We start from the raw sequence: 576,716 nt of genomic DNA, 5'->3' as shown, positions 1-576,716 counted from the left end.
AAATAAGCAGATTTATACTGATGATAATGATGGAGGGCATGTTTGCATTGTATGCATTAAAGAAACAATTCAACAGAAGTTAACTCATGCGAGTAAAACACTCACTGTTGCTAAGATTAGCATAAAATTAGTCATATAAATGTTGGCTCCGTGACACATCTGCAGGTGTCTTTTTGAGCATATAAACTGGCAGCTATTGCTGTATTGTGTTGCTGACAGAAATAAACCCAGGGTAGAACTGAGGCCCAGTATCAAAATTCCTCTGGCTTAGGTGAAAATCGTAAAGCCTACATGTTGAGTTAACCCTGGCCAGCAATGGAGAATCCGCCCACCTGCTTGCTCGCTCCCCTTCCTCCTTGTACAAGGAGAAAATAGAAAGAAATAAAAAAGACTCGTGGATTGAGATAAAGACAGTTTAATAAGCCAAGCAAAAACTGCAGATGAAAGGAAAGCAAAATAAGGCATTCATTCACGATGTGCCTCATCACATATAATAGGAGGACAAATGCTATTAAAAAAGCGTCCCCCCTTCCTCCTCCTTTCCTTGAGCTTTTATTGCTAGATTGCGTCATAAGGTATGGAATATTGCTTTGGCCAATTCAGGTCATCTGTTCTGGATTTGTTCCTTCCCTGTTTCTTGCTTACTAATAGCTTATGCACTGTGCAAGCATTGCTAAACCATAGCCAAAACATTGGTGTGTTATCAACACTGGCTTAGTCACAGACTGAAATTTCATTAGATATCCCGCCCCCCTTTCTGTCTGCTGCTTAGAAAAGAGTTGCTCTTGATAAGCAAGGCATGGTCCTCATCAGTATCTGTCACTCTTCTTTGACAGAAAATGAGTGAAGGTTGTATACTGGCTTGTTGTGGCAAGATATCCTGTCTACAGTCATCTGAATCCTTTCTGTGCTATCAGATGTCACAGCTTTTCTTCTGAAACATGGTAATTCCATAGGACTTGCTGAAGCAAATTGAGCAGGGGTGCGTAGGTTCAACTTTAATAAAAAAAGATGGTAACGATACTTGCAATGTGTCACACTTTTATCTGATGTGTGAAAGAAAACCAAATGCCAAATATAACCTCAATCTTATTCAAGTCAGTAGAAGTCACAAAGATAAAATTGCAAATGCTCAGCAGAACTAAAATGTAGCAAAATGACTTTATTATATTAGTATAAAATATAAATGGCATAGCATAAATGATTATTATAATTTATTTGTATTAATATAAACCAATATAAAGCATAAGCTTGATTATTTAACAGTGAGGGGTTTTTGTTTATTTTAGGGTTCCAAATACTCTCTAAATGCTTGCATAGTCTAAAGGGGAATATGTGCTTCAGGTCTATAGTACCATAGCTGAGTATAAATATAGAAAAAGCTTTGGTATCATGAGCATTTTACATAGGACTAGTTTTTACATCACTCTGCTGGGAAATGAAATATGATATTATCACCAATATAAGGTGAGGGACTGAATTTCCCTTCTTAGAGTTGTCTGTCCTGCCCAGAGCTTCCCTGGTGGCACAGCTACCATTGCCTTGCCCAGTTCCTAGAGTTATCTCTGAGACTTCCTCTACATGCCTCTAAGGTTCTGAAATGCATTCTCCAAATGGAAATGGAACTTTAGCTAGTTTAGCCTGGTTTCCAAAGGAAATCAGACATACGTACCTGCTTACCTATCAATATTCTGCAAATAACATTGACAATTCACCAATTTTACTTACAGTTGACAAGTGTAGGATCTCTTAGATAATTAAGTTTTTGTATTTTACAGAAATCACCTGGGCAGGAGAGAATTAATCTGGCATGGAAAGAGCAGTTGTAGCTACTTATTTTGCTTAGACGTTTAGCTAGCCAGTCAGTGCTGACACGCAGATTTATCCGCGTGATCAACACATTAGTAGTTTGGAGCCATTGGAAGCAAGTTCTTCTTGCCCAGATAACAGGATAAGACACTGGAGTGAGCTGGAGCTTAATGTCAAACAGGGGAGCGAAAGAGAGGAGCATCTGTCACAGCATTGGAAGTGATATTGCAAAGAATAAGTAGAGTTAAGATTGGAGTTTGTTCCTGCAGGATGGTAAAGGGATGCTGAAAACATCTGCAGGAAATCGTGGTTCAATAGTTCTGTTGTTCTCAGTTAGGCTCGTTTATTCTTTCCTTTCTTACCTGAACAGCTCTATTCTCTTCAGCCTGCTTGAACACCCCCTTCCATCCCCTACATAAGTGTCCTCCAGATGGTGCGCCCAAGACATAATCCTCTGAAGACTTGTATACCATTAACACTATTTACAAGTTGAAGTATTTCTGAAACAATTTGTCCTCCTTTTATATTTACTGCATTTTTACCATAATTAGCATAGTATATAAAAAACAGAGTACCTTTGTGCCTTAAAATAAGGGAAAATATGGGGTTTTTTTTAGATTTTTCTTAATAGCTAAATCAGGGGAAGAGTTTTCTAATAAAAAGGAAAGATAAATGTAATGTTATTTCCCCCACAGTATCTTTAAAATATATTGTGCTTGTAATTTAAATAAGCAAGGATCATTAATTCTTTTAGAAAGTTTTTATTTACTTTTTATTGCTTTCCCTAAAATGTAAATGCAATATGAGAAATCTAGCTCATTATTTGGCAGAGCTTTTAACCATTTTATTTTCTTTAAGTCATACACCTCTTTGATTACTTTGTACAAAACTTGATTATTTCAACTCTTTTACTCTATTAATGTAAATTTCCTTCATATTTTTCTAATGTTAAATTCAAGATTAAATTAAAACATTAAGTGGCATAAATTAAAAACCAAGGAGCCAAAACAAAATATTAACAAACCCTTTTAAAGTAATGAATGTCCACTGTATAAAATGTTATGGAATACAATCACTGTCTTGAGATAAATGATATATTTTGTTGTATTCTTGTAACTGTTCATTTATACTAACTAGGAGATATGTATTGCAATGTAATTTTACTTGTCAAATTAACAGATGCATTTGTTTTGGAGTCCTGCTTTCTCTAGAGTCCTTAAAAATATAGTTATTAATATGACGTGTGTCCCCCTCCCCGCAAAAAAAAGAGCTTCACATCATCATTTTGTAAAAGCTCTGTAAGATTTTAATTTACCTTGAAAAAACTGACAATTACCTAAAGAAGGTTGAATGTCTTGCATACTTACATACTGAATATAAATTATTTACAATATTACCTCCTATGCAGGTAAGACTGCATGTAGTAAACCACCAGTCTGTAAAATGTGTACAGGAAGAGGTATGAATGATGACTTTCTAAGGTAAAATCATGGGAATTGTATAGGCAAATGCTTACAGGTTAACATTCCCTTAGCCTTTCCGTAAAGTTTCCCACCACTGAAATAAACAATAAGATGCTTCAAAAATGCAGCAACATATTTGCATCTTAGGACAGGTGATACTTTGGAAAGGGAAATACGTTGCTCTATTCAAGGAGTGGTAACTGGACCTAATTGTATGTAAGAGATGGGCAGAAATTCCCCTGAAGTGGAGTGGAAAAGGAAACTGTCCTTCGCCTTTGACCCTGCTTGACCACAGCATCTGGTCCAAATTGCTGGTTGGTCTCTATGTGGCCAAGATATTTGCTGAACCACTCTTGGAAGATTTGTTTGCATTTGCTCCTTACAGCAATATGTTTTGTGACCTTTCAAGTGCTTGAAACTCATACACGTGAGGTATGTCTGATTTATTTTTGCACAGACCATTTCATGTCTTTCTGTTAACAAAAATGTTAACAATGTTTGTGTTAATTAAAATGTCTTTTAATTAACACACAGCACTGGATTTAATGATTTATTTTAAATGTACTTAAAAGGTAAAAAATTAAGTTACCTAAACATTTTTTTTTTTTTGGCCACAAAGTCATCCACATAAAACTTGTGAAAGCCAGAATTAGAGCTGCTGTAAAAAACTTGATTTGAACCATTGTATGGCCATCTACTGCAGACAAGTTTTTGTATAAAAAATTAATTACAGAATGACAATAACTAGTAGCAGTGACCACTGGCAGATAGTTGGGAGATTCTGCCATAATCTGTTTCTCCTCCATAGCAGGAGGACACTGTTGCCTTGCATGAAGCTTTCTGGAAAACAGCCGACCCTCTGAAGAATTACATGCTAGGAAACATTTTCCTTTCTTTAACAAATTAGAGATTTAATGAATTGATTAAAATTCACAAGAAGACACAAGATGATGCTTGTCAAAAAGGCTAATTGCTGACTGATGGTCGCTTTTCTGTTCCAAAGTTGATATCTAGCCCCTGACTTTGGCTAGTTTTCCAGTTTATAGTGGGATCTCTGAGATGTTGCTTCTTAAAGCAGAGAGGCCAGCAATCGCCTTGCTGACAATAACCTGCATTAGCCCACAGCAATGCCTCCTGAAGCCAGAACTCTTGGGAAACTTGTAACCAGGAGCTTTTGGACTCTGATGGATACCTTCCTCAAGGTGCTGTCCTCCCAGAGTTAGGCTGGTTCTATATGCATTTGTCTTTGGGATCACTGTGATATATTGCTGACTTCCGATCTGCTGTTTCCCTGTGCTGGCCTTGGATCACATCAAGTAGAAAGCCTAATCTGTCTCATTCACTCAGTTGTGCTTGAAAAGCTCCCCGGTAGTACCAAATGACAACACAGTTTCTGGTCAGCAATCTGTTAATGTGGACTAATTTGGTTATTATTTTTTATTATGCTACCTTAAAAATGCTGTAATTAGCTACCTTCAGCAGGCAAAAATCAACGGAAGTATCAAGGTGAGAAAGATAGATCAAAGGCAATATGAACTGGATGTAGAAAAATACAAGGTAAAAATCGAGAAATTAACTTAAAATGCAAAGAGCAATACCCTGAAACTAGGATTTTAAAATCTTTTAGGATAACAGCTTAATTACTCATTACTAGTGAGAGCCATTTGCATAGAGTATAGGTCTGATCACAGCAATGGGTGCATAAACTGTAGGCCAGTTGCAGAGCCTACCTCACTTCTAGTCCTCAAAGCCTCCAGCAACATCTTTTGCATGCTGTTATCTGACGGCTTTGAATCTACATATTATTAATAGTGTGGGGGATAAAAAATGGAGTGTCAGTAACAGGCGATACTGCACATGCAGCTCTTAAGGCAAGCAGAGCCCACCTACTAATTGAGAGAATGCAAAAGGTCATAGGATGTAAGTTACGCAAAGCAGAGTGATGTGAAACACAAAGTCTAGGTGCTGGGAAATGAACCATATTCTGAACAGTCTGTAATGAGAATTGTACTTGCAAAAATACAAGATGTAGACATAATCCAATTCAAGAAAGTACTGTTCATTCTGCAGTAAGTTACTTCCCTTCATAATTCACTGACCATGTCTACTACAGTGACAAGTAAAATGGATTATTTAAACTCAAATGCACTCTTTATAGTTTAAACTGTCACCTGCATAGGTCACAGCCTAGGATTCTTTTCATCAGATATTTTTTAAAGATTAATTTTCTTCCTGAAATAAGGTAACAGTAAGGCTGGTTTTTAAGCCTATTTATAATTAAGATGCTTTCTTTCCTATGTATCTTGGTTAATATAATTTTCTTGACAAGTTTTTTTCATCTTAACTATTTTTAGAGTGTATAATCCTCCATAAGAAATACAATAACTTTTCTTTCATGGCTACATATTGTGACATTACAAAATTGATACAGTGGTTTATTGATGTCAATAAACTGAAGAAACGTGTTTTGAAGCAGAGAGATGGTTATTTAAAAAGCATAATACAGAAAATATATTCACCAGAGAACTACAGAAAGTTCTTGTTATGAATAAATATTAGAAATATTTTCTAAAATAACCAAATGTTTTTCAAAAGGAGGAAAGCAAGCAGCCAAGATGCAAGACAAAAGAATTTGCCAACTGAAAAGTGCCAGAGCCTGCAAGATATCACGACAGCTTGGAATTGGAATCGGAATTGGGACTTGGAATTCTTTTTCTGATGGAACTGGAAGCTGGAATTCCCCCTTCAGTTTTGTTTGGCGTGTAGCTAAAGAACAAAGCCTGAAAGGAGATCAGTGTTGTAGTGTGGAAAAGATAAAATATAAGATAGGCAAAGATGAGAGGGATAAAGTATCCTCTGTATCCTCTGTATCCACTGGATATTGGGCAAAAACCAGCCATACGTTCCAGCATGGGAAACTCAGATTTAACATTGAGGATTCTTTTTAGCAGTCAGAGTACCTAAACCCTGAGAAAGTTTGCCAAAGGCAGTTGTGGTATTAGGGATCTTTATGTATGGCTTAGAATTAAAAAAAGTTAGCTATGACTTGGATGTAAAGAAGTTAGACAAGATTTTAAAGAAGAGGTTAAAGAACTGTAAGAAATGATTTAGACATTGTTGATTCTACTGAAAGAATTAAATGGATTTGGTGGCCTGTTTGGGTCTTATATTATTTCTTGAAAACAGTTCCAGACAGAACTGTTCTATTTGCTGTCCCCTTAAGGATAAGACTTAATGAGAAGCTCCTTCTTTCCAGGTTTAGAACTGGCCCTGGAAATCCCTTTCTCCCCAGATGGAAAGTAAAATGGGGACATATTTGTGCTTTGTCTTTGACCTGGCAGAGCTAAGCAAAATATAATCCAGAATATGAAACATTTCAAAGGTCTCTACCAGAGTCAAAAAAGAAATATGCTTACTTCATAATGTATTATTTCTTTGAGAATTTTCTTTGCAGGAAACAACTGTGACAAAGGATGAGGACAAGGCTGAGGTACTTAATGTCTTTGCCTCAGTCTTTAATAGTAAAGAAAGTTGTTCCCGGTGTGTACATTCCCAGGAGCTAGACGAGCAGAACGAAGCTCCTATGATACAAGAGGAAGTGGTTTAGAGGCTTGCTTGGCCAATTAGATAGTCACAAGCCTATGGGGCCGGATGGGATCCACCCCAAGAGTATTGAGGGAACTGGCAGACGTGCTTGCCAAACGCCTTTCCATCATCTTCCAGCAGTCCTGGCCGACTGGGGAAGTTGTACTTGACTGGAGGCTGGCAGATGTTATACCTATCTTCATGAATTGTTGAAGGTAGGATGCAGGAAACTACAGGCCTGTCAGTCTGACCTCAGTGCTGGGGAAAGTCATGGAACAGGTGATTTTGAGTGCTATCATAACGCCAAGCAAAGAGATCCAGCTGATCAGGCCCAGTCAACACAGGTTCATGAAAGGCAGGTCTTGCTAAACTAACTGATCGCCTTCTATGACAAAGTGACTCGACTGCTGGATGAGGGAAAGGCTGTGGATGTAGCCTTCTTGGACTTCAGTAAAGCCTTTGACACAGCATTCTGCTTCAGAAACTGTCAGCCTCTGGCCTGGACAGGCGCACACTCTCCTGAGTGGAAAACTGGCTGGATGGGTGGGCCCAGAGAGTGGTGGGAAATGGAGTTAACTCCAGCTGGAGGCCCCAAGGGTGTCCCCCAGGGCTTAGCACAGCCCTGTTCAGTGTCTTTATCAATGACCTGGATGAAGGCATTCAGTGCACCCTCAGCAAGTTTGCAGATGACACTAAGCTGGGTGGAAGTGTCGATCTGCTGGAGGGTAGGGAGGCTCTGCAAAGGGATCTGAACAGGCTGGACCGCTGGGCCGAGACCAATGGCATGAGGTTTAACAAGGCCAAATGCCGGGTCCTGCACTTGGGGCACAACAACCCTGGGCAGTGCTACAGACTGGGGGAAGAGTGGCTGGAAAGCTGCCTAGAGGAGAAGGACCCTGGGGGTCTTGGTTGACAGCTGACTGAACATGAGCCAGCAGTGTGCCCAGGTGGCCAAGAAGGCCAAGGGCATCTTGGCTTGTATCAGAAACGGTGTGACCAGCAGGTCGAGGGAGGTTATTCTGCCCCTGTACTCGGCACTGGTGAGACCGCACCTCGAGTACTGTGTTCAGTTCTGGGCCCCTCACCACAAGAAGGATGTTGAGGCTCTGGAGCGTGTCCAGAGAAGAACAACGAAGCTGGTGAGGGGGCTGGAGAACAAGTCTTATGAGAAACGGCTGAGAGAGCTGGGGTTGTTTAGCCTGGAGAGAGGAGGCTGAGGGGAGACTTCATTGCTCTCTACAACTACCTGAAAAGAGGTTGTGGAGAGGAGGGAGCTGGCCTCTACTCCCAAGTGACAGGGGACAGGACAAGGGGGAATGGCCTCAAGCTCTGCCAGGGAAGGTTCAGGCTTGACATCAGAAAAAAATTCTTCACAGTAAGAGTCATTGGGTACTGGAACAGGCTGCCCAGGGATGGGGGTTGAGTCACTATCTCTGGAGGCATTTAAAAGACGGGTAGATGAGGTGCTCAGGGACATGGTTTAGTGCTTGATAAGAATGGTTGGACTCAATCACAGAATCACAGAATCACAAGGTTGGAAAGGACCCATTGGATCATCGAGTCCAACCGTTCCTAACACTCCCTAAACCATGTCCCTAAGTACTTCATCCACCCGTTCCTTAAACACCTCCAGGGAAGGCGACTCGACCACCTCCCTGGGCAGCCTGTTCCAGTACCCAATGACTCTTACTGTGAAGAATTTTTTTCTGATATCCAACCTGAACCTCCCCTGACGGAGCTTCAGGCCATTCCCTCTAGTCCTGTCCCCTGTCACTTGGGAGAAGAGGCCAGCTCCCTCCTCTCCACAACCTCCTTTCAGGTAGTTGTAGAGAGTAATAAGGTCTCCCCTCAGCCTCCTCTTCTCCAGGCTAAACAACCCCAGCTCTCTCAGCCGCTCCTCATAAGACTTGTTCTCCAGCCCCCTCACCAGCTTTGTTGCTCTTCTCTGGACACGCTCCAGAGCCTCAACATCCTTCTTGTGGTGAGGGGCCCAGAACTGAACACAGTACTCGAGGTGCGGTCTCACCAGTGCCGAGTACAGGGGCAGAATAACCTCCCTCGACCTGCTGGTCACACCGTTTCTGATACAAGCCAAGATGCCCTTGGCCTTCTTGGCCACCTGGGCACACTGCTGGCTCATGTTCAGTCAGCTGTCAACCAAGACCCCCAGGGTCCTTCTCCTCTAGGCAGCTTTCCAGCCACTCTTCCCCCAGTCTGTAGCACTGCCCAGGGTTGTTGTGCCCCAAGTGCAGGACCCGGCATTTGGTCTTGTTAAACCTCATCCCATTGGTCTCGGCCCAGCAGTCCAGCCTGTTCAGATCCCTTTGCAGAGCCTCCCTACCCTCCAGCAGGTCGACACTTCCTCCCAGCTTAGTGTCATCTGCAAACTTGCTGAGGGTGCACTCAATGCCTTCATCCAGGTCATTGATAAAGACATTGAACAGAGCTGGACCCAGTACTGAGCCCTGAGGAACTCCACTTGTGACTGGCCTCCAGCTGGAGTTAACTCCATTGACCACCACTCTCTGGGCCCGGCCATCCAACCAGTTTTCAACCCAGGAGAGTGTGCGCCTGTCCAGGCCAGAGGCTGACAGTTTCTGCAGCAGAATGCTGTGAGAAACTGTGTCAAAGGCTTTACTGAAGTCCAAGAAGACTACATCCACAGCCTTTCCCCCATCCAGTAGTTGAGTGATTTTGTCATAGAAGGTGATCAGGTTAGTTTGGCAAGATCTGCCTTTTGTAAACCCATGTTGACTGGGCCTGATCACCCGGTTCTCTTGCGTGTGCTTCATGATAGCACTCAAGATTACCTGTTCCATGACTTTCCCTGGCACTGAGGTGAGACTGACAGGCCTGTAGTTCCCCGGATCCTCTCTGCAACCCTTCTTGTATATGGGCACAACATCAGCCAGCCTCCAGTCTAGTGGAACTTCCCCAGTCAGCCAGGACCTCTGGAAGATGATGGATAGGGGTTTGGAAAGGACATCCGCCAGTTCCTTCAATACTCTTGGGTGGATCCCATCCGGCCCCATAGACTTGTGGACGTCTAGCTGGGCAAGCAAGTCTCTAACCGCCTCCTCTTGGATCACGGGAGCCTCAATCTGCCCCTCTAACTCTTGGATTTGTAAACAGAAGGAACAACTTTCTTTGCTATTAAAGACTGAGGCGAAGAAGGCATTAAGTACCTCAGCCTTGTCCTTATCCCCTGTCACTGTTATTCCTTCTGCATCCACTAGAGACTGGATATTCTCCCTCGTCCTCCTTTTCCTGTTAATGTACTTGTAGAAAGACTTTTTGTTGTCTTTCACAGACTTAGCGAGTTTTAATTCTAGTTGGGCCTTGACCCTCCTGATTTTTTCCCTGCACGATCTCACTTCGTCCCTGTAGTCCACCCAAGATGCCTGTCCTTTCCTCCAGAGCACATAGAGCTTCTTTTTCTTATTGACGCATCTTGAGATCACCCTGTTCCACCAAGCTGGCTTTTCCCCCCGCCGGCTCCTTTTCCGGAACACAGGGATGGCCTGCTCTTGAGCTGATAGGATTTCATTTTTCAAGAGCGCCCAACCCTCATGGGCTCCCTTGCCCTGAAGGACTGTTTCCCACGGGACTTTGCTAATCAACCTTCTGAACAGGCCAAAGTCTGCCCTCTGGAAGTTTAATGTGACTGCTTTGCTAACCCCCTTCTTAATCCCACCTAGAACTGAAAACCCTATCATCTCATGATCACTTAATCCCAGGCGTCCTCCAACCGTCAAATCCCCAACAAGACCTTCCCTATTCACAAACAGCAGGTCTAGGAAGGCACCCTCCCTTGTTGGTTCGCTAACCAGTTGTGCAAGGAAGTTGTCTTCGATGCACTCCAGGAACCTCCTAGACTGTTTCCTTTCTGCTGTATTGTACTCCCAGCAGACATCCGGAAAGTTAAAGTCTCCCACAAGGACAAGAGGCAGAGATTTAGAGACTGTCCCCAGCTGTTTATAGAAGAGTTCATCAACAGCTTCTTCTTGGCTGGGTGGTCTGTAACAGACTCCTATCACAAAGTCCCCTTTCTTGTGGGCTCCTCTGATTTTAACCCATAGGCACTCGATCCCGTCCTCACCGTAATCCAGTTCGAAAGTTTCAAAGCACTCTTTGACATAGAGGGCTACCCCGCCTCCTTTCCTACCCTTCCTGTCCCGCCTGAAGAGTTTATATCCCAACATAGCTGTAGTCCAGTTATGTGAGTCATCCCACCACGTTTCTGTGATGGCAATGACATCATAGTCAATGATCCTAGTGGTCTTTTCTAACCTAGTGGTTCTATGATTCTATGAAAGAAAATGGTCTCTGTCACCCACCTTTCACTCTACACAACAAACACGCAGAAGTTAGGTTTATTGAGAAATAGATTCAACCATAATGTACAACTTTTCAGTGTTTAAGAGCTGAATATCTGCTTTTTTTTTCCTAAGCTTTTGTGTACTGAATGTAAGGAGGAGAAATTTCAGTGAGATAAAACTCCAGTCCCTAGTCTTTCTGAGGATATGTTTTGAGTAAGGGAAGATAAGAGCTACAGCAGTTTGAACACTCACTGACTTAAATGACTGCCGCTTGTCCCAGCTTAGATTTGCTGTTTATGTGTTTACTCTTCCTGGGCAGATGGCATGAGCAGCAGAGATTATACCATGGTTGTGTTAACGCCCTTTTCATCTTTTCCTTGATGGGGCCAACTGTTCCATTTTAGTAAGGCTCTTGCTTCCAGTACATGATTTAGTTGAAACATATTTCCAGAATTTTTCTGGAAAAAAATACAACATTGAGGTAGAACCTACTTTTGTGTATTTTTTATCCTTGGTTTCCTTGGAGATGCTCACACCTCATTCCTTGGTAACTTGGTGATGAATTTCTTATTTTGCTTTCTTAGTGGCATTATTGTGCATGGCATTTCTGCTTTTACCACTCCGGAATTCTCTGGAAAAGGACAAATGAGGAAAAACGCACCTGTGTTTTACATTACCTCATAGATCAGGATTTTTCCTTATCATATTATATTAATAATAATATTAGTTCTGGTTCCTCTCTTGGGCTTCCTCTATGTTTATGATTAGCTTTGAAGAAAATCTAAGTTCTGTCTCACAACAAGGAGAAAGAGTCTGCAGATTTCAACTTTGAATATTAAAATTTGAGAATAATGCAACTTTAAAAAACGCAAGTTTCCCTGCTTTCAGAATTTTTCCAAATTATCCATTCCTAAACACAAGGTTCAGCATGTAATCTTGAAGAAAATGGCATCTGACAGCTTCAAAAATTTGTATAGGAGGGAAAAAATATATAATTTTAATTGTCAAAGCACTGCATTTGAATCCTTCAAGTTTTAACCATGTCTACAACAGGCAGATGAAGAGTGCAGTGAAAATACATAATTGCTCAGATGTTTCCAGATTGTTTTTATGCTTTGTTTTACTTAAAATTTAGCATTTGATCTCAACAAATGTCTCACATTTAATCGATAAATGTATGTTGAAACTAGAAAGTTAAAAAATAAAATAAAGTCATGTTGCCAGTCCTTTGGGATTATCCTCTGCAGTATTTTGTGAAGGCAAGAATGTTCAAAAAAATGTTACATTTGGAGTGCAAAATGCTGAAGAATATTTCATCAGTCTGTTTTGAACTTGTAAGTAAATCTTCACATTGCATTCTGAATTCTACGAGCAATACTCATGCTGGCAGGAGTCAGATCCAATAATATGTGATCCACATCAGCAATGAAATCTAACTGAAACTTTTAAAACTGCAGATATTGGTATGAACTGCTTGTTTGTGAACAACCTTCAGAGCAAAACTTGTTCATCTATTTATTCACAGGGTGACTCTGAACAACAAATATAATAGAGCAAACTGTAAGCTTCTCTTCAACAACACTTGAACAGAAAGTTGCTTGATCTGTCAAATTATTCAAGTATTTGTTCAGCTGTAATAGTAATGACATCTACAGAGGTTTCCTCTGGCAAATTATATCATTACTAATATGATGGCCCCATGCCTGCTGAGTATACTCATATAAAACTCCTACTAACATCTTCTAATGTCTGCAGAATGTTAAAGAAAAAGCTTAGTGGGGTAGGGTGTCGTGACTGTCATGGAGAGCTGCAGACATGTTTGCAACATCCATTGCTGCACAGCATTTTGTGGCCATGATCATGAGGTAGTTTTGTGTTCAGTGACAGATTATCAGGCCATTCTATGGCTTGCACCTCGCTGTTACAAAGATAACAGAGGTTTTTCTCTCTGCAATATTTCCCCTTTAAAAAAAATAATTATGGTATATATTAAGCACTGATATATTGGAAGTTCTTGTGCTTTTCACAGGTGATATATGAGAGATGAGTCCAATCTTTAAGATTCTTGGGCCCAAATGTCACGCACAGCATACTTACAGCTGAATGAAGTCACTTTTAGGATGTTTCTTTCATTGTTCCTGCCTTCTGTCCTAGGTGTGCCAGCAGGAGAAAACCTGCTTAAACTCCAAATGGCAGAGTTGATGTAGGCCCTATCAACTTTCTGCTGGTTTCAATCACATCAGAAATCTACTTCACACTTTCATAGTTCACTCTAATAGTGTAGATTCTGGTTGAAAAATGTTTAGATCATAGAACTGCATTGTTTTCTTAAACTTCCAAGATAACAGACATCAACTTGTTTTCTCATTATTTTCCTTTGTTATCTTGTCCGGCATCATGACCTGAAGCCTGGCATTTCCAGCTTTCCTTATTAATGCCCTTTAATTCTCTAATTGTTTTCATCATGCCACCATCTGAATAAAAGTTGTATTCACTTGAGGAGACAAGAAAACTACTCATGTTGGCAGCAGAAGAGATTACTAACTCTCAAAACTCTAAGTTTTGAATGTAGCATAATGTGGTGGGTGCAGGCATTGGGTGTTGGTAACAGGGCAGGGAGGCTGTGGGGCAGCCTCTGTGAGAACAGGCTGGGATGGTCCCTGGTGGACACAGTTCCAGCCAGCTCCACCCAACTCACTACACAGCTGAACCCAGCAGCTGAGGTAGTGATGCCTCTGGGAAAGTATATTTAAGAAAGGGCAAAATGCTGCTTTGCAGTGAGGAAAAAAATGTGAAACAGCCTTGTCACACTAAGGTGAGAGATGAAGGAGCAGAGGAGGTGCTTCTCTGGACTTCTTTGCAGCCTAAGGAGCACCATGGCAGGTGGATATTTCCTGAAGGACTGCAGCCTGTGGAGAGCCCACAATGGAGCAGATATTCCTGAAGGTCTGTAAGCCCTGGAAAGGACCCATGCTGGTGCAGGGTAAAAATGTGAGGAGGAAAGATAGGCAGAGAGGAGCTGTTATGGACTGACCACAACCCCCCACCCTCCATCCCTTTGTGTTACTTGATGGCTGGGGTGGGTGGAAGGGTCGGGAATGAAGGAGTGAATTTGACCCTGGGAAAAAGGTGTGCTTGGGGCAACAGTGTTGTTTTAATTTGTGTTTGTTTCTCATTACTGAAATATATTTTAACTGGCAATAAGCTAAATTAATTTTCACCAATTTGAGTGTGTTTCGCCTGTGATGGTAATTGGTGACATCTCTCTCCTTATCTTTACACACGAGATTTCAGGTTCTCCTCCCTGTCCTGCTAAGGAGGGGGAGTGTGAGAGCATCTGGGAGGGTGTCTGGCAGCTCGCCAAAGTCAACTCACTACACATGTAACCTCATGAAGTCAAAAGTGCTTTCAATTAACAAGCATATTTCTTTAAGTAATACTGGAAGTAAATTTATGACTGCTAATTAAGAATACCAGAAAATTTACATACACTGAGGACCTAGTGTGGTTTAGATGGATTTTTCCGTGTTTCCCAGCAGCTGGGTGCTTTTCACCATATTCTTCCTTTTGAGTTATCAGATTTCTCCATGTTTATACTACTACACTTAAACAAATGACAAGTGACCAGAAAATCTGAAAAATTATTACTGAGTGATCCCTCCTCACTCAGTCACGTCAAGTGATTGTTGGAAGACCTGCCTTCAAAGAAAAAAATACATAGCAAACATGGAAATGCCCTTACACTATAAAATCTACACATTTTCCCCCATTGGATATTACAATATGAGGCTTGGTATATTCTACTGATAAAAAAAATTCCATGTTGAAAACCTCCATATGATATCCATGAAAGCAAGACCTGTGAAGAAAGATTAACTTTCCTGATGCACAGAAGAAAGAGGGAACAAAAGGCCTGGTTGTTTATCCCTGAGTAACGGGTCTAGACTATTTTGAGAACAACTGCTGTAGGGATGATCTATGAGGTAGGTGGTCCACCTTTTAAATTGGATGGGATTTGATTTTTTAATGTTTATAGTTGTTGATTTCTGTTTCCGTTTCTCTTATAGAGACTTTTTACAATAAAGAAGGAAGGAACAGGAAAGCAGGGAGATGAAGGACTGCCCTGTAAAAGACATGTTCGAGAAAGGAGGAAGAGAAGTCTTGAGCCTTCTGGAGACATAAATATATGTAAGATGAATATGTACTTACTCAGGAACCTCATATGAAATATGCCATCTAAGTAACAACTAATAAAATATTCTCTTTATATAATTAGCCTGTAACTTTCAAAGCCAAGAGAGTAGTTTGGGATTTACCCTGTAAGTGGTTTTAAATCTTCATAAACAGTTAAGTCAATAAGTATTACTAAAAAATTACTGTCTATTGGAAAAGAACATATTCTAAAAAAATACAATTTTTTTATTGAACAAAGCTGTTTAAAAAATACTGTCCTTGAAGAAGAATTTGGAGAATTGTTGAGGAACTCACACTTCACCTTTCTGGGACTGGAGAATAATACACAATCTCTTTGGTCACTTAGGTCTGGGAAACAGTTGGACTCTCAAGAGGCATCACACTCCTGAGATTTGTAATGCTTACCATCAACACTAGTGAGGTAAAAGAGTAATAGCTTGTGTCCAAATAGACAAGTGATGCTGTAGCTATACCTTCTGTGGTGTCACAGAAACAGCCAGAACAGATATGTACCCACTGCTGTATACACTGCAGATGTTGTCTGTGCACATCTGAAAAGTAATCATAATGAATACAGATGTTCATTGGCATTTAATAGTCGCTGCTATTCCTCTGTTGGCAATTTTTTCTGTTTTAATTCAGGAATGCCTCAGACAGCCCTATGTTGCTAAAGCCCACAGGATACAGAATATCTTAGCTGTGGTGACTTTAGTTACAGATATTTTCTCTAAAGCTATCAGCCCTCCATTTTTTTTACAAAAAGGATATGCCATAAAGTAAGAGCAAATGGAACTTAATGATGGGAATGTCTCATATGCTTTAAACAAATTCATGGAATTTATCTTCATACTCAGGAAATAGGATGGCAATTTGGACAGTGTGCAGAATCCATTTCTGTAAATCAGTTGCAGTAGTGGCTTTTAAAAGGAAACTAAAAATAATACAATCCAAGATTGGAAGAATTTATGAAAACTTTTGTACCTGGATGTTGATCAGTGGCCATCGAGACTAAGGACTCAACTAAGAAATCTATAGTGTCCACAATGAACCACATGATAAACATTTCAGGAGCTGAATGTTTTCCAGAGATCCAGCAACTAATCAGCAAATGGTCTTAAAAGAATTGTGTGTGACTCTCATAAAAATACACAATGATTTTATAAATAAAGCTGTGAAGCTCAAATTCAGCTGTGAAGCTAAATATGAGAAATAAACATAAAGTTCACCTGGATTCAGCATAGGAACACATTGCATAATTGTAAAGAACCTGAAGGGAGCTATAATATCATCTGTCTTTCAAAGCACTGCAGTTCCATTTGCACAGGAGAAAATGCCTTTCTAATATTTATGTATGCTCCTTACTTTACACACAGTTTTTTGAGAATCGTATTTCTATATTATTCTGATCTTAAGAATTAGACAGGAATATCTACAGATAGCCCTGAGATGTGAGGTGCTGCTAACTTGCAATACAATGCAATCCTTTTTGGATATTTCACAAGTAAAATCAATAAAGGCTTTTCAGTTTAACAACACTAGGAAAAGCTTTTAAAGAAAAAAATTTAAAAGATGCTAAAGGCATTTTCTTAGATGATGGTAGCAGCCATGGAATACATCAAGAGCTGGTTTCAGGCAATACCAAGTGTAAGAGTTTATGCCCCATAAATTTCAAATTATGCTTAATGTCGTAGTCCTGATTCATCGACTCTAACGCAAAATGTCCTTTTGGCTTCCACCACAGATTAAGTTTGACTCCTGCAGTGGATATGCACAAAAATGTGGCCAGCTGGCCTGGAGTCATGTTATATCTAGTCTTGTCTGAGCCCTGCACTTTGCACATTACAGTAGGGGTAAGCAGGCTGCTGGTAGGCAGAAACAATCAGTGGATTCTATCAAACTCCAGGCCCTTTCTGGCAGGATGGAAAACATTTTTGATTCTCATTACATTCAGAAAGCATAGAAGGAACTCAGTGCCTCACATGGTGGACTATGAATTACTAGGAGATTTCTTAATAGATGTAATAGAAGTAATAAACTAGAAGTAAACACAGAAGCATATGACAAGAGAACATAGTGAATACTTCTTGAATACCTCCCAGGATTAACCATGTCTCTTTCTGCTTCAAAGGTTGTCTGGATTCCAGGTTCTTCTCTTTATTGAAGCAATTGGCAGGAGCCATCCAGACCATCTGTATCCTCCCTCATACAGCTTGCTGACAGTTTGGTTCCTCCACTGTCTTTGCACAAATCAGGCTAGCAGGGAGGTCTGTGGTAATATCTCTACTCTGACCCAACAAAAGTCAGGGCCTAAATAAATCCCTCAAACTGTGATTATATATTAATGGACCAGGTTATAGGAAAAGTTAACAACTTTAATTAGGTCAGCTTAAACAGCTGGAAAAAACAGATGAGCTTTTCAATACTTAAATTCTCTTTAGAGGTGAAATACAAACTGGTTGGAAATTAGTGGGCAATTTGTCAAAATCAAAGAAGGATATTACTTCTCCCTACACATTAGACATTCATTTTTATCTTTAGGATGTCACAGTTGCTGCTGCTTCATGCCACTTATGCTTAATTCTACGATGTGTTTTACACCTGAAATAGTCCTAATGTGACCTGCTTATGATCTGAATCAAATTTTGAGAGACTATGAAGGATTCTAATGGTACATAGATGTTGTGCTAATTCTTTATGTCATGTAAATTGAATCAGAAATTAAATACATTTTTTTGAAAACCTCAAGAGACTCTAAAAACAGCCACAGAGGGGCAGCAGACATTTACACTCAAATGATATGATGTTTGAACACTTTCCTCACCAGTTGTTTTCTGTTTAATGAAAGGCAAACCAAACAACCCTGGACAATTGTCAAGCTAGGCTTTTCCCTTGAGAATCATAGTCTCCTCTTCAGTTCCTTCCTGAAAAGGTCATAAAAAATGTAGGAGAAAAATGCATGCATACAGGCAAAAACTTTTATCAAGTTTTTTTTTTGTTATTAGTATTTTTTTCAGCTATCTTTTTGAAGGAGATCTGGTGCTTAATATTGAGGCCTATTATATTACCCCTATAGCTTTTGATTTTCAGAGATAACGTTAAAAGAACACACAAAAATTTATTTGTCCTCAGTGGCAGAAAAATTGCTGGGTTTTGTTGTTTCTGCACTAAAGGTATCGAACAAAAGCTCTAAAAATGCCTTGAACATGTAATTTCCGGTATAGCAGATATTTCTTACTGCTGATAAGAAGTAAAGATTGAATGTCAGTTCCAGTATGAGCCCCTCTACAGTGTAAGAGAAACAAAAATCACATTTGCGAACATCTTTGTCTTTTTCTTGATTTTCAAGACAGAAACATAAAGGTATTTTCATAAACATCTTGCATCTGAATGTACTCAAAACTAAATTTTTATTATGCGTTTTCTGTCATTTACATTTTGATTACTTTCTTCTACTGTAGAAAAGACTGTTTGCCATAGTGTACACGCAATTAAAAGGTGATCATTTAGTATAATTTCAGATAATTATTACTCCATTTATAAAAAGTAGCTTGTGTACAATTGAATCTGCAAGCATCAGTACTCTAACTTGAGTAGGTTCTTATCATATACTTCAAGCAATGTATAAAGTTATATATATTTTCTCGAAACAGGCCTACTTAAAAGAGCTGATATACAATGTATAATTTTCTGCATGTGATTTATTGTGTTTGTCTTGCAGTGACAGACCTTTAAATAAAAGCATCCTAGATTTTTACTCTTTCATTTTCAGCAATTTAATTTTTCTAGAACGTGACTATGTAAGCTGAAAATTCTTATGTTTGTTCTCTCAGATGTGAACATTTCTCCAAAGTTAAAAGGAAATCCATTCAGTACATTTTTAATGATCTGAATATTGTGAGAACCCTGTGGTTTTCATACTTTGAGAAAATTGCTCAGTTGTTATTTCTTCTTCGATAACTCAGGAATTTGTTGAATGTAGTGCTTCAAACCTGGCATGAACAAAATTAAAAAGTTGAAATATGAGGTTTACTAAATTTAAATTGAAATGACAAAAACCTCAAGGTCTGCATATAACACACCCCACATGCTCAGTATTTCGTTTTCTACTAATATCTTCAAGATCTGATTTTGCAGGCACTGATACCCACATATAGATACAAGACAGTCATAATGGCACACAAAGATGCAAATAATAAGCTTATTACTATGCCTGAGCAGCTGGGCTAACAAAATTCATGCAGCAGGTATTGCTCTTCTCTTAGCTATGTAACAATAATAAAATATCCCACAGATATTTCATCAGTCCAACGGCTTGAACAGTCCTTGTCTTTGTGCTACCCATGTGGACTCTGTTCAAGCTGGAAGAAAAATATGGTGTTACTACTTTTTCGGATGGACTTTCACCCTTTTAAAACCCTGGGGATGCTGATAAAGAGGAGAGGAAGCAAAGATTCCTTTTCCAATATAAAAAATGTTGACTGCACTGAAGGTACAACTTGCTCTGTCTCTTTCCCCTCCATCTTTTACGATTTACAAAAAATCATGTTACTCTCTAAATGTGATATTGTACCACAAATGAAAAGACAGATGAAAAATGAAATTATGCATTTCTTATTACCTGCTTCAGAAGGTTTATTTAGAGGTTTATCTTTACTGAAACAGTCAATTCAGATAAATTTGAGTTAATTTTCTTTCAGGCAGCTTACCTGCTCAGACTAAAAAGCAATGACCTACACCAGCTTTGCTAAAGTGAGAGCGACCACGCTTGGTGATGATAGAGCTCCAACAGTGATTTGATTAGCCACTCAAAATCTTAGCACCTGGATTAAACTAGCCTCTCTTGGCAAAACCTCAGTACCTGTATCTACATGGAGTTGCTATGCACCTGTTCCCTACACTATATCCATGTAATGATTTCCCATCCTCTGTTGCTTCTATGACTCTTGGTTTCGGGCTCTTAGAGTAAATCATATTAGTGAATTGAATAGCTATTCTTCTTGCCAAATTATATTTCAGTTGTATCAGTGAACTAGTGTAGTTTTCCATGCAGGTTTACAAACCATTGGGTCAGCACAAATAAGACTGCAGTAAATAAATGTCTAATGCTGGTGAAGATGATTCCTTAAGGCCTTATTGTTGCCAAGAAAAAGGTGCATGGGGTCACACCCTAAATGAGCATTAAGACCATTCAAAAGCTTCAGCCAAATCCCATTAAGGTCATGGCACTAATGGATATGTGAACAATGGCTTGATGTACAAAACTGGAGCAAATCACACTTGTGACAGCTGCTAACAATAAAGTACGCCGTGAATCTGAAAGCATGAGAAATAAACAGCCTGTGTACTGAAAGGCATACAATTAAAATGTGACAAAATTGCCTCTGATTCATGCAAGGGTAAATTTGTCAGTGCTAGAGCAGGGCCGTATTGTTTCTAGGGGTTTAAATGTACTGGTGGCTTTTAAAAAGCTTGGACAGCTTAAAATAATCTTTAACCCAGTGGCTTCTGCTGGATCTGAGGATGCACCAATAGTCAGAATGACTAGAACCAGAAGTCATGTTTGTGGTGACAGAAAAACAGTAGCAATAAAGGGTCTCATAGGTCTATAGGTTGGGGTTTTTTTTCGGTGATAGCAGGAGCAGCTTTTCCACAAATGCACATCGGTCGTGAGTAGGGCACTCAAGCAGGTCCACTGGTTTGAGGATCTCTACTGAAGCAGAAGTGGTAAAAACTGTGCTATTTTAGATGACATGTATTTGTTCATGAATCACTTTCAGTACCCTTTCAATTAACATATATTTGTTCTTTACCAAATAGTTTGAACAAGAAGATTTTATTCTACCTTGCTAATAACCCACTCAACATTTGCTGTTAATAGTTTCATGGTTATGAAATACAAGTTTCTTTGTTACTCTGTCTGTGCCACAAGATAATTGTAACTGTCTACTTTTATGCTGGAGTATCAATTGCTGAACAAACTTGTTTGCCTATAACAATATCTTACAAAGATCAGCAATTTCTCAAACACTGCAATGAACAAAACGCCCTTTCCATAAATGCTAAGAAACAGTTAATAACAAGGGGCACTAAAAGCATTGCAAAATCCAAATGTTTGGAATTCAGATGAAGGCTCATGAATACTGCCTTACTAAATGCCATGCCACATTTATGACTTCAGGGCAAAATACATGAACACCAGACAATGTGAACATATTAATTAATGCTAATTACATCTCTGCAGTACAGATGGGGTCTATTCTCTTGACATGGGCATGTAATATATTTGGCATAAATGTCAGTTAATGTATTTAGACAGCAAAAAATCTGTAGTTTACAAATACACAATCAGCTGTCTTTTATTTCTGAAGACGTTGTGCTCCACAGTCCACATGTTGACCTGCAATGTGAATAATGCAGATTTTCACCATCGCATTTACTCTGTTACAATAAGTCCCAGAGATCCTTAAGCTTCTTGCTGTTCCTGCCGTGTGGCTATTAGTACAGCACGGATGCAAATGCAGTAGCGGCAGGGGCTGCATAACCTCCTCTGTGTCACATAACTGGGAATGGAGGGCAGGAAAGATTTTTCCCTTCAAAATCCACCCTCTGAAATCCAGCCTTGGTACAGGTACTAAGCCTATCTAGATACATCTACATTATTTGTACTGTTTGCAGTGTGTTTTCCTATACTGTATGCATACCCCTTTGTGTTGGTTGCTTATACTCACTGATGTGGACAGGAGGTAGGATTTCTGTCTTATGGTGTATCCATTCTTTCGGAGTTCTGAGCATCACCATTACTGACTTCCAGCAAGCATTCTGTTCAGTGGATCAGGGGAGCATAAGGCATGCAGTTGAGCCCAGCCTGTACACACAGACACAGACAGAGTAGTAAAAGTCTCTCCAATGGTGCACTTAAATAAAAACCAGGAAAAAAAATTACCCTTTTTACAGTTTACTGTAGTGGATTCCAAGATTTGGGATTGAGTAGCTATTAGTCCTTGCTCTGTAATGTGCTTGTAGAATCTCTCCAGAGAGTTTTAGCAATACCATGAATGAGAAGAAGTGCCTCTTAGGTGAATGTTTTTTTCATTCAGTAGCTGCTACCTTTACTTAGGCATGAAGGCAACACCCTTGTACTGTGCCTCTGTTTGCCTCAGGTTGTTAGTGAAGCACAATATCCCAATACACATAGTGATGTACAATACCACCAAAGAAAATGCAATTACTTGTAACTTAGCTTCTATCCTTCCCTTCTGGTGTAATTTGTTTTCCATTTTTCTATTTTTTTTTAGTTCTGTCAACATAAATTGCCTTTCCCTTCAGAGTAGACATAAGTGAGAAACATTAGATTTCAGATATTCTAGAATTACAATATGTTATTGTGAACCTGACATTCACTAATTGTCTAGCAAAATGTTGCTATCTAATTCTAAAAACATTTCCAAATATCATTAGTTGAAGAGTTACAAAAACATTCCTAAGAGCAATAATGCGCTGTACTGTGGATGCTTAAAACTCTCAAAACAACATACTCAGGAGGTGGTGTCATTCAGTCTTTAACAAAGGTGCACAGGTTTTAAGTCCCAACTCTACAGACCAGTTTGCTTGTGCAGACTCCCATTCAGCAATGCGCCCATTTAACGTAGTGCATTCCAGTTCCATTCTAGTACTGGTATGAATTACAGCCCTGAGTCTGAACACCTACTCAGAACTCCTCTTCCAGCACAACCATAACTAAAAGATGCCGGTTAATTTAGCTTAATATAATATTATGTATCACATTACTTTCAAGTAAATCATTTTATTAAGTGATTATTAAACCAGATGATGAAAAATACATATTTTGGCTTTTTATAACAAGAGTTATTATACTAAAATGTTATTGGGCACTTTTCCACTGACTTAATCAACCTGATTTCTGTGAGCTTGACTTGAAGCAGGCATGTAAAATTAGACCTTCGGTATTTGTTTCATGACTACCAATTATTTTTAATACTTAAAGGAGATATTCCAGAGCTCTTAGGGGATGACAGTTTGACAGTAATAGTTCTCCTCAATATCTTAGCTGTCTTTGAAATGCCTCTCTTTAACTGGCTTCAAATTATTTGTAGCGCAGGAAGCTTCAGCACAGAGCTCATTCATCATAATTTCAGTGTTTTACAGTTGAAGGCATACTGGATATGTCCCCAGTATTTCCTGGACTGTTCAAGTTGAACAAGATTCTTAGTCTTTCCTTCAAACTCTTTCCCTTTCTATTGTTTGCTACTATAAACAACACCTTCTTCTTATCTCACAGCATATCTGATATCACATACTTTCTTCCTCTGTACAAAACTATGTGTTTGAATTGCAGGTTTTTTCTTTAAGATTCTCTCTGATGTGTATCCTCCTCTAGTGAGCACCACAGCTAAACCTGTACTTTAAGATAACAGCATACATTTTCCTCTTTTGAGTTTTGTTTTCTTAATCTTGAGCCTACCTTTTCTTTATCACATTCTTCCAAAAGATCATTTCTTTGTGACATAGGCTGTGTGACCATTCTCCGTGGGTTTCTCCTCCATCAGAATTTACTTATTGCTGCTAACACTATTTTCCAGTCAGCTTTCTCTTATCCCTGTCAAAAGGCAGATAGTTACGTCTGCTTGTGAGTGATAGCAGCCTACAGCACTCCCTTGCTGAGATTTCAGAGAAGTACCATACTTGTTATGCTCCAGCTGCCACACTTGCTGGGGAGGAGATCTTTGTGCATATCTGGAAATACTTCAAAGGCTACAAATCCCTTCTCAAATGTCTTCTTTTGCATAATATTTGCTAAAAGACTGGACCCTGTTAGGTTAGTATGCTGTGACTGCTGCCTCATTGTTTCCTGGTGGCATCTCTCTGTCAGCAACCATCTATTTTGACTTTCTTCTTCTTTTTCAGAAGGGATTTATTTTGTTAGGCTGGCACAAGCCAAAGTCTCCTGCTATCAAAATCTGAATAAATGATAATAGTGCCTAGTTATATCAAATACTTGACCAGTTCTACTTATCTTTGAATCATGGAGCTAAAACTTTTTGTGTTGTTTTTCTGCTCACAAAATAGTTGTTCTGGTTCTCAATGAAGGCCAAAGAGCTGGACTGTGAAGAGTGCAACAAAGAACTGAAAAACATTCCCCATCTGTCATTTGAAATACTTCCAAGAAACATAGCTGTGGAATTAAAAAAAATCACAGCAAACAAACTTTAAAACCAGTAAGGAGGGATTGCTTATTGATTCACTTCCAAATACAATGCAAATTCCTTTAAAAGGAAAATTTTAATTTATGAGTACACTATTAAAATTAGGTCCTTCACTGCATACAAATTTTACCACCTGGTACAACAACTGTGACACAACACTGGAGATACCAGCTACTGCTTCTACTATGCCTGTTGTTGCAAGTAGAACCCTGTTATTCATATCCATTCATTATTTACCATTATATAGTGGATATTAACAAGGAAACCTTGTGTGTTAGGCTTTTAAAGCATTTTACAAACTTGTACATACACAACTGTTTTATTGTCTCTGATCAAGGTAGTTCAACAGATGATAACCCTAAAATGTAGGAACAAGGATGAGCACTTTCAGACTGAGCTCAGAATCACAGAACAACTAAGCTCACGGATCCCATTCCCTGGTGATTCCACAGGACTTCACCTATCTTACATAAGCAAAGGCAGCTCACTTGAATTCAGGTTCAACATAAGAGATACAAAATTGTAATATGAACCCCCAGATTTCTTTAACTGTTTAAGACAAAGCACTTTGTTCTTCTGTCACATAATTAGATACTATGCAGCTACCTTAAATCAGGCTTCTCTTATCTTGCACGATCATCAATTTTTATATGTTTTCTGGATATTGGACTTGAAATACTGTGGTTTCATTTGAGAGTGTACATTTCAAACTCTGAAGTTAACAACGACACTTTGAATTTAGTGAAGTCAGTATTATGCTGCTTACACGGAAAAATCACATCATAAGAGTCCCAAACCAAATACTCAAAATTAGTAAGTACTTTGACCTTGGCATCTCTGAGTATTTCACAGTAAAAGAAAAATATCTCTAATCTCATTTGTTAAAATGTTTGGGAAGTATTCAGTTCCTGTACTGACGTGTATTATGGAAGAACCTCTATGAAAGTCAATAATTCAGAGCAGGAGTTGAACTATGTACAATAAATAGGGCATAGGCTACACTGCACAATGAGGAGAAAACAGTTTATTGGAGAACTGGTCATTAAAGGATCTCTGTGCATTATAGGCACTGGGTGCACACTAGCTGCTTTTAATGTAGCTTTTACATTTAAGATCTGCAGCAGTAGTCTGCAGCACTTCTGGCCGGATTAACTTTAGGGCTCTAGAAGGTGATGTTTAGAATTTAATTTTTAAACAGTAGAATAATTTTAAGTTATAGAAATTATGTGAGATCATTTCATAACCTGTTTTGCTGTGTCAACTATGCGGTTTCATACTGCAGAATCCATTTCTGAAATTCCTGTTATCTCCTGATATACTTTATAATTTTGCGACCTATACAGAAAACCAAAGGTAGTTTTCTCTCTTAAAGACACATATCTGACAATTTTCTTAGTTTTAACTACAGAAACTACTGTATAGGTGAAATTACAATAAGCAAGTGACAAAGTCAAGCAGTCACAGAGCACAGGAACATTTTTTGGTTTTCTTTGTTTCTTTTACTCTTTTACTGTTTTTACTTACTAATCCATATTTATGTAGCTCTAGCAGTGAACAGACACCTCATGGAAATGTTCGGTGCCTTTTTACATCCGCTGTAAGTATTCTTCAGCAAAATTGGGCAGCACCAGGACTGACGTTCGCATTATGCCTGTTAAATTCACATAAAATTAAAAAATAGCAAATGAAGTTAAAACCTTTCCAAGACTAACAGGGAAAAAACACAATACAGAATTTATCACCTTTGACAGTGGTGTGGTTTAACCCCAGTGGGCAACTAAACACCATGCGGCCATTTGCTTACTCCTTGTCTCCTCCTCCAGTGGGATGGGGAGAAGAATCGGGAAAAAAACATGAACCTCATGGCTTGAGATAAAGACAGTTAAGGATAGCAAAGGAAGATGATGATGATGATGATAATAATAATAATGATAGAATATACAAAATGAGTGATATACAGTGCAATTGCTCATCAGCTGATGACCTATGCCCATCCCATTTCTGAGCAGTGTTCCCAGCCCCTAGGCAGCTTCCATAGTTTATATGTTGAGCATGACATCACATGGCATGGAATATCCCTCTGGCCAGTTTGGGTCAGCTGTCCTGGCTGTGTCCCCTCCCAGCTTGTTGTGCTGCTCACTAGCAGATCATGCGAAGATCCAGTCCTTGCCTTAGTCTAAGTACTAGTTATCAACAACTAAAACCATCAATGTATTATCAATGTTATTCTCATACTAAATCCAGCACACACCGCTCTATCAGCTACAAAAAAAGAAAATTATCTCAGCCAAAATCAGGACAGCAAGCTGAAACCATGATACAGAGTCAACATGAAGCACTGGTTTGGGGTAGATGTATACACTTGTGCTTCTCTTGGGCATATATGAAAGGAACAAGATAGCTGTTAGGGGCAGTTCATTGAGAATACTGTATTTCCCTGATTGCAGGATTGGCTAGTGCAGCCAGACAGGAAGAGGTGCCATAAAACCATATCAGACATCTACAACAAATTTAAGTGAAAACCTTTAATTTATTTATTATTTTTTTTTCAAAAGGGAGTTAAAACAATAGGGTTAAATAAACTTCCGAGAAACAGAGAAGACAGTCAAAGACCTTGATCTTAGCTTGCTGCAACAAGGGAGTGAATTAAGAAAACTTTAAATCTCTTTGGCACAACAATATCACTGCCAATCAACAAAAGGGAGAAACAGCACATGTAATCAAGGAACACTAAGCATGTCAAAGGATTATGTACATTGAGAAGGACGACTATAAAAGAAGTTCTTCTGATTCTCTAGGAGATTTCTAGGTGGAATGATAAAAAGTTTAAAAGTTTGATGGCTCGTTTATGATACTGATGAAGTTAGCCCAGATTTCTCTTGGTCTATTCTACCAGGCATGAGTAGTCTCCCTCACACGTACTTTGCCACCACTTGCTACATCTTGATTTACTCTAATGGGAAGGATGAAGTGGCATATTTCTCTGCCCAATCTTGTTTTAATTTGAAAGGTTTGTAGATTATGCCTTTCTCTGCCTTTCTTTCCAGGAGGCAAGTTTGTCCTGAGCCATTTGAAGGCTTTTGTCTAGTAAGGAAAGAAAAATATTTGTGGCTTTAGGAATAATTGCTTTGGAATAGAACAGCTACAGAACTGTTATCCACCATGTAGTTCTGAACAAAAACATAACCTTGCTGGTTTAAGTGAGCTTGTAAAAATGATATTCCTCACTCAGATCTTGATTCTGCAGATAGCTCTGAGCGAATGGGTAACGGTTCCTTTGACTAATAGTCATGACTGTCATAGATATGGATGATTTTGTATTATGCTCCATGCTTTCTATTTGATCTCTCAGAGCTAGGTTTTAAGAAAGCAGGGATAAATACCTTTGAAAAAACTGGTCATCTTAAAGGGTCTTACACACAAAATCAGTAGGTGATGATGAAGATTCTGAAAATGTTATCTCAGGTTTTCTGCTGTGAAGGAAGGCAGGAGACTCATTTCCTCCTCAGATGCATTATGTGGCTTTCTGCTACTGAACTTTTCCACTATTCCTTCTGCCAGTACAAGTAATGGGATGCACACCTGCATGGAGCGTGAGGATCTGTGTGCTCTGCTCTAGTGACTCAAATCTACAAAATATCCTCCCTGTTCCAGTCAATGGATGTGGGCACATCGAACAGCGTGAAAACTAGCCTGCTGGGATCTCGATACTCATTTGATATTTTGTTTGCAACTAAGAATTCAGCTACGTGTGGACAAGGGCAAGGCTTCAGAACTTTCTCAGGGAAGAAAGCTGGTGCCCATATAGCACTTCAGTGCCTTTTCAGGCACTGCCTATGTGGGCTGGGTCTTCCCTAAGCAGAGAACATGCCATCACTAAGGTGTAATGCCACACGGACCTCAAGCTATGCGCTTCCAGTATGGACACATGATCCACTGTGGCACAACCACAGATGGCAGCTGCTAGTGCCAGGGATAAAGAACCACATTTAAATCTTTGTCACCTCTTTTCCTTGTCTCCTTGCCCAGCCTTAGTGTATAACTGCTGCCAACAGCTTGCAGTAAATTTAAAGCAAAAAGCAGTTCTTCCCTAGGCACGATTAAGCAAAATACTTGGGTGACTTGACCTGAACTTTTTACCGAGGTAATAAATATTTCCTGAGAGAATATATTGAATAAAGGGATGGTATTGACCTTAGTATAACATGCTTAACTGTTATATACTGTGATTTTAAAAATAAATAAGTACAATGAAATTTTAAATCGCCCTTATAAAACGAAGAACAAATCACCACTGCCTGATTGAAAAATGAGCTAGGGGAACATGACAAAATACAGGGAACAAGAGTAAGCAGTAAGTGGCAAGCCAATGGAGAGGAATTTAGCTATGAGGAACAGTTGCTGAGCATGCAAATAAAATTATAGATTATTAGAAATGCAGTGAGAAAGAAAATAAATATACACAAAGACAGCGTGAATAGCTGCATGCCAGCATGCAGTCAAAATAGTATGAATTTATCACATACATTTCAGACAAGCCATTCCTCAAATGTCAGGAAAAAAATAGGGCTCTAATGGATGTTGAACCCTTCTGTGGCTCACCAGCCTCCCTAAGTCAGAATGATATGCACTCTAATTGTAAAGATATAGATCTAACAGATGTCTTAAAAATCTAGGGTGATAGAGATTCTACAGTTCCCTAGGCAATCTACACCAATGCTTGGGATCTTCCTGTTAAATGCCTCCCTTAAGTCTAACCTAAATCATCTTCGCAACAGGTTGAGTTTTCTACATTTTATTTTTTATTCTTATAACCCAGTGAACAATTTTTCTTCCTTCATTGATACTACCTTTTACATACTGGAAATTTTGAGTCTAAATTAAAGATCTGTAATACATTCGATGTTTCTTATAGGTCATATTTTTTTTTACATCTCACACATTTACAGATTTCTTCTGGATCATTTTTTCTTGAAATGTAATGCCAAAACCTGGCCACTGTTTCCAGCTTAGGATTTACTGGAGTTGAGCTGAACAGAAATATTCCTTCATATTCATATTTATACTTCACCACCTAATGTTTTTCATTTTCTGGAGCAGTATGACATTTCTGACTGTTGCTCTGCTTGTCATCCCACCGAATGCTAGGACAAGAGCATAACAGTGATCCTCCATCTACTTTGTTTTCTCAGCCTAAGATCTCCCTAGAATGAAGGCTGTCATGTTTTATAGCTACAAATGGACTTTTCTGCATCCATTTATCTATCACTTTTGGAACTCGTTTGTAATTTTAGTTTCCAAAGTCTTCTGTTGCAATGAGGCCCACAATTCTGTTATGCTTTACTTTAACATTTATTACTGTTTAACTTGCTACCTGATCATTTCATTGAGGGTCTGATAGTTGTTCTGAGGGTAGAAATAATTAATAAGCACTCCCTACTAATCTTATTTAAACCATTTACAATTTCATAGACCTGTATTGTATCCTTCCCTAACATCTTTTCTCCAACTATGGAAAGTCTTGGTCCTTTCTCTCTTGTGCAGAAGCTGTTGTTCATCTCAGTGACTGGCTCCTCTTTGTAGTACCTTTTTAATTCTGCAACACCTCTTTTGAGAACATATAATCAGAACTGTATCAAGTGGTCAAAAGGAGGATAGAGATGAGCTGACATAGTGACATAATAGGATTTTCTGTTTCATTCTCCCTTTTCCCAGTAATTTCTAAAATGTTCTTTATTTTTTTTCTCATCTCCAGTTGTTCCAGATGTCTTTGTGAAAAATAATAGATACCATAGATTGAGACAGCTGTTATGTATTTATAATTAGGATATTTTTACCTCACGTGCATGGCATTACACTTGTCACAATCTAATTTGGTTGTTTTTACTAAAATTGTTTTACTTCAATATTTTGAGATGCCCATGGATTCCTTTTCAGTCAGTTTTATGTTTGTCTAGCATGCCTAATACTTCATCATCAGAAAATTCTGTCATTTCACAATTTGCTCCTTTTCCTTATGGTTATGACCTCTTCAAATACCAAAGATTCTACCTCAGATTTTTAAGGAGTCTCTATTGGTAGTTTCTTCTCATTGTTAAACCTGATTGTTTAACCTTTTTCTTATTTTAAATCATATGTATGATAGTTAACTTATTTAAATGCCTTTGAGAGGAGTATCTTTGAAGAAACATATAAATCACATGACATTAATTATCTAATGCTTCCTGATTCCTGGGGATCTCGACCGCAAGGCAGCAAATAATTGAAGTCTCTCATTACTATAAATTTCTGCCTCACTGTTTTCTTTAGCAGCTTGTGATAACTGTCACCATTCTGGTAATCTGATGAACTGCAGCTCTAACGTTATACTTCCCCTACTTAGGAGATATAATTCATGTACACACATGCTCTGGTAGCGTTTTTATCTTATTCCCATGTATGATTTTTTTAATATTATTAATACCTGTGTGCCACCCACACAATGTCTATTCTTACCTCAGAGCAGAATTTCACATTTCCAAACTTGAAATGTCTTCTTTTTGTAGACTATTCTTTGCATTCATTAAAATAATTCTAAATTCTCGTGCTGGCCTTCTGTGTGCTTGTAGATCCTTCAGCTCGAAATCATGCACAAATGAAACAAACATACCAGGGTATGAATGAACATATTTAATGGTATTGGATCAGGATGGAGTCTTAATATAATTTTATGGTTTTCTAGTTTGGTAAATTCTCTTTGCATGTGGTTTTCTAGTCACGTTACCTTGTTTACGAATGACATTCCCACCAAAGAAAACAAAAAAAGCCTTCCTGAAATCCTGCTTGATTCCAAATCTCTCTTTCTCATGGCCTATTACTTATTAAAAAGGAAATCAGATGACTTGTCATGATTTGTACTTGGCAAGTATATTTTGGCTTTTACATATCCCCTTAATCTCCTAAATGCTTACTTATAGTGTCTACCCTTTCTTTAGTGTCTGGGGGGACTAAAGGTAAACTGAGAGGTTTGTTAAATCCTTGGCTGGTCTTTTTCCTCTTTTTAAAATACAAATAGTGTGTTTGCACTATTGCAATGTTTGTATCTTTTATAATACAGGCTGAGTTAATGTCAATGCTGAATTAATAGAATTCAACTGTTCTTTTGCTGTGTAATAGCCCAGGGCTACTACAATCCTCTATGGGCTGTAGCTTATTCTTCTGCACATAAGCAACTGAATTCATTAGCTGTCTGGGACCCAGTCTATGTCACATAATGTACGTGACAGTAAAAATTGAGAGACACAGCATGTCCACCAGACTAGTGATAAGGCCAAATTAACTTGGTTTTCAGAACTATACTTTAATATCTGTAATGCTTAATATAATATCATTTTTAACTGTGCAGTGAGTTCAAGGAGATGTATTATAAGCAAAGCAAATGACACAATTAATTCACCTGGGAGGAAGCTGGCACAGTGTTTGGACAATATATTTTGAGTAGCCAATTAAATATCACATTCTGAGTTATTTTCAAGGAAGTATCAGAAAAGTGTGCCAAGCTGATGAATGAAAAAATGCTAATTTGCACAACAATCTCTTCTTTAACACATTAAAAACAACGCCAAAACTAATAAAAGTTACAGGATAAGAACAGTTTGAGTAAGAGCCATGATGCATTCCTCCATGGAAAAGACATCCTCTGCCAAAATATCCTCTGCCAATCTCAGCTCAGTTAAATTTCATTAGCCTAAATTTCATTCACAGAGGTACTGTCAAAATGTGAGAGACCCAGTAGGTCAGCGCCAGAGCAGATCAGTCCTGCTCATTACAGGGATGCATCCTTGGTTTGAGGTTTGATTCCTTGAGACTATTTGTCATTTCTGTCTAATTCCAGCTTGAATGGAGGCTGCTGAAATATGTTGCTACTGAAGCAACTGCCCACTTCTTTTATTGCTGGATGCTATTTCTGTAATCACTTCTTAATCTTCTGATTCCTGTTTTTTTAGCACATTCATGGATTTTGGACACTGAAATAGGAACAGCCTTGTGTCAATCTTTTCTGTTGCATTTGTTGTTGCCATGACTTAACCCCAGTTGTCAGCTAAGCCCCACACAGCAATTCTCTCCCTTCCTCTTAGTGGGATGGGGAAGAGAATAGCAAGGCCAAAAGTGAGAAAACTCACGAATTGAGATAAAAATAGTTTAGCAGGTAAAGCAAAAGCTGTGCACACAAGTAAAGCAAGCCAACGAATCCATTCACTACTTTGCATTGACAGGCAGGTATTCAGCTAATTCCAGGAAAGCAGGGCTTCATCATAGGTAATGGTTACTTGGGAAGACAAATGCTGTAACTCTGAATGTCCCTCCCCCTTCTTCCTTCTTCCCCCAGCTTTATATGCTGAGCATGATGTCATATGGTGTGCGATTTCCCTTTGGTCAGTTGAGGTCAGCTGTCTCAGCCATGCCCCCTCCCATCATCTTGGGCACCCCCAGCCTCCTCACTGGTGTGGTGATGTGAGGAGCAGAAAAGGCCTTGACTCTGGCCTCAGAACATCCCTGTGTTATCAATACTGATTTCAGTACAAATTCAAAACCGAGCCCCATACCAGCAACTATGAAGAAAATTAACTCTATGCCAGCCCAAAGCAGCACAGTTGTACAATCTCTTTTGTCTGTATTCGTGTTGTGCTTTGTACCTTCCAATCTGAAGGTTTAGTTTATTGTAATTTACTATATTTTAATGGAAATATCCTTTATTTTGAACTTCTATTCCAAATTAGACATGCCACGTACATGCCACCCACGAAGCAAACCTAATCAGCAGTGCAAATGTGAATTCCATTTAGCTTTAATGTAGTGGCAATCAATTATCTCTCTGAATAAATCTCTAATCTTTTTGCTTTTCTACAGTTTTAGACTCACTTCCTAAGGAATCAAGATTTACTTTGCACATTCGCTCGGTCCAAGTTTTGCAATAGCTTTGGAACCATCTTGAAAATTTCAACCAATTTTGAAACAGTGCTCACGGTCTCAGTGTTACAACATTCCCACCTGCTGAGTGGAGCCAGGCAGAGGGCAGAAACTCAATCAGTCTCCCACTGGTGGCTGAACTGCACTTTAGTTCATTTGTATGGATATGCTCTCTCTTAGACATACGTAGACTAGCTTAGCAGCTGCCTGTCACCAATATTCATGAGGCCATCTACAAATGGTTGCAGGACTGGTGTCACAGCCAATGGTTTGACTACTTAGACCATGGGACCTGCTTTGAGAAACTTCATCTGCTGGGGCTGATAAGGTCCATCTATCAGAGAAGGGGAAGAGCACTTTCAGACATAGGCTTGCCAAGCTGGTGAAAAGGGCTTTAAACCAAAGTTGGTGGGGCAGGGAAACCTTATTTCATCTCACTCCTCCCAGTTTGATGCCAGTGACAGCAATAGATGCAGAGCCTGGGGAAGGATGACAGGTCAGTAGGAGAACATTTGAAGAGCAGCACAAAGGAATTCCACTCTCTCCAGGCAGTAAGTCAGATTCATCCAGGGCCCAACCTAAATTCCTCTATGCAAACATATGTCACCCTCCATGTCAATGACCAGCTGGAGTGCATGGAGCTCCACCTGGAGATAGATGAGGAGCAGAGCAAGAGCCTGTGGGTCAGGATTAAATGGAAGGCAAGGGACAAGTGACATTATAGCGGAGGTCTGGTACAGGCCACTGGAGTAGGATGACTGAGTATATGAGGCCCTCTATAGACAGACAGGAACAGTCTCACTTTCACAAGCCCTGGTCCTCATGGGGCACTTCAACCACCCCAATATACGTTGGAGGGACAACACAGCAGGGCACAACCAATCCAGGAGGTTCCTGGAGTACACAGATTATAAATTCTCCAAGTGAAAGAGGAGCCAACAAGGAGAGGTACTGTATGTACCTTGTTGTCACCAACAAAGAGGGGTTGATAAAGAAAGTGAAGCTTAAAGGCAGCCATGATTGCAGTGACCATGAAATGGTGGAGTTCAAGATCTTTAGGGCAGCAAGGAGGGAGCACAGCAAACTCACTACCTTGCACTTCAGGAAAGCAGACTTTGGCCTCTTCAGGGATCTGCTTGGTAGAGTACCATGGGGTAAAGCCCTGAAGGGAAGAGGGGCCCAAGAAAGCTGGTTAGTATTCAAGGATCACTTCCTCCAAGCTCAGGAGTGATGCAACCCAACAAAGAGGAAGTCAGGTAAAATCTGGCTCCACAGAAGGGTTAGATAATTCAGTGAGTAGTTGCTTAGGAATTAGGACTGGTCCCCTTAGGAGCGCAGCAGGCTCAACAGCCCAGCTAAAGTGCATCTACACAAATGCATGCAGCATGGGCAATGAACAAGAGGAGACAGAAGTTACTGTAAGGCAGGACGTCTATGATATAATTGCACTCATGGAAACATGGTGAGATGATTCACATAATTGGAGTGCTGCTATGGAAGGCTACACACTCTTCAAGAGGGACAAGTGAGGAAGGAGAGGTGGTGGGGTAGCCCTCTATGTTACAGAGAGTTTTGACAGCCTCAAACTCATTGACGGTGATGATACGGTGAATGTCTATGGGTGAAAATCAGAGGTTCACCTAATAAGGCAGATATCGTGGTAGGAATCTGCTATAGACTACCCAGCCACAGTGAGGAGGCTGACGAGATATTCTATAAGCAACTGGGAGAAGTGTCACAATTGCTAGCCCTTGTCCTTGTGGGAGACTTCAACTTACCAGATGTCTGCTGTAAGTATAATACAGCAGAGAGGTAACAGTCTAGGAGGTTTCTGGAGTGTGTGGAAGATAACTTCCTAACACAATTGGTGAGTGAGCTGACTAGAGAAGGTGCCCCGCTGGACCTGCTGTTTCTTAACAGAGAAGGAATTGTGGGAGATGTGACAGTTGGAGGACGCCTAGGGCATAGTGATCATGAGATGATAGAATTTTCAGTTCTAGGAGAAGCAAGGCACGGGTCAGTAGAATGGCCACCTTGGACTTCTGGAGGGCAGACTGGTCTGTTCAGAAGGCTGCTCAATCAAGTTCCGTGGGAGACAGTCCTTAAGAGCAAAGGAGCTCATTAGGGATGGATGCTCTTTAAGAAGGAATTCCTGGTGGCACAAGAGCAAGCTGTGCCCGTGTGCCAGGAAATGAGCCAGCAGATAAAAAAATCAGCCTGGCTGAATAAAGAGCTCTGCATGGAAATCAGGAAAAAGAGGAAAATATAAGAACTCTGGAAGAAGGGGCAGGCAACTCGTGAGGACTACAAAGATGAAGTGAGGACTTGTAAAGAGAAAATCAGAAGGGCTAAAGACCAATTAGATTGGCCCATTCTGTGAAAGATATTAAAAAAATCCTTCTACAAATATATCAATAACAAAAGAAGGATCAAGGAGAATCTCCATCCTTTACTGGACACAGGGGAAACAATAGTGACAAGGGACGAGGGCAAGGCTGACGTGCTTAATCCTTTCTTTGCCTCAGTCTATAATAGTATGGCGAGATGTTCCCTGGATACTTAATCTCATGAGCGAGTAGACAGGGAGGAAGAGCTAAACAAAGCTCCCTTGATTCCAGAGGAAATGGTTAGAGACCTGCTAGGCGAATTAGACATTCATAAGTCTGTGGGATGGGATTCACATAAGGTTATTAAGTGAGCTGGCAGAGGTGCTAGCCAAACCTCTTTCCATCATCTACCAACAGTTCTGGATGACTGGGGAAGTTCCATTGGACTGGAGGCTGGCAGATGTTACACCCATTTACAAGAAGGAGAAGATCCAGAAAACCACACACCCGTCAGTCTGACCTCAGTGCCAGGGAAGGTCATGGAGCAGGTCATCTTGGGTGCCATCTCACAGCACATACAGGTCAACCGAGTGATCAGGCCCAGTCAGCACGGGTTTATGAAAGGGCAGGTCCTGCCAAACTAACCTGATGGTCAACGACCTGGATGAAGGGACTGAATGTACTCTTAGCAAGTTTGCGGATGACACTAAACTGGGAGAAAGTGTTGACCTGTTGGAGGGTATGGAGGCTCTACAGAAGGATCCAAACAGGCTGGACCGATGGGCTGAGACCAATGGAATGAGGTTTAAAAAGGCCAAGTGCAGAATCCTGCACTTGGGACACAAAAACCCTGTGCAGCTCTACAGGCTTAGGGAAGAATGGCTTCAAAGGCTGCCTGGCAGAGAAAGACCTCGGGGTGTTGGTCAACAGCTGTTGAACATGAGTCAGCAGTGTGCCCAGGTGACCAAGAAGGCCAACAGCATCTTGGCTTGTATCAGAAATGGTGTGGCCAGCAGGACCAGGGAAGTGATTCTCCCCCTGTACTCAGCACTGGTGAGGCCACATTTCGAATACTGTATTCGGTTTTGGGCCCCTCACTATAAGATAGACATTGAAGTCCTTAAGCATGTCCAGAGAAGAGCTATGAAACTAGTGAGGGGGCTAGAAAACAAGTCTTATGAGGAATGACTGAGGGAACTGGGATTGTTTAGCCTGGAGGAGAGGAGGCTGAGGGAACACCTTATTTCTCTCTACAACTACCTAAGAGGAGGGTGCAGAGAGGTGGGTGTTGGTCTCTTCCCCCAAGTGATAGGTGATAGGACAAGAGGAAAAGCCATCAAGCTGCATTAGGGAAAGTTTAAATTGGACATTATGAAAAATTTCTTCACCGAAAGCATTATCATGCACTGGAACAGGCTGCCCAGGGAGGTGGTTGAGTCACCATCCCTGGAGGTGTTTAAAAGGTGGGTAGATTAGGTGCTTGGGGACATGATTTAGTAGTAAACAGGTACAATTGGAGTCAATGATCTCTAAGGTCTTTTCCAACGTAATGATTCTATGATTCTATGAAAAATGCCAGAAGGTCTTCATGGATGAATGAGAAATGCCAGGTCTTCATGGATGAACAAGGAGCTCCTAGACCAACTCAAAATACAGAAAAGAAGCTTAGAGAGGATAGAAGCAAAGACAGATAGATTGAGAGGAATACAGAGAAATTGTTCAAGTAGCCAGGGATCAGGCTAGGAAAGCCTTTTGGGGGTCACCAAGGGCGACACAAAAAGCTTTGGTGATAAAAGGAAGGCTAGGGAGAATATGGGCCTGAAGGAAACAGGGACCTCTCAATCTCACTTTCCTTCTCCGAGATGCATAGAATCATAGAATGGTTTGGATTGGAAGGGATCTTAAATATCTTCTAGTCCCAACCCCCTTGCCCCGGGCAGGGACACCTTCCACTAAATCAGGTTGCTCAAATTCCCATCCAACCTGGTCAAATCCTCCCAGATATATTTGTCTCACTCTTCTCTTCTCTGAACTACATCCCACACTCTACTGCTTCCCATCCCTTCCCATGCTAAACCGTACGACTGCATGTGTACATACATATGCACACACACATAGAGAAACATATGCCCTTGTACAGTTTTCTGTAATACTTTCCCCTCACCAGCACATTTTGAGATAAGTTTAGGAGTATGCTCCTTTATCTTTTCCAATGAAAGGATTAGGGATTCTCTTCTCTTCCCTCTCTCTTCTGTCTTTGACAGTCTGCTTCCTTTCCTACCACCTACAGAAGAATGAGATAGCTGGCAATACTTTATACTGATTTTAAACTTCACTAGATTCACAAATAGGAATAGTTTTTACATAAACTACGTGGTACAAAACATGATTCACCTTGTGAATCAGCATACTACACCAGGTCTGCATTTGGCCTCAAATCACTTACCCAGACGCATTCACTTCCATTTTCTAGTGCATGTCATAAGTGTAATAAAACCCTTCAAATATATATGTCTCAGATAAATGATTTCTAAAAGTATTCATATTATTGTGTTGCAAATCTGTTTGTATTTTGTATTAGTCAGATTAATCAGGGATGAGAACATGAATTAAATCCAGTTTATGTTTATTCTACAGGAAGGCTGTACAAGGGAAAAAATCACTGGACTGGAAGAAAACTGAATGCGGTAAGAAGATGCAAATTCATTATATAACACTGAAGCAAGTAATTAATTTTTCCTCATATATTCAATTAGATGAATTCTTTTGTTAAATAAACTATCTGTACTGTAAGAAGCATAATTTTTAACCTAGCTAGGCTGGACAGAAGAGACTATTTAAACAGAATGATGCCTTTCTTAGAGAAAAGTATGCAAGACAAACCGGAAATGATGCTGTACTTGCTAGTGATCCATGAGGAGGACACTTGAAATATTGAAACTTCTTGGCTCATTGAGGTTAAGTTCCCAATGGCATAAGCGCCCAAGTCCCACTCAAAACTACCCAAGCTATGTCTTCAATCCAGTTAAGGCTCTTTTTTCCTTATTCCTTCTAAGAAAGGGTTACTGGCCACACTGATCTGATTATTCTGAATGTCTTCTTGGTGCGTTACAATGGCTGCTTCTGTCACCTGCTCCTTTGCCAAAGCTTTTCTCCCGAGTTGTTTCTAGTTGTTTTCTAAAAAAAAAAATGTATTTATTGTGGATGCTAACTCTTCTGCCAGAAGTCCTGTCAGAAGAAGGTGCAGCACTGAAATAAGAAATCTGAATTCCAGTCCACCAGCTCAAGCTTCCCACAGAAGTGCTGTAATCATGAACTAAATACTTCTAAATACTTTTTCCTGCCTCCATGTGAAACTGTCACTGTGCAACCAAGAATCAAAGCTGAAGGATATAATGGGAAAAAACCAGAATGGGTTGAAACTGTGATCAGTTCTCCTAAGGGAGAGATGCATTACAAACTGTTCCCTTTGCTAAACTTTAAAGTAGTGCACCAGAAAGCACAGAAGGGAATTAGACCTCATGAGAAGTCTAATAATTATGAGTTTTACTAACTTTGTAAATAAATGAATTATGGGTAAGATAATACACATAGCAGTTTATTATTATCCCAAAAGGGTAATGAAGCTTTGTGTTAATTGGGGAATAGAGCATGAAAATGCAGCTGCTTTTTAGATTGGAATACACACTGGCTAAGATTCAGAATTATTCTAGCCCAGGGATTTTCCATAAGATACTGTCAGGGCTAAGGTGGAAGTATAGTGTAAACATTGCAGTTATGCAAATGTAGATTTGATGCAAATATAACTGAATTTAATTTTTAAATTCCACCAAAACCACGAGGCATATAAATATACACAGTTTAAAACTGAATATTGTAAGCAAGGTGTATTGGTTTATAAAATGGCATGAGAACTAGTTCACAGCATTTCATTTATAGTGCATAGAAAACATAACGTACTTTGTCGCAGTGACTGACCCAAGAAAAAACAACTTAGACTCGTCTGAGTGATCCCACCTTTATCTGAAAGTCAACATGTCTGTACTCTAAAGACTTGTTTATTCATTTCCCATTTAAGCATCACTGGATATAAATAAATAAACAGTATTGGGAATTGCAACCAGAACTCATTATTGGTTTTCCCCTTCCCTAAGCTAATTGCATTCTCAACAGAATCAACCTGTCTTTGTTATTCTCTCTTTAGCCCCCCGTTCTTGCATTCCTGATTGAATTGTGCCTTGTACTTAACAAAAGCAGTCTCTAACTTGTAGTTTAGCATTCAGAAGTCAAGGTCTTCTGCTCCCTGAGTCAATGTTTTACCCATCTGGACATCATGGACACAGAATCTCCAGGGAAGGAGTCTTAATGTGCCTGAAGCAGTGTGAATTGCTCTCAGATTTCTATGTCTACAATTCCTTTACTCTGGAGTTTATGAATGTACAGTTCATCATGGGATGCTTTCAGTGAGAATATTAGATAAGGCCACACCAAATCAGCGAAATAAACTAAGAATGATGTATTAAGTAATGCTGGAATATCTGCATTTGCAGTGAAACACTTTCTGACTATGATTTGTGTCAATGTTCGATTAGCACACATTACATGCGAGATCCTTCATAGTTTTTGCAACTTCACCTTCACCTCTGCAAAACTGAACTCTGCTCAGTTCAGCATTGCAGCATTATTTCACTCCAATGTAGGTTATTTTCTGCTAGGAAAATCTGCTGTGAAGCCAGGTGCTTCAACCAAAATGCATCCCAAGCACAGAAAAGAATGTCAATGGTCACAGTGTATGAGGAAAAGTTTTACTAACCAAATCTTACAGCTCTTAGATGTTTAAACAGATGAAAAGGCATCTCAGCAGGTGTTACTACCAGCCCTTTGGTAGTAAACCTCTCAGTGGACACTAAACCTCCTATCACAATTATTTGATAATGCTTTGATATCCTACACCAAAAAATACTTCTCTTGCTAGAATACTTCATTAGACATTTTGGAAGCACAGTCCAGTAAGTAAGATAAATTGTTCTGAGTTCTGGATTTCTCAAGGCCATTAACCACAACAAAGAAATTGTTAAAAAACAATTTGATCATCAGGTTGTAACAGAAGTCTCAATTCAAAACATCTTGCCAGTTCCTATCATCTAAAAGGCAACGAATTAATAAAGATGCTGTTTCAAAGTCTGGTTATGTTGTGAGAACATTAGCCAGAAAACAGGAGATAAACTCCAAAACACTGCCTTAATAATGTATTTTATGCTTAGAATTTACATGAGATGGATCAAAAGGGTTTTCATCCTTACCTGTGTTATATGGAAGAGGATCCCGCACTTTTTAACACTGTTACACTTCTTAACAGTGTATGTTGCTAAGTTGTGAATTTCCATTCTGTTCACTGAATACAAGCTAACTATGGATTAGATGCAAGCAAATTATAGACTGTGTGAATAATAAGTTCTTATTGTTTTAAAAATCTCTATCTTTTATTTTCATTGAAACTTCTCTTATCTAAGTAAGACAAAAAGAAAGTTTATTCAGTTTTGCCCCATCATTCTTATTTCATAAGTTTTATTATAAGGTATTTTATACATAGATTCCAATTACCATTCACATTTTATGAAGGAATAATCCATTTTATAACATTCAGGCAACAGCACCTGATTGTTCTTCATTTACATAATGAAGCTCAACTTGGATCTTAGTTCCAGTTTACCTTGTTGGATGAACAACTGCAGCAGTGTGTTTTGAAGTGAGCTTTACCAGGTTCTTTGACACCTTTACCTTAAGTGCTCAAGTACAATGGTCAGTCACTGGCTGAAAGGACTCCCTTCTGCAAGTACTCTCCTGAAGGCATTTCCTGCTTGGTCAGGTGGAACTACCTGATCTGTGCTGGCAACTTTTATCTGTACTACTTTTCGCATGACCAGCTATATGACTGACCAATGTTTGGGTGCATTTCCTTGTCTGCATCACTAATTGGTTACATTATAAACTACATGATGAGCTAAATGAAGGTCTTCTACCCACAAAAAAGCTACAAGGTCAACTGAATTACTGAGATTTATACATGCATGCAACACTGCCCCTTTTTTCCTAATCTTCCTTAAGAGCGGAACACAAAAGTTATGAAAATACATTTAAAATAGTCTAAGAGTTCAACTGCTACTTATGAAACAGTTGAACGTGGATCATCACTGCACCTTTGAGGTGATGAAGACATACCACATACCATGCTGCATTAACAAGCATACAGCTAGCAGGAGAAGGGAAATTATTATTCTCTTCTGCCTCGCATTTGTGAGGCCACATCTGGAATACTGTGACCATTTTGGGCTCCCACATATGCAAGAGATGATACCCAGAAGCTGAAGAGTATTCAGAAGAAGGTAACTGAGATGGTTCCAGGGGCTGGAGCATATAGCAGGAGAGGCTGAAGGAATTCGGTTTCTTTATTTCTCTTGAAGAAGACAACACTGAGAGAGGACATAATCCCTATGCTTCCCTGAGGGGCGGTTATTATGAAGGTGGAACCAGAGAATGGCCATTAAGCTGCAAAAAGAGAAACTTTCATTGGATAGAGGAGAAAAAAAATCACAGTGAAAGTGGCTAAACACAGAAGAAGAATTCCAAAGAAGTTATAGAATTTCCATTCCTGGACATTTTCCAGACTTGACAGGGCAAGGCTATGAGCAACTTGATTAGACTTTGAAGACAGCCCTGCTGTGAGCAGGAAGCTGGGTGAGATGACCTACAGCATAAACAGCTCTATAATTTTATATAGGGTTTGGCCTATATGTAAAATTTAGCATTTAAGGTGTAGGAAATAATGACTTTTCTGAAGATGAAAATGAATGAATATAGTTACAGAACTGGCAGAAGTAGCACTAATAAGCTTTTGCTTTGTCCATTTCCTTTGAGCCCTGCAGTTAGGAGATGACATTTATAAGCTCATATCAAAGTAACTCAGCATTTGAGAGATGACTATTACAGCAAAATATTCTACAGTGAGCTAGACCTCAGCAAAGGACATCTTGGCACGCTAAAAAAATGCTTCATTGGGGTTCTGAATTGAGGAACACCATTGACATTGATCTGGGCAGGCACTCGTGCTCTCCAACACTTGATTTCATTCAGGGGTTCACCTGCACTGAATTCCCTTTCTCGCTGTTTAAATCTTTAAGCATTGTCCTCATAAATGAATGTGATCTTGAGAAATTTTAATAGATTCTATCAGTAAAGTTCAAAGAAGAGGTGGAGGAAATACTACTGGATAGTGCACCTTTGAAGACACCATTTCTTGCCAAGACTCTTCCGATGCAGGAGTGGACATGTGGATGATTATATTTGTAAATGTGCTAAACAGATCTCACTTTTGACATTAAGATGAATCATGACTGGGATAGTAACAAATCAATAAAGGTTAGCAGACTTCTGTTAATCCACTTCTTTCTGCCCAGAGTTTACCAGAAATTAATGACTACGTTTGCTTCTTTTTTGTGCTAGCTGATGGCATTCAGACACTCACAAAAGCTGTCATAACTTCTTCAGACACTTGAAGTACCACCAAAATGGTGGATGAAGTGCTTAGGGGCATGGTCTAGGGAGTGTTAGGAATGGTTGGACTCAATGATCTGGTAGGTCCTTTCCAACCTGGTGATTCTGTGGTTCTATGAAAAGTTTCTGAATTTCCATCGCTGAGTTTATGATTGGTAGATTGCTTTTCTCTTCCTTATTTTTTGACTACTTAATAAAATGATGTTAGTAATGGGGCTACTTATGTTCATGATAAATGGCCAAGATGCAAAGTTAAGCTGCTGTTACTATACTATTTCGACATTTGTAGCATGGTGGCATCAGTGAGAATGGAAGATGATCTTACTTTGAACTAGATATCCACCTCTCCTGGGAGGTGGGAAATGCTAATTCCCCAAGTTCATTACTTCCTGGGCAAGTGCTACAGTCAGTAGGCTGTTCTGCAGAACAGTTGGCAGCTGTGTTCCTGGCACTTCACTGCCCGTGAGCATCACAGTTTTCCCCAAATGCCTTATACATGGGCTGAAGATGGCTACAAGGCTGGGTGGAGTTAGGCCACTTCCTCTCTGTGTCTAAAACACAGCAGAGCTCAGGATGCAGCTAAGCTCATCAAGACGAAAGCACCTCTGGATACAGGCAGAGACCTGCGTTTGGATGCCTATCATCATGAAGGTTTCAGCAGACTTCAGCTGTACTTGAGTTAAGGTGCTACTAGGCACTAGGATGTTTGAACTGTTCTCTGATACTTAAGATGACTCAAGTTCATTAACCAAAACCCGAATGGACTTTATAGTCTGAATTTGGCCTTCTGTTGCTTTGGAAACAGATGACTTATTGAACAAAATGTCTGTCTTTTAAAAGATGACTATATTGCTTAAAAGTTGATGGTCAAAGATGGTAAACACTCTCTCTCAATGTCTGATTTGAGAAACAGTGCTAGTAAGATATTTTACTTTAATAAGGACAGTAGATTTGCATTTGAACTCTATATGCAGAGTTCCATCTCCATTATGAGGCAATTCTGCCACAAGCCAAAGTTCAACACATCGTTTGTGTCAGTGCAACTACTCAGCATTTTTTCCTGCAACGATGCTTATTCCTTACAAAAGGTTTTCCTTAAATGATAGAAGCTCTCCTGTAAGTGGAAGAAGACTGACACATGTCCCTTGCTTTGGTGAAAACTGAAGATTATCTTTCCATTGACCAAAACTGCTAAGAGAAGCGTGCTGAGAGAGCGCAGGACTAAGCAGACACCCTGTGGAAATTCAGATGGAGACGCCGGCTGCATGGCCACCCACTGCAGTGCCAGTGTTTGGAATACTCATCCAGTATTTGGATTACACAATTCTCCCTCAGAAAGGATGTTTTCCCTCTAGGTGTCCAAATCACTGCTTTGTCCTTTTCCAGGGTGAATTTAAGAACAACTGGTCAGTTTTTTTTTAAACTGTAGTGAAGATACGTTTAACAAGGTTTAAGAAGGCCAAATGCCGGGTCCTGCACTTGGGGCACAACAACCCTGTGCAGTACTACAGACTGGGGGAATAGTGGCTGGAAAGCTGCCTGAAGGAGAAGGACCTGGGGGTGTTGGTTGACAGCGACTGAACATGAGCCAGCAGTGTGCCCAGGTGGCCAAGAAGGCCAATGGCATCTTGGCTTGTATCAGAAATGGTGTTACCAGCAGGTCCAGGGAGGTTATTGTCCCTCTGTACTTGGCACTGGTAAGACCGCAACTGGAATACTGTGTTCAGTTCTGGGCCCCTCACCACAAGAAGGATGTTGAGGCTCTGGAGCGTGTCCAGAGAAGAGCAACAAAGCTGGTGAGGGGGCTGGAGAACAAGTCTTACAAGGAGCAGCTGAGAGAGCTGGGGTTGTTTAGCCTGGAGAAGAGGAGGCTGAGGGGAGACCTTATTGCTCTCTACAACTACCTGAAAGGAGGTTGTGGAGAGGAGGGAGCTGGCCTCTTCTCCCAAGTGACAGGTGATAGGAGAAGGAATGGCCTCAAGCTGCACCAGGGGAGCTTCAGACTGGATATAAGGAAAAAATTTTTCACAGAAAGGGTCCCCAGGCCATGGCACAGGCTGCCGAGGCAGGTGGTTTAGTCACCATCCCTGGAGATGTTTAAAAGATGGGTAGACGAGGTGCTCAGGGACATGGCTTAGTGGCAGACAGGAATGGTTGGACTCGATGATCCAAAAGGTCTTTTCCAACCTAGTGATTCTATGATTCTATGACGCGCACCAGGCTGAGAGGGCAACCAAGCCCCTCAGGTGCCGGCGGCCGCTCCCGCCCAGCCGCCGGCCGCTTCCCGCCCAGCCGGGGGCGCCTCCGCCTGGCACCTGTGCGGCCGCGGCAGGGAGCGGCGCCTGCGCGCCGCCGGCCCCGCAGTCACTTCCTGCCCCCGCGCCCATCCGGCTCCGGGGTCAGCGGCCGCCGCTGTGGCGGGACGGGGGAGGATAAAGTTTTATTCGGGGTGTGTATGGGGGTGGTGGGGGAAGGGGAGAGTGAAGCCCTCCGTCCTCTCCCCGGTGGGACTCGGCCCGGCCCGGCGGCGCTGGGCGCGCGCTGTCACCTGCTGCCCGCTCCCCGCCCGGGATGGCGCGTGGCGGGCGCGCGCGGCTTCGAGCGCGGCAGCGGCCGCAGCGCGCGCGCCCTCCCGTCTGCGAGGAGGAGCCGCGGGGGGCGGCGCGGGTCGGGCCGCGTGGGCGGCCGGTGGGGAGCGGCGCGATCGCTGCGGCGGCCGCTGTGGGACCGGGGAACAATGGGGACTTGCCCCTGCGGGAGCGGCCGCGCGAGGTGAGCGCCGGGCGAGCCGCCGCGGTGACAGCTCGCGGGCTTCTCTTGGCAGGAACGAGCCGCTGGATGTAGGAGAGTCGGTGGTGCGCGCGGAAAATGCCTCTGAGGGACAAGTGCTGCCAGACTGACCACCACCACCATGGATGCTGCGAGCCAGGTACGGGGCCGTGGGATGCTTCGCCTGTTCTGCTTCTCTCCTTCCTTAAAAGCCTCCGGGAACTGTGGTGATGTTGCAAGTTGCGTCATTATTGACAGTTTGTGGTAAAAAAAAGTTTCTGAGTTTTGTTTGGGAATATTTTTTTTTTTTTTATATCCGCGAATTGTCGTGTTAGAATTACTTCAGGAGATTATTTCAGCGTGTGCAGTAATCTCCAAGCTCCTACATGGGCATTTCCAGGAAAGAAGTTTTGTAAAACAACTGGCCTTTCTGTTCCCAAAAAGTGTAATCTTCTGAGTTTTTTGTAAAATGAGGTTTCTGGCAATGTCTTGCATTCGCTGTTTATATTTTTACATTATGTCTCTTCTGTGAGCTCTGATGAACTCGGAGACCTTATTTTCAGAGGAATTAAAAACCCTGAAATGTCTGTTTGCATTCTGTCGCTGTAAAATGTGGAAAATGACATCAGTGGAAGTTATAATGTACACTTGGAAGGTTCAGCTACCTTGATAGTTTTTTTGTAATTCTTCTGCCTACTGTTATAATTCATAGCCTAAACTAAATTTGGTTCCATTCTTGGTGCCTTGTTATGGAGTTTGTTATTTGAATGCTTTCACTTGTGATTTGAAAAGAAATGCATCAGTTTCGGGAATTAGTATTTTGAAAGAATGAGCACGGCAACTTTGATAACGTTCCTTTAATTATATGTAATTTGAGAGTAGCTATTGTTCAGCTAGTAGAGAAATCTCTTTGCTTTTAAGAAGAAATGGTTTTGACTTGTTCTACTGCTTTAAAAAAGATGAAATACTTTTATTGCCTCACAGATAACAGTGACGTGTTGTGTGTGCTTCATGTATGTCACTCCTCTTGATGTCAGTGGGTGTTGCACATGCATATTAGAAGCAATACATAAATCAAATTATGCTATTTTGAAGAATTGGGAATAGGCTACTAGAATACAATACGTCATTGTGTTAGAGTTTCCCAAACAATTAGTTGATTTGTAATGGTTGTTATGTGTTCATATATGTGTATAATAGTATATTATGGGGCCAGCATAGTTGGTTGGAGTATTCATTCTCTCATTCTTCTTTTAGGCAGCTTTTCTTTCTGATGTTCTTTTGAGCTTGAATTTATTTATAACCTTACATATTTTAGAACAACTTGCCTGTCAAAATATGGTTAATGTATGTGCACTTGCTATATCAGAATAGTTTTATTCTAAGCTTGTACTGCTCTTTGTCAAAAAATAAATTTCTTGGAGTGCTTCATTTAGAAACAAAAACCTTACAGCTGAGTTAAAAATCAAACCAAATACGTAACATAGGAGTTGATTTTTGAACTACAAAGCTAGTTATTTTGTCAATGAATGAAACTTCAAAACTGAAGTATGACTTCAGCAGTTTGGTTGAAACAGAAGCATTTCTTGAATGTGGTTTTGTTGGCTAAAAATGTAATAGCTGATTTTTGGGATTAACTACATAGTTATGCTTCTGGTTTTTTTCTGATCATTGCTACTTTAGATTTGGATTCAGTGCTTATCTGTGTACTGTCAGCATTGCAGTCATAGTACACTGAAGTATGGTATTTGGTAATGCATTTCTGTACATCTGTTTCTGTTTCCACAATGGGGGTCAAGTAGGTTGTTCTGGGGAATTGCTTTAATTGACTGAAATGTCTAGGTAGTTAATTTGTGGTTTTATATGTATATGCTTTTGTGTTTGGTATGTGCAGCTCTGAATATACGTTTTATTTAAATAATCACAATGGCAGGAAACCTAGAAGATATCATGATTAGAAAATTTAGTATTCATTGTTTTTTAATTCAATGTAGATGAAAACTTGAGTAAGCCAACTTTTACTGTAGTCTTGGCCTTTCTTTTTAGCTAGTTTACTGTATGCACAGAAAATCCATAACTTCATAAAAATCACCTGAGTCTTCTCTAATGGTTTATTATCCTTTTGTATATTTCAGTGCATCTGCTGGAACCTGGTGATCCTCCATTGTTACAGCAGCCTCTGCAGACATCAAAATCTGGTATTCAACAAATCATTGAGTGTTTTCGATCAGGTATGAAACTGTGTTTGAATCTTGAAAGTTCATGACCTTCTTATAAGAGTTATGTATATTTAGTATTTTAAAATAACCAACATATGGCTTTCTACATGTTTGCAACCTACCTGTGAGTTTTTGGAATTAGGCACTGTTCCTATTAATCATAGAATCATAGAATTAGTTTGGGTTGGAAGGGACCTTGAAAAGTCATTTTGTCCAGCCTCCCTGCAATAAGCAGGGACATCTTCAGCTAGTTTAGGGGATGGGGCTTCTACCGCCTCCCTGGGTGACTTGTTTCAGTTTTTCACCTTGTTCCTCATAACAATTTTTTTCCTTATATTCCATCTAAATCCACCCTCTTTCAGCTTAAAACCCTTATCTCTTGTCCTATTGCAACAGGCCTTGCTAAAAGTTTGTCCCTGTCTTTCTTGTAGCATCCTTTAGGTACTGGAAAGCAGCAATAAAGTCTCCCTGGAGCCTTCTCCTCTCCAGGCTGAACAACCCCAATACCCTCAGCTTTTCCTCATAGGAGGAGTGCTCCGTTCCTTTGATCGTTTTTGTGGTCATCCACTGGACTTGCTTCAACAGGTCCATGTCTTGTGCTGAGGGCTTTAGAGTTGGGCACAGTACTCCAGGTGGGATCTCACCAGAGCGGAGTAGAGGGCCAGAATCATGCCCTTTAATGTGCTGGCCATGCTTCTTTTGATGCAGCCCAGGATACGATTGGCCTTTTGGGCTGTGAGCACGTATTGCTGGCTCATGTCCAAGTTTTTGTCCACCAGTACTCCCAGGGAATCTTTCTTGGAAGGGCTCCTTTCAATCTTTTCACCCCACACTCTGTATTGATAGTGGATATTGCCTCGACCCATGTGCAGGACCTTGCACTTGGTCTTGTTGAACCTCATGAGGTTTGCATGGGCCTGTCTCTCGAGGTTGTCCAAGACACTCAGGATGGCTTTCTGTCTGTCAGGCATGTCAGCTTCACGACTCAGCTTGATGTTGGCAAACTTGCTGAAGGTACATTTGATCACACTCTCTATGCCATTAATGAAGAAACTAAGCAGTACTGGTCCCATTACAGAGCCCTGATGGAAACAATTTGTCACCGATCTCCATCTGGACATTGAGTACTACCCTCTTAATGCGACCAGTCAAACAATTCCTCATCCACTGAAGAGTCTACCCATCAAATCCATATCTCTCCAATTTAGGGAGAAGGATGTTGTGGGGGACTGTGGCAAAGGCCTTTACAGAAGTCTAGATACTTAACACTCATAGCACTTCATTGTTCACTGATGTAGTCACTCTATCATAGAAGGCCACTAGGTTACTCATGCGGGACTTGGCCTTGGTAAAGCTGTGCCTGCTGTCTCAGTTCACCTTTGTGTCCTCCACATGCCCTAGCATAGCTTCCAGGAGGATGTGTTCCATTATCTTCCCAGACACTGAGGTGAGTCTGACAGGTCGGTAGATTCCAGGGTCCTCCTTCCTACCCTTTTTGAAAATGAGCACAATGCTGCCTTTCTTCCAGTCACCAGGGATTTCCCCTGACTGCCATGACTTTTCAGATGTCACGGAGAGTGGGTTGGCAACTACATCATCCAGTTCCCTCAGGATTCTGGGATGCATCTTGTCAAGTCGCATAGACGTATATATGTTCAGGTTCCTCAGGTGGTCCCTGCCTTACAGTCCATCCACTTGAGAGGTGTTGCCAGTGAAGGCTGAGGCAAAAATATTGTTGAGTAACTCAGCCTTCTCCCTTCTCCATTGTTACCAGTTTGTCAGTCATATTCATTGGGGGATTACACTAACTTTGACGTTCTTTTTCTACTGCATACCTGCAGAAGCTCTTATTATTGTATGAATCCCTTACTAAGTTCAGCTCCAGCTGTGCCTTGGCCTGTCTAACCCCATTGTTACACAACCAGGCAGCATCCCTGTACTCTTCCTGGGATGCCTTTCCCTGCTTTCACTGCCTGTGGATTTCCTCTTGCCTTTTGACCAACAAGTCTTAAACATACTGATCTCTTGCCTTCCTTTCCTTATTTCCTACACCTGGGGATTGAGAGCTCTAGTGCTCTATGGTAAACATCCTTAAAGACCTGCCAGCTCTGTTCTGCTCCCTTGTCCCTGAGGGCAGTTTCCCTGTAAGGTCCTATTGACTAACTCCTTGAAGAGCTGGAAGTTTGCTTTCCTAAAATGCAGGGTCCTCATTTTACTTTTCACCTGACCCATATTCCTCAGGACTCTTAGCTCCACCAGTGTGTGATCACTCCAGCCCAGGCTTCTTCTAGTCTTGGTGTCATCGATTAACTCACATGTGCTGGTGACTATCAGGTCTAGTATTGTGTTCCTCTGTCTATTACCTGGCTGAAGAATTGATCCTCAGTGCAGTCCAGGAGTCTTCTGGATTGCTTACAGCTCACCGTGCTACTTTTCCAGCAGATGTCAGGGTAGTTGAGATCCCCCAGCAGGATGAGGGCCTGTGAACGGATTGCCTCCTGTAGCTGGAGGAAGAAGGCTTTGTCAATAGGCCCCGCTTGATTGGGCAGCCTGTAGTAGACACCAACCACAGGGTTCCTTTTGTTACCTTGGTCTCTAATTCTTACCCATAAGCTTTTAACCTGCTTGCAGCTATTTTTCAGAGACAGCTCTTCATAGTCTTATCCATTTCTTGATGTAGAGGGCAGCGCATCTGCCCCTCCTTCCTTGCCTGTTCCTTCTGATCAACGTGTCTCCATCAATAGCTGTGCTCTGGTCGTGGGATGTGTCTCACCATGTTTCAGTAATGGCAACTGGGTCCTAGCTTTCATAGAAAGTAATGAAAATGCAGTTCCTGCTCTATGTTTATCTTTCAGAAACATTAAAAATTAGTTTGTTGTAGTGCATTGTGTCATCCTTTCTGCTGTTATTAATGAATTTGTCTTAAAACACCTGAGATTAAGGGAAAATCTAGTCTACGCTGAACTTCTTAGAATTGCCTTTAAGGTATTTCTTGGTTGGTTTGGGGAGTTGCAATCCGTAGAGAAATACATATTCTTACCCAAGAATAACAGCTCAGCGTTTGGGTGAGCTTGCTAGAGATTATTGAAACCTTGAGTATTTTCTAGCTGTTTCTACGCTGCTGATATGGCAATCCAAACATTTTATTTTCACAACTCTTGGTGCAAGAAAACAGCAGTTATTACAAAAATTAAAGGGATGTCTTTAATGCTACTATATGTATGTTTCTAGATTTTTCTGTTATAAATATTTCATGTGTAAATCATTGCTGCTATGTAACGGTATGTACATCTGGGCTGAGTCTTGTAAAAGGATGCAGTGTTTAAGTTCTCCACTAGCATTTTAACAACTTAATGCAAGAAGAAATACTGGATGTGAGAAGTTATCATTAGTAACCTTTTTTAGTTTGGGTGAGATTGTCTAAAGCCTCAGATATGCGTCGCTGGCTTCTTTCACTTGAAGCAGACTAATGGAATCTCTGCTGCTAATAGCATGAAGTAGCTGTAAGTAGTCTGTTTCTGGCTGCTTCCGCGTTGTCCTCACCGGCAGGTGTTAAACTTATAGCTTACCTTGCCATCTTCAGTCATCTGCACAAGGATGGTTGGATAGAAAGCGAAAGGACTTAGGACAAGATGATCTGTTTTGAATAAGCAACATTTAAATATGGGAAGAGATTAGTTTGATTCTTGTGATAAAGAAATACAGATTAAAGCCAGAGTATTTTCCATAACTGTTGAAGCAGCTTTAGCGGAAGGTCCTATCATCCAAAGCATTAGAAATAACAGATTAATTAAAATCTAAATTTTTTCTAAAACTAAAGTTGCTTGCTAAAGGCATAAACTGTTATTTCTGCCAGTTTGATCTTCAAAAGGAATTCCTAAGACTAAGTCTGATGACAGAAAAATCAAGCTTCTATTTCATGTTGAAAAGTATTGTTCTATACTTGTCTAATATTATTTATTCTTAATCCAGTTTCATTATTTTTTTGCTTGTTGGACCAGTTTTCAGTGATGTTGATTTATTCTAGTATAAGAAGAAAAAATGGAGGAATTAGCTGAATTTGATTAGCTAGTGTTTCTTTTCAGTTTGGAGTGAGTAAATATTCATCATTTAGTAATCCATTGCTAATTGTAGACACTGCATTCATAGTTTTCATGAGATGAGGATTGAAGGAGTGGGTTTGAAGTCTAACTTGAACTCTGAAGCTTTCAGTTGTTTAAGCAAGGCAGGAGCTCAGATACATCAACAATCAATGATAGATCAAAGCGTGCCTTTGTGGGTATTTTTGTTTTGAATACACAATGTTTGGGTAACAAAATTCAGTCTGGAAGATGTGCACATCTTGTCACAGTGCCTTTGTTTTAATAAGAAAATTTCTGACTTAAATTATATATATTTTCATTTCAGCAGGCTGAAAATATGTCTACAGTTCTACTTTCTTGCCTAAGCATCTTCATCTTGATTTCGGGTCAGATGCCTAGATGTAGTAATGTTTCTCGACTTCTTGGTTATTCTCTTTGTTTTACTGAATGGTCTGTAATTTTTTGCCTTATGGGGTGCTGTTTTTACACGAAATTGCCATGTGTATCTTTCTTTCTTAGTGCTGTTGGATAGGCTTCAAGAAAAAATACTGCCTGCCTCTTTAAATGCTGTGGGTGCTTATTCTTTCCTGGTGGGCAATTGTATTGCAGCAACCAGATATGGTGGTGTGGCCTTCTTCCTAATGTTAAGTGTTTTTTATCATAAATCATTGCACTTTTCCTGTAAACTGCAATATGCATAATCCTTGACTTCAGTTTTTTTTCAAACTAGGCTTGTTTTCATAGTGAAACTTGGAGTATGCATCATAAACTTATGGTGCGATGAAGTAGCATTAACACAGATAAAACGCTTATAATTGTCATGTTTTGAAATGTTTCTGTTTTCATGGGATGATGTGAATTAAATGATGAACAGGAAACTTAAAGTGTAATGTTTCTTTTATTGCAGGAACTAAGCAACTTAAACATATCTTGTTAAAAGATGTGGATACCATTTTTGAATGTAAATTGTGCCGAAGTCTCTTCAGAGGATTACCAAATTTAATTACTCATAAAAAGTTTTATTGTCCTCCAAGTCTCCAGATGGATGATAGTAAGTCTTACTAATTGAAATATTTAATAAAGCTTTGTGCATTTGAGAAACTTTATTTATATATTTTTCTTTACCATTTAGATAAACGCACCAGAAGCAATGCAAAAAAGAAGTGGAATTAATTTTTAGTAATAACCTGTGTAGATCACTTCTGTGGTAGTAGAGGAGCTACAGCACTGACAATGTGCATTAACAACTGAGACCCTTGGCAGTGTCATAATTTGATAGCTAGTTTATACGTCCAACCTTTTAATGAAGTGTCATTGTTAACGCTTTTTATTCCTTCTTTACCTTTTCCTTGCCTTTCTTTTCATCTTTAATGTGAAAGATACCAAAAAGTATGCCAAAGAACTGGGAAATGAGTCTCAGAAAAGACTAGATCTAACGGGTTATTTCAGTTTTAGATCAACATAGCTCTGATGGCCTCCAGCTGGATCCTGTTAAGTGACTTGGATCAATATCCATAATTTTTTCCTCTATTTGAGAAGCACGCAGTGCCACGGATCCAATCCTTCAGTCTTATGTGTTATGAAACACAGACTAAAATTTCACCATTTTCCCTAAGGACCTGTGCTTCAATAATACTCTTTACTACCACCTCACCTCATGCTGTTTTAAGATATTCTGTGTGACCATGCTTAGCCTACCACCTTTGTTGTAGAAATTAATCTTCATTATTAAAAGAAAGTAACTTTAAATGATGGGGAAAAAATAAAGTACTGTATTCTTACGGAAAAAAAATTACTAACTTATTAATTAAAAATTACTCTGTCATTCCAGTGATGACTTTTTGTTGATCTGAGTAAAGCTGAATAATTTGGAAATGTGTCAGCATTCAAAAATGTTTTGTAAAGTTTTCTAATAATCTAGGTATCTTGACTTATCAACATAGGTGCAGTGAGGTTTTTTCTGTCCTAATTTAGTGCCTTCCTGTCTCAATATTTAAAAAATTAGGAATCAGGAAAGATTTACATAGATTATTTTCTTCCCATGTTGTGTCAGCTAGTGTTGTAACGGAGAAGGTGAAAAGGCTAGTACTGTCACCTTCCTTAAAGGAGTGTACTTGGCCATTTGCAGAGTCACAGATAATCCGCGTGGAAAGGGATGCGTTGGATTTTCAAAGGAAGGTTAGAAGTGCAGCTGACTTAAATGCAAAAGTTTCTAAGGGAAATAAGAATACTTTGAGTAAAATCTTTCAATCCAGCTTCTGACATTCTAGCCTTCATTTAACTGGCTGGTTCGCTTTCATAGTTCACTCTTCACTAGGAGAGGTACAAGAAAGATAATAATACAACATGCTTTGAATAAAACTTTATAAGCACACTTTTTTATTAAATGAAATACGATTATTGAATAAAGTGAGACTTATTTTCAACAAATAAAATTAGAAGATAGTGAACCAGAGGTAGGACTAACAAACAATTCAGCATCCACTTGGTGAAATATCCCAGAGACTATTCTCTGATGACTTTTTTTTGAGATGTATTCTGTTAGTGTAGTCATCAAATGGTCTGAAAAGGTGCTATAAAATATGAAGGACTTTTTACCCTTGATAAAATTATATAGATAGGCCTGTTTGAAAGTGACTGCAAAAGGTGTTAAAAATTCAGTGTTAAAAGATGGGTTTCAAGCAACAAAACAGCATATTTCTTGTACTGACACTTTTCACATATCACTGGCAGTGTGAAAGGAACAACCCTGACTAAGTGTGGGTTTTTAATTAGCTGCTACCAGGAATCACATCTTGAAGTCATCATGGATAATTTTGAACTGTATCAGTGCCTCATGTTTTTGCTCTAGCACCCTGGCTTCCTGGTTATGCCAGTCCTAGGAACTAGATCACTGACCTAATTTGATATTTAAAAATACAATATTACCTATTGTAATGCCTGTAATTTTACATGCCTGTAAAATCATGAATGACATGAAGTTAAATGGGATCAATCCTTTTTTTTCTTTTTTTCCCCTTTTTTCCTTTTCTCTTTTTCCCTTTTGTTTTTCCCCTTTTCCCCTTTTTTTCTTTTTCATACTGTAAAATTGTAGGGTATCCAGCAAATTACCAAACAGTAAAGTTGTTGGTATTTCTGGTAAAGCAAACAAAAAAGCTCAACTTAAAATTGCAGTAGCCAAGAATGTAAATTCTTCAAAAGCATTTGAATAAACATTTTGGAAACTAGGTATTTTAAAATGGTACTTTAAAGGCAGACTTCGATTCGAGAAGTTTACTGGCATCAGGCAAACGAGGAGAATCCCTGTATTCTGCTTTCTTGCTTTTAAGTTTGCTCTGACTGTATCAGGGCAGAACACAGGATGAACCTTTAGTGAACCTCAGCGAAGTTATTCTTTGTTAAAATAACTTCTATGGCTCAGTTTCATTGTTTTGAAAAATTGGTACAATTGTTTTCCCCTGAGTAATATATTCTGCCCATATATAACATTTACTTTCTTACTGTGTCACTGAGCCTATTGATTGCTTTGGTATTACTAGAAGTTTCCCTGCCCCAGAATTTAAATTCTCTCTTATCTACTTATATTTTCATGCAGTGCTTAGGTACACAGACATTTCATTCTTTCTTAAGGACTGTCCAGATCTCACAGAGAAGAGCGTTCCAGAATTGGGTTCCTTTATTGAGAATGCCTGTTTCCAGCAGTAGGAAATTAAGTTTCTGGGCTTAGTTGCACACCTGCAGAACAAGCTCAGTCGTATGACATTTTTTCAAATTATACAGATTTTTAAAGAACAATTGAATTCTAGACAAGGTAGTTCTTAGTTTAGGCAGCTTACATTAGCACACTAGAAGGATGTACTTCCAGTGTTGGCTTTTAGTAAAAAAGTCATTTGTACTGGTGGGATAAAAATGACTACTCAAAGCTTGTAAGTATAAACGGTGAGAAAAATACATGGCTGAATTTGGTTAAAAGATAGTTTGAAAGTTAAATTATTTGAAATTACCAAATAATTAAAAAATATCTTTGTCTTTTTTTGCAGACCTCCCAGATATAAGTGATAAACAGAGTCAAGCCATAAATGACCTCCTGGAAGCAATCTATCCAAGGGTAGATAAGCAAGAATATGTAATTAAATTGAAACCTATAGAAAGTAATCAGAATGCTGTATTTCAATATGTATCAAGGACTGATAGCCCAGATGAGAACACAGAAAGTAGTAGTACTCCTGATCAAGCTCCAATACAGATACAGGAACCCAATACCGAGCAGTCCAAGACTGTCTCAGCCTCAGCCCCAGTCCCAGCTGGGGAGACTGTAGAATTACCTCCTGCTGATCCTGCTACAAACAAGGTGGTACCTACTCCTGAAGAAGAGCCTCCAGCAGTAAATCCTGAGTCGGACTCTATGGATAATTTTGATTTGGGCCACCAGTTAATATGTTGTCTTTGTAGGAAAGAATTTCATTCCAGACGCAGTGTTCGCCGGCACATTCGAAAAGTTCACAAAGAAAAGATGGAAGAGCTAAAGAAGTACATAGAAACAAAAAAGAAACCAAATCAGTGCTCCATGAAAGGACGAAATAAGAATGTTCTTGTAGCATTAGGTAGAAGTTGTCCTGTATGTTATAAATCATTTGCTACAAAAGCCAACGTAAGGAGGCATTTTGATGAAGTTCATAGAGGATTAAGAAGGGATTCCATTACTCCTGATATAGCTACAAAGCCTGGGCAACCTTTGTTCTTGGATACAGTTTCTGCTAAAAAATCTTTTAAGACACGAAAACAAAAGTCGTCTTCAAAGGCTGAATACAATTTAACTGCATGCAAATGCCTTCTGTGCAAGAGAAAATATAGTTCACAAATAATGCTGAAAAGGCACATGCAAATCGTTCACAAGATAACTCTTTCTGGAAAGAACTCTAAAAGAGAAAAAGGACCCAACAATACTGCCAACGGCACAGAAATAACAGTAAAAGTTGAACCAGCAGATTCTGTAGAACCTCCACCCCCTTCCATTGCCCTTTCTCTGCAGAATGAGTTAAAGGGAACAAATAATTCAAATGAGAAAAAGAGCACACCGTCAGCACAGAAAAATAAACTTAAACAGGACGCTGAAAACCCTAAATCAACCTCTAAATCAACCACTAAATCAACCTCTAAATCGACCACTAAATCAACCTCTAAATCAGCCTCTAAATCAACCAATGCATCTGCTGCAGGTGGCCAGCAAAAAAACAGGAAGCCAAAACTTTCAGCTGGCTTTGACTTCAAGCAGCTTTACTGTAAACTCTGTAAACGCCAATTTACTTCTAAACAGAACTTGACAAAACACATTGAATTACACACAGATGGAAATAACATTTATGTTAAATACTACAGGTGTCCGCTCTGCTCTTATGAAACACGTCGCAAACGTGATGTGATAAGGCATATAACTGTTGTTCATAAAAAGTCACCACGCTACCTTGGGAAAATAACTGCAAGTTTGGAAATTAGAGCAATAAAAAAGCCAATTGATCTTGTTCTAAACAAGGTGACAAAAAGAGGCCCTCAGAGGGATGAAACAAAACAGATTGTTTCAAAACAGGATGTCACCTCTAATTCTCCCAATAAAAAGTATGAAGGAGCTGATGTTGGCATTGAAGTAAAAGTAACAAAAAATTTCTCTTTGCATCGATGCAATAAATGTGGGAAAGCATTTGCCAGAAAAGCTTTTCTAGAACATCATAAGAAAACCCACAAAGCAAATGTATCTCATTCACCTGAAGAAAATAAAACCAAAGGCAGAAGTACAAGATCTAAAGCTGTTGTCTGGTGAGGAAATAAAAAAGTGTGTTTTGTCATTTTGTTTTTCTTTAAGAAACAAACAAAACCACGGCTTTTCATTTGCTGTTGTTGATATATTGCCGAAAACATATTTTTCCATAGATATTAAGGTTTAGTGGCTTAAAATACTAAGGTAGGATGTCAAATTTATTAAATTTTTTTATTAGTGTTTTGGAGAAGAGTTAATTTCTAACGTTCTCATTGTAGGAAGTTGGAATAGAATATAGATTAAACTGTACTGAGTCAAATCTTTAAGGCATCTGTTATAATCAAGCTAATATACGTACAGTTCTAAAATAGTGATTTTTTTTAACCATTCTTTGCTTTGAATAACTGAACCTATTAATTAACTTTTATGTGACCCAGTTAAAGGTACTCTAGTAATTGCTGTTGAAGAAAATTTCTCTATGAACTTTTTGGAATTATCATGTGTGCGTTTTTTTTTAATTATTTATTTTAATGTGTATTACCTATGCCCTGTCAACAAAAGGATGTAAAACAGTTTTTTGGAATGTAATTTGAATTAATTGCTTAATTGCTTTGATTTAAAAATCAGTATGAATTAGGTGTCTACAAACACCTTTAAAATAATCAAATTCAAGATTTGATTCTTTTAATGCTTATTTATATAAGCACAGGTTTGGAGACTTCTGGTCATTTATTTTTTTAAAGTGTTTGAGTCTCCTAAAGACGTTTTGTTTTGTTTTATGTAGAAATCTGGCCAAGAATTTTTTAAATTTCTGCTTATATGATACTCCTGGAATTTTTTTTACACTTGGAGGGGTTGTGTTTGTAGTTTCTCAGTTTTCTATAGCCTTCATGTTAAAGCTGCCCTATGTTTAAAAGGACCTTTTAATAAAAGGAAATAACATATGTATGTGGTCAGTTTGTATTTCAGAATGACCAACTGATGCCTGAAGGTTGGGGGATTTTACAAAAAATTATAATGAAGAGAGACAGTAGTGATACCTGTAAGAGTCTTTAATGTCAGAATTACCTTTCTAGCGTATTTGGTGAAAAGAAAATCAAGCATATGTGCCTTGTTCTGTATTTCAACTCGGAAATACTATTTCCCAGGACATAATTTGATTTGAGTTCAACTTTTGTAGTGAATTGTCACCCAGCTATGTTAGATCGTAATCTGGTGCTTTTGGGACTTTGTAAAAAATCCTGGCTAAGTGTGACAGAACTTCAGAAATTAACTGAGCTGGACCATGAATTATGCTGAATTTAAGAGGAGGAGAGACTTCTGCATTTCGATAAAGAATTAAAAATTTAGTCTTGTAAATTATTTATGCTGCGTAGTTTAAAACAGAAATAGATGGGTAAACTCAAAGTACTAATTTATTCCCATTTCTCCTCAGATAGGCTCAAGTGATTATCAGAAAGTTTGGAGTTCATTTAAGTGAAAAAAACTTTTGTTTGTTGTTGGAACTGCTAATATCTCGATAATGGTAATATGAAAAGGAAATGTTATCATAAGCTGTTGTTTTCTTCCTAATTTAATAGCCACTCTTACTGCTTGTAGGACAGTGGCTCTTCGCAAAACACTGACATAGCTGAAATGCACACATGCTTCTAAATTAGTAGTTATCTCTATGCAGCTGAGGTTCAACAGAGTATAGATTGCTTTCTGAAATTAAGAAAGTGCAGAGGCAAGTTAGTTAACAACAGCTTTGGAAGAAGATTTTTGTTCTTCATTTAGGAAATGATCTTCAGAGAGCTCATTGTGCAAACTGGCCCTCCCTGGTAGTGCTGACTGATGAAGAGCTCTGACTTTTTTCTGAAGTCTTACTTTGGCAAATGTTGCGTTATATACTGTTTAAAATTTATTACAAATGAATGTATAAGAGCAAACAATGTAGTGTGTATTGGCTGAATTGTACTAATTTTTAGTATTTGCCATAACATCAGTTTGTTCATATTGACTGATTTCCCAGTTATGGGATGTTCTGAATTTCACTGTACTGAAGTTGCTTCAAAAGTCTCAATTTTGTTTCCATATGTGATGCATAGGACAACTTTGTAAACATCTAGGAAGTTTACAAGAGTATCCACATTCCTCTATTCTTTAATTTTTTTTTTTTTTAAATATACAAAAGCACTTTAATGATAGTTACAGTTTATTTTTTCAGTTTATTTTTTGAAAGATCAACACACTAATGTTAATATGAAGGTAGTGAATATTTACTTATGTATTATAGACAGACAATCTGTGCACAACCACTTATAATGTTAGCTTATTCCATTAAATGAAAAGGGAGGATAGTATGGGAGAAACTCAAAATATTTTTTCTCTCAAGATTGTGAATGACCACTATAGCTAGCATTTGACTTTGTATAGTTTGAAAAATGTTTTAGATCCCCTTTTATAACTTTTTAATTAAGATTGTAGTAAAACAGGCGCATGCCAACCATTATGATATTCTTGGCAGGTTTCATGCATCAGTGCTTTGGGTTTTGTTTTTGTTTTTTGTTACTTTTTAGAAAATATTTTGTTTAGTGATTTGTGTCAAATTGCTACAATTTGAAAGGTATTGTACATCAGAAGAAATACCATGTTTTTTTATATAGGTTCACTCCCTTTCTTAGGGAGGTGCCTCATGTTCATATATACGTTTTGTATAAAATATATCTAAAAATGTTGATCACAAGATCAGGAGTAAAAATGCTTTTATGGATAGAGAAATATTTGGCCCTGCTAGTGCATTGCACTAAAAATACTGTGAATGGGAACTGGACTGTAGCTGTTGCTCAACTTGTTCTATATTGAATGTACATGCTTTTGTTTGGATAAATGTACTGTATTTGATGTAAAATAAAGCAGACTGGAAATCACTTTCAAGTGTGCATAAACAAAAAGTTGTGTTTGTAACGTGGAATATCTGTCATTCCACAACTGGGAATTACAACGTTTGCATTTTTGTAAAATTTGACAATTACGAAAATAATAGTTTGTAATATTCTGTTTTAACAAATGTGGGGTTTTGTTATTAAAAATGTTGGTAGCTGGGGAGTGAACACTTCTCCACTCTGAAGGTTACGGCTTACTATATTTTTAGAACAGCACTGCTGATACTGTCTTTTTGTTCCATGTAAAAATGTATCTTCCTTTACTGAGCAAAGCTTGGTTTTATTATCCTTTTAGAGCAAAAGTGAATGCTGATGTTGAAGGAGATAGGCTATGTGTTTTCTGAATAAGAAAATAGGGTTACCTAGTTCTGCATTGCAAGTAATGTTGATTACCGTCCAATGTTACTTCTTGTTACAGTTGGAATATAAGAAAAGAACTGCTATTATCGTTGTTAATTCCTTTTGTAAAGGAAGACATCAATATATCTATGTAAGTGCATTTTAACTAATGTTCCTGAATGCCTGCAGATTAAGATTAGGAAATTGAAATGCAGTGACAGAGTAACTGTCCATTTCTCAGCTAATCCTTGTCCTCTGTGTTTGGGTTAACTGTGCAGTCTGCATCTTGAAATACATGAAAGGAAAGTTACTCCTATTTCAAAGGTAAGCTTTCTGCTAAAGGTTCGCCAGTTTTGCATCTATGTAGATAAACAGAGCTACAAAACTGTTTTGTTCTACTTAGAGTTTTGGATAGTGTATTTCTTCTTGAAGATGTGGCTTAATAGTTAGCAATTGCCACAACTATTTAAGTCTTCCCATGAGGTTAAACCTACTCTGCAGCTCTTTTGAAGCACATCTCATTTTCTTTCTGATTTGTGGAATAGTTGTTTTCTCTTTTTCCCATAAAGAAAAGAGAAAATCAATCAATAAACTATATTGATTGTGATGCACTTGTTCAACTCAGTGATTCTTTTATCTTTCCATGTAACCATCTTGAATGTGAAGAAGCATAAAGTTGAGGGGAGAAGGATTGCTAATTGGTCTTAATTCACATAATACATATTTTTCAGCAAGCCCTGAGAAATTTTGATAAAGGTTTGAATATAGTTAAGATCCACGTGGGCACTTACCTGCAAGGTTATGCATCAGTATGTCTGGGTATGAGTTTTTAATTAAGATGCAGTCTTGCATTGTTGATAAGTCACATTGATTTGCCTTCTTTTGCTTGGACTACCCCAAAACAAATGTAAATTCTTTAGTGGGACTTCAGAATTTAGGTTGAATCTTATTAAAGAGGTTTTTACTCAGAACGGATGTGAGATACTTTATGGAAAACTCTGAGGATGATCTATATGTTCTGTATGGAAGCCTGTCTTGTAATGCAAAGAATGAATTTTTTTTAAAAGTGATAGTTATCTTCTAAAGTGAGGGCTTTGAGGGGCTAGCTTTGATGTCAAATTGATGTGAAATCTTGCATAAACAATGAAACTCGCTGTTGCTGGAGGCATGAAACTTGCTGAAATTCCTAGTCTAATGAAGCGCTTGTTTCTGTCGCAAAACCACCTTCTCTTTATCCTATCTCAACTGAGGGGGCCTGGTCTTCCTGGTTTTATTTTTTTGTGTTAAATTTTGCAGTGCTTTCTGGTTTTAAGTTTTACTTGTCTTTTCTGTCTGGAACGTTAGATCCTAAGGTTTGAAATCCTTGTAATGTTTGGTCCCCTTCAATTTAGTAAGAGAATCAAAGAAAACTGTAGCTTAAGTAGTTGGTGGTCATTGTCACCATTTATTTTTTGATTGGATTCTGCTGGGAAGAACCTAAAGCTACTGTGTGAAGGGTTTCTGTGACTTGTCAAGTGCCTGAGGTACTTCGAAAACGAGAGATCAATTTTGCCTGATGACTGTAAGAACTGTGGGTAGGTATTTTATGTCATTCCCTCTTGGTGAGTAGTGAAGCACGACAATTAATAAACCATAAAGGTAGACCAGTATGCTGGCTCAGGAATGAGGAATAAAGATGAAATTGAGTTGAATGTTTGGATAGCCAAGAAGTTGGATATTAACTGTAAAAGGAAGTCTTGGGATACTGGTAAATCATCTGATTGTTTAGATCTGTTCTGTGTTTTATTAAACAACAGAGGGGAAATGATCTTATTCCTAAGAAGTTGATAAAGGGTCTTCCTGTTAGAATAATAAAAGGTAAATGGACTTTGCCACCTAACAAAGCTTATGTGACACTTGATTCAAATTGCCCCTTGAATTAGTAACTTGATTTTTTTAAAGTAAGCAATGTAGCATGCCATGTATCTCATAACAACTAAGCAGCTCCAGCAACGAGGCAAGCTTAAACAAATATAAACTGATCTTGATATGAAAGTTTTTTCTCAGGAGGACTTCAATAAAAGTTCTGTTTTGAATTTGGAAGAGTAAGGAATCGTGGAGTTTTTCTTAATCTTATTAAAAATCAGTAATGGAGTATTATTTTGATTTGTAGCTTTCATTGCCTCACTGTGCTTTTCTATCAGTGAAAAGCTTTAATTTGTTTAATGATACGCTTACCAGAAAAGGGTGCAGATGTGAGAAGTAATTTATTCTTTCACACTAGTTACAATCAACTGATGTGGTACTCTCCTTTTCAGATACTGAACTCATCTATCCTACAGCCATCTAGTTACTGCTATTTGACTTGTTTCAATTGGTTTTGAATACCAATATTTTATATGCTTGAATCATTCAGAAATTGCTAAATGTCATTGGCTACACTGATGCCATTTCATATCTACAGGTAGTTTGTACAGCCTTCAGAACCATATGGAGATAATGTCTTTGTATTATGAAATATTTATACTGCAGGGTTCAGATGTAGAACTAGTAATGTGATAAGAATGAGGATTTTAATTTTGTTGTTAGAATTCAGTAGTGAACAACTTATCTCTGTGTTTTCTAATACCATTATGGCTGTACAAGTTGTCAGCTGCTGCTTTAATAAGGCAGGAGAATTAACTACTGGAAGCAGGTTTTGAGAGTGAAGATGTATAGAGAGTGGAGGGGGTTTAACAAAAACTCATCTGTGAGGATAATGGGGAAGGGCAGATTTATGTTGGTTTCTCGTATGTAAGTATGGGACCTCAATAATTGTATTGATAGAGAACCCCTGGTGTTTGTACGGATGAGGACACTTTCGAGAGGGGCTGGTGGCTGGGTGTAAAGATTACCCACCCATCTTGAAAAAGGGCTTGGAGGGAAATGTTTGGAAAATGTTTCAGTTCCCTTTTGCAGGGGGCTTGCTGAAGTTGTTTCTCAGTATTCCTCAGGTACACTCTTAAAATAGTAATTTCATAGACAGAAAGTGGAATGTAATTTGAGAAGTCAGGGTTGTTTTGTTTCATTGATCCCTCTGGGAATTGGCAAAATATCAGTAATCCTAATAAAAATGTTGTATACTTGGACCAATGTCTCAAATGAGAAAAGGGTATCATTGACTTTGGAGGATTTAGTGGGAAATGAAGAAAGCCTGAGCCTTTAATAGCACATAGGCTAAATAAATTTTTCTTCAAAGTAGATTAAAATATGAACTGTTTCACTGTCTTGCCAGGAGCAATCCTGGCATGGTTGGTGTGAAATCTGGATGGCTGAGAAGAATGTGCTCTTGTATCTTGCTATAAGGTTATTCTCCAGAAGTAGATTTAATAGTTTTTACCTTGTTTATAAATAGGATTGAGGTTCCCAGTGTCGGTGATCCAGTGCACTAAATTTATTGGCATCTGGCAATACCAGTATTTTTTTGTTGTCATGGTGATTGTTTTCCTGCCATTTCACTTTAAGGCAACGCAGATTTACCTGCTCTGTCCTCACAGCAGAAACCTTTCTGGAGTAAATAGCTAGTTCAACTCTTTTGGCAGAACTGGATGTGCTTTTTCACATTACTTAACGTGCTTTGAGCCTGGGACTCAGCTCCTTTATTAGAGGCAAAACAGTCTGCTTTGATGAGCTTCCCACAGCTTTTGATGTTACCTAAAAGAGTTCAGTGAACTCTGGGCCAGAACGTAGACCAAAAAGCACAGTCTAGGGTTTGCAGAATATCTTCTGTGCACATGCTTTTACAGTCTTTCCCATCTTACAGATGTTTTATTGTGGTTTTACAGTTTTTGTCAGCTTGTGACTTTTTGTGGCAAACAATAGGATGAGTAACATGGTTTAAAGTCACTCTCTTGTGGCAGAGTTGGTTGCGGCTTAGACTTAAAATAGATGTGAATGTGCGAAATGTAGTAATCAATTTCCTTCATAACAGTCTATCTAAATCTGAACTGTCACTCTCTCTTTGACCTAAGAATGAACAAGCCCCAAATGCACACATCCCATCCTTTAAATGTGTAAAGCTGCGTTTTCCATCAAAACCACATTCATGCTCTTGGCAGGTAACTGGAGGTCAATATTTTCTCTCAGATATGGAAGTGGGATTGGCTTTCCAAATTTATTGAGAGATTTCTCTGCATGGTGTCAAACCGGTGGTGTCTGGGTTCACAGAGTTTAAGATCAGGTGTCTGTGCTGGCTCAGGATATCTGTTCCCATTAGTATAAATGAGGAAAACAAGATGCACACCTCTGTTGACCTTGCTCAGAACTGAACAGATTGTGGTTGACTTTGTTCTCTTTTATTAAATCTCAATAGGTAAATATGGATATTTGCTCCTCAAAGAACACTTCCATATGGTAGATTTCTCTCTACTATTTCATCACTTTTCTCTGTGTGTATGTGGGACTTGGGAATAAATAAGGATATAAGCATTGGCACATAAGGATGCGTGACATGATCTTTTTGGTATGCTGACACGGAGTTGTGGATGTGTAGCACCACAGTATAAAAATGAGAAAGCTGAGAGAGTGTTGATGGGCTATTTAGGAGACAATTTATGTAGCGGGGCTGAGGTAAATTATATTAATCTTTAAATGACAGGATTGAGTTGACCAGAGCCAGAGGTGAAACTGTCCCACATTTTCTTATAAATGGCTACAACAGCAGCCACCCGGCCTGTGAAATATGGGTGCTATTAAAACACAAAATACTAAAGGAGAAGAATAATACTTTGTATCAGAACAGAAACTGCCAGTTTAAATGTAGAAAAAGTTGAAGAATTAACCCCCTTTTGCCCCCTTTGCATGGAGGTGTCATTCATTCCACTATGAGTTAACTTTCGGAATCTTTCTATTTTGTACCGTCTCCCCTGAGGTTTGTGAAAGACTTTTCCACCTGTAGATTTTTATTTTGCTGGAAGTCTCTTGATTCTCTTAGAATTTTGCTAGTGTTATTGTAGGCTCCCTCCTTCTCATGTTTGTCCAGCAGCCTGGAGACATCTGCCAGCTGGCCGTGCCCAATTACCCTTAGGGAAGGAGTAGAACAAGTATCCTCCTTGCTTCAACTTGCTGAGGGCAATGGCAGCAGTTGTTGCATGAAAACCCAATGTATATATTATTTTTTTTTAATGTAGCCTGTACATTACTGTGTCTTCACTGCTTGAGGACGGAGCTATCATGATCAGCCCTTGGGAGACTGATGGGAAAACAGAAACCTGCCTGTGAGGGGCATCTTTGGTGATATACATTGCCTACCCTCCTCTCTCCTCTTGCAGTACAAAGGTAGAATTACCTCTGATAAACCTATGACTCCTGTAAATGCCCTTCTGAGGGAACTACCTTGCTCCTTACATTGCGTTGTTATCAAGACAAGACTGTAGGCATACACATGTCCCATTTTAAGAGTAGTGCTCAAGTGGACTGTTCTTACTCAAGTCTTCAAGATTATAACATACTCTTCCTACAGTCTGATTGGTGGTGTCTTGGGAATATTGTGTTTTGTAGGTTTGGTGGTGGTGGTTTTGGGTAGGGTTGTTTTTTTTTGAGAAAATGTGCTTTTCTTGATGTCTTGATGAAAGGGTTAACTCTCCTTATCCTTGACTAAGTATCTGTCTGGATCCTATTAAGGTGATTGGTCAGTTTTAAGTGTATTGTGTTACTGATTTCAGAACACTGAATGCCTCGGGTAGATGCACAAATATCTTTCAAGGACTTTTGGCTGCAGTGCCATTCCTAGAAGCTGCATTCAGCTGTCTGATAGTGCAAACTTCTGAAAATGTTTGCAGCTGGTATAGAAAGTATGTAAGAAACTGTCACGGTTGAACCTGGACGGCAACTAGAACAACCACACAGCCACTCACTCGCTCCTCCCTCAGTGAGACAGGGAGAGAACCGGGAAAGGAAAACTTTATGACTTCTTGTAGTGAGGTGGGTATTGGTCTCTTCTGGTAAGTAATGAGCTATAGGATGAAAGGAAATTGCCTTAAGTTGAGCCAGGGGAGCTTTAAACTATGTATTAGGAAATAGTACTTCACTAAAAGGGCTGTCAAGCACTGGCACAGGTTGTCCGGGGAAATGTTTGAGTCACCATCCCTGGAGGAATGTAAAAGACACGTAGATGTGGCACTTAGGGACGTGGTTTAGTAGTGGAGTTGGCACTGCTAGGTTTGCAGTCGGACTCTATGATCTTAAAGGTCTTCTCCAACCTAAACGATTCTGTGGTTCTGTCTCTGCTGCCCCGACTTCCAGAGGAGAAAATGAAAATCAGCTCTTTCAGTATGTGTCGGAACTGTTTTCAGAAGAGGCGTTTCTGCTGCCTCTGTGGCTGCCCGCGGTCCCCCGTGGCTGCCCGCCGTCCCCTCTGGCTGCCGGCTCTCCCCCCTGGCTGCCCGCGGTCCCCTCTGGCTGCCCGCGGTCCCGGGGCCGCAGCAGGCGCCGGGCTGGCCGCGAGGTGGCAGCACGCAGCCTGCCAGCCGCTCCGCAGGGCTCGGGAGATGGCAAACCCAGCCGGTTTAGGTAGGCACATCCTGGAAAAATAGGTGGATATTCTGAAAGTGAAGACAAATGACTGTTGTAAGGTGTCTTGGACAAGTACGTGATATGGGAAAGAGTCACAAATGTGATTTCATGGAATCGCTAGATTGAAAAAGACTTCTTAGATCAAGTCCAACCATTCCCATCTGCCACTAAACCATGTCCCTGAGCATGTTGTATACCTGTCTTTTAAATACCTCCAGGGATGGTGACTCGACCCCCTCCCTCGGCAGCCTCTGCCAGTGCCCAATGACCCTTTCTGTGAAATTTTTTTTCCTGATGTCCAGCCTGAGCCTCCCCTGGCAGAGCTTGCGGCCATTCCCCCTTGTCCTCTCCCTGTCACTTGGGAGAAGAGCCCAGCTCCCTCCTCTCCACAACCTCCTTTCAGGTAGTTGTAGAGAGCAATAAGGTCTCCCCTCAGCCCCCTCTTCTCCAGGCTCAACAATCCCAGCTCTCTCAGCTGCTCTTCGTAAGACTTGTTCTCCAATCCCCTCACCAGCTTTGTTGCTCTTCTCTGGACGCGTTCCAGAGCCTCAACATCCTTCTTGTGGTGAGGGGCCCAGAACTGAACATAGTATTCGAGTTGCGGTCTCGCCAGTGCCAAGTACAGAGGGAGAATAACCTCCCTGGACCTGCTGGTCACACCGTTTCTGATACAAGCCAAGATGCCCTTGGCCTTCTTGGCCACCTGGGCACACTGCTGGCTCATGTTTCGTAGCTGTCAACCAACACCCCCAGGTCCTTCTCCTCCAGGCAGCTTTCTAGCTACCCTTCCCCTCGTTTGTAGCACTGCACAGGGTTGTTGTGCCCCACGTGCTGGACCCAGCATTTGGCCTTGTTAAACCTCAGCCCGTTGGTCTCAGCCCAGCGGTTCAGCCTGTTCAGATCCCTTTGCAGAGCCTCCCTACCCTCCAGCAGATCCACACTTCCTCCCAGCTTAGTGTTTTCTGCAAACTTGCCAAGGGTACATTCAACGCCTTCATCCAAGTCATTGATAAAGACATTGAACAGGACTGGACTTTTCAGATAAAATGTGCCTGGGTTGTGGCATTAGAAATTCTGGAACGATGTTTGTAAGGATGAAGGCTTTATGTTCACTTGGTTGCATTCATTTTTGTCCCCAGGGTGAGGGGTAGCTGGGGACAATGCATTGTAACAATATTAGGTGACATCTGCTCAGATGCTCTCTGAAAATTTGTTCATCAAGAAACCTATGCAGCTTACTAACATTTAAGTTTGGTGCTGTTATTTAATCCCTTACCAAATATCAACACTTTTAAAACGTCTGTTACTTCCTCTGAAATTCATTTAACTTACCTCTGCATTCAAAATCAAAATACTGACAGCAAAATTACCTCCACCTTTTAAAATGCAAAAGCTTTATCTTAGGGATGGTGAAAGAGAAATCGTAAATAGACGTTTATGCATTGTTATGTTATTTAGCATCTGTAAACATTTTGTTTTCAAACCTTGAATACTATTGTATTCCCAGACTTATCATTTGGAAAGGAGAAGTATGGGTCCCACCTACAGTTAGATACCATCTCATTTATGCTTTTGGGAAAGATGACAACTTAACTTCAAGTTACCAAAGCTTCTGAAAAAGGAAAGTTTTTTTTTAAAAAGTGTAGTTAACATACATCAGAGTGGTTGTTCATTTTTTTCAGGAAATAACTCAGCATCTCAAGTGCTGAGAAATAACATCAGGGAATGCAATACTACGTTGATAGCTATGATGAGGCATATAACAATATAGTGTCTGTTCTGTGTCTTAGCTGATGGCTAAAACCAGTAGTGCTCATCAAAGCCTCTTGCTTTTGCAGCTTATAATTCTGCCTGGGAAGAAATGTTTATGTATACTGTATAAAACATGTGCAGTGAGCTCAGTTATTCTGTTTGTACACAGTCAAATCAGAGCTCTTCAGGACATGCGGGATTTAATGCATGGATGCCAATCAGTTGTCTGGAGGCCCATTTACATGTGCAAGCACTCTAGCATTTTGTGTCAGATTTATTGGATCCACACAGTGTGCAGCTTAAATTTAACGCTTATGTGGAATGATGGGTTTTCTGCAAATGAACACTCTGCACTGGTTATATCTGCAATTCTGAACATCTGGAAATCTTGAATCAAAGTACTAAATGCTTAAATTGCACACCAAAACTTGGTGCTGCATGGGTACATTGGGAGTGCATTGAGTAAGTAAGGAGACTGTCTGGCTTACTGGTATTGTGGTCACCCTAGCTCATCCTGCCCTGCAAAGCAGACCCATGCATGCTGTTCCCTGGGGTATTCCTGCTCTACCCCAACCCTTTGTTGCCCGCAGAACCTGCTACTAATGCAGTATCTCTGTCAGCTTCCTTCACACTATGGTCCTTTATGAAAATGAGGGAAGATATATCGTTTGTGATTCCCAGGAATGCTATTCCTGTTTTGGCCTTCTTAGCTCTGCTTGCAGCTGGTACTTTGAACCTGCTCAGATCTTTTGTTCCTCCTAAGTTTGGAGATATACAGGTAGTTCAAGTTTTAGCTCCGTAGAGTGAAGGGTACGCTTCAAGTTCTGAGGAGCTTCAGTTGGAGGATGGTTCCATCCTCATATCCACTCCACTGTTGTCCCTATACAGCTGTTGCAGTTAGAGGATATACCTCACAAACAGATGTTTTTAGCAGGTCTCTTACAGCATAGGAAGGTGTTGCATCAGTGTTAGAACAGATTATTATTTTCCTACTGCAGTCTATGTGTTCCTTTAAGGTGAGTGAAATGCTACCAGTACCAGTACGAAGTTTCATTCCTTGTTGTTCACTTGGGATTTGTAGATCTTTTTTTTTTTTTTCTAGCTGAAAAGCAGCAGTTCAGTAGTTTCTTTATAGATAAATGGTGCCCTGCAATTTCTAACTAAGAAGATACTCTATTCCATTAAATTCTTCCATTTTGCCTCAAGAGAAAAGCGAATTGATCTCTTCAAGGGAATAAGCTCTTCTTTTATACTTTCCGATAGTATCAGTGATGGCCAGTTACAGTCATCAGGGAGAAGCTTTTCATCCAACATGCAGACTATTTTTATCTGCAGGGGAAATGAATTAACAGGATGCTCCACCTGCCAGATTCACTGTCATGCTTTCATTGCCAGCTGATCCACTGGGCTAGTCGCTACCCTTAAGGAATGCTCAGCATTCAATGAGCCCTGAGAGCCCTTTTGGTGCCAATTTTCCGCCTCCTCACTGACACTGTGCGAGCCATAGTACAGTGCATGGCAGCACCCACTTTTGGGTGGGGTCTTGCACAGAGCTCCAGGTATACAAACCCATCCATAGCATTGCAGGGGCCATTTGACACACTCATTGGTGGTGTTCATGCCTGCATCTTTCATTAAGAATGGACTTCTAAGTAGATCTAATATCTACTCTAACATGAGTGCTCATGACAGAACCTCTGACCACTGTAGCAGTATGTGTCAAAGGACCTTGGAACCCCTGAGACTTACTGGTCTTTTTAGTGAGATCGTACCTCCCTTTTTCTCCTCTTCCCAAACTTGTAGTATTCAATATAAGGGGTTACTTCAGATATATTCAATGTTCATGTTTACAAAAGTAAGCCAGCTAATATGTATTGCAATTTATCATAGGACAAAAGGCCTGATTGTATTAGAAGACACCTTTTGCATAGGGACTTCCACCTCCATCGAGTTGTGCTGGAAAATAGCAACATTAGATCCACTCAGACAAGACTATGGAAGTTTTATGGCTTTTAAATAGTGCCCCAGTGCCAGAAATCTGTACAAAAGATCATACATAATAAACCCAGTTCTACCCTATGATACAAGAGTCAAAGAAGATGATAATTCTGGCAAAGTAGTCCTGTAGTCTGTCTTCAGAAACATGCCAAGCAGCTACTCCCTATGAGATATATCACTTCATTTAAAGACTGATAGAGGGATATATACTTGGACGGAAATGTCAAGAAGAAACAGTTAGTGCGTTTTACATACTGCCTCTGCTATCATGAACAGGTAAGGTCTTTAGTTTGACTTAGATTTATACCTTTCCTTGATTTTATACTTCGTATTCAATTTTGTCATCATACAGGTGTTATTTAGATTTATGAGGCCAGAAAGATCATTTTGATCATGTAATCTGACCTGACTAGCAGAGGCCATAAATTTCTGCCTAAGCTCATGTCTACGTTAGACTTGTCCCCTCTGGCTAACTTCCAACAGGTTGCTGAGAAAGATCTCCAGTCATGATTTTAATGTTAACCTTCTATTGCTTGTTCTCTTCCTCCCACCCCCCTCTTTTGTTCTATCTTCAGTTACCTGTCTCCTGCTCATTTTGGCAATTTCTGTCATGCTTCATGCACATGGAGCCCTTTTAATCTTTAGTTAATTGCTTTTCTGTTCTCCTAATAAAGCCTGAAGACTTCTTTTTCCAGTAAGGAAAAAGGATTTTGTGTTAATTAGCCTCTGTGCATATGGTTAGAGAAAAAATATTCATGATTTTGTGTGGTGGGACAGTAGGACTCCTGAATCTAATCTGTGCTGTATATCAAGGATTCATGAAGCTGTTATATACCATAATTAATTTCAACTTTTATTTTCCATAGCAGCTGCTATGCTTTCATTATAACCTGAGAACGAGAGCTGATCTCTTAATATAGTGACCCAGCTTTAGAAGAAACTGTTTTTTGATTTCTGGTCCAATTATCTGTTTCTCTTGATACCTTTTGTCCCTGCCTGTGGAAATAATAAAAACCAGAAATATTTTATGCTATACATAGTTAGTGCATCTACACTTTGCTATATGAGAGCTACATAACGCAGTCTGAAATGCTGCCTCTAGAATACATTTAAAGTTTACTGAGCAGCGGTGGTGGGAGAAGAGGTATGAGTGAGCATCTTGCCCACCTGTCTGAAGCCCCCATTTTATGTTTCAATGAGAGGTTCATAAGATTATCAGGACTCCTACAGGTGGTCCTAAATTCCCTCTCTAGTCAAGGAAGAGAGGTAGGTGGCTTTGACTGCCTCCAGACAGAATTCCTCTTTGCCTTAAGTTTGAGCGTTTAAGTCATCCACAGAGTACTGTCAGATACCTTTCTAGATGGACAACACAGCCATACACTGTCGGGAGATTGTTATACCAGGTGAAAATGGTCATGTAAATTAACTAAAGAACAGGGCTGCATATTGCACAAGAGTGGTGACTGAACTTAATATTCTTTGGAGGTTAGGCAAATAAGAGGTTTGTGTTTTCCTTGAAATAATTGTTCAGTGTTGGAAAAAAAAAACCAAACATTTTTTGGATGTCTTGTTTTTCCTTACTTGCCTGTAAGTAGAGGCAAGTAGGTATTGCACAGGCAGAGTGGGTTTCTGTAGTGTGCAAAAGTTGCTTGTAAATGCTAGATCCTCATTTTGTCATTTAATTTACATAACCACCATATGGCAACAGTCCATCTACCTCATACTGGCTGTAACTAATTTTAACATTATTATTCATCTTTCTTCCAGCAACAGAAGGAAAGAACTTCTGCTGTTTGAAATGGTATACATTACCCAATGTGTAGTAAAATGCCGTGTTCTCCCTTAGATGTATAATGCAGTCTCATTGTTGCAGAGCTGAAAACTGGACAACGGAATACATAGGACTGGAAAACTGGACTAATTCCTGAATTACTTCTGTGTCTTTAGCAACATTTTGTTTTAATCAATGATTGAGGCGTCTCTGCTTATCCATTGGGAATGTGCTAGTGATGGTCTGTTGAGCAAAGTGGTGCAACTTGGGGATAGTCATCTGAATAGGTGGTTAATAATGGAGAAGAATGATTGAAAACAAGAGAGACGTTGAGCTGAATATTCACTGTCTATTGGAAAGAGCAGGATAGAAGCTGGCCAAGATCTAGATTAGCTGACTGATCTATAAGACATAGTTTCTAAGCTAAATCATTAAGCCTTGAAAGCTAGCTATTAATCATCCATAAAGGCTTTTGTATCCTCTATAGAGCACTGCTTAGTAAAAGCAGAAATAGCCCTGGTGTATGTGCAGGAAATTGGAGAGTAGAGGCAGCTGCTCCGGACCAAGTAAGGGTTATGTACTAATCCGGAGAGGGCCAAAAAACAAGAACAGAGCAAGGCATGGTTATCTCATCAGCGAAAGAGGCTGGCTAGTCACGATGAATAGATTGTTTTTAAAGTATGTAAGATGTTAGCTTTATTTTTATTTTTTTTTTTATTTTGGCAATACATAGGCAAGCTGAGAATGATAGGGCTGCAAGAGACATTTGGAGTTTATCTTTACTCTGAGGCAGAATCAGTTGTCTTTCTTGAGGAAAGTTTGTCTGACCTCTTCTTCATACAAACCATTGCAATGCTTCATTATTTTTGCCAACAGAGAAAATGATCTTGTCTTGAAGTGGAAACCTTGCTGTTAAAATTTAAGCCTGTTACTGTTTCCCCTCTTCTGGAACTAACTATTCAATCTCTCCTTGCAGCAGTGTTTCATGTGGTTGAGGGCTGTTAGTATGTCACGTCTTAGTCTTATGTTCTTTAGATTCAAAACTCAGTGCTCCATCTTTCCTCCAGGGTCATGTTTCATAGGACTGTTCTTGTAGTTGTCCTTTGCATTCCTTCCAACTGGCTCACATGAGTTTCTACTCATTTACTTATTTATTTTCATACTGTGAGAACAAGGCAGTATCACAGCTGTGCCTCGTAGCGCAGAGCAGAAGCATTTTCCCACATGTTTTGAATGCTATATCCTGGCTCTTGGGTGCATGCAGACTCCTGTTGGTACACAAAGAAACCTGCCATAGCTTGACGTTAACTCATGTTTGTGTCCTATTTGATGTCATTCAAGTCCTTTTTCTACAGAACTTATTTTTAATCAGCTATTTCCTGTTCTGTATTTGTATGGTTAATTTGCTTTTATAATATTGTCCATTTATCCCTGCTGGGGTGCATTCTGTTTTGTTATCCCTGCCCCTCCCCTCCCCTCAGATCTTATTTCTTTTTTTGTCAAGATTATTTTGTCTTTTCCAATACTTTCATTTCCTTTCAGGCTTTTGCCATCTGTAAATTTAAGATGCATTCTCTGAATCATGGAGTGAAGACTGAAATGTATTGCAGCCAGGACAGACCCCTGGAGAACCCCGTGTGACACATCCTTCTGTTCTGATGCTTACTCATGGCAACGATCTTGGGTAGACACAAACCCAAAATCCCAATTTGAGAATTTTCTGGCCACAGGACTGTCACTTTTACTTTCTCCTGGCTTTATATATCTACATTAATTAATTCTGTCTACTTAATTTTGGGAAATATATGTAATTGTGACATCTAGAAAGATGCAAATGTTGAAAAAGTATTAGTCACGGGTAGAATCATTACTTTCAAACATTGATGCCAGCCTTTATTCCTCCTCTCTGAGGAAAGGAAAACTTCCTATTGCATGTTGTCCAGGTCTGTTTGCAAAGGACAAATTGGCTGATGCACTGGAAGAAAAAGAAAGACAGACTGTGATGTTGTACTCTCACTCCCCGGCTATAATGTCTCTCTTGAGATACAGTTTATCTCAATTTGCAGCAGGTCCTGCAAACTTAAATAAGTGCAAGCTTTTTGCTTAAAGAAAAGGGCATTTGTGAAGTTTCATCATTTTGTTTAAACTATCCAAAACGTTTTTAGTTTAAAAATTTCAGCTGTACTGACAAAATCCATGTTTACCTTGTAAAATTGCCCCATTCTGACTTTGTATTTCATGGGGAGATCAGAGAGCATTAGAAACTATTTCCTAAAAAGCACATCTCATTTCCAGGTACTGGGGATTGAGGAGGAGTTAACCATTTATACTGTCTTCCTTTTTTTGAAAATACAATTTTTCAAGAAAGACTACTTGTTTTGCTGCATGATGTGTATTTTATACCATTTCCAATTGTTTTGGAACATTTTTCTCCAACCTTTGTCACCTGCCTCAGGTGATCTCACATAATTTCATCAGAGCAATAGCTGCCTGCTCACTCTTAAACTCAGTATCACAAGAAGTTAATTGACTCAGTTTAGAATAACTGAATCACCTGGATGATGAGAAAGAAAGATCTTCTAGTGTAGTTCTGTTGTTCTGTTTTTCTGCTTTTGCTGCCAGCAATGACATGATTCCCAGCTTTCCTTCGTTTCACTTTCCAATGTTCTCCTTGGATACTTTCCTTTGCTTTCCCTCTTTATTCTCTTTTTTTGTTCTCTTTTGCACCTGTCCTCCCTGCAGGAGGACATTTGGTGTGTGGGGAGGTGAGGAGGCCTGTTATCATTCAAACTATCTCCTATTTTTCCACTCCTTTCCTTCTTTCACACTTACTGCTCCACTTCTGACAGCAGTGATACCTCCCAGTGTGAAAGCCTCCATCCTTGCTCCCGCGGTGGGGACAGCACTGAGGGCAGTCCTCTTTCTGTCCCTGAGGTGTGTGATGGGAGACTGCATTGCACAAAGTTTTATTATTATATTCTTACATTAAATAATATTTTTATATTTTACTCATATATAAAATTATCTCAGATTATTAAAGCTGGTGGTTTTTTAAACCTCAAACAACACAAGCTTTATTTGAATAAAAATCAGAAAATTCAGTTTTCAAATTTAGAGAACTTAGAGCTCTTAAGAAGGACAAAAAAAAGAAATGAAAAACAGCAAAACTTGCTCTTTCAGGTGAGCCCTTGCTTTAGCCAAGTCGGTGATCTGCTGAGTTATAGCAAACTCCTCTTCCCTGGGAAGTTCGTGTTGTTCTCGCCGAGGGCTGGCTGGTTCCTTGGTGCTCTTTGGCATCTTCTCTTTCCATGCAATGACTCCATTGCCTCATCTGTTGCTTTAAGCATCCCTTAGGCACAATAAAATACCTACCAAAAGACAACTGAGGTTCTTCCCTGTTATGTTCTGGCTGATGCCGTATTTTCAAAGGAAAAAACCAGCAACTTAGAAGGAGCAAATAAAATAGAATTTGTTCCACAGCATTTAAGAAAGAGGGATTGTCCTGAGCATTGATGAGTGCTTGGGGAAAGAGTATATGAACAGGGCATGTATGGTTACAGTAGTATTTAGCTATAAGTAAACTCCTAATGAAACATAATAAATGAAAAACAGGATTCTGAACATCATTGGTCATCTGGGATTTTAAAAGAGGATTTTTATAGTTAAAGCAGAATGTAATTTTACTTAAATGTCTCCAGTGACCGTGATATTATTATTTATTTATGCCAGTGCCCACAATTTGCTGAACACTCTCCAAACACTCAGGAAAAGACAGTCTCTGGTCTGAGAACGTGCAGAGAGAGGACAGAGAGAGGCAAATAGATGCAGATTAGCTGTATTTATTAGATTTCTAATAGATCAGGAAGATGTTTACTTATCTGATACTAATGGAGACATCTGCTTATGATTGATCTATTGCGTAAGAGAGTTTTTTTTGCCTAAATTAAGAAAAATTTCTTATATTCTAGTACAGCTTCACAATGTCATCTATATAATATTTTCTATATTAATAGGTCTGTTTTCCTGAAACAGGAGTTATACAAAGATTGGCAATGTGCGGAAATGTGTATCTTAATCTGAAGCTGTAAAGCAAAAACATTACTGCTATGGATTTAAAAGAAATAATTTATAAGGTATACAAGATATTTTAAAAAAGATATGGTTACAGTTACACTTGCAGAAAGACCAGCTGGCAGAGAAGAAGCTGAGTCAGAGTGAGGTGACAATGATCTGCACAGGAAGGGGGCCTTCTCTGACATCTAATGTTTAGTGTTTTGGAGGACAGCGTGCATTGTTTCTCTTTTCCTGTTAGTTCTCTATATTTCAGTTTTTAGCTCTTTCTCTGCTCCCCCAGAGATATTGCTGAGTACTGACTGGAATAATTTTGCCTATTGGACCCTGTTCAGAAAAATTCCCATATAATTTGGTTTATTACCATTAAAAAAAGTCTGCTTATCTTTTTTTTTTTTCTTTTTAGCTCTTACATAGAAAGGTTGGGAAGATTAAAAGTGCTTTGCTCATAATGTTGTACCTGTGCAGCTCCTCTCTTCAGCAAGTGCTTCACACTGTAGACCCTGACCCCTTTCTACCCTATCAGACCCTTTGGCAAGCAGTGCTTATTCTTGCAAATGTGTTTTGGTTGTGGAAGGCATCTGCCTGATCTGAGCAGTGCCTAGTTGTTGCTTTGTTTCTTTCCCCATATTCGCAGGCTTAAACGCAGGAGCTGTGATGACATCCTGCACAGTACAAGCTGCAGGACCTCTGCTTAGATAGTCAGGATAGAGTCCTAAGTTTGTAACTGAGCTACAAGGATGCCTTGTATGAAAGCATGTCATCTTAAAGGCTCCAAAAAATGATTGATTTATGGCAATCCCAATTCAGTAGTTCCAAAAGGTAAAAATGTTCATTTTTTTTTTATCTTTCCATTTTAACTGGAATGCCTGTGATTCTCATGTAAGGTCTTGTTACACTTCTGTTGGTCTAGTAAGCTAAGGAAACAGCCAGACCCCCAGTCTTCAAACTATGCTTTGAAGAAGTCCAACTTCAGATCCTTTTTGCAGCTTGTTTATAACATTTCTTGGCTTCCTGTATTCTTAAAAGATGGACTCGGACTTTGGTTCCAATATTTGAATTAGAATCTCAGTCAACAGAAATGCTGAAATTTCAGAGATTCCCTCTTCAAAATCAGAAAAAAAAAGACATGATCTTGGCAATTTCTACAACTGTAGGCTCAAAAGTAATCTTACAGTAAACATGAAATATTTAATTACAGTTTGACTTTTAATTTTTTTTAATATATGTCACCTAAGATATAAAAACCATATTAAATTTAAAACCAAAACACATATATTTAAAAATACAATAGAAGTGTCAGGAGAAGAAAAACATTTCTTCATTTTTTCCAAATGATTTTATTTAAATTCCACTTCCTTGTTAGCATGTTGAATTTTCTGACGAAAAATGTTAGGGAAAAAAAAATCCCAATGAGCTCTTCTCAATTGGGCAATGTACAATTGCCCTGCTTCTAGCAGACTAATTTTTATTTACACATCTGAAGATTATCCTAGTCCTCAATTGCAAAGTCATGTTATGGGATTATTTTTCATTTGCTATTTCCATTAGAGTTCTTCTCAAAGTCATTGAATTACAGGATAGTGCTTTTCCATATATGGATGTTTGACCTATATTCTTTGTTCGAACGAAACTAGCACTTCTAGCACCACAGTCACAGCTGACCCATTCTTATCATTTAGCGTACTGCCACAATTTGTTCTCTAGCTGCAGTGATTCTTTTGTATTCAGTTCAATAATAAAGGTATATCATATTGTTGAGCCAAGAATAGAAACTCTGACCAACACCATTTAAAATACTTCTGTTCAGAAATTTATAGTCCAATTTCCATTTGAAATCCATTTTATATTCAAGCATTTGCAACTGGATGATGAACTAGATAATCTTGTGAAGTTTTTTAATCTTATTTTTCTTATAGCTCCATACTTTTTTTTGTTTTGTACAGAACTTGTTTTTAAATGAAGTCTTGCAACGTAATGTAAAATGCCTTGCCAAAACCTGTTATGTCAGTATAATCACCGTTATCATTTAAACTTCTAATCTCCTCCAGTAATGGTATTTGTGTGACAAAATCTGCTCTCTATAATTCTTCCTGAATGTCATTAATTATGCTACCGTACTCTTACTCATGGCAAATGGCATCCCTATCAGCCTTCCATCATTTTGTGTGTGATCAATACCAGTCTATCTCTTTAGATCATCCTTTTTAACCTTCTTAATATCTAATTAGCTTTTTTGCTCTTCTTTCTTCTTTAAACATTATACAAATATTTCTTAAAAATCTACGTCAGTCTTCTCCCAAACTTTCTTGTTTCTTGCAGAAGCTCAAGGACAAAACTTTTCTAGTTCCTAAGGGTTGCAGAGGCTGTATGAACTATTCACATAGGTCTCATTACCAGAGAGTGAGAGGCCACTTGAAAGGCAGTTGTACACTGTGAGGAAAGGTGTTTCAGATGAAGCTTTATACAAAATTGACTATAATTTGGAGAAATAAATCAGACTATAACCCTGGTAACTTCTTAAAGTGATCTTGGCAAGACCTTATATAATTTCCTTTCATGTCAATGTCAGCACACAATCGGACAGATGGAAGGGTAAAGCAGCATGAGAAAGGAGCATGTCATAGGTACCTGAGCCTGGTCCCAAGTCAGAAGACAATGGATGTCCTGTGTTTCAGCCCACTCCTGCCATGGTCTTCCCATGGGACTTGGTGTACACTTCTTTCAGGTGAAAAGCATTCTGCTTCCGTATCTGAAAAACAAAGGGCTCGTTCTGTGCTTGTCTGGTAGATGTCAAACACCTCAGCTGAAAATATTATCTACAAATTGTACGTCTGGCTCTTCAGTCTTGTCAGGCTTGTGAGCCACAGCCTGGGAGTCCCTCATCCGCACTGGTAGGAAAAGAGGGAAAGCATGCAGAGGCAAAATAAGTGTGTGTGTTTAGAGAACCTGACCAACTATTGTCCTTCATTATAAAGACACGTAGGCAGTAGAGGGGAGGACTTCACTTTACTTGGAACTGTAACAACTTTTTTGATGCTTTGCAGCCACGGATTTGATTATTGGGTTTGTCTCACTGCAGCAAGGACCTTTGCTGTGGTACGCTGAGGTATTGTCACTGTCATCTACAAGTTGGGATTTGTAAAATGACATTAAAAAGACATTGGCTAGCTGATAGCCATCTTGGACTCAACAGAGTCACATTTAAGTAGATGGTTTAATATGTAAAAGCCGATCAGCTACAGCACTAGGTCAACACATGGCAGAAACACACCATGATTTTCAAGTTTTCTTGCTGTTTTGATGAACCATACATATACTGGCTTCTTAATCTCCTCTGGGCTGAGGAGCTGGAACTTATGACATGTTAATACTCCAGAGAAGCAGGTTTGATAAGTAAAATGAATCTATTTGATTTGGATCCATAAATATTTCAATTGGATCATACCATCATTTGTTGCACATAACAAAACTATGATTGACCACATAAAGGTTGAATGCTATGCTACGAACTTCTGAATGTGCATTAAGTGTTAGCTTTGTAACACCCAGGATTTAAATGTTCAGGTCTTCATACATCCAATATTCCTGAAGCACATGGGATTAAATGATTATTTTAGTAAACTGATCCCCTAGAAGACAGCAGAGAAGATGCTTTAGGCTCGTTGGCCAAGTTCCTATTGATTTCAAACTGGCCAGCAGATATTGCCTCACTCCTCCTGCTGTTAGTGACATAACACAGTCACTAAAAAATAATGTCTCGCTTTCTGTTTTATAATTGAGTTTGACTTTGCTGTGAGTCTTGTCTAGCAAATGTGTCCAAAATCAGCCTCTGTGTATGGAAAAAAAATAATCTGTATGAACAATTGGATATAATTTAATTTTTGACTTTACTACCACTGCTGTTTATCTGTGAAAAAATATGAGATCCTTATGACACTGTTTTTTTTTTTTTTTTTTTTGCTGAGTACATTAAAGGCAGAAGTATTCAAAGCTATCACTGTCACACAATGTTTAAACTGGTTGTATTATACTCCAGCCATCATGTGCCCATTTTGTATCAGTTCTGGAACCATGTCTATTATCCACTTTGGGAACATGCTCACTGTGAATATATTTGCCACAGGGTTTGCCAAGCTAAACAGAAATTGGCACAAGCCTTCACCATGTGTCCAAATCAAGCAGCCTGCTAGGGTAAGCACTCGGTCTTGATGTTGTTTAGATGCTTTTTTTTTTTCCTTACAAATCTCATCAGTTGTGTTTTCACTCTAGAAGTAGTTATTTTTCTCAGAAAGAACCCTGAATAGAATTCTCTGTCCATCTAGCTGCAAACTATTGTATGGTCTGACTGACCTCAAAAAGAGAGTGGAAATTGGAGGCAGCTGCATCTCACTTTCTTGTGTTCTCACTTCCCACAGGCTTCATGATGTGCAGCTGCAGAACTAGGTCTGTGCTCTGGCACAAGCTACTTTCCATAACATTTTATTAGCATAATAAAATATATAGGAAAAGTCATGTTTTCAGCTAGTTTTCACCTTTAACTAATTGGTTAGTATTTACTGCTACTGGCAGTATCTTTAGTACGCTAAAGACCCGAAGCAAGGTGCAAGATTTCCATGCCTAATGTGGGATTTGATCATTACATAGGCTAATTTCTGTTACTGAAACTTAGGCATCTAGTTCCATTTATGAGGCTACAGGGTATCTGCTGGCCTCCTGTCACTCCAGAAAAGCAGAAGTCTCCCATATGACCTGCATCATATCTTCCAGCTGCACCTCCCTAGGACATGACAAACATTGCTAGACACCTTTTTTGGTTAGACAAATGGATAAGCTCTTGCTGTCTTTTATTCAAACAACCCTGCCCAGTGGCTGCTTAACCCTGAAGGTTTCTGAATATCTTTGGTTGTCTTCTTCAACTAGGCCATGCTGCCATGCTGCTTGCCTGCCCAAGATCCTGAAGCTGGGCAGAGAAGCATGCAAAATACTTTGAAGCCTTGCTTCTGTGAAAAGTATGTCGCTCCCAAGTGGTAATTATTGGTAAGAAGTTTCTAATGAACATCTTAATACCTAACAGTCTTTTAACTCACCCAGGAGGCAGAGGCATGGGTGAGATGCCCTCCTCAAACTCGGAGGGACTTCAGGCTGACACTCCCTCTCTTGCAGAAAAGGATTGTAGCCATGGAACAGAGTGAGGCTTTCTGGTGAAGCACATGCGGGAGCATGGCTTATCAGCCTCATGAGGATTCAGCTGTGGAGAGTCAGGATATGGTAGAATGGGGGTACCAGGGTTCTCACCATGAGCTTCAGTTCTGGAGCTTTAGTTCTTCCTGCTGAATGACCTATCTTGTGTTTTAGAAGGGACACGGGTATCTGATTCTGGATTTCACTCTAGTAGTCAGCCTAAGGGTAGGTGTTGCAGCCTTTAAGTCCTTTACTGTACCTATCTAACCCAAAAGGAATAAGAAAAAATATCAGAACTGTTCTTCTACACTTCTAATGATCTCATATATGTCTTTGCAATTGTTCATCCTGTAATGTTGATGAGTAAATGTCAGTGCTGACAGCTCTTGTGATTTTGACTATAAGTCTTGTGAAAAATGCGACTATTTGTAGAGACCTGGAAGGTGAATAAGTACCAGGATGCACTAAGTTTCCATTAAAAAAAAATAAGTTCATTTTTCCTTTAGTTGTTATAAAAACCTTAAGCATTTGTCTTCAGTGGAAAGTTGGTACTGAGAAGACAAATGTGACTCCAAGTGTAACAAATGACCAACATTCCTAATTTCAGCTAATATAAGTCTGAGCCCTGGTATGATTTTTTGATGGAATTGTAGCTGCAGAACTGAACCTTGCTGAGTTATAGAAAAGTCTACTGAACACTGGAAGTGGTAAGTGGATGGTGTAGGTATCAGAAGGATCAGGCTGGAAAACAAGACGTCTCTCAGGTCATTCCAGAATGGATCAATTGTTCATTCATTCATTACAGATCACTTAATCCTAGATAAACCAATGTCTAGAAAACTTTTAAATGAGGCTTTATTGCAAGCTTAACAGGAGTGTTAACTGTTTCAACTCTGAGGGAATATTCTAGGGTGATTTTGCAAGAACTCTGAGTCTACAGACAAGTTTTCTTCTTCTCCCCCCCCATTTTACACTGCTTTGATTTCATGCTTCTTTCTACTGAAGAAGAATTGTATTATACAGAGCATATACAGGCACTGCGCTATCAAATACAATGCATCAGGCTGTAGTTGTGTTGTTAGTGCCAAGTACATAATCAATAGCTGCTGAGAACCACACAATTTTTAAACTACAAAAAAAAAAATTGGTAAAACCCTCTAGTCTTTATGCAAGCAAGTAGTACCAGCAGACTACAACATGGTCTTTTTAGCAAAGCAATCTCTCAAAGCAAGGGTGTTAATGGATGCAAATGTAATAACCTAGGGCTTATTTTAAGTTTATAATAAGTCACACATGCTCTAAATACTCGTTGAAGGCAGTGTTATTTTGAAGGGGTTATTGTTAAGAAAAAATCCTTAAGCAAACATTGGATCTATGAGGGGAAAAAATACATGTCTCTATTAGCTGCTCATTTGTTCATTTAATCCCAAAATTAAAATTGACTCCACTGAGGAAAGACTTTGAAAATTATCCAAATTAACCCAACTAGCTTCTCTGGAGATTTTAAATTTAATTGTATTAAAGTGTATTTAAGTGTGGTTTTAACTAGCAAACACCAGATTAAATTACTATTTATTTTAGAAAATGTGTGCCTGTTTTAATCTTAATTTCCATTCATTCAATTAAACTCTCATGGTTGATGTGACAATTTTAAATATTGCAGCTCAGAAGTAGAAGCATTTCACAATCCTAATAATGTGTGTTCGAGTCAAATGTTCCTCTGCCAGGCTGAAGTTATGAGTGTTAAGCCTTAAAATCCTGTTTATACAGCAGTTAATTCATGGGATGTATCTGTATATCATGGATAAACCTGGACCCAAATGAACCTCCTTCTGGAAATCTGCACCTGCAGACAAAAAAGCAGATTTCTAGAAAATGTGGCTATGTTGAACACTAGTACCAGGTGGCTTCAATTGCAGGTTCCTCTCTGGAAGGTGTACAATGAGAGAGATTTTCATGGTCCCCGTGGGACTGCAGGAAGAAAAACTCCTAGGCTGATTCAGAGTAAAACATTGTTCTCAATTAAGTTATGTGCTTGTATTTCCTTTCCTTAGGGTATGTGAGACTGCAGAGCTCCTCTATTTCAGCTGTGTGACTACCAACACATCCGTGCTGACATTGGTCTAGATTAGTTAGAGAGGCTGGATTTAAGTGGAAATGGTCATGTAAGGTGCTTGTGCTGTGACATGGGCATTTCTTGCTGTGTAATCAGAGGAGAAAACCAGCCCATCCATGCAAAGGCACCCCTGATGCCTGCTGTGACCCTCCTGTGGGATCGTGCTCTCTCTGAATCGAGAGCAGAAGTGTGCCCTATGCATGGACTTGGACGGCAGTGGGAAGGTCTGAGACTGTTCTCCACTCAGCCTTCCCAAAGCCTCTGGGTGAGAGGCAGTCCTTTGACAGGAAGCAGTGGAAGAACCATGGCTCAGAGTTGGAGCATTTGAGCTGTCTGCATGGAGGCTGTGGATGGGGACACTGAAGGCAGCCGGGAAAGGGCAAACCCCTCCAGACCCTTCCATGAAGAAATCTGTATCTTAAATAGGAGCAAAGACCTTTGGTTTAGTTGTCTTTTTTTTTTTTTTTTTTTGTCAGCAATGACTTGGGTCCTTATGTATAGATTGTCATGGCCATAGATCTCTAAAGTTAGTGCCCCCCTTGTTACTCCCCTGAGACTGCAGTCAATGAAGAGAGACTATGACATCTAGGAGTCAGTTTACCACACCTTTTGAAGACATCTCTTTGAAGATGAAGTGATTGCCCTGGAGAAAACTATTTCTCTTCCTGGTCTATAAAAAAAAGTTGAGGGTTACTGTTAGGTGCCTATGAGAACTACTCTACGCCTAAGGCAATGGGGCAGGATCTTGGAGGATCACTGTCAGTTCTCAAAATTTGTCACAGATCATGATGCACTATACAGCCTTGAGCTTAGTGGTACATATGTTTAGCATGCTTCCCACCTGTGACCTGCAAACCTGAGCCTAAAACCCACTGGTTTAATGAACTAAGATATATTAGCTAGATCTTGCAAATCCATTATTGTTCCATAATATGAATGAGCTCATTCCATGTGTGCTGAAGCTGCTGCATGCTATTTTCACTTATTGCTTCATGTGTTTGAAATTTAAAGCAAGAGTCTCTGTTAATGTTTACAAATTAATAGATAATAACAATACTTTAACATACTACTTTAATCCAGTCATTTCACATTTTACAATGAGCGTGCAGCATGGCCTTGTTTTTGTAATATTAATTTTTTTTTGTAGAAGTGTAGCTTCCAGACCTTAGTGGAGTACAGTATCCACCTGTGTTAGCACCCAGTGCAAGTGCAAGACGTGGTGATTTTAAAGTCTCCGATTTGTCAATCCATTGCTATGTCATTGAAATAGCATGATTAATAAGGTTTCTTTCTGACAATCAACAAACTATTATTTGTAGAATCCACTATTTGGAGCTTATATATTCCTCCTCCCCTCCCCCCTCCCCCCCCCCCGCCACTTTTATTAGGAAATAGAAGTGGCAGAAAGAAATGTGACTACTGACTTGCAGCCACCGCTTCTCCAGGCTGTCATCCAGCATTCAGCAATAGTGCTTATGTGGATCTATCGATACGAAACTAGTTCCTGACAAAACTGGCAGAACCTTGATTTTGATGAAAATTGCTGATATTTTAAAAGACCTATTTTTTTTTTTCTGTTTGAGAATGATACAAGCTTTTAAATTTCTCTGTGAAGCAAAAATAATGGAAAAAAGATATTTGGGACACCTCAAAATGCAGTTGTTTCCAGATAACATCCATATCCTGGCCTGAAGCTGGGAATCTTCATTATTTTATTAATGCTTATCAGGCATTTCTGCAACTAGCCTAATGAAGGGATAACATCCCAAGAACTGGGAATTGGTGCACCCCTGAGCTGCTTAGGTTCATTCTTGAACATCCTCTCTGGCCCAAAGAATATTTTTTTATTTGAAGCAGAAAACTCTTCACAAGAGAGACAAGGGAGAAGATGTGTACAGCGAGTAATTTAGCACAGTAGAAGCAAACGCATGGGGTAGGCACTAAAAATCCTGTGTCCATGCTGTTGCTAGTCTAAGGCTGTCACCTGGAACTAGGGCTAGTCTGGTTCTGACCATCAGTCTGATGGAACTGGAGTGCAGCTTGCATTTTGGCTTAATCTGAGTGGATGATTTTGGTGATTTTGTTGGTTTGCTCCAAGATAGCTCTGTGGTACAATGAAAGTGCTGCAAATAGGGGTGAAAAGGAAGTTGGCCTCAAAATAGCACTCCTAATCCAAGCTAAAATGCAAATACAGACACTCAAAACGAAACCCATCCTGGAGTATGCTTGAAATTAGAGCACTTTCTTGACGTCAGGGTGTGGTGGTTTCAATCAGTAGCTGCAATGAGTCAGAAAGAGGATGCCTGCATGTGTTTCTGTCAAAATGAACAACACAGCTACAAAATTGGAGGAAGAAGTCTACTCCCACCAGTTTCTCCTCTTGAATATCCACAGCTCTTAATTTTCAGATTTCCTTTGATATTTTTTAAGTGTTGAATAAAAATAACAAAAAACCCAAAAGAACAAAACCAACAATAAAATAATATAATAACACTTAGGGAGTAAAACAAACTTTAACAAACAAAGGAGATTTTTTTGTCATCATAAGGTTTTATTTTATTTTTATTTCATTCAGATACATTGTTTATTTCATCACCCTCTCTCTGTTCATGTGTTTGTCAGTCTGCCAAATATGTTTTAATTTAGGGACTTTTTTAACTAAATCATTCCCAGTGATGAGAATATAAAGATACTACGTTCCCAAGGAAATACTTTATTACTTCAAAGCTCTTGGCTGGATACTTGAATTAATTCTTCTACTAAGGGAAAGGGCTTCATTTTGAGTTCAAAAGCTTTTTGCTTCATTTGACCTGCCTGGCCAGGCATTGGGCACACATTTTTTTTATTAGCACCATTGTGACCATTGAGAGTTAATATTGAGAAGAAACACAGGGCAATCTGGGAGAAGCAGCTGGAAGCATTAAGGTGTATACACAAATTTTATGTTAAGTTTTACAACATAATACACTTTCTATAATTCCAGGGTAATGTAAATATTATTATTTCAATGGATTTCATTTATCTCTTAAAACTGCTACATTCTTCTTGAACTTGTTCAGAGTATGAAATGTTTAGGGCAGGAACAGATTGCTGAGCCTTTCCCCTCTTCATTTTCTGTATGTAAGCATGTGTCCTCCTTGGAATGGTTTTGTGACTACACTAATGAAAATCCCACCTATGCATGTCTTAGACTCCTTGTTGAATGCAAGATGGAGAGTGAAAACGTATGGAAAATGTATCTAATGTAGTGCTATCATCAAAACAACTCTATGTCTATTGCCAGTCCCAAAGTTACTCAATAAGAACGATGAGGAGGCATTTAAGAACTGGAAATGTTTCTGCTGAAGAAGCATCCCTACTCAGTCAGTGTCTGGTATAACACTTAACGATACCATTAGTGATTACCAGTCTTCAGGTCAGAGTTAAGCAATAACGCACAAGAAAGCAAGAATCATTAACCTTAATATCAATGACATGACAAAATGGCTTTTAGATGTCTTAGGTTATTTTTTTAAGTCAAGAAAACCACTATTATGAGAGTACATTGCAACTGGTATTTTTTGATTAAAATTATGTGTCATTGATTGTTTCGACTTTAAGCTGTCTTCACCTTACACGTATAAGATGGTATCGTGTACATTACTTACGGCTGGTAACCATTAAAGTGTAAAACTTCATTGTGGAATGTGACATACATTATACTAGCCTTTAATTAGTTACAAGAACTAGCTACCTTAGAACTATTCTGTCCTTCAGCTCTGGCCCTCAAGAGGGTGCTGGGACAATTTTCAAGACTGTAACCTCAATGTGACATGGGCTATGTTTATCCTAACAAGTCGCATGGGGCAGCATAGGTTATAAAGCAAAATATTTGGTGTTGATGAGTTGATGTCCACACCACATATGGATCACTTCAGACTAGCTCTAGTTTGGTCTGTTAGTGCTCTTGGAGTGCAGCTTCTAGTTTCCCTTGAGGGGAATCTAGTCCATGAGCTCCAAGAGTGCTCTGTTATGTTAACCAAAGCACATTGTAAGTGGTGACAACTAGGAGGTTTACTTCAAAAGCATGCTCATGATCCAAGCGGAAATGTTAATATGAAGTCCCCCATGAAGTGCCATATGGAAGTAAAAAGACATCCTATGTGAATCTTGAGCAGCAGCTCAATTATATCTTGCTCATGTAAAAGTCGAGCAGGAAAAAATCCAGTTATGACCTTCCTTTTCTCATAGGTAGTCAATTAAAATGATTGCTTATTTTTTGTAACAATTGCCTTTTAGAGAAAGTTGTAGAATTATTTACTTCTAAATATATAACTTCTTAATAAATTAAAAATATTTTTTTCAAAGTATTTTTTTAAATACTTGACACACATTTGATCAACTTAAGACCATTTTTAATATTTGTCAGCAACTTACTCTGAGGAGAGAAAAGGAAAAGGAAGGCATTCTTAGTGCTGGAGTATTACCTACCACCAGAACAGACATAATGAGGAGTAAGACTAGTCATGAACTGGTGGTGTGTGCTCTCAGAACTTGTTGTCTTTACTGTCTGCATCCTCCCGTGCTTCAGTGGTGGATATTCCTCACCTCACTTCAATCATCTCCAATGCAGACATTTACATCTGAGCCAGTTGTCTAGACTCTTTTTATAGTCCATGGAGAGAAAAAGACACTTCTCAGGCGTGATTTACATGTTCTATTTAGACATCTATGGTAATATCAGATGACTCACTGCCTGGAAAGTAGCTATTTCTTTCCATTTCCATACTTTGCATTTACACGGGGAACCAACAGGAATATTTTAAATACAGGAGTTTGCAATTTAGGTGTTTGAGAATCTACCCTGAAGACCTAAGTGTTTTTGCCAAGAAAATTCACCTTCATTTTGAAGTCTTTTAACTAAGAATCCAACAATACTTTTACATGATTCTTAAAGAACAATTTCAGGAGCAACAGCTAATAGGGTGTGTTCACCTGCTTACGCTGAAGTTACAGGTCTGGACACATATGGAGACTCCATAATCTACTTAGCATGATTCATGTGAGTTTACATATCCACTCAGAGAATAACCTTAGGTCAAACGTGGGGCTGGACATATATCCACGGCCTGTATGGATGCCACGGTTTTAGAGGAATCCTCAGAGCCTCTCAATGCTGATTGAGGGTGGGTCTTGCAACATTTAAACTTACCATTTCATTTAAGCAAAGTATTTTCTTGCTTCAAGTGAGTCTTCATTCATGACTTTGATGACTCCTGGAGCTGCAATTCTATTGCGTCTGCAACAGGCCATGAAAAGAAATGTTTGGCTTTGCAGTGCAATGCCTTGAACTCTAGACAATGGATTGTTTGTTTTCTGACTGTCTAGTAGGCAATATTAAAAGCAGAATTTAGTTTAGCTTACATCAAGCTTCGAGTGTATTTTTTATCTAGTAAGTATGCAGGCCGTTCTGCACACTTAGTTTAGAAAAACTCTTCTGATGAATTCCGCTGTCCACAAAAACGATGGAAACACCAGAGTCGAAGATTAGCTATTTCCACGCACTGCTAACTTCAGAGGATTTTGCCAATAGTCTGCAAAGTGACTGGAACAAGGCTGGGCATGATCAGCTCCACTTGTCACTTGGCAAATGACATTGTATGTAAATAATTTCTTTGGAAGGGTAAATAAATGCAAAGACTTTTTTCCAGGTAAAATAGCTATGTCCATCTGCTGTCATTTAAGAGGAAAGGTTATGGCTCACATGTTGAAAAGGTAATGTGGCTTTACTTTCTGATTTATAAACCTTTTTTGTACCTCACCTCAGAGATGTCAGTATTTCAATGGCTGGTGAAGTAATCACTATATATAGCTTTTTATCAGTTTTTGTAAAATGGCTTAGAATGAAAGGCACTCTTAAACATGGTTTCATTTTTCCTTTAGTGAAGGACAAAATGAAAGACAAAGGTTTTAGGAGCTGCAGAAGTTAGTACCTACATAGATAATATATTAAGTATAGATATAAAACTACACAGTCATTATACTAAAGGACATGCAGCCTGATCTAGTGGGATGTGCCCTGGCCCATGGCAGGGGGGTTGGAACTAGATGGTCTTTAGGGTCCCTTCCAACCCAAATTATTCTATGATTCTATGATTCTATGACTCTAGTGGAGACTGTCCCCATTATAAAGGTATAATGATGCATAACTCCCTCTGTGACTGTTGTAATTTTTAGTTAATTAGGATTGAATCTCTCTTCTCTTTAGCAAATATTATGTTGCTTCACAACAGTCTCTGCTGACTTCAGTATTCTGACTTGTGTGGGAGACGATTTTGCAGACTCATCATCCACTTGTATTTTGGAAACACTGTATTTGATTCAAAATATACTATATCTTTCACTTCACTTCAGTATGAGCCCACCATCTCTAACTTCCAGATGGATCTCCTTCAAGTTTCGATCACATGGAGAGACATATTCTAACACTGCGTGCTAAGAAAATTTATCAAGTTTTATGACACTGATCAGGACAGATGTGTCACTGTCATCCTCTGGCTCTGTGCAGTAAAAGGACATATAAGAGAATATGACACAGACTTAGACCAGTGCATAAGTGAGGGCCAAAAGCCCTGCCCTACTGCTATGGGTTTGGCAGCGTGAGCTCAAGGCCAGCTCTGACATGGTGCAGCAGTGTGACCTTGGGTCAGGATGCTGAGAAGACAGCTTCATGAGAAAGCTATAACAAGTCTCACTAGGGCTCTCCAGCATCACTCAGGAGCTGTTTTTTTAAGCTCTGACACTCCTTCTTTGCCCTTGCCCGAGCTGTTGCAGCCATGCCTGTGCCTTACCATGTGGCCTTCTGATGAAGATTCTGATGCTCCAGCTTGACTTCCTGACTTGACTGCAGACTTGTCTCACCCGTGCAACTTGTCTACCAGTCACTGGGACGTGGTGACCCTGGTTACTGCCACCAGATCTGCTCTACTCTGTCGATGGCCTGCTATGGGACCGTGCCTCTTGTGGAGGACACTGCTCCTGCCTGCTGTGCTGCCTGCCTCGACTCATGGCTTGCCCTCCCACACAGTGGAGCTGCATCCTGCTGCCTCCTGAACACAGAGATTAAAAAACCCATTTACAGAATGGTGTTCTTGTGCTGCTTCTTCCGGCAGAGGGATGGTCTCCAACTGCTAAAATCTTCTAACATACTGGAGTTGTTAGACACATTTGGAAATTAGATACTAAAAATATTCTGATTCTGAAAATATCTTCCCTGGAAACTGTGCTACCCTTCCTACATGGTGGCTAACTTCCTTTTTATGGTTTAAGCTTTGACATCTCCTGTTCACTGCTGAACGTTTTATTTGAAATAAGTCACAGTTGAGGCCTTCCAAAGGTATGTTCTTTTTACAGATGGTTTCACACTGTCTTTGGCCTCCAGATAATGTTTTTTTTATCATAGTTACTACTCTGAAATGCCTTTCGTCCCCCCTCCTTTTTTTTTCGTGATGCAATAAGAAATATTAGCCTTAGAGAAGGGCACACAAAACACATGTGCCAGATTCTTTTTTTAGTGACTATATTTTCTTGAAAAATTCCAACACCCATATTCCAAAATAACTTATAATTCAGAACTCGATATCCACTACTGCTTTAATGGGAATCACTGACTTCATGTCTCTGTAGTCTTTCATGGCTATTAATCAGCAGACCTTTGCCTAGAAGTGATTATTCAAGTGGTTTTCTTACAATAAAGATCCCCACCCAGAACTCAGAGTGTCTTACTCTGTACTATTTTCAAATTACAAAATATCAGCCCCATTTGAATATCATTAAAAAATATACTGGTGAGTGCGGTTAAAGATTAGTGCTGTTGGAACATGAACTGCTCTGCCAAAATCAGTGCTTGGATACACCGAGATTCAACGTCTTCTGGGTGGAGAAACAGAGGCAGAGGGACAGATCAATGCATTTAGGTTCGCTTGGCTTTAGAGAGATGTTTAAAACAAGCATTTATTCTAGGAAGTAATTAGAACTGAAGCCTCTCAGTCTATGTCTCTTCAGTCCGTGCCAGTCTCCTAACAAGATGCTTCCTACAAGAATCAGAACTTCTCACTTGAAAAGGGGTCATTTAAGACCTCCTTTATGACAACTTGGTCTCCAGAACTTGATTTCTTTCCTTCCAAGTTAGTTGCGCAAGTAGTAGTTGTCACCAGTGCTGACATTAGTCTTCTATACAAACTGACATTAGCTGCCGTTGGGCTTGGATCAGAATGAATTCTACTCAAAGAATGATGGATGTGTTTTGCCTCTCTTTTGTGTCATCTATCTTCAGCAAATGACCATTTTCATGGGAAGCAAAATTATTTTATTTTCTCTCTTCTCTCTCCTCAGTTTATTTTCCTTGCTTGCGGTTATTCAAAACATATCTCTTTGATTATGCATTTATTTATCATTACCCCCTTCCTCCCAAGAGCCATTGTGCTACTCTCTGTAAATATATGTAGTAAGATGCAGTGCTAATGCCCCCCAGAATACGCTCTAGAAAAGACGTGGCTGGGAGAGATAGGGCAAGGCAACAGATCACATTCAGGTTGGTGGCCAATCTGGAAAGACTTTGGAAGTTTCCTTATCCTAACCTTTTGGCTTCATCTGGCAAGATTTACACGAAAGTTCAAACATCAACTGTGTCCTCAGAACATCACTAGGTTTAAATTTGCTCAGCTTTCTTTGAAGCTGCTGGAGCTGCAGAGCGTAAATGAAGTTGGAAATTGGTCTATCCAACACTATTGATAACTTATCCATGACTTATTTTCCTAATGGGAGGATCTCTGCTTTAAAATGTAATTTTGCTCATGGTTGAACACCAGAATTTAACCTATGTGACTACATCCACTTTTCTATGATAAGACCACTGAAACAACAGCTCCTCAGTCTTCTTTCATGGAAGGTTTTGAGAAAAAAAGCAAATGCCAACTTGAGTTAATATATTCTGCGTAAGAGTTCGTGGATTTCCCAGTGCCATTTTCCAATGGTTAAAGATCATCTCAATAAGAGAGGTTACAGATTTGAAAGACACATCAGGTATTGTCAGAGTCCTGTGGCTTGCCTGGGGCAGACTTTGCATACAGGAATCCAAATAGTACTGTATAACAAAGATGACCATGGAAGAACTGGTTGGGTAAAGTAGCATTGAGTTGGGTGTAGTATTCTTCCTCCTTCCAGCAATGTTAGAAGTGAGCAGGACAACTCATTTGAAAGGGTTCATTTGCTCAGAGTTGTCCTGCTCACTTCTAACATTTGCTATTTTATATTGTTATACTATTTGTTATTGAGGAAAGCAGTTCAGAGTAATCCGAAATGGGCAAACGGAAAAGACCTGGCTAGTGCCAGGAGCCTGAGGAAGGGCCCCCGGTGCCCAGACGGCGGAGTTGGGAGCGCTCCCGGCTCCGGCGCCGCGGGTGCAGTTGCGGGCAGCGCCCTCGAGGTGGAACCTTCTCACCGAGGCTGCGGCGGGCGCTCCCGCGGCTCCCCCGGAGCGGAGCCCCCGAGCATCGCTGTGCAGGCGGGGGATGGCCGTGCTTTGTGGAGAGGAGCAAACTTCCAGACCCTCGCAGCAAAGTCCTCCCGCCAGCGTCCCTTCCCCCTGGGCTGGCCCTGGAGTCTGGGGGAAAATGGGAACTCTTCCACCCAGCATCCGAACTGCGATCCGAAACCGGGGATGTGACCAAAACGGCCGGGAAGCCTCCCCTGTGTCATAAGGGAGGACGCGACTCGGCCACCCGCGCCATGCGGGATGGGGACGATGGTTCCGCACCCCTGCGAAGCCGTGTTAAGCAGCCGGTGCGCCGTCCCTCGCCCCACTCCTCGCCCCCGCTCCCCCACCCGGGCCGCCTCCGCCCTCATGGGCTTCCTCCGCTCGGAAACCCCGCGGCACACATCTGTCCGGCTGTTGGGGGCGGGAGCTGCCGCGCTGCCCCATCGGGGCGTCCCGCTGCCCGGCGGGGAGGAGCGGGCGGGCCGGGGACTCCCATGGAGCCGCGCCGCGCCCGCCCCGCCGCCGCCTTCAGCACCAAGAACAGCTACAAGTGCGGCGCCGCGCCCGCCCCGCCGCGCCCTGCCCGGCCCGCCCCGCCGGAGCCGCGGTGAGGGAGGACAGCGCCGCTCCGGCCCGGGGGCAGCGGCCGCGGGGCTCCCGCCGGGGACCGGGGACGTACACCGACCGGGGGGGGCTGGGCAGCGTCTGCTTGCTTGGCTGTGAGCGGCACGGCCGGGCCGGTGCGTGGGTCTGCCGCTGCGATTGAGCGGCGAGGCGGCAGAGGGTGGATATCGTCACAGGGGCTGAGCCACTGCTCCCAAAAAGTTAGGATTTTCCCCCCCCCCCCCTCTTTCTTAAGGAGAGGGGAGGAGGAATAAGGAGGGAGACGGCGGAGCAGGTTCGGCTTGGCTAATCGCGAGTGTTATGCAGCACTACAGAAACCGCTTTCCTGGATACCTGTCCCAGGCTGAGCTCCTGCTCGATAAGCTGACGCTACCGGGAGAAGCTATTTGAGACGAGGGTGGTACAGAAATTACCTCATGCTGTTCCCGATCGGCGCCGAGTATTAATTCCAGTGACCTCTACAGTAGTATGGATATGCAACTCTTTTCGATCAAGGTATTTGTGTATGTGTCTGTATCGCGTTTAGTTCTTAATTTAAGGAGACGAGAGTCCACAAATGATGCAAGTTTTGCCTCAGTTAATGTTTTCGGGCTGGGCAATCCTCTCCGCCTGCTTCGTGCGTGGCGCCGGGGGGCTTTTGGTTTTTTTTCTTTTTTTTTTTCGCTTTAATTATTTATCATTTTTATTGTCGATATCCTCCCCCAATCAGCCCTAAGGAGAGAGATCCCGGGCACGGCGCCGTCACAGCGGCGAGCAGAAAGGGAGGATGTTGGTGCTCCCGGAGAGCGAGATCCCCCCCGGCATTGCCTAGTGGGGTCCTCTCCCTCCCCCGAGAGGAGGGGGAGCACAGGGGTTCCCCAGTGCTCCCGGTCGCTGCCCGGAGGGCCGGGGGGGGGTTCCCGGGGGCAGCCCTCCCCTCGCCAGCCTCTCGCTTGGCGCCGGGGGAGCTGCCGCCGCCCCTCCGAGCCGCCCCGATGCCGGGGTGCGCAGGGGGATCCCCGCCGCGCTGCCTCCCCGGGGAGGAGGGGCTGTGCCGGCGGGCAGGGGTCGAGCAGCATCCCCGGCGCCGGCGGGTGTTTGTTGCGGGAATCCGAACTGTTGGCAGGTGAATGTATAACACGGTTTTAAAAAAAACCCAAACCAACACAATTCAAGTAATGAAAATCGATCAGTGACCCGAAGTGCGTGCAAATCCGGCGTTGGCATTTTGGAGTTCGCAAGTTTCTGACCTCTGGGAGCGCGAATTCATTAAAAGAGACTTAGGTTTTCATTGAGGGGGAACTGAAGCGCATTAAAGCTGATCGGTTGATGCGGGGAGAGGAGGGAATCCCCGGCGACTCTAAAGAAAAGGCGGCGGTTGTTTGCGCATCGCCGCCGGCGGGATCCGGGTCTGCCGGTGGGGCTCCGGGCTCGGGGGGACAGGAGAGCCTCGGCTCCGGCGAAAGACCCGCATGTGCCCGCCGGGCACGGCTCGCCGAGGCTGCCAGGCCGCGGGCCGGAGCGGTTTAAAGCCGCCCTACGGCCGCTGGCTGGAAGGAGCGAGGCCCCGCGCAGAGCCGCGCCGAGGCTGTGCCGGAATCCCGCAACAACAGACGCCGGCTGGGGTAGGGATGAGCGCGGGGAGAGGAAAAAGAAGAATAATAAAAAATAGCTCGGCTGAGTGGAGAACAATAGGGGGCTCCCTGCGAGGCAGAAACACCGCGGCGCAGGGCGATGGTGGCGGAGTTGCGCGGGGAGAGGCGGCGGGTCCTGCCCCGGGGGCGCACCCCGAGCCCCTCCGGCTCCGGGCCGGGCGCGAGAGAACGGGGGAGCCGCAGGGAGGGCCGGCTGCGTGTTTGCTCCTGGCGGTGGGAGCAGAGCACGGTGCGGAGTGCGGTGCGGGGAGCTGGGCGGGATGCAGTAAGCAGCGCTGGGCGGCATGGGCAGGATGCGGAGTGCTGTGCGGGATGCGCGGGGTGCGGTGCGGAGAGCTGCGCTGGATGTGCGCGGGATGCGATGCGGAACGTTGGGCGGGATGCGGTGCGGAGAGCTGGGCGGGGTGTGCGGGGTGTGCGGGGTGAGAATCGCAGGTTGCGCGGGGGACGGTGGAAAGTGTTGCACGGGATGCGCTGGCGTGCGATGCTCAGGGTGCGGGGCTCAGGGTGCGATGCTCAGGGTGCGGGGTTCGGGGTGCAGGGCTCAGGGTGCGGGGTTCGGGGTGCGGGGCTCAGGGTGCGATGCTCAGGGTGCGGGGTACGGGTTGCGGGACTCAGGGTGCGATGCTCAGGAAGCCAGGGCGCGGGGCTCAAGGTGCGATGCTCAGGGCGTGGGGCTCAAGGTGCGGGGCTCGGGGTGCGATGCTCAGGGCGCGGGGCTTAGGGTGAGGGGCTCGGGGTGCGATGCTCAGGGTGAGGGGCTCGGGGTGCGATGCTCAGGGCGCGGAGCTCAGGGTGCGGTGCTCTGGGCGCCCGGGGGACGCGGCCACTCGCCGCCGGTCCCGGTCCCGGCAGGGGCTGCGTGTGCCTCCCTGCCGGACGCCCCGCGGCGATTTCGGCGGGGACTGCGTTTCTCGGGGCAGAGCCCCTCGCGCAGAGCTGGGGCTGCGCCGCCGGCTCCGGCGCTGAACTCTGCTGTACCGGCCACGGAGCTGGAGGAAGAGGGTAGAATAAAAACAACAGAGAGAGCTCTTCTGGGCTGCCTGGGAAAATCTTCTTGCCTGACCAGAGGTGAAACCAACTCTGAAGGTGTTAATATTGGTGGGGTTTATTCAGCCGTGAGACCAGGCAAGGGCAGAGGAAAATATTGGATGCTATTTCCTTTAAAAAAATTGTAAGCTCCTTTTAGTCGTGTCCCAACCCCCCCGGCAGAAGGACCTGTGCTGCTTTGTAGCGGGGTAGCTTGGTTGGTAAATGGATATTTGCAGGGTAGAAAGTGAAGGCAGGTGCTCGGGGTATTTGAAAAGAGGCTGAGCAGGCTGAGGGGAGACCTTTCTCTCATTGTGCTCTAGGAAGAAATAGCTCCTATAAACGAGATGCTGAGGGTGACTCGCTTCAAAATCCTGATTATTGTGTAAAGGTTACCTCTGTGGCAGAGGCACAGCAAATCATTACAGAAGAGCTGAGGTAGATAAGACTACTTACATCAGTGAAGATTTCTCCTGCAAGTTAGGAGTTGCAATGTCAGGGCCTAAGGTTTTCCAAAATCCCTTCTGTTGTCAACAAAACCCATTAATCTTCTATATATGTCAGGTTACTGTATGCAGGTGGCAACAATTCACCTGCACTGTGTGGAAATTCAGCTGCTTATTAATTGCTAAATGTTGAGAAAGAGACGACTTCTGTGAACACTGAAAAGAATGTTTAGCAAGATGATTCTTATTTGATAGTTCAGAAGTGACGTATCAGTAGTAGAAAGTAAAAATAAGCAGAGATTTGCCTATTTTTTTCTCCTCAGAACTTCATAATGGAAGATTTTGCTGTTACTTTGTTTCCCTTCATCAAAACCAGAACAGTTTTGCATTGACTGGATAACCTGATGTTTTGTGAAACTATGAATGGTTTTTCGCTCTAAACCTTCTGTTTCTAGTTTACAGAATATTTTATTTTAGTGAAATTCAAATGTATTTCAAATGCAATGATTTTTTTAAAATTTTTTTTTTTTCCTCAAATGAAATTTTAAATACTTTTCCTCAGGTGTTTTTCTCCCTACTTAATAGCTTTTTTTGTCCCTCAGTAAAAGGTTTGTGTGTGTCTGACTGGCAACACCAATTAAAAAGAAATGTTCCATGAAGTGCAGTGAACACAGTTTCCTGCTTATGCTGCGGAGAGTAGTCCTTATTCCCATGAATGTCTGTAATTGTGAAATATTTTTAAACAATATTTCCGAGTGAAAATATCAAATCTTTCTATATAATTTCAGCTGCAACTTCAGTGCTAGCTGAAGATGGCTCCTTCAGGAGCCTTGTTACCAAAATAGTCATTGCCTATACTGATTAAAGTATTTATTTGTCACTCTCAGTTCATATTTTAGACCATATTTTATTAACATACAGAACTACCGTAATGAGCCCGTCTCTCAGTGCAGTGAGTCTGTGATTGGAATACTGACCAGTGTAGGCATGTGCCAATGCACTGACTGTGCAACATGGTACCATAGTACCCTTTCTTGACTACCATGTAACTCATAAAGCTGAATGATTTTGTGACGGAAGTAGTTTCAGAACCAGACACTATGCAGAAATTTCCATGTCCGCTGTCTTGCAGTATCTCGCCTCCTTAGGTTTAAAAATAAATATATATTCTAGCATAACAAGTGGAGGTTTGTGCTGAAATACGGACTTTAAAAATAGCAATATGTTCTGGTAATGCCAGGTATTTTTAATGAATTAAACTGGAGAGAAGTATGTATTCCAAGGTGACTGAAGAGAGGCATTGTGGTGAATCTACACTTGGACTGTGCTGAGGAAATGTGTGAATTTCTGCTCTGAAGCAATTTTTCTAGTGAACACCAACTACTACAGCAGGGAACCTGCTAAATTGAGAATATATTTGCATTAATTCAAACTTTTATGGTCAATTGGAAAAGGACAGCATTTTACTTTGGATGAAATCTCTGCACATGGGGAAAGTTCATTCAGGCTTTATAGCTCAGGGGCTTCTGCTTTTTCACTAAAATTCATTGATAAAAATGGAATTCATTTAGATCATATGCTTTCTGCTCAGCTACACAGGCTTACAAAATCCTGTAAAAGTTAATATTAATCAATGTATGAAAAGCAGTGTGGCATGAATAAATTAAGAAGTGTAATAGAAGCTTTTATTTCTTAAGTAGCATAAAAAAAGACTAAAAGGTCTTAAAATTTTATAAAGAACATTTAAAAATTTTATTTCTGTTTTATAGACGAGCTGTGGACACTTGTACCAAAGAAACATACTTTTTCAGGAAACATGCAAGATGAAGCAGAGCAATTAATGCTTATGTAGACTATAATGTTGAAAAATGCTTATTTTAAATTCGTTTGACTTTAAGTCAGTTCCAGATAAGGTGTTAGACCAAGGATATTTGTCTCACTGTGGCTTCTCCATTGTCATTAGAATTTGGGTAGTAATAGTTGAATTCATCGCTATTTGTTTGCACAAAGGCTGACAGTTGCTTTAATTTCTTTGCATTCTTTGGCTGAAAGGAATTGACCTGAGGCTGAGAAAGAAAAAAAGCAGTGTTTCTTTCCTTCATGAATATTTTCACTTTTTCAGTAGTGCTTTCTTGTTCTCTGTGCAGTGTTAAGTAAGAGTAGTCTTCTCTTTTATTTCCTCAGAGAATTGTTCCCTGCATGGGTTGTACTTCCATACATAGACCAATGAGTTGGTTGTTCATTGTGGAACCAGAAATGAAATCACCTCTGTGTCTATTTCAGGTGTAGCTACAACTTTTGCTCTTTGCTATTTTGAACCCTTAACTGTATTTGTTTACTGAGGTAATCAAGAAAACAGACAGTTGTGGCTAGTTAATAGCTCATACAATCTTTTCTCTATAGTGTGGGCCGTATGAGAAACGTCACATGGAACTGGATCCACTCAGATGTTGAAGTTAGTCAAGTTCCTCCATTTGTGACTGAGTCTGAGTTCAGCTCATGGGAGTGAAGCCTGGGCAGCTTTGTAAACTATGAGCCCAAAAGGAGCCAGAGGAAAATGATGGTTTTACCACATAAACCAACACAGACACAATTTCATTCAGATTGATCTCTGAGCCAAATTCAAGCAGAACTAAATATTAAGAGGTACAGAAAGTCTCATGCACTGCTGTTTCCAGTTGCAGTGATTTTATTCACACCCATTAAGCATGTTTCATTTTCGTGTTGTTGCTCTGTTACCAAGTAACAGTGAGATACCTTTACATTCAATAGAAGACTATTTGTGGTGAATCTTTTTTCTCAGGTCTTCAAATAGCCACTATTTAAAAACTCTTCAGCTTTTGTGAACTTAGTGTTACCGTTTGGGGAAAAACATGTAGCAGAATAAAGGTAAGAACTCGGTGTTCAGTTTAAAGCGTTACCAAACCACATTTTGAGCTTTGTTACCACATATTATATAAAAAATCTTGTGGAATAGAATTCAAAATGTCTTTGAAAAATAGTATAGTTGTCTGTAACTGTCTTCTACTTTTGTCTATAATTGTCTTCTAATTTGATCACATTTTTGGTAGGAACCAGTCAGATCCCTAGAGACACAGTATTATCTACAGATGAGCCTGTTGCCCAGATTTTCTGTGTAGTGAGGTAGGCATTTGTTCAATGTGATCAATTACATAATGAATAAAATTTTTTCAAAGAAAAAGATCAGGTGAATTGCACCCTAAGATGTTCACTGCTCTCCATAGCCAGATGCCTTGAGAGACTGGCTTAAACGCACTTGTCTACAGTGTGCCTATCTAGTATTTGGTAAAATTTATTCTCTCTTTCTTCTCCTCAGAGGTCTAAAAATTTATTCAGGCATGTGTAATTTTGTTAAATATTGAAATAAATAAGTGCCACTCACTTGAGAATTTAAGTGGGGGGAATTTGGAGATATTTGTAACAGTCAGTCAGGTGTTTCGATACGTAGGCTGAAATCCTGATCTTATTAAAATCAATGGGGCTTCTGCAGATGTCAGTGGGGGGCACAACATTATTCCTATTCGATGTGGTCCAAATGCAAGCAAAGAATAGAGATCTTGTTAATGCTGGACTTTGGCTCAAGTAAAACGTTGGAAAGGGAATACTGGATGCGCAGCTGGTTTTCTAACAGAATACATTGAGCTCTTTTTGCTTAAGAAATCAGCTACCTTTTCATGAAAGTAATTTTGTGTTAGAAATTATCTGGAAGGTGTTTTAGACACATAGTAAGCCCAGAAAAAAGTGAATTCCGCTGAAGAAATAATCAGTTTAATATCCAGATGAATTGAATGTGCTTGCATTGCAGCTGCTGAAGAGCGTACTTAAATTCAGTAGTTCTGATTACTCCATTGTCATAAATGGAACCTCTGCAAGTGTGAGTGTAAGTAGTTATTACACTTTTGTAGGCTGGAACAGAGTGGTACAGCAAAACAGAAAATACAGTGTGATATGGATCAAATCTGTTTCTGGATGTCATGCAATGCGAAGGTAAATATGAATTACTGGTTGGAATATGAACACCAAGCTGAGTTTAGTTCCCCTGATTTGGCTCTTGCTCTGCTGATGTCATCAGTTTCCCAGCTTCCAGTACAGTGCAGCCAGGTGTTCAAATTCACGTAAGGCCGAGAATTACTCCCTTACAGAATACTGAAAGTAAAACTGAAGCAATATAACTCAAATTCAAAAGTAAATAAACTGTGTGACAGGTATAAAACTGCTGAACTAAATGGTATTTCTCACCATTGTTTGTTTTCCAGAAGTACCTCAGCTGCAGGGCAAAATACAAGGACATAAACTGCTGACCTCCTCTCAGCATCAGGACCAGACAAACTACCCTACATTTTACCATCAAAAACAGTTGAAAAACACCTTTCAGAAAAGCTGATCAACCCATGACATCAGTGGCCATCTTTTGTAAAACACATTTTATGTACATCTGCTGAGATCCTTTTTCTACCTACCACATGGTTCTATATTACTTACTGGGCACTGATGGTCGCCTCCAGAAAGTGCAGCTTCAAATGGTCAACCTCATCCTTTAGCAAGAAGAAAATCTGGATACCGGATACCAACAACGTCTTCAGAGAAAATGGTATACGAAGGAAAACGATTAGTTTCCTACCATTGTTTCTTCCTGCTAACAGCCAAATTCTACTGGATACTCACCCTGATGCAAAGAACTCATGGCCAGGAATATGCCCACTCCATCCGACTGGATGGGGACATCATCTTGGGAGGACTGTTCCCCGTCCATGCAAAAGGGGATAGAGGGGTGCCTTGTGGGGAGCTCAAGAAGGAGAAAGGGATCCACAGACTAGAGGCAATGCTGTATGCAATTGATCAGATTAATAAAGACCCTGATCTTCTTACCAATATCACCTTAGGTGTCCGGATCCTTGATACGTGTTCCAGGGACACTTATGCATTGGAGCAGTCCTTAACGTTTGTGCAAGCACTGATAGAAAAAGATGGTTCAGACGTGAAGTGTGCTAATGGTGACCCACCTATTTTCACTAAGCCAGACAAGATATCAGGTGTGATAGGTGCTGCAGCAAGTTCTGTGTCCATTATGGTTGCGAATATTTTAAGACTTTTTAAGGTAAGAAACGTTTTCTATCTTTCTTTTAAATTTCAAGCACAATGACATAAGTGGAGTGATTCTGTTACCTTCAAAAAAGAAAGTACTTCTTCAGATTTAGAAATCTGAAATGACTGGTTTCCCCTTTCAAAGCAAAGGGAGAAAAAAAAAAGCACAATGATTGCGACCCTAATTTGAGGTGCCAAATGCCTTCTTTGAAGTTCTGGCAACCAGAGCACATTTTAGTTCTTCAGGGATTTGTATCCTGTTTTTTTTTGCTACTCACATTTGTTCTACATTGAGCATTTATGCTCATCAAGATCAAGTTGAGATTGATTTCGCAAATTTCTAGGAGAATGAAGTTTAAGGTTTAAACACAAATCCATTTGTAGGAGGACCAGATAACTTCCCTAAACAGGAAGATATGCCAATAATAATCTAGTGCTATTGATATGTATGTCTAACCAAATGAAGTGTACTGAAATATCTTCGATTTCCTTGAAATCTTAACCTTGTACATATTTTTTACAAGGTGATATTTTTATCCAGACTCTGTTATCACTTTGTGAGAGATTACTGTTGGACAATAGTTCTACTGGCATTTTCTTCCATGTACTGTATTAAGCTCTGGTGTTATAAATAATGGAAAAGTAAACCTGCCACTTTTAAACTTGCTAAGTTAGATGGGAAGATGAACACATTCTAATCAATCAACTTAGCTGGAACAGATCAGGCAGCAGACATTTAATTTTTAATCTTGTCAATGGCAAACAGATGATGGTAAGTTGAACACTTTTTTCTACACACAGAACAACTGTAACTTTTGTTTGACTCTTACTGTCCTACGGCTTACTGTTATTCAGTCTTCTTCCTTCTGTTCAGTAATTTTCACTTATGTCCTACAACTTCAAAACCACCAACGACCACTTAAAGACCATTCCTTTGACTTTGGTGGAGAAGATTCTGATAATGTTAAGTATTGCTGTTATGTATTTTGAAAAGTGTTGCAGTCGTTTTCTAACTGTTTTAACTGAGAGATTGATTAGAAGGAAGGCTGGCTTTTTTTTTGAAGGTTTCTCAGATTTTCAAAGAGTGTTCCAGCCATTTAAAGAGAGATTTTTGTCCTTCCCATTGGTTCTCCCACAAAGGGAGTAATGATGAATTTACAGTTCAGTGGAGGAGCAAAGTGTCTTCTGGGTTGTGATCTGGTGTTCATTATGATTTCAAAACTGATCTCTAGTTGCACTTACTGCACAGGTTTGAGAGTAGTGGAGTTGTTCCAGCCGTAAGTTTTGCTTGTGAAAATCAAGTGCACAAAACTGAGCTAAGACTTAAAAATGTTCTGTATGGAGAGCACCTCTGGAGCTGTGCCTGGTGGAGGAGGTCTGTCTTTCCTGGGAACAATTGTGCATGTTGTGGGAGGTGTCTGTTTTTAATTACACATCCTTTTTTGAAGTTGTGTTACCCTGTTAAATAATGCATAGTTCTGAGGCAGTGATAGATGGAACGGTCACTTTAATATCCATCATAATGCAGGACCACGTAGACTATGACTTATACCCAGTTTTGAGTTGAATACAGTGCTGTAGACCGATTTAAGAAGCTGAGTCTTGTAAGACATGCATTAACTGTGAATTAAGAGCAGCAAGAAGGAAAGAGGCCTATGAATTGTCTAAGATAGCGGCAATTTGTCTTCTGAAACCATGACAGCTACCTCCTGATTTCCATTATGCAATAAGATTGCAAATAACGTTCTACTGCAGTCTTAATCAATAGAGGGTCACATGATATTCCCTCTGGGGAAAGATCTTATTTACCCATTTAATTGATGTAACACAGCTGCTGGCAAAAGGAGGAGACATCTCTTTTAGTTTTAATTATAGATTCTGCATAAATATTCTTAATAATGTAAAAAAGTAGAAGTAGATCTGTTATCTCTGCATCAGTAAAGGCTTCTGGATAAGACCCTCAGTTAGCAGCATTATAGAAACCGTTCACAATGGTTATTGTCAAGAGGATTAGGAAATTAAGGGTCATTTGCCAGAAATATAGAAGTATAATCCAGTTTAGGTTGTCCTCAGACCAAAGACTTGGGCTGAAATTCTCAGCTGATGCTCTGCAGCTGAGGACCTGGACTTGTTCCATGCTCACAAAAGCTCCAAGTATGAAATTGTGTTTACTGTATCTTGCTATATGTCAAGGCTGGGCACTCGAGTGGTGTAGATGCTTGTACTGTCATTGAAGTCAATGATCACCATCCTGCAGATACCTGTTTCATTGTATCCAGAATGAGTGTGATTCATCTGTATTTCTGTCCAACAGTTCTATTCAACAAGCTGAATCTGTGATTTGAAGCTCTGTCTTGCTTTAATATCTATTCTGAAGTTCCTAAATGTCAGAACTACGTATTTTTGAGAACATTGCTATCCAGTAAAATCTTAATCTTTTATGAAATTGTGAGAAGTATATTATATCACTGTATGCTCAGCAGTTTGGATTTTCATGCTTCTGATTTTCTTTTTCTTGCCATTTTCCCGCCTTTCTTTTATTGATTTTACAACTTAAAACATACATGTCAATAGCCCTATCTGATGACCTAGGGGATAGCATAAACTGATTGATATCCATGGTATCCTTTTATCAAAGTGTTTTCATGAGAAGAGGGGAAGGAGGACACCACAGAAAATTACCTTGTTCTATAACCTCTTTCCTGGTCAAATGACTCATCTTGAATTCTTCTCTGTCTTTTCTCATTTTGTCGATTTCCAAGCACATCACTGCCTAGCAGGTGATTGTCTGCCTTTAGGAGGTCCAAAAAGCTAAGGTCCAAATTTGGGACTGCTACATTTCACCTCTTTATGGTTTTAAATCAGAGGCATGTTACAAACAGGAAACACTTGTTAAAAGGAATTAACTGTTTGAAAGTGGACCTGTTATCCCTTGATTATCCCATGGAGGCTGCATTTTGTCTTACCTTACTCTCATCCTTGATGCAAAAAAAAGATTATTTGAAGCAGTTTCTTACTAAGCTTCCAGAATTGGAGGTGATCTTGCTGCAAATACAGTGAAAGAAGGAGAGGACAGAAGCACAGAAGGACTATGCTAGATGTTAACATAGTAGTTGCCCATTTAAACAGTTCTTCCTGGATCTCAGCTGAAGTTGCAGGCTCACCATTTTAAGTTGTTTTTATCAGAGAACATCAGGGTTGGAGTGCTTCACATGGAAATAGAGGCAGGAGGCAAGAGGGCATTAGGGTTAGAAGGCAAGTAATCTCACAGCTTCATTTGAATTAGAAGAACAAAACAGGTCTATCCATGTAGCCAGGCTCAGCCAACAGTCCTGTGGTTGCCAGACATGTGTATAGTATTGAGGCAGGGCCAAGATCAACCAGGAAGTCAGGTCAGAAAAACAAGGTTGAAATCAGTAAGGCAAGGTTAGTATCAGCAAGGCAAGATGATGGTCAGCAAGGTACAAGTCCAGCTGCAAATCTGAAGTAGGAGCTAAGGGCGAGGTCCAGAGCTGAAAGGCAACTGCTGAGCAATGAAAGTGGATATTGGTCCTGATGACATTTCTCATTGCTCTTCACAACTTTTTTCCTGGGCCAACGTCACATATCTGCACCATATTGGAAATGCCTTTGAAGACATGGAGCTAAATCTAGGGCTGGGGAAGAAAGCGTGTTGCAGAGCTTGTTGATATGTTCAGGGCCTTGACATTTTTTTTAGCATTTCCCATGGTAGTGACTGTAGAAATAGGACAGACAGGCATGGGTCAGCCTCTTTTCTTTCTTCTGGTGCAGCAGGAGCTGCTATTTCCTCAGGGTAAGAGAAAGTGACATTGGTGTTTTTTTCAATCTGGAAATCCTTCTGCTAAGTTGGCTTCTGTTTATCTGGTAGGATCTATTGAGGAGGCTGGTTCTTGGCCAGCTCTCACTAGCACAAAGGCAATCTTTCTATTGACTCAATCAGTGAAAATCTTACCCTTCCTTGGCTTTGTCTCCCTAAAATGTTGGCTTCCTGTAAGGTTCTCAGGCACTGCCAGGTGGTATCCTTTACGTACTTTATGTGAAGCTCATAAGCATCTGCACTGTTCCTACTCCGTCACAACTTGGCCCGAAGGAAGCAAGAGACGCTGTAACTTAGCTCACTTCACGTATTATGTTCCTTGTATTCAAAGCTTCTATTTATTTAATGTCTGAGTAACTCATATCCGTCATTAAACTCTGCTGGAAAAAAGGGACACATTTGTTTATGTTAGTGTCCTCCCATCTAAAAACCTCACACTGTTTCTGAACTCCTTGGTACACTCCATCTGTCACCTTCACGCATCTTCTAGACAATGTCACATTAGGAGCAGCCTAGGGATGAGGGTTTGCATGTGAATTGAGAGGGGTGGATGGTATGCTTGGAGAATTGTGATGTTAAGCTTTTTGATATATACTTACGTACATGCATATAAAGCCAAGATATTCATCAACGATTTTATTCCTTTCCTTGCCTTGCCTTTTGCTGTGCTTTGCCTTGTCTTTTTCCTTGCTTTCCGTTTTCTCCTCTTTTCCGAAGACTAAAAGACTTATTTCCTCTTTTTGGTCAAATTCGCTTCTTGCTGCACCACTGTAATCTACTTTAATAGCTGCTGTCTGGAGGGACTAATATTCACTTCATGCACATTTGCCTTATGCATTTCATATGAATTTACCTCTTCAAAAGTACAAGTACAGAGGAAGTTATGAAGCTGCTCTTTCAACTTTATGTGCATCCAAAATGCAAGGGATAGTTTCTTTCAGTAAATCTAAAAGTGGATATATTAGTTCCCTCAGCATTTTTTTATTTGTTTTGATTGTTTCCTTGCATCACTTCTGGTTCTAGTGTATGTCTTTAGCTGGTGCCTTGCACAGCTACCAGAGCTGTTACTGGATGATGCTTTTTTTTAGATTGAATTGCAGGTCTTCTTATGTTTGGCTCTTTTGATGTCTTGTGTTCCAGACCTGCACAAAACAGCAGCCACTGTATAGAGGCTAAACTCACCTAACTTCCTAAATACAAGGCTATGTATTTAATTGTGGCAGTAGAGTATGTCTCATGATTGGAGGGAATATTATGTAAATAAATTGTAATAACAGTTTACGACATAATTTCAGCGAGCACATAAATATTTTTGTGAGGCAACCTTAGCCATACACAGATCCTGATCCTGACTCTATATCTACATAAATTTTTGCACCTCATGAGCATTACTTACTTTGGAGGCTCTAAGGGGATGCAGGAGTCAGTCAGTTCCATGTCTGACTGCAGGGCCTTTCCTTAATGGAAGTGCTTTACCATATACTTTATAAGAAGTGAAGAACAGGCTCAAGGATTTTACCCAACACATTGGCATGCATTAATAAAAAATGTGCTGCACTGATTAAAATATAATAATTTTCTCTTCACTGTGTCACACTTCATTTGACAATAACATTGTCTGCTGCGCAGCATTTGAAATTTGAAATAGGATTTTTTTTTTTGTGGTTAAAACATATGTGGAAAATCTTGTGTGAAGCACAGAGAAAAATTGTTGTTAGTAGAGACAAGATGACTGAAACATTTTGAAATCAGCTCTTAAGATGAACAGATTTGTTTTACTTCTGTTCTAGATAATATTTTCACTTCCTGAATAATTTTTAATTGTAAAAGGAATCAATTGCAAATACATCTTATTTAATTTTATGGTGGTTTTTTTTTGTAGCTTATTGCAAGCATATATCTGTTTAGTGCCTGAGCATCTTGTCTTGTTATTTGCTAGAAAATAGCATCATAATAATTCTACATTTTGCCTTTCATTTCATAATTCAGCTTATTTTACCTAGAAACAACATTCATGTCTTTTTATATTTCCATGCTAAAAACCCTTTTAATTCAGCTATGATTCTTCTGTCAGTACCAGGTTAAATGTGTTATGGTGAAGAGAAGCAAATGGTGGGTCAACACCAAGATAAAATCATAGGTACAACAGATACTTTGCAAGTATCAATAATGACACAGCTGGGAAAATTTTCATTTACAGCCAGAGGAAATAATAAGTTTTCAGATACTGTGAAAACTGCTAGGACTGATTAGCATCAAATTTTATTTGCGCTTAGCTGCTTGAGGCAAGGGAGTACAAAAGCAACTTGATGCATTCATTTAGTATTTTGCAGTATATTAGTTCCTTAACTATTTCTTTAAAGATTTGATATTTTTAGTCTTCTATGCCTGGATAGAGCTATAACTGGTGGTTAGAGCAAGGGGGCAATCTGTTTTTCTGCATTATTTTCCATGTTTGTCATTGGTTTGCCAGAAGGCTTGAGAAGCATCTCTTGACCTTCTTGTGCTTCCCTTTAGTAATTTTGCTTTGCTTGCGTTTAACCATTTCACAAGAACAATCAGAAACTTGATTAACATCTGTTAAATGTTTTCCCCTGTTTTCATAGGCAAGATGAAACTGTCTAAAATGTTGAGGGGTTTACATTATTCCATAGCATGATGTATGTGGGCATATGGTGTATGTGAGCACCATACAAAGGGAGTGTAGCTTTTAGAGACCAATGGTCTGATTTTCTTTCTGCTTCCCTGAGGGCGAAGGGGACTCTCACTCTCTCTCACTCTCTTCTATATCTATGTATGTATAAAACCACACACGTATCTTTCCATCACATGAAGAAAACTGCATATGCAGAGCTGATTATTTCACCCTTTCATGGCTGAAGTTTTGTTGAGTTCGTACCCTGTATTAGGGTTGTTTGTATGTGACAAAGGCCTCTGAGCGATTTGTTGAATAATACCTATATTAATGAAGATATTAGTTGTAATTTCACAAATGAGAAGACCAAAAGGCTGAGAGGAGCTTAGCAGTTCAACAAGAGCTCACTTATGCACGACCACAACTCTGCAGTGGGCTTTTTGTAAAGATCTTTTCTTAACAGGAGGCACTATGTATGTCTCTGCCAGTAAACAAAATGTACCTGGCGTAGCTCTCTGGTACTGAGGCCACCTGGCTGGGACAATCCACATCTGTATAATAAACTCCTTTATTCCCCCAAATGGTGGGGTTGTACGATTCCTAACGCATGTTGATTTCTGAATCCCATCTGGAAATTAGAAGGTGGCTGGGAAAGTTTGAATCTGAGTTATGAACTGTCCTGACAGTCTAGTAGTGGAGGTAGCTGAGCTGGTGCTGAGTGATGCGCTCTGAAATTGTGTGATTTACTGGCATAGATGTTGCTGCTGATTTCTCAGGACGGAGCTTCTCCTACGTCACACTTAAGGGAAGCCAAGATACTGCAAGGATCATTGCTGGTGTTTTGGTGTTTTAGTACAGCAATGTTAGTTTTATTAGCCATGATGAGAACTAAATTAAGATTTTTATTTTTTCCCTTGTGGATACTTGTTTCCGTACAGTGACAGCTGTGCAATATGAATAGTCCTGCATTCTGATTGCCATCAGAAAACAGGCGTTACTGTGCGTTACAGCCAACTGGTACATTTTGTGGGTTTGTGTATTTCCATCCTCATTGTTTTCCCTAAAGCATATTGTGCTTTTAGGATTAAACTGGTTTACAGAGCTTAAATGTATATCCTTGTGTTTGCTAGCATTTATCAGAGAAAAATAGTCATCCAAACAAAAGTCTTACTGAAGGACACTAATTCCACATGAATTAATTAAATAGCCAGGAGCAAAATGCTCCTCTCGGCTGGGATCTGCTCCCAGCATATGCTCCCAGATCAGAAAAGCAAGATATGATGTCCCCTATCCTTCTGACAGGACAATTAAGCATTTAAGGAAGACTTTAAATTAGGAGGCTGTTTGCCCTTGGCTACCTGTGTTCTCAGTAGAGAGGGCAAAATGTTTTCAAAGAGGGGCTAAATCAGGTCTATATGTGTGGATGCATCTTTCATGTTTGCAGAAAAGGGATGGGTTGATACATGCTTACAGTTTTATCAGAGAGAAGCTTTTATCACTGAAGGGCTTTGGAAGCTTTGCATGAAAGGGATGGGTAGGCCTGTACACATTTATAAGAAGAGTTTAAGCACCTGCAAGGTTGGCGCCAGTTTCTTAATTTCCTTCCTCGCTTTCCTGCAGGAAGTACGTTATTACTCTCTGTTCCATTTCTCTGCCCTCAGTCTATTTCTCTGTCTTTTTGTCTGAAGGAAAAGCTACTTTTTAACCACTTTCCCTGTTATTTTACAGTGAGTATTTCATTCCGTAGTATCCGAGCGAAATTCTTTTCAGACATACTGAAAAAACAAGGCTCTGACTGCGGCTCAGTTTCTGTGGGTCCTGAGGACGAGTGAGTCATCAGGAGGAAGAGATGGAGTTTGGGTGACTTATCAGTGGGACTTATCTATGGGGATAGCAGAAAATAAGCATGTTGTGAGACTGAACCCTAAATGAACAAGGGACTCTCCTTTTACCTCTGTAGGATTTCTTGTCTGGCACTTCAGATAAATACTTGGCTCTAAGTCATCTCTGAAATAAATTATTTGTGATAGCAGTGCTGAGATATGCCATCAAATTGTGAGAGCTCTTTTCTTATTGTATTTCTTTTATAGCTGGGGCCTGTGGAACAGGAACAAAAGTGATTTGTCTGAGCTGGAATAATTCATACTTCAAGTTTTGGCTTATGTTCTTTCATAGGCACTACCTGCTGCGTTTACTTGTGTAGCAGTAGTATTTGTAGAGGCAGAATCAGGATCTTCTCTGATACATTTATGGACATGGCTCTTTTGTAAACTTAAAGGTAGTAAAAGGGCAATAGCCCATTTTGGGTGTAATTCTACAAAAATCTCCTAAGAACTTCCATTAGCTTTTTACTCTGATAGTGGTTTTGTCACATTTAAAATGCCATTACAATGTATAGCCACGCTAGGTAAAATTTTGTCAAGCAGCTCCATTGCATTATGGTAGCACTGATCCCCCACAGTGTTACTCTCATTCAGATAATTTTTCTTTGGTTTTTATTTGTGAAGTCCTTTGAAATGTTAAGGTCTTGGTGGAAGGTTATTACTATAGTTATAGTTAGACTATTCTTTAGAAAAGCATTTGAAAGAGGCTGTGGATTCTGCAATAATTCCCTAGTCCTGACACTTCCAAAACAAAGCCCAAGAAAAGAGGTGAAGAAAGGGCTGGATTTCTTACAATTTTCATTTCTTCTTTTGGTGCCATGACTATTCTTTGTTTTATCAATACATAGAAAGTCTCCTTCCAGAAGAGCTGTCACTTAGACAAGAACTCACCAGTCTAGAAGGTGTGCCACATGAATGCAGATGAAGCCACAGAGGGTATCAAGACTTGCCTATTAGGATATCTTAAAGGATTATTAAGTGAAGTGAAGCACGAACTAAAATGTTTAGAAGCACTGCTATAGAAAACATTACCTAGTAGCTAAGAATAGAAGGAAGGGCTGTATGCATGCTTTTGCACATGTGAATTTGCTCTGTTATTGTATTACCATAAATCTGTTGGCTGTGGACTTCCACAAGACTCTGACAGATAGTCCGAACAGCCTTTCATGAGAGTGCTATGGGAGAAGAGAATGCATCTTAGCAATCTGAGACAAGGAACTCATTTATCACTAGAGGCAGCATAAAAAAATCCTGGGGATTCAGACTATGCTCATCGCTATGGCAGCTGGGACCAAACAAAAACATGTCCTGCAGAAACAGACAGACAGGCTGGTATCATACACTGAATAGAAAATGTGAAGGCCTGGGAATCCCAAAACTCCAGCAGGCTTGTGGCAGGAGCATGATCTGTTTTATGGTTCAGATATCTCACTTCTGGCAAGTTCAGGAGCAGCAGACAAGTAGCAGAAGTGACTACATTCTTCTGTAGCTAGCTAGATGGGACCTGCTTGTTAAATTCTCTTTACTCCCAACAGAAATGGAATCTAATTTTTGTGTCATTTAGTCTCATTTAAATTAAGAAGACTCCCTGGGAAAGCAATGAATTCTAGGGAAGCCAGTGAATTATACCACTATAAAACTGGATTTATCTAGAGGGAAATAGTCTTATGTCCTTGCTAAATTGCATCCTGTTGGTATTACTGTCATTAGTCTTCCTATTCCAGTACAGGAGTTCAAGAGGTGTGTGGCAAAAGTGGATGTGAGTCTTCAATCATTACTTTATAGCATTCTCAGATACGATCATGGTGAGGCCCTTTTGGGTTCTGTTTGGAAAGACGTATAGGTATGTTCAACTAGAAGAGAGGTGGTTTGTTTCTGTGGGACAGCATGGATCTTAGGGGAGCTGGCAATCTGATCACTACAGGTATGCTTTTGCAGAGTGGTTTTAGTGATATGGACTAACTACAAAAATATCCTCTGGATTCTACTGATGAAGAGGAGTTAGTAAAACACAGACATATATAGCTAGGTTATTGTTTCAGGAGGGAAAATACAGGTTTTCTATTAGAAAAAAAACATTGCCAAGAAGTACCGTATTGTACATTGTCTAAAGGTTAATCTGTTTGTTCAGGGTAGGAGAAATGCCAAATTTCTTACTTCCAAGCTTTCTGAAAATTAGATTTGGTAGAAGTATAAAAAATACACCTTTCTGTATCAGTGAGAAAATGATCTAGGTAAAGTAGCCAGTGTTTTTCACTCCTAGCTTTGATAGTTCTGTTTGTGATCCCTTGCATAACTAACCACAGGATTTAAATTATACTAGCTGCTATATTTACTTTCCAAAGTGTGAAAAAAATATGTATTGTCCTGAGTATTAAAGGGCAGATTCTCTGTGTGCTCAGTTCAGGCAGAACTGAAGTGTTTGTAATGAACGTAAAAGCTATTAGAAAGCATGAAACATGAGAGAGAGAAAAAAATGTGTTTATGTCTTCTTTGTTGGACAGGACTTGGTGATGTCCTTTGAAAGTTTAAGTGCAAACATTTATCTTATTAATCAGCACTTCTTTTTTTGTGCATGTTATGAAAAATTCCACTTGCAAAACCTAAATGCAGTCAGAGTGGTTGTTTCAGCCCACTGGGAACAGTTTTGCCAGATATCTTCTGAACAGCAAAAACTCATGATCTGTGAGCTAGTTCACATCTCCAGTACCAACTGAACAGCATTTTGTAAATTGGATATGTAAGATATTTGAGACAAGATGTGCTGCACAGAAAGAATAGTATCTGTAAGGCTAGAATCAAGGACTGGACTGTGAAGGGAGGGTAGCTGTGCTGTACATGGGAGCGTGAAAAGCTTGCAGTTGGAACAGATGCTGAGAGAGCCCTAAGACTCATGGAATGGTTTCCTGCTGTTCCTGCCAAGTTTCAGAGCTTGTGTTTTTCTTTTTCCTCTCCTTATTTCTATATTTAGGCTGAATAACAAAGGACTTGGGCTTCAGGAATCAAGAGTCACCAATCAAGTTATATTTATTTTATTACCTTTTTGCATGAATAGTGTTTGATTCTGGTGTGCAGGACAGAATGAGAGTAAGGATGTAAAGAGCTGGTGAAAACAAAGAGTATTTTTGGGATGGATCACTTAATCACTCAGCTCAATGGGAAGCTGCAGAGCTTTGTCTGAGTGTGACAGACTGCCCTCTCTGTGCGGTAGTGCCTGTTGAAGCCTTACATCCTTTGTCTGGTTCACCACAGATTTTCTCTGTGACCTGGGCAAGTCACGCAGAACTGAATGCTCAGCCAGACGGCTGATGCTCGGTGTGGCTTAGGAGGACTGAAGTCCATGGTCCCTCGCTCTTGCTTCCCTGGTGCAGAGCAAGGGTTTCAGTGCTTCTGTGCCTGAAGGGATTTGTGAATATATAGGCTTCTCGATAATCAGATATGAGTGAGGGGTGGGGGCATATAAGTACCTCAGATAGCTACTTCTTAATGAGGGATTCCTTGTATCCTCTTACATAGTTCCTTCCTCTGGGTTTTGCTATGAAAGAAGATTATCCAACTCGCTGTATTATTTAAATATGCAAGTTATTAGTCTCTGGAGGAAGTGGTGAAACCTGCCAGACCTTCAGTCAGAGGCTGTATGTCTCCCTTAGGAAACCACAACAGTCAAAGAAAAAGAACCCCAGAGTCAGGAAAAAATATTTGGGTTATTGCGCAGTAAAAGTAAAATTGTTAAAACTCTTCTCTGCAATCTGTATTAGAGTGATTGGGAAAAATGAATGTCTGCCATTATTATGACAAAGCATGAAATTAAGTAGTGTAGGTTAAAAGAAAGTTACAACAGGTGTGTAGAAAGGTGTGTTCTACTTAGCTGAGTGGATTTTTTTGTTCATAAATGCTTGAGAACAGTGACAGTGAAATCAGTTTTGTAAAAGACTTGCTAGCTGGCAATTATTCCAGTTTATTTCTTACTGTTTAAGGAACTACTTTTTTTTTTTTTGGTTTTATTTTTTCATGTTGATTTCATTAAAAGTTTGTTTGCTTTTCTCTAGCTTGAGAAAAATGCCTGTATGTAGTGCAACTTCTGGCAGCTGTGTGGCAAATAACTGCCTCGTCTATTTACCAGGAGTGGATTGGGAGCTAAGAGGGCCTTTAGAAAAGGTGATTCCTATTTTTAAATTTTCTCCTTTTCAGTTGTTTTTAATATACCCTAAACATGAGTGCAATATTGTAAGCAAGGCTGTGCAAATAATTAGTCAGTTTGACAGCTGAACTGAAAATAAACATTCATTTTAATCTCAACCAAAATGATCACGTTGAATTGGGATTCAGGAGCTTTCAGGTTGTTTTTTATTTTGCTTTATTTTTTTTGAGGAAAGCTCTCAAAAATATTTTGGTTTGTTTTAAATGGTAACTTGTGTATTTGTGTGAAACAAAATATTTTATTTCTATTTTGGAAATTTTATACTTTAAAAAAAAAGGGTAGGTGTGAAACACTAATCTTGGGTACCATTTATTAAGTGGTGGTGCCTCTCTTCTTATCACAGTGTGTTTACTCATGATCTACCCAAGGCTCTTGGGCAAATTCTTCCTTTTGGATTCAGAACAGGGAATCAAGTATAGTGTAAGAGACAGACTACTCAACTACGGTCCCCACAACGACAGACAAAACTGCTTTATAGTAAAATCAAGAGTGCTGGTCACAGAGGATGAGAACCCTGCAGAAGGAGGGATGCTGGGGCACTCCGTATAATTTACCTTCCCTGAACCTCCACACCATGACTTTTACTTCCGCCAGAACAGGTCTTATCCTATCAGTCTCCTGTATGCAGGACTTTCCCTGGAGAACTCTCATCTCGGAACTCTCTGTCAAAACAGGCCTGTAATTGTGCATCTGCTTCTTTGAAAACTCCTTCCCGCTCTTCTCTCTCCGAACAGCTGTATGCAAGTTAACGTTGCTGTTGCCAGATGCTGTCTATTCACTGCTGATAAGCTTTCACAATGGGAACATTTTATTTCATCTGTGCTAGGATTCATTAAACATTCATTAGAGCAATGATTTGAACTTACCTCTCCCTGTTCCTTGCTGAATACTGGACTACACAGTGAATTGCTCTCAGGCGGATCCAATGGAAGCTTAATTGTTTATGAAAACATGAACAGCTTCAGCTGGAGAGACTTTCATGTCCAAAACCCCAATAACTCAATGGTTAGTTGTTCCCAGTTGAGTACTCTAACCACTAGACTATTAAGTATAATACAAGCAGCTCCTAAAGCCTCGCTTTTCCTTTTGGAACACACTTGTGCATTAAGAGGATAAATTAGAAAAAAATGACAGATACATAGTGACAGAGGCCAAAACCAGTGGAAGACCTTTTAAGAAATCCTGCTGAGTGCCATGGGTACATTTGAATACTGAAACGTTCATTTATATGCTTTAGCCATGGATTCCCAAGCTTCTGTTTTTATGAAGTTTGGAAGTCTTGGCCAGAATGGTAACACAAGATTAATCTCACACTCATCCTCAGTTGCCTAGTTGAACAGAGATCTCAAAGACATGTGAATGGCTGAACCATCCCCTGTGAGTCTGAAGCGCAACCGGACTTCTAGAGGTGCCTGTGTGTGTTCCTGGATTCTAGACAAAGACCTAGTCACTTCCAAAGACCAGGAGTTTCTAAGCACCTACGGTGATACAGAACCGGCCATCTTACTTCTCAACTGAGTTAATTGCAAAGCAATTCAGTATCTAGGGCTGATACCTCTGCAGCTCAAACCCCTTCCCATTAACTGTGTTATTTACATACTCTCATAAAATATAGATGGCTTCTGTCCTTGACATACAGGCTTGTAATTAATTTTGATTTGTTTTAAACAGGGCTTTCTGGGAGGACTGTAGACATTTTCGTTTTTGATATAGAAAACTGGAGGATGCTCCCACAGCAGTTATTGACAGTGATTTTCTTTCTTTCTTTCTTTCTTTCTTTCTTCCTTCCTCCCTTCCTTCCTCCCTTCCTTCCTCCCTTCCTCTCTCTCTTTCTCTTTCTCTCTTTCTTTCTCTTTTTCTCTCTCTTTCTTTCTTCTCTCTCCTTCCTTCCTTCCTTCCTTCCTTCCTTCCTTCCTTCCTTCCTTCCTTCCTTCCTTCCTTCCTTCCTTCCTTCCTTCCTTCCTTCCTTCCTTCCTTCCTTCTTTTCTTTTCTTTTCTTTTCTTTTCTTTTCTTTTCTTTTCTTTTCTTTTCTTTTCTTTTCTTTTCTTTTCTTTTCTTTTCTTTCTTCATATTATGAATACTATGGATGCTGTACCTATTTAGGCAGACTGATTTTGTGATAATAAACAATGTATTTTAATTTACAGCCTCAATTTGCAACAGTGCTCCAGTCACCCCCTTATAATACATGAAAGACCATTAAAATATTAAAACACCCAGAAAAACGAACCATAAAAATAAAGTAAAATGGAAAAATAAAATAAAATAATTGGATTATGATCGAAGGTATTTTTTTTCCCAAATCTAACATACAAGTCTTTCTACACAGTTAAGTCTGTGGCATTTCTTAACTGAAGGATCAGCATATGGGGAGCGCTTGAGGAGTAAGGACAGCATACAACCAACATTTTCTGCAAGTTGTAATGAAGGAATACAGTAGTCATGACTTTAATTTGGATGCTTTTCAGATCCACTGACTGAAAAAAGTGAATTATGGAGTTAGATGTCAATATGTGTGAATCTCAGTGACTTTACCAAGGGCTTCTGTTGAAAAGTTTAAGAGGAAAAAAGTCATTAAGGAATGTCGTATGTATATATTTATCCCCACTCTGTAAGAGCTGAATTCTGCACTCCCTGCACTGTACCACATGCTGAGAACAGAACAGAAGATGATGGCAGGAGCCTGGCACCTGTGGGCAAGCGGTGCCCCTCAGCCCCAGCTGCCACCCTGGGCAGGGCACCAGGGCACCAGGACCTGAGAAATGCAATACCACTAAATGAAAGTGGCTGTCCTTTTGCAGAAGTAAAGTTGACTTGTGCCTCAAACCAGCTTCTGCATATGCTGCTATTAGCATCAAATTTTATCTGGCGATGCATCAAACAGAGGTTTTGCTTTGGTTGTCAAAAAAACAACCGTGGATTCTTTGATATGCTGGAGCAGCCTACCCTAAGCCAACAAATTAAAAACTGTCGACCCTGCCCATGGTGGCAATTTGTCCTTCGTGCCAGGAAAGCCTGTGGAAGCTGAACGCTGGCTTTGCAGGAGGCAGGTCTTGGTATCCTGGGCCAAGTTTTCTCTCATGGGAATAGGCTCGATTTCCATCCATGGCAGTGAGTCTGAAGCTGGTTAAATGGTGTTAAGTGATTCATGGAAATTTAGTCCAAAATGGTATGTGAAAGTTTCCTCTTCCTTTGTTTACTGCTGGAAATCACTCCAAAATTGTGTAAATTAAGAAACATTTATTGTTACCTTAGAAAAAAAGTGAAAGAAATACTTTGGTCTTTTCATCACACAGACCAGTGTAGCACTTCGGTATGGCTGATGGTTATATGAATGACTTGAAAAGTCTCTCTAATAAGCAAGTAAGCAAACTTTGAGAGTAATACTGCAAATTGCAAAATGCAGCAACAGGCTTGTCCTAGGAAAGCTTAACAGCATTTAATGTATTTTTAAGCAAAGGATTATCAAGTAGGCACCAGTGGAAAGGAAAAGTTAGTAAAATTCTGCTGCTGGCATGAACTTGTAAAACCAAAAGTAACATTACTTCCGTATAACTTTGATCATTTTACAGTGTTACATGTATTTTTTGAAAATTATTTAACTTGCTGTAAATGATGTCTGAACTGGCCATATATCACTGCACAGTTTTGTCTGCAGTACTTATGAATCTAACACCCAGAATGACAAGTGTAATTAGATGCTTCTGAAACATATGCCATAATTTATGGATATTAAGTAAGTATAAACAAGAGATCAAATCCTAGTATAAGCAGTCATCCAAGAAATCATCTTGACATTTAGTTCATTAAATCCCTTCTCTCAGTAAAACAGTCAGAACATACCTGCGTAGCACTACCAGTTCATCTGCAGATACTTGCCAATTACTACATGTTTGCAAAGCAATGAATCAGCTACATACAAACAGTTAACACTTAATTTTCAGTTACATTTTACACATGTAGTTATGGAGGCATGGATCGTGCTCGATAACAATAATAACAACAATGATAATGATAACAACAACGGTAACAATAATAATTCCTACGAGAGATTAATATAAAAGACTTATATAGCAACAGTCTTTTTAACCTGTTTTTACTGTATTTTAACAGTCAGTGTAATTTGAATTAGAATATTAAGTAAAAAGGCTCAAACACTAGAGAGCTGGTGGTTTGTTGGCTTGAGATCCTGCTAGGAAGAGGAGCAGAGGAAGAGGGTTGAAACTGGGCGTGCTGGGTGAGGTCTTCTCAACACATACTGGAAGGTCAGTGCTGTACTTGCTACGCAAAGCTGCAGACATCAGCACTGGAGCAAGCTGGGCACTCAGACTCCCAGCTGGGATCTTCCACACCCTGTGTCTTATCACAGTGCCTGGAAGGCAATGGGGTTGTGAATATTGTATAGATTGTAAAAGTGATTTTTATTTCCTGTTGTTAGAATTACCCCTGGGACTCTATGTCTGCCTTATCCCTCATGCTAAGCATGCTTTACTCCGTGAACACTGCCAGGGAAATCTGAGAACTAGAATAAGCTGATATTTTGAAAAGGGGAAAAAAAAACCCAATTCTGGCAATCAGTCCTTGCCAAGAGCAAAATAATGCAACATTTGACATAAAACAGTATCTATGATTCTGTAATGTAGAATGAAAGTATCAGGGATGCCAGCTCACATGCATGGATGAAAAAATAAGCCTTGGCAAATAAACCTGATTGTCTTTTTAGCAAGATTTTGAGTTGTAAAGCTAACAGCATTGACTTGTAAGCCTCAGTGCCACAAGTCATTCTGTGAGGTACTGTTAGCTCTAACTTACCTTATTTAATAAGACCATTGTATGTATATTTAGTTCACATCTTCACATTAATACTAGTGGTAGCTTGGAGTTTATCTGGATAAACTTTTTCTCAGGAGTTGGAGGAAATTTTCACGGGGAAAGTCCTCTGCTGAACTATATGGCTCTTAAGCTGATGCCTGATTCAGTGAAGGAAGTATATCCTCTTCAGACTGACAGTGCTCCTCTACAACCACTCTGGGCACTCCTTTCCTCATAATGAGCCAGAAACGGGTGGCGGTGGGATGTTGCAGCCATTTTTCCTTGAACCTTTTTAACTGTGTAGCTTGTTTCTAAGGTTTTCTTTCAGTATCTGTGAGGCACAAACAGAGTATACTGGTGGGAACTGAAATCTCCATATAAGCCAAGAGCTCACTTATAGTCTCTGAGAGAGGCGAGCAGTGTGGAGCAAAGGGGAGAGAACTGCCTGTGAATGGTGTGAAACAAGACTGTATCAGGGGAGGAAACTTTCTGACAAATTACAGCAAGTTTGCATGGTCTCTTTAGTGAAAGAACTGGGAGAATGGGGTTGATGCTTCAACAAACAGGTGCTTTACTTCTGCTGGAATGTGCTGTGAACAGACTGATAATCATTAGAAATAGTAATGTTGCAGTTCTCTCTCAAGGAAGGAGATAAGGGGTACATTTGTTGTATCTTTTTTTTTTTGCGTATTTGTGGTTGTATTATCTGTCAATTGTATTTGTAATCTGCAGAAGCTTCAAGCTCAAGCATTTCTTTTCGGTATGATACTAGCCATTAAAAATGCTGTTGTCTTGTATAATCCCTGTAACTTACTCTTCCCCATGCACAGTAGTTTGCAGCCTCATTTATCAATATCTCTCTCTTCTCAAATCTTAATGAAGACATGAGACACCAGAAGTTTGCTTTTAAAAAGAAATATACTGCCATTATTTAAAAAATAATTAACTTTGAACCCTGTATTTTCTAGCAGTCTAACAGTTTTTCTTTATCCCCTAACAGCAGGATAATGCATTTTTTTCCCCCTCCATATATTGCATTGCATTTCTCATTTTACTTCTTACCTTTGTTTCGTCATAATAACCAGGAGCAACACAATCATGCATCAGGTGCATTTGTCTCATTGGCAGGCTCCTCAGGCCCTTGTGTTGGCATTTTGAAGATGCTTTAGGGGATGGCCTTGTGGTTAATCTACAGACGTACTGTCTCAGCTGCATCGTCGGCTGTTCAACACACTGTTCATGGAAAGGTGCTTCTTACTCTGTGCTACATGTTTGATTGTGCTACCTTACATTCTTGCTATCAGCTTAGCAAGCTGAAGCCAGAAGTATCATTTGAATTCGTTGTTTTTCTATTAGTTCAGTCATCCAAGCCATTTCAAGATATACACACACTGAGCCAAAAGAAATGGGATCCATGGGTCAAGATTACACATGTTCTGTATAATGCAATATAAAATCCTGGCTCTATAATTAAAACCAAAAATAAGTGAGCAAATACTTTATCCAGAACTTGTTGCAGGAGATTAGGAGAATAGTAACTGCTTTCTTTATTCTTTGGTCCTACAGTAGCAAGTAAAAGGTTGAGAAAGAGTGGTCAGGAAGAATACATGAAAATTAGTCCTGTGTCATATTCTTGAAAGATCACTGGATAGAAGGCAAAATCGTCAGGGCATGGTGATGTTGGTATCCCTGCCATTTCAGCAGGAGGCTGATGATGGAAGACACCTCTCTTTCAGCCTGGGTCCGCAGTTACTCACTACTTACTTACTACTGCAATATTGTGGCCTGCAAGGTCTGGAGCCAGAGGGCTGTTTAAAAGATTAATTGGCTGAAAAGCATTCGTTACCTGAAATCTATCTCTACTGCTTGACTTTCAGATAGATAAAGTCTCAGATTCTTTGCACTTGAAATGCCTTTTCAGGCTGGAAACACTCAATTTCCCCAAGTACACAGAAAATGCACTTGTTTATAACCAAACATAATATTATAAAGGATGGCATGGAATAATGAGATACAAACTCCAGTTCTTAGTATTTTCTTTACTACATCTTCTCCACTGTCTTGAGCAGATGTACTAGTTTTCAGAAGGGTAATTGCCCTCATATGTGTTCAAGAGTAGTATAGGTGCTACTCTTGACAAAGCTATCAACATCTTCTTTGAACATTTTTCATTTCACCTGGAAGGCTTCTGGTGTGTGCAGGGCCAGGAGAAGTTAGAATTGTTTGCAAATATCATGGGCCCTCTGCAACTTTTTTTTACAAGGGAAGGCATATTATTAATGTTCCTGTCTTAGTCCATTCCCTGTAAGATAATAATATCAGACCTTTTCTAGTACTGTGAACTTTATTGGAACAAACAAAATTTGCTTTGGGAATTCCTAACCTTAACGGAGCCTATTCATTATTCTTTAGTTACTCTACTAAAAGCTGTTAGGTTTTAAAGTGCTTTGCACCATTCTGGACCTGGCTGCAGAGCAATCAAGCGTGGAATAATTTCCTATCATACTCATTACTTTTTCAGCTTTTTGATGTCTTTCTCAGCTATATGCGTAGTATGCTGCAATATTACTTACTGCTTTTAAAAAGTGTGAGAGACAAGTCTTGGATTCGTCTGTACATGCTAACATATAGACCCCACCATGAATGAGAGCATGATACTTATCTGGGTCAGACCATCACCCTGTATTGCAGAAAAGTTAGTGGCCCTGGTGTATGATAGGCTTTTAAATATCTTTTGTTCAGTTACAACAATGCTTACACTTGATTGTGAGACTGGATGGACTCATAAAGACTCTGATAAACAGTAAGCCTGGTTGACAAAGAGAAGATAGATCACAGACAAGCATTTCTGAGTGCTGGGGGATCTGCTTTTGCTCTTGTGCAAGTGTTAGCAATCAAAAAATTCCCAGACCCCCTGCCTTGGACATGCAGCTCGTTTCTCTCGTTGAAAAATCTTTTTTTAAAAAACAGTTAAAAATTAAATTTGAATAAAAATTAAGATATATAATGTAGCAGACATTCAAATCAACTCTTGCATTATTTTCTAAGAAAAAGAAAAAAAAACCCTTCTACTTAAATCTTTCTTGTTTTTTCTGTTTAACATTTTATTTGCAGGCATAAACCAAGAAAACACAACAGTCTTTTTTCTTGCCGGTCGATATTTCTTGTCTCAGATCTTCTGTATGACTTTTAACTTTTGCTTGCTTCATAGGACCCATTGCAGTAGTATGAAAGGTAGAACTTCACATGTGATTTATTTTTCTGAGTTTTAAAAATAAACCAAACAAAATACTATCTGCTAAGTTTGCTGATGGAAATTGATACATGAATGGAAAAAAAGAGAAATTTCAGTATATGTGACTAATAAATTAGCAGTCTGTGCTCCAGAGACGAATGGAAAATTGCAGCATTAAATCAATTTTATGTGGTAACGCACCAAAACAACAGATTGTTTGGGATACTCGTGGTAACCACCTTTCCCTTGTAATATATAATTGTCAGTAACACTTAGCAACACATTCTTCATCAAGTTTATAGTGAAAATTTCTGACGGTGGCAGGTGAGAAATTAGTTTCAAGGATGATGTCCTTCTGGTGGCTCATGCTGAGAATGATATTATTTATATTAACTGGCAAAATAGCCTGGCAGCACACAGGCAATTACCTCAATTTTATGTTTAGTGCTCTTCTCATAAATCTGTGTAATGATGGCATCTCTGTTATGAGCTTACATTAACTTACTGGTTAGAGTAATTGTATTGAAACAAGTTAATGTCCACTCTATGATGAAGGTAGTACAGTTACAGTATTCCAAATAAATAATTGCTTGAGATATATGTATATATAAAAAGAACAGATCAGGGCTTTATTAAAGGAAGCGTTATTTGCATAATTAGGTAGAACTTAGGTAGTGATGACCCTGAGAACTACCGACTTGTCAGCCTCACCTCTGTGCCTGGAAAGATCATGGAACAGATTCTCTTAGAAGCTATGCTAAAGCACATGGAGAACAGAGAGGTGATTAATGGCAGCCAGCATGGATTCACCAGGAGCAAGTCCTCTATGACCAGCATGGTGGCTTTCTATGATGAGGCAACTGCAGCAGTGGACACAGGCAAACAGACAGAAGTGATCTGTCTGGACTTCTGTAAAGCCTTTGACACAGTCCCACACAACGTCCTTCTCTCTAAATTGGGGAGAGATGGATTTGATGGATGGACAATAAGGTGGATAAGTAACGGATTGGATGGTTGTACTCAGAAAGTAGTGGTCAACAGCTCAATGTCCAGATGGAGATCTGTGACAAGTGGGGTCTATACTGGGACCGGTGCTGTTGAATATCCTTATCAATGACATTGACAGCGAGATTGAGTGCACCCTCAGCAAGTTTGCGGATAACACCAAGCTGAGTGGTGTAGTTGCCACACAGGAAGGACAGGATGTCATCCAGAGGGACCTGGACAGGCTGGAGAAGTGGGCCTGTGAGAACCTCATGAGGTTTAACAAGGCCAAGTGTAAGGTCCTGCACCTGGGTCGGGACAATCCCCGTTTTCAGTACACAGTGTGGGATGATGTCCTTGAGAGCAGCCCTGCCGAGAAGGACTTGTGGGTGGCCAGCAGGTCAAGGGAGGTGATTCTGCCCCTCTCTTCCTCTCTTGTGAGACCTCATCTGGAACACTGTGTGCAGTTCTGGAATCCTCAATGTAAGAAGGATATGGAACTGTTGGAACGGGTCCAGAGGAAGGCTACAAAGATGATCAGAGGGCTGGAGCACCTTCCCTATGAGGACAGGCTGAGAGAGTTGGGCCTGTTCAGCCTGGAGAAGAGAAGGCTCAGAGGAGGTCTTATAGTGACCTTCCAGTAGCTGAAGGGGACCTACAGGAAAGCTGGAGAGGGACTATTCATAAAGGCTTGTGGGAATAGGTATAAACTGGAGAGGAGCAGATTTAAGCTAGACATAAGGAAGAATTTCTTTACCATGAGAGTGGTGAGACATTGGAACAGGTTGCCCAGGGAGGCTGTTGATGCCCCATCCCTGGAGGTGTTCAAGGCCAGGCTGGATGGGGCCTTGGGTAGCTTGCTTTAGTGGGATGTCCCTGCCCATGGCAAGGGGGTTGGAACTAGATGATCTTTAAGGTCCCTTCCAACCCTAACTATTCTATGATGCTATGATCTTTCCTGAGAAAGTGTCAGTTTGTTCTCCATAAGGATTTGGTCTCAAGAAGGCAAATTGGACATTTGTTTTTCCACTAGGTCCTGTCCTCAAAACTGATACTTGAAGGCATTAGTGGAGGTTAAGTAAAATGCAGTAAATGTCCCCTTGGTCTTGCAAAAAAAAAAAAAAAAAAAAATTCCCCATAATAGTTTAGTTTGAGACCATATCTTAAGATGGAAAGGCAAAAAGAGGTCATGTTTATCATGCTCTTTGCTGAGGCATTTGTGATTGGACACAGTCAAAGATAGAACATTGGTTTGAACCAATATCATTGTTTTCTCATGTACTATTCTAAGAGGAACTGCAAAGCTTTCTGTGGGTGATTTATATTTGGTATGAAAATGGAATTTACAAAAGAGTATATCCAAAGTGTCAGAGCAGTAATCACTGGAGTCACACTCCAAGTACAAAAGACCTTTGTGCTTTGTCAGCTAGTACACGTGTTGTTTTCTTACAGCATAAGAAATCTTTCTTTGGGCATCCTGGTCGGGTGGGAAATAGGTATCCTTTCAAATATTCCTGTAATAGTTAATAAAGTGGAACTGTAGCTTCTGTTGTCTTAGAGGAAAAATTAAGTTCTAAAAATATTTTCTCCTTCCATGAACATTAGAAATTCATCTTGATGTGCTGACCTTGACTGTGCACATTTAAAACAGTGAATTAAGGTAAAAATAGCTTTTGAATTACCCAACTTGATAGACTACCTGACCTGCTAAGTACCTGCAAAAAAATCATTCAGGTATTCTCTGTCTGGAGTACTTTATTATCTGATATCAGCTGCTAGAGCTGAGCTGTTAATAGGCTTTAGCAGAAAATACTAGAAAAATTCAGAAAACATCAGTTTCTTAGGGCATTTGACCTACAACTCATGTGTGTCAAAATCACTGCAGAATGAAGCAACAGAAAACCCTTGAAGATCCTCTGTATTGACTTAGAAATAATAGTACTCGTTTACTTGTGAATAATTCTGAATAAATAGTGTATATTCTCTTGAGACAAATTTGTAAGCCTGGCATTTGAAGTATACTGCAGCTCATGGGGACTATCACTGTCAAAGGTTTGGAGTCCCACGATTCTAATAAGCAAACACTCTGGTAGCCAGAAAATAGCTACTCCTTGCTGATATGCCCAGGAACTTCTAACATCTCTTCTGATCTCACTGCTCTGTAATGCCCCTAGAAAGTTTAATTTACATCTTGATTCAGTAACATCATTCCATGTGACTGAGAATACTCTGTCATTGGTAAGGGTTATGCTATAAGGGGCTCGCAGCAGCTCTGGAGATAGCGTGGAAGCCTCAGGTATTCAGAAAGTGTGAAAGGAAAGTAGTTGCTTTCATCTTCTTTCAGCCTTACTGTTTGTATGATAGCTTAGGAAGGGGCAGAAGCCAAAGATGCTGCCTGTCTTTTAAAGGAGTGGGAATTCATAGGGATTTTGGCTATCAGATGAGCTCAGCATTAAAATTCTAGCTGCTGCTGCTCACTTGCTAAGTGGCAGCTGGCAAGAGAGAGTGGATGTCACAGGACCATGCTGAAGGATTTCATCTGCATTTTCTGGGCAAGGTAGACTCAAGGAGAAGAGAGAAAATGGAAATGGTGACAGTTACAGCAGTAAAGAGAAAGGGAACAAATTAGAACCCACGCATCTTAGAAAATAGAGTATTATTTTTGGTTTACTTCTGTCTGATAGTAATAATAAAAATAGCAATGTTACGGTTCCAACATCAATGGGAGGAATGGCACTGTGATCCTTCATCTAGTCAAATGGGATAGTTCAGAAATTAAAGTTACTGACTGCTCTGATACGAGTAATTTTTTTTCCTTAAAGAGTACTTTTCTAAAAGTAGATTTATCTCTGCTAAGCAGAAAAGCAGAATGAGTATCCCATAGCATTCAGAGATACTGTGAGGTTATTACCATAACATCTTTATCATATTATCAAGAAATGTTATTCACTGAACTGCATGGGCTGCTACTTGTCAAAATAATTTGTCTCTGAACTAGCAGCATGACATGACTCCACAAGCTCTACTTAATGCAATGGCTGGTCCTTCCTTGGTTTGTTTCTGTCTCAGATAAACCAGTTAGGCTTTGCTCCCTAATCAAACATAAAAAGACTTCCTCCCCTAGGAGATCCTTTCCCATAAAAGATTGCTTGGTTACCTTAAACCTTCCACATTATTCAAAGGGCTGGTTTACATATATATTACTGCAGATGATTTGAAAACTTAACTGCTTTTTTTCGCTGTTGGTGTGCCTTGAGTCTGTCAGTCTCACAAATGAAGTTATTCTTCAAGTGTTTTTTTCCAACAGTTATGTTTCCTGATAGATACCAACCCAAAGACAAAGTCAATGGGAAGGTGTGCTGAAGGAAAGTGTTTTTTTTGCTTGGATCAAGGCGTTCTACAAATAGGATAGGGAATAATAGTATTTGAAACTTAAATTCTTGTAAATCCCTCATATCCGTTTTGGAGCTATATTAAATTGCGACAGCATCATTACTACCTTTACGCTTGCCAACATGTCTGTCATGGCAATAGCCCAAAAGCCCATGCTGGAGACAGAGACTACTGAGAAACAGAAGTAAAAGGTGAAACAAATAGAGAGTGGAGCACTGGTTGCCAAAGTGGAGAAGGAAAAACCTTTGAGCTGGATATGGCATTGAAAGATAAGCAAGTAGACCTTCACACATGAAAAGCAGAGCGAGGCATATATTTCTTCCAAGTAGCATCATTGCTTCCAGTTCTCATATTGGTGAGATCGTCTGAAAAGATCTCAAGAGGAGAAAGTAGAGAGTTGAAAGGGGTAGCTATGCAGTTTGACTCTAAGATAAACTACTCAGAGTCATACAAGGTTTTCCAGAAGAAAGAGAGAAAGGGAGCTAAAAAATAAATAAGAAGCAGATAAAATTAAATGTGGCTTAAAAATAGCCTGGGGATTTTTTAATATTGCCTTTAACAAGGAATGGCAAGAAAAGGAAGACTAGGCACTTAAAAGACTAGTGAGATTGTGTAACAACAGCTGTTGGTAAAATACAAGTTCAGGAGTGCTTGAAAAATATAAACAGAGGCAAATCAGTCATTCCAGAGGATGCTTAATCACTGAAACTGTCTGAGCATCTGACCACTTACAAAGACCACCAGCAACTGGGATGACACCAGAGACTCAAGAAAACACACTACTCAGTTCCAGGGCAGGAAAAAAAGGATGGGTGATAACAGCAATTACAATCCAGTAAGGACAGCAAATTCCATGTAAGTGTGCTATATGCTAAAGCTATAGAAAAGGACAGTGTGATTTCAATATGCTTTCATGAAGGTATCACAACACAGAGGAAGGAGATGGCAGCTTATGTCAAACTTGTATAATTTTTCATCCTTTTTTTTTTTACTATCTTTATAGATTAAAGCAGAAGATTTAGAAATTATTGTGGTCTGTAGAAATCACTGTCAAAAAAAGATTTTAAAGAGCTTTTAATATGTACAGCAAAGATTTTAATAGGTAAAGCATATTAATATCTATAGCAATCTCTTTTTAAAGCTATTTTAATAGGTACAGCAGTTAAACAATGATTTAGAGAGGAGAACATAACAAGAAATGACTACTTAAAGGATATGAACACTGAGGTAAAAGAAGACCAGAGATGTGTCTCCTTATAGGAGCTTACTAGGTGACAGAAGATGCATGAACTTCACTATGATCTTTTACCCTGGCAGAGCAACAGATAAGGAAAATCCATAAATCTTGTCCATCTCTTCCTTCACTAGGTCAGATCTGTCAAATCTGTCAACTTATTGTTCAGTTTAACCAGCAAACAATATCATAGATCTCTGAAGATCAAGTATTAAGCAGAAGTCCTGATGGCGAATGAGACTGACTGATCTTGTCCCTTATAAAATATGAAAAAAATTGATTTGGGCTATTTTATCTCTGGTTTTCAGGCTTTAATTTTTTATTTTTGCCCTTTGTGCCAGGAGCTCACACCTATATAGCAAAGTTATACTACTGCCCAGAATGGCCAGTACATGGCCAAGGTTATTTCCCAAGTTAAGTCTGGGCATATTCTGGGATGGTAGCTGTTAATAGAAACCAAAACTGCACCATGGGACTTTCTGACACTTCTGTCATGCAGAGGATTGTATGCCAGAGCAAATGTGTCCCTAGCCATTTATGTTATGTTATATGTTTGTTATGTTACGTCATGTCATGTCCTGTCATATTGGCTGCAAAAAGACTTACAAGGAACGAATATAGTATCAGTCCAGGATTTGAACTGTATTTGAGCACCCCTTGTTTCGCATAACTGTGTGACTCTTTGAGTAGTGAAAAGCAGGACACTGTGTGTGTGTCTGAATGAAAGGAAAGAAATTATATGTATGGTAGGTCAGACAGATTCACATATAGATATGGAGTTCATCAGCCTGCAGGAAGCTACTGGGAAACCCATATGCACTCCCAAATGGGAGAATTTTTCTATAGCATCCCTGCTGAGATAGACCCAGTGAAGATCACTGTGTCCCACCTGAGCAGCAGACTTGGACCTTAAACACCTAACAATCTATTTAATGGTCTGTAAAGTTTAAGTCTTGTAATGACAGCATTACAAAGGTGATTGTTGATTTTGGCAGAACTACAGCCTGAGACGATGAAGCTAAATATTAGTAAGGCTGTTTTTACAATGTCTCATGAAATCCTAATTTTCATGCTAATTCAAATATGTCTCTTTTGACACGAGAATTAACTGGACCAGAAGCAAAAGGTAATAGTCTATGTCTAGGTAATAACTTACAGGGCATTGTCTAGCAGGATGCTAGAGAGATTAGTATTAAATGCTTTCCTATGCAAAATGATACAAAATGATCTGTTGAGACAGGATTGACAGCAACTGATGACATTAAGAGATGATAGTAAGGAAGACAAGAAGACGAAATGGAACATGTTTTTAAAGGTTGAGTGAGAATGAAAGAAAATGAAAAGATACAAGGAGATTCCAAGGATGGAATTAGAAACTCAAAAATAAAACGGAACAAAGGAACAAGAAAGAGAAGGAAAATATGTGCCTAACTTTTCTCAGAAAATGAGGACCATCAGGCTTCATCCCCTAGTTTTTAAAAGGTAATTTATCATATTTCAAGGAAATGTACTGAAATTGTCTGTGATGCAAAAAACTAACAAGATTTAATATCTTGGAAGACACAAGAATGGAATAGAAAACAAATGTGATGAGTGTTTTCAGTGTAGGAAAAAAGCAAAAGCAGCCTGTACAACACGGGACTGAACAGCATCATATAAAGTCAGTGGAGTACAATGCCTCCCTTTCTGGTCCTGTTTCAACTGTAAAGCTGCCCGCTGTTCCTCACAAGAGACTCCTGCATCAGGAAGCTTCAGTTGGGAAACAGGAAAAATCATAGAAAAGAAGGCTGATCAACTTAAAATGAAATTTCACAAGAGTTAATAGGCCTGAATCCTGGTTTTCAAAGAAGTCAGTCATTTCAGGCTATGTTTAACTCAGTTGGATGCAACAGTAATTCCAAGAAGGCCTGTTATAGAAACAACATGATGGGGTGACATTTTGGCCCACTTGATTTATCAGCAGGGAGGATAAGATTTCCTGCACTGCATATTTGCAGATAAATAATTCTGAATGATTTAGAGTTTGTAACAAGTAATTAAATGAAATGAAGTAAATAATCATTGACCTTGACTAACTTTTTTTATGGCTGCAATATTTTCAGAGACAAACTGGCCTCCTGAGGAAGGAATATGTCATATATCATGCGACATTTAAACCTGGACTGAGCAAAGTGGCAGAAAATGCCCATTTAAAAGATAATCCTGTCCTGACATGGATAGAGTGGATAGTAATAATAATAATAATAATAATAATAATAATAATAATAATAATAATAATACTTTTTATTGATATATGATATGATATATAATTTTATTGATATATGATATGATATATGATATCATATATTGATATATGATCTGCTAATAACAGATAATAGCTCTTTGTGGTTTTAATTTATCCAAGTTCTACGTTTCAAAATAACACATCTATTGAAGTCATGGGGGACTGCATAGGCAATCCTGGGGACAGAATTAGTCCTTGTTATTCTGCCCTGCTTTTCTTTTTCAGATTAACACCCTTCTCAGTGTTTAAATTCAGTCTTACTCAGACATGTCCTTCTCATCCTGGACATAAGGATCTCATAGAGTCATAGAAACACTCATTGGAGATCATCAAGCCCAGCTATACCTGTTCACTACTAAATCATCTCCTTAAGCATTTCATCTACCAGTCTTTAAAATATCTTCAGGACTGGCGTCTCAACCAGCTCCCTGGGCAGTCTGTTCCAGTGCTTGGTAATGCTTTTAGTGAAGAAATTTTTCCTAATGTCCAATCCGAACCTCTCCTGGCACAGTTTGAGGTCATTCGCTCTTGTCCTATCACCTATCACTTGGGAGAAGAGACATAACTCTCTACAACCTCCTTTCAGACAGCTGTAGACAGTGATAAGGTCTCCTCTCAGCCTCCTCTTCATTAGGCTAAACGACCCCAGTTCCCTCAGCTGCTCCTCCTAAGACTCGTTCTCCAGCCCCTTCTCCAGCTTTGTTGCTCTTCTCTGGACACGTTCCAGGACCTCAATGTCTTTCTTGTAGTGAGGAGCCCAAAACTAAACACAGTATTTAAGGTGCGGCCTCACCTATAATGAGTAGAGGGGCATAATCAGTTCCTTGGTCCTGCTGGTCACACTGTTTCTGTTAAAAGCCAAGATACTATTGGCCTTCTTGGCCACCTGGGCACACTGCTGGCTCATGTTCAGTCAGCTGTCAACCAATAGCCCCAGCTCCTTCTCTGCCAGGCAGCTTTCCAGGCACTCTTCCCCCAGTCTGTAGCGCTGCACGGGGTTGTTGTGTCCCAAGTGCAGGACCTGGCATTTGGCCTTGTTAAACCTCATTCCGTTGGTCTCAGCCCATCATTCCACCCTGTTTAGATCTCTCTGTAGAGCCTCCCTACCCTCAAGCAGATCCACACTTCCTTCCAGATCAGTGTCATTCGTGAGTTTACTAAGGGTACATTCAGTCGCCTCATCCAGATTTTTAATAAAGATATTGTACATAACTGAACCTAGCAGTGAGCCCTGGGAACATCACTTGTGACTGGGTCTCCAGCTGGAGTTAACTCCATTTACTGCCACTTTTTGGGCCCAACCATCCAGCTAAGTTTTAACCCAGGAGAGGGTATGCCTGTCCAGGACAGCGGAAGCCAGTTTCTCGACAAAAATCCTTTGAGAAATAGTGTCAAGGGCTTTACTGAAGTCCAAGTACACTATATCGAAAGCCTTTCCCTCATCCATTAAGCAGATCGCCTTGTCATAGAAGGAGATAGGTTAATTTGGCAGGACCTGCCTTTCATAAACCCATGCTGAGTGGGTCTGATCACCCAGTTGTATGCCGTGTACTGTGTGACAGCACTCAAGATCACCTGCTCCATGACTTCCCTGGCACTGAGGTCAGACTGACAGGCCTGTAGTTTCCTGGATCCTCCCTCCAACCCTTCTTGTTCATCAGCCATCTTCCAGTCAAGTGGAACTTCCCCAGTCAGCTGGGACTGCTGGTAGGTGGCAGAAATGGCCTTGGCAAGCACCCCCGCCAGCTCCCTCAATACCCTCGTGTGGATCCCATCTGGGCCCATAGACTTGTGAATGTCTAATTTGCCGATCAGGTCTCTATTTTCTCCTGGATGATGTGAGATTTGTTCTGCTCTTCTTCCCTGTCTTCTGACTCAGAAGGATGAGTACCCAGAGAACATCTTACCTTACTGCTAAAGACCGAGGCAAAGAAGGCATTAAGTACCTCAGCCTTATGCTCATCCTTGTCACAATTGTTCCCCCTGCATCCAGTAAAGGATGGAGAGTCTTCTTGGCCCTCCTCTTGTTGTGGACATATTTGTAGAAAGATCTTTTATTATCTTTCACCGAATTGGCCAATCAAATTTCTTTAGCTTTAGCTTTTCTGAAACTCTGAAAGCATTAGATCCAAACCCAAAAGTTTTATGAATCCATTTTCAGTAATGAAAATGTATTCAAAAGGCTATGACAATGAGCTAAAGTATCTATGTTTCAGTGAAAATGAAAGCTCCTTTAAAATATTTGTGTGCTTGAAAGCAGCATGTCGTAGAGTAATTTATTCGTAATTTCTGAGGCTTTAAATCGGCACCGTGCTTTTGATCATTGTTGGTCTCTCAGAAGAGGCTGATCCATTTCTTATAGACCGTGTATGCATGTCAGTAGTAGATCAGAGAAAACAATTGTGAGACATGATATTGGGAAAGGTACTGTTGACTCTGCAGTTCTGTTGGTTTAATGATCTAGACAACAGAGATGTGGTTGAAACATGAAGTCTGGAAGACTCTTATAGTTGATCCGCTTTGCTCTGAGGTTGTTCACCTTGCTAGTAAAGCTTTTCCTGGAAATAAATGAGTATCCTGTACTTAAGATTAAAGAAATAGACTGGAAACTACAGTTCTGAGTGTTTGGCAGATGCATAATTACCGTATGAATTGTATTAATTTCCACTTTTTTTTAATTTTCTTTTTAATCAGAGCCTGCATTTGCTTGGATTGTTGAATAATGTCACAGCAGAAAGGATCTAAATTTATATGGCTTAAGAACTTAAATCTTAAGAAATTAATTCTTAAGCAGCTAATGTCTAAGCTTTTTAAGTTTCCTAATCAGAGTGGCTGTAGACTCTGCACTGAATGAAAAAACCTAAAGGAAAAGAAGGGATGTGAATAGAAACCTTTCTATTGATCGCAACAAATTCTAGGAAAGGAAGTAAGAAATCCTAACTCTTAATTGTTTGAGTCATCTTACCCAGCAATTTGCATAGCTTTTGGCTTGTAAGCAGGAGTACTTTTATGAAGAATTATTACTGTAATGTTCAAGCCTTGGCTTCTACAATCTCACTCTATCATTCCCTCAAAGTATGCTCTTTAAACTTTTCCAGTTCAAATATTGTGTTTTGCTTTTCTGTGGTGTTGACATCATAGGCAAATCATGACCAAGCAGCTGGATTGGCTTCATCTGAGGCACTATAGGTCCAGCTATAAGGAGGTTTTTTTGAGGTGCCTGTAAGTGAACTTGGAAATTTAGAGAGAAGAGATGCCATCCACATGTAGACCTAAACCAGTAACATTAGCTAACCTCTTCTGTGCTAGATAACACAACCTATCTGTGAGAGTGCACGGTGACATGTGATGTAACCAGAATATCTACACACAGTGTGTGAAATGGGCTTTAAACCTCAGCAGTGTTGTTAGAGGAGTACTTGCAGTTGAAAGGTACCCGATTGCTCTCAAAACTCACTCATTGTTTGAAGTTCAGAAGTGGAAAGTCCTTAGGAATCCTGATGAGTTATACTTAAAACAAAGCAAAGTATCTTTGCATGCAACAACATCTATTTCTGATGTACAGTGTTTAAGAAAATCCATTTAAACCAAGGGGTAAACAGTGTGGCCTTATGAACCTGCTAAACCCTTCCTTTATTGTAATATGTTCAGAAAGAGAGGGTTACCAGAGATACAGTCAGTCAGTACTGACACAATCACAATGACTTTGGCTGTGCCACTCCCAGACCTTATGAGCCATGGCTCATCTCAGCCACATCAGCACATGGCCCCTTAGTAAACCCCGATCTTGTCTTTGCTGTTCCAGATGAAATTCTCATTTCCCTGGGAGATTTTCTTGCTGAAATGCTCAGGGTCCTGCTGATGTGTGCAGTTCTGTTCTGCTGAGTCTTCCCTAGCACAAGCTTCTCATGCAGTTTTAAAGAAGAATGCACTACTTTTGACCGTAAGATAAAGATTTAACACAAGTTTCCAAAGAAATCCACAGAGCAAAACTTTCTGATGTAGATGTCAGTCATAATTTTATGGATATTTTAACCCCTGGTAATATTACTATAAGAAGTATGCCCCTGCAGGATCAGATCACAAAAGAAAGGTTTTTATAAATAGTTACAAGAATGCAGAAAATATTTTAAAGTTAACTATATTTAGGCAAAAAATACATAAGATTGATTTTCCAAAAATGACTTCTGCATATATCTGCTGTGGGTAATATTTATAGACAGACACTGGTCTTGGTTTTGGGAGACAAACATAAGCACGGGTCCCTTGAATTTACAATAATTGTTCATTAATTTCTGAATTTCATGGCAATTAGTGAAAATAAAAACGGAGATAAAATCTGCATTGATTTTATCAAAACTCCGGTGATTTCACAACTGGCCCATAACGTCAGTCACAAGTGGTATTCACCAGAGCTCAGTGCTGGATCCAGTGCTGTTCAATATCTTTATCAATGACCCGGAAAAAGAAATTGAATGTACCCTTAGTAAGTTCATGAATGACACTAAATTGGAAGGATTGATCTGCTTGAGGATAGGTAGGCTCTCCAAAGGGATCTGAACAACCTGGAACGAAGGGCTGAGACCAACGGAATGAGGTTCAACAAGGCTAAGTGCAGAGTCCTGCACTTGGGACACAACAACCCCGTGCAGCGCTACAGGCCTGTGGAAGAGTGCCTGGAAAGCTGCCTGGCAGAGAAGGACCTGGGGATGTTGGTTGACAGCTGACTGAATATAAGCCAGCAGTGTGCCCAGGTGGCCAAGAAGGCCAATAGTATCTTGGCTTTTAACAGAAACAGTGTGACCAGCAGGACCAAGGAACTGATTGTACCCCTCTACACAGTACAAGTGAGGCCTCACCTTAAATACTGTGTTCAGTTTTGGGCCCCTCATTACAAGAAAGGCACTGAGGTCCTGGAACATGTCCAGAGAAGAGCAACAAAGCTGGAGAAGGGGCTGGAGAACGAGTCTTAGGAGGAGCAGCTGAGGGAACTGGGATTGTTTAGCCTAATGAAGAGGAGGCTGAGGGGAGACCTTATCACAGTCTACTACTATCTGAAAGGAGGTTGTAGAGAGTTGTGTGCTGGTCTCTTTTCCCAAGTGATAGGACAAGAGCAAATGACCTCAAACTGTGCCAGGAGAGGTTCAGATTGGACATTAGGAAAAATTTCTTAACTAAAAGCATTAATAAGCACTGGCAGAGGCTCTCCAGGGTTGAGTCCCCATCCCTGTAGGCATTTAAAAGGCATGAGATGAAGTGCTTAGGGGATTAGTAGTAGACATGTGCGGCTAGGCTTGATGATCTCAATTGTCTTTTCCAACCTAGTGATTCTATGATTCTATGATCTACTCCAATGTCAATATTCCAGAAAACCCAGATACTGGATCAGATCCTGAAGTACTTGATTACTATTTTTATGCATTATAATCAATGTTGTTTGCACTCAGTACTTTGCTGGAATAGTACCATGGTATCATAGTATCATAGAATAGTTAGGGTTGGAAGGGACCTTAAAGTTCATCTAGTTCCAACCCCCCTGCCATGGGCAGGGACATCCCACTAAAGCAAGCTACCCAAGGCCCCATCCAGCCTGGCCTTGAACACCTCCAGGGATGGGGCATCAACAGCCTCCCTGGGCAACCTGTTCCAATGTCTCACCACTCTCATGGTAAAGAAATTCTTCCTTATGTCTAGCTTAAATCTGCTCCTCTCCAGTTTATACCTATTCCCCTGGTCCTATTCCCACAAGCCTTTATGAGTAGTCCGTCTCCAGCTTTCCTGTAGGCCTCCTTCAGGTACTGGAAGGTTGCTATCAGATCTCCTCAGAGCCTTCTCTTCTCCAGGCTGAACAAGCCCAACTCTCTCAGCCTGTCCTCATAGGGAAGGTGCTCTAGCCCTCTGATCATCTTTGTAGCCCTCCTCTGGACCCGTTCCAACAGCTCTATATCCTTCTTACGTTGAGGATTCCAGAACTGCACACAGTATTCCAGATGAGGTCTCACAAGAGAGGAAGAGAGGGGCAGAATCACCTCCTTTGACCTGCTGGCCACGCTTCTTTTGATGCAGCCCAGGATACAGTTGGCCTTCTGGGCTGCAAGCACACATTGCCGGGTCATGTCAAGCTTCTCATTGACCAGCACTCACAAGTTCTTCTTGGCAGGGCTGCTCTCAAGCACGTCATCCCGCACTGTGTACTGAAAGCGGGGATTGTCCCGACCCAGGTGCAGGACCTTACACTTGGTCTTGTTAAACCTCATGAGGTTCTCACAGGCCCACTTCTCCAGCCTGTCCAGGTCCCTCTGGATGACATCCTGTCCTTCCTGTGTGGCAACTACACCACTCAGCTTGGTGTCATCTGCAGACTTGCTGAGGGTGCACTCAATCTCGCTGTCAATATCATTGATAAAGACATTAAACAGCACCGATCCCAGTATAGACCCCTGAGGGACACCACTTCTCACAGATCTCCATCTGGACATTGAGCTGTTGACCACTACTTTCTGAGTACAACCATCCAATCCGTTTCTTATCCACCTTACCGTCCATCCATCAAATCCATCTCTCCCCAATTTAGAGAGAAGGATGTTGTGTGGGACTGTGTCAAAGGCTTTACAGAAGTCCAGATAGATCACATCCGTCGGTTTGCCTGTGTCCACTGCTGCAGTTGCCTCATCATAGAAAGCCACCATGCTGGTCATAGAGGACTTGCTCCTGGTGAATCCATGCTGCCATTAATCACCTCTCTGTCCTCCATGTGCTTTAGCATAGGTTCTAGGAGGATCTGTTCCATGATCTTCCCAGGCACAGAGGTAAGGCTGACAGGTCGGTAGTTCTCAGGGTCGTCTTTTCTACCCTTGGGCACAAAGTTACCCTTCTTCCAGTCACCAGGGACTTCTCCTGACTGTCTTGACTTTTGAAATATCATGGAGAGTGGCTTGGCAACTACACCTGCCAGTTCCCTCAGGACTCTGGGATGCATCCCATCAGGTCCCATGGACTTATATATGTTCAGGTTCCTCAGGTGTTTGAGAACCTGATCCTCCTCTACTGTGGAAGGAGGTCTACGACCTGGCCACCATCTTGCTGTCCCATGACCCAAGAGGGCAATGAGAGCAGTTATCAGTGAAAACTGAGGCAAAAAAGTTGTTGAGTATCTCAGGCTTTTCCTCATCTGTTGATACATGGTCCCCATTTCCAGTCATCAGTGGGGGTACGTTCTTTTTGATCATCCTCTTTTGATTGATGTACTTTTAAAAGCCCTTCTTGTTGGTCTTTACTTCCCTTGCCAAGTTCAGCTCCAGCTGCACCTTGGCCTTCCTGACTTCATCCTTACACAATCAGGCAGTGTCTCTATATACATCCCAGGTTCCCTGTCCCTGCTTGCACTGGCTGTGCAGTTCCTTCTTCTTTTTTAGTTTAAACAACAGGTTTCGAGTCAGCCATGCCGGTCTCTTCCCTTTCCTGCCTGATTTTCTACATACAGGGACTGAGTGTTCTTGCGCCCTGTGGAAAGCTTCCTTAATTTTCCAGCTCTGCTCTGCTGCCTTGCCTCAGAGGACCACGTCCCAGGGGTCCTACTGAGTAATTCCTTGAAGAGCTGGAAGTCTGCTTTCCTGAAATTTAATGTCCTTAGTATACTCCTCACCTGTCCCATATCCCTCTGGACCTTGAACTCCACCAGTGCATGATCACTGCAGCCCTGGCTGCCACTGATCCTAACGCCACTGATGAGTTCGCTTCTATTGGTGACCATTGCATCCCCTTGGGTGGGGGTCTCTACCAGCTGGACTAAGAAATTATCTTCGATGCACTCCAGGAGTCTCCTGGATTGCCCACAGCTTGCTACTTCTCCAGCAAATGTCAGGGTGGTTGAAGTCCCCGAGTAGGATGAGAGCTTGCGAGCGCGAAGCCTCCTGTAGCTGGAGGAAGAAGAGTTCATCAGTTGTCTCACCTTGATCAGGTGGCCTGTCGTATACACCAACCACAAGGTTCCTGTTAGTTCTTCCATCTTTAATTTTTACCCACAAGCTGTCAACCTGTTCATGGCTACTTTTCAACGACAGCTCTTCACATTCTATCCCTTTCCTGAGATAGAGGGGAATACCTCCACCCCTCCTTCCCGGTCTGTCTCTCCTGAACAGCCTGTAGGCATCGATAGCCACATTCCAGTCATGGGACTTGTCCCACCACATTTCTGTGATGGCAATCAGATCATAACTTTCAAGTAGTACAGTAGCTTCCAGCTCCTCCTGCTTGTTACCCAAGCTTCGTGCATTAGTGTAAAGGCACTTCAGCTGGGCTGGTGGTTGCATCATCTTCCCAGTGGACCTTCTTTTGCCTATAATGTGCTTTAGAGAAGTCTCCTCCTTAACACCTGACCCCTGACATCTGTCCTTCGACCTTTTGTTAAGGGCTAGCTTGGTGTTAACCCCCTCCCCATTCATATCTAGTTTAAAGCCCTATCCACAAGCCCCGCAAGTTTCCGGGCAAAGATCCTCCCCCCTCCTCTGAGAAAGGTGGCTCCCATCTAAAGCCTGTAACCCCGGTGCCAGGTAGGCCATCCCGTTATCAAAACCCCCAAAGTTATTGTTGTGACACCAGCCACGGAGCCATGTATTAACAGACTGGACCCATCTGAGCTGTTCTATGTCACCACCTGTTACTGGCAGGAGGGAAGAAGAAATCACCTGGGCCCCTGATTCCCTCACTAGCCATACCAAGGCCTTAAAATCACTTTTAACCTCCCTTGGGCTTCTTACAGCTGCTTTATCGCCTCCCACATGGAGCAGCAGTACTGGGTAATAGTCAGTTGTTCTCACCAGGCTGGGAAGTTTCTCGGTTACATCCCTTACCCAGACTCCTGGGAGGCAACAGACTTCCCTGTGAGTGGGGTCTGCTCGACATATCGGACCCTCTGTCCCCTTCAATAGAGAGTCTCCTACAACTATGACTCTCCTGTCGGTCCTTGTGCTGGCGCATAGCTGGAATAAAGCATATCTGATTGCTGAGAAAGACAGAAGAAAAGAATTTTAAGTTGTGCAGCTGTAAGATTAAAAACTGTTTTCCAAAGGGAAATAAGCTTATCCTTCTCTAATGAAATGAATAGTGCTATGAGATGACAAATGCCATATTTCAGCCAATACTCAGAATAAAAGATTATTCATCTGTTGCAGACAACACAACATTCATAAAATTTATCAGATTCTGCCCTTCTGTTTTTATTGTTAGCCTTTGTCATTGTTCTTTAAGAAGATAATTACATTCAGAGAAATGAAGATCCAATCAAAGAATTTCACATTTTAAACAAACGTGAACAAAACCAAACAACCCAACCACAGGCCAATCCTTCACATCTCTAATTGATGCAGTATGTGAAGATTAATGCTGGACTTGGCTAAAATGACCAGATTTTGTTACAAGAATATTTTAGTTAAAAAAGTAACCATATTTAAATAGGTAGTAAGAAGAGTTTAAGCGTGTAGTTGGTGCAAACACAGTAGTCAGTTGTGCAGTGCAGAAAGTGTGTTCTGACATAAATCAGTAACTGCTTATGTGAATAAGCATTAAGACTGGAGGATAAAGATCTTATCCTTCCTTTCAGGAAGAAGTTTTCCATCCTGTTTCTGTCTTCCTTAAAAACTCAATAAAGCCTCTTGATAGACTCAAAAAACCTTAACCTTAACTCTATCATGCTTAATTTGACTCCTTTCTAACATAGGAAAGCTTCTAGATGAGCCATTTTCTGTATTTGCTCTGTCTTGGCTTAGATTCTTTTTTCGTTTTTTTTTTTCCCCCCCACCCTTTCTTTACTTGCAAAGTGTTTTTGCTCAGCTGTCTTTTCTGTTCTTTGCTTAAAATAGTGATAAGAATCTGTAATTACAGTGATGGAATAAAGTTAAAAGAAAGAAGTAATGAAATGACAGTATTAATTTCCAGGAAATTGCTGGGCTAAACCAGCCTCTAAGAAAGAGTCTTTTAAATTCCCAATGGATAAAATTAATGTAGATTTATGTCAATAAACTAACTCTTGCATATACATTCCTTGGGAGTTTTCTAGGTCCAAGAGTCTTAACTCACAGCCTGGAACAGTTAGGGATATGAAAAGGTAGTACAGGGTGGCACCTTCTGCATTGATCTCTGGAGCTTCAGCGGGACCTGTTCAGATGGGCTGTAAGGAAAGATATCTAAGAGGTCCAAACCGTTCCTGTCCAGCATTGCATTTTCAGCAGTCTACAGTTGCGACTTTTAAGGAAGGAGATGAAATGAAGTATCTGTGTTGCTAATGAGTCCATAAAAGGATCAGCAACCAGGATGTCAACAGATGCTTGATGAAGATCATGGAGCTTTATTAGTGGAGGTCATGGTATGTAAGACTATGGTCAGCAGTTAGCTATGGAATACTGTTTATATTGCTGTTTGCTAATGCAAAGGCAGAGCATGATTGTTGGTGTAGTGCGTGCATCAGAAGGCACTGTCTTTTCTAATCTGTTCATATGGTACACATAGAGTGTGTTCATAAGTCCTCGGCTGAGGGTAGTGGCTGTATTTCTCTGTCTTCCCAGTGCACAACAAACCCCTTTGCTCACCATGGCATCCCAGACACCAGTAGTAAAATTGGCCATTGCCTGTGGCTTAGCTCAGGGAAACCTCTGCCTGGTTATTCCCATACGAGAGCCATGGCTGGCAGCATTGGTTGAGCTCATCCTTCACGTCCATCCGTAGGTGGCCATCTAGCCACCCAGCACTCTTCAGAGACAAATATAATTATGACAATATAATTATGAATTACTATGTTTTAATGCAATCTATTGTTCACAGAGCTCATTAGGTACTGAAAACTTGCTTTGCCCCTGACATTAAGTAAAGGTAGGTAGTACATGCCGATGTTTCATGGGTATGTGTTTGCACAATCAAATGGTATTTGAGCTGGAGAAAACTCTTGTAGGAGGAGAAAGCTGCATCTAGATTCAGGATTTAATTAGAGCCTGTATCTTTAAACAATGGAAAGCAGAACCATGGTTTTCTCCATTTACACTACTGTCAGTAAAACGTAGTCTCCTTGAAGATTTTTTATTTTGCTTGTGTGATAGTGGATTGTTGTCTCTATATTCTCTGCTTAAAATGTGAATCCATAATCCTTAAAAACTGCCATGTTGACCACCAGAGGGCAATGATTTCTTCTGTTCCTCAAAAATAGAAGAAATCTATTTTGAGTGAGAGCCAGATGTTAATATAACCCCCTGACATTTTTGAGCATTGTAGTATGGATACTTTCACCTCCAAGTTCAAAACTGGCTGCTGTTTGTAGTGACTCAAAATTCTTCGCTTTTGATAGCTAATTGATGTATGCAAAGCCACTTTGGTCTTTTCAGTTGATTTTTCAGGTACAGATGTCCCCAGTACAGAATTGATAGTTGGCCCCTGTTCTGCCAGGTCAATTAAGATCAAATGAAAACGTTTATAGGAAAGTAGGCAAAACATAACATGAAAAAATAGCCTTTCAAAACTCAAAGATTACAAATATGTGTTGCTCAGGTTTCCTTTATTTCTACCATTTACATTTATTTTTCTGTCAGTCTATACACAATCATCTAAACTCTCTAGCTTTAGACTGAATAGATTCATTTTTACTAAAGAGCATATTAAAATTATTTTCATATGTGGTATCTGAATGTGAATTAATTTGAATAAAATTTATCCCTATTATGTGCCACCCAATAAGTTATTTTTTCTAACTGGATTTTGAGTCATTAACATAGCTTTCAATTAAAATTTCAGTAGAAACAGTTAGGAACTATTCAGGGAAAAACTATTGAAGGGTATTATCCATGAATTGTAAACAAATTTCATGCCAACATGAAGATTTAGCAGATAAGCTGCCAGAAGGCTGCTGGCTTTCTTGCCACAAAGCTCCTAGAGATATCACTGAATAATTATAGTCAGCAGATTTGCACTATTTTCAGATTTTTTAAGTATTTTAGGTGAAGGCAGTCTTAAAGCATGCATGATTAATGGATTCATCCTGAAAAAATGTTTATTCATCTTGGCCTTTTTTGATGAGTGTCCGAGTGGTCAGCTGTCCCATTGGGTTGATGAGGGTCACAAAAATCAGGCCACTTCTCTGACGTGGCGCACATATATGTATGTCCTTTGAGAGAGATTCTTAATATTTTGTGGAATTATAAAGTTTGGCTACATGGAATAGATATAAATAGGACCATCAAGGTTTTTCCAGTGTGCCCCTGCTGTTTCTATTTGCACCATCTTCTAAAATCTCTACAGCCAGAAGGAAGGAGTGTGTCTGTAAGTGAAAGAAGCTTTAGCATCTGTTTCAGAGCAGATGCTCAGCATCATGTGCTACCCAAATTAGCTGGCCAACAGCCTCAACCTTGCTGGAGTTAGGTCCTGTCCTAATATTTGAAAGAACAACCCTTTGCAATAGGAACTCATGCCGAGTGACCTGTGGATTTATTAATTGCAAATGTAGCTGAGCTGTCACATGAGCCTTCTGTTCCTGTGTTTAGAGCCATAAAAATTTTCACTTAGGAGGTATTGATTGCAGATTACACACCTTGTGAGATCTTTCAAAGATATTATTCCTAAACCACGTTAGTAATACTGAAGGAAATTTGGAAAAATATTTGTTGTAGAGAAGCTTAACAGACTGTTAAGCATTTATAATGTTAGTGATTTTCAGACTTACCAGAGTAGTCTATAGTTGACGTGCCAGGTTTGAAGTCATTAGTCTTTTTTGTTACCCGAGGTTCAAGTCTATATAAAGACTGATTGGGTCATCCTCAGTCTGACTGTCTCCAACCTCTCTGCACATATTTTAACTCTGTGTAATGAGAGACATAGTTTTCCACACTAGGATGAGCTCTGCTTCTGCAGCAGAGAGCTCATGAAGGAAGCATGAACATTGTTTGTAAATATTCTGAAGAAGAACCTCCAAATGCTGGGAAATCTATTCCAGAAATGTACCTCTTTTTCTGTTTTCATGTTCATTCATATTGCTGTGAGCCAAGAAAGGCAGGAGCACTAAGTACCAGTGCTCTGCTAAGAGTCTGCTGCAAAGGAGGCAGACGGAGAACAGAGAGGACTCTAAGTGGCTGCTTGATTGAATTCTCCATGTATCCTGCAGAGGTTATAACAAATCAATTTGTGAAATATCCCAGTTTGTTTCACTTCACTGAAAAACTAGTCAAACCTGGATGAATCAGCTTGTTTTAAAATTATGAGTATTTGGCAATGTAGAATGAGAAGACTGGAATGGTCAATTGATCTATCGCTCAATGAGAATTGATGTTCCCTCCACCACTAAGAAACAGGTAACAAGATGTTTAGTTTAAGTGGGTCCACAAAATGCCATTGCAGACTGAGACCATTGCAACACTCCATCACAACGTGCAAGCTTTAAGCTAGAAGAGCTTAAAAGTGGGATCTCTGAAAGTTTAATTTGTGAAGCATTTGCCTTTGAACAAAAATACTGACTCAAATGCTTTAAAATCTGGCTTGGTTTGCAGTCTATGTGGCAACTTAAAGATTAATATTTTATTTCAAAAAAGAAACTAAACCAGGATTTGTCAGAAGTGGAATAACTTTTTCTGAAATTTTAATCACTAAGAGATGAAGATTATTTTGTTCACAGTAGCTCTGGGTACACATATCTGTGATAATCAGGCTATTGTTAGTTGCTATTAGTAAAAAGAATATGTTTGATAAATCTAATTTTCTGCTTGTAAGTTTGAAAATGTTGATACAGGCCTACAGCCTGGAATATCTGGTCACAGAACAGTTTAGACTGTTTTAGTCAGGCCCTACTGATTTAAATCTTACCTGAGTTAGAACGCAAGTGTATGAATTCCCTTTATACCTCCAACAGCAATCCAGCCCTTCAACCTGTGTACATAATTCTTTAACTATATATCTGTTTGTATAAAATTTCCTATGGCATCTGATATATTTCAAACAATCACAGCATCATTTAGGTTGGAAAAGGCCTTTAAGGTTATTGAGTCCAACCACTAACCTAACACTACTGAGTTCACCAATAAACCATGTCTCTAAGTGCCGTGTCTACACGTGCTTCTGAGTGCCTGTGTCACCCATAAGCACTCAGAAACACTGTTTTCTAGAGAGATAGGTTTTGTGGCTGTTTGGATTTAGGCTATTTTTTGACCCAGAAAAGCTGCCAAAAGCAGTAGTGGGTGAAGCTACAGCTAACAGTGGTGGCACCCTCTAAATAATAGCAAGGTGAAAAAAACCTCTTTCCTGGGGATGAGACCTGGAGGCATTTAAAGAAAGAGAAAGGGACACTACAAGTCTTTCTTAGCCTGACCAGGACCTCTCCACTCATTTCGTCAGTCTTTGGAAGTGGCCAGACTCCTGGAATGGGGCAAAGCTATTACAACACATCAGGCTATGTGACAAGAAGTGTCAGTTTCACCAGGCAAAAGCAGCCAACACAGACAACCCGATTGTAATTAAGATGAGTTAGATGACAATGCCCTTGATTTTATGTAGTTTTTACCCTACAGTAATGTCATGCAAAATGAATAGAGGTTTGCAGGAGCAAGAGTTATGTTCCTGGGTTGCACTATACTAGAAAAGCAGGGAACCTGGCACCATCTCTCCTCTCTGCCAGTGCCCTGCTGCTGGATGGTGAGAACACTTGCTTTGCTGAACAAGAAGTGTTTAAACCTAGTCACACTGATTACACTGAAGTTCAGCAGGCACCAGAAACATATATATATAGCAGTGCCTAAATTAGTCATTCTGGAGGTGGGCTTACATTCTGTAATAAAAAAGAGCAGATTAAAATAAATCAGTGTAAAGAAGTAGATTCAGAATATTAACAATGCATTAACATTCTGGATACTTAATTTAAAAAGCTTAAAGCTTTTCTCTAAAAAAGAAAACCAACACAGAAACCCTCAGGCATTCTGACACTTTCTAGTGATAGAAGAAATGAATTAAAATTTGTTTGCAGTACCTGGTGATGACAAGCAACTAACGCATGCTGATATTATTCCCACAATTTCTTTGATATGTAGGCATGCTGACTGCAACTTTTTCATCCTTGTCTTGGGAGAAAGAGCTTTGCTGTATCTGCCAGTCAGACTTTGTCATAGCTACAACTGCAGCTTTTATTTCTTTTACATGTAATAAATGAATGAAAGGGCCACTCTGAAAGTGATTTTTGGAATGTTTTTCCAGTATTACACAATTTCCTAATAGGGTATTATGCAGTAAGTTTCTACAATACCTATGGAATACATCTTTTTAATAAATTGCTTTTGATCTCATGATTACTATGGTCTAATGTTCAAAGTGAGAAAACAGCTTCTCAAGTGAGTTAATCCCTATTCCTTTTCGAAAGAATCAAAAGGGGAGATCTCATTAGTTTGTGAGTCATAATGTTGACTATGTCTAATTAGATAGCTGGTTTGAGTGAGCATCACAGACTGAAATTTACTGTAATTTTATTTTGATTGACAAATGATTCACTTGCAACAGAATAATAATAAAAAACCCCATAAAAATAAAATGAGTGCTATATCAGCATTTGGATACAAGCAACTATTGCTTATCTAGAGTTGTGATGAACGTTTTTTTTGCTTGAAAATGATGACTTATTGAATCAAACTTTTTAATGGCAGTGTATAGTTTTACTAAAATGCTTTTCATGCTAAGTTTTCCAGATCCATTAAGGAGTTTCTGTGCTTATAAACATCTATAGTCTCCAGGTAGCCCCTAATCCCAAATGATATAGCAGTGTATCACTTTTCGGTTCCTAGTTAGACATTTAATCTTTGGTTTTCCACCTCTTAGGAACACCTCATATGATAAACTGTTGAAAGCTTGGGCAGGTCTTGTTCTCATCCACACACAGAACAGAAAATATTTTGAAATGTTGAAATTATTGTTGGGATAGGGAAACCCTTTTACAATTTACAATAAGTTTACAATTATCTAAATATAAGTGATTTGAATAAGTATGTGTATAAAAATGAGTGTATGTGTATAAAAATTTAGTGTATTTTTAGTATTGTAAGAATATTTACTTAGAGTTTTCATAACTATCTTCAAGTTTCATCAACTATATTTCTGCTTGCAAAGGTTTCAGTGCCTAGAATGTCTTTCCTGCATTCCTGCACTGACAACTGAAAAGAATAGCACAATATATACAGGAAAGCAAATGAGGAATGGGAGTTGGCTGTCTGATCTAAATGGCTTGTGTAAGAGCATAGTTTGCAGCTGTACTAGAAAATATGACTGTGATAATATCTGATGCTACAAATTGATGTTTCTTGCAAGAGACTACATGCAGTTTTCCCAAACAAAGTCATTAGAAATACTAACAGTGTACTTCATCATAGATATGTTTTTATGGAAGGTATGTCTTAAGACACCAAAGAAACTTTTAGGCTAAGCAGAAATGTATTTAAAAGATTATGCACACAAGTTGGCGGGCTGGATTGCTGTTAGAGCTGTAAGAAGAACTCATATGCTTGCATCCTGGATTTAGGACAGTAGGGTCTGGCCTACAATCTAAACTGTGGTGTGACCAGATATTCTAGACTGTCAACATGTATCAACATTTTGAACCTATGTGCAGAAAATTAAATGTGCAAAATATATTCAGATCGAGCAGTAAACTAAACTAACTGACTTTAGGTAGGAAAGTCTTGAAAATGCTTTATCTTCTGTTAATTTATATTCCTTCCCCCACACTCTGTTTCTGCAGTGCCAAAAACCTAGTGTTAATGTTGATGTGATGCTTTTTATACCATAGTGACCTGAAGACCTGAAGAGAGAAATTGATACTATAGCTTGAAGATTGCTATTTATTTTCAAGCCCTGAAGGGTTTTATGCAAAAAGCAACGCTAACTTTTTTTAGCTATAGCAGTATACATGAAACATGATTGATCTACTTAAACCATGATGTTTTCTGAATATCTGTACAGCATATTTATCTGTGTGCTCCGATGTCCTTATTAGATTTTATAGTAAATGTGGTGACTTGCTACTTTTTGCTTTTTCACTCTTACGTAGTGTCCATAGGGACTGAAAAAACTTCCCTCAAGGGATGTAGTTGCAACAAGAAAACAGTAATAGAAAAATAGATTAGTGAGGAAGAGGGCAACTACAGTAATCTTGTTCATTGTGTGTATATGCTTTAAGATTTCTTTAGCATGACAAAATCTTAATGTATACTCATACCAAAAATGCAAGGAATGTGAAAAACAAAATTTCATTACCAGTGTGACTTCAGGATTCTTCAGATAACTGAGTAGTCAGCAGTCTCTCGGGCAGAGCTCAAAGTTATATATGTATTACTGCGCTTTTGTAATCACATATCCTTGTAGTCAGATTGGTTGATGAGGCCTAATTTGCATAACTACAGTATGATTATTTCTCAGTAGCTCTATCACACATAAATCCCTTACTTCTGACAGTTATTTATCACTATTACCTAATCAAAGCACAAATATTTGTAGTAACTGTGATTATGGAAATCTCTGGTTTTATAATCATTGGGATACAGACAGCAATTGCTTCTTTTTTTTTATTTTTATTGGTTAAAGACAATGAGGAGCAGGGCTTATCCCACTGATGGGTTGTTTCTTGCAGTAATGAGAGCCTGACTTTGGGCTGTCTCAGAGAGAGAAGGCACAGGTTTTGTCAAGAGAGACATCATCTTTCAGAAGCATTTTACCAAAAGCATTTTGCCAGAGGCATTCTGCTTAGCGGGAGATTTGTCTAGGGAAGTATTCCCTGGAAGCATTTTCCTTGCAGGGGCTTGCGTGTACAACTGCCCCCCTGAGACTTTTCCCCAAGCGTACTTACTTATGTCACCATCTAATGTTTTAAAATACTTATTCCTTTTTGCATGATTTTTTAGAGAGAGAGATATATATTTATATATGTGTATATATAAAGCCCAGACCAGCTATTACCTTAAACTGACTGGTGCAGCATATGTCGCAAATAGGTTTCTCCAATTACCTCTTCAATTTAAGGTCTCTAGCAATGTGCTAGCTACAAAAATGGCCACTTCAGCTTTCCATTTCTTTAATTTAGAGCAAATCCACTGCTACCTTCTCACACTCCGGATTGCATATGCATACTGAGAATTGTTCTACTTTCAATGCATATACATGGCACTCATTTCTGCCAATGGGAATCACATGTACAGTCTAAGCAGGATGATACCATTCTGCGCTTAGCTCTCTCATGCAACAGAATAAACATTAAATTCATGTTCTGATTTTGAGCTTCCTATTTTTCTCAAAAATTATCTTATGGGCGAAATGTTCTATGATGTTCTATGATGTTTAGCAGTCTCTAAAATCTTGTCTGTCACTTTTATTGAATATAAAATGTCTTTACTTTGTTTTTAGCATTTGGTGCTTTGCAGAAAATGTGTATGCATGTGATGACAATTACTAAGCAAAGCTTGCAAGTGAAATGTGCACCTGCTAGATTTCCTTTCTGGCTGGGTTCACAGTGCCTTACTCTACTGATTTTTACAGACTCACTCTTTGCTTACACGGTTATAAATGAAAAATTAAGGAAAAGCTTTCAGAATAGGAAATACAGCATTTCCTTTGTGGCTTCTGGATCACTTGAAATATCTCACAGAGGCCAATCTTTGAGGTATTTAAATATATGAAGTCAGGGAGACAACGCATGTGCTCAAAATTGGGTGCCTGCCCAAGGTACTTGCCCTTTGCTGGACCGGACTCCTAAGAGTTTCTTACTTCAGTCTTCGAAGCAGTTAGTTGTAGATAGTGCTTTAACTTGGGAGACAAAGTGTAGTCAAAATTAAGGTAATTCTGTTTTTTAGTGTGCTGTATGGGAGTTATGTTTTAGACAGCTGCATCTTTTCATTGCTGTGCAGTATTTACCATCATCTCTCCCAAGATGCTCTTGCCCTATTTTCAGAAGTTTGCCTTGAAGTACTACTGATTTTCTTTGGCCTTGAATATTATGCATTATAAATAGGATTTGCTTAGAAGTTTGTAATGCTTTTTTATCAGTGGTTGATATGGCTGTGCAGCTGTTCAGCAATTACATACTATGGAGCTGAGCAGAAACTTTTAAGACATGAAGCATTTCTAGGCAAGTTTGGTAATTGAAAAGAACCTGACTTAAAAGTGAAACCTCAAATACTGAAAAATGGAAATAGACTTGTCTCTGAAAATGTTATGATGGTTTTGAATGTCACTGCATTTGAAGGAACATCCACAAGGAGAGTGCGGGGCTCAGCACTGATTTAAATCATGTTTCCTCCAGTAGAGGAAACTAATTTTAAATGTCATCTGTTTAATTGTTTGTTATACCTAATTAAAAATGGTAATTTATTTGATTTATTTGTAGCATATTTAATATGTTACTTTATTAAAGAAATTATGGAAACTTGATTTCTAATTACAAGGACTGAGGATCTCTTAAAGCATTTCTTTCAATATGTTTTTATCTTGGACAAAATTAAGACCATTTTGGTAATGTAGAGGTCTGTGATTCTTCAGAGATGGATAATAGACAAAGGGAGCATTATATCTTAATTATTATCTTATGGCAAATTATCCTTGCTTTATAGATGGTAAGCATAGTAACAAGTAAGTGTTCTTTCATACCTTCAGAAAGATTTAGCAACTACTTCCCTTATGTATTTCATAATGGCTTAGCCACAGAGCGTTTCTTGAGATCTGGGACACACAGTACAAGCAAAGCCTCATTGTGTTGAGAAGGCTAGAACTGAAGTGGCACTTGTGCTGGAACAGTAGCTGTCAAGGCCGAGGTTAGAAAGCAAAATAAATCTGAAATTATGTATTCTGGAGGAAGAGACAAATGCTTATAAAAATTAATAAAATATTCCAAGACCTATGTAGTGGTATTTAAGAAACAAAAATTGATTAGATGAGAGGGACATATTTTGCAAAACCATCTTCAAAACGATATGGAAAGGGCAGAAACACAGATAAGGTTTTTTGACTCTTTTCCAATGTGAAATTGACCTTTTTAGCAGTTTGATGGAACTGATGTGTGCTTCAATTTCTTTTCTTAATCTATTCATTTTTTTACAAATACATAAAGACCATATTGCTAAAATATATTGAGTTTTTGAGATGGTGAAGACTGTCATTGTCAGTAAGGCACTGCTTCTGTATATGAAAAAGAAGGAAGACTTGGAAGACATCTTTCACTTTCCTAGTGATCTTCAGGGCTAGTGGTGCTCCTCATGTGAGAATGCCATCTGCCTCTGGAAACTGGACTTTAAAGAGAGTTGCACACTTGCCCTACCTTATTTTCTGTCCATATTATGGGATAAAAATCAAGATGCATGAGGAGCCAAGAAATTCCTTGACATTTTGCTAAGTAGGGATGACACTGGGGCTGCTGCAGCGTAGAATAGATTCCCTTAATAACAGGAAATGGACCTCAGTTCTTGCTGCAGTCTTTTCATGCGTTCTGTGCGTGTGCATATATACATATTTCAATAAATTATGGGAGTTTATTTCTTGGCTTAATTCAGACTCCCCTTTTTGTCCTGTTGCAGCATGCTATTCTTGCCCATACAGTTGGAAGTCTATTTACTATCAAATCTTTCATGTATGTTTGCTTTTTAAGGTTCAGCAATATTTTATAAATCTACTTTATCATTTTCATAATTTACTGAATTAAATTTAATATATTTTCTTTTTCTCATGGCAAGTATTATAGAAGGTAACCCCAACATCTGACTATGCAGCTGCAGTTCCTAAAGTAGCAACAATATCTCTACAGGTTTAGGACCTTTCATGTTTACAATGATTGTGTCATGTTTACTTTCCTTTGTCAGGACATAAAGAAGGATTAAAATTAGGTCAGATAATGCCTAATTCCATTTAAATTCTAAATATAAGCAAGATTTGAGACAAATATTTGTTGGTGCACAGAAAAATATCTGAATTTTTTTGAGGCTGTGACTTTAATCTGAACTCACTCTGCAGTCACTGGAATCAAACAGGTCTCCCGTAGAGGTTTATCAGTCCATTTAGATGTGAACTACCTAAGATGAGGTTCCTCTCTTCATGAACTACAGAGAGCACTGAGGACAACTTAACTCAAAGCTCATTCCTGAGGCCAGTAAGGTTGGATGAACCAGCCCCCTGTTCAAAACAAGGTCAGCTATAAGATCAGACCAGTTGCACAGATCTTTACCCAGTTGGGTCTTGAAATCCGCCAAGGATGGAGAGAGACTCCATGAGCAACCTGTTGCTACAGTCCAAGAAAACGCTGGACCTCTCTGCCGCCAGGATACTGCTGTCTCATGCTACTGTCTTCCAGAGCCTCATGAACTTTTCTGCAGAGCTCCTTGCCATTCATTAATCAGTTCTCAGCCTGTACAGTTGCAAGGAGGGTTTCCTTCCTAGATGCAGAGATTTGCATTTGTCCTTGAATTTCATGAGTATCATGAAATTAGCCTGTTCATTAGCCTGTTCCCCAAGCCTGTTTAGGTCCCTTTATATGACAGCCGTGATCTGTGGCGTATCCACTGTTTGCCCCAGTTTGGTGTAATCTGCAAACTCGATGAGAGCGCACTTCATCTTCTCAATGACCTGCAGGTCACTGGTAAAAATGTTAAATGGAATGGGTCCCAGGATAGACCTCTGTGGTAGTCGACTTGTTGCTAGCTTCCAGATTGACTATTGCTCCTTAATTGTGACCCTCTCCTGATTATCCAGCAGGATTTTTACCTGTCCATTTCCTCACCACCAGATTATGAATGTGTAACTTGGATACAGGAATACTGTGGGAGACAGTGTTGAAACATGTGGTCAAGGTAAATGGTGTCCTCTGCTCTCTCCTTCACTGTAGACCCAGTCATTATATTATAAAGAGCAATCAGGGTGGTCAGGCATGATTTGCCCTTGGTAAATCCATGCTGATTGCTTCCAGTCCTCTTCTTCTTCATGTGTTCAGAAGAAGGACTTCAAGAAAGCTAGCTCCATGATTTTTGCAGGGTCTGAGGTGAGGCAAGTCTGGATCTAGTTCCTCTTTTCATCTTTTTTTGAAGCTGGGGTCAACATTTGTTTTCTTCTGGTCATAGAACACCTCTCTCACTCTCCATGACCTTTCAAAGGTGATAGAGAGTGATCTTGCAAGGATATTGGCCAGTTCTCTCAGAACATTTGGGTGCAGCCCAACGGTATTCCTGGGCATGCACAGGATGATTTATCTCAAGTGATTCCTGACTTGATTCTCATTCATCACAGGTTATTTTCTTCTCTGAAGTCTTTCACTAAGCAGAGAAACCTGAGAAAACTTGTTGGTGAAGACTGGAGAAAATAAGGCAATGAGTATCTCTGCCTTATCTGTGTCGGCTGTTACTAAATCAGACACTGTTTAGCAATGAACCTACACTGTCTTTGTTCAGGATTGCCATGAATATATTGCTAGAAGCTCCTTTTATTGCTTTTGATGTCCCTTCTACTCTTGGTGACTGTTGGCTCTTCTGACCCTGTCCATGCCTATGCAATCAATGTTACTAAATTCCTGTATCTGTTTCCTGCATCTTAATCCTATATGTTGCCTTTTCATGTCTTTACAATATAAGTTCCCTGCTCAGTCATACAGATGTGATAATTTGCTAGTCTTCCTGAATATTGGGAAGCGCTACTCTTGCATTTGTAGGATGCCATCTGAAAGACTTGCCAGCTTCTCTGAACTGCTTTACTTTCCAGAGCTGCTACAGGATTATGCCCAGCAGTTTCCTGTAGAAGATGAAGTCTACTGATCTGAAGTCTGGCATCTGTACTCTGCTATCTTACACTAGATATCAGCACAGTTTTCCAGTTCTGTGTTACTTTCAGCATTAAATCTTATTTCTAGTCCTATTTTTTTTACTTTCCTCATGGTACCTGATCAAGTTCCTTGGTTCCTGAACTTTCTCCTGCATTGTCCATGATTCCAATTCTTTTGCCAGCTGGTTCCCAAAGAGCATTGGGCTGTTCTTGAATCCCTGTGGAAGCCTTGTCCATGTCAACTGCATTTTTCGTCCATTGTGCGGGTTCTCCCATTCAAAAGCAAAGAATTTCCTACTGTCTTTGTCAAGAGGAATACAGAAGAAGGCATCTTTTAAATCAATTACTGTAAACCATTTGTATTTCTCCTTCACAGATGTTAACAATGTGTATGGGTTAGCTACTACCGGATGTATGTATTTCGTGATTTCATTAATAGCCCTTAAGTCCTGTACCAATCTATATTCTCCATTTGGTTTCTTTACTGGAAAAATTGGGTTGTTATATTCTGATTCACATTCTTCTAATACTCCAAACTTTAAGAATTTTTCAATAATTTTCACTATTCCGTATCGGGCCTCTAATTTGATGGGATATTGTTTTATTCGTACTGCTTTCGTTCCTTCCTTCAATTCTACTACTACCAGTTGGGCCATTTTCGATTTCCCTGGTATATCAGTTTCCCATACTGTAGGGATCACTGCCTCTTCTACCTGTCTGGGTACTTGAACTTTTGGATTTTACTTCAACACTAGTATCTGTCCTGACTTTGATTCTGGAACTTGCATAATTAATTCTCCATCCTCAAAGACAATTCTTGCATTTAATTTAGATAACAAATCCCGTCCCAGCAGGGAGATTGGACAATCAGGCATATACAAGAATTCATGCCATATTTCCTTTCCTCCAAATTGTAATTCCAGGGGTTGCATGAATGGCCGGGTTTCCTCTTTCCCTGTGGCTCCCACTATTGTAGTTGGCTTTTTTCCCTATCTGTCCACATAAATCATTTAAAACGGAGTATGTTGCACCAGTATCTGCTAAAAATTGCACTTCTTTTCCCCCTAACCTTACTTTCACTAGGGATTCATCCTTTCCCGATTCTAGTCAGCTCTGATTCTCATAGTCTCCCAAAACCATTGCCTTGGCCACTTCGGTGTTTCCAAATGGGATTCCCGGCTGCAAATTCTGCCTCATTCTGTACGGGCACGCATTCTTCTACTACTTGATCAGCTACTTGATCATGTCATGATTTTATTTATATAAAGAAATGTTTCCTGTCAGTGGAAGAAAATAATGTATTATACTACCAAATCACCTCTTGATTTTTAGCTGTTAAATTAACTCTTATCTCAGCAGCAAGGCACTGCCATTAAGAAGCAGCTGTACTAACAGGTGACTCATGCAAGCAGGTGGAAATTATCCAAGATACAGGAAACTTTCCCTGAAGCAGGTATAATCCTGTACTAGAGCAGAGATAGTTTTTAGAGACCTGCTGCTGCTGTTGTCAGTTTGGGAAAAAAGCTTAGGTTTCTATTTTGTTATTGTGTGAGTTAACAATAAAAGTCAAAACTCAGGGAGTAAGTAAGTTTTGACTCTATGGAGCATCTGTTGACTAATCAAAGCAGGTATTCCAGACTCTACCTTCCAACTGTTCTTTAAATTGAATGTTTACAGTCAATAAAAAGGATAATATATTTTTTCACACACTGAGAGAGAATTTACTATTTAACTTGCTGCTTTTTGCATTCCAAACAGATAAAACAATTTAACCCGTTCCAGCTATACATCAGGAATTTATTAATAAGTAGTAGGTTTGAGCATTTTAATGTTTTTTCTTGGGTTTAATTTCTGCAGCAGGTATGAGCTGAGGTGAGATAAGAAGTGGAAATCAATGCAGTATGAGAAGAATCTCAAGTGCTTCTTACTTCCTGAGAACATGTAGGCGTGTATATAGAAGTTTTAAAGAATATGTATGTGAGAAGATCACATTTCTGATAATATGTCTGATTCTGATTTTTCAGCTGCTGCTTTCAGGTAAAATTCCATGTCTGTGAACAGCTGCCTTGACCTTAGTAAGTAGTTAGACAATGAACTTACAGAGTCTGGGATTTCAGCCTCATGTTTTCTGAGTTGTCAATTCAGGGAACAAAGGAAATATGCATTAGTGGTTTTTTATTGCTTCAAGAGTTATGGTAAGGAGAGGCTGATGCCTGATTGTTCAGTGTCTTTCTGGAAGTTTCTTCTGTAGAGCTGAGATTTCCGAATTCTATGGACAAATGGTAACATGGAGACAACCCAGTAATTTCTATGCAGAAATGCTTCTCGGTAGCACTTTCTATATTTTGTGACACATTTGCATCCAAACTGTGAAACAGAGGTCTGAAGAGGATTTTTCTGTTTATTTCTTTGCTTTTAGGAAAAGGTGAGAAAACACCACTAATAATATCAGTAGTTTGTGGTTTCAAGTGAGCAGTCCTGGTGTGCAAGTGGGAAAATAAAAATCATGATGTGGAAAAAGTGATGGTATAAAGTAGCTTCCCTAGCTCTTGTGCAGAGATTTAAATGATCTTTTGTCTAACCATCTACCAGTATTTACAGAGCCTTTTTGTGCACACATAGGTTAATCTACAGGCCTTAATATGATGGTACTACCTGTGCACTTAATGTCTTGTTCTCAGTGACTTATCTATGACTAGAAGGAAAGTAAATGAAATATTCCAGAAATGCTGGGTTTTTTTTCTGTTGATGTAGTCGTGCGATGTTTTGTGCTTTCTGGCACGGCATAGTGCAGTACCATGGTTCTCTGTATGCAGCCCCTGACTGTGGGCCCATGGAACGGAGCGGCAGCATCATTAGCATCCCACCTGAGCTGCAGAAGCTGGGAGAGGGGTTTTGTTCTCCATGTTCTAAGAAAAATGCTTTTGCCTCCACTGTAACATTGTGAACTGTTCTGCTCCTGCCTGCTGTGGCACTGCAGTCATTCTCTGGAAAGGACCAGCTCTCTGTGGTTCAGTTGTCCATAGGACAGCTCTACACGGCTGAGTGCCCGCAGGGACAATGCAGAGACAGTTAGGATTAGAGCTAGGGTTATGGGTAGGGTTAGGGTTAAGGCTTGAGGCTTCCTAGGGAGAGTTGTCCCTGCAGAGGCTTGACTCAGCAGAGATGTCCTGGGTCTGCTATGCTCTGTCTTCTGCAAGGCTGTGCTGAGGTGAGGAACCATGCACGGTTCTCCCCTATAGTTCACCACATGTTGGCTAGCAAAGCAGAGCATGTGAGGCAGGGGCCCGGGTTTTTGCAGCCAGCTGCTCATCTGAGAATCAGGTTTTGCTCCACGGTCATCCCTGAGGCTTGCATCCATCAGGCTGTGCAAAGAGTTAGCTGGCATGTGAAGGTGCCCTTCACAGTGACTAGGTGGTAGAGGGACTCTGGGGCGATTGGCCACCTGTGAAAGCTTGATGGTAGCTCTGTTTTTATTCTTATATATACTGTATAAAACTCTCTTCTGTACGTAGAGAAGTGCTTTTGAAACCATTTAGTCTCTTTATTAGAGTCTGACTGTTGTGACACCTGTGTATATAAAGCTGTCTCTTGAGTAAAATATTGTTAATTGCTGGCTCATCCAAACTAAGTGAGTGGAAAGGATATGAAATGTGCAGGGAAAAATGCTCAGAAATAATAGATAAGACTCTGATGTATAAACGTATAGAAAATATCCTCATTCAATTGTATGGGGAATTATGACAGGCAGCAATTTCTCTATTTTAATAGGGAGTGAAATCACAGTTCTTTAGAAACCTGATGTGGAAGATGTGCAGATTTGTTTGGAAGCTGCATAACTCAACTGGAACTCTTAATTGTTTTCAGAAATCTGAAGAGTTATATTTGGACTACCCAGCCCAGATAAAGTAAGACATCACATAACTTTCTTGTGTGCTTAAAATGGCACTCCGACCTCTCAGTCTGTGATCTGTAAAGATGTTCTTGGATCTGTGAAGCTTCTGATATCTAATTTTGGCCAGTAAAGTTCTCTTAACATTTACAGTTCTGTGACTGTATTTCCCCACAAGGGCTGCCACCTTGGCAGTTAGCTCACTGCCCACATGTTTGGCAAATAATATTTTATTTAGTGTCAAAGGTACCTCAAGAAGTGAAGACCAGATCCTGGGACCTACCCCAGCTCAGATATATTGCAGAGATGTGCATTTATATCTGCTGCAGTTGTTTGATCTCCAGCTTTATGCAATTCATCCATGCGGGGTCCTGCTGCCACGGAATGGTGAGAGGGTCCTTCCCATCTCAGTCTGGCCAGTGTTAGAGCAATCCCTTGGGAGATCTGGTTCAGGGTGTATGTGTGCTGAAGGTGCTTTTATATAAAAAGTAAATTGAGATGGCAACATTTTCCTCTTCTTCAGACATGTTTTTAGAAGTAGTGTGAACCAGTCTTGTGTGTGGAAGATGGCTTTGGGCTATTAACTACAGTTTTGGTTCCACCTACACCAAAGAAATGTGATCTTAGACACATACCTTGCTTGGTATTTCCTACTGGCTAGCTTAGGAAGTATCATGTGAATCCCATTCCAAGGTGCTTTACTTCACCATATGTTACGTAAGCAGCCCACGTGCCAGACAGAGCTCGCAAATTCTGTTCCAATAAACCTCAGTGCTTTGTTGCCTTTATAATTTAGAAGTGAGATCTACAAACTGTGAAAGAGAAGACAGACTAAAGACATCAAAAAGCAAATGCTTCAAAGTTGTGTGGGTTGCTTTTTTTTTTTTTTTTTTTAAAAGAGACATACATGACATTGATATTCCGTGGAAAAATACATTGATTTCTTTCAGTTGACAAGTTTAAACCAGCTTGTCCAGTGCCTGGAAGTGGATAGGTGACACTGATATACAGTAATATATTCATGAAGCATTTTCAATAAGTAGACAGAAATGGAATTGTATCAGGCTCAGCACAGGCAGGCATTCTCACACCACTTGTCATCAGGAGCATCCACTCAGGCTTTTGGTGTCTCCAATGTTTATTCAATGCACTTGACACTTTTAAATCTAGTTTAGTGTAATTTTGCTTTTGATGGGGTCTTTTAACATATGCAGCAACAGACTGAGGGAGGACAGTTTCAAAATAAAAGATGTTCACTCATCAAAAGCTGCTATAGTATTCAGAAGCAGCACAGTGGTACTCTAGTTCCTAATACAAATCATTTGTGCACACTATACAAGAGGTGATTTCCAAAACAGTTGATCAGTACACCAGTGTGCTGCGTACAGTAGCTGCAGACTGAAACATTGTCTGGTAGATGTGGGCTTCTCTTAAAAAGATCTGTATTCAAGCTGAAAAACAGGTGTTCTGTATCTGTCAAAGGAAACATTTGCAGCAGGCTAAGCGTATAAGGGTTCCCAGTATTTGGTTAGAATGGGACCAATTATTTTCTTGTTCTACCCAAATAAAGACAGTAAATTATGTGAAATATGTCGTGTGTCAACATGAGCTTTTTCGTCCCCTTAAGGTGAAAGCAAAGGTTTGTAAGGAGCCCTGGGGCTAAGGTTCTCTTGGCTGCCTGCAGAAGCACAGCCTGGATGCGCTGCATGGCAGAGGTGCTCTGATAACTGCAAGCATGAAGGCAGGCAGGGGAGCTGCTTCACAGGGCAGCATAAAGTGGTTGTCAGCCCTGCCTCTGACTATTAACATTCTGTCAGAAATATAGGGTGTTACTGGGATTGCTGAATTGGGAAAAAATGAGTGATGGAGCTTCTTGAGCTTATTGAAAGTTCCTCACACCCTCTTCTTTCAGCATCCTGCCGAGCTGCTGAAGTATGGTGTTCATGGTGGGGCCAGACTTACAGGATCAAGCTAACAAAGGGCAACTTTTAAGAACCTTCAAAAGGACTTACATATCATTTATATTTGGACGTAGACATACTGGAGAGTCACAGCTAGGGAGGAAATCTTCATCACGCTAGTCAGGAAGGCTAAGGCTAGCATTCAAACAAGGCTGTATGCTGGTGATAACAGTAAACTGATTTATACTTCAATTGCAGTGAATAAAAATAGGGAAAAGGAGAATTTGCAGAAATGATTTGAAATGCTCATCCAATATAGGCTTTTATTATACTTCAAATATTACTTTTGCTGACTTTGTGGATGTGTTCCCAATGCAGCCAGAGAGCAAAAATGCCTATTAAGGGGAAGGAAGCCTCACTCAGTAGACAAGACTGAGGAGTGACTCTGTCCGGGCTTATTTCATGGAAGAGGAATTCTCCTTTGCCCTTCCTGTTGGGCCAAGTGGAAACATTGTCTCTGAGTTGTAGCCTAATGAAGGGCAAAGCAGAACTGGAACTGAGAATCCTAAATCAGTGTGTCAGAAACTAGTCAGTGTCCATTCTTCCTTCTCACTTCAGTCAAGTTGTGGAAACCAGGTATGAGGGAAAAGGGATATCTGGGAAGAAGGAGTTGTTTATATAAAGGAAAGAGAGAAAATGTCAAGAAGATAGCGGGAGGGAACTTCAAGTTGTTGAAATGTTTGAGGAAAAAAAGTGAGTATGGTTTATAAGTAGAAAGGTGGAAGGTGACTGGGAAAAGTGCCTACTTATATATATATTACATAAATTAATTATGTAACAGTAGGGAAGAATTAAATAAGAAATAGAATTGAACTATTTTTAGAACACTTTCTCCAGTATTCTAATCCTTTCCATTACATGGAGGAGCTAGAACCTGCTGTACAGGTAGGAAACCTTTGCAAGATCTTTCTGTTTCTTCAAGTTGTCTTATTCCCTTCAAAAAGCACAGCAAACTGTGCTCTTCTTAAAGTTCGTCTTCTTGTTTAATTTGGGTCAGTAACGATATCAGCTTAGAAAAATAATTTGGGTAGCTGTCCTACTGGGGAAGTATAACCAACAACCACTTGGTCAGAAAGGAAAGAAAAGGGGCCCAACATGTGGAGTATGTATGTGCATACATATACAAATTTTATACATACATACACACATCAAATATTTTTGTATAGAAATAGAATAATTTCTTTTATAATTCCTGACTTTCAGGGCAATCATTCCTGTTTGGAAACTTTGCTCATGACTACTGGGAGGATCAAAACAAGTGATGGATGAGATTAGACTTTGAGGATATCTCTGGTAATGCCTGACTGTGGGCACGATCTCTTTGTCTTGTGGTTGGTTTGTGTGTTGAGTATGACTTGCAATGCTGTACTTACCTGAATGACGAAATTTATGAAACACAGGTATTTGTGAAAGTTAAATGATTTCCTTTCTGTTTGGTACCATGTATTATTATGGGTATTTTATGGAGTCTGTTTAAAACTGCTATTTTTTTACCCTTAAGCTCTAATTTTCAGTGTTCTTTGGTCTCACTATCCAGTTAGAAAGACTCTGAATGCTGTTTGTGCTGTTCTGACTTTTTGTTTGTGGAGCAATCTCCAAAGCACCATATACTTCTTGGAGACCTCAGACACTGTCTGCAAAATGCTTTGGTGGAAATGCTGGGTATTAAGTTGCTGTGTATGCTTGGACGTATAAATTTTTTGGTGGAAGGAGGGGACAGGGTGTTCATCTGTACTTTATACAATGTATTTTTGAGCACATATTATGCGGCCTCTTTTTTATAGGCTGCGCTTGTGATAGTTATTCTTGCGAACAATCTCGAAATGGTAGATAATGCACTTACATCCACTTTTTTTATTATGTCACAAGGCTAGGATTTTCAAAAGGGCAAAGTAAGATTAGCTGTTTGTCAGCCAGATTGTACTTCTGAGTATTCCAAACTCTGATGCTCTTGGGCACAAGGAAACAAAACACTACGTTATTCCTTTTATATGAAATCCCTTTTGTCACATAATTAATTTATGTAAACGATATTTTTGTTTGGTTTCGTCGCCACCCCCCCCCCCCAAGCCCCCAGTGAATTCTTCATTTTCAATGCACCTTTCCAGTTCATGGGCTTTAAATATTTAGGTAGTCACTGATTTACAAAATTCTGTGGGAGCTGTTGCAGAGTCTTCATGCCAATGGCAATATAGTCCTACTTTGTATATACGCCATTGTGCTCTCACTTGAGTTGCCTGACTTTTCATCCCTCTGCTTGCCATGGTGCAAGATATAAGATATAAGATAATCCATAGATTGATGTACTGCTAAACTATAGTGTTTGAGTCAGAAATCAGAATGGAAATCTGATAATGATGGAAAAGAGGATATGTATGGCAATATGATGTTCAGGAACCACGAAGAGGATGATGGCTTTTTTTTTCTACAGCCTCACAACTATTTTTAGATAAAGTACATTCTGAATAGAAAGGAAGGCTTGGATATCACTCCCACGGGACTCAGACCTTAATTAATAGGTAACTTCCAATCTTTTGATTTGAAATGTTTTCTTTCTTCTTCAGCTTTTCTATCAGTAGCAACTGGACAAGACATCTCACTGGTAATACAGGAAACATTTAACTCTTTGGAAATGGCTTGGGACTAGCTAATATTTTCTTCTTGTAACTTTTAAGGTTAAAAACTCTAGGTAAAATTGTTTAACTGCAAAGTCTGATTGTTTTAAGAAATGAAGAAAAATCATCTGAACACAAAAAAAGGGACACCTTTCTTTCCTCTTCTTCCAAATCTGTAATATATGGATTTAAAATGATTCTTTTAATCCCATTTGAACAGTTTATGCTGCAGAAGGAATCCCTAATTATGATGAATCATAGGGATTCCCTTAATGCACTCTAATATGAAGTATCCAAGTCATTTCTGTGGGACAGATTACAGGAAAGCTGGGCTTCCTGGGGCCATAGCCGAAGGGTAGGTGGCATACCCTAGAATATGGGAAAGCACTGACTAAAGCACTGGGCATGTATGTCTGGCCAACTGAGCCCTGTTCCTTAAGGGGTAAAAAGATTCTTGAAAGTGAGTTGGCAGGGTTCGTCAAGAGGCCTTGAAACTACGTTTGAAGGGGGATTAGAATAGAATTAGACTCACTAGAGGTGAGCCTAGTGGTATCATGCCAATGTTGTGGGCAAAACTTGTAGTCCAGATCAAGTGCATCTACATCAATGCATGCACCATGGGCAACAAACAGAAGGAGCTGGAAGCCATTGTGCAGCAGGATAGCTGTGATTTATTTGCCATCACAGAAGCATGGTGGGGTGACTCGTGGCTGGAATTCTGCAATGGATGGCTATAAGCTTTTCAGAAGGGACAGGCAGGGAAGGAGAGGTGGTGAAGTGTTGCTGTGTGTTAGGGAGGGATTCAATTGTATAGAGGTCAACGATTGTGATGATAAGGTGGAGTGCCTAAAGGTAAGGATGAGGGGGAAGGCCAACAAGATAGGTATCCCACTGGGAGTCTGTTACAGGCCACATGAACAAGAGGTTGACAAAGCACTCTGTAAGCAGCTGGCTAAAGTCTTGCAATTGCTACCCCTTGTTCTTGTGGGGGACTTCAACTTACCTGACACCTGCTGGAAATGCAACACAGCAGGATTTTGCACTGGGTTACAACAACCCCATGCAACACTACAGGCGTGGGGAAGTGTGGCTGGAAAGCTGCCTGGCGGAAAATGACACAGGTGCTGGTTGACAGTTGGCTGAACATGAGCCAGCAGTGTGCCCAAGTGGTGAAGAAGACCAACAGTATCCTGGCTTGTATCAAAAATGATGTGGCCAACAGGACTAGGGAAGTGATCATGCCCCTGTAGTCGGCACTGGTGAGGCTGCACCTTGAATATTGTTTTCAGTTTTGAGTCAGTACAAGAAAGATATTGAGCTGCTGGAGTGTGTCCAGAGAAAGGCAACGAGGCTAGTGAAGGGTCTGGAGCACAAGCCTTACGAAGAGTGGCTGAGGGAACTGTCATTGTTTAGCCTAGAGAAAAAAGGGCTGAAGGGCAACTTTATTGCTCTCTGCATGTACCTAAAAGGAGGTTGTAGGAGGTGGGTGTTGGTCTCTTCTCCTAAGTAACGAGTGATGGCTCATGTTGACCAGGAAGGTTTATATTGGATATTAGGAAAAAATATCTTTACTGAAAGAGTAGTCAAGAATTGGAACAGCCTGCCCAGGGAAGTAGTTGAGTCACTATCACTGGTGACGTTCAAAAAGCGTGTAGATGTGGCATGTCAGGACATGGTTTAGTAGGTTTAGTAGGCATGTCAGCATTGTTTTGATGGTTGGACTTTATCATCTTAGATCTTTTCCAACCTTAACGATTCAGTAATTCTGTGATTTACATACCTTCTCATCTGCAACATTGGAGAGAACTGTGAACAATAAGAAATTTTATTTCCTTCGTTATGAGGTTAAATTGGCAGCATGGGTAGCAAAAGGATAATAACACCGCTCAGCCAGGGGTGTAAGCTGAGGTGGCCTTGCAGCATTAAAAAGTGAATGCAAATATTAGAGTTTTCCATTAAGCAGAACACCCATCTTGTGTCTTGCTTGGGGCACCCTCTTCTTCCATAGTGATGGTCTTTGTAATCAGAAAAAATTATCTGGACAACTGTTTGCCCCATGGGTGGCTCTCTGAAGTTGCCTGCTGTGCTCTCTATGGTACTAGTTAGTAAATAACTGTAAAGGAAACCTGATTTGGACCAAGGAATATTTTATAAGCTACTAGGTGAATTTATTACTGCTGAATAATAATAAAGTGTTGTCTTTGTTAGGTCAGACCAAAATTAATGCACATCTATGTATATTTTTCTCAAACTCATCAGAAGAGATTACCGTTTTGGACACTGCCATGACAAGGTCTGATGAGGAAAGTAGGCCTAAAAAACCTTTGAAATACCAGAGTTCACATTGTGCTCAGCAGAGGTTGACACAAGTCTAACATATTGATGTACATAATTAAGTGTGCATTTCCTGAATAAGTAGAAAAGGAACTTTAATAGTTTAAGAAGTCCATAAAGCTATCTGACTATCCTTGACTTCCCATTTGATCTGATGACCGGAGAACATAAGAAACTGTGAAGGAAGAGCCAACAGCTGTTTCCAAGCTCAAGGTCCCCTCTCTGAGCCCCCCTCTTTGTGATTTGATCTCAGTATGAATATTACTCATTTGATCTACTCCTTCTTCAGTTTATCATTCAGTGCCTCGACCTCAGCTGGGTTTAAAATATTTAGAAGGAGGCTGCCTGCAGACGGTGGGTAATTTAATGTGCAACTGCTTAATGTAGTTGGTTTTCAGAGAGGCAAACCCCAGGACTTAAAATGATGTGGAAATACCAGAATAGAGGTCTCTTACTGAGAAAATGCCATTGTTAAACATTTATCAGTTGACTCTCTTGCACAGAACATTGATGACAGTTCAAGCTGTCCTTAGATGGATTCTCATCATCCTGGAGTCATACAGCAATGCACAGTGTGACAAGATGTTTGTAATTCACAAATATCCTTTAATGTTTTTGCCCTAAAGTGCATTATACAGCACAGAGACCCATACTTTATAGAGTGGTGAATTTGTCTTGTAGATACTGCATCTATTATGTGATTTGAGATTATGATATCATATTATTAGTATCATAGAGTCATAGAATCACTTGGTTGGAAAAGACCTGTGAGATTATAAAGTCCAACCGTACCTGTCCACTACTAAACCATATCCCTGAGCACTTCATCTACCCATCTTTTAAATACCTTCAGGTGGCTCAAACATCTCCCTGAGCAGCCTATTCCAGTGCCTGATAACCCTTTTGATGAAGAACTTTTTCCTGATGTCTAATCCGAATCTCCCCTAGTGAAACTTCAGGCCATTTCCTTTCATCCTATTGCTTGCTACTTGGGAGAAGAAACTAACACCCACCACCCACCTACAGCCTCCTTTCAGGTAATTGTAGACAGTGATAAGGTCTCCCCTCGGCCTCCTTTTCTCTAGGCTAAACAACCCCAGTTCCCTCAGCCTCCTTGCATAAGGCAGCCCCTTCACCAGATTCTCTGTACATGCTTCAGTACCTCAGTGTCTTTCTTGTATTGAGGGTCCCAAGACTGAACACAGTATTTGAGGTGCGACCTCACCTGTGCTGAGTACAGGCACAATGACTTCCTTGGTCCTTCTGGCCACACTTTTCCTGATAGAAGCCAAGATGCTGTTGGCCTTCTTGGCAGTCTGAGCACACTGCTGACTCATACTCCGTCAGCTGTCAACCAACAGCCTCAAGTCCTTCTCTGCCAAGCAGCTTTCCAGCCACTCTTCCCCAAGCCTGTAGCGCTGCACAGTGTTGTTGTGTCCCAAGTGCAGGACTCTGCACTTGGCCTTATTGAACCTCATCCTGTTGGCCTCAGCCCATCGTTCCAGCTTGTTCAGATCCCTCTGTAGCGCCTTCCTACCCTCAAGCAGATCTACACTTCCACCCAGCTTAGCGTCACCTGTGAATTTACTGAGGGTACACTCAATCCCCCCATCCAGATAATCTATAAAGATATTAAACAGAACTGGATCCAATGGTGATCCCTCGGGAATACCACTTGTGACCAGTGACCAGCCTCCGACTGGATTTAGCTCCATTTACCACCACTCTTTGGACCCAATGATTGAGCTAGGTTCTAACCCAGGAGAGGATATGGCTGTGCAGGCCAGTGGCAGACAGGTTCTCAAGCAGAATACTGTGAGAAAGAATGTCAAAGGCTTTACTGAAATCCAGGTATGCTATGTTGACAACGTTTCCCTCATCCATTAACAGGTAACCTTGCCATAGAAGGAAATCGGGATAGTTTGGCAGGACTTGCCTTTCATAGACCCATGTCGACTGGGCCTGATCACGTGGTTGTCGTGTGTGCTGCATAATCTCCCTGGCACCGAGGTCAGACTGGCAAGCCTGTAGTTTCCTGGATCCTCCCTCCAACCCTTTTTGTTAATGGCTGTGACATTGGCCAGCCTCCAGTCAAGTGGAACTTCCCCAGTCATCCAGGACTGCTGGTAGATGACAGGAAGGGGTTTGGAGAGCACCTCTGCCATCTGCCTTAATACCCTTGCGTAGATCCCATCCCACCCCATAGACTTGTGGATGATTAACTGGCCAAACAAGTCTTTAACCACTTCCTCTTGTATCATTGCAGCTTTGTTCTGCTCCCTCCACATTATTTATTTTATTATTATTGTTATTTTTATTATTATTTTCTAGTGTAACTTGTGTGTAATTAAAAATTATGACTGCTAATGAGTCCTTGACCTTTTTCAATCTACTGGGAGGAAACAACTTCTCAAATTCAAATACTTTATAGTATACACACATATAGTATACACATATATAGTATACACATATATAGTATACACATTCCTCCTTTGTTGCATACTGTTCTCCTAGGTCAGTACACCTGGTCAGAAACTGAAATATTTTTGCTGTAGAATGTGTGGTTAGACTTTATGAAAAATATTTTCTGGTTGGTTGGGATAGAATGCAATGCAATGGAGCTTTAATATTTTTCATCCCATAATCTGATAGTATACAATTACATGTATTAACTGTAAGAAATTACTTTCTCTGGTGTAATTTAGTATATTCAGAATATCATAGTAGGTAGTCACAGAATCATAGAATCAAAGAATGGTTTGGGTTGGAAGAGAGATTAAGGATCATCTCGTTCCAACCCCTCTGCCACAGGCAGAGACACATTTCACTGGATCAGGTTGGTCATAGCCTCACCCAGCCTGGTCTTGAGCACACCCAGGGATGAGGCATCCACGACTTCTCCAGAAAACCTGTGCCAATGCCTCACTACCTTCACAGTAAAAAAAAGTCTTCCTAATTTTTAATCTAAATCTACCCTCTTTCAGCTTAAAACCATTATCCCTCATCCTATCACTACACTCCGTGATAAGATGCCTATCTCCAGCTTTTCTGTAGGCCCCCTTTAAGTACTGGAAGGCTCCTATAAGGTCTGCTGGGAGCCTTCTCTTCTCTAGGCTAAACAAGCCCAGCTCTCTCAGCCTGTCCTTATAGGGGAGGTGCTCCAGCCCTCTGATCATCTTTGTGGCCCTCCTCTGGACTTGCTCGAACTGTGCTGGAAGACCATTTAACTCTGGTCTGTGGTTCATTGGATCACCAGAGAAAAGCTCAGAAATAAGTGTGATAGATAATTACAGTAATTTCAGTTGAGGAAAAAAAGAGAAAATCAGTAATGAAAGAGGATTTGCATGTTTGATTTTATCCCCACTGTTTGATTTTTTCCACTGGGCTAGTGATTGCATCTGCCTCTGTAACTTTTTACATATCAGACCAACATATGGCGGTTGCAGAAATAATTTTGTTGGCAACAAACTCTACTGCATTGATTCTCAGCTATGTCCTTTTCTCAAGAAAAGATCAGTGCAGCTCATTGAAGAGATGTTCTGCTCAGGAATATGTCTTCAGAAGGTAACTGGTGGCAACAGAAGTAAAGCAAAGCCAGTGAAAGAGTTGTAGGAAGTGAAAAGAAAGACTAAAGTAATTTACCCATCCTAGCTCAGAAACGTTTGTGTGTGATGGATCAGTTTTGTCCCTGTGTCTGGGGAAAAAAAATAGTAATAGCTATGTTGCATTTTATCTCTAAGACCGTATCTTTGCACAACCCCCATACAAATGTATAGGAAACTTTCAAAAGATTTGAAACTACCTTATCATTAGCTTCTCATCATTAGGTATATGAATTGCAAGCACCCTTGACAGAACTGCTATGATATTTACTGCAAGTAGAACAACTTGGGATAATTCAAATGCATTTAAAAAAATTCCTGCCTTCCAAGGGAAATCAGCTAATGGCAGCTTTCAGATTATACCTTTGTTCTTTCCCTTTCCAAAAGCTTTTAAATTCTACTAAACTTCTTTGAACTAAATAGATTTTAAACTGTATTCATCTAGGTGAAAAACATACCTATTTTTTCTTGCTTTTAATCTAGCCAACATGGACATTTTATTTCAGGGGTGGGTGGGTGAGAGGGAAATCTGTGACAATTCCTGAACATGATGCATATCTGGACACATGATGAATACTGTGATTGAGTGTCATCAACATACAGAGAAATGACCAAGTGTATGTGTCTAAATAACTGTAGTTTAGGATTACACTTGTAATATAAGTGTAATTATAAGCATTCATATATATGCATCTACTGGGAAAATACATTGTCAGAGACAGCCTCTTCATGGTAAAATCGATGGAAAGAGGCTCATTATAAAACTACATATGCTAATAGTTTTCTACAACATCAGCTCTAGCAGAAGTGGTTTGTAGCTGCTCTGAACATTGAATGGGGTGTCTCAAATCTCTAATGACATTACTGAGTCTTCATGTGTTCTATCTTTCCAGGATGATTTAATGTTGGTTTATTCTGAAAATGAATGAAATGAGGTCTCTAATGCTGGCATGGGTGACCTATTACTTTTTTATCATAGATGGAAAGATGAAGACGTAGCAGAAGGAAGTTGATCATTAGCTGTGCACAGATGTCTTAATAGTCATGTGTAGCCAAAACGAGTGGGATTGTGAGATTCAGCGGAAGATGTGTAGGTGTTTACAGTACTGCTCTAAGTAGTGTGTGTATGACAGTTGAATTAATGTTGCAGGCTCCCTTTATAGTTGTTGGAGAGGAATGGGCAGTTTCAGGGTACGTTTAATCTCCTCCTACAGTTAGTAGCAGAAAAGATCATTTTTAGTCTTGTTTAGTACACTGTAAGATGTTACTAAGCCTCATCAAACTCTTTTAAATCTTGAATGTCTACCCTGAGTTACTTTAGTATTATTGTACTGCAGGCTGACATGTTTTTCTTAAGTGAAAGCTGACTTAGATGATGCTCTGGCTGATGGCAATATATAAATGTGACTAATAGCTAAAATATAGTGACCTCAGCTCTCATCGAGCAACTGTTTAATATTTAGGCCCTGAGGATTCATTTCACCACTGTGAGGTTTTTATACTCACAAAGAACTCTTTCTTACTGTACAGAAGAGGGAATAAAAATCTTGAAAAGTCAGGGCCATTAATGTTTAATGAAGGATGCTTAAAATTCAAAAAAAACTTGAAAACATGTTTCCACAGTCAAATTTTATTTCAAACACTTTTACTCCTTTGCAAGCTTTATGACTTGGTAAAATGCCAGCTGATATTGAGCAATTGCTAACCTGAAGCTTATTGACTTCAATTTGTTAGCTACATTTATTACTGTTTTTAATATGCTAGTGCCAGTATTCCTCAAAAAAATGATTGGTCAGTAATGAGTGAATGGAGAAGGGAAATAAAATGCTAGTTGATATGTTAAAGTATAGTATTGATAGGAATGAGTGGGTAGTTAAACTGACGATGGGATTGATTTCAGCCCTTTACACTGGATGTCTGTGCAGCACAGTTATTACTCTAACTCATAATCAGTAATGTTCAGAATTACTGGTGATTCCTTTCTCAGGTCGTTTTTCTGATCTTAGTTCATTTCACTGTCTGCTACTCTTCTTTCTGCTGAAAGGCTATATAAAGGAAGATGGCATTGAAATGATCAGCTGATACTTCACATTGACAAATGCAGCATGCAGATGGATTCGAAAGCTCAATAAAAAAGATTCCAGTGGACTTCTGTCCAAAAGTTGGACAGCATGTCATTGCAGAGAAGGCATAAGAGCTGCCTGCTGTGGTGAAGACACTTTACTGGAAGGGCAAACCTAGGTGACATAGTTTCCTCTACTGTCCTCGGTACACCTCTATGTATTTGGTTTTGGATCCCAGCAATGGACCTACCAAACAGATAGAGGGTAGTGTTTCCGTATAAATAGTCTTGGGGTCGGGAGTGCTGGGTGGCTTTTATTTTCAGGGTCCAGGGGACTGGCATTGGTTTACCACTTGGTTGAAATAAATGAAAAGTTACATTAGCCGCCTTTGGCACTTCTGAAATTGCCCACACCTTCTCGATCAGCACATAGAAGTCTGCTCTGTAGTAATGTTTGAAAGATATCTCGTACAGAGTTCATTCTCTCTTTGAAGTGCTACCACAGTTATATTTTGAGGACAGTTAGTTATGAAAGTAACTGCTCCACCTTCTCTAATCCTCTGGGAAGGGGAAATCATAGAAACAATTTTAGATCTGCTAGAAGATTTATAAAAAATGATCCAGAACTAAAACTATTATTTCAGAGCACCACACTGTAAATGTTTATTTCAAATGTTTAATGAATACCTCAAGCTTAAAAAAAATAATTAAAATAAGGCTTGTGTGAATTCCTCTTCATAATGATTTCAAAGAGCTCAAGTCTGACATCCAATAGAAGTTCAGAGTTTATCAGGAGCTCATAGGTTGATGCGAGGCAGCTGCCAAACCATAGGGTACGAGAGACTAGGAAAAATATATCAATGAACATTCAAACATGAATGGCTACCATTGTCAGTGAATGTGACAGCTGTTGTGTGACAGACGTTTCATATGTGGTTATATAATCCATTGGGTTTTTTCAATTTTCCACAAAAAGAAAAGGAAATATAAACACAGCTAAATAGCACTTAAATGCAATGTAAATGTTACACATATTGTATTTAATTTTGAAAATTTAGATTGAGAAATCTAGAATGAGAAATATAAAAAACCTTTACAGATCTCTTCCAAAATGTAAATTTATGTCTCTAGGGGCCAGTGGAATGTGAAGTATAAATACAGTCTGTATTTAGGGAGTTTTAGAGGCACATATTACTGAATTGATAGAGCATAACAGTTCCCTTGCTCAGGCAGCATTAGACTCTATCTTGTAAAATGTACTTGGGGATGTGTAAAATGGTTTATTAAACCTACAGTCCATAACAAGAGTTGTTACATTTTAATGTATATATTTTTCATTCATGGATTATTGAACCACTAAATCCTAACAGTTTGTCCTCATGCAAACAATTTCATTGAATGTTGTTCTGAATTTTCAGTAAATCTGTTACTGTAGCAATGTACCCCAAATCCTCACTTTTTAAAGAGATTTTTCAATGCACCCCTGTATGTAAAAGTACATTTATAAGCAGACAAGGAAGGAAGTTTCTGTTTACTTTTGCATAAAATGCTTTTACAGGAAGAAATATGGGAGTTATTTCTGAGTAGGAGATGTGCAGTTTTAAGGAGAATATTCTGGAATGTGAGGTGTTGTCTGTAACCATCAGCGATGTGCACAAAAAGAAATAAGGCAGACAACTGCATATTCCACTGCATGAACCACATTTCTCAAAACTTAGGGATGTCTTGCTGTTCAGTGTCTTTCTCACTACTTTTGCTTGGCATGTTGTTCTTTCATGCTAGTGGAAAATTGGCAGAAGTTACAAAACAGTGCTGATTTAAGCCTACTAGGTGTGCCAAATGATTTCTGAGTATTTGGTTTGGACTGTATTTACCTTTCATTTTCCTCCACTGATATTAGAAATAACTCTAGGGAAGAAGCTTAACTACAAAGAGCTGAAAAGTAGGAAAGTAACATCTTTTCTTTGCGTTTTCCAAGGCCCCAGATAAGTGATATTCATAGTACATAAAATATCTCTACTGATCTGAAACACCTCATTGACGAGTTATACCAACAGCTCTCCTACAAATGCGTATCTAGGATTTGTTATTCATCTCATGCCTGAAGAGAAAGAGGAACTGAGAAGGTTAATGGATATAACTCCGTCGTCTAGACCTCAAGATTTTCAATAACAAAGTTTCCATCTAAAAGATCCATCTTACTGGTGTTGATTTTATGAACATTATTGATGAAATAACTTTCAGCAAAGCATCACCACCTTAGTATTTGAGAAATGGTACACTGAAGAGCAAAATGAGTAAAATCACAGAGGTTATCTTTATTTTTAATTCCATCTGGAAAAAGGTGACTGAGAGCAAATTTAGAAGGGGAATGATATGTGCTCTAAATGTGCATAATTGTGTTATTACAGGGTAAAACCTCTTTTCTGTAAAAAGATAAAGATGTTTCAAACATTTTCTGAAAGAAGGGGAATTTATATAAGGCAAGTTTTGTAAGGACAATTTATCCTTTATTTTTACTTGATGGATGGTTCCTGTGTTAGGAATACTGATCTCCATCGCACATAACCTTTAGCTTAATTTTTGTGTGATCCTCCGTTTCCTTTTATTTTCCTTTTATTCTGTTCTCTCTAGTTGTTATTATAGCATTTCAGATTATTTATTCTGAGGTGTTTCCATGAGTAGAAATTCTTTTAAAGAAGAATATAGCCAAGATACACAAGAGTTTATTTTGTTTGCTTCTGACTGAGAAATAGTTCTCCATCACTTAGGCTGTGAACTGTTTCAGACTGCAGGAGTTTGCTGTCTTTGCAGGTGTAGTTAATGACCAGAGTCTTTGAAACCCTTATATTTACTTCAAATCCTTTTTTAGTTTGGACCTGAGTTGCGCCAAAACCTTCTACTATAGCATCTAGTATAACAGTGAGCATTTACAAAATCACCTGTTATCTGGGACTGCTAAATAGCGCTCTTAACAGAAGCAATTTAGGATCTTTGTTTGAATTGCTATCTTGAAGACTATATTATGTTTTGTAAGATGTGAATTAAGCACCTACTGTTAACATACATCGATATGGTAATGCAATATTTGGAATATCTTTCATTTCAAGCTAGTGACTATTTCACTAGTTTTACCATTCTAAATGAGAAAATTGTTCCCCTTTTAAGTTAGCATAAATGTTAGTTAAGTTTTCTAGCACCAAAATACTTGTCAGAACAATAGAATATTGCTTCCAGACAGCTTCCTCTGGACATTGCCAAATCATACATTTAAAGCAAGAGTTCAGAGGAAACACCTTTTTTTTTTTTTCTCCCTGTGATAGTAGTAATTTATTTAAAAAAATAGACTTCTGTTATTTAGTGGGTGTTTCTTTTGTTTTTGATTCTGCAAAGAATATTATGGGTGTTTCTACAAAGATTATATCCTTGTAACCTTTCTCCTTTTTATGTATACTATATAGAGACAGGATTTTTGGGAGGTGGGGGTGTCGGTGTTAACTATATAGTTTCCATATTCTTAAATCATGCACAATACCGTATTAAAACTAGAAAATGAAAAACCTATGACAGAGAAAGTTTGAAAGTAGGAATAAAATGGGAAATCACACATGCATATACATGAATAAACATAACAATGAAGTGGAAATAATACACATTTTACCTGTCAAATTTAAGTGTACCCTTTTTAAGAATCACAGTCATCAAAACTGACTTTTTCATCTTCTCTAGTCATAGTAAGAATTCCTCCTTTTTTTTCCCTTTTTTTTCCTTCACCTGTTCCCATCAGAACCAGAATAAAAAAAGAAGTTGCTACACTTAGATGTCAAGAATCATGACATCTGAAGTATAGCAGAATCCATTACATGATAAGACTTGACTGACATTTTACAAAATCTGAGATGTTTTCTGATCAGTCGATTTAATTAAAAGAAGATATTCAGTTCTGCACAACGCTTGTACATAATCTATTTTAAACTTTTCAAACACACAAGTACATAGTGTAAAATGGTATTTGATTGGCTTGAATGACTTGTCATTCTGTTTGCAGATACCTCAAATCAGCTATGCATCTACAGCTCCAGAACTGAGCGATAATACCAGGTATGACTTCTTTTCTCGAGTGGTACCTCCGGACTCCTACCAAGCACAGGCCATGGTTGACATTGTGACGGCCCTTGGGTGGAACTATGTCTCGACACTGGCTTCTGAAGGCAATTATGGAGAGAGTGGCGTGGAGGCTTTCACCCAGATCTCCAGAGAAATTGGTGAGTTTATTTTTATCGGGTTTTGTATTTATAGTTAGCGGGTTACAAAGCATCACTAAGCTCTGCCTAGGTCTATGCAGTGTGATCAGAAAGCTTGCACACATGCTACTTGGACTCAAGTGGAGGAGTTTATGGACAATTTTGCTGTTTGTGTGTCTGTCAATGTGTCAGATCTGGAACAAAATTGGGAAGAACTCCTGGGGGTGACAAAAAATATAAGTCTCTTGTCCATTTTGGAAGGGGTGAGCTCCTTGACCTCTTAGGGCAAAAAGCAACCACCACCTGAAATGCAGACAGATTTGAAGAAATGCAATTGATTTAGCTTAGGAAAATCATAATCAAAGGAAACCTCTTTTTCCATGTTTCAGCACTGATAAATCTCAGGTTTTAAGTTTTGATGAATTTGAAAAACAACAACAACAAAATCTTTAAAGCACAAAGACGCATGTGTGTTTCCTTCAGGATAAAATGTGCTCTATAAATACAGGCATTAAAGTATATTTAAGTCTCTCTCATTGTTTTCCCACAATTTTATAGTTATGCCTGGCCTTAAAAAATGGCTGTTTCTCAGAAGCAGTAGGTTTTGGACACCAAGGAATAAGATGGTGAGTAGCAGGTAGTTTAAAAAAGAGGACAGAATTGGTCTTTCGCCAAGTACAGTGTTCAATGACACAAAATAATATCCTCTCAAAAAATTTTTTTAAAAATTGCGAACAGCCTTCCTGTCCTTCCTCAGGATTAATCTGCCAGATTTGATTTTCAGGGCATGTACGTATGAAGCCTGGTTGTTCCAAGTCAGCTTGGGTGAGAAAATACGATAATATCTTCCATTTTCAATAACTGCATGTAAATACAGAAACCACCTCAATCATTCAGGAAGGTGCATGTGTGTCTTAAGGTACTTAAGACTGAACTATACTTACGCTTGAACCATAAAGCTTACTGATTACCTACAAAAATTTGACGGTAAGACAAAAATGCAGCGATTCATGCCATTAGGGAACCAGTGTGTATAATATGCTCGATTGGTTAACTAATAGATATTCTGTTTCTAGCTTCTATTCAGTGCTGTCATATCCTGGGTGTCTTCATGGGACTGCCAAGGCTGATTACAGTGCAATGGGTTTGATCTGGGTAATGGTTTTAAAGTAAAAGAGGAGAGGTTTAGACTAGATATTAGAAAGAAATTCTTTATGCTAAGGGTGGTGAGGCACTGGAACAGGTTGTCCAGAGAGGTGGTAGATGCCCCATCCCTTGAAACATTCAAGGCCAGGTTGGGTGGGGCTCTGAGCAACCTGATCTCGTTGAAAATGTCCCTGCTTATTGCAAGGAGGTTAGACTAGATGACCTTCATGGTCCTTTCCAACCCAAACCATTCTATGATCTAGAGTTAGCAAAGGCATGGAAAATTTTTCCAAAGTTAATGTCTAAAAAAGGCTGTTTATATAGTTCTGCTGAGTTCTGAAAGGAAACAAATGAAATAAAGTGCTCAGGACTTTTTTACGATTTCTGATTTCCAGAAATCTGCAAATTCTTCAGATAGGTACCTGAACAATGACTGTTATTTAATTATAATTACAATGACTTCAGTATGTGTCAGCTGGATCTTAATTGATCCCAAACTAAAAAAATACCATTGTTTTTGATAAATAATTGTTGATATTAGGTTTAAAATAAACATTATTAATAGGATTGTGAAATATTAAAATTATCAATAGGTGTTCTAAAAACTATAAGATTGGTGTAATACCAAGAAGCATAGAAAGTGGTTATTTGTGGGTTTTTTCTTTTCTTTTTTTCCCCGCGTATGACTTATATTCTGTACTAGAGCACTTGATCTTGATTTCAAAAACCTCTGTGCTCATAGTAACTTTCCAACTTTTATGGGTACCAGAGATGCTAATGCTTCTGAAGAAGGAAAGCGGAGGAGAGGCAGGAACAACAAGTAATTTTTAATTCCTAGAAAAATGTCGAAGTAAATAATCAAGTGAATACAGGGGCATAATCAATAGCCAGTGTAGAATTGTTAAGAACAAGTAGTATAAAAGCTATCGAATAATTTTCTTTGACAGGATAACAGCCTGGTAGCTGGAAAAGAAGCACTTAATGTCACAACTCTCGATTGTAGTGGTGTTATCTCAATTGTAGCATATAGTATTCTCCTGAGCAAATTTGGTCTAGGTGGAAATACCATAGGGTGGATGCAGACCTATTTGGAAAACTTTCCTGAGAGAGTAATTGGCAATGTTTTCTGTTTAAAAGGAAGAACGTATTGTGTGGTATTTGGCAGGTGTTTATGGCCAGTATTTTCATGTTTAGTCCAGATGGGCTTGGAATGAAGGATATGCCTGTAAAATATGGAGGTGTCTTCAAGATGGAAAGCGCTAGGAGCATATTAAGACATATGGACATAAGAGTCCAAAACTGAAGTTATATTCTGAAAAAATGCTATGCTATTTAGGAGAGAAACGCTAGGCATAGTGCTTCAGCAAGTGTGCAATGAGGCACACAGGAAGAGTGGTCAGAAAATACTATTTAAAAAATGATCTGAACAGCATAGTAAATTATAACCTGTCTATATTCCTCATGTTTTACTCAGACGTGCAGATGGGTATGCTGTCTGTAAAATAATTTGTGTAATCCTGCAATTTGCCTGGCAGCTGTGAAACCTCATTTTGACTCAGTACAAGTTTTGACTCTCTCTTCACAAAAGGTGAGGGACCACAAGCAAGAGCAAAGACATCACAAATCTTGAAAAGGTGGTCTGTGAGAGGTGCCTGAGCAAGGTGGTTAGTTAGCCTGAGGAAGAGTTAACTCAGAAGGGGATGTAATGAAAAATAATGTTTTTAGATAGGCAAATGGCTTTTACAGAAATGTGGAAGACCCATTATTAATCCAAATACAGTGTATATGAACAGAAGTAATGGAATTAATCTCTAGCGTGATTCCGTTTATATTTGGAGAAAGACCTTTTTAATGGTTAAGACATTAAAGCACTAGACCAGCTTGCTTGGGGACATTTTGGAGTCTCCATTGCTGAGGATATGGGAGAACACATTAGACAAACACCTGCTCAGGGATTATATAAGTGTACTTAGTTCTTCCTTGGGGCTGGGAGGTGGATTGAATGATTTCTTAATGTCCCTTCCAGCCTGATTCTATTATGCACTGCCCTCAGCTTTTTCACCTGAACCATAGGGCTGGAAATGCTTTTAAAATGGAAAGTTTGAATAGCATCTAATTATGAAGTCTGAGACTATAGAATCTAGGCAGGTTTACAAAAATAATCACATTCTATGAGACTGCATACAAACCAGCAAAACTCACCAGCTCTATGTTAATAAACTGTGTGTTAAGAGAGTCTAATGAGGAGATTGCTTCCATTGCGCTGCTGGCATACAAACACACAGCTCAACTCCTTTCCCACTACTTTATATCCTGTTTAAGATAAATAACCAACAACTGGAAGCAAAATGAATGTGAAGATGAGCATAACAGAAAGCAATAAATTTGAGGAAAGGATGCGAAAGGAAGTAATATATTAATTTCTGAAACAAGGTTCGGTGTCTGAGAGGACACATGAGGTAACAGTTTTGAAAATTTAAATAGGAAAGGATTTTTTTTTTTTAAAGTTTTCTCCAGTCAGTTAAGAATTATGAAGGAGTAAGACTTTAAATATTTTTAAAATAGAGAATAATTTCAGGTACTCATAATTTCAGGTATTTGATTATTGTGAGCTTGACTACTTGCCTCTGATTTCCAGTTTGAATGGCCCTCTGTCCAACTTCTATTTCTTGAACAGTAACAGAAGCAGAAAGGAACAGACTCCCAAGTGAAATGTGGAATACTAAAAAGGTCAAAGTGGTGCCACCCTGACATGTCACATAATATATTACATATCAAAATCCACTCTCATTTTAATGACAAAGATCCTGTCTGAGATAAAGCATAGCTTGAAATTAAATATTTTACATGACAATGATTGTAAGGAGAATAGTGAATGATACTTATTCCAATGCATTTTTCCATGCATTAATGCTTGAAGACAATGATTAAATTTATCATATTTCTACTCCCATTACAAGTTAATCAATGATATCACTGTAATCATTTTGGCGTCATGATCAAATAATTTTGGTACATTGACCAAAGGAATGAATTAATAGAAAAAGATAATGCCAAAGAATTTAAGCATTAAACTGAGAAATTTGACTCACCGAAAAAAACTAAAAACAAGAAAAGAAGGAAGCACGTTTTTAATAAGTCGTTATTAAACTGTTATGCTGGATGTTGCTCTCGTATTTATTTTGCTGTTAATGATGTTTGACAAAATAGATTTTGGAAAGTCTCTAATCAGACTTAATGGTTCATTCCCCTTGCTTCGTACCAAATGAATTTACCATCAGAGAGAAAAACATGGGGTCCTTTTAACGTTTTTGCAGAATACAACATCAGTTAGTTCAGAAAAATCTCTTTGAGGTGAAAATACTTGCTAAGTTAGTGCAATGTTTGTACTGGAAAAGATAACAAATCCACAAATAATATATGAAATGCCATGTGACAGATTTTATCCCCACTAGTGGTAAGTGAAAAATTGACACAAACACTGATGGGTACTGACAGTGAAATGCTTACGAAACTGTCACAACAGGAGGTAGAAATGGTAAAGTCAGGGAACTGTAGCTGATCATTAAGAATAGGTGAGGTACTTCTGCATTGGTTGCTCTTTTTTGCTTGTAATTCAGTTTGGCATGTTTTGCCAGAGGAATAAAAGAAGATGGCAAAGATGATTTAGGACCAGCTCATTGACTGACTCAAAATGGCATAGCTTTGTACCAGGTTTACCCCAGAAGAGAATGGTGTACTTAATGTGTACTCAACGTGTACTCTTAAATGCTAAGAACAGGGTTTTGTGGTTTTACCTACTACCTTTATCCTGGTATATTGCAGTTAATAGCATTTTCTGAGAAAGGACTGCAGTTATTTTATGATCCTTCATAATATTTTACCATCACCGTCACTTTGATAACTATAGACCTAATTGTAACAAATGCATATACCGAATGAATGCTACAGTAGCTTTGCTTAAATGTCTCAGACTTCAGCATTGCTGGCTACATTTTGTTTAGATGGAAAATGGCCTGTGACATGTATTTGACAGAGTTCTTAGGTCTTCTTTGTCTCTTTTCAATCTTTTTGTGTGCCTACAGTTGTGCATTGCATCACTGCTTTTCTCCAAATTGTTGGATTACTTCTTCCCTTTAATATCTTTCAGATGTATAAAGGTTTCAATGGATAAAGTGAAAGTTTAATGGGAAGTGGTGAGGGTCAAAAATAAAATTTAGGAGTGTATAAACTTTCCTCTTCACTTAGATTATTCACTGATAATTTAGAAATAAATAGGATGTATTGCTGTTAATATTAATTCACATTTCCTGCAGTAACCTTTGTATACCTTTGATATAAAGCTAAAACTTTTCATATCTTGTTAAGTAAGCTGATGAATAGACTTTCTTCATTTTGGCCCTACCCTCCACTATTTAATAGAAGATTGAAATACCTTGCAACATGAAGACTTAAGAAATACAGTACATGAAATGTAATCTTTTCCCCAGAGATACTTCTGCTTTAAAGACTGATTTCAAGCTTAACAAATGCATTTTCACAACTTATAGTATTCTAACATACCCTCACAAAAGGGAAACAATTTAATTCAATTTGAGTTTTACTTTTATATTTATGCAGCTGAACTCAGTTGATAACACTATATTTCAATCTGTAAGCTGTAATTAATAATAACACTATATAATTTGCTATAGGAGCTTCAAAGTAATGTTTAAAAAAATACAAAATGAGGTGGTAGATATATTAATATTGCAAAGGCTTGAAAATTATTCCCACAGTTTTTAATATATATGCCAACGTGTATGTGATAAAGAACAGTGTAATTTTTAGAGTGGTGAAGGACCATTTAAGTTTCTCTCAGTGGTGCTAATCAATATGATACTCTTCAGTTTTAATTATATGGGTTTTTTTTCTCTATAGTTTTAGGGAGATAAGCATATAGTGGTGCTTTCCTGGTATGCTCTTTGACCCTCCATTGATTGCCGAGAAGGGAATTTCTTTATCTTTATTGCCTTTTGTGGAATTTCTTCTTCAGTGAATTAGTTTAGGTACTTTTTAATGCTCTTGTAGAAAGCTCACTAGCTGCAGTGGAGAGGTGGGGAAGAAACCCAAAAGCTTCTGTAGAACTGGATTTTGTACCTACCCTAAACAGTATGTACTGTACAGTGGACTGTATTGACAAAAGTTACACATAGACAACCTTACTTCCGTGACCAGCGTGGCATAGATTTGCTGATAAGGTTGGAAGAATTGTATTCTGTTCAGATTTCTTATTCTTGTGGCCAATTCAAGCAATAATATATCTCATAGAGATGCTTTTAAGGAATTATGACAAAAAATGCCAGAAACACTTACAAAGAAACCTAAGTAATTTACAGGCAATATATTTTTTGTTATGGACTGTCTAAACAATGTTGTCACGTATTTGAAACCACCATTATACTTTAATACTTCTGGTGTGAACTAAGTAGTTATGTGAGTTGGCGAAGGGAGTCCCAAGGAGACTTTAGTCTGGAACTGGGGCTGGATACCATCCCTGTGCTACAAGGGATATGCTTGTATGGTAAACATTTCCTTTTGTTCTCCTGCTTGTAGAAGTTATTTTTATTCCACAGGAGACAGTCTGTGATTTGGTTCTGGAAAGAAGTCCTGGGAAAGAAATAAGGATTTCTGTATGTGCTGGAAACTTCCCTCAATCTCATGGGGTTTAGGAAAGTGTTAAATGCACAGGAAGGTTGTTGTTGAGGACATCAGAAGGCTCAGAGTAGGAAGACCTCCCGCTTGCTGTTTTTGCCCACTGCTATTTATTGTCTCATACCAGCTGGGGTGTGAACTATGGTCAAGACTGAGTTCATTAGCTATTTTTATATGGTACAGTTACCAAATAGCTGTGATATTGAATCTCTTCTGAGTCTGAAGCTGATTTCATTTTGCTTTTAGCAGTCAGCCCTTGGAGAGCTGAGACAAATAAGCTCTTCAGTGCAAGGACTAGTGATGCTTAATGTGCTGGATTTAGAACATACGGAAGACTCAGCAAAATAAGTGTTAGATCTCATTATAATACAGAAGACCTGTGCACCTTTCTGTGTATACTCTCATATTTAATTATTTCTATAAATACTACAGAAATCATTACACTATATGACTTTCTTTTTTTTTTTCCTTTTTACTTCATGTGAATACCAGATATTTGCATTGGTTGTGAGCATAAAGTTGAAGAGTATTAAAAATGTCCAGAAAAAAAAGTTTTATTTCAGCAATGCTTTTAGTGCAGTGGCTTGTTTGTAGAAACTTTTAACTTAGTCATGATATTTAGTTCAAGATTTTTAAATGTAAAAAAGCAAATGAAATTATGAATGCATTGATGCTATATTAGATTAAAAGCATACGTTTGTTGAAATATAGTTCAGTGTTGATAATGAATATGCATTTTCCTGAAGTGGATTTTCAGATGCAGAGGTCTTTGCAGTAGTGGTTGAGTATTACAAGTTTCAGTGTCAAAAAACTGAAGTGAGTAGTTTAAAGAAAATAATTTTAAATAAGATGTAATGTGTACTTCATAATATCAGATTTGAATTACCATTTAAAAAACACTAAGGAATACAAACATAGTTATTTGGGTCTTCATATAATCATAGAATCACTTGGTTGGAAAAGACCTTTGAGATCATTGAGCCTGGCTGTAACCTTTCTGCTACTAAATCATTCTAAGCACTTCATCTACATATCTTTCGAATGCCTAGGGATGCTGGCTCAACCACCTCCCTGGGCAGCCTGTTCCAGTGCCCAATAACCCTTTCAGTGAAGAACTTTTTTTCTAAATCTAACCTGAACCTCCCCTGGTGCAGCTTGAGGCTGTCGTCTATCGTCCTGTTGCCTGTCACTTAGGAGAAGAAACCAACATCCACCCCGCTACAACCTCCTTTCAGGTAGTTGTACATAGTGATAAAGTCTTCCCTTAGCCTCCTTTTCTTCAGGCTAAAGAACCTCAGCCTATTCAGGTCCCTCTGTAGCGCCTCCCTACCCTCAAGCACATAGACAGTTCCTCCCACCTTAGTGTCATCTGTGAACTTACTAAGGGTACAATCAATCATCTCATCCAGATCATCTGTAAAGACATTGAACAGAACTGGACCCAATGGGGAACGCCATTTGTGACCAGCCTCCACCTGGATTTATCTCCATTTACTACTGCTCTTTGGGCACAACCAGCTAGCTAGTTTTTTACCCAGGAGGGGGTATGGCTCTCCAGGCCAGTGGTAGCCAGTTTCTCAAGCAGAATACCATGAGAAAGCTTTACTAAAATGCAGATGTGCTACATTGACAACATTTCCCTCATCCATTGAACGGACCACCTTGTCATAGAAGGAGGTCAGGATAGGTTGGTAGGACCCACCTTTCATAGACCCACGTTGATTGGGCCTGATCACCAGGTGTGTGCTGTGTGATAACACTCAAGATGACCTGCTCCATGATCTCCCTGGCACTGAGATCAGACCGACAGGCCTGTCGTTTCCTGGATCCTCCCTCCAACCCTTTCTGTTAATGGTTGTAACATTTGCCAGCCTCCAGTCAAGTGGAACTTCCCCAGTCATCCAGGACTGCTGGTTGATGACAGAAAGGGATTTGGAGAGCACCTCTGCCATCTCCCTTAATAACCTTGGGTTGATTCCATCCAGCCCCATATACCTGTGAATGTCTAATTGGCCGAGCAAGTCTTTAACCACTTCCTCCTGGATCACGTGAGCTTTGTTCTGTTCTTCCTTCCTGTCTTCTGACTCAGGAGGGCTGAGCACCCAGGGAACATCCTACCTTGCAAAGAAAGCATTAAGTTCCATAGCCTATCCTCATCCTGTGTCACTGTTGCTCCCCCTGCATCCAGTAAAGGATGAAGATTCTCCTTGGCCCTCCTTTTGTTGTTGATATATTTGTAGAAAGGCTTTTTTTTATCTTTCACGGAATTGGCCAATTTAAATTTTAGTTGGGCTTAAGCCCTTCTGGTTTTCTCTCTGCATTGATTTAAATCAGTTAACAGAAATCTTTCTGAAAGGAAGTTTACTGCAAAATATTGGGCCCAATTTAGAATTCACTGCTTGACCTGTAGTCTGTACTGTGCTTGAGAACTCTGTGATTATAAGGGTGTTTTCTGGGCATATACACTGTTAGGACATCTCTGAAAGAAAAGATAGGAATATATATATAGAGTTTACTATACTGTCAAACTGTTGTGATGTCAGAAAGGAAATTTCTCAAGTGCTTCTGTTCTGTCTATTAATGCTTATTACTGTAAACTCTGTAGCTTCTTTTAGTTTCTGCAACTTTTGCTAGGAAGCAGTCCCAGAGGAAATACCTTACACATAATCAAAAAACTCCTGTGAAAGTAAACTCAGGAAAGATCTGATCTGAATCAAAATATAGCCATTGTAGTTGGTTTTGACAATAGTTCACACAGTCTCTTTAACAGGAAGTGTTTTTTAACAGAGTTAATCCCAGTGGATATTCTTGTTGTAAGTGAAAGTATTTGCGAACATACTAGAAGGGAAAGCATCAAGGACACACAATATTATTTGCAGTCTGAATAAAGCTTCCCATGTTTGGTTTTTGTATTATATGATTTTACTGTGTTGCAAGACAGAGGAGAACTATGAGAAACATTTAACACCTTGTTTTCCGTGGAGGCTATGCTTAACTTGTTTAAGAAGAAAATTAAACCTGTCAATAACAAGTCCCAGAAACTTCACAGATTCTTCAGTGAGTGAGATTTTTTTTCCTCCTTTATCAAGAACTGACTATGAGCTCCTTCGTCCTATATTTTTTTGTATAAACTTCTGTAATTGTCACTTCTGCAGTAAGCTTGTTTTTCACACAAGATTCAGCATGACACCTTTTGTGTTGCAGTGGTGCCAATGATTGTTTTGAGTCCAGCGTTAATCAGTGATGGAATATGCATGCCCTTAATCAGAGTTTGAGTCTATGTCACCAACATAACATTTAATGGTTTTGCATTCCCATTATGCACAGAATTTAGTAAGGAAAACCTGTATTTAAAGATGTAATCTGAGCAAGGATGACAGCAAGGAGTGTGGTGACATGGACTTGGGCTGTATTTATGTGTTCTTTTTTGTTAATACATCAAAAGGTTTGCAGTATTGGAACTGAAATCTTGGTTGTGCCTTGCTGGTTTAGAGTCAATAGTCTCATTCACGTAAAGAACTTACACCTGGTAAGGAGAAGTTCCTGGCTCTTGAGTTTGCTCAGAAATATGTCCTTCTGTCTTTAAATTGTTCCTGCTAGTTTTGAATATTTAGTATTTTTGCAATTTTGCTTTCTGCTCAGAGAACTGTACTTCTTAAAAATCATTTGTGAGAAATTCCTCATGACTGTGTATTAGCAATAAATTCTTACTATCAGCTCTTTCATGATCTGTGGCTGCAGTTCAAACAATGAAGCACTGGAACTCTCAAACTGAGTCAGACACTGCCAGTCAATATCTTGTCTCCAGTGGTGGCCTCAATTACACGGAAGAGAAAGATACCAAAATCTTACTTAACAGTCACTGGCAGAATTACCCATCTAAACAGTCTTTTGTAACCTCAGGTATTTAGTGGTTGATGCTTAGATTTCCCAAAGCATGAAAATTTATAAACATTACGATTTCTTCTTGTTATCATTTTAACCTCATTCATTGAATGTCCTCTTGTTTTCATGCTATGAATGATAAGAAGAATCCAGCCAACCTCCTTCATAGCATGCCTTCTTGCTTATTTTAGCTCTGTGTTAAAAGATACAAAGTAATTGCAGTTTAATAGCTTCTGTTGTCAGTTTCTGGATCCCTTATTTCATTTATATCTCTGTTAAGCTATGCAGCCATCACTGAACACTCCCAAGTAAAGCCTTGCTATTGATTTATGTAGTGTCATTGTAATCTCATTTGTATTCTCAGCCTCATTCTTTATACATCCTGACAAATTCTAAGCCTTTTTTGTTGGCTGCTGGGTATCACACAAATTATTTCCAAAACCTATCTGTTCTGACACTCAAGGTTTATTAACAAATGGCTACAGCTGATTTAAAACTCAATGATGTGTGTGAACAATTCCAAATATCCCTGTCAGTGTGTGCTCCTTTGGATTTGTCAATAGTCAGTATTTTTCTATGATATGCTTGCTTATCTAGCTTTGTGAATGCTCTGTCTTCTCTCTCTGCATTTGTTTATTTCACATAATTTTCTGCTTTCTTCAAATCTTCCAGTCTTTCTGCTCAATACTCTGCTGATCCCTTTTTTTTGAAGAACATTGTGTTACACAAAGCAAGCCCTAGTAAGCAGTTCTAGAGTGCGCATTTGTTAGCCTTTTCTATTGCTGATTTTTTACTGTTTCTGTTTGTCGGTTTTGATACTTATGGGTCTCTTACCTCTTCCCACCCTCAAATTTCTGCCTATTGATGCCAAGTTCCTAAATTCTTTATTCGAAAAACTCTATTATGAACTTTAATATTCCACATGCAGAGCTGATATATCTGTTTTGGTAGCAACTATTCTTACTTTCTATATATGTACATAATGAAGAGATTTTTGAACTTACCTTATAAATGTATCATGTATAAATATATGCCCCTCATGAATGCATTTGTTCTTCAAGGTGCTTTAAAGTCATACATTTCCCTACTATGTAGTATCATACTATCTGTTACTGAGCTGATAGTGCTGGTAATCTGAAGGTGAAGGTTAGTAACTCTCAACACATCCCAGGTTGAATTCTAGTTATCAGCCAATGGCATGTGAAAACACTGACGCGGTCACATAGAAAGCCCATATAATAGGGAACTAAAGTCCTACAAGTATGAGATTAGCCCTAAATGAAACTCTGAATTTCTCTTTCTTTAAAACTTTGACAACTGATAATTTCATTAAAAATTGAGATAGAGGGAAATTGCATTACATTTCTTCTGCATTACAGTTTGATTGAAGCAGAAGCAGTTTTGTTCGTATTTCAGTATAATAATATTTTTTAAAAACTGTAAAATGAAACAGAAAATTAGTGTTTCATCCAATGGCTTTGCAATTATGTCTTCTAATATTAAAATGAGAAAATGAACTGAAACTGAAACTGAACAACTGAAACTTTGTTTTCAAGATTTTAATAAATTTTGGCTAAATGGTAATATCAATCGAAAAAAAAGCAATCATAAAGATTAATGCTACCCAATGATCAGCTTTACTTTCTTCCTTAGGCCAAATTCTGTTAATAAATACAATCATAGAATCACTTGGTTGGAAAAGACCTTTGAGGTCATTGAGTCTAACCGTACCTGTCCATTACTAAACCATATCCCTGAGAACTTAATCTACCCATCTTATAAGTACCTCCAAGGATGATGACTCAACCACCTCCCTGGGCAGCCTGTTCCAGTGCTTGATAACCCTTTTGGTGAGTAAATTTTTCCTGATACCTGATCTGAACCTTTCCTGGTGCAACTTGAGGCCATTTCCTATTGCCTATCACTTGGGAGAAGAGACCAGTGCCCACTTTGCTACAATCTCCTTTCAAGTAGTTGTAGACAGTGATAAGGTCTCCCTTCAGCCTCCTTTTCTTCAGGTAAAGAACCCCAGTTCCCTCAGCCATCTCTCGTGAGGCTTGTGCATGTACATGAGGTATCATCTACTTTCCTGGGCAGTTTTACCGAGATCTAGGAAGCTGTTAAAGCAGACAATGTTTTTCTTTTGCTCTGAAGAGAAAACAAATATTTATCAATCTGTATGTTTACATAATGTGATATGTGACTTCCTGCACATTATGTTATGTACTTTGCTGTGACATATATGACTATATCCTCAATAGTAAGATATATACATAGTCATAGAATCATAGAATCGTTTGATTTGGAAGGGACCTTAAAGATCATCTAGTTCCAACCCCCATGCCACGGGCAGGGAAACATCCCACTAGATCAGGCTGCCCAAGGCCCCATCTAACCTGGCCTTGAATACCTCCAGGGATGGGGCAGCCACAACTTCCCTGGACCTATGCCAGTACCTCACCCCCTCATTGTGAAGAAATTCTAACTTATGTCTAGTCTAAATCTGCCCCTCTCCAGTTTATACCCATTGCCCCATGTCCTATCACTACAAGTTCTTGTAACAGTCCCTCCCCAGCTTTCTTGTAGCCCCTTCAGGTACTGGAAGGTCACTATAAGATCTCCTCTGAGCCTTCTTTTCTCTAGGCTGAACAGGCCCAACTCTCTCAGCCTGTCCTCGTATGGGAGGTGCTCTAACCCTCTGATCATCTTTGTAGCCCTCCTTTGCACCCATTCCAACAGCTCCATATCCTTCTTTTGTTGAGGATTCCAGAACTGGACACTATACTCCAGATGCTGGCCACGCTTCTTTTGATGCAGCCCAGGATACGGTTGGCCTTCTGGGCTGCAAGCACACATCGCTGGCTCATGTTGATCTTCTCATCAGCCAGCACCCCAAGTCTTTCTCTGCAGGGCTGCTCTCCATCACATCATTGCCCATCCTGTATTGAAGCCAGGGATTATCCCGACCCAGGTGTAGGACCTTGCACTTGACCTTGTTGAACCTCATGAGGTCTGATGAGTCTCCTCAGTCTGTTATAGCTTCATGGTAGATATTTTAAGACTGAAAAAACTTACTAGGACTTACCAAACTTAGAATTATACTTGATTTTCTGGGATATTTTTGGAGGGTGTCTAAGAAGTAAAAAAGGATCATCTAAATGAAAAAACAAATAATGGCCTTCTAGAGATATGTCGAGTTATCATTATTCTTTGATATTATGGTAAATTCTAGTGTGTTCCTGGCCATATCACTTGTTGTTTTATTTCTTTATGACTTTTCCTACTTGCTCTACTCTCTGCCCCTCAGCTCCTGTGTTAGAGAAGTATCCAGAGTCCACTTGAGAAACAACAGTTTGCAGTTGTCACTGACTGCTATATATAATATACTGTGCTAATACCAGACACTTGAGCTTTGCTCATCTGCTTGATGTAGAAGAGATGAATGAGTCGACTGTTACACTGCTGACAAAATTCTTGCAAGATTGCAAGCTAAGAATGTCTGCTTGGAAATGTCAGAGCAACATTCTTGTCTTCGTTTTATTTATTTTCTTTCTTGTGTTGAGGGGCAGGAGCCCATATTGTGCACTGAGTCACAGTAAGCACAGGTTTGCTATTAAACTTGCAGTGGGGTAACTCAGCAGTAACAGCTCTCTCTTGGATGCTTGCATGAGTCTGAATAAGTTCAGATGGGAGTAACCCTTTTAGTCAGCTACAACTCATTCCTTCAATTCTGTTACTTAATGAACTGCCTACAGAGATCAAAAGAATTCTGTACAAAGAATAGTATATTTCAAAGAGTTACGCATTCCAGAAGAAACAGGCATATGTGTATGCTTTGCTAATATTTGGAAAGTCTCCTACATTGAGTGTTTTTTTCTGTTAGAAATGCATGATTTTTATGTAAATTGCAAGCTGTGATACCACCACTATAATTGGGATGGCAGAAATACACACACTGTGAAACCTTACAGATCATAAAAAATATTTTTTGAATTTTTACTAGAAAACAAACAGTTTCTTAGGTCAAAACTCCATCCACTCAAGGACTTTCTATGATGGAAATAGTTTTACTTTCCTATTTTTTTTTAGCATTTCTTCAATGTAGAATGATTAATGGCTTTTATTGCTTTTTAGAAGCTACTAAATAGAACTAATTGTTTTAAATGCTGAAATTCTAATGAAATTGCAAGTCTCTTTCTTTAACATCATTAATTGAAGCAGGATTTTTTGCCGAGACAAATAGTCAGGAGAATGACTTACAAAACAATACCTTTGAATAGAAAGGTATCATGCAGATAAATCCCTGTGTGCTGCTATGGGTGTATGCGACCAGAAAACTTCCCACCATGTACATACAGAGCATACTATACAACACTGTACAGAAATGCAGAATACTCTTCATATGCATTCATAAGTCAGCTTCTCCTTGGGTCACTTGCCAAAATGCTGTTACTGGTCATAGGAGGAAGAACAAAGTTTCAAGCCCCTTGCAAACAAAAGAACAGACAGTTGTAGATTTCCAAGTTGAGAACTGAGTCCATTGAAGTTCATGTACCTATGGAATTTGCAAATGTTTTATGGCGGAGAGGACAAGAAAACAAAACTATTGCACTACCTCAGTCATTCCTCCAAATATTTATGCTGGTAATGTTTAATTGCTGTTAGACAATCAATGTCATTAGTAGAATGTCATTAATCCCATGGATGTAAATGCTCTCCAAATTACAGAACCATCACACCTGGTTTCAGGAATACCAAGTCAAGGTCTGCTTTCTTTAAAAAATAGGAACAAATTTTCTGAACTAAATTTGTAATGATGCTTATTTTTGTAGGCATTCCTACTTCTCTTTACTTCTTTTCCTTTATTTTGGCTGTGGAGGGGTGTCTTTGTATTTATCGTTCTGCATGGCCTTCTCACTTTAAAACAGCGTGCACATCCCAGAATGTCTAAGAGAGTCTCTAACTTTTAAGAGAATTGCATCTTATTAAACTTCATCGGGGCTGCCTGGGATGCAGAGAAACCCCTAGTGGCAGCTTTTCTAGAAAGGCTCCAGATGGATGAGAGAGAATGTATCATGCAGTCCCAGGAGACAACTAACCTACATTTTATTAAAGTTTAAATTGAAGCTTGGTATAAGCACAAAAAAAATCGGCGTTCATAGTAGAATCAGGGGCCATATAATTCAACAGAGCCTGCCCGAGTCTTCAGTGCCATCCCTGTTTCGTATAATAACTTTTTAGAATTTCCCACAGATGATGAGAATAAAGCAAAAATCCACAAACCATAGACCCTATTTACCACCATATTTAGGTGCTAGCCAGAAGAGGGCAGTACTTTTATGTATGCTCTAGCAGGTATATTGTAATATATTTTGCTAGCATATTGGATTTTCTGTAAGATGCATTACGACATTTGCTAAGGCCAGTAAATTGAGTGATATGATTAGAAGTATTTTACCCAACATGTTAATGCACTTAATGAAGTGCGGATAATCGCACTGCTCAATTTATAAGAATTGTCAAACCTCATAATTACTTCCATTATATCGCAGTTTTTTATGGATTAAATCCTTTCAGAGCTTATTCAGGAGGCAGAAATATTACTTAATTTCAATTAAATTATTTTACTTGGTTAATATTTTTATTTTTTTTCCCCAGAATAATTTGTTTTGCAAACTATGATGTCCCTTTTACAGGAGGTAGATGATGAAGTCAACCCAAAGAGATTCCTTCTGTTGCTAAAACATACGCAAAATAAGTGTTTCTTTTTTAAAATTTTTCCTCCAGTTAAGTACAAAGAATTTGGAATAAAAATAAAAAAGTAATCTACAGAATGGTACTAGCTAGAGCCTCAGCACAGGATGGGGGTGGAAGGATTTCAAGTGATGGTGAGCATTCAGTTTGGATGTGGAATGATTTCCCAATTAGACAGCAATGACAATGGCCAGTTTTCAAAAGTAACATCCATGAAATCATAAGGTTCATTAAGTCAGGACAGTTTACCTGGTGTTGTCTTTGCTTTCTTTGTCTTTCTGTGATAAATAATTACAAAGGAGACAGTTTCCTGAAAGAAGGACATTTGGATCTGTTCAGGAAATGTGTTAGTGATGGAAAAGCATTGGTTCCCATATGTGCACTTGCCACAGGCATTGCAAGCTTGTGACAAGCCCCTCTGGGCTACCTGCACCTGAGGTGCCTCTCAGGAGGAGTAGTGAAAGGCATTCAAGGACTTCTGTGATGGATAGAGAGCTGCCTTCTGTTTCCTTCTAAATAACTCTTTTTTGACCATTTGTTATTTCAGTTGTTATACAGGCATAGAAAAACTTGTGCAAAAGAGATTATATACAGGCTTAGAAGGTAAAGTACATTGTGTCCAAGTTTTTTTTCATAGTCCAAATACTGACAGTCTACACAGAAGAAAACAGGGAAAAAGAAAAATGAAAGAGGGTGAAGAAAGAACACAGAGAAAAGGGAAAAATGCTAAGTGGATTTCTTTTGTTATCTGTTATCAGCCTTTTTTTTCACATTATGTTCAGCTTGATAAATCACTTAACAAAATGTAGCTATGTCTTCTTAGGGATTGATACTCTAGGCAGTTTAGTGTTTTGTTGAACAAGGAGGTAAGCCCCTGAGTTCTGCCCAATTCAATTTGATTTGTTCATGGGAAGGAAAACATAACGAGTTTCAAGAATGGACCTTGGTTAGTTTATAAAAGGGACTGTTCAGTGTGTTTCTTTGAGACAGTGTGGGATGCAGCTCAGGAACCTAGAGGATCCCTTCATATGCTGTGTTGTTCCTAGGCTTTGCTCTCAATCAGGGGACACAGCGGTTGTGCAGACTCCATGTTTGGAAGTTGAGCTTGGCTTCCATATGCTATATCAAATAATGATTTTTTTTTGCTAAAGTCACGAATTTCCCATTTCTCTCAGGTTATGTTCTGACTGATGACTCCATTATTTTATTCCATCTTAAATGGACTTATCCAAATGAAATTGCAGGTCTTCAGTAAACGTTCCTTTTGATGATGCATAAAATCCTTATGCTCTAGCTCACTGTTTTAACTAACAGAAATTAAATACTTCCACAAATATTGTTTTTTCACTCTAGTTATGAGATACTATTTTCAAATGTAAGTAAGAATGCAGATATTCTAGCTTGAAAAATGTATTCTATACTAAGTCACTCTCTCAAATTAAAAAAAGTTTCCTATTGAAAGAGTTGTTTTGTGGACTGTAGGGCAGATCAGATTTCATACTGGTGACTGACTTTGTGGACTTTTGGTCAATTAACTAAAAATACCCTAACACAGACAATAAATAGGTTTATGTACTATGAAATATTCACCTATGTAAGTGAGCTCAAATCTTAGTTATCAGTGCAAAACAGCCTTTGCTGCCTCCAGGCTTCCTAACAGGAGATATTCCAATGCTACGAGACCTTCACAATTCACTGATGCCCTGTGCAGTTGAGAGCACAGTGAGAGAGTTTACACAGCATCGTTGCTTTTTCTTACCCATCGTTATTAATTCTCCACTTCTGCAAGCACTGAATTTCGCACTGTTCTAATGCATTCCTTTCCATGCATGTGAATAAATAGGTTTTAGACAGTGAAAGAATAAAAATTAGACCAACGCTACTAAGAGCCAGCATGATGAGATACCAATATTAGCCGCAACCTTTTCCTGATTAATTTGCTCCATGAACTTTTTGTTCTTACAGAAATTATTGTTCACTGCTCACCAAATGGGAAAGAAAGCAATCATTCCATTGCGGAGGCAGTGAGAGGGGATGGAGGGCAAGAACCTATAATTTGTGCATTAAAGCAATCCTAATACCACTGAATCATTCACTGAAATCCTGTAGGATAATGGACATAACAAAAATGCTAAAATGCTATACAGTCCGCTATATTTTGCGTTTAATGTAAGTTCATTATAAAAATGAATATCAAGTCTAACCACTTGATTTTTGATAGCTAGCATCTAACAAGGGGAACAGAGTTATCAAAGTAAAAGAACTTTTTAAATACTTGAACTTTTTATACCTGAGTATTCATCCAACTGTGTCAGACTTATGAAGAGAGAACAAGTAAAGGTATCTTGTGACTTGCATTATTTTCATAGCTTACTCTACTTGCCAGAGTTTTTTGCTGCAGTGTTGGTTACTTTTGATTTAGTTTTATATGAAACATCCTCAGCTATGTTCTTCCAGAACCATCATTCCTGTTTTTAAAGGGTTTTTGATTCATTGTGTTGAATTGGTGAGCTTAAGGTGGGGAGTGGAATGGTGCTTCTAGAAATGAAGACAGAGACCGCAGTCCCAAAGCTGATGGCAAAGTACTAGGTGAAATCAAAGTATTAAAGATACTATATGCTAACACAAGAACTTTGTGGTGGAAAAAATAAATCTTTAATTTTTCATTTATTTGTTTATGACAGTCATTCAGAGCTAGAAAGAGTGAAAAAGGAAAATGAGAGATGCAGTTTGTTGATGATAAAGAGGAATTAGGAATCAAGAATAGAGAATGAATTCTTTCATCCTGTCAGAGACCCAGATGGCCTTCCAGCTGTTGTTTTTTTCCCAGCTGACTTAACTCTTCGACATCCAAAATGCATTATTTTGAAAGTTCCTGCTGGAGGCTTCTGGCTGTAAGCATGCTACGTCCTCAACTCTACTGAAGTCCTCAGAGAAGCCTGAAACACTGGCTATGATCAGGAGGCTGATTCACTTCATTGGATGCCATGGTCATCATGGTCATCTCATTCTTGCACTAGACTGTGGAGTCTCTCTGGTACTACTGGATGCTATTTTTGGAGATGTGTGAATGCCCTTCTCAGCCTGGCTGCAGCCAAAACCTGTCTGGCTGGGAGGGTGCTGTTACTTGTAGGGCTTTTGCGTGTGTCTGAGCCACATGCACACTCAGAGAAAGTGCAAAAAAACCCATTTATTTAGGTAAACTAGTTCAATTTGTGACTATACATTTGGTATCTCTAAGGTTGACTTTAGCAAGCATGCATGCTAAGATCTACATTCTCAGAGACACACACAGAGAAGTAAAAATTTGTAAGTTCACAATCTTATTTAGCAAAAATAAAATACAAGAGCAAAAATGTAGAAACTTCTTTCTCATAGCATTCCTTAATTCCTTAATGCCAACTATTTTTAAGTTGATGTTAAAAAAGGATTCTACCATGGACAAAGAATCATGTCTGTCATCGGTCCTTTATTAGTTTAGTAGCTCTTATTTTCATCAAATAGGGGGTTTATTACCAGGAATTACTGTAACAGAGGAGTCCCCTAGAGTCTGGAATATCATCCAATTACAATTTAAAGAAATTTACAGCAAAACCAACTAACTGAAGATTGCAGTCTTTGAGAATATCAGGAAAAGAGGAGAAGTGTGAGAGGGTATGTGGGTTTGAGAAAGAATGCTTTGCTTTCTCCTGTGAGTAAAGCGAAGGGGAGCATACCTCTCCTTAATTTTTTCAGTGAGTTGAATCAAGGCCTTTGTCATCAGATTTGGACCTGCTTGCTTTTCTTTCTTTTCTCTTTTTTCTTCTTTTTCTCTCACACTTTTGCTCTTTTGCTATGAGCAGGCTCCATATTTCTATTAAAAATTGACATTGATTCTAATGAGCCCCAAAAAGTATCTGTGTGTTCTGCTGCAGGAGGGAATTGTAATAGGAGAACAAGATCATCCTCTGCATTTCTCTGTTGACTGCCTAAACTTTCTAGAGAGTCAATATTAAGTGGATGGAGAAGTCCTCACTTGGGCCCAAATATTTGAAATTTCAGTAAGGTTGTGCCTAACTTAATCGTCTCATTAGCATGATTTAATTTCATCCCATGTGCATTCTGCTCCACCAGAAGAATTCTTATAGTAAAGGAATTGGAGAGTTTTGATCAATCTATTATTTAATATTATGAAAAGCAGACATCATTTCATTTAAGGGAAGGGATAGCAACTGTCTGAGTTTTTCTTGGAAGAGAAGTCAGTGAAATTTAATTATCATTAAAGTAATTAGCTAGAAGTCACAGAAGAACAGAAGAACAGCTGGATAGGGTTGTAGTAGTTTGAGGTAAATTAGGGTTGGTTTTGTGACTGAGTTGCTGTATGTGACTTCATTTCTCTGAAAACATGTTTTTGGGCCAGCATTCTTCTCTGAAATGATAACACAGGGCATTGGCATGCAAAAAGGCCAATGCTTATACTTAACCAAGGCCATCCTCAAGCTGGCAGAAAAGGAGCTGTACCTGTGAGGGAGGCCAATAGAGCAGGTGACCCTAAACTAATCAACAGAATATTCCATCCCATATATGTCACATTCAGTATAAATCTGAGAGATAATGAGGGTCTCTTTGTTGTCCATGATGACAACTTCCAGTGTGGACCTTGTCTGTCTGTTTGCTCCTGGTACCAGATCTGTGTGTTCTTGAATCCAGTCCCGAGTTCAGCTCCCTCCCAGCCATGGACCCATTCCCTTGTGTCTGCTCTCCAGCATTTATGGTTTTAGTTTGCAACCCATAAGTCTTTTCCCCCTCATTTCCTTCTCCCCTTTCCCTGCAGGGTGTATGTGGGGAAAGGGATTTTGGAGGATCAACTGCATGGCTTTAGCTGCTGAATTTGGCTGAGTGGGACTAAACCATGACAAGGATCCATTCAAAGGTCCAGATAGCTCAGGTCTCTGTCTCTGTCAAAGGCATTTTGCCAAAAAAAACCCAACCCTAAGACACAAGGTGTATGTGCGAAGTGATTCACCAGGATTTCCTAGACCATAGACTGTAGCCAGACCATTTTATTTAGTAGTTATTTGGTAAGTGGTTGCCCAGGGAAGTTGTGGATGCCCCATCCCTGGAGGTGTTCAAGGCCAGGCTGGATGGGGCCTTGGGCAGCCTGATCTGGTGGGAGGTGTCCCTGCCCATGGCAGGGGTGTTGCAACTGGATGATCTTTAAGTTCCCTTCCAACCCAAACTGTTCTATGAAATTCTATTCTAAGTCTGTGCTCCCTGAATTTATTCAAATTTTACAGGAGGCTGAGAGCAGATAAATGATGTTGAGATTTTCTAAACTGCAGATATCTCTGGTTCTAAACAATAAAGAAAAAAAGAACTTCTGTGAGCAGCGGCATAATATCGTCTCATTAATTGTGCATTGATATTTCATGGTTGAATTGATTGAGAATTCTGATTAAAGTTTTATCTGTTGTTGGGGCATTTGAAATGACTCTGTCCTGTGTGGATGCTATGATGTTTAACAAAAGCTGAGATTAGCCTTTCCCTTAGTGAGGCCACTAACTAGATCCCTCATCTCTAACCAGCCTTCTGCTTTCACAAAAAAAAAGAATGTAATTAGTAAGCTTTTGGACCTCTACCTCTCTGTCAAATTTGGCAAAATGGTGCAAAAAGTTGGTAGACCTCATGCAATGTGCCTGAAAAAAGCTACATGCACTCACACAGAGTATGATCGCATTATTGCATGAGCTTTGTTTCTTTAGGAAACAAAAATTAAAATTATCTCTGGGATTTGCAAAGCATGGCAATAATGTGGTCAGAATTCAATTTGGAGTGTTAAATACATGGCCTCTTATTTACCTCTCAAATTAAAGCTGTTGTAGCAAATACTGTTCTTAGAAAGGAATTATTAGCAATAAAAAGGAAAAAAATAATATTTCCAAAATTAGCATCCTTCAGAAAGAGAAAAAGAAAGGAATCAAATGAAGGATTTAAGGGTGATTTATTTGTTGTTTATAAGACACTGAAAACCATCAGTGCTTACATCTTTTCTGCATGGTAATATTTACCTTCCCTATAGTATTTGTGACATTCACAACTCACTGTGGCATACTGTAAATATCACAGTAACTGTAAGTACTGTGTGTGGTAAATGTCAAGATTTTAATTGCACCTACTAAGCCATAGGCTTCTTATTGCCATTTTGGAAGAAGCATGCAATAAGCATCTCCCCAGGAAGTTACGTGGTGAGGACTTCATCAACATAATTTACCTGATGCTTGTCTGTGGATGAAATTGTTAGTATGTATCTTTAGAATGTTAAAAAATGAGCCTAAGAAAAGGAAAAAAGAAGGGGAAAAATGTGTTTCTGTGATAGTATCCCTGCCACATACACAGCAATTTAATATCACAGTTAAATAAACTGTCAGTGCCATAACGTATTTTTTTTTGTCTAGATGCTGCCTAACTTTTGCAGGGTGTAAATAAAGAGCCCCTTGTCAAAGACTGCAGCTGGAAACAAATAATAAAGGCATTTAACTCCCTGAACTATTCTGAGCTGGTTTAAGAGTGTTTTCTTCAACTGTGAACAGAAGTTAGTTCTTACTATGCAGGTCTGACTCGCTTCCTCACAATTCTGACTTTTGTAGGCATTTTACACAAAGATTCACATAGCCCAAGGTTTGCCTGAGGAACAAACCGGTTTGTACTGGGACAGGTAAAAGGTCTCACTGATGTGCTAAGCATGAACTTCAACATCAGTTCTACCACTGTAGCTGCTAATGACCAAGATGCATCCATTGTGGAGATGTACTCATGGTGAAGTTGCAGCAGGATCGATATTAAGACAAAATACTGTTTAAACTGAATCTTTTACAGCACCCCTTTCTGACCTTTATTCTCCAGCACTAGGGACTGCAGTGGTTTTACTCTGGACTCATCTTGTGTGACTTGATGATTTACCAAGGAGCTCACATTACCCTGAGATGTGTTGTCCAGTGTTCCTGCATTAGCAGCGCAAACGTGTCCATCACCTCAGCTCCTCCAAAGACAGAAATAGGAGTATTGAGAGTTGGTCCATGAGTGCTTCTATGTTGTGTTTGTTCCTTGCTGTCACACAAGGCAGAGAGAAAGAGCTAGGTCTTCTGCTGCAAGGGTGTTTCTCTCCCTGCCTATACCTCCCATTCTGTGACTAGACTGCTGCAGGATAGCTCTGGATGTAAAGATTAGATCTGAACCTTAGCACAAAAATGCCTTTGAAAGCAAATTTGCAACTCAGCTGCTGAAAAAATTTCTCGGTAAGCTCTCGACGTCTGTCAGCGGCTTTTGTGTGTTCATCCCAGGGGCAAGATTGTGCTGCAGGCATTTTATGTTCTTCTATTGCATTATGTGAATTGCAGTAATGCTTTGCTGTTATTTCTTCAGCTTGCTAGTTTTTGGAAAGTGTTTGGAGGTGGGCCTTAAACTTTTGGTTGTTCCTGAATGGAGGTCTAAAGTCATATTCAACAGATCTGTTGCCAGACTGCTGTCATTAAGAATGGAGTTGTGGGCCTATCCAGTTTCATCTAATCCCATGTTCCTATGCACTCGCATGTAGTGTCTTCTGAATGACAGAAAGATATAGCCAAGCTGTTCTTTTCTAGGCAAGCAGAGATTATCCGCCACTGTTAGCTTTCTCAGGAGAATTAAGTTTGTTGAGGGTGGCTAGAGAAATATTGATTATGTTGGTCATATTCTCAAGTTAGCATTTTAAGAGATTTTTCATAACATTTAAATGATATAATTACTCCTTTTCCAGAGCACCTAATTGCACTGTACATCATCTGACTGCATGGAAAAAATATGCTGAAATCTGAAAATGGATGAAAAGAAATGCTTGGGTTAGTCCCATAGCATAATATTTTGTTCTAGAATGAAAAGAACATCTCTAATTTGTTGTACTATAGAAGAAGGGGAAAAGCTGGATTCTATTTATATCCATTGTAATTCTGCCCCATTGACTTTCAGCCCATTCTGTTGTGTTAGGTGCTAATGTTCAGTTATGGAAACGATGCTTTAGGAAATAGCTCTTTTTAATAAAATGCATAGAAGTTATGAAGAAAACAGACTGATGATCACTGCAAGGTGATGGAGGCAAAATGAACCATTCAGAAGTAATGTTAAGGTATTCTGTGGGTTACTGTTGGATTCTGGCTCACAGATAGACTGTCTGCTATACATATTTGAATAGGCACTGCAAGTAATATTGACAGCAGTAGTATCCTAAATCCAGAGAGTGCTGAACAAATTAGCTGGATAATTTGGATATGTCTGTCTCAACTCTGTTTGCAGACCACCAAGTATAACCTACTTTTCAGAAGCTAGCAGAAACCAGAGCCACAGTATAAACGCAGGTACTGAGCTTTATAGTTTAATTAAGAATAGTTTTTGATGCTCAGCTCTGGCAAGGTTTTCTTCAGACTGATAATTTTGGTTGTGTGAATAACGAGACAGCATGTGCTTTTATGCTGCTCCAAATCGGATAGAAGCAGCTTTAATTGTTACTCTGTAGAAAAGCAACATGTGAGGAAAAGGGCCTTCTGAGCCTTATTGAAATGAAAGGAGAAAATAGATATAAACCCATAAACATGTGTTCTGTGCATGGCATTGAGCTAAAAGGCACATTCTGTAACTGCCTCTCAGAGGCAACGTGGCAAATGTTAATAATGACACCCCCTAACTTGATAACTGCAGAAGAGTGGGCGTATGACATTCATTTTCCTTGCTGCTGAGGCATGTGATACAATGTGCAGAATCCCCTGTTGCTTTCTTGAGGAATGTGACCTCTTGATGTGACAGCAAAAATGACTTAACTCAACACGAGAGTTTAGGATATCTGACATAATGAAATGGGCCATACTGGAAACATTTTCCTTCAAAGCTTGTTGAATATAATCTGTTCCATCTGCCTGTCGAAACCCTGATGCTCTGATATTGTCAGTAGGAACAGCTTGTATGCAAGCTGCCTATCAAGAAATATTCATGGAAAATAATCGGATACACCAATTTTGAAACATGAGTCTAAGAACTGCAGACTAATTGTGTCAGTATTCAAGCATAAGAAGAGACAAAATTCAATGAATAAATGATTCATCATTAATTACTGCCGTTTCATGGGCACTCAGAGTATGATAGGAACGTGCAAACCTTGCCCAAAGATCATCTAATAAAAAAGAATGTGTTCCTGATTACTGAATGAATATTGGGTGCAGTCATGAGCAGGAAAATAATAGAAACATCTTATTTGTGAGAAGTTTGTTATTAGGCTGTTTTTTAAGCTAAATTGCCCAGTTACTCTCGGGAAATCATTCAACTCTTTTACCTCACCCAACCTAACTTGATTTCTTTGAATGTACCTGCCTGTTCTTCCAACCTCCATCTTGAGACATTTCTACAATTCTGTCAGCAGTGCATGACTTCAGGACCAGTGCAATGTAGTTGAATATTTTTCTTAGTGGATGTGCAGGAGAGATGGGTTTTGCAGAATTATGGAATGCTAGGGTTGTTATCCAACATTACAGGACATTTCTATATGCTTTTTTAAATGATATTGTTGGAACATTATTTGTGGCTTTGTATAGATTCATTTATTTACAATTTTGTGATTGATTGAAATATTAATGTAATTAAAACTTCTGCTCTTGAGGTGTCAGTAGTCATATAAAGTGTGTTCAAGGCCCTTCCATGATGGGGAGTGCAAGTTCACAGAACTAAAATATAGCGGATTCCAATATTTCAGTGGCCTTAATTATACTGTCATTTGAACAAGTTGAACTACTACAAGCACTACAACTTCGTACCACTATGTAGCATTTAATTTTGTTGATGGTGCTTGCACTGATGCCATATGAAGCAGCTGTCACACAGTATCATTGGGAACAAATTTTCCTTTGACTGTAGAATATGAACTGCAACTGAAGAAAATGTGTAACTGGGATAATATGAACTCTGATGAATTTCAACCTTTTCTGGCAGCCAAAGGAACGCTACACCTGTTGGTATCTAGCAACAGAGATGCACAAATTTTAAATCAAACTGAAATTGCTTCCTGTATGGACGATATACATATGAATTGCAGCTTCATAATCTATCATGGCAGCCCCTGTAAAATTTCAGTAAAGAAGTAGAACTGGTTTGGTTATGGACTATAGTGAAAACAGCTGTTTTTTCTACATTTTGAATCCTAATCTTTGAGTTCAATTATACAATTCTTTACAAAAAATAAATGGAGGCACTGTATAAAATCTTTGTTGAGATAGCTAAACTGAACTGTAAAAAAACCTATGGGAGAAGATGTTATGGTTAAAGAACTACAAGTTTTCATAGGAGTGAATTTTAAGAGGTATGAATGACTGTTGGACTGTATAAGACTGTATAAGACTGAGGTCATTTCTGCCACTGCAGAAAGCAGTGAAAGTGCCCATCTGTCTGGCACACTGGGATCACCGTACAGCACAGAGATAGCTTATCTAAGCCTCGGTAGAGTCACATATGTTTTGGTTTTATATGTGCTGGGAAATCTTGCCTTGGAATCTAAGAAATTTAGAAATGGAAATTTGAGATAATTAACATTAAGATACTGATTTTTTAAATGCTGATGATATTTAAACCATCATAGTTGCCTATAAATGTATCTGAAATTCTGAAGTGCTGATAACCAATGTGTTTAGGGAATGTCATGCCATAGCAGTAATAGTATGCCCTATAGAGAGTGGTGTTCAAGTTCTGTCTTCTCTGTTTGTTGGTCACTAAGCCAAACTCTTCATTTACTAAATTTTAAGAATGCCTTTTAACGGTGAGGAATCAGTATGTAGAGCATATCCTTGTCTTCTCCTCTCTTGAATAACTGGGAGATTCCATTGATCTATGAAGAGTTAGAAGAGTAATAATATGTAACTTTGTACCTTCTCTCTGCATTCATAAAATCTTGTGTTGATAACTGGTCTGAGAGTTTTAAATGGACCTTGGACCTTCTCCTTCCCCCTCCACTCCCCCCTCTTTTTTTTAATTTCTTCTGGATTACTGGGCACCTGTTTGGTCTGATGTATTAAGACGTCAGAGACAATAAGTCTGATGCCTTCGTAGTAGGGCTGGGAGGAGGTGCTTAACCATCTTGACTTTGCATCTGTAGTTCTGTTCCTGGCTCATAACAAAATGAAGCTGTCAGTCCTTGGGTCTGCTGAGAATATTTATATTCTCACTGGTTTCACTGGGGAATAGCAAGGCTGAAAGATGCAGCCCCCTTGTGTGTAGGAAATAGTGGTCTTTCTGATATTTGTGGCTGTATGAGGCTTCTTGAAACTGCAACTAATCACAGATAAATTGTCTGCTGTAGTTGCTTGATGTTTTCCCAGGGTACAACACAAAAGCAAGGGTTTAAGCCTGTACTTCAAATACTGTAAAGTTTTGAGAATACTGAACAGATGCTCTTTCCTTGAGGTACCAAAAAAAAAAGAATATAAATCAAAATAATGCCATCTTACAGTTATCAAAATCGAGAATTTGAAATTTAAATACTGGTGAAAGACTTCACATTTACAAGAAAATTCCTGAAATTCTCTGAAGTACATACCATATGTATGTTCTTACACTGTTTCACCTTTTCTTTTGAAGACAGCCTTTCCAAAAACAAATTGCTTGAAGATGCAGACTGGAATGTCCTGAGAATTAGAGAGGTGAAACGTGTACTGAAGACTTCACTAAATACAGTCTCTTCATACAGCAGTCTTCATGAAAGTTTAAAATAACTTCGGCCGTTTGTTGATTTTAGTAGTCTTTTTTTATTTGCTTGCTTTCTTAAAATATATTTGAGAATTCAAACCCCGCAATTCCCAGGATATATTTTGTTGATTTTTCTTTTTTTTTTTTAACCCAAAGAGCTATTAAGGCAGGCAGCTGGACAGTGGATAAAGGCTACATAGATTGGATCTGACAGAAAAAATATAGCCCTAAGCGTAAAGGATTTATTATTTCAATTTTTAACACTTATTGTAGTAAGTTCCAAGAAGCTACAAAGATGTGGATTACTGAAGAACATGAAAAATTAATTATAAATGCTTGCAACAGGTGACAAATTTGAGGGCTTCTAAGTGTAAGGTTACACATATAGTTCAAGTATATGTTTTGCCATTTCGTGTGCCTTATGTTACATCTGGCTGCATGTCCTAAAAGTGTTAAGCCATAAGAAAATTTAACACAGACAATACTTTTGAATTCCCTGCAACAAGGAGAACTGATCACCTGCTTTAAGATTATCCCTTCTTTGAAAACCGGACTTTAAAATATTTTCTGAACTACTGCAATTTATTATCTGTTTTACGAATATATGTAGGAGTGCCTCCCTTGTAGAGAATTTAGCATGTATCAAAAGTCATGTATAAAATGAGCTACCTGTTGAAAGAGGATATACAGTGATATTTCTGAGATTTAGAGAGATTTTTGATAAAAACAAAAGCATAAGAGGAAACTTGGTTTTTAAAGGTAACTGAGCATCCTGACCTTTTAGGTATATGACTACTGCAATTAATACAATTTTCATGTCAGTGAACTCGCAGCAAAGTTACAGATCTATCAAAAGCTCAGAAAGGAAAGAAGCACAAAATGGTTTTATGTTCTTTAATATTTGGATGTTTTGTTCACAGCACAGATTTTATTTCAGTTTGACTGTATTAATAGTAATATTAAGCTTTTTGTTGCCAAATAAGACAAAGAAATTGTAACAGTGAAGTGAGAAATATGTTTCTGTGGATATTGTGAATATCTGTGTCAGTTAAAGGCTTTTTTTTTTTTTGCATTGCAGTAACAGGAAAACATGCCTTAGATAACATACATAGTAAACAAGTCTGTTTCCCAAGGGACATATTTTGTCACTAGATACCTGATTTGTTGCAATGGCATGTGCCATGCGCATGATCATCGTGATGTTTAGACAGTACTTGGGAGTAGCAGGTGCAGTAGACCAAGAACTAGCTGTGTGCTAGGGGGTGTTAAAGGAAAGGTCTGTTGCACATCTTTGTGAAGAAGGCCTGATACCTGAAAGCACCAGAAATTTTCTGGACGTAGTTAAAAATCCTTGTTGTGTGGTAGAGAGAAATGCACCTTCTCAGCCCATCAAGTGTGCAGTTCACTGCTGCTCACAGGCTGCTCTGGATGCACTGGATGCACATCAGCAGAAATTGCTGTTTTCATTTGGCAACCCATGTATTTATTTTATGGGCTTTCTTGTCCTGTTATTCTCACTGCTTGTCCCTTCCTTCCTCCTGCTCTTTCCCTTCCCTTGTTGTCCTTCTCTGTATTTTAATTTTCTTTTCCTAACTTCTCTCTTTGCTCCTGACCGGCACGCCATAGGCTGCCGTGATGCCAGTAGCTCTTTTGTATGCTGTATATGTTCTCCGTGTTTTTTATTTTTTTCTTTTTTTTGAATCAAGGATTCACAAAATAGGTCAGCAAATAGCGTGTCTAAAGTATAAGGTAGAATAGTGAGGCCTTGTAGACCTTATCAAAGTGTAAATAATCACATGAATAATTATTTCTCTATTTCTTGTTGTCTAAAGGTCAGAAAGCTGAGATTCATTGTGAATGCACAAGACATCTCCCTGGATAGTGATATTGTTGGTGTACAAGGTACTCTAAATGACACAGCCACAAATTAAATAAGGGCTATAATAAGAAATCATATGAAAACAGGGTGACAGTAACACAGTTATTGTGGTAGTCTTCGTTGTCTCATTGGTGTTCATATAAGAAGAATGTAGGGTGAGAAATGAAGCTGGTTATATATAGTAAGAGAAACTTCATCGCAAGCATTTCTAAGTATAAGTCTATGTCTGTGGCATGTGCAGTGGAGCAGTAGGCGTACAGGGTGGTATTCACCTGCCCTACTTTAAGGGTTCCGTCATTATGTCATTAGTTATAAGCTGCCTCACAGACAGCGTGGAAAGATGAAGGCAGCTTCTGAAGCCAATTTGTTTGACTTATATATTTGCAATGGAATGAGATGAGCAGCACTCTGGTAGGGTTTGTTTCTCCCCAGTGATGGCAAGCACAGTCTGGATGGCTACCTTTTATTCTGTTATCTAACTTTAGACACTGAATTTTAGGTGATACTGCTGTCATTTGTGATTACCTGATTTATATGCACTTTTTGGAGAACCGACAAAATATTCTGACCTAGAGCTAGTGGAACATTTTGACTGTTTGTTTTTTTTCCCTATACGGTCTTCACTCCACACAAACTGTTTCACAGCACAGTGAAAACAGGGGCAATGAGGTCTACATGGAACAATCAACTGAGTGCCTTTCGGCACTAACAGATGTTCAGTAGTGACTCTAATTTTGAGTTGCTTAAGATGCACTCCCCTGCTTTCTACAGCTGTCCGCCCAACCCCACTGCTATATAACAGAGTACGTATAATAAGGGCAGAAGAAAAGATTGTATTTCTGGGTTTTGGTCACCTCTAGGGCATCTGTAGATGTCGATAAACTGACAAAAATGCATCGTACTTATATTTTATCTCTGTATTAATGTAAGCATAATGCATATACATGCTATCTGGCAGAGAAGCAGGGTGGTCTATTGCAGTGGTCTCCAAAGTCGGGTTTGCACACCCAATAGGAGACCACTGTAACAGACACCCAATATGTGTGCAGTAGACACCAATAGGTGTGCAAAGAGAGTCCATTGGGGTGCAGGGAGAATTTTTTTTCATAGTGTTAGTAAAATAAAAGAAATAAATTTAACAACAATGTTTATTTAATCTTTATCTTATCCTTTAAAATTTCTTGTTTCTGCATATATTTCTAATAATATTGTTAATATACTATTATTATTAATAATATGCTATTATTAATAACAGCATCATTTTTAAGAATATAGTTTATAAATAAAAATATGTTGTCATGTGTGCTTGGATGTTTTTTACTGATAGAGGTGCATGATCAAAAATCCTTGGAGACCACTAGTCTAGTGGATATGACACTGAACTTTGACAGCAAGATTTGCAAGAGGATGTCTTGTCAGAGTCCTTCACTGTGTTTTTGATGCTTTCATGAGACTTAAGGCTTTTTCTCTGCTGATCTCATCTGATGCAGAAATTGGCTCCTGCTTATTTGAGGTAAATGCTACCTTGAGCAATGTATTTTCAAGGCGATAAACCTGTCACCACTTAGCATAAAATGCAGTATGGCCTCTAATGGAGTCTAGAGAGAGCATAAGGTAGGCATGTTGATGTAGAGGTTTTAAATATATTTAGAAAGCATGAATCATGAAGAAACATCTTGCTAAAGACTGCCTATTCTAGAAATAACAACGAGATAAGAGTTTTAGAACAATAAGAGTTTTAGAAATAACAACACGGTTGTCTTTTTGGCAAAGTTGCCTGTGATACAGACAAAATTGATTGGGAGGCTACCTATGCCTCCGTCATTTGGGACAGCAGTTGGGCTTGGATCCAAGTGTGTGTTTTACTAATGGATTTTATCCTCTTCTTAACAAATCAGAACGACATACCTAAAAATGCTTTGTGGATTTCAACTGTATGAAACCTCATATTTCACCTTTTTTTTTACGTGATTATGAGTTGTCATAAAACTTTAGTTTCAAGTTTGGGGACTAGATCTGGTCATACAGGAATCAAAAATCTAGTAAGTACCACAGCAATTGTTGTGTGCAGTTCTGATCCAGTTTCAGAATGTGTCAAGAGACATCAATGAAGCATCTTGCGGAAAGAATAAGAACAGCACAGTGGTGGTGTAAAGTATGGTAAGTTGAGGCTTAACTATTTGTGAGTCTGCATGTGTAAGAGTAATTGTCCTGTTGAGGCCAGCAGCAGAGCCCAACAGTCCCAGTTTCCTGCTGGAATAACTGTCAGAAGCATGTTACATGAATTTCCTCTCTTCTAGTGTAGGAGGAGGCTGCACTTTTAGTAACAAGGGTCATTGTACCTTTATACTATTTTTCCAATCTGGTCATAAAATTTTTAGAGCAATTTTGAATCTTTGAATGTGGTGTGCAGGTCTGATTTTCAGTTTTGAGCACCTGAGTTTTCAAATTAGTCTATGGGAGTGGTAGAATTAAGCATGTTGTTGTGGTTTGAACTAAAGTAGAATTACTTTTCTAACTTCACCTAAGTCTCGTCTAAGTAATTTCATTTTCTGATAGGTAACTGCATATTTTTCAGTGAGTGTTTCTAAAAGTGATAACACAGAGCATTGGTATGTATAAAGGCCAGTGCTTATACTTATTTCTGTAGAAAACAAGGTTCTTCTCAAGCCAGTGGAGTGCTGTAAGTCAAAGATGAAAAAGGGTTGCACCTGCAGGGAAGGGGCAGACAGGACAGGTGACTGCAAACTGACCAGCAGAATATTCTATCCTATATATGTCATACTTCATTTAAAACTGAGAGATCACGAGGGTCTCTCTTTCTTCTTTGATGGCTGACATACAGTGAGGACCTCATCTGTCTGTTTGCCCCTGATCCCAGATCTCTGAGTTCCTGAATCCAGTTCCTGGGTCTAGCCTCCCTCCTGCCACTCACCTTCCCTGCTCTGCAGCATCTGTGGTGAGGTATAGTCATTGAGATGAGGGCACAATTTCATATATTTGTATATATTTTATTATTATTCTCTTATTAGTAGTATTTTTATTATTATTATTAGTATTTCATTGAAGTTGTTTTAGTTTTAGTTTCCAGTCCACAAGTCTTTCTTTTCCTCTTATTTCACTTTCCCCTTTCCTTGGAGGTGGAGGTGAAGGGAATTGGGAGTCCAGCTACCTGGGTTCCGCTGCCAAAATTAACTGGGCTGTGGCTAAACCCTGACTTATATCTGAAATTCTGTTCCTGGAGGTTCTTTTTGCATCAGTCATTACTTTTTTTAATCTTTGGAGTTTCTTTTTTTAAATGCTAGTTATACACAGGACTGTTTTTCTGTTGCAGAACAGTGATTCTGCTATCAATAATTAGCTATTTAAAGCTATAAGATGTTAATGTGATTCAGTAGCCATTTTTACAGAATGATGGACATTATACTTGGATTGTACTTGGAAACTGAAAACATGTGCTAACGTTTCCTAAGATTACCGCTGAAGGTCTCCCATCTCTGCTCTCAGGTCTGTCCAAGTTTCTTAATCATGCTTTTCCAGAGTTGAATGATGATATTCCTTTGGGAGAGTTACAAGCTCTCCAGTGAGTATCTCCATTTTCATAATTTCTTCATTTAGAACATGTCACTTTAGGTAAGGGCATATAAACAAATTATGAGAGAACATGAACTCAATGCATCATGTATAAGACTACGATAACAGCCTGGACACATGCTGCAGCCATGAATGTGATGTAAGTTGTCTCTGGAGCATATATGTGAGTATCTGTTGCAGAACATTGGCAAATATTTTCTATATTAATGTATCAGCATATCTTATAATTTGACTGTGCTCAATGCCATTGATAAACAAATGATGTGTACAGCCCAAGCCTGAATTTTAATATGAGACTATTTGTTCACACTGCTCTAACTCCTTTGGTTTTAGTGTTGTGATGTCTTGGTTTACGTTCTCGTGTTTGCCAGGTGCAGTTGTCATCTTGAAGTGTGGAACAGTCATGCCCCTTCTGGTACTGTAATTGAAAGCACTGAAAGCATGCTTTGAGAATCTGTACCATAGATAAGACCAAAAAAAAACACAAATAGGGAGCACAGACTGTGAATTAGAATGAATCATAAAATGCATAAAATGCATAAAATGCACATTAAAACAAGGAGTAGCAAATGCTGTTGCTGCTTTTCTGAGTTCCGTTGGAGGGTATTTAGAATGCACACTTAGTCGAAGTGTTCTTGGGTTTGGTTTGCGAGCATGCTCAGGGATCTCACATTTCGTGTTAACAAAGTTAATCCAGGTATGAAATGTACTGCTTATAAAGAAGCACAATAGGGTTAATGTCATCTTCGGGATGGAAGTGCATCATAACTTGCCAGTTTTATTCTCCTGGTGTGTTCTGAGCCACTTTAAAATAATTCAAAACCAAGAAAGATCTTTGTGTTTATGTTCTTAAAACCTTCATGAGTCACAGTCAATCAAAGCACTTGTTTTCTGGGGTTGCTTTATTACACCACAGTCTTGTCTTTCTGTATCTTAAATCCATGAGATAGTTCTGTTTTACTCTAAATAATGCCCAAAGGTTTCAATCAAATTTGACATCCTCATATATTATGCCACTGTATTTGATGAACATCGATTGTCCCTACCCCAGGACTTAATAGTATATGAAAACAGTATATGAAAATTATTATAAATGATGGCTGGACTGGAGGAAGGTAAATGATGATAATAAATGAATATAAATCACTCTTTGTGCCTTTCAGTTGTTTCATTTTATTTAATATATAGCTAGATAACACTTTCTACTGAGCAGATTGGCATTGATAATCAACAGATTATTTCACAGGGGTTGTAACAAAAATCTGTATTGAGAAAGTCCTCCAAAGGGAAGAGGGAGAAAGTCTAATGGATTTTTCAGAGATATCATCTTGCCTTGTAGAGAAGGAAGGGGTTTTCAAAATGAACAGTGGAGTCTGAATGTCCTGCTGGAGTTGAGACACTGCTATTAAAAAATACTCAGTGCCGTGTTTTTCAGAAGATACAGATTCAGAAGATACGTGCAGTGTCTTATTTTGACTAGAACCTGGCTGGTGAAAATGGTAGCATATTCTCCACTTATTATTGGAGCCTCAGGATGACCTGAATCCCCACATGAGCCTTACCATGGAAAATTGTAGAGAAACTCTAGTTCAGATAGGTTTTCTGCTGCACTGTTAGACAAAATTTGACATATGACATATAGTTTTCTATAGAAAATTTAAAAACTTTATTACTAAAAAATAATTTATTGTCATCAAGCTCAGAAAGTAAATCACAAGTAAATAAAGGAGAAAAAATTACTCTGTATTTTCAACTTGCATTAGCAGGGAAGTTACAGAAGTAAGATTTGAAATAAAACAAAATTATTGTACCATTGAGCTTTGTATCCCATCGTTTAATAGTATCACTGCATCAAGAAATGCCTCTCAAAATGTGTATGCAGAGGCTAAGGTGTTCTATATTTACTGATATTAAATAGGAGTCTGTGTAACTTCTGAATTTCTTAGTGGAAGGGTGCCAGAGATGAAGAAAATGTTAGTCCTCAGCAGTTGGTCCCCTAATTCCCTGCTGTTACACCTCAGAAATCTGTGGGTCTCCAGTATGGCTTTCTTAACTTCTTGCTAACTTAGTGCTGTGCCTGACATGACCTGGTGAGAAAGGCAGTGCCGTATTACATGCTCAGTGTGGGCTGAACACCTCTGTTCACACTAAATCTGAACTCATCTTGGTGGGTAAATTACTGGAGCAATCCCACTGTTTTTGTTGAAATTCAGAAAGATGTCTTTGGCTGCAAGCGGCTTTGTAATTTTGCTCTACCTCTTTGAGTAATGATCTTCTATTCCTTACTAGAGCAATGATCTTTATTTTTCCAGGAAAGAATGAAAAAAACTGAGTAATTATGCATTTATAATGTGGGCTTCTTCATGTAGAACCACTGAGAAAGTGTTTCGCAGAACTATACTGGCAGGTTGCTAGAGATTTAAAGAATGGGCAGAAAGAAAGATTGATTGTTTCTGTGGAAAAATAATCCTCAATACCTTCAACAGGAAGAAGATTGATGGAAATCAATAAAGTTGGAAAACAGACCTATGGGCAATAATAGACAATTAGATATAAGTTTGTTGTGAAATATAGCAGCAAAAAGTCAAAGCAGTTTAGAACTGCAGCATATTTAGAGGCATCACAGCTAGAACAGAAAGTGATAATTCCCCTTTCTGGAAGCTGCGAACACTACAGCTAGAAGAAGTGCTACAGTCCTGAGCACTTGAGAACTAGAAGGATGCTAAAAAAAAGTCAGGAAAGTGCCATGGGTAGCAACCACTGTAGTGAAGAATCTGAAGCTGTTACCTTGGGAATGAAGAGTAAAATATAATGCAACTTGAACAAATGGGAAAGGGTTTTAATTGTGGTGGTGGTGATTGTTGTTTCGTGCCCTGGAAAAAACAGCTTTATAAATGCTGAAAAAATTGTTGATATAATAACATTTTTATTTTTATAAAAAAATAGTTTTTATTTTCTTCATTTATTGCTTCTTTATGCTTTATTTTTTTGTAGAAACATATATAGTATTATAACATTAACAGAAATTGTATTGGTACATTTTATTTTAATTTGTTGTTACCTTTTTATATTTTGTGCACTGTTTTTATATTATCAGAAAAAGAGCAGAACGCAGTGGCTGAAGGAAAGGCACTTCATGATGTGTAAGTACTTTTGAGGAAGTCATTTTGCCTCCAGCTATGGCTCCCAAAAGGCTTGGGTCTCCTGTTGCTCCCATGCCACACCTGTCAGGACAGAGTCAGTAGCTCAGGAGCTGCCAGGCCCACCTGAGACTAGGCACTTGCAGCACTGGATGTCCATTTTGTGTGACTAAAACATTTACATAAAGCATGTAAATAAAATAATTTCATTTTCTTCATATTGTTTTCTTTCTTAATTTCTATTCTTATTTCGATTCTTAAAGAGTATGGCAAAAAAAGGTGCCATCTCTAAGAGCAGAAATTCTCTATTTCTGATAAAAATCCAGCAAAATCGTATAAAGATACAAAAAATAAGAAAGGTAAAGAATGAAATATAGAATCAAAGGAGAGTAGGTAGGATATCTGAGAATCAAGGAGGATGTTGATAGCTGCTAGGGCGGCTTTCCAGACCACCTACCCTCTTAAGAGTATCAACCTGTGTGTTATTAACTGCTCAGTTGTCACATGGTCACAGGGAAATACTGGAATTAAATGGCTCTTTTGTGTTTCAGTTGATACAGTTACGATAAGCTCAGATACTGCCAGCCAAAGCAGACTTCAAAGGTGGACTTCGTAGTGCTTTGAAGTGAACAGAGTACACTTAAGTAGACCTAAAGCAGGAATCTCTCACTGCTGAGCATGCAGAGTTTTGATCTCCCTATGCACTTACAAGATTTGGTGCATAAGTTCAGGACAACTTGTGTTCTTGATTGTTTTTTGAGGCTAATAAGTACCTAAAATCTGTGTAATTCAAATACAGATGATGTAAGATAGTCTGGATCCTGCTGCAAGTGACAGAAAAGGTGAAGCTAGCCACTTCATCTACAGTTTGCCTTGCATTTTCACCTGTGATAAATCTGGAATACTGTTCACCAATTCTTCAACAAGCATTTCTGAATGACTGGATGTGGCCACTCTGATGGTCTCAGTGTATCTGTTAGACTAATGGGCTGGACCTGAGGCGTTTGGAACACTGTTACCAGGAACTTGGTGAAAAAGATCGGAATCAAGGAAAGGATTTCATGTGCATGGAGACCAGATGACATGCTTGTTTGAGCCATTTGGAGTTGTTGTTATACAGCATATTTGTCATATTTAGATACTTTCCTTATCCTCTTTGCCCTCACCTCACCTACCACTTAAGATTGCCAATTTAAGAGCATAACTTTTATGGAAAAGCCGTTCAAAAATGCTGGGTAGCATCAAAGGGGAAAAAAAATGTTCTGAGAAAGGAATGAATCATTGAGAAATGCGTTGTTTTCTCTCCTTCTTTTCTGAGTATGCGTCTTATGTACGCTTAAGGTCTTTATGGGAGTTTAGCCTTGAATGTTTGGTCCTCTTTTCTATATGGAGAATGAAGGCTGATATTGATTTTTTTTTTGGTGTCTAAAGTAAAGATAGTAAATGAATAGTTGTAGCATGTATCATTTTTTTCTGTAAGGTCTTGACTCAAAAATTATTATAATAGAAATTACTTGCACTAAATAGCAACCTGAACTGTGCACCTCAGACCAAAGGAATGGTATGTCAAATATATTTAACAGAACAATATTCTTTCTGCCCAACAAATCTTTCCATGGATAAAGGATGAGGATGAAGGATAAAAGGTGATGAAAATTGAAATATCTTTAGAGATTTTGCTATGTGAAATGCTATTAATGCAAGGTAGATATATTTAAATTGATTTAACAACAGCAAAAATGTGTTGGTTGACAGCTGACTGAACATGAGCCAGCAGTGTGCCCAGGTGGCCAAGAAGGCCAACAGCATCTTGGCTTGTATCAGAAACAGTGTGGACAGCAGGACCAGGGAACTGATTGTGCCCCTGCACTCAGCACTAGTGAAGCCACACCTTGAATACTGTGTTTAGTTTTGAGCCCCTCACTATAGGAAAGACATTGAGGTGCTGGAGCGTGTCCAGAGAGTGACGGGGCTGGAGAAAGAGTCTTATGAGGAGCAGCTGAGAGAACTGGGGTTGTTCAGCCTAGAGAAAAGGAGGCTGAGGGGAGACCTTATCACTGTCTGCAACTACCTGAAAGGTGTCTGTAGCAAGGTAGGTGTTGGTCTATTCTCCCAAATAACTAGTAGTAGAACAAGAGGAAGTGGCCTCAAGTTACCCCAGGGGAGGTTCAAATTGGATATCCGGAAAAATTTCTTTGCCAAAGGGGTTATCAGGCACTGGAACAGGCTGCCTAGAGAAGTGGTTGAGTCACCATCCCTGGAGGTAGTTACAAGACAGGGAGATGGGGTGCTCAGGGATGTGGTTTAGTAGTGGACAGGTACAGTTGGACTTACATGATCTTGAAGGTCTTTTCCAACCAAACAATTCTATGATATCCCTTGTGTATATTATACACCTTCTTGCTAGGTGATTGATTCCAGTTTAAGAGGTTATGGAAGAGCTCTGGAAGTAATGATTCACTTGCTGTGACACAGCTCTGCTTGTATTCAATGAAGGAGGATTCAGCAAAGAAGCCATAACAGTGTGTGCTTTATTTAGAGAGCCGACATGATTGGTACATTTTTCTTTTGTCTCTGATAACTCACCTCTTTCAGTGGCCAGTGCCGGATGTTTGCTAAAATCAAAAGGTTTGTATTACTTTTTTTTCATTCAGTTCATATTCTGAACTGTAATTAATTGTTTTTAAAGAAAATCTAGAACTTATTGCTAAGGACTGGGAATATCTCCTGCACAGCATACGTTACATCACCCAGAAGTTTCTAATTTAAACTCATACCTTTAGGTTGAAATGGTGAATTACATGGTCTTTTATTTTCTGCTTATTTTCTGAATTCCCAGGTGCAGAGATCATCTTTTTGTTCAACAGCTACCATATCACTAGTGCTCTAAAGCATTCAGCTAGAAAAATCTGCAGACTTTTCTGACATTATTCAGCAGTGGAACTATCTTACTTAATTTTCTGAACTTTTCTTTTCTTAGATAATGCTACTTGTAAACAAAATTTTTCTCTCTGAATTTGTACAGCACCAGTTCTATCCATCGAATATAGTAACAGCTTTTGTTCTACGAAGGCTATCTTCTCTTCCTGAATTACTAGTTCAAATCACCTCTTGACTTTCTCATCAGTCAACACCTTATCTCTCCCATCATAAGATATACTTTCCAGCTCTTAGACTTTTTTCCCTGAGCCATTTGTTTTAGCTACAGGGCTCAAAGATGAATATACTGTTTCAATATTGTCAGTAACACATGCAGAGGTAATATAAAAGGTGCTGTTGACTCTCTTAAGGGGGAAGATGCCTTGTAAAGGGATCTAGATAGATTGGAGCACTGGGCAATGATTTCTGGGACAAAATTTGAGAAGTCCAAATGCCAGATGCTGCACCTAGGATAGAGTAATGCCAAGCACAAGTATAAACTGGGAGAGGAGTGGCTGGAGAGCAGTCCTGCAGGAAGGAGTCTGGGATGCTGGTTGTCAGCAGAGGCAATATGGGTCAGCAGTGCAACCTTGCAGCAAAGAGGGCAAACCACATCCACGGGTGAACCAGCATAACCAGTCAGTCAAAAGAGGTTATTAAGTCATTGTATTCAGTGCTAGTGTGGCCTCACCTTGAATACTGTGCAGTTCTGGGCCCTACAATTAAGAAGGATATGAAGGTCCTTGGAAGTGTCTAGGGGAAAACAACAAAGCTGGTGAAAGGGCTGGAAGGAGTGTCCTATAAGGAACATCCAAGGACTTCGGGCTTGTCGAGTTTGGAGAAGGATGCTGAGGGGTGACCCTCTTTACAGCTTCTTGAGGAGGGGAATTTGAGAGGGAGGTGCTGATCTCTTCTCTTTGGTGTCCAGGGACAGGATGTGTGGCAACAATTCCGTGCTGTGTCAGGTGAGGTTTAGATGGGACAAACACTGCTTCCTAAAGAGGTGGTCAATGCCTGTACTGGCTTTGCATGACAATGGTTTGATAGCAGGGGGGCTACAGGGAAGCTTCTGTGAGAAGCTACTGGAAGCTAATGCCAGCCAGCTCCAAGGCAGACCTGCTGCCAGACAAGGCTGAGCCGATCAGTGACTGTGCTAATACGATTTTTAAAAAAGTACCTGCTATGGAATGGCATCAGGGAGAGAGGAGTGAGAATATATAAGAGAAAAGCCTGCAGAGAGCAGTCAGTGAAGAAGAAGGAGGAGGAGGTGCTCCACATGGTGGAGCAGAGATTCCCCTGCGGCCTGTGAGAAAGACCATGGTGAGGCAGCCAGTCTCCCTGCAGCCCATGGAGGTCTACAGTAGAGCAGATATCCACCTGCTGGTCCTGGAGGACCACACACCAGAGCAGGTGGATGCACCTGAAAGAGGCTGTGACCTCGTGGGAAGCCCAAACTAGAGCAGGCTCCTGGCAGAACTTGTGACCCTGTGGGGGTTCCACTCTGGAGCAGTCTGTTTGTTCCTGGAGGACTGCATCTCATGGAAGGGATCCATGCTGGAGTAGTGCATGAAGAACTGTGGCTCATGGTGAGGACTGATGTTGGAGAATTTTGTGGAGGACTGCCTCCCGTAGAAGGGTCCCCACAAGAATGTGCTCCCTGTGAGGAGGAAGGAGCAGCAGAAACAAAGTCTAACAAACTGGCTGCTACTCTCATTCCCTGTCCCACTGCACCAGTGGAGGGGAAGAAGGAAGAGAATTCAGGAGTAAAGTTAAGCCCTGGAAGAAGGGAGAGGTGGGGGGAAGGTGTTATAATATTTGGTTTTATTTCTCATTACCCTATTCTGATTTGATTGGTAGTAAATTAATCTAATTTCCCCAAGTCAAATCTGTTTTGCCCATGATGGTAATTAATAAATTATCTCCTTGTCCTTTTCTTGACCCACAAATCTCTCGTTGTATTTTATCTCCCCTGTCCAGCTGAGGAGTGTAGTGATAGACTGGGTTTGGTGCGTACCTGGCATCCCGCCACAGTCAACCCACCACAATGCCTCAAGTCTGCCAGTGTTTAAGATGCTTTGAACTATGTTCTAAATAACACGCTTTAACTTTTGGTCAGCCCCGAACTTGTCAGGCAGCTAGGCTACATGATTATTTTAAGTCTTTTCCAACTGAAATTCTTTTCCACCCCATTCCATTCCATTCCATTCCATTCCATTCCATTCCATTCCATTCCATTCCACAAGGAGCGGCTGAGAGAGCTGGGGTTGTTTAGCCTGGAGAAGAGGAGGCTGAGGGGAGACCTTATTACTCTCTACAACTACCTGAAAGGAGGTTGTGGAGAGGAGGGAGCTGGCCTCTTCTCCCAAGTGACAGAGGACAGGACAAGAGGGAATGGCCTGAAGCTCCGTCAGGGGAGGTTCAGGTTGGATATCAGAAAAAAATTCTTCACAGTAAGAGTCATTGGGTACTGGAACAGGCTGCCCAGGGAGGTGGTCGAGTCACCTTCCCTGGAGGTGTTTAAGGAACGGGTGGATGAAGTGCTTAGGGACATCGTTTAGGGAGTGTTAGGAATGGTTGGACTCGATGATCCAATGGGTCCTTTCCAACCTTGTGATTCTGTGATTCTGTGATTCTGTGATTCCATTCCATTCCATTCCATTATTTGCTGTTCTAATTAACACTTCATTTATACACTTAATGATGTCTTTAGTCCAACAAGCCAAAGCACCTTATTGGACACTCTTTTCTTCATGTATTGCCCTGCATTTAAACGTCTTCAAGTTCATGTGGCCTGAGTGCATCCATCTTTTCCATGTGACCAATACTGTTTATGGGTATGACTTGTCCTGGACACTCTAGCATTTATTTTATTTTAACTCTTCATTATCCTTTCCATTACCTATAAACCTGAGCAGCTTCCTACCCAATGTGCCCTGCCCCCTCCAGTCTCAATTTTTTGCTTTTGTACAGGGGAGATACATCTTTTCTTTGTTTCTGGACAAATGGTGCATGTTGCCATTTTAACAAGTTTTCGCCAGATTGTGCAATGAATGAGTTAAGCAGGTTATAGTCCTTCCAATTACACACTGTAAATCTTCCTACCCTCAAACCTCCCTACCCTCAAGCAGATCAGCACTTCCTCCCAGGTCAGTGGCATTCGTGAACTTACTAAGGGTACACTCAATCCCTTCATCCAGATCACTGATAAAGATATTGAACAGAACTGGACCAAATAACTGAGCCCTGGGGAACACCACTTGTGACCGCATAGTGTATCTTAAGAAAAAAGTGCATTGGCCGTCTTTCTGCAGCTTCAAAAAAATTCTAAAAATAAAGTTCCTCTTCACTGTTAAGGTTTTTGGTTTTCTTGACAAGTGGTGACACAGCAGTTTTTGAAAACTTGTGTTGGGGCTCATTTCTTTTTAAGTTCTCAACACTGATTTTTTTTTTAGTTTTTTCAGCAAGAGCAGAGTAGATTCGTTGCTCTTAAGATGTTAGCAGGAGTGGGCACTCTCCACTTCACAGGCTTGAGATTGGAAAGCTGTCCTTGGTCTGCCTAAAAGGACATGAAGGTTGAAGTAGCCATAGAATATCAGTGTTATAATTGCTTCCTATTTTATAGAAAAAAGTGGTAGGCCGTTCACTGAATGATGTCAGCTTGGAAAGTAACGGCTGCAACTGTATTTTGTGGGAAGCCCTGTTCTGTTAGACTTAAATACCCTTATGATTCAAACACTCTGAGGAACTTTAATGAGAATGACAACTCAGGTTTGATTTTAATAGAGCTTTTGTTTGACATGGATGCTGAACTGCTTGAATATGTTGAGGACGAGACAGTCCTAAGCATAAGCAGAAATGAAGTTCTGGGTAGCAGAGAACTATAACACCACTAACAATGGCATCTATAGGATGTAAAGAAGGAAGTAAATGTTTCCTTCGTGCTTCCTGGTTTAGTTTTAAAAATAAATTCCACCAAAATACATATTAGATCCTGTCATTGTGGTTAGAGTAGATAAAACACTAAGAGGTATGTCATAAAGAACACACAGTGGGAATTATATGCATCAGATGATTGAAAAGACATTTTTACTCCCTGGATGTATAAAATTTAATAGGAATTAGGAAATCAATGGAAGAATCTACAATAAGTCCTGGGAAGACCTGAGAAGAGGTTTATTTTAAATGACATAGTATGCAGCTAAGAATAAGGAAGATTTCTTTGACTTTTTCAGTGTGATAGAATTACATTTGTTGAGTCATTCACAAAACCAGTGTCTGAGTCACGCAGAAAACATCACAGAAGTGAAAATACTATGATTTTATATCTGCTTTGCTTCTCCTGTAGTTTCACCCAGCTAGACACTGACCATTATCAAAAGCATCCAATCTTATTCGTTCTGTTACTTGTCTGGGTTTTATTGATCAAATGTCTATGGAAGTAAACACAGCCAATTAGAGAGGACAACAGATTAGTAACTTGATGTCCCAAGATGCTGATTTCTCTCTGGAATATGCTGATTAGCTGCTACCCACTACTCAGTTACCAGTAAGAGTGCAGAATGCTATTTCCATCCAGAACATCCACAGTTCCCTGCCAGACAGGGCCACAAGGGGGGAACCTCTGTGCCAAATATCAACGTGACTTGTCAAGAAATTAGTAATATATTTCATTTTTAGTGATTTAATTCAGGAAAATTGGAACTATGAAGTGCTACTTTAATATGCTGCCAGGTATTAACTTTCCAGGCATGAAAGTGTAGCGTTTGGACGCATATTGTGTCATCAGAATCCATCCTGGCTGTAGCAATTTTAAAGGAAAAAAACCTGGAAGCTGGAAAAAGAAACAATTGAACACTAGAAAAATGGGAACAACGAATATACTTAGAAGATGCTGCTAAACCAGTTTCTCATTGCACTTTATATTTGTGCTGATGGGTGCAATTTGTTGTCTTTTGCAACATTGCTTCCTATATGAATGTTGAATCAAGGGAGAATCAGATTCATTGTGTATATCCCATGGAGTACCTATCCTAGCTCCTCAAGTGGAGATTTGCAATGACATGTAGAACATTTTCACGTTTTGGGTTTCAAGGGACCTTTACAGGTCATGTACAGGTTTGGACAGTTGTGCTCCTGTTTCTTCTGTGCTTTCAGACAGCTAGATTTGAGCCACCAGCAGATGATACCATAGCTTGAATCCTAAAATAATAGACCAGGTAACATGGTTCTGTAGGTTTCGGACTGGACCTGGCTTATATCCAGCCAGCTTAGTCCTCAAGTGAGCAAGTAGCAACATGTGCTTGTATGGATATGCTTGCATAATCACACAGGGTTTTGTGCAGCTTTACGTTTCCAGCATGTACATATTGGGTATTATTACTTTTGCTTTTTTTTCCCACCTGTTGTAGAATTTAGGGGGCAAAGGTAGGGCTGCAAAAAAATCCCCAAGCAGTCCTTCACTGATACTGTGCTCAGAGTAACTCATCTTAAATCTTTTCTTCTACTGCAATGTATTTGGTGTTAAATATGTTGCATTTGAGCTCAACAATAGCTCTTTATCATTCTTTGTTTCTTTTAGTGAAGGAGAAGGAGGAGGAAAGAGATCAATAAGCCTTTGGTTATCTTGGATTGTCAATGAGCAGCATATTTGTAGCTCAAATTATTTCAGTAGATGTTCTTCTTGGAGATAACACTTGAATATGTGCACATAAAGATTGCAGATTTTGTTTCTTTTTTCTTATTAAAAATTGCCTGTTAGTAATGTTTCTTCATCTGAGACTGATAGAATTGGTGATGAATAAAGAGGCAGTTTAATCAAAGCACACGACACAGCTGCTGGTTGCTTTCTTAAATGTGTGGGTACAGAGTAGTTTTTCTCAACCAGTTCTAAACTCTGACATCCTATGAGAAATTATGGCTTTTGGCTTTGAGTCTCTTCTGATGAGCAGGAGCTGTCACAACTTGGCCTTGTTGATGACCCTAAAGTGGTTCTCAAAATGGAAAAAGAGGTATTTCAGGAGTGAAAGAACAAAAATAAGCAGGCAACCAAGTAACAGTATGGTATTTGAGTTGGCTTATAATCTACTCTACATACAGAGTCATCTCAGGAGCAGCAAGGTAGAAGAAAACCTCCTGGGTGTTTATTGTCTCAAACAGAAGGAGAGATTGGGCTAGAACAGTGAGATGTTGCAGTGCTGTGTTCCAGGCACTTGTGACACTTGATGGAGTAGCTGAACCAGGGCTGAGAAGGAAGTGACCTATGCCAAATGTTGGGCTAGAGGAGCCAGTGGTACTGAGGCTCAATACGTGATCTGCTGTCCGATAATTAATTTCTCTGGTAATACCAGTGTATTAATATCTGATAATTATTACCTGATAATTGTAAGACTTGCAACACGGTACAGCTCAAGTATGGTAGGAAGTTTGTAATGGGTGGGTTTACTTGGCACTCAACAAGGAAAGAATCTGTGGGACACAATAAGTAGCTTCATGAGTTTAATTCAGAGTTAGCTAAAGGTGCTCAGTAAGCTTGAAATGCCTGATGGTATAGTGGCCAGCAAAAAGTGTACACTAAATTAGATACTTATGTTCTGCTGAATGTCACGTTTCTTAAGCAAACTATTTGTCACATGCTTTTTTTCAAGACTTGTTTTCAGTACAGTGTTTGTGCAGAATATATTGCTTATTCATTTAGATACAGCCTATACTGGTTGACATAAATCTGTGCGTGATAAACAGCAAAGCGTGCTACCTGCTGCCAGTGGGGGTTTCTGGAAGAACAGGAACATTCTAAAAATACAGAGCTTGCAGGCAGCAAGGCAAGGTGCAAATATGGGGCTATTGGCTAGCTCACCAGCTAATTTCTGAATAGTTCTGTTTGAACCAGAACAAGTTTTCTCAACACTAAACTGAACAAAAAATGTACTTACATGCCTTACAGCAAGCAAGACTGAAGCAGAATTATTTCAAAATAGATGTTAATGAACTTGGGATGACCAGAGAATATTGAATAGGATGGGGAAATGTTAGGCCAGATGTAAAAATGAAGTGAAAGGGGTTTGGGTAGTTTAATTGAAAGAGAACAGTAAAAAGTGCAAAAAGATGCTCTGTGGAGCACTGTGGAGCAAGGGATGCACAGGAGGGAGCGAGGGGTGGGTGGCTCCTGACTCCCAAAGCACAGGAAGGGCGCTGGACCAGCTGACTGGGGAAGTTCCACTTGACTGGAGTTTGGCAAATGTTACGCCCATATACAAGAAGGGTCAGAGGGAGGATCTAGGAAAATACAGGCCTGTCAGTCTGACCGCAGTGCCAGGAGATGTCATGGAATAGGTCATGTTGAGTGGTATCACCCAGCACATGCAAGGCGACAGGGTGATCAGGCCCAGTCAGTATGGGTTTATGAAAGGCAGGTCCTGCCAAACTAACCTGATATTCTGTGACAAGTTGATCTGCTTAGTGGATGAGGGAGAGACTGTGAATGTAGCATACCTTAGTTTTAGTAAATCTTTTGACACTATTTCTTACAGTATTCTGCTTGAGAAACTATGTTCCTCTGACCTGGACAGGCACACACTCTCCTGGGTTAAAACCTATCTGGATGGCTGGGAACAAAGAGTTGTAGTAAATGGAGTTAAATCCAGTTGCAGGCTGGTCACAAGTGGTGTTGCCCAGGGCTCACCTTTGGGTCCAGTTCTGTTCAACATCTTTATCAATTACCTGGATGAAAGTATTGAATGCGCCCTTATTAAGTTTGCAGACAACACTAACCTGGGAGGCAGTGTCAATCTGCTTAAGGGTAGGGAGGATCTACAGAGGGATCTGAACAGGCTGGAATGATGGGCTGAGACCAACAAGATGAGGTTCAACAATGCCAAATACAGAGTCCTGCATTTGGGACACAACAACCCTGTGCAGCGCTACAGGCTTCGGGAAGAATGGTTTGAAAGCTGCCTGGCAGAGAAGGACCTGGGGCTATTGATTGGCAGGTGACTGAATGTGAGCCAGCAGTGTGCCCAGGTGGCCAAGAAGGCCAATGGCATCTTGGCTTGTATCAGAAACGACGTGGCCAGCAGGTCCAGGGAGGTGATTCTGCCCCTGTACTCAGTACAGGTAAGGCCACACCTCAAATACTGTGTTCAGTTCTGGGCCCTTCACTACAGGAAAGACATTGGGGCTCTGGAGTGTGTCCAGAGAAGAGCAACGAAGCTGGTAAAGGTGCTGGAGAACAAATCTTATGAGGAGCAGCTGAGGGAATTGTGGTTGTTTAGCCTAAAGCAAAGGAGGCTGAGAGGAGACTTTATCATTGTCTACAACTACCTGAAAGGAGGTCCTAGAGAGGTGAGTATTGGTCTCTTCTCCCAAGTGACAGGTGATAGGATGAGAGGGAATGGCCTCAAGCTGAGCCAGGGGAGGTTCAGATTGGACATGCGCTGGAATAGGCTACTCAGGGAAGTGGTGGAGTCACCATCCCTGGAGGTGTTTTAAAGATGGATAGATGAAGTGCTTAGGGATATGATTTAGTAGTGGACAGGTACAGTTGGGCTTGATGATCTCAAAGGTGCTTTCCAGCCTAGTGATTCTATGAGTAATGACAGGGCTATGACAGGGCTGTGGGCAGCTGAGACAAAACTTGAAAGAAATGTCGCTACTGATTTCAAATTATTATTTTAAACTTTACAAGAAAATTGTCTCTGGAGTAAGGAAGGTAAAAGTGCTCTGAGTTCATATTTTCTGGTTTGAATTACGCTGCATTTGAGACAGAGCTAATAAAGTAAATTGAAAAATGACAGTCCTTTAGCCTTGACTTTGCAATAACAATTGACAAACTCTACTGTTACAGAATTTATAATTAATATATAAGAAATAAATATTCAAAAGCAAAGATATGAAATATCTGCTACAAACCTTTATAGGCAAGGAAGGAATTCTATTCAAATGATCTTGTTATTTTACAATAATGTTCCCTGAACTGCAGATAATTTAAGAAATACAAATTAAAGGATATCATTCATGTTTATGATGCGTGACTTGTACTATAATAGAAGTCATCTTTTTACAAAGATTGACCAAGTTTGTAGGGTGTTTAGCAATTTCTCAGTACTTTTGTATTCTTTGGTAGGTGAAAGTGACCACTAACGTGTGGGATAGGGCCTCTGTGACTGGAGTTGCAATTCTGATATTGCTTCTCAGTAGGGAGCCCCAGTTACCTAATTTTCAGATGCAGAAATCCTATAAGCTGAAATACTGTTCACGTTTTTCTTTTTATATTACCTTCTACGCTGGTATTACTGAACAAAAAGTTCAGGCAGACATGAGCATTTTATTGAAGTGTTGGACCCAATGTGCCTATTAAGTGTGCAGACATTGACCATGTCTCTACTGGGTCTTCAAGAAAGCGTTGAAGAGCTGGGCATCTGCTTGTCATTTGTGGCTTGCAAATGGTATGTGCATCATATGGCTATACTTCTACTACATATCCTTTTTCCCTTTTATGACTGAGCAATTTGAATAATATGTTTTCCTAAATATTTTTTATCTCCTTGTGTAGAAACATATTTAGAGAGGATGTTTCATTGATTTTTATTTATTTATGATGGCTCACTGTTATCCCCCTTGTGAAGCTAACCTTGTTGATGTTCTGCAAGCCTGTGGTAGCTACCTCAAATTGTGATGCAACTGAAATAACACGTTTGACAGAAGCCTTCGCAATGAAAATAGAGTGGGATTTTTTTTGTTTTGCAGAAAGTTAATTTTGAGGTCTATGTGAAAATTTTCCAGAAAATTGAGTTATTAATTTTAAATGTGATTTTTTCCTGCTGTTATTCTCTGTAATTTATAAAATTCATTGAAAGGAGTTTGGAAGGGGGTTCAAACCCACACTCCTTAGCTCTGTTATTTCTGATATTGCATAGTTGGAGATAGGAGGAGGCAGTAGATACATATTTCATGTGTATTTGGTCATAGATTGAGAAAATCTGAAAGCCACAGTCATAGTCAAGTACTATAAGACTTAGGTTAACACACTAACTCACCCTGAGGCATCCCAGTTAAGGACAATTGCTGTCCCTGTTATGAAAGTCATTGCCAGTGAGTATTGCTTGACTTGAATATGTACACTGGGAGACGTCCTGATTAAGCAGATCTCCTGAGTGTGCATCCTAATTAAATAGTGCATCTAATAATAAGTGTTGTAATAGGTCATTGGCTGGGTGACAGGATATTCCTGCTGAGCAATAATCTTGAAATTTGGTTTATTCATTTATTATGAAGGCTGAGAGAATTTTGCTTTTACTGGTACTACATGTTAGGAAATGATGAATAAGTGACATGTCTCAGGTAGTAAAATTTTGCTTTCAGGTATTTATAGATTTGTAAACTAAAATTTGATGAAAGAAAAAGTTTCGGTCATTCAGAGCAAGATATAAGGAAATCTCTGTGGTCTGCAGCTTTCACTGAACTTCACAACTGTCTGCTACTGCCAGCTCCTCAGCAGCAAGGGAGAGCAAAATCCAGATGCTGCCAAGAGGCTGAGAGCAGCCAGGAGCAACATCAGCCCTGGTGGGCTTGAGAGATGTTTCTGAGGGGCCAGTGGGGATTGTGCAGAATTCCCTGTCCCTTCCTGTGCTGCTGAGTACACTGAAATCGAACCTGACATCAAAGATCTCTTCATGGGGAAGAGTTGTTTAAAAACTATCTTTCATTTTATACTGTTTTGCCCAATTACTTTGAATTTTCTCTAATCATAGATTAAATTCCAATGTTTCTGGCTTTTTTTTTGAGTCTGAGAGATGTACAGTATTTTTTGGTAACCCTAATAAATGGAGAAATTCTTGGTAGATCCACCCTAGGCTCTGCCTCATTACGTAGGAAGGAAGGACGTCTCTTCACATTCCCAGAGCTCACATTTAGAACAGCTGTCTGGAAAACAAGAAAGTGGAAACAGGAGGAAAAAGGGAAAATAGAAATTGTAACAGCATTTCAAAGACAGAGCAGTGGTGGAAAAATTAAAAATAAAAAAACATATAGATGTGCTTTAAAACCTGAAGTACAACAAAAGTGAATGATGAACAGTAGATGAAAAAATAGAAAGTCCCAACATCAAGCGTATATGTTGTGAGGATTATAAATTAGTAAAAATGAAAGTGCGTGTTTACAAATGAAACCATTTACCTTCTGCTAGATCTGCTTGTTATTGTTTGCAAAAGCTGGAGAAACAACAGTTTCCTCACTCAACCTGGCTATATCTTTCATTAGAATTCCAGAGGCCTCTGTTCTTCTTCATGCTACTTGTACTTCTGATATTTCCTGCTTGTTCATAAAACTATAAAATTATTCTAATTTGAGTATATCTTTCCTCCATACTATATTTCAGATTTTAAGTAGCATACCTAGATATCTTAAATCTTCTTTTTGTTGTAAAGGATTCTTTTTAAGGTGTTCAGAAACAAAATTCCAGTATTACTTAGGATATATATAAAAGGAAGTTTCCAAATCCCAATGTATTTATCAACCAGTTGTTAAAGGAACATTGAGATGTAATGATCAGAGGGGAAGAATGTTTCCTGCGTAGATTGCGATGTCGGCAGCTTTAAAAGTAAGACTATTAATTTTTACCTTTTTGTCATCCTGCATATGTTTCCCTTCTCAAGTTCACACTTAATGTCTTTTATGTGGATTTGTGGGTCTACTTCAAGAATTGTCTCTTGCAATATTGTTATCAAATATTCTGACTCCTGAGAATTCAAGTGAGATCCTTTCATAAACCAAAGAACTATTGTTAACTTTTAGAATTCTCATCTTACTGATCAGGAAAAAAATCCAGAAACAAAGAGGTTTGAAAACCATCCATGTTATCAGCCGTTGTGTGTTGTCATTTCCTCCTTCCCCATACTCAGGTGATAAGGGAGGTTAAGAAGCAATATTCTAAGTATGACAGTAGTCAAAGTTGACCCTCATACCTGCATGTTCACCTAAATATAAACATGTTACATTTTCCACCTTTCTTGTCACACATACATGAAAGCAAATAATTTTATATCTAGAACTGTAAATGAACTAATATCGGTCTTATGTGCTATTATGTATGTTTACCTACCATATGAACAGCCTCTGTGTATCTAACATTAGGTCACTACGTCTTACTGCTTCTGTGATTAGTCTTAGGAAACTCTTTCGTAAGACTAATCTTTATGATGTTCTTTTCATGCAATCTTTCTTGACATTCAACCTATTCTTGTAATGCTAAAATTATGTGTTGGATCATTCAATATAATGCCTACAGTTCCTCCCTCTGTAATTCTATACTACTGAAATAACCATACTCTTTGTGTTCAACAGTAGGGCCACTGAAGAATTTACCTTAATCATAATATTTGGAAAAAAAATATTTATATATATTTTAAAGAAAATCACTTTAGAACACAACTGAGAATTGAGAGTCAATTGCGAATTAGGTATGATGGTGTTTTAAAGACTGATTCAGGTGCAGAATCAAGTCTAAGAGTCAGATTCAAGTTTTTGTTCAGGATTGGGTTCAGATTCTGGTCTCTTCCAGAGCTCAGATGCAGTGCTATGTAGCTGGTAAGTAGAAGCATTTAATCCATATTGATTATTGCAGCTAAGGCCTGGATTCTTCCCATCTCATTTTAGGTATTCTTACCTACCTACACATGAGAGACAGAGAAAATTGTTGAGATTTTGGATGAGATGGGATGCCTGTGGACATAGTCTATCGTTTTTATGTGAACAACAAAGAGACAAGAATGATAACGGTTTTTGGTGTAGGCATTTACTGTTTTACGTTCCTACGGTTAGACTAGATGGCCTTTGGGACTGTGGAATCAAATGAATATTTATTCTGCAAAATGAATATTTAGTCTGCATCATTTCAAAGGAATGAAAGAGAAGTGAAGAAATCAAGACGGAAATAAAAGGATAACTGACGGGTTGATTTACATGTTCTATTGGCTTGAGGACATGAGTAAACAAATTGCCCAACATTTTGTGATCTATGCCGTAGATGTAGTGGAAGATAATTTTACAGAGTTATGTTAGTTACACAGTTGAACTAAGGATGTCTGTTTGCTATTTGAAATCCTGTGGATAGTCTAATTGCTCATTCTGTTCACTTACTGTCAAGTTGCATTCCTATCAATTATTTGAGCTATACACATTCAGCGCTTTATGAGCTAAAATGTTCATGCTGTTGATATCTTTCTCCTTTCATAGGTGTCTTGAATGTGGCCTGTTGTGCTGTTAAAACAAAGCAAGGAGAGCTATTGTGATTTAGTTATTTCTTTTAGTCCCCTCTTTTACAGGCTAAGCTAAGGAAAATTGATTATGGTATCCAAGGAGTTCCTTTTTTTCCTAGCTGACATAGAAAGGGAATTTTCTCCTTGTCCTGATAGGCATGGTAGTATATGCAGTATATCCATTATCTACTATATGTAGTGGGAAAAGGGTGAAGCTTACATTGTTGATACAGGTCTGGTTGTCCGCTAAGAACAACATCCTACATGAAGAGCAATAAAAAATGCAGCTGAAAATGTATGGCTTTAAGTCTATTAAATTATTATTATTTTTGAGGAATGTGAGTGTGGGGGTGTAGGGAGCAATTAGGCTGAGAAAATTCAAAGGATAAGGTTCAGTATAAATTTTATTACCCTTTTAGCCTGCAAAGATCAGCAGAAAATCTTATCTTCTGCTTTTCTTCTTTTCCCTAAAATGACAGAATTTTGTGCTAAGTGCAGAAGAACATACTGTAATTCACAATGTGTTGAGGCATTCCTTGAAATGTTCTTAATTTAAGTAGTCTGGTTTGAGAATCAACAGAACATCTTTGTTAGAGTATCTAAAGTAGTCAAATTAAATTTAAATCTTTGATCAGTCCGTCTTTAATCTGATAATTTCTCTAATAAAAAATCTAACATTTAATTATAGAGCCTTGAATACTAGAACATTCTACTGATCTTTTCTATTCTACTGATCTTTTCTATTGAAGAATGGAAATCTTGCTGCTTTTGTAACTGATCAGAGAACTTTTGTTAGTTGCCTTGTCTCCATAAAGTGGGCAATTTATCCATGAATCTTCTTTATGCACAAAAATTAGCTGCTTTTTTCTAACTTTTTTAATCTTATGGATGACTTTATAGCCTGAAAATAGAGCTAAAATTCAATAATAACATTTTCTTAAATGGCAAAGATTAGGAGTGACTAAATGAAATTTTTATTTACCAAAGAATTCTTATACTCTAAAGTATTTTAAAGTAACAATAACAGAAAAGAGGTGTGGAAGAGGATTACAGTTTCTTTGCAGGTGGACATTTATTTTCATCTGCAGGGAGAAAAATGTTGCAAGACAAGAGTGCTGTTAAACACAGAAGTGTCACACCAAAGTTGCTTTACACTGGAGGGGAAAAAGGGCAAAAATAACTTTTCGCTGCTCCTTGGAAGCCTTGGAAGCTCCTTGGAAGCCTTTTTCAGTTGTTATGGGCTAGCTAGGAGACTTATAATCCCAGTTACCTGGGTCACTTCTCCTTCATCCTTTCATGTACCATGATGTCAGCTGCTCATGGTACTATGTCCCGATTGTAGTGAACTCAGGTTTAGCTGGGTTAGTGTAAGTAATGTAAATAGTCATTTACTATTACCCGAGTTAGGACTACGGAAGCTTTTGTTGCTTGGATTGTCTTTGGATTAGGTTGTTAGTATTGTGCCAGTGCAGAAACAGCTGCCCTTGCAGATCAGAAAAGGCAGTGAATGCGCAAGGGGTGCCTGCAGGGATTACTGCAGATGGTGATCCCCTCCACTGGAGCGGAGCAGGCTGTGTGGTTGCTGACATGGTGTTGTGATGCTTCTGGCGCCCTGGAACATAGATTCAGATTTCTTCGGCTTACTTGCGTTTTCCAGGATACGTACATGCTTTGGTTCTTGTCTTACTACATTTCAAATGTTTCTGACATCAAAATGTGTAGCTAATGGTATGAAGATAATCACTAAAGAAATTGAAGCCGTGGGTAGAAGAGATGTGTCTAAGTCAGTTTGGTATAAGTCAGTGTCATTTTCATTAATATTTTAATGAGACTGTGCTATTATGAATGACAGAAATATTAAGGGATCTTGTGTTATGTAACAATTCTAGTTGGACTTTCTTTACATTTACTTATTTTCACCTGACCCATGTGACTTTTATGTGTTTCTGAATTGCAGCCAGTAAGAAGGTGAATTTCTTATCAGTTGCGAAGTTGGTTGTATCTGTTATTTCTCTCCCCTTCCTTCTCCCACTTTCTGCTTTAGAAGTATCAGCTCCCCAGGGATGTGCTTTCTGTTAATAAGTTTTAAAATAATGAAGTAAGTTCTAGAGATGAGTTCAGATACTAATTTAAATAGTAGCATAAATGTTCTTTAGTCCAATTTTTGAACTTTCTGTTTTCCATGTTTCCTGGACATTCTATCATGATTGGGAGAGAACAGACTACAAAAAGTTATTTAGTCCATCTTACGCACAGCAAGATTGTCAAAGGTAGATTTTTGTTTATGCTCTTGATATCTGCAGTGACAGGTGTGACATGGCACCCCCGAGCACTCTGTTTGAGTGTTTTAGCTGCCCTGTTTCTATGAATGATTCTCCTGTTTCTAACCTGAATCTTTCTTGCTGCAATTTAATCTCAGTACTTTGTGTCCTTTGTACTATGTGTGTAGAGAACGTACCCATGTCTTTTGTCTAAGATATTTTATATAGCATTGCATTTTCTCTGTTACTTATTTTTGTGAATTAGCAGATAGGTGTAAGCTTTTTAAATCTGACTAATTTGACTGGAGGATTATTGACTTAAATGTGAGAAGTGAAGAAGAGTAGGCAAGATATCTGCTGAAACCAGGAGACTTACATGGACATTTAATGATAAGGAATGCCAGTGGAAACCTAAGATACTGCTGTCTGCAAGAAGCCTGCATGATAAAAAAATGTTAATAAGACCATCTTGCATTAGATCCAAGTAATTTGTTGGGAAAAGGTGAGAATCAGTACAAATGTGTAGTCATTGAGGAACAGACTTCAGATTTTTTTTTTTTTTGTGATTATTACAACAAATTCCATTGTTAATGGAACCAATCCTATGCTGGTAAGTGGGGCAAATAAAAATGATGTGATACAGAAAGATTGTTTTCCAATAGATGGATCCACTAAGTAGCTGATGTTAAAAAACGTTGTCATGATCTCCGCATTTGTTAAAAAATGAATATACTTATGCTTGGTTATTGGTGAGATGCTGTTCAAAAGATGAAAAGCTCTACTACCACGCCCACCGAGTTCTTTTTTATGAAAAGTTCCAAATGAAAAAAGCATTTTTACCAAAATGAACATGAAAACTTTGTCATTTCTGAAATGAATATAGGTGAAATTTTTGGCACTGGTGATGTACAAACTACTTTGTAGTGATTTGAAAAGTACCGGTAACAGGATTTCCCTGAACAGCTCCTCAGCTGGTTATAGTTGTCTTGAACATTTTGGAGGCAGGCATTTAACCCTGCTAACATCTGTAAGAGGCTTTACAGAAGCAGCAATTGGTAGCACAGAGCAGATGAAATGTGGATTCAAAGAGCTGCCTTCACTTGCAGTCAGGGTGTTGAAACATACTTGGTAATGCTTCTCATCACAACTTGGCAGGCATAGTGGAGCTTCTGTTACCTGTAAGGAATAAAAGTAACTATCTTATTTTGAAGTCTGGGGAAGGGATGGTTTCTGTGACTTTTGCGTTGGATGTGAGATTTTCAGGTAGCAAAATGAATCTCTCTGTTTGAAGAAAAAAAAAATCAATGATGTCATATCAAGTCGTATCATTAGCAAAACTTTTTTTTTTTGATAGCGAATTCTACAGCCCTTCTGTTCTGCAGAGCTATTGTGAAGCTGAGAGGCTGTTCATTAAGGAATGCTGGTCCCTTTCAATATCATGGATTAGTTAGTCTGCAAACTGCTGTAAATTTTTAGCTCTACCTTGCAGCTTCGCAGTAGTTTTCTTGGGAAAGGCTGAAAATAGTTTGTGGAAATATTTCTTGTGCTATTTCTGGATTTTCTGCTGATGTGACATACAGCTTTGATGTCCCTTGCTGCATAAAAACATAATGTCATCTGCAATGACTTCACGGTGCATAGAAAATATGGAGGTTTGCAATGTTTACCTGCTGAGCATATTTGATGGAAAGTTTGTACTGGGGTAACTCATTCTGTTTGTTATGGCTCTCATTAATCTGAGATGCACTCTGCAGCTGTGCTGGCAACACTACAAACAAGGCAGATTCAGACCTCTGTAGTCCCAAATGAAATAATGAACTTCTGCTAATAATATAATTCTAAAATGTTGTGTAACCTTCATTAGCACGTTCTCAACATGCATTTCATGAAAGAAAAAATAAATAAAGTATCCCAAACCAATATGCAAAAACGCCACTGATTATAATACCTGTGTGGGTGCTGTCACCTTGGGAAAGGTGCTGGAGCCGATATCTATTAGCAATGTAGGAATCTTCCTGCTATGCAGCTCTGTTTTAATACAGTGCTGACAAATGTATTCAACATGTTTTCACGCTGTTCTATATTTAGTGATTTTTCTGTAGGACTTGCAGCAAGTAGCTGTGTGCCTTTAGGTATGCTATGCAGAAAAGAAAGGAAAATACGAAAGTAGGGAAGATAATATTCCTTTAAAATAGATTTTGTTAATGGAACCAATCCTATGCTGGTAAGTGGGGCAAATAAAAATGATGTGATACAGAAAGATTGTTTTCTTCTCTCTTGTGCATTTGCCTTTTTAATGAAAATAAGTTAACAACTAAGTACTATTTAAAGCTTTTCTGCACACGCCACAGGGCTTTCAGTGTCCTGTCACGATGAATCATCACGTATTGAAACATCGCTATGTCTGGCAGGTCTGGCAGCCTTTGCTGTTTTGTGATAGCGTTGATTCAGCAAATGTAAGATAGGAAGTCAAGCAGTAGGGTACCATTAAAATCTAACCCATCTAGTTTCAGAGGCACAAAGTTACCTTTTGTGACATGAGCAACTGGCAGAATAATTTTGCATTCAAAATATGAGGTGTAAGTAGTCACTCAGTCCTCCTGTCAATCCCAAGTTTCACCTTTGCAGGCCTTGTGGCATTCAACTGTTTGTGAAGAGTCCTCGAAATAAGGAGTAAACCTCTAATTATTTCGAGAATCAGTATGCGTTGTTTGTGGATTAGGAATAGAGATATAATGACTCCTAGGAAATGACAAACATAGTGTTGACATTGCCCACATCTTTTTTATGTACAAAACAATGCTGTTAAAAGAGAAAATGGGTAACTGAGATACATTTAGATGCTTTTCTAGCAGTCTTAATTAATGTTATCCCACAGCAAAGAATCTGCCTGTAGATCAGTAGATAAACTGCAGCCTTATGAATCAGAAATATTTGCATATGATAAGATAATCTCTGTGCTTAGTATCAGGGACTTTAATTGATATCCCTATTATATGACACATGTACAGCAGGACCTGGGTTTCTCTGTCTTTATCAGCACTCCTATAAAATGATTTAGTTTAACTACCATCATCTGTGTAATCAGTAGGAGTTTTATGTAAATAAAGAGAGAGTGAGACGGACACATAGCAGAGTGAGGAAAAAAATAGTTTTTTAAATGAAACAAAATTAAGCTTGAATTACTGTGTTTACTTTCCTTCTGTGTTTGCTTTCAAAAGTGCTACACTGGATGGCATGGACATCCATGCAGAGACTTCAAGCTAGTCACCAGAATCAATATTGTGATCAAAATAGAAGTGTGTGTTGGGTATGCTAGACTATAATGAGGCCAATAAATTACATGACAGAAAGCCCTGAAAACAAAACCAGAGATAACTTTATATATCTTCCTTCAGTGAGTAGTGTTATGGCCTCCTGTTTTCTCTGCCTTTGACTTTACTGGTTAAAGCAAGACAGAAACTTTACTGTTTTCCATTAGACAGCACAGATGTTCAAAGGACCACGTGATCTCCTGTTTAAAATCATATGTGCTTCAGGAACTCGTAAAACATTAACTAAAGCTGATAAATAAACATGGATACTCCCAATCACTCTGTTTCAGATCAAACATAGATCAAGCATAGAAAGAAGCAGATGTATACAGCTGCTGTATTTACCAAGTCTGATTAAAAATGAAGCAAGAAGCAATCCTTCCTGGAAATTTTCTGAGAACAGTTGCATCACAAAACTGCTGTTTAGTTTAAGTATTTAACTCAGACCAAGTCGGGCTTAAAAACTTTTTGGTCAGTTTTATGGGTTTGTGCCTAGGCTCTTGTTGGACTTCAACACTGCAAACGTTTTGTGATTTTGGGGAGGATTCAGTAACTGGACTACCTCCCCGTTGCTGCTTCCTGACAAATTGGGCCTCATGAAAATGTTTAATCACCACTACTTTTAGCAGTAAACATAAGTTTCACTGAGCAGATGCACTGTCTGCTCATAGTAGGCAAATATCAGCTTCAAACCCAAATTTAGATAAAAAATCAAAATTTCTTGATAACCAGACATATTTTATCTGTCTAGTCCCAGCTCCTGTCATTACTGTAAGTATTTCAGATAAAAAGAAGCGTGTGCTTTTCATGTAAATAAGAGATTAATGGCAGATTTTCAGTACTGAAGATCTTCAGTTTCTAATAGCAGTCAAATGACTTCTGCAATTTGACTTCTTAATATAGTTTTTCCTCTCTCTCTTGTTCTTCCATTTCCTCCCCTTACAAATTGAGTACAAGTGTCTATGACTTGTACCCAGCTAAGTGCTCTTCTTCAGATACGCTTGTTTTGAATAGAGCTTTTCTAGAAAAGATTAATCTCAACATATGGCCAGAATGTAAGAGTTCCTCCTCATCATATTTAGCAATCTTGCAGGTTTTTTTGGCGTTACAGCTAAGTGTTGTTTTCTTGTAAGGAACCTTTTCTTTCTTCCCTCCCCCCCTCCAGGTTTCTCTGTCTCCATTGCAAACACTTTTATACTCCCATGCATTTTACTTTATTCTTGAGTTACAAGACATTATGGATTGTGCGGAGGTTGGATACTAATTATTAAAGCTTTTAGTTCCTAAATACTCAGTTCTTAGGAAGTTCAGATGAATAACCAAAATCCTAATATTCAGAGCTATTCCTAGGAACACTTGCTATTTGTCTTGCTAGTGGTGATTTTGTGTTTGGGGTAATCAAATCAGTAGTTTTGTTCCCAAATTAAAGCATATTGGCTGGTGGAAGTTGAAGTTTTGCTGAATTACTTATGACACTTTGAATTTTTCTTTTGCATGAGGTCTAGTCTGGAAAGCAATCTATGCTCAGAGAGATGCTGTATTGCCAGTTCACATGGCAACCGGTTAAAACAAAAAAAACCCCAAACCCAAACATAATATAATCTGAAGGAATGAAAAAGCAAGGAGTTTGCTGTCCATCTGTAGGATATTCTATCCTCCTCTGCCACTTTATTCTGCTACTCTGTAGTGAATCAGATAATATGCAAATATTTCTGAATGTGGAAATATTTTTGAATTGACAAGAGCAGTAGTAATTCTAATTTACCCTTGTAATAACTAGGGAAGTACTCAGTTTTGGGAAATTAGGAAAATAACAAAGCTTAAACTAATCTTCTCAGGCTGCTTCATATTTCTCAATGGGATTATTAATAGTGAAAGGAAATAGTCTATACTGCAGCCATAGCAAAGAGATGTTTCGTCATTTAAACAGGGGTAGAAACATCAGAAAAAATATAGAGAATTGGTTAAGCTGTAATTGAACATAGTTGAAATTCTAAATATATGCTGAACAAATTGACAGGAAAATCCTTTGGGTTTTATTTGTGTGTGAGTATGGTTGGTGGTACAGTAAGTATGACTAAATTGTTTAGAAAAAAATCAAACTTTGTATTTTACTTGCAAACATTTTCCCCTGCTGGCAGGAGCTAAAATTAGAGTCGATACATTTATATTGTTATATAAATGCACATTTCGCAACAACTGCAGATGCTGCCTGTCCTTGCAGCAGCTCAAAGAGACATCAGTAGGTACATATGATGATTAGGGGGAACTTGCATGTGATATGTGGATCCAATCAATATTAAAGAAGTATTCTGTAGTTATGCAAAGTGCTGTATTGTGAATACTTTTTGGTAAATGTTTATCTACATTTACTGACAAGGTTTCCCACACGTACCCTTCAGCCTCAGGACAGTACTTAAAATTTAACAACAGTGTTTTGAATAAAATGAATATACTTTGTCCATCTGCAGGAAGAGGTTGGAAAATGGCTAAAGACAGAATAAAGAGGCCAAATATTTTATGTACAGACTCCCACCACCACCTGAAAAGCCTGACCCAAAACACATCAGGTAAAAAGAGAGGAACTGATGGGCAGAACTTTGCCACTGAGAGACTTCTGTATACATGGCTTAGCTGTTGTTCTTACTAAGATGTACTGGGCTGAAAAGACTTCAGGGTTCAGAAGCAACTCTCAAGATGCACCAAAATGTCACGAAGACACTTAAGGTATAGCTTTGAAGGGTGTCAGACTCTGCATGCTTGCAAGACTTACCTGTATCTAGAACCGTGTATTGTTTATGCTTTAATAATGAACAATTTTGCTTTAATCTCTAGATATTTAATACTCCCAGTGTGACATGGTTAGGCTGAGGAGTAGCTCTCCTGCTACTTTGCCATGCAAGTGGGGGAGACGACTGGCTGTCTAAGTCAGGGGACGGTCTGTAAGTTTAGCACAGGGACAGGAGCAGGGAGAATAGGGCTTCTATTATAGTTCTCAGGCAAGTGCTGCTGTCTGTGCCCTAGAAATACTACAGGAGGGAGCAATCTGGTGGAAGCCCTATGGAGCAGAGCTCAATCAGACCTGTGGTGTAGCTGCTCAGTGGAACTGCAGCCACCACATGCTCAAATGGCTCTGAAAAGTAGAGCTTTATGGGTTGTTCATGATTTTTGCTACTATGTGCAAGAGTGAGGAAGACACACTCAAAATAATGTCACACTAATGGATCTTGTGAAAGATCAGGTGGCATCCAATGATTTTATGATTTGTTGGACAGCTGAAAATAACGCTACTCTTAAATCAATCTTACATTTGATGGTAGTGATATGACAGCATTTTGCAACTGCAAATCCTACTGCAGTTGGTAGACAGCCATATTTTTCATGACTGCTTTTAGTGTTTTGGTTTATAGATACACTAGCAGCCAAGTGGGTCAGGAAGATTCACTAACTTACGTTTCTCTGTGAACAGTTGCATATTTCAACATCTCCATATTTCAACATCATTCTTTCTGCAGAGAGCAGATGGACATTTACAGTACTTTCCAGTGGCATTTTCCAAGGTATTTACTGATAGCTTTACCGTGCTTGAGTAGTATTTTCTGACAGGATAAACATCCTGTACCTCCTCATGAATAACTAAACTCAGTGAGGTGGGAGAGTGACTCTGCAGCTCTGTAATTCACCTGGGAATGAGAAAGCTTTGATCTTGGCTTTTTCTGTGCATTCTTTGATACATAGAAATGAACACACATCTGGACAAAAATGCATAAGTCATGTTTGAGTGTGTACTGAGAAATACAGGGGCCTGAAGCACGTTGGTATTATTATATTATATTGTTATGGTGTTTGCACACAAAAATTGGCCAAGAAGAAGCTTTTTGAGAACAGTAAGTACAACCCATGTAAACATTGATAGGCTTTGCTGATGCAGCCATGGGGAGTCTCAAATTGCTCCTGTTCTGCTTTGAATTTGACTCATCTCTGAAACAATGAATTCTCATCTGAATTACCTTGATCTGGATGTGAGAGAGACTGAAGTCCTGAGTCTCACAGTCTTCAGTGGCCTCTATTTTACATTGTTTGAAATCCCAACAGTCATCTTCTCTGAGACTTGCAGCTCACCTATGTCAAGTACATGTGCTGAGCCAAAAGTGGTTGAGTTTTTTGGTTTTAGTTTTGGTTGTGTTTTTTTTCAGGACAAAGAGGGAGGACATATGTTTTCTTTAGCTTTGGTTTTAGTTTTTACTATTTTGGTTTGGTCTTGACAGGAGAAATACCCTAAGCCATAGGACTGAGTTTCAAAATTGACCTTGATATTGCTTTTAGAGTTGATATATTAACAGCAGAAGTAAGTTTCATCTTCTGTTTTGTGTGAGTTCATGACCAATAGTTATAGTTACAGACTGGAGAGTGATTAGCACACATTGTAAGGGTGACCTATACTTGCTTTCTTCTCTGTTTAAATGGAAAGCATGGCCTTTTACAAGATCACAAACATTTTTTTTCACTTTTCTTATGTAAACTTTAATATGCAGAGAAGGTTGCTTTTCTCATTCCATCCTAATTCAACAGAACTAAATCTTAAGTGAATGCTTATTTAGCCTAGTACCTGAAGCTGAGGCAATACAGAAATGCATGAAAAAATCTGATTCATATCTCTGAAGAAAATAGACTACAAACCTTTTCTTTAGAGCATGTACTGTATATGTGATATTACGGTGGTTTATTTAAATAGTGGGGTTTTTTTTCTAATAAAACTGTCTAATGGTGATACAAAGGAAGGCTTTAGAAGGTTTGCTTGGAGTTCTGTGCTATATAAGAAAGGCTATTTATTTGAATAATGAACTGAGTTAACTTCTACATAATAACTGTGAGTGGTTACAGAAAATAGTTATTCCTCTTGGCCTACAGTTTTTGCATTTCTTTCATAGATGTATAGAATCATTTTTCTAAAATAGCTGGGCATTTTATGTTACTAATTTTTGATATGCTAAGTAAGCGTTGGACCTTTAAGGTTGTTCAATAGCTGCCTGTCTCCCCCATTGTAATCCTTAGATAATGCTGTGTTTGTGTGACTAACTGTGCTTTAGGTTGCTTAATAATGACTAAAATTGCATTTACTCAAATATGTTTTAATTATGGCTCCCTATAGGCCAAACTACAGTATCAAAATATATTTCTTTTGTGTTTTTTTTTTTTGTTTAATGAACAGAGGCAAAGTCTTTAGCACAAATGGATTACAATTCCCAATACTAGATGAGAGTGCTTTAGAACTGCAGTGTGATTTTCTTTTGTTTGACATCCCCTTGTCCTCAATGTTTTTCTAATCCTATTATTTCCTTTCTTCAGAAGTACAGAATAGAGTAGCTGCATCCCTGAGAGGAAAGGACAAACTGACAAGATCACTTGCTGCATTATGCTGTGTTGATAGATTGTTTAAATCCTGCATTTGTAATGCAGATGGAAATAAACAGTTTCTGAACTAAAGCTGATTAAAGAATTTAGTCAGAATTTTGTATCACAAAGAAATTGCTTATTTAAGCAAAATAAAAATATTGATGAGGCCCGAGTGGTTAAGCAAAAAAACCCACCAAACCCCTCAAAAACCCAAGGCAAAACAATAAAAATCACAAAAGCCTCATCAGGTACAAACCCCAAAATGGCCAGTTGTGCATCATGATGCATACACTAAAGTCTGTTAATTTAACATGAGGGTAAAGGATTCTAAAATACTCTTGCCATGGGATCACATAACATCTAACAGAGTTGAACTTCAGTTCTGTAAAGATGAGGAGGCCCTATGGTGAGAGTTACTTTAACAAAGTTCTAAAGCAGAATGAGTTTCAAGGAAAACAATCCAGTGAGTCAGCATGCAAAAAATTTGCTTCCTTCATTTTCTGTCATTATGCATATATAGAAGCTGTGGATGTAGATGAGATACTCAGCTCCTAATTAGAGCTGAGCCCTTCCATTCCTTTGACCTTTTGGTAGATTTGGGCTTAGAGTCCAAATCCTATATTGATTTTTTGATTATTTGAGTTAGCCCTAGTTTCCATATGGGGATGTTAGAATTCCAGACAGATATGGGTGTGAACAGTTATTAGCTCAGTTAGTGATTTGGCTTCTAAGATGTTTCTGCTGTGCTGTCTACTCTCCACCAACCCATCAATAAAGCATATTTATTGAATATAGTCTATTTTCTAGAATTTGCTGTGTCCTTCCTTTCTTGCTGGTTACCATGAATTTATAAGCTTTCATAATAAAGACCTGGTCATTAATATAGTGCCTTTGGTTTATTTAGGGTCATCCTCTGAAATGCCCCTCAGGGAGCTATATTTTTATTTCACTTTCTATAAACAGAAACCTGACTGCACTGTTGAAAGAGGAAGTTTAACACTGGAGGCAATCTGTGAATTTTAGCTAACAAGCTGGATGTATGACTTCCACTACAAAATACATACAAAAAAAAATCCTAATTGAATAAGAAATTGAATCCTAGTTGAATAAAGTCAGTGTTCACAGGAAAGACACATAGGAGTACAGGCTCCTGTAGGTAGCAACAGACACACAAATTTATACATAGCTTTTTGATATTTTGACTGACTGTTAAATACAGGTAAATTGCATGTTAATCCCAGTGGTTTCTTCTGAGGATGCAGTCATCACAAAGCATCTGGCAGGCAGTGCCAAACCAGATACGCAGTGAACTGCCAGAGTGCCAGCCCCCGAACTAAAAAGCAGCTGTGACGGTGACAGTGGCAGAGTCAGTTTGATGTAGCAGCCATCACCAGCTCAGTGCCTCCCATCAGAGCAGGTGAAACTGAATTTTGTTCCATCAGAGATGACAGATGGGGCATGGCCAAAGTCCTGTTGCTCCTAATGTGGGTAGGAGCAGAGGAGGATGGAGTTGAACCAGAGTACTAAGGGGTAAGATCCGGAGAGACAGCAGTGTTTCTCATGCTGCGGGGCAGTGGGAGGCAGAGGTCAGCAATCTCTTATGCTCAGAGGGGTCCAGAGGTGCTCCCCAGCCTGATCTCGACCCGCCCCTCACACACACCCAGAGACACACACATTCCCTTTCCCCCTAGTGCAGCAGCCGCAGTGCGGTTGAGGACTCTTGCCTGGTGTCAGTAGGCAGCAGGACCACGGGCACTGCGTCATCCTTGGCTGCCTTCTGCTCTCTGCAAGCTGCCTGCCCGGCTGGTCTGTGCTCTCCTAGCAGCGCTTCTGTTGCCTGGCCTGAAATGCGAATGCCACCTAGGTGTGCTAATAGAGCTGAGGAGTCTGTGCTCATAGAAACTGAGATTTTTTGATTAAAAGCACCCTGTAAAGGTAGTTATATGATCTTTACTTATATGATCTTAGTATCTAAGATCCATACAGTATTGATCGTGTACCTACCTTTGATGGTGTTAAGTATTTCTTTCCATCAGAGATGAAAACTTTCTGGGACAGTGATGTGCCTGAGGAGACATGAGAGAAAAATAGCAGACCAGCGAACTGAATCCAGGTCCCAGCCCAGCCTCCTAGCCAAAAGCGTGGTGTTTCTTTGGCTTGCAGCATCACATGTACTCCTGGGTCTGCAGTGAAGTATTTTCACTTATTATTGTTGAGCTCTGGAAATGTCTCTCAACTCCATAAGTGTATATGATTGAAAAAATAGTGTACACAGGTTCAGGTGATCAGGATGCATAATCCTCTATGATTACAGAAAGTACACTTTCAACATCCAGAAAGATGGCTTAAAATAAGAACCTGAGATCATTGTAGACTTAAAAACCTTTACTCCGTACAAACTATCACATGGCTATGGTACAGTTCCATAACTAGTGGAACTTAGGAAGATTGTTTTCTGTTGAATTTGCATCTTAAGATTAACTGAGTTTTGTGTCAGTGAAGGCACAAGCTCTTATCAAAGCTTTTCTAGCAGAACCTTTATAAGTATTTTTGTTTCTCCTTATAACCACTTTTGATTTGCCTGGAGGTTTTTACAGGTGAACTACAGGCCTGTCATGTCTTCCCATCTCCTAATTTAAAAACATTTCAATAAATATTATTGAATCCTTTCCAGTCTGTTAGCCAATTTTGAGATGGCACACTGTAAGATTGCATTATTCTTAATTCCATCCAAAGCCAGGCTACAAGTGTTGTATTTACAATTGTGTTACCAAACATAGCTGTATCCATGATCAAGGAACAATGTTGATTGAAACCATTTAGTGTATTCCTGTTCTGTCTAAACAATGCCAGTACAGGACTTTGCCTGAAACTTAAACCATTTCTTCCTGCCTTAGAGAGTGATTGGTGCGTTACAGCCCTCAGTGCATGTGGTTGACGTGCAGTAATAATGAGCTTTGAAGGGTGAACACCTGTGTCATTTGGCTGTCATGACAATATCAGAGCACTAGAATATTTTGGACTTCTTTTTAATCAACAGAATGACTATAGAATATATTCTGTGCCTAAATAGTTAATCACCAAAAGAAGCAGCTGTGGTAGTGTATAATACACTAATATGTTTCTGGCTATTGTTAGTGGTGTTGATGTCTTATGACTTTCACCTTGTGATACCAGCAGGGCTTATTTTAAATTTAAGAAGTATTCTGGGGAAAAAGTGACAAAACAATCCTTATGGCAGCAGAGACAGTATTATTGTAGTGAATATCTTTAAAATAAACTATAAATATGCAGTATAAAACTATATAGTCACTGGTGCTTGTAAGGTATTCAGAAGAAAAACGTTTGTTTGATTCTGAAGTATTGGTTCAGCCCTCCCGATATTGATATTAAAATACTTCATTCAAGGAATAATATAAAGTAAGAACGCTTGGATCCTGGTTTGGATTCTGCACATGCCTTAAGATGCAGAAGAATTTCAAAGGACTGAAATGAAGAGGCAGCATGTTGAGAAGCCTCTCTTAAATTTTGCAGTGCTAGTATTCTTGCTCCCAAGTTGTTTTTTTTTTTGTGTGTGGCAAGAAGCTTGCCAACTGTGCTAAAGCAAAATGGGATGGTTGATAAAGTTGGGGGGTGTGTGTAGAATTTTCCCAGAAGAAATCCAGAAAAAAGGGAGAGGGAAGGGTTGACACTGGAGGGAATAACATAAAGTGAAACATGAAAGTTCTTATTGTGCAGATTAAACAGTCCCAAGGGCTGTTTTTCATGGTATATGATGATGACTTGTCTAAATCCTGATGCAAACTCATCTGAAATGTGTGAGATATCTGCATGCGTAACAGAGGCAGGATTTAGCCCCATATGGCTTATCACTTTGATCTTCAAAGGTCAATTTTGTATTGCTGAGCCTGTTCTGAATATGTCCCCAATTAATTAGGAAGAGAAAACACTTCTGTTCAGAAAAAAGGTGCGTCTGCTCAGTGTTACTTTTTTTGCAACACAGAAATTAATGACTGCAAACGAAACCATACATCCAGTTACATTCTCTCTTCCCTTACGAAATAGCAATAACATAGAATACTGGCTATTCTGACTTCCTCATCATGCAGCCCCCGTGAAAGACTACAAATATATATATAACTTTTGCCCATAGAAAACTCTGTTTTCTTTGAAAGAAATAAATTACATTATTCTTAGCTTTTTGTATAGCATCTTGCACGTAAACTACATTCCAAAACACATTATAAAGTAGGAGCAGCAACAGCAAAAAAAAAACCCAAAAACCTAGACTAGAGAATACTGGCTGTAAACAAGAGACAAAATGAAATCTGAAAAGAAATAGTACGTTAACGAGATAGGGTATCAATTTTACATGACAGAAAAGGCATTTACACCTAGAAATAACAACATTGAGTGAAGAAGCAGAACAGCCCATGTCAGATGAACTGAGGAAAAAGAGAAATTCATCTTTAGCTGAATTTGCTGTATAAACAAGGCAGCCAAAATCCTTTGAAATCTGGAGACCTAAGTCACCAGTATCTTCCTGCTACTTTGCAATGCTCGGGTGATTTCTATGGTGGGATGGAATAAGTCTGGGAAATTTTTTTTGTTCGTTTGTTCTTGGTTTTCTTCTTGGTTTTGTTTGTTTGTTTGTGGGTTTTTTAGCCTGTTTGGTCGGTATATTAATTAAGAAATACCACTTTTTACAGGTGGAGGGAGAAGAGGTTATGATTCTTCAGAGTTTCTTATGACTCAGGTAGAAACACATCCTCAATCTTTTGACTGGAATGAGACTACAAAACCTTTTATTTCCCCACAGATCACTCTCCCAATTCGCTTTGCGTGTCAAGTGAATGAAACAGAGTGAGGTTAGCAGAAATATTTTGCATGTAGCAAGCTGAGAAGTTGCATTTTATTTATGTCAGACTGCAGAACTTTGACTTTAATAAAGCCTCTGCAGGAATTCCCTTGCATTGCAAGACAACTTGGAGCAGTTGCCTGAACAGTAAATGCTGCAGATTTAAGACCCATTCAGCAGGGGACCTATGTGCACATTATTTCAGATTTATTCACAATCCCATAGATGCTTCCAGTGCCTGCATGTTCCCATGCTGGGAAAAGATCAAATAAGGAAGTCAGTTTGAGATTTATGACAATACCAGTACGGTAGACTTCTGAAGAAATGATGCAATGCGTTCCTACTTTTATGCTTGAATGCTGTAGAAGAAAGTACTATAGGCTGTTCTGTGTAAACAAGACCTTTGGTTTTTCTTGCCCTCAATGAGTGTGGGTAGGGGTCGGGGAGATCCAGGTGGATTAAAAAAGAACATTCACAGTTGAACTGAGGCGAGATTGGTTGCTGTATATGATATGATTTACTCTAACTACAGGTCTCAAAGAATGGGATTCTAAGTGTTTTGAGTAGGCGTTTACCAAAAAGATTTGGTTGCAGTAGAAATTTGCGAAGTATTATTAAAAAACTGTATATTTAATATATGAATAAAGAATTATTGTGGAGCAAATGCAGAGATAAATTTGGTCTTGAATCAGTGGACTTCTTGTGTTCTGATCTTTACTTTGTATATTGTATAATTCCCAGGAATGCAGGGGTAAAATATTAGTTCCTACATGCAAATGATTTTGTATGATGTGAAAGTGTTATAGTGATGAATCAAAGTTATTTTGATTTGTATGGCATTTTTCCACACACCTACTCATCTCAAGGAAGAACGAGAAACTTATCTGCCTTTCCACCTACATAACAATACAAGATGACTGATCTTAGATAAAATAAGCTCCCAGTGTTGAAATAGTTGCTTGGATAGTTATATTTAACGTGATTTAAGTAAATGTGAAAGAAACACTGAAGAAAATGTGTACCGTCCCAAGGATGGATTCAGAAATACAAAATGTCTGAACTGATCCTTGTGCTTCCCTTTCACTTAGTATCAGCAGGCCAATATTGGGTTTTTACCAAAGAAGTAACCAAAACACTTCCCTTTTGTTTATAGTTTGTCATTGTACTGGGAGATCCTTTTTCCTACTATCCTTAGTTGTTCTAGAACACAGTGAACCCAAAGAAGGACCTTAACTGAAGTAAGAAGAGGGTCTTACTTTCAACTTCCTTTCTTTAAAATATAGCTCTGTAACAAATCTTTTCTGTTGTTATTTAACGTACTTTTCGACTGAAGTCCAGATGGTAGAGTTTGGCCCTAACTTCAGGGAGCTATAGTTGCACATTGTGTACTATGAGGTAGTGAGTAGTTGCTTATAAAATAGATGGGTATCTCAAACAAGGGTATTTCAGAAATCAAATCATGTTGCTTCATTCTGAAAGCACAGCCCTCTTAAATGCCATGTAAGAGTCACAATTGATTAAATATACATTTCTATGTCTGTGCAGCACTTATTTAATTATTTTATCTTGGCAGGCAAAGCTTAGCAAGCTGCCACAGAATATCTTCTTATTTTAAGTTGTTGAGTAGTTTTAGCCGTGGGACTTGTTAAAGCAAACTTTTCTTACCCCTTCTCTCAGCAGAATCTTGACTTTGGTGAAAGGGGCAGCAGAGGGAAACAGAAGGCTGCAGACACAGCCTCTGACCTTGACCCACCTGAAAAAGGTGGATTTTCTGGTTCTGGGCAGATTTGAGATGTTTGCTTCTGTGGTACGTGCCCTCTGCCTCGCTGGAGGCAAGGAGGAGGCTAGTGCGTAGTTGTCGCTCCTGAAACCTCAGACTTCCCCTGCGGCATATCTAACTGGAAGTTAACTTTATGTTTGCCTCTTTGGGAAGAACTGACACCAGTTCCTTTTTGTGCAGGTACCATGTGTGGCAGCACCTGCCTCCAGCCTGCTCACCCATAAAAGGTAGCTGCAGTGCTCACAGCATGGTTATTGGATGGAAGGGAGCATATGGGAACATATTTCTTGCCTTAATTTTTACATTTAAAATCAGACAAAGTTACTCATTTAGGGTTCCTTCTCTAAGAACTGAAGAGAAATAACAAGAATGGATATTTATACTTCTAATGGCTAAATCTTCACTGTCAGCTGTGCTCTGTGTCTGGATTGCTATTTTGCTTTGCATTGAGTGAAAGGTCCTTATCTTGCTGCATACAGTCACTTTGGATTTTCTTGAAAACTTTAAATCAAATTCTGCTCTCCTTTATTTTAATTCCTTTCCTGTGATGATTATCTAAGCAGTGGTTTAAGGTTGAGCATATTACTAGAACTAACATACAAACCAAAGAGGAAGGAAGTTGTAGACAAGGAATTTTGTAAGATACATTCGCTGATAAATTGGTGCAATGATGTAATGCTATTAAATGATAAGCTACATACATCTACAGTAAATTGTTCTGCAGCAAGTGAGAAGCTCCTTTGAATTAAAAGGACAATCAGCCAAGTGATCACTTTTGAAACAGTTAATCCTGGTGCTTTGTACTGACCCTTTGATCAGCGGCTGCAATGGACTGAGATTTTGCTTCTTTCAATATTTTTTTCTGAAGTGCATTAAGAACAAGGTAGATAATTGTATGTGTTTTATGCTTTTAACCTTTCTATATTTAAAAAAGAATTTTTTTATCTTCATTCAGTACAAACCTTGGATAAATTTGATCAATACAGTTTTAGATATCACAGATATCTGTGCAGGATTACAACTGAAAGTGTCCATGTGCAAATGAGAGAAGAAGATAATTTAGGCTTTCAAAGGTAGGTGTACTTCAGTGTGAAAGAGAGATAGGGAAGTCTAGCAAGGATGGCAGCAGGGAGCTGGTCTAACAAAGATCCAGGCAAAGAAAGTGTGATACTGTATTTTGTCCACTTTCCAACTGAAGAGATGCTTTGAAGGAAGGTGCTTAACATTTAATTATGTTCTTTTTGAAATAATTTATCTGTGAGCAAATCTTCTGTCTAACCCTATAACTGGTTGGGTTATGCCCTGGAGTATGAGAGTTTATTGCCCTCTGAAACTGTTTTTGTTGTATTTACCGCAGCATAGTTTGTTCTGATTTTTCATATAACTACCTAATGAACACACCAAACTATGAAAAATGAAACCCTTTCAGTGAGTTCAGTGGGAACTATGCAGTATTAAATAGAACCTCTAGGAGAAAGCTTAATAAAATTGGTAACCTCAAATCAGTAACCAATTTTGTCTTGTTTAATTTATTGTTAGAAATACAATTATTTTAGATGGGAAAAGTTTTCTTCAACATCTCATATGAGAACTCTAACTTACAACAGTGCAGTTACTGGATATTTATAAACAGAAACAGATGAAGGAAATCATATCTGAATATGTAATGTGAAGTGGTTTGCTATGCAAGTACAAGATCAACTGTCAGGACATTTTTAATAAGCCACAAAGAAAAGATATCTGGGAATAGTCCTTAAATAATATTTTGAGTGAATCATAAAAAAATACAGTACTCTTGACTCTAGAACACCAAATTGCTTGTGAATATATCTGATCCTTGATTTAAGTTGTCCTAGAAACTAGAGAACCTCTTACTTGCAAAAGAATTCTATTTCATCTTAGAGCTGTACCTATAAGCCTGTACATTCAAATTACTTCATATGATATTTTTTTGGCCAGTTTTTGGGGGCCACGAAAAAATTCTGCAGACACACATATGGGGATATAAAAATATGCCTGCAGTTTTAGATATGCTTGAATATTCTAAGAAGTTCCATAGAAATGTATCTAAATATACCTTGCAGATCTGTTCATAAAAGAAGGGGAAAATGTGATGCATTTATGTGATGCGTTTATATGATGCATAGGAAGTTTAATTAGAAGACAAAGCTGAAAATTACACACAACATTGAAAGATGTCATGATATTAGGATCAAGCTATGATTTTTGGAACTTAAGACTGTAATTGTGGAGAAAGAAAAGGGATATTGACCTTTAGGTATTGTGAAGTTTAGACTTAGTGATGTTGAGTGAATCGCTGGAACATCTAACCTAGCTTTCACCTGTGTTCAAGTGAAGTAGCTCTATTAATAGAGAAAAATTCTGTCAAGGACTTTTAATGAGCTAAAGACACCTTCGTTCAAAAAACTCTTGAGTTGGAGCTTATTAAAGGCTAGGACAATGTGCCAGCACATATTTACTCTATTCTTGTACTCTTCCATTATGAGTCATAGCCAGAAAGGGGACTATCAGACTAGATGAACCTTTGGTCAGACCAATAATAATAATAATAATAATAATAACAACAACAATAACAACAAATTAATATTAATATATTATTAATATATAATATAATAATAATAAAACCAAACTATTTTTGCAGTCCCTTCAGTGACAAAAAAATGCAACAAATAATTTATTCCTTGAACTTATCTTATTTTTCTTTATTAATTATTAATGAACAGGTGTTTTCTTCTCATACTTGGTCTAGGAAGTACTAGAGAGAGTTTGTGCCTCTTTGTGAAGTTACTGTGAAATAAGCCAGGGGTTGAATTAATGTTCGAACTCCACTGTAACTGTCCAGGTACATGCTGTTTTCCTGTAATAAACAGGTTTCCTTCCTGACAGAGTTATTAATCTTTTTGTGAGGTGGAAATCTTCATACCCAGTCTTACTTTAGAGTATCTTTTTTTCAGTTCACTCCTCTCTGGTAAAATTGATTCTGAGTGGATAGTTTAAGTCTCGTTGTACTGATTCATTCTTCGAGAGGATGATCCTGGCTTAGTAGACAGAATTACCTGAAGAGACTTGGAGAGAGATTTTGACAGATGTTCTGAAAATAGTGAGAATATGCTCAATGGAAAAGTACCAAGGGACTGTGGTATACGTGAAATAATTTATCTTCGCCCTTGCTAGTCACTAGCTTTGGCACTGCAGAGAAACGGCTTCTTTCTGGACAGCTGTGAGAATGGCTGATATCTAAGATTATCTAATGATAATCAAAGTTGTCTGTTAAGATATGATCTTCTAGTTTTACAGAATTTACAACTCTGTCAGGTAACTCTGTACACACCATTATGCTGTACTTGAGTTTTAGAAATCCCTGCTCGTTTTCACTGCTGTTGTTGGGGGGGGGGGGGTAGGCTGACTGTATATTCTCCAATTCCATAAGCATCATTTCACTGTGCCTTGTTAAAAAATGGACAGAATCTGTTGGCTTTGATTTTAAATCTTACACTTACTGTGCCCCAGTCCAGCTTGACTTGCAGTGCCAAGCTGAGACATGCTACTTGGAGGAAAGTATGGTAGTGCTGTGAGAGCAGGAATTCAATTTAGGAACTCCCATGTGAGATTGCCTCTGGATTTTTATCACTGGCAGCATTGCCCTTCAGCTTCTAAAGGACTGACCTGAATCCAGCAGCCACACAGATGGTTGAAGGACATTAGTACATTATTTTCCAACAAGTAATCAGACAGCCTCAGAGAAGCCAATCAATGACTAATTCTATTGCACATTGTTTTTAATGTCCATTTTCCCTATAGGATTTTGTGCCAAAAACCTCTGCAGCATTGCGGCTGCTGGAGTCTCTTTTAGTGCATGGCGGATGTATTTCTTTCATTAAATAATTTTGGGCTTGACTAGAGCTGTGTTGATGATGAATAGACGAAGCATTCTTGTTCTATGTCGCGTAAGACAGCATAGGACACTGTCCTTCTCGTGGGACATATGGGAGGCATGGTATGGGACAAAGGCATAGGCTCTGTGCAGCACTGTAGGATTTTGTGGGTTTTCTCATCTGGAGGTATTTTCCAGAGAATAGTTCTGTATTGGGAATGCATACATTGGCTTGGAGATAGAAGGCTAACAGAGATGCCGAAGACCCTTAGTCTCCCTTTTCTGCTCCTCTGCTTCCAACCGACTGTAATCTTATGCTTTGTGGCTTTTTCTATGCCAGAAGTGAATCTTACTCACAATGGAGGAAAAGATTGTGAAAGTAGGAGTGGAGAATGACTCGACCTTCTAAATACACAATTCGCTTAATTTGGAAAACCTGCCAAAAATTAGTTTCTTTATTTATCAGGATGTAAAATTGTCTTTGTGAAAAAGGCTAGCCCAAGCTAGTAATCAATTTATGATTTTACGAAAACCCAGATGAGTTGTATTTGGGCACTGACATTCTGAAGAATTGACCCAGGGAGCCCAGATCTGAAGCCTGAAGTTGGAGCATGTCTACACACAAATGTGTGGTATGGGTTGTAGCAGACTTCATATTCGCATGCCATACTGGAAATATATGAACACAGTAAGCTCTCTGTGCCCCATCTATCTTCATTTCTTGTAGGCAGATATTGTGCAAAGTGTATTGGGTGTCTTAAACAGTTTTGTTTGTATATATTTATATAATGTTGCTTTTTTCTTTGTTGGAATTAAATTTATTCTCAGACAAGTTATCGCTAGTGCTATTCTCCAGTTCATCTCTTTTTTTTTTCTCTGATATTGCTTTTGTTTTCAGTGTTTTGACTAATCTGTGCTCTAAAATAAGTCAGTCCATCTGTACAGGAAACAAACACAAGAAAAGAGAGGGCTGAAGTTGTTTGAGCTCTTCAGACCTGTTGCTTGTTGTTGTCTACTATTGTTAGTTATTTGTTTCTGATTTTCCATCTTTCCATCACTGGAAGCTTTTTAAATGGTGGCAAGTGTATTCCTGACAAATTGCCTTTTCAAATATTCAGTTCAGTGGAACTTTATACTTCATTGGCTGATTATGATCTTTCTGATATAGAGAAAAAATAGTCTTGAAGTTGTGGAATTTTAGCTGCTCTCAGAATTCAAAATTTGAAAAAGTTAAAATTTCAATATTCAAATTTCTAATAACTTTTTTTGAGCTCTTCTGGGAGAAAGTAGCTTCATTATGGAGGGTTTGGAGGAACTATGCTTTTTCCTTTCCTCTCTCTTAGCAGTAGTATGTGTATTTCACTGATGAAACTTCCTGAGTAAACAGTGCAAGAAAGTTCTTTGGAAGTCTGGAGAATAAGGGATTCATTCCTACTGCACGTTTTTCCACTTAAAAAATTGACAGTGATTGATCATAAAGCATTACAAACAAAGGTGTATTATTATGTTAGCACTAGGCATTTGCGGAAGATTTTGTTTTAGGATCACCACTATTATCTGTGCATTACAGTGAACAATGAGCGATTGTAGCACAGTTCTCCAGTCCTTACTGTGTTACCTTCCCTTTGTCTTCTATGTTATCTTTATTTTTATCCACACTTGCTACATTAATTAAGTAATATAGGATGGATTTTTTTTTGTTACTGCAAGGTGGAACTTCTTTCTCATGAGCACATGTGGCTAATCATATGTCTTTATTCAAGATATAACTTGAGGTAAATTGAAGTACCTTCATTTTCCCTCTGTTACATCTTTTGACAGATTTGATGGACAATACATTTCAGAATTAATAAATTTCGGAAAGAAATATTTCTGCATTTTTCTTTTATAATGACTGAGATACAAGTGCTCTGTGGATAATAGATTTTTGTCTGGTATAATTTTCTATACCTTTTGGAAAAAAGAAAAACATAATGAAAAATGCTTAAAGATATTATATGTGATAAAGGAGTCATATTATCAAATTATTGAAACCATGTCATCAGGTGAGTAGTATGGATATAGACAAATCCTTCAAGTCCTTCATAGTTTGTTGATCAAAGTTCTATGTGTAGGCTAGACACACTTTAAAATAAGCTTTTATTTCAGCTTCTATTAACAGCACAATGGTGTCCACTATTGTGCAATGTCCAGTAAAAGTAATGTTGTACTTAGTGATTATAAGTTATTTTCTGTAATTGGGTGGGGTTTTTTTCCTCATTTTCTACAAAATATGGTGAATCTGTTAAACATTTTATTAGGGGAGTGAGCTGCAGGCATCTTTTGTCAGTTACTAGACACCTTCAATTCATAATCTAGCACAAAGCAACTGCATCCCATTTATTTTACAGCTAATGGTGATTTCCTATAGCACAGGTACTATTTACGTGAAAGGATCTAGATTCTTCTAATTCTGAAATATTAAAATCTAGGGAAAAACAAAGCCTGAAGAGAACTTGCAAGATTTTTTCTCTGGTAGAACAAACAAGCATACAGCTCTGTGGCAAGAACTGAGCAGTACTACAACTATTTAAACCATGTTTGATCTGTTTTCTGTGTCCTGAGCCTTTCTTGACTTACAGACATTACTTTTCATACATTTGATAACTACATCAGTAAAATTATCCACATTTCCCTTTTTAATGTGGTGTACTGTTGGCCTATTTAATTCTGGACACAATTGCGTTTGTTCATCTCGTATCACTGAGCAGCTTGGTTGAAATTGACTGAGATCTGTATATTCTGGCTGAGCCTTCCTGATTTTGGTTTAGGCGAGCAAGAGCTCTTCTTACCATTAGCTGCCATTCTTTGCAGGGGATTTGAGGTTAACTGTGAACTTTGATGAAAAGAGCAGCTTCTCTCATTTCTTCTTGCATGGATAACAGCTTTCTCCCCGTGTTTTTCATTCTTTAATGTGAGGTAAAGCCTTTATTCCTTTCAGAGTGTTAGTGAGAGTGAAACCATGTTTCTACCATCTGAAAAAAGGATGGGCAGGGTTAAATCTTGTCCTGGTACAACTATTGGCAGACTACATAAAAGTAGTCTTTGATCATACTTGCTGGTCATTTCCCAACAAGACAAGGCAGTGCATTCCCACTGTTTTAGAAATAGTGGGAATAGGCCTGAATAGACTGATGATTCTGGAGCTCTAATAGTGAGCTCCAGAATCATCAGTCTGAATCTAAGCATTTTTCAGTGATTCCATTTACACAGTTGCTACCTGTATTACTGAATAAGGACTTTATTCTTTCATGAATAAGGACTGAGAATGCATAGCAGAAGAATATACCTGCTGTATCATTTACAAGATAGGATTAATCCATAAGATTAATCTGATATTTGTGTCCTCATACAAAAGACAGATGTGCTTAATTAGAGATTTAGTAAAAGTAAACATTGCTGTATTTATGATATTTATTTTATATGTGCATAGATGATATGTTTTGTCTAAGAACAGACAAATATCTTTTCAGCATTTATTATACTCCAGAATTAAAATAATGTCAGTGTTTTTACTTGTCTCATCATTTCTACATAGTTATTACATGATAGCAGACTAACGTTAAATTTGCAAGCTCTCTTCTATTGCATGCATAGGTCTTTTGAACACTTTCCTGCTTCTTCCATCAGCTCTAAGTCCCCGGGCCCATTGCAGCCCTCTAAGGAAGTCTTCTCATTAGTCAGCTTTGACCTGATGCCTTTTTTCTCTAGGGCTTATAAATCTGATCCTACATTCCAGCATGCCTGAAGAAACTAGTAGATCCCCTCACTCCTAAACTTCTTCTCAAGATATATTTTACCACTTAGCATTAAGTGCACAGAGATATCAGTCTCCTCTCTAACTTTATTCTCTGGTCCACATCTCACAGCGTAGTGTCACAGACTTTTTAAAAGATACAGTAGCTATATAGCCACTTTTAATTCTGGTACATTTTTAAAACTAATGTAGGCTTTAGCAGGTTTATTTGTATGGAAGGCTACTGGGTAGCTCTTCTGTTCACTCACTAACTCATTCCTTTTTTTTTTCTGCTCTGTTAGGTATTGCTGATTCTTAATATTGCTGTATCTTTGACTGGTGTAAAAGCGATACACAAGACTTAGGTTTATTCTCTCCATATTTTATAAACCTTAATGGCAATAAGTTAACAAATAAAGTTCGTTAGATACTAGTGGTGTTCTAACCAAAGTGTTCAGCTCTCAAAGGACTTAAAAGTGGGATAAATACAGTTAGGTAATAGCATCATAAGGATTATGAATTTTAACTTGCAGACTAGAAATCTAGATAAAGTCAGCTTTCCTAACTTGTATAAAAGACAGCTAGTTAACTTATAACTTAAGTATATAATGTATAATGTACAAGTAGTTGTGTGTTGGAAGAATGAGGGAGTTGGATTTCTGATTTTGTCAAAAAAGTGCAAGATATTTAAATTTTAAAGAACCTGACTTTCCAAAAGCCTTTGGAAAAGGTTCTGATCAACCAAAAGGCCAAGGTGACAATGATGACAATGGTCTCCTTGAGCCTGAATTTTTTTTCTCATGTAGCCTAATCAATCAACAGATCTTCTCATGTATGATGTAATCTCTGTAAGATAGCCATGCCTTGGAAGAGAAATTTGGCTTATTCCTGCATGGCTGAAATCAATCTGACTTCTGATGAAAACCACCAGGAAAACAGATGAGGCCCTTTGAGTTTGAGGCTGTGAATGAGCACTCTAGCTGTGTTAGCATGGGCTTAATTTAAGTTTAAGCATGCCATATAGTGAATTTATACAGTAAACCCTGTTAATGTGCAAGATTTTGTTGCAGGAGACTCTGAATCTGTATTATATTTGCTTTTTGGGGATCAGATTTACATATAAGTTTCTCTGCCAGAAGAGATCCCTTCTTGATTTTCATTAAAAATTTGGGCTTATAACTTCTTATAGAGAGAACCACAGAATTATCTAATAGCACTTAATTTTTAGGCTAATTCCTTGATGCTAGACTGTGCGATTAAAGGAATACATAAAGAAAGATGGAAATAATTGCTTTGGCCACCAGCATTCTGGAAAACAGCAAAAAGCAGACAGGATTTCATTTATTTATTTGCTTCAAATTCCAGTGACTGTAAGAAAACTGTGGCTATTTTATGACCACAAAGAAAAAGAATGTCTTCACTTATAAAAGCAGACCAAAAAGTTTCAGAATGAAAACATTAATCAGTGCTGCTGTTTTTCTTAGAAGGCATGATTAACAACCAGTTTCTGTTGCCCGTGTACAGCATTTACGTGCAAAGGAGGTGACTAAAGGAAATCTGTGAACACCATGACAGCAGTAAGAAGTATGCAAGGGAAAAATAGGACATCAACCTGCCATTAAAATCAGGCAATCCAGGGCAACTTAACTGAAAATAGTCTTTTATATCACTGATAAAATATTTAAAATAAACAAGGCAGGGAGTAGAATGAAGAAATATTATACTGAAGATCCACATAGGGAACAAATTGTCCTAAAAGAAAAAAGGTTACATGTTTATTTAGAAATAAATATTTTTACAAAATCCAGCCCTTCTTGTGGTGGGGTTAGTTTTCCTGCCTTAAGATAGTTATGAAGTTCCCGTGTCATCTTCATAGTGCTGACTACATTTAGGGGGGATTGTGTCTTCAGGTGGTAGCGCACAAGGGAAGGTCTTTCCAGCAGTGTGGCAAGAGATTGCTGGAACTTGGAAATGGTACCCCATGTCTGATGGTGACCACCAAGAGACAGAGAGCAGTATGTTACAGGGCAGTGTTGGAACTGTGTCCGTTAACATGGCATCAGGTTTGAAACAAGATGTTTGAAAGATGAAGCAACTGGGATGGTTCATTGACTGTGCTTTGAGGTGAACTGTCAATTTTTATGTCTAACCCACTTCTAGAGTATTTTGAACTAGGAATTTGCATCTAAACTCTCTAAGACAAATATTTACTGATACTCAAGCCTGTTAGTACTGAGAATTTTAGAGAAACAGAGGTAATAAAAAGGGTCATGTTCAAACAAATCTAGTTTCAGAGAAAAATATCTATTAAATAACCATAGCCCAGAGTTTGAGTTCACAGTATTGCTTTGTTATAAAACAGCATTGATGTTACCTTAAAAAAAATCTAAGAATCTTTTAGAATCTGGGCATTTATGAAGTCTCTTTCATAGCGTAAGTTTTCCTGATCTTTAGAAAACAAACAAAAATAAAGAGAGTCTCTTCCTCATGAAGGATGTTATGTCGCATGTTGCCAGCAAACAGTGGAATGTTTCTTTTTTCATGTTACGACTCTCTGATTTCTTAATCTGCAAGCAGGAAGAATTACATTTCCACAGAAGGAGATATTCATACCCAGTGCAGTCATAAAAAAAGACATAGCTGTGAAAGCATTGCAACAGCTGATCAGTAAATGTAAATCACAATTATGTTTTTTTGGTCACAGTTTGTTTTGAAGTTTAACTGGGCATCTCATGTCCTATATGAACTAATTATACAGTGATTCACTGTCGAGAGGACAATTTTTCACAACTTTCCAGAATCCATTCTTTTCAAATTTTTTTTCCCCTGGGTATATGATTTTTTTACTCATTCACAAACATCTTTACTATAGGTGAACTTTTCTTTTAGACTCCCACTTTCAAGACTGTGAAAGCTGGCTTTCATTTACACAAATAACACTAAGAAACCAAAGGATGAATAAAGTATGGGCTTTTTTAAAATTTTTTTTTCAATCTCGTGAAAAAAAGATCAGTAGGTTTTATGATGGTGAGAATATCCCTTGCAGTTATTTTCTAGCATCTTCTGTCAGATGGTGGTGTTAATGGAAGCTGTACTGGTACATTTGAACCGTTTCTTCCGAGGGGAAAAAAATAAAAAAAGATAATTTTTTATTGTTCAGAATGGAAATATAAAATAACAGATCTCTCCTCTCTTCCGTCATGTCACCTTAGAGACAGACTCTGATGACTGGAGCCAGTAGCTGGTGGTCTCATATGGAGTCAGAACTGTTTTTTTTCTTCTTCCTTTTCTATTTTAGAATTAACATCTGCTTTGCCCATGATGTAAGCATCCCTGTGAGCACATGTGTTTGTGAAATATGCATGGCTGTATGCCTGTGAATACATACAGGAATGTAAAAAAAAAAAAACAGTTTGAAAAGAAATGGGTAGATTGTATTTATCAAAAATGGTTTTTTGTTCTTTCATGGTTTCACTGGCTGCCATTTAATTTTAATTTTTTGGTCCCAAAAGGGTGAATGAAACAAAGACCAGACAAAAAACATTGCTAAAACGTCTTTTATAAAAAATTAAAATAAATGAGACAGACTTTGAGCTTTTTAAAGCTGTTTGTTTTGAGTAGAAAAGATCATGACTGTAGCTTATGTAAGTGAAAAAACATCATTGACTTGCTTGTATGTTAAAAACATCTTTGTCATAAATATTAAGAGCTTTTACAAAAATGCATTTTTATTTAAATAAAGGAAAAAAAGACACCAATGTATGGGCCTAAAATGCAGGCTGGTTTTATCTGTTAAAAATTATAAGAAAAACTCTCATCCTCCGTTATGTTTTAGTGTGTTGCATGCTAAGTGCCACCTTTAGCCATTCAGAGCAAAGTATTATTTAAATTAAGTAATTTTGTAAATGTTTGTGTTTCTATTACCTTATATCAAGAAGTATTACCACTATTGGCTGAAAAATTAACTATCTTTGCAAAAGTGAGTGAATTGTTTGCTGAGGTATTTGGTAAGCTCTTGAGGAAATGAAAAGCCACAAGATTTTAGGGTATTTCCACACTGCACGTAGTTGGTGGCTGCAACAAAGCAGGTGTGCTGGAATGAGATTTTATTTAACCGGATTTGGACATGGATAATAGTGAAGAAGCCATGACATGGACTTCAGAGGCAACAGCAGAGCCTGCAGAAGGCTCAGATTCTTATTTGTAAAGCTAAGCTACCCTGAAGTTCGTATACATATCAGTGATCTTATGGTTTCTTGGGGTAGTTAAGTGAAGGTAGCTCGAAAACAATGCACAGCTGCATTTTGACCTCCCAGTGACAGTACTTTGGCATTAAGGAGACATTTGCATTTTTAGTAACTATTGCTTGTGAAACTTGATCTTCAACTTGCAAAAATATTTTCCTAGGTGTCACTCCCTGTTGACTTATACTCTAGAAAATTATTGTTAAAGTCACCTAGGGATACACAAGAAGATGGCAGCAAATTGGCTGTGCTTTAAATAATAATTCCTAAAAATTCCTGATTATCATCATCAGTGCAAATCCCCTGCAGAACAGTCACTTTGTTTTTCTTTGACATTCAGATTTCTTAGCATCCAAATTTGTCAGATAATGAACTGTCTTGATGGATTCCTTAAGTCTTAAGGTTATCCTGATTTTTGTCAACAGAACCTGAGCATGGAGCATCTTGTTGAACAGGGTTCCTGGCAACTGGAGCAGACCTTCTATATAAACAGGTCTGGATGTTTTTAGACTTTCAAGATAACCAGAGGAAGGACTGGAAGAGGAAAAGAAATGTCTGTTTTTCCTCATGCTCTCATGCATGACATGATACTGTCAGAAGTGTGCAGTCTTCTCTCAGACATGAAGACATATATCTGCCTCTGACAGCACCCTGTATGCCTCACAAGAGAGTTTCTTGATGAGGTTTCTGCTAAGTCTCCGACATCTGTTCCCCTACTTGGAATAAGAACTTCTCTGTCTTCACATATTTGTGTAATACCTTTTGGAAGCTTTCCATAGGCCAGCATTAGAATTTTCTTGGCCAAGTGACCAGTCATATATCATTTATCTTGAAAAAGAGAATGTATACTTGAATACAGCTGAGAAGGTCCTGCCAGGTGGGTCTGGGTCCCAGATATACTCTGGCTACTCGTTCTGAGCTTTTTCGGGAACACTGTGATTTGTGATGAAGCTGCCATAAAATAATTGACTTGCAATGATGTACACTGATTCAGGTGATGTATACCTCCTTACACTAAGCACTAGCTTATGAAAGCAAGTGCATAACTTGACCTCTTACCCTTTTGCAATAGTAGGGCTTGTTAAATACATGGGGAAGATAAATAGTTAAGAGGGTAAACTGGTTCTCAGTAGTATGGTTGTGGTCCAAACGCTGAATACACTTGAACTAAAAGCTGTCTTCAGATTTTTTGATACAAAGATAATGCCCTTTCTTGTGTCTCCTACTTAGTTAGTCCATAATATAGTGCTGGATCTGAGCTGGAGTAGGAGAAAACATGGTCCTAGTATTTACATTTACCTTCACCTTTTAGTCCTTGCTTCAGGGGAGTATTTGTTAACACCCATTTTGTACAAAGTCTGCTTGTTGTTTTCCAAATACACATTCAGCATCACTTGTTCTGAAACCCACCCCTGCATACTTGCATATTTAATGGTTTAAAATTAGCCTGCCATGTCATCACTTCAGAACCATTGAGAGCTAAAATGAGTATTTATCGTTATAAAATCGCCATAAATTTAACCGCTAAATCCATGCAGATACTACATTTTTCCTTTTGTTTTATTTTTTCTTTTTCGTTGTGGTAAGAGCACAAAAGGAAAGGAAAAAGCTCATTGATCCAATGTACTGACAATATCTTCAAAATCTAGCAGTTTTTTTTAGGTGATAACCTCTTTCCCACAAGCTGTGTTATACAGAGTGTGCAAGCCAAGACTAATGCGGAACAATTTGTTTAAGATGTGATTTTTATCACAATAGAGAAAACAACAATATATTATTGTAGATCAGGCCTGGTTACATCCCCGGTTTAAAAGCATATGAGATATGTGCTGCTAACTGTGGTGCAGAGTGGCTGGACTGAGTCCCTGATCATCAGTGGAGCAGCTCCTGTGGTCAGCCTGATTTCCAGCTCCCACCTCTGATCTCCTTTTTATTGTCCCATGGTCCCAGGTGCTGGATATCACACTTGATAGCTCTTATAACACAAACCGATAGCTGTCATCACTGACACAGTGCAGTTCACATTAACTGTTTTATTCCTCCAGTCAAGCTCTGGGATGCCTGAGTACAACCTTAGTTTTGCAAATCTGAGAAGATACAAAAGAGGCTTAACACAGTTTGGTGTTAAGATTTCTTTTCTGTTTCCCCTGCCCCCACATAGCTGAAGAACTACTTTCCATCAGTGCTGTCTTAATGCTTTAAGGTGCGTGATAGATGCAAACCCTTTATTTCTCCTACATAATATATAAATTAGGGAATGGGTATGATTACCGGTACTGGTTCCTAGTTGAGCTACCGGAAATGAGTCTGACTCCTTTCTTGGTCTCAATAACAGCTTTTAGTGTAGCCCTTTCTGAAGCCTCTTTATAGGCTGTTTTAATTGACCAGGATTGAGCACACTTCCTTTTTTGGCAAAATGATAGTTAGTTCTCATTTCATTATACAAATGTTAGATTTGTTATGATTTTAGCCAAGGGAAATTTAGACTGTGAAGGATAATAAATATTTTATAAGCCAGCAACAGGCACAAGCAGCCAGTGGGCCAAATCACTCTGAAATGCTGACCGGGTGAAACATATAGACACTATTTGTTCTTCTGATTCACAGCCATAAATCCTCCAGGAGCATTAGGTGTCTGAACCATTTGCCCTTTGGCACCTCTGCAGCAAGTGGTAAATCCATTGGTATCACATATAAGACATCTGTTCTCCAACACTATTTCTTGATTTTGGTAAATATCTCTTTTATTCACACTTCATAAGATTATCCTAACTACTAGCCTTAAAACCTATGCTCTTCTAGTTATTTTGGAGGAATAATTATTCCTTATTCAGTTTTCTGGCACCTGTGAATCCTTTTCCTAGACACTCATCTCTCTCTGTGTCTGGGCACTTAGCCCAGGATGTAGATTTCAAAGGCAGCAGGGTGCTGAGAGGTTAGACACCGTAATGTTCTAAGTACCTTTGTGGATCTAGCATTTCATCATTAGCTGAAAACTGATACTCTGTTATTTGTTTGAGCAACAGCTGTATATGCAGTATATAGATAAGGGTGTACACAAAGTGTTTTGTGAGTTGGAGATAGCTTACATAATTCATTATAAATGTAACAACAAGGTTGAAATATATTTTATTTTGTTCCTATTAGTACTTAAAACATTCTTCAATGCAGAGATGCTAAGGTGCACAATACAGTCATGATTGAACTTGCCTCTGCAGTGATGGAATGGTGTTTCTTCATCACCATCTTGGCTGAAAATAGCTTTTGTAGATACTGCAGTTTCTCTTTCATTACTTGGTATCCAATTCACACAGATTGTAGATGGCTGTATATAGTGTATTATATATGTGCATTTTGTAATATTTGCATTTGAGTTTTATGTGGAAAGAGTATTTTTTTTTCCCTAAGGGCCATTGCGTGAATAAAAATGGTTCAAAAGAACTCTAAAATTTAAGAGGAAACAAACTATTCCTTTATGTCAGTTTCTAGGATCTGTTTTACTTTTTGTGCTTGAATGACTTTAAGGACAGTTGAGAGCTTGGCATTGTTTTTCAGTTTTCTCTTTCTAACGGTGAATTGCTGTTTGTTAAACTTACAGGATGTCTGCTAAAAATTTCTCTTACTTTTCAGATCTGCTACTTCGGAAAGAGGTTGCAGTAAAGGGCTTTTTGAGTGTCTATGACAATAACTTAATATCAGTTTAGAAAGTTGGCTAAAGCTTTTTATAGCACAGTGTTCATCTTTTCATTACTGCATTGTGAACAATACCTGGTGAAGAGAGGGTCACCAGCTATATGGGCTCATCTGTTGTTATTGGCAAATTAGCTGTCAGTCGTGGGGAGTCAGGCTGTTCATAAAAATGTGAAGAAACGTGTTGCTAGAGAAAGGCACTATGTTCCATTTTAAAGCAGATAAGAGTAAATTACTTAAATTATATTTTTATACTATTTATAGATGGTAAAGAAATTTGTGCAAACAATTTTTGTTAGAAATGGCAGATGTTCTGATTTGCAAACGTTGTATCCTTCATGTAAAGTAGAGAAGGCTTCAGGATAAATCTACCTGGTAGTACACATCTCTAAATCTAATAAAATAATAATGCAGCTTCCCAAGAAAATGATTCATAGCTGAAAGAGGTGATATGTATGCCTGAGACTAAAATCGGCTGGCTTTGTTTGGAAGTTGTTAATTTTATACTGCCAGTTGATAATTCCACGTTTCATTTATGCCACGTCTAAACTTGATGCAAGCTTTGGATCTGCCTGTGCAGACAACTATTGAAGTTGATAAGATTCTGCAGAGGCAGAACAAAATCTGATAATGAATCCCCAGTATTTTCCAAATACTACATTTGCATAAAAGAAATAAAAAGAGCTTCATAAATACCTTTAAGTTTTTTCTTTTTTTTTTTTACTTTAATATTACATAAGACAGAGCTTAAGAAAGCTAACGTAAGAGACCTCTCTCAATTCTTCATGTAGCCCTACATCCCAAGCTGTATCTAAGTGAACTCCTGTTTTTGTTCAAATTTTGTGACTGACAGCATGTATCAACCTAATTTGTGAACTACCTTGGAAAAACATAAGGACATTTTGACGGGGAAGACAAGGCTGTTGTAAAGCCTCCCCATATACAACATAGCCATCTAACTGTGACTTTAGTTATCTAATTACCTTTAATATGGAGACTTGTATAGGACCCAAATGATCTTATACATCAGAAAATAAGTACTGGCATTTATCAAAATATAACAGCTCTTTAAAAACACATTCTCACACCAAATGCAACCCTCCTCATAGAATTATTTAAGTATTCAGATACAAAGATGCAAAAATTATAATTTGCTTTGCTTTTGTCTAGTAACATGTCAGTATTTGTTTGAAATAAATATTTTCTCACTTTCTTTATTTTCTGGGATTTTTATAATGATTAGATTCTCCACAAGAACCTCTTATTTTGGGAACAACAGCAGGCAAGAGCAAATACTGGGGGGAGTTAGATGTTCCAATCCGAATTGGGCAATAGTTCTTAAAGAAAAAGTAATTAAAATAAGCAAACCGCCAAAAAATCACAGAAAATTCATTTATGATATACGAAGCTGGTGCTGATCTGGACTTAGTCTTTCATGAAACAGGCTCAAGGAATTTCTCTCCTCGTCTGCTCAAACATCAATAATAGTGTTGCAACTGGGAAGCAGATATTTCACTGCACACGTGTTGTGAAAGCCACTAGAGATCGCTGGGTTTCTGTATAAATTTGTCCCTTTTTTCAGGACAGGTACTTTTAAAATATTTCAGTTAGTACTTTCCTCCTTCTGTCAAGAAGAGATATATTATCTTTGAGTTTGTGTTCATTTGCTGATTAGTAATTTAGAACATTCAATGACAACCAAAAATCTCTTAAATAATTAATACAACTTAATTAAGAATGTCGTAATGACAATTAGACATGATCTGTATGTAGTCATTCATAAGGAAACATTTCAAGTTCTTCACTTGATTCTATAACCACAGCATTTATTGTTAACCTTATACTCTGTGATGAAAAAGCAGAACTGTATGAAACTACCTGACACTGAAGAGCCACATTGTGAATGTAAAATAACTGACGTATTGCAGCTTTATGGTTAAATGCAGTCCTGAGGCAAAGCTTGGTTCTCAGCTGCCATAAATTGGGGTAGGACTGTGGAGACAGAGTATGGTGCCTGAAGATCTTGCTTGGGATGTTGTTTTAAATTTTACGTAAAAAATAAAGTAGCAGGCAACTGAGTTGAACTCTTTAATGCAGCATTAACTATTTAAGTTTATATGGTACATATCTCAAAATGCATAGATAAGGTAGCTTTTGGCTATGCTGCTTTATATCAGATTAGTATGTTATTTTCTTTTTCTGCCTGCTTAACTATTGATTATCTGAAGTGGGGATATGTAATGTATTAAAATTCTTTTTATTTCTCCTTTTAATTTTTCTCAGGAGGCGTTTGCATTGCTCAGTCACTCAAAATCCCTCGGGAACCAAGGCCAGGAGAGTTTGAAAAGATCATCAAGCGTTTGTTGGAAACTCCAAATGCTCGAGCAGTGATCATGTTTGCAAATGAAGATGATATTAGGTACCTGTTTCCCAATTTTGTGTGTTAAAGATGTTCTTTCTTCACAGAGATGCGCAGTTGGCTGATGCAGAATACAGTAACACAGGAGTTTTCAGACTGAATCCCATGTAAAAATTCTTATACATGTGCTGATAAGAAATTGAGTTGCAATTACATAGTGTACTCGTCCTTTGATCTAACCTGTTCCTAAGAGATTCTGAACAGGAAGAAACCAATAAGAATGTTAGAAAAACATGGCTAAAGATGAACAAGCTAACCTTGTCCTGTTTCTTCAGTTCTCTACAGCTGTTGTTGAATATGCTTTAGATTGTGCAAACTGTTGACTGGTTGGTTAGTATGAGTTAATGTATGCATAGCCAGAATGAAAGTTAGCGATTCTCAGTTTCTTTGTAAATGAAGTTTAATTAGTCATTTGTTGTGTATTTGCAGGCGAATACTGGAAGCAGCCAAAAAAGCTAATCAGTCTGGACATTTCCTCTGGATTGGTTCAGATAGTTGGGGGTCAAAAATTTCTCCAGTTCAGCAGCAGGAAGAGATTGCGGAAGGAGCAGTAACCATTCTGCCTAAAAGAACATCAATAGATGGTAGGAATACATGTGACACAAACCCCTTGTTTTCTGTCAATGTTCAAGTACCCTAGTGCGCTCTCTCTCTCTCTCTCTCGGTATAACTTTCCAACTAAGTGATTTGAATTGGCCTGATCTAATATTCATTTAGTATATCTATGGAAATGAGGAGATGCTGAGCCTGCAATCAGGAAACCTTATTATTTTCTGATAACCAGAGCATGTGTTACAGAGAGCTTCTTACCCAAAGCCTGGTGGTTCTTTGAGACAAAAAAGGAGAGTATTGGATGGGTAATAGAGTCAGCTCATTCTCCTGGGAGGATATCAGTTTAGGGTCTGCTTTCCTCTCCTGAACTTAATTTAAAAAGATACTATTTTAAAAAAGTTTTAGACTAGATAGATGGAGTGGAAGTAGTTGGTTTGAATGACCTTATTCCCAAGAGCATACTGGACATAGTAACATCTCTTACTGTCTCAGTAAGTGCTTAAACTTGTAAATGATTATAAAAACCTGAGCACTACTGATCCTGCTTGGAGAATTTAGCCACATGGAAACATTTGTAAGGAGCTTAATCCAGATGGTATGTGTTAGTCATCGTTTCATTATGGGTGCTGGGTTATACGGGTAAGACTGGTGCGGAATCTGATCAGGTTTAAGCAGGAATCTTTCATTTCTCAGTGAGGGTCATTAAAGATACAAGTAGAAGCAGAATTTTAGGTGTCCTGAAAGCCCTCTGGTTTGACAGAGAGGTATGTGGTGATTTTAGGTGGCCTCAAAATGAAACTTATTTGGATCAGTGTCTTTGACTAAGTAGTGATTCTAGTTTGTCGCCTTTCTTGTTGGTATCCATTTCTTAATTTGGATCATCTGTGTATTAAACATTAAGCTATTTCACTAACCACCTACATTGTCTTTTTCATTTCTATTAGAGCTTTAGAGACTCTTTAACAGCTGTAAATGTTTTTAAAAAACTAGGTGATAATAACAAATGTTCTGGTTTTTTAATCCTTAGATACTATTATGCTCATAAGATACCTTATTATAGAAGTTTGTACCTAATGATTTTTCTTGGTCTGATATTTAAACCAGATCTGTTCTTGTCTTTAAATGACTGTTTTTATGCTGTATCATATTCTATTACCTCTTTCACTTTTAAATATAGGATTTGATAGATATTTTCGGAGCCGAACACTTGCTAACAATCGAAGAAATGTATGGTTTGCAGAATTTTGGGAGGAGAACTTTGGATGCAAGTTAGGATCACATGGAAAAAGAAACAGCAATATCAAGAAGTGCACAGGTAACTGTGAAAGTAAAATATTATCTGTAAATTGTTTATTGGAGTACAGGGAAGGAACTGCTTTCTTTTCATCACTCTTCCAGCTCCTTTCAATTCTCCAATACAAATTATTGTGTTATAAGAAGAATTTCCTTCTTCAAATGCAAAGGAAATATTCATGGACAATTTTTGAGAAAGTTAGTAGCTACTTTGCACAAATCCAGTGATCGTACAAATTTTCTTAAAGACCTATGGTTGTGGATCAATTCCATTTGTGTTTTCAATGACGTCTTCTCTCATCCAATCTATGGCTATCAATATGATTTTGTTTTAGTGAACAGGCACACCACAATAATTCTCATATTGTTATCATTGAAGTAGATGTAGAGAAAATTAAATTTTTGATTAAAATATTGACATCTTGATGATAGGTCAAGTCGTGAAGTCTGTATCCATTTTACAAATTGTGTTTGAGGATGGAGTAAAAATCAAATCAATATGTGCTTATTACTTGTCTTCATGTGAACAAAACAGTGTTCTATATCATAATACTGAATGTCTCCTTGAAGTTTGAGCAAAAACTCTAGCTAAGTGGCACTGGTGTTCTCAAACTTGCTCTCTCAGACATCATCTACAGACACAACTGTCATGACAGCTGATAGAGCAGTTGCATCAGTAGCTATGAGTTTCATCTCATCTATGAGATGTTGGCTTTTTGCTGTTCTTTGCAGGGTTTACTATGAGATTGTTACCATTAGTCTTCTGTGACTACAGCAGGCTATTTATGTTATTTTTTGTATAGATGGTTTTTGCCTAATTTAAGTGCTCCCCTTGTCATCTACCTGATTACTGTCATTAGCCCTGGGAGTACTGTTGGTGACCTCCACCTCTGTTACTGGTGGCAGCAGTAATACGCAGCTTTCTGCACTGCATGTGTAAGTTATCCATGTGCCTCAATTTCCACGACAGTGCTTTCTTTCACAAAATAATATTTTTCACATGGAAAGTGGACATTTTTGTTCACTTGCTGTTCCAGGATTTCTGGCTGCCTTGTGGCAGTGTCAGGCAGCCTTTGTTATGGGAGTGCTCTTCCAAACTTCCTCCTAATGAAAGCTGCACATCAGAACCCCAGTTCTTCTGGGATTGTCAGACAGGCATACAGTGTAGTCTCTAAGCACATGCACTGTTAGTCCTGAGGTTCCTGAACCATCAGATTTATGACGTATGTACTCTGCCATCGATTCAAAGACTTACTACACCAGGCTTTGCAATGCGCAGATATATTTCACACAGAAATACGAGACATGCATGCACTCTCTCATTTCAACAAAAAAAGCCTCATCTTCTATATTTTACCACATGAGCCTCAAAAAAAAAAAAAAAAAAAAAGGATGATATTCAGTTCCTCACTGAGGTAAATGATAGCTCATTGCTCTAATCCTTTACTCCTTGGTCTTGATTCATATAGCAGTAAGTCATGGCTGGGTAGTTGCCCATGTCTAGGAAGGGATTATTTTGTTTTTACTATTTTAAGTGGAAAAGAGATGCTTTTTTTTTTAGTTCTTCAGGTGGAACGAGTGGTGTATGTGCTGTTATTTGGGAAGCTCTAAATGTTGCCACAGATGGTTTTGTGACTTGTCTGAGCCTCATCACATCTGTCAAATTGAATTACTAAGTGAAAAGTATTGTATAAAATAACTAGGCTGTGTCTTTATAGATTTAAAGTAATTTGCAATTTGAAATGGATGTCAAAATTACGGGATACTTCCTGTCCCTGAAAACAGAAATAAAATGCATTTTCTTCACCCAGCAAGTAAACTTAGCGGCAATTGATAGGACTAAAATGTGGTCAGTGTCTCTTTGTCTTTTGCCCAACAGCCCAATTGTATATCATAACAATAGCCAGTGACAGACTGAGAAAAATCCAAAATCTTGAGATACAGTTATGATCTGAAAATCTCCCGCTTCAAGGATATTACAAGGCAAATTGATAGATATAATTTTTTCTCAAGCTTGAGATGTGCTGTGTTAGGCATTCCTGTTTATCTTAGGAGATACTTGAATCTTTTTCTCATATGACATTTGTAATTCCCAACAACAACAAAACTGTTATTGCTGTTCTCTATTTAGCTGATTTATCGGTTCATAGCTTTAAATTTTTACTATCTGCAGTTGGGATTCTACTAATCTACTCCAATTTCAAGCTTTTTTTTCCTCTATGAAGAAAGTGCTTCATAGAGAAAAATATGTTTTTTCTTTTCCATGGAAAATCACCAGTCTTCGTAGCATTGAAAGTCCAGATAGGGATTTCTTCTTCTTGTTCAAGGTTAAGAATTACAAAAGGGCATATGACTTCTTACCTCCTTCTGTTCTTATATATTTCTAATTATTAGTCTAGTGTTGTAATGGCTTCAACGGCTTATTTAAAGAAAAATGCTATTTTAAAGCTATTTAGAAATATTGCTTATTTGTGTTTGCTCTTGCTTCTTATTCCTCAAAAAAATTGTGCTTTGGATATATATAAATAATAAATTTATTTAGAGTTCACTTGGTCGTTTGCTTTCTCATTTTTGGTCAGCTTATAGAAAGCAGTGATTCACCTGAACTTGGAAAAACTAATGGTTTTACCACTATTGATGTGCAACTATCTCTGTGTGTTTCTGTATGTGAGGGTATATGGATCAATTAATCAAGATTAAAATAGTTCATTGTAAAATATTAGACATTTTTTTTGTTCCAACCTTTCTGGAATTAATAAAAAAAATCAAATTGGATCATTAACTTTGTAAACATGAAACATTAATGCAATGACTACCCTTAAACTTTTTGAATCAGGAAAGGTGAAGGGCATTTGCAGAGAACTCGTTTGTCTTACTACAACAAAATGGGAAAGAATGGAGCAATGCAAGGATTTAACTGTCTGTAGAGGTTGCACAAAGCCTCACTTTATGTATTTATTTAAGGTGCAGGTTTTCTATATTCAAGTAAAGACCTTTAAAGATCTTCAACAGCCATTCTTTAGCTTTGAATTCTCTTTGTATGAATGAGAACTGAGGAGATGAGCAACTTTCACTCATCCCTGTGCCCCAGCAGAAAACTGTAAAGACAGAGACAGCATTCATGCTCTGATCATACCTACATTTTTCAAGAGGAAGGGCTTGCCATCATAGTTGCAGGAGACGTCAGACACGGTATGCCTCTTGCTCTATTTTAGTTTTAACATCATGGAGAATTTCCCATACTCTCATTTTCTCACTGGAGTCAATTAGTGGGCCAAGTTTTTAATGGCTGAAGCATTACTTAGAAACTTTGTGGGCTCAACAGTTTTATTCCTGGTTCTGTGTTGTTAACGCCTGCTCTTGATTGTTGAGACATCATCAGTTGTGCTTTAAGGTATGCTTCTAGACCTTATGTTTCTTAAGAAATGAACAAATGTATGAATGCAAAGATTTGAAAATGAAACAAAAATGTCCCCAAATACTTTTTTAAAAAGTGCATTAAATTGTTGGGCTGACAATATGCAACATCGCTCTTTTGGAAGACCAAAATATGGTGATAGAAGAAGAAAAGAGAATTAATGAGGAAAAGTTCAGAAAGAAGGGTAAGAATTAAATGAAGCGTACTTGGATTTGCTTCAATTAACATTACAGAATATCAATGTTTGATTTTATTCTAACAAAAAAAATTCTGAAGAAGTTCTCTTTACCTATATACGTGTGTGCACATATAGATATTTGTGTTTGCATCCTTAAGCAGATAGAAATTTAACATGAAGTAAAACTGCTTAGTATATCGTGTTTTAATGCATACAATGGTAGCTTCAAATTCAAACCTCACATAAGATATTGTTCCAATGAGATTTGTTTTGGATTTTTCCCACAGCATCCCTCCAAGGCATACATTTATCGTATCAGTCTTTAAAGACAAAATTGTGTCCCTTTGATAAAACCTTAATAAAAACATTAATTAAAAAAACTCCTTCATGCACATTCATACAGAAGTAATTTCTACCCCTGTTTTGTATGGTTAGCATTTTAACTACTCTATAAACCTAATCAGCCTTTAACTGTCTATAATGACTGACTGCACTGCTAAAAATAAAGATGGGAGAGCTTCCAGAAGCACATAGAGACCTGTGTAAATTAGTCTGATTTCAATTTGCTCGATCAAACTGAACTATTCACTGCACTGAAAAAAGCACAGTACAGTATAATAGACATCATGCATACCTAGGGACTTTACGGATACAGATTGTTTTCTCTTTACTAACCTCTTTGAAAACACTATAGTACTTAAAATATTAGTAGAAGAAGATTTACTTATATGTGTACGTAGCCATGTTCTGAAAAAATTCTAGAACACTTGGAAAAGTTCAGTAGTAGAATGTGAATCTTGCAGAGGTGTGCATTACTGTTTAGTTTGACCAATGGTTCCATTACCATAAAAGCACTTCTAAAATATTTTTTCCCCTGATAAGATCTAGACAAAGTTAAAAAAAATCACCATAGGTGCAGTTGAGACACATGGTGAGATGTAACACAATTCTTAAAAGGTACAAAAGGCTCAGGAGGGAATGTTTTCCAGCACACAGAAAGTGCTGCTTTTCCTCTTTGAGTGACTTTCGAGTTATGATCAGTATGTTTATGCATAAGAGGCAATTCTTATCCTCTTTTATCTTTTCCCGTTATTTGTAATTTACTTGTTTCCATTAGAAAAGTAGCTTATAAACACATTCCAGAAGGATTTTTGACTTTTTGTTTATATTTAAAAAATCTCTATTCCTGCTTTCTGTAAGTACAGTGATTCTGTGTAAAAGTCATGGTAGTCAGATTTACAACATGATTATCAGGAGACAAGTCAGCTGTTGAAACTTTGCTACTGATCATATCAATCAGACACAAAAGACTTTGAGGAGTGTTTGTCATAGTCTGAACTTTTTCTTACTTTGCTTTGGACATTATTTCTGAACTCTGAATATTTTGCATTACTGGTAGCTGCACTGCAGTCTCATGTTGTCTCTTATACAGCATTAAATCAAACTGCATCATGTGTCATTAAATAATATATGGAGCCAGAGAACATTTATTTTTCATTTTCGGACAACAGGTCATGTCCCAGATGGCACCAAGACCTCTTCCAATAACCTAAATGAAGTTTAATCTCTTCATTATTGTATACCATAAACCATAAATTCACCATTTTAGCAGATTTTGTCTGTTTCTCCATTTCAGAAGCCTAAATAGTCAATTCCAAAGAAAAAATTGAAGTCTGAGAATCATGATTGACATTCTGCCAAAATTAACAAGACTGAAATACAGATTTTCTCATGCTATACATCAGGTCAGAATGTTCAGACCAAATTCTCTCCTGATGATGGAGAAGTGGCAGGCATGAACCTTGCTGTCTCTCTGCTGTCAAAATCTGATAGAGTGACAAGCAATAGAGGACTGTAGCTTGAAGTGTATTTGATCAAAATATACACATTCAATTGTCTTACAAAGGGCCGGTTCTGGCTCTTATTCCAGAAACTACAGTATTTCAGAAGATTAAGTTGAATAGTATTTAATTCCAGCAACAGCTAATGTGTATAAGTATTACTCAACATGTCTGAGAGCTGTCAAATCACGGGACCTAACCTATTTTGCCCATTCATTGATTTGATTTCTTCATTTCACTTGCTGTCATCCATTTTGTTATTTCATCAGTTGTTAGTGTTTCTAAATCTCTTTATACTATATCCAGTGAAATATCACTTCACAATCCTGTTGCCAAAGGTTAAATTCACCTGATATAAAACATACCATTTAAAAAAGCTTCTCATTCTAATATGAAGAAAAAATGTTGGTATACTCCCTTGAGGTCTCTTTTCTCTATAATTTTATTCATAAATAGGAATTCCAGTCTTGTATTCTGTCAGGAAATATATCAATTTTAGATTTATAATGTTTTACAAAGTTATGAGTCATGTTCCACCGCACAATCATTTAAATAAATAAATAAATAAAATCTGCCATTTTGATACACTTACTGCCAAGTTGGAATACTTTTAATACACATATATATGTGCACATGTGGATGTGATTTCTATTAACCTATGAATCCAGAAATTCTTATTCCAGTTCAGAACCTCTATAGGAATGGCATATCGTAGTGAACAAATAGTTGTTTTAAGTACAGTGTTATGTGAACTCTGGAACTGCATCTTCTCAAATGTAGCTTCAGAAAACTTGTAATCTGAGCCATTATTCAAGCATTTCAGGTGACAGTACTTAAACGTTTTATAAGCATACATAGCTTGTTTGTCCTGTTTCTTAACTGCAGAAGAATGTCACCTCACACATATGCTGGAATACAGAATGACTTACAGCATTAACTGTTGATGCAGAAGTTCCAAGAATGCAACATTTTCTCTATTAGTTAATACTTAATTTACAACATATCAACAAGTTAAAACAAATATGAACACAAAAGAAAAGAAAATGGTATACCAAAATAAATTATTTAATCTTTCTATTGTGATATTCCTACTGATTAATTGTTTGATATTAAAACCAGTTTCAACTTATTCTGATGTTAGATGCCACCAATACCTGAAGTAAATCTATATTTAAAAAATTATATTAATTTTATAATATAATTAGTATCAGTAAAGTGTTTTCATACTTTCATGAAACAGCAATGGAAATACCTATTGTGGACTACCTTTATATCATGAACATTTTCAATACATTGAATAATTATTCACCTATGAAATGCCTCTGATTTATAAGCAGTTGCTCACCTTTTGTAGAAGGGAGTTCAGATTGGTCATCTGTAAACAGATGCAGATGCTTTTTAATCTAATAAGTAGAGTTTTATTGCAGAAACAGACACAGCAAAATCGATGGGGCATACATAATGGGCTGTAGTATAAATCAATATAGAAAAGGAGGTCAGAATTTGGCTCTTAAAGGATAAGTGTATCCATTAAATGTAGCAATTATAGTTCAATATTTCCAGAATATTATGTCTACCAAATGTCTGAGATAGATGTGTTTGTATGGAGAGATCTTACAAAAGGTTGGGTAGAAGCACAAGCATCCCCAGTTTGTGTTAAAATCTATGAACAGGGGAGGAGAGGTGTGTTTGTTACATTGAACAGACAGTGGTTTAGCTGCATGGCTGAGCATAATGATTTTGACCCAAATTCGAGCTCTGGTCTAGTGCATGTTCAGGCTTTGCAGAACTGCCCACATGTGGAGCTCATGAGACAGGATTTACGTAATTCCGCATGTCTTAGTAAACTGCTTAGAGTGGTATGACTTACCCTGTGAGGATACCCATCTCTCTTTACACACTGCAGTCAGACCTAGAAAACTAATCTGGATGAGGTTTTCCACTTTTAAATAGCTCAAATGAAATGCGTTTCACTGTTGCGCTGATCAGCACCTTCTCAACAAAGCAATTTGGCTACCCAGTTCACGTAAGATCCTGACAACAATTCTAACAGTTTCTTATATTAATTATGACTTTATTACTTAAATATTTAGAGGTGATTTAGAATCCTTACAGGTACTTTCACAGATAGAGTGAAAAGGGAAGGTAATACCTGTCAGTGCTCTGTACATAGAATATCAGCAGATATTCCTTAGATCTGAATATGTGTCAGATCTGTCACAGATTTTCAGGGTGCAATATTCTGTTGAATTGTGCAAAATATTTTAAAGGAACTTTTTGACAAAGGGTTATATTTCAGGTTTATATTTAGGCTTTGTATAAAAATGAAATATTTTGTTATTCTGGCTAAGATCCCTTTATTCTATGAGGAGATAATCCCAGGAGACAGACAAATTAAGGCTTTAAAATCTTTGAAGAATCTACATAATGTACATGATCTCTCACTGAGATAAAAGCAGCTGGTGTCGTGATCTCACATGCTACATACCCCATGGAAAATACGTTACTTTCAAGTTATTAAAGTGATACTGTGGGGTAAAGTGTGCTTCCATTAGTGGTCTTCAGCTGCATCAGTAAAAAACGAGTGATTAATGGTCTGAGATTTTTCTACTGTTTCTTTAGTATCTTCAGCATTTACTGAAGTTTTGGCAGCCAAGGATGGTCTTACTTGATTTGTTACTGTTAGATAAAGATAGTGAAAGGGAAGGTCAAAACACTACATCCATTCCACCTGACCTCACAAGATAGTAACACCCAAATGCCTTCAAAAGCTCTGCAGTCATGGGGGAAGTGGTGTGCTGTCGCTATCGTCCGCCATGCTATTCAGGATGCCCTTGCTTTCTATCTGTTCCTTACTTTTCCATTTGCTCACGTATAACTCTTCAGGCCAGAGATTGCATCTTTCAGATATTGTTTTAAAAGTTTTTTCCTGTTCTATTCTCTCAAGCAAAGAAGAAAAATTAGTTGGCATTTGCACGTCATAAATTCCACTGGATTCCTCCAAACAGGCTTAAGTGTCAACATAAGCATTGTTTGGCTTAGAAAATAAGGGTACCTTTTCACTCTCAGTGTTCAGTTCTGACCGTTGATAACTTTTTCCTGAGCCATACCCTTGAAAGGGCAGTTCTTCAGAAACTCTCACATAGCTCAACAATTGTTCTCTCACCTTGAAATGAACAAATCATTTCCAGCACCAGAAGCACTTCAAGGTAACATTTTAAATTGTGTCTTCCTGTGACTTTTGAAACAATAGCGAACAAGAAACAAATTCATTCTATTCCTTTTAAATTTTGCAAAAGAGCCTGAGGCACTAAAAGCGGCAGTTTTAGGAAGATTGTAATTGTCGATTCTGAGACTGGTAGAATAAGCTCTGAATAGATTCAATAAGCTCTGATAGATTCAATGCTCTGAATCTTCTTGCAAGATATATTACATGTAAAATCTGAAAACATAGCAAACAGTCCATGTGTATAGATTGTTTGAATAATTGTTTTTTTTTTTCTTAACTTTTTGGACAGAAATGTGAGCATCTGCCAACAGCCTCTACTTTTCAGTAAAGAAAAGCAATTTGCAAAATTGAATAATATGACTGTGAGACGAAAAGTCTGTCATGTGTTCTGCGTCCTACTTAAAAGCATGTAACATTCCTCTAATTTTACAATTACAATTAATCCAGAAAGAAAAAAGTACAGACCACAAGTTAGCCATTGACTTTGTAATTTGCAATTCCAAATCAATAAGAAATGCAAGATTACAAATGACTTTTGCAGAATTTAGGAAAAGAAAAGGAGGTAAAAATTACTGTATAAATTGCTAATTATTTACTGATAGGGTAAAGCACAGACATTTAGGGATTTAATTCCTGGGATTTGTTGCTTTTACCAATTAATTAGACCAGATATGTATCATTCTAACTCTTCTGCATAATTAGAGTGACAATTGAATAGCAAAAATCTTCCTCAGGAGCTTTTTTACCTCTTCACTGGATTTTAGGTGAAATCTCTAGTTGCATCAGTATTTTAAAATACTGAAGAATGATGAAAGGAAGAAGAGTTAATTTGCTGTATTAGATCGTACAAGTCTTCATGTCAGCTAACAGACCTGGAAGTAAGTATGCAAAGGTCTTTTACATTTGCAGTTTCTCTGTGCAGTGGGTTAGCATGGATTGTAAAGATTGGTATCTGACAGCCTGCAGTAAAAAGAGCAAGTAGATTTCCATATTATACTGTACCTGTGCTTTTTCAGCAGAACTACCCGTGCTTTGGATGTCAGCCTTCGTGTTAAATTGTTCCTAGTGCTTTGTGCTAAACATTACTCCTTTACAGAGGCTCTGATTGACCCACACCTTTGCAAGCTGCAGTACGAGGCTTTCAGGTCTGCATAGGATTTGTGTGGAATTTTGGATGAGTATTAAAGTCACTTTTCATTTTATATGAACTGTTTTTACTAATTCCTGTGTGAAATTGTCTTTCATGTAATTTATGATGATATTAAAGAAAATAGGATTTGGAACATGAGACCAAAGATTTTGTAACTTAGTTGCACAGAGATAAAATACAAAGGATGTATAATGGCCAAATCTTCAGTGCTGTATGTGAGTGTTGCTTTATTGACATGAAGAGGTATGAGAGTTGAGAGGATATGGACCCCCAAATGAGAGCAATAACTTGATTTTTGTGTGGAAATCACAGAGAGGTCAGTAATCAAAGGCTAGGTAGGATAAGAAAAGCTTTAAAGGAATGATCAGAAGGGAAGCTACATTGCTTTTCACTTCAGAAGATGAGAGTTTTAGATCTTAAAAGAAGGATGAAAATAAGCAGAGCTTTATAGACAGGTTATACAGAACCTTGAAATAGAGACATGAAGTTTGAACATCCTATGAAAAGGGTAACCAACCAAGAATTTGGCCTCAGCGATACTAAATTCTAAAATTCTCCAATATCAATGAAAGGAAAATTATATGTGGGAGGGAACTGCAGTGTGTTTTACTCCTTGAAATCTCTTTTGTCTGCTGTTGCATGGTTCTATTTTCCCCAGTTTATCCTTTTTGTTTTCCTCATTGTAGCATGAATCATGACTATAAAAAAAATAATTAAAATTTCTTGCAGCCTCCTTCACTATGAAATTTAATCGGATTGGCTTTTGCTTTTAGGGCCTCTAAGAGCCCTAAAAGCTTAAAGTTTACTTTAAGTTATATATTAAAATAAAAAAAAAAGAAGAGAAAGTATGCCTTCAAAATCTGGCTGGTGCTTTTACCACCTTCCTTGCCTTTTTGTGGTGATCCTTTAGGGAAAAAAAATAAATAATCAACATGCCTGGATTGATTTAATCCTGTTTTATTTCTTTATTTCTCTTCTTTTTTTTAGAAAGGTGTATTTGAGCATATTTTGTTTGCAATTACAAAGGAGCCTGTTTGTAGTCCTATCTGGATTCGAGCCTGATGATAAAACCCTTTCTCTTTTGGGGGCCACTGCTTTTTGTTCATGTTGGTCATTTATGGCATCCCTGGCTGATGTTTCATTATGATATTTACTTGCCTGAATTGTGGATATCTGACATTTCAAATGATTGTGTTTTCTGCTTCTGCAGTCTCTGTATCTTTCTGTGGCATTTAATTTCCATTGACACCATTGTGGCAGAGTGGCAAAAACCATCATACTCTCTCTGTGATCACTTAAGAAGTTCAGTTCTTTGACACTCATTAAAAAGGTTAAATTTTAACTCCTTGCTTCATCTCTTCTTTAATGTAAGGTATTTATTCTGCATCTAGTCTGATGTCATTTGATTTTCCTATACATTTGATTCATGATGTTCAAGTCCTTAGTAACTCTTTATAACACTCTGTACATTTTGCTAAAGCTCAGTACATTTAATCCATTAGTAATTTTTTTTTTTATTAGGCTTTTTGTTTTCCAAAGTCCTTCTTTTTGAACTGGACTTTTGAATGCTAGTTAAAATTACTTCTCATACGAGAGTGAGGAACTTAACTACATTCTGATCAAGCATTTCAGCTGTTATCACACCTTCAAACAATTTGCTGTGCAGTACTTAGAAATATAGTTCTAATCCTGCAAGGCCCACTTAAGCATCTGTGCAGGACTGCAATCAACTCAGTAGCATTTCACAGCTGAAAGGACTCAATAATGCTTATGGCAACATGCAGCATGTCTTACATATATTTTCTACACATGGAAAACCATTCCATAGTTAGTTCCACAAGGAAATCAGAATTTTAAGTGCCTGTACTTTGCCTTCTTACGATACCTACCTGGAGAGTAGGTGGTTATTTGAAAAACGGTGTTATTAATTCTTTTCTCTGGTCATATTTTCTGTTCTTCAACTTTGTACAGGATTCATTTTCTAATCAAAAGGATGGTGATATAACCCTATTACTTGACTTTTTGGCATCCCTACAAATCTACTCTCTAGAGTGTTCCAATATGACAGTGTATAGCACTCATGTATATGTCTTGGTATGAATTTATTCTCCTTTATAAAATTTGCTTTCCCTCTGCCTTAATTCCATTGTCATCCTTACCTATGTGCGAGTCCACAGAGGATGCTTTTGGAGCAAAATATTTTATATATTTTACCTTTCCGGTCCCCTTCACTTCACTCTAATCTCTGTGTTACTGATCTTCACTTCAACATAGAAACTCTAAGTGGAAGGTAGAGAAGGACCGAGGGAGTTTTTAAGAGTCAGAGCAGGCTGCCTGGAGAAAGGGAGCTGAAGCCGTGGGAGCTGGGAATTGGGGCTGCACCTCTTGGTGTTGACAAGCACTGCCAGGCCACAGGGGAACTCTTGCCAGTCCCCTCTCCCTCTTTCCTCATCTCAGATGATATGTTTGAACTCTTCAAGAAAGCAGAGCATTTCCAATGACTGCTGTTATACATTCAGGACCCATTTAGAAAAGTGGGAAAAAATATAATAAGGGTCAAAACCTTTATTCTTAATTTATTATTCAGGAAATCCTCTTGAGAAGCATAACTGCAAAGAAGATCAATCTTCTATTTCAGAAAGGATTTTGACATTTGGAATTGATATTAAAGCAGACTATTTTAAAATTCAACACAAAAGAGAATTAAACCTCATTATATTTCGATGAAAATAGTATAGTATGTTATCTAACATAAAAACTGAATGCATATATCCAAAAGTTTCAAACCGGTTCAGTTCTAAAATGCAACAGTCATATTTTCAACATAGTGTTGATTTTCAGTGTTGTTTTCCCTAGAAACCAAAATGTTGGAGAGTGAGATTTTTAGAAAGTATTTTTGTTGTGGTGGAAATACATTCTCTGGTGAGTAACTCTGTTACAAACCTTTCCCATAAGTCTGTGTTTTAAGATGAGAAAAAATGTATGATTTGGGACCCAGAAAAATAATTTTTATCAGTAATTTATTGCATACGGTATGTATGTGAGCAGCTACCTGTGCAAATGTTTATCTAGCATGAAGTTGGTGGGGAAAATAATGACAGAGTATGTAAATTACATGCTGGTTCTGATAAATCACACAGATAAAAATGCTGACATTCATATCTAGTAATTTTCCATGTCTCTGGACAATAGATTTATCTTTCTGTGAGGCTATTTTTCAGAAGACAATGCCTAAGTTATGCATTTCATTGCTTCCTCAAAATCACGCATGTGATTGTATAGGTAAAATGTCAGGTGTCAGCTTGGTATACTTACCACTTAACATTTATGTATTTCCTGAAAGCTGGCTATGTCAATAACTACAAGAGGTTAAAGCTCTCTGGAGAACATAAATCTGATGCTCTTATAAAACTTTTTTATTTTAAACTTATTTCCATAAATTGCAGCATTAATGTCTCTTCTCTTTTCGTGGCCTGTGACCCCTTGAAAAAATTAGAATGAAAATTTTAACAAGTTACTAGGACATGTTACTCAGCTTTTTTGAAAGACTAAATTTTGGCAGTATCATGACATTAGAAATGCAGTAGATGTGGTTCACGAGTTACTGTTCAAGGAGGACGTGGGTTTCTTTGTATTTAATTCAAACTACATTGGTAATTGTGGAAATCTTACCTTTAACACAAGCTTTTCTTGTTCAGAAAATTCATTAATGTTCTTTATTTGTGGGGGCTATTTGTTGTTCTGACATCTACAAAAAACAAGGCACTCTTACTGGTAGATGAACTTTTTTCGGCCTGGCATCAGAGTAGCTCTCTTTCCTCTTTAGTATTCATGCCACACAACAGACAAATTCCTGGTTATTCATGAGAAACCTAGGGTAAGAATGCATTCAGCTACATGGACACCGATTTCATCCCAGCTGTGAAATTATTTAGAAGAGCAACGAAGCTGGTGAGGGGGCTGGAGAACAAGTCTTATGAGGAGCGGCTGAGAGAGCTGGGGTTGTTTAGCCTGGAGAAGAGGAGGCTGAGGGGAGAACTTATTGCTCCTACAATACCTGAAAGGAGGTTGTGGAGAGGAGGGAGCTGGCCTCTTCTCCCAAGTGACAGGGGACAGGACAAGGGGGAATGGCCTCAAGCTGTGCCAGGGGAGGTTCAGGCTGGACATTAGGAAAAAATTTTTCACAGTAAGGGTTATTGGGCACTGGAATAAGCTGCCCAGGGAGGGGTTTGAGTCACTATCCCTGGAGGTGTTTAAGGGATGGGTGGATTACATGCTGAGAGGCATGGTTTAGGGAGTGTTAAGAATGGTTGGACTCTATGATCGTAGAGGTCTTTTCCAACCTGGTGATTCTATGATTCTATGATTATGTCAGCTGGCAGGCTCTGGTGGAGGGGAAGCATCTAGTTACTGTGAAGACTGAGCAGTCTTCAGGGCTCCAAGTAAAGCACAGTCTGGTGTTAGATCAGCGGATATTTTACTTTTTGTTAGGCAACAAACAACCTGTACAACCTTTGAGATTTCCTGTTCCAGAAGTATGCGTTGTATTCGTACACTGTGCTCTCACTGCCACTTCAGTTATTGATAATTTAGATACAGAAATTTGCCCGCAATTAGAAACTGATTGCTAATTCAAATATAGACAGATTCCTAATATTTTAGGGCGTCATTTTCTTCCTCAATGTGATTGCTTGTGAATAGAACTACACTATACAAACCTAGGTCCATTATCCATTTGTACCTACCAAAATAGAGATAGAGAAAAAAAAGAATAAATGTTACTTCTATCCTGTCCCAAATCATGTCTGGCTTGATTACTTATCTGTTGCATGCAGTCGTATATTAATTGTGACTTCCTTGTCAGTAGATCTGTGCTAGCCCAAAAGTCACTTTTACACCTCTAGATGCTGTCTGGTCGGACTTCTACTTCTCTTGGACCATTTCACCTACATAAACTGAGCTTAGTGAAGTGATTATCAAATGAATTTCATGTTCTAAAAGTTAAATATTTTGATTAGAATTCTACTGTGAGGAAACCTAGAGGACTTGTGTAGAGGTAGCAGCCTGAGCCTGGAGAGATTGTATATCTTACTGCATGCTTCCTAGCACTGTGCTATGATGCTTTCAGCTTGGGGGAGTGACTCTCTCTGTGGTTTTCCCTTGATTACAGTGTGTAGCTCCACACTGAATCAAATCATTCTAATCAGAAGGGGAAGATCATATTGTTTCAAATTTGCCTTTGGCAGTTTGTTAAAAAAGCCCATTCAGAGAGCACAGGATATGCTTATACAACTTATAATTCAGGGTGCTGAACTTTTGCTTTCTGAGATGTGAGAGATTGGGTACGAGTCTGAAAGAATCTTAAAGCTTATAGAGGTCCAGATCTGTGGCACAGAACATGTGTAGAGCACGGAAATGCAGATAATTCTGTCACAGAGAAGGAGCCCCAAACAATGGCTGATGCCCAAAGCAGAAAATACTAATTTATCTGCACTGTAAAGTGTGGAGTAGTTGAACCCTAGACCAGATGGGAAGAATTAGTGTTATATGCATTTTACTGTAGGGAAAGTAAAAAGGAAAGAATTCTATTTTTTTTATTGCCTTCTTATTTAATAGTTTTATTTCTCTATTATTAGCTTCTTTTCTTCACCTTCTGCTCTCACCATAATCCTTTCCTCCTTCTTCTCATTTAATTTAATCTGTAGAGTTTATTGAACCATGTCAGATCACTGTAGAAACAACTTCTGGGTCAGCCCATGTTTGTTAGGTTTTATAATCAGAGTATAATAATTAGAAGCCTTCAAGTAGGCTTGAAAAGGAACAAATAGCATGAGTTTTCACATCAGCTATTCACTGTGATAGTCCTACAAGTATGAATTGTTTTGTCTGTTCTCACTTACTGATGCCAGTACTCTTTTTTTTTTTGTGGCAACTGATCCTCAGTTGAGACTCATTCTCCTTTACAGCTTGAATGCATGACTTATTTTCATTAGCACTGCCAAGGTGTTTAAAGTTGACTTGCAATTTTGTTTCACCTACGTGATGACTCAATGGTAAAAAGCATTTATAAAAATTTAGAAATAATAATGGTATTTACCCTTGGATTTAGCAGACTTTGAGGGTGTACCTTAATAGTGTTACAGAACTGGTACAGGTTCACACAGGAATAGAATTATTTCTTATGCTCTGCTAAATTTCCTGTGGAATCCTGAGCGTATTAGGATCCATGGTAACTGTGACTGCTGCAGCATGGTATTACTTTGCTGTTGATAATGCAAGTCCATCTAATTAGCACCAAATGTCAGGGTACTAAGAGGAGCAGGTGGCACCATTTGTATCTGAAGTAAATACAAACACAGTATTTATGTGCAAAACCAGGCAAAATAAAACCTTTTGTAAAGTCTGTTATAGCTGGTTTGTTTGATCTGAGGGGGAAGAATATAATTATAAACTGTGACCCATGAATGGAATTGATAATTCCAACTCCAGGTTGAACACAATGCTATTGCTGGGAAATATTTTGGGCTTGAGACCTTAAAAAAATGAAATGTGTTATCTTTGGAAGAGAGACTATAATTTTTAGTATCGGGGAAGTCCATGTATCATTCTGAGATAATTTGAAAAGTTGTTAGGAATAATGACAATTGTGAATAACAAGAAGGTGGGGAATTTTAATAATCTTAATTTTCATTAAATACTAGGGAGTATGAGCAAGACCTCCTAAACAATGTCTTTATGTGGGCTTTACGGAACTAAACTTCTGAGTGACTTAGAATGTACATAAGATTGGTCTGAAGTGAAAGGAAACTACTAACAATCAATTCAAAATGGGCAGAATCGTTTTCTGGATGCCTTTGTTTCTTATAAAGACAGACAAATACCTCCAGAAATCTAACACAAATGATTGTCTGGAGGTGCTTTACACACCTGTCAAACAAGAAATACATGTTCAGGTTGGATGCAACTTATGAATCCCAATAAGAACATGATTGTAATCCGTCTTTATGGAACATCTGTTGCAAGCACAGAGACTAGGGATAGGATTGCAGATGCTTTTGTATCTCACCTTATGGGGGAAAAAATACTGTTTCTCACTTACAATCTTTTACTTATAGAATATGAGGTTGTAAGGAACCTCAAAGATCATTTGATCCAACCTTTCTTTATGAAACCAAGGTCTAAACAAGATGGCCTAGCACTCTGTTGCTAAATCGTAAAGGTGTCCAATGTAGGGGAATCCACCACTTCCCTGAGGACATTATTGCAGTGGCTGATCTCGTAAAAATTTTCCTCATGTGTCCAATGTGAATCTCCCCAGGAGTAACTTGTACCTATTACCCCTCATCTTTACATGTGACCCCTTGTAGAAAGAGAGTCCTCATCTTCTTTGTAGCCATGCTTTAAACACTGGAACATTATGGTAAATTGTCCCCTAAACTTTTTTTTTCTCAAGGCTAAAAAACTTATTTGTTTCAGCTTTTCCTCTTATGGCAGGCTTCCCAGTCCCTTCTTCATCTTTGTGGCCTTTCTCTAGATCTTTTCCAGCCTGTTCACATCTTCTTTGTATAGTGGGGATTAAAGCTGAACACAGTATTCCTGGTGTGGCCTGACAATTGCTGAGTAGAGTTGGGTAATGACTTCTTTGTCTCATCTGGTGATATACTTGTTGTAGCAACCCAGCATCATGTTGTCTTTCTTTGTGCTGCAGCACACTGTTCACTCATATAGAGCCAGAATCCCCACCAGAATCCCCAGTTCCCTTTCCACAGGGCTGTTCCTCAGCTGGGTAGATCAAAGCCTGTGCTGCATTTCTAGACTGTGTTTTCCCAGGTGAATGACCCTACACTTGTCCTTGTTGAGCTTCATATGGTTCTTGTTAGTCCTCTCTTCCAGCCTATCCAGGTCTTCCTGCAGGGTGACTTTCCCTTCCAAAGTGTCCACTTCATCACTCAGTTTGGAATCGTCAGCAAAATTCATCAGAGTACACTTGATCCGATCATCCAGATCACTTATGACAATATTAAACAGCATTGGGACCAGTGTTGATCCCTGGGGAACCCCACCTGTGACAGGCTGCCAGTTTGAAAAGGAGCTATATACCACCACCCTTTGTGTGTGGTCTGTCAGCCAGTTTCCCACCGAGGTCACTTGTCTAGATTGTAATGCATCGTTTTCTTTAGCAGGAAGCTGTGGGAAACTGTATGGAAAGCCTTGCAGGAGTCCCAGTAAACAATGTCCACCGCTTACTCCACATCAACCAAGCAGGTGACTTTGTCATAGAAGATGATCAGGTTTGCAAAGCATGATTTGCTCTTAGTGAATATGTGCTGGCTTTTCCCAATCATGTGCTTCATTTGACTTGTCATAGAATCATAGAATCACTAGGTTGGAAAAGACCTCTACGATCATAGAGTCCAACCATTCCTATCAACCACTAAACCATGTCCCTGAGCACCTCCTCTACCCGTCTTTTAAACACCTCCAGGGATGGTGACTCAACCACCTCCCTGGCCAGCCTCTGCCAGTGCCCGAGGACCCTTTCTGTGAAAAATCTTTTTCTGATGTCTAGCCTGAACTTCCCCTGGTGGAGATTGAGGCCATTCCCCCTTGTCCTGTCCCCCGTCGCTTGGGAGAAGAGGCCAGCTCCCTCCTCTCCACAACCTCCTTTCAGGTATTGTAGAGAGCAATAAGGTCTCCCCTCAGCCTCCTCTACTCAAGGCTAAACAACCCCAGTTCCCTCAGCTGCTCCTCATAAGACTTGTTCTCTATCCCCTTCACCAGCTTCGTTGCTCTTCTCTGGACATGCTCCAGAGCCTCAACATCCTTCTTGGAGTGAGGGGCCCAGAACTGAAGACAGTATTCGAGGTGCAGTCTCACCAGTGCTGAGGACAGGGTCACAATCATCTCCCAGGACCTGCTGTCCACACCGTTTCTGATACAAGCCAAGATGCCATTGGCCTTCTTGGCCACCTGGGCACACTGCTGGCTCATGTTCAGTCGGCTGTCAATCAACAACCCCAGGTCCTTCTCCGCCAGGCAGCTTTCTAGCTTGTCGTAGCCCCCAAGAGGATCTGTTCCAAAATGTTCCCAGAGACTGAAGTAAGACTGATGGGCCTAAAATTTCCTGGATCATCATTTAAGCCCTTCTTGTAGATGGGGGTGACAGCCCTCTTTCAGTCTTCTGGGATGTCTCCCAGTTTCCATGACTTCTAAAAGTTTATGGAGAGTGGCCTCACCATCATCAGTCGGCTCTCTTAACACCCTCAGGTAGATATTCTCAGAGCCCATCAATTTGTAGATGTCAAGTTCCTGTAATAGTTCACATACCAACTCTTTCTTCATTGATGGTGGGTCTGTGTTTGCATCAACCCGGGGTTCTGTTCCCAATGCCTGGGGACAGTGCTGGTAAAGACAGAGGTGAAGAATGTGTTGAGAAGCTCTGCCTTTTCAACTTTGTTGGTAACAAATTCGCCTGTCCTGTTTAATAGTGGGTCAATATTTTCCTTCTGTTTATGTTTTTTTTTTTTCACATACCTGAAGAACCCTTGTAGTTTTTGACATCTCTGTACAATTTCAACTGGAGCTGAGCTATCACTTTTCTAACAGCATCTCTGCATGCTCTGGCAATGCCCTTGTAGTCCTCTATGGGTATTCACGTGCTTTTCCATTTCTATTAACTTTCTACTTAGGTGTAGAGCAGACTCAGAAACTTGTAGTTAAGCCAATGGAGTTTCTTGCTCTGCCCACTCCTCTCACCCTTAAAGGGGATAACCTGGTTTTGTGCTTTCGGGAGAGCATTCTTGAAAAACTCAGCACTCACTGGCTCTGTTATCCTCCATAGAAATTTCCCATGGAATCCTTTCCAGTTGAGTTCTGAGCGAGCTGAGGTTTGCTTTTCTAAAATCTAAAAGCTTTGTTAGAGTACATAACCTTCAGTGTTATGTACTCTAACAGGAACCCAGACTCCATGCTATTGTGATCTCTGCAGCAAAGGCTACCATTAACCAAGATATTACAAAGCATATTTTCTTTGTTTGTGAGTAGCAAGTCCAGCAGTTCCTCATTCATTGTTGGCATAGTTAACATTTGTATGAGGAAGGAATCCTCTACACATTCCACGGTCTTGATGAATGGCATGTCAGCTGCTGTATTGTTCTTCCAACATGTCTGGGGAATTGAAGTCACCCATAACGACCAGGTTCTGTTGACTTGAAGCTTGCTTAAGTGACCCAAATATTGCTTTGTTGGACTTACTGTCTTGATTGGAGGATGATAGCAGGTGCCCACTCCAAGATCACTCTTGGAGATGAGTCCTCTAATCATGACCTGGAGACATTTGCTAGAGCTTCCACAATTGCTGTAGTTGACTTGTATACATTCAAGATACTCCTGAACATAGAGCCCAACTCCTTCTTTTCTTCCCTGCCTGTCTTTTCAAAACAGCCTACAATGACCCATTGCAATCCTCCAGTTGTGTGAGATGTTTGGCCGGTTTTCAGTTATTTCTGTGATATCATAACTTTCTGACTGGGTGCAGAGCTCCAGTTCCTCCTGTTTGTTCCCCAGGCTGTGTGCATTGACATATGTACACTTGAGGTGCTTAATGTTTTGGTTCTCATCTTGGGAAGCAGCTAAGGAACATCTGTCACTACTCTGATTGCCCTGAATTATTCCTGAATTGGTTGCAATGACATGAGCATTGCCACTTTGGACACCATTCCCAAAATATTTCAGTTTAAAGTCTGCCTCAGCAAGCAGGGCAGCCTTCTGCCAAAGATTTGCTTGCCTCGTCTAGAGAGGTGGATCCCATACCCTCTCAAACAGGGTATTTGTATTGAGGAAAGTACCATTGTCGTAAAAACCAAACCCCTCACAATAGCACCAGCCACAAAGCCAGAAGTTGATTTGCATTTTATATCAATTTCTGACTGAACCCTTTCTTCTAATTGGTAAAATGGAAGAAAAGATAACTCATGCACCAACACTTCTTTGCTTGCACTCCTAGGACTTTGCAGTCTTCCTTGATTCTGCATGCGGTGTCATTTGTGCCCACATGGAGGGGTAGCAATGAATAGTACCCTGTACTCTTGACAAGTTGTGGCACCCTCTTGGCAACATCTCAGACGTTAGCTCCCAAAGGCAGTGTGCCTCTTGTGACACCCTGTCAGGACAGCAGAAGCCTCAGTGCCTTGACAGAGTCACCCACTAGAAGCACTTTGTGTGCTGCTGCTACAGTTTCTCCTTGAGACACTGCTTATGGGTGTCTATAGCTGTTAAAGCTTTATATGTTTTGTTGGTTGTAATGCTGCAGGGTGGGGAGTGAAGCAGAGTCCTGCTTTTGTGGATCACCAAGGTCCAAGGTGCCTTTATTCTCTGTGGTGTCCACCACAGGAGTGTGGTTCTGAAACCACTTACCTATCTCTGTCTCAGGCCCTCTACTACTGTATAGCATTTTAACGGTCTCCTGCAGCTCAGCCACCTGACACAACAGATCATAAACCTGTGCACATCTTTTGCGGGTCTCATATCTTCTCTTGTCATAGACATCTGAGTGTCCATGGTGCAGTCTGGGCCTGGTGCAGGTAGAATACCAGGCTGTAGCAAAGAGCTAAACTGGTTCTTGGATACCACCTTTATAGCTCTACGGAATTTTAGAAGGTAAATAGCTAAAAGGTATGGTGGCTTTTACGTGGGACATCTCCACTTGTGCAAATTTCACCTATGGTAACTAGGTTGGCTGTCTCTGAAATGTAAACAGAAAGCTTCATTCCATGCGGTATCAGTCTTCTTAATGTTCCTATACACAAACTTTCACTAAAATATATTAAAATAGTAAGCTTTTTCTGAAATTGCTCCGTTAATCTGCCAACTGATACATAAATAGTATTTGCAGTTCCATCTGTAATATGAAAATTCTATGCTTTTTTTCTATTGTTACAATTTAATTAAAAATGTATTAGCAATTAATACACTATTAAGTGTCTTTTATTCTCTTCCTTATATATATATATATATATATATATATATATGTAAAGGAAAATTTAATTTTGAGAGAGAAAGGGAGACTGTGATGAATATTTTTAATGTATTTTGTGAGAAGCCCAGAATGTGCAACATGTAATAGCAAATTTTAAGGGCAGATAATTTCAAGAGGGTGAACTTTCAAGGAGAGATAATTAAGTAAAATTAGTATCTATCAAGTCTGGAAGTACAGAACATATTGTACAAGGGAAAAAAAATAAATAAAACTCCAGATGAATGGAACACCCAAACATATCCCAAAAAGATTAAGAGACTAGGGTAAGTAATAAAGAAAGAGTATAAAAAGCAACTGTTCAAAAAATAATAACATACTCCTCTGTACAGTCATATAGGACCACAAAAGATCCAATCAGCTTAATGGGAAAAAATGTAACGGGGTTTAAAAAAGCAAATAAAGCTATTTTTTTAAATGATAAAAGTGCTCATTATAAAAAAAATGTAAATTCAAATTAATTTCTAAAAAGTCATCAGCTTCTTAAATTAATATCCAGCAAAATAACCTTCAGCACAAAATATTACTTGGTTTAAGAGGAAAACAGATGCAACTGTTTTTTTTTTTTTTTTTATCAGGTTAGCATATTCCAGTAGCGTAGTTGTCTTTCTCATCTCATGTGTAGGATAGCTGACAGTAATGAATCACTTATTCTTGAACTGCTGGTGCATTTAGGGAGAGAATAGAAGTGTTGTAGGTCATGATCTTTTTTTCTTCCTTTCTTTTTACTACTATGGAAAAACATAAATTGCAGCTGGTTTGAACTTCTGGTGGCATCTCCAATGTATCGATGAAAGCATTGTTTCAACTGACAACTCACGTCTCTCCAGTACCTTCCTATGTTTCTGAGTTGAGAGAATCACAGAGTCATGGAATAGTTTGGGTTGGAAAGGACCTTAAAGATCATCCAGTTCCAACCCCCTGCCATGGGCAAGGACACCTCCCACTAGATCAGGCTGCCCAAGGCCCCGTCCAACCTGACCCTCAACACCTTCAAACCCTGCTTTTTTGAGAATGAAGATACCAGTGACTGATTGCAGCTTGCCGCTTTGTTAGAGAGCATTTCCTGGTGCTTGCAAAACAAGACACTTCTATTTGCACGAGGTAAACGACATTCTTATGTCCTTGCAAAGAGGAGCTTCTGTTCCCCTGGACTCCAATTGTGAGTTTGCCTTAAGTCATTCACTTGCAGTAGAAAGGTGTTGATTAAATCATCTGAACAACAGTGTCCTCCTTGGCTCAGAGAAACAGGGATTTCCAACCAACTTTGCCATGCAGTGTCCCTGGAAACATAAAAAGAACAGGTGTTTGCTGTTTGGATAAGACTGTGGCTGTGGCTGGGTTCCTGTAGTCAATCTTTATGTAGCTGTCTCCTCCCTCCACACCTGAAGAAATCAACGACCTGTTGATTTTCAAAACAGTAAGCATGATAGCTTGTCATACATTGTGTACTAATTGCACATGGGCCAGATCAGTCACTGGAAATAATGGTGATAAGTGGGACCTGTTGTACCATTTATCATTCACTTCATTATATGTGCACCAATTGTTAAAAAAAAGAATCTGGCTGAGCAGCAGGCAGGAAGGCTGCTGGTAACGCCCAGGCTGCTATAGTAGTGGTATATTGCTCTTTCCCATGGGAGTTCTGAGCACGGTTATGCCAGACAGAATTCTGGTGTGTGAGGTAGGAGAGATGGGGAGTGATAAACGTGATGAGTGGGTATACTGCTGCACAGGCACAGGCTGGGAGACCCCTGAGGGGAGCAGAAAATCTGCAGGAGGGCATGCAGAGACCTCCCCACAGGAAAGGGGATCTTGACAGCGATCCTGAGCATACCATGGTGAATTTGTTGGAGTCCAGGAAGCTGTTAAAAGTTGCTGACCTAGAAAACAAGAACAGAAAGATCTACTCTGTGAGTTACAGTGAATAAGGGGAAGATTTGCTTGCATACCCTTCTATTTCACTCTGTCTCAACATATTGCACTTAACTGGACATGTAAAAGTCATTTGTTTTAGTGTGTGTTTTAATAAATCATTGATGCTGCAAGCCATTTTAGTTTCTTTAGTGTGGTCACTTTTAAGAGAAGAGTACAGCGGTTCCAACTTCAGGGTTATGGCCAGCTGAGAGCCTGTCACAATAATTTTTCAGTCACTCTCTATCCTGTCCTGCTCAGTTGCACAAGGGCAAAAGGCAATGGCTTTGCACAGCCTGTTAGCCTCTTCTGCACTGTTTTTGTGCTTTGCCTAAAGAAATCAAGGAACTCTTTGTGACTCTCACTATTTATTTGTTTTTTACTGTTCAGATATATAACCGTCAGGCTTTTATATGGATAGGGGTAAACTTAACTGTATGCAAAAAGTCACATGAAGAGATATTAGCAGGAATTCAGGAATGCTTAGAGATTCTCCTTGATATGTGCCTGTTCTTGGAATTAGATGAATGCAGACTCTGAATCTTGAGAATGACTGTAAAAGATAGTCAACAGTGCCAGAGGAAATCACTGACCTGTGATCCCTGTGAAAAACCTACAAATGTGGTTTAGATCACAGATCCATCAACAGTGATGGTATTCAAAAGTAAGTTACTTTAGAATAAGAAAAAAAATCTTCTTACCAGTTCCTGAAATCTCAGTCCAAGACATACATAGGTCACAAAATTTGAGGAAGGGAAGAAAATTTTGGGTCCCAAAGCTGTAATTTGTGCTGCTAGTGTTTCATATGCATACTCATTGAAGATGTCACAGTGAATTCAAGTGTATGAATCTATGACCAGGTATGTCACTTAGACCTGCTATACTGAAAATTATCCTTCTTGCAAACAAGTCTGAAATGGGCAGTATGTTCAATCTTATGTAGTACACAGATAAATTCTAAGTTATTTACAAAAAGGAAGCAGAAAACTCGTCCACAGTGCAATTGAAAGGAATGTCACGTTTATTGAATCAGCATTATTGTAATCCATCTTCAAAGAGAAGTGAAACTGAGATTGTAACTATCTCTGTTTAACGTATGCAGTTAGCTGTACTGAATTATTAAGTGCCTAGCAAATTACTTTTATATATATATATAATGACAAAAGTATTTTCATTTGAAAACCCTATGAATATAACTTAAATACCCAAACTCAACAAGCAGCTGTTACTTTCTGTGATAGGTAAACATATAAGATATAAAGGAAGAAACTTAGAAGAAGCTTAGTTTATTGTAAACCGCACCATATAAGGGAAAAAACTTAGTTTATTGCAATTCACGCTGCTTGTTAGTAGGGGCCTTGAAGGCTGGTAAGCCAACTTTTGCTGATAAGAAGAAGCTGGAATGTGAACTTCAGCAGTCTTTAGCAAAAAAATGGGTTTATCCTACTTTGTGGTTTGGAAAGCAACCAGAAGGGGACTGCGCCTGTGCACAGACTGAATTCAGGGTGAGTTCACTTGAGGAAGAGGAGTTACTTCAGCCCTGAGACCCTGGCCCACGACCATCAGGAGGTACCACACAGGCGCAAGGCTGAAGGGATCCTTCCAGAACTAATTATAATAATAAGGGGGGGAAGGAGTATGAATATGTAGTAGGTGCTTATAAATATACATGTCTTTACACTATAAGTAGCTGTTTATTAAGCTATACAGTGTGCTTATTCCCCCTCATACCCGCTGGTGAATAAACACATACCTGCTTTATAACTTGTATCAGGTTATAGAGTTTGATTCTGCAAAACAATTTGGCACCCCAGATGGGACACCCTCTCTATCCGTCTGCAGCACCGATGGGAATGGGACGATACATCTGAGACCTTTAAATCATCCAGTTTAGATGCTAGTTGCAGGAGTTATAGTTCACATAAACTGAAGGTAGCAGTTAGGTACTCAGTATAGATGGAGGAGATTTCACCAAGCATTGTTCCGCATGAACATCTTTCATATAAATCTTGGCTAGTGATTCTGCTGATAAACAAACCAAAAGAGTTGAAAGACAAAGAAAGGAGAACACCTCTGACAATAGATGGTTTGCTTGGTGAAGAGTCTGTTTTGGGCAGATCTGGGCTGAAGGTGGAAAGTTTATCTTTCTCAATAAAATACTGAAGTTGTACAGAGGCCAAGGAAGGAGATTAGCTCAAGGAAGCAGAATTTTAGAAGTAGTTAATAGAATTGTTCCCAAACTTTCATCACAGAGAGGGATGCACCAGTTAATTAATTGGAGGAACACTGAGTCAGTTGACTGTGAACTCCCAGGAATGTTTAAAATATTTTATATTTACTATTTTAAATATGCGATTTCCTATTATTAATGAAGTATCTAACATTTCCCTTTGCTACATGAAAGCTTAGCAATACCTACTTGTAGAAATGATCGTTAACACTGAACACTTTTCTTCAAAAGAAAGGTTTCAGAGAGCAGCAGCGTGCAGGCTTGCTCTAGACCTGGTTTCTGAGGAGTCTCAGGAGCTGGGGATCATTTTCTCACAAAGCTGTGGGAGTCAGCTTGAAATCTAATAATGCCAATGGAGAGGAGTTGCCCTGAGTGAATCAGTTTAAACAACACACACATACAATTTCTGATGTGAAGAGTAAATCATAGACATCATACATTTCTTTAAATAAAAATTGATACCTGTGTCATCCCTGTCTTGTCACATGTAGGTGGTAACTGGACTTCAAAAGAACTGAGGAAGACAGGATGACTGGAAGCAATAGATGCATTTAACACTTAATCAGGTACTGGGAAGCACCATGTACCTGTCTTCTGGAAGAAAATTGGAAAAGTTTTAAAGAACATGTAGATTTTAGAGCATTTCAGAGTAAATTTTGTGTTTTCTAAATAGACCAAGAAAGTATTAATTTTAAAATCCATGAATAAAAAGTGGGAGTGCAGATGGAAAAGAAATTTCAAAAGAAATAAATAAGAATAGAAAATGAAAAAAATTAAAGTTTTTTCATGTTTAGCTTGTTCAAATGAATAGACAGGAGAAATACAGAAAACTATCTTAAGTTTTTAAAGAAAGTACCTAAGCTAGAAATCCAGCTGATAAGCCCTTGGAGAAGGTTATTTAAATATCAGATGGCTTAAAGACTAAAGTAGGTTAAGCAAACAGTAATTAAAGAATAGTTGTAACATAACATATAGAGTGTATTATAGAATAGTGCTTATTTCCTTTGTATATGTATCGCTATGAGAATTTTGCCATAAAGGCGTCCAGTTAATAAGCAGTCTTTTATTTTCACCTGTTTTCTATCTGTAACTTTCTTTCACATGGATATAGAGAGTAATATTTACATGGGATTACTTAATAAAGTGCCACAGCATAATACTAGTCATTTCTTCCAAGATTTGTTTTCTTTTTCTCTCCAGAATATTATGTTCTTATTCTGTTATTAAGTTCTATTATTATGTTCTTATTCTGTTTTATTAATATTGGTTCTTTTTTGGAACTCTGTGTCTAAAGGATCTATGAAGTGATCTTTTTTTAACACTTTTTATCTGCTTAGGTGTTGCTTTAATCTTCCACATTCCATTAGCGATAGCCTTCATGATCCCTTTTCTTGAAGATAGTATGGCTGCCTCTGCAGCTCTGGAAGTGCAGTCCTGTGTGTCTTTGATTTTCTGCTGTACTGCTTGAATGATGGAAATGTCAAGTTGGATGACAGTTAATGAACTGAGCGTTCAACAGTTCATCACCTTAGTTTTAACAGAAATCATTCGGCAACAAATTTGAAATAATTGTCTTTGGTAGGATAAGATCACTTACCTTTTCTTACAGAAAAGTTGACACTAGTCAGAATGGCACTTTGTGCTGGAAGGGACAAATGTAAGCTTAGTGTTGCAGTGTTTTATGAAGAAAACTAGCTCCATTGTGGATGTGAGCAGCTGTTGTGAGCAGCTCCTGGTGGCTAAATTTGTTATTTGGTAAGGAATTAAACCTGTGCCTGTCATCATAAAAATATAAGGACTCCATCATAGTTTATTAATGCTTGTGTGGGAAACTTGTGCCATCTCAGGTCAGCAGAAAAATAGGTTTTTGATGTAATGCTGAGCACCTGTGTTTGAAGGAGTAAACAAAGCATTCAATGAGTGCTGCGACATGCTTGTTAGAGTCTCCTTAAGGCTTTTATTTCTGTATATAAGAGGTTTCTCAAACTGTTATGTGCATCTTCCCTGAACAACGTGAATCATCTGTGTGTGTCCACTTGCAAACAGAGATTGCAACTGGAAACATTCTCCTGACTTTAGAGACTCTGCTTGGCATCAGGGTCTCAGGTCTTGCCGGTAACCTGCCTATAAAAAGAGTGAAAGGGCAGGCAGAGGTGAATGGGTGCTGCGGGTTAGTGTTGTTCCAATCACCAACATATCTAGAGTGCCTTCAGACAGGAGTGTGTGAGGAAAGGATGATATTGTATTAAAATCCAGCAATACTTTGCTTTGAGGTTGATGTCACACTTCTCTAGGGGAATGCATTTCTAGTTGCCTGTTCCTCCCATCCTTTTCTACTGACAGAACACTATCTTAATACACAGACTGGTGTCATTCTTAATGGGAAAATATCGTAATCTACTTAATTGAATAAGCAGAGGCTGCATATTGTGTCAGTTTTATGGCCACAGTACATCATGGGAGAGAGAAATAGACTATAGAATTCAGCTTGTACACAATTACAAGAAAATAAGGTAATTGAACTTAAATTCGGTTGAGGTACCTTAGTCAAAATTTAAAAATATGGTTGTCTTACTACTTTTACCTGACATTGTTTGTAATTTTCTTTGGAAAGAAGACACTGATTTCACACAGTGAATAATCCATGGAAAAAAATATTTTTATTGGGAAGGCTAAAACAAAACAAATGGAAAAGCACACTGATAGAAAATTATACTTTAAAATAGGCTGCTCCACATACTTTCTTGTGCACTGAGGCCTGATGTTGAACTTTTCATGGCTTTATAAGTTGGAAGCTTTATGGATAATTATCACAAAGGTATTTTCCATCACGATTTCTTTCTTCACAAAACCCATCATGATTTTACTTTGTAGGAATATAAAGATATACATCAAAAGCAATGATATTGCATTATGGTAGTTCTTGTTCTGTGGTATGGCAGCAGGCCTCAATAATGCATAACAATCAGAAAAAATATCTGTGTAAGAGAAAAACTCTAGAAGAAGTGTCATGGGTCTGTGATTTAAGTTCCATGGAAATGCAGGCTTGGATCGCAGAATCTAATTTACAAGTCTGATGATTTGTTTTCAACTATAAGGTTGTTTCCGTCACTCTGTTTTGCATGATTTTGGGGAAGAGGGCATTGAAATGCTCCAGATCCAGCTTCCCCAGACAAAGAACACCTTTTTTTTTAATTTTCTATATTTTACTTTACTCATAGCTCATGAAGTTCCAGATGCATGGGAGTCTTCCTCCTCAGGTGCGGGACTTTGCACTCCCCTTTCTTATACTTCCTCAGGCGCGGGACTTTGCACTCCCCTTTCTTATACTTCACATCATTCTTGTCACCCCATTTCCACAGCCTGTCAAGGTCCCTTGGATGGCAGCACAAACTTCTAGTTGTATCAGCCACTCGTCCCGGTTTTGTGTTACCAACAAACTTGCTGAGGGTACGCTCTGCCTCATCATCCAGATAATTAATGAATATATTGAACAGTGTTGGATCCAGTATTTACCTCTGGGGTACACCACTAGTTACTGGACTCCAACTAGATTTCATACCACCATATGAGCTCAGCTGTTCAGGCAATTTTCAATCCACCTCACCATCTGCTCATCCAGGCCATACATAAGCAGCTTCTCTACAAGGGTCTAATGGCAGACAGTGATGAAAGGCATACTGAAGCCAAGGCAGAGAGTACCCACCGCTCTCCTCACCTTGTCTATCAAGTCATTTTGTTAGAAAGTTATCAAGATGGTCAAACATGACTTCTCTTTTGTGAATCAAGCCCTGAAAGATGAATAGAGTTGTAATCATAACACATTCTTTGGAAACAGGTTCAAGGTTACTTCTCCTTTGGACTTTTCCGATAGTTGTATCATTACTTTACTTTAGACCTATGTAATATGGTTTCATTCATTAGTTTGAACTGTCTGCTTGGCAGAGCAACAAGACTGACAGATTAAAGTATGCTCTCTCCAAAAGACAGCTTTGCAAAAAGAAAAAAAAAAAAAAAACAAGGAAAGAAACTATCCTTTGAAATTGTGGGTTTTTTTGTTTCTTTCTCTGACATGTAAAACTAGAAATTAGCAGAAATTTCATCAAAAAAAAAGAGTTGATTTTGCTTTGATTCTTTCTGGGTTTTGGAGAAATCATGAGTTTTAAATGGGAGATGTTGGTATTCTAACTATCAAGCTACTATACTATAAGACTAATATAACTGGTTAATGGAGGAGGTGATGTTGTATTCAATGGCAAGGATATGTAGATGACAGGATTTATCAAACATTTGCCCTATGAGCTATCCTATTTTATCAGTGGCCAGAGCACAGAAATTAAGGTTTTTGTCAAGAAACTGATGAAACACACCTGCAGGAGATGATCAATCTGTAGTTGGCACCAATGCTCAAAAAAAAAAAAGCTCCTGAGGAGTGGAGAAATAGAACCGGAATGAGAATTAATAGGGATTGTTAATAAAAAGCTAACAAGAATATATACTATGGAGTGAGAATCCACTGCACTGAAGAAACAGGTATGGGAAACTGGATTTTGTATTCTTTTGAAGAAGAATAGTGAATTAATAATGTGTTCAGTCTTTGAAAAAGGCAAACACAATCCTAGAAAGTTTCAGCTGAACTGTTTCTGGTAGAAAGTTGAATAATTCCTACAACTCACAACTCTCCAGACAGTAAAATGACATTTAGGAAGAATGTGAAAAATGCATTCTCATAGTGGTTTCTTCATATCCCATATTTATAGCAGAGAGAGTTTCTCTGACAATCCTGCATAACTTTTCAAGTGATATCAGGATGAGGTCAGTGAGATCAAGATTTATATTTATACAACAACCTGAATACATTCCAGAATCTATGGTTAGGTTTGAAATCTCTAAACAAGCTTATGGAGCCAAATGCATATGCTTTATAAATACTTGCAAAACCAAATAGAACAAGCATCTGGTTTTGGCATATGAGTAAATCAATTAAGTTATACACACATAGGTCATTTGAGATGCTTGGTATCAAACAAGTCTGTATGTGGCTGGCTGGAGTGACATGTGGCCTTTTGGAGTGGCAGCTGGAGACACTATTCCTATGTGGGGACAACTGAATTGAGCCTCAGGAGTGAATTTCAGTTCCAGCTTCAGACACCTAAATTTAGTTGTTCTTCATAGTTAACAGAGCTAATCCAAAGTCTGGAGGTCTGTTCAGCTCATTGACTGCAGATATCTTTTTTTAGGGCGATTTGGGAAGTTTATTGTACTCTATTGACTTGATTGCCTGGATCTCCCATGATCTCAAGGGATGCATCTACATTACAGGCATTTAGATATCTGCATCTAGATGTGAACCATACTGTGATAATCACATTTAAGTGAGTGAAATCAAAGGAATCCTAAACTTTAGGAATGGACAATGTTTGGGTTTTTTTTTTTTCATCTGTCTGAATCTCAGGAGTAGGTTGCCTGTGAGTTTTTTGGCATTGCAGATGCAATATTTAGTTTGGGGATGAATGAGAAAATGCTTGGAAAGGGCAAATGACTATTTTCTGTTTCCTTATTCTGTTTTTAGCACTTTGTCTAGGTGCAAAAGAACAAAAAAAATCATGAAATGATAGTGCACATTGTGAAATTGCAGTAGCAGAGAAGGAACGTCTCAGTTCAGTGGAATTTAGGAAAGAATTGCCCTGACATGGACATATAGTTACTGGGATGTCAGATGAAAAGTTTTTACGTGCTTCCTGTTCAGAACAAGGCAGGCTGTGACTGCACAAGCATGGATTTATGAGTGTGGCTGATAGAGAAGGATGCAGTTCCTTTTTTCAAATTAACGTGGCTCCATCCAAAGTTTAAATTCATGCTCAGGTGATGTAGGTGCAATCGTGCAGATACGTAGCCGTTCCATTCACATCACCACTGTGTCTATTCCTGCTAATGATGCTACTCTAACATTTGCTGCTTGCTGTTTTCTCTCAACATTGAATGTTTTGAAAACTATGATAATTACAGTTTTCTCTTCTTACTAGTCATTACTGTTCTGGTTTTATTTCCTTTAGCTACATGGGCTTTTTTTCAAGAACTGGCCTTTACCCTCTAGTTCTTATTTTTCCTATACCCTGGCCGAATTTTCTTTTTTTTCTGATTTTATTAAATCTTACGGATCATCTAGGTTGTGAAGGCAGTAAATAGGAACCAGCAGGAAAAGATCAGAGAGGTGTTCTAAAGCAAGATCACTCAGCATAACATTTCTAAGTGTATTTGTTATTCAGGAACAGAAAAAAAAGAAGATGTAGTGTATTGTATGATACCCAAGTCAGCCACAGTTGAGGAACAGAATCCAGGACATTAGTTAATATAGTACAACACTAAAACTAATCTTTGGCTTTGCTTGCTTCCCTTGTCTTCTGCTCTTTCTATGATGCCTTATTTCAGTGCTGCAGTTTAAATCTCTTGGAGTTATCTGCAGACATGGACATTAATTATCCCTCATTTCTGAATTTAAGCTCTCCCCTTTCTCTGTTCTTTTCTCCTGTGCACTGCAGGGATGAGAAACATGCTTTTTGAATGAAAATTTGGCTTCTGGTCTCATTGTGTTATTCCGAAAGCTGGTGCCCTAATCTCAGACCTATAGTGCATAAGTATTAATCTGGTCCTGCTTGATTTAGTCATGTTTTTGTCTTTTGTGTTTGTTTTTTTCTTTAATAGGATAGCTCTACTTTGACACGTAGATGATTTGCAAACCATGAAAAGGCCCTTGCTAGTGCTTAACTCATTTTTGTTCATACATTTTAATTATCAACTCAAATATGAGAACTTTTAAATAAGAGTTCTCTTATCAGAACTTTGGGGTTTTTTTCTTATATTTGTTAAATAAGATTAAATAATTGGCAGGATTTTGACAAATTTACATAGCTCTACTGTTTTTTCAGTTTAAATTTTCTTGTTGCTGTGACTTGGCATTTTTTCAGCCTGCACCATTTATTTTTACATTGGAAGCAAGCTTTAAATCTACTGTGATGTGTACCCAATACTAATCATAAGTGATGAATCAAAGGAATACACTTATTCCTTCAGAATTTGTTTGTATTATAAGACACTGGAAATTCTGATCAGTGAAGGTATACTGAAACTATGCTGTGCTTATGACTTGCAAGAGTCTCTCAAATTTAGCAGCCACTTGTCTTCTTAATGGTAGTTCCCGTTTATAAACATGCGTGAAGAAGGTTGGGGGATATTTACTGCTCTACATTTTTGTCTCTTCAGTCACGTAAAGCTGTAAGTGTAGTCATCTGGAGTAAATAGAACTACTAATATGAGTGAAATTCCTTTCTCTGAAAAGCTTCCTGAGCAAGTTGATATAACACTGCCCCAAACCCAGGACGTTTGCCTTCTTTTTCCAACTCTAATACTTTTAGTCACTTTTTTTTTTTTTTTTTTTTAACAAAACAAAGACTATCCTTTTCCAGTGGAATTTTAAGGTATTTATCACATACCAATGACATGCAGTGATACCTGAGTTAACAGCTTATGGAGAAGTTGGGAGAGTATAGGAACACCACTGTAGCACTGTGCTTGATAATACACTCGGGATTTTTCACATCCCAGGTAAAACCTGGAAAGATTAAGCTACTGTATAGAAAGGAACAACAGCACCACCACCAGGTGTTGAAAGAAAAGAACGGTTTTTTGAAGATTCAACCTTGAGGATGAAGCTAGGATGAACCAAAATGGAAGAAGATGCCAATGGGTAGCTCTGGCTCATTGTTGCACTCCACCGTTCTTAATTGGCTCTTGCTACTGCTGGCAACTGAATCTATGGCTACTGTGAATATGTAAGTGTATTGTTTTTAAAGGCCTAAGATCACAGATTCCTCCTGCTTGGCATGCATATGGGCATGTTAAGGAGGCTCACTGTTCTGCTGTGCACCTAAGGACTTATTTATTTATTTATTTAATGTGAGTCTAAGTGTTTTGGGCTGATTTTAGGTTCTGATGTTGTCTGGAATTTCAAATCAGTATTATAATCTGAAAGATAATAGATGACAGTAGAAATAAGGTTTTAAGATGTGAAGAATCACTCTTACTAGAGGGCATTGTATTTTTCCTCTGTTCTAATTAGGCTATGAATCAGAATAGCAACATTCATATTGTTTGAACCCTAATGTAGATATGTATAACCAATAATTCCAGATGTTTAAGTAGCACAGAGATCCAAAACAACGTCTGGAACCATGGAATTCAAGAGTTTCTCCAACTGTCAGCTTTAACCTTCCTGTTGTTCTGTTTGGTCTTCATTCTCACAGCACGGTTCCTTTTTTTTCTTCCTTCTTCCATTACTTTTTCTGCAGTCCATGTCTCACTACTCTCTTTTCTCTGTTTCTCTTCCCCTTTTTGGCATTCTGCTAATGCCTCTCTTCATTCCAGCAGTCTCTCTACTGATGAAATGACTGGCAGATTTTTTTCCCCCATATGCTCCAGACTGACCTATTCTACACAGGCAGCTATCATCAGTGTGTTCTCAAGTACCGCATGCTGGCTGCCAATGTATAATCTCTGAAAAAAATAGCATTTTGTTTTGTGTTTTATACAGAATAGAGAGTGGAAAAGACAAAGGATTGTCAGATCTGCCCATTTCACTCAAACAGTCTTAAATATTAGCAGAATGCCTTCTGAATTTGATTTGATGGTGCTTACCCTTTTTTTCATCCAGAAGTTTTTCAAACTGCTGTACTTTTGGAGCATAGGGCTTTGCATGACACAGAAAGTTACAGCATAACCAGTGCTCTTAAAATTTGAGTATTCTCATTTTACTTACCCAAATTTAAAGTCCTTTGGTGCTGCTGTTATCCATTGCCATTGGCATCTGTGACAGCACTACGAGTTTGACCTTCAGATATCACAGCTTTCAAGATTTAGCCAAAACTATCTTTTTCTTTAGATTTATTTTCTGCAAATTGCCATCATTTCCTGGACATTGGATTTTTTTTCATTTTTATCTTTGTTCCTTTTCACTTTGATGGTTGAACTTACAATCTTGCATGCTAATATAAAGGTGACGCAGTGAATTGCATATAGTGCCTCTGTCACTGAAATGACAGATTGAGACTAATGATCAGAGGAACAGGCTAGATTCATAATGTAAGTTATCAAGATTACTTTACTTTTGTCATATTTGTAAAAACAATATACACTGTAATTCAACTTCTTTATTGTGACTTATTCTTTTCAACATTTATTTCCGTCCATTGCTGCAGAACCTACAATTTCCATTCTTCATGAACGCAGAAGAGACACATTTAAAATTTTAGCTGTGTAGTTGATGGTGGAATTTTTTTGAGCTGTTTTTGGTGTTTGATATCTGATTTCCAATAGAATGACTAGTCACGAGGATTCTATAAAACTACCTGTAGTCTTATACATACCAGTTTATATGTCAGCCATCATGCTAAAATTTCAGAGCAGGTTAATGGTTCTTGAACAGAAGGACACTGCTCTAGGGCTGATTTCACATTTTTCCTTTAATCCATAGCTTTGGACAATTGAGTGAGGTGATCAATGGAGAAGGACTATGTGTAAATGTGGTCTCTGAAGTATTTGCCTTTGATGTTTACTTTCTCTGATAAAGAAAAAAAAGAGAAGAAAAGATACAGAGGACTGGGGTTGCTAGCTTGGTGCTCCTCACAGGGTGCCTAGAATCACACTGATATGTTGCTAAAGTATTTTTCCTTACACAGCATTTTGTGCCCAAAATAACCTCCGCTTTTGAGTCAGCACAAGGCCGTGTTACAGCATTGTGCCACAACAATAGTAGTAATAAAACTGAAATGGAATCCTCCCTTAAGGAGAGGCAGTCACTTAAAAAGCCAGTCTTGTGTTAAAACAAGAAAAAATAAGCTGCAAACACTCAGGTACTATTGTCAGGTGCAGTTCTGATTTGGCAGAGATGTGAACAAGCTGACCAGTTTGGTCTTTTTCTATTCAAATGACACGGTAGCTAAACTTCATACAGTCTCACCAAATTGTGCATATGCTGAAGATAATTTTAAAATAAAAGTTTTGACAACCTAATGAGTGCTTTGATTATCAAAAAGTATTTATTTATTTATTAATGTCATTTGGCATAAATAGGATTGCTTAACTGAGCTTATTAGAGTAAGTCAGGACAAAAGCTACTACATTATATTTGCTGTCTATTAATCAAAGACAATACCAGTGAGAAAAGCACTTCTGCCTCTCGTTTTACTAGTGAGGTAGCATGAAAAATTGCATTATTGTGTGTTGAAAAGGACGAATTCTAGAGTTTCTCTACAGCCCACCTCCATGAGTAGTGTGAGGCTGACACATTGGGTGCCAACATGTCTACTGTCTGTAATTCTTTCACTATTAGCTCTCCTACACACTCTTCAGAGATGATTCTAGGATCATCATAATTTTCACTTGCTACACTTATTGTATTGCTACACTTAATGTATTTCCTTCTTCCATCATCATAAAAAAAGGAGAAATCATTTTGGGAAGAGTAATAAACAGTAACAGTCAGTATATTTAGTATGGTTAAAAGCTCAGTTAATTTTTTTGATTAGCTCTGGTCTGTGCAATGAAAGAGAATATTATCTTCACATAGCACTACATTTAACTTTGACACCATATTCACGTATCAGTGTTCAGTGTAATTTAGTTAAGTGTGGCTGAGCTTCTTTCTTCCTCTATCAAAGCAAAATAGATGGCACTGAAGATTTTTGCAAGAACTTTTGTCTGCCACAGGCTCCGTCACTGCTCTGCATTAGAAAGCAGTCATAAATTCAGCTGAACTGGCTGCTTATGGATTCATCCTACGGAATCCTTAGGATGCTACTCTGCTAACAATACCTTATGAAGGAGTAACACCCGAGAAAGAGGAAGTGTAACTGGGTTGCTCCTGGTTCTCTTGAGTATCAAGACATTGGGAAAACAACAGGAACTTCTTAATTGTACCAGACCAGTTCATCTGAGAGACTGGGACTGCCATAGAGTTTATGAGAGTATCTCAGATACTGGGGATGTAAGGCTTGTTTTTCAAATTGCCTTCTTTCATCATTTGCGTCAGTCTGAATAAGCAATGCAGGACAGGAACATGATATAGGGAAGGAAGGAATGAAAAAATTCAGCATTTCAATGCACTAAAAAGCTGTGCATTTAGCACTTCTTTCCCTTTGTTGCAACTACATTTTGGGTTTATAGGGCTGGAATCTTTACAGAGAACCTTATTGTAAAAAGCAGGTTAATGAGACTGTCCTACTACATGTCATTAGTCCTCTGGGAGAAGTTCAGAGGGAAACAGAATTCAGATACGTGTGTATATATATATATATGCATATTTATTACAGCCTTCAGAGTAGCAGTGCTGAATTGATCTAGACCACTGAATTTGGAAGAAATTTGTTACTGAGGGAGAGAGGGGGGCTGTCTTGAGAATATGTCAGATAACATGGAGGTTTTATGGCGATTGCTGCAACCATAATTCAGAATACTCTGGTTTTGTGGTCCTCACTTCACTGCTTTTTCACATTACTTTTAAGTCTATCGAGGTAATGATATAGGGACTGTATTATTACTTTCCTTTAGTGTCTTTTCTTGGCTGTGAATTTGAGATGACTCAAAACATATAATAAATGTAATATGCATGCTGAGTAAAGACTGGTGAGTTTAAAGCACTCATACCTTAAGAACAGCCTGTGTATGTCTCCTGATTGGATAGAGTGGATATGCTTAGCCCTGGATCATTGACATCTATCATACTGTTTTGCCTCATTCTGCTCTTAGAAAACCAAATACTGGTTTATTTCTTTTGCAACTTTGATTCACTACCAACTAAAAAAAGAGAGAAATTTATACTGCTGTGTACAGTCGTGTATCTGTTTCAGTTTTATCTCTTAATTCCAAATTCTTTGCTTCCCTGTACCCATCACAAACTTTCAAATATGTGCAGTGTTAAAAAAAGACAAAACAAGCTAACTGTTGTATAAATGAGAACTATGATACTTTTCTTTTTTTACCATTCTATCTTCTAGATCTCAAGTGAAAGTGAAACATAGCTTTCTTCTCATGACACTCCATCATTAAAAAAAGAAGTTCTAATAAAAATAATTGAGCAGTGTCTGTCCTTTCTGTGTCGCTTCAGTATGGCCCATTAATTCTGGCAAGACTGCGTGTCACTATTATCAATTTCACAAAGATAACGAAGCATTAATCTTACATCAGTAGTCATTATTTTAAAACTCAACTTATTTTATGACCAATAGGTTGACTCAGAAGATCTAATAGGGTGCTTCTTGGGTTTTAATGAGTGAAAAATTTTACTTTAGAACTAAGTGAAATATGTCAGACTCCTGTCAATATATTTTATTAATGCTTCTCCTAGCACTTAATAATTAGAAATTTCTCTAAGAGAAATGTTTCACCTTTCTTTTTACCTTTTTCTTTTTGAACTAGAGAAATAATATTCCTCCCAAATATCATCAAAAGTACTATAGGAATTAAAGCTGAAGATATTTCAGCAATAATTCAATAGTAGCTGAACTACCTGCTGATTGAATAGATTATTGACAATAAGGCATGTTAAGGCTGAGCTTGCTGTTGTTTACTGAAGTTGTCAGAAGTATCTCATACAAAGGCTAGTTAAAGTACAGCTAGTAAATCAACTAAACTCAAGTATCATAGTACTGATGCAGTTGTTCTTTCTAAAATGTACTTAAAATTAAGTCTTTCAGAACATGCAGACTTAAGAGAGCTCTCATTCTGAAAGTCTGTTCCTACTGGAGGTGTAAAACAATTGTCACCAAGGTAACTTTTTCTTTCTATGCTACCTGTAGTTGAGAATTGTATTTTTTCAGAAAACTGCCATAGCTGGGCTCAGCTACTGGAGAGGAGCATAAACAGCCCTGATTCTGCCGCTGTCCCGCAGCCCCTGAGCAAAGCGAGCAGAGCCAGGGGGCTGTAGCAGCAAGTCTCATCCAGCCAGTGCTTATCAGGCACAGATGACCTGTCTGAGGTCAGTTCTGGAAGTGCAGTCACCAAATGTGGGCTGGGGGCTCAGCCAAAATGGTCACTTACGTCATTATGGCTTGATTTTCTCACCCTCCCAAAAGAGGATGGCTGCATCACAACAGGATGTGGTACCCCACAGGACCAGGCATTATTAGCCCAGGCTAAAAATCTGATAGTATGGATGACTGGATATTAATGTTTGGGCTAGAAGACCAGCTCTGTTTCATTTACTAATATAAACGTAGCCAACCACACCAGAAGAAATCTACTTTAATACTATTTTATATTCAAAATGTGTGCAACTGAAATCAGCATCTGAACCTGGAATACTGTCAAGATAAATTGAAGATCCTAACCATATGCCTTGTAGACAAGAAAAATCCAGCATAACTCAGAAGTGTCAAAGTAAATTCCTTCAGATTAAATTTCTGATCATTATTGACCATTGGGTTATTTAAGGAGAATCTCAGACAAATATGATTTGCCTTAAAGAAATCCTTTTGAGAACCTTCAGCTACTGATTTAAAAAATGGAGCTGTTTTCAAGTGATTTCAAATAAATGAAATCCATCTCCTACTTTGAAGTGCTAGTTTTGTGTGTAAGTGCCTGTCAGTCCAGCTGTATCTATACAGATTTGTGTAAACTTAATCTAGCAACTCAGGCATCTTAGCCTTCTGTGTGTTATAATAGCAATCAAATATGTGCATTCAAATGTGATCATAGAATCATTAGGTTGGAAAAGACCTTTGAGATCATCAAGCCCAGCCATACCTGTCCACTACTAAATCATATGCCTAAAAACTTCATCTACCTGTCTTTTAAATACCTCCAGGGGTGGTGATTCAACCACTTCCCTAGGCAGCCTGTTCCTGTGCTTGATAACCCTTTAGTTGAAGAAATTTTTCCTAATGTCCAATCTGAACCTCCCTTGGAGCAACTTAAGGCCATTACCTCTCATCCTATCACCTGTCACCTGGGAAAAGAGATCAGCATCCAACTCTCTATACCCTCCTTTTGGGTGGCTGTAAATAGTGATAAGGTCTCCCTTCAGCCTCCCCATCTCCAGGCTAAACAACCCCAGTTCCTTCAGCTACTCCTCATCAGACTTGTTCTCCAGCCCCTTCACCAGCTTTGTTGTTCTTCTGGACATCCTCCAGCACCTCAATGTCTTTCTTGTAATGAGGTGCCCAAAACTGAACGCAGTATTCATGGTAAGGCCTCACCTGTGCTGAATACAGTTCAGAATCCCTTTTTTGGTCCTGCTGGCCAGGCCATTTCTGATATAAGCCAAGATGCTTTTGGCCTTCTTGGCCACCTGGCACACTGCTGGCTCATATTCAGTTGTCTGTTAACCAACAACCCCAGGTCCTTCTCTGCCATTGAAGAATGTATTATGAAGGTATTAGGGTTTTGGAGCTATGTACAATGAAATGGACTTCTGTGTTTCACCTATTAAACCTTTCAATTCTGCCTAAGAGTAAAAGGACATAATTGAATTGGTCTCCTAAAAGCAGCATGAAGTTGGATGCTGAGAGCTGTGAAGTATCTGAACAAAAGTGAGAAGAAACTTACTTAAAGGAATAATATGAGCATCTTGGGAAGTAAATGATTTTATTAAAATGCTTCTTAAAAGCTGATATTACAAAGTGATTACTTGAAGAAAACTCTTCGTGAGTAGCTTTGTGTATCTTCTGTGTTTCTGTGGGATTTCCAAGTGTGTTACCTGAGTCATTACATAGCCAACGACACTAGCTCGCCTGTGAACTTGACAGAGTTTGTTTTAAGTCACTGCAGATGCCATGCTGTAGTTAGATATGACTGAGACTTGCATGGTTTGATTTTCACAATTTCTTCCTAGTAAAGACCAGTTTTTACTCATTACAAAACTAGACTACTTTGGGATCAAATTTTGAACCAGCGTCACAAGATTATTTTGCCTTTTGTGACCATTCATAACCAGACATTTCACCGGTTAACTTCAAAAACTTAAATTTTACTGAAAGGTGCTATTAGTTTTATTGTATTTCCCAGAAACTTTGTGAAAGATGTGTGCTGTGAGAGCTTGGAAGGAGAATCTCTAAAATTTTCAAAGATATCTTTATCAGGGCATAATGTAAACCACAGACAATATCATTTGGTAGTTTATCACTTTAAATTTAAGACCCAAAAGAGCAGATGTCTTGAAGAAAATTTTCTGTGACAAGTTGACAAAGATGATGGCTTCAGATGAGGGAAAATGTTCTGTAGACTCCATGGTGGTCTAAAAGATTTTGGCTCATGTGCTCATCAGTTACCAATGTTTCCCATCTTGTTATCTAGAAAAAGGCTCTTAGTTTCAAAAAGTTAGCAATATGAAATGAAGCTGAATGCAGACTGTCTCTGTCTTGCTCTGAAAAGATACTCATTTTATGACAGTAATACATCTGTTTTACAAAAATTACCATTTAATTAACTAGAGTGTTATCACAATTTAATTAACAAGAGTATTATCAGCAAATGCCAACTAAAAGGCAAACCCAAACAATCCTCCAGAACTGAATGAATTAAAAAGGATGTGCTGTTTCTAGCGAAGCTACACAGCAACGCTTCCAAACAGTTAAATGAATCAATATTTATTTCAATAGCATAGCATTTATGCGGAGAACCAAGATGTAAATTTGTTGAATCCATTTCCATTGTTCAAAGGCAGTGAAGAGTAAAAAGCAAAAGCTTAAATGAAAACGGGTAGTCAGAGCTGGAAAATTATAGATAAATTTTTTAATCTTTCTATCATACTTAAAATACTCTGCTAAATAGTTACTGCATTTGTATTTGATACAATTTGACGAATAATTATCTTACAAGAAGGATAGTTATATAGTGGATTGCACCAAAATCATAAATAGTGATGTCTTACAGTGGATGAAAATTCACATCTTGTGTTATAAATAAATATGAATATATTATATTTATATAAAAACCTTTCTGACATTTATGGTATTGGCATGCCAAAGTGCATTGTTGGAGAGTCCTAGTCCTTGTCATTAAAATAGATATTTTGAATATACTTTTAGAATAGGTATGAATAAATATTTTAGTGAAAAAAAGGTCTTGTTCACTGATAGCGTTTCAGTTTCATCAGAGAGAACAGTGGATTTGTTTCACTTAACTTCTCTCTACTCAGAATATGTTCCATCACTTAATTCAAGTGTTTGTACACTTAAACTTACCCTGTCACTTACCCTGTCCCTAAGAAGGAAATTAATCTTCCAGGCAATGAGGAGTGACCTGAGTAACCCTGGAGAGCAGAGAACTTGACGCTAACCCATTGAGACTAGTAGTAATCTCATGCTGTGCAGAAGGTCTAAGAGAACAGTCTGCAAGGTTAATGTGTTAGTACTTCAAGACAGTGTCCTAGGAAAAAAGGGTAGATAATTAACTCGCCCAGAGCCAGAGGCTGTTTTGTGTTTCTACTGTCATTATAATGATAAAGATAGACTAAACAGACTTTGTCTTTCGAGAGTCTGTGCTCTTATGAATTATAGGGGCTCAAATCAAAACAGTGCTTGCCTGTGAACTTAATGCAGTTAAACAGCAGTAGAACAGAGGCATGTTTTGAAACTCTTCCCTCATCAAGTGTTGGTGTCTCCTGGTAGCAGAAATGGTAGCTTTGCTTAATGTACTGCTTTCCTACCATCAGTGGGACAAAACACAACAACTTTACAATTTAAATTGTTATCAATGCTAATCATAAAATTTTAGGTAAAAGAATAAAAGATTAAGCTGCTTAAAGAAAGACCACAGTTTTTCTCTAAGAAGAGTCTAGAACAGAGAAAAATAAAACAGTAAGATGCTTTGATTAGGGAATTTTAGAATTAGGGATTTTGATTAGGGATTTTTTAGAATTAAAACAAACAAACAAGCGAACAAACAAACCCAGCCCTCACCATATTCTCTCTCTTAAATATTGAGTTGTTTTAGCAACAGCTACCAGCTGTGGAGTCTTAAAAAAAAAGTGGAATCTTGTAGTTTTTTTATTTATTGTGTGTATGATGCTGCCAAAGGAGATTTTGAGTGGTGTGGAAATTAAATGTTACCAATATTCTGATGACATCAAGACTGTCAGGCCCATCTACTGATAAATGCAATTACTTTTGAGTTAGCTATTGAGAAATCTGGCCTGGGTAAAAAAATTAGCCTTATTTCAGTTTCATGAAGGCAGAAGTGATGCCAATGATTGCACTAAAACTGTTATGTACTAATAGGAGCATGAGTGGACTGATGGGACTATTAAGAAGTGTCATTAATATTTTTATCATACGTCTCATCTATACTTCAAGTCTGTGTTTCAAAGAAGGGCTCCTAAGCCATAGTTCTCCTTTACTGGCATGTTGTTCACATGTAGCCTTTGTTTTTGGCTTGGGGAACAATACAATTGGCTTTCTGCTGACTGTTCAGAAAACAATTTTGGAGGTCAAATCTTGAAAAAGGATTAACAAGGCATGTTTATCCATAGCACTCATAAATGAATTTTACCTAGGTACAAGTCCTTGGCATGATACTCATTTTGTGTATGGCTTTGCAAGATCTTTGTTGCTGTTTCACTGAAACCAGATCAATTTTACAAGTTCACCTGCAGTTATTCCAGGTCATAGAGGGATTTAAACCACAGTGCTCCAATTGTTCCTGTTTAGCTACCTTCCTTAAACAGTTCTGGGCATTTCAGCCTGAAAGCTTTCTAAAGAGCAATATAGGACCAAACTTGACTTAGGCAGAATCAGCTGTTGTTTGGAGTCCTTGCCATGTCTCCTCCACTCAGTAGCCTGGAGAGCCAAGCTGGTTGCTGCCAACTGCCCTGAGAGTTACAAGAAACATTGGTTTCGACTTACAAATGGGTGAATTAACTTGTGGTTATGGGAAATGCTGTGTCCATCATTTTCATCTTTGGGTGACAGAGTTAAAAGGAAACCTATTTTTATCAGAGCTCTACAAGATTTCTGTATTTCTCTTTCTGTGGCAAAGGTTGGCAGCCAAAATGCATTTTTTTTTGCTTACAGGGTTGCAAGAGTATTTTGCTTCTCTTGACTAGCTGTCTTGAACTAGCTTTTCACACAGCCATGTCACAGGTCCTAGCAGAGCTATTCAAAGTATTTTCTTCAGATGTAGCAAGCATTCACTCATGACTGTCTGGACTCCTAGATTGCACTGACTAACTGCAACTAAGTTTTTCTGTACACTGCCAGACCTATTTAGTCATTTTGTAATGGTAATTTTAGAGTTTATGCACAGTCTGACACTCACATACATTTTCCATGTCATGCTGGCAAACGTAGTTTGAGAATGAACTGATAGTTCCATTCCTTACTGATGGTTATTATCATGTTTTTTATCACAACTAGCTATACTTTCATTTCTTGTGAGCTAATAACATACCAAGAATTATTTCCAGAAAGCTCTGGGAAAAATAATGTAAAATAAATACAGATTCTGTGATTGCTCACTATGCAAAGCTGCTTCATTGATTTGTGAGAGATTTGTTATGGGATGGTCTGTTTTACAAAATAATTCCCACTAAAAAATACATAGTAAAGGTATTTGTTATAGACTCTGAAGCTTCAGTAAAGTGTATATTCCTCCCAGGCAAGAAAAAGAGAAAAAAAGTAAACAAATAATTCAGTATAAATTATTCACTCTGTGTGTATATATATATATCATGTACTTTTAATTTTCATCTTTTAATATCACTTTTGAGAAGGAATCAGTCTATATACTATAGAGATAATAGTGCCATTTGTATCTTTATATCTCTGAATTTCTAACAATGGGATTTTTTAGTGGTGGAAAACCATGCATTTAAGCTAACTTCATTCTGTTTAACCAGTCAGCACAATGCCCATTTTTAATATTCTTTAGGTAGTATACATTTTGTTTACTTTTTAATTTTATATTGAATAATGATGATAACTAATAAGAACGAATTAATAGATTTATTCACCCAAATAACCAAATAATCTTTCAACTATCACCTCTTTCTCCAACTATTACTGGCCAGATCTTCCACTGATCAATGTGTAATGGCATCACCTGGATTTTGCAAATATTTCACTTGTTTTCCTTTAGTGTCCTTATGAAATAATATGTATAAATCAATGGAGAGAATAGAAGTCTTAAAATGTTCTTTTAATCTGAAGAGCCTGTTGATAAACTTCCTGTCCCTCTTTGTTTGACAAGGCTCTCTTGAAGTTAAGGCATTGAGGCTGAATTCATAACAGATGATAACAGGATGGCTTTTTAATGTCAAGAAGCTGTGGTGTATGCTTATAATTCAATTCTATAAAAAAAAACTTTTCTTCTTGTTTTGCTATTGAATTATTTCTCATGCATAGAACAGAATCACTTTGTGCCTTGCCTTATTTTAAACAAAAAAATAAATAACTAGGTAAATAAATAAATAAATGCTTTCATTTGTCATTCTCCATGGTGGTTTTTTGTTATTAAACTGGCTTTTCCAGAGCATTAACATGTAACTCTGGATCGTGCTACTGATGATGAGAGCTGCAGCTTAAAAACTACAGGTTTCCAATTTTCCATAGGGGCAATGAAGACAAAAAGCCTGAAGAGACCACAAATTTGTACCATAATGCAAGGCACTACTTTCTAGCTGTTCATTTATGTGTTGTCTTGTTTGTGGGGCCATAATTACACACTGATTACAGCTAGGAAAAAAGCCTCTGTTATTCTGAGTAGTAATTACTGTGTTATCACATCTCACTCCCATCCCTTTCTTTTGCTCTTTCTGAACTTTATCAGATCTATTTTAGGGTTTTAACATAGCTTCTGGGAAACATAAATTACAAAGTATTGTTTACAATGATGGTCATCCTGTGAATTGTACATCAGCTATTAAATATTACTAATTAACTTAGTGTTCTCATGAGACTGGAGAATGTTGAAGTGAAAGGATGACCACAGCTTCTCTGAGCTACTTGAGCTAAGCTGTGCTTGAATTTCTACCGCTTCAGGTGCCCTCTCTTCAATTAAATTAAAATAGAGAACATCTTAATTGGTTTACTGTAAGGAAGCAATCAGTATACTGTAACAGAAAATAATGCAATTAGTCTTAAAAAAATTAAAATTCTTGTCCTTACCTCTCTGGCATTCTCATATTACATCAGATTTTGAGACAAAATTGGAGAGGCTGTAAATCACTGTTACTCAATTGACTTCCATTGGAATTGAGCTGATTTAGGCCAGTAGAAGAGGTCAGTGCTGAGAGCTCCAAACACTCTCAGTCATGAAATAGGTCACTTGTAGATCATGAGGCGGGCTTAAAAATGATCTTATCAAAATAGGTTTTGGCTTTTCATCCTGTTTTTCAAAACTTTGCTACCCATTGAGGTCACAGTGAGCGACTGAGCTCTCTGCTGATTAAAATGTTTGTAACATACTTAAGAAGGGACCAAGGTTCTCACTGCTACTTTTTATCAGTAAACCTTTTTTTCTCCCACTGTCACAGAACTCCAGCCTCATGGGAATGAGTGAAAGTCTTAGTTATACAATTCTTATACAATAAGTGATATGGTACTCACAGTAAAAATTATCCAAACTGGCAGCACTAAATAAATGTATCGTAACTCTGTCTATGTAACATGCCCTTAAAGATGCAAATATCTTACATAATGATGTCAAATCTAGTAATATTTTTCATGCAAATCCACCTAGTTTTCTGTTTGCTTTGAACTGTTCTTAATAACCTAAGACCCAAGAGACAAGTGAACAGAAGTCCTCATGGTTAGAACCCTTGTCAGAAACCTGCTTTTTGGGTCTGGAGACAAGGTGAGAGGAGGGTCATTCTTCGCCTGTGATGTCCTCAGAGTTCCCTCCCAGATAATCTCAATTTAAACTGTTGTGGATTTCCACGTGCTCATCTGCATGAGCACGTGCACCTATACACATGCATAGGTACACAGGCACTTGAGATTGTTCAGTAGCAGTGACTAAGACATTTTTGGTGCAGTGGCATCTGAATATGAGATCACAGGATATTTCAGGTTGGAAGGGACCTTGGGAGTTTCTAATCCAATGTCCTGCTCAAAACATGGTCAATTTGAGGTTGGATGTGTGTGACTTAGGACTTTATCCAGTTAGATTTTTAAAACCTCCAAGAACAGAGAGAGCTTATCTTCTCTGGGCAGTCTGTTCTGCCCGAGCATCCTCCTTGAAAAAACCCCTTTACCAGTCTAAACCTCTTATTTCTTATTTCAAGTTATGCCCATTATGTCTTATCCTTGCATCATGTACCAGTGTGAAGAGGTCGTCTGCATCTCTCTGTAGGCATTGGAGTTTGTTGTCTGAGGGACTTAATTGTGGAGCAATTTCTTCTCAAGACTGTCAAACCATCTCTCTTGGCCTTTCCTTACAGAGCACGTGCTTCAGCCCTGTGAATGCTTTGATCTCTCTCTGCTGAACTGGTTTCAGCTTATTGATCTATTTCTTATACAGAGGAGCTCAAAACACATTTACACATCTAATCTACCAGTAAAACACTTAAATAATTTTGAGGCTTTTCTCATCAGTCTGTATGCTAGAGGTTATGGTACAAGTTATAAGAATAAGGAAAAATGAAACAGCCCTGGTAAAATGAGATCCAACTGCACTTGGCAAATTGGAACACGAACTGCACAAGATTGTGTCATTCTGTGGAGGAGTTTTGATATTCCCAAAGTGTATCTGTAATTGTAAAATGTGTGTTAGAGAGTAGATGGAAGCATTTCAATTTTGTTCAAGATTGGATGAAAAAAAACTTTTGACCAGCCTTAGGTTACTGTAATAAATTTATGATAATGCAATGGTTATCACAGGTGTGATAACCTGCCTTATCTTTCAGTGCAAGAATTAGAAAATCCAAAGTCACATCTATTTTCATTTGATTTCAGATTGTATAAGATCAAGCAGGTGCGCACTGTCTCAGTGTTACATTGATGTGCACAAACCACGGAAGATTTGCTTTTTGGGGGGTATAGATTGCCAGTAGAAATCACTGATGAAAACAAACAGGCTCAGAATACTGTTGTGATTGCGCAGTGTGAATTGTAAGTCTGAAGCTTCACCGTACTCATAACAATTCATACTAGGGGCTTTGCAGATACAGTTGTGTAAAATATGACAAAGTAAATACAACCTATAAGAGAAAGCCTGTGCTTTAACAGTACCTTACATATTTACTATGTTATTATTATCAGTGTTCTAGCACCTAAAGCAGAGATTCGATTCCTGGGAAAGTACTTAATCGCTAAGACTTTTAAGGAAAAAATGAACAAGGTGTCTATAATTTGTGCTAAACTCAGTGTAAATTCGGTGTAGTCAGGTGTATTTGTCATATTAATTCACTATAAGGAATTAAGCTTGTTTGTACTGTGAATTCTAGATTTCCTTTGGCAGAGGGGAAAGGCCATGAAATCCTCAAGATGCCTCTTTTTTTTAGCCGTATGAAATAACAGAACTTCAGACACTTCAGTAAAGTTTTAAGATATAAAGGTATTTAAGCAGATAAGGATGTTTTTGACTACTTTGTAATATTAGATCCCTAATTTGTACTCTAGGGATCTTTATACTTTTCTGTCCATTTGTTGTTTAGTCACAAGTATCTTGTTCAGCACTATCTAATTTAGCATGCCTTAGCCAAGAAAATTCTCAAATTTGCTGCAAAAACTTTGACAGCATATCTTATATCCCTCACCCCCAAACCACCATCTACAGACAAGTCTGTTCCTCTTCTCCCCTCTGCTATTTGTAGGTAATTTTTCTGATTTACCCAGAGGGAGCAAGTAGAGCAAATTCATTCTCTGTGTCTGAAATGGACAGTACTGTCAATGAGGGATCTTTTCTTCAAGATTGTGATTGTGGTTGTCACTATTTTGCCCCAGTGAGGATGGGATATGTGCAGCTGCTAGAGTGCTACCAGTGGAGCATGTGCAACAAATGTATTAAAGGAGCCAACCCCCTTAATGTCCCTAATTTAATAATGAAGCCAATCAGTTCTAATTAGTTTGCGATTAAAGAAATAGCCGTCTTCTAGGTTGTGGGAAGAGTAGTGTTTGTAAAGTGCCTTCCTGTTTTAGATTGAAAGCCCTTCCAGAAGCCAGTTGTCCATGTCCTGTTCATGGCATCAAGCAGTCTGTTAACTAGCTGCTTAGTTCTAATTCATTATGCTCGCTCTTATAGCAGATCCTGAAGAAATACCTTTAATTAGAGTAGTGGGGAAGTTACAGATTTTCAGCTGTTGAAAAGTTTCTGTTTCAGCTGTTGTGTACACAGCTTATAGAACAAAGTCAAATTTCACCATCTCCAGAAAATCAAATAGGTTTACTTTGGCAGTAATACATGATTGAATGGCAGCCTATAGCTCTTGAACCCAGCTTCCATTCTGGCCATCAAAAATTGCATTTTGACTTAGACAAAAGTGAAAACTGGAAACAAAAGAGTATTTTTCTATGACATTGTAGCATTTTTTCATACTGGTTGCACTAAATGAAATCAGCTATTTCTTTTCCTTGTCATGTCCTACATCTGGCAATGTGATGAGACCACACAGCAGGAGGTGCTGGTGGACAAGGCAAATGGAAAAGTTAATGCAACATTTTCTTCAGCTTTTAATAGTCTAAGAAGTTACTATTGAATCTCTTATGTGCTTAAATTGGTAGTTGTCCCTTTGACCTTGAAAAGCATTCCTTCTTTCCTTTTCTTTTGTATGCTGTTGAAAAAACCCTCCTACTGTTTCTTCCTGAAAAAAAGTGACTCTATTTCCTCATATGAACCCTGTCATGAGTGCTTCTATCTTGTCCGGCTCCAAAAATTACCTCTTGGAAGTCTGATATTGGGAATACAGACTCAGTATTAACTCATAGTGAAATTATTCTAAGATTTATGATTAAATAAATTTCATTTTGCACTGGTTTTCATTGCATTTGCCTTGAAATATTTTTGCATAATTATTCCTTTAGCAGTATCATGCAACCCTGTGAAATATGACATATATTCTCATAGCTATAACCAGGTTTTGCCACATAACAACTGAATTTTTGTTCTGTTGAATCTGAGTCGCTAACTGCATAACAGCTGACTAAACAGTGGGTAGTGTTTCAGATACTGTTTTATGCTAGCAACAGGCTTCATCTGAAGACTGCAAAGTCGTCACACAGAGCTGCAGCAAAACATTATTAAAGAGCACTGGATGATTACGGCGTAGGCAAAATGAAATAATGCAGGCCACCAAGGATGAGCAGAGGGCTGCGATGAGTAGGCTGGTGGCTGAGAGGATCTCAGATCTTAGGTTAAGGGAGCAGCCCTCAGGAATGACTGGAGTATGTGGGGACAGAGAAGCTAAACAGTGAAGGAGAAACCATTCTTAAATGGGAGTGCTGGACACCACAGTGAGTTTATCCAAGACTGGACAAAAGGGATATTTTGTTCATTGAACTCTGTTTAAATTCAACATTAGTAAGAATCCTTTTTTTTTTTCAGTTGGGATTTATTTTGCATAGTAGTAGTTCACTAGGAGTTAACTGTATAGTCTAAGCTAGTCATACAAGAAAGTAAGTTTGGGAGGGCACTTTAAATCCCATATTCTTAAATGCTTATTTTGAGAGAGGGTGATTCAGTGTTGCCATTGGAAACAAAAAATGCTTTCTCTAGGTTAGACAATTAATGTTAGATCACTAAAGCTACATGAGATGCATCCTGTCTAAGCAACGGTATGCAAGAAAATATAATACCACAAGCTGATGAAAACTTCCTTTTAGGAGCAACCACAGTTATTCAATACTTGATGTGAAATCATGATGTCAAAACCCTTACTCTGAGAGGGAATTCACAGTACATTCCAAATCTGTATTTAGATTCTTTGCATAAACAAGCTATCAAATATTCATTGCAGAAATTACCCTGATGGGATGTTGCTGCCCTTTAGCTTGCAGACTTGAAGCAAAGCCAGAGCAGACATCCATCACAGAGTCCTCAGCTCTCTGGTATCAGACAAGGGGCTACTGTGTAAAGCTCTTTCCATTGGCTTAGCTTAAGAGGTCTCAAATTCCTACAGAAGGATTAGTAGCAAGTATCTTTATGTGATGAAAGGGGCACAAACATCTCAAATTGATACTTGTCTCTTCTTTGGTAAGTAGCTGACTGGGCAGTCTTCATAGCCTAGTTTAGTCCGCTTTTGTGGAGCTTCTCATTAAACTAAAAGAAGATGCTTAAACCTCTGGTCAGTTGTCATTAATGTGGCTAGTGCAGATAAAACTGAACTGCCAGCTGAACTGGTGAAATCTTGTTGCAACCTGACTCTTTAGTCTCCAAAAAGACTTATGCAAAATAGTGGCCACAGATACTTAGGAAGGTGATGTACTTGGATCTCTCTGTGTGCGTTTGTACTTCCAACAAATGCTTTACAGTTGCAAGAAAGACCTTTCTTAAGCAGGATCTCAATCAAGCTGCTAACTAAAAATAATGCTCCAGAGGACAAAAGACCCTAGAATTTCTGATCTGAAGCTTAAACTTAAAAGCTCTCACGGTCAATAAGCAGAGGAAAGGATTTCTGTACATACTGTTGCTATGCGCTGAAGGTCCTCTGAGGTTAAATGCTAGCAGACAATGAATAAATTCAGTTGCTTGTACCAAATCTTTTCACTTACTGATAGCCTTTGCTGTAGGCTTTGTAGTTATACACTGAAGTTTGCATTAGAAGTGCTTGCAGCCTATGGGGTTTTAGAGTGATATCAGTTACTTCCACCTATGTGCCTGAACTAATACACTAGCGGTTTCTTCACATAGTTAGAAATTCCCACGGGTGATCTGTATTACAAAATGTAGGTTCTCTCTATATGCTCACCTTGATATCTGAAAAGCTGCCACTTTTTAAAATTTGTTTTAAATTTGAGAAATTCAGCAAATTATGTGGTTATCTATTTGTACTAGCACTGACCTCTATGCTGACAATATTCTGAGAGATAAAGAAATGTGGGATTTCTCCAAAATTTTGTGCTCTTACCTATCATATGTACCTCAAGAAGTGTGCCAGGCTACTGGGGTGCAGCACTGAATTGCTTAGCATGTCTTTGGATCCCAGTTATGAAATGAACAGGATACACGGCTGTGGCAGATGATCATAGACTTTATAGAAGCTGAAGTAGGATGGAGACTGACAAATGCTTTCACATTATTGCATATCTGGTATTATTAATAAAACCATTCATATTTATGGGTACAGAAATTCAAGGTAGAGTCAAAAAGGTTGACCTAACTTTGGGAGTTAAAGTTTGAACAGCATTTAAAATTTAAAATTTGATCTTTGATCAAATAGTCTTTAGATCTCTGTGTTAACACACAATAAGCAAGTTTTCTCCTTTATCTTAATGATTGTTTTTTTTTCAGAAAGTTCAAATAAAACTTTGTCACATGGTTTAATTATGACAAATACTCCTCTTTTTATAACATAAAACATTTTCCTGCACCATTTTGATCAATAAAAACCCCTTCCTCATTCACTAATAAAACTAAAAACTTTTGGGGCTGAAATTCCCTATTTTTGAGGAATTTAGGGAATGGTGTTTAATGGTAAAACTCATGTTTTTACATTTGAAACTGAATCTTGTTTTATTACTATATAGTCATATATATACTGAGAAAATTGATGCAATCTTTAACTTCCTCTCTGAATTGCTTCCTAAAGTGACACCGTACTACTGCAGAGGAGCCGCGGGTATTGTGATACTCTCTGGAAACTAACTCAGACACAAAACAAGCATCACAGTCACTATGCAGCTATTAGAAAACTCATCTGCCCCACTATAAAAATATATCTTTCCCTTAAGTTTGAGTAACAGAAAATGATGATCTCCACCACATTATTTGTTCAGAGAGAGCAAACTCTACAGCATGTGAGGAAAATAGCTGAATAATTGGGAAGACTTCAATGGGAGCAACATATGCTCATGGTTCTTCCTGCTGAGCCTGCTGAAAAGGCTTACAGTTACAGACACCAGCTTTCTGAGGGAAAAACTGTTGCTGCAAAGATGTGAAGTTCTAACCAATTCTGACAAATAGAGGACTATCAAGCTTGAGCTGAAAAGCATGCGGGAGCCTGCTTACACATTATTGTCACTTAGTTGTGACTGTGACTGATACTCACAGAAAGATCAACCTCAACACAATATTTATTTTTTATTTCATTTGCTTCAAAATGCAGCTTAAATAAAACCATCCACGAGCCTAGTAGTGGGGATAAATAATTTATCTGTGAGTAAGAAACATGAAAAAATCCTACTAGGTGTCAAAGAGTCAGACTTGTCAAAAAAGAAGTCTGGAAGAAAAAAGCCCAAGAGTTGCACAGATGCACCAATTGGCTTTAAACAGTATTATGCACAGGCATATACAACAAAAGCAGGTAAAGGGAAGCAAATATTATAAAAGTTGTTCATAAGTAACCATTTTGCTTGTTATAATTTTCACAAATAATTTTTATTGTCATTTTTGTCCTCTTCTCCATGTTGGCTTCCCACTCCCTCCCTAGAAAGATTTTCTCCCCTTATTTATAGCAGAGTCCATAGAAGAGCTAATTTGTCACTCAGGACATGTGAGAAGGGGTGGAGACACAAAATAGTGGATGGGAATGTGGAAAGGAGGGAGGAATACAAGCACTTGGAAAGGTGTCTTCTTTTGCTGGTGACAAATCCATAGTTAGGAGTTTCCTGGCTCTCTTACAGTAAGACTTCTGTTGCTGCTAAGCGAACAGTTCACATTGCTGTTCTCCAACAGAAGGATGAAACGTGCAAGTCTTGGGTTTGTTTGTTCTTTTTTTTTTGAGCTGTTTTTTTCCCCTCTAAATACTGTTTTTGAGCAAAATTACCAATGATGAGATGCATAAATCAAGCAACAGAAAACACAGAAATAACTGACTTTAAATAACACAAATGGATATCTATAGTTGGCGGTTCTGTTTTTCAAGATGATATAGAATGTTAGTCTATTGATAGATTGTGTGTGGTTGGATGGCAGGTACCCACCAAAGCTGCTCTGTCACTCCCCATCCTCAGCTGGACACGGGAGAGCAAATATAATAGAAAGGCTCATGAGTAGAGATAAGGAGAGGGAGAGTTTACTCACCAATTACCATCATGGGCAAAATTGACTCACCTTGGGGAAATTAGTTTCATTTATTACCAGTCAAATCAGAGTAAGGTAATGAGTAATAAAAACTAAATCTTAAAATCTTTTCCCCCAATCTCTCACTTCTTCCTTGACTTAACTTTACTCGTGAGTTCTCTACGTCCTTCCCCCAAAAGAACAGGGAGATGGGGAATGGGATTTGCTGTCAGCTTATCACATTTGTTCTGCTGCTCCTTCCTGTTCAGTGGGAGGGCTTCTCGCAAGCTTCTACTGCTCCAGCATGGGGTTCCTTCCACCGGAGACAGTTCTTCATGAACTCCACCAATGTGAGTCCTTTCCACAGGCTACGGTTCTTCAGGAACTGCTCCAGTGTGGTTTTCCCGTAGGATCATAAGTCCTGTCAGCAAACTTGCTCCAGGGTGGGCTCCACTCCCCATGGGTCCAAGGTCCGGCCAGGAGCCTGCTCCAGTATGAGCTTCCCACGGGGCCACAGGCTCCTTCAGGTATCCACCTGCTCTCGCATGGGGTACTCCATTGTCTGCAGGTGGATATCTGCTCCATTGTGGACCTCCATGGGCTGCAGAGGAAGAGCTGCCTCACCATAGTCTTCCCCGTGGGCTACAGGGGAATCTCTACTCCGGTGTCTGGAACACCTCCTTCCCCTTGTTTCTTCATTGCCCTTGGTATCTGCAGTTGTTTCTCTCGCATATTTCCACTCCTCTCTTTTTTTCTTTCCACATTGCCCCCCACCTCCTCCCTTCTTAAATATGTTGTCACAGAGGTGCTACCACCATTTTTGGTTGGCTTGGCTTTGGCCAGTGGTGTTTCCGTCCTGAAGCTGGCTGGCATTGGCTCTATCAGACGCAAAGGAAGCTTCTGGCAACTTCTGACAGAAGCCACCCCTGTAGCCCCCCAAAACATTGCCATGCTAACCAAATATATAGATGTGTCAATAATGGCTAAGAAGAATCACAAGTATTATGTTAACATTTTTAGGTTGGTGAAATAAAATATGTAATCCTATCAGATGATGCTGAAAAAGTAATTTTCATTTTAACTAAGACTATGACACATTGCAACAACTAAAGCAGGGAGTTTTAAAAGAGAGTGTTTATGTAATTTCTGCCTGAGTTTTCAGTGAGAAAAGTTGGAAGTTTTCTTAGTTGTTAACTTTGATTTACATAAGGTTTTAAGGTGTAGTACCCCAAAACAGTGCAAGAAAGCTTGCACTGAGACGATATTTGAACTGAACAAGAGAAGTAATCTGGCCAGTTGTGTTTCAATCAGTGCTAGACAAAACAAATAAAAAAGGTAATAAATGGGATTGGTAAGGGAAAAAAAAAAAGCCTTTGACTTGTGATTAGGAAATCAAGACAAAACCTTGAAGCATCCTATATGGAGCTCTAGTTTTCTGTTCCTACTTTCTTGCCTCTGACTGCACTGCTTTTCTAAGCTTGGAACCTGAGTTTGTGATGATTATTCTGTCAAAATTAGGATCTTATTGCCATGCACACTACATTCCCATACTTGATATCTCTGTTCCTCTGAACTATGGACTCCTGTCTCCCAAAGCTGTCCAGTGCTCAAAACCTTTCTCAAACCCTGCAGCCTCACAACGTTATTCCGATCTGAAGATCTAATCAGCTGTTGTATACAAGGTCCTTTACTTCAGCCTTTGGTCTTCAAGCACCAAAAATAAAGATTTTAATGACATATATGGGATAGGTTCTTGAAGTTATAGAAATAAACATAAGCGATAACGTAGGCTGCACTTTCAGTAATGTTAAATGGAAACAGAAAGATTTGTGAGACAGCAGGAATGATATTGCTCATAACTGTTTGGTGAACTAGCAATTTCCTGAAAACAGGCATTTAAATATATAAATAAATTCCCCTGTATCACAAGTTACAAAACTTGTATATCCATTTGCTTTATTTAAAATTCTTATATTCTTAAGAGCATAATAGCCAGAAACTATCCTCTGAAGTTTTCATATTGTCATGGACTTAAATGTGTGCTGAAGTTACTTCTACATATGCTTTAAGATCCTCATTAAGAACATGTTTTCTAAAACTTACATGTATTATGCAACATTTATCACCAGATTAATGCACAGTTGGTGAGATCAGCAACTTAAGGTTTGATTGTTTAAAATAGTTGTTTGTATCCCACAAGTGATATCATCACCCATATATGAATTCATTATCTTAACTATATTATGTTAATCTTTATTTGATTACTTTATATTTATTAATTAAGATACATTTTTATTCATTGTTGTAAAGGCCTAATTTCTCTTATGTTCCCTGAAATCTCTTGATTTCCAGTTCTTACCCGGAGAACTGACAATGCCAGTTTTGTTTTTTTCTTTTTTTTTTCTTTGCTTTTTCACCTAGACTAGTAGTCCCAGACACATCTCCTTATCCATCTAATCTACATCTCACCTTCCTGCTCTTGTGCTCCTTATCTTTTCCTGCCATAACAGGATACACAGTTATTCCTGCAGCATAGGAACTACAGGAAGAAAGGAAGAAATTATTAGAAGGTATGGAGGCAATACCTCCTGCAACAATCCGTCTTGTTAATCTTGCTCAGGAAGTGCAATAATAGCTGTAGCAACACTTTCACGTGCACAGCCTCTTATAGGATCATTCTTGCGTTCACTGTAGGGTTCCCAAAGGAGATTTCAAATAGAAAGAGCTAGAAGCAGCTGATACTTCTCCTGCACTAGTGTTACTCCTCTCCTAGCTCTTCTCTAGCCCAGGGTGATAAAATGAGTACCTGTGTCTATGTTTCTTCTCTATTGGAGAAAGTCTTGGCATCTTGCTGAAATTCTCCACAAGCTTCTACTCAACAGCTGGGTTGGAAGACCTGCTGGAAAGCATCATGGCATAATAACTTGGATTTCCTTTGTTTGTAGATCAGAACAGGAAGGGATGATGTGAGCCAAGTTCTCATCTCAGCTCTTAACACACTGTCAGACCATAGGGGTATCAAGTGGCCAAAATCAAGACCTGAGAAAATTTCATTCTCTTTTAGTAAAGACACAGCCTGTGCAGGCTGAGAAGGATGAGAACAGGATGAGAAATTGAAGTGATCATTAGGAAAGCATTAAAACATTTCTTTTATGAGATACAAATTGTTATATTCTTTTAAGTCACCAGTGTGTGTAGAAACCTGCCTAGCAGAGCTCAGAGTCAAGCTATAAATGAAACTGTTATTACCTGATATACAAGTCTGAAGAAAAATTATAGCCATGTCTTCCAAATGGTAATACTGTCTCTGTAGTAGCTGACTATATTATGCATCATTTTACTGCTGTGTATTAACATTTATTTAGGGCAGTGTAATTCAATTTAAGTTGATGAGTTCTTGTCAATTTTGTAAAGTATTGTTTTAGATGTTTAAGAATTCTGGGAACAGAATATGAAGAGAAACCTCAAAATGAAAGAGCACACAATCCAATTTGATGGTGCTTCTAGTCATGCAAAGCTCAGGACTTTTCTTGTCTACTGCCTTCTGGGTTTGACAGGTTTAAAACTGATAATTCTGTGGTGTTCATCACCCCTTTGTGTGTAAGGAAACGTATTCAATCCTAATAAATTCCTTTTTTTTTCTCTGTAATTTATATGATAAATAAGCTTATGATCATAAATCTGTGAAATGTTACCCCAAAACATTTGTGCAAACCCTGTAGGTGTTTTAAACACAGTATAACATAAAGGAGTGTAATTCTGATTGGTTTTCCCCCTCAAAATCTCTTCCAGTTAGTACAATGTGCTTGCATGTTTGCAACTCTATGACTTAGTCATTTGCCAGTTTCTCACCCTTCAACATACACATCCATCTGATATGTGAAGGGAATTATATTTAACTTCACAACTAAAGTCAATATATCTCCTTCAAACTCCTTCTGTCCTGACCTACAAGTTTAGAAGATGAGGAAGCTCTTGGGAGCACATACAATTTATTGACTGTTGGGTGCCTGCAGCAGTTTTATAAACCCTGTCCTTCACTTGTTGTCCAGCAATTCTTAACAAGGCAGGAACAATTAAGGTAGAGATCCTGAGCTCTACCCATCACTTACTGTTGGAAGCAAGTTACCAAGTGAAATAAGAGAATAGAATTGCAATCTAATGAAGCCACATCTCTTCCATCCTTAATATTTTTTGTCTGGGAAATGTTTTGCAACTAATAATTGTGTAACTTTCGTCATGTACAAGGAAAAGCTTTTCTCTTTGTTTATTTTCAGTACAGTCACATTACTTACAAATTATTTGTCAATCATTAGATAGCATGTTTTGAAAAGTGTCTATGAAGTTACTTGTAACGAATCTAAAAAAAAAATTATATGCTTTCCTCTCCAAAAGGTTAATACCTTTTCAAGATGTAGTGATTATTTTTTTACTCTGGTCCCTGAGGAGAAATAAAAGCACATCATGATTTTTTTAAGCTATCTACTGCTCTCAGTACTCAGGGATGCTCAAAGCACAAAACATTGCCGATTGTCAGATTACAAATTGGTTCATATTTTATTGTAATGTGACACAGTGATACTGAAGTGCAACAGGCAAAACAGAAGAAAGACTTTTGAGTAGACCCCTTGGCTTTTTTTTCCATGTCTTATGGGCTTGTATACTTTGTCTAAAGAAAGATTTTGTGTACAGTGTATTTTCAGGCATAAACAATGCACTTTTAAAAACTTGGATACAAGAAAATTGATATCTTGAACTGATTCGTGTTTTAAAAAAGAAGCATTAAAAAAAGATAAAATAAAAAAAGGTGCATAAACTTTTGGTTAATTTCTAAATAGTCTTATTTAATATGAATTGCTAATTTTCAAACTGAACGAGTTGTTAGTCTGATAGATAACATAGGTATTCAGTCTTGGGTTCACTGAGTAATTTGGAACTTGACTGCAGATTTCAGCAGGGCAGATTTCATGTTAAGATTTGCAGAACTCTCTTTGCCCTTGTAAATGAAGATTCCTAGCCTTTGAAATCAGTGACTGAATTCCTATATAGGTCTATGGATTTCATGTTGGTTGTCTAATTAGAATATAATCTTCCTGAACTTTATTTTCTAACTTTTCCACTTGGTGTTATCACCTATGTATGCAAAAGGTTCTATAGATTTGGACACAGAAGATTAATGTGGGCAATTCCCACAGAATCAAAATTTCATAGTGTATTGATTTGCTCTGTATTCCCTCTGAAGGAAAAATATCCCTACAGGAAATACCAGACAGTACATGGTTCTCAATGTGAAACACAATTTACTAGTAAATGCAGGAAAAAAGTCTGAGAATAAGCACTTTTCAATATGGAGACAGATGGTCACATCACTTGGCCAGCATTCAACTTTTTTTCCCTGACATATTTAAATAATGTTTATCAAACAATAGACAGAGATAAAAGTCAAGGTAGCTTTAAATTTATCTAAAACAGAATGGCAAGCTGCTGTAGAAGTGTGCTATAAATAACAATAAACAGCTGTTGAATGAAAGTCAATAAGGTGGAAAGTGAGTTTTTTTCTACTAAATTGTAGAAATATATATACCTGTGTCTCTTTTTCTTGTAATGAAATGTTCTGTCCTCTTTCGCAGTCCAGAACTCAACATACTGTTTATATACCTGGCACAGTGTACAATGATTAGAGGAAAAAACAGATGGCCATATTTTTTCTTGTCTTGTTTATTTAGGTGATAGATAGATGAGTCCTAACTTCACCTATCAATTTGACTGTAATTATTTATGTTCTACTGTGAATTTTTGCATGCAAATACTCATGCACTCACACACACACACACAAATAGAAGTAAACTGACTCTTTCTCTTTCTTCCTTAGGCTTAGAAAGAATTGCAAGAGATTCAGCCTATGAACAAGAAGGAAAAGTTCAGTTTGTAATTGATGCAGTATATTCCATGGCCTATGCACTACACAACATGCATAAAGATCTCTGTCCTGGATATATTGGTCTATGCCCAAGGATGAGCACTATTGATGGTAAAGAACTACTTAGTTATATCCGGGCGGTAAACTTTAATGGTAAGTTACATGTACTCTTTTTTTCCCCCTCCCCTTTTTCTTCTTAAATGTCTCAGAAGTGATAAGATATGTTTTCTTCTTTATATAGAATGCTTTAAGGCACAGCAAAAAACCGGATTAGAAACAGTTCTCATTTAATCAGAACTATGAGGTTTTCCACCTGCTTTGAAATCCCAAGTGTATTTTTCATCTTAACATTAAGCTGTTCCCAAAAGAGGCAGATATTAAGAATAAGAATCTGTTGATCAAAATATCCTGGTGAAAATCTGCTATTATAGAAACAAGTTGAGACCTCATGCAGCCCTATTGACAGAACAAAATATTTTGTAGCAAGTTGCTTATGTGTTTGCAAAAAAATGAAAAAAATACCCATCTGAAAATTGTCCTCTTCTGAAATTACTGTTAAGGATTTCCTTACAAAAGTGAACAGTGAGGAGTTTGCTTTCAACTTGCATATTTAAATCTCAATTAAAACATTCACTGGCAGTTCCAGCATCTTCTCCGTTTCATTATTTTTGACTCAGTGATTTAGTGAGCTTTAACACAACCACAATCTATATTTTTAAACAACACTACGTAATATTCTGTACAGCTGGGATCTGCCTGCTGGGGCAATATAGTTACAGATGGTCATGTTGTTAACAGTAGAGGCCAATAAAGAACAGAATTAATTTATGAATGTAGAATTGAAAAGAGTGGAACACGCTTGATAGTGAAATAAAGTTCATGAAAACATACATTATTTCATGAAAGATAACTATTGTAGACTGTTTAGCATTATTTTACAAAGATACGGAACAGTGTTTATTGCTGTGGGTTGGTTCCCTGCCCCCCCCGCCCCCGTGATAATTCATGTACTAGATATGCCTTCTAACTACATAGAGAAAAGCACCGTCCATCAAAATTTATTCCAATGACCTCAGCTGCCAGCCTTTTTGAAAAAAAAACACAAGGTCATTTTGAATTTAGCTTCCAAGTGGAAGCTTTTTTTGCTTTAGGTAATATACCAGACCCTTTGGTTAATAGGATGTTGTCTGTAGTTCACATTTTTTTCCTCTTCTAAATCTTTTTTCTTCTTATACAATTTTCATGAAAAGGGAATCCCTGTCTCCAGGAATATAAAGATAGAAGGAGTTTAAATGATTCTTTAGTGATTTTAAAGAAAACCTGAAGCAAAATATGTTGCTGGCAAGTGGAAAATGTTGTTATGATGACAAAGGTAGGCAGCATATTATAATGTTTGCAGTGATAATTATCTATTTTCTAGTAGATATTCTTCTGGGTCTGTATTGTTAAATCACAAAGAAAGCGATCTGTTTTCATTTGGTGAGCATGAAAGTTTAGCATAAAAAGATAAACTGTACATTTTATGAGAAACCTTTCTTTCCGTAGATTGTTGTATTTCATCAATATCTGTTATAGTTTCCCTGACTAACTATTTCAACAAGGGGAGACAGAAGAGTGGGATAAAGCATTCTGGACACCAATGAGAAAGTATCTGTTTTTGAACTAGTGATTTACTGAGAAAGAAATAAAAAGAATAGGGAAAAAAAACTCAACACATTTCTGTGAAGTTGACTTTCTGTCCCAGGGAATACATTAACTGTTCCCTGCACTAGGTTAGCCCACGTACCATTATACCAATTTTTTAGTGTTTACCAGTGTACTGATTTTTGTGTGTGTGTTATTTGCCCAAATATTTCCTTTTTTTTTCAGTCAGGCTTTGAGAAGGATAAGGAGAGGATGGTCTTTAACTCTTGCCTTTTCTTATTAATCCCAAATTCCTGCTCCTCAGGACAGCACTGCCACTGTGTCTGGCTTGGTTTACAGAGGTGAATATTTACATAGATTGCTTGACCTCCTGTGCTGGGAGTTGGCAGTAGTGCTGTGTGTTCATTTTGATGTGAATCCTAGGTTCAGTCATTAATAATGTAGTACATTAGGAATGAACTGATACATCAAAGGAAATCTCTTGCTTTCACAGCCATTCAAGATAACATTTTTCTATTCAAACAATCACAGGATCACAGCATTGCTGAAGTTGGCAGGGACCTCTGGAGATCACCTACTCCAACCCCCTGCTCAGCTCAGAATCAGCCAAATCAGGTGGCTTGAGATTATGTCCAGTCAGATTTTAAATATATACAAGGATGGAGAATCCTCCAAAATTCTCTCCAAGTTCAATATTTGATCAGCTTCACAGTAAGAAAAGGGTTTTTTGTTATGCTTAAACAAATTTTCCTGTGTTCTAGAACTAAGCCTCTGCTCTTTGAGATGATAGTAATTTCTGATATCCAGAAGTAGCTGACATCTTTGAGACATGCAGTTTTTCTTTTTATTCAGTGTCAATTTCCTCACATCATTCTTCCCTTACGCATATTGAACCAACTCCTCACGTCTCTTAATTCAGTGTATCCCTCTTAACCACGGCAGTCTTGAGTGGGTGCAAGTCCCATTAATATGCTGTCACATTCAGCTTAATGGGTTTCAGCTTGCAAAGTATGACCTGTGTTATGAAGGACATCTGCCTGCCTTATGGAGGGTATTTGCAAGGTGAAGAAAACATACATATCTTTGGTTTTTGGCATAACTTTTTTTTTGCTTTTGATTGCACATAATGACTTTGAAATGTGTTTATTTTTGTTTACTCTGTTTATTTTTATTTACAAATTATGAAGCACATTTTTTTCCCTGAAGGATTAATCTGTGTAATATTCCATGACACCTTCATGACTGAAGGGTGATCATAACCAGCAGTGCACAGTGTACTGATGTAATTGATACGACATTTGTTTCTGCTTGCATATTCTTCTACCAGTTGTATGCTAAATGCAGAAAATCTCAGAGTTCAGCATGATTTTGAAGAGAGTAGATCTTCTTCATTTGCAATAGGAATAAAGAAATATATTTGTGCATGAGATTTGAGTCAGTGCTGAGTGTAGTGTCCTGTTTTATTATTGTCTGTGTTTTTCTTAGGACAACTTGCAAAGCATGGTGTCTGAAATTGATTGATTTTCATTTATAGTGTTCAGTTTAAAAATTAATTTAATTTCATAGGGAAAGAAAACCTCCAGCACGTAACTGGTGCAGCCTATTGCTTCTGTGATCAAAGAATACTTAGACTTTTCATATGTTTCATGGTTCTGCTTACCTTTGTTTTTCCCAGGCAAAAAGTGAATTTTGTCACTTTATGGTGTTCTTATTTTAATCAAGGTGCCACATTTGAAAAATTTTCCCTACCAGTTTTTGTATCCAAACAAAATGAGATATTTATGTGGAACTAGTGTTTTACCTTTGAAGGTATGTAAAGCAAAAATGTTTTCTATTAATTAGGTTTATAAATAGAGATATGCACAGCAGTGTAATTGTGGCATGATTCAATATGTTTTCCTATCACATTACTCTAGTGTCCTCACTCTATTTAACTTAATTGTTCTGTCTACAAGATAAGGAGATATTTTCTATGACTTTTTATCTTGGCATGTGCTGAGTGTTTTATGAGAGTTGCTCTGCTGAATTCAGCATAAGTGCTCATCATTTAACAGAAATAGGACTTGAACATGCATTTGTGATTCACAGATGTTTTTCAAAGGTGATTTTGGTTTGGTTTGGTTTTAAGAAAAAGATTTATCTCTGTGTTTCCTTGCGGACATCAAAAAAAAAAAAAAAAAGGGATGACAACATGAATACAGTGATATTTCTTGAGTGGGAATAAAGCACAAAGCGGTAAGACAGATCAGTGTCTCTTTCCTCAGTTGCCCCACGACAACAGTGAAGATAAAAATATGTAGCCAAATTCCAAAGAGTAACATCGTTGCTTATATTGTACATAAGGATTCCATATAGAAGAAAGTACAATCTTTTTATATATCTAGATTTATAGCTCAGTTTTGCCTACCTTTAGTCATATATTTATATTTCTATTTGCATTAACACACTGTCGTAGTTCCAGGGATAAATACTGAAGAATTATCAAACACTGTAGCACAGTATATTTACCGATATTACAACATGAGTCTTTCACTTAATCTTAACGTTAAGGATGGAATCTGATCTGTACTCTCATACGTGCAAACAGATGTTATTTGCTTTGATGACCTACTTATCTTGCAGATGAACAGGAACCTGCTACTTAGATATCTTTTTAGGCGTGCAGGGATAAGCGAGAAGGAAGCAGAGAATAGGTGGAAGCACTGACTCCTGTTTGCCATCAATGCGTAGATAAATGTTATCTGCTTCTCCTGGAGGCCACTGCGACATCACTTCCCCCTCCTTGTCAAGGAGAGACTCAAGAAATAAATTCTGAGTCTGACTGTGCAACCTTTCCTTTCTTCTTCGCAGAGACAAAGTATAACAATTATGTTGCTTGCTGGGATTTTGTGACAAATCTACGATAACAATGGAACAAGTTGCCTGAAAATGTTGTGGATTCTCCATTCTTGGAGATATTCAAAACCCAGCTGGATGCAAGCACCTCTATCTGAGCCTGCTCTAAGCAGAGGGGTTGGACTAGGTGATCTCCAGAGATCCCTTCCCTTCTCAGCCATGCTGTGATTCTGTAGCAGCAGCTGGACTTGAAAGAAGAAAAGGTGTATCATTCACCCTTGATTTACAATATTAAATGAACATACATAACCTTTATTTTTCTGGAACTAATTTAATAGTCTGACTGGACTAGCAAGCCTTGTTACTTGGTTTTTAGATATGTTAATTAAATGCCTTTGAGAAAAGATTAATTTTGGCTACACACACAGACACATGGATGCAGCATCAGCCCTATTTAAAAAGCAAATATGCAAAATTTCATCCTGAAAGGGCAGAATGATACTGGAGAATGAGAACATAAGAAGGGAAACTAGCAGGCAAATTCAAAATGAGGTTTTGACATTCATGAACAAAAAATTAATGATCACTCTACTTTGTAATACTTTTTTTCTGAGAAAGCAATTTCATAGCAGACAGTTTTTTAAAAAAATGAACAATAGAGTTTCTCATGGAGAATTTTGAACCGTCCAGATGATCATAACTGTGGAATCAACTGTTTACAAAATACATCTTCTCCTGGTATCTTTTGAAGTTGCTAAAGCATCAATCTGTGCAAAACTCTCCTGACTTAATATTCAGCTCAGACTGTTTTAAATGTTTTCTTGGAGAAAGCTGACACCTCTCTATTCTTTCATAGAGTACAAAATTTGTCTTCTGAAATCATTATTTACCAGTAAAGCAGAAGGTTTAAAATGGTGCCCTTTGAGACTGATAAGTTTTGAGGTTTTTTAAGGCATTGAAAACAATAAAGTTAAATGCCACATTTAAAATGTACTGGAGCTATGCTTCTAATTCTCAAATCTATAACTACCAATACAGAAAAAATCCTTTTTTGAAATAGTTGAAGTTGGGCAAATCTGTGATTTGTCAAGTTATGAGTTTTTATTGTTAATTCATAATTTAGGGTACTGCCAGAAACACTCAGCATCGTACGATGCCACTGGTACCATATTGTGATAGGGTTAAGAACTGTCTAAGTATAGAAGGAGATAATAGCAGATGAGTAGATCAGATAGGGACAAACAAGATTAAAGTGAGTTGGAAATGGCTAACTCTGCTGACCCTGCTAGAATTCACTGTGGTAGCAACTGTAGTTTTATTAATCTGTACCCTGCTAAAGAAATAAAAATGTTGCTTTCAGCTGCAGAAGTGGGATTGGGAGGGGGAATGTCTGCTGCAGGTTTCTTAAGATGTTTGTCCTGTCATAATTTAATCAAATAACATAATTCCATGTTAATTTTTTTTTTAAATCCTGGTGGTACAGGGGGATGTTTGAAAACATGGCTACAGCTTAAACTAACATAGACCTGAACTCATAAAACCCCAGAATTCAAAACAGTTCATTCTTTTGCTATACTTTTGCCGTGGTTTCAGAGGTGTCTAATTTGGCTTGTGAGTGCACTGGGAGTGAGGCAGACCATTTGTAACAAAGAATCATTTCTCATACCTTTATGTTAAATTAAGAAAGGGATTGTTACCTCTGTTATTGGGGATGAACAGGGATGGTTTCAAGTAAGTTCTGCTTTGGCATGCTAGTTATTTCAATGGAATTAATTCAAATGACTGTACAAGAAACTGAAAAAATTCAGTGGTCTGAATCACTCTTGATGAGTTTAAGTAATGTATGGTTATGAAGTAGGAATACACAGCAGGAAAAAGCCTGGAGCTGCTGTGATTCTTAGGTTCTCACAAATTCATGTGATTAAATTCAAAGATTATGAAAATGCTGGGTGTGAAATTAGAAGGTAGAGCTTAAAAGTAAGTGCAGTTTATAGCTGTGCTCTTGCTTACATACAGGTCTTGAGTACTGATTAATTGAGAAGTATATATGTACCATATACAAAATCAATGATGTAGAATGTGACTGAGGTCAATTCTCTGTTTTGAAGAACAAGTTTTAAGTCATAAGGTATTTAAATAAATAATATTTAAAAGATTTACCCTCATCACCCAATGAAAACTGGTTTGCATCTCCTGATGGGTGAGTATATTCAGATATATTAGAGTACAGCTTTTTAATATGATCAAGTGAAAAACTTAAGCAACAGTGAGTAGTGGGAAAATTTAAGCCTTGCCATTCTGAGCGAAAAGATATCTGAGTGCAAAGAAGTTACATATATAATGCATGTACTTTTTTTCCTTTTAGTAAGTGTAAGAAACAGCACAGCTGCAGCCCTGCAGTGCTATTAAGCCCTTCAGATATCATTATTGCCCTTATTAAGAGGAAGTAGGCATGCCACATGTTTTAAGGAAAGGAATACCTTTACAAGCTTCCTAACTTAAATGTTTAAATTTAAAATCTCCTCTTAAATCTATCACAGCAAGAATGTTTGTACAAGTTATTAATTTTCCTGTATGTTGATTTATGACCCATTTGGTAAGACAACAGTTCTGCAAGCCAGCAGGACAGTCATGAGAAGAAATTAATTGATTTTTACTATCTCTATAGTAGGACAATACAAGCCTTTTTCATTTTCCAACAAAAACTTTTACTTACAAAATGAAATAGACACGTTAGAGAGAATATATCAAGGGAAAAAAGCAACAAGGATTTTATTAACTGTATTTGATAGCATAAATAAGCTGCATTTATAGTTCATTAATGTAAAAAATAATCTAATTGCTAATGGCTGATAAGTGAGAAACTCCAAAAACAGAGCAAGAGGTCACTAGAGTGAAATCATCTTGAAAAACCTCAGATTCTCATATAAGGAGAAAATAGTAATTTCTCTATGTTAGAAGGAATGACAGTGACATCAAGGTGGACTTTATACTTTAGGGCAGGAATTACAGTGAGAAGAGAATAAATTTATAATTAGCAGGCATTGCAGACATCATCAGACAGCACTATTTAGTTTTTCTGCTCTAGGGAGATGTATTCAGCAGTAATCAGCTAAGTTCAGATCTATAGTTAAACCAGTATTGGATTCAAGAGCAAGTTAGTCGAGTTAGACCTCATTACCAGATGTGATCTAGCAAAACCAGGGAGAATTCAAGTAAATTAAACAAGACAACCAAGAGGAAAGTGATGGGATTCTGCTCATCCCTCACAGGCAAATGGGTTTCCCTTAGTTTCAGCTAGTGAAGTCCACAGCAAGTATCTAGTTCTCTGTATAGCTGATGGGAAAGGCTGATAGCTCTAAAGGCTGCCAGGGAGCGAGCTTGTCTGTTAGCTTTTAGGCACCATAGCAACTCATCCACTGCAGTGTTTTTCTGCAAGCATCTATGAGTCAGAGAGATTTTGTGAAAGGCTGGTTAAAGCATTTCTAGTAGTATGAAATATTCAATATGTGGAAGATAGTTTATCTAAGAAGCTTCTCTAATTTACTCCAGCAGAGGAAGCATTTGCCATTCTTTCTGAGGATTAAGCTATCCAGTCACTTTGACCACACAGCAGGTTATGTTTTATGCTGAACAGGCTTGACCCAAAATGTTGCTTCCCATAGTCTTAAACAAATCGCTCCCTTATAAGCCTGAAGTTAAGTGGATTTGATGCACAAATTTCTGAGGCATTCTATTTTAAATAGAGAAACTTTCTCTCAATTCTCCTGTTATCTCTATCATGGGAACCGAACATTTGATAATTAAAGGTAAAATAATTTGTAGTAAGGATTTTATTTGTGAATCTGTGGATTCTGTGCATGGTGCACTTTCAAAGTGATGATGCATTAGTGAGGCTTCCATATTAGCATTTTTCTATTTATGCCAATTTCTTTAGGTGATTAACTTTTATAATTACATCAGTATTTAATAACAAAAACGATAGTTTGGAATATAGGAAACACAGAATACTCTTTATTATTAGTTACACTCGGAAGCCTCAAATCTCTTAAGACAAATCATAGGAGCCTACACAGACAGACGGATTTGAAAGTGGTACTCCTCTCTTTATTGCTTGCAGCTTTATTAACAAATTATGAGCTTGACTGGTACTCTACTTGAACAGAGTTTTATTTGCTGGTAGTTGTTCTATTTATGTATGTAGAGAATACTCAACTACCTTTCAGAGTATGAAGATTTGGATCTGCTATTAACTAGTGTATCAAAATCTACAGATCTGTCATAGCTTCCTACTTTTATACCGGTTACAACGGGTGAGGTTTGTTTTCCAGTATGATTAACTTTGATGACGATTTACCTAAATTTTATGAGTTAAGCAGGAGGATAAAAGGGTGTGGTACAACACTGTTAAATCAAGGGGAAGAGGTTTATGCCTCTGGACAGTTTCAGATGGAAATTAGATATATTTTATAAAGCAATGCTAACTCTTAAGATGCAGATGGTAGAAACACAGGAACTTCATCTTTTCCCCCAGACTTTTCGTATTTATCTGGGATTCAGATGTTCTGTAAAGGAATAAATAGTTGACTTCTAAGCCTTTAATCTAAAGGTGACTGAAGCCATGGCTCAGAAGCGAACCTTAAACAAGCATAGGGCATGACTGGGAGGATATTCTTTAGTCTTGTTGCATTTATTTCACTATGCAGTTGAGAATGCAAGACTTCCTAGAAGTCCCATCCAAATGGACTCTCAATATCTTATTTTAATAGCACTAAGTGGCTATTATTTTATATAAAATTATAGCTGTATTTTCATTCTAGTGAAAGCAAAATTGAAGCAGCTGTAAATGTATGACTCCATATTTCTACTCAGTCAGCACTGAAACAAGGAATCTTAGTGCAGTACAGGATAAATCTTACACATTTGTTAGGTTTGGTTTTTTTTTTATTGTGCACCATACACAAAGAAAGTTGAATTATCAACATCTGGATTATTTTTTGTTTTCATTAAGGTGAAAATTTTCTGTTTTATAGATGAATTACAAGTTACTATTTGGGATTAAATCAATATATGTGTGTTATCTCCAAAGGGTCAAAGAAGCTAGCATGATTTTTAAATATTGTATTTTGCTAACAAATTTTTTTTTTATTTTTATCCAATAAGAAAATAAACCAAAACAAAGCCAACCAACTTTGGTTGGAGAAAGAAATCATCGATAAACTACCGTAGTTTTAATATAAAGGAGAAAATCTAGTTTTAGGCAAAAGTGAGAGATTTCATGTAATAATGGTGGTTGATTATTCCATCAGACACTTCTGTTTTCTTTCAGTGAGAAATAAAAAGTTAGATGTTATACTATCATGAAATGAATATCTTTCAGGTTTCTTTTAACATCCTTGCAATGTGTGAAATACAGCTTGATTAGGTAGTACCCCGATTAAAAGAATTTTCACAAAAATGGGAGTGACTAGTTAAGTCCGTTCTTGTAAATCCCCAGATTTTGCACTTTTTCAGGCAATAGTTTTGCTATGTCTCTGTTCCTACAGTACTTTATGTGTTTGCAATTCTAAGTCTATGCTAGCTCCATATCTCCTTGTCAATTTTCCTACATGTTTTAACTTAAGATAAATATGGATTCAAAATTGCTAAGAGATTTGTTTTCAGAATTTACCAATCTAACCATCGATAAAGTAGAAAATCCGATCTATTCAAGTGTTTAACTACATAAGGAACAAAGATCTATTCAAATGTCTAAAAAGGTTCTTAAAAGATGATGGAATTGTTTTTTTTTGTCTTTATTCTGTGATATGGTTGTACAATAACATGTAAATGTTATAACAGATAAAAATAGTATTGATTACTACTGTCCAGATGTTGCCAGTGCCTGGAAGCATTAAAAACCACTGAGTCAACCTGAATGCTGTGAGATATGAGCATTTTACTACTGTATTAAATTACGTCACCCTTTTTGTTTCACATTCTGAAATGGAATAATGTAATTCAGTTGGCTGAAATATTTATTGAAAAGTAGGTAATAAATGTTACCTGTTCATTATTTAATTGAAAAAATAAAATCTATCAGCTAACCAGGAAAATGTAGAAATATTATGTTTATTAGGCTAGGTTTATATAAACTTTCAGATGTTGTATAGTCAACAGAAAAATTGTTTATTTTAGTGGTTTGGAATATCTGGTTGTTAAATCAACCATACTGGAAACCAACTGCAAAAATTAGTCATCCTACCAATTTTAAAGAATTGCTAAAAAAATAAGTTGAAACAAAATGAAGGTCAGTTGGCAAGAAAACATAGAAAAAAGCATTTGTAATTACAATTACTTATTTTTATTAGGAGTATCATCCGGTCACTTAGATGTGCCTTCAAATTTAGTGTTTGTGCTTGCTCTGTACAGGAAGACAGTTCTGAACAGCTTGGAAAGCATCGTAATAACATAATGGTTACCTGACCTTTCTGAGGAATTCAGAACATCCCGAGTTGACAGACGTGCTCTCTGTCACATGAGTTTATCTTCTGGAGTAGAACTGTACAGTAAAAGACCGTCCTTGATGGTCATTAAATTAATATGCCTCGGAAGTTATATGTTTTTCAGTGGAAAGGCAAGGGAATTGTGTTTACTTTTGGCAGGCAAAGGTGGCAGTTTGTACAGATTTAGTAGAAAGGAAGCAGCTACAATTCACTCATGCACTGTATCCTGCTGCCTCCTAAGAACTTGTTTTCTTTCAAGGTTTGCCATACATACATACTCATCAAAGTCTTTAAAACAACAAGAAATTCACATTTCTCTATGTTGTCTCTTAAGGAATAGTAAAATGGATACTTGAATAGAATGTTGCTTTGCTTTGACTGTAAAGCTGAGCACAGAAATATGATCATGGAAGACACACGATTGCTCACTCCGAGATCCAGCTGGATCGAGGTTTGATTTTCCTGTTTGGCCCTGCAGCCTCTCTAGTCATATCCTGGCTTTGCTCCAATATAGCTTGATCTCGAGTTGAGAGACAAAAGTGTATTGGAATTGTTCCCTTGCCACACTTTTAAGAAATATATCCCTAGGTAACATTAAATCACAAATCATAATACAGCCATTTATGATTACTGTGTCCTATTTTTTGAGGTAAGTATTATGCTTTTTAAAGGAAAGTGAAAATGATGCGTAGAACCTCAAGGCATCGGCTGTGTGTGGGATATGCCGCTACAGGGCAGCCAGAGTCCCTAGCACATGCCAGACTGTGCAAACTTGAAAGGCTGATTTAGTGCAAGTCTCTGCTGTGGTTCTTACAAGTTCCTACCCAGAGATCTGAAGAGAAAGCCTTGGGATATTAGAGACCACTGCTTATCATGTTGGAGAAAAACAACTAAAGGTGCTTGGAAATAACCCCTTTATTGACATACAGCCACTGAGGGAAGGTTTTTGCTAAGCTAGCTGGCGTTTAAAGACTCCAGCTCTTGATAGTTACAAATTGTTGTATTGATCCTCCTTATGCATGGACTAACTGCAGCTCAAACGCTGATAATTTTTTCTCTGATTTGCACTTTCACTGTTTCTTACCAGCAGGGGACATTGTTCATGCACTAAGTGCTTAGGCAGGTTTTCTTGCTTACCTGAGCATAAACTGTACATAGTTTTGTTCTTATTGTAGTGACTGAGTTGTCGTGAGCCCTGTATGGTGAATCAGAAAACTCCGGGGAATATGTAAAATAAAATAAAAAAACCAAACCAGTAGTGCTCAAGTAGATGTTCCCAAACCTAAGAAAGCTTTAACTACAGTATTTTAAAGAACTATTGCATGGTACATAGCAGACGTAAATTTGAAATAAAGGCAGGTACTGTTATCCTTAAACAAAGACTTTTAGCCTGTGTTCAGAAGTGATTTAAGCTAAGATATTTTGGTTTGAATAGCAGAACCTTACTAGCCCTATGGAGATGAGAGGTTATAGCTGCTGAAAAGGTGTAAGGTCAAAAGGAGGAGAGAAAGAAAGTAGCAAGGGTCAGCTGGGAAATTCACCTTTGGTTTGAGTCCTACAAATACACACAAGGAGATTTGTGTTTGTTCTAAGTTAATGTATAATCAGATTAAAGATTTCCTAGGAAGATAAGCTGATAATAGATGTTGCCTGTACTTGCCAGTGAATAACACCAGTGTCACTTGAGGAGTACGGGCTGTTTTCTGTCATGTATGGAGAAGATGTGGTAATTTGTTTTTACGGAAGTAGCTTGCTAGCACCCATAAACACATAGCTGGGATCTAATAACTACCTAAGTGTATATCGTGTCATGTGAACATCTGTGCAGCCAAGATGTTATTATGTGATCCTAATAAGTGTATTAAAGTCAGGCTTTCCGGCACCAGGCACTTAAAAAGCCTTTTCCTAATGTATGGGGTTTTTTTTTCAGTAGATCATGGAATAGCATAGCGTATTTTAATCCTGAAGTCATTAAATGCTAAAAAAAAATTAATTAATTAAATTAATTCAATTCTTACACTGGATTGAATTAGTATTACAAAGCATTAATGGCTTTTATGGAGAAATTTGTTTATCTACTTTTAAAAAAAAACAAACAGGCTTTTGATCTGAAGAATTTTTTTGCTTTTGTTTTATTGTTTAATTATTTGATTTTGGTCTGAATTAAACCAAAATTGACTTCGTGAAGGATGTCTCCAGGCTGTGCAGCTGTACAGGTGAGTGATGTTCTTATCAGTTCAATCATTAATGAAAACGAGCAATTAATTGACATTCCCAATATGAACAACTGAAGATACTTTTTTTGTGTGTGTGTGTGTATCTGGCCCTTGAGTGAAAAACTCTGACGTATCAGTCTCAGTTCCAGTTCCAGTATTGTCAACCCTTAGGGCCAGCCTGCATGAAATTTGGGCAGGGCTCCCTCATGGAGAGATAGTACTGTGTCAGCAGAGCTGAGGGTTCGTTTTGTCAGCAGACAGGATCCTTGTGAGTCTGCAGCTGCATTTCTCCTGAATTCTGTCCAGAGAGGACAACTCAAAACAGAGACATAGGCAAAAAAGTGGGATGCCTTTACCTCTTGGGTCTGAGCTGCAAGGGGGTAGAGAAGAAGAAGCTATGTGCGTGTGCTTTACTGGTTGGACAAAGGGGCTTCTGAAACTGAAAGTGTAAATGCTGGTCCTTCAGAAACTTGGAGGGGCAAATCAGTGCCACTTGGACAGTTCTTAGATAACTAAATTCAACTCAAGTTTTAGTCATCCAAAGGCATTTGAAATCTGGTCTTTCTTCTATAAAAAGATCTTCCTGTTTCATAAGTGTGATTTTCAGGTTTTGAAGTCCTTGGACTGTGTGATAACACAGACCTTATGAATCTAGATGTATTGTGGTTAAGTGGGAGGCTGTCAAGAAAGAGAATAATTCTTATGGGGTTCAATGTCTCCAAAGATTGCATATGGATCTTTTATTGGGGCTCATATGTGAACAAATGCATACAGATATGTTGTTATAAACTTTTAACTTTGTTCTCTTGATTTGATATGTGAATCTGTTACTCCTAACACATTGTAAAGATGATTATAAATATTCTTACTTTTTCTCCCTTCCTACTGCTATAATTGCTTCTTTGTCCTCCCTCAGAGATCCCTCTGCCAGAATCAATAACATCCAGATCAATGGAAGAATATTTCTGAAAATTTAAATCTATCATCTTCATGGTCCTGACTTGCTAAACATTCCTAATGGAGTGTTTAACAGGAATAATCACCGACCTTCATATGAAATGCAGGCAGATATGTAACAAGAGGGGTTCTGAGTAGGGAAAAGTAGAAAGATAATGAAACCTGACAATAATAAAAACCCGTGGACAAAGCACTGAGGGTGAGAACAAATGAATATGACTCTTACAGAACAAGGTCACAAGCTGGTTCCTGAACCGTACGATTTGTTGCCAGGAAATGGAAAGAAATAAGGTTAGGCACAGAAAAACAGAATGACTTATAACTTCAGCAGATTGACATGCTACAAATATTGAACAGTAGATAGGTTAGAGGAAAGGGTTCTTTGTAATGGTATTGCTTTTTTTCCCTTTTTCCCATGAGATATAACAGCAAACAATGCTGACACAGGATGATGTAGGTGATAAAAGATGCAGTTTTTCTTAGCATTGTAAAAGATACTAGCAAAACTACTATGATCTGTTAGGTTCATCTTATCTGGCATGTTTCATGCAACTGGGTAAAGTAGAAGAAGGGAGAAATATGAAAATGGACTAATATGGGGACATGGAGAGTTTAGCTATTTATAAAGCAGAACAGTATAGGAAGGCAATTGAATTTATTTCACATTCATTATATACAGTGTAGATGTCACTGCATGAACTAGTAGATTACACTGCTTTTAGTGTGAATGGAGAGAAAGTTACTTAGTGGGGCATGGTTCACCTCATCATTTACTTGTCTGAATTAAGGCAAATGAATTGTGCTGTAGAGGTGCCTCCACTGACAGCAGAGCAAATCTATAAAACTATTCAGCTTTAGATATCTATGCTGCAGTTTCCAAAGACAGGGGAGGTGACTCCAATACTACTCTTTTTAGGTGGGAAAAAATGAGCTGGAGGAGAAAAGCTAGGAATAGATTGGTAAGAGGTATTATTGTAAAGGAAGTGAAAGAAAAAACAGCAGAAACTTAGAGTAGGTGAAAAAGCCATATAATGACACTACTTTGCAGAGTGATGTTAATCTAATTACCAGTAACAATAGCCACAAATTAATTAATAATAAAATTAGACTACTATTTTATGTCTGCTTTAAAACTAGTGAAAGAAATAGTCTATATGGAGTTCTCCTTCATACATCCAGAGACTGTATAGTTTAAGACATATCTAAGTGATGAAATCTTACAGATAATACTATTAACATTGAAGAATATAGTTAAAATGGCATCTTTTGAAACAAGATTTTAAATCATACCATTATGAAAAAAATCCTTTAAAACTGAAAAAAAAGCTGCAGGATATAAAGATGACAATGGAAAAGGAAGAGAGGAGGAAATGCCAATAAGGAAGAAGCTCAGGAAAAAGAAAAAGGAAGTTTCTCTCCAAGTGCCTGCTGAAGTGAATAGGAAAAATCTGTGGATAGAAACATGTAAATACAGAACATAACGTATGTCTGTATGATGGTTAGACAGGTAATTCTGTCAATAAGTGACAGGGGTTGACGAGGATGGGGAACTGAGTATTAAACAAAAAAAGAACGTGCATGGCAAGAAGTAACGGTACTTGCAAGGTTATTTATTATTTGAAACTCTGGCAAACTGGAGAAGTTACTTGGGAAAAAGAATTAGATGTGGTATTTAATTCTGGAGACTTTGGGGAGCCAAATAACACTATTTTTCAGTTTTCATTTGTTAACACTCTGCTAAGAAAGGGAGGAATTTTGACAGCTGTGGCTATAGAAATGAGATGAGAAAAAAAGCTGTACAATTCCTTGTTCAGTAGCATTCACCTAATCCATCATTATGGCATCTGTCCATTCATTGCAAAATGACCAAGCATTTCCAAGAAAGAATGCAGTGTATTCTAAGAAATGTATGTAAAATAGTTCTATATGCGAGTGAAAAAATAGACAAAAGGCTGGAAGCTAGATTTGGAAAAGATGAATTTGAAAGTTTTATAACATGTTGTCTTTTATGACTTCATATGATCACCTATTTAGGGATCTGAGAAGATATGCATTAAATCCCTGCAAGATTTGCTGTTCCAAGATTACAATGAGAAAGGTCCACGAAACAAAATTGAGAAAAAGTTTGGATAATATAAAGAATTCCAGTATAGATGTACTAGAAATCAAAATATGAAATAAAAATAGTTTTACAACATTCTGAAGATAGATAATCCATCCTTAACATGCCTGAAGAAATAAACTGAAGAGAAGGATGGGAACTGTGAGAGTTATCTGAACCTTTACACACTTTATCTTCTTTTGTATCTGGAAACACATGTTCTCTCTACTCTTAGCAAAGTTCCTATTATCCTGTAAATACATCAGAATATATGTATAATCTTATTTTTATTGCCTCAGTCCCTGACATTACCCAGATTCTGCCATATGATGTTTTATCTCATTCCATATCGCTGATGCATTTCATCTTCACATATTGATACATTTAATTATTTCATTACATTCCTTGCATATCACTGCTGAAAATACTAAAATTTCCCAAAACAGAAGGAACTGCACAGAGAACTCAGAAATACACAGACACTTTCAGCACAATCTATATGATCTCTTTTTTTGATCAGTTCCTTACGTGCTTGTGTCAAGCTTCTGAGGGATGGTGTGCTGGCAAGGACCGTTGGTCTGCCACCTCACAAGTGAAGAACAACATTTCAAATGGCTCCACAGAAGGGTTAGATTATTCAGTGAGTAGATGGTCAGGAATTAAGACTGTTCCCCTCAGGAGCATCGTGGGATCAACAGCCCAGCTGAAGTGCATCTACACCGATGCACACAGTATGGGCAATGAACAAGAGGAGCTAGGAGTTGTTTGTAGGGCAGGGGGACTATGATATAGTTGCTCTCACAGACACATAGTGGGATGATTCATATAACTGGAGTGCTGCTATGGAAGGCTACAGGCTCTAGGAGGGATAGGTGAGGAAGGAGAGGTGGTGGGGTAGCCCTTTGTGTTACTGGGAGTTTTGACAGCCTCAAATTCATTGACGGTGATGATAGGATTGAATGTTTGTGGGTGAAAGTCAGAGGTTCACCTAATGAGGCAGATACTATGGTGGGAGTCTGCTATAGACTACCTAGCCAGGATCAAGAGGCTGATGAGATATTCTATAAGCAACTGGGAGAAGTCTCACGATCGCCAATCCTTTTCCTTGTGGGAGACTTCAACTTACCAGATGTCTTCTGGAAGTATAATACAGCAGAGAGGAAACAGTCCAGGAGGTTTCTGGAGTGTGTGGCAGATAACTTCCTGACACAACTGGTGAGCGAGCCGACTAGAGAAGGTGCCCCACTGGACTTTAGTAAAGCATTTGACACAGCTTCTCACAGTATCCTGCTTGAGAAACTGGATACCACTGTCCTGGACAGGTGCACCCTCTGCTGGGTTAAAAACTGGCTGGATTGCCAGGCCCAAAGAGTGGTGATAAATGGAATTAAATCCAGCTGGCGGCTGGTCACAAGTGATGTTCCCCAGGACTTGGTGCTGGGTTCAGTCCTGTTCAATATCTTTATCAGCAACCTGGATGAGGGAAATTGAATGCACCCTTAGCAGGTTTGCAGACGACACTAAACTGGGAGGAAGTATCAATCTGTTGGAGGGTATGAAGGCTCTAAGGAGGAATCTGAACTGGGTGGAACGATGGGCTGAGGCCAATGGGATGAGGTTTAACGAGGTCAAGTGCAGAGTCCTGCACTTGGGACACAAAACCCCTGTGCAGCACTACAGGCTTGGGGAAGAATGGCTTTAAAGCTGCCTGACAGAGAATGACCTGGGGGTGTTGATTGACAGCCAAGTGAATGTGAGCCAGCAGCGTGCTCAGGTGGCCAAGAAGGCCAACAGCATCTTGGCTTGTATTGGAAGTGGTGTGGACAGCAGGACCAGGGAACTGATTGTGCCCCTGTACTCAGCACTGGTGCGGCCACACCTTGAGTACTATATTCAATTTGAGGCCCCTCACTATAAGAAAGTCATTGAGGTCTTGGAACGTGTCCAGAGAAGAGCAACAAAACTGGTAAAGGGGCTGGAGAACAAGTCTTACGAGGAGTGACTGAGACAACTGGAGTTGTTTAGCCTGGAGAAGAGGAGGCTGAGGGGAGACCTTATTGCTCTCTACAACTACCTAAGAGGAGGTTGCAGAGACGTGGGTGTTGGTCACTTCTCCTGAGTGACAGGTGATAGAACAAGAGGGAATGGCATCAAGCTGTGTCAGAGAAGGTTTAGATTGGACATTAGGAAAAATTTCATCACAGAAAGGGTCATTGGGCACTGGAGTGGGCTGCGCAGGGAGGTGGTTGAGTCACCATCCCTGGAGGTGTATAAAAGGCAGGTAGATGAGGTACTTGGGGACATGATTTAGTAGTAGACAGGTACGGTTGGAGTTGGTGATCTCTAAGGTCTTTTCCAACCTAATGATTCTATGATTCCCACATTCAGAATTTTGATGAGTGATTTCCATGCAATAAAGTTCTTAAATCCAGACTTTCCTTATAAAGTAAATAACTTATCTGTCAAAGACAGACACTAGAATCATTGGCATGATCCATTTCTGAAAAAAATGTGTAACTTCTATTCTCATTTGCATTTCTGTCTGTATCATCTACAGAGATTTCTAATGGGTAGTGTAACTATTGATCATGAAAATGCAGCATGAAAGTCTATATAAATAAATTATAAAAAAAGTATTAAGAGTCTGTTTGAAGCAATATGAGATTTACTTGCAGTTAAGTGATCCTGGCACAAACCTCATTCTACCTTTTATGTGTTCAGAGATGCCCCTTGAGAATATCACAGAACTCTTTTGGGGATCCAGTCAAACAATATTTCAGGAAACCTGGCCTCAGTGGATTTTTTTTTTTATGGAGGGCAAGAGGCAGTAAACAAGGTTTTCTGAAGCACTGATTTCAGAACTGACGCTGCCTGTTGGCAAACTGGATTTAACTAGTGGTATCTGGAGACACGTTAATGAATTTCAGATTAACACAAGTACTAAACCTAAAGCCGTAATTAAGAAATGCCTGCCAATCGCTGCCCTTTTGCACTGGCACAATTTATTCTGTAGAATTCTGTTGCAGCATTATCATCTAGTGAGGACCGCAATTAATTGTCAAATGGATCCTAAAAGAGCAGTTCACACAACTGTAACAGAAGAGTTTTACAGCCCATTCTATTGTGTATATCCTAAGGTTATGTAATTCTGTGTGTGATTTTCTATACTGACCTGTAGACTGTCATCCCAGGAAGGAGGTCTTTTAAAAAGAAGCACTTAAAACAATACTCTGTTTTTAATTAAAATTACTCATATTAATTTCTGGGAATATTCAGTGCATTATCAAGAATTGTCTATAACAGACGAGATCTGTGGAACAGCAATAAGATTTTTCAGTCTCCCCAAATGGCATGTATTTTTTTCATCATTTCCTATGCTCTGTTGCATGTGTCATATTGTCTGTTTCTTTTTCTGTTGTCTTAGCTGAAATTGCAAGTGACATTTTAAACTTCATTTGGCTATGGTATTACCTATATTTTGTATACTTTAAAAATTAGATGAAAATTACCTGTTATTTTCTAATTATAACCTAACACTACATTTTTGCAAGAGAGATAAAAAGATTTCTTTCTATTTACAAATATATTCAGCTATTTAGTTTATTATTCAATCTTACTTACTTCTAAAGAGAAAACATTATACCTTTCCATTCCAGAATAAGAATTTCTCCCATAAATATCCAAAGAGTGCCGTGACTACAGGTAAAATTTCTTACATGCCTGAGCCTTTACTAGCTCCTCCAACACAAAGCTATTGAGAGTGGAGCTCTCAATGCTTTTCCACCAATCTGACAACAATTAAGAGTGCAGTCTGTGTCACATGGATTCACAGAGTCAATGCATGCATAGAATTATAATATTCCTTTGCATTTAGAGATGAGGCTGATGAAACATATGAGCTTTATTTTTCTGATATTCCTCATTTGGCATTAAATAGTGAGAAACAGCAAAGATGGCTCTCTGTGGCTGTTTTACACCACTCTTGGCTTGGTAGCGCAGCCAAATAACTGCAAATATTCATGTCATTGATCATTTACAACTTTCTGAAAGCCTGAGATCATTACTGCTCAGAAACAGAGTTACTGCTTACAAAATCATGGAGCAGTTGAAGCTTACACTCTGGAGATGTCCAGTCCAGCCCACTCTGCTCAGAGTAGACGGCTACAGCAGCAGGTCGCTCAGATCTACATCCAGTTGAAACTTGAATATCCCCAGGGGTCGAAACTCCACAACTTCTCAGGGCAAGTCACTCAACTCTTTCACTGCTTGCACACTAAAGAAGTTTTTTTTCTTATGCTCAAACAGATTTTTCTGTGGTTTGGTATGTACCCATTGCCTCTTCTCCTATCACTGCAGATGACAGAAGAGACTGGCTCCTTCTTCTTTTCTTCCCCCTGTAAGATATTTATACATGCTGATAAGATGTCCCTCTCATGCCTTCCCTTCTCCAAGTTGAAAAATCCCAGATCTCTCAGTTTCTCGTTGTACGTCAGGTGCTCCAAGCCCTTTATCATATTTGTGCCCCTTTACTGGACTCACTCCAGTACATCCATGTCTCTCTTTTACTAGACCAGAACTGGACACAGCACTCAAGGTGTGGTCTCACTAGTGGTCAGGAAAGGGAGAGGGTCAGCCCTCTCAACCTACTGCTCCTGAGTCTGAGCAGGACCAAAACATCTTCAAATGCATCTTTTCTCCTGCCATTTTAAGTCTCAGGTTTCAACATCCCGTGAGTCTTCATTTCTCAAGCCAATAAGCACAGACTCTTCCCACCCTCCTTTGACACAGCTCCTCTACTTGGCGATGTGGATGCTCCCCAGCACACACCTCCTGCAGACAAGGAACCCATCAGTCCCAGTCTTAGTAAGAAGCCAGCAGAGATGCATCCTCCCTGGGAACTTGGTCTAAGCCTCAGAACTGCTGGGGAAGTTTTTCAGGTGTGTGCTGAGGATGCACTCTGTAGCACATCACCACAGCTGCTGAGAACTGAACACTTCCCTCAGCAGCAGAGTTTCTTAGCCAGCTTTTGCTCACTCCCTGCAGAAACTGCTTCTCTAGGAACTGCACTCTGGGCTGGCTTTTAGATGCACCTTGCCCAGCACTTGCTGAATGGGTGCGTGACGTTCCCTGCTCAGAATCAGCTCAAAGCTCAAAGCACTCATTGGTCAGGAACAGCTTCATTAGAAACTGCTGGAAGTCACAGCCTCCAGCAGCTGCCTTGTCCTTGCACAGCAGGCACACTGTCATTCTTCCAGGAGTTCCCAGGAGTCCACAGCCATCTCAGATGGAGTTCACAGAAGATCTATGTGCAGAACCCAAAATGCACAGACCAAGCTAGTGTGTTTGAGGCCTGCCTTTGTTAGCTCTGTTCTGCCTTGACATTCTTGTTTCTTTGACTTTTCTTTACTCTGAAAGTGAAAAAAACCCAAACCATTCCTATTTGTATCTGATTTAAGGATTTTCTATGTTGCTGTAATATTTATTAGAGTTTTGTGTGCGTATAAAGGTGATTTGGTAATTATTACCTCAAGAAATTGCAGGAGATTTTTAAATGCACTTTTATTTACGTGGAGCCAAACTAGTTAATTGTAGGAACAGTAAGGTAATATACATAAACACTGAGATTTTTACCTATGATATGTTCTTGATGAAATATTGAGACACAGTGATGCTAGTGTATGGTGGTATTATTTTACAGTCCGTGAATATTACAATGTTGTCATGATAATTTATTTCACCTGGTAAGTCTTCCAGTGGTCTTGAAGGAAAATGAATTTCAAGTTTTTCTTATGGAATATAAAATAATATTAAGTTAGATTTGAAAGTCAAGGCTATAACCTTTCATTTAGGCAAGCACCGAAGAATCTCCTTAAGGCATAAAATTGCAATTAACAAGCAACTCATCTGTTGGCTCACTGAATTTAGTAACACTGTTTGTGTAAAGTTATGCATGCATCTAACTGTTTTGTTAGCAGTCGTCTTAATGGAATTGTAAATAGCACTCAGCTGGCAGAAATATAATAAAGTTTTAAGCATAATAATAACAACTACTCCTGCAAACAAATAGAAATAGTTTTAACAATATGAGAAACTTCCTGGAAGTAATGATCTGAGTATTTTTTCTTTCATGAAGTGTTAAGTAGCAAAAGATATGTGTATAAAAAAGTAGCAATGAGATATAGAATCATAGAATAGTTTGGGTTGGAAGGGACCTTGAAAGGTCATTTTTTCCAGCCTCTTGCAATAAGCAGGGACATCTTGAACTAGATCTGGTTCTTCAGAGCACTGTCCAACCTGACCTTGACTATTTCCAGGGATGAAGCTTCTACTACCAACCTGGGCAACCTGTTCCAGTGTTTCACCACTGTAATAATAAAAACTTTCTTCCTTATATCTAGTCTGAGTCTACCCTCTTTTACTCTATATCCATTGATCCTTGTCCTATAGCAACAGGCCCTTGGAAAAAGTATGTCCCTTTCCCGCTGATGCAGTCACTCCACCACAGAATACCAGTAGGCTGGTTGGGCAGGACTTGCCCTTGGTGAAGCCATGCTGGCTGTCTCAAGTCACCTCCCTGTCCTCCATGTGCCTTAGCATAGCTTGTAGGAGGATCTGTTTCATGATCCTCTCAAGCAGGGGAGTGAGACTTACAGGTCAGTAGTTAATACGTCCTAGAGATCGTTATGTGATTTCAATTGACTGACACATAAAGTAATTATTTTTTAAAAGGTGTTATCTGCTTCATATTTACAACTGAAGAACTTCATATAGAGTAAAGTTACACCCTTTTACTGACTTGCTTGAAGAAATGGTGTTCTGAAATGACAGGTGCTGATCACTAAACTGAATTGTACCTATTTGCTGTTAAAGGACAATGAGGTTTCTGTAGTCAGAAACAGGGAAAGGATGGGACATGAGCAGGGACCCTAGTAAAAAAAGGAGAATTACGGTAGCTGTAAATCACAGTTTCTACTCTGAGCAGTTGTCCTTGTGGTTCCTCACCTACTGCAAATCTGGCATTAGCACTGTTGTGAAGATGTGACAGTTTCTGAAGGCCTTGGTTATTTTGTCAGTCGTTGTAATTCACAGGCTTGAGGAGTTAGTTTTCTGAAAGAGAAGGACATGGGCTCAGTTGTTGGAAAGGAGAATATCAAACATATCCATAATGCTCAAAATTTGCTCTGGTTATAGAAATACTTAAAAACAACGTTAATGGAGAAGTCACTTAAAACCTATTTTTTTTTCATAGGGACATTGAGGGGAAAAAGGTAATTTAATTCAAAATTCCTACTAATCGCAGATGTATACTTTTTAGCCTTAAGTTCTAGTGCAAGACTAAATCACTACTTGCTCAGACTTATGCATTTTCCACAGGCTTGCCTCAGAAATAGAGATGATGGAGCTAATAGTGTGATTATGACTGAAATCTGATTCAGAATCACTTTTAAAATTTGACAGACAGAATGTTGCAGGTTGTGATGTGAAAAGTGGAACATTTCTGTTTCCATTCCAGATACATAATATTGTGATTCTCCAAAGATTTTAAACTGAAAAAATAAAAAAGTTTTGACTTGATTTTTTGTTAGTGAATATTTTGGCTTTGATTGGTTGGTTAGTTTGGGATTTTTTTTGGTTCTGTTTGGTTGCCTATTTTTAATGGAATCAGTATTACAGTGCATTAAGCTGTAATGTGTGACTGTAAGTCTAGAGAAGAATGACATTTTTAACTGCCCATAATTTTTTTCTTTGGTAGAAACCTGTTATGTGTGGGTTTAGATTCACATTATTACACCTTGTGTCTGTATTTAAAATTCGGGCACTCATTTAATGATTTTCATAGTTTTGGACCTTGAGTAAATGCTCTGGTCAATTTCCACTGAAAATCAAGCACATTTATTAGTTTTCTGGATAGCTCTTAAAAGTATGTTACTATATATTATATACTGTGACTTAGTCCATAAGCTTCTACTTGTGCAGCAACAGATAATTAACAATCAGTGTAGGATCATAAAAATAGAGTAAAACAAATTTGGAAGTGATTTTTAAGAATTATAATATTCATTGTTGCAATCGGTAAGATTAAAATTGTTAAAACCAATTGTCAAAACCTGCTTTATGCTACATATTTATAAATTTTCTGGCATGGTAATTTTAATAAAGAAGACAAAACTCTGAATGTGCACATACATGTTTGAGAAAGAGGGGCAGGAGAGGTGAAGCGACAGTAAAGCATTGTTTTAACAAAATTCACAACAAATGAAGAGCGATAAATGGTTCCGTTCATAATGGCATTTCTATCTATCTACCTTATGTTTGACTAGCATTTCCTGTAAGCACATAACATCTGAGTTTCACCATGTGAATTATGATGACTGAGTTCTTTGTGAAAGCATCCATGTGAAATGTGTGCTAAACTGTCACCTTGATATTACTGATGCACTGGCAACTACGATTCAGGACCATTGCAATCTGCAATAGATTGTCTTTAAATATACTGTAGTTCATTTTCATCCTGACAGTTTTCTCTAAAAGCTATAAATCCTCTATCTTTACAAAGGAAGGATTGAAAAAAAAAAAAAACAAACAAAAAAACCAAAAAGGAAATGAAACCTGGTTAATTGCAGGGTGGAAAACTGCTTCATATAGTTTTCAGAGCAGCAAATTATTCTGTGGGGGACTTTGTAAGAGTTTGCATGTATATTTTCAGGCTTTCTGGCAGAAGTTATTAAAATAAAGTAACATTGGATTTCTGTAGGAAGCATTTTAGAACAGGTGCACTTTTACTGTTGCACTGCTATCACCATTAATAATTTTCTTAGCTGCCTTTTTATGTTGGATTTACTGCACTCCTAAAAATGCTAGTTTGTTGAAAATATACACAGAGAAAATTTTTAAGGCTTCTGTCTCAAGCAAAAATGAAGGTTTTGCATATACCTTTACTCATCACAAAAATCACAGATGTGAGATGTGGGCCTACTGGAGTCTTACAACTATTACAGTAATAAAAAATAGTCCTTTACTACTAATGGTTTAAATTTTATTTGTTTACTTTCTACCTACCACATATAATTGTGGTCTAGAAAAAAAGATGTTTGGGGGGATTAAGAGCATGGACTCAATATGTATAGCAGGGCTTATTCTCCCTAAAGATGTAAAGAACGGTGATAAAAACCAAATCCACTTTCTGCTAAAGCTAACAAATAAACAAGAGTGAATAAATCCATACTTCCAAGTGGAAGAATAACCCTATTTTTGCAATATCAAATGGCTTTGCATACTAATATGAAGACTACTGCCAGCCTGCTGGAGCTGAGGAGGGATTAGCATCAATACGTATTTGAGAACTGCTGGGATTTCAGTGCAGCACATTCCCAGTTCTAGTGCAGCCACTGCCAGACTCATCCTTTCCAGCCATGGACTTAAGCTTTGGGGTTTTTTTACCTAATTGATATTAAATGGAGGGCTCTTGCAAATATAAGCATAGAAAAAGAGCATCCTCAACAATGAGTCAGTATCAGGTCTCTTTTTAAAAGGCTGTTTCAGTCTGTTTACACCGAGATGCAAGTCTTCTTATTTCATTGCCATGAAAACTACTTCTCAGTACGTTTTCTGGTCTGCCTTATGCTTTGTCACCAAAACAGTATTGTCTCTTGTTTCTTTCTTTCTGGCTAGTCAAAACAAGCCTGTCCTTTGAATAGTCTAAGAGCTATTTCATTCAGCTGGACCTTTTGAGAGGGAAAAAAAAAAAAATCATAAACCCTAATTACACTAATTATGCACCACATAAAGAGGGCCGTATTGACACCACAGCATTTCTGCTGATCTCTCTTTAGCTCCTGGGTGGTGTTTTATTTGAAGAATAAACAACCTCAAAAAAATCTAGTCTATACTAGCTTTACTAGTATCCTGAAAATAATGAGATGTGGTGAACTTAGAGAAAACAAAACTGCTAGGGTATTAAATTATTATTCTAGCTTACATCTTTTAAAAATAACTCATTAATTAGATGTGACTGGTTCAATACAGTCTCAAATAGACAGACATGAAGAAGAGTCCTAAGGCCTCTGTCTTAGAACAGGGTTTTTCTTTTCTTACAAGACCTTTCAGTTTCTGGGGATGCAATAGCAGCCCTTGCCTTGCTCTACTATGAAAATACAAGTTTCATTTCACAAGAATGTTTTGGGATAGCCACAGTTCTCAAGGAGGGTGTGTAAGGGAGGCTAAAAGGACATTGGGGAAACTCTTTTCAACCCCAGAATGATGATTTATGGAAACAATACGTTGCAGAAGTGCTGCTATTTTGTCCAAATGTTCATCATCAAGCCTTCATGTGAACACCTCCAGGCAACAGAGATGGATAAAGATAAGACAAAGGGATGGAATGAGAAAAATAAAAGAACATACAAGCAGAAGCTCTTTGACTGAGATGTGTGGAACCTCAATTCAGGAAAAGGACTTAAACTGTTGATGTATCATGATCCCTTAGCATCTGGGCTGTCAATCTGTCCGTCTTTTTCTAGAAAATCCACAACCTTTTAAAATTGTTCCCATTTTGTTATTGATATAATGCTGGAATCTAAAGTATTTTCATAACATTTAATGCTCAGGTCAGTGCAGCATCAGAACAACCTTAATATAATTAGTATTTAACACAGTATTTGATAGAAGGATCTACTCTGTAAAAACAAACCTTTTTATGCCTCAAAATACTGTGGTACTGCATTAATGTATGATTTTTGAAGGTCATCAAAGCTCTACATGTGCAGTTTGTACAGTGCTAATGCTCACATTGTTGTGATGAATCTCCCCTCAATCTAAATTAGTAAATGGAGAATGCAGTTGTTTGCTTTCTGAGTTTTACAGAAAATCAGATTCTAGTGAAATATTAAACACTGAAGATGTGCTACACTTAATTGCATTTGGGGAACAGAAACTAATGTAATTCTTCTTCAGTGCCTAAAAATTTTGAAGGAAAGCACAAAATATATTTTTTAATGGGGAGCTGAGGCCGAGTTCGTGCAAAGATCCTGCTATAGTTTTCTGGCCTGCTGTAACTTGTTTAAATGCTTCATATCATTTATGTCACATTGCATAAAAGAATGACAATCATCTAAATGGATATCATCACTGTCTTCAGTTTGAAAATCCAGCATGACAGGAAATGTCTAAAATATCTTGGGGCAGGGGAAATAAATTATTTTACTCCTACTTAGAAAGCAGCTTCACTGCTTTTTTATGAGGTATGTATATTGCCCAAGCACTCCATTAACATTTTAATGCTTATATGTGACTGATGTTATGCTATCATAAATCTGTACTTCTCACAACATATTTATAATTTGTTCTGTTGTCTCTTTAAACATTTAGATCCGAATTCTCATCCATCCACATAAGCTTGTGCATTTGTATACTAGTTGCATACTAGAAATCTCCATTTGTGCGATGATATTAATACTTTGAAGCAAAAATTTCATTCTCAGGGTGCAACTGGTATATATCAAACAGAAAATCCAGCTTTGGTAGTAATTTATAAGAAATATTTCTTGTGTTGTGTGGTCTTTGGGACTTGATTTTCTTGCACTGTCACTTTACTTTGTTTATCAAAACAACAGATGAGTAGCTGCACTTTCCAAGTGGGTAATCAATTTTCTCCATAATCATAATGGATTCTGAGGTTAAGTAGATTCAGTAGTGAAGAAATTAAGTTTTTATTATTAATTTCACCAATCTGTTTCCAAACTAAATATGTACATTTCACCCAAATTTTATCCTGTGGCTGAAAACCATATATCTGGCCTAATCATGATCATGCAAGTCTAAGCTTGAAGTGTTATTACTGAGGCCAGTAGTTGGCTCTAGATCTTCAGGATGCCATATGTATTACATCTGACCATTTGTCTTCAAGACACATTAAATTAATTGCATTTATTTCCCTTCTTGTTTGTGGAAGCCCTTGGGCACAAATTGTGTTGTCAAGGCAGAGAGCTAATTAATGTCATTAATTCACCACACCAAAAGTAAAAGCCCGGTGTCACAGACAGGAAAGGGGATGTCACTAGAGTAATTAATAAGTATTTTAAAAACCACACCAAAAGCTGTAATAGCCATCGATTGCATAGATATCATAAGTAATGAAGGGATATTATGATAAACTGATGCTAAGGATGTAATTGAAGATAATTTTATAAATAATTCACCATCTGGGACCAAGGTTTAAATTCTCCATGTTAGAAGTCTCAAAAAAAACTCGACTATTGCACATTTTACTTGAATTTTTCTTAGGCATGAAACTGCCTTTAATCTCAGCAGCTGCTTATTGAAAAGTTACATTCACTTTCTACTAACGTATGTTGGTATGATAGTATGTTAGTACAAAGTCCTGCTGGTGGCTTAATAAGGTCACTCTTGCAGTGAGCAGTCCACAGCAGAGGTGTGAAATAGCTGCTGGTGCTGACGCCTCTGTCAGTGGGCTTTATTTGAACTGAAGTGGACATGAAAATGTGTGTAGACTTGTTCTGGAGCTGACAACAGCATAAATCAAAATATAGTTATTGAAATCAATATAGTTATACCAATATATTTTCAGTGTTGTTGCTTGTTACTAGATTGTAAGTCTTGACCTTGTCCTATTTCTGCCTGTGATTTCAGTGAGAATGATTCCCTCACAGATCTAACTTACTGGTTTTCTGTCTGATCTGTTTTTATACTGTTTATGTGGTTACATTTTATTAAAGACTGCCAAAGTCTCCAAGATACCCACTTCTATGTTATGAAGGAGCAGAACAGAGCTTACAAATATTTAAGGGTGCTTTCCATAAAGCGCAAGAGTGCTCGGTTCCCATATGTAGGAAATCAGATGGGAGAGGAAAGAGACCAGTGTGGCTGAGATGAGACCTGCTGGTCAAAATGAAGAGCAAGAGGGAACTGCACAGGCAGTGCAAGCAGGGACAGGGAACCTGGGAAGATTATAGGGATGCTGTCCAGTTGTGTAGGGATCGGGTCAGGAAGGCCAAGGCACAGCTGGAGCTGAACTTGGCAAGGGAGGTAAAGACTAACAAGAAGGGCTTCTACAGGTACATCAATCAGATGAGGAGGGTTAAAGAAAGCATACTCCAACTAATGAACGAAAATGGTGACCTTGTATCAACAGATGAGGAGAAGGCTGAGGTACTCAACAACTTTTTTGCCTCAGCCTTCACTGACAACCACTCTTTTTACCTCTTCTGGGTCAATGGACAACAAGATGCGGACCAGGGGGGTAAAACCCCTCCCGCTGTTGGGGAGGATCAGGTTTGTGAACACCTGAGGAACCTGAACATATAAGTCTATGGGACCTGATGAGGTGTATTCCAGAATCCTGAGGGAATTGGCCAATATAGTTGCCAAGCCACTCTCCATGATATTTGAAAAGTCATGGCAGTCAGGAGAAGTCCCTGGTGACTGGAAGAAAGGTGATATGCCCATTTTTAAAAAGGGTAGAAAAGATGACCCTGGGAACTACCAACCTGTCAGCCTCACCTCTGTGCCTGGGAAGATCACGGAACAGATCCTCCTAGAAGCTATGCTAAAGCACGTGGAGGACGGGGAGGTGATTAGGGGCAGCCAGTATGGCTTCACCAAAAACAAGTCCTGTCTGACCAACCTAGTGGCTTTCTATGATGGGGTGACCACATCAGTGGATAAGGGAAAAACAACGGATGTGATCTGTCTGGACTTTCTGTAAAGCGTTTGACACGATCTCCCACAACATCTTTCTCCCTGAATTGGAGAGAGATGTATTTGATGGGTGAGTGGTAAGGTGGATAAGAAACTGGATGGATGGTCATATTCAAAGAGTAGTGGTCAATGGCCCAAAGTCCAGATGGAGATCCGTGACAAGTAGTGTCCCTCAGAGGTTCGTACTGGGACCAGTGCTGTTCAATATCTTTATCAATGATATTGACAGTGAGACTGAATGCACCCTGAGCAAGTTTGCAGGTGACACTAAGCTGAGTGATGCAGTCATCACACCTGAAGGACGGGATTTAATCCAGAGGGACCTGGACAGGCTGGAGAAGTGGGCCTGTGTGAACCTGATGAGGTGATGAGGTTCATCAAGGCCAAGTGCAAGGTCCTACACCCAGATCAAGATCTGCAGTTTCAATACAGGATGGGGGATGATGTGATTGAGAGCAGTCCTGCGGAGAAGGACTTGTGGGTGCTGGTTAATGAGAAGCTTGACATGAGCCAACAATGTGCGCTTCCAGCCCAGAAGGCCAACTTGTATCCTGGGCTGCATCAAAAGAAGCGTGGCCAGCAGGTCAAAGGAGGTGATTCTGCCCCTCTCTTCCTCTCTTGTGAGACCCCTACCTAGATTATTGTGTCTGGAATTAGTTCTGGAATCCTCAACATCAGAAGGATATAGAACTGTTGGAATGGGAGGAGGGCTACAAAGATGATCAGAGGGCTGGAGAACCTTCCCTACGAGGACAGGCTGAGAGAGTTAGGGTTGTTTAGCCTGGAGAAGAGAAGGCTCCAAGGAGGCCTTATAGATTTCCCAGTACCTGAAGGACTACGGAAAAGCTGGGGAGGGACTGTTTACAAAGGCATATAGTGATAGGACCACAGGGAATGGCTACAAACCAGAGAGGGGCAGATTTAGACTAGACATAAGAAAGAAATTTTTCATGATCGGAGTGGTGAGGCCCTGGCATAGGTTGCTCAGGGAAGTTGTGGATGCCCCATCCCTGGAGGTGTTCAAGGCCAGGTTGGATGGGGTCTTAGGCAGCCTGATCTAGTGGGAGGTGTCCCTGCCCATGGGAGGTTGGAACTAGATGATCTTTAAGGTCCGTCCAACTCAAACCATTCTATGATTCTATGGTTCTAGGAAAATTAATTTCCTTTCTTTGTCCATGTGACATCAGCAGAGCTCATAAAAAAAATGGATAAAAGTGTTCTTTTCATAGTAATTAGCAGCTTGGGTTCAGAAATATCTGAATCATTATGCAATCACTGTAAATTATCTGTGGTTTCTGATATTAAAATTAATGACAGTTTTGATAAATACAATTTTTTACTCATAGTGGTAAACATTTTAATGACCTGAGATAATATTTTGGACACCAACTCAAGGAATTTATAGTGGTTTAAAATCCGGAAGTCCTTTTTTAAAAATAGATCTCATGGGATTAATTTCTTGCGCTGTTTTGTAAACTCAGTGATGACATGTAAAATCGCTTATGAACCATACTTAGTTCTTTTGAAGTTACGATACTTTCCCTGACAGCCTGAGGTTTTCTTTACTTCTCTGGGCATCACAGTGACTTTCAATCTATGGTGATAAGAGGGTGAAGTCCTCTTATTTCAGTTCTCCTGTTTCCTCCTGACTCTGAATATAGTCCTCTTCTTTTGTGAAAACTACTTCCTTGCCCAAATAATATCTCAAATGACATTAAAACCAGGATCAATATTTGCAGTAGTATTTTCTTCTTGCCTTCCGTAGTGATGTCTTTATATGAATTTTATCTCCCTCTAATAAACTAATGTGTACTTTGGGCTACTCTGCTTTCCTAATTGCTGAAAATAAGACATCCTGGGAAATTCTAAAGAATGTAAGGGTGATACACATATTTACACTGGCAATTGTGATTCAATTTCTTTATGAGTTGCTGTTCTGCTTTGGCTCATTAATCTACTATCTGATACATTAACAGATAGAGAGGACTGAAATTTTGTGTGTTAAGAAAACAAATTAGTATATATACCAAAGCAGTAGTTATTTGCCAATATGATCTAAATGGAAAATAAAATTGAAGTGGCAAACTTCTGGGTAGTGTCTATGCTACTATGAATGACTTTTTTTTTTATCATGTTAAAATACTGATGCCAGAAAATAGAGTGAGGTGAATCCCCAGGAGGCTGTTTAGTTCATTCTTCTACTACTGGGCAGGGTAAATATGTTTTAAAATCTGGCAGTTCCACAACATTTCCCAAGCAGTTAATTTTTTAATTAAACAATATCACAACATGTTTCTAAACCATCCCTCTCTTTTCTTCAGTTTACCTTTATAACCTTTTACTACTCAAGTCAGATAACTAATAACTGAAACCCAGGTATTACTCTGACCAGAATTAGGTCATGTTTTTTTGATAAACATATTTAAGTTACTTCTCCTGAGAACTGTGGCAATATCCTATTACTGACTTTTTAACTCTTTGACCTTGTTTCACAAGCCTACAGTGGCATTACTGTCTTTTGGATGTCAAAACTTTTATCACTACCAGCCAGGAGAAGCATGTTAAAGGCATGCTTAAGACAGAGCCTTGAAAATTTGCTTTTACATGGAAAATTTTGCTTTAGCCAGAATTAGTTTCCTATTAGCCTAAGCAGGGGAACTATGAGAAATGTTTAAATACAAAAGTACTAATCAGAGTGAGCAAAAAAGGGGAAGAAAGAAGCTAAAGAAAGAATCAAGAACTGGCAACTGAAATAACTTTTTAACTTAACTTTAGGAGGTAAAATATAAATATAAAAAAATATAACAGCCGTAAATATATGTTCTGATTGATCAAGGAGGTAGCAAAACCACAGCACTGCTCTTTCATAAAGCTACGCTGACTCCCTTCTGGAAAACTCAGAAAAGCTCATATCAAAGCTAATAGAATTCTGTCCTCTGCCGATGCTCTTGGTCTCTCTCCTGCTTTAGGCAGAGTCCTCACATGCTTTTACAGAAGCCTTCAGGGAAACAGAGGGTCAAGAGCATATAGTTGTGTTGACTTTATTTCAATGCTTGCTTAAACACCTGTGTTTTTTATACAGTTAAATTTGTACCTGTTCCTTTTTAAGAAATATATATTATTATGTTATGCTTGTTTTTTTTCCAGGTCTGCTAAATGATTAGTGAAATATACGTGTTCATCTAGAATGCTGTAATGTTTTAAGACCTAATTATGTAGTTATACTCCTACAATCAGGCTTCAATAAAGTGATTAATTTCAAAGCCCTCTATTGTAGTGTTGACTTGTAATGTGGAAAAATCTCATAAAATTATTTGGCAATCACATTTTCCAACTAAATCAATGCCAGTAGTGCCTGGTTGGTATAATATCTCTTTCAGCAGTTAATAGAAGATGTCTTAATCACTTGTGCTTAGTCCATGTTTCAAACCTATCTCTTCATGTTTATACACACCCACTTACTACATTTTATGAACACATATATTTATAGCAATTTATTGTACATATTTATATAATATGGTAGTTCCCCCATTTGTGATCTCAAAACAGTAGCAAATAGTTTTCTTTCATTTTGCAATGATTTGGAATCTGAATCCATTAACTAGCCTTGAAATTCTTACTTTAGATTATTTTTTAATGTTCTGAAATTTTTCTAATGTTTCTGAAATTTTGTGGGAATGTTACCCAGACCTTTATTCTTAGACCTACAACAAGGAAAAGTATCCTGGAAGTCTGCTGACTGGCAGCTCTGAGGTTGGGATAGCTATTTGCTGTTAAAACAGATCAGAAAACATTTACTGCTGAAATAGTGTAATGCAAGCTTACTTAAAAGCTGCCTGGGAACCAACCTTTGCTTGGACCGTAAAGGAATTAGGATGCTGTGCCTTCTTAATAAGTTATTAGAATTTTTTAAGTTATTGCCTTCTTAGGGAAGACATTTGCAGTCCATCTGGAGAAAACAGATAAAGTGAGACCCATTAAAACAGTACCTCAGTTCTGACTTTCATGTTCAGTGTGTCTGACTTTTATTTATTACTGCTTTTTATCCAGGAAAGCTATAATTCCTAAAACAGTAAGAAACACTATAGAAAAAAAAGAGCAAAAGAGAAATACATGGATGTTGAAAAATAGACCCGTCGTTTCTGGTCTAGTTGGATGAAACAAAACTAAGAGTGTTGAGCGAAGCAGCTACTGTTGGACACAACTTCAACTCTCACTTATATTGGCAATAACAACTGGCTGGTGATTTGCTGGCAGGGCTGCGTTGCCCAGTTAAAAAATGCTTCCATAAAAAATGAAGTAATATAAGAAAATATGGACATGCAGCACTAGAAGCACAGAATCATAGAATCATTTAGGTTGGAAAAGACCTTTAAGGTCATCAAGTCCAACTGTAAACCTAACACTGTCAAGTTCACAACTAAGCCAAGTCTCTAAGTAACACATCTACACATCTTTTAAATGCCTCTAGGTATAGTGACTCAACCAATTCCCTGGGCAGCCTGTTCCAATGCTTGGCAACCCTTTCAGTGAAGAAATTTTTCATAATATCCTATGTAAACCTCCCTTGGTTTCATCTCGTCCGACTGCTTTTTACGTGGTAGAAGAAACCAACACCTGCCTCACTACAAGCTCATTTCAGGTAGTTGTTGAGAACTATAAGGTCTCCCCTGAGCCTCCTTTTCTCCAGACTAAACAACCGCAGTTCCTTCACCCTCTCCTCATAAGACTTGTTCTCCAGACCATTCACCATCTGTGTTGCCCTTCTTTGGACATACTCCAGCACTTCAATTAATTCGAATAATCTGTCCCTTTTTCTTTTAACATCTGCAACCTTTGCATGTGCATAATGAAAAATGCAGCACCAAGTAGTTTTAATTACTGTCAGCTTTGTCATCAAGAAAGTTTCCCTTTGGATACAGAAGTATGTTTTTTTGCCCCACAGTGTCTCTTCTTACTTTGAAAAATAGCTTTGGTTTCTAGAAGCAAAGTAAATATCTCTGTGGAATCCAAGAAAAATGGATCTGAATCACGTCGTTAGGATTTTCCATTGATGATTAAGACGATTTGAATTTTTCGCATTTTCACCTTTGGCAGGAGCTGTAGATGATGAGGAAAAGTCTTTAACTGATAAGGAAGATCAGTAATATGTTCAATTTGAAATTTATCTTTGAAATTAAGCCCTTTGAAAAGAAACCAGAAGGTATCATAATGCATTTGAACTGTATCTTCTTCAATGGAAGATCTTGTCTTCATTTGTAGTAAAGAAAATGAATTCAAATAATTCAGATTAGCTATTTGCTTCAAAAAATAAATTAGGATTTTTTTTTCGGTTAGTTTCATTTGTGTAGGAAAAATAGCCATGGTATAAGTCTAAAGAGCGTTTTGTTTACTTGTTTTTACATACCTTAAACCTTTAAGGCATCAGTTTTGTTTCATCTGACTTTAACTGTGCAAAACCAGGCATTTAGGTTAATGTAGCCATTTAGACTTCTTGTATTGTTTATAAAATATCTAGAAACCTTCAGTCAGGTGATTCACCCTCTTGTATTAAAAAGCATGTGATGTAAAGTATGTAAGTGAATTGTGATGAATCTTACCCACTAAGCCATGCTTTCTTAACTAATTCATCACATATCATACAATTAAAAAGGCCTGGTTTAGAGCCCAACAGACACATATATGAGGGAGGTTTTTTTCAAATTTGGCCTTCCTTTGCTGTTTCTAACCTAGAGTCTAATGTACGTGACATTTTTAATTAGTGATCATTAACAACTGATCTAGTTCGCTTTTTCTAGACAACTTGCAAATGAATCAGTAGATTGTATTTTATGTTTCCTACTACTTTAATTTTCTTTCAATTTAAAAGTCTTCTCTGTCTTTAATTAAACTTGCCTTAGGCTTGAAAACTTACAAAAACTTTCTGATGAGCTGACTTCTAAACTTGTCATGATATATACCTAATAATGTGGGTATATGTTTCACTATATATTTAATGATCTAAAATGTGACTTTTACTGATACAAACTTTATATTATGTGGTTAAAGAAAGTGTTTTATTATACTGACACTTCCTTATTGCAAGTACAGATAAAGCATGTAAAGCAAAGTCAGTTTATATTTTACAGGATGATCAAAAAACGAGGGCAAATCTAGTCATGCTTGAGGGACATTTTGGTTATGCTCTAGCAGAATTAAAAGTATATAAGCATTTACTTTGAGTGTTGACCAGGTATGTCTGTATATTTGCTCCTTTTTGGTTGTTACATTATATATCAATGGATTCATTACACTGCATGTTGGTGTTGTTAACAGTGCTTCTCAAGCAAACAGACTAATGCCTTTCAACACTTTTGTAATATACTTTTTCCTAGATCTTTAGGTATGAAAAGCTCAATTTTTAAAAAACTTTAACAGGGCATTACTTAATTAATAATTTTACTGTAAATCATTTCATAATGATTTGCAGGTTTTTGTGGGCTTAAGAAAAAAAATCACAAAAAATAAGCTACTGGCCTCAAGTCCATTGATGTTTTAGTTCGTGGGCTTATAATATGGATTCAACATAATTTTTATTTGAAAAAAAAAAACCAATAACAAACCCATTTAATGAACATTGAATTGTGATCTAATGAGTGAGGACTGAAGAAATAATTTAGGACTCAGGATAGATAATCACAGAATCACAGAATGGTGGGGCTGAAGGGACCTCTGGAAATCATCTAGTCCAGCTCCCCTGACAATGCAGGTTCACTTAGAGAGGATTGTACAGGAATTAGTCCGTAACAGTCTTGTACAGAAGATCACACTTTGTTCTAAATGAAAAATCTATTTATGGCCAAGATAGTTGACTGTGTCTAAAACATCATCATGATAAATAGAAAGCAATTACCCATATGAAAAAGATGCATTGTGGATACATATAAGAAACTTGAAGCTTAAAGAAATTCCTTACTTTAAAATGTCATGAGTTTTAGGCTTATAAATAAAAATAGATCATGATGCTTGCAATCCTGAACTGCCTGATACTAAGCAAGAATCTTTCACGAAGAACTATGACTTCCATCTGCTCAATATGTTGGATAATTGTTTTGATATGTTAGCTAAAATTTAAATAATTTTACCTAATCTTATGTACAAGAGAGAGAATGTTTGAATAACTCTTCTCAAGTTTCTCTTATAAATAACTTATTACTTACAATTTCATCTTAAAAAATTACAACTTCTGCATATTTTTATGTGGTGATGAAACAGCAACTTTCTAGAAGAAAAAAGAAATTAAAAAAACCTAATGAATTAATTGCATGGAAGTAAGATTTTTAATACTACAGAGCTGTAAACATTCAGATGTCAGGCTAAAATTTAAGATGAGAGAGAAATTAAAATAATGGAAGACTTTAAAACTACCAGAATAGTTTTCTTATCAATATTTTTTACTACTGCCTTCTCTTCTCCCTTCCCTCTCACTCAGAAACTTTTAGCTTTAGCCCCGGGATTTTTCATTTAAAACATAAATTCTTATACAGAAGGCATTAAGGATGGAAAAAGATGCTAGATCATTCTGACCTCTTCTATACAACTTGCCATTTAAGAATTGAGAAAGATGGGTTTTAAGAGACAGAAGTAAATGCGACTCAAATATGATTACAAAAAACTGTTGAGATGTCCAGTATAATTTGAAGTATTTGTTTTTCAAGCCTTTTTCCCTAGGAATTAATATTACTCTAAAGCACATAGTGAAATTTTCAACCTTTCAGCTTGTCTTTTCTTTTAAAATTACCTCAGATCTTATCATTTATTAACGTCTTGTTATTCAGTCTGTAGCAGATATCTTTTTCTTTGACTTCCCCTGAAAGTGTGCAAAGAAAATGCTTAGCAAAGATAATTTTTAAATCACAGTCATTTGACTGTTCTTAGAGAAAAAAATGCTGGCAATGGAAGGAACAATTTATGCCTAAATAAGCTTCTTCTGGTGGTAGATTTGATATAGACAGCTAGAGGCCCAAAAATCTGTCTTCCCTGTCTCTTGAACTTGAAACTGTCTGCAGATTTGGGTTGGTATACAGCAATCTTACTTTGCTATTCTATGATAGAGTCTACACTGCCAAATGACCAGAAATTCCTTTTTAGAGACAGATTTATCACAATTTATGAACTCAGACAAACTGGATTTGTTGGAGTCACTTCTAATATCTTGCACAACACTGGGAGAGTAAAAGTTGGCTTTCGTGGTTCGTCAATACATTCCTTGGGGGCAATTAGGAGGCAAGATAAATGGAGTTTCATCCCTTTGAACACCAAAGGTGTATACTAATGTTCTGATAAAATTTGACACACAGTGCCTAATAGCACAAGAACTAGTAATAAGTAAATAGTTGAAGTTTAGGTACCGTATCTAGTTCAAGAAAGCTTCCAAAGTTCGTTTTTCTTACTCCAAGGTTAGATCAACCTTTTACACTATGGTTTGATCTAGAAGTCTAGAGACTATGTGAAGACGTGGTTTGTTTGCTTGTTTGCTGAGGTTTTAAAAAATTCTACTTCGTTGTAAACAAAGCCTGATAATGAAATTTCTTGCTGTGGTAGGATGGAATATTTAATACTTGTTCTTTTTTTTTTTTTTAACACAATGCATCCAGCTTTTAACTCGCTGCGATTTCTTTGCCTTTAAATGTATACAGTTTTATATTAATTGATGTTATCTTAATATAAGACAATTTTTTAAAAAATTTTGCTTAAATCTATTTTCAGGTTATGGCAGGAAGAGTAATTTTGTAGGCATATAGTTATCTTCAGAAATATTTACTACAGGATTTTTTTTATAAAAAAGAAGAAATTATAAAATATAAATTTAGCATTACTAACATACCCTAAGTTCAAATCTAGGTAAATTATTTATGTCATGCTATGAGACTCAGAGAGCTTTACAGTTAAAATATATTGCTAAAGAATGTTTTTTTCTGACCATGATATCAAGCAATTTAATTTTATACATTAACATGTATGTTCCATTACAATTCAAAGACAAAGGGTGAAATTTGGTCCACAGATATAAATGACAAAAATTTCTTAGTTGGCAGTTTGTGACCTAGAAAAAACATTCTATGTAAAAACTGGGGGAATATTTAAAAAAGCAGAGTGAATAATTATACAGGACTTGGAGTCTAATGCCTGCAACATATCACAGGTGAGATGTATTGCTCCAGGTGGTAAAGACTATGTTTTCATATTTTGCCATGCATCACTGATTAGATTTGCGTTACTGTATTAGGAAATTATCATTATAGACTTGGATATATGCTCTTTTTGTGGTGTTTTGCATCATTTACAAGGACATGTAGTGATAGGGTGAGAGAGGGAATGGCTTTAAACTGGAAGGGGGAAGATTTTAGATTTAGATTAAACATTAGGAAGAAATTTGTGACCATGAGGGTTATGAGACACTGGCACAAGTTGCCCAGGGAAGGTGTGGATGCCCCATCCCTGGAGGTGTTCAAGGCAAGCTTGGATGGAGCCTGATCTAGTGGGAGGTGCCCTTGCCCATGGCAGGGTGATGGAACTAGATGATCTTTAATGTCCCTTCCAACCCAAATCAATCTATGATTTTATGATTTTATTATCCTGTTCTTCTAAATGTTGTTCATTACTTCACATCCTCAGTCCTACAATGGATGGTGTACAGGTGGATTTTAGCTCCCATGTGTGGTTCTACAGGAGCAAATTAGAACTTTCTTTTATAGAGCTTATTGTAGCTGTAGGGAGCCCATATATAAAAAGCTTGTAGCCTTTTTAATACATTGGATTGTATCTGTAAAGAAAATCTTCTCAATGACCTGGCAAATACAAGTCTTTTAGCAAAATACAAGACGAGGAGTTTCGTTTTTATTTTTAACTGTGCTTTACTAGTTTAACCTCTGGATGCATGTTTTAAACGCCATACTGTAAACTATACTTTTTTCAGAATAGTGTTTTTAAAGAGTCATGAGTGATCAATCAGAAATTATTAGCTTTGCCCAATGAAACGCCATTCCTCATCCATTTGAAGTGGAAGTGGAAATCAATTTAGGTGCATGAATTTCAGGAGAACGTTTCTCAAGAAACCAACTCACAATTTGAGTGATTACCTGTATTTATACTCGTATTTATTCAAGAACTTTTTATGGAGCTGAACTCTACTCCATGACTTGATTTTATTCTTCTGATAGTCATCCTAAAGAAAAAAGCAACAAGAAATCAAGGCATTAAACGAGGGCATAAAAGGAATGCAATATTCAGAAAAGGATTTTATAAACCTAAGATACAAAATGTCCCAGTGAGAAAGACAATGCAAAAGGAGTAACAGAAGGCAAAATGTGAAATATCATCTGATAGGTATGATGGACAGTCTTGCATAATCAACAGGTGAGATCACTCCAGCTGAACATTGGCATGTGAATAGTAAAACTTTGATTGTGAGAAGAGAGGTTAAAATTCTAGGTCTGGCACCTGTACACCTGGAGAATTCACACTGATAGCAAGAAAAACTGTAAATCTTGCAGAACTGCACATAACGCTTCCAGGTATCAAAGTGCAAGTGAGAATTTCTCCACGAACCTTAGAATTTTGTTGAATACAAACTGGCGGATAGTTAGTAGCAGTGTCTGTAGTATTATAATTTACAGGAGCAGAAAGACTAGCTAACTGGTTAATATGTGTGGTATACACAGAATACTTTTTCCTAGTGATAACAGGCACCAGTTTTTGTTCACTTACTGGGAGTGACTATGTTCATGGTGTCATAGGCAGAGGTCTCGCTGGATGACTAAATCTTTGCCTTAGAGCTATATTGTAAGAAGTTGACAGAGCTGCGAAGGCCTCAACTACTTTAAAGTCTTTGACTTAAACTAAACAGGAAATTTTAGAGTATGTTTTCAGCCAAGGATGTGAGAGGAGAAAAGAACTTAGCAGCTTTTATTGTTACACAGAGTATTGTGATCTTTTCAATCAGATCAGCCAGTCAAGAACTAGCTGAAGCTGTTTTATTAGATCTGTTCCTTCTCCAACAAATGTGTCAATAAAGCCTTTTTAAAGAGTGAATATTCTGTGAATACTGGGAGACACAGCAATGAGCTATACAGCCATAGCAGATCAGGTGATAATGCAGTATATGGTGAAGGTCCTGGCTTGCACTCCTGGGTTTCACGAGGTGAAGAGGGGAGTTGTGTAGGTGATTGGTAGAGAAAGTAAAGAATAAAAGGGCTGTGAAGGTGTATCACAGGCTATACAGTGCAGAGCACCAAAACTGTGCCAGTGCTGCCCCACGGGGCTTGCTGAACCTGACCCAGCACAATACTAAGAAAGCTGTGCTGGTTGTAGAAGTTGTGCTGCTAAAGTACAATGCATTATACTATGCAGGCATTCTGGTTTCTCTGAAGTAGCTCAGGGCATACCTTCCTGCAGACTCCTGCCCAGATGTATTGAGAGAATCAGCTACAAATGTGAACTAAGACTTCCATGGGCAGTGGAAATAGCAAAAAGTCCAGATGTATTACAAGAAATCACGGTTTTATGTATATTATTTATTTACTTAACTTATTAAGATTGCAACTACGTGCTTCGTCTGATCAAGTTTATCCTTAAGAGGAAGACATCTGAAAGAGTTCCAGATAACTGCAGAGGTAATATTAGTTTAATAATCTGAAAAGGCTTTTTAGTATTTTCCTGAATAGGAAGTCACCTTTTTGTTTCCCTTATTTTATTACAAGTTTGGTGGGTAATAAAGCCGTTCTACAAATGGTGTGAGATAGGGGCAAAGAAAGCAGCAATATTTGAGTGGACTGAACTGATGGACTTTTTAAGGTAAGAGAAACCAGCTGAAATCCAGCATACTGTGGTAACAACACAGTATTCTTTCTCTGAGGTAGGATCCCTCCTTGTTGCAATTTCTGTAATTCTTCAGCAGTTTTTGCATGATCATCGTCTAGAATCTTGTCCTTAAAAGGATTTGGGAAGAAATTAGTCTATAAATAATCCTTTTATGAAACTGGTCAATATGATTAAAAGCCTCGAATACTGATCATGTATAGAGTTAGCTGAATTTTACACAATGGGATCAAGAAATACTGAAAATTCAGCTCTTTGGACTTAAAATGACCTATAGATGCATGAATTCAACTATGACTGAAGCTCTTGCAAGTTGTAATAATTAGCATAGGCTGTGTCCCATATAATTTTCTCACGTTATGGTAAGCAGAGATGCCCACTATCATGCTTTGGTTTTATTGTCTTTTAAATCACACAAATATTTGGACCAAAAGTAATGATCTTTTGTTACAAGAACAATTGGCATGCTTTGGAGGCTGCAGAGGCAAATACTGATTTTTACCCTTCTTATGGGGAAATAGGAAAAGGAAATGAGAATGTATAGAAGAGCTTTTCCAGTTTAAGTCTGCCAAGTATCATCTGTTGCTTGAGCCTAGCGCAATAACAAAATAGTACAGCATTTCCTCTAACCACCTGCAAGAATGATCAAATTATTTTAAGCAGATAGAGTTACAATTGGCAAATTAGATTTTTTATGTGGTCTTTGAAATACTTCATGGTAGCAGTGAAATCTTCAAATTGCATCCTAATTATCAGTGAAAACACTAGATTTACTGACATATTTAAAATAACAAACTTGGACGTGATAAGTAAACAGACAATGTTTTAATCTACGGCTATTTGTAGAGACTTCACAAGACTTCAAATGTCTGGGAAGACTGCTTACACTAAATACCTGAGATAACCCATGGCTATAAGAATTCCAGTACCTGCATTGCATCTAGGTACTAAACTTTCCATTGTGAATTATTTTTAAATATTGTAATCTTAGATTTTGGACACCTGGGTGTGAGATAGGGGCAAGGAAAGCAGCAATATTTGAGTGGACTGAACTGATGGAGTTTTTACGGTAAGAGAAACCAGATGAAATCCAAGGTACTGTGGTAACAACACAGTATTCTTTCTCTGAGGTAGGATCCCTCCTTGTTGCAGTTTCTGTAATTCTTCAGCAGTTTGAAACTCATCTTCAGATGAGTTTGATAATCCAATCAACACTATCTCCAAATGAGTAAGGCAAACCAATTTTTGCATATGCTGAATATCACCAGGAGAAGATGGTCTTATTTTTGTCTTTTTTTTTTTTCTTGTGTGTCTCTCTTTTTCAACCGAGTATTGTTGGGTAGAGCCCTCTTGCCAGGTATGCCTTTTACCAATTGAAGATGTATGCCTTCATCTCTAGGCATTCAACAGGTCCTTGCACATGAGCTTCCAATAGGCCTGACACTTAAATCGGTCGAAATATATCCTTTTCAGATAAGTGTCACTACTATTTTTGAGTACAATTTGAGAGAACAATGGTATCTGATTTTGTTGCCCAATTGTGAAAGTATTTAGGATTTAAACCCAAACCAGTATATTAATTGTTAAAAGCCTTGATAACTGTGACCAAAGAAAAAAATGTAGATTCGTGGTTTTATGTGACTCTCGTTGTACAGTGATAAACTGTAAATAAAGATTTATTTTTGAAATTTTGAGGCAAAAACATTTGTAAAGTCTCTCTTCTGATTTTTTTTTGCAATCTTTAAAGCTTTTATCTTGTTTCCTAAAATGCAAACTGGTTGCAAATCTGATTTAAGTAACTAGTTAAACAGAGTTTGTCTTCATTGTGATACTGAGGGCAGAAGTCAGCATCATTTGATAAATATGTCTTTTAGTCATTACATATTTCAATTATGTAGGGAAGATAATACCAAAACTAGTGGTCAGTTGCAGTTTTTGGAATCTGCATTTCTTAAAGCAGTAGACAAGATCGACCATCTTAAACTTTACTGCTTAAGCTTACCATCTTAAGCTTTACTGCATTAGTGATTTTGCCTGTGTTATTCACTAATATTAATACAGAACTATACCTGGAAAAATGTGTTAATGAAATATACTCATCATCAGTCTCCTTAAATGGAGAGGTTAGCTATTCAGAGAATATATTGTTCCTCTCGTGCAGAATTTTTATGCTGTAAAAAAAAAAATGTGCTTTTTTCTCTTCATTAAAAGTAAACTACTTCCCCAGATATTAACAGTGTCTGATATGTTCCATGTGAAGAGGTAAATAATCTTTTATCCTAGGCAACAGAGTCAGTAAAAAAAAAAAATTCGTTATGTTCTTTCACAACAATCATAAAGGTATAAAATTAGTATAGACATTTCTATATACATTTCTGGTAAGTTAGTAGTGAAAAGTTCCATCAGTATGATCTCTAAATTAGGGTCCTTAAAAAGTGGGAAGTGTGAGAGTGAGTATATAGGTTACAGGTGTATTAAATGACTTCACTTCCAAAATTAAGTCAGTTCTTCAGTAAGTCTGTGACCCATAAACTACTTGTAAAACATTGCAAATTAAAATTATTTTTAAAATGTTTTATGGGTGTAGCATTAATATTGTTTTATGTCTTTGGAGATTAATAGCTCTGCAATTACCTGAAATAACCATGGCAACAAAGCAAATTTTCACTGGGCACCAGTTACTCACTAATTGTTGCTGTAATTACTAAGAAAGAAGATAATAAACCCCCAGAAATTAGTTGTTATCCTTTGACTTCAATACATTAATTACTGCCATGGAGGGGTGAAGGAGTTAGGAATTTCAAACATCTTTTCCTTGCTGCAGCACATCAGACTTCTCAGTAACTTCTCTGTAGTCTGCCTCCTCTTTTTTGGTACAAGGTAGTATTTTAATGAGTGACATAGCATTTGTTGTGAATTGAATTAGACTATTTTGCTTTCTAGAAGGATCAAACAGTAAGACATAACAAGGTCATGAATTTGAAAAAACTTTACTTTGGATACCTTGGAAAATCCGAAGCTGTGACTCTGATAAGGATGTCTCTGCTTTATGCCTCTCTCCAAAATTTTTGTGATAATTGAAGCATGACCTGAAGCTCTGTGTATGTATGTGTTCATGGTTGCGTGAGTTAGTTTGTTTTCAACGCAGACTGTACAAAAGCAATCTAGCTACAAAATGGCTTGTGGATATTTCACAGTTCCTTTTTGGAGCTACATCCTTTCTAAACTTAGGAGTCGCAGATGAAGGACTGTAAGGAAGGCCTTTTTTGATCCCTGTCAACTGATAGAAAACAATATTAGAAAACTCCCTAACATACTTTTAACCTGCTTGATTATTTTAGTTGTCACTCGGCTAATTCGCTCAGGAAACAACAGGAACTAGCTTAATCTCAGATAGGAACTTGTTCAGCAAAATGAACTAGTCTTGTGGATGACCGATAGTAGATTGATCATACCGAGCTACATGTGAAAGAAAATGTTCGGTGGAATTGGATTAGATAGAGAAGAAAATTACATTTATGTTTCAGGTGCCTGTTAACTACATGCGTCATAATAACAGTCCCAATAAGGCAGAGTTAAGGATGCAAATGTGCCTAATTTGAGAAATCTGGAATTATCTGTGAGCTTTCAGAACATCCTCATAGTTCATGTTTTTTGTCTGTGGGTTTGTATGTTGAGGTTTTTTTTTTGGTAAATCAACTACAGCTTGTATAAACCTTAGATGGGAAATTTTTAGTCCCTTCATTTTCTTTGTTATCCATAATTTCAACCATGATTATGTGACAATATCTTTCTTTTTTTCTGTTAATTTTTATTCTAGCAAAATATAATTTCTGGAAAAATGAAAGCTTAGACGTGAAATACCACAATCATTACATGTTAATATTAACATGATGGATCACATTTTGATATCTGAGAATGGTGACCATGGTCTAGGTTACATAAGGGAGTGACTATTATCCTTCCCCTCTGATCCCAAACTTAATATTTAAAAATATACCAGTGAAAATGAAGCTGATGAAGGAAGCCGTGTCAAAGCCCAGCCACCAGCTTCCATATAGGTAGTGACCTTAGTGCAGAGGAACTCCATATAAAGCGCTACTTTCCAGAACAAAGAGCTCATCAGGCAAGTCTTCAAGAGAAGAGCCTGGAAACAGAGAAGCAGAATCACAAATAAAAGCTCTGCTGGAGTTGTAACAGAAGTCGCTGTGCTGGGGACGATGACTGTTAGCAGGACCATTTACCGTCTTTCCTCACCAGGATGATCCTTTGCTCCCCTGGCAGCTATCACCTGTGGCAAAGCACTTTTATTTGCTTCCCATTGGCCTCAGGAATCTATTAGTATAGAAGAGCTGCTTGAGAAGCTTGAGAAGCTCCCCAAAATTCTGTCAAAAGCATCTGGAAGTGTAGACGCTCTTCAGACACTCCCTTTTTTCTTTTTTTAAGACATCCCTTGCAGTTTAACTAGTTCCTGAACATCACAGTCTGTTGAATCCTGCAGTAATGTGATCCACTTGTATATATGTCCGACCTCCACTTGGGCAGGGCTTTCACTTAGCTCCACATTTCCTTTCTCTCACACAGTTCATTACCAGAGATATTATTCTGGAGTGGAAAGGGAAGAAATTTCTTTCTGAGGCTGAATGGGCATTTGTGTTACTGATATTTGCTAAAGTTGTTTCTTTATCTGAAACACTTTATCTTAATGTCTTTTGGCTTCCGAAGTCTGCAGAGGTGTGTAAGTGTCTGCTTGGCGTATTTTCATCCCGGCCTGAAGTAAATGCTTGTACTGGAGTTTGAAGTGGGGATGTAACTCATCTCTGCCTTCCCATCTTCAGTAAGTGCAAGCTGATGAGAAAAGTCTGGTATCATCTGGAAGACACTGTGTCAATTGTCAGCTTTATAGCTTGTCTTGTCTGACAAGTCTTAGAGTGTCAAAAGTGAGATGCAGAGTATAAACTATGCTGCAAGCATACCTTTTAGTAGAATTGAGCAGAAGTGCTTATTCCCGAGGAAATAAGCTAATTACCAAAGCCAAGAAGGAGCCTTATAGAATAAGAAAACTTTGGCAAGAACTCTTTGAACGATTAAAACAATAGAGAGAGATAGAGAGAGAGAAGGACATTTATACTTCTATCTATTGTAGTAGGACTACTGTATAGAATGATGGATGCACATTAATTTAGGAAGGGAACAGGTTTTTTTCTCATATAATGCAGTGTCCTATGTAGGATCTAGCTACAGGACCTGATAAGCACAGCAGGTGATTGCAGTGGAAGTACTGTTTATTCAGTGATAGAGGTCAGTAGTAATGAAGTAAAACAAAACCAACAACAATAAAATCACAGAATCACAGAATCACAGAATCACACAAGGTTGGAAAGGACCCATTGGATCATCGAGTCCAACCGTTCCTAACACTCCCTAAACCATGTCCCTAAGTACTTCATCCACCCGTTCCTTAAACACCTCCAGGGAAGGCGACTCGACCACCTCCCTGGGCAGCCTGTTCCAGTACCCAATGACTCTTACTGTGAAGAATTTTTTTCTGATATCCAACCTGAACCTCCCCTGACGGAGCTTCAGGCCATTCCCTCTAGTCCTGTCCCCTGTCACTTGGGAGAAGAGGCCAGCTCCCTCCTCTCCACAACCTCCTTTCAGGTAGTTGTAGAGAGTAATAAGGTCTCCCCTCAGCCTCCTCTTCTCAAGGCTAAACAACCCCAGCTCTCTCAGCCGCTCCTCATAAGACTTGTTCTCCAGCCCCCTCACCAGCTTTGTTGCTCTTCTCTGGACACGCTCCAGAGCCTCAACATCCTTCTTGTGGTGAGGGGCCCAGAACTGAACACAGTATTCGAGGTGCGGTCTCACCAGTGCCGAGTTTTTTTTTTTTTTTTTTTTTTTTTTTTTTTTTTTTTAAATAATTTTACACAACATTTAAAATTCCTTCTGAATGTTGTGTAAAATTATTTAAAAAAAAAAAAAAAAAAAAAAATAAGGGAGAAGGGAATGAAGCACCCCATCACGCTCTCCAGATTACATCACAAAGGAGGAAAAATGGAAAAGGTAGAATAAGGAGAACTTATGAAGCATTGGAGACAAGCTACTGCTGAACACTGATGTAGGCAGGGTGCACGCGAACTCCGTGTGACATGTACTTCTCACATGTGTCTTGGTGTCCCCTTCTTGTATAGCCTGATATAAACTGATGGCTAGATTTATGGCCAGATGGGAATTGTTCTATGCTTCCTAGGAATGTATTAATTAGAGTTTTAGGTAACAAGAAACTGCTTATGGAGAAGTTCTTGCACACTCCTGGGTGTCCTTAGTATCGTCTGATCTCTTCCAATGGCTCTATATAGCTACAACTTCTTGGAAGAGCTTTCTTGCCTGTAAAAGCATGAGAATGGGGTAAATGTTATGAAGACCCTTTGAAACTGGGAATCTAATGTATGGTGTGTTGCTGGGGACTGGAGGTGATTGTGATTCTTTAGAGTAATGCATGTCTACTTTAAGTGTATTCATTTTGGCAATACTGAAGCAAACGACTTGCAGTTAAATTTGTGGTAAAGATTCCTCATGTTTTCACTCCCACTTACAATATCCATTCCCAGAGCCTGTTGGCTCAGTAAGGTCCCTTCCAACCCACACTATTCTATGATTTCCTGAGTACAGAATAAAACTTTTGGCAACATATAGATTGGAATGGCCAAGAGCAGATGCTTGGGGAGGGAATGTAGGGAACAAAGAAAATGTAGAATTTTTCTTCCATGTATTGTTTCAATTAGTAGCTGAAGGTCTGCATGAACCAGAGTTGCAGCTAGATCTCAACATTTAACAACCACTTAGAGACAAGCTAATGAACCATGGGGCAAACTGCCTTTTACTATATCTACACTGTTGGCTGCAATAGCTCAGTCTCATCTTCAAATTTAATTCATTTTAGTGTAGGTTTTATGAGACATCGTGTCTCTGTGCTTGCTATGGCAAGAAGTTCTAATACATTCTGGAAGGAAAAAAATATTACTTGTGATTTGTTATTTTAAAAACCTTGTGCTCATAATACCATCCCTGACTGATGTTTTCATACAGGGGTGGAATGAACTGTTCATTCACAGAGTTCGTCTTCTCTATGCTGAAGTCCAAGACATCAAATAAGTTATACCTGTCTGTGCAGAATCACAACAGAAGTTCTTATCAATCAGCTTCAATATTACAAAATTGTATTGCCTGACCTGCAATTGGGTTATATGATTTTATTTTAATACCAAATTCTTTATTTTCTCTGTTGGCTCTGCAGTGAGTACCACCATAATTTATTTGATATGTGCCCAAATCTGTATATAATTCATTTCCTGTAGCACTCTGAGTTTCTCTTTGGTTCTATTTTGTGCATTCATACATGAGCAGTCAGAATCTGCCCTGTGGTAAGTAAGATAAATTGCTTAAACATGGGCATTGATTGCTATTTCAGATACCCCAGGGTATCCATCTGGCCTCCAGCTGCTGCCTCAGAAAAGCACAGATTCTCTGTCATATGCATATTTTGCGTATCTGTGTGGATGTCTCCAGTGTCTTAGGATTTTTAAAGTGTCATAAGTACCTATGTTTACAGCAGCAGGATGCAACGCTGTTTTATTGTCCTAATCTTGAACTGAGACGTTTAGGGTAAGCATTAAGGGGAGTGCTTGCAGATTTTTAATAAGTGTAAGACAATCATCATTTGCTATTTTAGTACCCACATTGCTCATTGTTTGAAAATGTCTGCTGTATGGAGACTGAGCAGATAATGGCTTTGTTTATTACAAACCTTACATTTTTTGATACAGTGTTTATTCCTCCTCCGTGTGCCAGCCTAGTATTCACAAATTAACTTTTGTCAGTTCTGAATAGTTGTTTATAGTTCACTGGTATTCTTTTTCAAGTATTAAATGTTTAACAGCTTGTATTTACTCTTACTTGTATTGACTCCATTTCAACCTTCTATTTAATTTATCTAATTGAAATACTTATCAGTGATAAATTCTTGCTTAATTTTACAAGTACATTCTTCTCTGGGAACTCTCAGTACTGAAAGTAGTCCTTCTTTCTACTTTAATGAGAACAAATTAATTCATGTTCATCTCTGTAGTACTTTTTCCTTTTAACAGCTAATTATAATGGAATGTTAATTAAAAAAAGCCTGAACCCTCAACTCTAGCACTTGAAACTAATTGTATAAATTAATGAAATAAGGTTGATCCTGTAAATCAAGAGTTTTCCAGTAAAGCCAAATTTTAACAGATGGTGTTTTATGAAGTTTTTGACTCACAACAGTTAACTGTATTGTAGTGTGCAATTTGCTTGACTTCCATTCACCTAAACAAAGCCTTGAATACATGCTGACTGCATTAGGATTCAATAACAGATAAAATGGCCTATGTGGAGCAACCAAAAGGATGATGACTTAGCTTAAGTAATTTTCATTTCAGTGTAGAAAAATTAAATTAATATCAAGCCACTGAAATCTGGTAAAATAACAAATTTGTATCTGATATTGAGCTTTATAATTAAATCAACTCCACTAGGGTTGGAATGCTGTGTAAATGACAGTTGTGAGACTTCTCAGCACAACCACTTTTCTACACTTTTGTCAAGACCCTGAAGTGGCAGTGCATCATAATAAGTAAATTTTTATTAAGTGTTTTCATATAAGAAAAATCCAATGCTGTTGGTTTAATTGAACAGATGTATTATTTGTTTTTTAAATATAGCTCACCACTGTTCTTAATTTGGGAACCATTACAGATTAATCACCTTAATATGTAGTTGGCCACTAGTACATGTGAACTTGCGGGTTTCTAGTCTTTCCACTTCTTTTCTACTACCTGAGGTGTAACGAGAACAACTTCTCTGGAAAGTGTCTCCATAACTTCACAGGGAACTAAGATTACAGTTTGTAACAGGAGAAGAGATATTTTACATTCATGTGAAATGTAATTGATAAAGTAGGCACATGCACAATAAGGTAGTTGCTGAGCAGCATCTTAAGCATATTGAGGTACATTTTTAAAGGTTGCTTCGGAAGAATGTGAATTTTCAACTTCAGTGCACGAAGGACCTGTCATAAACCAGTTGTTCATCAGAAAGACTCATAGAATTGTAGAATCATAGAATAGTTTGGTTTGGAAGGGACCTTAAAGATCATCTAGTTCAAACCCCCCTGCCATGGGCAGGGACTTCCCACTAGATCAGGCTGCCCAAGGCCCCATCCAACCTGGCCTTGAACACCTCCAGGAATGAGGCATCCACAACTTCCCTGGGCAACCTGTTCCTGTGCCTGTCTACTCTCATTTTGAAGAATTTCTTCCTTATGTCCAGTCTAAATCTGCCCCTCTCCAGTTTATACCCATTGCCCCTATGTCCTATCACTACAAGCCTTTGTAAACAGTCCCTCCCCATCTTTCCTGTGGTCCTGATTCAGGTACTGGAAGGTCACTATAAGGTCTCTTCAGAGCCTTCATGAGATTCACACAGGCCCACTTCTCCAGCTTGTCCAGGTCCCTCTGGTTTACATTCCATCCTTCCAGTGTGACAACTGCATCACTCAGTTTAGTGTCATTGGCAAACTTGCTGAGGGTGCACTCGATCTCACTGTCTATATCATTAAGAAAGATAATAAACAGCGCTGGTCCCAGCATGGACTCCTGAGGGACACCACTTGTCATGAGTCTCCATCTGGACTTTGAGCCATTGGGCACTACTCTCTGAATATGACCATCCAGCCAGTTTCTTATCCACTGAACAGTCTACCCATCTCTCTCCAATTTAGAGAGAAGGATGTTGTGGGGGACCATATCAAAGGCTTTACAGTCCTCCCTGATATCAGTGTGAGACACTGAAAATTCCAAACGTTCCATTATGTCTGTGATTCTGAATTAAAAAACTCAAGCATTTTACTTTTTTTTCTTCTCTAAATACCATTTCTGGCTAGTTTAAGCTGCATTTTGCAAGGCACATAAACGGCTGAGGTGACAGACACGTTGCTTCAGCAATGTTTAGCTAATGTGCTAGTTTAACACCCAGAGTGGTTTAATGTTGCTGGCTGTAAACTGGGAAGGAGGAGGGAGAATTTCTTTCAGTACTGGATTATTGCTTCATATGTACAATAAGTAAATGTGTCCTTAGGCTTAATAAAATGTAACTTATTCTTTTGTCCTGTAGGTATGAATTGTGTTCAAATGAATGGTAACAGCTATTCTATAAAGTATACTTTTATGCCGTTTGTGGAAGATTATCTATTCAGTCTGATTTTGGAGTTTTTCTGAAATGGGGTCAGTTTGTCAGACATTCAGTGTTTCAAAAAATCTAAGGGACTTGACATGCAGTACAGCAGACTCTGAAGCTTTTATGTGATAACATACATATTTACATATGGCTGTTAAAAGGATGTCCAGTAGAAGACATGCTATTTTTATAACTTGAAAAACTCAGGACACTAGTTCAGGTGGACAACCCAGTTACTTTTGTCTGTGTTTTGAACTATGTGATTGGATGTAGCCACAGCTGTGCTGTCTGAACAATGCAATCACCTCATGCTGTGATGTCTTTGAAGGAATAGAAGGATGGATGGAGCTCTGTCTCCATGTGTTTTTCTCATCCCTTTTGTCCCTTTCAGTTAAGCTGTTCCTGTAAAGAAAAATTTAAAATTTCGCCCTATACTAACCACAAGACTGAACTTCCGATCTTCCCTTTACAGTCTGAGGATCTTAAGTGAGCTGCATTTTACTGTTGTGATTTACGTTTTTAACTGCAAAAGAGTGTGCTTAAAAACAAGTCTGCAAACTTTTTGAACAATGCTTCACTGTAAAATTTGAAATTTTCCTTCCTCTTATTGGTCTGCAAGTATACGTGAGAAAAAAAATAGACTTCTAAAAAGTATTATGGAATTGTTCATCAAAGAGAGACTTCAGAAACAAATCTCAAAATAAGTTAGTAGCTATATTTATATATTAAAGAAAAAAGAAGGATTGACACAAAGGAAAGATGAAGGCTTACAATCGTTTTCCATAGTTAGCCAAGAATATTATGTATTCTTGAAATTCTACCAGTTACTTCTATTTTAGGCACCCAGAATATACTAAAATTTTAGTTAAGATGGTGACATATTGAATACAATTACCTGAATCAATCATAGGTTAAAATTAGGCATAGCAACATAGCCACACAGAGTGTGAAAATGCCTGTGAACACAGTTCCCTCACTGCTCTTTAATTACCTTGCTAAATGATTAATGACAAATTATGAAAAAAAAATATAAATCAGCGAAATTATTTAAAAAAACATGGGCTGCTTTATTTTCGTTGAAGTGGTCTACACTAGCATTACAGGGACATTTTTCCTAAGCAAAAGTGACTTTTTTTCTGTAGTAGTGCTGAATAAATGTGATTCCTGGATGGAGATATCCAAGATCATCCTCTAAGATAAATACCCTATCCAAATAATCAGTGTTGTTTCCCAAATCTTTTTATTCTAAGTTGGAATTTATATAACCTGGGCTCACTACCTCAGGTCAATGTTGTTTTCTGTATTACTTTCTCTCCACAGTGTGTCTCCTTTAGATTTAGTAACGATGACCATTAAGCAGAGCAATTAAACACTCAATATCTTAAACTAGAACTAAGATGCCATTCCCTGTAATGGTAATGATATAGTATAAGCATATATGGCAGCACAGTACCAGATATCAAGAGTGCTCAGATCTGCGTATCTGGTTGTCAAAAAAAGAGGCATTTGTATGACTCAGTGGCATTTGTTAGTGTTATATACTGAAGCTAGACATGCCTCCAGCTATGCTGTTAGCTATGATCAGCTACACTATTTTTCTACATGGTTTAATTATCTTATCTCTATAAGTTTTAATCCATTTTTCCACAGAAGTATTCACTTTAATTTGATTGACTATTCAACAAAGTATATTTTCTTAGAAAACCTTTCCATTTGGTAGACTACCTATTTTCAGACAAACTGTTTGTCCGAATATTCCACCAGCATATATTTTGCTTCAGATGGTACTAGGATTCTTTAACAACATTAATTAACCATTAGTCTTTTGTTTATAGCCTCGAGGCCTCTAGTTTCATTCTGTCCTTTTGCTTTTAAGACTTTTGCTACCATCCTGCATTCATTACTTTGGGAACCCTTGGTAAAATCCCTGGTTTTATTCTTCAAATGTCTCTAAGCTTTATTTTCCTGGTTAAGTAGCTGACGGTTTATTAGCACAATCCAACCTTGCATGCCTCCCTGTTTTAGATCCATTAAATGTTTCATTCTACAAAGCAACTAAAAAACATATGTAAGTCATAAGGCTTAGACAGATGAAAATAATGGTCTGGTGTTGTTTGCAATTAGTATCTACAAATTATGGCAGCATTGCTACAACATAATCAAGTTTGCTTTACAGCAAGCACTCTGTGTGTTACTGTATTTTATAAAATCTGGTATTCAACACAGGCATAGTGCGTTCTTCCCAGTGTTTGGGGTCTGACCTTACTTCAGCTTTTAACAAGCTTAATTTTATTAACGTGACAAAGATTGTTTTCAGTTCTGCTATACGAGAAATATCTTGTTGGAGTCAGTTGGAGTGGCAGCTGAATTCAGCAGGATGCTATGTCCCTGTGGACTGATATGCACAGCATGAGATACTGTTATGTTCTAGCTGAGAACATCACTACATCAAAGGGAAAGATGGTTCCGGCCTGTACTATAGGCAGTCTCTTTGTAAGTGATATTTCTAAAACCAGCTATAGATTATAAGATCATAGGGTTACCGCTGAGCGTAAAAGTGTCTGAAGTTCCTGTTGGTCTTAAGGGATACAAAGGACATTTTGGGTCCGTTGGTAAAGGATATCTGTTCTTTCCATGAGCTCTTTAAATGCTGCCGAGTGGAAAGATTAATTCCATCATTACTTGAGAGTAATATTTTGCAGGTTACCTCCATACCTACATATCAACAACAGTTGCATATATGTTTATTGGATGGAAGAAGTTTATTGGATCAACCTGCTATTTGAGCAGTGAAGAATAATTTAATTGCTTGGAAAATTACTGTAAACTGGCATGTTTCTTGCCCTTCATTCTGTCAAATGAATTGAGAGCAAAGCATGAAGTACTTTCCAAGGTTTTGTGTGGAGTCTCTTTTATCTTCGTGGGGTCTAAAGTCTTTAACACATAATTTTTTAATACTCCTCTTCCATGGTTGCTCACACCTAATTTTTACAGCCAGGCTTTTGCTGGCAGAACTGTGAAATTGGCACGGTAGTTAATGTAGCACTTGTCAAAGCACTGTTTATTTCACTGAATATCAGTTTTGTATGAAAGCTGCTATACAAAATAAGAAAAATAGTTTCTGGGAGACATATAGACATACAAAGATTTATTTATGATTAAATTCTCAGACTTGTAGATTGCTGTTCCCACTTCTACTGGCTCACTTCTGCTTGATATGTACCCAGAATTTCAAGCTTTTTTTGGCATTCTTTGGAAACCACTCACGGTGGACTTGGTGCCTCTAGATGCTCCATTGATAAGTATTACACTGCAGGAATTTACTGCGAACTGGATGTTCTTCTTTGCTTGGTTGTTCATATAGAGAAATGTGAGAACAGTGGGGGTAGGTTTTATGGTGGTTTGGTTTTCTTTCCTTAGTAAAGATAGATTTAATTTTCCAGTGACTGAACTAGTACTCTAACATAGGTGAATTTGTCTTCAGTGGGCCTCAACTATAAATATGATTCACCTGTACGTATCAATTTAGGGGATGGGTTAAAATTACATTCTTTGTTTAGTTTTTGAAAAGTCTCCGTAGGAGTGCAGATCCTTGTTCTCACCTTGAGGGAATTCATCAAAATGTGTTCTAATTTAGCTGGCCTGGGTAGATGTGTAGTTTTCAATCTTTGAGCATTTTGTTGATCAAAGTAAGAACAGAGTGCCAATTTATAACTTTTGACAGCTTCAGCAATGGTCCTTTCTGTGAGGCAGTTTCATGTATAAAGGAGAGTGTAACAAACACAGCTGCTATCCTTAATTTACTTTGATAAAACACTTTTACACAGGTGGTCAGTGCTCTAATCTGATCACATTAACTGTGACCAGAATTAGTCACTTGCATGTCAAGGTCTTTTATGAGTGTTGACTCCTAAGTCAATGATATTAATTTCATTTTCTTACTTAACAAGGGAATTCTTTTTAAAGCTCATTGCAAGACTGCTGTTTTGTACCTACTGCAGTGTATTCACATCCTAAAGTGAAATTGTGCCTATCTGCAAGTCAAAATGAGTTTCTCCACTTCTGTTTTATCACAAAATTTCCAAATGTTCTGCAATACACCAACCAACCAACCAACCAAACCAAAAATACATTGCAAAAGATTATATTTTAAAGTTGTTTTAGCTAGTTCATAACTAGGGTATATTTTGTTGTGATGATATTAACACACATTTCCTATTTTTGAGGTTTTTGGATTTATTACCATACTAGCTTTGCATTATGAAGAACCTGTTCAATCTGTAATTGGTATATTTCCTCCAAAATATAGTTTCTGGAATATTGCTATAAAGGTAGTTATCCTAATTGCTTTTTAATTTTTTTTCAGGGAGTGCTGGAACACCTGTTATCTTCAATGAAAATGGAGATGCTCCAGGACGCTATGATATTTTTCAGTATCAAATCACCAACAAGAGTACAGAATACAAAATAATTGGTCAGTGGACTAACCAACTTCATCTAAATGTAAGTACTAGTTGGAGAATACTTATTTGAGTATTACATTATTACAAAACATTTATAAAAGTGTTATGATTTATTCTCTGTCAGTTGACAGAAGAAAGCTCTTCCATTCTCTTCTTGAGAAGACTGTAAAAATTGGCACAATAACGCAAACCAAATTCTTTGTATTTTAAATTCGATTGGGTTGTGCATTTACTTGTTTCTTTAAATGGTATTTTAATATCATTATATATCTGATATTCCACAGACTAATTATTAAGTTAGGCAGGGAAATAGTAACATATCCTTCCAAAGAGGATGTCAGACAAAATGATGGGCATAATATATTGCCCAGGTATTCCAAATAATGTAAGGGGAAGGAAACGTGGTCAGTGAAAGAGAAGCTTGAACTCTCATAATCACTTCTGATGTAGTTGAAACACTGAGACAATAAACTGCTGCAATAAAAATATTATTTAAATATAAAGGGAGAATTTGGAGTTTTTCTGTAATAGGATTAGTGTTATCCCTCATTACTTAATAGCAGAAAAAATCAAAGGCACAACAACTTACCCATCCTTAGGAAATGTTTCTAATTGCTGCCTTAATATATTCTGCAAGTTTTGTAGTAATTAAGCTACACCTGTGAATGGAATTATATTTGTTTTGAAAATCACCATCACAATAAGATTCAGATTATATAACATGCAATATCTGTATGACAGCTAAACATCAAGTCACAGCTGTAACTTGAGAAATTACTGGGTCCAAGGCACTTCTTTCTGTCAGAAAAGGGTACCATGCGAGGAAAGTTACAGTCATGAGAAAAGAAAAATGAAGTTAAGCTCTTTCCTTATTAGCTGTACAATATTTACTGGGTTTTACTTGAAATATGCTGGCCATTTGGGTAGCTCTGCAAATGTGGAATATCAAGTGTGGTTTTGCTAAGGGTTGGTGAAACAGGCAATGGTGTCAATTGGTGACTATATTCACCAAAGAGGCATGATGCAGTGACTTTAATCAAACCACAAAAAGCAAGTTTCAAATGTCTCTGGTTTTCCATGTGAGAGTAGTACTCTTCTTGCTGAAGGAGGGTAACAAAGATAGTACAGTAAATATTTACAAATTATTCTCCTGTTAAGACTACTTTGCAATAATTACCTGACTGCTACCAAGAGTAACACATATGACAGCTCCCCATTTTCAGCCACAGCTTTTAAATCACTTTACTATGTCTATCATTTAATATCTATAACTACTTGGCAAAGACTCATTTATTTAATTCTTTTGCCCAAATAGAAAAAACACTGCCAACGTAACTGTGTGTTGTAGATTGTGTGGCAGTATTATCTCCCTCTGCTAACCTGATATCTGACTGCTGAAAGGCATGAAAGTTTAAAAATAACATTAAACAAGTTTAAAGATTAATACTAAATAGTAATTTCTGGCAAATACTAGAGTTAGACACTTATTCTAACTATTATGACTTATATTCCAGATCTTCATAATTGCTATGATTTTATAAAAATGCGTTGTTTATTGAGCTGAAAAACAGAATACACATATTTTGCACAAATGTTAGTACAAACATAACAGTTACATAGTGGTAGCTAAAAGCTACCTTAGAATTTGCTTAAATTTTAATTCTGTTCCAACCTGCCTTTTTCTATCTCCTTCTAGACTGCTAAATTTTTCATTAAGCCTGTAGCTTTTCAGTCCCATTATTTCTGCCTGATATATGTGTACTACAGGGAGTTCTCTAAAATATGATTAGATTGGCTGCTAGTCAGAGTACTGAAAGGATGCCATGCTAACCACATTGACCACAAAGCTAACAGGAGAGGGTTTATCTAAGGACATCTCTTGTTAACTCTCATTAAGAATGGATGTGTTAGGATGTTCTTTGGCTTCTTTTTCATCTTTTTTTCACGTGCATAAGCTCACATGCTAGATAGAACTGGTTGTCCAAATTTGCAGGGGAGCTGTCTAACGTGTCGTGGAAATGCAAAGTGGTAGGCCCACTACTCTGCAGCGAGCGTTTCTGTTCTCAGCCTTGTGCCATGGCCCTGCTCTTGTCCCACCCACCCCCGGCTCGCAGGGACCAGGGTGTGTGGGCAGGCACACAGGGCTCAGTCCCCTCATGTACGGTGCAAGTGGATTGATTCAGCAAGGAGATGTTTCTCTTCCTACTTTTCACTCTTGTCTCTCAACTCACTCATCTTCATCTAAAGCCTGGAAGATTTCTAAAGGGATGACTGGGCTTTATTTCTTAAAGTTTTTTGGTGCTTGAGATGCTGGATGCTGCTTTCAATCGGTGTCTGCAGGTACTGAGAGGGTAACTATGAAGGAGGAAGTCATAATAGGGATTGTACCATTCATTTCTATCTGTTTCTATATTCACTAAACCTACTTAGCATGTATTGATGGTAAAGCCACATCTGCTGTGTTAAAGCTGTTACCTCCTCACTAGACAAAACGTACTAAAACCAAGCAATCTTTGTGAATGATTGTTAACAGTCCAAATCATCTTATTGTAAATTAGATAGTGTCTTTGCCAATGAATCAAAAGGAACACAGTGGGTGTTTTCATTGGTTTTAATGAAAACATCTATATTTATTGAAGGCAAAGCAGTATTAAGATGGCAGAGCACTTCTTGCTCTCTAAAGGAGATGCTTTTAAAATGCAGTAATTTTTCCCACCGTATCCTTCTCATGCAGTTTCGTCTTAATGAATACACACATGTAATTATGAATTTTAATGTATCTCTGTCGGCTAGATATCCTTTATAGATACTTTTACTTCTATTTTTACAGATACTTCTTGCCCAAGTTGTGTGGTAACATGCTGTAGCTATGATGTCTTAATGATTCTGTTTATCTATACAGCTGGTATTGTGCTTCAGAAAATTAATAGCTTTTATTCATCTATTTTCTATGACAGAAAAATAAATCATAAAAGTACCAGGTTTGTAGTACAGTTCAAACTCTGGAACAATTTATGTAAGTAAGATTAGAACACATCTTTCATCGAAGAAACTGAATCAAAAGGTTTTCTTTTTTTTTCCTTTCTGATCTGCCCCTCCAAGCGGTAGAAACCCTTCCAGTTGTGATGCTGGTTTCTCCCTGTAGTGCTCAGTAACAGTAGGGTTCTCCTTTATGCAGACTGACCTTTCAGATTTCCTCTGAAGCAGCTATAGCTTCCAGATGTAGGAACTTCACAATTACTGATCAGTACTAATCTTGTAATTCTTACAAAACAAACACGTGTGACAATGCTAAAAGATACGGGATAGAGGTTAAATTAAAAAAAGAAACATGATCTTCAAAATTTAAATATCTGCATGATTCTTGAGTTTGAATAAGGTATCTCTGTCTTTGACAGATGTGAGGAAACTGAAAGCAGGTATTTAAAAACATAAGATTTTAATATCAAAGAACCCGATTGTCTTTTAAACAAGCAACACTTTACAGTATTCTGACAACGTAAATTTACACCCCTTTTAAAGTGCTTTTACTTTCTAAGGTTGCCTAAGTATAAATGATCTTAATGGACTGAAAATAACCAGACTTTAAAAATTTTTAGCATGTCTTTGAAGGAAAAAGTAATTACCTTAGACCTTCTGATCATTGACTATATGTTAACTGTCAGGTTTTTCTGTTGTTGGCTTTCCTCATTTTCTTTTCTTTATCAATACAATAGGTTAAGTTATTTTTCAGGAAACTATGATAGCTAAAAGCCTTTCTTCCAAAAAATATTCTGGTTTCTATAATGAATAAAAATCCAGGAAAAGGTAAATATTTCTGCAAAAGTTATGTTTTATTCATATTGCAACAGTGCTTTGCATACCAGGTCACATGTAGAAGTTCCCTACAAATGTGTGGGTTTAACAAATTTGAGCTCTCAACCATGAAATCTCTGTAGGAGGAAAGTTGTTAAAAACAAGCTTGCTTTTCCTGGCACTTATGATTTGAGATCAACTTCCTTTTATGATTAATAATGAATTCCCTCTTAGAAAATGTTTTCTGTATTGCATGTGTTGCAAAAAGGGCTAGATCGCGACATTGACCAATGGCTTTTGTCAGTGGCAGTAAATGGGAATAGTCCCAGTCCCAAAGTTTTTATTACAAGTTTTTCAGTTTCCTTCCCTGAAGAACCCATTCAGTTTAGTCTGGTTCATTTTTTGAGGGACTTTGTTCCCCTTTTTAAAAAATATCTATTTTGAAACCTATCAGTTGGAAAAAGAATGGTAATGTTTAAGAATTCTAAAATCTGATATTTTGCTTTTAAAAAGAAATCCTTTAAAATATGTAGTTTAAAGCATTCTCAGATGTCATTTCAAGCTTACACATTATTTTGGTCTATCAAAATCTGTATTTAAAGACTCTAAAGAGGCATTTAGCTGATGCAGTTAAAAAGCTTAATTGGATATCCATTTATGTGATATTCATCCTTATTAAAAACCCAAATCATATAAAAGATCTGTATGTTTCAAGCAAATACAGTAAATTTTTTAAGACAGAATTCACTTACGTTTGGTTTGGTTTGGTTTGGTTTGGTTTTTTTTCACCAGAGTATGAGATTTCTGTTGAAAGGCAAGAGAAATTTTACAATAACATATTTTTAACATTCTCATAGCAATAATAGGATGCGCAAGCTTTCAGATTTACAGATTGTATGCACTGAGGATATAAATGACTCAGGGGCATCCATTTTTTCTGTAAGGGTCTTAATTTATGACTAAGAAAATAAAAAATTAAAATTACACTGATGTGGTGAACTATCAGAGAGACAGCCATAATCATCATCAGCCTTAAGCACAGTGTTTGGTGAACTAGTAAAAATTAGGAACCCCACATCGACAATGAGCTTCCCTTCAGGGAGCCATATCACAAAAAGGTTTGAATCAGTATTTGATTCCTCTTATTTTCTAGGACTTTTATAAATTATGTATCTAATCCTGAAGGAAACTATCAACACTGACATTAGACAATTCTTTTTGGAAGTAACAGATTCAAAATGCATTAGTTCCCTTTCTTGTGACATGGTAAAAGAAAATGATACAAGAAGTTTCTGATGTTTCCTCTAGCTGAACCAAATAAGTTTCAAGCTTTGCTGTAGGCCACTATATTTCATTAAAAATTCCAGAGAGCCTCTTTTTTTCCCATGGTAGCTATTATATAATTGATAGATGTTTTCAAATTGCTGAATCTAAGCCCTGTGTTTAACAAAAGAACACACTACAGTGAAATACAAAACAGGGGCACTTAGTGCAGTATATGATTATATATATAAACAAAATATGACAGTAATCCTGCCTGCAAGGTGTTCTTCTGCCCATGTGTAATAGGGCAGTAGAGTTTAAACTTACACTCCATACATGTTATCTGCCTGAAAACTGTTGATGTTGGATTAAAAATAAAACTCAATGAAACAAGCAAAAGGTTCTCCTTTTCAAAATCATACTGCTTTATTCTATGCAGGGCTGAATGTAGAAAGATATAATGATACTTAGAAGACTGCTTAGGTTTTGTAAAGCTATTCTTGATCTTAGCACTGGACAGTATGTATGACTCAGGATTTATTCTTCTTTACTGTCAGAGTCTGAGGTTAATGAGACTTGTAGTTATTAAGAACAATGCTAGACTGAAGACATAACAGGCTACAGTGGATGCAAATTGTAGACAAGGCAACAAAATACATAAAATGTGGAATAAAATTGGAATTGTATGATTTTGAAAATTTACAGATTGAATTATTCATAAAAAAATACTTTGCGATGGAGAGGAAATAAGCTGAATGCAGGTGTTGAAAAAGCGTTAAATGATTTTGAGATGTGCCTGTAGTAGAACAGATGCTATTTCAGACATGACTGAAAATCAAACAAGAATTTGGATTGAAGAAACAATGACCTTAGAAGAATCCAAGAAGAATGACAACTTATATTCCTTCTAAGACTTTCTACTTTGTGGGTCCTAATAGTATTTTTTTTTTTAATTTTTGTCTTTCTCAATGAAACAGGTATCTTGACTGATTTTCTAGAGAAAAAAAAAAAGAGAGCTGCTAAGAAAATATCCTGAACTTGGATAATCATTTGTTCTTCATTAGAATGATACCAGATTACCAATGAAACAACCTCTGCTTGAGAGTCAGGATGAATAGGGATTTTTTCCTCACCTTGTCAGGGTGAGTGGAAGTCAGGTTTCTCAAATGAAGCTGGGGTTGAAGCGTGGCTGTGAATTTGTCACAGGACTCTTGAGTGGATGGTAGATATTTTATATTTTTTTTTGTGATCACCCTTTGTAAGAAGTATTTTGATTAGAAGGAACAGTTCTTTAGATAGCCATAGCCACCAGGACCACGGAGTATTATTTTTTCAATTAAAAAAACAAAAACCAAACAACCAGAAAGGAGGCCTGGCCATGTATGACAAATAAAATAAATCACTTATGGTTTAAAATATTATTTTCTCTTTCACAATAAAAACAAGTGTACAGTGATAAAGAAATGAAATATCAGGAGCTTCTATATCTATTCCTTGAGAGTTCTTCATTTATTCATAGGACTTCAGAGCATGGTTAGCCGCTCCCCTCATACCAGCTAATGTTGTGACTTTTAGCTTAGACAAAACAGCTGCTGGGCATAGCAGGTAGTTTGGAGTATGCAAGACTGGCAGCAAGTCTGCGCTGAATTGCTTTGTGAGGTACCCATGTGAAACATGGAGCATCAGCACGTTTATTCCCCATTCTTTTCCATCTTTCTTCTCTCCCTCACAGAAATTTATATATGTATTATAATTGGAGAGTTGAGCTGCCCTTTAAACCTAGAAGCAAAATGTTCATGCTTAAAAGCAAAAATAGATTAATTTACTTTAGTTATTGTTCATTTGTGTTACATAATGGAAGTCTACTACTAAATTAAAAATCATTACATAGAAAAAGAAAGAGTTTCAGTGGTTATGATGTGATGAAAGAGAATAACCAGCAGTTAGGAGGACATTAATATATGATTATTTTTTCTGTTTGCTTTGCTGCATTTTCTCTTCATCTTTTCATCTTGATCCAGGACTTTTCATTGTGATGAATCCCCAAATAATTTTTTTTAAAAAAAATATTTAAAGACAGGGAGAAAATTATTTTCCAAATTTCCAAAATGTTATAGCTGGTTTTAGTGGTGATATTATAATCATATATCTCAAGGCAAGGAATGAAGAATGCATAGCTGATCTCATTGTAACTTCAGCTCACAGTAAGCAGATTTAGTGTTGAGTGGGACAATAGGAAGTGCTAGGAATGACTGGATCAAATAGGGAAGATTGAAGTAATGTTTCCAGTAACTCCATGAATCAAAGAAAAAAACCCTTTATGAAAAGCAAAAGCATAAAGCTAGACAGTGTCTTTGGAATGGTTAACTGAGATTTGCATCTCCAGAGGCCATTGCAGTAATGAACTCCTAGACTTGTGATGTAATCCATCTGTTCTCTTTCCCTGTGCTATGACCTTGTTCACAGAACTGTGACTTCACTTCCAGAGGTAGAATAATTGGAGACAGTCCAGCTGCAAGGAATGATGATGATCAGCCACCTAAAAGTATGCCTGTAGTTAAAGGTTGAGCAAACAAGGATTGCTTAGTCTGGACAAGACTGAACTGAGGGGAGTTATGTTTGTCTCTCTCAATATGGAAAAGATTATTCAGGAAAATAACGAACTGTTAGTTGTAGTTAATTTGTCTATTAGGAGAAGTAGTGGCTTTGATTTACAGTAAGAGATTTAATGCAGACACGCTGGAAGATTCTAATAATGAGGATAACTAAGTACTGGGCTGCATTGCCTGGGAGGCAGGGCAATCACCAGCACTATGGGCTGGTTGAAGGAGATGAGCTGCACTGACTGATTTACTGTAGTTTATTCAGAGTGAGGCCAGAGATGTACTCCCAGATCTCCTTCAACCATCACTTCTTAAGTTTTCTGACTTTTGTTAGTTTGTTTCATTTGATTTACTAGTAATCCCCTCAAAGATACATTTTTTTGTATGCCTTGAGCAAATTTTGGGAGGGATACCAACAACTAGACTCCTACACTCTGTTTCCTGACTGAATGAAAGACTATATATATCTTTAGCAAGTTTTTAAACTTGGTTACTTATTTAGGATCTTCTTTTGCTTCAGGTCATGCATCCCATTAATAGGTAAGGATAGCTTTTCTGTGAATCCCTGGAGAGCTTTCCATTCACATATAGGATTAGGCTTTTTTTTACATGAGTGCTATCTAATACTTCCTAAACTGATTTACGTTCCTTTATGTCTATGTGGAAGACAGTTTATTATTGTGACAATAGTGATTTCTTTAACTGAGATGTTCTTTCCCTGCCATTTCTCAGAGAAACATTTTCCCTGTAACCAAAAGCAATACAACAGCACTAGCCATAACAATATTTAAAATGCATCATTAATTAACCAAGAAGTAGGAAAAGTATGATAATCATCATTTCTTATTTACTTTATTCTTATCAATTAAAAAAAAAAAAATCTTAAATAAGTATTCTTTAAAACCGCAAAATGCAATCTAAAGAATTTCCCTGTCATGAGAATACTTTGAAATTTTCTGTTTTCTGGCCTAATTATGATTTTTTTCTTAATTTGTGCTAAAAATTCTTAGTACTTGAAATCTACCATTACAGAAGAGAGCTAAACGGATCTCAAGAAACTATCTAGCACTTGCATAAAGTTAGTATCTTCTATACACGTTACTCCAAGCATGAACGCCTTACAACTTGTGAAGGCATTGTCTTCCATTTTGTAACTAGCCTTATCACTCCTTATCACTCTGAAGTGTCTTATAAATACCTGAATTTACTCCTCATTGCTATAGTTTTAGCCTGTTACTTATGATTCAATGTACATCAAGCACATGGTCATGTTTTCAAGGACTGTATTCTTACCCCTTAGGCTGTGTTATTTCTTCAGGCTATACAACCTGAATTTGTTCAATTTAGACACATAGATCAGATTTTCTGCACACACTTCTGATCTTTGCTGACCTTTACAAAGTGCTCTGCTTCAAGTCTCACTAGTGCAGAGTACAGGAGAAACATGTTTTCATGTATTCATGAATGCAGAGTAGAGGGGAAAGATTATTTTATCTACCTGCATTTAACAGGACAGCATTTGCCCCATTTGCAAGAGTATGACGTTGGTTCAACATACTGTAATCCACTAGAGCCCTGAGATCCCTTTTTTTGTTCTGAAGAGCAGCTATCTCTCTGTCCTTCCTGACCCCATAGTGTGCTGTTAGTTGTCCCTGTTAAACTGCGTGCTCCTTTTTTTTCAGACGCTCTGCAGTATCATTTGGAATAAGTGTCCTGATTTTCAGCATAGCTTCAACCTTTTCTAGTGTTATTGTCCAGATTTGATCCCCATATACTCCATTCTATCGTTGAAACTGTATTCAGTGATTATTACAAGTATTGAATAGTAGCAGACTATGACTAGACCTTTCCAGGCCCCACCCTGTACCATTCCTTCCATTCTGACAGTGAATCAATGACAAATTTAATCTTCCCACATCTGTCTGATAGAATTTGCACCAAGCCCTTGGTGCCTAGACCTGTTTCAATAGGTTGCTTATGACTGAGAGTGTAATTTGAGATGGTGTCAAAAATCTTTCTAATGTTAAGATGAATGATATCTAGCTGCTTGCCTCTCATCCACAATGCCTGTTACTCCCCACACTTAAGGAAACGTGACAGCTCATTGTTGACAGGTTCCTGTTTGCTGTTATTTGTCTTGTTTGTTTTCTCTGTATTTTTGAAATGTGCTTGTTTATTTCTTTCAGGATTTTTCTGGGAATTCAAGTTAAACTGAATGATTGATAGTTCTCTGTCTGTTTCTTTCCCTCCTCTTTTGTGAGCATAAGCGCAAGGTTTCCCATTTGCAATTTCTCCATACTTCCCCATAAAGTCTCAAGGGCTTTCTTTCTCCTCAGTCAGTTCTTTAAGTACTGTAGAATAAATCTCAATATGTTCAGTCTATATGAAAATCCCTTACTTCCTGAAGTACTCTCATTTTGAATGTATTCATCTTTCTTTCCTTAGTAACAAGGCTTTTTTTTTCCCCTTTTTTTTCTGACTAAATGTGCTGTGTGGTATTTTCTCTAGCTTACACTTCTTCCACATGCTTGTTTTGTGCCTGCCAGATTATTAAGTATCTCCATAGAATTTTCAGTTTAATTATTGACTCTTCATTCTAAGCAGCATCATAGACTTGGCAGAGAGAGCTCTTCCCCTGCTGCTGAAAATCTCGGTATAAAACATATTCTGTTTTCTACCAGTTCTGAACTAGTTCAGACTTTCAGACATTTTATATGTGATTTTGTTACCCATCTGGAACTATGTTTAAAGGGCCTGTGTTATTTTCTTTTGTTTATGTACTGCTGAAAATTCTAAATTACTATCGTGGAACGATCTGACTGTTTACTATGAGGAGCTGGCAAAGAAGATAGGAGCTGTTATGGTGGAAAACCACCTTAAACCGATGTCAAAACCTTTGTCTAAGTATTTATGATTTTGCAGCGCTTTAGTGTAGACTGTACTGCATGTAGTAACAGCATTTTTCCCTACAAACAGGTTAGATAAGTATGTCAGGAATGGTTTAGGTATAGTGCCTCTTTTCTTGAGGCAGGGAAATAAACTTGATTCCCACATTTCAACTGAGCTTGTCTGTTCCTCTGTCACAGTCAATTAAGGTACAAGGTTGCTGAGGTGAAGCCAAGGTTGCTCAAAATTTTAAGTGCTTCACTTTACTGAAACATTGTTTAGATACTGAGAAGCACAGGATCACAGGGTACTCCAGCTCTGTTTTCTTTCATTGTTTGAGAGGTCAGTGATGAAGTTATTGTCTTTGTGCTTTCAGTCTTTCTGCCACTAAAGCTTGGAAGGAAAGCTCAGGAAATAGATGCAAAATTGCCCTGCTCTCTTTTTGCAGTTCCTTTATTAAAAATATTTTTGCTACAATTTCCTCAAAAAATATCAGTTTGGAGATATGCTATGTCTTTTGACTATCATGATGATCGATGCTGCGTTATTGGTTTTAGGTTGTCCTTTTCTGTGTTCTGTTGATACTCTGCTCTCCTTTATCTTATGCTTTGACTGTGAATTCTTTAGAATCAAGATCATCATTTTTTCCTATGGGTTTCTATAGCCCTTGGTGCAATTGAGGTCTTGGTCTGTGAGCATTGTGGGAATAAAAAGAATATATTATTTGTGTGTTGGTATTATTTTGTAGGAAAGGTTATGCAGGTTGAAATTCAGAGGCATTCATTCTTCAGTGTTACATGCATAGCAATGTGCACTTGCAACTCAGAAAGCCGACTGTGTCCTGTCCTGCATCAAAAGAAGTGTTACCAGCAAGTTGAGGCAGGTGATTCTTCCCCTTCTGTCAGCTCTTGTGTGACCTCACCTGGCACAATGTGTTCAGTTCTGGTGTTCTCAGCACAGGAAGGACATGTATCTGTTAAAGCAAGTAGAGAGGAGGGCCAAGAAGATGATCAGAGGGCTGGAGCACCTCCCACGTGAGGACAGAGTGAGTTTGGCTTGTTTAGCCTAGAGAGGGCAAGCTCCTGAGGAGACCTTATAGCAGCCTTCCAAAACTTAAAAAGGGTATACAGAAAAGATAAGGAGGGGCTCTTTATCACTGAGTGTAGTGATAGGACAAGGGGTAATGGTTTTAAGATGAAAGAGAATAGATTTAGATTATATATTAGGGATAAATTTTTTGTGGTGAGGGTGGTGAGGCACTAAAGCAGATTGTCCAGAGGAGTCATAGGTGCTCCATCCCTGAAGTGTTCAAGACCAGGCTGGATGGGGCTTTGAGCAACCTGGTCTAGGGGAAGGTGTCCCTGCCCATGGCAGGGGGGCTGGAACTAGATGATCTTCAAGGTCCCTTCCAACCCAAACCATTCTATGATTCTATGATTCTGTATCATAAGTTATATCTATAAATGCTCATTAATCTCTCTAAGTGCATGTCAGGCACGTGCAATGGCAGTGAAGACCTCTAAGTAAGGATATATGGTAAAGGTAGTCTATGTGGAAATGGTCTACATAAAGAATAACTTTGGAAACCTAATTTGCAGTCTGATCTGCTGATAATAATTATATATTTTAGAAATATATAGAAAAATAAGTCTTCTGATGTAAACTTGGATAGGCTACTTCTGTGTCATAAAATTATTAAGGAAACAGTTATGCTGGTGGGTTTTCTTTTTGAATGTTTTTGTTGGTTTTTTTTTTTTTGTCTTATTAGTAAATACAGGCTATTTTCAGAAACAAGTGCTTAAAAATTCATGCTTCCAAGAAAAAAAAAAATTACTTATATTGAATAAAAGTGTCTAGTAGATTGCTGTAAAATTCTATTTGATAGTTGCACGGTGTTGTAACAGTAGCTATTAACTTCATAACCTGCTAGTCACTGCACTTTGTCCTATTGTACTCAAGGCATCTCAGAATAAGATATTTTTTTCCCAGGTATTCCATGCACAGTAATAAGTTTGTTGTTTGGCACACTGAAGAAGGGATTATATTGCAGCTTCTACGCTTCTACCAAGAGTCTGTTAGAGTCAGCACTCAGGTAGCCCTTTAGTACCAACAAACCACAGGCAGAGAAAACCAAAAGTAAAGGTAAAAAAAAGTAAACAGATCCCAAAATACTCAAAGACCAGCATTTTAATACTGGGGTTTGAAGTCTGTATAGCACTAATAAACAGTCTTTGTAGGTTATGATACAGCGATACGATTATGCTCTGCTTAAGATTTCCACAGTAAATTTCCACAGATTTTCTCTATGTAAATATTCAGTAGCCATGAATTATATGACTTAACTAGTGAGGTTCATAAAATTACAGTTTCAGCACACTAAATAATACACTTCCTTCGATGAAGTAAGGCTAGCATTTAACCTTATCTGTTTATGAGGATAAGAAATTTCATATTTGTTTACACTCATCATTTCTGTTTGTATGTATTACCTCAGAGTATCCTTCCCTTTAATTATTCTACCCTAGCTGAAAATTACTATTAATATTAATATGGCCAACACATTAAAAATACACTCTCTTAGCTTTAGAGATTCCAGAGATTGATGTTGAAGTTCTGGGAAGCTGGAGATCGCAAGAAAGATTTTGATACACTAAGGATGCACAGAATATTTATTTATTTTTGGTATTAATTCTTTGAGACCAAAGTTGTTTAACCATTCTGTAGCACTGCTTTCAAATAATATAAATATCACCTTCCTTCTTGTAGAATCCAGGACATTTTAAATTATACATGTAGATAATTATACATACATGCATGTAAATAGGTATGCACATTTAAATGACCATAAATTTAACTGCCTTTGGTTTTCCTTTAGGGAAGCTGTGAAATAGAGATGGGCAGTGGTGTGCCTAGGAGGAACTTTGGGTAGGTGGATTCACAGTTAGTAGAAATCAGCTTCCATCTGCATTGTAATAACAACACCTTCTTTTGTTCCTAAAGAAAAAGAGAAAGAATGATTTTCCTTGTAATATTTCACACTGGTCCTTTAAAGGTCATTGCATCTGATCAAGCTTCTCAGACTCCTCTTCAAACTGATATTTGACCAAATAACCAGTATGTGGTGAAAACAAATATACGATTCTATGTTCTTTGCAAACATCCAAGAATGTCTATGCCTGAAATTCCTGAAAATGACATCTCAGTTTTTAGGAAAACATCTGTGAGGGGTGAATGAGGTAAATAATTTATAGCAATTATGGCAAACTTCGTGATGATAGTGATTTTATACTGCAATTGACAATCTGGATTCATTCTGGGCTTTGTTTTGTTTTTCAATTTAATACTGTATTTCTTGTCATTGACTCATTTTCCTTCTGCACATGCAGAAGTAAGTCTGTAAGTATACCCAGCTTTTCTCTAGAGGGATAAAATCTATCTGGCAGACTGAATGCAATGATCATTGTATTTAGGCTGATGATTAATTCACATTAGTTGAACCAGTTTCGGTTTAATTTTGTTTTTTGATTGTTCATGTGACTTGATTGGACAGGGTACGTTAGAGACTTGAAATTTCAGTGTGAGAATAGGTGCATTAAATAATTTTAAAAGCTAAATATTAGACTAAATTGTCTTAATTCACTCATTTGCTGTGCTCCTCTGATGAACTTTTGTCAGAAGATAAATACTTCCAGGAACTCAAGACAAAAATAAGAACAACTCTTAGTGACAGCTGGAGGTGATAATTTTTTGGTAATTTTTATAACTAAGAATATGAGTATCTATAAAATGCCATATGAATTTATATATGAGAATCCTGATGCTTCTGAAAGTCTTGGCTAACTCAGTAAAAATAAGATATTTGCCTGCTCCCACAGTTCTGGTAGAATGCACTATTTGCATTCCTCTGTCTAATTCTTGTATAATGGCGTTCATTACAGTAATATTTTTAAACACTTTTTTCTCATTATTTTTAAAGAACGTCCTGCTCCAAGATATGATTTCAAAAATGAAAATTCCTGCAAATGATAATATAGCATAATCTGAAACATCAAAATATTATCCACCAACATCCTTGTTATAAACTCTCTGAAGGCTGCCCAAGGGCCTTTATATTGTTGTGGGTTGCTGAATTATGTGAGTAAGTGATAATTTTTTCCATGATCATTAAGAATGGAAAGCAGAGTGGTTTTGTACACATAAATGGTTCATAAATGATATGTGACCTATTAACAGCATTTTTGATCAGCCTCCTCTGGTTGCTGAGGGCATTGCTAAATGAATGAGTTGCTTGATTATTGGAAAAACATAGTTGCCAGCAATGTGAATGTGCCACTTGTACTGTGTCATGTTTTAGCCACGTTCTCACAGCATTAATTTTTACCTTTATTATTAGGTATTAGAGGAAATTGTATTTGTAATGTTCATGAAGAATAGAGGTGTTTACTCAATTTTGATATGAAATGGCATTTTGCCTGTATTTTAATGGTTTAGTGAACTGTGAATCTTAGTGCTGCAAATTAAAGCAAATTGCAGCTCCGTCAAGCAGATATCTCATATAGAGATGATTTTTATGTCTATTTAAATAGCAATGAACCCATTTTCTTTTTGGATCATGATGCATGTCATAGAAAATGAGTATGTGTCTTATAGACATGCTGTCATACATTTTATGATGTTTTCTCTCCAATGTTTATTGAAATAAGATAAAATAGAACCTCATCCTAGGGGAGTGTGAGGTACTTCACGATAGCACATCAATCTATCGGACACTTTCCAAATTCAGAGAAGCTACTCAAATAAAATTAATAATAATGTTTAAACTATTATTAATAATAGATAAAGAGTGAGGCTATTCCAGTTCATCTGACATAGATGATGAATTCAGATACATTTAACAATGATTTTTGCCTTGTCATGTGTCACACTGTAGTGAACAGCAGCTAAATGCCACATGAAAATGAAGGTGACAAAATAAGTCTTCTAGAAACTGTTTACCTAAGGCTACTTAATAATCTGGGACTTACCCAGCCTTAGCAACATCTGAGCAGAATAAAGAGTGCTGCAGACCCAGATATTTTTGATCAGCAAGGGCTGAAGAGATGCAGAAATTTATATTTTTTAGTGTCAAAAATCTCTGTCTTTTCTGTCTTTCTTTTGTCTGTCTTTGGCTTCTTTGTCAGTTTCTTTCATGAGAATTTTGTTTAAAAATGTGTACATAAAGGTAAGCTCCCCTGAAGTTAGTTTTCTAACATTTGAACTTCTGGATCACTTTGGGGCAGGTTTTCCAGCATATTTAGATTGTGAAAACTGCAGATGGAAGCATAGTGGGATTTTCAAAAGCACTTAAACAGATAAGGCACTTAGCTCCCATTTAAATTAATTAGCTGGATTGGACAAGTTGCCCTTGGCACTTTAGAAAGTTCCATTGCTAAGTGTTTATGTCTACATTAAAAAATATGCTTTTTAAAATATGCTGAGATCCAGCAACTCCCTTTAAAGTTTATGACTATTACATGTTTTCAGCAGTTCTGAAAATTATACGATGTCCCTGGCTCTATGTTCCCAAATAACCCTCCTTCACTTTCTTGGTTCTTATCAGTTTCTGCTATCATTTATTTTCTAAAGTTAATCTCAGAGAAGAAGTGGGATCAATAATACTACAACCTAAGGATAGAAAAATAATTACATGGATGAATCTTCTTCACAGGCTCAAGAAGCCATGTTCTTTGGTAAATACGTTCAGTGACTAAAAATACTGATAGAGCCTTAAGATTGCTGTGGTAATTGTGTCTTGTACGGGATTTCCTCATTACATTTGCATTATGCGAATTAATAGCTCAAACATACATTACAGGCAAAGGCTGCTGCAAGTTATGGATAGCTGGGAATGAACCAAGTGACCAGCAAAAACATGACTTTTCAGTCTTTAATTACTGCTTGTGCAGAAACTTTTAGCAAACCTGTTAGGGTATAATAAAAGCAAACAGTGCTCAAATCTGAGGTACAGTTTCCCTTGCCTTTTATTTGGCCTCTATTACAGCATTAGTTTGAGGGTGTAAACACATTAGCACACTTAGCACACTTGCTCATTGTGGAGAGGGTCTCAGGCTATGTGAATTGGATTGCATTTGGCTGAAATGAAAACAGAAGATGCTTTCAAGAAGGAACGTCTAATGTTCTTTAATCATTACTGGGTGTTCAGTTGAACTATGACAAAGTTAGTTTAATTTAACCTTCCTTCCCAGATACTGACCAATGTGAGCATCAAGTCCCCAGAGTTAACACCTTTGCTCCACAGATGGGCTTTTACTACGTCATGTTTCTTGTTAACGTAGCTTTAAATTGAGCTGTCAGGATATCTGTCAGAATCCCATTTTTGCACTTACTTCCACAATTAAAATTCTGCAATGCCAGGATTTCCCCAGATCTGCAAGTATCTTGAAGGGGTCTTGAAGTCCAAACACTGGCAAATGTTTCTTGGGAATACATCCTGTCTTTCTTGTTAGATAGAAAATGAAATTAAAAAACCTCAGGAGCAAGAATTCATAAAATTTTTGTTTAGAGTTTTTTCAGAAATTTAGGTCAACCTAAATGTAACTATGTGTTTGCCTAAAAGAGTAACGTAGACAAGACAGATTGTAAGATATAGCTCGAACACCTTGTGAAATGCACCTGCACCAGCCATTCATGCTGGTTATTGTCTACATTGATTTAGAATATTTTTATCCTTTAGAAGTCCATTATTATTTGAATCCTTCCATCACTAACATCTAATAGTGCTTATTAATAATATTAATTAATTAATAATAAAATAATTAATTAATAATAATTAATAATATTAATAGTGCTATTCCTAACTAATTTCTTTAAAAAATTAAAAGACTCAGATTTGCTAGCCAGTAACTTTTCCAGTATTTGTAACGCTGTATTGCCATGCTTTCATGTACTGTGTTTTATGTCTTGTACTGGATTTCCTTATTATATTTATAATATGCAAAATAATACCTCAAAAATACACAATACAGTAAATCTGGCTTTTTAGGATGCTTATAAGCCAGATGAGAAACACTGTAGCCTCATGTTGTAAAATGCTGATCCAGCATAAACTCACTTTGCTAGTTCAAATGTGTTAGAAAATGGGACACTAACTTCATACTGTCAGTTTTTCTGCCGGATTAGGTATTGCCTGTCCTCACCATTCTAAGTTTATGCTGGATCAGGTGTTGTGTATTCTCCTGGTGATTCGGTATTGTGTGCAAAAACCAGGCAAATATGCAGCACTGTTCATGTTTCGAGTCAACCCAAACTTATCCACAGATTTGCATTAATGACCATGGCCTCCTGTTGCCCCCATTATCTTAGTATCTGACTAAATCACAAGCTTTGATGTATTCATCCTCCTAACAACACTGTGAAGAGGAATATGTCTTTTTTATCACTCTGATTTCATCACATTATGATTTCTTTTTTGTCTAGCAGATGAAACAGTAGGGCTTATGCACGCTTTGAGAATTTCAGTGATTAAAACCAGGGCATTGTAACAGAGGTGAATATTTTCCTCGAGTGTCAAGTGCTCTGCTAGGTGTCTATCAAAGCTGCTTCATGCAACTGGGTTATTCTTATGGTTTTCTAGGATGCTAATTACTTAAATGATTTCCTTTTAGATAATCACCAGATGATGCATTTTGTGTAATTATCACAGTTCTTTATATAAAATATGGTTAAATTCTGTAGGTTCAGGACCTATCCAAACCCCACTGAAGTCCTTCAGCGACTCTGGGGATTCACAGAACTGGTTGTATGTGTGAGTTTCTTTTCTTCTTGTTACTGTGTGGTCTCTCCTTCAGCTCTTTGAGTGGCAAATAACAGCCAAGTCTTACACTGTGCAGAAGAGTGGACACAGACAAAAGGTCTGGCTTCTTGTTGCTGCTTTATTCAACCTGCTTGGTGCTGTAACCAGTACTCTGAGGACGACAAATGAGGCCGGCAATGTTACATTGTGATTTTCTCTCAAATCTGCTGAAAAATTGCTGGAAAAATAAACTGTTAAGGCCAAAATTATCGCTTTTGATAAGCTGTCCTCATTCTGTCCTCCTCCAGAAGGAACTGAAAACATTCCTGATGGGTGAATTTTTGTTATGCTGTTCACTTATAAATAAAGTCTCCAAACGAATTAAAAGTGCTACGTCCTTAATAAGCAAGAACAAGGCAAGTCGTTTGTCCTTGTGCGCTTACCATCTAACAAAGGAATGAAAGGTGGAGCATGGGAAAAACACAGCATGATACTGGTGCCTATGAGTAGTTCTTTGCTCCACGCACTGCTCTGGTTCACTCAATGTGACTTCTAGCAAAACACAGTTTTACTAAGGGTGGGCTAAGGAGCGCTGGGACCAAACGGAGTGATAATTTTAAAAGGAGATGCTCTAAATCCGTAAGTTTCCTATTCAGATTTTTTATAAAAGGCATACAGTAAGAAAAAATAAGAGAATTAGAAAATTGTATTTTGTTAATGCACTGCTGTGGAGAAATCTGGGATTTCCAAAACAGGACTGCATCGTGGGTGTTTCTGTTCTGTACTACAAAAAAATTCAGGAGGGCTGAAGTAGTAGCCATGACATCTTTTTCCATTAGTATTCAGAAAGCAGTATATACCCATTTTCATCTTCTAGAAATGTAAACAAAAATGTCTTGTGCATTTAAAGACTTAGAAAGTAGAAAATTATAAAAGACCCACATTTGTGGAAGAGGTGGCATCATGAATGGGTTTTTTTCTGATAGTCTTTGTTTTACTGGAGCTGATGCACGGAGATTTTAATCTATTTCTTTACTGTACCAGAAACTTCTCTGAAACTCACATAGTCTTATTTTGTAATGAAATGTTTGAGAACAACTGGTGTTTGTATTTGCATGTGATTAACTTTTAAAGCACTGCATATAGGGCTTTTTGCTTTTAAACTAGCCTGGAGTCAATAAATATCTTTACAGACGTCAATTTGGTCAGCAGTAAAGAGGTAAATAGAAACTAATGACACTCATCAAGCCTGTGGCATGAATGATTTATTGGACACAATCACTTAACACTTTTATAAACTCAACACAAGGGAAAGAAACAAGTTTCTTATTATGGTAAACTGTATTTGTTCTGTCAGCAAGTAGTGATTTATGACAAACCTATGGCCAGGATTAGGATATAATAAATGGGGGAAAATAGAAGGCTCATTAATTTTTTATACCCACAGGTAGAAGACATGCAGTGGGCTAATAGAGAACACACTCATCCAGCATCTGTCTGCAGCCTGCCCTGTAAAGCTGGGGAAAGAAAGAAAACTGTGAAGGGAGTGCCCTGCTGCTGGCACTGCGAACGCTGTGAGGGGTACCATTACCAAGTGGATGAATTCAACTGTGAACTGTGCCCCATTAATAAACGACCAAACGCCAACCGTACAGATTGCCAGCTTATCCCTATAATCAAACTCGAGTGGCATTCTCCTTGGGCCATCGTGCCTGTCTTCATAGCTATTCTCGGTATAATTGCCACCACCTTTGTGATTGTGACATTTGTCCGGTACAATGACACACCGATCGTCAGGGCCTCTGGACGGGAGCTGAGTTACGTGCTCTTAACTGGGATTTTTCTCTGTTACTCCATTACTTTTCTAATGATTGCAAGTCCTGATACAGTGGTCTGTTCGTTTCGAAGAATCTTTTTAGGCCTTGGCATGTGTTTCAGCTATGCTGCTCTGCTTACGAAAACAAACAGGATTCACAGAATATTTGAACAAGGTAAAAAATCTGTCACAGCTCCCAAATTTATTAGTCCAGCTTCCCAGCTGGTGATCACTTTCAGCCTCATATCCATGCAGCTTATTGGAGTCTTCATCTGGTTTGCTATCGATCCACCACATACTATTGTAGACTATGGAGAGCAAAGGACACTTGATCCAGAAAATGCCAGGGGAGTTCTCAAATGTGACATTTCAGATCTTTCTCTCATATGTTCCCTTGGATACAGTATTCTCTTGATGGTCACATGCACTGTTTATGCTATTAAAACAAGAGGGGTTCCAGAGACCTTCAACGAAGCAAAACCCATTGGATTTACTATGTACACAACCTGCATAATTTGGTTAGCTTTTATTCCAATCTTTTTTGGTACGGCACAATCAGCAGAGAAGGTAAGTGATGATACATTCACAAATCAAATACTATCCTCTTTTTATTTTTGCCTCACACTACTAGTAACACTACAATATTTTCACTCTTGCAAATGAGTAATTTTGAATGCTAACTGCAAAAAAGCTCTCAGAAATCACAGGTAAGAAAATATATGATTCAAAAGGTAGGTTTCATATATTTTAATAGAAGAAACTGAATGTGAATGTGGTGTGGCTAGCATAATAATGGTGACATTTTCTCAAGATATCCTTAAATGACTGTTTCTTCTGATGTTTATTATTAGCCTTCAATGGTGCTCTAGCCTGTTACATGAAACACTATAAATCTGTTATCATCCACAGATCTGATAGAAATGGTTGCATTTCAAAAGTCTGAGAAGATCAACTTACATTTGTCAAAAATAATGAAGAAGGATGCCTGGGCAGAATGATAAGAATTACTTTTCTATCTAGTTGACAAATATATCTTTAAAAAAAAAGAATAGGAGGAATGAATGAAGTGCATGTAGAATCATAGAAAGGGTAATTCACTTATTATTATATCAGTGCAAAAAGAAAACATTTTCCTGATCTGTTAATGAGAAATAAAATGTTGCATACTTAGATATCTCTTATTCCTTGTTCAATTGGCATGGATCTTTCCTGATACAAGTCATAGTGAGCAACAGAAAATACTTCAGACGTTTAACTCTTCTTCTCTTGGGAAGGCAGCGGTAAATGTCAGCTGTGTGAGATTTTATCCAGATGACACTGACAAAAATGACAAGTTTGGTAGGAAAGACCAGTAATACCATCATCACTCTCAAAATTGCAGATCTCTGTGAGATTTGGAAAATCTTTAAAATAAGACATTAAACTTATCAGCCTTTTACATGAACTTTTTCCCCTTTTTTTCCTAGCAGGTGATTTTTATAGTGTTTTAAAATATACAATTTTGTTTGATTAATTTCATTGGAAAAGTCTACATGTGTCCACTTGTATTATGCAAAGATTTGACACAACTCTTTAGACAGCATTCTTGCCTGCAAAATTAAGTAAAAGGTCTGTATACCTTGATAAAATACCTTTTAATTTAAGCAGAGGAATTGTATGGGAGAGAAAATGTGGCAGAAAAGCATTTTGCTCACTAAAAATTGAAGTAAACAGCCTTGTTGGATTGAATTGGGCTTGCGTTCCAAGGCCTTTTGGCTCAAGTCAGGGAAAGTGAGTCCCAAGGTAATGGAATATCTTAGATACAGTAAGCAGAGATGAAAAAATCCTCTTTGATAGAGGAAAACATATTTAAGTGAATTGTATTTAAATTCCATCTTCTTTATATTTGTAGGCTTAAGTCAGAAATATAGTTTGTTACATAAATATGTAGTACTTTTTTAGCTTGGGCCAGTCAGTTTTATAGCAAGTACCTATAACAAAAGAAATGTATTCAAACACAGAAAATATTACTTGGCTCACAACTATGCAGTGAGTTTTGATCTACACCATTGGTTCACCTTACCTTGTAGTAAAGGATGATTTGATTTTGACCTCTAAAGATTGGATTAATGAACACCTCTTTTCCATTTTTTTATGAAACTCAAGACTGAACACAGGAATTACACTAAATCACACAGCTTTTTGCACTAAATTTAACTTCGTAGTTGCCTTTTTTCCTAAATTATTTGTTGTTCTTCAGTTAATGACTTCCAGGAGGAAAAATCTCAAATTAACATGCTAATACAGTAGCTCTGTAGTTCAAATAATTCTTTTCCCAGTTCTTCTACTGTTTGCTGCAAATCAAAACACATTTCCATACAGACTCTTATGGACTTCATTATAATAGCTTGTGCATTCATACAAGTAAATTGCTAGGGCCAAAACATAATTTCTTAGTGCACACATATATACATTGTCTGAATATTGTCTGAAGAAACTCATAGTTGTTTGTAGGTTTCTCAGTTAATGTAAAACATCAAAAGAAGCCTTTTAAAAACAAAGGAATACATTAAAAATATCTTATTTGAAGTTCAGTATTGTGATCTTTTTTTTGAGGATGAAAAGAATGAAAGAAAGGAAAGAGAAAATAGACATGCTAGGTGGGTACCCACTTTGCAGTTGAATTTAGAATCCTGATTTTTTTATTTTTTTTATTAAAGGCTTGAGTTTGTGCGGAGAGAATGGAGCAATAAGATGAGGAACCTAAAAGTATTGGTTCCTTTTTTTAAATGTTGACAGTAATAAAATTTAACACTGCATTCATTACAAGTCAGATGTACTTCCAAATAGCAATTCGTTGAACAACTAGCTTTAGACATACTTCTGTTTGAATAAAGTGTAGTTAAAACTTCTCCAAAATCTTTTGAGGAATTTCTCTTTTGCTAAATGTTGGAAGGGCTTACAATGACAGAGAAGTCATTAGGCATTTTTTGAAAGAGAGGTTATGTTTACTTAATTAACTACTCCATGAACACAGATTAAGTAGAGAGCATATTCAGAAAATTTTAATTTTATTTCAAGGTCAAAATATTTCCACTGATACACAAAAAAATAGGAGTATTAATATTAAAACTAGGTCTGTAGATACAAACCCCGTAGACTGACATGGAAAGGTTACGTTTACATTTAGTGGCCTTGGGATCAATTACCAAAAGTGTAAACTTGCTAAGAGATTGTGTATGGAAACTAGAGGAGTATAACACTCTACAGCTGCCACAAGTCTATAAACTGAGTGTTGGTATCTGTTAAACTTTAAATATGCATGATGGAAGCCATGTAAATAAGCATAAGTACATTTCTGCAGACTGTGACTCTTGCTCAAATGTTCTTGCTGTGGGAAACTTATGTCTGTCTCTGTAAATGCGAGAAACTTTGGATCTCAGTATGGTTGAAACAGATGAGTTAAATGCCTGAATTTGCTTGTTGTGACACATCCATAACAGAAAACATGGTAAAAATTAAGGTAACTTGACAAGACACAGTGGTAATATGTTAATTTATAGTCTTGACATTTGTAACATTTTTAACAGCCCTTTATAACAGATGTTTCTACTCATCTATTTTATCTCAGTTTACATATGAGTTTAAAACTAGTATAAAATTGAGAAAACTACTATATAATAGTCAAGAAAATAAAATAATATATATATCTATGGCCAATTGACAAAAAAGTAAAAGACCAATCCAAAATAACCTTGTATAACCCAAGCTTGGTGGCTTTTATGAAACTCCATGTTTATTGTTTGTCCTTCATCTCCAGCAGTATAATATAAAACTCCAGTGCTATTAAACATGCCATTTTTAGGTTGTCATTTCTATAAATGTTCTTGGGAGAACAATAAGAGCATTGATTACAAGTTCTGTGTGATTTTTTTTTCTGCCTAATTCATGATTTTTCCCATTTGTGATCAAGGTTGTTTTGCTGTTTTGACACTGCTGCTTTACAAAAGGAACCCACTACAAATAGTTAAATTTTTCCAATGTGTCATTGAACTGAATGAAAAATGTAACCCTAAGACATAAAATACTGATTTGCTAACTCTTGTGTAAATGTCAGCGAGGTACTTTAGAGGAAAAGGAGTGAAATTCTGTGAGAAAGCATTCTGTGAAAATAGCCTTCACCTATGTCATGCATCTTTATGTGGCAAAACACTGGAAATACTGGCTTAATCTGGAACAGAGATATCTGAGATGTCATGATGACTGGAATGCCACAGTAAAAAAAAAAAAAGAGTGAAACTAGCTCAATGACTGAAATAGATGTTTGATGAAATGCTGAGTAAAATTAAGTTACAATGGCAGACTGCACAAAACCAGCTGAGGATAGATAACTGTCTAAAGTACATCTCTATTTGACAAAATATACTTTAAAATTCCTTGCCTTTTATCAGTTTCAGCAGGTGGATGAATTATATTCATTCACAGATAATAGAGACATTATTTATTATATTAACCTAGATATATTCTGTTTTAAATGAGAAGATGAATACTTGTTTCCCATACTGTGAAAGAACAGAGGTTGCATTTTCTGCTAAGGAAAAAGGACCATAAAAAGCAATGAATGATTTTTTTCTTTCCTCCCATCGGAAGCAATTACAACATGTAATCTAACCAGGCAGATAAATTTTAATGTGTTTTCCAATTATTCTGACAAGTTTGTTCTCTCTGTTCATAAATGCAGTAAAGGCAAAGCAAGTAAGATATAAATCTTCCCATAAATTATTATCATTATGATCTTGCTATTCCAGTTGTTTTCATCCTGGATTTGCTGATGATGTAGATTTTATGCTTATATCCAGCTGTTAGCAACAGTAAAAGAAGCTAGAAACACTTCCAAGAGTATCTCAATACTAATTTGACTGGTAAGCTACTATTGTTGTTTTCAAGAGGAGGTAGTTCTCAGTATGAAGGAGTGGTAGTTCCATCAGTTTAGTAAGATATGATCTTTACCTTAAAAAACAGGCACACGAAAAATTTACTTCCGACAATTCAGGTCAGATCCCTTGCTTCCCCTGCATTTGAAGAGAATTTAGACAAATCTTTTTGTATGTGTGTTTATGTTATCATTTCTTGGCTAAATATATTACTGTGACTGTAAGAAAACAAAGTATCTTACTGGTGCCTCAGACTGTGTTAATGAAGCAAACTGCACTGAGCTTTTTCTTAACCTCAAAGCATTCTCTTTTAATTCCAGTCATATTCAGAGATGTAACTCTGCAGGTAGTCCATGCAGTACACATTACAGGAAAAAGTAAGGAAAGGCAATTTACCATGTTAGCATTTATTCCATTTTATGAATAATGTTTGGCTTGATTAAACTTGAATAAACTCTTTAGTGCCAACACTGTGCACAGTATGAGGATTAATATGAAGGATATTTGGAACAATTTCTCATTTCCGTTATTATGGGACCAAAGTTAGAAGACTGCTGAAGTGATACTTTCCACAGGTTATTGTTGTTTAGGGCTCATAATATGTAGGTGTGATCTGCCTGCTTAAAGTTCATGAAAACTAGGAGAAAGATTTCTTTCAGACTGTGCTATGCATTCAATGAAATCTTGAAGAATGCAGCTACTTTTTAAAATTCTATTTCCTCTTTCGATTTTTTTGTTATTCAGCATAGTGTGTACCCAAGTTTCAGCAAGTGTTCTTCCTGAATGAAGGACTTCGTGCAAAGCTAATGCATATGTAATTTTAAAAACTCAGCTTTATTGTTTTAAGATAGGCCTACAGTCTTTAGGTTGTAATTTCATTTCTGTGTTTACTTTAATATTAATTAAGCTACTAGTGCTTTAAGTATGTACACTGAGCACTGATTTTAATTACAAGGTTATTAAGAGGTATCAGGAAAAGAGAAAATGTCAACTTCTCTGAGAAAGAAGTGGATTGTTTAATCAAATATAAAGCCTTTTTTTTTTTTTAGTTCAGTGAGACATTCATGAGTGCACCTGAAGGTTTTGTGCCCTGTTCCTTTCTGCATGGTTGCATATCTGTTCCAGTATGAGCATAGTGCTTGCATACCTAGTTATGTACTTTGAAGAGATGTGCACCTGTCACATAATGGAAAACACCAGTGTTTTGCTTGTTTGACGTGTTTTCTTCTGGACTCACAGTGAATGGTTGCTCCAGGGTGTGTAGGAAAGGAGAAGACAGGAAAGATTTGCCAGAAAAATTAAATTAGCCTGTGATCTACTTCCTGCTCTATCCTGGGGAATATCAGAGTTGGTAACAGGTATTCGAAGAAGGAACGCTTGCTGGAGAATGCCAAATAGACCTTTTTGGTTACTTGCTGGCTTCTGTGATAAGTACTTCTAAGTGAGAAGCAGAAACAATTTTGTGAAACACAGATAGCTAAATAACTCTGCCATCTTCATCTACTTCAGAAATAAATAATCAGTAATCACAGGAGGCGTTTTGTGAAAAATCACGAGATTTTCAAAGAGATAATCTGGAAAAAAATATATCAGGTTCACTGTATGAAAATGTAGATCTTTTGGTTCTGATTTGTTCAGAGCCAAAAATCTGATTGTCTTTTACAAGTGCAGTTAAAGAGAAATCCTTCTAGTTATAAAAGATGATCCTTATATGGCAAGAAAGAGATCACTCTGATATTAAGATGCTATAAACTTTCATGATTGTGTTTCATCTACAAATTTAACTATGAGATGGGGTCCTCTATGTCATATGCACAGGACAGCATCAGAGTCATTGATGGTTTTGCATGAAAAAAAGAAAGCATGTAATACATCTAACAATTTAATTGTACTCTGAGCTGTTTCTTACTCTGATGGTCAAGTACTGACAACCGGTGCCCAGCCACATTATATCTGAAGACAGTTTAGCAGTTTGGTAAAAGCAGACATATTTCTTTTGACCAATTACAAACCTCTTTGTATATGATGGAAGTAGATTTGGGGATTCAAGGATGCATCATGGCACCTTATAAAAAAATGGACCGGGACAAATGCAGCTCCCGCACTTTGTTTTGTATTCAATACAGTCCATTATTCTGCATTCAAAACGAAGGGACATGTAGCAATTTTTGCACTCAGCTGCCTAATAAAAAGTTTATGTGCCTACAAACTCATTCACGTTTCGATTTCTGACTGAAATCTGTTCTCGGAATGACACCAGAGGAAACTGATGTGCTATTGACCAATGAGTCTTTCAGGCAGTTGTCGTCGTGCTACACTGTGGCCTGACAGGATCCCATTCCTTTTAGCCCTCACTTCAAAATGATGAAGTGACTTGCACCTTATAAATTCTTGGATTTCTGGGACATTGGAAGGGCTGGTTTAGTTTGGATAAAGTAAAACTGGAAAATATATATAAGCTAATATATCATTTACTGAAAAAATATGAAATTTGTAAATAAGCAGGAAGAGGGATTTATTTTCAGGCAAGAATGATATGATAAAGCCACGTACTGGGAAAAATTTATCTATGGATAACAGAAAGTTAAACACAACTATTTATTACACATACTCTTGTTAAGAAAAATAGGAAATCTTTAAATACAACACAGTTTAGAAATTGGGTTGGAACTCTTTCTGAGATATTCTTGTGAGACTTGTACTTGCTAGCTCCTGCCAAGTTGGAAGCAGTACAAAAATAGTCTTTGTGGTAGCTTTAACAATGTTTTTATCTTACTGAAAACAATTAAACACTTGTATTAAAAACAGCAGAAACAAATTTAAAAGGCTTCTAGCATAACTTTGATTAGATATTCAGATTGTCATCTTTCTTATCTCCTGCTACAATAATTCCAATTTTGTATAGGTTTCATAATGCTATCAAGATTTTGATCTTACAAATATGATAAAAAGTGTGGACTGGTAAACTGCTATGCATAGGTTAAGCCTTAAAAACAACGCATGTACAAACTCATCACATCTGGAACTTGACTCACGATCAACACCTATTCAGTGCCACATTACCTTAAACTTCCTTTAGACTATTAACATTTTCAAGGACAATTATGGTGACTCAACTAAAGTGTTAGTTATGTAAAGCACAGTAAGTTGATACTTTCAGCCCCTTGTGACTCTTCTGTTGTTTAAGAATTGTCATAGATTGTGTAGCTGAGAATATGCCAGTAAGTTGGTCATCTAATAAAAATAAAAGATTCAGACTAAAAATTTAATTAAATATAAGCTAGTAAAATATTTAACAGAATTGACAAGTACAGTAAAAGTCTAAAATTTCACGTAGGGAGTGGTGAATGTTAAATTCATATCTCATAAAGATGGAAATACCAGAAACCAGAAAATGGTGGAAGTCTGATTTCACACAGACTAGTGAGCTTTATGCTTACTCTTAAAAAGCAAAACTAAACCTACTATGGGAATAAATCTTTAATTGGATTGTTAACACTGAATGTGCATGTAAGGGTAGAAATATCTCATTTTACATAACTTTGTGCTCTTGTATGAAACCAAAATAATTAGTTTAAAAGGCCCATCTAAAGCAATAATTTCAATACATATATGAACACCTTCTAGAAAACAAAGGCTTTAGTTGATTTTATTAATCTATTTTTAAAAGCCTGTTTTTCTTGCAGTGAAGCTTCTTAACAAGGGATAAAATGACCTTAGAGAGGTCCATATGAGTTAAGCCAAGACGATCAGAATTTAACAGTAGCAGAACATTATCTTTTTTCTAGTAATCCAGCTAAGAATGGATTAATCATGAAATGCCTTTTTAACTTCAGAAATGCATTTTCAATATGTACATGATATGTACATGCAGTTTGAATTTTTCCCATCCTAAAATGGTGCTTTCTAGACTTGCAAGTGATTTCTTAATCAGTTTAACAAAATACATGACCCCACTAGAATGGTCAAATGATTCTTTTCATGGTGATTATCAAGGTCATCTTTACTTGATATTGTGAAATGCGTGGATGGGATTAAAGTGATGTTATCAGGTTTATTGACAGAACTGATGGCACAGCACCTGCATAAATCTGGTTTCTTACAGAAAACATCCGCCTCTCTACTACAGTACAATAAGAAAAGCTGAACAATGAAGGAAAGAAAGGCACAGGACTTGATAGTCCTTTTTTTTTTAACTTCACTGAACTCAGAATAACAGCAGGTATTCACAAGTATTGTGAATGACATTTAAACAAGTGCTGCACATAGTTTCCCAATTATAAAACAGCAAGGTCAGAAGGAGATTAGAAGAGAAATGGGAAAGTACTTAAAAGAGGGTGTTCAAAGCAAATACAGAAAAAGGTTTTTAGCCTGAAGCTGAGGAACACATCACATTTTGCAAGTGTCTTTTCTAGTAAGCTAGTACTCGTAATTGAGTGAGGTATAGCAGAAGAGCTCACAGCAGGCAAAGCATCTATCTCCTAATCTAGTCATCAAAAAGACACAAGCGAGCCAATGTGGCGTGATACAGAAATTGGTCCCAAAGCCCAAAACTGCTTTTCAGTCTCTATAAGGGAATTGTTTGCACCATATGTTTTTCTTAAGAGCTGATCTTCTGAAATGGTGCTTTAGAAGTTCTACATATACAGTGCAAATTATGGTATAGTCTGAAGTGCTTCCTCCAGAATACACCACCTTCTATCCCTTTGAGCCATCACACTGCATAAAATTTTATTGACCTACAAAGATCTCATATCTCCATCAAAGCTTCCAGATTTCCAAGTTGGAAGTTTCTCTGCCATTCCCTCTTTAACTATTTGCCTTGTCAATGAGGCTTGTAATATCTTTGTTACCAATCACCACCAAAGCCATAACTTTTGTCCCTGCCAACCTTCATTTTTTCCTGCTGTTTATAGCCGCCTCTCTTGTGTCTCTGTTTGCTTACTTTATGTTTTGTCCAAGACAGAAGTCATTTCAGCCAGTGCCGCTTTTCTTCCATCATATTAAAAATCCTATTTCTTTTCTATGTGACTTAGTACTTAGACCCTGCACTTATCCCTGTGTCTCTTCCTCCTCTCCCTCACTGACATTGATGTTGGCTTTTTGTTATCAGTGTTTATTACTTTTACTCTTAAATTTAGCAAAAAGTTATTCTGACTTCTGCATAAAAAATGCTTGCTTGCTTGCTTTCCATCCAACTACATCCAGTATTCTCAAAACTATCCATGTTTTAGTTCCTTTGTTTAGTAATCCATTTCTGAAAGATTCAGGTAAAGCCACAATTCAGTTCAAGTGAATGAGAGTTTTGTCAATGATGTCAAGAAACCTTTGTTGTCACTGTCTCAACTGCTGACTCCTCCTTTAACCCTTCCTCTGTATGCATGCCATCTACTTTCATAGCTGCTAGTTTTGGCAAAGGGACCTGTGTAAGTTAGTTTTGCTCATCTGTGTTATGCAAAAAAATATATCTGGGACTGTACATTTCATCCTTTATTTAAAATAAAAGTCATATATGACTTGGATTTATTTTGAGCCGAATCGCCCGTGCTTTTGTCTATTACTTTTAATAAACATTCCTATGAGTGTTTGAATTTTCCTGCACGCTGCAAGAATGGTATAAAAATACACTACAGGCAGGTCTGGTTTTCTAAACATCCAAAATGGGGAAAATGCTAAATATATTATGTCATTAAACAGTGTCATACATGGCTTTACTGCTACAGTTGAAGTTTGTATGCCTGAAGGAGGCATAGATGTTGGGAAGACAAATATTTAGGTGCTTCCTCCTGTCTCCTAGGCAGAGATGTAATAAGCAGATCTTGTTCACTGCTTCTTTTATGGGTCTTTCTACCTATGTAGTTCTGGATGGTCTTTGGTCGGGTCTCAGGCTAGACTGTGGCCTAAAGGGAAGCACTGTCAGCTGGCATTGCTCCAGCTGCACTTGCTTTGAGAAGGTAGTTCAGAGCCAGGCATTTTAGTATCACAGCTAGGTATTTTAACATTTGACTATAACCATTTTCTCTCAAGGTCACCAGAATATACAAGGAAATGGCAAAACTGCACTTGCACAGGCTTTTTCTGTATGACATAAGTTATGTGGTTTCTGCTGGAAAAAGTTCTTCATATTTCAAAACACGGTAGGCTGAAGAGGTACACAGGATAGATTATTTTTTATTGCAACAAAGTGATTTTAAGTGCTGTTGGTGTCATCCTACAGAATGTACTAGTATCTTGCAGAACACTTTAACTATAAACCTAATTATTAATTTCTGTCTCCTATAAATGACTGAAGTAAAAGCATTTGTAAAATTATGCTAGACTTTTTATCTACAGAATGAGAAGGATTAAGCCTGATATTAATTGTGTTATCCATATACAAACAAAAGCTCTTTGGGCCACTTTGCCCATGGATGAACACACATACTCCTCTTAATGTTAAAGAAGTTGTGCACACACACTGACAGAAGACCCCTCTGGTTGCAAAATGAAACCGTGGGCACCTCTCCAGCACATGTAATGCCTCAGAGTCAGTGCCAAGACCTATTTTTATTGCAGTTAGCACTACCGTGCTGTTTAAAATGACAGACTATAAGCAAGTAACTTAGATCTAACCTGTCAGGTTAGCCAGCAGTGATGTGTTTCAAAGCACCAGTGTGCTTATTTTCTCTGTGATTTTTTTTTTTTTTTTTAATTCTAGATTTTCAGCTCTGGTAAACAATACCTTCTTCCTCTTACAAAACCATCCACTTGGGTGAAGGCTATTTAACAGACACCCCACACTCTATGCCTTATTGACAGCTCGTTGAAAAACTTTTTCGTTATATTCACAATTCATCTTTGTTTTTTTCCTTATTCAAGGTCTCTTTCACTTATTTTGAAGAATCACACGCTCTTTCCTTAGAGGCTTAAATGTACATGTTTTCTTATTCAGAAGATGACTGTATTTTGCTCACAATCTGATTAAATTGTGTGAGTGATATCTGTGTTTAAAAAGAAAGAGAAAAAGAAAAGGAAACCTTGTGTTGCTTCCTAAAATCTTGAAGTACCTAACTTTATCAAGGACCATTAAAGGAACTAAAGCACATGTAATTTTCAAAGACGTGTCTTCTTCTCCTGCTTCTTCACTTACATAAGTCATCCACTGTTGCAATCTATTAAAAATCCACTTGTCTGCAATTTCAGAGATCATGTCTACTTATTTCAGATGAGTAAATAACTATCTACAAGGAGATGTAGATATTTCACAGAGGACATATGATGAGGAAATGTTTTAACAAACAGTGGCTGGTTGTGTTTAGAGAACAGTTCTGGAGAGCAGGCTGGAGAAAAGCTTAAGAAAAGGAGCTGATTTTGAAAGGCTTGAAGAGTAAAATTTGAGTACACCCAAGGTATTCTGCTGTAAATCCAGACACACAGCGCTTGATTTCCTCATCCTGACAATTTTGTATCTGGTAAATACATACAGTTCTTGCAAAACTCAACCCCTTAATGATATGTTTGTCTTTTGACTCTATATGCACAAAAGACATCCTTATCATTGTTACATATATTCAATTATTGTCTAAGATTACTTTGAGAAAAAACAAAACACCCAGTAGCTGTTCTGGAAAGTTTAAGGAGACTGTAAATTTATGGTTTTACTGGGCAACCTTTCTGAGTTTTTTTAATGTGTGATGTGAATGAATGATTAGCTAAAGCTTGCTGTGTGAGAAGCCTTCTAGGACTGTGTACAGGAAGGAAGTTTTAGAAATGGCTTATCTTTTTATATTTTTTTTTTTAAATCCTGTGTTAACCATTTTAGCGCATATAAAAGACTAAATACTATGCTACAGAAACATTCATTTTTATAGTTGAGAGCTTGCATTGCATGCTCGGAGACACAATGTTTAATAAAAACTTAGGCTTGTAAATGTGAAAAGATAGCTCTTTTCTACCACCTCCCTGGGGAGATTATTCCGATGTTTAACTGTTCTCATGATGAAAACTTTTCTTCTGGAATCCAGTTGGAATCTCCCCAGAAGCAACTTATACCCATTACCCCTTGTCTTTTCTGTGTTACTCCTTGTGAAAAGAGAGTCTCCATTCTTGGTGGATACTCTTTATGTACTGGTATATGGTAATAAGGTGTCTCCTAAGCCTTCTCTTCTTAAGACTGAACAAACCTAATTCTTTCAGCCTTACTTCATATGGTAGGTTTCCTAGTCCTCTAATTATCTTAGCGACCCTTCTCTGGACCCCCTCCAGCCTATCTACATTGTTTTTGTATAGCGGTGGCCAAAACTGGATGCAATACTCCAGGTGCGGCCTGACAAGTGTTGAAATACACTGCAAACTGTTTTTGTTACAGTAATTATACATTTTTAAAATTATTTTTTCTAAAGGCTTGCCATCTTACTAGAATTTAAGTGGAAGTAGTCTAAAAAGTCTATTTAAAAATGCTTCAAGCATGAGAGTACTCCGATTTTTTCAAACATAACTATGTAGAAGTGTAAAACATTTAACTGCTAAGAGTGTTAATCAATAGGTCAACGTGGCAATGAAATCTAATCCTACTTTATGAAATTACTTACAATTTATACTACAAAATAAGCCCTAGTTTGCTCCATATATTTATTTGCATATATTACATTCTGCTTGTGAATTGACTACAGGTTCTCCACACTCAGGCCACCTCAATGCAGTGTCAGGATGCAGTCAGATACTGTGAAGAAGACATGTCCAGAAGAAAGGCCAAGTAAGCAAGGCCATCTGTCCGCATTTTAATTCCAAAGCAGTGTGTCCACAACCTACACAGTACTTTCCTATCGGAACAGACATCCTGTAGATTAGGACCATCCTTTAAAACAAGAGGTACTTTTTAAACTGTCGGTGCCCCAGCAATCATGTCAGCTTAGGAAATTTCACCAGCTGCATAAAACCTAAAAGCTTCCACTAGGATGAAAAGTCATACATTATGCATTTGAAAGGTATTAAACATCACAGTCTGCTCTATCAGATGAAAGCTTCTTGGAGTAATCACACGTAATTGAGTGACTCAAACATTTGGTGTATCCACCTAAAAAGTATACTGTTGCTATGCAAGTGGAAATTCACAGCAGGTTTACAGATGCACATTTTCTTAGCTGCAGAGGATACAAATTTCAAACTTTCCAGAGTGAATACATGAAGAAATGAAACTCTGATTCTAAATGAAGGATTGTTCTTTTTAATAACCACAGCTACCTAAAGATAAGCAGGAGTATTATTTTCACTTTCTTATTTTTTTGCATGAAATAACTAACCACATCTCTCGCATAAAGTAGAGCTGCAAAAAACAGTTGAGGAACAAAATTTAAAAGCCCGAACATCATAAAATGTTTTCAGGAGCTCAGAAAAAGCTAACATAGATAACATATAACCAACAAGAAGGAAAAACTGATGACAAAAAGAAAACCCACCCAGTTTTATACACTTCTACAAACAGCTATTTTATTATTTTAAATATATAATATAAAATAAAGATATTTTGTTTTCTAAGTGTTTAATGATGTAGAAGTTACCACATTTGACTAAAAGGGTGGTTTGTGTGGTGAAATATCTTACATGTCTTAGAGGTAGCCAAACCAAGGTGCTTTAGAGGAAGATAGAGAAGTAAAGAGGAAGGTAAAAAGTAAAGACACATAGTTGTAGAAAAAATCTACTCTCATGAAGTTCATGTATTCATAATAACTCATTGGAAATTGTATAATTGGAATGATTGTATTAAACCCTTAAGCATGATATTTTATCCCCTTATAAAGTTGTTTCAAGCATTAGCAAGTGCTACTATAACCTATTGCTATCCTTATAACACAGTTCCTATTGAATATTATTAGAATTTTGGCCTTTGACAGATCTGTGTGCAGGCTTATCTGTTTATCTGCAAAATTACTCATTGTTTTGCGACCTACCTCTACACTTTTGTGGGTGTATGAAAGACCGCAGTGATAAGTGTTAGCACTCAGCATTAGTTTCTCCCTCCTCCGCTTTCAGGTGCTATGTATATTATAAAAACAAAATAATTATCCCTTGGATAGACAAAAATTTCTACCACAGCAGAAAATCTACAAAGTTCCCTGCAGCTGAGGACTCATTCTGTATTTTTATATCCAAGTGCATCTGGACTTCTGATCATGAAGTTATATCTAACTGGCCAGTTGGGGAAGCGTGTTATATTTAGTATATAACTGCTTGCAAGCATCAAGAAGAGTTGTGGGGCAGCGAGTAGCTGCCTTGGCTGTCAGTATATTTGAGGAGGACTGCACTGAATTCTGCACAGAATCATGAATAAAAAAAGACTATTGTCATACTTTTTAATATCATGAAGAGATACAAATACAACAGTAATTTCAGTGGAGCTATCCTGAGATATCCTTTCACTCCTGGGAAAGGAGCTGTACATTTTTCCTACATTAGTCATCAATTTCCATGTACAAGCAATTGTAGCTGGAGGCTGTGTTTCCCCCTAGGCTACTGTACAATATTGTGTACAGCACTACCATGAAAGAAGGGTGTAAGAAAGTGAAGTTAAATCAATGATGTATTTTTTTTTTTTTGTCTGGTTTGGGGAATAACCTATCATTTAAAATTTGGTTGCATTTCTTTTGGTTTTGCTCATAGAAAATACGAAGACAATAATAGACATGTTTTATTAATGAATATATTATTTATTGCTCAATCATGTATTTTCAGGCACTTGAGAGGGAATCAAATTAAATCAAATAGAGGTACTGGAGACAGAAGAGATGGTGGCATCCTTTTACCTCGTAACTCTTGTTATATAGTATTATTTTACGTCGTAACTGTTAAGAATGGAGGACTTGGGTTCATATTTCCCAGTACAATAGATTCATAGCATTGCTACCAGGCATCCTGGAATTTTATTTTGCCAGACCTTCAAATGGAACTTTTCTATACAAATGAACAATTAAAGACTCACTGAAACTAGAACCCCAACTTTCTCTTCCTAATCAGTCTCTTGCTAGTAGGTTCCTTTGCACAGTTAGCTCCTTTACAGAGTATCATTCTCAATGCAATGCTAAGGAGTAGTTTGGGCATAAAAGCAGTGATCAGTTCCAAAAGCAGTATGGACAAAACATTGACAAATATGCCTCTCTCCATTTTATACAGTTACTATCCCAGCAGGGAATTAATTCATAAATTCTGCATGTTGTCATGATAAAGGAACAAAAAAAGTAACAACTATCTCAGGTCCAGAGATGCACCACAGGGGACCCAGAAGAGAGATATTTTTAAGTGCCCTATTGTATGGATGTAGCCATTGTGGTTTTATTGGACTTGTGTGGCAAGATTTTGGTAGCAGAAGGGGGACTACGGGAAGGGGGGGGCTGCAGGGTTGACTTTTGCGAGAAGCTGCTAGAAGCTTCACCTCTGTCCAATAAAGCCAATGCCAGTCAGCTCCAGTAGAGACCCACTACTGGCCAAGGCGGAGCCCATCAGTGACAGTGGTAGTGCCTCTGTCATAATCTGTTAAGAAGGGAAAAAAATTACTGTGGGACAGCAGATGGGAGAGAGAAGGGAGAATATGTGAGAGAAACAATGCTGTAGAGGAAAGGGAGGAGGTGCTCCAAACATCGGAACAGAGATCCCCCTACAGCCCGTGGTGAAGACCATATTGATGTAGGTCGTCCTCCTGCAGTCCATGGGGTCCACAGTGGAGCAGATATCTACCTGCAGCCCATGGAGGACCCCACACCAGAACAGGTAGATACACCCAAAGAAGACTGCAAACCCGTGGGAAGCCCATGCTGGAGCAGACTTCTGGCAGGACTTGTGATCCTGTGTGGAATCGCATTGGAGCAGGCTCCTGGCAGGACCTGTGAATCCACAGAGAGAGGAGCCCACACAGGAGCAGGTTTACTGGCAGGATGTGTGACCCCCATGGGGGATGCACACTGGAGCAATATGTTCCTGAAGGACTGCACCCTGTGAAAGGGACCCATACTGGAGCAGTTCATGAAGGACTGTAACCTGTGGGAAGAGCTAACATCAGAGAAGTTGGTGGGGGACTGTCACCTGTGGCAGGGACCCTGTGCTGTAGCAGGGGGAGAGTGTGAGAAGAAAGTAGCAGAGACACAACGTGTGGTGAACTGACCACAACCTCATTCCCTGTCCCCCTGAACCACTTGTTGGGGCGGAAGACATAGAGAAATCAGGAGTGAAGTTGAGCCCAAGAAGCAGAAAAGTTTGGGGGAAGGTGTTTTAACATTTAGGTTTTAATTCTCTTTGCCATACTATGATTTGATTGGCAATAAATTAAATTGGTTTCCTCGAGTCAAATCTATTTCACCTTTGAAGTTAATTGGTGAATGGTCTTTCCCTGTCCTTCTATGATCATTTAATTGTATTTTCTGTCCACTGTCCAACTGACGATGGGGAATGATAGAGCAGCTTTGGTGGACACTTGGTGACCAGCTTTGTTCAGTACAAAAGACATAGCAATTAAGTCTTGTATATCAGATATCTTCCTTGATTTTTTTCTTTTTCTAATTTTTTTTTGTTGATTTATTTTTCCCATTTTTTATAAAGAATATTTCAAACTAATAATTGGACAATGTCTTATACAAAGTTCAACTATCTAACCCTCTGATCAGAACTATGCCATTTAAGAGTAGTCTGCATCCCAGAGAACACCACATTTCCCATAAAAGTTGTTCATGACCTCTGAGGTCTACTACGGATAGTTTTATACTGATTTTAAAAGGGATGATAGGATTTAGACCTGCTATGCTTGCTAATTTATATTTGCTCTTCCTTATTACTTGTGGTGGGAGATCTGTAGTTCATCTTCAGACACTCGTATTTCGGTAAAAGGAGGCCAAGCTAAGAAAATTAAATTCCACGTGACGTGCCAGAAAGTAACATAGATGTGTGAAGGCTTCATTGGTCATAGAATAGTGCTGCAACTGCAGAAACACGTGGCAATGTCTTACCATGCTGTAAGGACACACTTAGGTCCACTGTTAGAAGTAATGTCTCCTTTTCTTTATCTCGATTGTTCCTCTCAAAGGTAAGTAGCTCATCTGATCACCTTAGGAGTCCATTCTGTCTTGTTTTGCAAGTAGCCGTACTTTTCATATGAATTCATGAGAACATGGCAACCTCCTACAGCATATGATAATCCTTTATGAAAAAAGATCATCCAGAGCCATAATAATCTTATCGGATGTTTGTCATCAGTGTGTCATAAGAGATCATGCATGCATTACCCATTCCCTTCAGAATTTATGGTATATGTTATCTTTATGCAGCTCGTCAATCCTTTCATTTTTCCTATTGTGATCCACTTTGGGTTTTTTACACATCCAAAATGTTAATTGGAATTGCTCTTTTTTTTTTTGCTCTTTCCCCTGCACTCTTTGACACAACTGAAAAGAAGAGGAAGCTACTTTGGGAGCTACAGAATCTGTGTCCCAGAGTGTCAAAATTAAGCTTGCACAAGAATTTCAGTTATGAAAACACAGCATTTACAGAAGGTTTTCTTTTGTATCTGAGGAAAATGGAAATTCATTTACTATAAAAATTAATTGAGAGTAGAAATAGGAAAATCAGACAAAGTACGTGATGTCGTTTCATCAAATAATCTAGTATAGCAGTTGTTACTCTGCTGCTTTTGAAGTGTCCTGTGCAATGCAAAATAGTATATAATCGAAAGGAACTCCACACTTGTTACCAATTAATTAAATCTTTTTTTTTAGTTGATGTGCTGACCTGTTCCATTAGACTTCGTGGTAACAAAACAATTACAATACCTAGCTGAATCTCCAGATTTGGCCCTGAAGCCGTCAAAGTAGCTAGACTATCGTAGGTTGCTTCTAACTGAAATTATCCTATCCTATCCTATCCTATCCCATCCTATCCTGTCTCTTGATGTACAGCACTCGTAATCACCATGTAGTAATGGCTGCTAGGTAGAAGTAATATTTGCTGTGTAACTCCCCTGCATGCCTTGGGTATGTCTTCAAATACATGGATTAACCCATTCTTGAACTTGAGAAAATGGCTAAGCATGCCTTACATCCACACAGAAAACTTCTAATTAAACTGAAATTTGAATACTGAGAGCAGAGCTGATGTGGCACTCTCTTATGCTGTGAAAAATAATCAAGATCTGTGTACAAAGCAGCAATGTCTTCTATACAGTGATCACGTGAAAGTCTTATCCGAATGGTAAACTTTAGGACAATGATTCCACCAAATGTTCTACCTACCTTAATCAACATTATAAATAACCCAAATATCGTTTCCTGAGATTTTACACACATAGCACTTCAGTGGTCTAAAATGGTCACTCACTATATCATACAATAGTTTTGCTAAATGTCTTAGCTATGTCAATTTTTCGACTTTTGCTAGCCAGAAGCATTAGCCTTGTAGCTTCTACTTTTTGTAGAGAATATTATTCTGTGGGGGATGAATTCTTTCTCAGAGGAAATGGAATGCACTTTACATGAAAGAATTAGCATTAGAGAGTATTTAAATTTTTTCTTTTTTTTTGATTATCAGAAGGCACATGACTCGGTGTGACTTCCATAAGACATGATAATGCATGTTTCTGATATTGTATATTACTTTGCTATGGTAAGATTAAGGCTTTTATTAGTTATCCCACACACAGTTTCTGTCGATCATATTTCACACATATTATCTGTCCCTTAAAAATTCTGGTTTTAATAGCAGATCATTTAACAATATATAGCTTCTGATAGTCTGTGAGTTATCTTTGACTTTTTTGTATTGACAAGAAAGGAAAATGAAAAATATATGAAAATATGGAAGAACTGTTGTGACAGAAATACAAGTGAGCCTTGGGAGAAGAGTGATGGGACGTGTTTTTGGCAGAGAGGGAGCAGGGTAACAAAACTTGAGAAAAGGCTGACTGCTTCGGAGTCACAGTTTTTAAAGAAGGAAAATTAGGATATTTTTCATCCTGCAAAAGGCATTGGTAGAAAACACTCACAGGGTGATACTCATAGGAAGAGCAAAACTTTTCAAGTAACTGCTGAAATGAAAGGTTTTCACTGAGAAAAAAGGAGTCAGTTGTGATTTTAAAGTACACTGAGATCCATGATTAAGACTTTAAAGAATTTTATGATAACATAGCACCACTATTCTATTGCAACTCTGAGATTCATAGTGTTCCTGAGATATACACTATCTTTGTTGCTTTGTTTAAATTGATTTCAGTGTTAAGTAAATTGGTACAACTCAAATCTTTTCTATTCATACCTCCTTGACTCAGGTAATCAATATCACCATAATCTTTACTGTTTCCCAAGATCATGACTAATTAATTTCAGAATGTTCATATGTAACTTTATAATCCTTAAATAGGGGGCCATATATATTTAACTTAGTAGTTATGTAGGCATATGTAGTTATTTTAGCCTTGTTTTGTATACTACTTTTATGTTACTGGTTTTTAGGTTTTTTTTTTTTTTTTGGAAAAGCAGTTAAAATAAAAGTGGATATCCACAGAGTAATTTTTTTGGGGGGGTTGGGGGTGGGGCGTTGTTTGTGAGATAAAGTGTTAGCAGCCTAAAACACAAAATATAATGGATACACTCCTTTGTTCTACAACTGAACACATCTGTTTCTGTTTGGTGCACCTGGTTGTAAGTGATAAAGATCATCTGACATATAGGCTCTTAAATGTTGGAAGGACACCTTAAATCTACTATATAGATATCAAATGTCTGAATCGACTTTCACAATAGCTTAGGAACAAAGAGTTTTACAAACATTAATTGATATATAAAATGTGTCAATAAAATATGAAAGATCTTTTCATCCACTTGCAAAGTGCATTTTGCTTTTTAAGACTGGAGTGATATAGAGATGTATTACTATAGAAATACCTAAGAATGACATTTTAAACTATGGAATTCCTTAGATCTCCTCTGTTCTAAGAAAGTCTCCACTTATACACTTCTGAACAGTATTGAGGAGCATATTTTTTTCTCACAATCACAGAGATAAGTTTTACGGGCTTTACGAATTTGCTAATAGTGCAGCTTGATTTTGCCTGGCTCAGGATACAAGGGTAAAATGCATCATATTTTCTGACCAGCAGTCCTGTTTTTTTCCAAAAGGCAGTTCAACATCACCTAATTTCATGGGCATTGTTTGAGTTGCAATAACTTCACAACCAGCAGCAAAATTACAGACATTCCCTCATCTCATTCCTTTTGGTAGCAACACTATGTATACCCTTGTAATGGAAAACACTAATCAGTATGAAGGCAAGACAGAAGGATGGTCATGACCTTGCCTGTGTTTAACTAGAAACTGGCCATCATGCAACAGTATAGACATGGACATACAACATATAAACACAAACATACAACATTTAAAGAAACAGCTTTACATGCTGCTTCTTAAATGCTGCTTCTTGAGGGAAGGTCATATGTTGGCAAGTGAGATGATAATATGATAGTCTATCATAATGAAAATGTATGGTTCATGTGTTGCACATGTTCACAGACAGAATACTTGTTAAAAAATGTGTTAATTTTCTAAAATGTGAAGCAGAAGGTCATTTTCATGTGGAGAACAGAATCTTTTGAACACAACGATCCCTCTTTGAGTCCTTGCAATGACATTTTCAACTGGTTTGCATGGATTTTCTGAACTGTTTTTTATTCTGAATTCACCTTTCCAGCAAATGCGTGAACTTTTTGTGTTATTATCTCCAACTACATACAAAACATCCCCTAAAATCTCTATCTATTTACAAAAGATTTTCTGCATTACCCTTTCTGCTCCTATAGGAACAGTATGCAAATGATGCTTACAATTGCCCTGTGGCAGCTAGACTTGCTTGGAGAACCTCCTGTGTTGTTCAAAATCTCTACCTAGAGAATGTTATAACAGTCAGCCAAACGCATTGTTATTCAGCCAGTCCCTTTGTCTCAAGTGAATCCATTGTCTCGAATTAGTCCATTGTTTTATCAGTACTGAGAATAGTGCGGCTGATTTTGGACTGCCCTGGGAACTGATGATTCAGTATGCTGCATGTGCACAAAACCACAGTCCTGCTTAATAAGCCACATCACGATTATATATAAAGTATTAACCTGAACTTCACCCTCATGTAACAATTTTAACTTGATTTCAGTAGATCTTGCCACAAATACTAAATCTTTTCTAGCTTTTGGGCTCAGCCACTCTCTGTGAAATGCATATGAATAAGTGACTGAAAGAAAAACTGAAGCAAAGCTCTGCAGCCAATACTTACATAACGTATGTTTTGTTGAAAATCTTAAAATTCTTTTTTGTGCCCTGCTGGGCCAAGATGAAAAAGCACATATGGTGAGGAAGGCCACTTGCTGTTGGAAGACCTCTGCATTCCCTCTGCACAGGGAAGAATAATTTAGCCTCATCCCTCACTCTCTTCTGCTAATCTGGCACAAATCAAATGCAAGAGGCAGAGCATGAATGTGGATAAGTGAGAAGATGCGATTTCTTGTCTCATGTGGCTAAACATTTCTTGTTTAAGTGTCAGGTTTAGAGCTGAGTAAACAGTGGAATAATATATTTATGATTCTGTTTATGCAATTTAACTTGTGATTCAGTGAGCACTTCTCCCTGTTTTCTTACAATTCTCTTACGTACTACAATAACTGTAGTTTGGCTTGGAGCATATACATGTAGACTAATTGGGCTTTCATCCTCTCTTTGGCATACCTGCTTTTTGCAGAATTTGTGTATTCATGGAAGGCTGCTAGTAATATATGTAAAAAGATTACTGCAAAACATCCATATTTGTCGAGCAAAATTTATGCACACTGCATCAAATGAGGAAAAGCCAGGGCAATGTACAGAAAAAATATTGGGAAGATCAAGATTATATACTCTTCTTTCCTCAGCAATAAGGTACAAGAAGTCATCATTTGAGGATAAATGCCCCGTGGAAGCTTTTTACAGGCCTCAAAACTGCTTTGGACATATCTAAGGAGTTAAATTTGGGGGCTGCCAATCATCAGGACAAGCAGCATTGGTAAAAAAATGAATGGTGGCAGAAGTAGCAACTAATTGGCAAGAAAATGGCAAGACAAAAGGATCTGCAAAATTTCCTAAACATTTTATCTGATTTAGATTTCATTTTCCCTTTTGCCTTTGGAAGGAAGAAACACAGACAATATAAACTCTATGATTCACATCTGCAGCCAAAAATAAACCTCATGCAAAAATCAAAAAATATTATGGGACTGGAGGAAGAGGCTGTGAGGAAGGACAGGAAATTATTTTCAATGTCCTAAACGTTTCTATATTTACTGTGTCCTATTATACCCCTCATTCTAAAGTACTCTTAGTCTTCACCTGAATAGTCTCAGGGCATTAATAATTATTTCGTTCAGCGCTCCTATTGCCAAAAATTAGGCCACTTAATCAGGGAGTGCAATGAAGGCAGAATGCTATTCCAGTGGCATAGGCAACCTGTCAGAGAATAAAAATCTGAAAATGTTTTCAGTGATAAAGGCAAAAAAGGTTACAAGGTAGGACAGAGGGAAACAAAGGTAGTGACCTGAGCTACATTTGTTTCCTAAAAGACTCAGCAGGGAGACAGTTGTTAAGATAATTTCTACCAGTTAGAGGATTTGTGTATCTGATAGATAACGGGGCCTGGCTTTTTGTACTTGTTTTATCATAAGCTATATTTTATTCTACCTCTCAGTGAAGCTCAATAAATGGAAAATGATGAGCTTATTAGTTGTGTTACACCAATGACGTATTTTAGTTAGAGTTGTTATGGGTCATCCGTTACTTGAATCCAAAATATTTCCTTGTGGTATTATAACCTGCCACAAACATGATTTACACAAACCACTACTGCATAAAAACAGCAGTGTGCTGAATTTGATTGGACTGTTCCTACTCCAGGCCAGATTATTTATACAGTTATAAAGCTAAATAATGAATAAAACAATGACATACATCTTATTGCACCGTGTTTATTCTTTGTTTGCTATTCATGCTGATTTGCAAAGCATGAAACAAACATCCCCTTCCTTTCAGAAAACAAATATTGTACATGTGTGCAATACAAGCCAGATTTACTAACCACTGATTAAATAACAGTAACAACAACTTAGTTCTTCAGGTTTTTAGGAACGATAGAAGGAAACACCGTAAAATAGGTCAGGCTAACATGGGTTTGGTGAGATTCTGATGGACAGAATGAAGTATGGACAGTATATGCACTTGTGTATTGCAAGTACTTAGAGTTTACTTGTGACCAGCTGTGGTCATCTTCATTCTACCACAAATTAAAAAAAAAATTTAAAAAAAAATGGTTTGTCATCTAGTTTCATTCAACTGTTGTGTCGAAGTAGATAAGTGAGGAACAAGCCAGAGTGTAAGCGGCTCTCATTTTGTTATACAATGACAGGTATTAATTACAGTTTAAAAGTTGAAAAAACAGAAGTGCCTTTTTTTATTTATTTTTAAGAAACAGAAAGAAAGCTACCTTTTAGTTCTTTCACTTAATTGAGTTGGTTTTTCTCCAGAGATGGAATGTCCTATTTAATCATTACAGCAGATGTGCAGCAGCAATCTGAATATATGGGAATGTAAACCAAAGGGATTTTCTGATTAAAACATTGGCAGTGTCTTAAAAATATGCAATCTGTTGAATTCTGAGTTGGCTTTGAGCACTGGAAATACAGTATTGAAGAAAAGGCTTTACTTTATGTTAATAATTAACATTTATAAAATGCCTTGAGGAATAACATCCCTTAATTTGTGTAAAGTAGTCAGGTAAAATAAACCATATAAAATACAGACTATTAATTGAGCTGACCTGAATCCCATGTACTTTACACAGGTTTCACCCTGTTTTATCATTTCACTTTGAATAATAATTTGTTATTGTTGTAATTGTTGTTTCATTTATTTATCTAACCATAATGTGCAAATTAAAGGAAATTAAATTATGATCCCTATCTCAGGGATTCTTTACTTAGTTCAAGAAAACAGAACAAGGAGGGTCAAGGTGTCAAGAGTATACCACAGAGGCAAAGAAAGAAAAAAATATTACTAAAATCATTAGTTCTCTAACACTGCTCAATTACAGAAAATTCAGCAGCACTTCTTAATTATCACTACTACTACTAAAGAACTTGTGATGTGACACCTAATTATCACTACTACTGTGGTGTGGTGTGTGGTAACAGCTTTCTTCCCCCATTTCCCTGTAAGTAATTTAGTACTAGTCAGTTCTAAGAGCAACTTTAAAAGCTGAAAAATGTTTAGGTATTTATGCAGGTAGGTCTGTCTTACTTTGCTCCCTGGGAAAATCATGGCCCAAGCCCTCCTGGAACACATTTCTGGGCACAAAAAGGAAAGGAATGTTACTGGGAACAGTCGACATGCCTGAACAATCTGATTGCCTTCTGTGATGGGACATTTGCATTTATAGATGAGAAGACAGCTGGGAATATCATTTACCATGATTTTAGCAAGGCTTTTGGCACTGTGTCCCACAATATTTTGGTATTTGAATTAGGATGTTATAATCTAGGTAGGTGAACAAATAAGAGTCAGTTTGAATGATGGGGCTCAGAGGGTCATTTATATAGGTCATACTTTCTTTGGAGAGGAGTAACAAGAAGGCTGTTCTGGAACATGTCCTGTTTAATATCTTTACCAGTGATGAGTAGGAAGCAATGACATGCACTCTCATAAAGTGTGTAGATGGTACCAAACTGGGGGGTAATAGTTGACATGCTGGATAAAAACCACTGTCATCCAGAGGAACCTGAGCAGGAATGGGCCCACAAGAATTTCATAGAATTCAACAAGGACAAATGCAAAGTTTGGCACCTGGAAAGGCAGAGTCCTTGCAGTGCTTGCTGTACGGAAGAGAAGGACCTGGGGGTGCTGGTTGACAGCCGACTGAACATGAGCCAGCAGTGTGCCCAGGTAGCCAAGAAGGCCAACGGCATCTTGGCTTGTATCAGAAACGGGGTCACCAGCAGGTCCAGGGAGGTTATTCTCCCTCTGTACTCAGCACTGGTGAGACCGCACCTCGAGTACTGTGTTCAGTTCTGGGCCCCTCACCACAAGAAGGATGTTGAGGCTCTGGAGCGTGTCCAGAGAAGAGCAACAAAGCTGGTGAGGGGGCTGGAGAACAAGTCTTACGAGGAGCGGCTGAGAGAGCTGGGGTTGTTTAGCCTGGAGAAGAGGAGGCTGAGGGGAGACCTTATTACTCTCTACAACTACCTGAAAGGAGGTTGTGGAGAGGAGGGAGCTGGCCTCTTCTCCCAAGTGACAGGGGACAGGACTAGAGGGAATGGCCTGAAGCTCCGTCAGGGGAGGTTCAGGTTGGATATCAGAAAAAAATTCTTCACAGTAAGAGTCATTGGGTACTGGAACAGGCTGCCCAGGGAGGTGGTTGAGTCACCTTCCCTGGAGGTGTTTAAGGAACGGGTGGATGAAGTGCTTAGGGACATGGTTTAGGGAGTGTTAGGAATGGTTGGACTCGATGATCCAATGGGTCCTTTCCGACCTTGTGATTCTGTGATTCTGTGATTCTGTGATACAGGCTGGAGATTGACCAGCTTGGGAGCAGCTCTGTGGAAAAGGCCATGGAGGTCTCGCATACAGCAAACTGAGGTTGAGCTAACAGTTCAAATAGCACCAACAACCTCCTGGGCTGTATCTGCAGAAACAGATAGATAGATTGAAAGAAGGGATTATATCTCTCTACCTGTCACTCATTAGGCCACATCTAGAATACTGTCCTCCTAGTACAAGACACACACTAATAAACTAGAGCAAGTTCAGCACAGATCTACCCACATGGTAGGTGGTTGGTGGGTAGAGCACCTGCCCTGTGAGGAGAGACTTATGGAGCTGCGTTTGTTCAGCCTGGAGCAGAGAAAGCTTTGAACAGACTGAACAGCAGCTCCCAGTGCCTACAATGAGGCCATTCAGAGAAGGGAATCAAGGTCTTCACAATGGGGCATGATAGAAGAGCAGGAAACCATTGGCATAAATTGAAACAAAATTAATTTAGATTGGATAAAAGAAAAAACATTTTTAACTCTGAAGACTGTCAAGTTCAGCAGGTTACCTAGAGAACCTGTGCAGTCTGTCTTCAACCTTGGGAGTTTCCAAGACATGACTGGATAAAGACCTGAGATATCTGGTCTGACTTTACAGGTGACCCTACTTTAAGAAAAAGGTGGGATGAAAGACTTGAGGTCCCTTCCAACTTGACCTAGCCATACTTATAAATGAAGAAAAATATTTTTTGAAAGAATGAGCCAAATTCTTCAGTTGAACTGATTTGGATTTTTGCATATTTTTGTGTTTTTTCATTCTGAGAAAAATTCAGTTTGTGATCTGTATTACAGTCGTTTAACAGTTAAGAGATGATTTTACATCATCTGTTCATGGCTCAGGCTGACATGTTCACAAGTTTAGACTTTAAATTTGCACAGTAGGAAACTGAAATCTCTTGGTAGTTATGCCTCACGTTCTACTTGAATCTAGATCCACTCTGTTCTCTTGTGGCAGGTGATAATAGTGACTATACAGAAAGTGTCCCCAATCTCTAAAGGAAGGTGGAATTATTTGTCTTCTCTGTATAGAGTTAACATAGGAAGAGCAGACGGGTACCTGAACACCCCAGTGGGTGTGCCAGACTCACCTTGCATGATTAAATGCATTTTGGAGAGCAAAATAAATGTTTGGGTCATTCACAGTTCCCCTGGGTATTATCAGCCAAGGCATACCAGATTCAGCCCTAAATCAGTCACAAGCGCACCTTGGTGCTTGTTCTCCAGTGCAGCTTAGACATATCTGCTGCTGCATACCTTCTATGCATAAGTTCCTACATTCTGGTATTACCTGAAATAAGTTAGCATTTTAGGTTTTATTTCAGGATTAAAATTCTTGACCGTTAAATTAATAGAGGAAAAGCAGAGGTCAGATGCTGACATCAGAGAGATTCTAAAGCTGAATCCAGTAAAAGTGTAGTATTACCTATGGGTCACATTATAGCTTGTGAGGGTACAAATATGGGAGTAATTATCAATAATGATATTTAAGAACTATGGAAGGATTACACTGTGCTATTATCCAAAAGAAACTAACTGATTTCGCTCCAGAGAATGTTGCAGTTGAATTTTAAAATATAGTTATATATATATATATATAAAATGTGGCAGAACAGTTCAATGAAGTGAACACAGAAAGAGCAAAAAGAAGGTGAAATGTAGAAGGAGGTGTTATACGTATGCAGGAAGGGAGGGGTTGGAATGGGAGGTACATATGTCATCACTGCTCTGCCTTACTGTTTTTCTGATATCCTGTCTTGAGATACTTCAGAGCTGGTTCTCTAAGATATCTCATACTAAATATTTATGTGCAAGTCAGCAAAATCCTGCCTTTCCTTGAGAACCCTCCAGGTAAATGAAGGAGAAATTTGGCTAATCTAGATTATGATTTTTGGCCTAGATTATAAAGCAGTATAGGCTCTTTCAGAAGTCATGTTTGAAAAGACTTATTTCGAAACATCGTAATTTGAAAGTACTTTTGAGGGGACTTTTGAAAGGACTGTGGGTCAGATGCAGCACAGAACATACCGCGTATAGCATGCAACATAGCCTCTGTACTGCAGCTGGGAATTTGGCTCTCGGTTCTTAAATCCAGTTCATCTTAGTGGGAGTTTCATAGCGCTCCAGAGCTAGATAGGGAATTCACAATGGTCTTCTGCAATGAATTAAATATATCAGAAAAAGTCTACTGGAGTGGTGTCACAAAGAATTGTGGAACAAAAAAACAAGAGTAGCACCAAGGTGAGTAAAGACTCAAGTGAAATCTTTAGAGATTAGTAGTAACAGGGAGGAAATGCTGTTATAATGCACATATTTTTGAGTCTAATTTTGGCCACTTATACTGCAGTTTTGTTGATTTCTTTTCCTAAAAGATCAGAGAGACATTTCATGGGTTTTTTATTGGTTTATAGATTTTGTTCCATTCACTTCTTGGAGGAATTCAGTGTAAATTTATTGAAGTCAAGGGAACAACCATCAGTGGATTCATCCTGCTGTCAATAAACTTAATCTGAAATAAGGAATAGTCTCAGCAAACATTTCTAGATAAGGATAGTACCGACTTTGTAAGATTCCTGTTCACAAATTGCAATTGAAATGCATGCTAAGGGCTGAAGGGACTTGTTTGATTGTTTGTTTTTCTTTTTGTCATTCAGTTTTAGCTGCTTCCTTGCTCATTACATTGTTCCCATTAGCATAATGTATTGGTTGTGTTTGCACAGCTTTTCCTGCCAAAGGCTGCCCTGCAGTTGTATAGCCATTGGGGTAACCAGCTGTTACTTGTTTAAGCCTCCATTATTTTGTATGACAAAGTAACTTAATTATGCCCTGCTTGAAGATGCTAACTAAAATTATCTTCCAAACAAACGTACTTCATTTAATAGTTGTCTCTATCAGGTACTTGAACTCCTACACTTTAGCCATGTGGACTAAATAAACATTTTAAAACTGAACGTAGTTGCAAGTTAATTAGTGTTAGAGGTTATTTTACAGTATTTCTAAAGCACTGTTACCTATTTAGTTCAAGTATAAAAGACTTCAGAAAACAGAAACTAAAATGTAGTTAAGAGCATAATAAACCAGCCATTAAGGTTGATCTTTTTCTATGTTTTGCTAATATAGGAAATAGATCTTCATTCAGTATTGGTCATTTTAAAAAGATGGGATTTTAACACATTACAAATTTCAAATCTGGACAAGAAAACAGGTTGCTTTCTATTCAGTAATATATTCTAGTTATAAGAATGTGTCTGTCAATATCAGTGGTCTCTCTGTGTTATAGCAAAGCATTTCGTTTTTCTTTTAAACCTGAAGTATGAATTAGTCCCTTCCTTCCTTCCTTCCTTCCTTCCTTCCTTCCTTCCTTCCTTCCTTCCTTCCTTCCTTCCTTCCTTCCTTCCTTCCTTCCTTCCTTCCTCCCTTCCTCCCTTCCTCCCTTCCTTCCTTCCTCCCTCCCTTCCTCTTCCCCTTTCTTTCCCTTTGTCATCCCTAGAAAATTATGCACATGAAAGCAAATATTTTTTGAGTTGCCAACTCACTTCTTGAGGTTTAAGTGTTCCAAAACATCAGCTCACATAGTTTAAAATGGATTATAATTGAAGATGTGCCTGCCAATCTACATGACTTTATTTTGAACATTTGTCCACCTGCCACATTTATTAGTTGATGAAGCCACACGGCAAATACAATCCACGTTCAAAGTAAATACCTGAAGATTTATACAATAATAAACATCTTATATAAAATAAATTTTGCTAAAATGATTAAAGTGCAAAAATAAAATAATTCTTTAAATTGTGCTGCATCTTATCTGCATGAATCAATCTAAGTTGTAGGGATTAGATGCATTTGACTAAAGAGAGTTTTAATTTTCTAAGTATTTGAAAGGAATATGGCAGTGATTTGAAGGCTAGACTACATCTGTAGCAGAAAATCTCTGGAAATCTTATAGTAAAAGAATGTTTATTATTAAATGAAATTGGAAATAAGGTTGAAATTCACTGTTGTACAAAGTACCCATCTGTAGCCCGATAAATACAATCTTTTTGTTACTAGGAAAAGTCTACAGGCTTTGTATTGACCTATCAGTGTGGGGTTTCAGATATATTTTGGCTTGTGTCATGAGCTTTCATTAGCTGTCTGAACAAATGTCCAGCAGTCGGGAGACTACTGCCTAACTTGTTTCAGCTCAGATCTCTGACTATTACACATAGTAAAGATCTAATAAACCTTTGAAGCCACTGAGTAACAAAGTAACTGTAACTTAATTTAATTAATAAGCAGTTAATGGCTGAGATAATCTGATTGTATATAGGAACTCATTTTTACAAAGGGCAAATAAGCACACAGTTACAAAAAAGTGTAAAAGTAATCTCAACTGGACCCAAAACCAAGGAAGAGGGAACACCAGCCATCAAAATCATACATCTTCTCCTAGGGAAGGACTTGGGATGCTGACAAGTCAACATAACCTCCCCTTCCCTCTATTCTTCCTGAGGACGGCTGAATTTGTTGTCCTTAGGAACCAGAGGAGCATGGACAGGGTGTGTACCACTGAAGAAAAAGAATTGCTACTTAGAAGTTCATGTATAATAGATGTACCTACATTAATGAGATTTTCCTGTAATAATTAAATAATTTGAACAGTAAAAGCTAGTATCGTTTTAGCTGGTTTAATAACAATATTTGCTGTAGTTTTGATTAAGCTGTTAAGATTTTAATTAGGCTAACAATAAATTCTTTGCTTGGCATTTTGCCCATAAGAAGATCTTAATTGTAATAAAATATACCATAAAAATCCTACTACTACATTCTGTTGAAGATTCAATTAATGTATAACATAAGAACTACTTTTAATAATCTCCTTCTTCACTTTTTCCATGCAACACAGACTTTTTTTAATATGGTTATTCAATATTGCCTTTTTTATTACTGGTATTTGGAGATTTCTTAGCTTAGTTTCACGAGTTGTGAGTACCTATATTCTTTTTGAGCTACAAACCATAATACTGCAATGAATTGTGTGTGTGGTATATGTAAGCTGTATGGTAGTGTGATATTTAACTTCTGAGACGAAAAAAGAATAAAGTTACCTAGTGATATTTTAAATCACTTTGAAGGTCTAAAAGGCAGTGCTTAGCATTTTCCATGAGGTATATGTCCTGATGACAGACTACAGTAAAGAAGCACTTTATTTGCTATTGTTCTTAATAAAATGTTAAATAAATGTTGCAGACGAAGTAAAGCCGAACATTTTTTCCATTAAAAAGCATTGCTCATTCCGAATGTGCAGAATATTTGATAATGCAACCCTTATTTCAGTGTAATCTTCTTCATATTTTGCCACAAAACAGCATAATTTCTAAAGTGAATATTGTGTGATGTCTGTAAAATCACAGACCGGATATACAGGGGTTACACGTTAACAGAAATCTTTTTCAAATCTAGAGATTACAGAAGAGCTAAAGCATCTGAAACTTGCATACCAAACTAAATAAAGGGAATAGGAAGGAACAAACCCACAGAATTTAAACAGCCGAAAAAGCCGATTTTCTAGAATTTTGTGGTTAGAGGTGACATTTGCTAATAGAGTCAGACATGGTATTGATGTCTACCATGCTGAGAAAATATCATATTACTATGAATCATAGAGTAGAATCATAGAATCATCATAGAATCATAGAATCATAGAATGGTTTGGGTTGGAAGAGACCTTTAAAGGTCATTTAGCCCAGCCCTCCTGCCATGGGCAGGAACATCTTTTACTAGGTCAAGTTGCTCAAAATGTTGTTGACCTTGAATGTTTCCAGAGATGGGGCACCCTCAGCTTCTCTGAGCAACCTGATCCAATGCCTCATGACCTTCATAATAAAAAATGTCTTGCTTATATACAGTCTATATCTACCCTCTTTCAGTTTAAATCTGCTGCCCCTTGTCCTGTCATTGCAGGCCTTGGTAAAAAGTTTGTCTCTCTTATAAAACCCCTTTATTTATTGAAAGGTCACAATTGGGTCTCCCCAGAGCCTTTTTTTACTCTAGGCTGAACAGTCCCGATTCTCTCAGCCTCTCTCCATAGGACAGATATTCCGTTTCTCTGATGAGTTTTGTGGCCTTCCTCTAGACTTGCTCTCACAGGTCCATGTCGTGTGCTGAGGGCTCCAGAGCTTTAACACAGCACTCCCACTGGGGTCTCACCAGAATGGAGTAGGGGGAAGAATAACCTCTGTTGACCTGCTGGACATGCTTCTTTGTGCAACCCAGGGTATGACTGACTTTCTGGCTACAAGCACAAGTTACTGGCTCATAGCCAGTTTTTCATCCACTGGTATCCCCAAGTGCTTCTCCACAGGTCTAGTCTCAGTCAGTTCATCCCCTGGTCTGCCTGGATGCCTCCTCTGTTGTACTCTTAGACTCCATCTAAAATAGTAACTGTACATTGTAAAGAATATTCACAGGCCATGAAGCCAGTTGTTATAGTCTTGGTAAGTTTATAGTATTAAAATCTCTTAATCTCTCAGTGAGAATAGCAGAATTGTATCAACATGACATACTGGGAATAATTCTAAATGTAGGTAAACTTCTGGGAATGGTTTGAGAGACTGTGAGTTGGTCTAGACCCACTTATGCTGGGAGTGTTCTAACAGTTTAAAAGTACAGGCAATAAAGTCTTGGTGCCCAAGCATATGGCACCATATATGGTACACCATAGCTTTGTTTTGTTCTGTGCTATAAAGACGTAGTTATAGAGTGCTATTTATATTAGTTGTTCCCCAGCCCTAGAGATCAACTATTGCTCTTTTTTATTTGATACATCACAACAATATTCAGATAACCTCTCTGTGACAAAGTAATCATGTCTTGTTAGCAAATTAAAGGAAAAAATACACTGAATTCAACAACCATTACTGATCCAAAGAAAAATTGATCCCAAATGACAGGACAGATTAACAAAGCTTGGTGAAGTGAATGTCCTCAGATTCCCATTATCTGAGTTTCAGGAGTTGCCTTTGTTGGGATACAGCTGTCCTACTCTACCTTTGCGATAAAATCAAGTATTGAGAAGTCACTGGAAAGTATGTGGATGAGCTAAGGTTAGTTTTAGGCATGTAGTGAAAAAAACACTTTGGAGGGAAAATTATGCAATGGAGACTTTGCAATATGCAGTTGTGGAACATGCCATTTCCAATGAGCAGTTGACAACTCTGAGTTCTCTGCATCTACTTACCTTAAAATAATAAATACAATGCTAAAAAAACAACTAGTAAAGCCATTCCTTTGCTTAAAATAATTTATGAGTAGAAAGGAAATACTTATATATATTGCAGGAAAGGTCAAAATTAGACCTAAGTGGGAAATCTGAACAGAGAAAGCGTTACCATAATTTAGTTTCTGAAATGCCCTTATATACATGTTCCACTGAGGCTACAAGCTTTTGTATCTCCTCTCACATCCAAACTAATGAAAGTTCATACTTTTTAAAGTTGGCACACATGCAATTTGGATTAGTTGTTAGATCTTTTCTTACTCTTAAAAGTTTCTGGGAGCAACAAAAATGTAGAAAACCGGAAGATTTGTTTCCACAGTTTTCTCTGTATTTACAGAATTACAGCCTGTGTTTACTGCTTAAGATAATAATCTAATGAATGTTGCACTGTCATGTTTGTGAAAAGACTTTGACTTTTTCTCTCAAAGTCTCATTTTAAGTGGTAGTTTGGTAAGGAATATTTTTTAAAAAGTACTTGTTAGGCACTTTCCCAAGTTTTCTAACTGAACAAATGTTTGAAGAAGACTCATTCCATGAGATTTATCTTATAACTGGAAAATAATCTTGTTATATGAGTGAAACAATGACTGACTTGTACCTGCAAAGCTTTTCTTCAAGAAAAGATAAATTTTCTTCCCACGGGTCCAGACAGAAAAGTGTGTTGTGCACTGAAATAATAAAATAAAAATCTGTAGGTGTAAGCATGTTTTTATCCAGTCATTTCTTTAGAAGCTGCAACACGTGCAAAAGCAATTGTACTGTTACGGAATATGCATGACTTTAAAGGAAGAAAGGGATTGTCTTTTTCTAAGCCCTCCAGATTCAACAGCAGAGGGAGGAATGCTTTCAGTGGTTTACTGAGACTAAAGAGATTCATGCTTTCTACACCACAAATGGAAAGGACACATATTTCTGTCCTTCCCAATCTATGGAATGCATGTGGATAGATGGCATGTAGCTTTATTTTGTGATATATCATTTATCTTCTGTCTATAAATGATCTAGTAAAGGCTTCCAACGGCTGGAAGTGAAGACAAGAGTGGCGGAAGGGAATAAGAACAAACAAGCCCTTATGGGAAACAAAGCTTGCAGTACAGGCGTTAAAAAAATAAACTGGCTGAAGGAGCTGAGAAGATTCACGAGAGAGAGATAAAGTATTTGATAACAAGGATAAGGGAAAAATTAAATCATAATTCAATATTCTGCTCTGTTACTGGCAGTGTGGGACATGTTCAAGAGTGTCTGGGTATATCTATCTCAGCAGGATGGTTCAGACTCCAGTATTTGATACTGACTCTGTTCTTTAGCCAGCAGAGAAAGACTCTTCTAAAGGGCAAATTGCATAGAATTAGCCAATAAGAGACATTAGACCAGCTGTATCTTTCTAAATATTCACTTCTCTTTGGAGTGCAAGTAGATGAGTTGGATCTACACTAGGCACATCCACAGCCTGAGATATACCAAGCTTTCCCTCTGTGGTTTACCACTTCACTAACTGCTGGACTTGTTAATCTTCTGTGTTACATCTTCTGGCAGTTATGGAATTTGCACCAAACTGGAAAACTGGGATTCGATTCACTCAAGAAATCACAATAGCCATGTCTCCAATCTATCCAGATTATATTATTAAAACTAGACTAGGGAACAGGCTGCGTAGGCGGTACTCTCTATTAGACCTACTAAAACTGAGTAGAAAAGAAAAATAAATAGCAAAAGAAAACCAGCAGTTCTGAAGAGAGCCTGAATATAATCTTATGTGTGAAAGCACAGGAGGACTCAAACAAAGGAAGAAATCTGGGCAAAAGTTGTGACATTACCACTATTTTTTCTTCCTCTAATGGTGATGGTTGCTTTGTGTTGAACTCTGCAAGGATCAAACTGATGGGACGTTGCTGGAGACTTTGGAGATATATCTGTTCTAAGCAGTGAAGTCTAGCTGAGAGGTAGCTCCACTGGCACAATTTAGTGCATACACCTGCTTTGATGTACAGAATTTTTTCAGGTTACTGAAAAGGCAATTTAGTTTCAAGTACTTCCATATTCAAGAATCCATCAGAGTATCTGTGTTTTTCTAAAATATCCTTTTGCAGTCCCCCAGTATTTCCTATGTCGCCTTCAAAGTAGAAAGGAGATACATAGTTCTAGCGTCGATGGTAGAAGACAGAAGATCCCTAGATTTCAACATAGCTATTATCTATTTTAGCTGATGACTGATGAGGAAAGGTTCCAGGTCGTTTGTGAGATAGATAGATCACATGTCTGAGTGGGCATCCGGATCATTTACATGAGATGAAGCTTGTTGTGAGGGAACCTTGTCAATTGTGGATGTGGAATACAGTACAGAAGAAGCCCTGTATCAGTTCTTGTATGGCACTGGAGTAAAGAATGGAAACAGCAAGGTATTTCGGCCTCAAGTTTTCCCCATAGTATAAAGATATTTTTCCTTGTTTTGTACTATCATAATTTTAGTTTTCTGTCTTGTATCTGCTGACTGTCAAGAACAAGGAGAATAGATATAGCAGTCTTTGTTACATCTGTGAAAGCCTTTATTGGACAAAAAGTTTGTAGTTCAGAAGGGATTTTAGTGTGAGGAGCGCTGAAACTCATTTCTATATAACCATGAATCATTGTGAGAAAGGGACCTTTATTCTTCTGTAACTTAGAGTGAGCTACCACTGTGAGACACATGAAAAATTATTCAGACCTCATATCTTATTAAACTGAACTACTTTTGTTGCTCCTTGATTTTTAGAGCAGCTAATTCTGTAAAAGTTACAGGTAGTTATGGTCCCAGAATAACAGAAGTACCCAGAATGCACAGCTATAAAATATCATTGTCCTCTCATCAGGTATAAAACAAGATAAGAGTCAGACAAAAGTCAAACCAAGTATGTGACATCTGTTTGCTAGAATTGTGCCTCATCAGGCTGCAAAAAGGGGAATTTCGAAGGTGGGAAGGATTAGATGCAGAGGATCAGACTTTCAGCCTGCAAATGACCAAAACAGCATTTGTTGCAACAGGACAAGGCATAATGATTTTAAAGCTAAAGAGAGTAGATTCCGATTAGATGAAAGGAAGGAATTTTTTACAATGAAGGCAGTGAAACACTGAAACAGATTTCCCAGATAGGTGGTAGATGCCTCATCCTTGCAAACATTCAAGGCCAGGTTGGATGGGGCTCTGAGCAACCTGTTCTGGTTGAAGATGTCCCTGTTCATTATGGGGGTGTTGGATGAGATGACCTTTCAAGGTCCCTTCCAACCCAAACTATTCTATGATTCTAACAGGAAAAGGAATCAGACCCAGATTGCCATTGACAACTGAATGTATAATTGCAGTAGCATATGAGGTCAGACTGCTGCACACATCACACCGCACACAGTGTGTAAATGTAAGTATTTATTCAAAGGCTTCTTTCGAGGTCTAGCAAGTTTCTTGAAGTCCTTCTTTCTCATTAGCTTCATTAAAGAGTAACAGTGATTCATGCAAAACAGGATCTTTGAGGCTGAAGCTCTCTAAAGACTATATTCACTATCTGAGACTGTTCTATCAGAAAATTCCCACCTCACTCTAATTGTAATGTCTCAATAATTATAGTTACTGGTTCAAAATCACAACAATCATTAGAAATAAATCCCACTACATATGAACAGTAATTTGAAATATGAAACTATCTATGATCTGGATTTATTTAAATATGCTTTGTGCTGGTCATTTCAATTAAATCCACAGGAAATACATTAGATGAATGATATAGCTTCTGCAAAATACCTGTGCTAACTGCATTGAAATCCATGGGGTCTTATTATTTCAATGAATGCCTGATCATATTTGGAGTGGATTCACTTATGAAGCTTACCTGAATATAGTCCTTCAGACAGACATTGTTGCTCTTTAGTATTTGTAAAAGCTTGATATTCTAGGACTTCTTATCAGAAAAAAAAAGGTAATTGAGATCTACTATAATGCACATATTTCTTACTTATATGACTAATACTATTACTTAAATGTATATATTTTACCCTATAACATCCAGAGGTTGTTTATCCTTCTTTATTGTCTATGTCATTCTGAAGCATGAGAGAAAGATGAGTCTTACAGCTTGAGTACTTGATAAGGACTTAAAAAATATATATTTAAATGCCAGATTTACAGTTACAGATTTCACAGTTAAGGTCCAGCTGGCCACTTACCTGCCATAAGCTGGATTTTAAAAATTGCATAAAGCATGTTTTATGTTTAATGGAGTTTTCATATGCAATGCAGCTTTTAAAAGTTAATACATGTATTGATTTCAGCTTTGCAAATCCTATTAGGAGCTATATGTATCTTTAGGAATCAAAATACTTTTGATTTTGGACACCACTTAATGCAACTCTGAACCCTAAAAGGCACTGCTGTACCAGTTTAATTGGAGATCAGCTGATATGGTTCAGAGAGAAATGGGTATGTCATTCATGCTGTTCTCATGTGATCGTGCATCTGCACCAAGGTCTTTCTACAAAAGCCTGAAAACAACTGCTTATTAATGTGAATGTGTTTGGTTTTCATTAGAAGTGTTCATGAAAAATGTAGGTCAAACTCTGCTGTCAGACATACCACTGTCTTTTTGGAGACTGAAAGGAATGGAGTCACAGGTGTGACAAGACTATGTTGCATATATTTTCTGATATATTGTCTTGATACGTTATTGGAATGAAGGAAGGTATTGCTCCTATAACTTTCCTGAGCACAACAGGAAATTCTGTTTGTCTTTTCAGTCTGAAAGCAAATTCAACTTCTTAGAATTTTGAAGCATTATCAGTCTTTTCTTGAAGAGTAGATTAGGTTGTCCCATTTTTTATGGTGATATTTGGCAGCTTTCTGTACAATTATACAGATACTTTGCAAGATGGTTCAGAGCAAGAGTCTACACTTCTGAAATAAATTTGTCACATTTCTCATCTAATAATGCTTTAAGTGAGAACACAATTTATTTGTGATCTCTAAAGAGAAAGTATCTAATGGAAAAACTTTGTAAGCTGAAAGGCATTATAAATGTTCAACTATAATAGTGGCTGCACACCAGTTTATTGTATCTCTACTTTTCTGCAAAGGGCCAGGTTACCCAAGGGTACTTAGTAAAATCAGATGATCTGATGCTTTCATTGCAGACCGACTCATCTCCAGGTTAATGGGATGGTATTGGCCAGTTCTAAAAATCATGCCTGACAACAATGTCAATGAATCCTGTGCCAAGACAACGAATAGGTTCTACTTCAATATCTTTTCCAGTATAACAATATGATTACTGAGAGACTTCCTCTTCAGTTTAGTAAACTGCACAGAACCATAAAGGAAAACCGTTGTCTCATAAAATGCCTAATAAAATATAATTTCCTAAGAAAAAATAAATATTGAGCAGAACTGCAATTATTATTTTTAATATACTGTCTGAATACTTCTCCTAAATAGCAACTTCTTGCTGTTGTACTTAGGGAGTGATCGCCATCATTTTCTTTTATAGGACTATGGAGTTGCTTTCTTTTTGTAGATAGTAACAAACAATAGACAAGCTCACTCAGAAATGTCAGAGTTTTCCTTTGTATCAGTCGATAGAGGACTGATGTCCTTTATGATCTGATTTCATGGTTCCCTGATTTTCTGATTTCTTAGTTAGTACTGTGACATATTAATGTTTATTGTGTGCCAACAGAGCATTCTGATTACTCAACAGTAAAGTGGAAATGTTAAAAACAAACAAAACACCCTCAAAATACTCAAAAATATTCAAGCTTCACTATGGAGAAACTTCTTTTTTTTTTTTTGAAACTTATATATCTAAGATTCGATAGATTTTGCATTATGTCTACTGCTGGTTGAACCATGCTGGACACGCTACTGAATCACCATGTGGCGTATTGTTGTAGAGGCTTCTGTGTCTGGAAATAGATGATACAAGGCTAGCGCTATTGTCACTCCTGTTTTCCTGTACAGACATACTTATTTTCTGAAAACGTAGTTGCTACAGTCAGCATCTTGATCACTTTTATGAGAATGAAGTGTAATAAATACTGTCTTTTTTAACACCTACACTTATAGTTAAAGAAACAACATGAAACAGCCATGCTTAACTATAATTAATGGCAACGAAAGTCAAGAGTCCTTCTGGTGTATGGACAGAAAATCAAGAGTGTTATTGGTTCCCTTTCCACCCCCTATTTTTAAGTTAATTACTTTATTTTCCTTCTTATATCAGTATAACAATGATTTTTATGCTGTTGTTTCTTTCCTTCCCCAGATGTACATCCAGACAACAACACTTACTGTCTCCATGAGTTTAAGTGCTTCTGTGTCTCTAGGCATGCTCTACATGCCCAAGGTTTATATTATCATTTTTCATCCAGAGCAGAATGTTCAAAAACGGAAGCGGAGCTTCAAGGCGGTAGTGACAGCTGCCACAATGCAAAGCAAACTGACCCAAAAAGGAAATGACAGACCAAATGGCGAGGTCAAAACTGAACTGTGCGAAAGTCTTGAAACCAACAGTAAGTCATCTGTAGACTTTCCAATGGTCAAGAGTGGCAGCACTTCTTAACAGATGTACGTTCACAAGAATGCACTTTCTTTTAAGAATAAACTTCATTATTTTTGTTGCTTGTTCTGCATGAATCCAGAGATGTCAGAATTCTTGTACTGCTGAATGCAGGAATGCCTAGAGTTGTTGAAAAAGCACATGCAGATTTTGGAAAGACACATCTTTTTAAAATTACATAGTTTAGGTAGTGTTAATTTGATGTGTTGAGCATTTCTGTGCTAGTTGTGGTATGTCATGACAGTTCATGAGGTGTATTTATGGTAATCATGTTCAAAACTCAAAGAATGTTGAAAAAATACTTAAAACAGTTAACATTGTTTTAATTTGCAGTTGGATATGGAAGTGAAAGTAATGATTTTTACCTTTCCACCTTGATTTAATATTTCCTGGCATATTTATCACAACTCATGAGAACTAACACTTCCCAGGATAATGCTTCCCATTCAGGTTTTTGTTGCGATCTTACTCATCTTGGTACAATACCATGAGAATCATATACAGCTTCATCTTTACATGTTCTCGTATGTAATAGATAGTAATGGGAAAAAGTTCTATCCCATGTCAGAAAAGTTCTTGAATCTTGCCACATCTCTAAATTGCTCTGGTATAGAAAAGAAAAGAGGTTATTTATTCCGTTCCATCACACGACACACAGTTTTATAAACTGGACTTCACAATAGTAATAATAATCAAATATGAATAAAGCCGGTAACTTTGCTTTCACAGCTTAGTTGCAATGGAGAATTGGTTTCTGTTGAGTATTTAAGGGTCACATGGGATGGAGAGCAGCTGTTGCAGTTAAAGATTACTTTTTCAGTCATCGTACTGCAAATGAAGGGGTTTTATTTTTTATTTATTTTTTTATGCTGTTGACAGAGGATTGAATATTACTGTTCTGCTTGAACACATTCAGACAAATCAGTACCAAGTTTGCAGGAAAATATTGTACTTATTTAAAGAATATGCAGCCCCCCCCCCCGAATTCAATCAAAGTTTACCAGTTTGAAGAGTATGTAAAAATAGTCCATAAGTTTATCATACTATAGCTGCTGATGCATTGAAGATACTGAGTGCAAACCAATTCACTTGAAAAACTCAGGACCCTTCAAAATGTGTGAATCTTTTAGATTGAGCTATGAGTTTATGCAGCTTCAGATTATGACATATCACAAAGGAAGAAAGCAGAAAGATGCTGAAATTCCTTGTGGATCAAAGAATGGCATGGAAGTATAAGAAACTCAATCATTTCTCAAATCTTCAGAAGTCATCAAAAGAAAGAGAGGTGGATTTTGCTGAGTTTGCAAAATTACAAACCTCTGAGGAAAGGTCAATAGAGGGATTCCACAGCAGGGTGAGAAAGGGCGTTAATAAGAAAGGCATGGGTATCTGATGTTCATCTACTATACCCAATTAGGAAATGCTGTGTCTGGTATTGCTTAAACTATGATTATGCATAATTCATACAAACAACTGCTACTGGAAGCAAGTCTGCTTCTTCTGTACTGTGAAGTATGTGGGTAATGTTTATTTACTATGCTCTAAATATATTTTTAACAGTATTGCATCTTCATAATTCTAAGCTCTATGATCTATAATTCTGAGGATTATATCCTGACCAGGCTTTGATCCAGGCATCATAATGCTTCATAGACAAAAATTCAGCGGCAAATTATTGGCACTCCAGAGAGCTGTCATACAATCGAGCTCTCAGACTCAAGCGAGCTGAATTCCACCAAATTGTTCTGTACTATTTGGACTTTATTAGCGTCCCTCTTTTCTGCCAAAATAGGTGCTGTCAAAACTTGTGGAAGTTCCTATGAATTATCAGTGCACAATGTCACGTAAGTCTTTTTCACTAGGTCAATAGTGACAACCTTTCAACATTGAAAAATTTCTTCTTGCACTGATTCCATGTGAAGCAGATCTTTCTTTTCAGTGATAGTGTATGAAAAATAAATTAGCCAATTCCTAATATACCAGAAGTGGATATTGTTTCCCAAGATTTCCACAAATACTAGCAGTGATAATAATGCTCTTGATTAGATGACATATAAGACAACATGGTCAAGTAATTCCTTTTGTGTTCCATCCAGAGACAACTCTGCTCTGTCTGGTTTGTCTTGTTCCACATAACTAACTATTCTATGTTGTCCCACAAATGAATACAGTCATCTTTTTTTGTAGAAATAAAATCATATTCGGTGGAAACCAAAATGTATCTGGAAACGGGATTTAAAAAAATCCATGTGCAATTCCAGAAGGTATAACAATGACAAGCACTTTAAATGCATGTAGGTCAGACCAAAGTAATAATTCTAAATTGCTTTAGATCCTCTTATTTTAGTCTTTTTCTTTTTGTCTCTTTCCAACAGCAAATCAGTAACTGTAGCTAGAAAAGTGTTTATTCCCAGAAATATTTTGAGTCAAGACTGTTACTTTTTCTAGCCATCTATGTTTGCCAAATGTGGTTCGTGATATAACTATGAAATACTGACAGTCTTAAAGAGCAGGATGCCAGCTGCTGAAGCTTTGAGATCCCCAAACAGGAGATGTAGGCTTAGTACAGTGAACTGTAAGGACACCTGCAATATTTATCAAGTAAAATATATTGTCTGAAGGTGAGATTAGATTTAATACATTTTAAACTACTATCCACTCTAACTTCCTGTGCTATCATTTTTAATGTAGCAACACTTAGAACTCAATAGGTTATTTTTTGTTTCTTGATCAGTCCCAGATTAATTTTGTCAAAATTATTTAAGTCTCACATTTACAACAAAGTTACAGAAAATTAACAAGTTGCTCTAAATCCGCTGAGGTATAGCAACTACTTATTTTTGTATTTTGAACTTCTTGCAAATGTCCTCACATAATTCAGCTTACTGAGTTGTGATAAATTTGATTATGCTATATTGCTGTGGGCTAAAAACATACACATGAAAAGTTATCATAGGACTCAGCTGATACGGTGTAATGTGGTAAGCTAGCTTAACCTGATCATGTATCTGAGCCTATTTTCAGGATGAGGGAAAAAAATAAGCTCTGCTCCCTCTATCCTTTTGTTCCCAAGTGTGCAGACTTTGCAGATGTGCATTTATTTGTTATTTCTTAGCTGGGAACAAAATCCTTTTACGCTCTAAGGAACTTGGTGCCATTTCCGCAGTCCTGCATTATTTTCAGAAAGAATGTAACGGGCTAAAGGAAAAATAGAATCTTCTCAGAAATCCAGCTGTGGGAGCATGGGAGAGTTCAGATGGGAGCAGTACATCCCATCTGAAACATCTGGCAGGTGTAAATGAAGCTATATTTATTTCAAATATCCCAATACATGGGAAAAAAAAGATATTTCATGTTGGTACTGGATTACCATGATTGATTATATAAAAGACTCATTTAGTGTGCCAAAAGCAATCCTTTTATGAATCAGCTCTTCCAGACACAAAAGTACTGGAGCTACCTGTACAAGTGGAAGTAAGAAATATTACATTTTGTCGCTTCCTTTTGATTGTTCATTCTTAAATATATATTCTTAGGGAACAAAAATTATAGTGGTGAGTGAATTATAATGGTATGGTTCTACTAAGACTTACAAAGTGGTAAATGGAATATTAGAATCAAATGGCTAATAAACCCAAAGAAAACATGAAGAAAAATCAAGTAGCAAACTTAGTTATTTATACTACTCAGAATTATTTTGCAGCAATTTTAGTGATCTTTGATTTAGTTTTAAATTTGGTGCAGGAGAGAGAAACTGTCATTTCTTAATTTCTGTAGTCTTCTTCCCAGATCATCAGATTGTCTGTCTGGATTTAGGAGTTAGCATGAAGAATCCTTTTCCTATCTGCCTCAGCTGTTCCCACCAGATTCTATATAGAAAAAGAAATTGAGAGAAGGAATGTATAGGAATAAAATTAAGATCTTTGAAACTATAGACCAGGCAACTTTTGTGCTATCAAATTATTCTCATCCTACAAGCTGCAGTCTTCACTATCATAAGCAGAACTTTTCTGTAACAGACATGTATATAACATATATGGGAAGCCAAATTACTCTATGCAGCGTTACATAGATCCTGTTACAGATTAAAAAAGGAGACTCAGTTCCCCGGCAGTTTCATTTGCCGTGTAACCAACTGGTTTGAAATCAGGGAGCTGCCTGTGAGACCTAATGTCACCACTTCCCTCCTGGGCCATACTTTTTTAAAGCAAAAGGGACAAATATAAGGGCTAGAAGCTGACACAAACTTTAATGTAAGATTCACAGTTCTTCTCTTTTAAAATGGTAAAAGTGCTTAACTTTCTCAACATATTGCCTCATTCTAAACAAAGGCTATCAGCTTTGCTCAAAGGAAGAAATTATCAGCTTGCCTATCAACATAAGGACACCACGTAATAGCATGACAGCTCTAAAATACAGCTTAGGCTGCATTTCTGGTGTCTCTCTTATATGCAGATGTTTTGCACTGCAGAGAATACATGCTGTAGGCATTAGCTACTCAGCTTCAGTAACTCAAGGATACATTTCTCATGTTAAACTTTGGTCCTTTCAAGGAGCACAAGCCTCCTTCTACATGGACAACTCAGTACTGACTGCAAAGTTGTCTTCAACGAGTAGAAGAGAGAAAAATCTAAGCTTTAACTTTTAAAAAAGTCTACACAGAAATCAGCCAAAATAATACCAGACAAATGGCATGTTGAAATTCTGTTACAGATGTGGTAAAACCACACATCATTGTTCCTTTTTCTTGACCACTGGTTCCCCAAGTCACAAGCAATATAAGTTGTCAGGAAGAACACGGAACTTGAGTTCCAACTTACTGCTTATGTACTTGCTTAAACTTACTTTATTCTGTGAACATGGGCCATGTTATTTGGAAATATAATTGGACAGTGTTTGAGTTCAAATGCTAAATACGGGGTTTTTCTCCTCTCTTGATTCTAAATATCCTGAACTTTTTTTTTTGTTGTTATTTGTTTTTGGTTTTTTGATTTACAGCCTCATCTACCAAGACAACTTATGTCAGTTACAGCAATCAGACAAACAACTAAGCAGGGATGAAATTCACTGGAAGACCTGCAGGATGGGATCTTGCAAACAAAGACTTACCACCATCAGAATTCAGTCTTGGAAATATCAGTAGACTACATTCAAATCAATAGTCAGTCTCCTAAAGGAAAAGGATTAAATGAGAGACAAAAGGCAAAAAGAGACAGGGGAAGGAAAAGTCCAGTTTTATAACATAGAGACGGTGTCGAGCTTCTGAACTGTTCACTCACAAGAAGAAGCAAATCACAAAAGTAAAACAAATGTTAGCTTGTGAAAAAAAAATGCTGTTGAAATAAATCATGTCTAATGTTATATTTGTAAGTATTTTTTTGTGATTGTGACTATTTCCTTTCCTGTCCTACACTGTTCAACTCGTAAAAGAAGATGAGTTTGTTTCTTGTGACGGCTGACTGAATTAAGTCCTGGGTTATGCTAAAATAAATGCAATGGTCAACGCATGCTAATTTTTATACAAATAATTTATTTCTAATAATAAAGGAATGTTTTGCAAATGTTGAGACTTGTTTTGTTGCAGTTTTAAGGAAAAAAAAAGTCCTTACACTGTTGTCTATTGTTTGTTTAGAATGTGCAGTAAAGGTGGGTGTACAAATAAAATAATAATCATGGCATCAGACGAATGCAGTGTAAACTCTAAGCATATGTGTGTGTGTGTGTATGTGTGCACACGTGTGTGTATGTACGTGCATGCCTGCATGCATGTGTGTGTGTGTACTTTGCAGTGTGTGCATTTATTTGTTCAAAGCTTTGTGGCTATATTTTCTACGGAAGGCTTTTTCCCCCTCCTCACCCTCAAAGTAACTGCATTTTATATGTTTGTAAAGTGAAGAAGTCCTGATTATTTTGTATGATTGTATTCTATTTTTGAACCCTCACTAATAATTTTGATCCTTTTCATTTCTGAAACTTACAGTTTGTAAGACTTTATGACAGCAAGACTGGATTAAGCTGAAAGTCTATTCAGCCTGACAGGGGAATGTAGCAGATGCTTATCTCAATAAAGGTGACTTTGAAATAACAAGAGAGAAATCAATGGAGAATTTGGAAAGCACTAAACTAGTGTACATATGTACTACTCCCTTGTTAACACATAAAAAACAATGGAATAGATGTCCATCTGCAATCTTCACATCTTCCAACTTCCACGTCAAATGATTGTGTGTGCATTACTACTGATTATGCAAAGACAAAGAGAAACTTATATAGAGATCTACCATGTTAATAAACCCCTCCAAAGATGTTTAAAAATGTCAGCTAGGAACTTTCTACTTTGTTACTATACCTGTGTTGTTCTTTAAGAATTTTTTACTCCATATACTGCATACAATTTGTCATCAATGGGTCTTCACAATCAGTTTATTAAATGTTATTTCTCCTGAATTAGCCTGGATGGCTCCTTCTGCCTTTTTATCTCAAAGGAGCTGTATTTTTTTAACACATCTTCAAGAAGGTGTGGTCGGTCTTAAATTAAATGGATGAAATTTGAAGTATCTGAAACTGAAATTGTTTCTATTACAATATCAACATTTGAACTTCAGCACAGTCAGCAAACTGCATGGCAGTGAATTTCCATTTTCAAAATAGTTGACAAAATATAGTTAGTTTTTCCTAGAATTGAAATGCTGGAATTATTAACTGATGATTGCTTTGGTGTAGTGTGGGTTTGTGCATTTAGTATGTGTGATATACTGTGTGAAAATTCCCCTTTTGACTACATGACAATCACATCAATCCCAAACCCATAAACTAATAGGTGCTTAATTTTAAGTATATGAGTAATGTAGCTAATGCAATGAGACCTGAAAAAAAACCACATTAAAACACTTTTTATTCTGTTTTGTTAGCTAGTGTCTCATAAAATCAAAAGTTTTTGTGAAAATTAATTGATTCAGTCAATGTTTTAACAAGACAGACTTCCTTGTCTAGGATGAATTTCCTAAGAGAGAAAAAGAGAGAAAAGCAGAGAATATGTTTTACCTGAAAAACAGTATTTTTGTACAGTTTTCTTTGAAGAAACCTGTGAAAAGTTTAGGTTTCAATCCACAATTAAAAATTTCCAAATGTTTTGTCTGTAATATCTATACATAATAACGTAAGCATAGCAATATGCATTTGAAGAAGCAGTACATAGGAATTCCCTTTAAAACACATTTCATATACACATAAACATATTGTATATACACATAAAGATTAATATATAAATTATTAGTATCTTCCACTTTCATAGTACTCCATAGAAAATGTTATTCTGAACAGATTTACTGAGACCAATATGCACTTTTTTGGGTTGAACAGTTGGCTAGAAATAGAATGCAAATTGCTCTGTGCATTTTCTATATCATTCTGTCTGAAACATACTATAATAAGCCTATGAGTCTCACTGGTATTAATGTAACTTATCAGATAAATGAGCACACAGTATAAATCATGGAATGAGCTAGGACACTTTAAAATATGACAGAACAGCACTGGTCTACAGATTTCACTTCTATCGAGTAGTTATGTGCAGTTTAAGCATTTGAATAGAATGTTGTATATCTATCTCCTGTAACTGTATAGCTTACCACTACATTTTAAAATAGCATATATGCCATTTGATCGATTGCTTATAGATCTACATATTCTGGTTAAATTTTAAAGAGAAAAATTCAGTGACAGAAGAGGTAAGCATTACTTCTCCCAGTTTCAATGGTACCTTATTTAATGCACCTTTAACACTTGCATTCAGAAAACACCATTTCATATTTTCCATGCATGTTTCGCTTGCTGTGGAAGATTACCTCCTATAATCTAATCATGAAATGGACTTTTTCTCAGCAAGAGGTCATTTCTTTTTAAGTTTCTCCTAAAATTTCACTAGCTAATATGAAAGCAAAATATATGTGTCACTAATCCTTATTATGTTTCCTTAGAAAGCAAACAATTGTGATTAATGGCATACAGCAAGTACAAGAAGGAATAGATCTCGTCTGTGGACTGCCTCCTTTTCTTCTGAATATATGTAAACTACATTGTCTTTTAGCTTCTTACTTCACTTAAATTTTAGCTTCTTACTTGGCTTACACTTACCAGTAAGATCATGAGAACAGCATAATACATTTGGTGGAAATAATCTCTTGCATTTGTGCAATGATAACAAGCTGGCTAATGTGAAAGACATATTCAGCTGAAAATATTTTGGTTATGATAACTTTAAGGAAATTGGAAACCTTAATAATGAGTCTATTCAAATTTGTTATTGGGAAATTAACTACAAATTAGGAATGTGTTAAACTTGTTTCAGTAAAAGACTTATGAATATTTTCAAAGTTTGTCTATAAAAGGTCACCATAGAATTCTTTGCACATTTCACGAATGTTGATATATCTATAATTCTTCCATCACATTGAAACATTAAATTAATGAAGACCAATACTTTTTCTCCTTTGGCATTATAGTATGAAAGTGGGTGGTTAGTTCCCAGGAACTTACTATTTTCAATGGTACAGCAGCAGGGAAAACAAGAAAATAGCAGTGTCCCCCAGAGCTAAAACAATGGTAGAAGTACAGTAAGAAGCACAATATCATAAATGGCAAAAAAAAGTTTTTGTTTGTATTACATAAATAACTTGTCTCTCGGTAGAAGTGGAGCCATATGACAATGTACAGACATACATATATAATAAAAAAAAGAGCAGCGACAAAACCACTGTACCTGGCACCCTTCTGGAAGCAGCAGAAAATATTGGAAAGTCCCAATGTCAAAAAACTGTCTGCTCCAAAGTATCCATGCTGATCTCTGTCAAGGGCACATGCCATCCCCTCTGTGTGCGTTTAATCTTACATATTCCACAGAACTGCAGCAACCAAATATGACAAAATTAGCAACGGGAGACATCAGAACTAATGGTGGGTGAGGTAGCATATGAGAACATGGATTCATTTTTCTTTGACATTGAAGAAAATATTATGATTCTGTCCAAGGGATATGAACAACTTCTGCAAAGACCTGCAAATAAAAATATTTTAACACCTTATTCCCAAGCAGTAGGCTGTGATAAAATGTTACATCTTGTCCTTTAATATGGCACTTGTCTTTCTGTAAATGTATTGGCTCATTCTCTTTTGTCACTGACTAACTCAGTGCTGGGATTCTGAAAATATCTGGAGCCTTCCTGGCCCATGAGATACTAGTCTGATGCAGAAATGGAAATTATTTTCCAAAACAGGAGGAAAGATTCTCCATAAAATTGACATTTTCTCGCTTAAGATCATTATTTTGTGGGACATGCTATTTAAACAAAACCAACTAAATTTCCAGCTCACCAGTGTATTAAATATGTTAAATGGACTATGTCTGACAGCTTCAATTACTATCTGTTAGAAGGTGGTGGTTTTTAGTATTGATCAGTTGCAGAAGTATCACACATAGAAACACAGACAATGGCCAATAGAAGCATTACAGAATGTCCTGTTCTATAATGTCTTCTAATATCTACAATACTGATAGTGCACTAAATTTATTCTTATCCCAAAGGAAGTAAAAGATAAATTGCATTGCTAGAATCAGTTCTTATTTCATGCAAATGTGCCTTGGAGGGTCTTTGAACAAGTGATAAGCCAAAGTTTAGTACTGTTCTGCATTTTTTTCTGCAAGATTCATGTAATTAAAAATTGTTATATGCAATGCTAGTTTCAAAGCCTTTTTTTGCTTCCTGTCTATCTGATACAGCACATACTCAGTTTCTGGGAGTCTACTCTACTTCCTAAGTTAGCTGCAGTGCCTTTATTGTCATTGTGACTATTGACTGTCAATATTAAATAAGTATGACATTTCAGAAAATAAACTGGTTTCATTTCATTTACATTTTTTCCCCCTAATCTTGCTACAGTGTTGATGAACTTGCCAAAACACATGTTTTAGTTTACGACTGATCACTATCTTTCTTCCATACAGCTTCTGATAATTCTTTTGAGCTCCTTTAGAGCTTTTTATCCAAGTACTAGCTTTGGCATCATAGAAGGAAACATATCATTGGTGCAAATTCATGGTAGCAGCAGTTAAGTAGGAGGAATAATGAGGTGAAAGCTGCTTAAAGAAGGAGAAACAAGTCCAGAAAAACATTCCTAGTACAGAGAGGTGACTGCTTTCTTGTGAGGAACCAAAGTATCATATCTAAACATATGCTCCCTCAGGCTGCTGCTGGAAGTCTCCCTCAGTGGATTGTTTCCTTAGAAAATCTCAACTGGATCAGCCTTTGAATGCTACCCATGTCCTTCTTATTTTTTTTTTAATTTTTTATTTGAATAAAATCTCAAAAAGATAAAGCAATGAGAGAATTCATAGATGAAAATGAATATTGAAGATGCATATGATATATTGAGCTGCCAAAATTTTGGGAACTTGCCTGTTAGAACGATATGAAATCTTCATTGGAGATAAACCTATAAACTTCTACCTATCTATCTCTTTACAAATCTCATTTGCTGCAGACTGGGAAGAGTAAACCTCAATATTGCTTGTCTGCTGTGTTTAACTGTGTTCCTACTATTTGCATAATTTAGTGAGGATACAGATTTGCAAATATAAATATATCCATATATTCTACCCCAGCTCCCCATAGATTTTTATCACAAGTGATAGACATTTCTAAAAACAATATGTTGTTTGTTTCTTCATTACTATAGTTCATACACTTATCTGAAAATGCAGAACAAGTTGCAATCATTTTGATATACAGAGGTTATAATTTCTTGTGAGAGTTTTCATCTGTTGCCACCGTCTCCGGTGTGACACTGAGCAGGGAATGACAGAAAGATTAGTTTTATATGAAATTCAGGGTATTTTTCACTGAATGACAGCTATGAAGTGCACAATTTGCAAGATAAAATAACAAAAATGTGATTATTTCAAATGCCAGACTGATGGTTCTTTATAAATTATTGCCTAAAGCACTGAAAGTTTAGAGCAGATGCCTTAGAAGTGTGTTTTAGACATAGTTTCAAATGATGATGTTTCAGAACCTATTTCTTCACTTAAGAAAAATGAACTGTTACTTCAAGAAACAGACCACATATGAAACCAGAAAAGAGATAACAGCATTGGCAATAACAACATAAATATTACAAGAGTAAGAAAGGAATAATTTTTTTTCTCAGAAAGTCTGATTAATTCAGTGTATTTTAGAGTTATGTATATTGCTTTGCCAAGAAAACAAAGATGAGACAGTATAGGTAATATGTAAGTCCCTAGTATGGTACTGTAACTGCCTCCAGGGTTTTTTCTTGAAAAGAGCCATTCTCATGATCATCCTGCAATAAGCCTCCTTAATAAACATAGAACGGAACAGAATAGAATAGAATAGGGCATTGTCCAAATGCCTTTTAAACACTGACAGGCATGGGGCATTGACCACCTCTTTAAAAAGCCTGTTCCAGTGTTTGACCACTGTCTCAGTAAAGAAATTCTTCCTACTGTCCAATCTAAACCTCCCCTAGTGCAGCTTTGAACCATTCCCATGCATCCTATCCCTGGATACCAGAGAGAAGAGATCAGCACCTCCCTCTCCACATCTCCTCCTCAAGAAGCTGTAGAGAGAAGCTGTAGTGAGAAATGAGGTCACACTTCAACCTCCTTTTCTCAAAACTAGACAACCTCAAAATCCTTACTCCTCATAGGACATCGCTTCTAGCCCTTTCACCGCCTTTGTTGCCCCCTCTGGGCACATTCAATAGCCTCCACATCATTCTTAAAATGGGGGTCCCACAACTGGACAAAGTATTGAAGGTGAGGCCGCACCAATGCTGAATATAGTGGGATAATTCCCTCTTTTGACCAACTGGTTATACTGCGTTTAACTAACCCCAGGATGTGGTTTGCCGCCTTGGCTTCCAGGGCACACTGCTAATTCATATGGAGCTCTGACCAGCACCTCAGATCCCTTTCCGCAGGGCTGCTCTCCAGCCACTCTCCAAATTCATACTTGTGCTCAGTATTACTCCATCCTAGCAGCAGAATCTGGCATTTGGACTAATAAAATTTGTTTTCAAGAACAAAGAGTATCAGCCATTCAGAGGCAGAAAGCCTCTTTGTTAATGATTTCTGTGTGTCTGTTTAAGGAAAGTAATACTGTCCCAGGCAGGCGCTTGCAAATTTTCTGCTACTGGATCCTACTTACATATATAAATATATGTGTGTGTATATATATAAAAGTATATACACTTCTTATGTATACTTAGTGCCAGGGCACCTGACACTGCTCCTGACCTACGTCTGATGAGGTTGTGCTTGAAAGCCAGACTTTCCCTAAGCAGCACTAATGACAGCAGAATGTTTTTTGCAGTTGGATGACATCACTGGAACTATTTCCCATATGGGTGAATTTCCGAAAGATATGAAGTCAAGGATCAAAGCAAGACCTTTTCTGGGGAGCAAAAGTGTAATGTCAGCTTTCCTCCCCAGTACAGTGGGGTTGAGCTGACAGCTGCCAGGGCCAAAGGCCTGGCGTGCTATTGATGCAAATGAGATGCACAGCTCTCTGGTGTGGAGAAGGAACACAACTCATCCGAAAAATATTTGCATATCGTGGGACTTGCAACACATCCTGCCCCTGGATGTAGATGTTACAGTTTATCTGGTAAAGTGACAGTAAAAGGTAGATTGTCTTTTCTGTTTCTTTCAGTTAAACAGTGAAACTTCCGGTGGATAAAGATTCTCAAACTGCATGAGTGTGCGATCATGAAGTTAATTTTACAATTAATGAACTCATTATTACCTAGAGACACTGAACTAAAGGGACTGGTATCAGGTCATTTTCAAAGATCCAAAATGAAGAAGGAGCAGGCAACTCAGGAGGATGACAAGGATGTTGTGAGGTTATGCAGAGAGAAAATTAGAAGGGCCAAAGCCCAACTAAAAGTTAGTTTGGCTACTGTCACAAAAGACAAAAAATGGTTTTATAAATACACTAGCAGCAAGAGGACTTATTGTGTGTGACACTCTTCACCCTTTGTTGTGTGGGGGGTGAACAAAGGATGAGGAAAGACTCAAATATTTAATGTCTTCTTTGACTCAGTCTTTAAGAGTAAGACCAGTTTTTCTTTAGGTACCCAGCCCTCTGAGCTGGAAGACAAAAATGAGAAGCAGAATGAAACCCCCATAATCGAGGGGGAAATGGTTAGCAACCTGCCACACCACTTAGATACTTACAAGTCTACTGGGCCAGATGCAATCCACCCACGGGTATGGAAGGAACTGATGAAAGTCCTCACCAAGCCATGTTCCAGTCCTGGTTTACCAGGCTTCAGTTGACTGGAGGTCAGCAAACGTGACTATCATCTACAAGAAAGGCCAGAAGGAGGATTTGGGGCATTACAGGCTTTTCAATGTGACCTCAGTGCCAGGGAAGGTCATGGAGTAGATCATCACATGGCATATACGGGATTACCAGGTGGTCAGACATGGGTTTAGAAAAGGCAGGTCCTGTTTGACTAACCTCATCTCCTTCTATGACAAGGTGACTCACTGAGTGGTTGAAGGAAGGGCCATGGATGTTATCTACCTAGACTTTAGTAAAGCCTTTAACACTGTTTCCCACAACACTCTTCTGGAAATGCTATCTGCCTAGAGCACAAGTCATACAAGGAACAGCTGAGGGAAGTGGGGTTGTTTAGCCTGGAGACAAAGAGGCTGAGGGGAGACCTTATTGCTATCTACAACAACCTGAGTGGAGATTGTAGTGAGGTGGTTTTTCATCCCTTCTCACAAGTAAGAAGTAATAGGACAAGAGGAAATGACCTCAAGTAGTATCAGGAGAGTTTTAAACTAGATATTACAACACATTTCTTCACCAAAAGATTTGTCAAGCATTGGAACAAGCTGCCTGGGGAAGTGGTTGAGTTACCATCCCTGGAGGTATTTAAAAGACATGTAGATGTAGTACTTAGGAAAATGGGTTAGTGGTGAAGTTGGCAGTGCTAGGTTAAGGGTGGAACTCAATGATCTTAAGGATATATTTCAACATAAATAATTCCATGATTGTATGATGATTATATGATTCTATATTTCTAATGTCTTCACTCATCTGTTTTCCACTGAAAATTGAATTTGACATCAATAAGTTGTGAAACACACAGTAACCATTACAAATCTTACATCTCATTTTGGGTAAGCTGACTTTCAGAAAGAAAAAGACAAAAAAGGAGGTTGACTGACATACCAGGTATTCCTGTTTTCTATTCATCTATAAAATGCAAATTATAATGTGTTGAAACGTAAAAAGATCAAAGTATTCTGTCAGCCAGATCTTTACTGAGCAATTAATTAAATCTACAGAGGTACTATTCCTGCACCAAAAAAAAAGTGGAAACTCCTGCATTAACATAAAACAAATTATCCAACATTCTTTGAAAATAAATAATTAGAATACCCTACAAAAAATTGCTAGCTGTTGGCATTTTGCACATGGTAATTTGCATATTTTATTTAAAATACTGCTTAATCCGATGAATATTTTAATCACAATAAAATAACCACATTTTTTTTCAACTATAGGTTTACTCCTTATTAACAAACTTTTAACTTATGACAGGTATTGGCAGAAGCGACTGATGCTAACAAAACCCCAGGACATGGGTAAAAGTGAATCCATCTGAAGCTGACAAACTTCAGGCAGATACATCTGTATGTAAGGATCGAGATAAATCAGCATGTGCAAGTGAGCCCTCAGAGACCTGCAACAAAAGCTGAGTTTAGGAATATTAGAAGCTGGTGCTTGCTTTCTGTATGAGAGTCTTCAATAGCACTTCAAAATGTCTGCTTCTGGAAAGAAGTCCCCCATGTGTATGCTCAGAAGCTGGTCAAAGAACATGAATTCATGTGGTCTGTTCTACAAAATGCAGTTTATGATGATATGCTTAAGAGGTACATCAAATGCAGCATGCACAATTCATACCATTTAAGTACAATGTCATTCATCTTTTTGACCAAGGTGCTCATGGGTCGAATGCTCTAGCAGAATGATATATTCTAATTATTACCGCTTAAGAATTTGCAAGCTGTGCAAAAATCTTATCTGTATTTCATCAGCAGTATCTGAAGAAGGTGCCTGGGCTTACAGAAAGTATATTGAGAGGAAGACCACTGGTGAGCCATCCTTAAACATAGTGGTAGCTGTATTGAGACACTGAGATAATTCATCATAATTCAGCACTTTGTTAATGTGTCAATTTTGGTTCACTTATCGAGGATAAACTGGGATTTTAACTTGTTTTTGGAAGCATTCTTCCATTCTTCAAACTGTTGGTCAAACCACTAATCTGCAACTGAGACATACCCACTTTGAAACCCCCCTGCCCATGTGTGTAATTCACAGGAAACAGGGAAGAGGTGACTGGCATACATCAGCTCCATTCTGTCGCAGTGCTATCCACTTAGCTTGCAACTAAGCAGAAACAATAAGAGAACCCAGGACTAAAGAATTTCTCAAATGAAATATTATACTGTTAGTCTAAAACTGAGCATAAGTTTCATTCCTTGAAAGCACTTGAAAGAATTCAACAGGAAGTCCCCAGAGGAATGAAAATATGAAAATGTCAAAAGTTGTTATAGGGAAGAATTGATATTCCCTCATACACCACATATTCAAACACCTTACATAGGCCAAATAATTTTGTTGTGTGTTTTCTCTTTAACCTCTCCCAGACAGAATTAGCAGGTTACTTGAACAGTTACAATGATGAGACCTGCAGCCTAGCAATTTTTTGATGGAAATATGTAGGTGAAATTCTGGGAGTTATTTGGCTAGAGTCAGCAATCACTTTTAAATATTAATGATATGGCTTCGAGTGACTTCAACAAAATCATGTTAAGGGCAAAATTTTCTTGGTTCTGTTTTTTCCTCTTGCATTAGCAGTGTCTCTGTGGATGGTGATCTTAGAAGTATATCAGCTTACTATGAAAACTTCATCATTTCCTACTGACTAGCCAGCAAATTTAGACTCAAGTTAGGAGTTTTCTTAACTAGAAACATAACACTGAAGCTCAAATAAGGGGCACTGGACACTCCAGTATGTGGACTGGGTCCCTATAAATAGGAATAATGTTTCTGTTTGTAGCAGCATTTCAGTCTCTAGACTGAATTATTCTTAATGTCACTTTAACCAGCAGGACCAAAATCCACTACATTTGCCTTTTCAAGATATTTGTATTTCATTTATTTTACATTAGCAGAATTTAATAAAATTAAATTGTGATGCTATTTCCACACACTTAACATACTCTGAACAGTTTTTCCATTGACACATATCTTGATTAGTTTATGTCCTTTGCTTGGTAACTTTCTTTCAACAGATCTACGTGACAGGATTCTGCCTTTGTTAAACTTTGATCGCTACAGTAGTCCTGTAGTTTTTTAGTATTAGAAGTGCATAGCTATCTGAAAAAAAAAAATAGAAGCAATACATCCTAAGTTAAGTGGATAACAAAGAAATAAAAACAGTGAAAGGAGGGAAGAAATACAACAGCAGATATTCACTAAACAGTAGAAAGGAAATACTGACCTTAGAGGATGTATATGCGTGTAATCTACTATGCTTTCTCTGTATATACACAATATCTATTGACTGATGAATCACTTCGAAAAAGAGAATTTGAAGATGATGTCTCTCAAAAAGCATCCAGTATAATACAGGTGCTTATAAGACATTTATTATGGTATTAGGTTGAATAGATAATTGATTTAGGGAAGATTGACATTTTGTGTGTGTGTGTTTCTGACTGCTTGTTTGTTTAAAACAACCAAAACTTGTCAGGCCAGGGTGATCTATCTGTAGCAGTCATTTATTAATTGACCTGGTGATAGTAGCCTGTGCTTTGATGACATAAACCAGTATCTTTTAACTATAGTATGCATCTTGGATCTGTAAGTGTACTCAATGCAGTCAAAGTCTTCTAGATATGAAGCTTAGTGACTAAAGGCTTCTCATCCTACTGGAACTCATTTCTCGTTCAGAACTCCAGTCCCCCTAGGGAGTAATCTAACATAATTGTTTTTTGAATGGCTTCAGTGATTTTGTTTTAATGATAATGCCCGCTAGGCTGCTCCACACACTTCTAATCTTTTCCATAAAAAGTTTTTCCTGGCCTCTGCTTGGAGTTTGCTTTTTGTTAGTCTCCTGTTTTTTCTAGGACGTAAAATAAAATCAAAACCTTTATTCTATGTATATGTCATTTTGTGTGTACCATGTGGCTCAGCATCACACTTAAAACTAATGAGCTAATGCCTGTAGTTTACTGTAGAAGCCAATATAACATAATTTGCCGATGTCTGTACATGTCTATCTATACATGATGTGAGGTTATTGTTGATTATGATTTACTGAGAAGTCTTAAACAGATAGGAATGTATTTTCCACAGTGCAACTAGTTTTATCTTTTAGGAACAACCATAAAGACTAGATTCTTCTCACTGTAAAGTTAATCCAAAGTTTTCTATGCGATACCAGTGTATCCTAAGAGTTGAGGGCATCCAATTGTCTCTAAAATGTCCAAATTTAAATTTGTCCAAACATAGAAATTTAATAGCAAGAGTCTAATTTCCAGATCACTATATTATCACTGTTCATAAAATAAACCTAGCTGTTACAATAGCTTGCCTGCCACATCCAGTTCCTGCATCAACATTTAGTGAGAAGTGGGGAAATGGGAGGAGACCAAGTAGCTGAAAATTGTGACGAGGGTTATGACTTGGGCACAGTGCCAGGTACAGTAGCAGTGCCATAGAGCTGCTGTCCCTTTGAGGTAAATGCACAAAGCAATTCAGGTGTTACAATGCTGCAGTCAGACGATTGGGCTAATAGCCAGAATCAACTAAAAAACAGTCTAAACCAACCTATAACATGCTTTTAAATAGCCTTGAACCGGAGTGAAACTCTTCATTGAACACAAACTGAAACTAAACCAGAAGCATTTTTCCAGAATTACAGTTCAGCTAAAAACACGATGATCCCAAGGGCAGATGGTTTTGGATGCTTTCTCTGTGTGCATATGTATTTCTGTGCACATATGGATTCATCAGAGTCTTTAAGGTGAATCTTCCTACATTTCCCACCTGGCCTTCATCACTCATTCTATGCTTCAGAGCCTTGTCCCCAACCTCAGCCTTAGGCTGTGTTTTCTCTACAGTTAATCAATACTGAGTAACAGATGCAGGGAGAGGAGTGGAAGGAAATGGACTAGTCCAAATGGTGCTCAGTGTCTGCACTAAAGAGGAGTTAAAATATAGCATTTACCCTATTGTGAATCTCCTCTCATTTGCAACTTTAAGATTTTCCAGTAGGCTTGAAGGAGTTTGAAGTTAATGAATCAGCTAATGAACCATTGAAATGAAAATAAATGGTAGCAAGTTCAGGTACATGTGAATTTGTACAAGAACTGAATTCAAAAGCAATTTCAGGTCTATCTCTTGGCTTAATCTGAAGACATCCTTGTGTAAGCCACAGTCCCAGGACTAGACAGATTTCAAAACACTCTCCTGGAGTCACATAGTCCTAATCTAATCACACAAACCAGGTTTGGTTTCTTTGATAAAAGAAGAAAGAATAAAAACAGATGATATCCTAACTGTTCAACATGAGTCAAATTTTCTGGAATGTGGAAATTCAATACTCTGAACAGGTTAGTTTTGTCCACATAAAGTATTTGACATTCATTGAAAGACCTTCACTGAGATCTCTTCAAGACAGTATTTTATGGAAGTTTTGGATACTTTTCAAACTAATGGTCGGCAAGCATTTATCTATTCTTAAACAGAAGTGGCTGAATCTAGTACTAACTAGATTTACCACATTCAAGGAAGGAATAAATCATTATGTTAACTGAATGAATTAGCTTAAGCAATAATAAGAATAATAAGAATACTAAAAATAAGCTTAAGCAAATCTTGGCCAACTTGCAGTTAGAAAGAATATAATTGTAACAGGAATTTACCTCGTTTACTATTTGACACAAGCAACAAACCAAATACTGTGTATCTTAAAGAAACGTCTCTGACTGATGCTCCAAACCACCTAAGCAGTGCTGGCTGCAGCAGAAACAAAAACAACAAAAGGACACACTGATGAAGGATAAAACCATCAGAGACTTCTGAAGACACAAAGAAACTGTGGTGCACGTGCGAAAGTGGGTGATAAACTATGAAAATGAATTATCAGAAAATAATGAATATGTAACGTGTTTCCCAGAATTTATATGGGTACGTATTTTTAATCAGTATTTCCCAGAATCTACATGAATATGAATGTTAAACTAGTATAAAAGTCATGTAACCAGTCTCAATGGACACACACATTTGGTGGCATGATTCCCTCTGTGTCCAATGTTGCATTAAAATAAATACCTGCTTAATAATCAGTCTTGCATTGATTATTGAGCTTGGCTTTTTCACACCATCAATACCATAGCAGGAGCTAGATTGGATGTGAGAAAATGACACTGAGCAGAGGGGGGAAAGTGGAGAAGCAATAACATATTATATGAGCAATAGGACCCACACTATTGAATGAAATGACTGAAGAAGTTAATGTACGTAGTTTATCTGTTTCAAGTTCTGTAACTCATAACTACCTTTGTATGGAAGAAGTTTCCAGCAAAAAATTGATATTTACTTATTTAGAGGAATTTAAACAGAAAATGTAGCTGTTTGGAGAGTTTATATTCTTCTAGGATTAGATAAGTAGAAATTTACAGGATCTGTATTTGAATGAAGCTAAGGTCTTGCGTGGATAAATGCCCAAAGACATTATAATTAGACAAGGGGCTTTCCTCTGCAGAGTACTTGCAGCCATGTTGCAAAATTTTGTAATTTAGGACGAGCAAGTGCTGAAAGAGCATGGAAGTGTGGGCCTACAAAGCTGTTAGCACGTTCTTTAAGAAAGTCCTTCCTTCAAGCATAGTTTGTATAAATTCCTTTATCAACTCTGAGTTTTTAATATATAAAAAATGAACTTGCTATGCAATACAAATCCTACTAAGGAACTATAGAGTGTTTCAATTGACTTGCCAATAGTTGCACTGACAAATCTGAAATATCCTTTTTTTTTCAGTAAAAATAGTTACTTGTACACTTAGATTCATCCAGAGAGCAATTCTTTTGGAGAAGATGACAGATGTGTTCACTGTGCACACAGTTACCTTTAATTTATATATATGTAACTTGTATGGAAAACGTTTTCTCTTTGGAATATAGTAAAATATTCTTTCAGTAATGGAGTAGCTTAAGTATAAGAAAATGATATAAGAATTGAGATGAATGATGAATTCCCACCAAAACCCCCAGATATCAACAATATTTCAGACTGTGGCTAAACAGAGAAGCACAAGATTAAATAGACCTAATATCAGGAATTGGCAGGCTTCAAATTGTTCAGGTCAAATGTTTGGATTGTGATAGCACTAAAACTGTCGTGGTTTTACAGAAAAATGTATTATCCAGTGCAACTTCACTTCATTTGTCTTCATACGCCAACTTTATGTGTTTGGTTATTTATCTATCTTAAGTAACTAGAAAATGTTCAGAAACCTTCAAGGATCACCATATATCTTTCACATATAAAGAAAAACTGATAAAAATGAAATCAGCTAATTGGCTGATAGTGGATAACAGTGAACACAAAACAGAATAAACACTTCAAGGGAAAAAATATAGTAATGTCAGCTAATTAAATCTATACATACCTTAAGGAGAAGAGTTGTTCCACTGGAGTCATTAAGAGTTGCACACTTACCTATATGCTTGTACATCCTACTGGATCACACAAAGGAATGTCTTAGCAAGAACATGTTCATGCATTTAAGATGTCCACAATACCCAAAGGGAATCAAGTGATAGTGTGACTGGATCTTGGGGATATCACAGAGATTAGAATACTACCATGAGGCTTTAAAGACTTATACTGCCTTCTTTGCTTGACCGAGGGTACCTTCAGTTTTAAAGGCCTAGAAATCCTTGTGGAACTATATTCTAGAATTTCTCAGTGTAAAATGGACGTGGTCGTATGTTCTTATTCTATGTGGATGTAACCAAGGGAAATATATAAAGGCTGTAAGACATTTTAATACTATAACAAGTGGAGACATATGTGTACAATTCTGGCTGGCCAAAAAAAACAGACCTAAAAGAGGCAGCAGAAACATTTCTGTTTCGTAGAATAGCTGAGGTCATAAGCTTGCCCCAAAGAGGAGAAATTGTGTTATGGTTTCCAGTACTATAGAAGAGGTATCCTTGAGTACTCAGACTATGTGTAAAAGCTTGAACTTGATTGCAATTAAATTATCTATTGCAGATTCTATATGATTTTTTTTTGATTGATAGCTATTATTTTATTTTTTTCTCTGATATAGCAATCCCTCTTTTCTTCCTCTTCTGGGAAGGCATGTATTCATGATTTCTCCTTAGTGATGGGAAATAGGCCTGTTTTATTTTAAAGTTCTTTAACATGTATTGTATGAACTTTTAAAAAGAAGGTGGTGTCTAGTACATACCTGGTATTTTGAAACAAAGAAAAATTGATGTGTTCATTTAAGAAAAATGAAAATAATTGCCTGTCTAGCTGGCATACAATGTACATTTACATTTGCACATTTTAATGTCTCAGACACTTTGCACTGAAGGTTATTAAAGCTAAAATAAATTTAAATGAGAAATAATAATAAATGCACCATCCCGTTTAAAATACCGAGTTTAAAATCTTATATAAAACATTGAAGGAATCAGCAGTTTCCATTAACTTCAAGACAATCAAATTGGTATAACTCAAGCTTGCTTTCTGTTCTGTAATATGTCACATTCTAATTATTCAATTTCTAATTCAGTTCTCATTCTGGCAGATAAGCTGAACATTTGGGAGTACAAGAGATTTCTTTTTCTTGTAAACTTAACAAGCTGTCAGTGACAGCACACTGATGCTAAAAGGGTACGGGAGATAATTTATCCAAAGCCACTATCAACAAAAAAATCTATGCAGAATCTTATTCCATTGGAAAGGCATTACATAACCTTGATGGCAGCTAGGAAATAAAGGCAGAAAAAACACACTATAATTTTCAATGAGCTATATTCATGCAGTTTTGTAAGCGTTGACCAACCATTTAGTGAAATGGTATATAATAGGAGTCACAGTGTATTCAATTAGAAATTGACTAGAAAGAATAAAATTCAAATTCACAAGGGAGTTGCACATGACAATATCTAAGCTTTAGGCTTTTGGCCCTGCAGAAGAATACATAGACCTAAATGAGCCACGTAGATTCCCCAGGAACAGAAGTGGGAGAAAGCCTCTGAATGGGGTCTGCAAAAGCCAGGGTCCTGTGGGGGAACATGGCTAAATTATCTCGTAGGAAATCCAGAAGACAAGAGGGTCCTCAAAATCCTTATCATGACAGCATGTGACCTTTCACCTGCTACGGATTTACAGCTTATGCTTAAGTTGTACCTACATTTAACCGTATTCATCCACCTTCTTACTTCATGCAGCCTTAAATGACTAGCCAGTGGCAGAAAGAATGGCATAATCTGGTCTATGGGTAGGAACTGTTCAATGATGGTAAGATAAAGTGACAGTAAATGAAGGAGATGTCTCTAAAAAGAGATACTTGAATACATGACAGTTAAATTTAAGAGAAAAAAAATAATCACCAAGGCTTGAAAAAATCAGTGGAAATATTTTCAAAGTCTAACTCAATAATGGTATAAGTTTTCTTATCTGATGACAGATGGAAAAAGGTGTCTTTTAACACTTCACATAAACTAGCTATGAAATTCTTTGCCTATAACTGTATTCAGTTTGCAAAAATAGCTAGTCAGTCTCATAGAAGAACTATACATGAAGGGATATTAACTGCAAAGACAACACTTCTTAATCAAAAGCCTGAGCAGCTAAAACTCAGCCAGAATTCTTCTGGAGAGGTATCATTATAAACACGCTGTATTCTAACATTTTTTAGAATTCTGTTACCAGGTACAGTCAGAAATATAACAATGGTCAATGATGACCAGTAGTTTCATACAATGAACCTTGAAAGTGTAAATTTTTGTCCTCTCAAAATATCTTTTCTCAATACATCTCATATTGTCTTCTGTTTCATATTCAGCTTGTTAAGTGGTTTGGGATAGAGAACCTTCATTCCACAGTTGCCCAGTACCTATCATATCTAACATTATAGTTCACAAGTTCAGTTCCTTCATGTTATTCCCATACCTATAATAGATAATATTAGGTCATAAACCTCTAGAAGTTCTTTTGTCTCCTTCTTGCAGAACTAGTGTTGGAACACAGATGAGGGCCAATCCACAGCCATTTGAACTGACATGAATCTAAAATGAATACAGGAAGCAAAGCAAGACATAACACTGGTAAAAATGCATCTAATGAGAAGTATATATCAAAGGAAAGAATGACTGTAGCCTGTAAGATGGATAGAACCATTCTTTGGTGAAGTCTAATACAAACCGTCTTAACATCAGCCTCACAAGAGAAATCTGTTTGAGATGTGTATTTGAGGAAAAGTTGGTCTTAAAGTGGAAAGAGTAGTCAGGCCATAAAACGTGGAATATCCATGCCTTGCAGATTATGCTTCATCAGAATTATAGAGAGGTATATCAACCAAAAAAGACATAATCAGTACCTTAGACAATGTGTATCTCTATGTGACAGACCCATCACAGAAAAATCTGAGTGGTGCAGTAACAGGGCACAACATTATGCATATACTTAGAGAAAAAAAAAAAAAGAAGAAGAAAAAAAGAGGTTCTACACAAACCCAGAGTAATTTAATATTATATTTGTTTTTCTGGACAAAACAATTAACAAATATAGTGTCACTGAAAACCAATAAGAAACTCAAGGAATGTATATGCACTGCATCTCTGTTAAGGAAATGTGGTTCTCCTGAACAAAATGTAGATTCCCCCCTGCTGTGGTTATCTGAGTAAAACAGTGTGAAGTAGCAGAAGTAAATAGCAAAATCCTGTCACTTCATCCTGATTTCTGCAGTCAAGTCTGATTGCTATATTTATAAGAGAAACTGAAGGAGGTTTTCAATAATCTAGACAAACCTTCTGTTTTCCCTGATACCTGTAAATGGCAAAGCTGATGATTTTGTTGAGAAAATGGCAAATCCATGTGCAGAATAGCAATTTATATGGCATTTCCTTCATAGAGTGTAATGAGACATTGAAGAGGAAAACATAGTTTTGCAAAGATATTTCTGAAACATTGAGTTTTTGGAGTAGTAAGAAGTCAGGACATTAAAGAAAGTTAAAAAGTAACAATGTCTCAGTAACAGTTTAACATAAGCCTTTCTAAGTCAAATAAATTACACTTTTCATGCATTTCTTTTTTCCCTACTGCAAACTCAGATGTGATGCATCCTTAGCTCTTCTCCTTCAGAAAGATGAGAGAAGTCATGGGTAAAGCCGAAAATGCATGCAAACTAAGAGTATTCTTATGTATCAGACTAAGCAATAATGTTAGGTGAGGATCAATTCTTCTGTTTCCGCATGATAGGATGATTTTGAAACTTTAAGGAACCATCTGAAATTATCATGTTTGGAGTCAAATATTAAGGGAAAAATGTGAATTTTAGATGTGGTAGATTAGGTCTACACAGAAGTCATTAAAAGGGATCTGTTGAATGGAGAATGTAACTAGTCCAACACAGAATACTGAGGCCAGAAACCTGAATTGAAACAAGGAAGTTACAGTAAAATAAATCAGAAAAGTTTTAAACCAGATTTAGTTTTGAAATTTAATCTCAAGACTTAGGAACAGAATAGAAATAGATAAAGGCTATGTGTATGAAGAGCAGAACCAGGATCTTGTTATTTTTGTTAGTTCCACAATGAAAAGAGATAGCTAGTCAGCCAAACATGAAAAATTTTTGTGATTAAAACTAAGTGATGTTCTATAAACATAAATCTGAAAGTTCTGGAGGACATATCCAATCAACAGAACAAATGGCTGCTTGAGTTCTATAGTCAGCATAATTCTCTGTTACATTAGTTCATAGACTACCTATCAAGGAGGTGTCACGTAATCTGACTTGTAAAGGAAAGAACGTCCTTAAAGTAATTCCTGTTTGAATGAGAACAAATCTTCTGGAAAAATAAAATAAAATCTTATCTCAATCTAAAAAATCTGAGTGATGATGAATGTACCACTCCTTTCAGTAATATGTCCCAAAGGTTAATATCTTCACTATTAAAAGTCAACTTATGGGTTTTTTTCCTTGGCTGATTATATCTAGATTCTACTTTCTGCTTCAATGTACTGGCACATTGACATCTCTGCTCTCCTTCTATCTTCTTATAGGCTTTAATGAATTTGCCTTTTGACCTCCTTCTTGTTAAGCTAAAGAGGTAGAGTTTCTGGAGTCTTTCATGGTGATTTTTTTAGTTAATCTTTTAATCGTTCCTGTAACACTGCTGTGAACAAAGCATCGTCATCTTTCTTGGATGGAGGCATTGAATACAGACAGAAGCTGTGGAAGTCATTGGCTCAATGACAAATGCACAGACTATACTTATACTGCTAAAGACATGCTGCCTGGGAGTGTTTCTAGGTCTCCAAGCCAAAAGCTGCCAAAGCTCTGGTGTCTGTACTAACGATGAACCCTTCTCCATGGACTGCTGTTACACTACATTGTATTTGACAAAGGTATCTTCTGGATTCTCTGTGATATATCCTTGGCCCCAGGGTGAAGTTGCAGCACTTGAAAAAGAGGATTATTTCATGGACTTTCAAAAACAATATTGATATAGCATAACAGGAAGTATCTGTTTTGCAGATATAACATTAGGGAAATTTATAGCATAACATTAAATATCTATTTTCCTTTCCATAAAGAAGAATGGATGTGAGACAATCTAAAGAATCAGGGTTGTCCTTATAGGCTAAAGGAAGGTGAAGGAAGTGAAATTCGGTGCAGTTGCATTCATTTTCCTTATGCAGAATAGTCCCCAAAATATAATAATGAAAACTTTACATCTAGATTTTATTCTGAAATAAACAGTTGATTTACTTGAAAAGAGAGTCTAGAAATCAACAAAATTACATGTAGAGTGGATCAGGGAATTAGACTCTTGGTAACTAAGTTATTTGACAAAGAAAACATATGTTCAACCTATTATCATCCATGCCAGTTTTTACACACGCAAGGACTGTGTTGGTCTATTTGCCTAGAGAGAAGCTTCACTAGAATCTTGAAGTATCTACTGCTTCGAAAAACCAGCATCTCTTATGCTGCAATATACCCTAGAGAACAGTTCAAAGTTTTATATTGGGAAACTGTTGTTGTCTGTTAAATCCAATAGCTATTTGTCTAATAGGAGAACTGGCCTTGAACATTTTCCAGCTGCTGTTATTTAGTTGGGCCCAGAATGATGGCCTTATTTGTTTTAAAGTAGAGTAAACTAGAAGAGCAACTGCATTATACTTTTGCTAACTTTTCACAGTAATGAGCACAAGTGTTATTTCTGAGCTACAAACTCTCTACCTCATTCAGATTCCATAGTTTGAATCATAGAATCACAGAATCACTACGTTGGAAAGCAAACACTAGATCATCGAGTCCAACCATTCCTAAACCATGCCCCTCAGCACCTCATCCACCGATCCTTTAAACATCTACAGGGAAGGTGACTCAATCCCCTCCCTGGGCAGCCTCTGCCAGTGCCCAATGACCCTTTCTGTGAAAATTTTTTTCCTGATGTCCAGCCTGAACCTCCCCTGGCAGAGTCTGAGGCCATTCCCCTTTGTCCTGTCCCCTGTCACTTGGCAGAAGAGGCCAGCTCCCTCCCCTCCACAACCTCCTTTCAGGTAGTTGTAGAGAGCAATAAAGTCTCCTCTCAGCCTCCTCTTCTCCAGGCTCAACAACCCCAGCTCTCCCAGCTGCTCCTCGTAAGAACTTTTTCTCCAGCCCCCTCACCAGCTTCGTTGCTCTTCTCTGGACACACTCCAGAGCCTCAACATCCTTCTTGTGGTGAGGGGCCCAGAACCGAACATAGGATTCAAGGTGCAGTCTCACCAGTGCCGAGTACAGAGGCAGAATCACCTCCCTGGATCTGCTAGTCACGCTGTTTCTGATACAAGCCAAGATGCCATTGGCCTTCTTGGCCACCTGGGCACACTGCTGGCTCATGTTCATTCGGCTGTCAACCAACACCCCCAGGTCCTTCTCCTCTAGGCAGCTTTCTAGCCAGACTTCCCCAAGTCTGTAGCACTGCATAGGGTTGTTGTGCCCCAAGTGCAGGACCCGACATTTGGCCTTGTTAAGCCTCATGTCATTGGTCTCAGCCCATTGCTCCAGCCTGTTCAGATCCCTTTGCAGAGCCTCCAGCAGATCCATGCTTCTACCCAGCTTAGTGTCATCTGCAAACTTGCTAAGGGTGCACTCAGTGCCTTCATCCAGGTCATTGATAAAGACACCGAACAGGGCTGTTCAGAGGCAGAACATGCTAAATGTGGAATGAAATCCTTTAGCTAGGTATATTTTTAGAATGTATAACAACAATTATTTAGCCTTTATCATAGAAGATCTAGATATATTTGATTGTCATTCAGCAAAATATTTTCAGCCTTCTAAGTAGTTCAGCCATTAGGTCATCTGTCAGGTCACCAAGTACTCAAGGCCAGAGGAGCCTACTGTAGCGTATTGACGTATCAATGGCCAATGCTTCAATATTACACGTAAGGCGTCAATATTACACATAGCATTATGTTTAGCACAAGGCTGTTCTCTGAATACAGACTTTTTTTTTAGAGGAAACTGGAAAGTTTTGGCAAATCCAAAATCAATGTGGGTGTCTGACTCTTAAAATAAAACTCAAAGCTCTGCATTATATACTTAATGTCTTTGTCTACTGCATGATGTTACCACTGTCCTGGAGTCCATGCCCAAAGTAGCTTTATTCTGATGTACAATATTCAGGGCAGTAGAACCCATGGAATTTCCTGAACTATGTCTTGAATATCCCATAAGCTGTACCTTATTTGACTGATGGGAACTTTCTATACCTAGAATTCCCACTGCAAACCCTCTCCAGGAATTAAAGATAGGATAGTCTCACCTAAATTCAGATATTGACTATATGAGTATCTACCTCTGAGATAGGCATGTTCCTTCTATTAGTCAATGAAGAGAAAGAGGATTTTTGATCTAATCGATCTCACCTTAAAGAAGACAGCTCAAAAGGTTGGATGACTTGTAGATGCTTGTCTCCTTTGACTATGAAGGAAACTACATGATTATCTTCAGTGTACATGTTCAGTGTACAGAGTCATGTAGCCACTCTGAGGGTAAGACTGTTCTTTTAAAACGTGAGTTGGGGTCATGATTTTGTTTCAAACATGAGAAGATAAACTTTGCTTCTCTTCCCTCTTTATCCACAAATCTCTTTCTATGGTCATAGAACAAATGCGTTTGACGATTTGCAGGAGGAATGTTGAGAAAACAGCCTTCTGGATAACTTCAAGTGTGTGTTCATGGTAAGGAAGTGCTTCATAGTGAGTGATTTAGCACCTGCTCACACACACACACACGCCCACATCTTTATATGCAGTTTCTTGATAGACAGTCTTACAAAATGGCCGAGATATAAAATACTTTGCAGATGTGTGAGCTAAAGCCAAGTGGTTGAAGAATCATACTTCTAATAGTGAAAACTGTGTTGGGTAATGGGAAACAGGTGTATCTTCTGTTCGGAAGAACATCAGACTCTCTATTATTTCTCTGTAGGTATTTGTAAAGGGCAAGTTCATTGTTACCTCAGGGCTGTTTTTAAAACCCTTCCAAACTTTCCGCTCCTGTTGAAATCCATTCATTTCATTATTAAGCGAGGCAATGTGACTGACACAATCTGATGTGACACTTCATGGGGACACTCATTGTTAGGAAATATGAAATGACAAGAGATCCATCACTTTGGTGAAAGAATATACTTTTTTAAACAGAAATTAGAGACTTATAACAGTATACCCTGTTATCCTGTCCCCTGCCCCTTATAATGATAAATAAAGAAACCAAACACAAATAACTATCTATTTGTTTACTAATTTTATGGCAGTAAAATACTCTAGACACTTGAGGATTGAAGTGCATGGGTTTTTTTGTCAATTTATATGACAACAGCTGAAATATATGGTTATGGCAGGGATGCCATAACCCAGCTCTACTGGCAAAGGGTCAGAAAGATGCCTTTCCTTCAGCTTCACGGAAGACAAGATCCACCCTCTACCTGCTCATCTCAGAGGATAAGCATTCAGAGGAGGTCTTCTCACTCAAGCAAAGACAAAAATGACACCAGCCTGTATCTACCATAGCTGCAGGAATTCTGGTTCCAAGAAATCCAGTAACTATGCATGCCAAAGAAAATAACATCATCATTTTGAACATATGGAAAGATACCACCTCCAGCATGACTGGCTGTCTTCCAGGGCAAGGCTTTTCCCCTTCTGCAGGAGATTATGTGTTCAATCACCTGTTCAACAACGTAAGTGCATATCTGAGCTTTGGTTTTGGTTATAGACACGTTACTAGTCTACTTGTTCATTTTAAAACCTGATATTCATCACTTTGGTATGACTACCCTCATCAGACTATCTACTACCACTTTTTAATTTTGCTCACTGAAATAACTGGGCTCTCAGTTTCAATGACTTCTGCATTATTAGCAGATTCTATTTGTTTCTTGTAGTACTGCTCTCCATGAGTCATTTGTATTATTTGAAGGCAACACAGGCCCAAACAGTTACAGCTGGCAAGTTCAATTACCATTAAACTAAGTCTGACACAATTTATCTTTCATGCCTTTTTTTGCATTTGTATCTTGTACCTCCAAACCCTCTTTCAATGACTACTCAGTCTGTGCCTTGCCACAGATGAACTCTGAAACTGTGACACTGTTAAATTCTCAGAAAATGATGCATCAGAAGAATCTACCTACTAGAGAAGGGAAATCTTTCACCTACATATTTCAGATTATTGGGTAATAAAAGGTGATGAAAAGCAGAAATATAATATTTTGATACGGTCAGTTTAGTAGGTTGCCTTTCCTTTCAGTTACTAGCAATAATTTACTCTGATCTAATAGTGTTTTATTTGCCTCAAGGCTTGAAACATAAGTGAACTATTTTCAGCTTCCTCACTTCAATTCTCCATTATTAGTAACTTTATATCTCTAGCATTTGATTTCAATATTTTTTTTTTATTTTGAACACTTGGCTCGAATGTGTCGATGTTTCAGAGCATTAGTTGTATACTCTCCTATTCTTTGTTGAAAATATGCCAAAAGGTAGCTCCTCTGTTCGTATAGGGATATTTCCATCCAATTTTTAATTCTTTTTTATTTTTCTTATTGCACTGCTTACACCACATAACCTTATGTCCTTCACTGTGATTTAGTAAAAGTATCCCTTAAACTTACTGTTTAAGTAAGTACTGTGTAAGATAGACACTTACCTATGGATAAGGATCAGACACAACCTCATAATACCATATTATCTAGTATGGACACTATATTGTTTACTTCACCTCCCAAGCAGGTATTCAGGAGCTTTACAGCAGAAAAATACAGATTTTTGACCTAAACGTTCCGCCTGAACTCTGAAGTAAATATATACAAAATCCTATATCAAAGGATCTGTTTCTTTCTCTTGCTTTATCCCTCCATTAAAACGTGTCTTCTCAGTAAAAACATCTGTCCATTAATTACATTTTTTTTTTTTAAACAGAAAAAAACCTGAACTCTGCTTGGAAAGACTATTTAAATAAAAGACTTTAAGGAAAATCTATTTGTTGTGTTTCGTCAGACTGAGTTTGTCTCTGTAATCTTCCTAGCTTAGAAGTAAATTTACCCAGTCATATATAGGTATCTAGAATAAATATCTTTCACTTCAAAGACTATCCAAAATTTTACTACCTACTGAAAGCTCTTTTTGTACATCTGATTTTCCTTATTTGTACTTTCCTTCCTGCTCTGACTGACACTCGCTGCACACTATCTTCGCTTTAGTAAGCACATCCATTTGGTTTAGAAGATGATAGTCTTTCCTACTCTCCATATTTTTTTACTGGTTAATTAATACAAAAACTGAGGCTGCTAACTAATTGTTAGCAACTAAAGGTAGTATACATTTCAGTTTTCAAGTGTTTTAAATACAAAGCAATAAGGGAACATAAGAGGCAGAAAGTCTCAATTCCACCTGTTGAAATGAGGATACTGATGTTTCAGAGCCCAGAGGGGAGAGAAGGCAGGAGGAACCTACTGTTTGTCAGTTGACAAGGACACTGCCATTGTTATAAAATGATCAGTTATAGGATATATACCATTGCCTACTGCATATCCAAACTCCACACTCCAGAAGAAGCGTATCAAATAATGGGAAAGTTATTCTTAAAAGTGAACTGAAAATTCTACAGCTGCTCTTTTTTTTTTTCCTGAAAACCTTTCTGAGAACATGCTCTATGAGTTTATGACAGCTGTGTGTACAAATGCAATTCTCTTGCTCATTAAGGAGAAATTACCAAACATTCATCTGAGAGAACGAATACGTTCTTCGTTATCTACCAATGTTCTTGCTACAGTAGCATAAATAGTGTGTTGTCTGTAATTTTCTTCTGTTTTATATACCACAATAAATCTGATTTCTAAGAGTCATTTTACTTTTTAGCATCTATAGTTTTGCAAGATTTCTGTGGCCTGTTAGTCACTTAAATTGACCTAATCACACATGCAATACATACATACATACAGCTGAGCCTGGTAATTAACCCTAAGAAGATACTAAAAACACAAAAATGGAAGAAAATCTCATAAACTATACTCTGACTTATCTAGCACCATGGGGATAGGCTTACTGTTCTCTCATTGTAACAATTAATCTCAGCTTCTGTCAGAAAGACATGCTGGTAAAAATTTCCTATCCTAAAATCTATCCTAAACAAACAGAAAGGCAAGAGAGGTGATATCAGTGAGCCACTGCCAGATATAAAATAGCTGGAATCCCTGTTAGAAATCATTCCCTTCTCGAGCAGCACTGGGGGTGTTCAGCGCTAAGAGCAGCCAGCTGAGGGAAAGGGGTGCTGCCTGCTCACCAGTCAGTTCTTACAGAATATTGGTGGCAAGGCAGACCTGCAGTGGCAGCAGAAGCTTCTCAAGCTTCCCTTGGGACTTAGCAGTGTATAGAGAAATAAAACCACAGACTGTACTATCAGTCACTTATTGTGTGACTGGCATGTGACTGTATGGCATATCAGCAGCTACAGGACACGTTAAATTAACTCTGCATCTGACCAGGTGAACTTAAAATTGGGTGTGATCTGATTTTACAAACTGATATATAGGAATCCAGTTCTTTTGGGATTCCTTGTTGTTCAGATACCATAATCATTTTTCTTCTGTTTTCCACTCTACTTTTTTACTCCCATCAGTCACTCAAGATGTCATGCAAAACTAATTTTTCCATCATTCAGAGGCTTTATCGTGTTCACTTGGGACAGGCAACATTCACTTCCATTTTGCCCTACTTATTGCAGCCTTCCCACTTGCCCTGTATATTTTATATCATCACTTGGGTTAAATGAAGCAGTCTTTTTCTCTTATGTCCAGCTGCCCTGTGGCCTGATTGTTTCAGATCCTACAACAAAATGTGGATATCTCTGACTGATTAGGTAACAAACACAACTCATGATGTGCTGTAGACTCTTTGGGAATATGTATCTGCTAGTAGAATCTCAAGAAAACTGACTAGCAGCATGAAGATGTTGGACTGGGCAGAATTTAATGTGTGTAGGGGAACCTGTAATGGCTGCAGGATCACTGTCTTGCACAAAATATTCAGTAGGAGTGGTCAATAAGCCATATAAAATATCTTATGAGCTCATAGTCAGTGCACTATGTTAGGCAAAATTCATTCCTTCCCCCATTCCCTGCAAGTGAGAAAAATTTTATCTGCTACTTGAGTATCCAGTTTCCCTGCAGAGATTTATAATAGCTGGGATACTGTTTGAAAACAAGAATTCAGACAGAAAACTGCAAGTGGGAATGGCTTGCCCTAAGGTTGATAAAAGAATTGCTATCCTTACCTGTTTGCCCTCTGAAGTAGATTAAAAACTGCTACAGTTATGGTAAACTGGAATTTAGTTCATGAGTTTAGGGATTAAGAAAAGTGGAATTTCTAAGGGCAGACAGGTGCAGCATACCAAGCATGCACTTTTGTTGATTTTAAAACACATGCGTACAAACTTCTTGGCAGAACTTCATCTGTTTCATAGGCAGCTGGGAGGAAGGAATAGACAGAGATGAGTTACAGTCTGGTGAGTCTTCAAAAAGTAAACTTTCATTCTTCTCAGATGAAGCTCTAACTTCTCTCATGGGCATTGCTGGAAGCTGGGAGATCCCATTGTATATCAGGACAAACGTAACTCTGAGGCACATAAATCTTAAAATTTTAACCTGCTTAGTAGCTGTGACTTTGAGAATAGTACAATTTCTAATTATCATTGATTCCTTAACAGATACCTTGTCCTTTTGTATACAGTGCAAATTGCCCAGTTATAATCAAGGTCCCAACGTCCATTGATACTGCCCTTCATTAATTTTGCTCACCTCTAATTACATCTTGACTGGCTCCATTTTATGAAAGGAATCCCAAACATTTTCTTTATCTTCTTCTTAACTAATTTTTTTTTATTTGTACATATTTTAGGAGGAGAATATATGTAGCCTCAGCTCTTCTGCTTCTTCATTGTTCTGAGTGCTAGTTTTTGCCCATTTCTAAGGCACTGAAATGTTTGCAGCATGAATGATTTGTTCTTGTCAGAAGGTTCAGAATACAATAGATTCCATGGTTCTTCACACTTTTTTTTCTCGGTTCACATTTTGAAGGATCGTGGTAATAACAATTTTACTTTGGAAACAAATAGTTCCTAAGCTAATGCAGAACTACAAACAAGCATTAAATAGGAGAGGATGTGCAGAGTTAATTTCAAAGCACACACAGAAAAGTTTGCAATGATTACATTAAAAGTTTTGCATTATTTAAATTACATGTGAAAATTTGCCTGAGATGGCTGAGAGTATTAGAATATGTGTTCCTAACTATGATTTTTATTTCATTGCAGTTGCTAATGACTGTATTCTAGCAGATAACTTGTTCATGTGAGATAATAACATACTATAAGTCACTGTTAGTTTAATTAGAGTAATTAATTAACAATTTATTGTAATGACACACGTACTTCATTATTTTAAGTATATTTGTGCCTGTCGAATCAGGAAGCAGGGTGGCATATAAAAATTTGATTTTTATTTGGACTTTAATTTTTTTTTAATTTTGATGAAAAGTGATTTTTTAACCTGGAAATGGGATGTACCAGAGTTCACAGGACAAAGTAAAAAAAAATTAAATATATGTATTTTTGGGGGTACTGAGCTCAATTTTTGTATCAAAAAAAATTCGTGCATGTTTTTCACTGCATGTTTCTTATAAGCTATCCAATCAGCTAGAAACATGATACCATCTGGAGATGCTAGTGACAATACTCGTCCTCCCAAGTGACCAGATGTAGTCTCTGACCAGGGAAGCAATGGTATGGGGGAATAACCTGAACGGTCCGCCCTCCAGGGCTCTCCTCTCTGTATCAGCAGCAAAGACATTTTCTAGTATCAAAGGTCATTGTTTTTAAAGGAAAAAAAATGGCAGTTCTGAAAAGGTGAACAGATAGTGGAAGACGACACTTTGTGAAACTGGAGTTGTCTTAATGGCACAAATGGGCTAAAGCTTGCTTTCCCTCCTTTACTTCTCTTCATGATAATTACCTTTGCCTGGAACTCAGTGAGCTCATGTCTGTTGCACTGCTAACTGTAGAGCCAAAATATCTTCAAGTGTGAAATATCGAAAGTGGGTAGTTGAAGGAGTTCATTAAATTACCTCCCAGTTCATCATCTGCTCTACAGCTCCGTGAGGCAGTTTCGTTCCTTTGACAGCCTGACCTTTCTGTTTAAATAGGTTGCTGTGCCATGGAGATGGTCTTCTGGGGCTTTTGAGGCCAAAGATATTTTGTGCTTAGTAAGACACTTTAAGTTAAAACTTCCATTTGTACTCATTTAGATTACTTTCAGCTGTCACTCACCTCTTGCACTTGTCCTTGCTTGTCCAGCCTCACTGATTTCTTTCTTGATTTTTTAATGTATTTCTTGCCCAGGTAACTTCCAGAAGAAAAATTAGGATCAGGCATGTAAAAGACCAATGCCTTTAGGCAGCGTCTGCTTTTTATTTCTTTTCCCAGTTATCTGAGTATCAGTCAAGATATGAACACCCTCTCTACCTTGCCAGCAGAACCCTCAGTAACACCTCCAATATCTTGTCCAAGAAGTTAATTCACCTTTTCCAAACTTGAGAATAAGGTCTTACATTTAAAAACTGGTATGTCATTTTTCTGCTGGTGCTAGCGTATAGTTTGTATCTGGTTTCTGAGAGATAAACATATATATACATATTTTTTAAAATTCTTAAGGCTCCACATCATAGCACAAATATAAAGCTGAGCATTGGGGAATATGTATATACATGGGGGGGTGTCTGTTTCTTTATTGGTTTAAACTTGTCAAATGCTGCATAAACTTGTTCTATAAACCTGTTCTATATAAACTTATCAAATGCATGCATAAACTTGTCCTGTGCTGCATCTTTAGAACAAGTTGCTTCACCGAGGAGGTAAGAAAACAAAAATGGTTGCAAGAAAAGCAGTACACATTACAGCACATATCAAACAAGACTAACATTAACAAATTAATTAAAATGTGGGCCACATCATTCTGAACCGCATCAAGTGTCAGAAATAGCAAGCAGTCCAATCAATTTAGAAATAATTATTGGAAGTACTGTAGTAGATTAACATAATAAATAACATTATAATTACAGGATTGGTACATACAATTACTAAGAAACAATCATCACTAGCAGGGGAGATTTGTTACTGCATTTGTGTTTACATAATTCATAGTTGTACTACTCACTGAAGGTTATCCCAAGATAAATAGCAGCTAACCAATATTAGAAAATAGCAAATCAGTATTCTTGGGATATTGGGTAATCACAGTGGAGTTGCATGATTTGTTTTTCCTTGGTGAGAGCTTAATTTGATCCCCCAAACTCCTGTCAAACACAGTTTTAGTTGTCTCAATGTTATAAGTATTGAAGCAGTATTTCATGCTTCTCATCCAGCAATTCAGAAGGCAGAGCACCAGCTCAGTTTAGGATAATCAAGGGTTAAATTTTTAATCAATATTTGAATCCACCTTGCCCACCTCATCCAAACACATCTCACATGTCTTGGTCTTCTCTTCCTGTGGAGGAGTTAGGTAGGTGGCTGTAGTAATCTCTGTTGGATCTATGAATGCATTATTTTTCTCCTATATGTAAGTAAATTGGGTGTTGAAATATGAGAACTGTTGAGTAACCTTTTGAATAGCCTTGAGTTCCTAGAGTCTGTTTTTACTTTGTTCTCCACTTCCTTTCACTCACAGTTTTCTAGATGTGTAGAATAAGATTTTAAAATGAATTTAGGTGCCTAAAGTGGCTAACTAGTATCTAATAGGATTTTCAAAACTTAACGGTAGTTGGAGTCAGACTCTTCCTGTGATAATCAGAAAATTTTTGGAAATCCCATGTATCATCCATCTGCTCTTTAGGTACCTAAATACCTCTGCATGTCTGCCCTACAGCCGTCTGCAAGGATTTTCCTTCACAGTGCTGTATTGATGTTTTCCACAGATTTAGCCAGAAAATTCCAAAGGTGTGTAAACTCCTCAAGATTATTTTTAAGTTCAGAGATGTGTTTTCTGTGATTGCTGTGACAGCATGGTGTATTTCATTGTATTTTTTGAGCAGCAGGATTAGAGAAAGACAAAAAAGAGGTCATCAAAAGGGGCCAAGAGAAGTTATATCCTCCTCAGCATGATAATGAAGTAGAGCTGTGTACACATCTGAAAACTTAGAAGCAGATAAAAAAACACAGTGAATCTAAAACATAAAGTTTGAGCTTATATTTTGACTTTTCCAGAACTTCATACCATCTTTTGCAGTAAAACAAACCCCAAACTGGTTCTTTCTTTCAAACCAAACAGGGATGTAAAATTGATAAATTATGAGCAAAATGATAAATTATAAGCTTCTAGGCAGTAGAAAACCAATTCTACAGCAAATCTTTTCAGTCCTGCTGATTTTAAAACATAGGTCTTTAGGTTTGACTCTGGAGTAATGGGAAAGTCCACAACCATCTTTCTGGAGGAGTCTTTCTTGTTTCTGTAAAGAACTTGAGGAGGCTGTCTTTTGTGAATATAGGGCATTCCATCTGCTCAGCCTACATTGTTTCTGATATTGCTAATCCTGTTGCTTTAGCTATATGGCCTTTTTTTCAATTAGCTTTACAAGGAATAATCTATCATGTCTTCTGTGGAGAAGGCTTGAGAGCTTGGACTTAGTTTCCACCCAGGAAAATGAATTATTGTGGGAAACCCTCTATATATGAGTTGTCTTACCTAGGAGATTTAAGCTTTTTGTTTTCTTGCTAAACTGCTTACCGTTCAGGCCAGCATATTTCGTTTCTATTGGTAGGACAAGAGCTACAAAGAGCCACTTTTGGATGCTTTGCTAGGAACATGCATCTTCTCATTGTGCATCACTAGGAATACTTGCCCACAAAAGACATTAAAATTTTAATAACTGCTAAAGCACAGTATTTGTAACAAAACTACTGACTTGCCTAGTTCCCTGAGTACATAATCCTGTGGTTAGCTTCCAGAGCTTAGCTGACATCCAGACATGAAGGAAGGCAATCACCCAGGTCAGAGGAGGAATCTTAGCAGAGACAGAACAGATGCTGCAAATAGCAGGAAAACACTCAAGACAGGTATATATTAGATCTACTTTGTCCAAGTCCAATTTAAAACAAATTGCTGCTCTGCAGAAATAATAGGAGGCTGAAAGGAAGGACCTTGTTTTAGTAGGATTGGAAGCATGATTTAAAAATACTGAACAATCGTTTGACTTTCACTAAATTAAAGGTCATGTATATGCTGCTACTTAGGGCTGGCTATTTATACTGTTAATCCCTCACTGCAAAAGCTCACAGCTGCCTGCTTTTCTGTATTATGTTGGACGTAGGAGTGGGAGATTAACATTCTTTCCATTTAATCTCTGTCTCCAAACTCCTTTATGAAAAGACTCGAAATTCATCAAAAGCCTATGTGTTTTGAACTCAGAAGAAAGTCATAGAATCATAGAATCACTTGGCTGGAAAAGACCTTTTAGACCATCAAGTGAAACCATATCTCTCCACTACTAAACCTCATCCCTGTGCACTTCCTCTATTCATCCTTTAAATACTTCCAGGAATGGTGACTCAACCACTACCCTGGGCAACCTGTTCCAGTGCCTGATAACCCTTTCTGTGAAGAAATTTTTCCTGATGTCTAATCTGAACCTCCCCTGGGGCAACTTGAGGCCATTTCCTCTTATCCTAATGCCTGTTGCCTGTCATTTGGGAATAGAGACCAACACCCACCTTGCTACAACCTCCTTTCAGGTAGTTGTAGACCGTGATAAGGTCACTCTTCAACCTCCTTTTCTCCAGGCTAACCAACCTCAGTTCTCTCAGCCACCTCTTATAAGACTCGTTCTCCAGCTTCTTCACTAGCTTTGTTGCTCTTCTCTGGACACATTCCAGCACCTCAAGGTCCTTCTTGTAGTGAGGGGCCCAAAACTGAACACAGTATTCGAGGTGTGGTCTCACCAATGCTGAATAGAGGGGCACACTTCCCTGGACCTGCTGGCCATATTGTTTCTGATACAGGCCAAGATGCCATTGGCCTTCTTGGCCACCTGGGCACACTGCTGACTCATGTTCAGCCAGCTGTCAACTAACACCCCCAGGTCCTTCTCTCCCAGGAAGCTTTCTAGCCACTCTTCCTCAAGCCTGTAGTGCTGCGTGGGGTTGGTGTGCCCGAAGTGCAGGACTCAACATTTGGCCTTGTTGAATCTCATACTGTTGGTCGCAACACATTGATCCAACCTGTTCAGATCCCTCTGTAGAGCCTCCCTACCCTCAAGCACATTGACATTTCTGCCCAATTTAGGGTCATTCATGAACTTACAAAGGGTATACTCAATCCCCTCACTGATAAAGATATTGAACAGAACTGGATCCAATAATGATCTCTGGGGAACACCACTTGTGACCGGCCTCCAACTGGGTTTAACTCCATTTACCACCACTCTTTGCACCCAGCCATCCAATCAGTTTTTTACCCAGCAGAGGGTGTGCCTGTCCAGGCCAATGACACACAGTTTCTCAAGCAGAATACTGTGAGAAACAGTGTCAAAGGCTTTACTAAAGTCCAGGTGCACTACATCCATAGCCTTTCCCTCGTCCATTAAGGAGGTCACCTTGACATAGAAAGAGATGAGGTTAGCTTGGCAGGACCTGCCTTTCACAAACCCATGTTGACTGCTCCTAATCACCTGGTTGTCTTGTGTGTGCTGTATGATAGCACTCAAGCTGACCAGTTCCATGACCTTTCCTGGCACCAAGATCAGACTGACAGGCCTGTAGTTTCCTGGATCCTCCCTCCAGCCCTTCTTGTAAATAGGCATAACGTTTGCCAAGCTCCAATCAAGTGGAACTTCTCCAGTCAGTCAGGACTGCTGGTGGATGATGGAAAGGGGTTTGGAGAGAACCTCCATCAGTTCCCTTAATACCCTTGGGTGGATCCCATCTGGCCCCATAGACCTATGAATGTCTAATTGGCCAAGGAGTTCTCTAACCATTTTCTCTTGGATAATTGGAGCTTTATTCTTTTCCCTCTCCATGTCTTCTGTCTCAGGAGGCTGAGTACCCAGACAACTTCTTACCTTACTAGGAAAGACTGAGGCAAAGAAGGCATTAAGTACCTCAGCCTTATCCTTTGTCACTATTGTTCTCCCTGCATTCAGTAAAGGATGGAGATTCTCCTTGGGTCTCATTTTATTGTTAATATATTTGCACAAACATTTGCTTTATTATCTTTCACAGAATTGGCCAATTTAAGTTCTAGTTGGGCTTTAGCCATTCTGATTTTCTCTCTGCATGATCTCACTTCATCCTTGTAGTCCTCCTGAGATGTCTGTGCCTTCTTCTAAAGTTCATATATTTTCCTCTTTTTTTTTCTGAGAGCCCCCCCCAAAGTTCTCTGCTCAGTTAAGCCAGTTTTCTTTCCCACGAGCTCTTTTTTTTGTCACACAGTGATGGCCCGCTCTTGCTCTGCCAAGATTTCCTTCTTGAAGCGTGTCCAGCCCTCTTGGTCTCCTTTCCCCTTTAGGACTGCCTTCCAAGGAACTTTATCAGCCAGACTTCTGGACAGTACAAAGTCTGCCCTCCAGAAGTCCAGGACGGAAGCTTTGCCGATCCCCCTTCTTCTCTGAGAACTCCAGCGTCTTGTGATTGCTGTGCCCCAGGCATCCTCCAACAATCGCATCACCAATAAGGCCTTCTCTGTTCACAAACAGGTCCTGCGGGCTACCTTTCCTAGTTTGCTCAGTCACCAGTTGTTTCAGGAAGTTGTTTTACACATACTCTGCTAACCTCCTAGACCGTTTCCTTTCTGCTTTACTATACTTCTAGTAGACATGTGGTAAGTTTAAGTCTCCCACAAGAACAAGGGCTAGTGATCATGCGACTTCTACCAGTTTCTTGTAGAATATTACTTCAGTCTCCTTCCTGGCTGGGTCAGGATAGTATGAAGATCTAATAATAACCAGATAAGGTACGAGAACTCGATCTCAGGGGTAGGTGATGCAGAGGAAAAGAGATTAGCAGATTTTTCTGCCCAGCTCACCCACCATCCTCAGGAGCAGAAAAATGTTTCTTTTCCTCATAATTAATTAAAACAAAAAGGAAAAAAAAAAGAAGTACTGATTTAATAAATACTACAAGATTTACTAAAGGGAAAAAAAAATATTCACAGAATGGTGTTTCATTGCTGGAATTCAAAGGAGCAGATTAATTTGGAATTCCCGTTAAGTCCTTGCTGGGTAGTTGCTGGAGAAACTACCAAACTGAGAAAACAGGCTTCAGGAGGCTACTTCATTGTTTCCTTCATCTTGCTCAGACAAAGCACAGACTGTAGCTATCACTTTACAAGTCTTTGAAGTGCTAGTGACTCCAATTAAAAGCGCAGAAAAATGTTTCTCTTTTTAAGGTTGACTGGTGGACATGTCCTTTCCAGACCGGGAGGCTCAAAGAAATGTAACAACTTCTAGATGTCCTTTCCTTATTGTGCACTGTTTACTTCTACACAGCTAACACTTGGTTTAGCGAAAATACATAAGAGGAAAATTTTGTTCCTGTGGCTGAGTTCTGTTGTAATCAACTAACTAATGTGACTCCAATTTCTGGGTTTGTTTTCTTTTCTTTCTTTCTGTTTGCCTCTCCTCTCTCAGGTTATGACTTGTTTTACAGCTAGTTAGCTAGTCATCTCTTCTTTTCAATTACTTCAGTATGAAACTCCACACATTTTCTAATTTTTTCTTAATTCTGCCTTTTGAGCTGTGCAGAAATACTTAGCTTGATGGCTGACAGTGACATCTATATCACACAATGTAATTATAATAGGTAAACAATCTTGTTTTACCACATCTGACATACAAGTCTTTTGCTTAGGCTGGAAAAAATTATCAGTGGTGGATTCTTACTAAAGATATTCTCTTCTGTTAGGAGCATTAAAAGGTTTTTTAATTGAATTCTTTGGATTCCTGTATTCCTCCTGATCTCAAAATAGCCGGAAGTTATTTGTATTTAGAGCAGGTTTGCAGATTTCTGTAGGCCTCTATTATGCTAATTGTATTAAACCCTCTTTTTGGTGAATCATTTGCAGTAAACAGACAGGGTGGGAGGAAGGATAAAAGATGACAATGAGGGAGTAGGAAGATGTAAGACTGATACAAGTCTCAGAATTTCTGCATCAGGCAAGGCGTGTAAATCTCTATTCTGCTGTCACTATTTCAACAAGAGCTAGTGTGGAAGTCCTTGTTTTGGAATAGCAATTTTTATAGATTCCCAGCAAATGGTACATTTAAGAATGAGAGAATGCTCAGTTACATTTCAGGAGCATTATATTTGTTCTCATTTTGACAGTGGTGAAGGGGACTAAGTACAGCAGATCTGGCCACTTAAAAGGCCCAGGGTACTAGCAAAACTGGGTCATCAGTTACAGGTGTAAGAGTCCTGCTATGTCTGCTTAGTCTAATAATGGGATTAAGCATATGTGGCACAAAGGAGACACTAAAGTGGTTTGTGATTTAAAATAAAGAAATCCAAAAGCCTTTGAAAGATTATTGTCTCATTGAATGTAGATTCTGATTAAACCTGCACACTCCTTTACAATAATAAAATTGAACAAGAACTTTCTTTGTTAAAATTATATTCTTTTCATGACTTCAGGTCAGCTTAAGCTCAATCAATATGCCTGTTAAGGGAACAAAGGACTGCAAATTTGTGTTTTGTGTCTGCTTCTTGTGCTTGTTTGTATGAAAAGTTAATACTTTTTTATTAAATCAAAATAGAATCAGAGGTTACAAAAAGCAGGAGTAATTCTTACTATCAGGGAATACAAGGTAGTCCATCCTTGTATCACTTAAATACCTTTATCACTGGGTCAGAGAATCAATTGTCCTTATGTTTGTTCTTTTTTCCTCTGCTGTAAGTTAATCCTCTAACATTCCAAGCAAAGCTGAACAACTGTTTGATCTCTTTTGAAAAATATAATATGGCTTAATGGTTTCAGACTGACCTTAGTGAGCCGAAGATGTGAATTTAATTCCTGTCAGGAATAGGAAGGATTTGGATGCATGTATGCCACTGCTTATCTAAATCTCATAACTGCTGAACTGTTGACTAAAGGCACTTGGCCTTGATTTGCAGGGAACTCTTGACCTCTGCATCCCTCACGGGAGGCCTGAGTGCCGTAAGTGCTGTGCAAAGTGCGGTGACTCCTTACAGCTCAGAGATGCCTTGAGAGGGGCAGGATTCATGAAGTCTCATCAGCCAGGAAGGCTAGCTTGCAAGCCCTTTGTGGGACCTCAGCTTCTCCTTTCAAATGGATGCAACAGGAACAGGCAGGATTCTGACCACGCAGCGAAGTAAATGCAGAGACAAAAGCATTTAGCTGCTGGGGCATGAGTCCAGTCTTCCTTTGCTCCTCTGCAGGAAGGCAGAGCAGAATCATCCTGGCAGAAATATTGTTAGGCTCCAGCTCAAGCCACAAGCCGAACCATGTTAGTGAAACACATTTCTATGTGTGGTAGTTCTTGTTCACCATGTTGACTTTGCTGGTTCTTTTTTTCTGAAATAGCTGATTCTTCCTCTGTATTGTATAAATCATGTAGCTTAGAGGTATAGATTGTGCTGGTTTTGTTGTTGTTGTAGTTCCCCTCTCATTTCCTTTTAAAATACAGTTTTCTTCAGAAACTATGAAATTTTGACTTTTAAATGCTATCTAAATCCTAATTGTCAATTGCACAACAGTGTGTCACCTATGACAGTAGCAAAGCTGCCATAAACACCTCTGAAGGGCAAGTATTAACGTCATCTCTTCTATGGTATATAAAGCACAAACAGATGGCGTTTCTACATGTTTCCCGAGTCTGGTGGTAACTGTTAATATTCTACTGTTGTGACTTATAAATGAGTCTATACTATCTCTTTATAATTCTCTATTTTAGTACACCTACCAGTGATCTAGCTCTAAACATTTGGAAGAAAACATGTTTTCTTTCTTTCCACAACATTCTTTACATAGCTTCTGATGAGTCATTTAGTTTAATGCATCATTGATGATGAAATCAGTTAACATTTCATTTTCTTGGAAATTTCTTCTCATAAATTCAAACATAGCATTTTTCTTACCCCTGTTTAAACTCTGAAAGGCTTTTGATGTTCAGAAAATTGTGTTTTCCATCTTCATGCATTGTAAAAGTAAACACACCGCTGTCTTCACAGTTATTTTGTAATGTCTTACTGCATTTGGTAAAGAATTAGTGGTAGATATAGCATACATAGAAATTCTTTGTGTTGTTGTCCTCTACAACACAGAGAAGTCTTAACACTAAAATTCACTTGTTACTTATCAGTTTTTAGCATTTATACGGGTCATTTCACAAATAAAGAACAGGGACTGTTCCCAAATCTCTGCATTCATGCCACATGTTTTCAGCTATGTCTACATCAGTGGAATTCTTGAATATGGAAAGTCTACATTTCCTATGGAATTCTAAAATGTTAAATCAGTGCTCTTTCCATATTGGTCTTGTCTGAAACATTTACAGCAACATGTTATTTTCTCTGCCAGAAACCAAATGTATTCCATATAGTGTAATGAAGGACTAAAGTGTGTTTATTTCAACTTAAAAGAAAATGTTCTGTTTGACACTTTGAAATATTATTTTGTACGTATGAACCAGCAGAATATAGTATGGGTAAACACAACACTATCTTTGCCAGAAGATAATCACAAGCTTTGAAACACCACAGCAATAACTCTTTCGAGGAGTCAGTGATTAGAGACCTCCTAAGTCCTCATGGAAAATAAAAAGGGATTACAGTTTAGGTGATAAATAATAATAGGTTCAATCTAGTATTACTGAAAAGAAATAACCTCTTTATTTCTCAATATATATTTTAAATATTGTGCAGTTGATGTTTGTTCAGCTATACTGAAGCAAATACTGCTATTGCAGTTCTTTTATAACTGAAAATAAGCCTTCAGTAAAAAACAAGATATTGTCTTTGTTTAAGAATGGTGGTGGCAGAAATAGATTCGAACTGTGTTGCAAAACTACCGTATCACAGACACATGCAGAAGATCATTATTATAAGTGGATTGATAATTTCTTTCTGAGCGTTAGAAAATCTTTACAGACTGGGCACAGTGACAAACTGCTCGTCTCTGTCCTTTCCTTTTTTAAATAATTTGAAATCTTGGAAATACTAATTTTAAATGTATAGGAAGGGCATTGAGATATTACAGAGCAGTGATCTGAAATATCCCTTCATGAAATTTGTATCAGGCTTCTCAGTTGCAGATTGCTAATTGATTTTTGAAAATTACATGCTGATAGAAGGCATACATACAGAAAACCAACTGCCTTTGAAATACTTGTTATTGACAGAAAAGAAGAGCAGCATAAATAAATATTGATGAGTTTGTATCATCTACACAAATATTCCAGCAAGTTCTCTGACTCCAAAATTGCACAAAAATATAAATTCTTAGTCAGAAATTCTACAGTCCTTAGCTACATGATATGCATTATGTGTAACTACTAAGGACGCCATAACAAGTGCAGCATTCACTGAAAAGTCTTTGCACAGAGTAACACATATTTTTTTCCTTTAAGAGTCTAAATTATATGTGAAAAAGTACATTCCGTAAAATGGCTTCCTATAAGAAAATAGTTCTATATTATGAAGGCTATTCATGCTTCAGACTTGTTCTGTCATAAATAAACTCCTGGAAATAGATAAACATTAATATATGACATATATTAAACCATTAAATATTCAGAATCATCTTATTGTAGTGATATAATTTATAAAGTAACTCTTTCCTGTATTGATAAGGAAATGTGCCATCATACTCTGCAGGTGTGCTACACCACACTAAATGGATTTGTTTTCATAACATTCAAACTGTAAATAAAAAAGCAGGATAGACATCACTGTACTTCAAGCACAACCTTAGATACCATGCAAACATGTGGTAATAGTCCCCACCTCAGCAAATTGAGAAAACGCTTGTGTAAGGATGTGTGGCTGTGAGACCGTGTGTTTAGATTGCCAGATTAAAGTATTTCTTTTTCAGAAGGGATAATAAGTGAAAGGGAAAGTGATAAACAGAACTCACAGAGACATAAACCTGATAAACCCTGATGAAGACCATGACGAAGAGCGAAACACTTCAGCCACCAACTCTTAGAGAGAGACAACATGGACTTGGTAACTGATAAGAACCTGGGCTTTATAAACTGATAAGAAGACCAAAACAAGATGAACGTGAAGATTTTTGACATACAAGAGGGGCCTGTGGGACTAGGCAAAACTTACTGAGCAATGTTTTGGGGGCAGGATCTGGTGAGAAGCAAGAGAAAGTAGCAAGTATTAATGAAGCTGATTGCTGCAGGCTTCCTATCTAGTTATTAAATCCTTTCTTAATTGTCATTCTATGTAATCTCACTCTTCAACCCTTGTGTGAGTACTGTGAGGTCTAGTAGTCAGCAACTGGCCAGGCTAGAGTGGTTGACAAATACCAGCAACAGGAGTGAGACCCAGGAGACAACGTCCCATGCATTCATGGGACAGCAACTGGAAGGAGTGGGGAGCTCAGAGCTAGCAGCTGGGAGGCACCTGGGTCATAGGGACTCAGATGTTTGGTGTGGAGCAGCTGAAGGGCTGCAGTGACCGATGCAAGTACTAGCAGCTGGAGTCAGACCTCAGGCCACAGAGTACCTGTGGCCCTGGTGCCAGCAGCTGGAACTAGTGAGGGTCCCAGCACCAGCTGGAGCGGATGGATACAGGCCCCATGTGCCTGCAGGCCACCAGGTGAGAGTGCCTGGGATGTGGGCAAAGGTAGCAGTCAGACAGAGGATGTTGATACTCAAGGGATCTACTAATGCATGTGTGTAAAGCCAGAGAATGGGGGCATTTGTGTGAACTTCAGTCCTGATTGGCTGGAGGAGAACAGGACCTGGCTATCTATGGTTAGGTGTTACCTCAATTCTGGTGACTGATGTACTCCCGATAGAAGTGGATGTTGTTAAATGCCACTAGTGCTCATAGTGGCAGTTATGTAGACAGCTGTGTCAGTGTCCTCTTTGTGTGTCTGTGTGCATCTGGGATGAATGCTCAGGCTTGCTGCTGGTTGGACTTGTAAATAGGAAAGCAGCAGATAGATATCCCTGGGTTTCAGGGCACCTCAGGCTGGGCGCTAGTGGCTGAGCAGGAAGACCTCCCTGGCTGCCAGACCCTACTAGGTGTGGTGGCCCTTATAGCTTCCCTTTACAGCTTTAGTGTCCATGGAGAGGCAGATGATCGGTTAGTAAGCATATCAGCCACTTTCTGATCAAAGTACATCCTCTGTGAATTTTGCAAGAGGTTCAACTGCTTCGAGGAGCAGGAGCTGAGCCCACACCAGCATTTAAAAAACACTTATCAGACAAAATGCAGTTATGAGTTCATGATATGGATTATTATAGTCCTGGAGGTGTCTTGAAAATGCCTACTGTTTTATTATACACATCCATACCAAGAGCCAGGATCTGTATCTCTCCAGATAGACATCAAAGAGACCTTATTGTTCTGGACCTTGTTGCGTACTTGCAAAATGTGACAGTAGTGAAAGAAGACTTTTGGTCTGGTTATACCAATATATATAAGGAATCTGGTTATACCAAATATATTACCAAATGAAATAATTCTATTTGTTTTCTTTGTCAGTAAGGAATTTGATGATGTTGACACTTGAAACTGTTAAGCAGGTAATATTTTAAAGGCAGAAAGTGTACGTCATACAAATGGGAGGAATTTGTGTTTCATAGAATCATAAAAGGTTTGACTTGGAAGATCATCTAACTCTAAGCCCCCTGACATGGGCAAGGATACCTTCCACCAGATCCTCAAAACCCCATCCAACCTGATCTTGAACACCCACAAGGATGAGGCATCCACGACTTCTCTGGGCAACTTATTCTAGTGCATCACCACCCTCACAGTAAAAAATTCCTTCTTCATGTCCAATCTAAATCTACACTCTTTCAGCTTAAAAAGCATTACCCTTCATCCTGTCAGTACACTCCCTGATCAAGAGTCTCTCCTCACCTTTCTAATAAGCCCCCTTTAAGAACTGAAAGACTGCTATAAAGTCTTCCTGCCATAAAGTTTCTAATATGGGAGTTGCTCCAGCCCTCTGATGCTCTTCACGGTCCTTGTCTGGACTAGCTCCAACAGATCCATGCTGAGGACTCCAGAACTGAACACAGTATTTCAGGTGAGGTGTCATGAGAGTGGAGTGGAGGAGAAGAATCACTTCCGTAGACCTGCTGGTCACACTTCTTTTGATGCAGCCCAGGATAAGGTTGGCTTATGGATGAGAGATGGATATGTTCAATCTCATGACACAAAGCACCTTACAACAGCCTGTTTTATGGAAAACAAAAAGCTTGGCTTTATGAAGCATTATTTTAAATCGGTTGAATATTGTACTGTTGGAAATTTGATTGAGCAAAGAAGAATGCCAGTTTATAGGTCTCTGGTCTACTGTATAAAGATAAATAAAAAAGTATTGATATGCCAATAAACCATTTAAACAGTCTGAAAGTAGGGTTGTTTTTTTTTTTTTTTTGGTGACTCGAGACAGGCAATATGAGATTCAGACTATCACAGAAATAAGAGTGAGGATATCATTTGAGATATTAAAAGAATAGCTCTCTGTATTATGACGCCCAGTTGTGAAGTTTATTAAAATGCTAACAATAGCCTGCAGTTACTATACAATGGAATGTAATGATAGATTTCTTCTGTGTGGAATTGGAAGACTGACAAAGATACTTTTAGAATACATTTGTATAAGACTGCTTTATTTTTATTGCTTTCTAGAAAAAACATCATGAGTACAAAACATTATACCTAATGGGAGGAACATTATACCTCAGAATTAGAGTGTAACACTACAGATCTTCTCTGCATAACTTCTGTCAAAAGAAAGAGCTGGTTTGGGCAAAATCTGGCGCATATTTGTAAAAATTAAGATATAAAAGCTCAGACCTATAAAGAAGAAATATCATAAAACCTTTTAATACCCTTTGGAGATAGGCACCCTTACAGGAAACTACCTAAATAACATGATGCGTGTACACAGTTTATTGAAATGACATCTGTAACAAGCTGCAATATCCAGATTTCTTATACGTGCATTGCATCTGTAACTGTACATCAGGAAATAAAACCTGAAACATAGAGTAGAATTTCCATTGAGAAACTAGACACTTGAAATGAGATAGAGATTTGTTTTTCTTTAATATTACTGTATTGTCAGGACTTTTCACTGTTTATGTTTCTGTTTTCATAGAATCATAGAATCACAGAATGGTTTGGGTTGGAAGAGACTTTAAAGATCACCTAATTCCAAAACCCCTGCCATGGGCAGGGAAATCTCCCACTAGATCAGGCTGTCCAAGGCCCCATCCAACCTGGCCTTGAACACCTCCAAGGATGTGGCATACACCACTGCCCTGGGCAATCTGTTACAGTGCCTCAAAACTCTCATTTTGAAGAATATCCTCCTAATGTCTAGTCTGAATCATCCCCTCTCCAACTTACAGCCATTCCCCCTGGTCCTATCACTACATGCCTTCACAAAAAGTCCCTCCCCAGCTTTCTTGTAGCCCCCCTCAGGTACTGCGACATCACTATAAGGTCTCCTTTGAGCCTTCTCTTCTCCAGGCTGAACAAGCCCAACTCTCTCAGCCTGTCCTTGTAGGCAAGGTGCTCCAGCCCTCCAATCATCTTTGTAGCCCTCCTCTGGACTGGTTTCAACAGTTCCATATCTTTCTTATGTTGAGGATTCCAGAACTGGACACAATACTCCAGGTTGGATCTCACAAAAGTGGAATAGAGGGCAGAATCACTTCCCTTGACCTACTGGCCATGATTCTTATGATGCAGCCTAGGATACGGTTGGCCTTCTGTGCTGCAAGCGCATTACCAGCTCATGTCAAGCTTCTCATTAATTAACACCATCAAGTACTTTTCCACAGGGCTGTTCTCAATCACATCATCGTCCACCCTGCATTGAAACTGTGGATTGCCCCGACCCAGTTTCAATCCACAAAAACTTGCACTTGGCCTTGTTGAACCTCATAAGATTCACACAGGCCCACTTCTCCAGCTTGTCCAGGACTCTCTGGATGACAGGCTGTCCTTCTGGTATGGCAAATGCACCATTCAGCTTGGTGTCATCTGCAAACTTGCTGAAGGTGCACTCGATCTCAGTGTCTATATCATTGATCAAGATATTAAACAGCACTGGACCCCCAAGGGACACCACTTGTCATGGATCTTCATCTGGACATCAAGCCATTGACCACTACTCTCTGAATGTGACAATCCAATCAATTCCTTATCCACCAAGCAGTCCATGCATTAAATCCATCTGTCTCCGATTTAGAGAGAAGGATGTTGTGGGGGACCACGTAAAAGTCTTTACAGAAGTCCAGATAGATCACATCCATTTGTTTTCCTGTGTCCACTGATATGGTTACCCCCATCACAGAAAGCCACTAGGTTGGTCAGACAGAACTTGCCCTTGGTGAAACCATACTCACTGCCACTAATCACCTCCCCGTCCTCCATATGCTTTAGCATTGCTTCTAGGAGAGTCTGTTCCGTGATCTTCCCAGGAACTGAAGGGATGCCGACTGGTTGGGACTTCCCAGGGTCGTTTTAAAAATGGGGACAATGTTACCCTTCTTCCAGTCACCGGGGACTTTTGATAGCTATGACTTTTCAAATATCATGAAGTATGGCTTGGCCACCACATCAACCAATTCCCTCAGGACTCTGAGATGCATCTCATCAGGTCCCATAGACACATATTTTCAGGTTCCTCAGGTGGTCATGAACCTGACCCACCCCCACAGGGGGAGGGTCTTTACCCCCCTGGTCCCCGTCATGTTGTCCCTTGACCCAGGAGGGGTGAGGGGAGTGGTTGTCAGTGAAGACTGAGGCAAAAAAGTTGTGGAGTACCTCAGCCTGTTGATCCAAGGTCACCATTTTCATCCATTAGTTAGGGTACGCTTTCTTCAACTTTCCTTTTCTGATTGACATACCTGTAGAAGCCCTTCTTGTTAGTCTTTACCTCCCTTGCCAAGTTCATCTCCAGCTGTGCCTTGGCCTTCCTGACCCAATCTCTACACAACTGGACAGCATTCTTATACTCTTCCCAGGTTACTTGCCCCTACTTGTACTGCCTGTGCAGTTCCCTCTTGCTCCTCAATATGACCAGAAGGTTTTGACTCAGCCATGCTGGTCTCTTCCTTTCTCTGCCCAGTTTCCTACATCTGTGGACTGACTGCTCTTGCTCTTTATGGAAAGCATCCTTAAATATTTGCCACCTCTGTTCCACTTTCTTGCCCCTGAGGACCATATCCCAGGGAGTCCCACTGAGTAACTCCTGGAAGAGCTAGAATTTTGCTTTCCTGAAATTTAGGGTCCTGACTGTACTCTTCACCTGTCCCGTATCCCTCAATACCTTGAACTCCACCAGTGCATGATCACTGCAGCCTAGGCTGCCTCCAGTCTTGAGGTCACTGATAAACTCACTTGTATTGGTGATCACAAGGTCCAGTACTGCATCCCCTTGGGTGGGAGTGTGTATTAGCTGGGTTAAAAAATTATCTTCAATGCACGCTAGGAGTCTCCTGGATTGGCTACAGCTTGCAGTGCTACTTTTCCACCATATGTCAAGGTGGTTGAAGTTCCCCAGTAGGATGAAAGCTTATGAGTGTATGGCCTTCTGTAGCTGGAAGAAGAAGGCTTCATTGGTAGGCTCTTCTTGATCAGGTGGCCTGTAGTATACAACAACCACAAAGTTCCTTATGCTGCTCTGTCTCCTATTCTGGTCCACAAGTTTTCAACTTGTTCATGGCTACTCTTCAAAGACAGCTCTTTACACTCTATCCATTTCCTGATATAGAGGACAACGCCTCCACCCCTCCTTACAAGCCTGTCCTTTCTGAACAGCATGTAGCCATCGATAGCCATACTCCAGTCACGGGATTCATTCCACCAAGTTGCAGTGATGGCAACCAGATCATAGCTTTCTAGAAGAAAAAGCTATGTAGAATGGTAGCTTCCAGCTCCTCTTGTTTGTTGCCCAAGCTTCATGTGTTTGTATAGAGACTTTGGCTGGGCTGTTGGCTGCATCGCCTTCTTAGTGGAAGATCGTTTATTTCCTTTGAGATGTTTTGCAGAAGTTTCCTTCCTGGCACCTACTACCTCAGGAGCCTCCCATTCACCTCCACAGGTCTTCAGCTGTGCCATGGCATCCCCAGCATGCTCCGAGGCAGCAGGTGGAGGGCCCATAGCATCACCCCATCCCTCCGAGCATTGTGTGTCCTCCTGCAGCTTGTCATATAGGCAAGCCTGATATTATCCCACTCTCCCTTCACATCTAGTTTAGAGCTCTGTCAATGAGCCCTGCAAGCTCCATCCCCTTTGAGAAAGGTGGCTCACATCTGATACTTGTAAACCTGGTGCCATGTAGGCCATCCCATTGTGAAAAATCCCAAAGTTATTACGGTGACAGTGGCCACGGAGCCATGTATTAATTGACTGGATCCGTCTGATCCTTACAGTGTCACCACCCATAATTGGAATGAGGGAGGAAAAAATCACCTGGGCCTCACATTCCGTCACAAGATGTCCCAAGGCCCTAAAATCTCTTTTAATCACTCCTGGACTACGTACTGCAGCTTTGTCACTTCCCACATAGAAAAGCGGTAGTCTGATAGGGCCTTACCAGTCTGGGAAGTTTCCTAGCAAGTAAATATAATTTCCTCTAAGTTCTGAGTCTTCACTTAATTTATTCATTCTGTGAAGAACATACATGATATGCAACATTATTTTCAGGTACCTTCACAGTGTTATTCAGAATAGCACTTACTGTGTCATAGATTTATCTGATATAGGTGAAAAAGGAAAAAAGAAAAAATTTGGATAAAACAAATCAATAAATGGTTTGCAGTACAGGCAGCTAGGTGACTCACTGGGGTCAAGCTCATGAAAAAAACAGTTTTACTGCAGGCATTGTAGCTTCTAATCACTTGGTGACTTTTAAAGCTGTCCTTTTGTCTGAAGTATAGCTGGAGCATGCACACTCGTCACCACATGGTCCATTTTTTTCTGACAATTAGAACGGTATATATGAAGTAGAAAAGAAAAGAAAGTTCACTGTACCACAGTTAAGGTCACTTGTGAGACATTAACAGTTCTTTGCTGTTTGATGGTAATTTTGGAGAAAAAAACAAGCAAATAAACAAAACAAAACCACATCCAACCAATTAAAGAAACCCTGTTTGCTCTAATTTATGACTAGTAGTAGGTTACTATAAGCTATAAACTTTAATTAAATCTTCTTACTATTACAAGGATAGTAAAAAATAATATGCTAGTCATTTTGAGTTCTATCCAGGAGTGAGTATGGTTTGAATTTTAAGGGTAAGTTTAAGGGTAACGTCAAAAGTTTAAGGGATCCTCAGAAGAACATTTGGTTTTGGTAGTTTTTCATTAGTGACAACTCTACTGCCTAATTTTGCGCGCAATGAATTCTATGGGAATTATGTTACTGACCTCCAATACAAGACAAACAGGTCAGGAGTTCATGTTTCTGAACATATTTCAGGTACCTATATAATAATAACTTGTATGACTTTAAGAGAAAATAATAAAACTGTGAAACTAGGCAGAGGTGAAGAAAAAATCCAGTCATATTAGGCCACATTAAATGCGGTGAATTAACCTCTGTCCTGCCCAAGAAAAAAGTGTTGAGAAAAACAATATAATATAAATATTTAAAATAATAATATGAATCAGAATATTAAAAGGCAATAGGCATTCATGCTTCCTAAAACAGACATATTTACAGTCTTACTGGTCAGAACTGTGGCTGTGACTACATTATGCAGCAAGAATGCACCTAAAATCTTGGTACACTCTGAGAGTGTCCCAAGTCCATGTTGGAAGCAGACTGCCCTGAGCATCACATCAACGTGTCCATGAGTTTTCTTGCAAAGAAAACTGAGAATGACAGTAAGGAGGAAGAGGCAGCGCACTCTGTCATGTCTCCTAATACAGACAAGGGCTGGAGACTACAATTCAGATGTGCTGACTAAGACACACAGTCAAGCAGGAGTACGCAAAACACTCATCCACAGAACTAGCATGGATTCAGTCTGGGACATGTGGCTTCTGGGTTTTTTCTGGGGCTTCTGTGTGTATGGTGCTTGGTGGGGTGGTTTTGGTTGAGGTTTGTTTCCCTTTTATCTTTTTTCTTCTTTTATTTTCTTTCTTTTTTCCCTTTTTTTTTCTTTTTTTTTTTTTCCTAACTGACTGTTTATGAACGCTCATCAGATTGGAAAAATATGCTTTTTAAAAAGTATGCTTTGTCTTAATTCCCTCAGAATATTACAGTAAACTAATTACTGTCATCTAGCACTGTCTACAAGAAAAAAAAACAAAAGCAGAATTATCTGCCACAGGAAGCAGTGTTAACAATAATGCAAATAACAAAATGGCACAACAACACTGAGGAAAACATTTTCCTGCATTGCAGAAAATGACAGATGTATTTCCTTTAAGTTCTGTAAAGATACACTATATATTGCCTGCTTACTTTGCATTTTAGAAGTTCTGTATCCATGTTAACTAATGAAAACACTGTATGCTTGACTGTAGATTTGTTATGTTGCTTTCTATCCTGCCACTATGAGATGAGAAGAGAACGGGTTTCCAGTTTTAACACAGAAATACATAGGGAATCTTATAAACGGGAAGCTTTGATTCTGCCCTTAATCCAAGGGACGTATTCAGTCAACCACACAGATAAATAGGTATTGTGTCCTTGGTTAGAATAGCTGTCATCTTCCCTGAAGCAGATATGGCCTAGCTCCTTTTGAAGCTCCCATTAGGTTAAATACATCCATGCCTTTACTAATATGGGTTTATGATTCTCGACTACGTATGCCATTAATTTTGACATGCATTTTACACATTGCATTGAATTCAATTTTAAGATTTGCTTCCGTGTAACTTCAAAGAATCCTTAACTTGGGCTTTATTACTTGGTTCTATTTTTCTGATTACTTAATGATCTGTAGATGGTGAAGACACAGTATCTTTCATAAATAAATAGCATTGCCTGCATGCTCCATTTATTGAGGTAAAATTGACAGCAGTTTCATAATTTACTAGCAGGCCAACTTTACTGCATGGGTGGGGAGAAAAATCAGATTTCATAACCTATTCAGGGGCTCGCTTCTAATTAGGTATCCCAAGCGAAAACAATCATTCCCTCACCAATAATCACGTGCAGAACTTAGATGTTCAACAGAACTGAATCCAGTCATATAACTTTTTAAATTGATTTAGGATGGAACATTTTCTAAACCATTTTTTAAATGTCATGCTTTGGAACAGTATAATAATTAAATTGCTCTCTACAACTACCTGAAAGGAGGTTGTAGAGAGGAGGGAGCTGGCCTCTTCTCCCAGGTGGCAGGGGATGGAACAAGGGGGAATGGCCTCAAGCTCCACCGGGGGAGGTTCAGGCTGGACATCAGAAAAAAATTTTTCACAGAAAGGGTCATTCGGCGCTGGAGGAGGCTGCCCAGGGAGGAGGTTGTGTCACCATCTCTGGAGGTATTTAAAAGACAGGTGGATGAGATGCTCAGAGGCATGGTTTAGTGGTTGATAGGAATGGTTGGACTCAATGATCTTGGAGGTCTTTTCCAACCTGGTGATTCTGTGATTCTGTGAAATATGAATACAATATCTAGGCTGTAAGAATGGTTTTGACTATTTCATAGAATTAAAACATAGAACACCTGGACATTTTAATCATAATTACTTGTATATCACTGGCTATGAACCGATGCAGGTTTGTCCTTGATTAAAGCATATCAAGACTCAGCTTTTAGATGGCACCTTAGACAGGGAAAATCAGAGACCATGAAATCACCACTTGGAATATGATACAGCCAAACAATCCAAACAAATGATCTAAGTCTTTGGCACTGAAAAGGTGATTGCTCTGCTGATCCAAATGAAAAAAAAAATTGTTTTCCATTGCCGATTTGGGATCTCAATGTGATCATAGCATGCTGAATGAGTTAAGAAAAAGAAATGCTGGAGAAATAGTTGCCTACTCTCTCTGTGAGCTTTAATTTTTCTGTTTGGTCGCAAATCTATAATGTTTCAAAGAGAAGAAAAGAATGAAAGAAGGAAAGGAAAATTGATTGATTGTTTCAAATCAGTTCTGCAGAAAAAAAAGGAAAAAATAATCCTGACTTTCACAAGAAACTAGTTAAGACCATGAAACAGAAGATTTGATTATACCCATTGTCCAGATGCAGAGCCACTAATATTAAAAGTACATTGACAACAAAGTGACCATATGATACCCAGGGCCCATGCAGACAAGTGCTGAGGTATACTCACCCATTCACAGAGGCAAATGACAGAAAGAACTACCAATCCCACATACTGAACATATATTTTTGCTCATAATTGGAGTTTTCTTGGGGAAAAAATTGCATAAATTTGGTTTTAAATAGTTCACAGCAGAATGCCTTTCCATCCACTTCAGTAAGAGGCAACATAAATCTAAACCAAGAACAGAGTTATGATTTAAGGAAGGACAAGAGTAATAATAAACTGTTCCTACATGTCTGCTTTCCAAGAATTTCCACAAAAGTCGATTAAGCCAGTTATCACTCAGTATGTTAGTAATTTGTGCTTCTCAATTTTTGTTAACCCATTGTTAGCATGCAATTTTTAAACTCTTTCAGTGAAGATTTTCTGTATTTATTGAAATCATAACAAGAATGGAGAAGTGCAGAATCAAAAATCAGTCCCCTAAGGATCCACATCCGAAATGTCTCTGCTCATTATTAACACCTCTGTAACAATTATATTTTGAGATTTGTCAAGGAGACCGTTTTCAGTCCCTCTGATGTGTGACTGATTAATTCTCTAATGCAATAATATCAATTAAAATGTTATGAGGAATTAAAGCATCTTGGAGAAAATGGTGAGTTAAAGCAAAATAATTACTTTTACCAATGAGTAATTCTGTCAAAAAACCCGTACTAGAAAACAGTGGCTTTGCTTAATGAGACCTACCTTCCATGAAATCATGCTGGAAGTCAATTACTTATATTTTCATCCTCTAATTCTTTATTTGTAGAGTGACAAAATAGTCATTTGGTTATTTTACACAGCAATAACACTAAAGTTTTGTCCTCTGGTTTATACATTTTAATCTCATTATAGGAGTAAGCATTTGTTACTAGGTTTTAATCCCTTAGCATTGCTCCAGTTCCTAAGCCTTGTCAAAACTGAGATGTGCAAAGAGGTCCCAAGGTGATTCCCTTGTGATTCTTGACTAAATTATCAAGGATTTTTGACTTAATGAGATGCATTCTTAACAGACACTGTACCACCTCTTCTATATTTACATCAGTATATTGTACATCCTCCTCATTTTGTCTGAAAACAAATCATTGCACAACTTGTGGGATTTTTGTAAGCTGTGACATAGGACTTTTATTCTCTCCGTAAAAAACTTCTGTTGATGTATTTATTATTTTATTAGTAACATAAACAGAAGAGAGAAAAAGGGTAAAAAGCAAAGTCAGGGGAAATTCTGGTATGAATTTAATCCTGAGTAACATCACTTCTGAGACTTGATGATAATTTAGGATTTGTAATAACGAGCTGGAGGCTGAAAATGTTATTAATTAATGAACAGCCAGCATGATTTTATGACAGGCAGATTTTGTCCTGTTTGGTTTTCTAGAACATATATTAACACTCATGAAGTTCTATAGCAACAAATTAGAAGCAGGTAAACCTCTTTTGACCTAAGATATGACTTACACACTGCTACTAAAATCTCCTCCATTAAGGCTTTCCTTATCCTGTTGAGTATAACTAACAAAGAGAAAGGCATCTACAGAGAACGAAAAATAGCACCTGAATCTTCTTTTGGTACTATCAACCTTATCCTGTACAGTACTGAGTGATTCTAACACAAGTGACCTAACTCCCCAAAATTATGGAGGGCATAGGACTATGGAGAACAAATAGGATATCTATGTCAGATTGGTATCGTACAGCATATGTTAGTGCAGATCTTTAAAATATCACAAATACTCACCACTGAAGGGAAAACTAGATTTTTTTTAAATTAGATTTAATAATTTTGTATATACATAATGAACAATAATACATAATACTAGCATGATTACCATATGCATACAGTTTGGTGTGATGCCTTGATATATTTTTAATATTTTGAAATGCAATTTATTTTCTATAAAATGTCAACTTGTATTAACTAAATCAACATCAAAAAAAGAAAATAAATTAAAAAAGATGTCTGATTTGCCTCAACTCAATCAATAAGTTTTATGTTTTGCCAAACAAAGATTCTCATTTATTCAGGCACCTTTTCAAACATATTTATTAGAATAATTTTCAGTTCCTGAAGAATTTTAGGGCCTTCAACATGTTTTATGCCAGCTGATGCACATGATATGGTGTTCCTGCATAAATCCTTCTTGATATTTATTTTTTGTTTGAAACCACCATTTATGAATGTATTAAATTTATTCTCTAAATCTAGGATTATTGTCTAAGATGTGCAGAGTACTACATAAAAATGAAAATGTAAATATGACAACACTTTTGATTTGTGATACTAGAGCAGAAGTCAAAATTGGATAACATATGTGGACAATGTATCATACATACTTTAGTTTTATAACATAACAAGAAAACAAATTCAGATTCTTTTTACAAAGTGATTCTTTTTACAACCATAATAACATTTCTTATTTTCCACTAACAAAGAAATATCAAATGATTTCAATGTATCTTGGAAGGGATCAAATTTTCTTTTAATTTTGTATGTCTTTAAAAAAAACAGGTAATAATGCTCCTTCATTTCTATCTCAATGTACTTTAAAACAATTTGTCGAAGAAGTGGAATTCATGTAAACAGATTCAGATATTGGTTGATTAACAAAGGAGACTGAGCAGCAGCATCAGTAACTGTGGAATGATCTTTTTTGTTGCCTGATTTTGCTTCCTGTTGAATGATCCGTTTTGTTCAAATAAGGTTATGATATCTGTGTATATCAAGTTACATAGGTCACAGCAAATCATGATTTCATCTAAATCAAAGCATAGTACACTGCTCTCTGCAGAGCATACTTTTCTGTCAGTACAAATCATACTGTACCTTCCGCTTTCCAGTGTCATGTCCCCGCGTAGTTTGTAAACGTAATTAGATGTGACTTATGCAAAGCTCTATAATATGCATGTAAAATTTTAAGACCATTAGCCTTAACAACATTATCTTGCTGTTTCAGCAGAAAGATTAAATGAAGAATAGATACAGAAGTCTTGCATATCAATTAATATATATGAAGTTTGTTGCCTAATGGGATTAGACATGGGCAGATAACTAATCTATTATTCCAATTCTACTTGTCGATCTGCCTCATGGAGATAGATATCATGATTATTAATTAGCAAGCATAAAAATTGCTAATTGACTTCACCTCCATAATTTGGGAAACAAGACTTAGAGACAGTCTATTGCAGTTCAGGATGTTGTAATGAGAAGACCAGATCTGTCACGTTATCATCCCAGCTCTGTTCTCTGCACAGTAGTGTTGCACTAAATTCTATACCTGTCTGTGTGCTTGGTGGCCACTTTTTGCATAAGAAAATAGAATAGTGAGTAACAAATGTCTGGTAGAGTAGAGTCAAACTGTTTGTGTATCCCTAGAAAATAGAGCAGAAGGACAAGGAAACCCCACTAGCAGATTCTTAATAGTGACTACTGCATTGAGGGAAGCCTGAATGAGAACATCTAAAAAGTTTGAAAGTTGTAGTAGTACATAAAGAAATATGTTTTATAGTATGTTTTATTACTCAAATGTAAATATTTTTGCAGTGCCACAGAGCTCATCTCATTTTATAGGACAAGGTGATGTCATTAATTTTTCAAGTGATTAAAGTCACAGTTTATACCACAATGAAAAACTATTCTTAAGAGCTACTTCAAAGCACCATGTACAATTTGTAAAGAAATTTTACTGAGTACCTTTACATCTAGTTGCCCCTTTGATCATTGAATGGATTAATAGTCCACTATCTGAATTACATTTAAAAACTTGAAACTTCATACCATTCTATGAAGCTTTTAACTTCAATTGTCAGCTATTGTATCAAAAATAATCACCTTTCTTGATTTTATTTTAAATACAATATAATATATTCAAAACATGTCTTTTTAGTGTGATCAAATTGAAGAACAAAAGTGACTACAGGATTCATGAGATTGGTTCTGCTTTCCTTACATAGATAAAATTTACATTGATCATCAAAGGAGAACTGCAAAAGTAGGAATGTTGGTTCAGGCTAAGCAGCACTGTGTCCCATGATCAGGCATAGTAGGGGAAATACATTGTTTCAGTTGTTACCAGGAGGAACCAATAGGCAATTATATCTGGAGCAATGGAAAACCCTCATGCAAGTAGTGTTTTCTGTCATGGCACTGAGGAACAGGGATGTTTGGTCTGTGTCTTTCCTTCTTAGATATTCTCGCCTAGATCCTATTCCAGTTTAGATATCACTCCCAGTTGAAATATCTATTATTATCCTATAAGGACACACAGCAATTATAAAGAAAAAGTTAGAAAGAAATATATTTTTGAAGAGCTTTGGAGTTAATTAAAAATATTTCCCTGTTGGCACTTTCAGATAATGTTATTAATCTTTTCACACTTATTGAATTTCATGCAATAGTTCCATTCAGGTAGAGACACCTGTGAAAACCAGTCCCAAGATATCTCCTCAAGGTGCATTTCCTTGTACTTTATATAATTAAGAATGTTATCCTAAGTGAATCTAATGTTATTAGTGCATCTAAAATGTCCTGCTTAGAGAATATTAATTAATTCTGATGTCTAAGCAATAAATCATCAATGAGAGAAACAGCGGACAGAAAGTCATTTTGTGGTGGTTCCTTTATCATAGCACTGCAGGACCCATCAGTATAGGCACGAGTCTGTGAGTTTCTGCAGGACTTACCTTCCTGATTTTCAAGGACATCTGTATTGACGGTAGGAGATAGTACTTTGGGCATAGAAACCGGGAGACTCTCTGCTGCAGTTTGTACTAGAAAAACTGGAGGTAGGCATGTATTGTCAGTAACTCTTCTAGAATGCTTCCTGAAATCAAACTTGTATTCTCTGTTGCCACTATTTACTTAGAAATTGGAGAAAACTTGTCATCAGTATCAAGGTGGAAAATATTTCTATTTAAATATGTAAAAAGTTTACACCTATTGAGCTAATACATGGAGTTACCAATAAGCATCCTAAACAAGTAAGATATGTATAACTCATGTGGTCAGAAGGCCCAAGAATAATGGAGAGTCACTGAAATTTAATTTTGTGTTATATGTCAATTTTGAAAATATGCAGTAATAACCAAGAAAAATGTGATTAGCTCAGTTTCAGAATACAGTGGTAGATATCAAACCTTAAGTCAAGACATGCAAACTGCAGATGTAATTGAACAAAAATAATAGCAAGAATAAAAATACATGTATTGTAATAATCCTATACTATTTGATTACTGTGAGAACTTCAAGCTTCTTGTTTCATGTCAGAAAATGCAAACAAGACAGATGTTTTGTGATTGCTCACAATAAGATTTTGAAAAGATCTTTGGCACAAGTCTTACGAACCTCCATCAGATATTCTCCTGCTACATTGACAACACATTTGAGCCTCAGAAAGGGAATTTTTATTTCTCCTTATGCAGTGGAACCAATAGATCTTTACCAATATTTCAAGACTGATTAAACAATTTTTATTCTTATTGTAATATAAAACAGTTCAGTATATTTGTTAGAATTGTACGTAAGTGCATCAAGATGACATCATATAGCCATAAAGACATGACTTTTTTTCAAAAGCAATTCAGGTTTTTAATCAAGGTTTTGCGTACTTAGTTCTCATAGAAACATTATTGTCATAAAATACTCTGCACCATAAGTTCTCCATCCCTCACTTGACCTGTCTAATAAACTAAGACACTAAGCAGTTCTAAGCTTGCATGTGCAAAACTTAGAACAATTGTTGTCAATACCCTATGTTAATTAATGATCTACATTATGCAGAGTTATCCACAATGGTCTGAGGAGAAATAGCTAAAATACAGAAATTGCAACAGACAGAACACAGAATAAATTACTTTTAGGCCAGTTATTAATGCTTTGTTATTGAGGATAAAATAAAAAATTGGTATGTTAGTAGTAGTACAGATGAGATCAAAAATGACAATGTTCTTAATATTTAAATTTAAGACATTCATCCCACTCTGGATTCAAAGAACAAAAGCAGTCCCTGGTTGTGATGAGAAAAAAAATTATACACTTGGAGGAGAATAAATTGCTCATCCCTTTGAGAGAGTCTCAGAGTTCAGATAAAGAGAAGGAGAATATAGAAACTACTATGGAGGATAAGAAAAAAATAAATTAGTAAATTAATTTTGCCTGTGCAACTTCTCAAAACCAGGTGGATTAACTGAAAATTCAGTTTGAAAATCTAAACTATGAAAAACAGAAGACAGAAATATCTAGTTGCATAGAAAACATAAAAAAATCTTCACAATAATGAGCATTCGCTTATAAAATATGTCTTTTTGTATAGCTGCAGCACTCAAGACATAAATTATTTTTTCCTATATGTGAAACCTCTGGACTGTTTAATAGATTTCATTTTCTGTAATGAAATTCCTTGTTACACAGGTAGCACTTTTAGGCTCTATAATTGTAAAATCTGTGGAGTGAAGTTCTAACTCCTCTGAAGAGAATGGAAGAACTCCCTCCTGGTGAGCTTAATTGGTGCAGGCTTCAACTTTCTGGGTGTAGAACTAATTCCCTCTCTTTCTGTTGGTATTATTTGAAAAGGCATTAATGCAGTATTTTAATTATAATAGGAACACAGAAAAACTGATATCAATGCTATATTGTTCTAGAGACAGTTGCCAAAGACATGGTGTCACAGAGATCCTGCTGCAAAAAAATTCTTCCTACTTTCTTTTTGCCTTCACAAAATAAAATGAAAGATACGCCTCTACAAGCAACTTACTGTTCTTGATTTGCAGACATATGTGGAGAGAAGAAAGAGAAAGTTATCCTACTCGCTCCTATCTTCCCCAATTTGATCTCCTTCCAAAGCTCTTGTAGGAGATGTATCTGAAGGCTATAGAACATTCTTAGTAGACCCTAAATATTTTTATCAGTGAGAGATAGGACTTACTGTCCTTCTTGAGACATATAAATGCAGAATTAATCTAAAAAGATTTATAAGACGTTTCCTATGTTGCTTGTTGTTTGCCTGATTTTGTAAAACAAGAATTTTAAAATGCAATTCTCATATGTAGTTATGTTTGAATGGATTATTATAGGACTATTCTGTTTAAAAACAAATAAAAGAATTAAGCTTCAATATAGAACAAAAATTCTGAATCAAACTCCACAGTTGCTGATTCTTTTGACTTTCGGTTGGGCCAGCTAATGTAATTTGTAGCAGCATTTTACAGGTCTGATATCTCATCATTAGGGTTAATTGATTACAAAGACTCTTTGTAAAGTTTGAAATCAAGTGTTTGCACTATGGCAAAAATAAAAATACTTCACTTTCATTACAACAGTGTGGCCTTAGGAGATAAGTGTTTAGAAAACTGTTTTAAATATGTGTTGTCATAATAAGGATAATTACCAGGAGAATTAATATGAATGGAAGGTAGTTACAGAGCCATCAGAAGAACACTTTACAACTGTTCAATTAATTAGTATAATCATTTGTAAGTAAGACAGTTATTAAATATGCTCCTTTGTTTTCCATCTGAAGCCTGAAGTAGTAAGGTAAAAATAACTATTTCAGAATTATGTGTTACCATTCTAAAAGGTTCCTTTCTCAGGTTTAGTCATCTGTTTATGTAGAAAATACAACAAATTAATTTCTGGCAGTTGTAAAATTTTATTATTTCTATGTTCAAATAACATGTTTGTGATGGGTTGACCCTGGCTGGATGACAGGTACCCACCAAAGCTGCTCTGTCCCTCCCTCTCCTTAGCTTGACAGGGGAGAGAAAATACGATGAAATGCTCATAGGTTGAGATAAGAAGAGGAAGAGTCATTTACCAATTACAGTCACAGACAAAAGAGACTCAAACTGGAGAAAAATTAATATCAATCAAATCAGAGTAGGATGAGAAATAAACCCATTTCTTAAAACCACAATCCCCCTACCCGTCTCTTCTTTCTGGGCTTAACAGTATTCTTCATTTTCTCTACCTCCTCCCCTCCAATGGCACAGGGGAGAGGGGAATGGGGCTTGCTGTCAGTTCACCACAGGTTGTCTCTGCTATTCCTTCCTCCTAGGCAGGGAGACTCCTCACATTCTTCCCCTGCTCACATTCTTCCCCTGCTCCAGCATGGGGTCCCTCTACAGGAAAGAATTCTGCGCAAACTTCTCCAATATCAGTCCTCCACATGGGCTGCAGTTCTTCATGAACTGATCCAGTGTGTGTCCCTTCCATGGAGTCACAAGTCTTGCCAACAAGCCTGCTCCAGCATGGGCTTCCTGCCAGGCAAGTCTTCTTCATGTGAACCCACCTGTTATGGTGTGGGGTTCTCCATGGTCTATAGGTAGATATCTGTTCCACCATTAACCTTCATGGACTGCAGTGGGGACAAGCTGCCTCACCATGGTTTTTATCCTGGACTGTGGGGGAATATCTGCTCCAGCACCTGGAACACCTTTTCCCTCTTCATTTTCACTGACCTTGGTGTCTGCAAAGTTCTTTCGTTTCTCTCACCTATTCTCACATCTTTCTCACAACTGCAGTTTCTGCGGCATTATTTTTCCCTTCTTAAATATGTTATCACAGAAGCAGTACCACTGCCAGTGATGAGTTTGACCTTGGTCAACAGCAGGTCTGTCTTGGAGCTTGCTGGCATTAACTCCAATGAACATTAGGGAACCTTCCGGCTGCTTCTCACAGAAGTCAGCCTTGTAGCTCCCATGATACCAAAACCTTGCCATGCTAACCCAATATATGTTCAATGTACTAATATTCTATATACTACTAATATATTGTATGATCTAGTATAATGCATTCTCTATGTATTCTATATTCTACATATTTTCTATGTACATGTTTAATTAATGTCTGGAAAAAACTTTCACACCTCATAGGCACCACCTTCTCATAAGGGCAATAAACACCTGCATAAATATTTCTAAACCTTTTCTTCATAGATGTTTATAATTTGTTGAGCTGCAGGGAATTATTGTTAATAATTAATCCTCTTTATAGTACCTAACTGCTAAGTGATTTTAATTTTACTGAAGTTACCAAGCTATCAAAGGTGCAGTGGTAGGGAATTAAGTACTAGAGTGGCAAATGTGCAAGCATTCATATTAGCAATAATTTCAGTCTCGCATTTTCCCTGTCTTTGCTGTTTCTTTATAGCCAGACTCCATTTAGAAACTTTAGAGAGTTATTCAGGCATTCACTTTTTTCCCCTGAAAGATACATCACAGTAAATTTAGCCAATGGATACTTCTTATATTTGTATTACAGGATGATTATCAGTATGCATCTCTGAAATTTTCTTTGTGGGATGAGGAGTGTACAACCTCAACAGCACAAAACTTTTCTCTGCCGCTTGTGTTTATGCACAAATGCCTTTTCTCTTCTACTTTGTCTTACCTGAATCTTTTTCTAGTCGTTCTGCTCAAAACCATAGTTTCTACAATTCTTGTTTTGGTTCTCTTCCTTGTCTCATTGAAATCTAACTGGATAATTTCTGTTTTCATCTTGCTGAAAAACAGGAAGAGCAACCAACCAACAGATTTCTGGATGTTATTGGCAGCTAAGAATATGTGAAATGCCATCCTACATATAATGGCTGGCTCAATGCCATTATGATCAATGACAGAATCCTCAGTTCAATTGCAGTTCAAAACCGGTAAAAAATAGGAATAAATTATTAAATTATTAAGGAGTTGTAAATAATAAAATTCTCATGAGTAACTGAATGATATAGACTAATGTTTGTTTAATAATCCTTGTCTTATTTTTTTTCCATTTCACTTCATCTTTGATTCTCAAGAGTAGTGGCAAATCCCCATCTGATCACATTTAAAATCAATTTCTGTTTGAATAAGTAAAATATTAAGTCCCATGAATATATAGTTTGGTGAAGGAGAAACACAGACCCTACCGCTGCGCTTTATTACTGCTGCTAATTTTTACTGGCTAAGTACATGCAGGGAGAGCAGTGGCCATTGTCTGTCTCTGCTTCAGTAAGTGTTTTGACGTTATCTCCCAGAATATCTTTGGAGAGAAGTTTATGAACTATGGGTTGGATGAGCAGACAGTGAAATGAACTGAAATGTGCATGCACACAGAGTTATTTTTCATGCCTAGCAATTTATTTTCTTCTGTGCAGTAGTTTCTTATGTTCTGCTCAATTAACATATCCTTCAACCACTTCTGGTTGTTTGCAGCCTTAACACTCAGCATGTTGCCTGATGCTGAGCTGGCACAATTCAGCTTTCATTCAGTGCACAGTCTTTAACTTTGGTCACTCAGATCTCAATCTTTGAATTTTATTGGTTTAAGTACACGCGGGCTTGAACCAGGACACTTCTGAGCAGAGATCAGAGCCTATGTTTTGTTGTTCAGAACATTTTTCATACTAAAATAAAACCCAGTTATTTAACTCTGGTGCTTCTAGGATATGGAAATTCATGATGCGAAGTTTTGCGGATTAGAAGCTGTTGTTGTCTACCTGTTCTTTTTGTGTCCTAGAAGAGGTTTTAAATATGTCTTTCATTACTTTTGATTGTGAAACCTGTTCCCAAATCCTGTTTTCTTGAAGAAGTGGAAGAGGAACTAGCTACACCAAAAGGTCATGAGGCAGACTTTCATTTCTGCTACTGTCTGATCCAATAGATTTCAATTAAGCAAACCCTTACCCTAAGGTCCTCAGTCCCCAGGTGTCTGCTTTCAACTACACTTGATTCCTTACGTCTGTTTAAACTTTTTTTCCCCATTTAACAGCTACAGAGGGCTTTGTTTTTTGGGTTTTTTTTTTTTTTTGGGGGGGGTATTAATTAGACACCCATCTGTTATTTCTTAAATCTTTTACTAAACTTATTTTATCTGAACCAATGAAGCACAACTCTCCTTCTATTCAATCAGTTGTTTTTAATTGCTTTAACCAGATGCAAGTTCCTAGCCAGTTAGCTAATTTCTTCAATTAATGAAGCCAGCTGTCTCACAGTCATGTTATTGATCATTTTCAGGCCTATGCATCTGTTATTTCAAGCATTTTAATGGTCATTTCCAACTGCCTCAGATATCATTACACATAATCATTAAACTTTTTAGTAATTTCATTAATCCCAGGAATTTTCACTTCTTTTATCACCCTAATATTCCAACTTGTTCTTTAAAAAGTAGCACTCTTCCATAGCTAGGAAATGTAAAAGTATTGCTTCTCATTTCTCAAATATTTTTTTTTTTTCAGATCATGTTGCTGGCATAATGCCTAAAAAAATCTTTGCTTAGTAGGGAACTACTGCATTTCTGTGTTAAGTCAATGCTTTACTCAGTTTTCCTTCCAAACATATACGACTTTGTTTATTAAGCTATGATTTTTTTGAGGTAGGCACTCTCTCAATAATAAATTTTGAAAATAACAAGTATTCTTTGATTACTAGTAAGCTCCAAAATGATGTGGAGGATTATCCTAGCTGGAATACTCCTGAATTTAGGAGACAATAATACAGACAGCTTCTGCTCATGAAGCAAAATTATTCTGATCATTGGGCTGTCAAAGAAGATGGGAAAGTCTAAGTTTGTATTTAATGTCTTTCAGCAGTTTGGGACCAATACTATCTCACTGTAATTCTACATCATCTGTGCTCTCTTATCCAAAGAATGAAAAAAGAAAAATATAGAAAGTACTGCAGGAGTAAATGAAATTTTTAGGAGTACTCAACTTTACCTCCAAAGCCAAAAGAATAAAAGAGAAGAATGGACAGCTGAGTGAATCTGGTTTCTTGCATTGAGTTATCTTTCAGGATAGAGATAATAACAGCGTTGTGGTCCAACATCTTGTTCTTTTGAGTGCTCAGGATTCATCAACGGTTAAAGTTATCATTATTTATTAGAATAATGTACAAATAGAATCTTCTTTCAGCAGCCACTTGTGTATTGCAAGTGAAAAATAAGATGTTACTTGAGATCACATAGCATTTTAATTACCTGAATAATCCTTGTAAACTGCATGGGACTGCAAAGATACTAAAATTAAACACATTCACTGACTACTGCCTAAATCAGAATTGAGAGTCATGTTCCACGAACAGATTCAAGAACTGTATAACTTCACTCAACAGACCACTGGTTATAGAGAATTTCAAAGAAGATCACCAGATTCTTTCCATCTTGTAGCCAAATCTATACTTACTTGGCTTATTTCATACCATCTAAATCTTTCAAATGATAAAAGATAGAATGGAAAAAAAATAGACCAAATTATATTCTCATTCACAAATATGTAACAAAAAAATATCTTTGCTGCATTTGTTTTAATGCTACTAGTGATAGAAGCACACTGCAAATGCCTTATCTCTGTCGAAGAAACACGGCAGACAGTTCCCAGAATTTAAAACTATTGATATTTTCTTGTTTGAGAAAGAATAAAACATTCTATAAATAGAATAACTACTGGCTAGTGCTTACTGCTGCAGAGAGCGCACATTCTAGATGAGCTGTGAACTAGTAATGCCTTTTCCATACTATTTAATCTTCTGTTCTGTAGGGATAATCCAGCAAGGTGCTAAGTACTCTTTGACATGTACTGAGTACTCCAACCATTAGCACGGTACAAATGGATCCTTTCTTCCACAGCACTTTACAGATTTGAGCCTTTGCACTGGTGAATATCCCAAGGCACACTAATGACGCCGAACCCTTCATTACAGTCTTTAGAAGAGTCACTGCCAGACATTGCCCTCTTACGAGACATTAAAATGACCATTGAACTCACAACTCTGGGAACAAAATATAAATTGAATCTATTTATACTAACTTCACCACGCAACCAGGAAAACATTAAAGCCATTTGTTATGTATTCTTTCTCTTAAGATGAAAAGAAGGAAAGTAAAAATATTAATTGTGCTTAGTTTTCAAAATTTCAGTTTTCCCTTCTTTCATTCTTCCTTTGGTTGACTTCCTGCTTCTAGCAATTTGAATATAAAATATAGCTCTGGAAAACTGGAAATTCTTAAAAAAATATTATATTTTCTTTTAAAAAATGGTATATATTTTTTAAAATATACTCCTTTGTCTCAACATACGTTAAGAAGTGCCTGTATATGAAAGTTGGCACTGTGATAGTAGGCCCAAAGGTTAAATAAAAGACTTCTTCAACCGAACACAAAATTGGAAACTGATAATAAAAATGTAGGTGTAGCTTTCTCCTTGTAAACTACAATTTTAAAAGAGAAGTGCCAAAGGTCAAAACTCTAATGTAATGATTTTTCAGAAAACTTATGCATGGAAGAAATTGTGAACACTTCAGCAAATTCCTGCTGTCCAGTCACTACTGTGAATGCTTAATGTCGATGCTTTAATAAGTGGCTGATTGCAATGTGACATCCTGTAGGTATAAGGAATAATCTGCTTTCAGTTTCATAGTTGCAGCTGACCCTGTTAAAAAGCTTTTAATGATTAGTTCTCTCTATCAGCATTTGTTGCCGTTAAAGATGATGAGCATTATCTTATGAACTGAATATTTCAGAAGTGTGCAACCTTCAGTCTTACACTTCATAAGACAGCACATCATTAAAATACAGATGATTAAAGAAGAGACTGATTTTATGGATTGATTAATACAGAAATATGTAATAATTCTTAAAACAAATATATTGTAATCCACATAATATTAAACATTTGTACATTTAATTTCACAGATATGTTCAACAAAGGGAATAGACAACTGGATTTTTTTCTAAAGAGTGTCAGAACAGTGTAGTTATAAAATATGTAAAATGTATTAGTGTTCAGAGTGGCTATTTACAACACATAACCTATTTCTATTTCACATTAGCCTCTACATTGTCCTTCAGTGAATCTAAATGCTTACTGAAGCAAAAGACATTTGTCTTACAAATTTTAAATTCCTAGTGCATGGGTCACTCATGTCAACCAATGTTACATTCTTACTGTTTAAGTCACTTTTCTGCCACTCCAAATCGGCAGTCAGCATTGCCTTGGGTAGAAAGCTCTTCAATATTTGATGGTATATAATGACAAACACAATGTTAGATAACAAACTTTTCAAAACCTTGTGGTTAACCTTTACTGTTAAAAACAATACTGTAAAGCCTCTATAGCCACAGGAACTGCATAGCCTTTGCTGACACTAAAACAGGCCATGGTTATTGCTGAAGGCATCTGACCTAACAAAGTTGCATTGGAAATAACAGAACAACTGGGATCCCAAAGAAAATACATGTTTTAATATTGTTTTATGGCAGATGAACGTATCCAAAAGTTCTCACCAGCCTGTGAGAGCGTACCCATAATTTTATTTCTTCTTGCATCAGTTTCAATATCGTCAAATGTAAATAATTGCATGGCTTAGTTTGAAAACTCTATGCATTGCATCCTATTTAAAGAATAATAAGCAGAAAACTAACAAAAAGTGAAAAATTTGCCCCCACCTACAAAACAAGGGGAAAAAAATCAAAACACTGATATTCTTTTCAATGAAACAGTATCACCACTGTTTAAGAGAATGTTTTTTTTTTTATTAGTTACTAGCGTTCAATTTTTTACTAGAGCATTAGAAAAAGAATAAAATATGTCAAGATAAAATAAATGCTTTTTCCTGCACAGTAAATCATTTGTAATTGACAAAGAAAAGATTAAAAATTAAAAAAGTGAAACAAATTTGACTAATAACTACCATTTAATTCTGAAAATACCTTGTGCACAAAATCTAATAAAGCAAATGCAAATACAAACACGTGCATTCAGAAATTGAAATAATAATTGGGATTTTTTAATTAATTCTGTTGAATCACATGTAAACTGCTTTGCATTTCTGTTCACAATATTTGCAATTACTTATTTTGCTGGAAAATGTTCACAGAGTGAACTGAAAACAGTTGCAATTGTGGAAACTGAGTTTTGAATATCAAAGTAGAAAATATGTGCAGTAGGATGATTTGTGTGCTATATAATAATGGAAAAGGAGCAAGGTATGTTGTTTACATACTGTAATGACACTATATAAGAGTGATGTTTCTTATCTCACAAGACAAAATCTTAAGGAAGAACAGAACACAGTCAAGTAATTTACCTTTCAGGTTTCACAGGTATTTCACATTTGGGGATGATGATGGTAAATTTTTAATAATTAATCAAAATGTGTAAGTTTGCCTTTCATTTTTTTTTAAAAAATACACCCCATAATTCATGGTTTAGTCTAATGACGACTTATTTCAGAATATTTACCCAAAGGCACAGGAGAGCCCTTCACAGTAAGACAGCCAGCAGTTTCTTATATTGACCTAGAGAAAAAGAACATTTTCATAAGCTTCTGAGTTTTCATTTCTTTTTCCTTCTTCTTATTGTTAATGTGTGTTCTAGAGGTCAATAAATTGTGTTGTCCTTGAAAATATATGATTTGTCTTTCTAAGTCACCTGTTTTCTCTCTGAATGTAACATAAGCACATTTATGCTCTCCTCACAAATGTTGTACCACAACTGCAAGGAGCTCTGTTTCTTTTTTCATTTTGGAAAAGAACATGAAACCTGATAATGAAGACACAAGTGTAAGACTTCCAATCCTGTTTCTTTTTGATTGCATTGATTTTTGATAACTTTCTGTCCATCATTAAGATTACAGCAAAATATGGCAAAAGACTTCAGAACATTTTCAAGAAAAAAATTAAGTTCCAAACCGTACCTTCTTGCTTAATTGGAAAACTGCTACAAATAACACATATCTTTTTTTTTTTTCTTATTTAATGTTAATTTAATGTTTTCAGTTAATGTTTTTCATAATAGCCCAATAGGAAGTGTATTAAGGGAAAAATGCATAAAACAGCTACTCACTTAAATATCTTATTTATTCTTCTCATGGTATAAGCAACTTCATGTTGTTTTAGGCTTTAAATTACTAATATGAAGACTAATGCTGACTATGTTATTTTTCTGAAGAATTTATGGCTCAGATAATACCTATGAGGCATTCTTGTGAATTCAAAGAAGCAAATTTCCCTCAGTTTTTGTCTTTTCAAAATGTCATAATAGAATGTAGTTATCCAAATTATTCTTCAACCTGTAAATTCTGATGGCCACGGGATCCCTTGTATGAGTGTAATTCACTGGTTTTTAACACTACTGAATGACTCACCATTATTTTAAGTGTAATCAGATGTAGTAATGATGTACTACAAACTTCTGGAGCTAAATGTATTACAGATTGGAAGTTCGGTTTATTTTTTTCACTTTTTGATGACTGGATGAAACTTTGTAGCATACATCTAAATATAGCCTAAGTAAAATGATCACACCGGTGGTATTTGAATAAGTAGTGAAACTTAACCATATGCCTGTGTGGGAAGATAAAATCCACATTCAAAGTTAAATGTCTTAACCTGTTTCTTTAGGAAATTTAATAATTAATTCTTCAACGGTTAGGACCGACAAAAGTAGTAGAGGGACTTCAGAAACCTAGGGCTAATCCTATAATCTTAGAAATGTCTACTGACTTAATGTCTAGCTTTGGGGATGTACACACTGCAAAACGTTAGTGATATCCTAAGTACCCAAGGTGCTAAAAGGTTCTCCTTCTTTTTCTGCACAGCAGTGATTTCACGCTGACAAGACTAGGAAAACTCTGTTTGGCTCAAAGCAAAATCTGTTCTCTGTGTAGAAAGATGTCTCGTTAAGACTTAAGCTCAAGTAGGCATTTTCTGAAATTGCCAGATACATGCTTTTAAGATAGATGTAAAGTAAGCATCTCTGGTCACCTGTTTTCTTGAAGTTAGTAGTTAGTTACTCAATGGTATCAAAGACATGCAAGACTTTCAAATATTTGTCTGTAGTATTTCTGCTATAATCTAAAGCAAAGTGAAAACAAGAAAATCCAACAATCAAAACCCAAACAAAACCGGTCCCTTTGCTTCAAATACTCTTAAAATATTTAACTATTTAAAATCTAGTGCTCCCCAGCAACTATTTCTTTTAATAAATGACAATTTTATGTGGCTAGGATTGGTTTAATGAAGAACTCTTGTGCTAACACGTTGTGTGACCATCAAGTACCTTGCCCGACTCTGTCGAAGTACATGTGAAACAAGACCAGTAACATTTTTCCTCAGCACTTTAGCTTTCTTTGAACATTCATTGTTTGTTTCCTTTTCTTTTTTTTCTTTGTCCACAACAAACATCTTTCAACTTTTGACATTTCTATTTACTGCCCCATTTTGTCCATGGCAAAGGATATTTGTGCTATGCTTTCTTCCTTTTTTTTTTTTTCGTTTCTGCTTTGCACAATATAATCTCTACTTTTTTTCTAATTAAAAGAAAAAGCCTTTGATGTCTTATCTGTGGATCATTTGATTTCTCTGGTTGTTATATCTTATATTCAGTTGGTGTAATTTTTCTGGTTTGGCTCCTTTGGTTACTTTATTTTCAGGATATCTCTTTTAAACTAATCTTTCTACCTATAAAATTCATAGATGGAGACTGGTTTTCTAAGATACAAGATGGTTTTTTAATAGTGATTAGAAGAAACATTTTAGAGCTTATAAGTCTCTTAATTGGAAAATAAATGTAATGCAAAAGTAGTATGAAACTACTTTTAAAGGTGCAGAAAGTTCAGTGGATTAGAAATGTAATTTGAAAGATCTCTTTGGAAGACCAGCATTTCATGCTTTTTTTGTTGTCTGACTACCAGGAGCTGGGACATTTGTATATATTGATCAAAAACGTTGTTGGTAGTCTTAGAAAGGTATTCAGCCCATTATTCTGTGCCAGAAGAATATAAATTACCTCAGGAAACCCTAATGTGTATGTAAGGCAAGAAAATAAGGTTTCCCAGTAGTAATGCACAGATGAAAAAGGAGTTTCTTGAGGAAAACCAGTGTGCACATTTGCCTACATGTAACTGCTTTAAATGAAAAGAAACAAACAGAACCACAAGGAACAATTCTCAGATGTGTTTTAGGTGGCAGTTTTGAAAACAAACCTGAAGGAACTTCTGTACAATATGACTAGAGACAAAATCTTAAACATATGACCATGATCTCTCCTATTCTTCAGATGAACAATAATAATTTATTTGGTTTCCTTTGGTATGCTCCTTAAAACTTGTAAATTTGCAAATCATTATTAAAGTTCTAATCACAAACAAAAGCATAACAAGTTGATGTTAATTTTTTTTTTTAAACAGCATTTTTACTCTGGAGTGAAGGATTGTTGGTCGTAGTTATATGGAAATGGATGCGGTTGAAGTAGGTATGTTGAATGTGTTTGATGGCTTTCTCCTGCTTCCTCCATAGTTCTACATAGTCACCCTGAGTAACTTGAACACATTTGTGCCTTAGCTTCTCACCAATGAAATGGAGACTGTTGCATTTCCTTTAAAATAGTGTGGAGTAGGAACGTTGTATGCAGAAATAACAAGCTACCGTATACTTTTTAGGTACTTAAGGTACAGTTCTGGATTAATAAAAGTATTTGAATCCAAGAAAGTGACCTATCTGTCACTTTGTAACCACACACTTTCTGTTTCAATCCATAATAGCTCTGGGCAGTTCCATCCTTTACATACAGTATCATTGAATAATGTTTCCTGAACCTAAAAAAAAATTCTCTTTGGTCAATAAAGCATAAAAAGTAAGCATCTCATTTAGACAATATGGATCACTCTCCTTCAGCTAAATCCTTACCTTTACCTCTGTGAGAGATACATTTGATAGAAGGCTTTTATTTTAAGGAGTTTGTTCTAATATCTGAAAAAAATATATATCTCTTTAAAAAAAATCTAGTCTTTTTACTGAAAGTCATATTCTGACACCAAAGACTGGAATTTAATCCCATTTTACTAGAATGATAATCTTTTATTATAATGTAATTATAATGATGCCACAGTCTTCAAAGTGAGTAAGCTCTACACATCTCAGAACAAATATCCTATGGTCACTAAAGTAATTTGTCTATTATCTACAGGTAAGCAAGGGCTTGCTATACAGCATAATCCACTAGTTAATGTTTATATTAATTAATTTCGACCGTGTACACAGTATTTAAGTTAGACCATATAAATTATCTTCATCGGGAGCATTTGTGTTTCCTGACCAGATATACAGCTACAGACAATCAGGAGAGCTGCAAGTGAAGAATAAAAGCAACATATAGCAGTAAGTATAAAATTTTAATTTTTTTTTGACATATTAAAAGCTATGATGATCTTCCAATACTTATACTAAATTTTTGCAGTAAACAGTTGAAAGCTGTTTACTTTTATTTTCATGATTAGTTCTTTTACCTTTTCTTAAATACAAAACAGCACCTTCAAATGATAGCAAGAACTTTTCTCATAGCATGGCCACCAAACAGCACTAATTTTGAATTGAGATAAATAGCATTCTGAAGTTTACTAAAATGCAATCACAGAATAGTTTTAAACACACAAGAGCTTTGCATTACTGTTACTTCTTTGCTGTCTTTAAGACTTATTAGCCTTTGATTTTGTTTACCATTATAGTAATTTAAGTAGGGATTGTTTTCCATATTCTCAGACAAGTTTTAAGCCCTGCTGGTAAATACATCAACCCTTTGAATGCATTAAGGTTAATATTCACTTATTCTGGAGTTCGCATCTTTTCCTGCATTAAATAACAGACATTTTCTTTCTTGACAGTGTTAACTTTTGAAAATACAGTTGTGATTCTGTAATACCAGATAGCAATTTTTCAGATAGCTCCTATACCAGTAAGCAGCTTTGGTTTCTTGTTTTCTTTCCACCTACTTGTCCTTGCAGTGTTGTTAGTTTGAAGTAGAAATATAAGGTAAGATCTAAAATAGCTAGCTGGGATACCTCTGTCTGTATTTTGTGATGGCTCAGAATTCGGCATTTCCTGTGTAGCTTGGCTGACCAGCTACGCTTCACTGGAATCCCAGCTGCTGGGGATGTTTTGCTATTAGTATCTGAAGTAGCAACATAATCATAGCTTACATATATCTGCAGCAAAAACAATTGTTGTGGCAGAGTACAAATATACCACATTGTTGTCTGCTGCAGGGAATAAACATAGTAAATTCTAAATAGTAGCTAATGTCAAGACAATGGAGTGGAAGACAAAAATATTCTAGTTTTAATAATCAATATAGGAGTAAAATAATTTTGTACTAAGAAAAAAAATCATTTTAAAAGAGTGACTAAAAATGGTTTTCAACCTCTTCTTTTCTGAATGCAATTAAGGTAATAATCTGCCTACAAGTATCTACATGTAATTTGAGAATGCTAATGCACTATATAGAAGAAAAAAGTTAAATAAAGAGAGCAAGTTTGGTTTCCAGTTCATTAGAAACTCCAGGGTGGAAAATCAATATTAGCTAAATGGAGGACAGAAAAAGTAAAGCAAAAATCTGACTCAGATCTTCCCACTAAAAAAACCTATGTATGATTCATTGGCAGCTGAAAACACAGTACTCTGTAAGTCAAGCAATATGGTAAAGTCATATGAAACTTAGTAGAAACCAAAGGCTTTATGTACACCTAAAGCTTCTCTGTAGAGTTACTAATCTGATGTGCATCAGTGGCAAACACCCAATTCATTTTACTGAATTCATTATGATATCTTAAAAGTTCAGTCTGAAGATAAATACTTTGTTTTTTTGTTTTGTTTTGTTTTTTTGTTGTGTTTTGTTTTTTAAGTCAGACCATATTATGCTGCCATTAAATCCAGGTTGGATGTCGTAAAGCTAGTGCCTTAAAGCTAAAAAGGAGACAGAGGCTGAATGCAGGAATTTCTGGGTGAGACTTTATCGCCTTTATACAGAAGGACCAAAACAGACCCACAAGACTACTTTGTGACTTAGGAAAATTACCAAGTATCTGTACACATTTTTATAAAATAAAGGTTTTCGGTACAATCTTCTCATGGATTTCTTAATATGTTTTTGTTAGTTATAATGAAGAAAAAGCTGGAGTTATCATTCAGGCTCAAAATAAGAAGTCAGTTTTTACTCAGTTACTGTTAGCAGAGTATCACTTGTCATATTAATGCTATTATCTTCTTCAAATAAAGCCAGTTAAAGTTATTTAAATGATTACCATTTTTAAAAAACAAGCAACATCCAGCAAGGGTTACTGAACATGAGTAATGTACATCATGAGCAAATGAAAGACACACTAAAACTTGAGTTATAAATCCAGAACAAAATTGCATGCTGACAGTTGCATATGAATAATCAGGACATACATTTTAGAGAACGAGAAAGAAGTAATCTGTGCAGTGAAAGGTCAGCAGTTTTGACCAGTAACATTAAATTATATGTAAATTAATCCAAAGCGAATTTAAAATCATCACAGATCAGTTACAAAGGGTTGACTCAGGTATGGCCTAAAATACTACAGATATTCCAAATTCTGATTCTACTGGGAAGCTGTAAGAGTTACTGGAAATATCACTCAACTCATATCTTCAGCCACTGAGTGTTCATGTCAGCCACCCATCTAGCCTTCAGTATGTAAAAAAAAATTTCTTCGTAATTTTAGATTTCCATTGGGAGTAGAGATGTATTCTATATTTCAGTAGCATTTGTGGTGTTTATTATGGTTGCCTTAAAAACAGTTAAAGGACATACCTGATCATTTTATGGTCTAAGACCTTAGAAGTTTTCAGAGAAAAAGTTTAGATTAAGCCATGTTTCGGATCTAGTTTTCACCTGGTGTAAATCACTGAGGTCAAGGGGAGTGTGTTTTTCTACCACATCTTCAGATACTGATCAAAACCCCTAGGTAGTAGCATTTTGCTGTCAATGCAAGAATGATTATACTTTAGGAATAACTAAAGGAAGGTGCCTTCTTTCTCCGAGAATATTAGTTCACAATACACCTTTTTCCCATTACATAGTTACAGAATTACAGAATGAACTGAGTTGCAAGGGACCCAAAAGGATCGAGTCCAACTCTTATCCCTGTATATCCTCAAGAGCTTCTGCCCCTCCTCCGGCAGACCACTTCAAAAGTGAGGACTGTGTCTGGGACTGGAGGAAAAAGGATAAAAGCTCCTCTAAAGGTCCTGCTCTGTTGTTATTTGAGGAGTAGGTGGCATATTTCTGATCTGTTTTATGTCTTAATTTGTGTGGTCGCAGATTATCATTTAAAATCAGGAAAAAAGGTAAGTAAAAGCACAGCAATAACAAACAGATACTAGCGTAATTCTGTAGCAGCTGGTAGAGTATAAAAACATGTGATTTCATTGTTTGTCTTTTCTATTGATCTTTGGCAGCCACAAAATAATAGACTAAGGTAAAGTAAAATTGCAGCTATTTCTTCAGATCTTGGTATCCAAAGTAACTGAACAAATGATAAATGAGATAACGCTATATGCTCTGTGTGGAAGAAAAAGAAAACACATTTTTCCTTTACTAGTTTAGGGAAAAAATAAGGCCACATGAAACATGAACCATTAGAACCAAATGGATTTTAGCTTTAGTGATTGTCACTGCTGGGAATTTTACTTTAAAATACTTATAGAAAACTGGCTATAGGCAATGACAGCTTACTTCTACATGATCTACCTCTTTAAATAATTCACTATAAGTGTAATCATAACAAAATTTGGAATGATACAAGAAGTGAGAAATTGAAATTAAAAAACAATACAATAGATAAAACAAAGTTTACAGGATTATTCTTGAGCTATAAAACTATTTATTTGTTTATGTATTTAGAGAAGTAGCACTTTCTCTACACAACTTAGAACAAACCTACAAAAGCTTTGGTGTTGTTCGGGGGGTGTCTATGACACACATGGAACAACTATTTAGTGTGAGAAAGAAGAAAGGCAGTAAAGGATTGTAGAACAGGAGTCAATGTTATATACAGAGCAAGTTTAAAAAAGGGTTCATATTTTCTCTTTATTTACAGTGTCAATGTTGAGGTTTATCCTTTAATTTAAGATAGGTAGCCAAATGAAGATAAACAATGCTACTCCATGTTTTTTATCCTTAGTTTGATCAGTCTTCTCGTGTCAATAGTTTCTTTTCCTTTTTTCCATCCATTTTCATTAACTACTGGTCAATTGTTACGGGTTTGCTTTATTCTTGACAGCCTTTCTTATTGCAAGTTTTCTATTTCCTGCTGATTTTGATTCAGTTCTCACTTTGACAAATAATACTTATACCGGACACATGAGACATGACAAAAGCCTTCATTTGACACAGAAAACACGCGTACAAAAAATCTATTTTTATAGCCCACTATCCTTCATGGTGATTCTTAGACCATCAGGATGAGAAAATAGGTCACAGAAATTTACCTGATGTAGAGCTGCATAATATCATTAAAACAAAAGAATGTGTAACTGGTAAAAGGTTTTATGTTATTAATTTTTATCAGCTTTTTTAAGAAGTCAGTTTGCATGTAGCTGTGAAGACCTAGGAGCTGTTCAATATTAAGTGACAGTAGATGTAGGAATAATGAATATCTTTACCAAATGGACAATATTTTTGCAGAGAGTTGAAGGCTTTGGAAGCTCTTTCTTGAAACACAGTTTTACCTCTGGAGATTGGAGCTTTCTTTGTTCCCCTTGTCTCAGTTGCTTTTGAAACTGATGCCTTCACCACTTACTTTACTGATGGAAGAAATTGCTCTGAAGTAATAAAAAAACCCTCAAATCAACTCAATGTCAAACAAGTCCTGGAACTATATATTGGATACCAATGTTTATTGAGTAATAGCTTCCCATCTCCTTTACTTCCAGCTGTTAAGTGCCTTTTCTGTGGGACTATTTAGAGAATTAACATGATTAGTTCTGTTTAAAAGCATTAGTAACCTGCCTTTCTGAAACCAAATGGTTAAGCAAGTCTTTCCTGATGAATATCTGCTCTTTTCTTAGTCTGGGGAAGTAAGGAACTTATTTTCTCACAATCTTTACATAACAAATCACAAACAAAGAATTTTTTTTTTCCGCGTGAGCCTCTTTTTCCAAACTGAACTTCATATAGCTGCCCAATGCCAAAATCTTCCACCCAGAATATTCTAGAGGAAGAAAAGTCAATATTTGTATTTTTGATTCAAGATTCTTCACTCACTGAAGTTGTGTTTGCATTTCCAATTTGTTATGAGGTCTTATTCTTTCATTGTCTACGCTGTCTGACAGCACAGCATAGGCAACACAAAGCACAACTAACTACCCTCGTGGCTCACTGTAAGAATTTTACAACCTACTACTAAAGGAAAGAAACCTAGCTCTGCATATCTTCTGCGAGAAGTTTAATCCTGCTCCCCAAACTAAGAAAGCCATATCTTTAGCAAGGAATTTGAAAAGCAGTTCTTGTGACTGTGCCACTATGCTACTAGTCATATAGGTATAAGCCTATACGTTATCTGACATTGCTCCCTTGAAGAACCTAAAGGAGCTGAGCCAAATATCCAGGAGGAAATCTACTAGGCACACTAAGCCCTCAGATCTCATAGGGTTTGAAGAATTTGATGGAGAGAGGCATCCAAGTAGATGAAAACACAGTAGAAAGATTTTTTTCATGACAAAATGATGTAGACTTGGATCATGTCAAAAAGAAGGAAAGGAGATCAAAGTTCGTGCAGCACTTGATCAGGTATTTGGACTTTTGGACCTGTTACAATCTACCTTTCTTTTTTTAAGGCAGAAATATCCTGTTGGGTACCTCCTTTCCCATGAGCAAATAGCAGACATCAGTCTTGGCTTGTACTAAAGGCACATTGAAGACCTTGCCATGCCGGGTCTGCCTGTGAAAGCCCTGTAGGGCAGTAGATAGGTGATCTACTTGACTGACATTGAGTAGATGCCTAAGTTATAGATGGTTACAGTCACTTGATATAAATCTCCCTCCAAGTTTTGTGTAAGATTAAAGGCTTAAATAAGACAATAACAGCTACTGGCCATATTTTAACAATAAGTTCTGTTCAGATATTTAAAAGAAACTTAGACAATCAGTTTCAGGAGATTTTTCTACATGTCTAAATCAGAGTGCAATAGACTTGTTTGCTTGGATCTGCTAGTAAAATGCCATGAGGCCAGTATTTAGACTTCTTTTCATTAATTAGTCCTAGGCATTTTCACAAAGAATGTGTTCAGTTCAGACAACTCTTTACTGGCTGTTCTAGACACATATTGGTCAGAAGTGTAAATATAAGTTTTAGGTAATTCAGTTAGTAGTTACCCAGCAAGTGCATACTACAAATGCAAAACTGTTGGATAGAGAGGAGTTCAAACAGTAAAACCTACAAAAGAGAGAATTATAAGCACATTATGACAGAAACTTATTTGAAAATTTCTATGAACATATTGTTTATTGGAATCATATTCACTTTTGATTGTTTGTGCACTTCAGTTTCATTTTTTTCCTTTGTGTTGATCAAAGCCTGTGGTATACATACGTGATGTAATAATTGGCAAGAAAATGAGCAATATGCTTTCTGTGGCATAACACAATAGACATGTAAAAAGGAAAAAAATATGTTCAATTATAGCACTTCTTTTGCCTTATAAACAAGTGTTAGACATTTTTGGTGGTTGTAAGGGAAAATACATTTTATGAGTGAAGTGTTAACTTTATTATAACTATTTCTATTATTATCACTACAATTATTTCCCTGCACAGTGTAGATCATACTATCTGTTTCATGGTGATAAATTACAATTTCTATTGTTGTTGAGTGAACAACTTCATTGCTCATGGGAGATATGAAAATTAGTAGCTGCTTCTAAAATGTTTTCTTTTCACTCAGGAGTTTCAGATACACCTACTAGAAATTAATAAAATCATGATGCAAATGTATCTTTGTATTATTATTTTTATTATTTACAATAACAATACTGGAGATAATAATAATTTCAAATTAGTAACTCTTCTCTTCTGTCTGTATCAGTAATGTAAAATACAATCCATTATCCTCTCTATGAAATTTCAGTAATTTTTCTCAGACTAATACTGCCTAAACTTCCCCTTTTCCTGTTTTGCTCTGAGCACTGTTTGAATAGCTTCATTCAAGTAATAGAGAAATTGAAAGACCTTCTGTATATCTAAGTAATATACGTGCCCAAGGGGAATAAGCATATTTACCTATGATAGTCTCACCTAACGCTTATTGACTCATGCATACTATGAATTTGACACTTGAAAATCTAATATTAATCGAATAGAGAAAGAAATGTATTAACTCCTTAGTCAAGGAGAAGTTGTGGTCTTGGTTTTGTTTTCCGATGTTTAACAAGGTCATTTGTGGTTTTACTTATGTTGTACACTAATGAACACTTGTAGATACATCAATTGTACTATATAAATGAATCTGTCTTAAAAGTGAATCTATATATAAAAGCTAAATAATAAGGATAAAATAAGCCATGAGATGCCTGAAAAAAAAAGCATAGCATTTCTGTTACTTATTTCTATTTTTTTAAACCCTTTCAAATACTTTTAATTACTTAGCATTTCCATATCATTACACAGAGAATAAACTTAAGTAAAATATTCTTTTTGGAGGGCCAGTTGGAACTAAACTGTATTACTACTTATTTTGAAATAGCCTTATTTCTTCCTTGACAAAGACGTACAAGCAATTTATAAACAAATGAGTATTTTCTCTCCTCTCCCATGAATGCAAATGAAGTTGGCTAGTGTTGAATTTTAACTTGTATAACCTATAGGAACACTGTAGTCTACTATAACCTCAGGTTGTAAAACCGGAGACCAGACTTCTTACACATAGTATAGAGAATGTTGTGTCTACAAATAGGAAACAAAAAGGCTGACAGCTATGACCTACCCAAGCTGAGATTGTCAATATATAGAAGTACTCTGAGATAAGTATTGAGAACACTTCTTTCAAGAACATTATGTAGTCTTAATAAAGCCTTCTCTTCAGGAAATGACTATCCATTTCCAGGTCAGCTCTCTCCCAAGCACTCTGTTCCACAAAAACCTGCAGACAAAGCATTGTCCAGTGTTCATAGCACTTGTCTAGGAGAGAGGAATCTCTTTCAAATATTTGTGCTTCCTGGTTTGGGGTTCTGCTTTGAGTGTGGAAATAGGGTCTGTTTGAATTGCAAATAAATGTCCTAATCATCAAGGTACTGGACAGTGTGGTACGAGTTTGTCTTGAAGAAGTTTTACTGTGCATGAATATTTAAATATTCACTGGTATAGGAATTGAAAGAGAAGTCTCCCAGTATCCCAGGGTAGTATCCTAATCATCGAGATATAAGATATCCGAGTATGAAATCCTCTCAGTATACAGTTGAATTTATTTCTCTTTGTATAAATAATTAAACTGAATTTTGGAGCAGAAACTTGTAACCTGACTCTTCCTTATCCCAGAAGAGAAGACCAGCCAACAAACTGTACAATCAGGTTTGCAATTTCTCCTCTATCATTCTGATTGAATGTTCAATTATTTAACAGGGAATGAAATTGCCTCAACTAGAACAATTACTAATCATACCAAAATAACAAAAAGTCTGGATGTAAAAGTATTCCTTGGGGTGTTTAAATTTTACATTCAGTTTTCTTTATAAATCAGACGGAACAGGAGTGTGATGATCCTAAATAACACAATTTGGTAAATGACAATTTCCACTGAAATCATTTCTCATATGTCTTGGTACTGAGCCAGTAGATTGGAGGAGACAAACCAGTGGAAAAGACCTTGAACTCTTCCATAGAAATGTCTAAACCCACAGGGATGCTGAAATTGAGGGATAGTGTTTTCAATGGGATGACCACAAAGTAAATTTAAGTAATAAAGAAGGAAGTAAGAAATCAGAAACAGAAACTGATTTAAAAATACTGATTTCTAAGAAAAACAGCTGTATGCAACACCCCTAAACATATGCACTGAATGTATACCTCAATAACCTCACATTCTTCATTGATTTGTCTATTAATTGTACATGAATATGTGTGCATTTTGGTCAAAATGTCTAAAATACAATAAAGATATTTGTATGGTAAAATATATAAACACTGTACATTAAATTGGGTGAAGAGTAGAATGTATTATCAAGCCTGAGTAATGTAAAGAAGAAAGTAGTCGAGTCTGTATTTCTAAGCAACTGAGACTGATATGTGATTTTCCAAAGAAGACTAAGTCTTTAGTAGTTCTGTGTATCAAAATTACATGTCGTTTTCTAAAGTACCAAAGCTAACCAAGCATTAGATTGTGAAATGGATCAAATATCGTATGTAGGTAAAAATAGAAATCATAGCTGTAGCATGCTGAATTACTGTTCCTAAATTTTTGGGCTTTCATTAGAAAAATGGTTGAACTATAAATTGACTGAATAAAAGGGAATTTGATATCTATTTCAGTTAAGGTCTACAGAAGTCAAAAAGGAAATTGTCTGTGTTGCCTTCTCTCAGAAGGAGACACAACATGGACCACATTATATTCCTACAGTGAAAGTACACGAAAAATTAAGAGTTTAATCTCTGGTATTATAAAGGAAACCAGTCAGCAAAGTATAATCACTTAAGCTGAAAGAAACAGGTTTGCTTTCCAGAAGGGCTTGGACAAATGGACTTACTTCATCCTCCAGCAATTCTCAAAATCAAATGGAAGTTTAGAAATTCATTAATGATAACAATTAATAATTAAAAAATAAAACAAATTATAATAAGTGAATGCCCCAACTACAGATAATGTTTCCTGAATTATCATTTGATAGTGTGCTGGTTTGGGCTAGGACAGAGTTAATTTTCTTCATAGTAGTTAGCATGGGGCTACATTTTGGCTTTGTGCTTCAATCAGTGTTGATAACACAAGGATATTTTAGTTACTGTTGAGCACTGCTTACACAGACTCAAGGTTTTTTCTGATTCTCACACCACTCCACCACTGAATGGTGCACAAGAAGTTGGAAGGGGACATCTGGGACAGCTGACTCCAAAGGACCATAGGGATATTCCACACCATATGATGTCATGCTCAGTGTATAAAGCTAAGGGAAGAATAAGAAAGGGGACAAATTTGGAGTGATGGCATTTTGTCATCCCGAGTAACTGTTATGCATGATGAAGCCCTGTTTTCCCAGAGGTGGCCCCCCTATAGGAAGTAGTGAATGAAAAATTCCTTGTTTTGCTTTGCTTGTGTGTGTGGCATTAGCTTTACTTATTAAACTGTCTTTATCTCAACCCATGAGTTTTCCTATCATTTACCCTTCTGATTCTCTTCTCTGTTCCTGTGGTAGAAGTGAATGAGCAGCTGTGTGGTACTTAATTGCCAGCTGGGATTAAACCCTGACAGATAGATGTCTGATAGAGCCAATGGCAGTTGGCTCCAAGACGAACCTTCTGGCCGAGCCGATCCCTAACAGTGGACCAACAGTCACTCATCAGCGCCTCGGTTATATCCTATTTAAGAAGGTAAGAACTGCTTCAGAAACAGCAGCAGAGAGAGGAATAAGAATATGTGAAACACCTTTGAAGACACCATGGTCAGTGAAGAAGAGGGAGGATGAGGAGGTACTTCAGGTGCTGGAGCAAAGATTGCCTGCAGGTGAAGGCTATGGTGAAAGTTTGTTCCCTGTGGATGACCACAGTGGAGAATATATCCACCTGCAACCTGTGAAGGATCCCGTGCTGGAGCAGGTGGGTATTATAAGGAGGCTGTGACACCATGGGAAGCCCACACTGGAGCAGGTCTGCTGGCAGCACTTTTGATCCTGTGGGGGGCCCAGGCTGGAGCAGTCCATTCCTGAAGGATTGCACCCAATGAAAGAAACTCATGTTGGAACTTTTAAAAACTGTGAAGAACTATAGCCACTGGAAAGACTCACACTGGAGAAGTTGTTGGAGGATTGTTTCCTGTGGGTGGAACCCTACACTAGAGCAGGGGAAGAGATGGGAGGAAGGAGCAGCAAAGACAGTAAGTAATGAACTGACTGCAATCCCTATTACCTGTCATCCTGCACTACTGGAGGGGAGGCAGTGGAAAAATTAGGAGTGAATTTGGCCCTGAGAATAAGGGAGAAGTGATTTCTGATTAATCACCTACTAATCACCTTGCTTCTATTTGATTGGCTATAAATTAATTCCCTGAGTAAAGTCTGTTTTTTTCATGACAATAATTGCTAAGTGATCTCAGTATCCTTATCTTGACCTGTGAGCATTTTCTTATATTTCTTTTCCGTGTCCAGCTGAGGAGGGGAAGTGATACAGTGGCTTCAATGGGCATCTGGCATCCAGCTAAAGTCAATACATTATATCCAGTAAGAGCAAGGGATACATGGTCAAGAGCACAGTAGGATTCTGCAAAGAAATCATACACCTTTCCATGTTTTAATGTTTCTTTAAACTGAAACATTCAAAGATATAACACCAAAACACCAAATTTATTTTCTTGCGGGAGAAAATGTTTGATGGTTTAACCTGTAGAAAACATCAGTTTCTTGTTACACTGAGATTAAATATCTCTAGCTCATGACTATCTGGCCTATTAAGACAGCTTTTGGAAAAGAGGAACCATCCCACTGCAATAACATCAAATGCATAAATTATACTGCCTTGTCACTGTGAAGTCTTACTACTACTGCAGTAATCAGAGAGCATGTAGTTTACAGTAAGTTGCAAGGAAATTGGCTTATGTAAGAACAGCATACTGCTCTTTACTTAAGAAGCCTGTGTTTCAGCCTGTCTGCCTTTCTTTCTGGCCTCACATAATCAGACCTACTGAAGTCAGTGAATACTACGCCACTAGTAATTTTTTGAACCTGTATTTCAAATTTTTTTGATGTTTCCAGAACATGAATGGTGTAATTTAGTCAGAATATATTTATATATTTGTATGCGGACTGTGGAATTCTCAGTTCCTATAATAGGAGTATTTTGGAGTTACTTATGTGAATTTGCTGGAAGGGCTGCACAACCTAAAATTGAACAAGCAGTTGGGTGAAAGGTTTCTTATAGTATCTTATAAAGATGGAATGCTTGGTAAAGCATTGCAATAAAGTATTGCAGTACTGTTATTTCTTAACCAATATGTGATTGTGTCATTCAAATTGTATTTTGAACAAGACACATATCTTCACAATAAAGGTCTGCATTCATTGTCAACATATAATGGAATTACATATTCAAGAATGCTGTATATGTACTTTCAACCAGTGTAGAGTCAGATCTGAACAATGCTAAGAATGTAGAGGCTTTCTTAATATTTTATACATAAAGATTAGACCTTTTCACATTCAGTGCCTAAAAGGGGCTTGGAAACTCTTCAGCATAAAGGGATTTTGAAACATATTTTAAGGTGAATTTGAAAGATGAGTGCAACATAGTCAGAAATATTAGTAAACAGTTTTAGAGGGCTCACTGATGGTTGCAAATGCTGAAGCTATCAAAGAGCTAAATGAAATACAAGGAAGGATGTCAGCACAGACCAGTGCAGAGCTGAAAAGAACAGTCTGACCTAGCTCTAAACAACTTAGTTTGGGTGCTGACCAATATTGTAGTATGGCAGTTTTCCCAGTGGCATCAATGAAAAATATGGTAAAAAAAATGGAAAAATTCCATGTAGCACAGGTGTTCTTCAGCACTCAAGCTACTTCATTCACAGATACCTAAGGTGCCTCTGAGCGTCTTCAGTCTTAAAAAAAATTATTATTTAAAAATAAACCAAAGTGCAGACGTTTAAAATCTCTCCTGTTTTGCCTATTCTGTTTGCTTATGGGTTTTTTGTTTTCATGAGAACATTTCTTTTTCAGTTGTTTGTCACTTTTCTTCATATTTTCCCATATTTGTTCTGAGACTGAGCAGCATGTATGTGTCGTCCTTACTTTTCTGCTTGTCACACTTGCATTTTAAAGTGCTGAGATGTGCTCTGCAAGTACATCACACTATACATATTCAAAATATGCAAAAAAAAACCCACAAGTGCTGTCTACCTAAGTGACATTTCTTGCTGAAAGCAGACTCTGGCTGATCTGTCCTGGCTTCTTGCCTATTTTTGTGGAAAGCTTAGTTGGAAGGGATATGACTGCAAGAGCTCTAAAGATTTGGAGGCCTTGTCTATAGGTGAGACTGAGTATTACTCCATTACTGCAACTGCTGCCACCTTCCAAGGGACTTAGGCTAAGATCTCTGTGTTTTGAATGTGTATATAACAGCAGTTGGACACATACTAACAGACAGCTGGGCCCATAAGAAAATACGGTGCTCCCTTTTTAAGAGCTACTGATATCATATCACATAGCTTTAGACACATTAGTTGTCCAAGTTGAGCTTTTCTTATACTTCCTGGCAAAAAGCCCAATAACATTGTTGTCATCAGTAAAGATACACCACAATAATAAACAGTCCATGTCTGTGTGGGCAATTCAGGAAAGGCTTTGAGGCAAGGAGCTACATCACATGGCCAGTGGTCCATGAACTGATGGGCAAATTGAGTCCCTCTGTAAGGGAGGAAATTAAACACCAAAGCCAATATTATCTGCAGAAATGTAAAAAGAACTGGGACTTATTGTCAAGTACCAGAGTCAGGACATATATGAACTTTCTGGGAGAAAGTGTGCATATATATATATATATATATATATACACACACACATATATATATATATATACACACTTGACTTTCTGGGAAAGATGGTATATGTCTTGTGGGCCTAGGAATGCAGCTTGTATGGTTGGGCTGACTTCCTCACATACCAAAAGATAGTTTTCTTTTTCTTGATGTTGAAACCGATAATTTTTCCTTATCATATGATAACTACAGGAGAAGAGAGGCTTCCAACATTTCAATGACGATTGTTAATTGGATAGTACTCTTCTAGGTAAATATTACTCTTCTAAGTAAATATTTTCATTGTCTTAATAGTTCTTTGTGATCTCTCATCTGTCTTTTGTAGAATCATAGAATAACAGAATCATAGAATCAGAGAGTCATAGAATCATAGAATGGTTTGGGCTGGAAGGGACATTTAAAGATCATCAAGTCCAATTGCCCTGCCATGGGCAGGGACATCTTTCACTAGATCAAGTTGCTCAAACCCCCATCCAATCTGAACTTGAAAACTTAAAATGATGGGACATCCACAACTTCTCTGGGCAACTTGTTCCAGTGCCTCACCATCCTTAGTATAAAAAAAGTCTACCTTATAACCAGTCTAAATCTATGCTCCTCAAATTTAAAACTGCTGCCCCTTGTCCTGTCACTACAAGCCTTGGCAAAAAGACTCTCCATCTTTCTTATAAGACTTCTTTATATATTGAAATGCCCCAATATGTTCTCCCTAGATCATTGTCTTCTCCAGGCTGAACAACTCTTTCAACCTTTCTTCACAGCAGAGATGTTCCAGACATCTATGTGACCATTTTCATGACCCTCCTCTGGACCTGCTGTAGCAAGTCTATCTTTGTAGTGAGAACCCCAGAGATAGATGCAGTATGCCTCTTGGAGTCTCATGGGAGTCTAGTCTCATTGGACTAGAGAGGAAGAAGAGCAGAGTAGAGGAGTAAAAAAACATGCTGTTTTCTGATTACATAGGCTTTTACAAGGAGACAGGGTTGGGTTTTTTTTGCCTTAAATGCTAGTGTGTCAGATTATTGTGGCCTGTAGGTGCTACTGAAACACAAATAAATAACAACTGGGTTATTAACATGTTTATGCTTTGCTTGAGATTTTCATTGACCCAGCTAGTGACACATGAAGTAGCACAACAGCTTAAAGCTATGTTTATACAAGAAATTAGTGATCCCATTAACATAATCACTGCAGCTACCTTTTTCTGCAGTGGCTGTGTCATCACAGTCTCTCTTTAGTTATATGGATTGTAGCAGTAATAATAGGTAACTGCTGACAAAGAGAAAAGGACACTCACAAAGAATGATGAACCTCTGCAGGGAAAGTGGCTATCTGCTTAACAGGAAATTTAGATGCCAATGGAAAATGAAGTTATATTTCTGCCTCTTATCTGGTAAAATATAGTAAAATTATATTCCAGGCAAATGTTAGATTTATGGCTTGTTCTTACTTGATTTGTATATATTTATAAAAATACTTTAAAACTTACATGAAAAATAACTGGGCTTTATGTGGAAAATTTGACCTTAAGATAGTGTCATTTTCTGGCAGTCCAGTTTCTGTTTTTAAACTGAAGGTGTTTCAGCCTTTTCCTCTTGACCTTTTAGTTCCTGTTCATGTCAGAGGGCATACTCAGGACAGGTACAGGGACAAGACTTTTGCATTAGGGAAAGTTGCTCTGGAAGTTTAGCCACCTTATTACAGGGTCCAGCTCCTCCTCATTATGTGAGGACATTGTTTAGGTTAGTTTGCCTGGTCCTTCCCTATCAGCACTAGATAAAAGACAACTTTCTACTGACTGCTTCCCAACATACTTTCTTACGCCAAAGAGTTGACATTGGCCTTCTGTGGCAGGATGAAGTAGAACCGTGACTCTGATCACAGTTAATAGGAAGTTTTGCCATTTTTCTGACTAGACATAACATTTCATCAAGTCATTTTGGGGGATATTTTTTTCCTGATATCTTGTAATTTTAAACTAGAATAGATCTTGATTCTATATATTTTCCTGTGTGAAGACGCACATTTTATAAGACTTGGTAGGACAACAACAACAAATTTTAATGCCCACTTTAAAAACGTAACCTTAGGTTTTCAGGATGAAATTAAGAAGTATATTTTTGTGTGTGCATGCTTTGTTTGGTTTGAGTTTGGTAAAACAAGGAGTAAGAATGAAAAGTATGAACTAATTTTTTTAATAAAATTAATTTTCTGAATTACAAAATAAAAATGGTGTTAATATACCACAAGGCTCAGTCCTCATCAATGGCTGGAAAAAGTAACGCTGGTAAATTTGCAGCCAGGAAGGTCTTTGCAGCATACCCCACAGGTGTGGTGCCCTGAGCAGCAGCACAGTCAGGGGTGAGATGGCTCTGGAGCTGCTGTGCTGAAAAAGACCTCAGTGTGCTGATAGTGAAATAAGTATGAGCCAGTGGTGTCTTTGCAGCAAAGGTGGCCAACAGCTTCTGAACTAGCAGGAATATAGTCAGTAGGTCAAATTAAGGATTATGTCTGGGAATTGGTTGGTTTTTTTGTTTTGTTTTTTCTCTGAAGAAGGAAAAACTTGGGGAGAGAGTAAATTGCAGAATTCTGATACCTACATGTAGGTAACCAAAGGGGCTAAGCCAGGCTTTCTAATGAGGTACCCAGTAAAAGAGTGAGAAACAGTAGAAATGGTGGATGTAATTTGAAACAGTAGAGGTTCCAACCTCTACTAGCCAAGTTAAAAAAAAAAAAAAATAAAAAAAAAATCACACCCATTTCACTGTCAGAATGATTAAGCATTTGCACAGGTTGCCCAGATGAGTTCTTTGAGTATTTCAAGTATTTCAAGACTCCACTGAGAAAAGCCCTTAGTCTCTTGTCTGAATTCAGGTTTGAGCAGGAAGGTGGACTGGGTGACTTCCCAAGGTCCTTCCGAGTGTGAATGATTCCATGATTCTACAGTTTTTACAGCTGCTCAATAAGGTCAATTTGAGTCAGTAACATGAAATGTCAGGAAGCACTAGTACTCTGAATGATTATCAAAATATAATCTGAAGGAAATCAATGGAAGTTTTATGTGTATATCTTCAGGAATAGCTGAGCCTAATAAAGCAGCATTTATCAATAAGCACCAGGCAACATGGCATTTTTTTAATACAAATATTTTATCTATTCTGTCACCTTTGCCTGAGATGTTTCAATTCAACTAGAATGGAGAATTTGATTTTCATTTCCTCTTCTCACAAAGATTATATATGACTTGCTTCAAGCTTAAAATAATTTCTTATGGTCTATTTAGATGTAAGGTGACTCATTCTTGACATTGTAAAAACTAAATTAAATTTATGCTGTCAGTAATCTTTGAAGTGTCAGTTTTACTAATACTTCCATATATTTGCAGAATAAGTTTTTGGATTATTTTTTGAATTCTGAGTAAGCCTGTATCAATGCCAAATGTTACCGTGATTTCATATCTATCTATACTTTTATGACGTTAACATAAATACTTTACATACACTGCAAAACTATAAAAGCTTAGTCAAAGCCACAATCAAATTCTAATCTGTACTTTGAATGTAGTCAGATACAAGTCTTTACTTTGAGACTGGTTAAAGTAACAACAATTTACAGCAACAATCTTCTACTTTGAACTCCGTTAGAGTAACAAACAGTTCAAAACAAAGAATTTGGATGCAACTAAATTCACCTAAGTGTGCCAAGAAAAAAAGGTGAGGTAGATTTAAGGAGAGAATACAGACAGAAATAGAAGAAAAGTAGAAGAACTAAGGGAATATAACACAAAAATAATCACCACCCCAATGAAAATCAATGGAGCTTTTGGCAGGAAATCATGGACGACGAGACAGAGGCCACACGTGTGCTTCTTGGCACAGGTTATTTACAGAGGAGCTCTGTCGCCTACTAGCATACGAGGAGGGATCTTGCCACATCTGTGCAAAATCTCCTGCTCCCATGCCAAACTGCATAAAGGCAGATGTTTAAGACACAAAAATACAAATACAAAGATAAAGAAGTTGATCTTTACAGATGTTTTCCAAATATAGTATCAAAAGTCGCTTTGTAAGCAAAAAGATATTATCAGAAGACTTGAACAGTTCACATGCATTCTAAGAACTTTCTTCTACTGGGTGAAACTCAGCCTTGTTCAAACTCTCATACAATTGGCCTTGGCCCATCAGTTCATCCTAACCAATTCCATTTAGCATTATTTCATTTCCAAAGTAAAGACAGAATATTATGGAAACATGTAAATGTAGAGAGGTGTATAGAGAAATTAACTGTCATTTGCAAATAAATTAAGACAATCCTGCTATGATACAGGAAGGAAGCAGAGATCATGTTTTGTATCATCAGGGTCAAAATTAGCTTCATCACAGAACTGTTCCTGTATTTTGATTGTAAGAAACAACTTCCTTAAAGGTTTTTTTTTTCCTAGTAATTTTTTGTTATCTTCGTACTTTTCTTGGATGGGTAAAACATACTATTGGGTAACATATCATATTTCTTACCCTGTTTTAAAACCAATTGAACAAGAATATTAACTTACATTCCATCCATAAATCAAATAACCAATGCTTTGAAGTTCAGAATTATGTTACTTATTTTTGCAATTATCATATAATGTATTTGTGATGCATCATTGGGGCATCTGTGCTTCTTTGCAACTTGTGGCTGCTGGAGCAATTCAATAACACCTGATGACAGAGCACAATTTTCTATCCTTTTGCGGCCAGCTTAGGAATAAAATCCTCTGTTCTGAAAGCCTATTTCTCTTAAAATATCTTTCATTAGCCAATCCTAACATTATCTGATTCTCCACCATCAACCTAAATTTCCCTCCATCTAGGTAGTTACCTACACTGATGGATTTTAGTTTGCAGTGATAACACTCTTATTCCTGCCTGTAAAGCCCTTGTGATACAAAGGTTGCTAATACTGATATCTGTCCTCCATTTACCTTCACTCTGTCATTGACGTCTCAGATGAGACCAAAAGAACTAACATTCTGCTTTAAGCCTTTTCTTTCTTTTTTTTTTTTTATTTTTGTATTTTATTAATTTTTAACTTCTTTCTCTCATTCTTTATAACTTCATATTTCCATATGTTTTCCCAGCAATGGAATAATGATCAGTTTGAAGTGCTGACTTCTTAGATCGGTTGAACTGAAAATGTATAAACATGTGAAACTATTTGAATTTATCTATTCACATTATAATTAGGAAAGAAAAATAAGACTTATCTTTTATTTTTTTTTAATAGATAATGCTAAACTATTCTAAAAAAGATAATACGGCAGTCTGATTAGGCTTATTACTTCCTTTAAATGGAATTGTAATGTGATATACTGGTAGCCCTTGCTGTTAGTATCAGTCCTGACTCTCAAGACATGTCCAAAGGGCACTGTTTGGATTTTGAGGTTTCAAGATGATGGAAATCTATTTTCAGTTTCTGAAGACAGAACAGTTTGTACAAAAGCTCTTTTAACTCCTTTAATGAGAGATGCCAAAATGAAGGGAATATGTGGTGCTCTCTTCTGATAAAGGTTTGACATCTCTGACATCGGAATTTTAAAACATCTTTAGAAAACAGACAGGAAAAAACCTGTTAAGCCAAAGGCAGCATATCATGGATCAACTGAAAAATAAACTAGTAAAAGAAACCTAAGTTTTCTTGTGCAGAAAACATTAAACTTAAAGACATTTTTTTCTGATTTTTATATATAGGATGCGTTTTTGTTACAGTGCACACTTGATTTAAGTTAGAATGTTAGGTTTGTAATACCCAACCTGTATCATTCAGGAATATGAAAAATTATTTGATCAGATATAAGCATAGAAGCATACTTGGTTGGCCACTTGGGCTATGAGCATGTATTGCCAGCTCACAAGAAGCTTCTGATCAATGAGCAACCCCAAGTCTCAATCACATCATCCCCCATCCTGTATTGAAACCATGGATTGCCCCAACCTTGCACTGTTGAACCTCAGGAGATTCCCACAGTCCCACTTCTCCAGCTGGTCCAGGTCTCTCTGGATGACATCCTGTCCTTCAGATGCGATGACTGCACTACTCAGCTTGGTGTCATTTGCAAACTTGCTGAGGGTGCACTTGATCTCAGTGTCAATATCATTGATGAAAGTATTAAACAGCGCTGGTCCCAGTACAGACCCCTGAGGGACACTACTGGTCACAGATCTCCATCTGGACATTGAGCCATTGACTGGTACACTCTGAATATGTCCATCCAATCAATTCCTTATCCACCAAAGAGTCCACACATCAAATCCATCTCTCTCTAGTTTAGAGAGAAGGATGTTAATCACCTCCCTGTCCTCCATATGCTTTAGCATAGCTTTCAGGAGAGTCTGTTCCATGATCTTCCCAGGCACAGAGGGGAGGCTGACAGTTTCGTAGTTCTCAGACTCATCCTTTCTACACTTTTTAAAAGTGGGGACAATTTTGTCCTTCTTCCAGTCACCAGGAACTTCCCCTGAGTGACATGGCTTTTAAAATACGTAGTGGTTAGATCACCACACCAGCCAGTTGCCTCAGAACTCTGGGATGCAGTTTGTCAGGTCCCACAGACCAACACTTTGAATGGACATGTTCAGGTTCCTCAGATGACCACAAAACTGATTCTCCCCTACTGTATACACCCCCCTGGTCCTCCTCTTGTTGTCCATCAAACCTGTAAGGGTGAGGAAAACAGTTGTCAGTATGGCTGAGGCAAAAAATGTTGTTGAGTAGCTCAGCACAGTGAACAGCAATGTTTTGCTTTACCTTAAATTGTATCATTCTGTTAGTAACTGCCTGCTTCATAATTTAGCATTAGGTATTACCTTCCAACTGTTGATTTGAAATTCAGTAAAGAATTTGTTTTCTGCCTAATCATATGTTTTTCTTAATGACTGAGCCTAAGGAAAGGCTTTCTAATATATTCTGAGGGGAGGTTTTGTTTCCTTAGTGTGTGGCTTAAGATCTCCAGATATGGAGTTAATACAATTGTTGCCAAATTTGTGTTGATCTGTACAGAGGAGGATAAAATACTTGAAGCTACAACAGGAAATGAAACAAAGTGCCTTATCAGAGGCATTTAAGTCTTCCAACTCTGAAGAAAAAGTTTAACTTATCTAAAATGTTCTTTATTGGTTAGAGCCACAAGTGTCCACTGCCCACTCTTATCTAATATTAAAGATAAGTATTGAATGCATGTGCTTAGTCCTCCAAGACTGCAAAAGAGAGTTTGCATGTGATGGCATGCTGCACAATAGTTTTAAAAACTAAAACAAATTATTTCTCTTTTTATTCCAGACGTAATAACAGTTGAAATAGGAAGGAGAATACCTGGTAAAATGTTTCTTTTAGTCAATGTTTTTGCTACCCTTTTTTTTTTTTTCCCTATTTATCCCTATGCTGTGCCTGACAATAGTGTAAAGGTTGATAGTTGGTAAATAAATTAGCAACAACAGCAATAAAAATGCCACAAAACTGACTAGTTTGTGTTCATTTGAATCATAAGTTCATGACAGTAAAGTTAAATAAGGGATTGATTTTGCTGAAAAAATCAATAAGCCAGTTTGAGACAGTAAGGCCTTCCTCAGAAAAAAAAGACAGAAGCAAAATATTGATATGAATCTCATTAAGGTCCCAAACTTATATTGTCATCACAACTTTTGCTGACTCTTTTTTTTTTTCCTCCTGAGTGACTGATATTTCAACACTTTCCCTTTATACAGTCTACTATATCTTCCAGAAATTGAAAATTATTTCTGATTTTTATTTTTATTTTAATCCAAATAGGACCTAAGTCATAAAAAGCCAAGTAAGGAATTTCACTAGCTTTCATGTAAATTCAGAAGCTGAACCCTGACTAAAAACAAAGCTACTCACACTGAAGTCACCAGTGACTACCCATGTATTTCAGGCTTGGCTTGTGTAAGATGTTTTCTGGTCAATTTTATAATAAGACAAATGCATGCACTTGTAAAGATAGTAATTCATAACTAGAATTGGTATAATGAAGAGGCAAGATGTAATATCATCATGCCACAGATAGCTTACTAGAAAAATTCTGCAAATTAAATTTCTGGTAGAAAGATAAATTAATGAAAATGAAGTCTAGCAAGGAGAAATATCTTTAGTTTTCCCAGAAAAAGGTGTTCACATTACTACTTGATAACAGACACCTCAAAGAGTGCACTCAGATGTTTCTCTGATGCGTATGCTGTCATATAGGTGTTCACAATTTGAAAGGATGAACATTTAGTCCGTGATAAGAATTATTTAAGAAGAATTCAGCTGGAGCAGAACTATTTACTATTTACTAGTTACAATTGTTCTTTTATTTTGGAAGGGAAGGAGAACAACCCCCTACACCCCCCATACATCTCTAACTGTATAGACAAATTATTTTTTTTAATCTTTTTTACACAACTGACCTAAAACGTGTCCCTGCCCATGGCAGGGGGGGTGGAACTAGATGATCTTTAGGGTCCCTTTCAATTCAAACTATTCTACAATTTTATGAAAACATCTAGTAGATTAAATGTATTGGAGAGTGGAGTAGGGTTTTAACAACATACTGACCATTTTGCTAAAATGCTCTCAAATCTTTTTAAAAATCACGATAATTACAGAAATGGTTATGTCAATTTTGCAAAAGAGGTTCACTTTAGAAACATTGTTTGATATGTGGGGAACACGGCACTTATTTTATTCTGGAATGAGAGCAATTTTTTGTTTAACCAACCACTCAATAACAGGTTTGTTCAAACCTGCCTGTACCAATCTGAATGTCAAAGTTTCTCTGCCTTTAACAGAACAAAATAAATAACACCACTGTTAAGAACAGCCTGTGCATATTCTTTTCTTCTTTGGCTTATTATGCAGGATAATGTGAAATGAAACTTCATAAAGGATGAAAAATGACTCCCAGAGTAGGACCGTAACGTGTTTATCTTCTCCTTTCTTTATGAAGAGTTACAAATAATCATCATGTTTGCAGTAGGTTGGCTAAATGTTAGAATTCAGCACAGCAGTTGAATCTGAAATATTGAAATACTGAAATATTAAAATATCACTATTTACTTTTAAAACTGTTTAAGTTATTTTGACAGAGTATTATGCATTTAGTGGTGTAACTTTCAGTCACTGTTGTTTAAACTGCCTCATATTATTTGTTTATTTTCATATTTTAGTGAATCAAGTTTATTTTCATATTTTAGTGAATCAAGTCAAGAATAAACAATGATTGCATTTTCTTTTGCTTCTAATGCTATTGTCATGTATAACAATAACTCATCAGTTATTTTAAGCCCAAATCCAATCCAATCCCTTAATTAAGGGAACATTGTTTTACTAACAACACTATATGATGTTGTTTAACGAAGACATTAGTTGATGGTTACCTGAAAATAGCACCCATTCCCACATGCTTTTCCAGCTTTACTTATAAAATATACCCCATATGGTTTCCAAAGGAATGTTATTTAGTGATTTAGGGCACAGTGTTTTGTCAAAACATGGATCAGAAAACCCTGTGCAATGACTTGAAAGGACAATAAATAGTAAAATGTTTATGCTATATTAGGGCTTTCAAACATTAGTCACAGTTCAGCTTTAAAGCATGTTCACTCCCATCTCAAATCTACAGTTTTTGCTGCTTTCAAAGATTTTTTTTTTTCCTAACATTTGAAGAAAACTGTAGCTTTCCTCTTAGATCAGAGTTAGGTATCAGATAAATAATAAGCCAACTTGCTGCATGTCCCTCAAGTACCTATGAAGTTTAGCACCTGTAGAAAAACAAAAATATTGTGAAGACTGACTTAGACAACTTCATACAAAATTCCAAATTCCCCAAAAATGTAAGCTAAGTTCTCAAATGAATTTTAAAACTGGGATCTTAGAACAAAGTGACTGATCTCAGCAAAAGATGGTGTAAGATTCCTCACTGTGAGGTTTCGCTGTTTGATTTTAACTTTCCGTAGGTTGCATCACACATATTGTGCTAAGCGGCATGAATGGCTCAGCATTTCTGCATTTTTACAGAATACACAAAGAAGGTTTAACTATATAGACAGATGTATAAAAGAAATAAAATATAGAAACTGTTGCACATTTGGATTTGATCTGTGCTTTTCTCCAGATTATTAAGTACATCGTGATAAACAGGGAAGAGTGAAGGACAGAACAAACTGAAAAATAATGACATTTAAAATACCGAGGTGACAGCAGCATGATATGTCCATAGATGTATGAAGGCAGATGATTTAATCTGCATATTCAAGAAAGTGGATGAATCTGTTATTTGACTATAGTCACTTGTGCTAGACTGACAGACAGTTTTGATTTATGAAATATTTCAATACTTGGATAATTTCTTTTGTTAATAATTCCCAAGTTGTCTCCCAAGTTTTTGAGTCTCAGTCAGATTAGGCTGTTCTAGAGCCATGAAGCTTTCTATACTGAAGACCATAAGAGTGCAGAAACTATGACTGTCTGTTAATATTTGAACTAACCGATAAAGGAACCAAGGAATGGAATTATTTCGCCAGTACTGTTTCAAATAGCTATAAGCCCATTCTGATTATGACTGCAGAAACATGACTAACTCATGCCCCTGTGAACTTCTACTGTGTATGATATATGTGATTCAACAGGCAGAGATCCTTTAAGGGGCTGAGTTTAGTACTATCAAGTTATATCCAACATAAATTATGTTAGAACAAGAAACAGGAGAAAGGTTTATGACCTATATCTGTAATTCTGTAAATATCCCCTTTGCCCCTGAACTCCTTCCTGTCCTCAAATAATACTAGACTAATAAAATGAAATGTTTGTGTCAAATGTTTAGACAGATGCATTGTCTTCATCAAAAACAATATCTTGAGCTGAAATAAGTGAATGAATGTCCTGGCTTGTCTCCCATTCTTCAGCATAGCATTACCATGCAATCTCTCTCTTTTATGGGCATAACACCCTCTAGTATATCCTTAAGAAATGCTAAAATTCTTCCTGAAGCAAGATACTGACAAAGTAACAGATGCAATTTTATTTCTTTGTGCTGATTCTATAGTTTCAATGTTTTTTGTTAAATCCAAGAGGAGTCAATACACATCAGTTTGTCCCTTTTCATCCAAAGAGAGAACCAACTTTTAATTCACTACCAGTAATTTAGTTCTGGATGCAAAGTTAAGCTTATTCCTCATGAACATCTGAATTTGGAGTTTTATAGTAATTAACATTAGAGGATTAACAGCAAATTTTTATTTTTATCTCTAGTATTGAGTAAATTACTCTCATTAAAAACTCTGGGCCTTGTCATTGCTTAGCACTCAAACAACTTTTTCCCACTTAAGGAAGTTAGAATGTCTAAGTCAGTGAACTTAAAATCGAATTAATATTTATGTTTTACTGAGTGGGACAATTTCTCACCAGCTTCAGTTATATGCATATTAAAACGGATATGCAAAATGATGTTGGGCAATTTTTACAGACTGTGCAGATGAGTACATATGTATCCAAGATGAGTATATATGTATACGAGAGACCTATTTTATTTGGCTAAAATACCATGCTTCTAAACAGGATATTGCCAAAAAATATCTACTTGGTTATTGAGGAAATACACTGCAAGATAGATGTTGAATCAATTTTGATCAAGAACACATGTACTATTTGGATGGTTGAATATTGAAAAAGAGTAATTTTCAGGTAAAATATATGGCACTTCGACAATCACACATAAATCTCCTGCATGAACTCTTAGCTAATAGGTGGATATGCTTTTCTTCAAAAAATCAGTAGTTTCCCTTCAGCATTACAGCTTAAAAAATATACCTGAATTGCAATAGTCTACTGCATCATTTGAAAAATCTTTACATATTTAATAAATCCCCCAAAAAGTTCAACATTTTCTTTATTTTGACAGCTAGTCCATTCTTAACTTTTTCATGTGGGTTAGTGCCACTGGAAAAGCAAGACATACCCGCTGACCAAACTGCTGAACACTAGAAAAATCAGAATGTTGAAGTTTATGGTTGACTATCAAGGAGTGGATATGTCATTAGTATTCTGTTACAGCACTTCTCTGGCAAAGTGTCATGAGAACATGAGGCAGAAAAATATCAGCCTATTGTCAGGATAATCAGAATAATGAAAAAGGGAAATAATACAACTGTATCTGTCATCCATTATAATTCTAACAATGAACTTATAATTTGTCTCATCCCCATTGATCAGTGTAAATATTTAGGGAAATTAAAAAAAAGAAAAGAAGAACAATTCACAGCCAAATTTGTAGTGTCTAGTTAGATTGGCATGAAATTTGGAAACCCTTTACTATCACAAGCTGGCACCAATAAAACTGCATTTGTCATCCTGTTGTTAGTGCTTAATAATGTTATTCTATGATGAGTCAATAAATTAACATGCAAGTAAAGAAAATGTTTTGCTAGTGTTATGGTAGTGGTAGCCTTAATTGTTGGTTAAAGTAATAATATAGTACTCATGGGAAAATTAGAATATTCGAAGATGAATTATTAGTTTTGCTTGAAAATAGTTGATTTAAAATTTAAATGAAAATATTTTTATGACATAGTATTGTTAAGAAATTTTTTAAAGATTATCTGTCTAACGGCATGGCTTTGTGGTCCAGACTTTGTAAAAATTTTGCATTACTTTCACATTGCAAATTAATTCCTTCATGATTTTATTATCTGGGTAGTAAACTGAACTTCAGATCTGGATGATAAAACCACAGAAACAGCATGAATTGAGTCTGTAAAAAATTTTAAGAGTTTCTACTCCTACTTCATTTTCAGAGGCTCAGTCAGCTATATCTGTGTCATTTCTGGACAAACACCTTTACAAACTGCTCTTAGGAACTAGAGCTGAGGGAGTTGCCACATCCTCTCAACAAACCGCTACTGTAGTACTGCATAGTTCTCACTAACAAACTCTAGACCTACCTTTCCAGTATTTAAACTCACTTGCCTGATCTGCTGTGAGTTTTGAGAAGGAAATAAACTCCTTAGAAACTGTGTTTTACATACATGAACACTGCTACTGTCCTTTCTTTCCTTAGTCTAATAATACTTAAACTTTTCACCTTTCTTTTGATGTCTGATTTTCCAGACTTTGGACAGCCTCTTGCTCTCCTCAGGACTCTTTTAGTTGAATCAATCTTTTTAACTTGCATTGCCCCAAAATGATAATGCTAAGGGTTTATCAGCATTTAACACAGTTAAATCACTGTTTTATACTTGACGTTCCTATTTATAGACACCAAAGATAGTGTTTGCTAACTAATGCCATAACCTATTACCCTTGAGTTTCCTGTTCTCTGAATATAGTTACCTGTTTTGACATACTCTGCCTAACATGGCTTCTATCTGTAATATTAATTATGGCAAGAGGAAATAGTCAGATTTGGATTTCCTTTAATTTCAAAGGATATTTACAATATAGCAAATAAGTATAATGTTACACAGAAGATAAATTATTTCAGTTTCTGTATTATTGCTTTATTCATATTTCGACTTTTTAAAATTGTAGTGCTGAAGGAAAATGTGTTATTTGATGTTTTGTGAAAGTTTTCCTCTTTTGAACAGTCGGTATATTTGCTGAAACCTGTAACATTTTCTAATATTAATTTTGGCTTTTTAATCCAAACTAGAAACAATCCTTTTCCATGCTAACTTCTGAATAAAAATTCCAGAGATTTAATACCAACATTTGAATAGGTTCCCCTTGTAAATGGTGTCAAAGCATAAAGGCATAGCATTGCAAAGAAACACTGCCTTATCAAGAGACTTACTCAAATTAGTTCCTTAAAATAAAATGGAGGATCTTGGAGACAATACATTATTAAGTTTCTCTTTGTAGTGGGAAAGAAGTGAAATCTTGGATAGAAAAGTTTAAAGTGGAGGTACTGACTGGACCAATGTCTTACAGGAATCATTTCATTACAGAAGCCCCAGAATTTATTAACCTAAAATATCTGCTATTATGTAAATAAGAAACCTTCTGACATTTACGTTTAAGGCACCAGGATTGCAGAATGGTTCAGCTGTCTCTCCCTGCCAAATTCATCTTTTTCAGTTCTTTGTTTACAAACTTACTGATTCATATCCAGAGAAATACAGTACAGTAGGTCTCATTATCTAAACTACTGCACTTGAACAGGAAAACTGGCCCCAAGCAGCATCTTTTACATCCACCAACGTAAGCGGTGTCACAGTTCATAGAATCATAGAATCACCAGGTTGGAAAGGACCCACTGGATCATCGAGTCCAACCATTCCCAACACTCCTTTAAACCATGTCCCTAAGCACCTCATCCACCCGTTCCTTAAACACATCCAGGGAAGGTGACTTGACCACCTCCCTGGGCAGCCTGTTCCAATGCCCGATGACTCTTTCCGTGAAAATTGTTTTTCTGATATCCAGCCTGAACCTCCCCTGGCCGAGCTTGAGTACATTCCCCCTTGTCCTGTCCCCTGTCACTTGGGAGAAGAGGCCAGCCCCCTCCTCTCCACAACCTCCTTTCAGGTAGTTGTAGAGAGTAATAAGGTCTCCCCTCAGCCTCCTCTCTCCAGGCTCAACAGCCCCAGCTCTCTCAGCCGCTCCTCATAAGACTTGTTCTCCAGCCCCCTCACCAGCTTCGTTGCTCTTCTCTGGACATGGTCCAGAGTCTCAACATCCTTCTTGTGGTGAGGGGCCCAGAACTGAACACAGTTAAACTCTCTGAAGCAGTGAAAGAACGCTGTGCAGAAGAAATGGCAGCCAAGTCCTTGGGGACTGCAGCTGATCATCACCTGACTAATTGGAATTCCTCTGCAATACCAGCTACTGCTAGACTACTGTGGAGCTGGTCATCCTCTACTGTGGTTGATCTAGCAAATACTGTATCCATCAGTGCAAATACAAGTGAAAGAAACTCCCATAATCCACATTCCAATAGCACTGGAAAGGCTCAGTACACTGAAGCTGCATTTCAGTCTATCAGCCTCAGTGGGGATGCCTGCAGCATGTAGTGCTGGCTGCCTGCCCTGTAACTCAGGGATTCACTATCATTGTGCAGTTATCAGCTTAGCTGGAAACAGTTGCATATTCAGAGATGTAATATAAATATATTTATATATGTAAGATGTGAATGAATCTTCAAGACTGTTTTAAGTAAATAACTTCCACATTTTTATTTACATATGTCACACAAGCAGGTGCAGGGGAGGAGGTCACCCTAGAAAACAAAGTCAGAATTTAAAGAAGAGTTTGAAAATGAATCATCGCCACCACAGTATGAATGTTTATCTTTTGTTTGTTTAAATTTTATTCCTTTTCCTTTTTTAATGACCACACGCCCTTGCTTCTTGAGTTATACAAAAGAGAAGATATATTTTGTCTGTTACATACTCTGTTTGCTTCAGGATGTTAGCTGAGACATCAAGAAGTTTTTATCTCAGCACTTTTAAAGCATTAACTCATTATGCTGACCACAGGAAATAGGCAAGATTTCCTACTTGAAAAGCTGAGTTCAAGGATATTACTGGAAATGGCGTAGTACTTGAAACTTCAGCTTTTCATGGAAATTAGTATTGAAATTTTTGCTTTATGAAAATCAGATTTTAATTTTGAGTATCTGTAAAGAAAAGCTATTGACTATAATGTCAAATATTTTGGGGTTATAAACCTATAACTCCTGGCAGTGTTAAGAAATGTTGCAAACCTGGATATTTCAATATAATGTCTGCAAATGTCATTAAAAATATCAGTATTTGAATAGCAGTTTTAGTGTTAAAATAATATTTGACATAGCAGTAATACTGAATAAAATGATCGGAAAGTAAAGACAACAGATTTGGGACTAACATAACCCAATATCACAAAATAATCCAGAATAGGCATCCAAACCTCAAATACCAGGAGACCAAATTCAACATCATCCTCTGCCAGAAGGAGGAAGATGGATGCTCTTCATGAGAGTGCCCTAACAAGTAGATTTGGGACTAAAGTGAGGACATACATGTAACACACCACTTGAGCAAACACATTTGGACCACATGAAGACAGAGAAGAAACAAGCAAAGAATGATTTTCTGTGATCATGTTTAGGATATTATTTTAAAAATTATTAAACCTTTAGTCTGATCCTAGATACCAGGAGTGATATATTCTTTAGGAAATCGTCACTGGATATAGACACACATATTTGAAATTGGGTCAAAGGTCAGATCTTCAATTTCACAAAAAAATACAATCTAGAAAACAAACTTCCTGTCTCTGCTTTCCCTGTCTATTTCCATATATCTTTCCCTTATTTATTTCTTTTCAGGTATTAACTTACCCTGTTTCTAAGGACTTCCAATGACAGAGACTATAACTTTGCTGGGCAGTCTGTTTAATGCTTACCATCCTTATTATTGGCAAGTATCCTGCTGTAGCTTAACCTGTTTCTTGTTTTCAGTCTGCTATTAGAGACTACTCTCTTACTCTTTGAAAGCCTTTTATGTTCTTAAAGGTCGAGCATCTTCAGGACTGGAAGTCATCTCTGTGTATGTGTAATGCTTGCTTGCTTCCTTCCTTCCCTTCCTCCCTTCCTCTCTTCCTTCCTTTCTCTCTTTCTCTTTCTTTCTCTTCCTTTCCGTCTCTCTCTTTCTCTTTTTCTTTTTTTGGTCAGAATGGTTTCCTGTTCATATATGTCTCTATGACGCTTGTTTTATTTATAAACAGCATGATACTGTTGACTCATGACCTAAATTATTTTCTGAGGAACTGCTACCAATCTAGTTATTTCCTATCCTGTATTTATGTAGTCAACATTTCCTGAGGACATCTGTGAGCTGTGAACCCTGCTCTGTGGACCACCTGCCAGTAAATTACGTTTTGTAATGTTCAGCATATCAATGCCAAAGACCTTTTTTGAGCTCTGCATGGACAGCAGCATTTTTTTAACCACTCCATATCAACATTGGATTCAATTTTAGTGACATTATCATTCTGGAGCTGATATTTTGCTGCTTATCATGATTTACATAATACAAAAGTATAACAAAGTCAGGCGAAGTGAGATGTTTTTCCTGGTGACATATAGCAGGTCCAGAAAACTAGTCACGTTTCAAGTTCTTACTCTTCTGATAGCCCTGTTTCTATCCTCCAGCAAAACCAGGTGATTTTACAAGTGCAGATTGAGAGGACTAATGCAACACGAGTGTCTGATCACTAGCAGAGACTGATGCACTCTCCTGAATTGTGTAATATCACTCAATGGCTAAATAGCTCCAGAACCTCCACTAATGTGGGACTTCGTAAACTCCTGATTTTTTTCCCCATTTTATTTACCATGAAATCATCTCAGTTCTCTGATGGAGTACTAACTAGCCCAGAATTTGGGACAGGATATATGCTCAGTCATTCTTTTTATATGTTTATTATGTTCATTTATAGATACCAGTGTGCAAAGACAGGATCACTAAATCAAAGTTCAATCAAATATGATTTATTGTTCAAATACATTATTATAGCGTAACCTATTACACCTCACTACATGAAAACTTGTCAGTTTACCGACTCATGAATTTATGTCAATCACTGAGCAGGAGAAGGAGATGGAGCATGGTGCCTGGATCAGAGACAGAGTCGATAAGTACTGCAACTTCAGGGCGTCCCCTGGTAACCAGATGTGCATGTAATCCTTCTTGACCCTCACCCACGCAGCCCAGCTCCTTTATCCTCCTCCCAGGGACTGCAAAAAGCATTAGCAGCATCATTCACCCCTTGCGTGGCCAGCATGTGAGCAGGCTGAGTGCCACCTTGTTATTTGTCCCATGCTACCAGCAAATTCAACAGCATGCCCTGTTCTCATAACACCTTTCCTGGCTACTTATGCTCCTTGCGCTACTCTTCAAGGTCTTGTAAATACCAGGCAGTTCCAACACTCTTCTACTTTTGTAATCTGATTCCCTGCCTGTTATCTGACTAGCTAAGTACAAACAGTCATATACATTCTCACCACAAGCTGGCAAAGAATTGTTGCTTAAGCTAATTCACTACTTTAAAATTTGAGCGTACAATACTTTAACTATATGTGTATTTATATATAATTCGTTTATAACACGTATCATGTCCTACAATGGACCATTATTATCTCTGATACAATATGCAGTGAAAGAGGACAGATTTCCTGGCTTATGATCACGGATCCAAAACTAGATTATAACAACATCCTGACTCCTTGATAGTAACCAATTTTTCTGCAAGGGAAAATCATGAGCAGGAAGAGGCTGTTGGGACCTCAGTGTATTCCAGGTGGTGTGCTACTCTACCTACCTTCTCCAATGTCTGAATACAGTCTTGGCAAAAAAAATTGTCTTTAATTTCTATCATCAATTCAGTATATGCCATGAGTCAACTCCTTCCACACTATTATACTCACTCAAAACCCCAGAAATCCTTCTCTCTTCATGATTCCATTTGCTCAACCTCAGCCTTATGCCAAGAACTACTTGTGAGAAAATTGACAGCACAGCAGGTAGTGATCAAATACAAGACTAACACGGACAAAAGAAAACCATAATTACAATATCACACAGCCCAGTAAGTACAACATATCCGCCTATCTATCAAGATAGATACAATACAGATTGTAACTTGGTGCCGTAAGTACACAAGATATTAAGAGCAACTTTGAGAATACAGGCACAGATTGTAGCAGGGGCTCTGGGGTTATAGCCACAAATAACAATTGGTCAATCACTGATCACTAAGGGAATGCAAGCTTGTAAGCTGGACAGAGGTGGTTTGTGGAATAACAAAGAGAAACAAAACCAGACATGCAGTGTACATAAATCATCCCACATACCCTGTCAAAACAAAGGTACTAAAAAGGAAGTTAAATGACAGTCACAATCTCTATGAGAAGATGGAGAGCAGAATGAAAAAAGAAAGAGGGGAAATGCTCTAATATTGCATCTAGTTTCAGAATCCTATGCCTGTTCAGTGCCCCTACTTATCTGCAGTAATTCTTCTATTCTCTTTGGTAGACAAAGAACATTGCTTTTTCATTTACATTCACTCTGTTTTACTACAGTATTTACTTGTAGTGTGATCTTTTACAACACAGGCAGGTGAAGTAAGCAAGGATTTTTGAAAGATGTATTTGTGTTTTCTGCTCTAGTTTTCCCACATGACAAGGTGATTGATGCCATAGGACTGAACCAGAATGTATTTGGGTGCTGTCCTGTAGATAACAAGGTAGCTCAATAAATAGATCAATAGATAGATTGATATTCCCCTATATTTTTTATATTTATTTACTAAAAATGAATCCTACTCTCTATAACTGGTGAACAGACCTTCATTGATTTAATAGAGCTAGAAGGGTTTATTAAATGCTGTAAATAAGGAGGGAAAATCAAAAACTCAGATATTGTAAAGTTATAATCAGCATATATCAGGGAAAAATATAAATATTACTGATTCAATACTAAAAAACTCCTCAGTACAAATATTTTTAAAGGCTGTAACCTAACAAAATTTGTTGGCAAATACAAATCAGTAACACACTGGGTATTCATAACACTAAAGACAATTTCAAGGATTAATACGTTCCTAGGAATAAGACATTGCTTTCGCTGCATGGATATTAATTTGATATATATCACTATCATGTCAAAAAATTCAATGGAGGATGATAATAAAACCTGAAACATGTAACTTGATGGAACTAATTCTTTGTGAAATACAGTTCTTGATGTTTTTGAAGTGCTTGTGTAAGATTTTGCTACTGTAAAGCACATTCATGCATATTCTCAGTGACAAATTTGGTATGTAATACTTCCCTCAGCTGCTTTTTCAGGGATACACTGAAATGGAATCATAGAATCATAGAATCATAGAATCATAGAATCATAGAATCATAGAATAATTTAAGTTGAAAAAGACTTTTAAGATAATTGAGCCCAGCCTTTAATTTAACACTACCAAGTCCACCATTTAACCATGTCTTAAATAAATAATTCAATAGTTTGATAAATTCAGTATTCTTATATTTGTAAGATGGGCAGATACTATTTCATAATGACATGTAAATTCTAATATAAACAATTATTTTCTTCTACCATAAATAATGTGCATACACACAAATGCATACATACTTACATGCTTGTGTAAAATAGGGGACACATACAAGGTACTGATGAACAATAATGAGAGACTTTGATCCTTACCTCCTTTCTTTTCTACAGCACTGCATTTCTAAGAAAACCACCAATGAGGTGGAAAATACTAGCATCTCATACTAGCAATGAGCATACACACAATGGAATGAAACATAAGTAAAAGAAAAGTGTTATTAAAATTGATTTCAAATGTATTGCAGAGGACAACAATGCAAACAAACTTGTTAAGTTTTCAAGTAGCAGAGTGGTCAAAAGTAGCTGAAGGAACACTTTTACTGTAAGATGGTGTCAGAGTTGGCTCCCAACACCACTAGTGTTTGAGCTCTCGTCTGACTTGCACAGTTGAAGAGGGAGGGTCTTTAGATATCTGCATGACAAATCATAGATCAAAAAATCTCCCAGGGTAAAACCAAATGCAGTGTCTGTTTTGGACACAGCCAAAATAACAAACCAGGTACTTGGGTGGCAACTTCTGAAAGTTGCAAAACCAGACCTCTGTCTGGTCAGATTACAATCTGATACCCTGAACACAGTCAAGGCCACCAAACACAACCTGGATTTGATCTGACACATACCACAATGCCAGGAAATGAAAAAAAGGCACAGTAAGATAAGTAAGAAAGAAAGAGGAAAAAAAGTATGTAGCAGGGGAAAAGGGAGAAAAAAAAAGGTTCATCACTCCAATGCGGCATGACATTTCCTCAGGAACATGGGGTCCTGTAGTCCTTCAGCAACAATTCTTCAGGAACGCATGATCTGTTAGTTCTTCCAGAACGGTTCTGTTGGGGTGCTGGGTGCGCACACCATGCCTTCTTGGCAAGGTCTTTTTACAGGGCAATTCTCTGCCTCATTAGCATGTGAGGGTTGGTGTTGCTGTGCATGCAAGCTCCTTTGAGGAGGTCTGGGGGCTCCCGGGCAGTCAGGTGGGGGGGTGAGGGGGCAGAACTGACTGCTGCACCTCCTTCTTCACCTCCCTCTGTGGCAGCTGCCCCACCGGCAGATGAAGGCTGGGTGGGGGGTGAGCAATGCCCACTGCTAAACCTGCCCCTCTCATTGCTAGCCAGAAGCCACTGAAACTCCTGCAGGCACAGGCAGTCCTGCACTCAGACAATTTTTAAGCCACCAACAAATGTAAAGAAGTCGGTCTTTACAGGTGGAAAAGTTATTGACCTTAGCGCAAGGTACTGCTTGCAGTATTCACTGGGCATCCACCATGAAAACAGCAGCAGAACTGAATTGTTCACAGTCAAACTATGAGTTTATACAAACTATCTTGTATATAAGCAATTGATGACAGGCCATCATATTTTGGACTGTAAAACACCTGGATGAAGTCTAAAACTTTTGAAGCAATCGCAACCACGATGAAGAGAGAGCAGAATCCACTATGCAGTAAATGAGTAATCTGATGCTTATAACTCTTCTTCATAATTTAATTATTTTAATGAACCCCAGAAAATGCACCCTATGTGATACAGTGTTTCTGAAGAATTTGATAATCAAAACACACAAACTACTTCAAAGTCTTTTTTGCTTGCCAAATACTACTTTTTTTTTTTTTTTTTTTTTGTCAAATTAACTTTAAATCTCCAGCCTAAATAGGAAGTGATTTTCTTAGCTGAGGAAGATAGACTTGCTTCCATATGCTTCCAAATAAACTGCTCCCATCCCAATAGTTTCTGTCTGGTCTGTGAGCTGTGAGGTGTGGCTACCTCCAACAGAGATGTGTTCATCCACCATTCAACCCAGAAAAAAGACAGATATAGCAGAAAGTAGAGGTCCAGACGTAAAATAGAGCCAATTTATACAAATTAAGACTGATTTAGATATCTCTTCTGCTGGGAAGTCATCTCTTCTGCTGGTTTTGTCATGTCATTTTTTAGGGTCCTGTTAATTTCCCTAGTATTCTGTCCCAACTTTAGGGGAGCCACAGAAGAGGACACCTGCTGAAAACAGACACTTCTAGCTCTTTTAGAATCACATTTTCACTGACCCAAGCAAGGTAAGTGCTGACTGTAGCACCCGCACTCTATGGTCATCAACAATTTCAGTGTGTCGTTCCAGCCTCACTGAGCCAAGCTATTGTGTTATTCTCTCCTGGTTTTCTCTCTAACATCCTCTCCAATAAGAAGTAACCAAAATTTTAATTTTGTAATGCTCTTCTTAAAAGCATTATGAAAGCTAGAGCCACAAGTGATGGCTCTTATTAATTTCTGTGTGGATCAGAAATTAATCCAATAGAATTGATAATGTAAATGTAGTTTAAATGAGCCAGTGTGAGGGTTTATGAACAGGAGGCATTTCCTGCATGAGAAAAGATCAGCTAATGAGTGCAACCTTCCAAACTACCTACAAGCTACCCCCAAGTTCACAGCCATATACACTTGGATTCACTGTTAGCCCATTCCCAATTACACCAATAGAGTGTAATTTTTATTATAGCGTCAACAAAAAGCAGGGTGGATTTTACAGCTTGCATTCACAAGTATAATAGCTCAAAAAATCCTCTATCTGTGACAAAAAAAGCAATGCTTTGCATATTTATTTCAGAATCCAACTTTTGATATAGACACCAAAGGGCAGGTAAGGCTTAACAATGTTTGTCAGGAACTATTATTTATATTGCTGAGCTAACTACAACTGTATGTGTTGTCATCCATCAGCTCCCAAGTTTTCCTTCTTCATTATTATAATCTGTCCAGCTTTGCAGTTTAGTACATATGAGAAAAAGCAAGATTACAAGATACAAGATAACAAGATAAACCATTTCTGTTTCCCTACATCACTGTAGAGTCAAATACCTAAAGATGACAATTTTCTGTTTCTTCTCACATTTTCCATCTTGCCTTTATCTCTATGAGGATATATATACTCAATCTAATTTTCTCTACTACATTCTTTTGCTTTTAGATTAATGGTTTATTTTTCTAGCCAAGTTGATCTGTTTTGTTAAGCATCTTTGTCCTTGAAAAATACTTTGTTCCTTTTGATTCCTCAATTCTTTTTATGTCCCATCTTTCTTGCTTTGTATCTGCTTTACTCAATATTTTCTCTTCTTCTAGATTGTTCTGCAGTATGATACCACAAGTTAATTAGTGCTACGGGTACACTGCTTTTATTCACTATCCATCTGCTACAGGGCACCAGCTATGTGGTGATAGCATTGTCCCACCAATTTTTTTTCTGCTGCTTGTAACATCACATACAATGCCTGTTTCAGAAGATCTCCGTCTAGGTAGTATTAATCATACTTTGTAAGTTTCCTCTATTTGGGGAGAAATTCTGTCAGCTTTTCACAAGATGAAAAGTATTTTGGCTGAGTCCCGAGACAGTAAGGACCTAGTTCTGTCAGGAACTTGCATCTTTCAGATGATAAATTCCTATTGATTCTAGTGGGACTTGAGATTAGAGTCCTTGATGCTAAAGTATTCATCTGTCTGTGTAGTGCCAACAGTTCATACTTATATCACAGTTTCAAAGCACTCACTCAATGAACTAAATCCATCAAATCAGCTCATACAAAGAACAATAAATTGCGCAATACACCAGCAGGGATGTCTAATGTTAATGTCTGTATATACAATAAGTATAATAAGAGATAATAATATCACTTTAGATATAACTAATCTGCAGTGTTATGATATTGGCAAGATCAAAACGTACTTATGCTAATCGGTTTTCTTCAGCGTAAATACTTGATTCGCAGACTTTCAAAGACCTTATTGTATATAAGTATGTGAATGAAGTAGACAATGTAATGCCACACTGTAAAGAATCAGCATAATGCGATTTCCCAAATCTATTTTGTCTATTAAAATCTAATATGAATAAATTTCATGCATCAGAAAATTTCTTCTCCAAATGAAATCTGTATACTAAGATCCCAGTTTTCATAGCGATACCAACTCACAGCCAATGCGAGTCAGAGAACTCATATTACTATCAAGACTAGGAACTAGAATGTACACTACAGCAACCTTAGTGGAATGATAAATTTAAAAACTACAATTTGCAGAATCAAAAGAGGTTTTGAGGAAGCACAAATTCACTGATCTTTATGCACAAAACTAGAAAGGTACTGACTGTTACCATTTGTAAGCAGTAAGTTCCTGTTTTTTAAGGAACAGGCACGGATTCCTTTAATAGCATCATAGAGTACTTTAGGTTACAGAGATGTCTGAAGGTCTAGTGTGACCCTCCGCTCACAGTAAGCCTGATAAGATCAGGTTGCTTAGGAACCTGTACTGTTGAGCTTTGAACATCTTCAAGGACCTAAATGCCACAACATCTTCGGACAACCTGTTCTAGTGTTTGTCTATCCTTATTAGAAAAAAAAATTCCTTTTATACCTAATCAGAATTTCTTTGCTCAAGTTTGCATCTATTGCCTCTCTTTCTGTCTTGGTGCATCTTGGAACAGACAGTCTGTCTCTGTCTTCTTGTTACTCTTTGTTTTCACCTTATTTTCTTAAGGGTGAATAAACACAGTTCTCTTAGTGTTTTCTTCCATGTCATGAGCCTTCAATCAACTTGTTGGTCTTTCACTGGACTTGTTCCAATCAGTCAATGTCTTTCTTGTGTGGAAGAGATCAAAACTGCACACAATGCTTGAGATGTGATCTCACAAGTCTTGAGTAGAGAAGGTTCACCTCCCTGGAGCTGCTGGCAACACTACTCCTAATACATATGTGAGGCTGTCAGTCTTCTTTGTTATAAGAGTTCAACTCATTCAACTTGTTGTCAATCAGCCGTTTTTCCTTGACAGTGCTTTCTATCCACTTGGTGCCCACCCTGTTGATATGGTTATTCCATCCCAGACAGAAGCCTTCACACTTGCTTTTGTTGAACAGTATTATTGAGAGTACACTCCTTCCCAGCAGCCTTATCACACAGGATAAAATATAACAGTGGTTTGCCACAGATAAACAAATTTTAAAAATTAAAACAAATAAAAATAAACAAATTGAAAAATAAATTATGAAAAATAAAATTTCTACCACCATTTATTACAATTTATTTTACCCATATGAGTATTCCAATTATACTAGCATATAGAAGCAAGTAGACAAGCCCAGATAATGAAAACTTATAATCCATTTGCATTATTAGCCAACAGGTGAAGAAATATGGAAAAAGAGAAGAGCGTTAATAAATAACAGAAATTTCTCTATGTATTATATAATTCTCAAGCAGTCATCTTCTCTATTTGTAACAAAAAATGTCAAAACTGTGGAGACAAAGACTGAAAAAGTTTCAGGTGACTTTCAGCCTTACACATATGACCACAAAATTACTGCGTACTGTTTAGACTGTGTCATCATCCATCATCTTAATCTCCTTATATCGGCTTCCAAAGAACATCTTACTGAGGAGAGGAAATGTTTTTGTGACAGGTCTTCAACTGGTGTTTTTACCCATTGCTCCTGAGATTTTGTCTGCCTTCTTTCCATTTGGCTGTGTAAGAAGCTCTGAAAGATACAGAAATGCCATTCATCTTAGACACCATTTAATTCCATTTTTTTCTCTCAATGATTTTTACTTCTGTCTAGTTAAATCAAAGCATGATCAGGTCTTTTAGTGAACCAATTACTTAAAAACAAAACAAGGAAAGAAAGAATGTCCTAGTGCAACTCATCATTGTTAAAAGACACAATTCTACTAATTACAAATTTATGTTATACATCTAAGCTTAAACAAAATGCATAAGAAAAAGAATGGAACATTAGCGTGTTTGCACATCTTCCCCCTTCACCATTTTCCTGCTTTTAGGCAGATGCTGTGACCAGGAAATGTAGTTAAAGATTCAGAGGATTGCTGAGCACTGAGTTTTCCCAGTGCTTACTGAGAAAGCAGTGAATCCCAGTGCTTACTGGGACATGTGATTAAAACCATATTTCCTAACTTGTGTATATTCCGACAAGCCTTCAAGAGTGATTGTTTTGTAACTTTTCCAGTTATGTAACTATAAGTTCTTATTAGCTGTGTATCTTTTACACAATTAATTCTAAAATGCATCTTAACATTGCCTGAATAATGTATTAATAGAACAGAGTTTTCTAAAAAAGTATTATAATATAATGGTAAATTTAAAAGCTGTTAACAACTTCAACTTCATATATATGTGTTTGTGCATATATATATATGTATTGAGAGAGAAAGAAGGCAAGAATAAAAATATTTTTTTTTTTTACTTTGGTATGTCTTACCTGAATCAGAATATTTTACTGAACGGACATAATTCTAAATATACAGTTTAAACAAATACTATCAGATCAGCAAAGGAACAAAAATTACTAAAGTGTGCCTTTTTAAGTCCTTGTGTTGTAGGAGCTTAATTCAGTCCACTAGTCTTCTATAAATCATGATTCTTGAAGGACTAGAAGTCCCAAATGTAATGTAGCTGATTTAGCAACAAAATGATATGAATAGAATAGCAGAAACAATGTCACACAGCTCTACCTTTGTTATGAGAAATATAACAAATGTGGAGAATTCTTTTTTCGAACTGTGCCTGACTTGTCGATATTCTGCTATTTTGCTACAGGCAAATTCTAATTGCAGCTTTTGTATTGTCCTTCTACAAATGGCAATAAAAGCTCAGTGAGACAGAAATTAAATTTTTTTCTCAAATTATTTTTTCCTAAGAAAATTCATTACTAAATCTACTAAATTTTAATAATACAAATTAAGAAAAACATGTTTGTAGCCTTATACCACGAAGAACATCCAGATAATGGTGAGGATCCCTGATATTACCTATGTTCTGGTCCTAAATATAAACATAAATGCCACTCCCTATATCCTCTGTGTCTTAATATTGAATCTAGGAAAGGATACTTTCACAAGGGAAATTCAAGAACAGTGTAAATAATATGACAAATAAGCACACTTTGCATGCAGAATGCAAGGATACGTTTTGTGTAGCAATCAATCATTTTTTGTGGCTGCACTTCAGCTGTTACTGTTCAGGTAAAATTATCTTCAGTCACTTTCTCTAAGAGCCTTCTATAATTTTAAATACCTATTTATAAGGTGTCACTGGTTGTCTTTTTACCAGTACTGTAAGGTGCTTTTATGGATAAACTGGTGTGATGGCTAGTAACTTGGAGTTCAACTAAGCTAAAAGAAATTGAGTCATTAAAGAAAAAAAAAGAAATAAAAACAAAATGGAAGCTCTGACAAGGAAACAACAGGAAAGAAAGAAAGAAAGAAAGAAAGAAAGAAAGAAAGAAAGAAAGAAAGAAAGAAAGAAAGAAAGAAAGAAAGAAAGAAAGAAAGAAAGAAAGAAAGAAAGAAAGAAAGAAAGAAAAGCCCCTTCCCCTGAACAAAACCAAACTGAAAAACCAGATGACTCCTTTACTGCAAGTACATTAATTGCATATAAGTAGATTAATGCTTACTTATCCCAGGTACAAGTGACTTTTTAATCAATAACAACTCAAGGATAGAATATTTAAAAGTCAGAAGTAATTTTGGAGTAAAATCTGTCAATAATATGGACATTCAGGAGATAATGAACAAAAGCTTTCCATAATACTAGCTCGAAAAACTGAGTAGTCTTTCACAAATTTGTTATTAAAACTTTTCATTTGGTATAATTTCTCTACAGTAATTTACAGAAAGTAGATTATTCTAACAGTATATACTTGTATCTAATAGGATGTCTATAGTTGTTGTACTAAGTCACCTTTCTACTGGAGCAGCAAGAAAAGACATTTCAAGCTAGTGTTTAATGAACACCCACAGGTAACACTCACTTTTAAACCACCTACAAAAGGCATTCTTTGCCTGTCTGGAAGTGTGATCAAGTCTTTAAATAATGCGTTGCTTTTCTATTCACACGTTTTTTATGATTTTGTTATGAGGATCAACAAATGATTGCTCCCACACTTTCTGCAGTTTCCTCTTCTCACACAGACCTCGTGGCTGTCCGTATGGTTGCTGGTTAGGGTGAGCACGTGGATTGCACACAGCCTTGTGTCATGAGCTGAGGCTATCCTAGCAGACCAACCCTTCTGGCTGAGCTCTGCTGAGCTGGGGATCACGCCCTCCTCTTCTGTCTTCAAACATTTCTTCCAGGAGCCTGTGTGTCTGACAACACGAGGGGATTTGCCTGGACCCAGAGCAAAGCAGAAGCTGTTATATGGACACCACAGGAGATGCCAGCATTTGGAAATAGGAGGGGAGTATCTGGCTGAATCTTGTGCCTAAGACACCAAGCTTGCTGGTCTGCGACCAATGCTTATAAGATTTCATTTGTATATGATTAAACATGTGGTGAGCTGAGGATCTGTCTCTGGGTGAATGCATGGGAAAAAATTTGCAATGAAAGTGTTTTAAAAATGGAGATAAGTTTGGAATCTCCCCAGTCTCCTTATGCAGGGTGCCTGAGACAAGGCAGCTGAAAACTAAGGAGCTTTGGAAGCTGAGAATGGAGGGTTTTGTGATCCTGCTCCCAAGAGGAATGCATAGACAAGCTGGCCGAAACCTAATAAGCAAAGAAGATGAACAAGGGAGCTAGACAAAACGAGATGTGAATGTGAGCTTCAAAACTGGTCTTTTCTGTTAGAAGATCTGCCAAAGTTATCATGTTTCTCTAAACATGTTTGATCTCAACAAATTCTGTCAGAATAAGGTTGCCATAAAAGATATCTAGTGTTTATTTGAGTAAACAAGGCAAAGAACCAAAGAAAGGAACAGAATATTTTTTTGTGTTAGGGTAGCTGAACAAGGACCTAGTGAACTGGATTCTGTTACTTACCATGTCATGAAACTCCATGTGATACTAGGCAAAACAGTTGACTGAATTTTTCTGGGTCCCTACAGTCTACATACTGCTTATATCTATCATAAGAACCTGGAGTTTTTCTGGCAGAAATTCTGAAAAGCTTGTGCTTTTGACTTATATTTAAAGCAAAGTAAAGTAAGGAGCAAAAACCCATGCATAAACTGTTTAGACTGGCACAGAGCCTTACTGTGTTCATTATAGCATCTAGCTCAGTTTGCCTACTGTAGGGCTCATGGAAAGGTAGTGTTACGAAAACTGATGTACTGACATCTTTGAAATAGTTCAGCACTCTTGCAAGCGATGAATGCCATGAAAAGTACTTAAGGAAATCCTTATTTCTTTCTTCAAAGCAAAATGTAGATAATGAGCAACTGAAAAAAAGCTAGGCTTAAAAACTTGTTATTAAAAAAATGCAATTAAGTATTAATCAATATTCTGTCTCAAGAGCTCTCTATCATGTTAATGGAATGAGATGACTTCTAAAGGTCCCTTCCAACCCAAACTGTTCTATGATTCTACGATTCTATGATTCTATGATTCTATGATTCTATGATTCTATGATACTATTTCTATGTTCATTAAGTTATTTCAATATAGGGCTTTTATTTCAATGACAGATATCTCTATTTTTGTGAGAATCTTTTATAATAGGCATGCTTATCATAAATGAAAAGAGAGATTAGTTTAATTTACCCTCCTATACAGATTCACTGTTCCCCTCTAAACATTTGCCTTTTGGTATTTTCAGTTTTGTTCGCTTGTTCACAGATTCATACTAGCTGTTCTGTGAAGAGCTCCTTACGAAGTAAAGCAAAGCACTTTGAAAATGCCTGTTTTAGATCTAACTTGGATGTCAGTGAAAAACAGAGATACTGCACAGAAAGTGGTTTTCGTATTGTCAAAGCTGCGGGGGAGAAGAAAGTGCTTGGAAGGAAATATGGAAAGCCATCATAGCAGAAGAAAACAGGGGACTCCAGGCACACCAGCATCTCAAATTCTACCCTCATTTGAGCTTAGATTGATAACTATATCTGTTCACATACTATGCAGAGCATTCAAACCACTTTGGAGTCTAAATGTTTTTTGAACAGGGAATAATAGTAATACCCACTTTTTACTTAACCATCATCCAAGAAATGAGAAATTTGAGTTCTTCAAAAGAACCATGAACTGCTTTCCAGGACAGTAGTGACAGCAGGTTGTGTCCTTGTATAACATAGTAAAGAGCAGGCTATCTTCACCAGTCCTGTAAATGACACTGTATAAAGAGGACTGCAAGAATAAAAACAGGAAAGCAAGAGCTTTATTCTGGAACAGCTATTCAAGAAGCAACTGACAACTAGAAGCTAAGATGACAACTAAGAAGCTTCAATGTTTAGGTCTCAAAATGTTTACTATCTTGATCATTATTTGGAAATAGATACATACAAGTTATCAGGGACATGCAGGTGAATGTCATCAACCCAAAGGAAACTTTGTATGACTAAGCAATACGCCTATCTTAGTTAACTTATTGGAGGAGCCCATTGTGTTAGGAAATGAAGTTTTCAATCTGTTGTGTGCCTAAGAATGTAGATATTGTCTTACCTAGACTTTAGTAAAACCTTTGACGCCATTTCCTACAGCATTCTCCTGGAAAAATTAGCTGCTCGTGGCTTGGATAGGCATACAGTTTGCTGAGTAAAAAAAATGGCTGGATGGCCAGACTCAAACAGCTGTGGTGAATGGAGTCAAGTCCACTTGGCAGACAGTCAGAAGTGGTGTTCCCCAGGGCTTAGTGCCGAGGCTAGTTCTGTTTATCAATAATTTGGACAGGGAGATCAAGTACATGCTCAGATAACACCAAGTTGTGTGGGACTATTGATCTGCTTCAGGAAAGGCTCTACAGAAGAGCAATCTGGACAGTCTCGATTGATGGGTAAGACCAAATGTATGGGGCTCAACAAGGCTAGGTGCTGGGTCCTGCACTTGAGTCACAATGCCATGGAATGCTACAGGCTTGAGGAAGAGTGGCTGGAAAGCTGTCCAGTGGAAAAGCACTTAGCTACATTTGTTGATTGAATGTGAGCCAACCGTGTGCCCAGGTGGCCTAGAAGGCCAACACCATCACGGCTTTTATCAGAAATCGTGTGGCCAGAAAGAATAGGGAAGTGATTGTCCACCTGTATTCAGCACTGGTGAGGCCGCATCTTGAACAACGTCCTGGTTTTCTGGCCCCTCGCTATAAAAAAAGACATTGAAGTGCTAGAGGGTATGGAAAGAACAGAAATTAGGCTGGTGATGGATGTGATGCACAAGTTTTATGAGGAGAGGCTGAGGGAAGGAGGCTTGGAGGAGACCATAGTGCTCTCTACCACTCCCTGAAGGTGGTTATAATGAGGCATGTGTTAGTCTCTTGTCCCATGTAACAAGTAATAGGACAAGAGGAAATGGTTTTAAGTTGTTCCAGGGATGGTTTAAACTAGATATTGGGAAACATTAATTTTCCAAAAGGGTGATAGTAGCTCTCAGGTTGACAAAACAGCATCTTAGCCAGCTTTAAGTGCCTACAGAATTAGGCAGCAATGCCAATGTGTAAATAAGTATGACATTTTTTCTAGATATCGTTAAAGTTGTGGCCAAAACAATTGCTACCTCCGGTTTCTGTTCCCAGAATAGATTAAGGGGCTTGGTGATTATTCTGACACTCTAAAATATCTATCTTTCTAAGTAAGCAGGGAATGCATCAACTGACTATGATTTAGGATATTTTTCTAAATGTTTTATCCTTCAGCTGCTGATAATACACAAGAAGAAAACACACATGAAGCTTATTCCACTGGCTCTTATTTCTGAGTTTCTAATCTACTATTGTAATTCTAAGAAGACTTAAATGTTTTGCTTCATTGTTCTCTCTGTGCTTTAAATAGAAATTATTCTGCTTAAAATAATGAAATACTACCTGCATTATTTAGGCAGATATTTATCTGCATTCACATAAGAATCTAACAGGTAGCTGTTCAAGGCTACGCAAGCCACCCTACAAACCCTTTGTACTTAGGAGAGCGGAAAAAATACCTCCAGACTGTGATTCATCTGATCCTAAAAAAGCCTCTAAAATGGATTAGACTACTTTTCCTAAGATTATTATTCATTCAAGGCCTTTAAAGGGCAAGATAATGTTGATTTTCAGAATAACTGAGCTTGAGGAGAAAAAAGCAAAAAGAAAGCTCTAAAGGCAAATTGTACATACACTTATATTTATATAGATATATCAGTATACAAATGTACTATATTTTATTATGGGCTAAGATTTTTTTTTCTCTTAGGGAAAAAAGTCTACTAGTCTATTTGTGTATACAGTGATATATAGTCACATATGTTGTTATAAAGTCATATAGATGTATCAATATACATGTAACTGTACTAGGTTTGGGGTTTGTGTTTTTTTCTTTAGGTCTGTACATATACATATTTGTATATATACAGTGCATTAACTGGTTACTGAATAATACACTATGAGGTACCTCAGCAATAACTAATTCCGAATGTGATATTTAAGGGCAAAGTACATAGTAACATCACTTCTGATGCCCTTTAAAGTCACTGGAAAGAACAGGTTCTTCTAAAGTGTGACTCATCTGATAGAAGAGTATATTCAAATGACATTAAATTAACTTAATCCTAAAGTGTCTACCTGTTCCCACTGACTGTAAAGGAAGTTTAGATGATTAGTTCGATCACAGCAGCCTATGTTTTAGGGTCTACACTAATCCTATTGAACCTGGAATACTGTGTCCAGGTTTTGTCCCTGCTATACCAAAACCACATGTGGACAGGCTGGAGAAGGTCCAGAGATGGGCCACAGAGATGGTCAAAGGACTGGGAAGCCTGCCATACGAGGAAAGGCTGAGAGAACTGGGTTTATTCAGCCTTGAGAAAATAGAGCTTAGGGAAGACGTTATCACTATGTTCAAGTGTTTGAAGGGTGGCTACAAAGAAGATGGAGACTCCCTTTTTACAAGGTGTCACATGGAAAAGACAAGGGATAATAGGTACAAGTTATTCCTGGGGACATTCCAGCTGGACACAAGAGGAAAATTTGTCACAGTGAGAGCGATCAGCCATTGGAATAATCTTCCCAGGGAAGTGGTGTATTCCCCAACACTGGAAACTTTTCAGATTCAGCTGAACAGAGTGCTGGATCATCTTGTCTAGACTGTGCTTTTGCCCAGAAAGCTTGGAACAGATGATTCTTGAGGTCCCTTCCAACCTGATATTCTATGATTCTATGATATGATTCTATTCAAAATCTCCCTTTCCCTTCTACATTGGTCATTCACAAAGAAACCAGTAGTGGAAAAGGAAGATAAGGACATTTGCTGAGAATGGAACTCATGGTTTCTTTGGCTTTCTTTGCTCTGCCTGTTAATTGAAACTGTTTTAAAACCATATGCAGCTTTAAGGCATCTGTCCTACCACCAGCCAAGACATTTTCAACTGTTCATGTGGCTGGATTTTAATGTTCTGAATCCTCACAGAAAAAAACTGTTTCAAACTTTGCCCTTTATGACTAATTAGCAGTGAATTCTCTGTGTGTTTTTCCTAGCTAATGCTAATTTCATCATAGATTAGAAACAATGTCATACCTGATGGCATGAATAGAAAATCAAATAGCTATTAGAAATCATTAATTCTGTAAGACAATATTTCAAAGAAATGTTAAGAAATATCAATATGTTTGAAAACAATCAATGAAAGTTGAGAAAGATAGCAGAAAATGATCAAATAAACAATCAATTATGGAGCACTTTTTGAGCTGCAGAATATGTTTAAAATCAAGTTTCCCAGACATCTAAGTATTTAAATTAAGTATTCTTATGAAGTAAATGACTCTATTTTACATACATTATTTTCAAGTTGATGCTGATCAATCTTAAACATAAAATTAATTGTATGCTGATATGTTCTTTTTGGCAGAGATGGTTTACCTATCCTATGTATAAGTAATCTGGAAAAAATACATATAAAAATATCCAATAGGTTACCAAATTTTCTGCAGGGTCAATGTAAATCTACTTTTTAAAATACCAAATCTTTAATAACCTGTAACAGTAAACCTTAAAAGATATTTCGATAATTATATGTGACCATTGGAGAAATATTTAAGAAGTTTCTACTTAGTGAAAATATTGCTCTGGCTAGCACATCTAATATATTGCAGTGTAAAGTAAAATGTATAAAGATGCATTATGAAAATAAATTTTATTCTTTCTCTGAATAGATGAAGAAAGAGCATACATTGTGTTACTTCTGTTGGAATTAATAGAGATTGAAAAAAAGGGTTCTGTGAAAGCTAGATGTAAATCAAATTTATTTTTGATATGTGAATGGTGTCAGAAAATTTCCAGTGTATCAGAAAGTGTAAAAACCCAGTGCTACTTCTATGAAGTTACCTGTTCCACTAAGAATAACAAACAGGGAAACATTAGCCTAATGAATAATAGAAAATAAAAGTTATCATCTCAATCACAGAATCACACCATCATGAAACAATAACGGTGGAAAAAACCTCTAAGATCATGAAGTCCAGCCATCAGCCCAACACCACCACTCCTACTAAACTATGTCCTGAAGTGCCACATCTACATGTTTTATGAACATGTCCAGAGATGGTTACTCCACCATTTTCCTGGGCAGTTTGTTCCAATGTTTCACCACTCTTTCAGTAAAGAATTTTTTCCTAATATCCAATCTAATAGACAGGACGATTTCTCCATAAGAGTATGCCATTACCTTTCCTGTGCTTTGAGCCTTTTATGGGATAATTGGCACATAGTCATAACAGTGGAATACTTAAGCTTTGGCATACCAGCCTCAGTATCTCATTTTAATATATTCGGGTATAAAAGATAAGTGTAATTTGGCCCTGCAATGAAATGTGTTTCTTTGAATTCAATAAAAAGTGTTCGTTGAATTACAAATGCAGAAACTTCCAGCATGGTCTTATATCCTCAGCAATTTGAACTCATTACTGTCTTCAAACATTTACCTGAAAAAAAATATGAGAAAAAGAGGTTCATGCTGAGGTGTCTCTCTGATGGTATCACAGTGACTGCTTAAATGTTTCATGTCTGCTTCCACAGTGAACATTGTACAGACAAATTCATTAGTGTCAGAATGATTCTGTTGTGAACAGATCAAAGTTGAAATCTCGTATTCTGGGTATCTTTTTTCAATTACTAGTAGATAAACATACAAAGTATATTTGTGTTCATGATAATCACCCCTATTACACTCCTGCATTTTTCTACAGAGAATATTATTCCCAAGCAATATAACAATTTATTTTTTTTTAAATCTAATGGTTCCATTGTTTTTCAACAGAAGGGATAATATGTAGACATATATACACAAAAAGCATGCACGTGTATACGTACACACGCTTGCACACGTGTGTGTGTGTATGTACATAAGGAAATTTTATTTTGCCTAAATGTCGGGACATGCTCAAAACATGAGTGTGAACATTTAGCTTCATGAGTTCTAAAACCAGACACAGGTTTTGGAGGAGCTGGAAGCTACTGTGCTGCTAGAAAGCTATGGTCTGGTTGCCATCACTGAAACTTGGTGGGACAAATCCCATGACTGGAATGTGGCTATCGATGCCTACAGACTGTTCAGAAGGGAGGAGTGGAGGCATTGCCCTCTATGTCAGAAAATGGATAGAGTGGGAAGAGCTGTCTTTAAAGAGTAGTCACACACAGGTTGAAAGCTTGTGGGCCAGAATAAAAGACCAAGGATGTATAATTTATTTATTGTATAATTTATTTATTATATAATTAGTAATAAAAAATTTAAAAAAATAAAATTGCTGTTAGTAACTAACTCCTTATTCTGATACAGGTTTTATCACCTAAAATTCCTTTCCCATACTGAATACAGAATGTTCATCATTCACAAGCAAGATGAAAAGAAAGGGTATAATTAATAACTGCATTTTATTAAACTTGATTTCTCAAACTAAGTGTAAGACAGTTTTGTAAGATAGCGAACATTAAGAACAAAAGGGTGGGGTTTTCCTGGCAAGCAACTCGAAGCAGAGTGATACCCTTCTCAAAAAAATGTTGCAATTATTTTTCCTGTTGAAAAATACATTAAAAAATATATGCTCCAGAAAATAAGTAGTATTATTTTCACATTAATACCAGTAAACTATTAATCAGATAACAATAATTATTAAAAGAGACTTTTTAATTAAGACATTATAAAAAATTTCTTCAGGATGCATTGTATGTTGTCTTCCTTGTTCCAGCTGGCTGCCAGTTCTTTCTTTGAGGAACAGTTTGTTTGAAGGAACTGATCCAATTGTAATGTTAAAATATCAATAGTTATTTTTCATTTCCCAGAAAAGTGAAACATTTGCATGTACTTAATGATACTGCTTTCTATTACTGAAAATGCACCCTAATCATCAAGTGAAAAGATTTTACTGTATAGTGCAAAATGCTTTTTATTTAAAAGAATATTTACAGAAGAGCAAAGTAGAAAGAGAATAAGAGATTTAGTCAGAAGCGCACTGATTTCTGCAGTTTGAACAGTCTTAGAAGAAAGTATTAAGAATACGTAAAGATTTAATAAAACAAAAATGAAATGTGTAACCTTGATTTATGAATCATAACACACACTAACATAAATTACAAATGTATTTTTTCTTTTAGACTTTCAGTACTTCTTGTGTTGGGACTAGAGTGGAGCATGTGTGTCAATTCTTTATAGTAACAAAGTAGTGGAGATAGGATTACAGGTGAATTAAAAAGCAAGGGAGAAACAATGACCTGAAGAGGAGATGGCAGTGGATTTTGAAAGATCAGGCACTCCTTGATGATGCATTACAAGTGAATAATTCACTGTACTTGAGAAGACAGGAGTAGATTAACTTCTGTATGTTTATATATTTATTTGTCTTTGTGTCTCCGCATGTGTGTGATTTAATTTGGGAAACTTTCTAGTATGTCTAATGTGAACCTTGCTATTTTTGAATCTTTGATTAAGTTGCTGTTTTCATTGTAGCAAATTCCATTAAATCATCTTGTTAAATTGGCTTCTAATTAAGTGCTGTTAAAATTACATAAACTAATCTGTTGATCTACCTGGAAACTATTAATAATTGTTAAATAACTGCTAAATCAAAGTTGTATAAAGAAATCCATCTGCAACACAGGCAACCGATAAACACGCAGGATCATATGATTCATGTCTAATAAGATAAACTTCTGTGACATCAGCCTAGAAGCTTATCTATAAAAAGACAGCTGAAAGGACTTTTATCTGTTCATTGATCATGGAATAACTTCCAGTTAACTTGATGTAGCTGAGAAAAGACAAATGAAATCTTAGTAGGGCAGAATAGAAGCTTCCAGCAGAGGCCAGAAGAACCTGATCCCACCCTAAACTTTAGTGCAGGTTAACCTTCTTGTAGGATACATCTATGACTCTCATTAATCATGCTCAAGAAAAACGGAACTCAGAATAGAACAACCATAGGAAGACTTAGAAGGATTTGCAGAGGATGAAGCAGCTACTACTTGCCTAAAGAATGTGACTTCTTTAATCCAGCTAAAGAAGTCTAAAAAATTAATTTATTGCTGCCTATTACTATCAAAGAAGGAAAGAAGTATTTCTAGGCCTAAGAGTAGCTAATAAGAAAAGCCTGTAGGTAGTGGCTGGCAAGGAATTGTCATCTACTGTAGTTTACATGAGGCTGAGAAATGCTTAATGATGTGTACCTGGACAGGTTAATGAAAAAAAACTGTAAAACATGCAATTCAGCAGCCTCAAACCAGACATGGAGGAAACCGTGTATGTACATGAAAGAAAACACAGTGACATTTCTGGTGTCCAGTCCAGTTTGTGGCTCTATAATTCAAGGTCCCTAACCACTAACTACCGAAACCAGCAGACCCTGCAGAAAACTCCAGCTGCACTTAAGCTGGCAAACTATCACATCGCACAGAAATGCAAAGAAGTAATGTAAAATTTAATCTGGATGAGGTGAAAATTCTTAATGATCCAATCAGAGATGTTCACAAAAAGTTTGTTGGAGGGAAGAGGAGGGAAAAAGCTTACCACTTCTGAGCAGAACTCAGTAAGTTTCTGGAATGGATTGTGAGATGAGGTGGCTGGGGTAGCAGGACACAGCTTGACGTGTGCTTTTTTTTCCAGTCTTGCAATTTTTTAAGCATTGGAAAGATGAATTTCCTTACTAATTCATGTACCTTTTTTTCATGCAGCCTCTTCTCCCATCTCCATTTCTCATGCTGTGACATTACTCCTTGCCATCTTCCATTAGACTGCAGTTGATTTTACTACATTATTAACGCTTCATCACTTAAGGTATCAATAGGTCCTTCAGTTACCTCTCTGTCCTCTCTGAAGTCCTTGTCTACAATTCCTATTTAAAGTAAATGTGTGGTTCAAGCAGAAATGTAAAGCTTTATGCACATACCTACTGAATTCCATTTAAACACTGTAAATAAGTTCAGAAAACTCATCCAACCCTTCTTCTAAATAGCAGTAGTAGTATAGGCCACATCCAATTGTTAGCTACTCTGTTTAAAATTAATAACTCTTGTTGCTAATACTTACTAGCTATATCTCACTTCTACCTTAGGAAAAAGGAGAGAATTAAAAAAAAATCAACAATGGAAACATAGATCATTCAGTGTTAGTAATGGAGAGGCTGCACAAAGACATGGACAGCCTGCTTTCACCACTGGTATCCTAGAACAAATTCTACACAATTCTTTCTCATTTGCTCATTAGAGAAAGTACAGTTTCACAACAGTCTTTCTAGTTTAGTGAAATGACATCTAAGGACAACTCTCAGTTTTAGTGTAAAATTTCAGGCATTAGTCATGAAGGATTCTCTGCATAACATACCTGTAGGAGGCCAAATGCAAATAATAGCCTCTACAATTCGTAAAACTCATCCCATATTTGCTCTCAGAATTCCCACACTCTTTATTATTTGCATATGTAGAACATTTGCCACTATGCTAAGGCTCTCTGCTGTCTGACAAAAGTGTTGCAAAGGTGTTGATTTTAACTCAGTTTGGAAATTTTCATTGAATCAGAATGTTATCTGATGATAACTTCACACTACAATATCTAGCATTCGTCTGACTCTGATTAGTTTTTTATATAGTCCAACTGATATGAGCGATCAAATTACTGGCTCTGTGTCTAGCAATGCATGGCATTCTGTTGAAAGCTGACAAAAGGGTTGCAAAAATATTTAGATTTTTAAAGTATGCTGACTAGGCCACAGTTTGATAATAATCTCTTGTCATCTTTGCTTGAATTTACACTTCCCATGCCTTGTGTTCTAATTTCCCTGCTAAATCATTAGGTGGTCTGGTAAGAAAAATTGTAGGTGAGATGGAGAAGGTGAACTGAACTGAGGAATTTATGGTGGTTGAAAATAACACTGCTGCACAAACACTTGCACTGACACAACCTGGTGTATGGTTCATGAATGAGTGCGGGATGGCTGCTTTGAAAAGCCCTTTTGCCAAAGGAAGACTTTAGAGCCATCCTTTGCCCAAAGTACGATTCAAATCCATATTTGTGTTTGGGGTTTTGTTTGTTTTTTTTTCCAGCAAAAAAAAAGGGAGAAGTAAATTTTACAGCCAAATTATTTTCCTGCTAAGAAAGTCAGTAAAGCTAAAGCTAATATTACAAATTGTCTCCTCTTTCCTCCCTTTTCAATCCAACTTAGAACAAACACAAAAAGACTGAAGTAAGTTCAGGACAGTTTGAAGCCAGAAGTAACTAATTCCTGTTTTGTTTATGTTCTCTGTTGTATTTATGATTAGTTATTTGAAAAGAATAATGTTTTTTTTCCAACAGTACAACTTGCTAAAAGAAAACTTTTTTTGTTACCATATTTCTCACTGTGAGAAAGTAATAATTTAGAAATAACTAAATTTGAGCTGACTCCCTGCCTGTACATCGCATGAATATATTTTGATCCATTGCTCTGTCTTTATAGAAAGAAAAGGAAAACTAGTTATTACATTGCAGTGTTTAATAAAAGCTATCCAAGACTATATGCATGAATATTCAGGATTCTGTTTTGTAGCTTATACTATTCAACTTCTCGGGTCAGTACGTGATGTAGATATACATAGAACTCACCTTAGAAAAATAGCCTCTGTTTATCTAAGCAACTTGCCATAGTTTATGGATTAACAGTCTTGATGAAAGATGAAGTAGAGTCTGTGCCTCATAACTGAAATGATCTTTCAGCAGTGGATACAATACCTGATACAATAAAACACAATTAAATAAATTTATAAAACTCTGTTACATGAACCGGGGTAGGGGAGTAAGGGTGGGGGTGGGGAGAGTTTTAGTAGGTGAGTTGCATTTAACTAAAAGAAGCAAAAAAAGTTATAATAGCAAACCAAAGTCAGATGTGCACACCTCATATAGGTACTACACCTGAATTGTTACAACTATTCAGTCATTGAGTGTCCACACATTTTCATGCAGAACCCATTACCTTTAAAGTGTTACAATTGTTATGTCACTGGGTTCCTTGATAACTTAGGAAAATAGATATTAAAACAGAGCTAACATACTCACAAACATCAAAGATGTACTAGAAAACTCAGCCTTTTAACAGAATAATATGCTTCGATATTAAAAAATACCTTTTCAAAGATGCTTAGCGAAGAACATGCAGTCAGTTTGGATCCATGAGCTACTAGTTACTAAGCCCTTTAGAGAAATCCAGTCTCTTCGTGAATATTTAAGCACGAGCAAATGTCTTCTGAAATTTTGACTTGATTTCAGTATGTTGAAAAGTCAGTCTTTAGTACCACAGATGTCTTTTAGCCTCCAGAACAGTCTCTAGCAAGATAAGCAGTCCTATAATTTTTTAAGCCTGAAACACATCAACGTAAGGGACACGCTGTAGTTCTTCTAGATTATGTAGACTTCAATAGGTCAGAGCAAATGGATTAACAATCAGTGAGGTGAGTCTCAAAAGCAGGTATGGAATTCCTTAGCTGCTCTTATATTATTTTGAAAGCTCTTTAGGGATCTCTCTTCATGAAAGTCTGACTGTGCATCCTTTCTCATGTGAAGTCTTTTATCAGATCTTTCTTCAGCTGGGAAAGGAAGGATCTGTTTATTTTGACTCAGCTTTGTCAAATGGAGTGGAGAATGAGAAATAGAATAGACAGGGGTGGAGAATGAGAAATAGAATAGACAGGGGCAGCAACAACAGATAGTGTCTGGGGGAGAAGCTTGAAAGGAAACCTACTTTCACTTCGTACTTTGGGTATGAGAGCAGTGGAAAATGTAGGCAATGAACAAATTCTATGACAACGTTATTAAAACACTTTAAGTGATTCAAGAATGTTTGCATTAATTCATACAGTGTGTCAAGCCTAGATCAGACAGCTAGGGCACAAGATCTACCTTGCCCCTATTAATATCATTCAAATACTAAAACTAGTCATGAACTTTCATAACTTAATAAAAAAGATAAAAGACATAGAGACTGTTCAATTTTGAAAGGAGATGATTCAGCAGGATGAAGGAAGGTGGGGACATTACAAATAATAAATTTTGAACTAAAAAATTGGTCACTACAAGTGCATTTTTTTAACCAAAGAATAAATGAGCATTTAATGACACTCTCAGGTAAAAGAGTTCAGGAAATTCTTACATAGCACAATCTGTGAAACTTACTAACAAAAGTTACCAGTGTGGTGGACAATGCAATAGAGTGAGAGAGGTATTAAGAAATTTATAAAAATTTGAACTTGATAACTAAAGAGTTTTTTTAATACCTCCTTTGAAATTTTCTTTCTTGATGATATAAAAAAAGTGACCAACAAGAGGTAGGAAGCAGCTTTCATTAAGTGACCATGAGATACCTTGATTTTTTCTTATGAGTAGAATAGACAACACTAACAGAAATATCATGTCTGCTACTCTGTAGTGGGATTCCCAATATTACTGCCTATAGCAAACTCAGTTTTATGTCTGCTTGGAGATTTGAAAGTAGTATCCTTGTTCCACATTCAAAACCTATTAGTCATACTTTACAAAATATTTTCTGGATCACATTAAAATGGAAACTAGGAAGAAATTAATATTTTTTTTTGCCTGCACAGACAATTTCTTACTGTTCAAAGATCAAACATGAAAAAAAGATTGTTTGATCAGAAGGTATCATTTGTTACAGAAATCCTGCTGAAAGTTTTTATTTCTTACAGTAGTCAATTTAAACTTTTCTCCCTGGCAGTGACTTTCCTCATAACAGTGTGATACTACAGCATAACAGCCCAATTCTCTCTCTGTTTCCCACAAAACAAGGTCAATATATCTGTATTACACTCCTTCTCCTCTTTCCCCTTTTTTTCTTCCCTCATTTTTCTTCTTATCATTGCAGGAGATGCAAGAAGCTAAAATTCTGGTAGTCGTATATCAAACTGATGCTTCAATTTCTGCAGCATGTTTGCACGGTATTTATGATCTTTTTGGAGTTTAATCCAAAGTGTTACATTTTCAGAGAAGGGTGCTTTGAACCATGAAGGAAAGGTCTATATACTTGGAATAGCCAGGCTGTTTGACTGCCCTCTTGAAATGGGAAGTCTACAACGACTGAGAAGTAATTGTGATCCATAGCCACTACCGAGAAAAAAAAAACCCACAGCAAAACATTAATTTCAGAAAGTTTAGGCACTTAAAACTTATGTAAGTGCATGGTGATTTGGAACAACCAGGGACACTAGTGCAGCCCTCATGTTGTTACAGATGATTGCATTCCTGGTGATTTCAGGGTGGTTGCTAGAGACAATATATGCACACTGAAACAACACAAATGAATCTGTGCCTTTGTTGGTGTCTCTTAACAGGTAATGGTTATCATTTGTATTGTCTGACATGACTAACACATTTTCAAAGACACTAATCAATTTATTAACACAGCATTTGATGACTAGAAAATAGGGATGATGGACTTGCAAATTCCTAGATGTAGGTTACAAAGGCAAATTAGTATGAGTTAATTGGAACAATTTTGAAAGACCTAATGTTGTCACATGAAACTTGTAGAAATAAAAAAATTAACACCTGGCTCAGACATTTATATCTCATGAAAGATTCACTGAGATGCAAGTTTACTACATTTTTTTCAATGTTATTTACTTTAAAAAGTAGGTGGAACATCTTACATAACTGGGAACCACTGCACAGTACCTATAAAATTTAATCTTGTATTAGTTTTATGGCAAATGAAAGCAGAATGAAATGCAAATTAGTCCAAATGACACAATTTAAACCAAACCCAACCCAACCCCCTTAAACCCCATGTCACACGTCAGGGACGGATACGATGAACATCATGAGCAGGAAAATTTGAAAATATGTGAAAGACTTAAAAAAGAGAGTTTACCCCTCTGTTTAACCCCTTAACTGACAGTATTGCAAGGTTGTAGCAAAAATAATCCATTTCTCAATTGCATTGTGACATGTGACAAAAAATGGATTTTGTATGACAACCAATGATGTCCCACGCAGTGCTGGACTGAGGTGAAGCACAGAAATACTTCTCCAAACTGAAGCTGCATCAAAAGCAAGTTATGGTCACTGTTAGGTAGTCAGCAAGTGTGGTAATCTACTATAACTTCTTGAATCCTGGGGAAATATATCCAGAGAAATATTGCCGGGATATCGACAAAATGCACTAAACCTTGCAATGTTCACATCCAATACTGATCAATCAAAAAGGATTTATTCTTCACAGTGACAATGCCCAACCACATTTCTTACAGGTGACTCTGCAGAAGCTGCACAACCTGGGCTACAAAACTCTACCTAACTCAACTTACTCAACAGACCTTTATTCTAACAATTACGTTTTCAAGCATCTCAACAACTTCCTGCAAGAGGCGTTTTTCCACAAAAAATAGTATCTCAAAATGCCTTTGAAGAATTCACCAGTAGCAGGACCCAAAAACTCTATGCTATCAAAATAATTTGACTTGGTTTTGTTGGAAAAAAAGGAATAGATTCTAATGGTTCTTATTTTGATTAGTAAATTTTATTCTAAGCTGAAATATATGACTCTAAATTTGACATAGAAAAATGGTAATTATTTTTGCACCTACCTAATATCTGAAATCTGGTTTATAGATTTGGACTATTTTTTTTTTAAGTACTGTTTACAAGAGATGAAAACTCGACAATATCTCAATGTCCTTTTGTGTTCAAAGCTTAAATAACAAAGTGATTTACCTTTATGTTGTTAATTGTCGTATGTTGTTCTCTGTTCATAAAGAAAGATTTATTAAAGAAAGGGCAATAATAACTTATTAGATTTCTTTTGTTGAAAAAGTTATCTTAATAATATGAAAATTCAAAAATTACAACAATACTGTATTAAGAAGCTCCAATTCCTTACTCCTGGTCTTTCATTTTATTAAATGAAAGTGACTATAGACTGAACAAGCTTTGAATTTATGTAAACTCTTTAAAAAAAACATATATTTTGAAGTGCTTCAACATTCCTTTTTCAAGAGGAATTCGAAACTTTCCTTTTCCAGTATTTTGATGATGTAGTCACTATCTGAGTAACTTTACTAACATATCCATTTACTGTCATCCCATTCCAAAATAATTTTCAGAACAGAAAAATATCTGAAAAATTAGTGCACAAACAAGTGACAATGTTGTCCGTTACAAAAGTGCATCTGAGCAATGCAACAAACCAAAAATGTTAAAAAAGCAGCCAAGCAAACCAGGAGATTTCATTCGTCATGCATGAAGGAATATTTCAATTAGTTTAATGTGGATTTTTTTTTTTGTCAGTTGTATAAAACTGTATGCTTTTCTGAAGAACATTTGTTTTCCTCTGAAAAGCGCTACTTCCCAAATGGTAGGCTCCAGAATCAGAGTGTTTTGGAAACTGTCAGATGGTGCAGAGATTACAG

The 576,716-nt window shown here is 37.8% G+C and overlaps 2 protein-coding genes across 8 annotated transcripts; both read left to right on the top strand.

Annotated features, from left to right (window-relative positions):
• The first annotated feature begins 45,783 nt into the window (after positions 1-45,783).
• Positions 45,784-63,534, top strand: ZNF800 (zinc finger protein 800). Its single transcript, XM_054056372.1, has 6 exons — positions 45,784-45,873; positions 46,249-46,353; positions 48,329-48,424; positions 53,402-53,545; positions 56,535-58,308; positions 59,207-63,534. The coding sequence occupies exons 2-6, from the start codon at positions 46,293-46,295 to the stop codon at positions 59,229-59,231; spliced, it is 2,100 nt and encodes a 699-aa protein (XP_053912347.1). The 5' UTR covers positions 45,784-45,873; positions 46,249-46,292; the 3' UTR covers positions 59,232-63,534.
• Positions 63,535-95,037: 31,503 nt separating this feature from the next.
• Positions 95,038-452,659, top strand: GRM8 (glutamate metabotropic receptor 8). Of its 7 annotated transcripts, none has more exons than XM_054053763.1 (11): positions 95,038-95,059; positions 102,463-103,304; positions 175,100-175,316; positions 263,790-263,925; positions 264,355-264,509; positions 265,655-265,792; positions 325,780-325,980; positions 382,270-382,406; positions 402,153-403,088; positions 442,579-442,825; positions 447,871-452,656. In XM_054053763.1, exons 2-11 carry the CDS (start codon positions 102,795-102,797, stop codon positions 447,921-447,923), a joined length of 2,730 nt encoding a protein of 909 aa, XP_053909738.1. In that variant the 5' UTR covers positions 95,038-95,059; positions 102,463-102,794; the 3' UTR covers positions 447,924-452,656. The 7 variants fall into 7 exon arrangements, with proteins under 7 accessions (XP_053909738.1, XP_053909755.1, XP_053909701.1 ...); XM_054053726.1 differs by lacking the exon at positions 95,038-95,059 and adding an exon at positions 95,078-95,571; XM_054053770.1 differs by lacking the exon at positions 95,038-95,059 and adding an exon at positions 95,078-95,571 and having other exon boundaries at positions 442,579-442,880.
• The last annotated feature ends 124,057 nt before the right edge of the window (positions 452,660-576,716 follow it).

The sequence above is a fragment of the Cuculus canorus genome, chromosome 1 (genome assembly GCF_017976375.1).
Source record: "Cuculus canorus isolate bCucCan1 chromosome 1, bCucCan1.pri, whole genome shotgun sequence".
NCBI lineage: Eukaryota > Metazoa > Chordata > Aves > Cuculiformes > Cuculidae > Cuculus > Cuculus canorus.
This window is presented reverse-complemented; position numbering and strand designations above follow the sequence as displayed.

Excerpts from the sequence above, each read along its gene's own strand:
- ZNF800 (XM_054056372.1), top strand. The coding sequence starts at position 46,293 with ATGCCTCTGAGGGACAAGTGCTGCCAGACTGACCACCACCACCATGGA. Across the intron at positions 48,425-53,401 it reads CATTGAGTGTTTTCGATCAG|GAACTAAGCAACTTAAACAT; the intron begins GTATGAAACTGT and ends CTTTTATTGCAG. Across the intron at positions 58,309-59,206 it reads AGATCTAAAGCTGTTGTCTG|TTTGTATTTCAGAATGACCA; the intron begins GTGAGGAAATAA and ends GTATGTGGTCAG.
- GRM8 (XM_054053763.1), top strand. The coding sequence starts at position 102,795 with ATGGTATACGAAGGAAAACGATTAGTTTCCTACCATTGTTTCTTCCTG. Across the intron at positions 103,305-175,099 it reads ATATTTTAAGACTTTTTAAG|ATACCTCAAATCAGCTATGC; the intron begins GTAAGAAACGTT and ends TTCTGTTTGCAG. Across the intron at positions 263,926-264,354 it reads GCAAATGAAGATGATATTAG|GCGAATACTGGAAGCAGCCA; the intron begins GTACCTGTTTCC and ends GTGTATTTGCAG.